This window comes from Pleuronectes platessa, chromosome 1, assembly GCF_947347685.1.
Source record: "Pleuronectes platessa chromosome 1, fPlePla1.1, whole genome shotgun sequence".
In the NCBI taxonomy this organism is placed as follows: domain Eukaryota; kingdom Metazoa; phylum Chordata; class Actinopteri; order Pleuronectiformes; family Pleuronectidae; genus Pleuronectes; species Pleuronectes platessa.
In genome coordinates, this window is record NC_070626.1 from 5,332,732 (window position 1) to 5,909,447 (window position 576,716).

A 576,716-nucleotide genomic window follows, 5' to 3' on the forward strand; every position below is an offset into this window, starting at 1 on the left:
ATCTCCCCAGATGTTGAGCTGTTCCTGTAACCCCAGACTGGAAGTTCGCACAACTCAGGAATAAGCTTTACAGCCACTGCTTTCATTTTACTAATGCTTGATGATTAAGATTCACTTGATTTCTCTTTCTTTATTTCAGCTTGCTTTCATTTACTTACTGAAATACTGTTTGTTCATGGCAAGTTGCACTTTTATTTAACAAGAGTAACCCCCCCATAATTCAGAAAGACCCCTAGTCCCACAGTCCCAGGCTAGGCCCGCTGGGACCATATATCTCCCTGTGTATTTACAACGTTTTCTGCATCACTCTCTGTGTCCCTGCCCTGGAAGGTGTTTTCCACCAAATGAACAATCTTTATAGACGTGCGGCCATAACAGGTCTGATTTCCAGCACTGACGTGGGTTGTGTAAGTCTCTGGGAATTGTCAGGCTTCCCACTCGACAAATCAGCCCTAACGTATGATGTTTGGGGTGCGATTTTTATTCCTGTTTGACTGGCCAACTACCCAGAGGTAATGGGATGTTGGAGGCGGAAGAGGAAAACTGCTGGTGGGAAATCTATCCGTGCTTCTTGTGGGTGTGTGTGTGTGTGTGTGTGTGTGTGTGTGTCTGTGTGCGTGTGTGTTTGTGTGATTGATCGATGCAGCATCCACTCTCCATTTATATCCCACTTATTCGGAATTGGTTAAGTTTAGGAAAAATGAATCTGAAAAAAACAGAGGGAGAAAGAGAGCATGAGAGAAGAGATATGGTGGCAGATTACAGTGAGGCAAGCTCGTACATCTAAGCTGGGGCTGGGGTGTCCATGATGAAGGGGCTGCGAATTGTCTGTGAACATTAAGTTATCTAAATGAAAATCAATAGTGTGTGTTAGTGTGTGTGTGTGCCAGTGTCCGAGGACGACAACCAGCAGAGCGAAACGTTGGGCAAAGAATCCAAGCCCAGAGTGTATTTGTGTGTGTTTGGCATGAAGGGTATGATCCAACATTTCAGGGACAGCTCATTGGTTTCTAGGCCTAAATGGGTGTGCTCTATAGGAAGTACAAACGTGCATATTTATGCCCTTGCATTGAGGGATTTGAATATATTTGTTTGCATATCTGAACAGGAGCCTACTTCAATCCTTCTCCCATTCCGGCCACTGGAGAAATCTTTCTTGCCGGTCATGGTTGAGCACCTCTCACCTGTCAGCATCTGTAGAATTATTTAATTCCACTGGCAATTAGCCTGATGCTGGCTGGTGCAACGGGTGTCACCGTGCAGCTCAGGCTCACTGCTCTGAAATGGAGCTGAAGCATCATCGGGTGCAACTTGGTGCTTTTTGCTCAGATGCTGCCTAGAAAATCCGATTCTAAGCAGCTGGCTGGAGACGACACCTTTAAAATCTTGTATATCATTGTCTCAAACAAGAGAGGTAAATTAAAACAAATTGAAAAACAGCATTCCCTACGAATTACCTCATTCATCATGTGAAATATTTCTTTATTAATATGAATATTATCAAAATAAGCTTTTTTGCATTTTTCAATTTCTTTTTTTCACTTATTTATTAAGCTTTACAATGAAATATGTTTTTCATTGTATATACAATGCAGATGGAGCCATGAATTATGATCTATTAATTATCAATATAAATGTGATAAATATTTTGTTATAAAAGTGATAGGGAAATTAACCTACCTACTCTTACAGTCATGAACTATGAAATGATAAGCCAAAGTGTCATCAAAGAAAGTGGTTTAGTTGACGTAACTGTAATGTCAGCCCCAGCTGATAGAGTATATAGTATAGTTAGAAAAACATAAAAAAAATATAAAACATAGTAGTAAAAATATGACTCTGTCCAGTTTTAGATGCGCTCACAAATCAGTTGGCCTTAGGGGAAAACCTAGATGTTGAGAGGCAGCCCACAGGGTTGGGAATGTGGGAGTCATCAGAGTAGGACAGTGTATTAGGGAGGTAGACATTGTAATGTTAGCCCTCCTATTCTCATTTCCCTGCCTGTGTACCACACTGCTGCTGCTGTGGAGAGGGAGTGAGAGAGGGAGGAAGGAAATTTCTCCATTTCAGAGGCAGTCAGGCAGAGGACAGGGGAGAGGGAGTATAAATCAGCCCCAGTCTAGTCTCTGGTGACCACCCGCGGCAAGGGAATAGTGCAGAAAGACAGCAAGAGAAAGAGAGAGGGGAGAGGAGGGGAGACAAGGGAGGGGGTGTGTAGAGAGTGTCAGCGAGGGCTTGGACGACGGAGGAATAATGTCTTTTACTGTATGTCCCTCTACACCCAGCCACAGTGTGCCATCTAAATCTACCTTCACTCATTTAATGTCACACAATCCCACCCCTTCAATGAACCCGGCCATGTCCATACTTAGTGTAACAATCACTCGCACACACACACACACACAAGCACACAGACCCCCCTCCCCCCCACACACACACCACCTCTGACTCCTCTGACGAATTAGAATTGCCCCGACTCCATCTCCCAGCAGAACAGTGTCTGATTTGGCAAATGCTCAAAGTGGCCATTATCTGGCAACAGAGAAGCCATATCGAGATGGGCCCGAGGAGGAGATCAGGGAAGAGAGGAGGAGAAGGACAAAGGCAAAGTAGGGGACGAACGACAAATTAGCCCATTCAGAAGTTAGAAAGTGCACTAACTAACCAGGGCAAGGAAAGCGTTATTATGAGAAGCAATCATGAGGAACCATGTCACAGTGCAGAAGAAACCTTTTCAAATGTGTTCTGGAAATACAGCAATGATTGCGTGAGCAAATCAGATACTCAAAGGCGAGTATATAGAAATGTCTGACTTTTTTATTGCTGCATAAATAATATTCTAGTCAAATTAAAGCACACTCCAAAAATAATGTGTAATTGCACGTTCATTTGAGAGCAGTTATGTGCTTGAATGCATTTAGGTTTGTTGATATACATGTATCTTATAGGTGCAATGTTTTCTGAAATAGAGGAATATAGACTACATCGCAGTTGTGATGCAATCCATTCTATGGGGTTGCATTATCAAACAGTAACGATAGGAGCAATATGAACAGATATTCTTCATGTGAAATTTATTTATGTATAGTGTTCTTTGCAAAAATAAAATGAAGGCATACTTTAAACGGAGCAATGGCCTTAGGTGTTTTTTTCAGTTGATCAAACAGAAATCAGATTTTTGAATAAGAGTAAAGAACGCTGAGATTATTTTGAAAATGGAAGAGAGATTAAGATTCTCTCGGTCTTTTCCCCTCAAACACACACACACACACTCACACACACACACACACACACAGACACACACAGTCTTAGCAGGTGTATGTTCACAGTTGTAGTCAGGCCTCCTTGAGCTGTGTTTCATCTTAAGTGAGTTTATTCAAGGCAAGTCAGGGTTTTTACCCTAAAAGAAAATAAGAGAAAGGTAAACAGAGAGAGAGAGAGAGAGAGAGAGAGAGAATACCATCCTATAGCCAGCCCATAGGACACATTTAGTAATCCTTCCAATGATGTCCAGGGCCCAGTGATGGTTACCAGACCCGCAAATACCCCTACAAACACACACATACACACACAATCCATTTTTATTGTATTTGGGTCTGCAGCGTTGTATTTCCTGCCCTCTCTTAGCGCCACACACACAGTGCACTCGAAAACAAAAATCCATACTATCGACCGGCCAGTGTCACCACAATTATTCTTTTGAAACAGCCATTGAAAACAAATTACATCTGCACTGCGTTTTCATCCGATTGCTCTGGGTGACCAATGCTCAACGGCTGGGTCGGCCCTGCCTTCGCCGACCCACAGACCCCTCCCTATAGGTTTGCTGTCTATAGCACAGTGTCGCTAACGACTGCCCCCCCTACCCCACCCCCTGTTTGTGTGTGTGTGTGTGTGTGTGTTTGTTTGTGTGTGTGTGTGTGCGAGAATATGTACAATGATATGATATAGGCTCTGGGGGAAAGAACTAAAAGACTAAGTTTAGAGTAATAAAGGTCTGAATGGGATAGTAAAAGGAAACAAGCAAATCTTCTAGGTGTTCTTCCAGCTGAACTGGTGACTGTAATAAAACGACATTACCACCGATAGAGGACGAAGGTCTCTCTTTAAAAGTCCTGTGTTGAAAAGTACTGAACTAAAATTAGCTTAAACATTAAAAATCAAAATATTATTTTTAATGTCTTATGCTATAATCTAAAGGGGGCTATCCAAAATACACACACATTAACTGTACAAGAAAACACTCAAGATAAAAGTTTACTGGATTTTAAAAGCTGACTAATTAATAAAGATAAACTAAAATTGGAGTGAAGTTGAAAGAAAAATATAGACCTAAATGGAAATACTCAAGTAGAGTACAGGTATATAGGTAACTTTAAATTTGACATTTTAACTATTTCAAATAGTTAAATTTCAATCACTAGCCGACAGTGTTTCACTGATAAATTGTTTATGTGAACTTTCCAGGAAAACAATTTTCATATGTGAGAATTGACTTACATTGTCTTACATATAATTATAAATTGAGGAATATCTGTCTCTGATCCACTTCAAACTTGGCAGACATAAGGAAGAGCAGCGTCAAGAAAAGTTTTTTGGATGATGCTCTCGAAAACATTATGTGTTACTGAGTTAAATTATCCATCTTTTGGACTGAGGGCAAGACAAAAACGACACCTTGGAGTCTGGGACTCTGGCATCGATATTTTTTCTGATGTTTTATGAACCAAACCATGAATCTATTATTAGAGAATCTGCAGATAAATTAAACAATGAAAAATAATCATTAGTTGCAGTGCCAGGAAAATGTGCTGGATAGTTTGTGTATTTCATTTGAATTCTGAACTGATCTCTGTTCAGTAAGATAATTGGTGGTCTGTCTTGTTAAATAATCATATACTGTCATTTGTATGCCCATTGATTAATCTGTGAAAGCCACTCTAAGGGGAAACCATTATTGCCACCACCGCACCACTATTACATCTAACTGTGTTACTTCATCTAACAGTATTAGCCCACTGCTCTACAGCCACACAAGCTCCCTCCAATAGCGTCAGTCCAGAGGTGCCATGTGACAGTGGGAGAAAACAACAACTAATATCCAGCCAGCACAGTTGGTAATTAATCCTTGCTCGGCTTCCCTCAGCCAACAGTACAGCAAAGGCTAGAAGGCAGGATCCCTTTGTTAAGCTTTGACCACACAAGTCACCTCACCGGCCCTCCCGAAGCGGGGAAACGCCAACTTTGGAGTATTAAGAAAACCAATAGCCTTGTTGACATGAACACGGAGGCCTAACCCCCGCAGCCCCCTCATATGAAGCATTGATTTTTCTGTCCGGCCGCGGCACTAAGACCATTCATTCTCTATGGCCGAGCCCAAGACTTTCGCGGATGCGAGCGCCCTGCAGACACACACAAGCCCAGACAACACACACAGGGGCCTGGCTAAATTCTCCTCTCATCCTCTCAGTCTTACCTTGGGGGTGGAAAGTTGAGGATTAAAGTCACCTCTCCCCCCTCCAGGTTTCACCATCACTCGTGCACTGAACCAATACAAACACACACAAAGTAAATGTACAGACGCACACACAGTTCGGCCAACCCTGAAAACAGAGGCCAAAGGAGAGGTGAGGTTAAACAGGCTGGGCTGCAGTTGAGGGGTATCAACCTCTTTTCTTAGGTGATACAGGTCAACAGTTCCGCCATGATGCTCTCATATGTAAGAGAACACAATAGTGCTGTTTATGTCATATCAAATGTCTCATTATCACACAGATGTCTTTCCCATGCTCACACACACACACACACACACACAAATACACTGCCACATGTTCACCAGTTAGCAATCATTTACCTCTGACTTAGCAAGAAGTCGTTTTCTCTCGTTCTTTTGTTGTCTCCCTCATTTCCCTGTTCTCTCTTTCCATCTTTACTGCCTAATATTCTCTGTAGCAAGAATTATGTATGTCTCTCTCTTCTCAGCCTCTCCATCCCGTGTCAGTTTCTCACTACAATAAAAACCGGCCAAGAACAGAACATGTTTATTATCCATCTTTTCCCTGGCCTGATTAACTAGTTGCACAAATGCGACTCAATAGCGCCAAGCATAGACAATAAGTTGGTCAGACAGCGCTAAGTGACGTGATCTGAATGTGTGATGCAAGAGTAGAAATACATAGAATCAAAGAAAAGGCTGGAGCTACCATTCGCACAATTAGCATTGGCACATTAGTAGGAGCACGATATCACAGCAACACAATTGGCTCGGCTCCCTTCAGGACACGCTGTAAGACATTCAGAGACATTAGCATAGGGTGAGCTAACGAAGAAAAAAAAAGGCGAAAGGAAAGGAAATTAAAAGAGCAGCAGATTTTCAAAGCCTTGGTAGTGCTCAATGTCATTAAACATTTATAGAAGTCCCCCCTCAGTGTGATGAGCAGTTTGGTTTTAGCGAAGATGTGATGCAGAAATTCGGGGTGGGAAAAAAGCGCCAAAAAAAACTACATTTCCGCTTTGCACTGCACGGGCTGCATACTTTACTTCTGGATTCAGCTCTACATATCTTTAGGGTCTATGTTGCTTTGAGAAAGAGCATGCAGCTTTTAGCCAACACTTCAATCCCAGTGTCAAATCCAGCCTTAGCTCACATGGAGATGTCATGGAAGAACACAGCCTTGGAAAGTATGTCCATTCGTCATTAAAGTTACTGTTCCCACTGCGATCTTGCTGATCAAACTGATTATCAGTCACATACTGTATCTGCTTATGGCCTGAATCTGGGACAATCAGAGGAGCAGTGTTGTATACAATCAAACGACTAACACTATACTTAGATACGATTGTAAGAGGTTGAGTATAATGTTACTACAACAATAATGACCAAAACTATTGAAAATAACTGCAACGTTGTGGTAACATTGGAATTATGAGGGTCAAGAACTAATTAGCATGAGTATGATGTTACCTACAAGTACAGGTCATAAACACAGCCTCCTCCATGGTATTGGATGGGACATGGGTCAAAATAATAAGTTATATAAATTTCTGTCAAAGGTGGTTTCCTTTCATTTTTGGTAGAAGTACTTCTTATCATGGGTATGTTAATGTGTTACTTTTTTTGGTAAGTTTGGTTTTAATAACTTATTTGATGCTATAAGCACATATACTGTTGGGACCTAATTACAGACCTCAATCTGTTGACTTCTTTTATAGTTTTATAGTTTATAGTATTCTCTTGTCTACCTCATTCTGACATGTCTGCTGCTGTAACAAGGGAATTTCCCCAGAGTGGGGTCAATAACGTTTTATCTTATCTTATCTTATCTTATCTTATCCCTAATCCCAAACTGCTACTATGCAGACTCTGGCTTTAAAGGATTTCTTTGATGTAAGATGGCAGCGTTCCTATTCGGTATTTTGGCTTCATTTCTGGATAGTGGGAGGAAGTGGAGACGCATCATCCGTCTTTATATGCAGTCTTCGATGTCAACTCACTACTGAGTGCTAGAAAATCCTGATGCCATCAAACTACAGAAATGCCATTTCATATTTTATCACATGCTTCCTGCTGTAAGCACAAAGAAAGGTACATGCTTGTCTTTCTTATTTCATGTTGTCCACATTGCAATCTTTCAAATCTGAGCTTTACACTGGCTTATCCCAGTGAGGCCTGGAACCTGTGTGCCCTGTTTCATTCCAGTGGTGCAAAAAGCAAGAACATGACATGGATCTCGGTCACGGAATCGCTTTGGGGACGTATGGCTCGTGGAAGCAAATGCCATTATTTTTTTTCCCCCCTCTCTTTTCAAACCTTCTGCGTTGGCCATGCAAATTGCAGATAGGAAGAGTTTAGGAAAAGGCGGAGGTTGTTGCTGCCTTGGGATATTTATCCCTGGAACATTTTCAGTGGAGATATTGTGTAAGCTCTCCTTAACTGTGATAGAGAAAAAGAGAGAATGCTGAGGGAAAAATAGAAATTGTAATCGCAGAATGCTTGGGGGAAATGCATGCAGTTCAAGAGAAAAAAGGGCCATTACATTCAGAGACATTATTTTGTGAAAAACTAACAAAAGAACTAGATTTCACTTTGAGTAATCAGACCATGTACCACTGAGACTGTAGGAACAACCTGTTAATGCAGCTTAATCTTCAATGCCAAGGGCATGCACTCTGCACACTGTGTCGAAATGTTTCTTTGCTGGACTCTGGATGGTATTATGTTATGGAATCAGTGATTGAGAATGAGGATCATTCTGTGATCATGGGATGCGCTAAGATTTCAAACAAACCAATGTACTGTTGTTTTAGTGATGTCCATAGAAAAAACATGGATAAATATAAAGGGAAGGCTCAGCTCTAATGAAAAGAAAAATAATAAACTGATTGGAAAAGCGTAAGCATTTTTAAACAAAATAAATTATATAGCAGTTTGTTTGCTTGTTTTCTAGTGTTGTATTGTATTGTATTTATTGAAGTCCTAGTCAAGAATTATATATTTCTTTTCTTTTTTGCTAAAGAATGATCACACTACCATTTGTTATTCCCCTCAGCTCCATGGCCAATATCTTCATGTTTTTTTCCAGCTCAGAAATTGGGATCTCATTGACCCTGTTTTGTTTTCTATCAAAAAGCACTCTACCTATTTTGCACTAACAATGGTATTACCTTTCTACTTAAAGGAGATCAAAACTTAGTTATGAAGATCATAAATATTTAGACTTACATTCATTAGCTTGCATTAAGCTAATGAATGCAAGTCACTTCATGGTAAATGGTCTGTAGTTATATAGCGCTTTTCTAGTCCTGATGACCACTCAAAGCATTTTACAGTACAGTTGTACACTTTCATACAGTGCATCTCTGTGCAGCACTTTCTCTATTGGAGAGGGCAATTTGGGTTTCATCATCTTGCTCATGGACACTTCAGCTTCCAGAGTAGGGAAGCCTGGGATCGCACCGCCGACTTCTGGTTAAAGGACGACCGCTCTCACCCGTGAACCACAGCCGCCCGACATCTGCTGAATGATCAAATTCCTTCAAACACGTTCGTCCCGATTGGTACGTCCTGCAGAGGTTTTCTCCACTTGTCCCAAGTCCCCCAAGTGGCCAGTCACATAGTCAGCATGATGATCAGATATAATACATTTCCTCTCTACATGTGGAATGTACATTATTAATGCTACACAAATCAATACTTTCAAGTGGATTGGCAAGCAGCTATTTTATGCAGATATTAGCAACTAAATGGAGAACATGGTGGAGCATTTAGCCAATATGGAACAACATGTGTCTTTCAGGAGGAGGTGGAGACCAAAACAGAGCTCAAAAGAGGGTAAATATTGGACTTACATCGGAATTTGTTTTGTGACTTAAGTTAGTACAGTATGTGTTCATATTCTATTGCTGTAAGTACACTAATAAAGTAAAAGCAAGTTTGGAGTTCCAGGACAATGTGGTAGCTGCAGACGTCAGTGTCGGTGAGTAGATTTGGTCACTGTGCTTGTTTGTCTCTTTGTATTTGTGTGTGACAGAGCAGACAGTGAGCAGCCACACTCGTAGACAGGGTGTAGGAGGTGACTGATGACTACCATCACATGACTATCAGCTCTTCATAAGACTCAATAAACACACACTCACAAACACACACATACACACACACACACACACACACACACACACACACACACACACACACACACACACACACACACACACACACACACACACACACACACACATTGTAGATGGAGCTCTTGAGTATAACTCACCATAACCAGAGAAACAGATCTGACCTGTAAAATCCAGTTGATGCAGAATTAAAAACCTTAAAAGAATATTGGTGGACACAGCATGATCAAAATAAACCAATTACATTTGGTTGATGGATACACTGGTCAGTCAGGTACAGTGTTTCCAATTTCATGAAGTTCACCTTGGCTTCATTATGAGTCCCATCAAATTAGGTCTCGATGAAAGAAACAATCAGGTAAATAAATTGCGCTGCGCCAAGGCGTTATTTGTATCTTTATTTTCTGTTTCTCTCTAGGACATTAAATGGCACACTCTTGAGTGTCAGCAGACTGCTCTTTCAAACAAACAGTCCTCTGAGTGAATTACAATTTGCTTTTCCCTCCTTGTCTTATATTTCTTCGCTCTCCCTTTTCTGATGGGCCACTGAACCCTTTCTTTGGCTGTGTATGCACCAGCAAACATGCTGATACGATCTTAAAGGTCATGTTCTTTTCACGTTGACAGAGGCCTTCCACAACTTTGACGCCGGGGGTCCCTCTAAAGAATACCACACGGGTTAAGCGGCAGCAGTAGCAGCAGTAGCACTTCAAGCTGAAGCCTAACTGATTAATGCTCTAAATCAAAAGCCCTTTTTCCTATTCAACCTGCATTTCCAGGGGTAGTCATGCTGAACCAAGATGGCCCATCAGCCTCGGCGCTGCGCACTTCCCAATCTTATTCATTGAGATGTAAAAGGATAAACTGATTATCACTGATGAGCAGTTGGGTTCCCTTCTGGAAGTGCTACACCATCCAATCATGTAAAATGAGCTCGAAGCTAAGTAGTTGTCTTTCTGATGGACGCTATATAATCTAGAGTCATGGAAACAGTCGGTTGCGCAAGGCAAATGCAAACATGCAAATGGTTTCCGGCCATTATTGTAAGTTAACGCAACAGTTACATAGTTTTTTTGTTATTTAAGCGAGTGTGTTTCCGCATGTAAGATGTTTATCATTCTGAAGGAACTGCTGCTCAGGTAGTACACGCAGGTATGATGTGTGTGTGTGTGTGTGTCTGTGTATCCTGGTGTAATGTACTTCTATTTGTGTGCGTGTGTGTTTGTGTCAATGTTAGACTTCTCTCTGTCGACAGCTCCCCTGCCTTGTTTTTAAAAGGCAACCATAATGGCCGGTAAGGACAGCCTTAAGAGCTGCTGGCAGCTTGAAGCGTGACGCAACCAAAGGTCATTGATTCTCCCCCTCCTCAATGTGTGCTCTCTCTCTCTTTTTTTTAAACAATTCATCGAGATTTTGGCATTTTGTGAACACACACAGGACAGCTCACCGACAAGTCGACCTTGACAGCGAATTGGATAAATAAACCTTCAATTTAGCCGCTCTCCTCCTCTCGCTCCCCAGCGCAGCTCGCCGGCTCAGGCAGCGAGTCCCACCGGGAGCCTTCACCTATCCATATCGTTCAGCCCACGCTCGGCTCGGCTCTCCCTCCCTCTCTCCCGGCCTGTCTAGCGGAGCTGCCCTCCGCGCTGTGACAAACACGGCCTTAAAGATAAGCTAACAGCCCCCTTGCGCTCCAGTCAAAGTCAATCCATGTGCCGCGTCGGAAATTTAATGCCAATTCCGTCTCTCAACCCCCGTCCATCCCATTTCCACAGCCGACAACGTACCCTCCGCCTCTGCCTGCCTCTGTCAAACCCTTTTGCGAGGCACAAACACATAGGGCAACGCAGACACTCACTGACATGCATGCAAACACACACACCTTTCCATACCTATCAGATGGGCTTACCTTCCCAGGGGAGAAGCAGGGAGTGAGAGCACTACTCCATAACGGGTGATGACATGGCATTTAATGATACTGTCCAAAATGATCCGGTCCTCTTCCGACAGCTACGGCTGCTCTGCATGGAGGCCGTGCAGCCGTGGAGAGCCAGACAAGCTTGGCTGGGCCAGTGTGTGTGCATGTGTGTGTTTGTGTACGTGTGTGCACTGGCGTGTTCGCTGTTTCCTAACACGGCAGCAGCAATACTGTAGCTTTCATTCGTCCTGTCGCTTGATAGGATGTGACATATGCCTCCGCCGAACACCGCCGTCATTCCTGCCATCACCTCACCTCTCCACCCCCTATCTCCTCTTTTCTCATTTCATTTGTTTTCCTCTCCTCTATCCTTATCTTTCTTTGTTCCTCCGGTGTAAAACACAGGTTTTCCACAAAATAATAGCTGAGTATATTTTGTATGTAAAGTCAAACAGTGTCAATGGGTGATTGTCAAAGGGCTTATAACAGCCAGTCTAACAAAATAATGCATTGCACGTGTGTGTGTGTGTGTGTGTGTGTGTGTGTGTGTGTGTGTGTGTGTGTGTGTGTGTGTGCGTGCGTGCGTGCGTGCGTGCGTGCGTGTGCATGTGTGTATGTGTGTTTGCTGTGGCTACATTGGAAGAGAGAGAAGACACAACAACGCTGAGACAGAGACAGAGCGAGCCCGGGTGGAAAGAATTTGCCATATAAAAACAAACACTCCTTGACACCAGCCACTCTCCCACACACTATCTTTTGATGAAGATGTCACTTGGACATTCTTTTGCTGTGATGTGATCGTCCAGTATTGGACCTGAGCAGCCGTTTACAGCAGACATCATCTTATCTGATCCATTTGAGAGAGATCAGATTCATAAGACTGAGCGCATATGTTGCAACTCAGCAGTGTGTTTACACCAAGGGCCAATATCACACACTGCACTGACTGTGTGGAAGTGATAAAGGTTGGTGAGAGAAGGTAGTATGAGAATAAAAGTGTCATTGAAGTTAATCCAAGAGTGATGGTGCTGATAGCTCATGTGAACCACGTGTCAACCACACAGTTAACGTGTTTCTTGCTCTTGGCGGATTCCCTTAATAAATATTATAATCTATAAAACAACATACAGTCAACTTCCAGTTAAAGGCTAATTTGTATTAATTGTTTAACATCACTTCCCTAGGGGAGAGGTGGTGGACTAGTGGCAGAAACTTGGACTATGGGCAGAAAAGGTCTCTGGTTCGTCTCTGGTTCGACTCCACGGAGAAACAACAAAAAGACAAACCTGGATTGATCTGTCCAAAAATCCAAGAGGATTCTCCCTACCCTGTCTAGTGCCACTGAGCAAGGCACCTTACTCCCCAACATCTGCTCCCCGGGTGCCTTACATGGTCGCTCACTGCTCTGTGTGTCCTTGCATGTGTTCGGGACTAATAAATGCATCTTAATCTAGGGTGAAGCAGGAATGCACACTAACCTGACGTAAAGTCTTCATTTAGTTATGCTACTGCTGACATTACCTTGGTGCTAACTTAAATTGCTCGCTTTAATGCAACAACTGAGCTGCCTGGGCCCAGTTGTGGAAACTCAGAACCAACAAGTTGTCTACACTTCCCTCAATAGTTCTACAAGTCTCATTATATTTGTTAATGGCAGACCAGCAGACTGTTACTGGTAGGCAGAAGCTTGTGATGCATTATTAGCACTTGGTGACATGGTACTGTGACAGGAATGACTGTTTAATGCCTGGAAACTAAACGAAGCATATCAGTATCTGAATTGGCTTGACTCGCATACCTTTGTATATTGGCATGCTGCTTTCCAGAATGTGTGTGCACAGACTATATGCACTCGTGTCACCCACTTGACTGTCTGACAGCCATAATGACAACTCGGGGTGTTGAAAGTAAAACACAACCTCCAGCTAAAGTCGGTCTGACTGTGATAATGAGTGGCTTGCTCCGAGCGCACTGACAGGTGGAGGAGAAATCCATGTAGGCAACTCCATCAAGTAATTAGGTTGAACCTACTATACCAGGTAATAAGTGTTTAGGTAGAGCTAACAACTACCTTTCTGCACTTCAGCTGCATTCACCCTTTAGCTGGTTAAGTGCAGTTTTCTTGAGAAAAAATCAGCAGGGAAGAAGGGCATAAACTGTGTGTGTGTGTGTGTGTGTGTGTGTGTGTGTGTGTGTGTGTGTGTGTGTGTGTGTGTGAGAGAGAGAGAGTGTGTGTGTTTGTGTGTGTGTGTCTGTGTGTGTGTGTGTGTACAATAAGCATATGGAACTGTATGTCTGTCTAAAAGAATTGGCACTACTCCATATGACATTGATCAGAAGGTCCTATGTAAATGCAAACATTAACAAGATTTGTGTCTGCTGGCCTTTATATATGTGCGTGTGTGTGTGTGCTTGTGTGTGTCTGTTTGTGTGCATGTTTGCATGTCAGGTGTGTGTATCTCCAGAGGGTATGAAGCCCTGAGGGCAGCCCGGGGGCTCGCCTCCAGCATCTGTTCTAACACTGACAAGAGCAAGACACACTAAGACTGTACCCTGCAGCCAAGCTGGCAACACACACACACACACTCAGAAAGTGGGAGCTAACCTTTTCGAAAATCATGCATGACGTTACAAACAATTACAGAGACAGCCTGGCATGGCATGGCGAGATACTGCAGCACTCGTCTCTGTCTTACAAGCTGATGCTTTTCAAAGACCGAGGGGCAAATTTGTGAGAAAGATGACGTAATACTAAAGTGTGGAGGGATGTGGGACTTTCTTCAGTGTAGATTATAGGGGAAGCATTCAGTGGACTCGTTTGTCCCTTTCTGTACCATAAACTCCCTTAGTGCCCCTCTCTGATCCTTTGTATTCACATCTTCTTGACCCTGTCTTTCTAAGCACCATGAATACGCTACAATATTACCAGTACCCACAATATCACCATTATTTGACCCTATCATCTTGTTAAAATTCCACATCTTTCATACACCTTGTCCCAGTTTCTACTGCACATGCTTTCAGGGCTTTCAGCAAACCCTAACCTTTGTTTGTTGCCCAAACCAAAATTGTAAAAGATAATAAAAAATACAAATGATGAAAAAAATTGCAATAAACCCATTCAACCATCACAACCTGCTCTGGACTTTACACTACGACATTTTAGTTAATTATTATCTCTTATCTCTTCACTTCCAAACGATTACCTCCTCCATGTTAGTGGATATGATATGACCCAAACTAAAGACCAAACTAAAAAGTCAAAGCACACATCAAAAAGTTTTGTTGGAAAGACGATGTCAGCCAATTTAAGTAGTTCTTATCACACTGTTTTTCATGGGTTCATGTTTCTGCTAACTTTGGGTTTAATGTTGTTTGATGCTTTAAAAACTGGTTTAAAAATCATGATTGACAGCTGAGACTAACTAGAAATTACGTCAAGATTGCAAAATGGTGGCACCATTTCTTTACAACAAGACAAAGTGGAGACAAGTCTTGCATCTATGGTGCAAACCAAACCTGAGCTAAAAAGAGAGTGGATATGGGAAGTGCATTAGCACGGTGGCCAAAGACATGAGTCCAATTAATTATATGTTGGTTTGTGTGAATGGGCGGCTGGATGGTGATACAACGTCAACAACGTTTTCACAGTTTGTTCCACTGCCTCCAAGTGGCCACAAAGATTTAATCAGTGCAGGATTACATAGAGTACAGCATTTAACAATTGTACTACATTTTTTGGCAAAGCTGCAGCGAATTCACTCACACATCTCGGTTTCTTGGCACTGCGCTGCCCTTCCACCTCCCTCCCCTCCCTCACCGCTGATGTTTATATCAGATGGACAAATAACTGTCGTTCTATTGTATTAGAAATGCAAGCAGCAGGCCCAGGCATCACAAATCAGCCTGCCATTCTCCTCTTGCTCTCTCTCACTCCCAGTGGCTCTCTGTCTCTCTCTCCCTTTCATATGGCCATCAATCAAGAGCCACACAGATATATTACAGCCAGAATTACTGGGTGGCTGACACAAATGAGCAGTAAGCTAATTACAGCTCTGGCCCATGTTCTTAAATCTGAGGCAACACTTTACTACGCCCGCCACTGTTGTTAAAGTACCAGCCCTCTGTGCTGCAACAAAGATACAGTAGCTACTGCTGTGTGTGTGTGTGTGTGTGTGTGTGTGTGTGTGTGTGTGTGTGCGTGTGTGTGTGTAGGGGTTGTGGGTTTATTGAGCTGGAAAATATCCCTTATTATGAGAAGTCAGTGTTGGCTGATGTTGTGCTGGAACATCACCTTCGGGATCCAAGTAGAGGATTTCTAGAGGAGGAGACCCTGTGTGTGTGTGTGTGTGTGTGTGTGTGTGTGTGTGTGTGTGTGTGTGTGTGTGTGTGTGTGTGTGTGTGTGTGTGTGTGTGTGTGTGTGTGTGTGTGTGCGTGCGTGCGTGCGTGCGTGCGTGCGTGCGTGCGTGCGTGCGTGCGTGCGTGCGTGCGTGCGTGCGTGCGTGCGTGCGTGCGTGCGTGCGTGCGTGCGTGCGTGTGTGTGTGCATGCATGCGTGTGTGCATGTATAGGCAATTAGCTTACAGACCTTTCACCTCACACCTAAATCTCAGAAATGTGTTTCACTGCATTCACATGCGAGAGGAAAACATGTGTTATTTCGCAGCCAACAACTTTTTTCCACGTTACTTGCTGATGAATATGCAAAGTCTAGTAATTCCCAGATCTCATGATGCAACACTAAAACCATGTTACAACACAAAGCAAGACGATTAATAATTCATCTGACTTCAATTAAACCTGCTGTAAGACACAATCTTTCTGCTTGCTCGAATAACAGCGCTGTCAGAGATGTCATTGTTCCACCCAAATACAGATCAGTCAGAGATTTGAGAAACACATCTCAGTCGTGTCATTAACAAATTTTGAATAAAAAATAGAGGAGGTAAAACACTGACACGGAAACAACAACAACAACAACAACAACAAAAACACATAAAGGAACCTCTCATGATAGTGCAGGGAAGAATAATCCTAGTTTCACTGTTCAGACAACCTTAAAAGAAATCCACATCTGTACAGTTTGGTCTCAGTATCCAAGGAATTATGTCTACACAGGACACAACATTTCTTCACCACATGGCTTCAATGCAGTGCAAGTCAAGTTGTGTTGACTTCACGGAGGTAGGTGTGAGTTGCTCACAAGAGGTTTATGCATTCCATTGCAGACCTGCAATTGTCTTTCAGCATTTCTTAACCCTAAAGATGAACTTACTCTAACTTAACCTGTGTGCTTTAGTTGTCTGAACTAATCATAATCCTTCCCTAATGTTACAAAAGCAAACACTGTTTGTTGGATGATCTTTGATATTCCCTTGACTGAGGTTGAACCAATATTCAACATAACCTGACCACCATCTTCATCATGTTCCAGCACAGATGAAATATACTATTATACTCATCAACATTAAGTAAGTGCTTAAGTATACGGTACATTTGATTAAAACACCAATATTTGTAAAAGTAAAGAGAAGAACACAAAAGTGTGAGGACTAAGATGAACAGCTCTCCAGATATGCCAGTCATATACAGACAGATAGGCCAAGTCCAGGAGGACCACAATTACACATGAAAGGATGACACCTTATAAAGGCACAATCATATCAAATTCCGACAAAACTGGACTAAACCCCTGTCATTACTTGAAACTTAACAATTTCAGTTTTTCTTGCCCTCAGACCAGCACCACATTTGGCCCCGGACTCAACATCGCTGTCTGACCAATGTTTTCTGGCTGATCATGCCACAGTTTAAAGTTTAGTGGGAATAACTTTGGTGTTGGGCTTCACAAAGAAAGAAATCTCTGCAGGTCATGGTAATTTTAAATGTTCTGGTAAGTACACTGAACTATTGCATTTACTTTTATGGTAGAAGAAAAACGCATCATAATCAGCTATATAAGTCAATGACTAAGAGAGTGATTTACCGCAAAAAATATTTTACAGAGACCTAAAAACCCCCAGAAATTATCCAAAGATAGAGTCAACATTTCAGAAAGGTCCAAGGAGAACATAATCTTGTGGAGCAGAATACATTTCTATTTTGTTCTTCACACGCTTTAAATCATTTTGTGGCCACTGAGATTTATGTTCCTATGCTAGTAAGAGCCGTCATTAGCATGGCAAGTGTAACGAGTAATAACCTCTCATGGCACAATAAATTATACATGTGTTTGCTTTCCCTGCCAAGCTACGGGGTTTGTTCAACACCTTTTTTTATCAGCATGTGACAAACCCCCTAAAACAGCATTTAGATGATTTGGATATGAACAACAGATGAACAAAATTATGTTTAGGTGGACGAGCTCGTCAGTGAGAAGGAATAGCCAGTAAAACTACACAGAGTTTAGAAAACTACTCCTTTGATCTTGAATAAAACGGCACTGGAGGTTTAACAGGTTAGAATTGTGGAATAAATTCCCACCACAGAACACCGAAATGACCTCTCTGGTAATATGCATATCTAATAATAGTATTAATAATAATGTAGCCCAGATACCATATACAGATTTGTCCCCCCTTCCTCTCTCACTGTTTCTTCATTTCCTCCCTGTCAGCGCCTGCTAGTTCAGCGGAGGTTGGTTTCTCTGCCCCTTTACTTAATTGGCGTTAAAGATGCCCAAGGCCTCAGCAACACACACACATCCCGACACAGGCACACACACTGTGACTCTTCCCTGCTTCACAGTGGCAGAGGAGAGTGGCTGACGTGAGGGAAAATTAGTGTTGGTTGTAGAGAAAAGGAAAAAATCCTCTGAAGCAATCCTTTGTGGGATGAAAACTGCAATGATAGGGAATATTCTGCTCTTAATTACTGCCTGTTTACTCGGCTCTATACCCCCAGCCTCTACCAGCCCCTAGGCAGCCCCCTCCTCCCACCTCTCACCTCTCCGTCTTCCAACTTGTGACTCACTCAAAGAGGATAGGACTGAAAAGAGGGTAGAAAAGAAAAAAGCTATGAAGGTTGCAAATATCCCCATAACAGAAAAGTTAGGGAGGGCGAGTAGGTGCTGGAGCACGAAGCAGCACAAAGCAGAGGGTGTGAAGATCTACCTGGTTTTCTCTCTGATGACTCTATTAGAAAAACAGTGACTCAATTCTTTAGAATGAACACCGTGCAGAAAAAAATTGGCTTGCTTGTGATTGGCAATTTGTGCAAGCCACCATCACCTCCATCCCACCATCCGCTCTCACACGCACATAAACAACCACAGTCATTCACACACAGATAAGTCTTATGGCTCCTTATTGCCCATCTCTGGAGAGAGGCTCATCTATCTCGGAAGCCACATCAGAGTTCACAGGTTCACTATTGACCCAGCTGAGAGTCATACACACACACACACACACACACACACACACACACACACACGCACGCACGCACACACACACACACACACACACACACACACACACACACACACACACAACACACATTCCTGTTCAGCGCAGGATGAAATTTCAAAATAGTTTATTTTGTCAATTTTTTAAATTTTGTATTTCTTGTGTTCAGAACCACAGCAACTCAGAAAGAGCCCGGCTGCCCATATTGTTCTGATCAGGGGGATTCAAATAAGGAATTCAGAGTGGTTCCTTCCAGCAAAGGTCCAGATCATCGTCTAACCAGCATTAGTCTACAGTGCAATATGCATTGAATTATTAGATGTATCGTGTCTTTAGTCAACAAATAACTGTCAAATCAAAGAAAGAACATTATAACACTATTTATTGTCAGCTTTCACAGTGAACTGAAGGGATTATAAATCAGTACTCATAAAATGCTCCTTTCTCATGTGAGATAAAATATATAAGAGAAATACTTTTTTTAAGTATATCTAAAAATGTCTTAATTTTAGAAATAATTCAATGAAAAGTGTAAATTTATTGTGTTTTCGTTAACTTAACAGTCTCAACCCTACTACACATAATACAATTCAGTAATTTTATTTAATAAAGTCCTCAGGTCCCTGCATGACTTTTTATTTAAATGTGTCAGTGGCTTTTCGGATAAGTTTATTTATTTTCTGACTAACTGAGTAGTCAGCTTTATGTAAAACAACATCATGGATGTAAACATGAAATATTAGTATAATATAATTTTTCAATTGAAGATATCAATCAATGTATTGCTCTACATTGTTTTCACACAATGTTGTTGTCGTGTGTAGCTTAACCTCTTTTAGGGCAGCTCTCTAAATATGTTGAGACAGGGGTCAGGTTTAAAGTAACTGTTGCATGTGTCAAGGCCATATTTTTATATATTAGTCCTGCAACAGATGGTGTGACCCCCGCTGAGCCCTCTGAACATCATGGAGTCGGTCTGAGATCACGTGAAGACACAAACACTGAAACAGCCTATATCAACTAAAGTATCCTTAAGACCACATGCTGTTTTAAAGGCAGAGAGTGGTCACATCAAATATTAACATGATTTTGTTTTGTTCCTGTTCATTGCTGTTCACTGATATTAAAACATATTAATAGTATTATTTGTACAGGCACACAAAGGCATCTGAAAGTGTGAACAATAAACCACAGCAGAAAATATGAGGAAACCCTTAAATTCTGGACATTACATTTAGTAAAATGTTCATTGTGTTACATGGCATGACAGGAACACACACAAACACACCTGGGATTCTTTGTTTACGTCTTAATGTTTGTTCCACATGTGGCTCACTTTAGTTATGCAGTTGAGCAGTTGGACCTGATTAGACTTCCACTTCCTACTCAGCAGGAAACAGTAAATGATTTTCACATGCAACACATGATTAATGGCGACAGGCGGCATTGTTTGTGCTGCCCAGCTCACACGTCCATGTTGCATGCTGGGAAGCTGTGGAATGTGGCCTGTCCCCCGAGGAGTCTCTGTTGGTAAGGATTCGCACCACTGTTGGGATGTTTTCAATATAAGAAAAGTGACACTCCACAGGTGAACAGGAAGAAGTCAGAATAAAATGCCTTTCATATTCAGGTTAAATGGGATTGTTCGTGTTTTATAAACATGATTTATTCATTTGTGTTAATGCTCCTTATTCCTCATCTTATCAGGAGACTGAAGTAGCAATCATGGTCATTTAGTGGGTTTTTCTCCTGAAGCTCAGTTCCTCCTGAGTTTTGGATGGCGGGAGGTGAGTTGGGCTGGGGTTAGAAATATTTCCCTGTCCCCTGGTGCGCGCGATGCTGTATTAAAGCCATATTTCGCATCACACTTGGCAGATATATGGGGTGTCTTAAACAATATGAACTATGTGTTAAGAAATAAATTGCTTACACCACGAGAATTCTTACAGGAACACTTCAATCCAGACCCCCAAGACCATCCAGATCATTATTTCTTGCACATTTTCCCCAGTGCAAGCAGACACGGGTACTGATTGTAATAAAACACACTGTGTGGAGGTGGTGTGGGAGGAGGGGGGTTGTGGGAAGGCTACCGTGACAGTGACAGGCCTGTGTGCCATTCATCTTATTCATGTACACGCGGCATCCTGAGCAGCGATTGTATTCAACACCGGTTTTGAGTCGATGATATTTGAAATTTGTTAATTTTAGGATGCAGCACGACTGTGCTTGACATCTGTCTTTCAGTGTGTTTGTGAGAGTGTATTGTTGTGTGTGTGTGTGTTCATTCCTGAACACCACCATCCGTCATGAGTTTAGTCACGGGTAACTGAGACGGTACACTGAGGCCCATATTGGGCTTTGTGTGTGTGTGTGTGTGTGTGTTTGTCTGTCAGGCCAGGCTTGCTGGAAGAGAGCAGTGTGCTTTCTTAGTGTTAACATGACTGATGAATAAATCTACTCAACGAGCTATGGAGAGCAGCCGAGGCTGGAGGACACACACTGTACACAGTCACTTTTAATACGTCCTTTCACTGGGCCCTGATTGTTCCAGCCTTTCTCTGACTATAAATTAAACTTCTGCATGTAGAAGTACAGTTTAAATGTAACATTTCTAGTACAGTGCCCCCCCCCCCCCCCCCCCCTGTTAAGTATGGGCTATTATCGTGGCCTGTGTTGATGCTCTGAGCTACTTCAGAATTTTCTTTGTCATTTGTTCTACAGTTCTACAATATACTGTCACTTTTTATTGTTTGTGAGCCGGGTGTTTGCGTGAAGATCTTCTTATAAGCAGTCTATGGTGCAGAGGGAAGTTGGTAAACTGGTAAATCAAACCCGTGGCAGTTTTAACCCGTGGTTTGATCCAGATATTGACAACTGCTGTAGTTTATCCGAGGGCCTAAGAGAGGTTAAACTCAGTCCAAATACTGAAGGCACACTGACCTGCTCCCACAGATGTTGCAGAGCGCTGCTCCACTGTTTATTCAAATTGAATTAATATTGAAAGTATCGTAAAAGTATCATGTTTCCAAACCGCAACAAATTTGACACTGGGTGGGCCTTTAAGAATAAGTGTAAAGCCGAAAAGATGAATTTTTTGTGAGTACCACATAACGACAGAAAGACAGACAAACATTTATGGAATTAGTAGTTGGGTCAGTGTGGGCAACATCTTTCACTGGACCCCATCTCCATAGCTATCTATTGGAGAAGGCCCATCAACCCCCTGGGCACTACAATATATTTGAAATGATTTTCAGTGGGGAAATCAGACATGGGAGATTTGGAAAGTGCACCATCTGCATTTTCACATTTACCAGCCAAAGGATGATGATTTATACAATGTGTGAAAGCTCAGGTATAACACCCAAACCCTCCTTAAGTGAGCCACATGCTACCTCTATGATACGCAGCTATTCTAAATTTACCCTGAGATGTTTGGTGGAAATAGAATCGGCTCCGTGGGAAAGGAAAGCCAAACACAGGATGATGCATGACTAGAGAATAAGTTCAAAGCAGGATATGAAAATAAAATATTGAGCCTGTTACACTTCTTTCTTTCCACAGTTTTAATTCTTGTCTTTGTCTCAAGGACTCCACATGCAGTACAACCGTCCTCAAATGTGTAACCACCTCAAAACCTTGTTTTACATTAATTTGGAGCTCATTTCAATGTCATTGATAGCCCAGTCATTACTGAAATATAAAATACATATTACATAGGCTCAGAGTACTCTTACTCTTTTCCGTTAACAGTGGACCGTGGGGAAATAATTGTTCTGTTTTGCAAATGGCAGTTTTGACAACTATACTATACTACAGACTTTAAGGACCCTCATGACAGAAATCCAATTCTGGCTATTTATCTTTTCTGACGTCACAGAGAGCTTGATCATATTCAAATATGAGTATTAATTACAAAAGTGACAACTGGACCTTCTATGTTGAAGAAAGAAAGGGTAGAAAACACAGAACAGGTGATTTTCATAACTGGTGTATTTCACTCCACTAACCACTGTGTATACCCTGTAGGTATAGGAATAACTAAGAGGAGCCAAATTAAACACTTTTTGAATATTTATGACAACTGAAGGTTACCACAGGTTCTCTTGCATGTTTGGGAGGAGTGGGTGAGGTGAGGGGTATTCAGCTGCAACATGCAACTTCACCCCTAGATGTCACTAAATTCTACACACTGAGCCTTTAATTTAAGATTAGTGATGAAACCTTTCAAAGGCAGAGCTACTGACAATCAGATCAATGGAAAAATTCAAACGTTCGCAATTAGTCAATAAAAACAGGGAGAGATTGGAATGTGCTAGGTATGTCACTTATTCTTCCCTTTAAGGAGAATGTGCACCACGCAACAGTGTAGTGTCACTTTGGTGAGGGCTGACTGTGTGAGTCTCACAGAGAATGGAAATCTGGACAGCAGATTTATTATGAAAAAAACATGCTGCACACATCCCACACTATGAAAGTGATACAGTGGTCCAAACAGAGAGCTGACTGAGTTCCCTTCTCGTCTAAACCACAATACTACTGATAAAACCTCTTTTCTCTTTGGCTGTGTGAACATCTAAATGTGTCAAACCTCATCTTGAATTTTGTTGGAGCGATCTATTTATCTCATAAGCCAGGATTCCACTTTTGTTCTGCAAAGATGATGAGGCTCGTAAAAGATGATAAAGGGAAGGTGCTTCCTTTACAGCGTTCCATTCCTCACTGCCAAAATTAAACAAGCTTTAGATCACCATTTCTGTTCTTATGCACTGAAAGAAAATACTGTTAACAACCCTGCTGAACTCGTCACATCTCAGTTCCCCCTCAGAGATGTAACACACGCTTGTCTAATATCTATGACTCCAGCCGCCCACTCTCATTTCCCAAACAGCACTGACTGATGTCGAACATCATCCAGCACCCCCAGCACATGTCCCAAAGATTGTTCCACCCTGCCACTGAGTCCAGATCCCCGAGCAGCACTGTTGTGTTTGCTGTCAAGCACCAACAAGGGCTGTTGTTTTCAGCTGTTTGTTTCCGTCTTTGCCGTCAAAGCCAGAGTGATGCTCTGTGGTGTCTAACCAGGATTGGATATTGTTTGGATGAAGGATACAGGAGATGTGCTGCCTGGGGCTGCAGTTGGTCTTGACCATGAACCATAAAGGAAGATGCAGAATGTGTCTGTGAAAAACGTCTTCAGGTTGTGCTTTTTGTTTTCATTCAAATGTACGATCAAGTCCATCAGTGACCTTTGACTCAATTAACAAATAAAACTGACAGATAAATATCATATAAAAACTGGGATATTGTACGCTAATTAAACACTGGCTCATCATGATTCCATCTAATATAAGTTAAACGGTTCATAAGCGAGTGAGTTTGTTTGTGTTTCCTGCTGCTCATCATACGAAAATACAAACTTCAGAGATTAATCAGTGAAAGTAAAGTGTGAAAAAAGATATAGATGAGGACATATTTTAACAGTTTGAGAATGACACTGCATTAGTTTACACTCACACTTAATTTTACTTCTTTACCATCTCTTTACGTTGCTGTTGTATGCCAGCAACATTGGACATACTGAGGGAGACCATGTGACAAAAATACAGGTCAGTAAAAACAGAATATGACAACAAAGTGATATTAGATCATGTTACATTCAGATTAAAATCTTTAAATTTAAGTGTTAGATTTCTTTCATGAGAATCCTTCAACTTGTTGAGACCAACAGTAACCAACCTGAACTGAGATTGTGGTTTCAAGTGTGCTTTCTTTTCTGATTTATCTGCACAGTATAAGAAGCTCAGTTCACCTTGATAATTGACAGTGTAACAGCAGGAGCCCTTAGTGCTTGTAGTCCCGAAAGGTAAGAAAAATAATCTGCCTCTGAAATTAGGACAAATATTTTCCCATTTTCAAGCAAATTCTTGTTGGAGTTCATGAGTCAATCGGCAGCTATCTTCCTGTCTATTCAATCTGTCATGTACCTGGGGCATTAATCAAATTTATTGTAAATTAGTTGTGAAACCTTGTATTTTGTTAAAAAAAGAAGACAAATTAAACAACAGAGGGAGGAGGAGGCAGCAGCAGAGAGATGTGACACAGGCTTCACAGACCCGCAGCTCTGTTCTTTTCAAACCTTGCCAAACTTTAAAGAGGCACCCCTTTTTGTCAGCTCATAAATCGCCTGCATTTTCACTCCATCTAAGAGAGCACACACACCAACACACACACACACACACACACACACACAGATGTAGGCCTAGTGTACTGGGATGTGTGCACACCTCTGCGGGCTGCAGAAATCTTGGCAGACTCCCCTCTGACAGACAGGCAGGGAGATCAGAGCAAAGTGAATGATGGAGAGGGAGGCAGACGGAAGAAGGACGAAGGGGCGAGGGATAACAATCGGATGAATGACAGAATACAGGTGTTTGGGTTTGCCAGGCAGACAACCTCTCAGCTGCCTCCACTCCCTCCCGGGCAGTCGATGATATCAGACTTCTCCACCATTATTGGCCACCAGTCTCGGGAAGCCAGACGGAACGCTTCGGCTTGGAGCGGAGGAATGGTAAACCGAAGGGGAGGAGGAGGAGGAGGAGGAGGAGGAGGAGGAGGAGGAGGAGGCCAGGGGGTAGAAAGAGGTGTTTGACAAAGAGCGAGAGAGTGAGTGCTCCTCTTCAGCAACATCCCTCCCTCTCCTGCTAACATTTGGCTGAACTTTCAGATGCGATCCTCCCTCATGACTGTAAGGTCAGATACAGAGAGAAAGAAAGAGAGGGAAAGACTGGAATGAGAAAGTAAAGGAGGTGGCCAAGAGAGATAACATTCAATCAAGGGAGCTAAGAAAGGACAGTGGTATGCAGACTGGTGTCATGGTGGTAAAGACATCCAGGTTTTTTTTTTCATTCAAAGATGCATCTAAAGGTGCAGATAGAAACTGCAGAGCAAAGTTTTAGATGTGCTTTTGCCAAGAAAAATTATTAAGTGGGAAAAGATTAAACAAATGGAGACGAGACTAAGAGATTCATACCGTCTCTCTTTGTGCACGTCGTGGCAGAGCCACTAAGTGTCTGCCCTCTCTAAATTTGTTTTCTTGCTGAGCTGCAGTGGGAGGTGCGTCTTGGTTTTCTCTATACAACCAAGTTGTACAAGTTCTTATGTCAGAAATGTTGAAGAAAGAAAGTCCAAATGTGTGCGTCATTATTTATTATACTTCATATGAAGTCACCCCCAGAGACATCAAATTATTTGTTAGAGATCAGAGTCGGTCTCAACCAAGAAGAGGCCGGCAGCAAGTGAGGCCATTTGGAATCTGCCTGCGACACGGTCGGAAGACAAGTTGTTCACTCTACATGCTGTAGCTTCTGGACACTGTGTACTGGAGAATAGTCAGGAGGGTCTGTGCTGATGCTTTCCTGTTGTTGAGGCATATGGAGTCATCACCTTGTACTTTAAGCCATTATGTAGATAAGAAGGAAACTGTTTAACCAGACAAAGATAGGCAGCCATAACATAGCATAGCAGCATGAGCATTTAGCTTGAAGAAATCCATTTGGATAAAACATTGACCCCAGTAAAGATTAGAGACATAAACAGGAGGGAAGTAGGATACACATAATCCCCTTTTCATTTCATTTTTCTTTGCCTCTGTATTTTCTTTCTCTCCACTGAATACCAATTCTTTTCTGCAGCACGGCGAGGCTCACAATGAATAATCTGTATGGTAATAGAACTGCTTGAGCCCAACTTAACACATAAATGTGTCAGAAACTCGGGCGCAATACAAAAAAGAGAGAGAGAGGAGAACATGAAACTGAATCCCCCGGTCTCAAAAACCCTGCCATGATATTCAGAGGTATTCATTTATAATTCCACATTTTCCATGTTCAGATGTTAAGGAAAGAGGACTAATAGCTGAAATTATATTTGGTAATAATTCATGCGGAGTGGACTCCCTTTGAGCACTGGAGGGACCCGGCTCTAATTTATCAGAAGGAATCAGAAAACAGCTCTGTGATATCCGTGTTTTAAAACATCTGCCACTAGCTCGACGTTTCATCAGGGAATATGTTTCAGAAAATATGACGAGAAAATCAATCAGGCCTCGGCAGACGAATGAGTGTCAGCGCAGCCCGCGGTGCTGATAATGGCGGAATGTCCATCCCTCATGCATCCGCGCAGACACTTGATTGTAGATCATGTGATGGATCAATTATAAAATGCTCCACTCGTCACCTCCGTGTCACGTTTACCGAGACAAATGGCAAAAACAAACAGTGACTGCATCCAGTTGACTCGGGGAGGTTGTCAAAACTACTCTGTGTGTGTATCTGAAGCAGAAGTTTGAGGCAGTGAAGCATAAACAAAGTCATCCATCCATCCATTATCTATTCCATTTATCCTTTCAGGGTCACGCCAATCACAGTTGATAAAGGGCAAGAGGGGGGGTACAACCTGGACGGGTCACCAGCCCATCAGAGGGCCAACATACAGAGAGGAACAACCATTCACACTCACAATCACACTGAACAAATACCAACAACTTCCTGAAGGGACTGGATGTAGTTCAGGTAGTTAAAAGGTGACTGGGCCAGAGGTCTCCTAGCTGGTGTGCAAATTCAAACACATGAATCCAAGGGTCATTTAACCATTCATAGAGTTCACAATATGTACAAATTGAAATAAATATATATAAAGTCAATTGCATAAATTATGCATCCACTTAGTTAGCAAAGATTCTGACGTTTTTCGTCAGGAATACAACATTTATACATATATAAAACATTTGGAACTTGTTCAAATTTAAAACATAAAGTGAGTGTGGGTGCATAAGAGTTTGATATGGTAAAGGATAGAAAACAGATTCTCAAACGATTGGCACAATAAACTCAAACAAACTGAGTGGTGCATGTCTGCATGATAGACATAGGATTGCCTGAATGCTCCCTTTTTGAATAACCTCCCAATCAAAACTTTGCCCTTACATAGACAGGTAAATCCCTCCTTTAACCTCACCTCGCATAAAAGTGACGCTATTGTTCACATCAACAATCAGGTCAACAGACCTGGATCATAGATGCCTCACAATGAAGTGGTGAAGGCTTTGACCAATGTGGAGACAGCTGCCATGATCGTGGTTGGAGTTGTTGGATGCCCCTCTGGCCTGGGTTCCCTCAAGACCATCTTCGACGAGTGCAAGCGTCGTCTCTAGAAGAGCTGGTACAGGGTCAAGAAGAAGGCTTTCACCAAAATGTGCTCCAATAAATACAATATGTGCCGTTCATGTAAAGATCACAGAAGTGGTCTCACCTTTAAAACAGTTGATTCTTTCCACCAACATCTTATTAAATGTAAGAGATGTAAGCAGATCACTCAGTTCTAACAGCTATTGTTACAAGTGAAAGAGTGGTATCTTCTTTGAGGTATCCAGCCTTTTCCCCTGCTTTGTTATTTGTTCAGTTTATAGCACAATGACCTCCCTGAGCCGATCTGTTCCTAAACTGTTTGTTTTTATTAGAGGCTTTAAGATTGTACAATACCGATGGAATGTCTCTCATTTCATATAGCAGCATTACGGCCTAATGTGATGCGTATGGCTGAGCTGGACAGTAACAGTGAAAGGTGTAATGAAAGCCAGGTTAAGAGTATGAGAGCAAGCCCTCATTGTGACCGCAGCACACAGACACATGACAATATGTATTGTTATTTTTACAGCAAAGTCCATTGGGCCAGTAATAGTAATAGTAAGTCAAGACAATTATATAGCTACAGGGGGAAAGGCAACGCAATTCCATGTTGCATTTGTAAGGTAGGGCACTTTATGGGATCATCATAACAACAATGTAATCATCAAAGAGAAAGATTTGAATAACAGGAAATTCAAGGAAACGCGTGGAGGTGGGTGGATTAGAAGGTTTCACCATCATCCCCGGATCACTAATCCAAAGCTGCTGTGAAACAAAAGACGACTGGGGAAAGAAATACAGTAAAGATTTTGAACAAGATACTGCACAGAGCTAAATTTAACAAAAAGAGAAGGAGAGAGAAAACAGATTATATCCTGAGTTGGCAGAAATTAATAATGCACTTTGATAATTATGGCAAATTGCAATTAAAGAAAAATAATGAGAGGTGGAGGGGGGGGGGGGGGGGGTAATATAGGGACTTTGTTTGGGTTGTAGTCTACATTTAGAAGTGCTGCGTGTGTAAAGCTCCTCGACAAGCTTTGAGGGTTGCAGGGGCCTCTAATAAAGGAAGAAAGGAAAAAAAGGAAAGAGGTAACAAAGATGGGAGCAAACCCCCCCCCCCCACCCACCCACAAAGGCCGCTTTGTTAATTAGCCCGTGCCACATCAGCATTTTGTAATAAAGCCTCTCGGATGTGCCTCATCACATGCGATCACGTGTGATTGTGGAGGGGGACACAGAAAGTCCCAATGTCCTCGTTTGAATTACACCCTGATATTTGGACGTGCATCAACTGGCAATGTTACATGTGCCTTTTTATGACGGCTCAGGTCTACAGATGCACGTATGACTGGACACTTATTTGGTGGATGTGTGTGTGTGTCTGTGTGTGTGTGTGTGTGTGTGTGTGTGTGTGTGTGTGTGTCGGTGTGTGTGTGTGTGTGTGTGTCGGTGTGTGTGTGTGTGTGTGTGTGTGTGTGTGAGAACGGGCCTCTCCACTTGTGTATACAGGCAGTAGCTGTGTCTCACTTCTTAAGCGGCCCGCTAATCACACAAATTATTGCTTCCAATTAGCGTTGCGGTGGTAATTAATTCCCCCACTATCACATCGTTTAGCACACGTTCACACCATGGCACCTGTTTCCCCCCCAATCCCATCACCCCTGTTTGTTTATTCCGTAGACATTATTTGCATTAAAAGGTTTAATGAACGGTGTAAACCGTACGCCACCGGTGGAGGGATGTTGTGAAGGCACCAAGGGTCATGGACAATGAAACGACAACGCGGTGCTGAGGAGGACTCCCACCGAGAGCGTTCCTTACACCAACACTGAATGCATCTTCCCCTTCCTCCCCCATCTCTCTAATATGGATTAATAAAGTGATAACGCTCTTTGTTAATTAATATGAGCGTGCAGCACTAATTACTTTGCTGTACGACAAGCAAGCTGTTGAACCCGTAAAAGGAATGGTGTCAGATCGGGCTGGTGATGCTACAACGCCGGGGCTGTGTTCTGACTAGTAATGGAGTACAGAGGGCAGGGAGAGGGGAGAGAGAGAGAGAGAGAGAGGGGAGAGAAAGAGGGGTGCGAGAGTGCGGATTGTGAATAATCACAATGCAATCAAGTAGCTGTGATATTCATAAGAGCTGTTGAATATGCAGAAGATAGGCCATGCCAGTCAACAGTCAGTGGCAATCCCCCCCCCCACACACACACACACACACACACACACACACACAGACACACACACACATACACTGTATAGCTGTGGAGCAGAGAAAAGATAACACATAATAGATGCATTTGCTTTACATCATGGCCAGGGAGAAATCAGCAGTCTTTAGCCGCTTTATTTGCGAAAATTATGTTCTTTTCAGTTCAGCTGCAGAAAATAAACCACAGTTAGCAGAGGCCCTCAATATTCGGAGAGGACCCCCTACAAGAGGTCCTCAATATTTTCTTAGCTAAGGACCCTCTGCAAGATAGGAAATATTCCGGGAACCCCTCATGTATAATTTGATTTACAGTTCTACTCTATATGAGGAATGATAATGGCCAAAGATGTTTTCAACATGTCAACACAGAATGTAGCATGGTGTTTTTAAAGGATGACTGTGGAAACTTTTCCCAGACCCCCGGACAGTGTGCCACGGACCCCCCCCCCTTAAGAGCAACGGCCCCAAGACATGCGTTCCTACGATACATCTCAGGCTGAAGGAGGTTGTAGGATTTGCATTTGATCATCTGATGACACATGGTCGGCCCTGAGTGCCATGAAAATGGTGCTGACAACAGTATTAATGTGTTGAGATCATACAGATCAACTGACATGTGAGTAATCAAATATGTTTTGCCATAATTTATTGAAGGGACAGTAAATATGTCAAGTGGGCCTGCAGGGACAATTTCAGGGCTCCGCTTTTTTGAAGATATATTCTATCATGTTGTCAGTAGATTCTTTTTTATGTCTAAATACAGGCTGGAGACAGTGCCATGGCTACAGCTGAAGTCAGGTCCTCAGAATTATTTTGTAATCATAGATTTCTTTTGAATGTAATTTTGTTTTTGTGAATTAGGGGTTTTAAGAACATATGGAGAATTTATCATATAAAGCCTATGCGGGGTGTATATGAGAGTTCTGTTTTTTGCACTCAATGAAATGACCAGATTTTCAGATAACAGGTGAGATTTTTTTTACAGTACAATACCAGCACCGGCAACAAAAGCCCAGAAAGCTTGTTACATGCACAACTGAGCATTTGATTGAATTGATAAATTATTAAATAAATAAAATAAGACTGTATGCCTGATGCACGGAACAATTTATTTAAAGAAACAACTATGTGATTCATGTCACCTTCCTGATATTGGGATTCAATTTCAAATCACTGACCAGTTATCGTGTTTTTAAAAGTGGCTCTATTTGAAGAAAGGCTTCATGAGGGGAGAAGTTTGATGCTGTTTACTTTGAGAGCTCTGAGCTCTCTCTCTCTCTCTCTCTCTCTCTCTCTCTCTCAGTGAGCGGCATGCTGCTAATGTAGCCTTCAGTGTTAAATGTCAGTGAATGTGAACGGGAACATGTAACTTTCCCTCGTATAACATGAACACAGAGGCTCCCTGCCCCGCGTGATTGCTGCTTTCATAACACCGGGATCTGTTTCCTTGAACACTCTTCCCCCTACTGGTGTAAATCCATAATCATTGCAGCTAACCATATGTTGTGTACTCATTAACATATTGATATCTGTTATCTATAATTCATGGGAACATGTTTTGAAATTAATATTCAAAATAAGATGCTGTGTTTTGATTCACCGTGGTATGTGCAGGGAGCGGATATTTCGGCTCTTCGCCTGCCAAGCACACGGAGAACATTACTTTTCGGTTTTTAATACTCGACTGATCATTTTTGCTTTTTAAGGGTCTTGTATTGTGTTCGACTAACATTCACACAAAAGGCATCAACTTAAATCAGTGAGTGTTTTAGGTCTCATCCATCATCCTTCCATTTTAAAGATCCTTCTATGCAGTGAAGGATAAAACACAACTTTACTTTAACAGAGACTTCTCACTTCACAGCAGAGCTCCTTTGTCTCTGTGTTTCTGTTCATGCGCTGTTAGAAGGAGTCCGTCTAAAAGCAGGGGGCAATTCTCTGTCAGGTTGGGGGCTGATAAAAGAGTTTGTCCTTGCTTCATGCTTCTCCAAATTAAAAGCTCTTTGAAGTCTGTGGCAAAAAAAAAAGAGAAATGTTCCCATTGGAGTCAAGAGGAAATAAAGACAGCAAAGCCTTAGTGTGGAGAAGCTTACAAAGCCTTCATATCATTTATAAAGAAAGATACATGGACTGGCAGTTGAAAAGTGCAATCGGGTTTTTATCAGGGTAACAATAGAAACATTCTAAAAATTACACTTTTGAATACTTTTTTTCCTTTTGAAATCAGTCAGTGTTTCACAAATATCTGTTATGTATTTCACAAATGTCTACGTGTAGTGGGTCAGACAAGCCGTAAGCTCCATCTCTCCTCTGCAGCGAGGAGGTGGAGGAGGAGGAGGAGGAGGAGGAGGAGGAGGAGGAGGAGGAACTTCGACTGCAGGAGCAGCAATGCTCCTCTAAAGTAGGTTTGATGAGAATTAACAGCACTAGAAGACGGTGATTTTTTGACAATGGCTATTAAGAATTAATCAGGCCGCTGCTCAATAATTTATCGTGCTTCCCAAAGTCCCCCATTAATTTTTGATCCTCCCTTTCCCCGTCCACTATTTGCATGAAATCAAATGAAATTTCTAAATAATGTGTTGCTTGAGTGACATCAAAGTCTTTATCAGCGGCAAAATGTCTTGATGTAAAGCACGGACGAGGCCCGCTGTTATATGTGAACTCTTGCACGTTATTAAACAGGATCAATATCAGGATGTTAGATGGGAAAGTTTTAATTTGTAAAATATAATTTTACGCAACAGTAATTAAAATATTTAGGTTATTTCTTATTTCATTGAATACACAGTTTTATATATTTAATATTTATTTGCAGAACAAACCAGACCTACTGGGTACATTAGAAGAAGAATGTAATATATTGCCTCTGCATCCTATAAAAAAACATTTACACTTGTAGATACCTATTATTATTTGTCTTACAGCTGTGTGGCTTCATGAACAGTCCTACCACTGGAAAATAAAAGTGGTTTGCCATAGTAAGCCTTAAAGAATATATCGATAAACACAGGTCACATGGCTGCTTTTAATAAGCTGTGAAGCTGTTGCTGGAAAATGCTGCATGGCCACTGTAATAATTCTATAAGTACGACTGGATTCCTTTGATTTATGTAGTAAATGCATTTTTAATAAAAAGTGTATGAGGAGAGGGACAAAATAGAACGGAGTGCAACAGAAGAAATAAGAGGATAGATGAGATGAGAGAGCGTGCAGGCGGGATGGGAGGAGAGAAGACGCCGTGTTGACTCTCAGCAGTAGTCACAGATAAATCACATTTTTCTTTTTCTTTCCTCAAAACACAGCAATGAAATAAAGAAATACCTCACTGTCCAACAGTGGAAGTAGGCTAAGCCATCACAGCTGTCTTTTATCAGAGACAAAACTAATACCCTTGATTCGAAGTAACAGCATAGTGGTCAATAGGGTATTATGTAGCCTAAAGCAATGGTGTCAGCTTCCCTATGCTAATGGGCCCGTGCCCTGGAAAAATTAGCATGGAGCTCTCTGGGGCACCGAGGAGATCACCTTGCTCTCTCGCTCTCCACTTTTGTTCTCATTTAATATAAAGAGTAGCGCTCATTGACATTTTTAAACCTATGACACGAGCATTTACTAAAGGATTTCAGGGGTTGACACAAAATTACAACTTATATCCTTTTCGTTGTTTATTTTTATGTTTTTTTATGTGTTTTTTTCATAAGAAATTGTATAGTTTGAATTTGTGTGTCCTTTCTTCAGATTACAATTACTCAAGTACTTTATTTCAGCTGTGCTTCTTTATGCATTCACTCAAAATATATGCATATACAATACTTTTACTACTGATCCCTTTTCGATGACTTTTCGATGTACTGTGAATACGTCTGTGTCAGTGAAATAAAACTTTGAATGCAGGATGTTGTTGTATTTCTATATTGGGGCATTGCTGTTGATACCTGAGTAGAAATTCTCAGTTGTTCCTTCCCTTTCGCGGCCAAAAATATAAAAGAGTTAATTATTCTTTTAATTTAATAAGGATAATTGTGTGAAGATGATTAGCGCCGTTCCTTGTGTATTGCATAAAAACTGTAACAAGGCTGTGTACAAAAATATACTACAAAAGGAAATTTGATTTTATACGAAACATAATTACAACAGGATTAACATAATGACGACCACACAGGACATGTTGATTATTTAGGTATTTGCCACATTGCAAATATGTTGATGCTGAACGATTCAGTGAAATGTTTGTTTTCCTCCAAAATATCCAATCTTTCACAACAATATTCACTAGGCAATTTCGACACTGCTGCTGATATTTTTTTGAATAGATACCCCCCCCCCCCCCCCCCCCCGTTAAAAAGAAATCTGTTTTACAAAGAAACAAAAAAAGCATAAAATCTATCATAAATGCTCAAACAGGCATATCAGGCCAGTAGGTGCCGTTAAAGTCTGCATCAACAATCTGTCAAATACCATAGAAGAACGCTGTGGTTCACATATTATTGGGTGAGACAGCGAATATGAATGCTGGTAATCTGGTGAGGTTATGCAAAATTTAGGTGCAAACTTAATTAGACCTAGCAGTGCTCACCATACGTAGAAAAACTGGTACATAGCTGCGATTGTTGTTGTTTCCGAAACACGCTCATTACAGAACGCAACAGTGAACTGTGGCGTTATCATTTCCAAATTGCTCCATTATACATGTACACAAGGACACACAGTAAGTTATACAGGGAGTTTTTGAAAATCTACATCTTGGAATGGATTTGTAAAAATCTCAGTTTAAATGACATAGAGCTGTTTGTGGTCGAGAGGCTCAAGAACCTCATTAGTGTGGACAGAGCATCAAACTTCACACTCCACATTAAGGGAAATGTGTCATATGGTTTAAAACAGAAAACAAACTACAATCTAAATTGCTTGTTTCCTTAACCTCACCACAGACAACACACATACCCGCCCGATCATTTCCTGCTTCAGTCATTCAAACATTAGTTCTGCCTCCAAATATAATACAAACTTTATTTTCCCTACAAAACGTATTTGCTGTTGTCGTTTGGTTGTGTAGAAACTTAATTTCAAAGAGACAGTGGGGACTGTGGGGCATCACCAACCTAAAGCTAAATCGTTTGTACCCCGACATCTTACATAAGGATGCACTAAGGATTAGGAGGCAACAGTATCATGGTGCTCATTGTTTTCTGTATTTCCGACACACTGCCTGTCCTTGGTCTCCAGATTCTATGTGAAGTGTTTGTCTGTGTGTGTGTGTCCGTTTGTGTGTGTGTGTGTGTGTACGGAGCCATGTGAATATGAGTTGCAGAGTGAATATAGATCAGTCTCCCAAAGGCTAAGTGAGATGGCTGCTGTAATACTCCCCAATTACACACAGATCAGCCCCTGACCAACCACCCACTCCTGTCACTGGTCATTGCAGCAGCACCATCTGTGTGTGTGTGTGTGTGTGTGTGTGTGTGTGTGTGTGTGTATGTTTGTGTGTGTGTGTGTGTGTGTGCGTGTGTGTGGGGGTTTGTGTGTGTGTGTGTCAGTGAGAGGTGTTGGGGGAGAGAGGGTTTAAATGTATGCACTCTCAGTTAGTGTGCTTAAACCAAACCATGGAGAGCTAAATGCAAGATGGCAGCACTCTCCATAGTAATCAGTCCATTACAGGAAAAAAGGTGTGTATGTGTGTTTACATGGGGATGTGAGGCAGCGACTAAAGCCGAGGCTGAATGTATTAAGGATCGGACCTATGTGTGTGCATCTGTGCACATGCGTGTATCTGCAGGTGCTTGTCAGGGTGTCCGTAAGTCTGTGACAATGTGCACAGAAGTACGGTGGCCCTGAGAGCTCAACGAACAACAACTTAAGAAAACACATGCAAGTTGACAAAACACATGCAAAGTAAGAAAACAGCTTCGTCAATTTCACAACACAACACATTACAAAAACACGCAGCAAACAGACAAACGCGCTGCAAATAGAGGCGAAACCACAACGGAAGTGTTTCCAGAGGACAGCTCAAAGTGATGGACACTGCTGCCACATGAGACACAAAAAACAGGGGTCGGCAACCCGCGGCTCTTCAGCCTCTCTGCAGTGGTTGTACAGTATTGTGCATATGTGTCGCGATCACTGATCTTAACGAATCAGTTTTCATATTATTAACGTGAACGTCATGTTATTTTTTTTTAAATCATCATCGTATCAGGCCATCATGAAATACCAGGAGCGGGCGAGTGTGTGTGTGTGTGCGTGTGTAGCGATCGCACCGGTCCCGGGTCCCGGGGCTCCGACCCCGCCCACTCGCTCATCTCTCACACACACACACACACACACACACACACACACACACACACACACACACACACACACACACACACACACACACACACACACACACACACACACACACACACACACACACACACACACACACACACACACTACACATGCAAGCAGAAGCTGCAGATAGGGACGAGCCACTGCCGGCAGTGTCTAATTGCTCTCAGAGGAGAAAGAGATGCAGAGAAGAAAACCCGTGCAGCTCTACCTCCTCTCTGGTTTTTCCTCCATGTATTCAGCACTCCTCGTCTCTGCCTTTTTTCTCCTTTCTTCTCTCATGTTTGTGTTCCTTCCATTCTGCCAAATCACTTTCTCAGACAGTGACTCCATCATTCGGTCTGATTGCAGAGTTAAGGGAAAGACTTCGAGGTGGTGAGAGTTACAAAAAGAGAGCGCAAGCGAGAGAAGGGGGCCTTTATTAAACCTGCTGCTAATTGAGATAGGACCAAAATAATGGGGAGTGACACTTTAATGAAGACATGCTATGTGTTACCACTTCTTCCTTCCTTCTCCTCCGCTACAGATAGGAGGAGGAGGAGATGCAATGAAGAGAATAAAGAAGTGGGGAGGGATGAGGAGACTGAGAAGAGAGATCGAAGGCGGGTATAAGAGCATCAAATGTTTTATTGCGAAAAATAAAATAAAATAAAAAAAGAGTAAAGACAAAATTGATGCCGGCTCACATCTCATGCTGTAATGTGTTTTCAGTGGCATGTCAAAAGTAAGAGTTAAAGGGAGTTATGGGCAGGGATATTGTTCTATCATGTTAAAACACAATTATGTTTCGTCAAGGCGATTGCACTACACACTTGCAATAGGCCGCTCTTTGTACTCAACATTTCTGTGTATCTGCTCTCCTCGGGAAAAAAAATGAGCAAAGAGAAAAACTGTCAACCAAAGTGAAGCCAAAACAGAGGGCACAATTAGAGAAGCTATTCCCGGGTGATATTCCCTCTATTCGGTTACCACTCTCAAAATCTGACACGAGATGGCAATCATTGGATTTGGTCAGGGGGGCTGATGATCGGCATTATGAAGAAAACAGCGCTTCATAATATGTCAGTGCAACAGACGTCAGGAGCACAATAAAAACGGCTCTTTGGGAGAGACTTTGCAGACCATAGCAAATCTTACAATAGAGATATTTTTCTAGATTAGTTATGTTTCATTTATGAGATTAAATAGCATGTATAAAACATATATTTAACAAATATAACATGTGTTTTAATGGTTAGCTTAGATGAACTACAATTTAAGAAGTCTGTCTTATCAAATATTATATACAAAAATATCAACAAAAAATATATATATCCATATATCAAAGTTTGAACAAAATACATTTAATCTTTAAAAATACTTCATGATAATGAATCTTAGTGACACATTTATATTTTTTGTATCTGTATGCGTGCGTGGCTGAGAGGTTGAAACTGTTTAAACTAGCGAGGAAGCTACTCTACAGGCAGATGTAACAGATACATATACAGTGTTGCGTTTAAGCTCTTGTTGATGTATTCCTTTATTGTTTGTGTGTGGTTGAGAGAGTGTGTGTGTGTGTGGTTTGTTGCAAGGCTTTTGTGAAGAGGGTGCAAAGCAGAGATAGACAGGGCCAAATCATAGTCACCTCTGCGTTAGCAGAGAAGCCAAAGAATAATGCATTTCATAAATATTTATACCTGTTTCTGATTTTATATTCATCTTCAGTACAGTAGGGAGGCATGCTTGTGCATGTGTGAGTGTGTTGATGGCTGTAGATTGGGGTGAGCATAGACAGTCATCTTTAAGTCACAGTTTTCAATCTCGGTAGGACACTGCTTCCATTTGCCATATTTGAAACTTTAGAGCAGGGGTGTCCAAACTTTTTGTCCCGAGGGCCACACACACACACACACACACACACAAACACACACACACACACACACACACACACACATATGTATATCTTTATCTTTGTCTCTCTCTATATATATATATATATATACAAAAAAGTGTCTGTGTACACATTGATACTGATGGTATAATGACAGTGCTTTAATGAATTTCTAGAAAGAGCTACACTTTCTACCAGTAATAATGTTACCAAGAGGGTGATGAGACGCGCATCATTTCAAGCTTTGCACAAATTTCATCAGTCTTGAATACATCGAATATGTGATGAATGGTATAAAGAATGGATACACGTGATCAATGGAAAAAAGCATAGGAATTACAAAAACTCCGGTTGAGTCAGACTCAGGCATGTCACAAATTTAAAAAATTGACAGTTTTTTTAGCGACCAGATGTCCACTAAACTTGGGTGAAGGATGGGACATGGTCCAAAGATAAAAATGAATTCAATTTTGGCATGGATCTTAACAATGGAGCTTTCCCTTTTTTAACAATGTGACATAAGGTGTTCTTTTGCATTGATGTTCAATTGATATTTTCTCTACAGCCAATATGATACATTTGTCACTATTAAAATGGGGTTTTCTCTTTTATCCAGCAGTGGTCAGGATCCTTGGTCACCTACAACCTTGTGACAACAATGAAAAACTACCTGCACCAACTCTACTGGTGCCAGTCTGGGTTCATGGGTTGTCCCATGTTTGATGTTTTTTTCAGAAATGGTTAATATATCATTGAATGGTAAATTAAAATAGGAACAATGTTTCGCATTAACTATATAGACTGTGGTGATCCGCCATTTTCAGATTTGTCCCACCACTAGCTTGGTGTGTGCAGTGCTATTTGATGCATGCTCACTTGCACTGTTGTGCTACCATGTGTGCTTCCGCTATGGTCCAACCACAGGGACAGTTTGTCTCTTCCACACAGACAGTCAGACCTCAAAGTTTCAGCTGCCATTGTGACATACAATACAGTTCTCTCTCTCACCTGGGGACCTTATCTTTCACTCTTCAGTCGGTGTACCAGTCGCCCAGGATATGTTGCACCTGAATGGGATCTTTGAGCCTATGTATGCTTCTCCGTTTTGACGGGCACGGACAGATAGGACCGCCTTCTTTGCCGTGGAACCTCCTCCCCGGGCTCCACAGAGAGCTTTTCGTGCAGCTCAGATTTTTCTAACTACACGTCGGCATGGCGGAGATCCTACGGATAGCCCTTGGCTGTGATTGGTCCGCTAACGACATTTCCGGACATCAAACTTCCTGTTTCATTCCCTATAGCATATAAACCCAAAACACAACTATGACTCTAGGATTAACAAGTAGTGACAAGTGTGTTAAGCCAGCAGAGTTGTCCGGCTGACGGTGGCTGGTTAGAGCACCAACGGCATGTGTGTACGGTCACATACGGTTATAACGCCTTGTCATAACGGCGCTAGCGGGCTAGCCACCATGCTAACTGGGGTGGTCACAGCGCAAAAACCCGCTATCACAACTTTAATTTTACGGCTATCATGACAGTGTTTCCTGTTACCGTCAGGTTAAAAGCAAACACTTGGTAGTAGTTAGTATCGGGTGTCCCTGCTGACTGTGTGTGGAAGCTGGGGGGGGGAAGCTAGCTGCCTCCGTGTAGCTTCAAGCTGTTGAATTAAGGCCGAATTATAGTCCTGCCACTGCAACCGCGGAAGGCCACGCAGCTGCATCGACGGACTCGTTTTGGTTTATGCTTCACCAACGTGTTGCGCGTGTTACAACGCAATTCACCGCCAGAACACTAGGCGGAGTAACGTTGTTTGTCGAAGACAAAACACACAAAGAAGAGACGTCTTCTTCTTCGTCGACTGTTTATTTAGATCGCCACTCCGGCTCCTCATAGCCCATTTCTGGCGGACAAGTCGGCTAGTCAGTGTTGGGTTATACAAGTGGTCATACTTTCGGATCTCTTCTGCCAAGTGCTCATCTATTTGGTCCATATTCATTTTTCTAAATCTTCCGTGATTTCCGCATATTGTGGGGCATGAAACCGGAAACTAGACTCCGGACGGGAGCCGACCAATCACAAGCCTTGCGGGCTGCGTGAGGCTCGCGTCGTTTTGTCGTATAGTTAGAAAAATTGGCCGACGCACGCAAGCCGCCAGAGGGCACGAAGGGGGCGTGTTGCGTGTCTTGCGTGCATGCGTGCGTGCAACCCGACTATAATTCGGCCTTTAGCTGCGCAATTTTGGAAACAAGACCGGGGAAACGATAACATAAGCATTTTGACCCGCTGGGTGTCACTTTATTTCAGCAAAAACTGGCACGTCATCAACATCCTTTGTCTGTTAGTTGCCATCGTTCACCGTGTGTGAAGAAAATAACGTAAAAAACGTAAATAAACCAGCGTGGACTTCTTCTACATACCTCATGAGGTAGGCTTCTCTAAGCTCGTCTTCCGTTGCGCCAACTACTGTTCTGGCGGTGAATTGTTTTCAGCACAAACAGCTTGTAGAACCATAAATGAAAAAGAGTCCGTCCGATCCGTCAGCCTGCGCGTAACGCACTCGGAGAAGTATACTTTAGCCTTAAGAAATAGCCAATTTAACCCTGTGGGACAGTTCTCACAACCGGTCGTGTTGCTGAAATGTTGGCAAGTGGACTAGTAGTTTAGCTGCACTATTTAAAATAATCCCCAAATGTGTTAATGCTTTGTGTAACTTTACCAAATGGCAGAATCAGGAGCAATACTCAAAAGGCTATCAGGCTGATGGCCAGTAGCTTTCTAAAGACACCACTGCCACATGGTGTGTTTTCTTCACTCTGCATCACCCTGCTACCCTCACAGAAGAGTTATGTGAGTAAAATCCACACACACTCATACACATCACCCTAAAGTCAAGTGGGTAAAATCTCCCCTGTAAACCGCAGAGGAAACAAAGTTATTACGTGCCTCTTCCTCTCCGACTCTATGTCTCTCTCTCGCTCTTCTAATTCCTAGGTCCTCCAGTGTGATGGTAAAAAATGAGGCTCCTTCCGCGGCAAGCTGCAGCTTTTTTGATTGAAGTGAGTGATTTTCCCTGGCTGCACACCTGCGTAAAACAGATGATAATGCTGTTGGAGTCATTTACTGTGACTTTACTAAGATGAATATGCGCGGCGCTTTCTCATCATGCAAATGTTGCTGCGCAGGAAAAAAAACTCTTCCTCATCTCTGGGGAGAACTATTTTTGCAGCATTACAAAGAAAGATTACCCGTAGCCGTGTTTCAACTCTTTATTCGTGAATGTAAACTTACCCTTTAGTATTGCTACGACTGTTATTATTATTTGTTTTGGGTCTGACACTATATTTAATATGATATTGAGCATCGCAAGGCCTGGCTGTGGGCTGTGATGCCAGCATGCAGCCATGGTTAGATTGATAGGAACACATCATCATTATTGGACAGTCTTCGCTGTCACATAGCCTCTAGCTTAAATGTCTCTGTCTTTCTCTCTGTCTATCTGTTCTGCCACTCTTTTCTCTCTCCCCCTCTCTCCCTCTAATAGCCCTTCATTTCCTCTACCCATTGCCCCTGCAGGCCACATGTAATACTCTGAGTGACCCGTCTGGCTGGGAATACACCAAATTTGTCACACAAAACACACACACACACACACACACACGCACACAGCAATCAGCCACATAGGTCTTTTCATGCTACTAAATGTCACCTGTCATCCAAGACTGGTGGAGACCGAGGAAGGAGAGAGAGGTCAGTAACACAACTGTGATGTAGCAAAAAAACACTGCTGCTGACACGCAATATGAGAACTCTGTTCCAAGGAGGTAAAACAGTAATGCATCGTAAACAATTTAGAACCTTTAAAATATGGCCTTCTTATCCTGCATCAGAAGAACATTCACTGATTAAAGTTAAAAGCAACTTGAACTTACGTATCTCTCGACTCCATTTTATTATAGGATGGAGAAATAAATCATGGCCATATTTATTGAGATATGATATCATAAGCAGCAAAGGGGAAAATATCAGCTTTCACAACCTGGGATTTATGATGTAGTTTTAGCTAATATACTGTGACCAGCGTCTGGAAAAATGTATTTACCTTGCAGTAGGAACAAGCTGTAAACACAGCATAGATATATTACACCTTTAGAAAGTTGATGCGGTGAATATGCCAGAAAAAATATTTACACATCCAGCAGACATTTGGTAACTTAAGCCTTCATTCAGGGCATTGTTGCCAGATGTACAATCATTTTCTTATTTGCAAGATGTACGATCAATAATACATGATGTACAATAATTTGATCAATTTGTGACACTATTGTCAGTTGTAATCTGCATTGTAAAATATGGATCATGTCTGTATTTACTCATCTCTTCTCTGGTGACGTTTTTCCAGCCAGTCATGCTTGTGATGTGAACGTGACCATCGCTTAACACAAGTCCTATCTTTCTCATTTCCAAATAAGAGCCGTGTTCCTTGAAAATTATCGTTCCTGTACACTACATAACTTCAGAATCTCGATACAGCTTTGAAACATCGGTATTGAGGGTTTCACCCCTACTGCGGTAGCGTACGATATCTTCCTCAAAATAAGATGTTTTTTAAGCTTCAGGTATGATACAACATTTCCCATCTGACAACCTTGATTCGGGTCATGTTTTTAGATACATGACAAAGGTAAGTCTAATACTCAGCCTCATTTTGAGGTGTTAATGTAACCCTAATTACATTTCAAAGCTACGAAAAATGTATTTAAGTGTGGGCCAGTGTCAGAAGTATTAGGACGGTGGTAACTCAGGCTTGAATACCAGTAATGAGACTCAACACAAGGATACATTTGCATGAACATATATTGAACACAATAAATGCAGCAGAGATTTTTACAGTGTTATCTTAACACAATTCAAGTCCCTGAGGCCAGTCAAGTGTCAACTCAATGGATCTATTGTTGGGGCCCTATTTGTGTTTATATTGTTGTAAGTAGTGTTGTAATTGTCTGTATGAGGACTTGTAGGTTGGCTAACCATCCAGCAAGCTGGAATCTCTCTTCAGTGGATTCCCCTTGGCACTGGATGTATACCAAAATCGGTTGTTAACCCAAACCGCTAAACAGTGTAAATCCCTACATCTCCCAACAGGACAGCAGGGTGACTTTTACACCTCCATGCAGGTTTTCAATAAACCTGTCTGAATACAGCAGGTACATTTCCAAAACGTCAACAGCAAGATGATCAAAAGATAAACAGCAGGCTCATTTCTAACCAGCAAGGAATACTGGGAACGTCCAGTGATTGTCTAGGTTACGCTTCTAAATCACTATTAGCCCACCAAAGTGTCGAAGTTATTTTTCTGTGGGTCTGGAACTACTACAGATAATGATAATAAATCAGTTTTTAAAATTGAATAAAAATAACCCATTTGTGATGTTACAATGATTTGGTAAATGTTTGGTCCAAACAAAACCACTTGGTTAAACTTTAGGGGAAATTATGCAGTTAAAATAAACCTTTGTCATCGTGTTTACATTAAAAAGCATAGTTGTAAAGCTTTATAAGGTTGCTAGTTAAATTGACATTTGGTTGAAGGTTGTGTTAATGGCCAATATTTAATCAACCCATCCATCCACACTGACATCCTCCATTCACAGACTGTGTGGCTCTATAACATCATCTGACTTCCTACCTATCATTAGTGTGTCCACCACAAAGCTTTCACTTGAGCATAAACTTTTTCTGAAAATCTCTTCACATAACCACTAGAGGTCAAGTAACAATAAAATCCATGGGACCGTTAAACATTAAATGTAAATTTAAAACAGATGACTGACACGCATTGACATTGTTATATTTTGTTATTCCTCAGAAATCTTTCAGAAATTCCATTAGCAGTCTGAATGGATTTAATAAAACAGTAATATCCAGATGGTTGAATATCATACATGAAGGTAATTGGAGAGCTAAGACAGTTCTGTTAGTGCTACCTCTAGATTGAACAGGCTACAGACATATCAGTGCTTTTATCTGTTAAAAAATGAAACATACAAATAGTCACTCTATGGTTGATCTAGCCGTTTACCAAATTGGCTTTGTTTTCACCCCAGTCCGATTTGCTTTTGTTTAGTTTTTCAGTAGGATTATGCAAAAAATATTAAAAAACTCCCATTTTCTTTCGGCTGTTCGGCCTCTGTTGGATTTGCTGCCAATGATCTCAGTGTTATTGAGAGAACATAGTTAATTAGAGAGTCAGCTATGTAACTCGATCCTAACCCATTCAGAGCCTTGCATATAAGAACAAGAAACTTAAAGTAAATTCTGTGTGTAACAGGCCACTAGTGCATCACAGAACTGGACAAATGTTTTCTCAATGCTAGTGCTTGACCTTTAAGTTAAGCACAAATGAGCACACAGACTATTAGATCACAAACCAATGAAACACTAACTTTATTTATCTGTGGATAACAAAGAGTGACTGGCAGAGGGTCATAATAACCAAGAGGAAGAAAGAAATAAGGTGTTTAACATTATAGACCATTTCACAGGAAGACAATTCCATATATTCCTGATTCCCCATCTGTGTCTGTAAAGTGCGGTTTGAGCACAGATCTGATATCATCACACAAGTTCTGTTATCAGCACACACTTTAGGCAAAGTGTGATTACAATGCAACAAGACAAACCACACCAGGGATATGCCTGTTCCATCACCACTGCTATCTTGTTTCATCATTGTCATAAGCACATTTCTCATGTGCCATTTGAAAACATATTACCCTTGCATGCTGTCGTGGTTTTGATAGCAAGAGGCTCCACTTTCCTGTTTTGATATTTATGAATAGTTGAATCGGGGGGATTGGAGATTGTTCTCTCTCTACTTACAAGCATCTGTGCATGTGGGTGTGGGTTTATGTGTGTGTGTGTGTGTGTGTGTGTGTGTGTGTGTGTGTGTGTGTGTGTGTGTGTGTGTGTGTGTGTGTGTGTGTGTGTGTATGGTGAGGGATGAACACTGTGTGTCATAAGTAACTGACCTGGGACACCTCTATGTTTAATCTGAGAGCAAAACAGAACTCATCTGCGGGCTGAATATTGAGAGTGCGAACATTCTCACTTTTTCTCATTCTCGCTCTCTCTGACACACACACACACACACACACACACACACACACACACACACACACACACACACGCTCATATGCCTATGCCAGTGTCAGGAGAATGAAAGTAATGTTTGCCTCTGGAACAGCCTTTACAAAATGAACAGGAGGCTGGGTCCTCTAATAAATTTCCCCGTGGGATATGAGCTTTGTGTTCCTGAGCCCGTACTCCTCCACCTCTAAAACTACTTTACACTCTCAGCTTTGACTCATACATTGTTCCCGCAGTTTAAACTCTTGCTGTTGCCTTCAGATATGCTGTAGGTGTACATTCACTCTGTGTATTAGTCTCATTGCTGGATCTAAAGCTACCTCCATGCTAGTCTACTGCAAGGAATGTACAAAATACCTATGACATTAAATCTTTTCCTGAAGTACTGAGGAGGTAATTCAAGGTAAACAACAACAACTTTCATTGATTGGCCTTAATCTATAGACTAATCAAGAATTATTCTGGATTATGAAGTGTTGCAACTCATTGCCAGGTTTACATACATGCAAGATATATTGCAAATTTTAACTGTGCCGTTGATGCAGTAATGCAAATTCTGAAAAACTGACTAAGACAAATATCAGTCAGATATAATCAACTTCATAATAGCATCTGATTGATGAATGTACCTATAATAGATGGTTGATTGCCTTTTTAGACCTAAACAATAGAACAGAAGCACTGTAAAGATCACTCCTTGGTTGTTGTACTGAGACTTGGCAGTTGAAACACAAATGACAATTGAACTAAACCAGATATTACTAGTAAATACAATGTAGCCAGTTAGTATTCCCTTAGTTAGACAGTTGATGGTTTATTCTTCATCTTATAATTGGTACAGAGCCAATACCATTGTTACACAGCCAAAACACTAGGTGGCGGTGTGTGTATAACACTATGGCACTAGGGCATTGAGGCGGAAGGAGGTTGTCTCTCAAGTGCTTGTCCAGCCAATAAGAGACATGGATGAAACATGCTGCAGCCCAACCATAATTTGTCTGCATTGCCAGGAGTTACAAATCATCAGGCTACTGTAACAGGTACGAGTATGCTAATGCTACGGCCTTCAGTCCATTTTAGGCCGAAAGAAAGAAAGAACCACTTTGTCCGTTGATGCTTGAGAACACTACAGAAAGTTCGGTCAGACAACTGACGTTCAAACATTTGTTGCAGCAGTACAACATGTTTAGTGTTTGGCGTCTAGCCTCCAACTTCATCATAGTGATGAGCAAATACTTGTAATCCCCCTGTTGGAGCCTACAAGTGGATGCTGGGGTGGTGGAGGGGCCGAAGCAATTAGCAAAACTGCAGCTGCAGTGCGAGCAAGAGGGGTTGATGGGAAATGTCTCTCTGGTTAAATAGACCAGCTGATGAGGTGGGTGTGTATTATAGATGTTTGTGGAGGGTGAGGTATGTCACATGATGTATGTCACATGATGTATGTGAGCATTGGAGCTCGAGGTTGGCTGCCTGAACTAGCTCGCAGGCGTCGCTCCATAAACGGCAACCCCAGCTAGCCTCTTGGATTTCTCCTGCTAAGGTAACCCACTCAGGTGTGATGACATACTGAGCATGACCGCTTTGTGATTAACGGAAATTAGGTTGTTCGAAAATGATGCGTTAACTCAGTGATCACTTTAATCACTCTGATGTCCCTATGAAAGCTGTCGACATGAAATGGGATCCTACAGGTTCCAGTTGGGAGGTCCATGCAGCCCACTGTGAGTCTGTCTGAGGCTCGGTGTGAAACATGCTTGACCCTGATCATCTGTTCATGCTAATGTTTCGTCTGCTAACGGTAAACATGGGAGACAAATGGTAGAAGAAAGTGTGTGTGTGGAGAAGTGTGAGAGCAGGGCTGATGGGGAGAGATAAGGGGCTCGGTGTAAGGAAAGAAAGTTGAAAAAAAAGCAGACTTTTCATCTCTTCTCCTCTTTGCTCTTTATCTCTCCGTCTCCCTCTCCCCCACCTCCAGTCTGTCGTTCTCCCTGTGATCATTAGGAAGTTTTAATTAAAGACCAGAGGATTAGTGGCCTGCAGTCTTTCACCTTCTCTCATCATCATTCCCACTCCTTCACTCCATTCTAACACTCCACTCTCTCTCTCTTCGGTTCTTCAGGTTTTGGATGTGTATATTCCTGACTGTGTGTGGGTAGGTGTGTGTCAGGAAGTTGCATTTGTTGAAGTGTATTGATCAAAGCCTTCCACCTACAGTGCTAGTGATCCCTTTTTTCTCTCTCTCTCTTACTCTCTCTCTCTCCCGCCCCGTCGGCAGCAGATGTCTTAAGTCTCTGACATCTTGAGGAGTCGTGTGAATTAGTATCAATATTAAACAGAGTGAAGATCCAGTGTGGGGGTTTGAAAAATGTTCATTTCTCGATTCAAACTGACTAAAGAGAAGTTGTTCAAACATCTCCCAGTGCTTACTGAGTTTCTTCCTATTTTAGTTTTTTAATGTTTGGAAACATTTTTGGAATATTTAATTTGTTCAGAGTACAGAATATGGTTTTTCATAGATTCTACTGCAGGGAACAACAGTTGTATTGGCTGTTTGATTGAAACAAGCCTACAGATAGCATTCTTTGTCTTTCAATTAATTTACTATATTCACAGGCCGGTCTGTAGGACACGTCAGTTGTCTGATCTGATACAACGTCACATTGTTCCTCAGCGCCTTCCAAAATTAACAAGTCATTGTTGAACCCATTTGATAATTTTATGTTTTAGTTTGGCACAAAACACATCTTGGTTTAGGGAGAGATCATGGTTTGGGATATTTAGGGGTCAGGGAAATACAATGACTATCTTTTTAACTTAACTGCATTCACATGCAGCTAGCTGTTAAGAAACAGAGGTTAGCCAAATGGTCATCCGCGCCATAAACACCTACACCTGTAGATGTTGTCCTCCATTCTCGTCGTACAGTATACAGTTGACAATAACTGGAAGGAGCCTTGGCTCGGGCAACTGAAGTCTACATAGTTGCGCCCAGAGGCAAGGTTTCATCACATCATAGGTGATGGGCTTCAAGACTTCTTAGACCAAAACTGGTCTAAGAGTCTTAGCTTTAAATTACAGGATTATCACAGTAAAACATCCCACTTGGATATGTGACGTGTGTCTCATGCGCACTACCAAATTGTGAACACAGACTGTGTGGATGCAGGTTTGGCAGCTGTTCTGGAGTTTTTTTGTAATTGTGTTGAAGGTGTTGAGAAACTGCATTCAGAGGCCGTCAGCTCTGTGACTGATCCCAGCTGCAAACACACGGCAGGGAGTGGACACACACTCCTGTTCATCCCTCCTGAGATTAGCACTTTCTATGTTTTAGTGGTGTGACTGACATTGCAACATAGTAAGTAAGACTTCACTGCACTTATGAGGACTGCGCATTGGATAACGTTAACTTTACTCCCTGAAAGACATGTACCTTAAATTCAAGCTGTTGTCACAATGGAGTATCCTGGAGGAGGCAACGATAATAATGCCCTCACTTTGGAGGACAGGAACCAAATCCCAACGCACTCAAGCACCCCATCTATCTTGAACTTCCATCAATTACATCACCCACAGCGTCAGAGGACAGAGTACAGCAGACACCTAAAAAACACACCTTGAAAATGCTGGCCTGTCTGCTCGCTTTGTCCCTGTGAAAAGAAGAAAGACAAACTAAATGAAGCACAGAGGGGCAAAGTGATATTATGTGGTGGTGCTCTCAGATGCACCTTTTGGTGTTTGGTGTCAGCAGTCATCATTACATAGTGTCCTAATGTGATCTTTAACTTCTTTTCAAGTAAAGTGAGGGCTAATAAAGAAAGCCACTATTGTTGTAGATCAGTCCAAGATGGTGTTTATTTAAAACACCAATTTACAAAATGTCTGTATTTCTTAAATGTCCTTCCCTCCCTGCATCCATCCATTACTTTTTGTTTCTATGCCTGTGTGACTTTGTGGGTCTTAGCATTAGAGACAGCAACAAACAAGTGTGTTTGCGTCTGTGTGTTCACTTCAGTATGCACGCATGAGTTTTATGTCGGCACACATCGTTGCACCACGCACTCACACACACTTCCATGGCCAGGAGGTGTTTGTTTCTCTTTTAAATGGGCGACGCGCCATATGTGTGGTCATTAGTCTAAAGACCGTCCTTCAGCCGCACCAGAGGACGACGTGTCAATGAGTAGATTAACTAGCCACTAGTGTTCCCCGGCTTTACTAAAGGACCTTGAATTATAGCAACTTTCACTTTGTTTCACTCCCATCTATTTTATGGAAAATATCACACAAATTACAAATGCCTTGACGGATGTGTGGCTTAAGGGGAAAATGCCCAAGCATTTGTTTTGAACACATGACTGAGGAGAGGGGAAATAAAGACGGTGTTTCCGTGTTAGGAAGAGAAGAAATAATAGGAAATGGCGTTCACAAAATACAGGATCAATTTGAACATTTGCCTTAACTCGTGTTTTGTGGTTCAACGATCAGCAAGTAGCTGCTCTTTGCTCCATTTAGGGTTTTTAACCCCTATTAGACTGAGGCCTGGCTGACACTGTGTCCCACTGTCGCTACAGTAAATTGCCAATTTGGAACCTTATATCTGCCCCAGTCCCCTCTGTGTCCATTAAAGGAGAGTCATTGTCTCCGTTACACACACTCACACACACAAACACCCACACACATAAACACAAAAAAACATGCAATATGGATGTGAAAGCACACACAATCATACATGCATTAGGTTGTCAAAACACATCAAACTGATGCAAAGACAGTACCTCTTGCACTCTCAGGCAGGTGTGTAAATGTGCAGTCATACTGGTGATGTAGGGTTTTAAAGAGACATGGGAGATATGGCTACCTGGGTCAATACAACAGAAATGTGGAGTAATTTGAATATGGAATGGACGGAATGTAAATGTATACAAAAGTAAGATTTAGTGAAGTAAAGTAAGTGCTGTAAGATCGAAAAGATGAACCTTTCATAAGTCTTAGTTTCTATTATTAAAGATAATTGCAAATATGCAAGTCTACAGATCTGATTACGCAAGATATGTGTTTAGTTTTCCTAAATTTTCTATATTTATCTTGAACATGGACAACACATAAAACACATGCAGCACAGCTATTAACTCTTACACAAAATTATTCAGTTGTCACGTCGACACTTCTGTTTGAGAACCTATAAGTATGGACCCACAATTATTGAAATACACAGACTATTCGGCTCTGCACACGCACTCTGTCACAAACACACACCAGTACACACACGAAGGATGTGATATCCAGAAGACGCAGGGCCATACCTGGGTCCTGCTAGCCTTGGGCCTGTCACTGCGTATGGACCGTCCCATTTATCATGTAATCTGGTGGGGAGAATGGACGGGGCACTATCAGCAATCTGCTATTGATCCATGCCTGGGGCCCCTGCTATTGTTCATCTGTAGCCCTCGACTGGCACCCAGCATTAATGAAAGAAACTAAACAATGCATAGCAATCAGACACCCCCCCAAATCACCCCGTCTTCTCTGTCTCGGGAGAAAGAGGACAGGAGCTGGTGGGGGGTTCTCAAAGGGAACTGGGAAAAGAAGTTTTTTCTCGGTTTAGGAGAAAACTTTTGTTATTATGTTTCTCTCAGAGAAGGTGTGAGCAGGGGGAGAAAAACACATTTATCAAGTCAGAGGTGGCTCATATCATCCCTGACCCTGAGCGCCAGACGACGCAGTTGATATCGAAGTCGCATATTGAATAATGCTCAACACCATCCTCTTCCTAGGAAATAGAGACATAAGGTAAATCAGTACGATTGAGGGCTCCCAAGACAAAGGCGGCTGGATTTTTGCTCACAGTTGCTGTAAATATTGGCACAACACTGACAATGCTGAAGTGTTTAATATCTCAATAAGACACTGGCAATTTGACAATCTCCTATATGCTTTGAAGGCAGAGGTCAAAGAATCTTTCATTGAGCATGCATGGGGGCTTTCTCTTCCAGACAGCCAGTCGGAGCGTGTCCATTTATTTAACATTATATTTCTCAAGTTAAGCAACTAATTGAGAAGATTGCACAATCGACACATATACAAAGTATTTTTTAGTGGCATTGTTTCTATCCTTGCTATCATCAAATTCCATCCCCAGTCAAACAAAGACCTGGAAAGAAATAGCGAAGCTCATATTTTTTTCAAAACTGACGTGTGACACTGATTTGTGTCCTCTTTCATGAAAATCTGGTTAAGTTAAAGCTAAGGTACCTTTCTAGTGAAAGCAGAAGAGCATAACAGTGTTGATAGAGAAGATAAATTGTCCCAAACCCTAACAAGACTGAGAGTACGTAACCATGTCAGAGCCTTACACTAAATGCTAAGACTAGCATGCAAATGTACGGAAATTCCTTGTGTAGGTATTTTGTCTTAACAAAATACTGAACAAATTAAATGTGGATACAACCAGCTAATCATGTAGCAGCAGTGTAGTATGTAGCATCCTGTGGCCACAGGTCAGGAGCTTCAGTTAATGCTCACATCAAACATCATAAATGGGTAAAAACAAATGTGATCTCAGTGACTTGGAGTGTCAGACAGGCTGGTTTGAATATTTCTAACACGTTTCTTTATAGTTCATAATCAAAGTACATCTATACCAACTTTCATGTTAAGATATTATATTATGGTAAAGACCTAGATGCAATACCAGGGTATCATTAAAGACAGTAGAATTGATCTCTTGGGGACCATGAATGTCTATAAAAAAAAAAGAAGTGGTGCATTGTTCAACCTGACACTAACACTTCAATTATAAGAATGTAAAATTTCCGAACAGTAACCATGCAGATGAATGCCCTTGGTCTCTAGTGTCACAGTCTGCACTTTGTATGACAACAGTTCACTCTTAATGACTTAATCTTTTACACAAAAAAACATCGAGAATGTTCAGCCAGCATTGTCGATACACTTTATTAAGATAATTAATTTAGTTGTAAATGAAATACATTTTTACAAGACAGAGTTGTGTTTTTGATGTTTGTTCTCTGACTATTTTAACATCTGACAATAGCTCATTGTGTCATGGTCATGACCTTGACTCCAGTTTATTCCTTGTGTCTCTAGCTTTTCTCACTTCCCCCCCATCTCCTGCTTTACCCTGTCTGTCACTGTGTGTGTGTGTGTGTGTGTGTGTGTGTGTGTGTGTGTGTGTGTGTGTGTGTGTGTGTGTGTGTGTGTGTACTCACCTATGTAGTGTACGTTTGAGTTGACTTGTTGATCGTAATATACCGACTCCAAAATGCTCTTCAAATGTCTCAGGTTTATATTCACTTTCTTAAAACACTTGCAGGCTTTGACATTTGTGATTCCTACAAGTGTATTGGATGTCATACTGTGCAATAGGATCTAATAAACAAGGGTACAACACATGGTTCCAAAAAAGTGACACACTATGAGAAAGGTTCAGAATTCTGATAGTGTCAGAAAGTTTGGAAAAACCATTTCACAGCGTGGCAGCCTATGTTTAGTAGCCAACCAATAGGACTCCAACAAAATGGCACCATGACCAACATACACTGTTTTCCACTATAGTGGCAGAGATGGATGATGCACAGTGATGACCTGTTTTCTTGTACATTGACTGGCATTGTTGTTGTTCCCAAAATTGTTTGTTTTGAATTGTACTCTACTTTCTGTGAGTTTAAATCCCTATAGTCTCATATGCACTACACACACATGCGCAGACAGCACGTCAGACAGGGCTGTCCTCTCAAATGACTAAAGAGATGTTGCACCTGCAAGGTATAAAAGAGAACCTGATCTGAACCAATCAGGGTCTAGTCTGTAAGAATCTGGGCCATTTTCCAGAGGTCTTGTCTCCAGGCAGAAGAGCTGCTGATTTATCCATGGAGGCTCCATTGTGATGTTGCAGGAGGAAGTATGCCAGCTGCTAAAGCACAGGACCCACAGGATTTGGGTGCTCATCTGTCGCTCCTGTCAGGAAGTAGCAAGCATACAAGCTGCCCCAAAATATACTCCCGAAAATAGAGGTACAGAATGAGCACTCTCATAGAGACCAGCATCTGTCCACATACGTAAGTTCCATTTAGAAACAAGTGCAGTCAGTGACAATTCCTTTTTTGCCACATATTGTGATCGTGTCACTGTGGATGTGACCTTATGTAGGACCAAGAATGTGTGAGACAGCTACCAGAACTTTCAAAGTGAGAATCACTGTTTAGAGCTTCTGAAATCAGCTTCTCACTATATAGAAATGCATCAGTCTCACTAAGTGATGTCATTTTACATAATAACACTAGCTGTGTCCCAATTCAGGAGCAGCCTCTGCTCTACCCAACCCACTGAGGAGGTGGTCTTCATTGGCCGTTTAGATCACCAATACTGACACGAAATGAAATGGTCTATAGAGGAAGTTACCATGAGAGGAGTCACAATATTTCCCCCTTACTACTTCTGCATTATAACTGAGCCGAAGTTGTACATGGTGAAAGAGTATTAAATGCCCTTTTTAATGCCCCTTTTGATGGCGGGGCCATTACCTCTTTTAAAATCTGTTCATTAACAAAGCGCAATGAGTCCCATGATAGGTTGGGAATGGAAGAATCAACCTGTCTCAGCTTTTTTGGAGGATGCAAGGATACATTAATACATGTAGGAGTGTAAGCGTGCCGCTGTGACGTAATCAGCCTTTGATTTCCACTGGAGGATGCGGAGTAGACACAGTTAGTATTTTCCACTAGGTTACATGTGTTTTTTGTTTGTATTTACTCTTTGCTTTCGTCACCATTTAGTACATTTTATATGAAAATGTGATACAGTTGGAAGGTCAGCTGTGAATCAAATCTGCTCATTCAGTTTATATGTGCTAGACTTAAATCAATGATGTTTTTCAAGAAAAAGAGTTGAGAGATATAACAATAGTCTCATCAAGTGACATCTACAGTATGTCCTTCTTAACATTAAATTCTAAAATCAAGGTTCACTTACTTGCTTTCTCCATTGCTGTTGATTGCATGTGTCATTCATTGGTGCATGGAGATTGTCCAGTTGTCATGGACATATAATTATATAATAATTTTCTTAGTTATCCAGAACAACTTGAAACTAACTAAAAGACAGAGTTGCGGCTGTTAGTCCTGGACTCTGCAGTTCCCTTCAGTGCTTTGTTATAATGTTGTAGCATTTTTAATCTCATAGTTTTGCTTAGATACAATACTACTCTTTTGCTTCAGTGTGATTGCTTACACAAATTTAATTTTAAGCCACTGGCTGCTGCCTTCCCAAAAAACATCCGACACAGAAAATTAGTAACAAGCATTGAAGCACAGATAACAACAGATACCTCCCTCAGGAGTTGATAGTGAACAAAACAGAGCTAGAAGAGGAGTTAGTATCGAATGCATAGGCTTTTTATTCTCCAACTTAGACTGTCTGTTGTCTACTTTTGTCGATGTGGGAACTCTCCCTCTCTCTCTTGCGCTCTTTCTCTCTATCTCTCTCATAAAGCAGTGTGATTGCCCGTAGCATCACCATCTGCCAGCTCGCACGAGGTGAAACACTAAGCACTCTAGTGGGATGAATGAGTGATAGGAGTATGGGTGCTGCGAGTTTGTTAGAGCATGTGTACCCCTATCCAAACACACACACACACACACACACACACACACACACACACACACACACAGACCTATCATCATTGTTAACCCTGGTGTAAACAGCTCAGTCTTATCGATGCTGCTGTGACAGTCTCCTGGCAGACAGGCAGACAGAGAAGCAGACCGTAAGAGAGAGAGATTGTAAGTAAAGCAGCCAGTCAGAGGGAGCCAGTCGCCTGATCCCACTGACATTTCAGGTTTTACCATTGTATTTTAGAACTGTTAACAAACCTTTATCTAAGCTCTTCACCCAAACCCACTCAGTCTTTTTGCATTGTTACATACATTTTTCTAATTGTTACATATAAGTTCTAAAGATGATACAAAATAACTGTATTAGATTGAGATCAGCTACACTGTGCTACATCCACAAGGGAAATATAAATGTATAAACGCTGTATAATAAATAAATAACTAGTGCTGCTATCATTAACAACATCATTTGCATTATAATAACCAGTCTGAGAGAGCTTACATATAATGGTTACACAACTGCTTATGGTCTCTCTCTCCTCCAACCCCCTCTCTCTTGTCTAACCTCTTTGCAATCCACCTCTCCTCTCTTCCCTTTTTTCTCTGCTCACCCCAACCGGTCTAGGCAGTTGGCCTTGCTTGTGTTGGAACTCTTGGGTCATTGTTATGTCTGTAAAAATTCACTTATGATCTACTCACCACTATGCCGATGGAGGGGTGGGAGAAGTGTTTGAGTCCACTGAACACTCTATACTCTCACCCAAGGGGCGTGTGATGATACTTGGCCCTTGGGCTTGTGCGTTGTGTCCCTGGGAATATGAACAAGGCTCCAGGCTGAGGATCACAATGGACATTAAGGCTACAGACATGGTGTACATGACACTTTTTAGAGTGGAATTTGAATGTTGGGGCTTATTGACACGTATATATATATATATATATATATATATATGATTCCTTTCGGCAATATTATCAGATGTGTGGATTACACCCATCATTATTTTGAGCCAGATTAAATTCAATCCAATCTTCAGGAATGTCTGCGAGACCTTATGGCCTGCATTATATATTCGGGTTGTCTCGTTTTAAATTTGGCCAAAATTCACCTGATTAGAATTTTTGGGTCAAATTACAAAGTTACTGTTGTTCGGGATAACAGGTCATCAAGTAAACAGAAGGTTGGTGGTTCCACCCCCCCACCTCCAGTCTGCATTCCAAAGTGTCCTTGGGCAAGATACTGAATCCTAAATTGCACCTGACAGTTTTGCCAAAAGTGTGTGGATCTGGTAGAGCTCTCTAGAGGCAGAAACCTCTTAACTGGTTCAAATGTTTTAACCTAATTTGAGATCTTTTGATACATTTGTTACACTTTATTTTGCCAGTAAAGCGGCAACAGCCAATGTACACAGCATATTTCTGGTGTGTGTGTGTTTTTGTGTCCAAAGAATCCACGTGTCTTTGTCTATTTTGTCTATTTTACCCACCGCATGGAGGTCAATTTTGAATGTTAATATTCTCATTTATATATTTTTTTCACCTGTTTCCGTTGTTAGACATTTACGTGTGTATATTAATAACAATACATTTGATCAAGGTTCATCAATCATTGCAATGCTGCTGAGCCTCAAAGTGAATCATTCCTTTTGGATCACAATATCATCTGAGAAAATAATACAAATAGGTTCATTGTATCACTGCACATCTGCATATGCACTGCACATTTGCTATAATCATCAGAGGCCATAGTTTCTGTTTTTGTCTCATACGGCATAGTTAAAAGTGTGCGGTGTAAAGGGGCCTTCAGCCAGGGACAGACAGTCAGTGGGTGAGATACAGTCAGACAGTCAGGCACTGTATAAGTCATAGAGTGGGAAAGTGAGGTAGACATAAACTGAGGAGGTAAGTCAAACAGATGTAGAGTCAGTGGGTAAGTCAGACAGACACTCAGGGGTAAGTCAGACAGACATGTATCCTCCCCTGAGGGCTCCAGCAGGAAGGGGCTGTGTGGGAGAGGCAACAGCCAGGAGATAAGGCTCTCATGTGGGGTTGCTGTCGTGTAATTCCCCCTCTAATACAGCCAGGCCGTGGTTCTCAGCTCAGCCCTGATCTGCACACAACCTCTCCTGAGACTCAGCTGTCACAACCCAACCCTGCCACAACTTTGAGCAGCCACACACACACACACACACACACGCACACATACATGCAGACGCTTAAGCATCTTTCGCTCTCTCCAAGCGTTTGTGTGACTGTGTGTCCTGTGTGTGTGTGTGTGTGTGTGTGTGTGTGTGTCAGAGAACGGGACCAAGTTCTGAGCCATGTGTGTCATTTTACAAGTGTGGCTCAGGCAGGCTGAGGCTAAAGCCAGACAAGTTCCTCAAGGGAGAGAGGATCAAGGCACAGCGAGCGCTACTCGTATCTGTGTGCTTACAGTATACACAGCTGTGTGTTGCTCTCTGCATGTCTGGCTGTGTGTGTGCACGTGCACTCGTGTGTGTTTTCATATATAGACATGAAAACCCTGTCCCTGTCTGCTGTGAAACAATAGTCTGTTGGTGCCAAATAACAGTACCTTGCTCACGGGCGCCTCAGCATTAGCTTCAGCACAACCTCCTGACATGTTGTAGAAAGTCAGGCACTCACTTTAACCTTACTTAAAGCCACTTTGTTTCCTTTGAAGTTTTGGAAGCTTTCAAATCATTCTGCTGGCATCAGTGTGAGTCATTTGAAATTTTAGGTTAGATAGTTGATAACAAGCAAACAAAGATATTTTAGCTTGTAGAAGCTTTTGTAGTTTAATTGTACATTGTACATACATCTGCTTTATATATATCTAATTAAATGTAACCCTGTATCATGTCATAGCAATGAAAAATAAACAGAGGCGTGTTTATTTATTTTTATTATATATATTTTTTTTAATCTGTTTTAATCTGAATTTCTCACAGAAAATGAACAATCATACAAGTCTGAAGATTTTATCTTACATGTTTATTCCAAAACTAGTGATTTGAACTGTGTACTTGAGTAGCTATGTTCCAGTTCAGCATCGCACAGGAATGAGTATAGGAATAACACAGATTGCCATGTAAAGAAGCAAGTAATACAGTATAACAAAATATGTAATTTAACATGATTTTTACTAGGGTGTTCACCTGCCTACACATAATGTAAGTTATTTTTCATTTGTGTGTGTGTGTGTGTGTGTGTTTGGTATACATGTGACAGCAGCTTCATCTGTATCACTTGCATGTTCATGGTTATTAATATGTCTTACTTAATAATCATATGTGACAATGTTTAATGTTACGTAGTTCCCTCTGGTATGGAGATATTACAACTGGCCAAGTCATCGATCATCCTCTCTATCCCCCCCTGCCTCCATATAAAACACACACACACACACACACACAGAATTATACGCAGTGATCCTATTGGTCAGCACTCGCTACTGCAGCACATTGTATCATGAAAGCACATCAATGAACCATCTCTTCTTTGCACTCACATACTCACACTGTTTGTTAAATGAAGATCTTCAGTAGAAGATTTACAACTATTTCATCTATTTCTTTGCATCTACTTGCAAAATAATGAATCTGGTCGACGAGAGATCTTGTGTATAAGAAGCAATATGTATTGGATGTTACGAATGTGTTTTTATTTTTTTTTGGAACAAGGAATCTTATTGTGAAAGTTTATTAGCATTGTTTTTTCCTCTTTTCCTTTTGAAAAACTGAAAAATCTAATTTAATCTTCCTTTTAGTCATAGCACTTTATACGAGACCAGTTATGTAACACGAGTTATGATCTGCAGGACGAGGGCTTAAAAACACTTATTTTCTGAATATCAAGTCTGGACAAGGAAAAACAAATATTAAAAGATGGTGTTACTTCACCCAAAACAGACACTGTGTTCGGATCCCAGACCAATCCATCCAAAATTTAAAAAGGTCACCAACTCCGCCCGTTTCCTCAGTTAGTAAAAACAAGTGGAGCCTGTAAAGTAGCCTCGACTGGAGGGACCTCTATGGTGTAAGATGAGGGTCAGGGAACTTCATCCAACTACAGCTGTAGGCTCCAATTACCTTCTTAAGGATAAGCAATGTTAACGTATTTAGTACAGCAAACAGGAAGTGGATGAGTGTGTCTTTGTAACGTAACCCTCACTATGCCTGTCAAAGTATCCCTTTGGGAATATCCCGCATTGCTTGCCTTAAAGGTTCAGTATGTACATTTTAGGTGAAAGGGATATATTTGATACGGAAGCCGCCAGGTTTTTTACAGTAGCCCAGACGGGACAAACTAAACACCTTTTGAGATTTTATGACAACTGATGCCAGCCACAGGTTCTCTTTCATGTTTTGAATGTAAGGGTGAGGTGAAGAGTATTCAACTGCAACAAGCAACTTCACCACTAGATGTCACTAAATTCCACAAACTGAACCTTTAACACTAGCTCAGCAGACCTTTGCAGACATTATGTTTTGATAAGACAATTAGCAATTTAAAACTCAAGAAGCCTAATTAACCTCATGATTCAGTAGAAAAACCCATAATCAAATGGAAGTATCCTGTATTTACACATAGATTGCATGAATCCAATTGTACATGTATGCAATACACAGGCATTTACTGCATCCACTGCTGTTGTATGTAACCGAGCTCTGCTTTAGTAAAACTTTAGTAAGAAGAAGAGAGAGACCTTTGGAAACAAATGAAGGCCTTTTTGGCAAACATGCGGTGCTCTCAGCAAGGTGTAATCTGGATGTAGACCTAAAGTGGACCAAACAACCCAAAACAAATCTGAGCCCAAACTATTTTGCTATGTGTGTGTGGACTGGTAAGGGGTTAGGGTAAGGGCTACAAGTTTGTCCTTCTTAATCTTCCAAACATGGTAGGGTGATACCGTCCATACAATCCCCTTTAAACTCTGTAATCTGTTCTCCCCCCACACACCAACAAATAAGACAGGAGAGTATAAGTAAACCAGAGAGACACAAGTAGACACACAGACAGAGCTTCACAGATAACAGGATAGCAGCGGATGCCGTCACGCAGCCATTTCCTCTCCCATCAGCTTCCAGTGCTCTGAGGGGGAGAGAGTTGATTTAAATCCTACATCACCTTTCATTGTCTAGTCCATCACTAACACTTAAGACAGCATCCCTGTTTCCCCTGCCCTGCCCCACCTTCTGTCTGCCCTCACCACTACAATGTCCTCTTGCCCAGCAAGGATGAGTCTCTTTCCAATGCTCCATGCTGATATACACAATAAATGTGCAAATTACAAAACAGTAGAAATAAGACGGTAGATACAGGGAATATGGACACAAAGGCATGCAGACTGAAGAACACCTGCAAAAATAAGTGTTTGTGTGTGTTTTGAAAGCATTAGACACCAACACAAGGAGCACCTTGTTAGGAACACCTATATACCGCACAGTTATTCAATCAGCCAGTAATGTGGTAGCAGTGCAAGGCATACAACATGCAGATATAGGTCTGGAGCTTCAGTGAATGTTCAAATCAAAATGTGAGAAAATTTGACCTCAGGGACATTGACCATGGTGTGATTGTTAGTGGCAGATAGACAGCCATTTGATGGAAACACCTTCACAATTAGTTAGGTCAGAAGAGAGTGGCTGGACCAGTTAAAATTGACAGGAAGGGACAGACTGTTTGTCGGATTAATGTTGACCATGTTCATCCCTTTATGGGCACAATTTATATCTTCTAATAACTCCTTCCACAAGGATAATGCTCCATATCTACTCATACTGGCTATATGGACATCATAGTGAATTTCAGTGACCTCCCTAGAACAGGCGATTAGCAGCTTGAATGTTGGGCTGTCACTTTTAATTTGAAATTTCAACATACATTCGAAAAAGACATTTCGTATTTTGTAATTCAAGATAAAGTCTCTCTACATCCACCCTAGACCGTATAAGACCCTATATAATCGATAAGTAGTTTTTTCTCTAACGAGGGTGATCACTTTTGGCTCGATGTATCCCATGTCCTCTTGACCTAACCGTAAGGTAAGTCAGTACTGTCATGTTGATTTGTTATGAAAATGAAGGAAAAATTGAGGAAGCAAGCAAGCAAAGCCATCTGAATTAGTTTTAGTTTTTTTCAATGTTCAATTTAAAAAATGTTCACAATTTCTGTGAATGTATTCTTCCATTCTCTTTGAAAGGAGATCTTGGTCTCAATGTGACTGCCGGATTAAATAAAGATTAAATAGAATTTCATTTATGCAGTAACTTCACTTTGACCAGAAATGGTTACTCTATTCAGGTCCACAAAAACCATCGTACAAAGCTGAATTGACAGATAATACATCTCTCACCAACGGTAAAAAGCCAAGTACCTCGACAGATTTAATGTCATGCAGTTTCTCATTGAAGTAGGCTATTAGGGCTTCCCAGTATCATGAGTGCACTATATTAGCCATCGTACATTTCTTTATATATTTTTTCACTTTGACAGACATTGACCTACATCAAAACCAGCTACCTTACCTTGGCAGTTACGCTTCATATTGCATTTATTGAATCTTAAATTGATATAGAACTGGAAATCTGTTTTGAATCAAAGGACAGATTCCAACCATGAACTCCATCCAATATAAGAGTTTAACAGTCATAACTATCAAGCAAGTTATTTATAGCCATTTGGAAACTGTGTCTGAGCCCCATGCACAGAAGCACGTAACCGTTAACATGTGGAGAGCAACTAATGTTTCCTTCATCCAGACCAAATGTGTCAGTGTCAAGCTATTAACTGCACATGCCAGTGGGTCTGGAACAGGCAGCCATCATTACGTAGTTTGGTCTAATGACTGTTCTGCATGGTCAGCTGTTTGAGACGATCCAGATTAGCATTGCTAAAGTTAATGCCTCTTCTCAAATCTCACTAAATACAGCTAATAAATGCTTGACACTGCTGCTAATCTGTTTTCTCGGATTACAGTGCCACACATGTATAGACGGCCTTGCTTCCTTCCTTCAAAACAGCCATTTGTTTCACATCATGACAGTGCTGTAAAAATAATACAGTCATACTTGACTTGAAGTTTGGATGGAAAGATTACCAACCATGATTGTAAACTTTGCATAACTTTTTTGTCAAACAAACAATCATCTTGTGATCATCTGCAATCATTAGTGTATGTGAAGTCACCTCAGCGGGGGTGTATCCACCTTTGGGTACATCTGAGGAGACCAGGTCACATCCATCCAGCATTTGTATGAGCAGTCTTAAGTCCTCAGGATTTAAGAGACACTGCTCCAATCACCACCTTCATTGTATAATAAGGCATGTCTTAGGCATGAACAACATTCCCAGGCCTGTTGTATCAGTCACGTGTTTTGGCCTTTCTTAATATCTCACAGTGACGGTGCCTGGCCAAGTTTTAAATTGTATGATTTCATTTGGCATCAGAACATCTTTAGTTAGTGGAAAAAATCGTTCATTCATACAACTTCAAACGTCTCTATGTAAATCCTGACCCACGGGAGCAGCCTCTGTTGCACTCAACCGTGTAACATTATCTGCTGTTTTATAGTCTCTCATCCATCTCTGTGCCTGTCACATCCCTTTGACTGCCACCCATCCAAGTCATGGAACACTTTGCTTTGGACAGACGAGTTTCTGTATTCACTCCTCTGATAACACGTCACTGATAGCTCTGCTAATATTTTCTAATATTCTTTCACCAACACTTTACTCTACACATTAACATCATCATCTTCTGGCAATGTCTAACATCAGGAGCGTAAGTTTCATAAGGTGAGTTTCTCCTTTGTATTCTTTGGTAACATTTTTGTGTTAAACTCAACAGGTAGCCTAAACTGATAGATAGATGGCAGAGCAAGAAGGTTCTTGGTTTGAATTCCAGTTTAGCTGTTGGTTTTCTGTGTGGAGTTTGCACGTTCTCCCCTTGTTTGCATTTTCAGACTGGAGATTAGGGGTAATTGGAAACTCTCAATTGACCATAAGTCTGAAGGTGAGTGTGAATGGTTGTCTCTGTTTGTCAGCCCTGTGATGGACTGGCGACCTGTCCAGGGTGTATCCTGCGTGTAGCCCGATGTCAGCTGGGATTGGCTCCAGAGCCGCTGCTACCTTAATAATAAGCAGTGTATATAATGGATGGATAAATCAAATCAAATTTCACACAACTGCAAATGCTCATGAACAGATACATCAAGTCGATGTAGGTTTGTGAGTGTGAAGTGCAAGAGAATCTGTCTCGCAACATTTACCAACAAGCAAACCTTTCAGAAGATAAGTACGATATTTCCGATGAGACTAAAAAAAAGTTATTGTTTCAGTCCTGCAGAGTTGCTCTGCCCAAAAGTGAACTTATTTCATAGAACTAATTGATAAGGACTCACTATTGACAGGGAATAATTCTGAAGTAGCACAGGAGCACCACAGGCCAAGAGAACAGGCATGTTTACAAAAGGTACTGCTGTAAAAGGCAGGTATTAAAAGACAGATCTTGGGATTTCAGGAATCGATATCTGCTCATTGAAATGAAAATCATTTTTAATCAATAGATATTTCTATACCAGCCCTGGTATCCCTCCTCAGCATTCTCCACAGCAAGAGCCATGGGCTTTCTCACTGTCGGGTCATTATGTTCACATCCTTTTATCATTTGCATATAGACAGTCTCCGCAAATATCTGTAGTCACACCCGCACACTCTCCTCAATTTGCTGCTGTATTGGAGTACGCACTTGCACACAAACACAAATGTAGCCTCTTTCTCCTGCACATACACACACACACACACCCTGTACTAGGTAGAGATTGTTATTTGTTTGTGACCTCCAAAACTTATCCTGTTTCTCCTACTTCTGTCTTATAAAAATGAGTCAGATCTCATGCAGATACAAGAAAAGAGGTGTCCAAACACACGCTTGCGCACACACACACACACGCACACACTTTTCCGTTCACACAGGTCCTGGCCAAGGTGAATGGGAATTACCCAGAGGACCTTGCCAGAAACCTTCAGGTTGACACAGATGCCCTAGGTGGCTCCAGTAAGTGTGATTGTACACATACACACTCTCACACACACACACACAAACACACACACACACTTCAGACACATTGAAAGAATGTGTGCGATGAACATGTGTGTCCTTTGGACCTAATAGTGCATTTCAAAATCTGCTACACAAAGCACATTCTAAAACTATGGTGTGTCCATTTAAGCAAACATTGGACTGGGTGCAGACAGGTCAGAAGAGCTTTTTAAAATACATCACATCTCTCTCTCTCTCCCTCTCTCTCTCTCTCTGCCAGGGACATCTGAAGGTTGACCCGTGTCTTCCCTCGCTCCCGCCATCCTCCCCTCAGCCCAATGCCCCTCTGCAACTGCAGGGTAGGGTCACCATCCTTTTCTGTTTCATCAAAAGATATTAGGTGTTCGAAAATGATAAATGTGAAGTTGTGTGTAAGCTTTTATAATCAGAGGAAATGCTCACCCGCCCTTCTCCACACCACCTCTTACCCACCCAAACCTCCCACCACACTTGTTTCGGGCTTGATGATCTTCCAGCAGGTAAAAACAAATTAAACACAGAGCACTGTCTTGAGTCTGATCCGCGATTTGAGGTTGTCTCAAGGACGAGCTGGGTTCAGGCTCCTACACACAAAGACACACACACACACACACACACACACACACACACTGACCAGTTGTATAGCCTCTACACTATTATTCTACACATTATTAGTTTGACTGTAAATTAGGACAGATTGAATCAGACAAAGAAATACTGATGGAAACTGCAGTACCATCAAAATATTATGAATTAATTAAGTAAGTGGGTATTCTACGAAACAAATTAAGTGTGAACAATTGAAGTCGGGGTTAATGGGAGCCAACTTTGACTGTTGGTGGGATATGGGATGTGGACACTTCCACTGCAATTCAACTTGTGGTAAACTCTAATACCGAGGGTTCAAACCTGGCCAATAGTTTTATCATAAATATCATAGGAAATGACAATTAAGGGGCTTCCTGTGTTGCTGAAATATTTTGGATTATGCACAATCATTCCCAAAATCGTAGCTGTGACAGCCAGGGAATGTCAGATTGTGCCCACCCACACATACACACACACTGATACACACACTCGTTCTCTCTCTCCGAGGGTTGAGTTGTTTGAAGATAAATAGCATAAAGAGGAAGAAATTCACAACGCTTGTTTTCATGTTTGCAAGCACTTTTGACAACAAGAGTGTTATTTGTTCTGTCATGTTCCCTGTTGTTAATTCATTTGGGAAAATACACCCGTGATCAAAAAGACAAAGGCCCGAACAAGCAGCTTTGAGTTGTTTGCACATTCACAAGACACGTGTTGGTTTACACTGTCACTAAACATAGATGCAGATCATGAACACACATGAGGAAACCTTGTGATTATTTTAAGACATTTATTATTATCTTTTGGGGGGGGTTCAGCAGAAAGGAGTTGTGAATACAGACTGTGAACATGTGAAAACCTGTTAAAGTTTATATGATTAACATCGTAACAGTTGCCTGTTGACAGATCTATATTAGCATTCATTTGGATGTTGTGTTAATTATAATATGCCAACTCTGATTTCTGTCTTCACGAAAATATCTACACCTTTAGCTGCTAAATGCTCTGATATTTTCACCAGCTAATCACTGACTTGCAATGCTGTTAGTTAGATATTCCAAAAGTGCTTTGTGGACTCACCCCTCCATCGGCATAGTGGTGAGTTCATATCCATTTTTGGGTGATCTATCCCTTTAAGGTTGCTTGTTCCTACGAGATGTGCTCCTTAAGACCAGTGGCAGGAAAGCTGGAACTCTGTCATCCCAGTAACAATAATAACAATAAGAAACGAAATTACCTCATTCACCTTGAGGTGGGTGGTGTTCATTCTGAGAGGATTTTCTGCTCACCATCACTGTAAAGAGTGGTTTTCTGACAAACCATTGCCTTTCCGTCAGGTCCAACCATGTCTGACCATTCTCCTCTGTCCTCGCTCATCAACATGGAATCTGTTGCTCACTGGATATCTTTTGTTTTTGTTTTCACTCTGAGTTCAAACTGTTGTGTAAATTATGTCAAAAATAATAAAAAATAATCAGCCTGTCTGGTGTCAACACAATTGCCAGAGTTTTATTCCCCATTCTGATGTTTGATTTAAACTTGCTCCTGGTTGATTATATGATCGCATGAATAAGTAGGTGTTCTGATGCTCCAAATAAAGTGCTTGGTGAAGGTAAGTTTGTTGATTGAAGCCAGTTAATCATCAAATTGAACTTGTAGTGGGAATCACTGTTGTAAGTGGTAGGGGTGAATAAATTGAGACATTGTTCTATGTGAGTGGCCAATTTTGTGTATGTTGTTGTCTTGTATGAATTTAACAAATATCTTTTGTTTATCAAATTGATAATATGACACAAAAACTGAGAGAAACAGAAGAATAAATATCATATATTTACACAATCAAGCCAAAATGCCTTTGTCAAGCAATTACTTGAGGCCCAGTTTTCTTTCCCATCTTGTTTCCTGTATGTAACAGTAGGGGTGGAGAAGGGCGGAGGAGTAATACCTGTATTATTAACTGAGGGGTTAAGGTGATCCCTTTTGCTTTTGCCTCAACCCCTCTCCTTTACCCCAAACAAAGACAAAGTGTGTAATAATTACAATGCTGAGACACAATGCACTGTCAGTTGTGGCACAGGAAGAGCCAAGATGTAGCTATCACACTGGCAGATAAATTCCATGTACAATTATTCATCCGGGGACTTTGGCATGTAGATTAATGAGTTTGATAACCCGGAGCTTTGCACCGCGCTCCTGCCTCCCGTCGTCCCACTCCTCGCCACGCTTTCTCTTTTCTCCTGTCTGCTGCTCACTACTTCAGATAGAAAAAGAGCAGAATGGAGAAGTGGTAATCAGTTGGTGGATGTGTTCACAAGGACAGATCGATGAGGAAGATGAGGGCAGTCTTTACAAGAGAGGAAATTTGGTTGGTCGTTGCTTCTGCAACCCTCATGTAGGGTTAACATTGAAGTTATCACGTTGGCAGATATCATCTGTCTGATCTGCTCTGTGCTTTACAAAAGTTATCTACTGGACATGGAGGTTCTCTAGCTTTCTTTTCTAATTTTTGTGCAGTTCCTGATTTTTTCCAGATCTTAGAAACTAAAATCTTTCATTCACAAACGCTTCCACACCCCCTCGTTTCTTTGTAGCAATCACAGTTTCCACCCTTTTTGTGTCCACAATCTTTGCGCACATGTCCCATTCAATTCAATCAAGTTGAACAAAATTGTAAAAATTCATAGATTTCAGTTGGCTGAGTTTTAACAAGTTCCATGCATTATTCCCTGGACGAATTGTTAGTAAGCAAGTGATTAAAAAAAAAGGGTTTCTGTCAGAGAGAGAGAGAGAGAGAGAGAGAGACTTCCCAGATGTAAAACCGAGGAGAGGACAACCTACACAAAAGCCTCACATTCAGTGCAAGGGCCCACAACATTCATAGAATCACTTCTCATTGGCAAATTGTCCTCAAAATTTAAAAACGTTTATTTTGTTGCTGCAATGCTTCATGAGGGGCGGAATTACAGAGCTTTTATTTTGAAAAATTGTTAATGAATATTGTGTCAGTTGCTTAACAGACCTTAAGTTTTCTAACTTCACCCTGCACCCTAGCTCTGACAGTATATTCTAGAACTGTTTGAGGAGGACTCACGAATGATTCTGAAGTAGCTCTGGAGCATTAACACAGGACAAGAGAACTGTCCATTCCAAACAGGAAGGTTTAGAACTAATCACTGAGAGGGAGATTTGAGATTCAAGATTCAAGATTTTGTATTGTCAAATGCACAACAATAACATTAAGCAGTGGCTGGCAGTGAAATGCTTGAGTCTCATGCTCTCTTCTAGCAATGCTCAAGTAATTACAATCCATAAAATAAAATAGAAATAGCATAAAATAGAATGAAATAGTATATCAAAATTTGAAATAGAAAATAAAGTATACATATGTAAATATATATATAAACAGCTGAGGAGAAAATAAAACAACAATAGTGCAAATGCAGATGCTTTAACTTTGTGTCAGTGTGTTGTGTAAAGGGGGGATTCTTTTCTGTCTGACATCTGCATCTCTGCCAGTGAATCAAAAGCACAGGAATCCATATGCATGTGTGCGCAGACACACGCGCACCCACCCACACACACACACACACACACAAACACACCAACTCACACACAGACACATCAAACACATCACACACATATACCTGTACATAGGCACCATTTAAAGCAAGAAAGTGCAGTCTCATCAGAGTGGCAGGCAGACATCCTGAATAAAATGGAGTGGCATTAATATTAATGCCAGTAAAGTGCCCCTATAATCAGACAGTGGCCTGTCAGCTAGCCAAGTGGGGCTGCTTGCATGTCACAAACACACACACACACACCCACACACACACACACGCATGAGCGCACGCAAACACACTAACATACTGGTTTCTCTATCTCTGTGAGTACACCACATCGATTCCGTGCAGTCAACACATTGATATTTTAACTCCTATCTTCTCTACTTTCTTTAAGTTTTGGAGATGCTGTTTGAAAGTTTCCAGTGAGATTATTTCAGTGTTTCTCGTTTATTTAGATACAGACTTCTAGTTTCAACTCTTCCACTATTACACTTCAGCTTGCAGCTTGTTCACCTAAGTGATGCTTTCAACCTCCTCAACCAATTCAACTCATGTTCAGTTGTCTTAAACTTTAATTTTTTGCAAATTCAACAGAGACTTCCTTCATTTTCAGCTTGATTCAGCAAAGTATTTCGTCACCTTCAGAATTCACACTGCATTTTCTATTTATAATTGTAATATACATTTTACTCAAACAGTAATAGATGCATTTCACCACGACTCGATAAAAACTAAATGTCCTCTGGGGTTTTTTAGCCTGCTGTCCTGCAACTGTAGTTTATGAATCCTCTGCACTGAAATGGTACATCCAGTCCTACGTTGTGATAAATCCATATGTTTTACTGATATGTCAAATTGTAAAACATATTAGTACAAAGTGTTCAGGTCATGAAACAGTTCTTACTTGACATGTAAATTTACAATGTCGCCAGAGTCTCACTGTGCACACAGATACATGGACAAAGCAAGCACACAGCAATTTTACTTAACCTGAGATCTGTGAGCAGATAGGTATGGAAGCATATTGCTGCCACATTGGAAAAATCTAAAAGTAATTTTTATTGTACAAATTGTAGATAAGATATTGTCAAAGTATCAAACTTGTCATGTTATAACGTAAAATATATCACGGTATTAATAAGATAACTTAGTGTCAAAACATATAACTTTTCGCTTTAGGCTACAATATAAAACATCTCATGTTATAATAATCTGTTCTTCTAGTGTCTTGCCTATTTTCTCAGCAGACGGAAATTATCTTCTCCCACAGTTGCTTTGTATCCATCTAACATGTGACAAAAATATATGTTTGCAACACTTCCTGTACCTGTTTCATAGTAAAAGCACTCTAGCGTTTCTGTTGACTGAAAACTTTTATTTGTTTTGACATGGTTTTACTTGTTATTGAAGGACCACAGAGTCGTGGCATTAAGGTGCGTTCAAGGGCTACTTTTATTAAAGGGAATACAGTAGTCATACCTGAAACTTCGCGCAGACACGCACACCAGACACACTCCCTCTGAACAGCAGACACAGCTGCAGCCTGTGTGGCCCAAGCATAACCATTGGCAAGTCACATACTGCTTGTTGTTAAAAAAATAAAACTAACAATGAGAGGTGTATTTTATAATTTGAAAGCTGTATGTTATATATGACAAGTTGTTTGTTTTAACTTGTTTAAATAATGTTATCATATTCAAATATTAAAAGAACAGTTTTATGCTTTAACAGCAAGTTATCAACATACATTTTTGTTTATTTGTTTGAAAAATAAGGTATCACTTTATAAATGTGATACAATTTGCATAAAACATGATACTGATCTGTCATTTACTTTTTCTGGCATGGCAGCAATATGTTTCCGTAGTCTGAATCCCCGCATGTCCACCATGCACACAGCTACCACAGTAGGGAGCAGGCCTGTCTCTGAGGTTGTAAATACAAAGCTGGCTGATGTTTCCAAAGACGCTCCAGTGGGAGACAGGGAGCTCCAGAGCTGGTTTGTGTCCATAAAACAGTGAAATACTATGAGAGGTGATGGCAGCAGCTATGAAACAGAACGCACTGAGCATTTCCAGATGGACCTCACCATCACCAGGCTGGAACACCCACCGCTCTGAGGAAAGCTGGGGAACAGGAGGCTGTGTAGGTATTCACGCCCTCTGGAAGACATTTAGTCAGGGAGTGTTATCTGTGAAATAAGTGCTATTGCCACACGAACATTTCATGGCCAAAAGGTTACAGAAAAAATTAACTTAAAGAAATGTTTCTTAGGTGGGGGATATACAAGACTGTAGTTCAAATCTCCTACCAAGAGTCAACAGTGTGGCTTTCAACCATGCACATGGCTTTTCTCTAAACTTAACCTAGCAGTTTTTTAAACCATAACCACTGTCTTCAGGTAGTTAAACTGTACTTATACAGCACTTTTGCTAGTATTATCGACCACTCAAAGTGATTTACACTGCAATCCACATTCACCCACATGGAAGCCTTGTGTAATGGCTAGGAGGACTACCTTCTCCTCCTCTATGCTGTGGACCCAGTGTCCTGTTGTAAACACCAGTCTGGCAGCAGCCTCCATGCAGCATCTATTCATTGATCTGGCTCTGTTGTAAGACCTTTACAAACCAAGTCTTCCAAACACTGAAGCTTCATTCTGGTTGCCAGGTGAGATGAAGAAGAAAGCCGTTGTAGCTTCAGGACGGCCTAAACAGCTTTAACCAGGTTTGAGCAAGGCACTCTTATCAAGCTCTGACTCCCAGTCTCTCTTTTACGCGGACAGATCAAGCTCACACACTCATTTATAGGTAGGTCAACCCTTCAAACACACACACACCTGCAGACACATGCATAAGAGCCTGAGCATGTCAGCTGTGATGTGTTTCTGCTAAATGTCTCCTCGGGAGGCTGTAAATATTTGATCAGCCTGTCTGTCATTGGCCAGAAGAGAGAAATCATAATGAATCATGAAGAAAAGATCATTCTCTATTCATGTGAACACTATTAGCCTCTTTCATAAGCAAACTCAAATATGTATCCACTGCTAAAAACCGTTCAATGTTATCAGAGACAATATAAGATGGTCCAGAAATATAAAATAAAAAGCAGACATGTGAAGAGGATTTTTCTAATAACAGCACCCAGACTGGGTATGGTGGTAACATCCTGGTTGGCTGGTTTTTATTGCTTGTTATTAGATCCTGATCCAAAACAATTATTTGTCTTATAATTTTTTCCTGCATTTGCTGGTAACACAAAAGAATTAAAACAGTGCCCTTGGGCTGCACAGTCCTACTGTAGTGATTAAAAATAGGAAATTGTGATGCATAAGCTATTAGACAAAGCCGTAATCAGATTCATTAATTTCCTTCATTTCTAAAGGCTAACGGGTTTTCTTAAAGTGACACAGTCTTAAAAATAGAAATGCAGTAACAACACCAAGCTTGTGAAGAAAAACAAGGTTTGATTAGGATATTTTGTGCAGCAAGTAGGACACTACTGTTTGCCTGCTGACTTCTCCGCCTCCGCTTTTACATTGCTTTTTAATAATAATAACAATACAACTTAATGAGATGTCACAATTTCATCAGGTTTTATAGGTTTTAATTTTATAACTTTATTGATTGTTATTTCATGAAGAGACAGACCAATGTGTGTATGCAAACGTTCAGCTTAATTTGTGATAATACATTTTGCTATAGGACGACTTCGTGATTTGTTATTTGAAATGTACAAATACACAAGCCTCTGGATGCATAACATACAAAACATGTGAAAACCAAAAGAGCGATGGAGGAGGCAGAGGGAGACAGACGGAGATCACTGAGTTGGAAACTCAGATAGACTGTATATGCCAGTGGTACATATTCATCTGCAATCGAGGGATGGGAGGATGACCAGGAAAAGTGACAACATATACCATCCCTACTGTTTCAGAATGTAACAACTACTGTCAGCAACACAAAATGCTAACACCGCTATTTCGCAGGAATTATAATCATTACATAGTAGCGCTCTGCATTCGGCAGCACCACAGACAACAGTTAACACAAGGAAGATAACGAAATTGGCTAAGACCGGCACGGACATCTGAGAGTTGTTATAATGGGGAAAAGACCAGCCCAAGTTGATCAGGATGTGAAGGGATGAAGAGGTTGCGCTTTTTTTGCAAGTTGGTGCCATTCATTTTACCTTTACTTTTCAGTGCTAGTCACAGAATCAATTCAATCTATGGCTGTGACAGGTGTGCATAGGCACTCACACGAAGTTCACTCTCACGTGCAACAAATTCCGAGTGACAGGTACATAGCTTGAAAGCTGAAACTATGAGGTCTGACTAATTGCGTGAATGGTAAAGTCTGTATGAACCACAGCATGAGCATACAGAGATTTCTTGTTATTATAAAAAGTGTTTAAAAATGTGGCGAGCTGTCAGAGTTTAGATAATCACTGTGAAAAGCTGCTGTTTAACAACCAATAGGTCAGTGTTGCGTTGTTCCATTTGCTAATCTTTGCGATGGCTAATTCCAAATGTCTGAGATCAGCAACAGCTCCTGTTTGCGTTAAGCATGTACTGCTCCAGACCCTGGCTCTGTACGGAACTGGACCACGATGACCACCTACCATTAACGTCCTCTGAGCAGGCAGCAGCCGATCACCTTACACAAGAGGGGCAGCAGTCACAGTACATAATCTGCTTCTTAAAGTGCATCACTGTCATTGCTGATTCTCGTCGTTGACCATATATTTTGTGTAAATACAGAGTGTGTATTTTGTCAACAGATAATGGTTATGTCTGTGTCGGCTACTTCCAAGTTGTTGAGATCCGTGGTTCACCTTGGTAATGAGTGTGCTTTCATTTAGGGGGTGGAGCTTCTGAAGGAGCACTGAGGTGAATGGGTAAATGGTAAATGGTCTGTATTAATATAACGCTTTTCTTCATCTTGATGACCTTTCTAAGCCTTTTTTGCCGTTCACACATACGTTCATACACTGTATCTATGAACAGCTTTTTATTTCTATGAGGAGCAATGTGGGGTTAAGTAGCCCAAGTACAGTTGGGCAAGCAGGTTGGGATTGAACCTGGATCTTCATTTGAAATATCGTTGTCAGGCGAAGGAATATCTCTCCCTCCTTTAATGAGTGACCACATTTTTTATATGCAGCATTCGTAAAAGCACTTTGTTATATTGTTCAGAAAAATGCTTCATTAATAAACATTTTTAGTTCTTATTCTGGAGTTTTCTATTCAGTGTCTCTTTTGATCCCAACAACTAAAGGATGTCAAAGTTGTTGTTGAATTAACACATGCTATCTTCTAATTGTGAAGATATGTATGTGACAGGAGTAACTGTGTACAAAGCATGACATCTTAAATAAAGACAATGTGATGTTACTTGTTTCTTATTATTAATGAGTTACACATTACAATTACTATAATTATTCTGCTTTACCGCTTATGCTAAATCAAGGTCTTTGTTTTGGTATTAGTATTTGTAAATGCAATTGTAGGACTCTCTAGTTCTTCTGTCAAACAATGTTCAACCTACTTCCTCTTTGGCTTTTTCGAAAATCAAATATATGTTGGGTCTTAAGGTTTTCTCAGGAGAGACTTGCACACACTTAAGCAATAGACAACAAAACTTTGTCAGTCAAATTCAATTTTCTGTACTGAATGCAAGCACGTTTTCATATATGGAGCGACACATATTCTCACTAAAGAGGAATACAGAGAATGACACAAAAAGGAATGAATGCAGGAGGAGGCCCATGAAATCCAGATGAAAAATTAGAACTGGGAATGACCACAATCAATTCTGAAACACTGCACAAAATTAATTAAGTTTCTGCATGGAGGGTGTGTGTGTGTGTGTGTGCACGCGGGTATGTATACGTGTGTGTCATTTGTCTCTATGCTTCTACGCAGCCACTATGCTGTTGCGGGGTGGGGGGGGTCTTCCTTACCCCTCCCCATTCAGCCCAAATGATTAACTGCAAATTACTGATCTCACAACACATCTTAGTTTGTGTGTGTGTGTGTGTGTGTGTGTGTGTGTGTGTGTGTGTGTGTGTGTGTGTGTGTGTGTGTTAGTGTGTGTGTGTGCCTCTCGCTATTTTGACTGCATTCTTGACATTTATATTGTATTCTCTAAATGCAACAAATTATCTTCCTCTGATTTAATTTGGCTTATTGTGTAGACAATTGTATGCTCGTACAGTGTGTTCTCGAATCAATAAGTCTAAAATGTGTTTCAGATTAACTAAAAAAACAGCTTTTGTCGGATTGTATATGCTGAAACTGTCACTATATTCTAGAAGTAATAAATGAGACATCTGTGAAAAATAAATAATTCCTTAATGCCATTTACAAAAATCCTTCTTGCCCAAAGAAAAGTACCAATCACAACCAGGGGATGTCTCTAATTTACAGTCAATCAGCACTCGAGCTTCACTGCCTCAGTGCATGTGCTCTCACTCAGCTCCAGTCCTCAGTGAGCGGGTAGGAGGAGCTAGCAGCATCTACCCTGTTGGAGCTTTCTTAATAGAGCCAGAGCACAATAACAGAGAAAGACCAAGGAACCAAAAGTTTGCCCCGACCTCTTTTGCCAGACACAGCACATACATCAAAGTACATTAAAGTGAAGAAAAGTGTCCAGCAAAAGCAAGCTAACATGAAGGAAGCAGATTGAGCCAGAGATCAAATGTTTGTCAAAATTAGAGTGCCGTTTGTCAGAGAGGTGTGAGACCAAAAATGATTCAATCCAAAACGATGCACGTTTGGCTACATTTCTCATTAACATGAAATTCAGGTTCAAAAGTTCAAACTCATACTTCTGATCGAAGGAGCGTTTCTACTCTGCGAGCACACAGGACAGTGTGAGGGGAAAGACTGACTCACATGTGAGTGTTTCAGCTCCACGCTCACAACTGTGGTTCTGTCAGCAAGAGGCTGAGACAAGCGGGAGCTTCCTTACATGCTTTAACTGTTCAACACCTCCCGACAGTGGAGTTAGAATCAACTTGAAGACTTGGGACTCGATCCGTCACTTTTACCACTCGAGTCCCAAGTCCATCTCTGATCTTCAAACAAAATTCTAAACTTTGTGGCTAACACTGCTGCTGAAACAATATTCCAATGCTCATGTTTCAGAAGCAAATTCAAGAGGAACATCAGTCATCATTCAGAGGTTGTGGAAAAAGCCATGCGCAACATTGTCTCGTTTTTAATGTGTCTTCATTAATGGTAGAGTTACAATTTAATGCTAAATACTGTCTTCTGTTTTTATACTCTGATATTTGAGATCTTTCCAAACAACCACGGTGCCTGCCTATACACTCAAGTTCAGGATGCAGGCTGGTGACATCATGTTGGCATCAAATAATTTATACTGCTGTCTGGAAATGTTTATGAACATGGGTGTAGTGGAGCAGCCAATGTTCTTCAATGTGATGCGGACCAATGTCAGTCGTGCCAACATGGACTTGATCTGCAGGGTTGGAGTGGGAGAAGAAGCACCCGCAGCAGATGGAACTGATCCACTATGACTTCACCTCCGTTACAAATGAATCACCACTATGTTTGCATAGTAGCTAACTTCCCGGCCACTCCCACTTACACCAACCAGCAGAGCTATAATTTGACTCGTTTATTCACCATTTTGCAGTTCTAGCTGTTTATTACTGAATCGTAACACCAATGTGTGTTTTCTGTGTCTTGTGTTTTGACTGCTGTGTACCTGCATTGGATCTCATTTTCCCCGCAGCCATCTCACCCTGTCTTTATGTCCATGGAGCATGAGGGGAAGCCAGAGTCAAATTTCTTAAATGTGTTAAAGTCAAGTGAACCCTAAATCTTGAACTTCTTTTTTATGGTACATACGCATGCTTGGAGAACACACAAAGAAGAAGGTACAGTGCACTTAGTGTCTTTCATTCCGCACTTTGCTCTGTCAGTAAAGATATGGCACTTACAACAGTGAACCTTCTGAAGTCCTCATCAGAAGAGGCCCACGCTTTCATAAAGCTGAGATGCAATTAAATACCAAAAAGATGCTTTTATCAACACAGCACTTTGACACACTCTCTCTCACACATACACACACACTCACACACACACACACACACATGCTCACGCACGCTACACCCCCTCCAGTCTCCTATCCTGTGAACTTCAATCCGTCGCTCTAACTTGTGGACAAAAGGGACCAGAATTTCTTTGGAGTGTGTGTGGACGAAAAAAGAAAAGAAAAAAAAACATGACGTCTCGACTTGTCGGGAAGCGAAGGCCCAGACGGTTCCAGCGCTCAGGGGGCCTCCATGATCTGATATCTTTTTAATTAACGGTATCCCATTCAGCCACTTGAAGGAACAAAATAAAAAGGGAAAGAGAGAGAAAAGGGGACAGGCTTAAGTTTTGACAGCTCTAATTAATGTGCATGGGGGCAAAAACTGCAAAAAAAGAAAGAAACAGGGGAAGATGAGCCCATCTTGTAGCGGACTGGTGAAGGAATCATTAGACAAGCTGGTCCGTCTGAAAGACATCAAAACCTTCTCTCTCCCTCCCTTTTTTCAGTCTTTTCTTTGGACTCGGAAGACTTGCTTTTTTTGCAAGAAAGTGATAGAAGAAAATAGAAGGGGAAGAGATTGACAGAGGAAGAATTGCTGAGGATAGAAGAAAAATGAAAAGAGAGGAAACAGAGATGGGAGGATAGAAAAGAGGAAGAGATGGAGGTGGGGGAGGAGGGGGAAGGAGCGCGGAGCTGCCACTTCACAACAGGGGAGATGAATGACTTTTTACCTCTGGACACTGGGCCTTAATGAAACCTCCAGAGGCCAAACAATGGCACCTCTGACACACACACTCACACATGCACACACACGTACACACACACACACACAATCATGCACACTCACAAGAGCAGACACGATATATAGGTATACTCACACACACACACACACAGTGGTTTAAAAGAAAAGGGACATGAACACTCATACACACAGGGGAAATATAAACCCTAGTGGGTTTACACGCACACACATACAAAAAAAACACGAAAAATAGAGTAGTGTGCAAACAATAAATGGACACACAGAAAATTTGAATACACACATACAGACAAAAACACAGCAGCACACACAATATCACAGAAAACAGTCACAAACATGCACTGAAATTGTACACTCTTTCACTTTCTTTCTCTCTCGCTGTGTCTCTCTCTCTCCCACACACACACACACACACACTCACACACACTCACACACACTAAGCCTCCCTGGGTGAAGCAGGGCAGAGCAGTAGCTGTGCTGGTGGAGGAGACAGAGTCAGAGACATGGAGACCACCTCTAATAAAGCAGGTCAAAGAGAATGAGCTTCCTCGGCAACCCAACATCCCATAATAGAATCGCAGCACTCCAGCCTCCATGGAATCAATTTAGTGGAATCTATATAATATACGTTAATATAAGTGTTTGTGTGTTGTTGCTTTTTATTTATTCACTGTCATATAACAGTGTGTGTGCGTGTGTGTGTGTGTGTGTGTGTGTGTGTGTGTGTGTGTGTGTTTGAAAAACAGGATGATTACCCTGAATCTTCATTAATTTATGCTGTATTCTTTCTTTTAATTTGTCACCTGTCTGTATATAGAGTTGCATTATGGGAAATGCAGGATCAGTGTTTGGGTAGTTCGGCCTGTACTTGATACTAAAAGTTTTGATACTGATGGAAGAGCTAAGCTTACGTTCTGTCGTTCCTCTTTAAACTAGAGGATAATTCTCTGTTACTATTAGTTGCTTAAATGTCTAAAATTTTCCATGGAGATCAAAAAAGTTGAATCCCCCCCCCAAAAAAAGAAAACACTACTTACACCTCACAATTGAAATCTATGGGTCCTGCAGGGGCTTCAACTTTGGAAATAAATTGTCCTTGGAAAGCTGTATCATGTCCAAGTGTCTTCAGGTCATGGTGCATCCCGCTCAGTTATGATGATAACCTTTTATCTGCTGCGCTGCTTCAGACCTGAGAGGGTCAAAAAGTTTCTGGACTTGATTGATTCAACCCAACTTCCCCGGCCTTTCCCAGACTACATTTACAGAGTCAATCACCGGCGGGGAGTGATTTATTGGCACTGCTGGCATTTCCGTGGTACACCGCCACCACCCACCCACCACCACTACCTCCCAGTCCATGCATCCCTCCTTTTAATACCCTCAATTAATGCATCAAGGCAAGCGCCGGGTTATCGTTCCCCATCCTCCTCCACCCTCCACTCCTGCACTCCGACGTCCCTCCATCCCTCCGTCCCTCTCCATCATTCTCAATTAAAGGGAGCTGGATGGGTAGCTCTTATCTGCGCTTATGAATATGCAAGCGAGTCTTATCCGCTCGCCAAGTGGCAGGTAAAATGGTTACCGGGGCTCCACGCACTGCATAGAAATTTTGTTTGGAGGGATGGACGGTGACGTGGGTTAAGACAGGAAATACCTTTCTCTGGTTTGATCCCTTCCTCTGTTATGCAGTGCAGCTTTTATTTATTCTCGTTGAACGAATGTAATGAGACAAGACCTTTGCTCTGCATCTGTGAATCTGCAAGTCTTATAGTCCTTATTGTTGTAAGTAAGGCTGCACTGTACTGATACATATATAGATGGTTATTATGGATTGATTATGGGTGGACTCTATCACACTATCAGGACTGAAAGTATTTTATTTAATATCTTTATATATATTATTTTCAAAAGGTATCTTATTGTGGTGCATCTTTTTGGTAAACTGTAATAATTCAAATGAGTGTGTTCTTCCGATAAGACCAAATCGTATCCAAGTGACGGTTGTTGATTCACTTTACTCATCACTCCACTTTCTTCTTACCTCTTTTTCCACAAATACGTTCAGGGCAATTTCTTTGCTACCTTCACAAATTTCACAAAGTCACATGATGCACGTTTGGATATTTGTGAATGGTCGAATGAAGCTGATAACACCCAAAAAATATTGATTATTTACTTAGCCATACAACCAAATAAAAATAAACACCAACCACTCATTGACATATCAATGCTGAAAAATCCTTAATAACGTAAAAACTAAATTCAAGTCTAATCTCTTGATTGAAGAGGGTTTTTTATATATATATATCTAGTCATCATTGACAATAAATGGTTTGAAATTGAAACTTTTCCCAAAACAAAAATGAAGAAGACTGAATTAGTTTCATCGAGGTGCAAACTGTTTAAACAGTAAGACCGTTCAATTTGCATCAATCTCTCGAACAATGTGCAAAGCATTCAATTGGGTTTTTGATGCGAGATTAAATAAACAGCTGATACAAAGCTATTTCTGAATCAACCTTATACACACTTTTATAGTTCTGTGGCTGCGAGGAGGAAGCATCATAGGACGGTTAGTTTAGTCCATGTTTGAGGTACATGCAGCATCTGGAGGTAGAAGAGAATGAAAGACAGACAGATTTACTTTTCAGAGCGGAGAAAGAGGGCTGATAATATCACCGAGGTGTTTCAGTCATGGGAAGCAGCACCATCTATTGGAGGTTTAAGGATGCAACAAAGAAAATGTGAATTAAAATCACACCTTCGCTGATCATTTATAAAAAGGGGAATTTTGAATAACGTAGAAACCACGGGACAGTACGAATAAAGGAGGAACAATAAAGGGAGTAAGGAGAGAATAGAAAGATGGGGGGGCAGAAACTGCATGAAATTAAAGAAGGATAACAAAAATCTGAACAATGACCAGAGGAAAGGAAAATGAAGGAAATGAAACTTAGAGGTCAGAAAAGAGTAAAGGTTATAGTTAACAGAAAAGGGAAATAGTAAGGAAGGACTGAAGCAATAAAAGACAAAGATGATGTAAGAGATTATAAACCTACGGTTTACATTCTCCCTTTAATAAACAAATAGCTGCACACTTGTGATGATGTAATACATGAGTAAAATAAACGATAAGAGAACAGAAGGAAACGAGGGAAGGAATCTGAACAAGAAAATTTACGTTTTGTGATTTTCTTTTTTCTTGAAGAAAAAAAATCCAGTTGAAATCACAGGTCATGCGGAAACATAGATGATGTATTGTATTCGTTGTATTATCACCTCCTTTACTGTGGTTAAGGCCTCCTGTAAGTTTGACACCTGACTGAAGCCCGACACACACCCCCCCTGTCTCTTCGGCTTGCATCATTACCCTGCAGAGCAAATAGAGGACTGTTCCACGTCAGAGGGAATATGGGGGAGAGGGAGCGGATGGAGAAGGCCTGCAGGCTCAGTGTCACTCACATCAGCAGATGTGTCAGTGAATTTGACATATGTCTGATATGTATGTGACACACAAACACACACACACACACACACACCAAAAATATTCATAAACACACACATTCTTCAATGCTGCTTCATAGCCAAGGGCCCACCATTGGCTATACTCTCTCATTTCACACACTTTAGAGCTGTAGCCCGAGGCAGCCGACAGAACACACACACACACACACACACAAACACAGTGGGCACAAATACAGGATCCCAATCCTACTAGCCTGCACAGTTTAATGAGCAGCAAACATATTTGTATGGACATGTTTGTGTGTTTGTTTGGAATATAGGCCAATGTATTTCCCCTAAATCACACAAATGAGATGTGATTCCATCATTATAGATATACTTACAACCAAGAATGGAGGAGCATGTTTGTAGTTTGCCATCTGAATCACATGGTTCTGAGATCAGTGATGAAATTGATCAGACTTGATTTGGTTGGATTTTTACATAGTGTGTGTCTAAGATCATGAGCATGGTGAAATGTGGTGATTCAATTGAAAACTAGTGTGCATTAGTATTAAACATATCTGTTCATCATTTAATACTAAAGCACTTCTCTGACTTTTCTGGCTTTTTTGCTCCTGGGGCAGAGTCGATGTGCTCACTGATGTCTTCCACAAGGATTCCAGTTTAAACAGTGAGCTTCAGAGAGGCAGTCGTTGTTTAGTTTCAGACAGAGCCAGGCCACATGTTTCTCTCTGTCTCCAGTACATTAAACACGACTGGAATCCATGTTCTTATCACTCTTACTCCAAGCAAATGATACACACACAGTATTTTCCAAAATGTTGCGCTATTAATTAAAATGTTATTTTTAAGTGCAGCTCAGAGGTCGGCAGTAAAGGACATATGTCCTACCATCAGAATTTAGCTGACGATCATACAGTTCTGCTTACATGAAGTAAGAGCAGCAGAATATAGTGGCCAAGTCACACTTGGGAACCGTTGAAACATACTGTTAACCCTAGACTGTTTATAAAGATGGCTGACATGACAGCTCCCCAATAGTGAACCCAAAACATCTTGTTTGCCCCCTGGTGGATGGCTGCAGCATGTTGATCATGTTAATGGTCGGACATGGGACAAGCTAAAACGTCAAAGTAAAATCTTTTTTTTTGGTAATTTTTAGTTCTTATAACATTGATGTTTAATATTAAGGGTGAAACAGCATGATTGACAGCTGATATTGACTGGTGATTGGATGATCATGTACCTCAGTACCCCGGCCTCATCCACTTCAACCAAATAACGTCGATGGCAGAAGATAGCAGATGGCTTAATTTTTTTGCGAGAGGAAGTGGAGACTGTCTGAATTTTATTTACAGTATAGACTGTAAATAAAAATGGGCAACATGAGTATGATAATCATTTGCATGATATGATTTACTTGACAGTAAAGAACCTATTTATCTCTTCATCATATACAGAGCAACATTATAATTACTTTGTTGCCATGTGCCTGGCAACTTGATGCATTTAAGTCCAATTTACACACTTTTAGCTCTGATTTGGTCTCCTCCAATTCCTGAAAGCTGCTAAATGCTCCAATATGAGGGTTATTTTGGAGGCATCATAGTATCAAAAAGTTAATTTTTCAGTTTCTTTCTTGCGCAAATGCAGGGCGTGGACCTATATTAATTAGGAATAACTGGCTTTCAATTCACAAAACAATATGATTCCTTCATATGAGAACACAGAGTTCTGTAGTTTAAAAACACCTCATGAATCAAACGTAGAGTCTTCTTTAACAAATTTAAGAAAAAACTGGAATGAGGCTGTATCATTCTGTATTTTACACAAATTAAATCACTCATCAATTAAAAACCTCTTCCTCTGTTTTTCTCCTCGTATCTGTTAAGCCTTACATTTCTTTACCTCAAGGTTGATCACACCTGATGCCTTCCTATTTCATGGAAAATAAAAAATCAAATTTCCTCACACCATTGCTGTTCCTGCCACTTATTACCAGCTTCCTAGTTCAACCCAATTAAACATGAGCTCTGGCTGCCCTTTATGAAACATCACCTTCCCCATGACAAATTAAACATTACTAGTAGAGCTAAAGATTGAATTAAAAGAGCACCACCATCACCCTCTCTCTCTCTCTCTCTCTCTCTCTCTCTCTCTCTCTCTCTCTCTCTCACCCCACCCCCTCCTTTTAACTGTTCTCCCACTCAGCAATAACCCCAGCTCTAATTAGCAGCAGGGCTGAATCTCCAGACTGATTTGGTTCAGGCCAATTTGTCTGTATTATTACCTGGGTGACATTCAGCTCTGCTGCCTTTACATATTTGCAGGGTTTATTCTCCGGCACCAAATATTAGACGCAGCCACAGAGCAAACTAATCCTGTTTCTCATTGTGAAATGCAGCTGTGGTGAACCTGTTCTGTCACAGAAATTATGAAGATGTGTGACAGTAGAATAAGCTCACGTGTACAAATTATTAACACCGGTAAGCAAGAAAATGGAGAGCAAGGGCCAATAACACATAATCCTACTCATTGATTACCCAGTGCAGCTTATTTTCTAATACAACAATATTTTTTGTCAAATTAGATCACCGCACAGCCATATGAAAGTATCAAAATGAACGCATTGGTGAGAATATAATATACAGAATGAAGAACATTGAATGTGAATGTTGCTCCTCCTGTGATACTTGTTACATTTATGTACCTTTCAGTGCTATAGGAAGTGTTTTTGTGGTTTATCGGTGGAAGTTGTGGATGCTGCACCAGATCCAACAAGGCAAATACAAAATAATCAACTGTTAAACATCGTTTAATGCAGGACTTCATCAAGGATAGTAATTTCTGTTGGTATATTTTATGTCTGTAGATTTGGTGACAAACCATCTGGTAGATGTTTATTATAACTCTAAATGTCGCCCACTGAAAAATCAAGGGATCACCACAGTCATCAACATTCATCCTCCAGGGCAGCTCTCATTAATCTAATGGTAATCACAAGGTTCATATAATCACATTCCATTTCTGTTCTTGAAAATCATCCACTGGAAAATCCCGACATGTTTTGTGCTCAGAGGACGGTGCAAACATTTGCTGGGATATGGTCGGTGTGATCTGATAAACTGTCCTAACCTGGTCTGAATACGGGCCCATATTTCCTCTACTTTTGAACTCACGACAGATAATCATACAGACTTATTGGACCATTCATTCAAACATTGTCATGTGGCCTGCAACATAAAAGCCGGGGCCCCTGACCGGCCCACCTATGGCTTCATCTGCGGCTTTCAAAGCACCTTGAAATATCAAATGCATATTTCACATTTCTGCACTACGACCAGCTAAAAAGCAGAGACGCACTCCATCTGAGGCTGTTATTGCTTATACTAAATCACAGGTGGCTGTACTGACAAATTGGTCCAGCCAGGCTGGGCCGGACTGGCTGGAAGAAATAGTCTAGTCATTTTGAACGGGCCTCACACAGGAATATTTACACACACAAACACACACACTCACACAGAGTCACACACACAACTCAAAAGCTGGAATATGGTGGCTGCAGAGGTGCTGAGCTTTTTTTTAGGCCTAATGGAGTGTTTACTACTATGTTTACTAGTCTTAAACATGTCATAAACAACACTAATAGGGTCAGCTCTGCATGTCTGGGGTCAGTGCCAACATCAGTGAGAGCGGGTGAGGAGGAGAATCACAGCCTGGCGTGATAAACTCCTCAGCGCCTCACAGCTTATGCACTTAGTGTCCTCAGCTTAAACTATGTACATATCGTATATCATGTGTAATATAAACTACGAAGTGGGAAATATTGACTGTATGTCACCTGGTAAATGTCAAATATTGGCATTTACAAGGACAATTATGAGAAGAGAGGCACGGGTATTTCTCACAAGTGTTGCACTGCAATAACATCCAAGGTCAAGGTTCAGGTTGCCATTGGATACACACATTATAGACTGATGAAAAATAAATTCAGTTCATTCAATAACTACTTTTAAAGGTTGTAATAGTTACCCCAGCTGTGTGAGGATTATTTAGAAATAGAGGAGAGAAGTTAAGCGAGCACCTTCCTTGTGCTGAAGTCGCGCTTGTCTCCGTTAAAACTGTGCACGTACGTCTACACAGTGTGCGTGTGTGTTTTCTCTCGTGTAGTGCGTCTAGACATGAATCCAAGTGGCCAGCATGTGCGTCAGTGTGCCTGACTCATTAGGACACATTAACAGTGATTTCATTGGGGCTGACGCCAACGTCTCCGTCTCATCCCAAATGAGAAGGGACGCGATGACAGCATGCACACACACCCAGGAAGGATAGCTTCTCTGAGAGATGGGGAGGGGGGGGTAGTCCAAGCTGAAGAAACAAGATTGTGTGTGGTTGTGTGTGTGTGTATGTTTTTTTTCCTTTTTCATCTCTAGATAACAGAATTGCTGTGTGACAAACTCAAAACCCCTCTCTTTCTGCCCAAGGCCACATTAATTGCATTAATTTGCTCTGACAATTGCACAACAGGAAAAGAAAAGACAAGGGAGTGGGAGTCTGCCTGTCTTTGAGTGTGTGTGTGTGTGTGTGTGTGTGTGTGTGTGTGCTTGCGTCTGTGTGCACGCATTTGTCGCAGAACTGTTCTTGTCATTTTTCAGCAATGATTAAATTAGCAACAAGAGTTCTGTCTGGCTATAATCAATCATTACCCTCACTCCAGTGCCAACCAATATCACCAGAACCATATTTCCTCCACTTGAGGACAAAATGTTTCTTGATTGTGTGGCACACTTATCTATAAATATATCAGACGGACCGGTCGCCCCCCCTCTGCAGTATTGAGTTTGAGGATTTTTTTTCCTCCCTTTTCCACAACCTGGTTGTGTACGTGTACCTCAGTGTGAATGTGTCTGTTTGGAGAGTTCTTTCTTTAAAGAGCAAACATCTGTTTCTGGCCTCGCCAGTGATAGATCACAGACCTAAATACGGAGAGGGCCTCAAGTATTTTGAAACTGTAACTTAGTCAAGTCAATTTAATTTATGAAGCTCAGAATCATAAGTTTGTCTCTCTATCTGTTCACCTTTAATTTGGATAAAGATAAATACAATTCAAGATAATGTAAATATCAAATGTGATAAATGTCAGAGTGGACTTTTATTAATAACTACAAAGGCTTATCTACCTCAGGTCAGGCATAAAATGAAAAGAGTAAAAGTAAAGTTTTGGTTCGAAGATTAAAACACAGACCCCCTGCACAGTAGTGTAATATGATTGGGTGCCGGTTAAATATAGGTTTTGCAAGTTATTTAAAAAAAACTGCATTGGTCTGCTTATTATCTGATCCTTTTATTTCAACATCTTCTGCTGTTGGGACTGTCTGAAAATATGTTCAGTGAATACTCACCTGTCAACTCTAAAAACAGAAAGATCACATTAGTTGTTTTCAGACAGGAGCTCCAGACAATGTGCAGACAATGGGATCAGGACTTTCTCCGTAGTTTGCCTTTCCCACATGAACCACGCAGCAGGAGATTCTCCAATCAGACGCGTTCACAATAACACAGAAATATCTGGAGGGTTCAGGTGAGGGGTGGAGCAGCAGGCACACGCACGGCATAAGGTGTTCATTTCAATGAGATTATTTTGGTTAATTATAATAGACTTTTATCACCCAAAGCTCTCTTCCTCTGCGTCTTCTGTGTGTATGGCTCCGCTTTTCACCCTGAGATGTTTGTATTTGTTTATTTTTTCCCTCTTTACGTCTGTCACGTGATAGAAATATCATCAACACGGCCACTCGCTCGGGGGGGAATCCTGCAGAGAATCCTCTGCTGTGTTCTCACATGGACTCATTAGGACATTATCCCGAGTTTGTGCTGTGGGGAGAAACTCCGGAAGTGCTCACTCAGACATTTGCGTTCTCACATACAGGCCCCCCTTGATTAAGTCGGGAGATTTTCCGAGTTCAGTGCATGTCTGAGAGCAGTTTTACATTATCGCTGTCCGTAAGAGAAAACACATTTTCAGTTAAATCCAGAAACTTAGAATATAACCGACCAATATAATATTGATAACTGATGACTTCGAAGGAGGGAACCACAGTACCTTTTATAAGATGAAATCTTCAGTACATTTACAGTTTTATCCAATAAAATTCACTTCTCATCATGCTGATAAGAGAAATCCAAATGTCATTACATTTCTTTAAAGGTTCAGTGTGTAGAATTTAGCGGCATCTATTGGTGAAGTTGCATGTTGCAGCTGAATACCCCTCACTTCAACACCCCCCCCCCCCCCCCCCCCCCCCCGAACATGAAAGAGAACCTATGGTAGCCTTTAAGGCCTAATTATAGTCCTGCAACTGCAACCGCGGAAGGCCACGCAGCTGCATCGACGGACTCGTTTTGGTTTATACTTCTCTAACGTGTTGCGCGTGTTGCAACGCAATTCACCGTCAGAACCATAGGCGGAGTAACGTTTTTTTGCAAAGACAAAACACACAAAGAAGAGACGTCTTCTTCTTCGTCGACTGTTTATTTACATCGCCACGAAAGGGGCGTGTTGCGTGTCTTGCGTGCATGCGTGCGTCCGTGCAACACGAGTATAATGAGGCCTTTAGTTGTCATAAAAATTAAAAAGGTGTTTTTAGTTTCTCCCGTTTGATCTACTGTAAAAAACATGTCAGCCTCTGTAGTAAGGACTCACTCCTGATGTTAAAATAAAGTATTTAAATATAAAAGACCCATTCTGGTGTAAAGAGAACAAATTTGTAAAATGTAGGTGAATACACACTGTGTATTTCTCCCTTTCACTCAAATACACTGAACCTTTAAATCAACATATCTGATGTTAGAAAACAATAATTTATAAAGTGAGGATTGTGTAATTCCAGGTAGACTTCATGGAATCTTTGGAGTGAAGCCAGCCCTTTCCTTACAACAAATCTGTAGTTGATATGATTATTTGTACAATGTACAGCATTTTAGAATGATGTTAAAATAATGACACTGTAGGGTATCGAAATAGATCATAAAGTTTTAAACTCACCTGCAGTATTTTCCAAGTCTTATTAGATTTATAATTCACAGTGGCCTTTTACAGACTTTCCCCTCGCCTGCAATATCCTTATTTCTTCACATGAGTACAAATCATTTAGTGCAACTAGTGTGTCCTGACCAGGAGCATGTAGCTCCTTCCTCCTGAACCTGTACATAATGTCACGTCAGAGCCCGTATCAACTTGATCGCCGTGTACAGGGTCATTGCTGGTGGTGATAGTCAGACAGGGGCCATTGCTCGCTGTGGTGCCGTGGTGCTGTGGTGATTTGTAAGCCGATTTGTTCCTTTATTTCCCCTGGCCATACACATGCAGTCACCGGGCCTTTATGCTCACAAACACACACACTCACACACATCAACCAAAACACACAAAGGCCCTCCCAGAGGACAATCTGTTCTGAATCGCATTACAGCCATTTCCCATTCTGTAGGAGGGGACTGGCCCCAGCAGAAATCAAATATTTATCATGTTGTATTAACCCCCACTGCTGCCCTGCACGCACACACACACACACACATACAAACACACACCATTGGTCCTTACACTGCCTCTACACACTGAATTCATTATCCTATTAGGCCATAGCTCAGGCACTGCGGCCGGTGTGGGTGTGTATGTGTGCAAACAGATGCACGCACATTAGGACATGTCTGTCTGTGAGCATGGACGTGTACACATACTCACACACAGAAATTCTCCTATTGCCAGGAGCCTATTATTGTTGGGTCAGTTAGCTTTAATGTAGTGTATGTTATAAATAATATAAGCCACATCCATTTATTCCATTGATTCCACATACCTGTCTATCTACTGTTCCTCTGACCATTTTTCTCTGGGCCGGTCAAGAAGACTGAAAAGACAGACAGCAAGATCTCTGGAAATCTGCCTGATTGTCTCCCTTTAAACAACGGCTTGTCCGTGCTCTTTGTTGCTATTATGGAGCTTTTCCTTTTTTTCTGGGGATGTAATGTTTTTACATGATTTTTGAAAAGCAATTCTATACATTATTTCATTATTTAATTTATAATTTCTATCCTTGTTGCTCATCTGTCATTCTTATTACCATCAACTAGTCCAGTGCCCGTTCTAAACCTGCCTGTGTGGACTTGGTGGTTTTCTTGTCGTGTGTTTATGCTTCAGAGCTACTTCAGAATTATTCCTTTTCATTAATGACCCTGTACACACCTGGTTTTGACATGCCGCTTTTTGTGAGCCGATCTCAAGTGGACAGCTCTACGTACAGGTGTGAACGCACTCAGATCGGATAGCATTCCGATCTCGATAGACCCCATTCAGAGCTGGTCTGGGCCACATGTGTCTATATTTTTTTTGCGATGTGAATGCAATCCTGGTCACATTGAAGGACCGCCTACTCAACTGACGTCCTCTGTGTAAGCAGACATGTAAACTGTAGCAACAGGCAAAAATAACAACACAAGAGATTTGCTCTGCCTCGAAAACATCGTCTGTGTTCTTTTAATCATCGCTTTCTAAGTAAGAACTAATCTGAGATCTGATCACGACTCGTATAAGGGACCAGGTTTTACAGACAGGTGTGAACACATGCACTCAGAGCTATGGTGCAGAGTGGAGTTAGAAAACTTTGATTTTATGACACCTGGTTTATCTGCAGTGATTTTATAGATCAATGCTTTTCAGAAAATTAAACAGAATCTTTTTTTTTTACTGTTCACTTGTGTGGTTTATATAAGTTTGAATGATTTACTGAACTGTTGTTATTTTTTCCTTCATTGCATGTTGACTATTCAGAGGTCTGTTAAACATCTGACACAATCTACAAACCCAAGTATTACATTCCCCCTAAGAAAATAAAAAAAAATGTGATAATGCTGTTGTGTGTGTGTGTGTTTGTGTGTGTGTGTGTGTGTGCTGCTCCTAGGCCTCAGTCAGCTCCAGATCCTCAGCTCCACCTCTGCAGTGGGTGGTGCCTCCTGTACACCTGCCCTTATCAAGGGGGGATAGGGGGGCTTCTCTTCCGTCCCCCTCTGCCTCCTGCTCTGCTGCTTGTCGGCTGCCTTTCTGAATCCACGGCCTGTTGGCCCACTCTAGTGAACTAATTCACTTTTTCCCCTCGCCTGCAATATCCTTATTTCTTCACATGAGTACAAATCACTGCTTAACTGCTGTTGTTAGTTTGGGGAATCTTTGTCAGACTTTTGGCCAGGAAGCTTTAGGGGAGAGTAGCCATTTTGTTTCAACACAATTTTCTCCTGTTCAAGTGCTGCCAGGGAGGTTCAGTTTTAGTACCTTTCTTTGCAATGGTTTTGGTTTTGTATTTATATAATGCTTTCCTAGTCTTGATGACCACTCAAAGCGCTTTACAGTACAGTTTTACATTCACCCATTCACACACACATTCATACAGTGCATCTATTCACAGCACTTAGTTATTCTATGGGGTCCATTCAGGGTTCAGCATCTTGCCCAAGGACACTTTGGCATGCAGATGGGTCAGACTGGGGATCGAACCGCCGACCTTCAGGTTGGAGGACGACCACTCTACCCCTCAGCCACAGCCGCCCCTTGTGTGAGTAAGAAGTATGCTTAGTATTTGTTAGGGATGATTTTTGTTTGTTATTTTGGTTAGGCGCTCTATGAAGTCGTTTCACTTCCGTTGGTGGCCTTAAATAACCTTAATGGACCTAATTGACTCTTGACATCTTTTACCCTGGTCTTATGTTACTCCCTCTCCCCCTACACCAAGTTGGGGATGTGACACCAGGTTCAGAACTTTTCAAACTAATAGCGTCGTAATTCAGATTTATATAAAGCTTTGCACAGTCTATGGCTTTGCAGCAACAAAACAAACATTATGCTTTTACTTTGAAGACAAAATACAGAACGGCAAATGATTGTTGCTCCCATGAGATCATTACATGTCACAGGTTAGTCTGTGTCTGATATGATGAATTAAAATAATCAGTAAATAGTGAGAACAATTTTGAGATTTCAGCCTGACAAACATCCCAGTGGCCTTGTATCAGGAGTCATCCTCCACTGATGTTTACTTTAATCCCAGAACACCTCGTCTTTTCTTTTGAGCCAGAGATAGAAGCTCCCTTGTTCTACCTCTTCAGGGTCAGGCAGGAACAGTCCCTCGTGCTGCTGCTCTGAGCCTGGCCTCCTTGTGAACGAAATGGATCAGCGACTGTGTTTACACATTAGTCAAAGAATTGGCAGGTGGCTGAGAGGCGAAAGATGCAGATTCTGGGGTCTGGGAAGGGCATCCTACATGGTTCTGTTAAGGAAGCCCAGCTCACTCGCTGCTGGTGTTTCACTGCTTTGATTCTTTTCTTCTTATCTTTCATTTTCTCATTGTCAGAGATCCCAAGGTCATTCCTTTCTTTGTGGCTCTGGACCACATCTTATGAGGTGCTGATCCTCTACCAAATCAGGACACACCTATTTACAGAAATCCCACCGACTTCTGCTGTTTCATTCAATTGATGACCTGGTCTACTGTCTGTAGCACATTCCACTTTGGTGTTGTACAAACTTGGTGTTTTGGACCAACAGGTCATATTAGTCACAAGCCTCTTTTTCTACTGTTTGTAGCCCAAACTGGTGGAATTCAGTGAATGCATCAGGATGTGTCTTCTTAAAACTGCCATATTGAAAAGGCATGAAGGACGTAGTTGTTTGAGTTCATCTTCACACCTAAGATGATATCACAGGAGCCCTGTGAGATGTTGGCATAAGGTGAACGGGCAAAACCAGACTTTTTCTAGAATTCCTACCAGAATCTTCTTGTAGGAAGCTTTGGTCAATCAGGAGGTTGGAGGTGCTGTGTGAAGGAAGCTGGTGACTGGGACCAGTCTGACTTTGCCACCAAACAAGAAGATCTCAAAAAGCAATGTGAAAATAACTGGATTTTTTTGTGATGCCAACTAGTTGAGCTCTCATGGACATGAAAGTAGTTGAAATAGTCGAGAGCGAAAGCGATTCGCTTATGGGGTAGAGACCTATAGGAATTTGTAAGATCCAACCGGATTACATGGAGATCTGATTTGCTGCTCTTGGCCACCGCCCTTCCAATTTTAAATGTTGGATGAGTCAAAGCATTATTATCAAAAATATATAAAATGGGATTGTCTACTACAAGAGGTGTTTTCAATACGTCCTGGTGCAATTTTTATGACCAGAAATATATTATTTTTATAATAATAATATATTATAATTTTAAATATTTTCCTTTTAAATGATCTAAAAATCTAACTCCTATGAATTATATGATACACCTGAAAGTCTTTTTGATCTCTGATATTTATCTTCCTTTGAGAATCCCTGTCTCTAGAGGAGCCTGAGAACAACAACTGGTAGGGGAAAGGCCATAAATGTGTTAGTGTTACACACACACACACACACACACACACACACAAACACGACACACACACACACACATACAAATTAATGCAGTTGTCCTCTTCTTGGGCTCCTCTCTCTCTTCCTCTTCTCTCTCCAGGACCAGTACAAGTGCTGGATACATGACCCAGCCACACATTGTTATAATCAATAAACTGTTATGGTGATCAAATTGCATTCGTTTTTTCCCTGACAGGTCAGGACTAATGTACCTTGTCACTGCATCTGATTATCAAGTGTCCTATTACCCAACAAGCAGGAATATTAAGATTACTATAAATATTTTAAAGAATCAGTTGGACTTTGTGTTGTTTTGTTGCTTTTGACCTAGTTGTGTGAATGTTCGTCCGAGTGTCTGTTGTGCTCCTGTTCGTGCTTGGGCTGCACATATCTGTGTGTGAGTGTTCTTGCAGACATATTTGTTTGTTGAATTGTTTCTGCATGTTTGTTGCCCGGAGGTTGTGTACTTGTGTTGTTTTCTGCTGAATGAAACAAAGTGGATTTGTGTGTGAATGATTTTTGCTGTGTGTTTGTGTGAGTGTTGATGTAGTTTGGGAACTTTTCCTCCTCTTTGTCCTAAACTCTCCATACTGGAGGGTAAAAAGGCAATTAGAAGCAGTGAAAAACAACAGCAGCGTCTCCCGCCAACATTTATCTCAGCCCCGCTGCAACAAAAGCCAACTGGTGGGGCCGTCCACCCCTGTTAGCTGCGAGGTGTTAAGGACAGATTTATCGATGTAAATATTTTGACTCCTTGACATTGGAGATAACTCGGATTTTATGAGGTAATATTTCCGCCCGTTCTTTTTTTACATTAGGTGAATATTGCACTTAAAACTCCACCATTTAATTATTTGCACCGGCCCAATAAACATGACTTTATAGTGTCCATAAATCAACCAAACAAAAACACACTTCACACTGTTAATCTCACATATTCCACCATAAAGCAGCATCTATAAAAAAAAGATGTGTTTTACACCAAATGTGCGTTGCTGAATACCTTAAGTAAATGTAATAAATGTGGCGAGCATGGTGTGTAAATCTCACATGCTGCATGTTGTTAATTTGATACATTAGGCAATAATTTGTTATAAATAATTGTTTATTAGGCGGGCCATCCTGTGCTCAGGCCTAATGATATGTACTTAGCAAGTTTTAAGGGATGTCCCAATCAGCAGCACAACTTTGCAGCAGCAGGGCCGTTTATTAAAAGAAAAGATAAAATGATTGCCCTTTAACTATATGTATGATTCCAAACAACAAATCATTCAAAAGAATTAAACAAAGATTTTAATGTGATGCAGTAATTTTCCTCATCTAAACTTAACTTAGTAGCACGAAAAGTTGTATGTGGCCGCTGTTTCCAGCTTTTATATAAAAATCATATTTTAACAAATTCACCCTTCCACTAGACTACAATAGACTCCTGTAATGAAATGGAAAACAAATGGAATCTGCCAACCATGATGTTTGTAAATGTGAACAAGTAGCCCACCTATGACCCGCCCTCTGCTATCTATTCACTTATTTATTAATTCACTTCATTTTATTCACCCGCTCGCTTGATCAATAAGTATTTAATTTCCCTGGCTGAGGGAAAACAGGCCCTATAGTGTCACCAGTGTTGCTCCTGACGCTGACTTTTCTTCTTCTGCTTTTTTTGTTTGGTTTGAAAACTTCAAATTTAAATTAGAGGAAGGAGAGGAAAGGCGATGAATAGATGTCTCTCGCTTCGATTTCTCTGAGAAGGGAATGAGTGTTTCTTTGGCTCTGTTCTTCCTCCCCGATAGTGGACAACACCATAATATTGCTTTTGTGTTGTTGGAGAGGAGCCAGGGATAGAGGAGTTGGAGACAACTTTCAATTGAATAACCGTACAGTTAAGTTACTATCGAGTCTAGATTCTTCTTTTTTCTTTAACTCACTCTCAGCTCAACTTCTTTTACTCGCACACAGGTGCGTTTTTAAGTACAGGTTATTCTTTATTTTATTGTATCTCATAATCGTATTGTGGATCTTAGATCATTGCTGCAATGAGGAAACTATTGCTAGTTTTCATTTTGTGCTTTATTCAGTATTTCATGTAATTTTCTGGTTTCAAAGCTGAAAATGAGTTAAGACAATGGAAATGAGGAAAAGGTCAAATCATCCTCACACTTTTAGATTCATTGTCTTTTCTTTTGATCACATGTGTCTTTATCAGAGCCTGAGACCTGCTGAATACATATAGAACCTTCACTCTCTCATCAACAGTTTGAGAGATGCACTCACAGTTTGTAAAGAGCAGTATATATTCTGAAAAACTGGAAAATAGGCAGGAAACAAATGTAGTGTGTATTCCTCTAAACATGGAATATCAGAAGGAATCAAAATATCATAATTATATAATTATTATTGTTATAATCAAGTTAATTGTTGGTTTTGGTCCTTCTGTAGGATTTGTGTCAATGTGAATATTAACAGTACATCAAGTGAACTAAACAGAGAGAGCACAGCCTCATAAACATTTCTGAATTCACATAGTAACACAAACACTCATGGCCAAAACACCTTGGCCACACCGGCACTTCTCCCAGGAGTCTCCTCCACCGCCGCCCCGTGTGCAGCCCCCCGGTCTCCTCCGGCCCCTCTGTAATAACATGATTCATGCATTTGATATGGCCCAGATAGATCACGAAGACACATTATTTCCCATTCCTCAAATGAAAGCATTATTATGCCACTTGTTATTGTTGTTAGCGCTGGTGTGTCGCTGCGGTGCTCACCCAATTTTTCTCTTGCAGGTGAACCGTGGCTGTTAGACTGACCGGGGCAACGGAAAGAGAAATCACACCAGAGAGGAAGGGAAATCGGATCAGCGAGCAACGATAAAACAGCAACTCCGAGGAAAATGACTGGGGAGGCAAGCCGAAAGCCCTCCCCTCTGAGAGTGTGTGTGTGTGTGTGTGTGTGTGTGTGTGTGTGTGTGTGTGTGTGTGTGTGTGTGTGTGTGTGTGTGTGCGTGTATTAGTGGAATATATATTTTTAAGGAAAGAAGGACTGCGATACATATAACTACAGGCTGTCGTTTTGTTTGCTCACTCCTGTGGCAAAATGGAAGACATACATCGTCTCTTATTGCCTGAAAAAAAAGCGAGAGGGAGAGAGAGTAGAGGAAGGGAAAAATATGGGGGTGAGGGGTTGGCGGGGGGGGGGGGGGCAACAATGCAATTCCAGTTGCCCTTGGGTGCGGCGTGGCTCTGGTCACTCGGGGAGTGTGCTGCAGGAGTCACATGGTTCAGATGGATCGCATCAATTTGCCACAAAAACAATATGGCCCCCTCCTCCTCCTGCTCCACCTCTCACCTCTCTTTTCTTTCTCTCCCTCTTTCATACACTCTTCCCTCTTTCGCCACCTTCTCCAAGCCTTCACTCCATCATCACATAATATAGGTGGGGAACAAAATCCAAAACCCGGCCTCTGTCTTCATCCCCCTATTTTTCTCACCTCTTCCACCAACTCTGCACCTTTTTCTTACTTCTCATTTTCTTACATTTGTGTTCTCACTCTTTCTTCTTTAATTTCTTAGTCTCTCCGGCTCTCCACCTCTACCTCTGCACAACTAAATTGAATTCTTAAGTGATAATAAAAGCCATGTGCTGTTCTCTCCCTCAGTAACTTATCCCCCTTTTTTCTGCCCTCTCTCAGTATCCTAGCATCATCATTGGCTTCTTTCTCTTTTCCTTCCGGCATGTTTCACTTTATTGAAAGAAATTCATGACATTACAAATCACTCAAGGCCACTATTATAGACAGGTGATAAAACCATAACTAATATCACTGCTCTGATCAATAATACAAAAACACTCAATGACAGATGGGTCGAATTCAAATTCTCTCCCTGTGTCTGTCTCTGTCAGTCACTCTCTGCTGCACATCAACCACTGACCAGAAGGTCACTACTGTCACCCTGTGGTCATCTTTGGAATCACACAGGGGAAGAGACGCTTTCAAACTGATAAAGATGAACTAATGCAGATGCCGAGTAGGGGGATAAAAACTATACACCCTGAAAACACAATTAGTTTTATTTGAGCTCAGCTTTTCAGAATTATAAACAGAGACAGATTTTATTTTTCTTCATTGATAAACGTGTGATCCATGCATCACTAAATTTACAATCTTAAAACAGATTTTACTGATGCCTCTGGACAAAGGGGAACAATTATCAATTAACAATAACTGTTAGGGCCCCTGAACATTGCACCAATCAGAATTGAACGACAATCAAATTGAAGTCCATTGACTAGTGGTGGTGTTGCTTGTAGACTGTCAATCATGACCAATGAATCCATGCCAATATACTATATGAGAGATTTTGGTTGTTTATCTTACAGTATGCATCATTCATTAATACAATACTAAACATATAAATATAATGTGAATAAAATGGATAAATGTGGAATTAGAGAGCAGAGGCATGATTTCACGCGTCAAAATGAATTTATGTATCATTAGAGTGTCAATAAAACAGTGGAGGTATGTTTGTCTGCAGTGTGGAGTCAGGAAACAACCCTGATGATGTCATTAGGGCTGATGTCAGACTCCTCACATATAACAGAGAGTCATGGACGCATGTTTGTTTTGACACCGATGCTTCTTATAAAAATCTTGTCAAACTGCATTATGGGAAGTGCAGGAACGTGTTTTTTGAATACAAGGCAATGATAGTGATATATCTAATTTCATGAAACATCATAAAGAGCCAATTTAAATCATTGAATTGTTAAAAATCTGGCTACACATTAAGGGACATTTCATTGAACGCTTCAGCAGATGGGGTTGGCTCCGGAAAAAGCCAATTTTACTGTGAAAAAATGAATTCCTCTCATAAGTGACCCTTTCTTTTTGCTCTGTATTTTCCCCCATTCCAGTCTCTGCACTGTGTCCTCTATTTCCCTCATTCACATTCAATCAATCCCCACTCAGCTGTGCAGTTAGAAAAAAAGAACACACCCAGAAATAATAGCTTAAACTGAAGTATTACTTTAATACTTCAATAGAAATAACCTGGTTTCAACATTTTGAAAGGAGCAGGCTCTGTTGCCCGAGGCTACACTGTAATGTGTGAGTGAAAGTATATGGGCTGTCACTTCAGATTAGAGAACAGCCTCAGTGGGCCTTTGACGGAGAGGCAACAGGGGTAATAGGAGGTGGAAGGAATTACAGTTCATAAAAATCACATATGAATGGAGATAGCAACAATGAAATATGTCATTTTCAGCACAGGCTTGTTTTACACCATTTGGGCCAGAATTACATGGTGTGTGTTTGTGTGTGTGTGTGTGTGTGTGTGTGTGTGTGTGTGTGTCTGTGTGTGTGTGCGCTTATTCCAAGTATGTGTATGATTTCTTATCTGAATTCCTTACATAGTTCCTCAAATTCTCCATCAACACACACAGTAAACACAAAGCAAAGTATATGTTATCGAGAAATCTTATGTTTAATGTTGTATTTAATGAAGCTTTTGGGGTTTGGGGGTTCTGTGCCATTTGAGTATTTGCGATTTGACATACCAGCAGAAAGACAAGCAATCATTCAACGTGTCTATTAGAAAATAACATCCACCAACTACATTTCCTGATGAAGATTTTGAAAAAAGCGTTTTTCTGGGGTCACCACCTTTCCAACATTAAAGCTCTAATATTCTCTTGTTCATTTTTGGGACGTTAAAATTATAATCCAATACTTTATCATAGAAGTGGGAAGAACCTGAGCTCTCGGGGTAAACCCAATCCCATTCCAGGCAGTGAGGTCACTAGAGGCCTCGCACAGACACTCATAAATTACAAAAACTGCAGAAAAGCTGAATGTTTAAAAAAAAAATGAGGGGTTGAACGAATGAAAATAATAATAATAAAGTAGATACTCAGTACAAAGCTCCTGCAAGGCCCAACAGTCCCCTTATAAAACCACATTCACGAGATCCAGATTATTATTTGGATCGGAAACAAATTGCACAGACTCATGAATATCAGTCCACTAAACATGTCTGACTTTTTTACATCAAGAATTATTCTCTGTGAAATCAAGGAACAAACAAAGAAACAAACGCAGATGAAAACATAATCTCCCTGGAAGTGGCAATAAAGAACAAGTAAACAATTGCTGAATAGGCATCCACACTAATTATGTGGTGAGAAAGTGCTTGTCCCCCAACATTACTGCTGAGCTGACTGAGCCGCTGTGCAGCCTCATAATATATAATTTACGTGCGTTTCTGACCTGGGACACCTGCATGTTTTAGAGCGCCATTAAAATCATGAATACAGCTACAGCCAAACTTAATGCCACGGCCATTTATGTGTTTAATTACCAAAACAGGCAGTGGAGGAGTAAAGGGAGGCACTTTTTTATCTTGATGAACGATGAGTCATAAAAGTTGTTTGTGGTCGGGATGGGAAGAACAGGTGACACAAGTTATCAGGTTGATTTTGGATAAGTGTGCATTTCAAGTATGGACATTTCTCCTTTGAAACCTATGAGGGAATTTAACAGTGGTGGAGGAAGTACTAATATTTTACTCAAGTAAAAGTACAATAAATTGATAAACATGCACTCAAGTAAAAGTACATCATTAACTTTAGCACTTAAATAAACCAACTAATTACATTTCTTTTGAGAGTATTTAAAATAAAATAAAAGTTAAAGTACTTGCCTATTCCCTCATGCAACAGTACATAATTATGGCTGAGTCTCGGCCTCTTCTGAAGCCTTGTTAGACGTTTCTTCTTCACCAGTGATACTGTTGCAGCAGGAGGCGGGGTCTAATGTATCCTGTCCACTCTGATTGGATCAGTGGACCATTTCCTTGGTATTGATTGAAGTGAACATGTAACACAATGCAGTGTACAAAATGTAGTGGAGTGGACTGTACTAATATTAGCTGATATATGTGGTGGGGCACAAGTAAAAAGTACCAGAAAATAAGTGTAGGTCATACATGATAAATTTACTTTCGTATAGTAATTAAGTAAATGTACTTTGTTACGTCCAACCCCCCGCTTTTATTTACAAAGTCATTAACCCACATTTCCTGTGCGTTGACATGCACATATCCCAGGTAACCACTAGATGGTGGTGTCAGCTGTAAATAGTGGGCCACCACTGTCCACAGTCTGCGGGGTAGACACTGGATTAAATAAAAGTATAGAATTGTGCCTGGTTTTCTCTTTGTTCACTCTTCTGTGTTTTTGTTTTTAATTTCTAGGCCCAAAACAGTTCAGAGATATTTAGATGTTAGGTTTTTACTTCAATGACAGACGCTCACAGGTTGTTCTTTAAGCCAACACTGCTCCTAATTGACCTAAGCCCCATTACTCGTACTAGTATCCTAACTCATATCCTAGTTTCAGAGACTTGGAGGAGGTCTTAGGTTCCAGGTTTTGATCCAGGATTTAAATGATTTATATGTAGAGCCGATAAGCAGCTGAAACTCTGCCACCTTTGCAAGTAAGCCTTCAACTCATTTTACTCGGTACCTGGTATATCAGCTAATCATCAGCCTCTGAGTGAGGGTTGTTTTGCTATTGTTGTGTCGCCTCTACCTGTACAAGCTCAGACTTCTGTGTTCAACTCTGATATTTACATGCACAAATAATACATACAATGTGAGTAGTAAGTTAACAAGTAAATGGGTCTCAAGACCTTTCAGGGCGTCGATGGCAACCACCAGCTGCAGGGAAAGAAGAAGAAAAGAGTTTTCGACATTAAAATGTAGTTTTCTGTGTGTGTGATTTAGGGTTTTGTTTGTAAGTTTTGAGTATTCGATATGTAGTATAAAAGATTATTATTATTTTTTATTTTAAAATACATTAGTGGTAGCCTCCATACCCTCTTTGCATTTGGACTGATCTCATTCACAGCCTGCAGCTTCCATTCTCATTCTTCAAGCAGGTCATAAAGATTGTCCCGCACCCTGAAGGCCTGACAGGTCTGAGGCATATGTGGTCAAACTGCTCGGAGAATTTAAACACATTGGTGTGGTCTGAATCCAGGACACTGATGACCTTTAACATGGCCATCTTGAGAGAAAAGAGGAGGCATGGAAATAGTAGATGATGAAGAAAAAATGTCTGTGCAGTTATCTGATGATGATGTTGATGATGGCTTAATAAAGGAACTACTCGATGAGCCTCAGTTGTTCTTACTTGAATTTATTATGACATGGATCTGTCGACAGAAGATTCTAAATCTAAAAAACATGCAGATAGTCAAACCAAAAATCAGAGATTACAGCAGATACCTCACAGTATTATACTCTAGAGGGAAAATAGACATTATCCTGCATCACTTTGGTCGTCCCACAGACTCTCAAGGTTTGCCTTATCTAGACAGGCTGACCTCTTCCCTACACAGGCATCCTAAATCCTAAAAAGGATCTCATAACTTCAGGTCAACCACTAGTATACATAGTCGGGTTCAGGCCTATAGTGAAGTCAAAACAACTCGTAAAATTCGTTATGATGTACAGGAGCCATAGAGTAGATGTAAACGTCTTCACGTTCTGTGGAAAGAACCAGGCGTCGGTTTGTGATACATATTCTGATGGAGCAGACAGAACCCGAACAAGGTAATATAAGACCTGTGATCTACCTCTTGGTGTCCTGGACATATTCAGTGTCCTTCTTCAAGAGTGTCACAGCCACTGTGTCTTTGGTTGTCAGGTTCTGGCACTTTGTCACTTTAACAAAACAGCCTTCAGTGGATGAAGTCTAGAATGGAGCATGGAAGAGCTGCCAAACAATGTTTGACCTGCTTGAACCTCCGCTGCTCTTAATGAGACTGAGGAGACAGATTGTGAACGTGGAAACAAAACATATGATGTCAATGTATTCAGTGTGTTAGGGTCATTCAGACAACTCAATGTGATCACACAACTGTCAGGTTTTTGTTTTTGTTCAGCAGTGATAGTTTGTTGTACATTAAGCCATTGCAGCGGGTGTCATGTGACACAACAGATAATGATCTCTGTCGTGGTCACAGTATTCATAAAATAACTTCCTTTAGGCAATTTTTCTTCAAAGTAAAAGCACAACATTTATTTCTTTGCTGCAATGCTTTTTATGTTGCTGAATTACGAAGTTTTTATTTTGAAAAGTTGTGAAATTGGATCTGCAGATTTGGTTGATTGCTTATCAGACTAATGAATTAGCCAACATTCAGCAAAATAAGTCAAATCAAGTAAAAGCTTAGTAAATAAATACGTTTGGAGAGATGATCGCAAAGCAGTGAAGTGAAGTTTCAAGTCTGAGTTGCTCAGGTAAACTTTTCCATTCAATAACAGATCATAAAATAATAACACACGCACAATAATAACACAGAGGAGGTGAACATATGGAGCAAATAAAAACATTTAGTGCAAACCAACACTGATTTCAACAATGATTTCAACAATCCATGCGTGCTAATTGTTCACCAGCGAAAGTGAAGTGATGGCGCCTCACCACCGTTTGAACGCAGGCGCGCTCCCGTGAATGGGGGCACAGTCTCCGACGGGGATAACTAACCTTGGCAGAACACCGGCGGGTGGATGAATGGGCGTTATACGAGCGGCACATGAAGGCAGCAGGAGTCAACGTGGTGAAACCCTGACACCCAATAGGTTGAACCGGGCTGGTCACCTGACCCATACTCTGAATCACGTGACCCATATTCCATCCACGCCATTTTGCAATGTGGGACAGAGGGAGGCCACTTTTTTATTGCTAACGAATAAGTAGTTTTATGCGCTGAGGACAAAGAGCGTCGCGTGTTTCTGTGTCAGTGAGTATACCTTCGTTAAAAGGCGAGCACGCGCTCCTCCGTCGCTCAGTAACAGGAAACAGTATCCAATTGTCCTTGCACAGTGAGGGGACTGACTTCTGCCACTGTGGGACACTCGTGTGTTTGAGCTAGCTGCTAAGCTAACAGGGTTGTCTCCTGCCTCCTAAGTTTGGTTTAGTTTGAGTCTCCACATCAAAGTGTCCACAGTAACTTCCGGGCAGCTTCAGTATGCTAGCTAGCATTAGCCTGGTGGTCCCCGGCTGTGCGAGGAGCGAGGAGCTGAGCCTCACTTCTCACTGGGGCTGGAATATTTTTAGACCCTGACATAACAGGTGCTCATCTGAGGCTGGCCTGAGCACAGGATGGCCGAGACTGGCCACACTCCCCGGGCAGCCTGATCAATAATCTATCAGCTGTTCCATACAGGCTTTTTCAATGGTATTCCACCATGCACTGTTTATCTGGCACATTTGCATCGTTAGCTGAAACATTTCTGAAAGAAGAAGCCTGTGGTTTGTTATTAGAATCGGTGGATCTTGCAACAGGGATAATACGATTGGGTCTGTTTCCTGATATTGGCCAGTGATTCATGCATGTGTGACCCGCTCTATGTGATCTAGTCCCACAGAAGCAGAAGTAGGAGGAAGAGGAAGGTGAATTGTGGTCAGAGAGTGAACAAGAGGAAAGTGGGGGACATGCGGTCAGACCAGTTCCCTGAAGCTGCGATTGTAAACAGATGCACATGGTGCACGTGTGTTCAAGGCAGCAGTGAGAGGGCTTATCATCATGGAGTTAAGATATCACACTTATGTGGTCATCCTTCACTTTTCATTTTTAACAGCCAATCCCCCCACTACATTAAATACTGTGCTGTGGTCGCTTATTTACTGGTAGAACGACACTGTGTTTAGATCAGCACTTGTTGCTGATTCACATTATTGTTTGACAATAACTCTATTGTCAATATGCACAAATGGTGAACACACACACTTAGTGTGTGACTTGTTGTTCAGGGTTTCGCGGTTCGGAGCTGAAAACTGAGCCAAAGTAATGACTCTATTTTAGGCAAATCCTTTAACCACAATGTTTATTAAGATTCTCAACATGATATCTAATATTGTTTGTTTTGAATTTATTATTCGAGTATACATGGAAATTAATTATATAAGAGATATAGATATATATATATATATATCTATATCTCTTGTCTCCGCTGCACACAAAGTGACGATCACATTATTTAGTTATTAAATGATGGTGTTTCCTCCTCTATTCTCTGACAGGTCATGGAGGAGATCAGCAGTGTGGCTGTTCTCAACATACACTCCTCTACTTCTTCCTCCTCCTCTTCTGATCCGTCAGCGCTGGAATCCCCTGCTCAAAGCCAAACCCAGCCGGTCGTCAAGGAAGAAACCTCTCAGATTTTTCAACACAAGCAAGCCCCCAATTCTCTGATCCGAGTCATTGAGAAGCTCAGCAAAATAGTGGAGAAGCGTCCCCAGCGTATCTGCATCTCGGCGGCACAGAAAAGAGTGTTGCAACAGGCCTCTTCTGCACGAGGAGGAGGAGGTGATGACGGGGCGAAGGGGAGCAGAGGAAGCTCTCCCATTAAGAAAATAAAGAGGAACTTCAAGGTGGTGAGAACAGATGGCAGCACAGCTGACCGGGCTCTTTCTCCACCTGTGTCAGGCGACAGTAACAATAACAATGTCACCTCCACTGTAACAGAGATATGTGACAACTCCAACAGCAGCAACCAAAAGTGGGCGGTAACATGCTATCAGTGCAGCCTGTGTCCATTTCTCTCCCAAACACTGCCTCTGCTCAAAGAGCACCTGAAGCAGCACAATGAGCAGAACTGTGATGTTATCCTCATGTGTTCCGAGTGTCGCTTTACCTCAAGAGACCAGGGGCAGCTTGAGGCCCATGTCAGGCTGCACTTCGACAATGGAGGAAACCTGAAGAGGGATTACCCTCCGTCGGATACCTATAGCGATGGGAAGGAAGATGTTTTAAGAAACCAGGATGGGGACTGGACTGGGAGCAGTGGCAGTACGGGAACCAAGGTCATCAAAAGTTCAGCGGACAGTTCCAAGGAGCTGCCACAGAAGAAGAAATGGTACAGCTATGAGGAGTATGGATTGTACCGCTGCCTAATCTGCAGCTACGTGTGCAGCCAGCAGCGAATGCTAAAGACCCATGCCTGGAAGCATGCTGGTCTCGTCGACTGCTCTTACCCTATCTTCGAGGATGACAACGGGTCTCCTGCAATAAGAGAGTTCAAGGCTGCAGCTAACCCTGCCACGACCAGAGAGGAAATAGTAGTTTTTTCCCCAGCTCTTCAAGATAAAGGCCTGCAAAAGCTCCCCACTGGCTTCAAGCTCCAGCTCTGTCTGGGTGTCGACAGTAAACAGGATCTGTTAAATCAACCTGATTCTGATGTTGATGAAAGTCCAGACACGGCAGAGGAAGAGGGGGAACATGTGTACCCTATCAAAGACCTGACCTCCGAGGAGCCCCTGGTGGAAGTGCAGGAGATGACGGTGGCGGAGACTGAGGTTGAAATAGATGGTCACCATGATAGTGGCTCTATCACAGACAGCTTACTGTCGTCAGCCCAGAAGATTATCAACAGCAGTCCCAACAGTGCCGGCCGGATCAACGTGATTGTAGAACGTCTTCCCTCGGCTGAGGATTCAGTCATGGCCACTAACCCACTTCTTCTTAGCCCAGATGTGGACAGGGACAAGAGCTTACAGGATGTGGAGGAGCAAGAGCGTGACCACATTGGAGCTGTGAAGGAGGAGGAGGAGGAGGTCCTTGGCTGGAGTGCAGACTCTGCCGACAGCCCGGCATTAAGTGCTGATATAAAATCCTCAGTTACCATAAGTAGCAACTCTCCACGGGATGAAAACGTTCCCCCAGCTATTCGCAAGAGGACACATTCTGAGTCCCTCCGCCTGCACTCCCTTGCTGCTGAGGCCCTGGTAGCGATGCCTATGAGGACCCATGAGCTCTCCACCTCCAGCCTCAAAGCACCAGACGTGGAAACGACGGCAGCTCTATTGGACTTAAACCTTCATAGGGAGGACAGTGAGGAAGAAGAGTTGGGGCCCCTGGGACTCAGGGAGGGAGACGAGGAGGGGCCTACCACTAAAGCTGGCATTAGCCTGTCGCTGCTCACTGTCATTGAAAGACTCAGAGAGCGCTCGGACCAGAATGCCTCTGATGAAGATATCTTAAAAGAGCTTCAGGACAACGCACAGTTCCAAAACGGGGCCGTGGCCGGTGTGGTCACAGGCAGCGGAGCTGGGAGTTACACGTCTGCCATTCCAAAAATGGATGCGTCGGTGGCTTCTCCTGATGGTGGTCTGGTGGACTACATCCCCGGCAGTGAAAGGCCATACAGATGCCGCTTGTGCCGCTACAGTAGCAGCAACAAGGGCTACATCAAACACCACCTGCGGGTTCACAGGCAGAGGCAGCCATATCAGTGTCCCATCTGTGATCACATCGCCACAGACAGCATGGACCTGGAGAGCCATATGATCCACCACTGCAAGACCAGGATGTACCGGTGCAAGCAGTGCCCAGATGCCTTCCACTATAAGGTGAGGGGATGTCAACTTCCACATGCAGCATTTAAATCCTGTTATATGTGATCGAGCAATTATTAACAAACTATATTATTATGAATTTGGATATCAGTTGAAGTTGCTGGTGTTAAAGTCTGAGCCAGCCTAACAGGTTTTTCTTCATGGCAGAATTGTCCAGGTTAAAGTGCAGGTCACACACAGAGCTACAGACTGTATACACCATCAATATGTATTTCCTAGTTAATGTAACACTGACCGTTCACCTCTGTTTCACCTGTGCCACATGTGTAACAGTCACCTCCTCACCAACAACAATTGTGATTTTTTTTTTCCTTATCCCTAATGCAACTAAAACCTTATTAAAAGAAGTTGAAATGTTGCATTAAAGAGTTAAGATGTATGTAGTTAAATTAGGAAATATAGTGATATACACAGTGCAGCACACAGAACTATGACTATAAACATCTGAACTGTTGAATACTGTGGTTTCTCTATTCATATTTGTAGTTGTATTGAACAGAGAAACAACTACAACTAGTTGTATGCATTCAGCAAAATGCATACAGAAATGAGTTGTATGCATTTTGCTGAATCTGAGCGATCAATAAATGCCCCTGGTTGGGTTCCATTGGCAGTTTATACATTCCCAAGCCATAACAGAACCAGCACCATGTTGACTGATGAGGTGATTGGCTCTGGGTCATGAGCCGTTCTTTTCTCCTCTCTCCATAATTTGGATAGAGTTGATTATTGTTGTGTAGGTCCACAGAACTTTGTTCCACAGGTCTACCTTTGTAAACTGCAGCCTGTTTTTTTCCATTTCTGAGGTTTACCAAGTGTTTGCATCTAGTGGTGAATCTTGTGCGATTGTGGTCATGATGTTGACAAGGAAATGTGTAAACTTACATCCTGAAGAGCAGGTTGTATTTACTATGCAGATCGTGCTCTGCTCATCCACAAGACTTTTCCTTGGTCTACCAGGTTATTTTCCATTATCTGTGTTTTTTGTACACAACTTTTTGTTTTGAGTGAACACAAGTTTAGATTTTGCAAACACAACTGAGGATTTTGGAAAGAATATACCTTTTTCTTTTTGGTCATTTACTTGTTTTGACTGACAACTTCAACTCATACCTGAGTTTAGACTCATTTGTGAGCTCTCTTGTGTGCAAACTTAAATTTAAACAGCATCTGCCCAAAACACTTTCAGTATCTCAGATTGAAATACGGGTCTAGTTTTCTTTATAGAGCAAAGAATCTGATGAAGAAAAATATATATGTAACTCTCAAATCACCTGTTTTAGAGCTGTAAAAATGTGTGTTCGATTTTTAATTTGCTGTCAAATGAGAGCATAATCCGGTCAAGAAATAAAAGTAATATATTATAAAATAATGAGAGGTAGCAGTTTTTGATTGGGTGAGGTAAGAGATCACTGGAATATTTTGAAGACAATATTTTCTTTCCCTCAGATATTTTCATAGGATAGACGTAGTCTTAATACAAAGTCTTTGTATTTGTGATTGTGGTGAGATTGTAATATGCAGACATTGGCTTGTACAGAGACACAGAAATCCAGATGCCGATCCCGTCAACAGTTTCTCAGCAATTACAGAAATTAAAGAGGAGTCGAGGCCCATAGAGGCGTTTCATTAGCTGTGTGAAGTAGCTGTGTGAAGAGAGGTTCTTTGTCGTTACAAGTTGGAGCCTGGTGCCGCTCGGCTTGAAAGTTTTGTCTTAGTTTGATGATGCAGCCGTGGAGAAAAGCATTGATTCCACTGTTGTCATGGGAGTCGAGTAACGATCTGCTGCAGAGGTTATTAAATTCAACATATCATTCAGCAGATTTGGGAGTTAAGCTGAAAGAGTTTCTAATTGTGGAGGGTGGAAGATGGCCCACTGCTGTATTCACTCCACATGTGGCATTAGTAGGTTAGACAGCCTCTTCAACCTGCATGCGGCTGCTCTAAATGTCAACTGCATATATTATCCCTCTTATGTGTAGAAACTTTACTCTAGTTGTGTTTTCTTTCCACAGAGTCAGTTAAGAAACCATGAAAGAGAGCACCACAGCTTCAGCAGCGACCTGGCAGCCTTCACAGCCGTCACTGAAGCTGCAGCCGCAGTGGAGGAAGCTGAGCGAGAAACAGACCATGGTAAGACTGTTACAGGATATTTAAATGAACGACTGACGCTCCAGTTTCAGTGTCAATTCTTCCTCTGTTGTCATGCGATTTGTTTTTGTCAGTGTTGTTTTCAGAAAGTTGTTGATCTGTTTCCTGTTTCCTGTTTCCTGTTTGATAGATTGTGCAAAGCAGAAGATGTACAAATGTGATGTGTGCGACTACACCAGCTCCACATATGTCGGGGTGAGAAACCACAGACGGATTCATAACTCTGACAAGCCTTATCGGTGAGTTGTTGAGAAAACTTGTACACATGCACCACTATAACCTAAATGCTTAGTTTTCATACCAGGCACCAGTGTTGGTCAAGTTACTACAAATTACTTCTCCCAAAAAGTAATTGAGTTAGTAACTCAGTTACCACATTGTTAGAGTAATTAGTTACTCAGCAAAGTAACTGTGGCGTTATTTTTCATGTTTTATAACGCTGTTACGTTCTGTAACATCTTTAACGTCAAAGATGTTTATATTAACTGATTGAAGAATAAAAACACTATATACAGTATTTTAGAACATTTGGTATTTATTTGAACTCAATAGATTGCAGCCTGCCATATGATGCATAGAATTAAAACATATAAAAATAAATATTGAAAATAAAATTCAAGTGCAAATGTAAACTTGGGTAAAAAGTAACAAAGGAAAATCTGGCCATTAAGTAGTGCCATTATCTGTACTTGTATACCATTGCACAATAAACATAACACTATCCAACTCTTAAATATTCAGAACAGTAACAAAATGAAATGTTAAAAATAAATAATATTCAGCTATTCACACTTTGCAATCAAGTGCAAAACACGCAAACGTAAACTTGGGTAAAAAGTAACAAAGGAAGATCTGGCCATTAAGTATAGTGCAAATCTCTGTAAAAGAAACAATCGAAAATTTGACCTTTAAGTAGTGCAATTCTCTGAACCTGTATATTATTGCACAATAAACAGAGCACTATCCAACTCTCAATGTAGCTTAAAATGTTGTTCATTCTCAGTGAAAATGATCAATGCATTAATCTATCTATACTGAAATACTCCTCATCTAACAATTAAACCAGTGGTTGTAACGTAGGAGGAGAAGCTTTTCAAATCTTTTGTCCGACAGCCTGTTCCTCTTCGGAGAGAAAACAAGTTTGCCCAGGCTGAACAGTCTCTCAACAGGTGCACTAGATGGAGTAGCAGCATTGTAACGTAGTGACATTTTCTTGATGAGAGAAAATCCACACAGAGAGTTTAAGTTTTGTTCTGAAGATCTAATATAGTCTGCCACCTGGTTTTCTGCTGAAGAGGTGTCCTCATCCTCCTCAAAAGCAAAGAAATCGCTCTCTTTGGCTGAATCTGTGTGATGTGAAGATGTAGGGCTGGGCGATATGGCCTAAAAAATCAAAAAAATCATCTTCTTCTTGGGTTGAGGCTGTGCATCTTCTTGGCGCACCTGTACAGCCGTGCAAGGCTGCTGTGGTGTACTGTTGTTGGCAGGAGACATCAGCTCAGCAACAGCTCTTTTTTTGACCTGTTCCACATTGTCTGGGTCAATGTAGGTTGTGCGAAACCTTGGGTCAAGCAGTGAGCACATGTCCAAAATTTCATCTTTTACAGGGTCGCTGTATTTTTCCTCAAGGTACTGCATGATATTTCCTTTTATTGTTTTCGTGAGCTCTGTGTCTTCCTCCTCTGGCTGTAGGAGACTGGTTTTGAACAGATGGAGCACTGGTTTAATGTAGGAAACACTGACATAAGACTCCCCGGAGAGTGCATCAGTTTAATTCTTGGAGGGATTTTACTGCTTTATTTGTCGACTCCAACACATCCAGATCTTGCCAAGTGGGCACAAGATGGCGACTTTTCTTGTCCGAACCCAGGACACGGACTAGAGCCTTCTCTTGTTCGAGAAATCTCTCTATCATCCTTTGGCGTGAACCCCATCTGGTCGGGGACTCCGTTATCAGCTGATGATTGGGTAGACCAAGCTCTGCCTGTACTTCAGTCATGTCTCTTCTTTTCTTCCAGCTGTAAGAAAAGGCAGAGACAGCCTTTTTGCATACCCCGATAGCACGGACTATGCGTGGGTCCTTCACACCATTCTCTGTAGTAAATGAAGAACACATGAATCAAAACACATTTTAGTGTTACCACTACATTCACAAACTTGTTGTCTTGCTACAATTACTGCAAAATATGAATGTACATGCACAAAGGGCGCGCACACACACACACACACACACACACACACAGAGAATGTATAACACTATTAGATAACTAGATAGATACATACAGAGCGAACTTCAAGATTTAAATACATATTTTGTCAAAATATTTGCTTGATAAAATGTATTAATTGCATGATGATGCATTAATTGTCTTGAGAATAGAAAAAAATATCACTTGATTTATAGCCATATTTTAGATAGATATAGATAGATCCCGAGGGAATTTCAAGATTTAAATACACATATTGTCAAAATATTGGCTTGATATAATGTATTAATTGCAGGATGCATTTATTGTCTTGAGAATGGAAAAAATATCACTTGATTTATAGCCATTAATTAGACTTACCGATAGCATTGTGCAATCTGTGTCCAAAGCACTGGAGGTTGGGCCACGCATTGTCCTTCAGAGCTCTGATCATGTTGCTGCCGCTATCAGTAGTCATGCAAATGAGTCGGTCTTCGGCAAGGTTCCATGAGTTTAGGGCATCTCTTAGCCCCTGGGCTATTATTTCACCTGTGTGGTCCTCTGGAAAGTATGCAGTTTGAAGGCAGACGCTTCGCAGAGTCCAATCGTTGTTGATAAAGTGCACAGTAAGACTCATGTATGGTTGCATCGTCCGACTTGACCATAAATCTGTGGTGGCAGAATAAAAGGACACCTCTTCCAACTCCTTTGCAATCCGTTCTCTCGTGCTATTGTATAGTTGGGGCAAGGCAACGTCGGAGAAATATTTTCAGCTTGGTAGCACATATTTGGGGTCCAAAACTCTTTGCATATTAATGAAGCCTGGCTTTTCCACCGTATACATCGGCACCATATCCTTTGCTATATACATAGCAATCGCATCAGTAATGGCTTTCCAGCGGGGCGAATTCTTCTCATATGGGATGCAGTTGGCAAAGGTTTGTGTGAGGGTTGTCTGTATTTTACTAGCTGTGCGTGTGGTGCTTGTGGTGCCGCGGTCTCTCTCATTCCGCTGCGCGCAACATTTCTCCCATTCGCCGGGATGTTTTTGCCTGAGGTGCTGCAGTAAATTTGTCGTACTGCTGCCTTTGCTAGCAACAGACTTCAAACAGACTTTGCAGCGGGGTGTTGTCTGCTCTAAATCTGACCTTTCGAACGCGAACCAATCCCAAATGACGGATGACACCGTGCCTTTCTTAGGAACATATTCTTCCCTACTCGCTGCCATGTTTGCGTATCACTTTGGTAAATGCGCGCTCTGTGCGGGGGGAGGGGTGAGCTCATTCCGAACTACGGGAGCTGAGAGGGCGTTCGCGGATGTTGAAGAGAAAACCGATTTTCATTTAAACAAGTCGACGTGAGCTACACACTCGAGTTAATCGATAAAATCGGTTTATCGCCCAGCCCTATGAAGATGTGCTGCTGGTACCTGGCTGTGGTTCTTCATGGACAATTTTACGGCACTCTGCCAGCAAACTTGCCTTAGCCTTATCCTTTAACTCCTGTGACCGCAGCCAGCGAAGTTTGAATTTTGGAAGAGTTACGGCAGCAAGCATCGCCTCTTCATTTCCCAGGACATCAGCAAATCTGGTTTTGATTTTAATTATAAAAAATAATCACATTAAATGTATGGATCAACACAAATCAGTGTTATTATTATAATTAGTAGTATTTATTATTATGAGTACTACAGCAATGTTCACTTAATAAATAAAAAGTATTCAATTCATGGGTTCTTACTTTGACTATGGCGTCAGGAAGGTCCCTCAGTATTTGCAGGCCACTTTTAAGGGCTTCTGTCTTCAGCATTAATGTCTCCATCGTTGGTAGGAGTGTACCATGAAAACAGTTGTCTTCTCCCTGAAGTATATCTAAAGCAACTGTAAGGGGCTTCATCGCAGTACAGTACTCCTTTAAAAACTGGCGCTCCCTTTCTGTTATCGCTGTCAGTCCTAATTTGGAGGAGATGGTGTTAAGGTCTGCCATGGATATTCCACAGATTCGAGCCAGGGCATCATAGAAGGAATTCCATCGTGTTGTACAAGGTACAAGCAGCTTTTTTGACACCAACTCATCAACTGTTTCAGCAGCCAAAGATGATCGACTAGTCTTGTTCCATAGGGCAGTACATTTGGCAGTAGCACTTCTGTAAACAGCCTTTGTTGCAGGTTGCGACAGCAGCCATTTGTCAACATCTGTGCATGAAATCAAGTTTAGTGTGTGTGATGCACATCTCTTGTGGGGGGGCAAAGTGATCACAACATCAGGATCATTAGCAGTTGCATGTAGAGCATCATTAATGTCTATAAATGTCACCTCATCTTCATCTTCTTCAGAATCACTCTCAAGTGGCTGGTACCTCTTAAATGCTTTAACGAAATTAGAGTCATTATCAGTCACTGTTGCTGTGATTTTGTGTGTTATCCCATATGTTGAGTGTATATTGTCAAGCTCAACTGCAATGGCGTCATGAGTATGATGCCCCTTAAACCGTCTGCAGGCAAGAGCTGCTTTCTCTCTTTCCATGTTATTTGGATTGATCCAATGTGCTGTCACACCCATGTAACTTTTATTGTGGGCAGTCCAGATGTCTGCTGTAGTTGAAATGTACTCTAATTCATCCAATGACTTTTTGAGCTCAATATTCATTTTTTCGTATTCACTGTCGATGAATTTAGCAAAAGTGTTTCGGCATGGGGCAACCCCCTGTCCTCCTCCTCGTATTGGTATTTTTGCAAGGATAGCTCTGAATGACTTTGACTCCACAGTGGATAGGGGTAGCATGTTTCCAACAACATACCCTGCAATCAGTGTGTTCAGCTCGGCCTTGGTCACCTGTTGCTGATGCTGACCCGAAAAATCGAGGGTTGTTTGAGTGTCTCCGTTTCCTTCTCTGGAGCTCACGCTAGCTGCATTTGGGCTTGGGTTAGCAGCTGCAGCAGCAACAAGTGTCATGTTCGCATGGGTTGATGTAAGGTGCTTTATTAGATTTGAATTACTTGTGGCAGACGTGGATAAAGTTTTTTTCCCTGGGCATAGCGTGCATGATACATAGACATTTTTGCCTTTAATTCCCAAGAGTGAGAAGTAGTGCCGGTACTTACAGTTATTGAACGCTACTTTTGAATTTCCCTGGCTCGTCGCCATTGTCGCTGTCTTGAGCTGTAGTCAGAGCGTGCAGTGAGACAGCGTGAGCAGGGCATCCGCGCGCCCACCCAGCCAATCATCATCGCGTTTGCAACGGTGTCGTCATCCCCACGCCCTGCTCTCTCCACGCAGCTGGGGTGTAATATGACACCGTGTAAAGGTCACCTGAGTGCACTTTATGTATCGGAAAAGGTATATATATTATTAGTCAGACACCTTAAAATTATAAGAATGAGGATATGGGTCTGTGTATGTATTTGTTTATGATTTGTGTGATGATGGTCATATTGTTTTATGTAACCCAAAATGTGATAAATATGAGGAAGTGACGTCCCAGCAAGGGCTGTCTATCTGAAGGTGTGTGGTTTTTTTGGAGCTGCGGGCTGGCGGTGCGGCCAGAGGTTCGAGTGCCAGAAGATCTTATACGACTTGCATGGATTTTTCTCAGCGAACGGGATTATTGCCTGGGAGTCGCGTATCGGATTACTTCAAGGACTGAACATTTTCTGGGCACTGGAAGGGGGTGAGAAAGCGTGGACTTGGTTTGATTTGTTTGCGACACTCACCTCGCTCACCTGCAGGCATTTTTGTTTGGGACGTTTTGTTTGGGGATTATATTATGGACCTGGGGGGGAAATATTGATGTGTTGAATGTGTGTAAATAGCGTGTTTATGTTTACGGGGCCGCCATGGTTTGCGGGCTCGAGCACGGGGATATGTGGGATTGATGTGGGTTTTGTTTAAATACACTTATAATACGCAACCTTTTTGTGTCGAATTCGTTTATATTTATATTTATTTAATTAGGGGTTAGACCGATAACAAGGTCATCGGTCCAACCAGGGATCTTTCGTTTATAATAACTTGGTCGGGCAGCGGGCAAGGTACACAGCGGGTCGAGTCTGCCCGTGTCCTTAAAATTAAAAGCGTAGAGCATTTCCCCTGGGGTTTGAACAGGGTGATTTGTTACAACCGCACGCTTCATTCAACCAAATTGTAGTAACGCGCCACTTTACATTATCAATAACGATAACGGCGTTGTAATTAATTAGATTACTCCGTTACTGAAAAAGAACTCCGTTAGTAACGCCGTTATACTTAAACGCTGTTACTCCCAACACTGCCAGGCACTGCCGAATCCAGGCTGACTTTGTGTCCATAGGTCTGGAGTAAAGTCTTAAATGACGATGATCATTAAAGTAAAGGCCTAATAATTACTTGCAATAACTAGTAGCTATGAGTTACTGCTGTATGGTTTTGTTATATTTGCATTTTTAATAACACATATCTGAATGAAGGAGTACGCGTGATTGATGTTGCTGAAAACATCAAATAATCACAGCCATTTCCCCATCCAGCCCTCTCTATGTAAAGATGTTGCAGCAGAAGGATCCATTAGATGGCAGTACATGCTCAGTGATGCTCAGAGCAGCACTGTGATGTCACTGTGTAGGCACAGTTTCACACTGAGTGCTCGCTGTGTCTGACCTCCACGCTCTGTATTAACACTTGGCCTTTGTGTTAACACATAGCTGCTGTGAGGTGAGAACACATATGGCCGTTTACGACAGCTTCCTAAACTGTTTGCAGTCGCGTCTGCTCTAAGGTTAATTGTCAAAGCAAACACACACATAGACATTCAGGACCTATATCTTAGTGAGAACATAATGCATTCCCTAGCCCCTACCCTAACCTTAACACCAAATGCCTAAACGTAGCCCTAACCCTAAACAAAATTGTGACCCTAAAACCAAGTCTTAACCCTCAAACAACCTTTTGAAAAAGTAAGGACCGGCCAAAATGTCCTCACACATATATAAGTGCAAGCTCACTAACACACACACACACATATAGGTACCTCTGTTGTTTCCGTGCATGAAGTCACAGAGACAAAAAGAAACAATTTACTCACAGACAGTTGTTTTTTGACTCCTGTACTGTATGAGTATATTTACATAGTTCAAGTTGTTAAACCACAATGCAGCCTTAACATGTCCATGTCATGCTATTGCCATCTCCCATTTTGAAAGAAGTAAATGTCCTGAAGGTTTGTTATGAATTAGTGTCCTTCAGCCAAGGACTGTTTGTTTTTAAGCCACCACAGACGACAGCATTGTTATAAACAGTCAGTCTTTTGCTTCTTCTTTTCCATATTGTCCACAGGTTTGACCTTAAATCCAGTTATGTTTGAGTTGTTGTATAGCAAGATGCAACAAACTGTTCAGTGAAAGTGGACTCACCATCCATTAAAATCAAACTATATAAGGGTAACGTTGCTAAAAGATAACATACTTCATGTTTTATATTTGCTAAATAAACGTGTAATCAGTAGTTAGTTGAAATAGAATAAATGTAAACAATTACACTCTTTTGAAACTAAGGTGGAAGTTTTTCTTCTTTTATTTTTTTCAAAAAGTTTTCTTGTCCTCGGTTGGTCAGATCTGTGTTTTTAACATTCCAGCCCCGCTGAACCTCAGTTCATAAAGTTCAGTTTTTTGTTTTGTTATTCTTTATATTAATGCAGTGCAAATGTCTGCGAGTTGACTGCAGCCTTTGTTTGCAGACCTTGTATTTGCCTCTAAGCAACTAAAAAGCCAGTTTCATCTTCCAACTTTAACATCCGAAGTTCAGCAAAGAAGAAAAGTTATGATTTATCTTCTTTTTTTATTTTTTTTTGAGCAATTTCCTCCCTGTTTTGTTGTAAATCCCTTATCTCCCTCCAGGCTTCAAGTGTAAAGAAGCAACACGATGACCCCAGATGGGCAGCTTGTTAAAGTAGCTGCTCTGTCTCGATGCTCTCTCATCTCCCTTTTTGCCATCTGCTAGGTGCTGTAGCTGTGACTTTGCCACTACCAACATGAACAGTTTAAAGAGCCACATGAGGAGGCACCCTCAGGAGCACCAAGCTGTGCAGCTTCTGGAGCAGTACAGGTGAGAAACACGGAGCATGCATTCAATTCAGAGAGAGAACGACAATTTAGCATTTATGTTTCATTTAAAGGTCAGATTGAAATCAGATTTCACTGCATGAAAGTAAATACACCCAAAACAGTTTGTGATTAAAAATATCACCAGCGGAGGTCAGTAACAGATTGTTATCCTTTTTGAGATGCAGAATCTGTTTATAAAGAGTATAGGAGGATGTAACATGAGCTGGACAGATCGAGCAGATCTCAGTGTGAAAACTGGAAACATGTAATAATGCCGGTTGTACATTTTTGTCAGGGAATACAAAATTCAGCTGGAATATAGACTCATTTTAATGTTTGGTGTAAATGGAGTCAGACAGATTATAATTATTATAGAAATGAGCTCAGACAGGACCTGCGAAGTTAGAATAAAGAGCTGCGGGGGTTATCTGAGGCCATGTGGGCTTGAGTGTGTGAGTGAGACCGCACTTGTGGGCTCTCATGGTGCCAACGCACTGGAAACTTGACAAATGGGCTTCTGATTACAAGGCTAGTGGTTGGTGGGAGTTTATATGCAGTCCCTCTTTAAATATTTTATGTCCTCCAGTCTGTGCATGGCACTGATTGCTGATTTCCACTTGACTGAATACTTGTGCTGCGTTATACAGTCATCAGGAACTGCAGTGCTGGACTGTACATGTCAATACAGTACAAAAGACACACAATTTTATTCTTTGTCCATTAAAGGGGCCCTTAAATTATTTTGAAATGTACTTTTATGAAATCAGAGGACAAATGGCACGCTCTGTATTTATCCCTGTTGTGGAAGTTGTTCCTAACAGCAGCAGAGACCTATAAAATATAAATGAAATACAAGAAATGGAAATAAAAATATTAAAACCTAATAAAATTAGCAAGATATGTGTGTGCAATCATATTAAATGGAAAAAGACAGTGCAAATATCCCAAAGAAAAGTGGAGTAACGAGGAGGATATATCCTGGTGATCCAAGGTGACTTTCACTCCTGTAGTACAGTTGATTTAGTCCCGAGCAAGAGAAAAAGTGATATGTTTTAGAATCATATTGTGGTGACTGACACTAAGTCAGGCTGCACTTTACTCGCACTAATGTTTTTTTTCATCTTGTGTGGTGTACCAAAGGACTAATGAGCGTCATTAGCCCACACTGCAGTTGGCCTCATGTCATGAACAATGCTGACGAGGTGACAGCTGCATGAAGAAGAGGTGTTTTGTGAAGTGATATTAAGGGATGGGGAAATAACTGCTGTGTGGAGGCCATGTTTCACTCACTTTTAAATACTTAAGTACCCAGAATATTAGGTAAGCTTATCATTCTGCAAGTTTAATGCCTATGTCATGCACCAGGGAAAATGCTTGCAGTCACATGTATTACTATGCTGACAAATGATCATGTTAAATAGAAATGCTGTGTACAGATTGCGTCAATGAGAGTTCATGATCAGCACATGGATTTAGAGTCATTCAGTTCAACCCCTGCCCTCTAGGCCTTGGCCAAGATACTCCACTTCAAGTTACCCTGATAGCTGCGTGTGAATCTAAGAATATGTGAGTGTGAATGTGTGAATGTAACATGTAGTGTAAAATGCTTTGAGTGGTCATGAAGACTATGATCAATTAAGTAAATAGGAAACTCAATTTACCATTTACTAGTTCATCTTTATAATTCATGCTAAACTCTCATATCAACTATCAAACACTCCTGCTGTTGCTTTCATGCAAAAGTAACAGCACCTGACAAATGTGGAGCCAGGTCTGATTTAGTCTTGGATCATTATGAAACTGTGGCAGGACAAAGTCATGGCTCCATTTTTGCAAACTGCCTCTATACTCAGCCTGACAAAGTCAAATCCGGACCCGCCTGGACCTTTTAACAAATGATCCTCCACCCGACCCTTCACCCATGAAAAGCACACATGCCTACATACTAGGGCTGCTCGATTATGGAAAAATCATAATCATGATTATTTTGGACAATATATCGAAATCACGAGTATTCAAACGATTATGTGCCCTTATTCTGAAGTCTATGCTTTATTCTTTAAATGACTGGGGCATGCGCAATAAAGTGAATCACTTCCGGTTCAGGTAAAAACCGATGACGGCTGCTTGTCTTATTCCTCCGTGAAACCAGGATATCGGTGCCCGGTTATTCAAACCCTTAATGATGGCAACCCTAACACGCTCTGACCGACTGACCGGCGCGGAGAAATGCGAGTCCGGTCTGACCAGTCTGACCAGTCTGAACAGCCAGGCAGGAGCGTGCTTGAAAATTGCAGTGCGTGGCGCGGCCGCTATATGGTCTGCTGCTGCCCTCCCTGCTTTTCCACTCGCGCTGTTTTTTTCACCGCGATCCCCACACAACTCGCCTCCTTCACTTTACTGCTGCTTGAGAGTGAGAGCCAGTCAGCTGGACCGCTGAATGCTTTGGGGGAAGGACTGAATTGCGCATGTGCGTCTCTTTCGAAAAAAATGCCAAATAATCGTTTCAACTTGATTATAGTAGTTTGGAGATCCTTTGACCCCATAATCGTAATCACGATTAAATATCGATTAATCGAGCAGCCCTACTACATACACTCACATACAATGGGTTAAATCCTCCTTGTTCTCCCGGTATTTGAGATGTGTTCTTGGAAAAGTACATGTGAATTGTTGCAGCACCTGATCTCCTGCGGCTGGGTGGTAAATCAGTTACGTGTCCGGTCACTGAGAACATACACACCTTGGGCTATTTCTGTCTTTATGTCAACCATTTCGATCTTCTAGCTAGTTTACTGTGGGTACTTTTAGTTGAGGGGAAGTGAATGGGTCAAAGGTGGTGTCACGTCCTAACGTGTAACCCGCAAACAAGTTTTGAATTTCAAGGCATTCACTGGTGCTGCTGTGAGTCACATCACATCAAAAATAAACATAGTAAACTTTCAGGACTGTTTAGGTCCTAATAACTTCTGACAGTGTTTATTGTGGGCAAGGTAAAAGGTGACTTGGCCGAAAGTGCGTCTGCCCTGACCCTGAGGCAGTGGCGGGTACAATTCTGCAGCAACGGGACATAGCTACACAATGAAAGTAGCAAAAACCCTGTATCAACACCAGCTGAATGAGGACTTGCATTTTATTCAATGTTACCTTTTTTTTAACTTATTTATTTTTATTATTTGTTACTTCAGGCATGGGGATAGTTGATTAAAGAATGAATGCAGAGATGACTTATAATTGTTTTAATTTTGACACGTGACTTCACCAGTGGGCTGTAAATCCTATTTCTGTCCGCCACACTTAATCTGTCAAGATGAATGTCCCCCGTGGAGTTTTGCATCAGAATTGTTCCTTATGATGGAAAGTAGTAGAAGGATAAGCAGAACCTCAGGATGCAAATTAAATCAACTAGTTCTTGATCCGCTCTCACTTCGTTGCTCATCATGCCTCGTTTTTATTCCTTATTTATTTTTTCCCTCTTCCAGGTGCTCTCTGTGTGGCTATGTGTGCAGTCACCCTCCTTCACTCAAGTCTCACATGTGGAAGCACGCCGGAGACCAGAACTACAACTACGAGCAAGTCAACCAAGCCATTAATGAGGCCATCTCCCAGAGCAGCCGGTAAACATATGGACTCTTATTCAGTTATACAGTTACTTTGAGTTTCTTTCAAGTTTTCTCTTCTGTATTTGTACATATCTACTAAATCTAGGTCCTGGAAAACAAAAAACCTCCTCACCTCCAGCTATGTGTTTATAAAGAGTAAAAGAGCTGCAACTCAGTCATGTTATCTTGCTGCCTCTCTTCTCTTCCTCTTGATGATACCTTCCTTCATGTCCCTCAGAACTCCTCAGAAGTTGTCTGCAGTTCCGGAATCAGTGGCGGACCATCCCTCAAAGGACAGAGTTAAGGCCCCTGTGGAACAGATAACACCCACAGTGACAACAACAGCAGTTGATCCAGCCGCAGACAGCTCGACTGGCCTCGACACATCCGCCACAGACCCCTCACAGTGGTCAGCTGAATCCCCAAGTCCCCCTGATAGTGACCCTGCACAGATCCACTCTCAGTCCCAGAGCCAACCTGTCGGCAAGACCCCCGTTCCGGGCCCCAGCATGGAGTACTGCGTGCTCTTATTCTGTTGCTGCATCTGTGGCTATGAGTCCACCAGTAAAGAGCGGCTGATGGAGCACATGAAGGAGCACGAGGGAGACATCATCAGCATCATCCTCAACAAGGAGCAGCAGCAGCAGCAGCAAGCTGAAGTACAACCAAGCCTCCAGACAGCAGAGTGAGACCTGTCCTTCTCTACTTTTCTCTATATCAACCCTGACCCTGCGCTCTTAGAAGTATCTGCCTCATACAGAACTGTTTCATCATATTTCTTTACCTCAAGGTGGCTGTGGGTTGGAGGTTTAACCGTTTCCTGTCTACCACACCCTGGTAGTTTACTGCCATTTCTCAGCATGTAGGTTGGTGACAAAGGCTACATCCATGCTACTGCATTTTCATTATACACCTGGTGTCCACACTACTCCAGAGTTTCAGAGCAACTATAACAGAGATGTTTGGAGAAGTGTTTGAGTCTGGACAGACAGTAACAGAGATGTTTCAAAACTTGAAGAAAACAAAATGGAAACTTATTTCAGTTTTGTTTTTTTCAAACTAAAACGTAGTAGTATGGATGTAGCCAATGGACTGAAGTAGCTTTGGTCCAATACACACACCTTGAACAGGTGTGGAGAAATATGATGAAAAGGTTTTCTCTGTGGCATATCCTTTTAAAAGGAATGTTAAATAAAACATAGAACAACGCTTATAAGCCGTTAATATTTGTATCAAATAATTTGACATGAGAGACACAAAATAGGTCTTTAGGGAAGCAACTTTGATTTCAAGGGACAAACCCGAGCTTTAGCCCAAGTTTTTTTCACTATACAGGGACAAGTTCATACCTCACAAAACCACACAATCCCTCAGCAGGAATGGAGAAAAGAGAATATGAAATTTTTTCCAGTCTAATTCATATATTGACTACAAGGCAGCTCTTTTATTGCTAATGTAATATTTAATGTATTTAATTCGACACAGCCGTGGCTCTTTATAGGAGGTACATGTGCAAACTCACCAATGCCTAAGGGCACACATCACAGCTTGAAAATGATATAATATCAGGTTTTTATGCACGTTAGTTTCCGTTCTGCCCATTTCAAGAGGCAAATGTTTCTTATTTGTTATTTGCATTATACATATTTTTGTATGAGTGACTGTAATTTTACTGTGGGATTGTTTATAAAGTAGCGTCTTTAGAGGGGAATGTAATTGCTCTCAGTGGTGATGTCGAGGATGATCTAGTGCAAAGTAGAAACAGGTGGAGGATGAGCAAAGTCTTCTGGCCGCAGATGTTTGGTTTTGATTAAAAGGAATGATTTAAAAGGGAAGTTAGCACAGGTGGGTGTTTGGTGCATAGACACTTGAGAGCAAGAATATGTGGTATTGAATCAAACCCACCTTTTTCACTTACGATTGCGGTGCTATGCACACTATAACATTTAGTCAGGGTCTTTTTCATGGCCCTTGACATTTAAGGTGTATATAACATTTGTATTATAATATTTTTTGTCAGTGTTTTAAAAAATATATCAACTTTTACACATACAACTTTTTAGTGGCCAAAGTACACAATAATACGTGGATTTGAAAATCCCATGCGACTGAATACATTATCTGTGATATAACGACTCTCGGCTCAGCACAGTGTCATGATGATAAAACCTCGACCAATGTAGGCTTCGTATTTTCTATGATGATCTGAATGTCTTCGATACAAAACAAGGCAACCAATGGCTTCTCTATGAAAGGATACAAATTTAACTGATCACCCAGAAGCATATGACAAATATTATTCTGAATATTATGAAAATTATGTCTTAATTTGAAAAGAAAAAGGTAATAATATGAGGGGGGGAAACCCTAGCTTACCAAAGTTCATTGTTTGTTGAGAAACAACAAACAATGACATGTTGTATGAAATCCTTTTGAGTGTCACACACATATAATTTTAACTACAGCCTCACAGTCAACCATTACTACACATTTCCTCTTCCACAAAAAAGGCATTTTCTTTTCACAGTCTCTATTTCTTCCAAGTCCTGATTCTTAGGACAATATGGTGCTGATAAGCCAAAATATGGAGTATGCTGTAATTTAAGAAACCTAAAGTAAAGTATAAATTAACAATGTGTTCCACATTCCTCATTTTAACACATGCGACAGGCATCAGCCTGATATTCTCCCTCGAAAATGACATGCAACTTAAAATAATGACTTTACTTTTCTTGTACATTTAAGACTGTATTCTTGTAATATTCAACTTAAATCTAGTAAATTTTCAACCTTTTCCTTGTAGTTTTAAGACTTTATTCTCATTATCTCTTTATTCTCAGATTATTTTTTTTTCACCTTAAGTGGCCCTAATGCTTGTCGTACAAACGTGTTCCCCAAAATATGTCTCCCACTTTAATGTTGATTCATGTCAAACTCACTGTGCCATTCATCCAGGATGTAAAGTTAAAAAATAGATGTTTTCATGTGGATAACCAAGTAGCCTTACAAAAGAATAATTCTGTGGCCCAAAAACCCACCAGTTCTGTGTCCACAGCGCACCATGTCACATTAGGAGGACCAGTTTGTAGGATTTAGGGGCATTGTGTTTTCATCAGGGAATAATCACCTGAAACTAAGATTTGATGTGTTTACTTAAGCTTCAAATGAGATTTTATTTCCACACTCCGAGTGGATCCTCTTCCACTGAGGTTTCTACACGAGCCCAGAATGGACAAACCATAGAAGGGGCGGGGTATTCAGTCTGCATCCTCACCTCTGCTGCTAAACCCTACGCACTTGTCCTGCAATTCATCAGTTTGCCACCCCCTCCTTCCATCCACACAGACAGAGGCTGTTGAAATTAAGATAAAATGGAATATACATAATTCATGCCCATCCCCCAATCCACCCCACTTCGCCTTACATAACGCAAAAGTGTGTGTGTGTGTGCGTGTGTGGGTATACGTGCGTGTACATGTGTGTGTGAAGCGTAAAGGGAGAAACTAAATTAAATCTGTATCTCAAAGCCCTTATACCTGGCCTGGACGTCTCATTATCATACCGGATAATTATTGTCTGGCTTTTAATTTGTCTGAATCAAAGGAGACAGTGACGTGTCTGTATGAAGAAAAAAAATTCAATCTAAGTGAGGCTTCAGTGTCCCTCCCGTCTGATTAACTTGACATTCATTTTAATGAGCAGTGAACATTAAAGACGAGTCCAACCGCAGCCACACAGAGACGCCCCCCCGCCCACCGCTCTCCTCTCTGTTGTAAGGACGCTGCCATGAATCTGACAGCTCCTGATAATTCACCTCAAAAATTTGTGGAAATAAACAACGTGGCTATTGATTCTTGTTCACCAGGAACTTTATATTCATTCTTTTGGCACAAAATTCTTTGAGCTAATAAAACTTTTGTGACCCACTTCATTTCTGAGTAGTGCTGCCACTTTATCAGAAAAAAAGTTTAAATATATAGTGTATTAACACGTCATTCTGTCAGATACAGCAGTTTACATACACATACATTCTAAACATCAGTCCTTGTAGAATTTATGTTCTGTTCATTCTCGGTGCCTCCACTGTCTCCCTGACATTACTGTAAGGCTCTTCCATTAAACCAAGTCAACAATCTGAAAGCCTCCACTTCTCCGATGATCTGCTGTCATAATTGTCTTGTGCAGCATGGCTCACTAGTTCAATACTTACTGCGTCAACATAATAAACTAGAATAGCACTCAGTAGAGCGCATCAGCCCAGTAGTCTCCTATGAAACCCGAGTTTTATTTGGATCTGCACCAAATTTCAGAACTCCTAGATATCACTCCCCTAAACATGTCTTATTTTTTTATCACAATCCAAGAATTACTGCCTGGCAAATTGGTGAAAAAGTCATGTCTCACAATGTTTAAGAAATCGCTCCTTTGTTTACTTCTACTTTTACTTTTGGTACAAATGAAGTGGTTTTGATCATCTTTCTTAACTGTTAAGTTTGTTCATAACTTATCTAATTGTTTTTCGTTCTCATGTTGAACTGAGTTGAATGAAAGTTTTTCAAGCCATGCAGTTCGTAAGTTTAAGTAAGCAAGTAAGTAAACTCCTTATAGCAGTTAAACAGGGCTGAGAATGGTTTTGTTTTGTTTTGTTGTTATTGTCAACAGATCCTATCAAAGGACCAAAACCAAGCCTATAATGTCTAACAACTGGCCAAAACCCATATGAAGTTTAATTTTGAAACAAAGTTAAACATTTCTGAGGTTTAGCAAGTCTGCTGTAAACTGTGCATACATGGACTGTACTTTGAGCACTGATGAGTATTACCAGCTGCAGGATGCTGTATGTGAGATTGACTCAAAGCAAACTGCAGTGCAGATGTGTGTCATGATGCAGAGGAAGGTCTCCAAAAGCACAGCAGCATTCATTGATGTTTTTCTTTTTTGCTTTATTTGACTGTATAGAAAGAGACAGGAAAAATAGGGAGAGAGGAGTATGACGTGTAACAAGAGTCCCCTGGCTACTGAGACGTCCTCACTGATGGGCTCCTAAATTGTGATTTGTGAATCTGGGCTTTGATCGATGCTTGGCACAGACCAAAGAGATGTATCAGGCAAATATTACTTGTCTGTTGGAACAATTCCTTGTGGGTCTTGACAAACCCTAATAATACGAGACTTATCCTTAAAATTTGATATTCAATTGGAGACAAAACTCACTGTACTTTAGTCACAAAAATGTAAGTATATACGTGTGTGTATATATATATATATATATATATATATATATATATATATATATATATATATATATATATATATATATATATATATATATATATATGTATATATATATATATATATATATATATATATATATGTATATATTACAAATTCTAAAAGACTCCACGTTCACTCTGTTTCATGCTACAATTACAGAACCAATCATCTGGGCCATATAAGGTTATAGCAATGACCTCTGACTGTCATAGGAACAATTGTATTTTGTTGTGATTTATTGTGCCTTTTAGTTCAAAGTATTATTTAGGGTGAAGCTGCAAATTGACCATAACAAAAGATCAATATTTTGTTTAAGTCAGTCAATGGGAGAAAAAACGTAATCACCTCAGTTTCCCATCGATGCAAATGCACATTTTTTATTTAACGGTTTGGGTGAACAGAGTATGCGAAGCAGCCATGTCATATATGTATAACTAAGGCATTTTAGCTCAAATATGGGCTGAGACACTTGATATGTATTTTAGGTCTGTACATATTATAGATGAGCACTGCAGAACCTGAAAACTGACATTTTTTAAAAGATAAAATCTATTTTTTGATAATCTTGTAGAAAGAAAACCAACTTACAACAACAAAAACTTTGAATTGTAGATTGAATTTTTGGCTCTGTTCTTATTTCCTCCCAGTCTGTTTAAGGGAACTTATGGTTTTAAGTTTAAAGTGGAAAAATGAGCCAGTTGACTTCAAACCAAAGCTGGTGGAAACGTAACATGTTGGTCTTGATCAGTGTATTTTTAATCTTATTAAACTTTGTAATGGGGGGTTGAGCATGGTATGGTGTCCAACGGCAGTGTGAGGTTTGCTTCATGTTTATTTATTCTTTAGAACATCGTAGGCAGTGTCATGTCACTACTTTGCTATTGTATTTTTGGTAATAAAGACTGAGAAATTACCGACTTTGTCTCTGGTCATGTTTGTTACTTTCTGTGGTGGAATATTTCACTACACAAAAAATATCCAACCTCTCTCTTACCTTGGGACTATATTGAGGTAGAAATCTCCCAGCAATTACACAAAACATTTTAAGAAAACACAAATAAGAAGCAGTAAGATTTGCCCAAAGGTAAAATCATACAGTACATGGAATTTAATTGAAACAAATGAATCAAGTATAAACAACAGCTGGAGTTAAAGTTAGCTGAGGTTTAATATTTAAATTGCTTTAAGAAAAAAAAATTGTTGAGCTTTTGATAAGATTCCATCTATGAATGCAATGCACGGTGCAGGTAAGTCCTATGTTAAACTTTGTTGATATTTTTTCGGACGCATGAAATATGACCCACCTCTCTAAGATGTCTGACTGTCTGCTGAAAGGAGTTGAAATGTAAGTCTAAGTTAAACTGAGTTGGGAGTGTCAGTAGAAGACAAGTGTTGACAGGAGTTAGAGCCGCTTCAAGTGTATGAACTGAAAGGTGGTGTCAGTTCAAGTGTTAACTTAAGTGCAAGCCCTGGGTGCAGATCAGCTATAAATTAAAGAAAGACAGAATCAGTGAATGTGTCACTTGATGCACGAGCGCTCGATGCAGCCGCAGCTGAGGAGTGGGAGATAAAAGCAGCTGAAATGTCAGTGTCACATCCTGCAGATAACGGCACAGGCTCAGAGGAACCCAACGGAGCCTCAGAGACTGGATGATGCTCTGAAGTAGCTTAAATGATAGACATCAAACTCACAGGCTGCGCAGGTGACAGGTTCACAGGTAGCTGATACACTGGGGAACATACTGGAACATAGTTGGCACATTACTTTTACACATGATTTGACCAACAACTTTCAATCCACCACACACTGTGACTGAATCCAATGTCCAGACCTCACTGCAGGTGAAGACTCAGAGCCCGACGGTGGACACATTCTCTGGGAAGTCTGTAACTGCTGGAGCTCCAAAATCGGCTTTTCATCCAGCGCACGAGAGGCATCAAGCAGACTTCACCAGACTGATTTCATTACTCACAATTCATTGCAATTTGTTCTTGTTTTTCCACTTAAATGTTTAAAATGGGAGTGAGTAGAGTTCAGACCTCCACTAAGGCCCAACATGTAGTTATTGCCCAGATCTCGATCCCCACATACATTGTTATATTCTCTTGGATATACTTCAAAAACGATCAGAGATCCATTAAAGCCGTTGGTGCCTGACTGAATCCCCATTATCTCACACATTGGTTGTAGTTGTAGATTTATAGCCCTATTCGATACCATACCAGGGGTGAGAATAGACTAATCTGGATTATTATTCAGATCCACACCAAATTGTACACAGTCATAGATACCGCCTCCTACCTCACCTTTTAATCAAACCCATGCTTTATCCCTTGAGAAAATAAAGCCCAGAAGTGTAAGCAAAAGTGATGAAAAAAAATAAAATCTTCAATCTTCTGCACCTTTAACCAGGTCCACACCAAAATTCCATGGACTTTCTCTCTTGGCCCACGTTACATCACTCCAGCAACCACTTTCACTGTTCACTTGTTTTTGTGCAATCTTCCTAACAAACAAAACTAATGGACGGGTCAGATTTGGTAAAAAACCTTGGCGAAGATAATAATGAATTTTCTTAACAGGTACTTTCTTAAACCTTACTTGAATCATGTAGGCCAATCATAATAATCTACCATATCATGACAGAAATATGTCAAATGACACATGTAAGCTGTAGGAGGTTTGAATGTTTCCATAGCAACAGGCGAGATGGTGTACAGCCTTACTACCACCAGGTGAAATTTGCACCGGCTCAGTCCACAAGTCGAGAGGATGGATATTTGGATTCTGCATTAGACACTAACAGTCCAATATGGCTGTCAGCTCATTCATTGGCTGGTATATACCTTTCACACACAGACATCCACAAACAAATTTTACAATAAATATTGACATTTTCAGAAATGTATTCTTTATTCATTTTTACACAACACAAATATAATACTTGGATTTATTCCTGTCAATATATATTGTATTATAAAGTACCTTTGAACTCTGTGATCTCTGAACTCCCTTTTTAACGATAGTCCTAACACAGTGGGAGAAGGAGAACAGGCAGACCAGAGGTAAGTTTGTGGACAACACGGACATGTGTCCATTTACTGTTACAATGTATTAAGCTTGAAACAAAGAGAATTACCAAATACTACGCTATAGTTAAGTCATAAATCAGGATGCATCATTACTAGGGATGCACCGATATGGAAATTCTTGGCCGATACCGATACCGATATTTAAAATAACAATCTGGCCGATAGCCGATACCGATACCGATATTTGTTTATTTTCTTTTTGTTGTTATTCATTCACCCTTTTGTGCCAGAAAAATAATTAAATAATTATTTAAAAAGCACTATTTAAAAAATGTTTCATCACTCTTATCTTTTAATGAGCACAAATTGAATCAGATTTATGAAACAATCTTTGATTTAACTAAACTTTATTTAACAGAGACATATTATACCCATTTTACCGCAAGTTGAAATGTTTCCTTGGGATCTTAATGAAATGACTGTAACATATTTTGGTCAAAATACCACAAGGATAATTTAAAACAGCACCTTTTTACCCTGTCTAAAACAGCCCTGTTAAAGTATCATTATAGAGAACGCTCTTCTCAATGATTTACGGTAGCAGTATTGCCCGTTTATTAGATGTGTTACGGCTTCTGTGTGTATGACGTATGTTGTCAATTCCCTTGTTACCTGTGAATGAGACGGATGAATAGAGCCGGTGCACATGAGAATAAAGTACTTAAACAGACGCTACGCTCATACTTTTTACACCAAGTTACACTGCGTGAGTCAAGATAACTTAACAAGCCCTCCTCAGTTTTACCTGTTTTTAGTGTCGGGCAGAAATCACATCGCGTCAACACCCACCGTGGCCCTTCGCGATGCTTGTTTTAATTAAACAGTCGGATTCCCCTGGTCCGCACCAGTTCTCAGTCAGCTGCTAGGCGCCAGCCGGAGGGTTCCCCCAGCGGTCGCCGTAGCTGAGGTGATCCGCGAGAAGGGCCCGACACGCGTCCAGAGTGGCCGCCGCTGACCGCGTACCCAGTCCCCTCCCGGCCTTCCGCACCGGCGATGGACACCGCCCCGCGGTCCAAGAGAAAGAAAGCCCCCGCACCAGCGACGCCGTGAGGCGTCACCGGATGAGGACCTCTCGGTGCCGCACACTGAGCCTCCGGCGGCGCGGAGAGGAGGGCGACGGAGCGACTGCTCCCCCAGCCGCGGCACGTGCCCAGCGGTTTTACCACAAATATGAACATCGGCCAATGATATCAGTGAAAGTCAAGTTTATTACCTATAAGCCGATATCAGTAAACGAGGCGAATATCGGCCGCTACCGATATTCGGCCGATAAATCGGTGCATCACTAATCATTACTCATTCACAGGCACACAACTGCTGTGGAAGCCCGGACTCGAGCAAACTAAATCAATCAATACATTTGTTAACATGATATATGACATGAGAAGGATTTTCTCTTCTCTATCATCAATTGTAGGAAAACGTCTTACTGTTCTTCATGTTGTTTCCTTAATGAACTAATGTTGAGTTGACACAAAACAGCTTTATCTTCTCTCATGTGGTGGACCCATGGTATCGAGTTCTCACCCGGTTTCTATAGCAACAAATATTAAAACCAAACTTACCAGAATCTAAAACAACTTTTTTTTGACACATGCAACTATACTTTTTTGTTTGGCCCATGTCCCACACACCTACATGGAGGATGTGGGGTTTATGGTCTATTCTACAACCAGCCACCAGGAGGTGATTGAGCTGTTCTTTTTAAAGGGGACATATTATGAAAATCCACTTTTGAAATGCTTCTACACGTTAATTTGGTATCTGGCATGTCTACCGTCCACAAAAACTCCCGCGATTTGTTGTGGTTCCTCTATTTCAGAAATGATACGCTAGAGTGCGCTGAATGGGATTACGACCGAAATAAACATCATAGTCACAATATGCCCATGTAGGGAGTCTCGCTACATAGCCTTGGACGAGCGAGCTAACGCTAGCCGGGCTCCACCGGCCCGGTTAGCACGGAGCTAACGCTAGCCGGGGAGCCGGGCTAGCTCCCTAGGGGCTCCCCCCAGCTAGGGGAGCCCAGCTCCCCGGCTAGCGTTAGCTCTCGAGCTAACCAGGCTGGTGGAGCCCGGCTAGCGTTAGCTCGCTGCTGCTACCCGTCAGACATCTAAGTGGCTGCATAAACAAGGGACCCCCGGGACACCTCTAAACGTTGACTCAACAGTGTGTAAGGATGCTGCTGCTGCACCATCTCAAGCTCCCACTGCTCCCACTGCTCCCACTGCGGGGCTGCGCTGGGGAGCTGGGGCTCTCGCAGCCAGGCTCACCGGGGGTGAGGGGGGCGGGGCACTCAAAACAGGTCAATCTTAGGAGGGCTGTTTTAGACAGGGTAAAAAGGTGCTGTTTTTAAATGATCCTTGTGGTATTTTGACCAAAATATGTTAAAGACATTTCAGTAAGACCCTAAGGAACCATATCAACTGTGGTAAAATGGGCATAATATGTCCTCTTTAAAATATGAATGAAGCAGGATATGAAGGATATCATATTGGGGAGTAATGGTGCACTGAGCAGAGAATGAAATCTCTCTCTGAGTGCTGTGATCTGAGCTTTTCTCTTCTTTGTCTCGGTGGCTGGCTCAGCCGAACCACGTTCACGTTAGTGCATGTGGGCATCTTTAGACACATTAGAGTCCCTTCCTGTGAAACCATTGGTCGCCGCCATGTTGACGAGATGGTTCCAGCTCATTTCTGCAGTGGTGTAAACCGGACGCCTCTGTGGACACACTGATATTGCTTTTCCACTGATAAATCACAATCATTGTAAACGATGCCCACGATGATGCTGTTAAACAACAAATACCTTTATCTTTATGGCGTCTATGGGCCTTTACAGCACAGAACAGCCATGTTAATGATGCTGCCCAAGCTAAGTGGCTGCTAACCACAAGGCCGACTCGGAGAGAGCGTGCCTCGCTTGTGGTGGTAAGGCCATGGCATGAGGGGCCATTTGCATGTCTGTGCCCAGCGGCCCATTGTTTAATAATCCGTGCATGCCCTAATTTCTCCAAGCAAGCCCAATTTGTCCTTCGCCTGCTACATCCCACGCTTGGAGAAGACTTGTATTAGAGGAGTACATAAAGTAGATAGGCAGAGATACAATGTTTGTAATACCCTTTGCTGTGGAAGAGTTGGGTTCAATGATAAGAGCTCCAGAGCTGGAATGATGTCATAAAAATGTATTATATAAGTAAAGTACACAAGAGTAAAACATGCTTATTTATTTATTTTGGGGGGGGGGCTACTTCTTTACATAACATTGCAACAGGAATGAAAAACACAATTCAAAAGAGGCTTTGCCATTTTACTTGAAAGTGTTAAGCTATCCAGCAGCCCCCAAGTTACACTGGTAGTATCCGGCTGTTGGCAAGGTTAACATTTAATTAAATCTTTGGGACACATAGGGAAAATAATTAAAATGCACTTAAAGCAGAGCCTTTGTAAGCCTTCATGAAAACTGGGAGTAGTCGATTGAAGTCTACATCCACGACCTGCATTCAAGCAAGCCTTATATTCACGCAGATTCTTTTTATTATAATTTCTTATGGAACACAATAACTCAAGTCATGTTCTGATGAACCAAGCCAGTACCTCCCATCACTTCACACACATGGATGTACAAATTCACTTGCACATCTTGAAAGAAGAAGAAGAAAAAAACATCTATTTCTGTAATCCCTTTCACTAATACACCAAACCCTGGCTGCACAAGCAGAAAAAAACCCATCCCTGTCAGTTCATTCCTTTAAAGGATCAAGTTTGCTACTTAAACCTTTTACGAGGCCACCATGAAAAGTGAAGATCAAGGCCAATATATATATATATATGAAATAAGGCTAAAGAGAGATGGTGAGCAGCGTGTTAGTCTAGAATAAATTCAATGGACTCTTCTGCTTTTCAATTTGTTTAATTCCCAGATTTCCTTGCACTATCAACCTTGTCTTGTGTTGCAGTGAATGAAAAGGTAAGAGGATTTTGGATCCCATGCTGGCAAAACAGAGTTATATTGGGCGCACTGGGAGAGAGGAGGGTTATCTTTAATGGGCCATCTTCCTGCGGTCTCACTTCCTTGCTTCAGATGAGAAGCCTTGGAGGAATGAAAGGAGGGAAGAGGACACATTTAGACTGCGTGCATGTGGGCCCACTATGAAATGATTCAAAAGCTAAAGGGTTAGAATCAGAGGGAGGCCATTAAACAATCTGTTTTCTCCTGAAGGAGCCCAGCAAATTTGTTTTCATAAATCTCTTTGATAATCTTCAGGTCTTTCAAGTCAGCCTATTAACACTCTCTGTCCTTTCCATCTGAAGACCCTGAGCGTTCTTCCACTCGACCTGTTTGCAGTCTTAAGTGCACTTGTCGAGACAGTGCAGTTTGTGAATGTTTGTGTGATTGATTTGAATTCATTTTAAGTGTGGGTTGTGTTCTCCTGTGTGCGGAGGGGTTGAAGAGAGAAAAGGGAACATTTACCGTATAATTCAAACCCAATGTGAACAGTTTCCACGGGGACTCTGTGAATTAACTAGGGTAAACAGGACCCTGCTTTGCTGTCGAATTTTTTCAAATGAAATTTCCGCTGCTATGGGTGATAACATTCACCTCCATTGTGCAGGGGTGAAGGGAGAAACCTCATTGATGCTTATCTCAATCTGGACACACATAAAGGAAAACTGGGTCTGCAAGTTTTTTTGTTCGAATCAGATAGGCTCTCATTGGATTGTGTTTTAAATGAGGAGTTAACGTGAATTAGTTTCTAAATAGTGTTATCCAGTCTGCCTATAAATTCAGCTTGTCTGGGATCCTTGGAAACATGAGAAGATATGATAACGGCCTTTTTAAATGACCCGATTACTTCAGAGTTCATCTGATGTATCTTCAGTATCAGTGTGCTGAAGTGTGAGTTCTCCTGCAGGTTCTGTTCTGATGCCGCCCTTTGCTCTGTCCTCCCTGTTCCCTCTCCCCATTTCAAACTTGAACTGCAAAATGTCCCAAAATATCAGGGATACTACATTGCTCTACAGGGCCTAGACTGAACCAAATCATTACCTGAAATAATCAGATCTTTTCTCAGTAAAGTTCACTCACTGAATGAGTGATCAAGTCAATCATTTGTTTGCAGGGAGTGTGTGTAGTGAAGTGATTCCCTCACCTAGAGAGTATCACAAACGTGAATGTGTGTGTCTGACTGACTGACTTACTGAGGTAAATACAATTTGATTGATTGATTGATTGAACTTTTCACTTGGGTCCTGTGCTGTTGTTTTTTTGCCGTTGATGTTTGTGTTGTTTATCTTTTTCCCGTTTTTTATTCAAACCAGTATATTCAGATGTCATAGCAAGCTTGGAGTTTTTCCTCTTTCCAGCTGCACTTGTCAAAGCATGCATGGCCTGTGAAAACAAAAGCTGCTCTCTCAAATCAAACTGGACTATAATCCAATGCATAAAAGTAGATAGCTATTTTTTATTTCTTATGTAAGTTGTTTCACCGCAGGCCAAAGAGAAACATTTTCTGTTCTAAGTATTTGGTATTTTTTCTTTATCTTGTGCTATATCACTAATCTGCTATGTGACGGCTCTTAGAGACAAATGATAGTTGACACTTCAACAACAAACCTCGTTTTCTCCAATTCTCTTGGAAATGCTACCAATCATCATCTACCTTTCTTGACAGTCAATGTTTGCCAGTGATGAAACGTCAGAGCTACATGCTTGTTTACTCTTATTGGTACCAGGATAGGCATGAGGGGGACCATCCTGAAAGACAGGTTCATCTACGATTTAATGGTATCTTCTTTTATTACAGGAAGAATTAAATAATATCCAGATGAATGACTGAAATCAACACATGTATGCAAAAGTCATGTTTAGACACTTCTTTATAACAGGAACAATGTGGAAGTTATAGTAAAATCCCTTTATTAGTTACATCATTTGTTTATACGACACTAGTGTCCACCCTGGTAGATCTTCATTGGGGTTCAATTTTGGATAAAGGACACAAACCACAAACCAAAAAGCAGTTAACAAAACAAAAACCCACTTTTGTCCTGCATTATAGCATTTAAATATATAAAATGCATTATTATGCAGTTAATGTCTATCACCCTTCCACTGTATCGCATTCTCCTCTCTTCTGTATGTGGCTGGTAGAAAAATGTGTGTTGATATGTGAAGAATGTCCTATTTACTAAAAGTAAGTGTATCGTTTACTAGAATGAATTTGTCTTATTGATCAAAACTCATGTTGACATGTAGGAAATTCCTTGGGATGAATTTGTCAACATGAGAAAGGTAAACATAATATTTATTAATGTTTGTAAAGAATACATTTATCTGATCCCCCCCCCTCATTAAAACCTCTTCCTGAATCATTCTTGATCATTTAAAGTTGCATCAATTAATTGTCTTTCACATCGAAGTCCTCCACAATCCGTCTAAAGTTTTATGTTTGCAAACAGTTGTCTATTTGGCTACACTCAATGATATTTATACACTCTGCAGTCACGGAGCATTTTGAAGCCTTAAATTCTTGGGAACTCGGCTTTTGTTTAGGATGCATTTATTTCTCATAGCTATTTGTGTTTAATGGGACCTTTAGAGTATGAAAATAAAACATTGTCTTTTAAGAGGGTGTCGTTTTTGAAAATAATCATGTCCTTATATGACAAGGTTTATTTTGCTGTATAACACAATAAAATCACCAGTGCGTACAAAAATAATGAAGAGAATTGATTTGAACATGGCTGTGCAAATCTAAATTGCAACGTCTCACCTTTCTGTCTCTAGTAATACCTTGGGCTTAATTTAAAAGCATTGCAGCACATTATATGTCACACATAAAAGTATTACTATTGATTGTTCATAGTCACTGTTCAAGTATAAAACTTTAAAACTGTTAACGTGGCTGCACGTAAACAAAATTGCTCTGGTTAAAGTTATGTAACTATAATTTCCCTTGCTCCATTATCCTAACAAGGAAAGTCCTTTTTTGTCTGTATAGTTTGTCACGCCTATTACCCTCTGTGCAATACTTCATAAAAATTCGTTTTTGCTCTGCAAGCACATTACCTGTCATGTAACGCACACAAGATTTCCAAGAGCATCCTTTTCTCCCCTGCAACACATTGGATTTCTCAGGTTGACCGTCTCTGAAAGATGTGTAACAGAAGTTTTGCGGCCTGAGACAGGGGGTACTGGAGTGAGCTGATGTGTTTCGCCTTGTTGTGAAAGGTATCCCCTCTCTTCATGTATGTTTTACCTATTTTTGCTCTTGGACAAGTATAGCTGAACCACTGCTATGCGAAACTGATGCAGTATCTTGTTTGGCGCCGCTGTGCAGGTATAGCACAAAGTGGCATATTACAGTAAATAGCTGCTATAAATGTGATCGATGAACCGTGCCAGAATCAAACACAATGAAAAATGTGCCGACTGTAAACAATATGTGCTAAATTAGGTTAAATAGAGCTGTAGACAGAAAAACCACTTGTGTAGTAAGTCCCCTTAATTAATAGCTGCATTTTTATTTATATAAGCAAACTCCACATTCCTGGTATTGTTTATGCTGGCTCATTATTTATTATTCATTATTTATCTCTCCTGCTGACAAGTCACTGCTGGGAACAAAAATCGACTTTATGTGATCATCGCTCATATGACTGTACATTTACATGGACTCTTTTGATTCAGAGTCAACATTAAACATATTTTTTGTTATGCTTTTATTTGACAGCTTTGTTTCCATATGTCCCATTACTTTAGAGGGAACATTTTCCTTCTTGAGTAACTGGGATACTTGACTCCTTGCCTCCTGTCTCTTCTACTGAGATCCATCTGTCTGCCACATTACCAGATAGAGTCCAGCACATCCTATACGGACATGGACAGTAACCTCTTGGAATACACCATCTGAGCTTCGGGACATTTTGACCTTGGTAGGACTGCTTTAGTTGTTTTGTCTTCACACAACCCGTAAAAGTGTCCTGGCAAGATACTGATTGCCCCTGATGTCTCTGCCTAGCACGTTGATGCAATGAATGAATGTATGGGTGAATAGCAAAACTGTACCGTTTAACATTGCATTGCTTGAATGCTCTAGTTCTTCTGATTCTATCTGTGGCAATAGCTCCAAAGTGTTTCCATACAAATGGTGCTACAATGGAATATAAGGCCCTTAGGGTTAGGTGGTGATTATTTATGTACTACTTGTCTCAACCTTCTCCCACTGTCCAGAAATTAAGCCAAAATGTCCCAAATAAGAACGATACTATCTTACACATTTGGATCCAGAGTCAGCACAGAAGCAATTGGGGGAGGGGAACACGGTAGTGAGGTCCCGCTGATACAGTGCCTTGCATAAGTATTCACCCCCTTTGGACTTTTCTACATTTTGTCATGGTATAACCACAGATTAAAATTTATTTCATCGTGAGTTTATGTAATGGACCAACACAAAATAGTGCATCATTTGGAAGTGGGGGGAAATATTACATGGATTTCACAATTATTTACAAATAAAAATCTGAAAATTGTCGAGTGCATATGTATTCACCCCCTTTACTGTGAAACCCCTAACAAAGATCTGGTGCGACCAATTGCATTCACAAGTCACATTTGCAAGTCACATAATTAGTAAATAGGGTCCACCTGTCTGCAATTTAATCTCAGTATAAATACACCTGTTCTGTGACGGACTCAGAGTTTGTTGGAGATCATTACTGAACAAACAGCATCACGAAGACCAAGGAGCTCACCAAACAGGTCAGGGATAAAGTTGTGGAGAAATATGAAGCAGGGTTAGGTTATAAAAAAATATCCAGAGCTTTGAACATCTCTCTGAGCACCATAAAATCCATCATAAGAAAATGGAAAGAATATGGCACAACCGCAAACCTACCAAGAGGAGGCCGTCCACCCAAACTGAAGAGTCGGACAAGGAGAAAATTAATCAGAGAAGCAACCAGGAGGCCCATGGTTACTCTGGAGGAGTTGCAGAGATCCACAGCTGAGGTGGGAGAATCTGTCCACAGGACAACTATTAGTCGTCTACTCCACAAATCTGGCCTTTATGGAAGAGTGGCAAGAAGAAAGCCATTGTTGAAAGGGATCCATAAAAAATCCCGTTTGGAGTTTGCCAGAAGCCATGTGGGAGACACAGCAAACATGTGGAAGAAGGTGCTCTGGTCAGATGAGACCAAAATTGAACTTTTTGGCCTCAATGCAAAACGCTATGTGTGGCGAAAACCCAACACTGCCCATCACCCTGAGCACACCATCCCAACAGTGAAACATGGTGGTGGTAGCATCATGCTGTGGGGATGCTTCTCTTCAGCAGGTACAGGGAAACTGGTCAGAATAGAGGGAAAGATGGATGGAGCCAAATACAGGGAAATCCTTGAAGAAAATCTGATGCAGTCTGCAAAAGACTTGAGACTGGGGCGGAGGTTCATCTTCCAGCAGGACAATGACCCTAAACATACAGCCAGAGCTACAAAGGAATGGTTTGGATTAAAGAATGTTAATGTCTTAAAATGGCCCAGTCAAAGCCCAGACCTCAATCCAATAGAGAATCTGGCAAGACTTGAAGACTGCGGATCACAGACGGTCTCCATCCAATCTGACTGAGCTTCATCTTTTTTGCCAAGAAGAATGGACAAACCTTTCCATCTCTAGATGTGCAAAGCTGGTAGAGACATACCCCAAAAGACTTGCAGCTGTAATTGCAGCGAAAGGGGGTTCTACCAAGTATTGACACAGGGGGGTGAATACTTATGCACCCAACAGATGTCAACTTTTTGTTCTCATTATTGTTTGTGTCACAATAAAATTTATTTTGCACCTCCAAAGTACTATGCATGTTTTGTTGATCAAACGGGAAAAAGTTTATTTAAGTCTATTTGAATTCCAGTTAGTAACAGTGCATAATGGGAAAAAGTCCAAGGGGGGTGAATACTTATGCAAGGCACTGTACATGGGCTCAACCAATCGTGAGTCAGTCTTAGCTGTCAGACGTTTCACCCAGCTTTCATAGCATCAAATAACAAGTTAAGATTTAAGATACATTTATTGATCCCAAACACATGCACAATCACACGACATGCAGAGAAGGGAAATTTGTCTTCTGCTTTTGTCCCATCTGGTGAACATCACAGGACACACAGAGCAGTGGGCAGCCATGCACAGCGCCCGGGGAGCAGATGTTGGGGGAGTAAGGTGCCTTGCTCAGGGGCACTTAGACAGTGGGGGTAGGGAGAGTGCTCTTTGGACTTTGGAACAGATCCGGGTGTTGTCCTGGCAGGTATGTTGTATTGTCACCGCGAGGAATCGATCAGCGACCTTCCGCAGGGGGAACACTATCAATAATTATATATATTTTAAGTTTAGAGTTTTATAGAGCAGGGCAATAGAACACTATCAATAATTATTGAACTATAATTTTTACATCAAAAGCAATATAAAAAAAGTTCGATACAAATAAATATATAAATTGATATAATGGTTAGGATTAGGGTTAGGGTTAAGCATTAGCTGCGCACAGTAAAGAGTTATAACACAATGTTTTCATGTAGAGATTTTAAAACCCTAACCTTCATTCAGGAGCAATAATCCTAAACCAAATAATAATACGACTTTTATGGTGATAGTTATGGATATAGACTGATATTATTATTAACTTGATATGATTTTCGGCCCCATCACATAACCCCAGTTGTAAGATTTGAAGTGTTTCCTTCCCTTTCAAAGTAGTAAAAAAAATTGTCTACTAATTAAAAAAAATGATTGAAGAGCAGGAATCTTATTTATTATATTAATGTCGAGCTTGTGCACAGATATGAAACTGGACTTAACCCGATGACAGATAACTTCTTTCTCCTCCAGCACAGGATGACTTATTAACTAAAACGCCTGCCCATCGCTCGAAGCCAAATCTCCACGCTTTTATTTTGAAGGCGGCCTCTCCCGTGTTCCGGTGTGGTCCGGGGCTGAACCGTGGTGCGGGTAAGAGGAGCTGACCGACGCTTTGTACCGGGAGGGGCTGGAAAAGACGCGAGAAAATGAAGGGACGAGGGCGATAGAGAGGAGCCGCTGGTCGGACCGTCCTACCGGAGGAGGAGGAGGAGGCTGGAGCATGTACCGTGGGGCTCTGCCCTCTTTGTCGCCGCGAAGACAGACTGAAAACCCGGCGTCCATGACGGGAGCGCGCCTTGCTGTACAATACACATTGATAACAATGATGATGAATGAGGCTGTAGCGTAGGAGTTTAAACCCTGTCGCACTTTTACCGAGATCTCTGCGTCACCGCCCGCATCACCGGTGACGCTCATGTCCCTTCTCGCGTCTCATCGCGGACTCCGGCGTAGACTGTGATCTTGACCGCGGCGGGACGCGCGCAGTTAGCGGGTGATGGTGGTGCAGCCTGTGCAGCTCAGGCCCGACTGGGGGTTTGAATGAAAGGCTGCAGACACTGAGGGGGGAACCCACTGTGGCTCTGGTCGCTCCTCGCTGCGCTCCACACCGCAGCTTTGCGTGTCGGTGTGTGTGTGTGTGTGTTGAGACCAAATCCAGATTTATAGGTTTACGTGTGTGGGTGTGTGCGTGGGCTCCATCTCATCAGTGTGGGTCCAGTCAGTCCGCAGCACCGCCCCTGTCTGCTCCGCTCCCGGTGTTTCAACATGACAGCGCTGCGTCAGCGGAAGGGCAGCAAGGGGAAGGAGCAGCCCCCCGGTGCAGAGTGTCAGCCCCAGCAGGCCAACTGTTGCACCGACCACCACGCAGGGAAGGTGCTGCACGGTGAGTGTGTCGTCCTCCTCCTCCTCCTCCTCCTCCTCCACCCGAGCTCAGTTCCATACACAGCAGCAGCAGCAGAAGCAGCACAGTGGCTGCAGGGTCCACCTCATCAGAAGGAGGGGTGAGCCTGCTTGGCAGCAATCCTACCCCCTGCCGAAGTGCCTTTGAGCCGGATCAAGCTCCTGGGCCAGTGTTCAGTGAGCCGGCCCTCTGACCCTCTGTGGGTGCAGAGTGGGGTGGACAGTTCTCCAAAGGGTTTAAATGCCACATTCTTCATAATTCACTGCCGTCTCACCAGTACACATGCAGTGCCTCTATAAATGGTTTTAGCCATTCACACACACGCACACAAACATACACACAAACACACACACACACACACACACACACACACACACACACACACACACACACACACACACACACACACACACACTCATACGGTGCATCTATGTGCAGCTCTTACTCTACCACACACTTTCCTGTCTCAGTTCATTGTCTTGCCCAAGGACACTTCAGCATGCGGATAAAGGAGCCTGGGATTGAACCACTGACATTCTGTTTAGTGTACGACCCGCTCTATCTCCTGAGCCAAAGCCATTTGCAGTCTGGTCCTGCTTGAGTTGAATCTTTGGGATGTGTAGAATAATGAACTGAAAATCTATATTCCACAGATTTAAATATATTTAAAATTTACATTAATGGTCATAATATTACATATAATAACACTGCATTATACTAGTATCCAGTGACCAGTCTAATTCATAATGGTTACATTTCAATTAGGCCTATGAATTCAAAGGGCCCTGTGTTGTGTTAGTTGACTCAGTGATGTGACTTACTTAATAATGTGCAGTCATCATAGTCATTAAAGTCTTAATCAATGACATAAACATTGACTCTTTTCCTGTTAAGTGTTTTTAAAAGTTATGAAAACCTCACCTGACAAACCACAACGTAATGCTTGCAGGTGATTGGTCGTGGGGGTCAATAGTGTGGACGTCTGTTGGCTGGTCTGTGTCTGTTGGTCTCGGCCTGCTCTGCTGTATCTACGTGGCCACACTACATGAGAACGACCTTTGGTTCTCCAACATCAAGGTAATGACCCTTCTCTTTGCCTACAATAAAACATGTCTGCTGTGAAAAACGCTCACTGCAGTCATCTGTCAAAGATCGACCAATGAAACGCTCAAGTGTTTGCTCAGGGTTTTTTGACAGATGCCCTTCCATTTATGGATTAGTCCAGGAGGTCCCAAACTCTTTAGCCCCCCCCAATCCTCAAAATAACCGTGCAAGGGTCACATGACCACCATAATTTCAAAGTATATTTATTTGTATCAGAATCCTGAGGATCAGTATTTTTTTTGCTTCTTGAACAATTATCGCAAAATTGTATTTGATTTCTGGAAATCCTTGTTCTGCGTCTTATCGTCCCCCTGGGGCCCTGACCCCGAGTTTCAGGAACCACTGGATTAGTTTTTTGGTGTACCAACCATCCAAGTACAAGCAACAATGACAAACTACTGAAGATTGAGTGTAAAACATTGCGCAAGAAGACACTAGCGTATTATTACTGGCATGCAGACAGTGTTCCACATGTATATGTTATGTTTACACAGCAATTATCACAAGAACAAATAGTGTACTTACCTATAGCAGTAAAAATATAAATTGGCAGATTTTTGAAGGGAGTTTTGATTTTCCCATTACATCAGATTTACCAGAGTTACTGACAAATATATTTATGATTATTCAAGCTCTCTGAACACTGATTGTGTGCCATAATAAAAATGTTGACAAAACGCCTGTATATATGCCTCTATGATCGTTTCTTCTTCAGGAAGAAATCTGGGAACACGTGTTCTTTTTATGTTTTTTATGAGTCTCCTGCTATAAATCAGATGCATCTCTCTGACACGTTTATATAGAGGTCATCTTGGGTTTTGACATCCATGTGTTAGACTCATCAACCACATCACATGTGGTTATTTACTGGTGGAAAATATTTTAGGGTTTGAGTTTCTGAAAGCCAAAAGGTTGATATAACTTTTACTGTTTATCCAAAAAGGAAATGTAGCTTCAGTAGAAATGCCGACTCGCTCATCCATTTTTCTCCTAAGAATACACCGCAAACACGTCATCAACTCCTGAAGTGAGGTGATTCTTTTTCCTTGATCTGCAGAGGGTTGATTTTCAGGCCTGTTCAATGAACCACATGAAGTCCTGAAACATCAAACAACCAGTCCTTCTTACAGCCTGTTCAGAGTTCTGAACAGCAGCAGAACATTGTGCCCTGCCAGATATGATGTAATTTTGAAATGTTCCTGCCAGAGCTTCACCAACCCTCCAGTTGACATGGCAGAACAGACTGCTCTGTCATAGCGGAAATGAACACTTTTGCCATGTGCTGTTTTGCCTCATTTAGAGGGTTGCTATTGTTCATTTGCTGTGATAGAAGTATGAGTCATGAGTTTCAGTCTCATGCAGTGTGTTTTGTATTTAATGATAATACAGGATGACCTTATGTATAAAGATAGGTCTGAATAGGGCCGGCGATGCGTATCATGTTAAAGGGCTGTTGTGATTCCATATCCTACAATATATTGTAATACTGTCCGCAAGAATACTGCAATTTAATAAAATTGTAACAATTTCATCTGAAGTGTTTTTTTTTAGTTTCATTAAACTTTTAATTGGGCGTTTCAGTTAGGGAACACGACAGAAAATAAGAAGAACATACCCCCAAAAAATGATCGGTAAAAACAAAAATAAATTAAACATCACCAACGTAAACATCCAGGGGAGGATGTGTCTTTTTTATATATAACATTGTCTGTGTACATACAGTTAAATGTACTTACTTTCACATGCACTCATATTTAACATATAGCACATATTCTCAGGTCTACTTTACATGCTTTAGCATGTGCATATCCATAGGCACTTGTTTACATCAGCCTGTGGTGGGAGAGAAAACTAACTACTTATCATGGTCACATTACTGTTAAACAAAATCAGGTCTTTTACTTGACCCATAGATAAGCCATTTCGACCAATTGTCTTCAAAATATCAACTTGAGTTCTTAATTTAAATATAATTAAGAACTCCATTCTCTCTATTGTATATATATAGTAAACTATCTCAATCCACACCTTCATGATTGGTACGTCTATCTTAAGTCAATTTGCCTGCTACTAGCAACACCCTTAACATGTTTTTATCTTTCTTTGCACATTGAAGTTCTTATAGATGCCCAAGGTACATGATTTTACAATTAAAATTAAGATTTTCAAGTCAAAAGAATTGATGCTGTACACACCCCTAACCATAACAGAGTCTTCTTGGTGTGAAAAATGATATGTCCATGTTCAAGTCATTCCTCAGCAGACATTCAATTCAATTAGAACACACACTGGTTCAGATTTAGATTTGATCTTAATCATAGAACAGACTGCCCTCTTTGGTTTCAGCAGGGGAGAGGAGAACGTGAGGAATCCAACAAAACAACTGAACTGAAAGGCATTTAGAAATGTTCGACTCAGAATTTGTCAGCATCTGTCAGCAGTAACATGCTGTGCCAGGAGCTTCATCTGTGTCACATGCAAATGTGAAGTGCTTCTTGACCCACATAGAGACAATCTGATCCTGCAGTGGATCCTTTCTTTACAGTTTTGGTCTCAGGAAGACAAAACAGCCCATCCAGCTAATTAAGCAGAGTCTGCATAGACACAGTCTGTGGTCCTACGCTGTCTTGTTCCTGTTTATGTGCCTTGTGTGTGAAGGGAAGAGGGAGACAGGTGCTTTCATTTATAATGAATGCAGGTCACTTTACAGGCCTGCTGAACATTTCCCCGAAATGTTCCCACATAAGACGGCTCCTGGCTGACATCATCACATATTTCAGACACGTGTTTGTGTGTGTGTGTGTGTGTGTGGGGGGGGGGGGGGGGGTTGCCTTCTGTTAATGCTATCAAAGGCTGTGTGTCAGACAACGTCCACACACTGCTGGCTGATTCTGAAAATGCTCTTTTTGAGAAATGACAATGTGCGGCCACAGTAACACAGATTGTTTTTTAGTAGAGATCGCCAGTAACATTCCACACATTTAGATTTCCAACATGGCAGGACAGCGTGTTGTATGGATAACTTCTCTTTTGGTCATTTTCCTAAGAGCACCTGGCATTAACATGTTTCTTAGGTGAGCTAATTGCAACTGAACTGCTTGATATGCATGCCTTCTCGTGTGGCAATAGAATGACCACTCATGATAGGATATGGCTTCACTGCTTTTATGAAAATAAACATGTAATACATCACTGCTATTATAAAAGATTACACATATTGTTGTTATTAGAGGGTTCAAAAGATTCAAGATTTCAAGGTCCAAGATTAATCAATGTATGGTAAACACTTAGATATATATAGAATAAAAATATAATATAGAGTCTAAAGATGAGAGCCACTAAAGTACAGTTGCGTGTTCAAAACAAAATCCAGACTGAGATGATAGAAAAGGCTTTTTCTCTTATGAATCATGAATTGGTTAAGGATCATGAAGATGGACACTGGCTGCTGCTATCACAACTTAAAATGTGAATACGAAATTATCTAAGTGTGATTTTTGTCATATGATACAGCCCTATCACTACTCTCAGTCATCTCAACAAATACTGATAAATACAGGTTAATGACAGCACTGGGCAGGTTTGTTCTTGTAAACATTTTGAGTTCGCTACACTTCATCAATTCTTCCACACTAATCCATCCTGGAGTTTAAGAAAAGCTCAGTTTTGGCAAAAAGGTAAACCTCCAGGTTTAAGAACTAACTGAGGACAGAGAACCAAACAGAGGGGAATAGCATTTTTTGTATGCTGCTGTCTTGGCCAGGCTTCCCTTGGAAAAGAGGTCATTGTATCTCAACGGGACCGACCTGGTTAAATAAAGGCAAATAAAAAAATAAAATAAATTGATTTTCATGGACCTAACTAACTCTTGAATCAGTCCACATGCATCACATGCTACATGGTGTGGTGAACATCTGACACACTATTCAGATGCTTGTGGTTTTGCCTGCTGTTTGAACTGTTGGCTGTTTCTCTCTCTTGTCCCTTGTTAGCTAAAGCATTTCTGTTCCTGCCTTCACAGACCTACTTGTTTCCCCTAGTTTTTCTCTACTACACCCATAGTTTCTCTCTCTCTCTCTTCTGAGCTTGGAGTGGATGCTATAACATGAAGTTCATCTTGTTCCTTCGCTATTTTTCTCTTTTTTTGCGACAATGCTTATTATCACAAGTAGTTTTACAATGAGGTCAGACAGCCGGCTTCATCTGGCCTCTTGAATTCATCAGGTGTGAAGTCATATCCACGTTAGCCTCAGTTCCCGGGGGAGTTTATTTCAGACGTGTGCTCACAGCTTGAAGCTGGTCCCAGATCCACAAAGCCCTCTGACAAACGTTCCCCGTATTTTCCTAATGATACTCCAACATGTTCCTCTCACAGCTCTCCACCCCCCACCCATCGTTCTCTTTTCCTGCGTGCATGTGTGTTTTTATAGACAAGGGGTCACCAGTAGTCAACTCCCATTTAATTCGCTCTCTCCTGCCCCTCCGGTTATTTACAGCCCATCCAGTTGTTTGCACTCTCACGGTAGCTCCGGCTCAAACTTTGCTTTTGCCTTCATATGTAGTAGCTGATTTGTTGAGAAATATAGCTTTTTACTTTGAATTCTCTGTTGGACTTTGGGGGTTAGTGGAGGTCATCCATGTTTCGGCTCTGGAGGACAAGAAATAGAGGAAAGAAGAAATAATGCCAATGCTGGACCGACCCTTGGATTCTTCAAGCACCACATCAGGGAGATGGGAGTTATTCAAAGACCCATAAAGAGGAAATGGTAACAGAGAGAGACAGAGAGAAGAGGATGGCTGCCTTTGGAGAAATGAACTCGCTGTCAAGGTAATAAGCAATGTGTGAACCTGTTAACTAGGCGTATTCTCTCTGACCTTAATTTAAACTGGGGATTAGCCATCTCATCACAGTTCTTGGTGAGAAGCCAAAGCTTATTTTGCCTTTGGCAAACTCAAAAGAAGGATTGGAAAGAAAACTAGCTGCTCATTCCCTCGGAGAAAGCTTTTGCATATTTCCTTTGGCAAGGAACTTGAAGTGATTAAAAGGCTAATTTATTTGGACTGACTTCAAGAAAAAGAAAAACACACTGCATTTACATGTATTACCGTGGATTTGGATCAGTTCTATTGCTTAACCCAGGAGCATCCTGTTTATCTACCTGAATCCAGCTCATCAAAGGACCCAAGAACTTATCGATAGTCTCCGTCCTCGCAGGCAATGGAGCTTCGTAAGAGACTTAAGCGGAACAAGCTAAAACACAAGTTTGGCCTTTCACAAGATGCACCAGCTGATGGGAGATGCAGCAGTAACATGATGTTGGGGACTGCAAGATATCATGGCCCCCAGGAGGGGGATAGAAGGAACGTTTCTCTGTTTGGAGGATCAGCGACTTGTTCCGGTTCAGGCAACCCCCCCCGGTGGCCTTGGGGACTGCGTGTTTCCATGGCAACAGGGCTGTTACTGGCTGTCCTGCTGGCGGGGACTCAGGCCTGGTGCGTTAACTCCTTACATGAGAATCTGCTGTGGTTCTCTCAGCTCATGGTAGGAGTTGTATTATTTGTACACACATGCACACACGTATACCAAAATAGAAAATACTTGGTATGTCCCCTGTTTGCTTTAATGACATCATGCACCTGATTAATTTGATAGTATGCTCATATTCAGGTTCATCATTTTAATATGGATTATTGCTGCTCTTTTAGCCTCTGTCCGAAACACTTGGTTTTAGCTCCTGTCTCTTTATCGCCTTTTCTGTTCTGATTGGTAGTTGCCCTCCTTCACATGTTATTTTTATCTTTGTTTGACTAACTGCATGATAAAAACGTAGGGTCATATGGTAAATGTATATTTGTAGCTATTCTCGAGTCTTACGGACCACTCAAAGTGCTTTACAGTGCATTTTTTAGCCCCATTCACACACATTATGAATACAGTGTGTACATTCAGTGCATCTATGTACAGCACTTTCTCTTTGAGAATGGGCAATGGTGTGCTTCGGTATCTTGCCAGAGTGATTGAACTGCTGACCTTGTTAGAGAATTGTACTTACTTGATTCTTGTTTAGGGTTTTTATTCTCAATGTTGAATGCATTAATTGTAGTTGCTTTGATAAAAAATGTCAGCTAAATTAAATGTTATGTAATGCAATGTAAAGAGGACGATCACGCTGCCCCTTATGACATCATGGTGGTGCAGAACTATTGTCCACTGATGTGGTGTTTTAGAACTTTTTATGTTTTCTGTTGAGAGAGAGGGGATACTTTTCACCTTTGTAAATCTTTTACATGCACAAAAAACCTACATAACAAACTCGAGGAAAGAAATTGCTGAACCAGTTTCTGCAAATCGTTTTAGTCTGTGGCCTGCCACCGTAGTTAAGCCATGAATTGATTCTGAGAAAGCCCCTGACGATGCCCGGACTGGTCACACTGCATTCTCACATACATGCCCTGTGGAGAATGTCAGGAGACTTTCCGATCAGTGTTAAGAGTTCAGTGCATGTCTGAAAGCAGCTGAATGGACTAGTACTTGTAGAATATGGTCCGGATGGAAGAGTTCATTAGAAGCTAGTTAATGGTAGTTGTTGTTGCCTGGTGCCCTGCATGTGCTTGACTAACTGATTAGTTATGATGATATTCAGGACATCTAGGACAGGAATCAGATATCCTTACTAGTTAAATTCTTCCATCAGTTCCTCTGAGGGATAGAGATATGTGTGTAGGCGTTGGGCTACACGCTACATGGAAATTTAAGAGAACATTTTCCAAGGAAATTATCTTTGACCACCATTTGTGATGTATTTTCCAGCTTAATAGCTTTATTTGTAATGCAAATTAACAATATTTTGGGCTGTCTCCCTATTAGTCCTTTAGGCAACATAGTGTTATACCAATTTTGTGTCCATTAGTGGTTTTTCATGGTCTTTTTTTAAATGAGGGATGAGCTGTTTTTTTTACGAGTCATAACTGGAAAAAGAATCACCTCCGTGGCATCTTAATAACACTTGAATGTGTATTGGTTTTTAAGAAGCACATTTCAAGATCAAAGGCAATGACTGCATTCGTCTGTGGAGTAACAGTAGTCCTGGAGAAACAATTTGATAGACTGAGACCGAGTTTAAATCGCACAACTCTGTGCGAAAGAAATATCACAACAATCAAGTACCTTTTGTCAAGCCCAGCCGTAAAAGCTATTTTCAAAAGAGAACATGATATAAATACTCTGCAGCTTGTTGTCAACTGTGTGCTCCCTCTTTTTACCCCCCACTGGAAACAGTGATCAAGCATAGCAAGCAGTTAACCTCCTGGGAAGTCAAACACATAAACACACACATAGTGCTAACTGTCTTATTGTTGCAGATTACGATTTTATTAGCTGCTTTGCCTCTATCTCTAGTGGTTTTGTCATGTCTTGCCAGGATATCTGTTTTCCATATTACAGAGAACAGAAGGATTTGGTATCACTCTGACAAATTCCCCCTTTTGCTTTCAGGAAGTGGAGCGGGAGATTTCCTTTCGAACAGAGTGCGGACTGTACTACTCCTACTACAAGCAAATGTTGCAGGCGCCGACCATACAGGAAGGTATACACATTACAATATGTTTGTGGTGATGGGTCATTTTCTACCCTCTTACTTTACACCTTATACACCAACATTAGCAGGTATAAACGTGGGTAAACCCCTAAAAGCTTCTGTCACGGTGGACGTCAGGAACATCCAGGAAACAGAGTAACTCTCAGACCTCGCTGTCTTACCAAATTAGCACGTTCACCCAGGTGACATGTTTCCATCACTGCCAAGCTGATCAAAACCAGTGTCTACTGCATGTCAATTGAGTGATTTTAGTGAATTCTATCCATTCCCATTGCAGACAAAAGCCAGATGTTAGTTGGTTCTTTGACCAGTGGAAAAGGGGCTTTACAAAAGTAACCTATCAGTATATCTAAGGCCAAGAAACATGTCATCAATGCTCTACATTATCGTATCAGGTAACAGGCTTCAAAAAAGCTCAGACTTCTCACATCATCACAGTTCAGGCCAAGGTAAACAGCGCTGTTTGATTTGGCAAGATTTACATCCGTGCGACTTCAGTCAGTGTTACATGAGTAAACAGTATGTTTGCCAGACACACTCTTCCTCAACTCAATACTAGAAGCTTTAATATAATGGTATTATTTCATATTGTCATGCTTATACTGTTATCCCCATTTTTGGACATGCAGATTTAGCCTCTGTGCTTTTTGGATCATATACGGTCGTTCATCTCAGCTCTTCTGTTTTAAATTAGATTATATTAGTTGGGTAAAAAGAGTAACTTGAGCAAACAGTGTTTGTCAAACAGTCAATCAGGGTCACAAGAGGACAATGACAGTATAAATATAGATATTTTGAGAATTGGTACTTTGTGACACTGCTATAGCTATAACCATTATAATATCATAGAAAGGCCGGTCTAAATTTAACACGGATTTTGCACGGATAAAAACACCAGATGGTTTCTCGACCTACTCCTACAAGGAAAAATAAACTTTTCCCATCCATTTTCATACAAGACCAAACAAATCACTGCAGTTTCTCATGACGCACAGTCTGCTCTGGAATTAGTCAAATTATTTGGTTCCCATTATCATTTAGAATTCCTCCTTGAAAACACTCCTAATTTCCCACTGAGCCAAATAACTGAGCTGTAGGGTAGTTAGAAGAGGAACTGGCTGACCTCTCCCTCTCTGTCTCTCTGTGTTTGCTTCTTCTCCTTTCTCACTCGTTACACAAGCGGGAGGGATAGCTGAATTTTGAAGTATTGAGGGTAAGGGAGGGAGGTGAAAGATAAGGGGATGGAAAAAGTGAGGTGAGGATGGAAGATAAAGAATAGATGAAGAAAACAACAGAGTTTTAGAAGCGTGGATGAGGATAGGAGAGAAGGATAAAGGATCAACATGGGTTAGAGGAGAAGTAAGGGAGCAATGGGTGAGAGAAGGAAGGAGGAAAGCAGAGGGATGTAGTGAAATTGGCAGTGGATGTGTACCCACTTTGTCTATGTAAAGCAGTGATGGTGCTCATGGTCTTACATGGCTCAAGAACACAGCAGGGATCAGGCTGACACGTCCCAGTGTGCAGCAGGAAGTCAGCTCGCTGCTGCTACTCTGCTGTCGCACTTTGTTTCAGTCAAATTAAATACATTGCAATGATACTGCACCCAGTTTCCAATTTGGAGTAATGATGCCAGTCTGTGGTGTCTACCGCTCATTTAATGTGGCAGGATAAGGCCATTGTTAAAGAATCATTCTGGATTATTTCAATTAGGCTTTTTTTCCCCCCAGTTATTCTATAATACTAAAATGTATCTCACCAAAGTACTGTAATTTCTGACATAGGGCAATGCAACGACATTGTTGAAATATAGTCATAGTGCAAGAAGCACTATGACTATATTTCAACAATGTTGACATGTAGTCTGACGGTTGTGAACAAAGCACCTATTTAATCAATCATAATCTGAAAAGAAATAAAAGAATAAATGTTAAAATTAGAACCATCACTGCATGCAGAAATGCTATGCTCATTTTTTACCCACTGTACTTGTACTCAGAACGTGTACTGTGCACTGAGGGATTGCTACCAATATGTCTGGTGTGTACCCTTTCAGTTTGTACATGGTGAAACAATCTGACTCGGCAACCTGCCTGTCTTCTCGCAGCTTCAAACTGATTTCTCTGTTGGATTTTGTTGTGCCAATGTTGCTGTAACTGTAGTTTATGAATTATTGTGGTGTTTTGAGGTTTAGTCTTCATCAGTCTACTTCACCTTATCTTAAGTTAGTCTTGGACTCCAACTCCATTCCTTTATATCTTGCGTTATCTGTCTTAATTTCATTCATTATAGTCTTAAAGACTTAAATTTACACTGTTGAAAAACCCTTGTAGAAAAGCTGTGATATCACACAAGATATATATATATACAAAAAAACAACTGAATTATCCTAACTACAATAACAGATTTTTGACCACATGGGGGCAGTGGAAACACTTTATAATCATCACCTCAACTTCTTGCAGTGAACTTGTTTGCAAACAGTTACAGATAAAGAGCTTAATTAGCTCTCACACTGAAATTTAACTTAAAAGTGAAACTAAACAATCAAACTCAAACACTGGTTGGAAGATGTTAAAAACTCCATAGAGCTGTGTTCATTCTCTCTGGGCCTCTCGGTATAGATATTGCTTACAGACCTTTAAAGGATCTTTGGAAGAATCTCCTCTACTCTGGATCTCCTTCAGAAAATTGTGCATTTGTATCATGTCAGTGGAGGTGGTCTTGCTCCAGGCCACATCCGCCACAAAACGCTGCAGGACACCCTGACACGTACACTGATGCTGTATTTTTTTTCACTCAATGGTGTGAACCCTCTTTTTATTTGAGAAAAAACAGCACAACCTTGCTTAGCTTTTTAAATCAACAAAGCAAGTGATGTTTAAAAGCTTTTAAGGTGGAATGCACTGATGGGTTCAGACGTTTAATTTGCTTTCAGCAATTAAAGAATTAAATCCGTGCAGAATAATCTGTGGGATTAGTGCTTGACAGATACAGCTCCGTACTTTGAGAAACATTCATACCCTTTCCTCCCTGGTTGTCACAAACAAATAATTGTTATCTGTCTATGTCACCAAGGCATTTTCAAAGTGTTTATGTGTGTGTGTTCCTAGGGCTCTCTGATTTGATCCATGACAAGTTGACAGAATCCAAGAGGACCATTAATCTCCTACAGCGAATGAATATCTACCAAGAGGTCTTTCTCAGTGTTCTCTACAGATTGCTGCCCATTCAGGTAACACATCACTCAGCTGTCAGCTCTTCACAACAGGCTTGTAAAACACAAAGGATTAGAGTAATGACTGCCACTGTTCCAATGTGATTGACTGATTGATTGTTTCTGTGGCTATTCTTGTCATGTTGGCTCATGCCATAAAGCTTCTCCCTTAATGAAAAATGCAGATTAATATCACCAGTGTTTAAATTATGTTTACTGCCATGAATTACAGACATATTAGGAAAAAGTCGGGTATTAGAGGTGCTGTGGCATTTTAATCTTTTCGCTAACATGCCGTGGCATATTTGCACTTGGGGAGAGTTGGAGGAAAAGGTTTCTGTACTAGCACATCAATTAACTGAGGAACAGCCACTGCACTTCTTCACGGATCTCACTGTGTGACAAGAATGTCACGAAGTGAAATATCAGACTAAGCTTTGAAAATGCCACAGTGCTCCTGAGTGCCTGATTCTGTCACAGCAGACACCTCCCTGTGTGTTCATTTACTCTGCCTAATGAACCAATGCTCTTTCTCCCTCCTTCTCTCTGTGTGCGTGTGTGTGGTCCAGTCGTATCTGGAGCCAGTGTATTTCTACATTTACACAGTGTTCTCGCTCCAAGCGGTGTATGTGATCGCTCTGTACCTCACAGCATGGCTCCTCTCTGGTTCCTGGCTGGCTGGTGCGCTCACTGGGGTCTGGTACATCCTCAACAGGTAGGTAATCCGCATAAGATGAGGGTTTATATCTTCTTATTTTAGATGGCATTCCGGTGAGTCATCCCAGCTTGACAAGCCCTTCAAAATCTCACAATTCTGTCTGTGTAAGCCCTATTAAAGCTGTAGTATCAGTGTAAGTACAGTGTATCTAGACAGGAGACTGGCATTTTAACCATGTGTCTGACAAGCTACTTTCATGTAATGCCTTTTTAAAACTTGCTAGTCACAGTATTCTGATTATATATCTGTCTCTCCATCTTTCTGTATGTGAAACGCATATCTTGTGACTCTACTTATCAGCTTCACACTTGCTATGTGTGTTGTTAATGGCCCAGGGAAGTGCAGTGTTGAGTTTGGTGCGATTTGGAACAGAGATTCAGTCAATATTCATACAAATTTTATAAACAGGCGAAAAGCCCTCTGTTGTTGGCCGGGTTCGGCGGCACAGTGTACCTTCTGTGGACTTAGTTGAACATAACTTCTTCTACGTCCTCAGATAAACTACAGCAGTGGTTGGCAACTGGGTCAAACCAGGCATTAAAATCTCTGTGAGATCATTTTAATTATCTGATAATTTTTATCTCACATATTGGACTGATACAGACGCAGATGGCCGGACCCCTGAGGTGTTCTGATCTTTGTCATGGCAACTCCATTCATAGAATCACTTCATGTTCATGAAAAACTCCTTTTGGCAATTTGTCTTCAAAGTAAAATCACAATCTTAGTTTTGTTGCAGCATTGCTCTATCCTGCACAGAATAACTTAGCTTTTATTTAAAAAAGTTGTGAACTTTAATCTGAAGATCTTGTCGATTGCTTGACATCAGTTCAGTAAATCATTCAAAAGCATGTTTATGAAAAACATTGACTATGAATTCTGTACTGCAGATAAACCAAGTAGGATGAACACAACGTTTTCTAACTTCACTCTGCACCATAGGCCGTTTATAAAAAAGCTCTGCACTCAAGGTCCAGCACACATATAATAAAAAGTGATGGAATATTGTATAACGGTTTGAGGAGGACTCACTAATAGAAAGGAATCATTTTGAAGAGTCTCTACTGTGCATTATGTCTTAATGCAGGTTTTATTGAAGCAATCCAGAGATAAGTGTCTTACAAATTTAAGAAACTTCATCTCATTACACTTCAGGTACACTTTCCCAAAACAAAGTTATTGTCTGACATTTCCAAGAATGTTGGTGTGATTTACATAATTTGATCAACACTTTCACTAAAATATCTGACAACTATCCGACTGTTTACTTCAAATCCTGGATGTGATAACTACATTTTCAATGTGTTTCACTCGGTTCGATCTGTTTAGTTGAACTGATGGAAATTCTTTACAGTTTTTTTTCATTTTTTCATTTACATTTTTACTTGTTATCAAGCTCTGTTTTCCATTTTTTTGCTGCAGAATTTATTCAGTATTTATCATTCGTAATCAATCCCCGTTATTGTGCTCAAACGATAACTTTCCTCTGCAAACGTTCTACCTACTATTTAAATCACTTTAAAGCTTTTACTGTTTTAAAGTTATTGTAATACCTATTATATTGATATTTTTCTGTATCATTTTTCAATTCTGTATACTGTGTATGGGAGCTGTCAAAATAACAGATTTGGCAGTGTGATAGTCACATTTAATTCTGAGTTCTTATTTATAAAGAAAATCAATTCAATGAATCACTTTGGTCACAAACTCCTTTGAATGAGGTCATTTTAGTAGATGTTCGTTTTATGTTAGCAGCAGTGAATGTTTTTGAAGATGTGTTTTCATCGGGGACTCGTTCCCCTCATGGTTCAGAACTGAAAACACATCGCCCTAAAAAGCAAGTCCCTCTGAATGATGAAAATCCAGCAAGCAGTAGCATGTGAGCAGAATATGAATTCAATGAAAGCCAAAATTTAACTTTGATGTGTTGCCTATATTTTTTTAACTGAAGTGATTTGGACTGTGTGACTCAGGCTGCAGACCTCAGTAAATGACATAACTGATGAGAAACTTTATTGGATTCTTAATGATTTGGTCTCATGTAGTGTGAACTGGGTTAAGGACTCAGATTCATGTGGTAAATTACTCTGCCTGCGGCTACAGTGCAAAGTTCTATTCCATGATTGATGACACAGAAAAGATATCAGATAAAGGTGTGTAAGCTGTTTGAATCTTTAATGAGCTACGCCACACCACCAGCAAACCTTTCAAAAATTCTGCTGTTGAGCACTTGGTATTATTACTGGTAATGTCACTGATTACTGTTAGTGGAGTAGGCGAGAGGTACATGATGCAGTTGCTCTGAACGGATTAAATGTCCAAACACTGTAGAAAGTGACATTTACATGTCTTTTTTGATTTTTGATTATAAAGCTGCTCTGGGTGCTATAAAAATACAAGGAATCTTTTTAACTCTGTGTAAAAATGCTCCCGGCCTCGGAGGGTAAACAAGCTTTCAGGACTTCAAACGAGACAGTCACACAACTCGCTATAAGAAGACAACTTGTAGTTCTTGTGTTTCAATGAAATGTTCCTATTATGTTTGGAATATATAAATAATATAATATATTAGTCATTCAGAAGTTGCTGGCAGAATTATTTTATTCTTTTTCGAAAGAGCCAGGGTAACTTTTCTTCTTTTCTTTTCAGTTTCCAGTCTTAATGCTAATGTCAGCTACACTTACTTCATATTTAGAGTGGTGTCAATAATCTCACTCAAAAAAAAGAAAGAAAGAGAAAAAAACCTTCTTTATTTAATTGCACTTTTCAGTCAGTGGACATGAAACTTCTTTATTTTTTTGTGTGAGTTGCTTTTGGAAATGTGACAAAAGTTGAAATTATCTCTGAAACCCTGCTGGCATTTTCTCTGCGGGTCATTTGGATAAAGAGGCGAGATTTCTGTTATATTATATATATATATATATATTTCTCCTATAAACAGTACAATGCAGGAAAAATAGATTATTCGTTTTTCTTGCTCTTACAGTAGCAATTAGTGAATACGCTGTATGCACATCATCTCAACCAAATTTCTCAGGTTGTTGTTGATTTCCACCATCCACCTTTTTCTACAACCCTCCTTTGCTCCCTCTTTCTCTCCTTTCAGGGTAGATACAACTCGTGTGGAGTTCACCATCTCCCTCAGAGAGAACTGGTCTTTGCCCTTCCTGGCACTGCAGGTCGCTGCAATCACATGTTACCTCCGGCCTCAGCTCACTGCCTTACAGCAGGTATGCATGCAGACACACACACACATGCACCCACACACACACACACACACACACATATCACAAACACACACACACACACACACACACACACACACACACACACACACACACACACACATACACACACACACAACCACACAACCACACGTGCACAAAATAATCAAAGTGATTGACTCACCTCATGGATTGGCCTGGATTTGGCACACTCACCCTATCAGCTCAATAATATGCTGTTTGTAACGCAGCCAGCAGCACAGCATGAATGAGTTTATATGTCATTAGTGTCCAATTAAAGATTATAACCTAGGTCTGTTTGTGTGTGTTTCCCTCCTTAGAAGGTGATGGTGTGGTTGATGTATGTCACAACATTCTGCTTCTGTCTGACGTGGCAGTTCAACCAGTTCATCCTACTTGTTCAGGCCCTCATCATATACACCCTGGATTGTATCGACTTTTTAACAACTACACAGGTATGGAAGAAAACAGATCAATAGGGTTAATTCCATCAATGTAGTAGCCTTGTCCTGATTAAGGGGTTTCTACCTTTGGCCTATGAAGGACACTGTAAGGTCCACAAAGCCCGATCCAAAATTAGATCGTCGGATCTATAGAGGATTTGACAGAGTTGAAGCCATATTCTTACATTTTGAAGTATACTCTTCATTTGTCGGCTGCCTAGTTGCTCTGCTGTGACGCTTTTGGCCTTCAAATGCAGCCTCTAAAGGTTGTGGACCCCATATTGGCACAGAGTGAGTGATTGGGACCCAGTTATAGAAGTTGAATGAAAATTTAATGCAGAGCACACAAGCCAAAAAAGGCTTTCAACCCTCTGGGTCTATATCCACCTTGGTTAATCCATAGCACATTGGAAAGTTTTTTGATACTTGTTGTTACTTGCACTCAACAAGCCAAGAATCAATCTCAGCTGTTAATCATGACGTTTCACCCAAGTTTTTATAGTTTCACATAACTAATCAAAACCAATCTTAACAGAAAACCACTTGAACAAACATCAGTGTGATATGAATAACATACAATGACAAATCCAGTTTAGAGAAAACTTTGTTGCCTGTCCACTTTGACTTTTTTGTTTGGTCCGTGTCCGATATGTTAACAAGGATTTATGACCTGTACTGCATCAGCCAACAGATGGTGATCGAGATTCTTCGACTTCACCTGTCATATCTGTTTATACACAGTCGATGCATCACATCTACACAAGTTGGTATACATCAATGTGTGTGTGTGTGTGTTTGTGTGTGTGTGTGTCTGTGTGTTGTGTGTGTCCTCCAGGTGACCACTCTGTACCTTGTTCAAGTGTGCGGTCTGCTAAGCGTGTGGCTCCTTCAGTTCTGTAACTCCATGATACTGGGATCCCTGGTCCTGAGCTTCATCGTAGCTGCACTCTTCATCAGACACTGCCAGGTTAGTGTGTGTGTGTGTTTGTCTGTGTGTGTGTGTGCGTTCGTGTGCATGTGTGTGTGTGTGTGGGTGGGTGTGTAATGAGTACTGGGGATAAGAGAGTTTGAAATGAGAATAGACAGGAATGGGTAACATGGAGAATTAATGTAACCCTGAAGGTGAGTCAAAGCCTCACAGAGGAAGATCCAGACAGTAGTGGTAGCTTGTTTACAGATGGAAGGTTAACCTACATTGATGTGAAGAGGTCTGTGCTGGAGTCCGTTTTTGCAGAAGATAATTCAAATTTGTACGCCGGAAAATCATTCTCCTGCCAGATCTAAATGTAATTAGGTGAAATCAGATCTTATCACAGTAACAATTATTGAAACGTTCAATTTGACAGAATTAAAGAGAAGTAGAGAGAAAGATGAAGGAAAGTTTAGAAACTGAAATGAGGAGAGAACGATTTCATTCCTGGAAATAAATGATTTGTGTACTTCAATATCTGCTCTAATTGTGAAATGTGTGCAAATGACTTTACTCTCCCACTTATTGCTTGACTTTAACAACACCAACCTGCGACCTGACATGGACTTGATCCTCCTCAGCTGGAAAAATTTAAATGTATGATACACACAAGTATGCAGAGCATCAGCGCTTCACATTCCTGACAACAGACTGAACTTTGACAGCAGCCAGTCACAGTGCACATAGCAATGCAGATCGGCACTCTATCACTTTATAGCAAAAACTTTTCAGGTTGGCAAAATTTGAATCTTTTGCTGGTTTGAATAAATAAATCTTTAACGAGACGAATGTTAAATTACAAAAATTACAATTTTGCTGCCGCCTCCTTAATGTGCAAGCTGGTGTCTGTGCTCGGCCAAAAATCATTTGTGAGATTGACGATACTTCACTCTGCACCATTCCTCTATTATCACAGTAGCTCATGAAATATGACTTGTCCAAAGTAAGTAGGCCACAGGGGTTATTTCAATGTGTCCAATACATATTGTACAAAGACTTCACATCTTCTGCTGCTCATCTCCTTTTCAGGTATTTAATGGCTGTGATAAAATAAATAAAGGTTGTGTCTGTCTACTCATCCAGCAAAAGTGTGAACATAATTTACACCACTGAACTTTATTCATTCCTTTTGTCAGAAATGTCAACAGCTGCTGACAAGTGGATTCAGGAAACCATTTACAATTTCATGCAGATTTGATCAAATGCCAAAGCTTGACAGTGGAATAACATATCTAGTGGACCTGATTCTTTTGCTTATAAATCTTTTAAAGGCTGTGACATTTTTGGAAGATAATAAATGCACTTTTTACTGAAATAACTTGCACTTTGAAGAGAGTATTATTTATACAAAGTTTAGGAGCTGGACTTGACTTATTGGAGATCAATTTCAAAATCAATGGTTGTTACGACAGAAACTGAACTGGTATGCTATTAATAAATGCATGGGCTATACTCATTGCTAGCTCCTTCACGTTCACCTGCCAACATTTAATTCAGTCTCTACAGCGTATGCAGTTTGCTTGAGGTGCAGGCAGACTGTCTGAATAGTCAGGTTATGGATTTCTCACGCTTTTAAGCTGAACTTCCTGACGTCTTTCACCCCCACTCGATCTGTTGGGCGTCGCCTTCAGCCACGCCAGGCTACGCTCTGGGACAACTGAGATGGTGTCTTATGGTTTCTGTGCATAAGTGATGGAAAAGTGTCCCAGTGAACAGTGAAGTAGTGTCATAGAAAAGAGTCTGTGCTGTGGGTTACTTTGGTCAGTCATTTCTTGACTACAAGTCTGCTGACTACAATAAATAAACAAACAAACCTCCTAATATAGTATAACAATTGCAAAGACTTGAGACTTTCATGTTACTTTTAAAACTCTTCCCACCTCTGAGTTAGAATCTATTATATGGTTTATAAGTAATCTAAATCCTCTGAATATATCATGTTAGCCATGCAGTGTTGGTGTTTGATATCTTGATTAATATGGAGATCCACGTACCTAACACAGTGTGTGTGTGTGTGTGTGTAAGTTTTTCTACATATCAAACAGTACTGAGAACATAGCAGATGCACTGACTCATCTCTGGTTGCTGTCTGATTCTGCAGTCTGGACTGAAGACAGGAAGCCTGCTGGCTCGTCTGGGCAAACTGCTTCTCCACACTGCCATGGTTCTTCTCCTCACCTTCACCATCAACTACCTAGCCAAGGTGCCGCTCTCCTCTCCTTCCCTGCTTAAAATGTATCATTCTCTTCGCTCCTTTTAATACTCCAACTTAGCCTCCTCTTCCTCTCCCTGCCTCTCTCTTCTTATTATGGGATTTCCTTTCCCTCTTCTTCTCCCTCCCTCTCTCCTGCATATCTCCTCTTCTTTTATTTTCTTTTTGAGCTCTGGACTTTTCTTATCTCCGTCCCCTCCTGGACTTCCGCTGCTCCTCCCTCTCTTACTTTCTTCTTACTTGCTGCTTCACCACCCTCGTCTTTTCCCCTGTTTCACTACATTCTCTCCTCTTCCACCTCCCTAGACCGCAGCCCCATGTCCTCTCCTCCTCCTCCTCCCCCTCCTCCTCCTCCTCCTCATCCTGATGTATCTCAAGCTTGTAGTTGGGACGTGAGATGACCATATGATCAGCAGCTTTATTTACTTATTTATAAATCTCAGTACTGATCTTCAGCCCTAACAAGATGACCTTATCTGTGTGTGTGTGTGTTTACAGAGAGTTCTTCAGCTCAGATCAGACGAGCATATCTTTAAATTCATCAAGTCAAAGTTCGCCTTGGGGCAAACAAGGTATGAACACACACAAACAGTCAGCAGTGCCTCTGTTCTAGTTACCAGCCACACAACTCTCTTATAAAACCTTGGCACAAGGACCTGCTCAAACACCTCGCTCACACAAAGTCTGCGCCATCTACACACCTCTTGACTTGATCTAGCTTGACTGTATTATTCACTAAGCACCGGTGTTGTAGCACCTGGAGTGTTAGTGTGTGTGAATAATAGATGGCAGGGTAACGCCAGCAGGCCTCCCATCAATCAGATAGTGTGTGTGTGCGCTGAGCAGCTCAGCCACTGGAGAGCGGCTTTGGGGTGGCAGATAACACAGCTCACAACCCAGCCCCACACAACTGGCCCTTCAATTATTCAGGAGGCTTGTGGGAAATGCAGTGCTTACTCCGTGCTCAATCTCTGCCTCTCCCTCCGTTGCTGTGTCTCTCTCTCGCTGAGACTCCTTTATTCTCTCCATCCGTGTCCTTTTGTTTTTATCCCTTGAGTTTTGTTCTGCCTTTGGTGAAATCCCAATTCTCTGTTCAATTACTTATCAGCACGTCGGTGTATCAGAGGCAGGAAAAAAACAAAGGTTTATAATAATTCCCATTCGGTCCCTGTTGAGATGCGTTCCGTTGATTTGGACAAGGCACGTTTGTGTTACTATTTTTGTCATCTAACAGAGGAATTAAGGAGGTGTGGAGGGTATCTATTGATTTGTTGTGTCACTGTTGTTTTCGTAGAATTCGATTTTTGCAGGTCTGTCTTCAGCACTTTTTTCACCTCTGTCGGATTAGGAAAGTGTTTGTGAGACCACAAGTTATGATTCAAGATTGTGTTGAAGAGTTGGACATGTTCTTCATTGTACATAGATAACTAACTTTTTTTTATTTGATTGAGGATGATGAACAAAGCCAGGATACTTAGTTGCTTCAAGGCTGTCGTAAATAAAAATCTGTAGCTGTTAATGGAGCAACAATACATTTTTGCCAAAACTGCAGGTCTAAGGGTTAATGCCGCGTATAAAGTAGAAAACTAGGGTTGGTAATCCTGGCAAAAGCAGACTATAATTCGGAAATATGCAACCGATGCATCCCGTCCCCTCCCATTGGCCCTCTCATCAAAGCCACGCCCGCAAAACACATGAACGTGCACTGAGTGACAAGTGCCAGCAGCCGACTTTTCTGAGACCTGCTCGTTAACTTCTGACCATCGTCTCTCTGGTTGATGATTCCAGTCGTGTGCAGTGAGAGCACAGGCTGGGTCCACACAGGCAGGCAGCTCAGTCAGAGACAGACAGGTACGCCAGCCAATCGTTTAATTCGGTTTAAAGTAGAATCCCATGTGAAGCAGGCGTGCAGCCTACAGAAATTCAAGCTTCGTGAACTGAAGCAAGAACTGACGGTGCTCAACACACTTTCTGACGGACCAGTGATCACCACAGGAATCACAGAGAAACAGAACCTAAAAGTAGACCATTTATATTCCAACTGTTGGAATATAAATTATCTCGCTCCTACCAATGACATGCTCGTTTCTTTTATGTCCATCTTTCCCTTTGTTTAATCTATTCCTCCCTTTCTCTCACCCCCCACCCTGAATGCCAACCCATTTTTTTCTTTTTCACCCCCCCTCCTGTAGGGATTTTGATGCCAGTCTGTATCTGTGTGAGGAAGCCTTCGGCGTGCTGCCCCTCGACACACTGGAGCGGCTGGCTGGTACGCTCCTGCTGTATCCCTACATCCTCACCCTGCTGCTGCTCAGTGGCATGCTGGTGGTGAGCGCACTGCAAAACCTGAGGTAGGTGATGACAGCACAGGAAGTGTCGTCCAACACTGGATCCTGCATGTGTTGGAAGCTGCTATATGGTATCTGGCTAATATTTCCAGAAATCTCCGACTGTTGTATTTGGCTCAAATATCTCAAGAACTGTACATATTTTTGCCATCACACTTTTCTTGTGTGTTTTGTTAAGGGCCCAAAATTGTGCAGTGTCAAATTGTGTGCGATTTGGACACGTGATACTTTCAGTTTTGATCAAATTCAAATAACTAGGTGACCTTTTAGCAGCAGCACCGGGGATTCGTCAATGTGAGTGGACGTTTTCAATCAAGTCACCAGACACCAACTGATTCTCCAGTTCAGGGTTCTGAGTCGGGCTTCGCTGAACTTTGAATAAACAGGTGAACAGCTCTGGGTGCAGTAGCGGTGGTGCATCTTCAGGCTTCTGTGTCCTGAGTCCTGCAGTTGGTCTGACGTACCACGGCTCAATTACTGCAGGTCACTTTCAAAGTGTAAGAAAAAATCTGCTACCTGCATTAACACAGGCCAAGAAAACAGACTATTCTAAACAGGCAGATTTAGAACAGGCACTGCACTAATTATACAAATACTATTTAAAGGAACATGGCAGTTAAAGTAGAGCCCGGATACTGGATGTAACTTTTTGCAATATGCGATCTATATTCTAAACACCACACATCAGCTGACATGCACGTTATTAGCAATGCAGAAGGAATCACAGAATTTAAATGATGTACACCGAAATCGTATTTATTTGTGCAACATTCTCTTTGTTCGAAATTGAATGATTAGAATGATAGCTGTGCCTGGTAAAAGCGATTGCTCATTTTTTCAACCAGTATTTACTCCTTAGGTGTGGCAGGGGTGAACAAGTTAATGTGAATCCTTAGCAGAAACTGAGGTAAAGAGGTATGGAAGAGTAAATGAATGGAAAATGTCAAACCTTCCAGGTAGTGAAAGGACTATCAGTGAAGCAGAGGACTTGACAATGGCTGTCAGTCACCATCCCCCTGTTTCCCCCCCACATCACTGTGGCGATGCTACTGTAGCTCCATGCCGTGTTAGACATTTTTCCAGCTGCCTCTCGAAGCTGGATTTGCCTGTGGTGCAAGGTGAGGGGCCACAGTAAGCTAAATTCATTAGCATATCAACTCGCCCTCTGCTGTAGGAGGGCTGGAATACTAACCTCATAGAACAAAGGGCTATTCGCCAATTCAGGAATTAATTTAATCCCGTTTACCCCACCTCATGTAGCAGGAGGAGCTTAGCTGAATTTGTATTCAAATGGAAGCCGACGTCCGTCCAATTCTGTGTGGGACGCCAAATTGTTGGAGTGACATCACCGGCCTAAGGCCTTTCTCTGTTTCTCCGCGGACTCCTACACACAGTTGTAGCTGTGCTTCATTGTGTGTCTGTGTGGAGAACGGCCACTGAAATCTAAATAACAATGATTGAAATCTGAATAACAGCGACTGCAATCCGAATATTATCAATTCCACCCACCTTTTCTTCTGCTGCTCTGCTCAAGCGCCTGGCTGTAATGTTTTATGTATCGCTGTTGTCTCTTCTCTCCCTGACGTTTCTGTTCCTCAGCAGGGCTAAAGGAGGTTCAGTTGAGGAGAGGAAAGGAGCAGAAGGGCGCGTGGTTGCTCTCCGTCCAGATGTGGCCTATAATGTGTTGCATACGCTTTTCTACGGCCTCCTGGCTATCAGCACCATGAGGTGAACACATACACACACACACATACACACACAGATCATGTATATCTCAGATACAGACATATTCCGGGGTGTTCACAATGGTTTCATTCTCAGGCAGGGACTCATCTAACAGTTCCTCCTGACAGGTTGATTGTATGCAGTTGCTAAAAAGGGCCACTTCTATGCTTATAGTGTGATTAGTGCCCCGATCAACCTGCCACACAATCCTGCAGTGCTGAATTTCTCTTGTGATCGGATCTCACTTCCTCTAAATGCAAATTAACACATATGTCATTTTTTAAGTTTAGACCAATTGATGTTGTGTTGAACCAGTCTGAGTTTACAGATGTGTCCGATGTCACAGCTTGTGTGTGTCTGCATAAGAGAGAGAGGAGTCAGGAGGTGCTTTACCAATCTCGTGCAGTAGCAGTAAAGCAGATTTTACTAATTCCCCCCCAAAAAACGGTGTTAAAATGTTTGCTAAAAAACACATCAGCATATGGGCATAGATAAGAGTAAAAATCTGATCAGTTAGTGAAACTCTAGCGGGATCGAGGGTGTCAGCTGAGTGGCCCAGACCACTTCTGAATGTCAGACTCGTATGGCTTAGTTTGATGGCTTAGCTCACAGACTAGTTATTGTTATTGCAGTATGTTTTTAGATATGCTTTAGGAGGACTAAGGATATATCTGGCAAATAGTACATTATCTTTGGTAATGTTGGCAGGATTTCACAAATCCAGTAATAATTTAATCTTGCCTGGTTACCACCGTAGGTAGTTAGCATACTCATAAAAACTTTAGAGTAGATAAACCCACGGTTAAACCCACTCGTTACATATCTGGTCGTGTGTATTTTTTTTTGCAGAAAAATAAATGAGCATCTCTCGAACTAAAGCTCCAATCACACGACCTTGGTTACATAAAAGCATACATTCTTTCCATAAGAGATACTGAGTATAAATAATAACTATTTATATTGCACCTTTCAAAACAGCTGCTTAATCAAGAGGAGAAATATACACAAAAATCGAAACATCGAAGACAAGAAGAAAATGTGTACAATATCATGTAAAATCCATGGCAGCAAATGATTTAAAACTAATATCTAAAGAGCAGATACATAATACCTCGCCGTTCAAAATAAATGGCAAAAGGAAAGGATAAAAGAAACAGGTTATAGGAAAAAAACAAGAAGACAAGTAAAAGCCATTCGGTAAAAAGACATTTTGAGAGAAAAATAACCGCTTTGAGCCAAATCATAAACCCACGCACAAAATGAGGCTGGAAATATGCCTGGGCCAGATTTCCATTGAAAGTTGGTAAATTCAGGCTGAAAGGAAACCTTGACAGGAAAATGATTGTCTCTCTAAGGAAGGTTTTTTGTCCCACAGTCTCTGTATTTTGCAGTCTAGGTATGATACTTAAGGCTCAGAGCAGAAGTTGAGGTAAAGGATCACAAGGAGGAGCAGGACGTCCACTCACCAGAGGGTCTGTGGTTTGATCCCCGGCTCCTCCGTTTCACATGCTGAAATGTCCTGAGGCAAGACACTGATGGCAGCATTGATGCTGAACGCAGACATTATCGCTGACGGATGTGCCGCGAATGTATGAGTGGTCATCAAGAGTAGAAAAGCTCCACATAAATTCAGGCAATTGACATTATATCGTCTTATGTAACACATGAATTAGCCTAATTCACCTTCCCTCTCATATTTAATATTTCTTCTGTTTCTCTGGAGTCCTTGTGGCACACACACGTACTCTATGGCCTATTTCTCTGGTTCACCTCCTGTAGCTGCATCATTTTTCAGCAGGTTCCACTACAGGAACAGTATCTCCACTGGGGCTCTTTCCAGTTACAGGTGCCAGACAGCCCTGGCAATGGTACCGGTGCCAAGGCTCAACAGAAAAGATCGATTTTGATGGTTGATTTTCATATTCAGCCACTTGGTCTTAATTTCCCAAATGTTTTGTCTCTCTGTACAGAAGTACAGTATGACCACTAAACAATCCACGCTGACTGTTCTCAACCGATGCATCGATCACGGTCTCAACTTAACATACAATGTTCTCCGTTCTCCTCTGTAGTGTATTTGTTTTATTTCTGTAAATCGTATATTATTTAAACTTTTTCAAAAGATTTAATATTTTAATCTTATCTAGTTTTCTTGGTAAGCTGTCTAGCATTTGCTTATGTTTAAGGAGAAAGTAACCAGCCCCTAAAATTATTTTTTATCAGCTTCCAGTGGTTTACCTTCTCCAATTGCCGTAATGAGGTAGACGTGAACTTCAGGACGTATAGTGACATCACCATCTGATGTCACACCCTGTCAGAGATGCTGAGCGTTCCAACAGAGAAGCCCTCAGTTGAGACTTTATGAGGAAACCTGAAATTATTCAGACAACAACTAAGGGCATTCTGGTATCTGGTTAATTCATAGTAATGTGAAGATACAGGTTTTCACTGGTTCATGGAAGTAGTTTAGTTTCTACGGAGAAGCATGTGACAAACAGTTTTAATTTTTTTTAAACATACAGTTCGCACAGTGCATTCTTGTAACTGTTAGGAATTATAGAAATGATTGATTTCACACAGAGTGAGGAAACTGAAAGCTTTTAGCTTGGCAGCAGGCAGGTGGAGTGCAGAAACCGGCACCTTTTCTCGAAAGTGCTGATTAAGAGTGAAAGGCCAAAAGTGCAGAACGCCATTTGTTTCTGTCACTTAGCTGCTTTGCATAGAAAAAGTATTGTGATTTATTTTTGTGAGGCTGCACTTCTTCATGCCTCCTCTCTCTCTCCTCTCTGTACCCATCTACGATTTTTCAGCTCATTTCATTCTCTCGTCCCTCTTTCCACTGCTCACTCCTCTCTGTTTAATCTTTTTCCCATTAAAATTGTAATTCATGTGGTTTGGATCAGAATAGATCTTGGATAATAATGTCGTGCTTTCGACACTAAATCAAGTTTAACCACTCTGGATCCTTCATACTGAATAATACCAAGTCTTCTGCTAAACTAAAGACAATTAGGTTGTCATGTTTGAATTTAATGAAACAAGTGCAAGTATTGGAATTAAAAGCTGCATTTTAACCTGCTGAATATTCTGTCAGTCCTCGTATCATGGAGATCAGGATTGAGATTTTCTACTAACTTTGTCATTTACCCCCATTGGAAATGCATAGTTGATGAATATTTCTACAAATTGACTGAATGTCAATCGATGTTGCCTCTCTCTCCTATTCTCTTCCCAGGATGAAGTATATTTGGACTGGTCATATGTGTGCGATCGCAGCATATGGTGTGTGCGGGACGGAGTTGTGGACTCCTCTTCTCACCACTGTCCGCTGCAACAGTAAAGTTCTGGTAAGAAATTCCAGCTCTAAACATGTGCTGTGTGGTTTTCCCCGGTTTGATACGAAAAGTGTGATACCTGACTTTGAGAACACATTCCCAATTATCTTCTTAGGTTTTTTTCTCAAATTCTCAATAAGTTTTTAAGAGAGCTCTACCTTCTTAAACTGCAGACTTGTTAGCACATGTGTTCTTGTAATGATGAATGCCATTGTCTTGAGAGTGTGTGCCAGTTATTCCTAATTAGCATCGGCCGCGTGTGCACACAGAAATCACCAAAATTGAAAAGAAAACGTACGATTTCAAGAATGACTAAAGGAAAATCTAAATATGGCAGTGGATAAAATATATCAGAAAAGTGCTCAGTGGGATTCAATTACATGTTCAGTGAAAGCTGTATCAGGAGAAAGTCACACTGTGTTCTGGAGTGTGCATAGATTCTGTGTTTCACTTAGAACAAATCCCGGATAAGAAAACAGTGGTGAATGGCAGAATCTGCAAGTGGGTTTTAAGAATTTTTTTCCCCCCAAGAATGGTTAATGGTTACTTCTTAAACTGTCATGTTAAATGGGTACATTTATAGTGATGAGCACACAGAGAATGAATAACCTGACAGAGAACCCTCTGAGCCCAGTGGACCCTTTAGCCTCTGTTAGCTGATGGTATCACACTCCCACTCCCACACATGGATTACACATGTTCATACTATCACTGCTACCCGCTAGGGAAGGTACCGCTCAAGCATCGTCCTGCGCTTCAGGCCACTGTGGAACCACAAGTGTGCAAACACATAAGAACACATTCATAGAAGCTTGTGAAAGGAGATTCCCCCCCCCCCCCCCCCCCCCCAGTTTGTTAATGAGATCTTGTCTTGCCTGGGAAACGGCCGTAGCCTGAGCAACCTTCCATTGACAGATCACCTTTTCTAACCTTTTCTTCAGTCCACAGTGTTTCCTGGTCATGTTTTCACTTTCCCTGTTCCAGCAGTGCATTAAATGATAATAACACTGTCTTGGCTTTCAATATCAGCAATTCTTTAAATATACTAAATTTTCAGGAGTATACAAATCTTTTGCCTTAAAACCCTGCTTTCAATTAACAGAACACAATAGTCTTATCTGTGTCGTAACAAAAGCAGCTTTAAAAGATCTTTCCTAATTAAAATTCAGAGGAGTATGAGTTATTATTTTGGTTTGGACATAATCTGATATTAGGTATTAAATACTTCTGATGAATGACATCTTATAGTGAAAACTCTCATTGGGATCCCAACAGATTTGACTTGCGAACGTTTAAAGAACCAGTTGGCTTTTCCATGTGGCCAACGCAGAGCCACATGTCACTTAATACGTCACTTTACACATCTCTCTAAATGTCTGATTCCCAGCACCAGCACAACATCAACAGTGGCCGACTCCAGTGAAAACAAGGAGACAACTTGTCTCCCCTGTGGACCATTGCGGATTCATTTTGACACCAACATACAAATATTCAATTTTATTTGCAGACTACACTAGGTGTGAGCAAAGTGTTGCTGCAAGAGTCGAACCAATTTCCCTGGCCAAGAGCCAGTTCCTTGGCCGTTAAAACAAAGCACTGGTTCGGATGTGGTCACTTGCTCCGAATTGGTCAGTAAACTGCCTTGGTGGAAAAGATGTTAAAGGCTTGTCCCGGTTCTTGTGACAACCAGCATTGTGTGGATCATGATTCTCCAGTGAGCATGAGAGCGACTTCTTACTGTGACATCTCACTGTGAGACATTTTGGAAGACAGTATTATTATTCTATTTTTTACCATTTACTTATTTTTTGAAGACGCCGTCCAATGACCAGCTGTTTGTGAAACCACAGCCTCTACTCTGCACTGGTGATATAACTACTCAGGAGGCCACTAGGTGTCAGTGTGGTCATGACATGACAACAGCATGCATCTGATAAGAAATTATACTCTGGGCCAGTGCTGCCCTGTATTGCTTTTATCTCCGTGTTATCTCTCTCTGTGCTTGTCTTCATTTTAGTTATGTCTCTGTCTGACTCTGACTTTCTCTGCCTCTTATATGATAATATTCTTTCATTTCATTAGAGCTGTTTTCTTTCTCTCATTCTGCAGTTACGCTTCGTCAGATATGCAGTTCCACTGGCGATGATGGCCTGCCTGTATTACAAGGTATGCTGTTTTCTTTGGCGCTTTATGTTCATTACTGTGTTTTCGGCCTCATTACAGAGCCCAGACACTTTTTATAAACTATATGCAAGAATATGAGAAAAAATAAAGTGCTGAAATGGAAGTTTCAGAAGAAAATGATAACAAGCAAATGGCTCATAACAGGAGACCAAAATGATTGCTCCCATTTAATTCGTTTTGCCATTGGAAAAACCTAAAGGACTGTCATTTCACTGGCATACTCAGTGCCATAATGAGTTTTTGTTTAAGATATATCAGTAGGTGTCACATTCTGCTTTCCAGCCTTAATGAACACTGACACTTGGTTTTTCATCCCTTGTCTCTGTCTGTTCCCTTTAGTTCTGGCCTAAGCTGATGGAGGAGGTATCAGAACTGAGGGAGTTTCATGATCCAGACACTGTGGAGCTCATGACCTGGATTAGGTACACACATGCACACACTCATACACACCCACACTTAGAAAATCCAGAGCCCTGCCTCAAATTGAGGCAAATCGGATTAGCTTGTTTCCGCAGATCAAGTTTCACTTTGCCTGATGCCCTCGATTAGTCTGTGGGAATGTGTACCGTGCATGTGTGGATGTGTATCTGGGCTTGTTTGCGTGGGAGTCCTGCCGATGAGTGATGCGAGCCGATGGGTGTCCATGAATAAGACATGGGTGTGCTGGAAAGGACCCAGCTGTTGGCAGAGCTCTAACACACCTCGGGGTCTCCGTGGTCGGGCTTTCGATCAAGAGCATCAGCCTGATGGGATCAGAGATGGAGCCTTGATTTGGAATGGCTCAGCACCGCTGCTGCTGTGTGGGTGTCTGTGTCTACATGTGTACTTCTGTCCATTTTTGCTCATTAGGTTAGATGTTGTCCTATGAACTAAAGAGTTGACTAAAGACTTCCTGTTGCATATCATGTATGTACCACCCCATCACATCATGTAGTCTTCCCCCCCGACCAATTAAGAATATGTAAAAGATTTAGCGCATGAGTAAAAACATTTCTAGCATTCAGCGAGAAAAAACTCTTTGGTGTTTCACATTCACTTTTCACTAACTATGTCCGGCCTGAACCGTACAGGACAGGTATTGACATTTTCTCATCCAAACCCATCCAGCCTGATGCAGCTAACGTGAGCTGTCCTGATTTTGTGTTACCCTGTCCCTTGTTTTTCTCCAACTACAAAAGAATCAGCTGAACCAACATGACTCACGCAACCTAAACTCCAATATAATTTCAAAAGTTTTGTCTGAACCCGGGCTCGGGTCGGATAACCACACTCTACTAGACACACATTCGTTTCCCATCTAAAACAGAATTTATGGTTAGTGATTAGGTGATATGGGTTTTCAACAACTGATATAAATTAGGGGCCCCCCCAAAAAAATGGAGGACTTGAATCATCATTCAGAGACCCCTCAGTCTTTGTGTGTGTGTGTGTGTGTGTGTTAGTCAGTGTGCTGCTATTCACTGTTTCACCATCAGTCATTGGTCAAATTACCACTCATTAGCTTGGGGTGGATAACTTGGTTTACTTACTTACTTACCTGGTTTACTTTATTACATGAATGATGATCTTGCTCTTAACGTCCCATCGATCACTCATGCGTTTCTTGATTTGACAATAGTACTTTGCTTTAAAACTTAGGACATGATGGTGAAAAGCCCTTGTACGTTTGACGTTCTTCCGCACTAGGTTGATGATAAGTAGATAGCCACCAGCGGATGTTGGGGACTAAGGTTATCATATTATATTCAGTTGTGTAGCCTTTAAATCCCAAGACCCCTGCTGCTAAAGACTGAACATCGTGGGGCCCAGATGAAGTCTTTCCTCCTGATCCAGAGCTTTTGGCTGCAGCGTTCTGATGTTTCTCTTGTGGTCATGAGCAGGACTTGTCCGTGGAAGGAACAGCTAAATCTTAGTCGACTACTAAACTTCGTCATCGGGTACGGCCCTTATAAAATGTTTTGACAAAATTTTGTCAAAAATACATAAATGTACAAAGTTAGAGTTTATATTCATCTTTTTCCCATGTTCACATCTACACTGAATAAGTCATAATGCAAAGCTCATTATTTCCATCTTATCATCATCATCAGCATTAAAAAACTGAGTGGACCAGAAACGATTTTTTATTTCTGGTCTAATCCTATTAGACAGATAGTGGAGTGGTACAGAGGGGGTAGGAGAAGGATGGATAGTGAGACAGAAAAGGAGGGGTTTGGGTGTGTGAATGTATTTGTGTGCGACATGGACTCCCTTCCCTCTGGAGCTAATCCCATTAGGCTCTGAGGATTAGGGGCTGCCTAGAATTACCTTGGCTGGGACTGAGAGCAGGGTGGAGCGCGAAGCTGCTTCTTGCCGCTGTGCTAATTACATTCCAGATGAAAGTGTTAAGATGGGGAGCGGGATGCATGTTATGTTGTATTCTCAAGCTGACCAAGGCCATGGCTGTTTTATGTATAAAGGTCACAGGAGATTCTCAAGCTGTAGTATAATGAGGGGCAGAACAAAGATAGGTACAGAACATGCATACAGAAGAGAGTCTTTTTTTGTGGGGGCTGGCGGTGAAGCTGTCACAAACTCATTGTGGTACTTCTGGCTGCGGGGCATGTGCTGCATGTATGAGTCATGTTTAATTTATAAGGGCTGCAAATGTTACTCTTAGTTCTGTTTTACAGCATGAAATGTCTAATAAGGATAACATGTTCAGATAAAGTCTTTAAATTGACCAATTCCTATTTCTACAAATTCACATTTAAGATTATGTTTAGGAAAGGATAAAGATATTAGATTAAAAGACAGATAGGATGGCTTTAGGATGAGCTAGAGTTAAGAAGCCTCTCACAGCTAATGATACATGTCCTGGGCTCCCCTGATCTTTCAAATGCGTGTTAAGGCAGGTTGATGAGGGGATTATCCTAATTCGCTGGGCAGTCATTCATCAACCCGGGCTCTAGGGGTTTGAGGAACTAAGATGCAGGTTAATGTGGCACCATCAGCGAGAAGATCATCTGTCCAAGAAAAGCTCACAAGTTTCCACTTGATAACAGTGGCGGCTCAGCTGTAGGCTGATGCTCGGTTCTAAATGGACAGTCAATAAATCAATAGCAATGCCTGCCCGTTCCACTGCCTCCGACTGTGAGTTATAGTTGTGAGCATGCAGTTTTTAAAGTCACCAATATCGCCTCTGTCTCGCACATTTGACGTGCCGCTCTGCTTTTTCCACAGTCTATATCTTCCCCTTTTTCTAATCCAGATTTGAGAGTTGTGTTGTGAAAGCAGGATGTTGTCAAACAAGCGAAGCTAAGAAAAACGAAAGCAGGAATCATTAGCAGTGGCTTTGTGGCTCCGCTCTCTGACATGTGAACTCAGTGCTGATCTCAGTGCATGAAGAGTTGGCGGCAGTGCAAGTGTTCCATGTGCAGCATAGAGAGGAGCAGCTTAAGCTCTGGAGCATGTTTCACTCTAATTAAGTCCACAAATCAGGTTTGGACTCTCAGGAGTAAACACTGTTGCTGCCAAATCCAATATAATTGAAATAAGCCTAAAAGTCCGCTACCAGACGTATCAATGCTAACACGTGACCTTTAGTCGAGAGCTTGTGTGCGGTGTGTGCAGTGTGAACATGTGTGTGCGTGCGAACATGAACGCGGCTCCGAGGAGGATATCAGAAGACATTTAGGCTCAAATGTAGGTGTGAATGAAGGCGTTTCAAGTCGAATTTCCCCCACACTTGGATGACACCACAGGAGCAGTATGGAGGCATTTTATGTTGTTTTTATGTTGTTTTGTTACGTCTGAAGAAGGAGTCACCATTTACTTCAATTGCATTGGATTTGGCTGCAATGCTGTTTACCCCTTAAACTCCCAACGTGTTTTGTGCAGTATTACACTTCACCCACCCCTACATCGGCATTGTGGTGAGGAGATAATGAGAGAATTTTAATTTTTCGATGAACTATCCCTTTAATGTTATTGCAAACCATGCATGTTTGGCAAGTGCAACAGGAAAGGGGAAAAACTGTACATTTTACAATTGTGCAAAGACAGAAGCTTGCCTTCAGAAGCCTTTATCAGAGGTTTCACAACATAAAAAGTGAACGAGATAATAATAGTTATTTTGTTAATGTGCGGCCAACTGATGTGCACGAGGACCTACAACATTAAATTGTTCAGCTGCATAGAAACAACGAGCTCTAAGCTACAGTAGGTACATCCACATTCTGCTGGAGCTGTAAACTCTTGGCGGAGGATTTTCCCATTCTCTGGAAACATGAACTGAAATTTGTATCTCTGATTTGGGACGGTACTTTTAAAAACAGACCTGGACTCAGGTCCACTCTGAATGACTGACGTATAAACCTATAAAACCAGCTGCAAATATCATAATGGTGAAGGGTCTATCTCAGACCTCTCGCTAAAGAGAAGCAGTGTCAGCCATTGCATTAAAGAGGTTAGTGTGATTATATATGTGTTCAATAATTTAGTATGACACTCGAAGGATGTAATACAAATTGAAACGGCCCTTGAGCCCCTGATACTACGTATAGAAGCCGTTTGTTTTAAATACTGTCAGCCTTATCAAAATCCAATGCACTTCAATGGATGTGCTGGTGGTTTCTGCATTTTTTTTGTTCATATATATATATATATATTTCAGTATGTTTGATTTAAAAACCTCATGGTTGGTTAAGTTAACAAAGTAGCTTAGAAAATATATTTTCACATCATATGTATGTAGTTATTGAACAGAACATTGTATCTATGGATGTTCATCTTTTTGCATATTGATTAGTGTATATATGTACATGCTCTATCCTGGTGGATCTTTAATGGATTACCATTATTATCTTTAGCATGCCCCTTTTCTTTCTTTCTTTCTTTCTTATATTAACATGTAACTACTAGTTATTTTAGACCTTTTTTGTTTCGCTCAATTTTCTTTCCGATTACAAATTGTGAATTGAATCTTGTATAGTAGCAGGAAATACAACGGGACTAAATAAGAGTCCTGGTCCTGCTCACACTGTCTTTCTTACAAGGCTCAATAGGACATTTGAATGTAATATTTTCATCATTAATTCTACTCTGACAGATGTTTTTGGTATCTGGGGCAACAAGCTGTAAACTATGCACATACATACAATATATCTTTAGTTGGATTTAGTTATGTAAGATGCAGTAGGCAATTTGATAATTTTTTACTAGGGGTTGTGCACCAGCTTTTAAGCTTAGAATTAGGTTTAGGTTAGGGTAAGTGTCTGGGGAATGCATTATGTCAATGAGTGTCCTCACAACTATAGATAGAGCTTTGTTTGTGTGTGTGCGCGCGTGTGTGTGTGCAAGCTCGCGAGCAAAATAACTTGAGTAGGGAATCATGTGATTAAACTTTTGTAGCTGATCATTCAGCGGCGTGGGTGTGTGGGATGACACTCCTGCATTCTGAATCCTGCTTGCCTCCCAGAGATAGTAAAATCTTTATGGATGGCCACTGACCACCAGCCGACGAGTAATGGCCACCGATGTGGAACAGATTCTCTCAGTGCTGATGGTCAGTCTGACAGTGAGTGAGTGTTTGGGAGGGAAAGAGATGGAGAGTTGGACTAAAGAGCATTGTGCTTTACTGCTGTGTGTGTCCTAGCTACTTGATAACTTTGTCTCGCTGCCTATTGGTGGTTGGCAGGAATATTAGATGAGGGCGAAGAGATAGGTGAAAGAGAGCCAATGTAAATAACCAATGTGCCACGGTTGGGTCAAAACACCTATCACATGACGATGTCATTTTATCCATTATTAATATAGAAAGGCAGATTAGCGCAACTTAATGTTATTCATAACAACTGTGCTTTTCCTGCTCAAAAGCATAATCATTTCAATATGGGTGCCGATGTTGCAGTGTATTATAATATTCATATTCATATTTCGCACTTGATGCACACTGCATGTATCTATTTTTCTTTTGCCTCTTCCTCTATTGTTTTGTCTTCTTAATGGAGCTCTCTGAAGTTCAGCAACAGGTCATAATGAACATTTCCAAATGCATTTGTACAACACATAAACAATTACTACGATTAAATGTCTAATATTTATAACGTCAATACGGTGCATTCTAGTACCCTCTGACATTGACATATGAGAATATAAATGTGAAATTAAATCTAAATTAACTTGGAGGGAATACAAGATTTCTGCAGCAAGAGTTTAAATTAAAATACTGACAGAAGGAAATGGAAATGACCCACTTCTACTGTAAGGAGGCCAGGACCTCAACCCACGCGTTACCAAAGAGAACGTATGATAACCCCAGGAGATGCACAGCAATCTTAGCAAATGTCTCTATTTCAAACACGTAAGGTTTGTGGAATAATCAGTCATTTATAACTCACTCACACACTGTACACCCAGCACATGTACACTAGCCTATGTTCAACACTGCAGTGTAACTGGACTATAACCAGGGCATTCATTACCATGTTTACATCTGGAATTAGAACTGTGTGATTGGCTAGTGCTACAAAATGTAGATATAAATTGAAGGCACATTGAGGACTGGTGGTTTGTCAGCTTTGTGGTCCTGTGCAAATAAGAGGAAGATGTGACTTGAGCTGGACAAAGCGATCAGATTTGTATCACATCTCAATGTGGACAGAGGAATTTCATTAATATCTTTTGTACATGTAATCTGATTAAAATCATATCTCGATCCAATCAGAATTCGTTGCATATTTCAATATCAGGTGCATATGGAGTCTTTGTTGACATTGTGCAATCACCAGGGGAGATACGTGTCTGCGGATGTCTGTGGCCTGAAGAATTCAGGCAGTCGTGGGATAGAAAGAATTTTTCAATAAATATTAAGTATGATGATTCTGAATGACTTTTCTGATGACATGAAGCCTGTAAGTCTCCTCCCCCTTTTCTCTACCGACTGTTGCATATTATTCAGCGTTAAGGGGCAGTTTGTAAAAATACCTACACCAACTGCATGGGCCAGGTTTCTTGTTACAGTGTTGTTCTTGCATGCAATCTCAAATAACCCCTCAATGCACTTTTGAAAGTAATGTACAATTGATTAACATGAGTTTAGACGATCATGCATTGCACCGACAGGCGGTGGCTGTGGCTCAGGGAGAAAGGGGGTGGTCCGCTGTCCCAGTCTCACCATTCCATATGCAGAAGTGTCCTTGCAAGATACTGAACCTCAAATTGCACATATATGCACTGTATGAATGTGTGTGAGAATGGAAAAAAAACCTGTACTGTAAAGCACTTTGGTCGTCAAGATTAAAACCTTTTATATAAATGTAGACAATCTACTATTTCAGTAAAAACCACAGCCATACAGCCAGTATTTAGTAAGTGTTCGATTATGCTGGGACTAAACCCTATGTCAACATCCCATGATCTCTTGAGGTGGTCCAGTATTGTTGTCAATCCTAGAAATGCTTCAGCAGCTGTGTGTGGACATGATTTAAGATTATAAATGACCTTAAGGTTAACATTACAGGTGGAATATATGTGTGTGGGCGTGTGTCCGTACGAGTTTTCATAATAGAGGCCAGTTAAGGTCAGGTTTGGTTTACAAGCAACACACAGATTTACATAACTCACACACCTAAGTTCTCACATAATTTGTTAACATGCCAAAACCTCACGACGCTCGTCCTTGTGCCTGCAGACTTTTTTCTTTACCTCATATAACACAGCTGCACATCTTTTACAATCTCTTTTTTGATTTCAATTGACTGGGCAAAGAGTGTTTTTTTGTGTTTGTTCTTGATGTAGCCTCTGTCCTCGAAGCTACGTCTCTGAAAGAAAACTTCTAAATGCCATCAATATTTCCCAGTTGTTGCAGCAAATCCAGAAAGCCAAAGCATATGGACTGAATAACAAAGGAGAGAAAAGAAAAGCAAAATTCAATCAAACTTTTTTTTATGGCTGAATGCACCTGCGTACTTTTCAAAGTTCATCACCTTCAATCTGCAGAAAGTTTCTACAGAAGAATTTTTTTTTTATTCTCCTCTATCCTCTTGTTTTGAACTCGTTCACAAAGCTATCAAACATACTCGTAGATCGTTAAATACTTTGGTCATGACGAACATTATCCTTATATGTATAGCAGTGAATAATGTGTCATTCACACTCCCTTCTTTCTCTGTTTGTCCACAGCACAAAGACTCATAAGGGGGCTGTATTCGCAGGGAGCATGCAGCTGCTGGCTGGCATCAAACTGTGCACAGGCAGAGTTCTCACCAACCACCCCCATTATGAAGATAAAGACCTGCGGGAGAGGACCAGACAGGTAACACAGGCTGCACTTCACTGTAGAACATGCACAAGGGTGTGGAGAGTACCAGAGGGGCTGCAAATTAACGTTAACTCAGTAAATACAAGTATGAAGTATACATTTGACGTAAGGTAATCACATTGTCAGCTACACAAAGGAGTCGTGTGGGTTTGAAAACCAATTAGGAGCTCGTATTAGCTTTAAGATAGTTAATAATGATGAGTTTAATATTTGAGTGTTCAAAGCATTGTGAGAGCTGAGAGCTCTAACGCGGGGGTGTAGGAGTTATAGCTGTGTGTTGAGATGGAACACGAGACAAACACTAGAGGAGGCGGGATTTGTTTATTCTCTGTTGGCTTATCAGTGTTTCACACAGAACATACGGTAAGATATCATATGATGTAGAGCACCCTTTAGAGTTTGAAATTCAATTTAAGACCACTTGATGCTGTAGACACTAGACCTCCTCCCTGATGAGCAGTTGTTAGGCTGAGGAACTTTAATCAGGCACAGCTGGTGTGTCCACCTCTTTATTATGCATTTTATGTTATTTAGGTATTTTAAGCTAGATATAACAGAAACATCTCAGCAACAACTAGAAATATTCAAAATGATGCAAGGAAAACTAATTATTGTAGCGTCCCTGCTTTAGAGAAAAAACAAGACTTCCTCTCCTTATTTGCAGCTTTATTCGAGAACGTAGCTCAGGTTACTGTCGGCCGTTAACAAGTCCAGAAGAACATGAAACACTCTCGTTCTCTATCGCTCCGAAACTCATACACATGTAACACTCGTCTTCTCCCACACTCTACCTCCTCCTTCACTCCTGACCCGACAACAACAAAGTCACCCTGCCAATGAGAGCCCGCCATCTCACACAACCCCACAGCCATTGGTCTAGAACTGTCACGTGCCCCACCTTGACCTGTTCACTGACACTTTGACGCTTCAGAACTTTATTAACAAATATTGTAACTCTAAGTCATTAACAACAAACACATAGCAGTCAACCAGAACATGAACTACCAGTCCTTTACAATATATACATACAGTTGCTTCAGTAACTATTCAAAACCCTTCAAATTGGCACAAGACCTAATACTGTATTGTTTTCGTCAGGGGGACTAGGCTAGCCACTGGGTTTACCTAACATTGAAACAGCATTAATCTTCGATCTTTATGCCCTGTGTTCAGTTTGTGATAAGTTTAGATTTCCTCAGCAATAAGCTGTGTTCTTCACCTGCTGATTCTGGAAACTGTAGTGGGTATGATATTTATATCCAGGGTTATTTTAGTTTGAAAAAAGGAGTTATCTCTATGGCAGTAGCTGACATCACCAACGCCGACCTCAGGTTTAACAGATTCCGACACAGGTACACAGACTAAAGAGTTAGAGACATTACATTACAAATTGCGGAGACACAACTAAAGCTGTTACTATGACGTCTGACTGTCTGCTTGTATGGTAAAAACTTTAGCCACTATAGTAGACATTCTGCTAATAGCGTAGCACACAGCTTATACAATGATTAATGGAGCAAAACACAAAGATGGAAATCTCTTAGATTATTCTGAGAAATTTGAAAACGTTTTGGTTAATAATGAAATTACAACAGGAAAAATTTGAATATGGCTGGCCACTTATGGGAAACATATTGTCATAATTAAAAATAAAATTAATGAATCCTTGCATTATAAACAATAACTTAAGTTGGGTTAAAGGTCATGTTTAGAAAGCCCAGCACTTCCAGGTTCTGTACAGTCAAGAAATAAGAAGAAACCATACTAGCAACTAGCAAACCAGCCTCTCCGACCGTATTGTTGTCTATTCAACATCATGCTTTTGTGGGGCGTTTGACAAATGAGCTGTAGACAATTGTGTGCTTAATGTCAATGTTCAATAAAGAAGGAAAATCGAGGGGCCGCTGGAATGGTGTTACTATATTTTTCTGGTAATCTTTTGTCCTCTAGCATCCAGTGGACAAGTCCCCCAACTGTGTGACAGCTCTGACAGCCAAAGTTGCCAGGGCTTCCACTTTTTCTTATTTTCCTACTCCTTTCTGGTGCTGTCTCTGCATTCATGGTGTCAGTGAAACTCAGGAAAACTACAAATGATCGCCCAAGATGAAACATTTTCAGCTGAGGTGGATGTGCTCTCTCTCTCCATGTTAAAAGTGCCAAGAGCAAATTTACGTGTTTGTTTCTGTTCCTGTATTTCTGTCGACTTATTACAGCAATGCTGCTTCTAAATATAACTTTATGCTGTAAAATACAATAGAGGAGCAGTATTCATTGACACCTAAGGTGTGTGTCATCAGATCTTATTCATATCAACAAGAACAGGGAGTGTAGTAAAACTAGCTGATTTATTTATCTAAATGTAAATAATTCACAATTTGTATCAAGGTCAAAAACAACTAAATGAATAACTAAACAAAGAGAGAAATCTGTATTGTGCAGCTGCAGCTAAAGCCACATTGCCTCAACCATCCGTCTGCCTCAGTTCTGTGCTAATGTCTTGCATGAGAGCCAGGGAATTGTCTTTAGATGGGGCCAGTGACCTGCAGTGATTGTGTGAATGAATATGGGATCAGAAGACGTAGTGAGTACGAGATGCATCCATTAAGTCGGACTGAATAGTAATGTAAGGAAAATTGAACCTAAAAATGCTGTCTCCATGCAAAGGGGAGATGAATGGTGGCGCTAGCTCTTGAGTGCATCTTAGCCCAAAATGCTCTATTAGAGATTATTGTATTGTTTGGGATTGATGTGAATACAAAACGTGTCAGTAATGGAGGAGACCACTTGTCAAACTATGTATTTTTTATTAATTTTATTTAACCAGATGAGTCCCATGGAGATTATGTGGTCTTTTTTACGGGGAAGCACTGGTAAAGAAAGCTCCAAGGAACATACAGCAAACATTTAAAAATACATGAAATAAAGATAAAGATAAAAGATAAATAAAAAGCACAATAACAACTTATAGGATGATACTCCTGGAAAAAGCCAGGCAGAATTAGTTACAAATCCCAATAGATTCTGCCTTTAAACATTTCACTACATTTTTAAAAGCCCTAATTGGGATCAGCTCATCTTGCGTTGAATCCGTCTGCAAATGGTTCTAGGCCGTAAGGGCAGACAACATAAAAGCATGTTTGCCAAGTTCTTTGCAAACCCTAGGGACAGCCAGTAAAAGGCTGCCATTAAAGTGGAAACAGCAAATATTGGTTTTAAACAAGATAGACAAGTAAAAGACTGAAGTGTACTCTGAAAGGTTGGATACAATTATGACTTATAGCAAGTACTGGGAGGAGGCATCCATATACAGCAAATCATCATAGTCAAGCAAAGGGAGGAAAGTAGCATCAACCATTTGATTTTCTTAGGAAAATGGGGAAAGCAGGATTTATTACTTCAACAAATCACTAATTCAGTCTGCCTTCCTTGCATGTTATTCATGTAAATGTCTTTACATTATACCAATACACAATTCATTGAGCAAGCTTTGCTCCATAACAGTACACTCACTACATGGTCATTGAGACTTTAAATTTGGGATGTTTTGAGCCAAAAAAAGAATGTTAGTCCCTAAACATAACCTCGGGGAACCCGAGACGAAAAGTGCCATCAATTCTCAGACCTCCTTTTGGAGAACCTATCTGATTTTAACTTTTACCAACACTTTAAAATTCCAATAGCCTATTCAGAAAACCAAATACTGATCAGACACTCTTTCAGCACAAGGTGATAAACAGTATCCAGTGCTTTTGAAGGATTGAATATAAAGGCCTCAAGGTTTTATGTCTTTCATCCGGTCACTCAATATATCCTTAACCGCACAGGATGTTATCAGCAATAGCTCCACTTTATTATTTGTATTTGACCAATTAACTGTATGGGCTTAATATGACTGTGTGTTGATATAATTAAACAATTGACAAAGAATACACAAAGTTGTTCAGGCTAAAACATTGTATAAAACAACCACATACAACCAATTAAAGCCATAGTCAGCCTAAGTCAATTAGCTTTGCTGTTATCAATTTTTTTCTGCTTCTACGTCGTGTGTGTGTCTGTGTGTCTGTGTGTACTTTACAATGGATGGGTGGGTCATTTCTTGGGCGGCTGAAACCATGTTTTGCCTCCCAGCGTATCGTCAGCCATGCTGAGCCACTGGCGAGGCCAGAGATTAGTGTGGAGCTCATTAATGATCCACAACACTTTTGCTGACCCTTTAGACTGTGTGTGTGTTTCTTCATTTGCATATATTACATTGACAAGCTAAAATCTCTGCTTCTTGTGTGACTTCAAATTAATTTATTAGTGGATATTATCATTAGTAATTACCCTTTTTCTGCTTTTATGAATTACTTTGCATACATACATCACAATGAGAGATACAGGTGACTTATTTTTTTATTCAGATAGCGTGTGTAACGTCATGTAGCAGAAATACACCCTTCATAAATAACACTGCAAGGTTCCAAGAACAGAAAAGGTTGTGTGTCCCAAAAAAATGGAAGTCCTTGGTATATTCCTTTGGTTTTCAAGATATGGTTGGTGTTTTTCTACATATTTTTTAAACAAATCCCATCATATGACCTTAACTCCAAATTAATTTGTTCCTACTGAAAGTATAATACATCCAGCCACAGTAGGTTTTGGCAAATGTTACCCAATCAGGTTCAAATTGTCAATTTGTTACCGACACAAAATACAGAATAACGTAATTGTTGGTTTGGGTCTTTTCAGGAGATGCCAATAAGTATAGAATACAACCAGACTTATTTAAAAGTTGGAACACAGAATGTAAAAGCTTGTTGTTCAGCACTGCAGTTCATCATTTTGAAAAGAGTTTGTGTGTCGGCGGTGGTCTAGTGGCAGAAACTTGGACTATGGGCAGAGAAGGTCTCTGGTTCGTCTCCGGTTCGACTCCACGGAGAGACAACAAAAGACGAACCTGGATTGATCTGTCCAAAAATCCAAGAGTCTCCCTACCCTGTCTAGTGCCCCTGAGCAAGGCACCTTACTCCCCCAACATCTGCTCCCCGAGCGCCTGTACGCGGCTGCTCACTGCTCTGTGTGTACTGCACAAGATGGGTCAAAAGCAGAGATTAAATTTCCCTACCTGCATGAGTGTGCCTTTGCATGACTGTGCATGTGTTTGGGATGAATAAATGCATCTTAATCTTAATCTTATTTAAGTTTTCAGACCAAAACAACACCAACAAAAGGACAGCCCTTGAGCTACCCACTGAGGAAATTAATAAATGAAAATTTAATTGCAGTTTGTAATTGTATGAGCCAATACATGTGTATTGGTCATTTGTGCAAACCACTGCTTGACAGAAATCTGCTAGGTACACTTAATATAATAATTAATATGATAAATATAATATGATAAATATGTGTTCTTAAGTGGTCAAAGTACATTTTACACTGCATCTAAAATTATGTGTTCACAAACATCATAATGATAATAACAATAATAATGATAATAATTTGTAAAAAAATAGACCAAGACCTTAAATTTAGAAATGTTAAGAAAACCACAGTGTGGGCGGCCATCTGCCTCGACCTGCTGGGCTGACTAGAGAAAAATGGGGAGGAGAGGAGGGGTGGCTGCTATGGAAGCCACGTGGCCCGCTCAGTGGATCAGTTGTCATTACCTCCATGCCTTTTTTAAATGGGGGCGGCTGTGGCTGAGGGGTAGGGCGGGCGTCCTCCAACCTGATGGTTGTCAGTTCGATCCCCAGTCTTCCCCATCTGCATGCCGAATTGTCCTTGGGCAAGATGCTGAACCTCGAATTGCCCCTCATAGAACAACAAAGTGCTGCTAATAGATGCACTGTATGAATGTGTGTGTGAATTGGTGAATGTAAAACTGTACTGCAAACAGCTTTGAGTGGTCATCAAGACTAGAAAAGCGCCATATAAATACAAAATCTAATGTAGTGTTTATTATATTTTGGGAATATCTGAGGTCACTATGATTTATTCAGAATTCAGACATTCAAATAAATAGGTAAATATACTGCAGTGCCCTTTGTAGTCACAACTAATGTCTTTGTTTAATGTAAAAACCTTTTCCTTTATTAATCCACTGCTCACTTCTCCGTTTATAGACTCAGTTTTGTCCTGGTTAAACATCTGTTTTATGCAGTATTTATGGTTTGCATAATTTGTCCCTTTTCAACTGAAGTTGTGTGAAATGGGTCAGATTTATTTTATTTTAGTTCTTGCCGATAAAAGATAAAACAATAACTGATCTCAGGAAGCTGAGTGCTGCTATCGTTATCACCTTTGTTTTTGTTCTCCCTCTGATTTTGTTTCCCTTATGTGGAATGGATTTGGTTTCATACAGATTTTTCTCACAGTAAACATGTAATAATTAAATCTAAACTAACTTTCATCAAATCTGTAAATCAGAAAGTAAACGCGCCTGGACCTTTTCTCCCTCCAGCAACATTGGTGTTAAATTGTAAAGCCAGATGCTCTTTAGGTAGAAAAATCAATCGCAAATCTACGTAAACAAATCCATTTGTATTGTTGTGTGTGTATGAGCAGGTGTATCAGGTGTACGCTCGTCAGTCCCCGGTGGACGTCCATGAGATCCTGAGGGCTGCCGGAGCCGACTACGTGGTGCTGGAGAACAGCATCTGTTACGAGCGGAGGCACAGGCGAGGCTGCAGACTGCGGGACCTGCTCGACCTGGCCAACGGACATGTGGGTGGCATTTGTTTAAAGTGACTCATCATGATTGTGTGTGTCCGTGTGTGTGGGGCCGAATGTTCCGCCCCCTCGGCCCACTTCTGCGACTGGGTGAAAGCTCTCAGCCTCCACGGAGATCAATAGTTTCACTTCTCATCTGCATGTCACTGTCTCTCACTCTCTCGCCGTCGCTCTCTCTTTTCGTTCCTCTCAGCCTCCCCCCCCCACCCCCACCCCACCTCCCACTGTCTCTACTTATTTTGATGTTGGATGCCGCACTCTGGCTATTTGGATTACTAGCGGCGAGACGAGCTTCAATCTGGCTGTCTGGCTCAGTGTGGTGTCAGACACATGAGACACGTAGCTGATGTGTGTTTGTGAAGGCGTAAATGTCACACAGCAAACACAACATCGGACCTCTAGACAGCTTTATTGAAGGAATACATCTATCTGTCTGCTCTCTCTCTCTCTCTCATGGGTTTGGTCCTTTTTTTCCTTTTTTGTGTTCTTAGTCCTTGTCTTTCTGTCTTTGTGATTGTGTTTTTCTGCCTTCTTATTTTCTTGTTTAATCCAGAGACCTCATCTTTTACTAAATGTTATTAATCTAGAGTGCAACGTGAACAAGAAAGTTCTGGTTTTCAACCTGTGGCTCTTGCATGTTCCCAGTCTAAGAGTCTCAGGTTCCTATAAACTCTGAGTTAACAGCATTTTCTTTCTCGCAGATACTCTCCCATATCACATTTCTTTGGGTTATATTAATATGTCTTTGCTGTAGCATAACAAAATGTGTGTTTGCCTCTTCCACTAACGCCTCCGATTCCATGACATTCATTCTTGTAGGATAATTCGTTTGGATATGTGACAATCACTCGACCATCAAGGACAAAACAATTTATTTTTCTAGAATACTGCATTCTCTTCTTCAATGTTTAGTTGTTTGTTTGGATACTACCGAAAATAATTACTGTTTTGATAAACCTAAAAAAAAATTCTAGGGTTTCTAGTGATGTCTGACATATCTTTTCTATGTGTAGTTGAAGTTTATGAAGTTGCAGTGCGGGAGCCGAATTTTATTTATTTAGTAAAAACAGTTTTTTCAAGTCTTTGGCTAAATATACACTAATAGGTCCAGACTACTGTGGCCTTGTCAAGCACCTACAATATACTTAAGTCTGGAGGTGCAGACTGTGCAGTTTAATTCTTAGTATGGTCAGAGATGATCTAAAATAGCTTATCCGCATTAAGCTCTTTCTTGTTTTACGTGTGGACGTTGCCTTAATGCTTTGTCTGCTAAATCCACCTGACAGGAGCACAGAGTGAAACGCTTCACTGTTGATCACCTTATTACCGCTATTTGTTTACATTTATACACCTTAAAATATGTTGAGAATTTATTCTTGCTGCTGTTCTCTGTACCATCAGATCATGGATGGACCTGGGGAGAATGACCCAGACCTTGTCCCCTGCCTCCCACCCTCGATTTTGCGAGGCCATCAAGACGGACCCAGCAGGTTACACCACTCTGTTCACCAGAACATTCCAGAACAAAAACCTTCCACGTGTACCGGGTCAAGAAGAAACGCAAGAAAAGTGCCAAGACTTTGTCAGAGCCCGGTGCGACTCAATAAAAGGAGCCGGGCTGTAAGAAAACCCCCGTCAGAGGCCAGAGAGGAGAGACATAAAAGCACTGAATCCTCGCTGTTCTTCTGTCTCCTCTCTTCACAGTGCCCAGCTGTGATCATGCCCATTATTTTTTAACACACGGCTCTGTGAACTGTGGTGATGGAGCGGTGAGCCGGTTCAAGCTTGGGGCTGCATTGTTTTAGTTAGAGGAGTGTGGGAGCATCTGTAGAGAGTCCTGCTTTGGGTTGTTTCTGCCTCCACCCGTCCACCTGCTCTCCTCCCAGCTCTCACCGGCACAGATAAAAAGAGACAGAAACAATTGGCAACAGGCGGAGTCTGGAACGACTAACCACTAATGATTTAGTGTCATATGAAGTCAACATTGCCATTTCCATACAGAGCATCATGAAGTTAGGATGAAAGTCATGGCTCCTGTACTTCTGAGTTATTAGAATAATTGGTTTGGGGTTCAAAAGCATTCGACAGCCAACATCAGATCAGAACCCTCTAGAATTTGTTATCACTTTTATTTTTTTATTTTAACTATTGATTATTGACTATGAAATACTCGCCACATACTGATGAAAAGAGCATTTTTCTGGATATGCAGTATATTACAGATCTTTTTTACTAGTTGAAATATGAGGAGAAATCGAAGAATTGCCACAAAATTTTGTTGATCTCATAATTTATGTTCAAAGAGTTTTAGCTAGATCCCCGATGGAGCTCACTATAGGAGCCCTACCGTCTTTAACAGTTTTTCTGTTATGAAAGTTCAAGTCCGAGCCACTGCACTGATGGAAGTTCATACTGCCAGTTAGTGAAATTGCTATATTTGCAGAGTGTGGATCAACACTGAAGCAATGGGCTCTTTCTTATTATCCTAATATTAGACAATACAACTAAAGAAGCACTGTAGTGAGTGTTAAGTCCTGGTAACACCAGAAAGTGACATTTTGTTTCCAAAACTTTGTTACTTTCGTAACTACCTGAAGGGCTTCTTTGTGAGCTAGCATAGCTTAATGAGCTCACATATAACACATTAGCTAGCTAAGACTTGCTAGTCACAATACCTTGGACTGACATTAATCCAAGATATTACATTTCTTTCAATAAAGACTTTTATTCAAGACAAAACAAGCAAACTGACCTTGTAGCCATGTGGCTAATAGGACAATACAATAGTTACCACGTTTGTAGTATTACTAATGCTCGTTGAGAAGTTTCTCTTATCAGGGGAGACCATTTCGGACCCTGTGGCTCTGCCTTCCCACAAAAGCCACTGTAATGAATTAATTATATTCTGAAGGTTCTGGTTTGTCTATGATTTTCATCCACAGCATGTTTAGATGTTCATTTAAAAGTGCACATTTTATTCTTGACATTTGATGTAACAATTTTATCCCGACTGAAGGTCTACTTACGGGCTTTCAGACATGCAGTGGGCTCCAGATAATCTCCTGAAGTTATTGGAAGGGGAAACGCAAATGTCCGAGCCAGTTGCCGTCTTAGTGTGAGAACAAACTATGGGAAATTTCCAGATGAGCCCATTTGAGAACACAGCAGGAGAATCTCCAGAGGATTCACAGTGAGCGAGCGGGCGTGTGGAGGTTTCTGACACGCTACATGATGTGAAACTAAAAAAACTAACAAATAGAATACAAACATCTCCGGGTGAAAAAGTGGAGCCATAGATGTAGAAGACACCGACGAAGATGTCACCTTGAAAAGACTTTGAGATTGGAGTCGATGTCGCTGTAAACAAAAACACGTGATCTCCACAGCAGAATTAAGATGCATTCCCCTCACGTCAACACCTAGACCTGTGTTGTGAACGTGCCTGAGCGGAGAATGTCCTGCTGCGTTGTTCATGTGTGAACCTGACTGTGTACTGTGTTGTCAAACTACTATCTCTGTGGTCACAGATCAGACACAATGAAATGCTTATTACAGTATATTCCGAATTTGGGTTCATTTTTAAAAGGAATAGCACATTGCTTGAGCACATTTGCCACTGCAGTGATAGATGGTCTCAATTAGCCCGAAAAACAAGACAGAAATAATTTTGTTAGTTTCGATTCTGGTCTGGGTGGAAACAGGTTCCCCGCAGCCTAAATGTCTTTCTGCTGTAGAAACCGAGGTCAAAGCTGGAACCAAGTGATATTTGTGACAGTGTTGTTGTTGTTGTTGTGATTGCCGTCATGTGTTTCTTTCCCGTTCTTTCTCCTGTAGTCTCTGTGATTCTCATCAGCAGCAGCCACAACCTTTTCCCTCTCTGTGTTCTCTCTCTGTCTCTCACACACACCCAGCCACAATCACACATGAATAATGTAAGTGGCGAGGAAATTGCAGCAGGCTGACAACGACGCTGATTCCCCGCCGCAATCCAAAATAGTTTGTGAGGGAGAGAAAGGGAGAGGGCCAACACTTGCATATCAAACTCCGGCTTTGTGGTTAGAGAGGAAAGAGGGGGGAGGGGGGGGGGGGGGGGGGAGGCTAGAGAAGAGGCTCATGTTTAAACAGCAGCGGACGAGGGATGAGGAGTGCATCAGAACACAGATTCACAATGATCTCAACCTCTCCCTGGTTTTCTCTTTCTCCTCTCAAATGAAAGGGAGCGCAGGGGGGGCGATTGAGCGGCTGGTACGATGTCGATAATTATTGATCGGCCACCTGATGCCACATTGGGCCGTTATGTGGGAATGACACACACACACACATACACACACACACACTTCCTCTCTCTCATCTCAGTCAGCCTATATTTGTACACTTGTTAATAAGGACCCGTGTCTTTGATAATCCACACCTTCGCAGACACACAAACTCTCCTGCTGAGCTGTTGTGGGGCTTTTCGTAACGTGTGAGTTAGCCGCGCAGCCACATCGTAATGCATACAAATCCGATCAGAACGAGGCGGCGGCGCTTGCCCCCCCGCCTCCATATTGGATGTTAAATTTAGAAGATGTCTGATTGCTTTATTTGAACGAAGTGATTCCATTATGTTTGCCTAATAGGAGTGTACTAATGTGATTTTTTTTTTTCAGCATTGTTAATTTCCATACATATTGGGATTAGTAGTTCATTTCGGAGACGTGCTGTCTGCCTATGGTTTCCGTAATGAAAGTGAGATGAAGAAAGCCATTAAGTTGTGTGCACATAGAATTCAGCTCAACACTACATTGAGCCTCGTTGTAAAGAACGAGTACATGTTGCTGAATCAAATGCAGCCACTTGAATTCTGTCTGTTTGTCTCAGAAATGTATCATTTTAGAGAAAGAAGGCACGAGTAGGTTATTTCTGTTATCACAGATCAGAGTTGGTTTTGCATGTGTTCATGTTTTAATGTGTTTGTGTTATTACCACGAGCAGAAGGAACAGCTGAGACTGATACATTTCTCATTTGCCATTATGTCATTGGCTCAGATTTAAATGTTGATCAATGTAAAAAGAGGATTTATATTTCTGACCAGCTGAAGTTCTGCTGCATGTGCCATCCTTGGACGAGTTATTTCCTCGGAGGGTCGATACCGAGGCTTCTCGCTGAGTCTGTGCCATTTAAAAACATTGCAACTATTTGTGAATGTGACATTTCCACAGGGAGGGTAAGGGTTTTCATAGCGTGTGTGTTGACAGACCACTTTATCCTGTGCTCACACTGGTACTCCAGAAGTGACAGACAGGAAACTGTTGCACCTTGTGACCCTGAACATTATCATCTTGAGCACAGGCACTGATACAGGTATACGGTCTGAGTGGTAACAGATGACTTCTGGGTTTAAATTAAAAAAATGGTATCGTATGTTTGTGAGTGCCTTTGGCTATTTCCTCTATTTTGATCTGCTTTTTTTTTTAACTCATGTTGTTCAGCTGGGTTTTCTACTGGAGGACATTTTTCATATTAGACATCAAACACACTAGTGAATGTTTACAACCCAAACAAAACTGTTTTTGTGCCAAGCAAAGTACTGGTGGAAGTGATATGTAAGATAACCTGAGTTTTTCAATGCCAGTAGTAGTTATTAGATAAATCTATGTTCAATGGCAGTATGACCAATAAAAGTATTTCTTTTTCAGTATGTGTGGTCAGAACCTTCATTTTCTCCTCTTTACAGATGCAGTCATGATGCAGCAAAGTCACTGGTGCAAATAAAAGAATTTATTGAGGAAAGGAAATGATCAAAGCAAATACAAAACACTTACATGACTGTCCAAAGCTCATCACCATCATGATGATAAGAATGATATGTCCGGTTAGATTCTTTTCATTTTGTCTTAGAAGCTGCACATTTTAAACTTATGGTGCTTTTCTTGGCACACAGCGATAATTGTAACTGATCTATCTCTGTATTTACAAATGAGGTAAAAACATTAACTATGTTCACAACAGGTCTGCACCCAGAACACAACATTTAGGAAGCTGCTTTATGGTACAAATGAATGGAGATGGGAATTGAGCTGCTGCGCTGCACAGCTGCAGAGAGGAAGAAGTGAGGCATGAAGCATCTTCATCCCCCACCACTCTGTGTGGCTCAGCCTCACTCTACAGGAGAATAGAAAACATCCCTGCCTAGGAAATACCTACTCTGTGTTAAAAAGAAAAGAAGCCTGTGTCTCCCTATCAGGTGTCATCCCACAGTGTGCTGCACACTCGCCTGACAGCAAAGGCTCTTATTTCCAAAATCCAGATTGTTGCTGTGGCTTTCCAGAATATAGCACGTTTCCAGAAAGACACAATTTGGGAATCAACTCCTCTGTGGACTTTTTTTTTTTTTTTTTAAAGTACCCACAATCCCTTTGGTTTTATTTCCCAAGTGTGACAGCAAGCCATCAGCTCCTATTAGGCTTAGTGGCCTGACGTGTTTTCACACATTCCTACCCTTTAAATGCTCCCTGCCAACCGGCTCGGCTCTGCCAATGTGAAGACGAATGAAACAAAAAGAGCACGATGAAGGTGCTGCTGCTGCTTCCAGCAGATCAGACCACCTGAAATGCCAGGTTAGCTTTTTTATTTTTTTATTTTTTTTTGGGGGGGGGGGGGGGGGATGCTTGCTTGAAGAAAGGGGGATGAGGGGGTGGATTGTTGTTGGGGCGTAGGATGCCATTTGCTGTGCAACGAACCGCTCCGGCAGAAAACCATTTCTCCCAGCATCTGCGGAGCCACTGAGCTCCATGGTGCACTTGTGGCACAGTTCACCACAGAGCCAGGCACTTGTTAAGATGATTCCTCCCTTCCTCCCTCGCTCATTCACTCTCTGATTCAACCCTCTACCCTGCAATCATCTCTCTTATCAAAGGTGAAAAGAACCGGTCCTTCTCCGCTCTCCCCAATCCCTGTTTTATTATCGTTCTTTGCCTCTTTTTTGGGCCATTTTTCTTAATTTTCCCACAACAGCAGGAAGTCCCTTCTTTGTGAAGTTGAGAGGGGTGAAAAACAAGATCCTCCGCCCTGATGTGACGAGGAGCGCAGACCGGAGGAACGCTTGCCACTGTGCCCACAGCTCGGATAGTAATTGCAGTGTTATTTCTTTGTAATTTTCTCCACTCCAATTCCCCACAATCACGATTATGACACACTTTCAGCCAGGTGACAGTGATTGTGAATTTAGCAAGGGACAATGCATAAGAGTGTGTCTGAAATGTGAATGGCACAGGTAGGACAGGTCAGAACTATATATGTATAATCATTACACATTAAATCCTCCCCTTCCGACCATTTGTAATTATTGAGTAGACACCTTGGAAAGCCATTTGTCGTTGTTTGTGTTCTACCGAGCAAGCGTCTGAGAAGATGCAACCCTATTTGGTCAGCCTGATGGAGAGTGTGCATGGAGCAGTGCAACAGAGCAGGCGTTTCCTCCCTCCTGCGGTCCGCACGTCCAGTCTCATTTCTTTGTAATAAAGCTATTTGAAATTTGGTGCACCCTCCCCTGGGTGGGGGGGAACGAGCAGCGGAGGAGCGCGAACGAGAAAAGGAAATCAAATGAACACGAGGGTGCAGTAGTAAGTAGAAAGCTTGATGTCTTACAACCCACGGAGCTTTGAAACTTGAAACACCCAACCAATACAGAATTACTCAACTCAGCGAAACACACAAAAACAAAAACAAAATCACCCCATAACCCAGTGACGGCTGAAGCACTTTGTCTCATACAAACATCGATAGAAGCTGTGTACAGCCAGGCAGTGAGAACACCATGTGTCCACTAAATAGTGAAAATCCAAACTGTATCATAAGGGCTACTCAGAATGATCCCACTCATTTTCACTGCTTCATCATGTAACGGTGCAGTGTGGAATATACGGTCCTCTCTTTATTTACAAAGATTCAATTCAGCAACAAGGTGCTAAAAATACATTTTATGTAAAACTCGGCCAAAATGTTTTTAGTGTCACATTTTAGTCCAGAGCAGCTCACAATGTTAGAGTTAGAAAACAGAGGAAATTGGGTTTTTAATCGATTTTTTCCCGACAGTGAAGCTAACCTCCATCATGGTGAGTATTCGTGGTGGAGGGTCGTGTTCCGAAGCCTTTAACCTGACTGGCAGGTTTGATAAAGTCTGCTCATACAAAATTGCTGTCCAAGGTGGAGGGAGCACAGAGCGACAGGCTGTTTCCAGAGGGACACTTTCATCTGTCCGTTAAGCCACCGCGTTGATTGACAGGCCTCATCATCCAGTAAATACAACACCTTCCATATAAGTTGTCAGCAAGTGCTGGGAGTCTCTCTGTCACTCAGCCTCTCGCTGATTTTCTGCCTCGGTCACCGCTAAGTGTCAGCTAATTGATTGTTTCAGGCGGGCCGGTTTTCAAGGTCCTATCAGTTGTGGTCGTGTACGCCCAAACTCAGAGGTCGCTGGCCTCCGCGCGCTCATACAAGGCCCGCAGCTTCTCGAAGCGAGGCCCCCACTCCCCGAGTGTCTCCTCTCTCCTCGCCTCCCCTCCTCCATCCCCGCCACTGCTCCCGTCCAGCCCTGCCGAGCTGAAGGAGCTGAGGGAACCGGCGGGCGAGCCCCCTCCCTCAGTGGAGAAGACCTGCAGGGAGTCGAAAGGCCCAGTGTCTGGATGCTGGTCGGCATCACGGATGATCTCACACAGGTAGCGTGCCAGGTCCTGGCTGGAGAAGGACAGGGAGCGACGTGCCAGCTGGGAGGGCCGGGCCTGGCCCTGGGCCGGGAGCCTGGCAGGAGGGACATCCCTGCGGATGCTGGTGGTGGTGGTGGCGGTGGAGGAGGCTGCTGAGGGGGGCAGGGTGTTGGAGCTGGCTGTCCGACTGAGGGAGTCCAGCGGCTTGGTGGAGGGAGGGGCAGGGGGCGCATGATGTAGCAAGTGGTGGTGATGGTGGGGAGGAGGAGGGTGGTGCAGGGCTCTGGAGCGGCAGTACTGGACGGACTGGGCCGGGCTCGGCTGGAGGGACTTCTGCAGCTCTGCCATGTCATAGGCATTCTGGACACTCAAATAAACACACAGACACAAACGGAGAGAAAGAGTCCCAGTTAGCACAGAAGCATTGAAGGAGAGGAAGGAGAGAAAGACTGAAAAAACGAAATGTGGCAGTGAGAGAGAAGAAATGAAAAAAGAGGTGAAAAACAATCAGCTCTCCACATTACCTTCACTGTGAACGTTTCAGCTGTTTAAGTTTCAAATCTATCTCCATTTACTATCTCACATAATAACCATACATCTGAGTTTACTGTGTGTGTGTGTGTGTGTGTGTGTGTGTGAGGCAGAGGAGATAAAACATATGATGGAGGGGATTAAGACAGGTGATGAAGGGCATCTCTCTCTTTCCATCCATTCCTCATACACTGGGGTATACTATTAGCTGCCATTGAGCCCAACTCATGCTCCTGCGTCGAAGCTACATGCACTTAACCTACCAACCTAACCTACTCACGGGGCCGAGCAGTCTTAGTTGGCTGAAGGTGTGTGTGTGTGAGTCGCTGCAATTACACCGCTGAGCCACTAGTGGTGGTAAAGTTTCTATGCTGGTATTGAGTGGCTTCCGGTTTCTGGTCCGCTTATTTACAACGTCTCTGGTGTCTCTGTTTAATTCAGAGTAATGGCGAGTGGTACTCAGCGGATCGTGTTGGAGTTGCAGCTGATAGATGTTGAAGAGCAATTCTTTTTTTTTTTTTTAAGAACTTCAACGAGGAAAAGAAGGAAGTCGTCAGGGTTTGTTCATTCAACTCAATACAGAAGCGGCGGCGATGCAGCCAAGTGGACCCATCACAGCATTTGATATCTACACCGCCTCAGGAATTGGGCTCAACAGTCTCACCCACTGTACTCAGTCTCTTGAGCGCTAATGTGATTTCACCAAAACTGTAACCAAGGCAGCAGAGATGAAAAAGAAGAGAAAAAGACCGAAAAACAGGGGGATGTGGGAGGAGGAGGAAGAGACGATACACACAGAGGAGGTGTGGGTCGCTTTGTTAAACTGATTATGTGATGAGTGGAAAGTGCTGTTTTTATTCCTCAAGAGAGCTTTCAAACAGGACCCTTGAGAATTAACCACAGCATCTGCTCGGCTATAGGGGATCGGGGTGTGTGTGTGTGTGTGTGTGTGTGTGTGTGTGTGTGTGTGTTTTCTTTGTGTGATTGACTGCAGGTGATTTAAAGCACTGGGAACAAGACCTTGAGGGCTTCTGGATACCAGGTGTGATAACAACCTGTGTGTGACGGTATTTTTTCCAATTCTGTCTGTTTGTGTGTGTGTGTGTCTGTGTGAGTTCAAGTGTGTGTTAGCAGCACATATGTGTGTGTGGCTATGTATGTTTGTTTCGATCAAAGCCTCAATATTATACAAGCGCTTGAGGACTGTTGAGTACTTGTGGGTTTCAGTGGTTGCTTGATTTTGCGTGGGCCTAATTAAAACGCTACGGTGCACACACACACGCACTCACACACACACACACACACACACACACACACACACACACACACACACACACACACACACACACACACACACACACACACTAACAAAGTGAATCCACTGCATATGTTAGTATTTCCAATATAATCAAAACCGATAGAAGCTTTACGAATTGTGTCGTTCAAAAATAATTCACCTTCATGCAAGCGCAAGTATAAAGGTGTTTTAATAGTGAGAACATGTGTGTGAGTGTACGTGTGGGGGTTGTACCTGATCTTCCTCCCCGCCTCCCTCCTCGTCATAGTTGAGGACATTCTCTCGGATGTCCTCCCACCCGTCATGGTGTGCTGAGACGTGGTAAACACCCTCCTTCAGCCCTTTGTAGCTCCTCCAGCGGGTGTAGAGGAAAATGCCCAGCAGCAGCACTGTGGTAGAGACAGACAGTAAAGGAGGTTTAATCAGTGCAGGCATTAGCAGTACATATTAAATTCAATTCAATTAAAAGATCCTTCATCCAATTAAGGCATGGCCACAGAGAGAGTTGCTATTTAATGGAGTAGGCCTTGAGCATCATTTGCAGACAAAAAATGAGATAAAATGTGCTAATTTGTCTTGGTTTCATCTGATAATGATGCTTGGAGCCTTTCAAACTAATCTTGAATCTATCTCGGGAGGGGGACAGCTGCACTTGACTTTATACTTCCCCTCAAAACATTGTCATATACCAACAACCCCTCACTCTTCTGCCCACTGTGTCTAGTGACACCATAGCGGAGCAAAATTGTTGAGGATCGTCAAAGCAGGAATCATTACAGGAACGTTTCGGACCGAAAGCAATTGATTCATCTGAGATACAATATATATATATATATCAGTCTAATATTCACCTGACTGAAATTATAATTCTGATTCACAGCCTGTCCTTAGCACCACTCTCTGGTCTTTATAACACTGTGATTACATGACAGACCTTGTAGGCAGCGAAGAACTTTTAGATAATAGCCCCTGCAGTCACCAGAGGAGAGCTGGGGGAGCAGCTGGGAATGAACGACGTGCGAACGAGCTGAACACGTTCCTCAATAGGTTCAACTCCAACCCCCCCACCCCCAGCGGACCCTCGACTGCCTCCACTGCCTCTATGACTGCCTCTACTGCTTCTCTGAGCAGCACCCCCCACCTCCCCCTGCCCCCCACCACCCCCGTCACCACCTCCCCCCACCTCCCTGCTGGCTTTCACCACAGACCTTTTCACACCTCCCACCCCCAGGACTTCCTCACATGACCCACAGCCCCCCACCACCTCCTGCAACACACACATCTCTGCACCCTCAAACCCACCACTGACACCCCCCAGTCTGGACTCCACATCACAGGAAAGCTGCGGGGCCGGACCGCATCAGCCCTCGTGTGCTGAAGGCATGTTCCAGCCAGCTCTGTGGAGTTCTCCAGCACCTCTTCAACCTGAGCCTACACCTTCAGAGAGTGCCAGTGCTCTGGAAAACATCCTGCCTGGTCCCAGTGCCCAAAAAAGGACGTCCTGCTGCACTGGAGGACTACAGGCCGGTGGCACTGACCTCTCACAGCATGAAGGTCATGGAAAAGACTGGTCCTGGCCCACCTCAGACCGCTGGTGTGCCCATCACAAGACCCCCTGCAGTTTGCATATCAGCCCCATGTTGGGGTTGATGATGCAATCATCTACCTGCTGCAGAAGGCTTACTCCTCCCTGGACAGACCCAATACCTCACTCCGGATCATGTTTTTCGACTTCTCCAGCGCCTTCAATACCATCCAGCCCACTGCTGAAGGCCAAACTGGAGGGCACGCAGGTGAGTGCTCCCCTCATCAACTGGGTCGTTGACTATCTGACGGGTAGACCACAGTTTGTGAGATTACAGAACTGTGTGTCTGATCGTCTGATCAGTAACATCGGGGGCCCCCAGGGAACTGTGCTGTCCCCCTTCCTCTTCACCTCATACACTGCTGACTTTAAGCACTGCACAGAGACGTGTCATCTGCAGAAGTTCTCTGATGACACGGCCATTGTGGGGTGTGTTGAGGGGGGAGGGGAGGCTGAGTACAGGGACCTGGTTGACCGCTTTGTGAAGTGGTGTGGGGAGAACCGCATGCAGCTCAACGTGAAGAAGACGAGGGAGATGGTGGTGGACTTCAGGAGGAACAAGCCCCTGCCCTCTCCTGTCTGCATCGGTGGGACGGCTGTGGAGGTGGTCCCTGCTTACAAGTACCTGTGTGTCACACTAGACAATAAACTGGACTGGTCCACCAACACAGAGGCCGTCTACAAGAAGGGCCTGAGCCGGCTTTATTTCCTGAGGAGGCTCAGGTCCTTCAACGTCTGCAACAAGATGCTGCAGATGTTTTATAAGTCTGTTGTGGCGAGCACCATTTTCTTTGCTGTGGTGTCCTGGGGTACGGGCATCAAGGCAAAGGACGCCAACAGACTGAAAAAACTTATCAGGAAGGCAGAGTCTGTGGTTGGCTCTAAGCTTGTCACCCTGGAGGAGGTGGTGGAGGACAGGATGCTGGCAAAACTGCTGGCAATCATGGACAATCCCTCTCACCCCCTCCACAAAACACTGGACAAGCTAAGGAGCAGCTTCAGCCACAAACTCATTCAACCCCGCTGCTCTAAGGAACGATACAGGAAGTCGTTCCTCCCAACCGCAATAAGACTATACAACTCCTCTACCTCTGTCAGAGCCACCATCACAGAACTGCTCTAAATATACCTGTTTCCTTGCACTGTGTACCCTGTACAACGCTCCGCTCCATATACTGGAACACTTACTTCACATCATATGTGATATGTGTTAATATAAACCATATTGATATTATATATCATTCATACAATAATATTGTCTTTTGCACACTGTCTACATATTCTCACACTCATAGTATATTATATTATCTATTGTATAGTCAAATACTTATATTTATACCTCTACTATATATCATATCATATTATATCATACTCTTTGTATATTATTTGTATATATATATATATATATCTATATATACTCTACTATTTTTATAAACTGTCTAACAATAACATTACCAGCATATCATCAGTACTATTACCATCATCTTGCCACTGCACCTTATCTACCTATTTATCTTGTGTTTCTGTTTTTATTCTTTCTACCTCAAAATTTTATTTTTATTCTATTGTATTGTATTTCAAATGTACCGGCTGCTATGACGACTTAATTTCCCTTCGGGGATGAATAAAGTAATCTATCTATCTATCTATCTATCTATCTATCTATCTAATGACAGTGTTTGGTTCTAAATTCAATACGCTTCAAAGATGCTGCTCAGGTCAGTGGAAGCGCCGTCAATTAATGGTCCGACCTTTCACGAGAGCTACTTTCTTTCACATTACTGACAGTGTTCAAATCTGAATTATTCTCATGATACATGACTCTAACATTGCAAAAGTTATGGATGCTAATTAAAAAAGTGTGCAAGAGAGAAAATAAGTGGAGAAGCTAAAAAAAAGTGATAGCTTTTGATTTGTGGGTTTATTGCAGTCAGTGAGCAGCAGGTACAGACTTCATCCCACTGGCATGTTTTTCCCACTCAAGCATTGCTCTGACCTTTTCACATGAACAATAAATCCTGTGTCTTGTCTCCCATCTCCTCTTGCCTTAGTCAACACTTCACAATTCACTAGCCTTTAATAGCCTGCTTTATACACACACACACACACACACACACACACACACACACACACACACACACACACACACACACACACACACACATATAACCCTGTGCTATTTGGCCACTGCTTTACAAAAAGTCTCAAAAGGACAAACCTAGAGATTCTTTGGATAAACTTTTGCTACTTTAAGTTGAATCACCAGCTCTGCCCTGAGAGCGAGAGGCACACATCTCTTTACATCTCCTCTGTTCAGTGGAAGAGCGGCAGAGCAGAGGTTTGTTACCCAGACAGAGGATGAGTCTTGTGTGAGACATGAAAGCTTCTTTCAAGCATAGTGTAACCCTGAACCTTTCGAGGCACTACCCAGAGGAGCTGTATGTGTGAACGCAAATGTAGGAATAAGTCAAACTCATAGTCTGTGTAGTCCTATATAAAGATGGATGAAAGTACTGGCCGGGGCCAAAAACGTTTGGATTCGCCACCTGGTGGCTGGCAGCCTCCTCCATGTTAGTAGATGGGATATGGGCCAAATGAAAAAGTCAAAGTACTCATCAGATACATTTTTTGACAGATGGTTTTGGTTATTTTAGGTAGGTCTTAGCACACTGATGTATATTCAAGTGCTCTTGCTCCAAATGCACAAGAAGGTGACCTGCATTTTCAATATTTTATCTCCATTTAGTAGATAGTGGGAGGATGTGGAGACACGTCATCTATCTTTATGTACAGTGTATGGCTGAATGAGACAATAAATAGACTTAAACCTATTCTCCCTGGTACAAGGTCTGTGTTTTGTCCGACTGAGCAGATGTGAGAATGGAGTTGGTCAGCGTGCAGAGAATTCACTGTGTATTTCCATTAGAAGAGAACACATCTCATAATGACAATCTCTGGACTGTGCTGCATGTGAAAAGACAACTTTCGACATTGTCTGGGGTTCATTTGTCAATATTGCTCAAATAAGAGAAGAAACTGTGTCACTTCTAGCTTCCTCTCGTGATCATTTTAGGAGGAGAAACAGCAGTTACCCCAGTGTAGCTCGTCTTCACGCTCTTCACCTTTTTATAGCAATGCAGAGCAGCAGCTTGAAACTGACTAGGGAGTGCCTGCTGGTTAACCTCTGGTTTATATGGGCCATGTCATTATTTCATACATCAGTAAAACATGTAAATGAGAACATCTGTGTAGGGAATCCAGCTAAACAATGTATATGTGAGCACAGAGAGAAGAGAGACACAAACATGAAGGGCTGGCTGACATTATAGTGCACCATGGATATGCTAATCAGAGTTTCACAACAGCTTTCACTACATCTTAATTAGACCTAGACATGCTCCTGACTTACTCTCTTTTCCCTTTGATACAAAGATTTTTCTCAAGTAATTTTTCAGTTCTTCTTTCCAACTGCTAAAGGAGCAACTTGTAGAAGATAAAATGTCGAGATCATATTTAATCATTTTCACATGTGTCACTTATTAATCCTGACTGAATTGTTTTCTGAGTCATTCCCCATCTTCAAATCTGTTTCTGCACAGACCGCACAAAGAGCTCCCTTTAATCACATTTGAGAACAGCAGCAATCATATACCGCAAACGATTTTAACTGGCAGCACTATAAATACGCCGGCTGCTCAAATCCTATTAATCTGATGTAAGACTTCGCCATCAAAAGAAAATCTGTGATCTAAACAATTCCATGACATCTTCTCAACACGCACTGCTCCCGTCTCCCCCTCTCCATCCACCTCTGCTTTTCTTTTAAATCCACACATCCTGCTCCTACATCACAACTAGCAGGCAGCAGCCAATCCATCATGTAAGCCTACCAACAGACGACACTCAAACTCCCTGTGAATTGATAACACTCCATTAAACAGCCCACCCTCTGACAACTCTGAGAGTAAACTCACTCAGCCAGAAACCAGCTGCACACTGCGAGAGGGAAAATCAATATTCATTTACTGTCAACATGTCGTCCTTACCGCAACTCCTGTGTCAGACAGATTTATTAGATTAAATTGTTTCAAGAGATTCACCGTTTCATTTTAAGAGTGGCATTATGGCTTTAAATGACAGCCATCAAGAGAAGACATTATATTAGGAAATAAAAAAAAACCTGAGGGACAGACTTTTGGCAGAAGACACATGTAGCTGGCTGCTGCAGAGAGAGTTTGATGTTAGAGAGGCAGTGAATTGGCAAAAACAAGGTCAGTGGTTCAGTTCCCTGCCCCGACTGCAGTGGTCCTCATTTACTGCGAGGTGGCCCAAGCTACCCAGAACACAGAGGCACTGTTGAGATGGTTCTCATCAGCCTGGAGTTTTCCTGAGCCATGTTGAATACGAGACTTCAGGCTGGGTTGTATAGAATAATACAAATACGTTCTGTCTCTGTTCTGACAGAATGAGATAATGAACAGAATGTACTATTATTTAATTCACTGTACACGCTCCCTCCACAGAATCTACATAAATCAGAGTCTTAGCACATCCATATTTCCATAAACAACTCACACTTAAATGGTTACGACAAAATAACAAGTGCAGATGGAGATGTTGTGCCTGTTTTTTGACCATCTGAGGTGCCATAGAGCATTTATTTTAAAGATGTGTTTATTGCTATTTTACTGAGGGACAGACACAAATTTAGTTATTCTCTAGTAAAGGCAAGATAAGAAGAAGATGGCTGGCCAGCAAACATTAATGTAAATGACGCAGCTAGTATATTAGGAGAAGAAGTGAAAAGCTAAATAATAAAATAATGTTCTGTTACATTGGACTCATTGTTACTCAGTACAAATCAATTAACTATAATCAACTATAATCAACTGATATAAATGATGGCTATCAAGATAAGACCCAGGTGTATTATACCATTTCTTTTAAATATATTTATATTTTATATATATCTGTTCAAATAATTTTACCTGATTATATTTTTTGTGATCTATATCTCCTTTTACTCCCCAATAAGCACACCTGGGATGGCTGCAGCTAGAGTGGGTCCCCTACTAACCAAAAGTTTGGCAGTTGGATCCTAGTCTCCCCCAATCCGTGAGCCGCAGAGCCCTTAGGCAAGACACTGAACCCTAAATTACCCCTGTTGGCTGTGAAGTGACACAGCGAAAATGCTTCACGTATGGATGCACTGTATGAATGTGTACTTTGAGTGCAACATAAATACAGACTTATTTAATTTACATATATGTTGCAGCGGTGGAAGGAAGATTCTCACTTGAGCTCAGTGCAAGGCCGACTGTGGAACACCTCTCTCTAGCGGCTTCTGCACTACTAGACTGTAAGTAATCATAATGATGTACTGAGTCTCAAAGTTCAGATCTATACTTTTATTGGTGTGATCTTAATCATCACGCTGAAGTGTTTTATTTCCATTTCCCTCTGTGAAGCAGGTTTCTAAAGTCCTGTAGTAAATAGTACAGTATGCCCTGTGTATACGGCAAAGCACGTGCATTTGCAAACAAACAACACACTTCACATTGACCCTATTAAATATTTCTTTTTTCTCACTGGGGTGAAAAAATACACAGCAAAAGAGCCGGGATGCAATGTGGACAGAGGTGCACAAAGAAATTGGATGTGGAGCTGGCTGGGAGGGAGACTGTGCTGCATGGATCAATACCTCCTATATCCTCCTCTATGCATTAGGGCTTATGCCTTTATGAGTGGAAAAAAACCCTATAGATAGATGGAAGCAGAGAAACTGCAAATACAACAGGTGTGTCGCTGCATGTGGAGGTTTTGTCTCAATGTGTTTACATTTGCTTCCTTCCGCCCTGTGTGTGCATGTGTGAGTAACTGTGTGTGTGTATGTTTGAAGAAGTGGCGAGTGCGAGCTCCATGGGGAAGTGAGCAAGAAAGCTGGAGGTCAGGGCATACAAGATGAATCTGCTCTGTACAAAGGCTCTCTCTAGAGGGCAAACAGAGAAATTGAGAATTTTATTGGTATTTCTGACGGTGTGTGTGTGTGTGTGTGTGAGAGAGAGAGAGTGAAGAGTGAGCCTGAAAAGAGAGATTATGTGTTTATTTGTTTACAATGCCTCCAAGGTCCTACGGTCTCTTTGACCATCACTCCTCTTTTTGTTTAACTTTCTCCCTTTCTCTCTCTGCTTAACTTGTTCTCCAGCCTTCTACTAACACCCCCTTCTCCTCCGTCTAACCACCTGTAACTTTTTTCTTCATCTACTTTACTCTACTTTATCCCTTCTTTAAAGTCACTTTCCACTGATGTCACTAGCATTTAGAACAAACCAAGACATTTGATCCAACCTCTGAGCTATTCCTGAGCAGCTTCATGACTCATGTGCACTACTTCAGACTTTTGCAAATTTGACCAAAACCAAACATTGTAGCTCATGAAGTACAGAAAGCCTTTGAAATGAATTATTTCTCAGTTCCTCTTATCTTAAATATTAAAGGGGAACATATCTGAAGATGAAAAGACAGATGTCAGTAAGATGTCCTGCAGCCGCATCCTGAAACTCCCACACTGCCCCTTCATGAAACCCACCATCCTGTGACTTGATGATAAGGGAAATCCACTGTGCTATGAGCATTTGAAATGGCGCAGAATGAGTGTGGGTAATGGGATTCCCATTCACACGATCAATATCTGCAATGAGATCAGTGTCACGTCGTCACGAGTCAATAATTCAGTATGGACTTTATCCTCATCAAACTATAATTCTGTTTACCGCAGCCATCTGCCGTCATGTGCCTTGTGTATCTACAACCCGTCTCACTGCTCTTGTTTGTGACAGTTCTTTTCTTCCTCAAACAGTACGAACACTTTGATGCCACTGATTCCACTGGTCCATAGCTTCAAATGACTGGAGGAAAGTGATAGTGGTAAACAATATCAATTCACTGATAACTTGCATGTGTTGTGTTTCTTTTCAGCTCAAACATTCTTTAGTAACACAATCTCCCCTTCAGAAATACAAACTCTGTCCACACTGACTATTGTTATGACAAAGAGCTCTAAGTCAATGTGTCACTGATGTGTATTTCTGTTTTTGTTCATATAATAACATATAATACTTAATCCAATATCCATCTCATGTATCAACTTGGCTCACATCTATTGTCTATCTTTGGCCGTATCTGCTTTTCATAATCGGAAAAACTTGACTAATCTTTTTTGACTAATAATGATAAATACACCGTACAAATATTAAAGTGCAAACAATAATGTGTCACATGACTGCAAAGCACAGAGACCAGACCAGTGTTCAGACCCTGTATCAACATGCGTCCTGAGTTCCGATCACTCAGACCACATTAACAGGTCGCCTTGGACACGTGACCACATCCTCTCAAATGCTCTCAACACCTACTCAGCCGACGTCTACGATTTCAGGTTCAATGTCTCGACTGCAGAACTGTTCCTTTACGGGTACGTCTCCAAGTTGGCACCGTATGTTGTTAACAACAGCAACAAACATGACGCCTTGTTTGTTCTTTGCTAATGGTTTTCTTCCTGTCCACTCGTGCTGTGTGAAATCTGTCAGTGGCAGCATTGGGATCCAGAGACTCTCCCTCTAACCATGTCTTTGTAAAGAACACAACAGTAAGTTTCCCACTGGAGCTTCTAACTCATCTATTTTATTGTTCAACAATTTCATGTCATGATGATTAAAGGAAGATATGCTCTTCTCCATCAGTCTTTGTTGTTTGGATCCAGCTCTTCCCCCATCACTATGTTCCTCTGTGTATCATCCTCCTGATGACCATTGTTCAACACACATTGGTTGTTCTGGTCGCCATCTGATCGGCTGATCAGCCAGTACCAGGAGTAAAAAACTGTTGCTGTGCAACAGTAGTGAAAAAACACAGAGTTCTCCTCACTACAAAGTAATTCAAGAGTGAAAAACAGAGCAGAACTCTCATGTTAAGAGAGGGAGCAGCTTAAATAAGTTACAAGTTACGGGAGCAATAGCAAACACACAGATAGAGAAGTTAAAGAACTTCTCAGTGAAGTCTTGGTGTGTTTAAAAATAGATACTTTCTTCATCTTTTTTTTACTCCATGCAGTACTTTTAATTATGTATGTGTGTTTTCCCTATACACTTCACTTCATCAGCATGGGTCTTGGATCACTGAACTTGTCTGTGCCTTGGAGAGTATATCACTGGAAACAACAAGCGCTGTTTTTTATGATTTTCAGTTCGGTTAAATTATCTTATTGTTTATCCATTTATTACGAAAGAAAATGCTTTATGCTCCCAATTGGTTTTCACTTCATTGGTCTTTCTCCTCCAGAGTAACGATGTTGCATCTGTTCAGTCTTTACTCTGTGAAACACTTCGCCTACATCCATACTACTAGGTTTTCAATTCGGCTGATGGCTGAGGCTTATGCCGGCTGATTTCTCCCAGGATGGGGGTCATGCGATAATAACCTGACGGCGATGTTGTGAGTGAAAAGACCCAATCAGCAAGCGGTTATGAGGCTCTGCGTCATTGTTTCCAAACATCTCTCTGCACTGCCCTGGAGTTTTGATACTAAAACTAGGCAAGCAGTGTGTACTGTAAAATGTAAAAATGTGATGTGACAGTATTAGCACTGCAAAGCCTTTCTGGAATATAACACTGGTGAGAAACATCAGAAACTTCATGATGCACATGGTAAAAGAGCTGAAATAAAAATTCATTAAAATGTGTCCTGTTGGCTGCATGGATTTAAAGACCTGAAGGAGAAGCTTGTAATGCAGTGTAAAGCAGCTTTGAGCGACAGATATTGTTAGAATCGATCTTCATCAATCAATGCAGACTACTTAACTGCTTTAATCACATTAAACTTTATATTTCTGGAGGTTCGGGTGATTGATTAACCCATATTGTTGCAGGTTGGCCGGTGCTAATTGACTTTCTAACAGCTTGGCTGGGTGCAGGTATTAATAAAACCTAACATATCTACAGCCTGAATAACAATCTGCAAGTAAATCACAACATATTTCAAGACAATATTTCCATGAGCATTTTGGGGAAGATGAGCCTCCCTCCAGCCTCTGAGTAGTGTTGTCTATGCTTGAGGATATTTTTGCCTAGAAGATTATCCAGAAAAATCAGAAGGATTATTATCAGTGTACGTGTGCAATCAGCCAACTCTACAAGGTGCTGGTGCCCAATGTTCTCCGCAACAGGATCATGTATCCAGAAATGATTACCAAAATCCTTGCATGAAAGACATAAATCTGATTTCTCCTTATGGAAGGATTAGCTGAATGAATCAGGCTGTGGTTGGTGGGTGTAATTTGGGATTGAGACTGATTTGGAGAATGGGTGTCTCTTCTGTTCCAGCAGCACGTCTAAATGTAAAGTTAATTGGTGCGAGTGATGTCTAATTATCTAGTGTAACTTGTTGAATAAATAACTTTGCTCTGATTGTTTGCATTGAGCTTAACGGATTAATCTTTGTAAGAGAACTGAATTAATTTAAAAGTTGGCATCTTAATCAATCCAATTACAGAGGCTCATCTGGTGTGAGCCATAGATATATAAAGATGGACAGCGAGCTTCCACTACTTCACACAATCTAGAAATGCATTTTGCACGTTTGGAGCCAGAGTCGGGGCAGTAGCATTCTGGGGATGGAGCTGTGTTATCGAGGTCCCACCGATACACGCGCTCCACACATCGTGAGTCAGTCTCAGTTGTGAATAATAACTTTTTAACTCACTTTATTGTATTAACTTACTAATTACAACCAAACTTCACAGGAATTTGAGCACTTGGACAAACATTAATGTAATAAGAAATACAGAAAATGGTGAAAACCTTTGAGGGTAAGTTTGATGTGTATTTTGCCTTGATTTATAACTCATACTGCAGCCAGCCACCAGGTGGCGATGATGATGCTTTGGCTCCACCTTTGGGGAAGTGGAATGTCAGGCATGTTTAAATACAGTCTGTGGTGTGTACAATGAATACAATGCTTCTGTTTCAGGCCACTGAACACTTTTAAGTAATTTATTTTGCAGTCAGGAAAATGACATTGTTTATGATGAATAGTTTCTTATTATTAAATGGATAACAAGGTCTTAGGGGAAATAACACAATTGTTGTCTTTCTTTCAATCGACTGGAGTGTTTGATTCAGAGCTCTGACAAGGGTGTGAGCTAAAACATAACCGAAAAACATTTGCAGTTCAGTTATTTTGCTGTTTAATATTCTTAATTAATTGGTTAATTAGCTAAATAAATTTCCAGAAAATGATGCTTGGAAGGCTGCTCTCCTGGTCTACGCAGAGAGTGGTCCAGGATCTCTATGTTCTTGTTATGCTGCTGCAAACTCTCACAAATCCTCAAAAATACCCCAGGTAACATTTTCACCTTGAAGTACTTTTGAATCAATGCAGCAATCACTGAACTGGCTGCGTGGCTCATCTGGCAGAGGAGATCGTTGTGATATATTCAGTATGTGACTCATTGACCAACATCTGTGTCATTAATCGGATATCCTTCTCTAATCTCTGCACTTTAAGTCGGCTTGATTGCCAGGCACCACATGGATTTTGTCTGATATGGATCGCCGTAAATTAACCACAAGTGCTTAGCTGACCATTTTACAAATGACACCTCGGGTTATTCGATGAATTTTGTTTTAATATCAGTAAGGTCACCTTCCCCTGCAGTCATCTACACTCATGCAAAGGCAGCCTAGAGTTCATGTTGTCTAAATGAATGGGGAAATGTTGTCTGTCTTGTGCATTTTTCTCCCATTCATTTCTATGACATTGAATTGCCACCAGTTTCTTAATGGCAGCATCAAATGTTTGAATACGACTGCAACCATCCAAGATTTCTGATATACTCATCAAGCTTTTGAATACAAGAAATGACATGATTTACTCTATTGTTCTCACTGTGCTGTATTTTCTATCTCGGCATGTCTTGTCTTCAGAGCTTTGTTTCCCAGTGATTTGCAGCAGACAGCTCTTATCAGGTGCTCCAGGTTATATCTGTTTTGATCCAACAAGTGATAGTTTTCTAAACAGTTCCTGCTTGTAACTACATGACTATGTGTCAAAAAGAAATCTGGACCAAATTGATTTGGGCATAAACATTCACTGTGATGGATTTAGTATAGGAAGGTTTCCAGTCGGCTGTCTTATCATATGGATGTGAATGAAAGTAGAAAGTGGGGAAATAGTCAATCAGTCTTAAATGCTCTGATGTTTTGAAAAATGGGCCTCAGTATATATAAATTCAATAATATAAATGTCGTAGGTTGAAGCAAGTTATGAACCTCAGCATCTCAGAACCGTGGCAATGTCTATAATACATAATACTTTATATCGCTACTCATCTGAGAGACTCTGTGTTTACCTGGTCTGTGCTGGGCTTTTATCTTCCTCTAAACCCACCTTCTCAAGGAGCTGATCATTTTCTTCAAAATATTTTTTTAAAACAACATATATGTCATTAAACATATTAAATTAATCCAATTTAAATATATAGTTTTGATACTGCATTTAAAGATAAATTAATATCTTATCTCATAATAAATTGAGATTTGCCTTCGAAGTCAATGAATAAAATAGATACATTACTATAATTTTTTCTGTATATCGCTATGAAATAAATATTATATGTTTTCTGTAAAGAAAGAAGGTAATCAAACATGGGAAGCAGGAATGAATCAAGAAAAACAGAAGAAACCAATGGTTAACCAAATTCATGCAAGGCCCCGCCATACAGTCATAAATCGAGTGAGGACAATGTTGGGAGAGAGAAATGAAAGCACAAGAAGAAGATGAGGAGGTGCATGTGAAGAGAGGATGGTATTTATGCGCAGTTCCAAACATGTTGTCGCCAAAATAAGCAAACAGTACAAATTAATTCACACCATTGAAAACAAAATCAACATTCAAGCTTCATGAAGAATTCAGCGTAAAGTTATTAAGAATGAATGTTGTCAAGAGAGACTCTATTGGACATTGACATGGTGTGGAGCTGTGCTAGCATTTCACAACTTCTCTGAACTCAAGGAGCACCACAGGGACTGTCACTGGGTGAATCCTGCAAATATCCAGGTCCAATCAATGGACGAGAAAGAGATATACTCTCTGGAAACATCAGGTGCATCAGCTCAACAACAAAAAGCAAAGTCAATGCATCTACTATGATCTGCTATTAAAGATTTCCCATGTTAAATTATAAAAAGAAAAAATGGAAAGTTAGAAATTACTTAAAACAGACATTTATTATCAATAGGTAACATCACTCCTGAATGTTCCCTTAATTCATTTAAAAGTTTTAAGTTAAACATTTATAAGAGAAAGATTTTCTTGAATCATTGTCCTACAATAATAATTAACAGGGCAAAAGTCTACAGTCGTCTTGCTAGCTTCTCTTTGGATTTGCTTTGAGCTAAATGCTAACATCAGAATGCTAACATTATCACATGGACCATGTTAACATGCAGACAATTAACATGTGATATTTACCAAGTTCACCATCTTGGCTGACCATGTCGCCATGCTAACATTAGCAAAAACCCTGATGATGATACAAGATCAGAAGAAACCCTAACCCTAACCCTATCCTCTGGAAACCATGAATGAAGAATACTGACTTGCTTTAGCCACAGTTGTCTGCACAAAATTCTTCTTACGAAGGGAAAACAAACTACTACGAATTCTTTTTAGAGCTGATTTAGTCCTTAATCTTCACTGGTCATAACATTTGCAAATGAGCTCCCATTTCCTTCCACATTGCATCCAAATAGTTGCTGCCCTTCTTTTGTTCTTGCTATTCAAACACTGGTCCGTACCAGCAATATTAGATGAAAGTCTAAAAAAAGTCACTCTTGCTCCTACTTGAATTTCCGAATGAGGAATGCTTGACTGATCGAGCGAGGAATGCTTTACCGATTGAAATTACTACCAGAGTCCCTGGAGCATTGATCTCAATTTCTGCAGGTTTTGGTAAACAGCACCTTATGTGCCTACAAAACAAGTAATTAACACCTAAGACAGGACAGAGTCTCAACAGGATCAAAGTTGGATGTCGCATTTATTATGCCGCCAATACCAAGATTGAATGTTGATTCGGTGGAATAGACATGAGAGAAATGACCATTTGAACACTATCCGGCCTCAGGTTGGGAGGAAAGTACCCTCAGAATCCCCAGTGATACAAGCAGACATGTCCAGCAGAAGCCTGACATTGACACCCTCCTTCACGTATCTTCTGCTTTTCGTTCTCTCACTGTTTCGTGCGCTGCCTCAGCGTTGACATCTTTCCAGCTCCCTCTTGTTTTCTTCTTGTATTGTGCTGTGCCCTGTTTTATTCTGCTCTGATCTGTTTTTCTTATCTTGCACTGTGCTCTGACTCATACCGCTCTTTACAGCTCTGTTGTATTGTTATCAATTAGACAAAGGGAACATGTGATGGTACAGACAATTCATTCTCTGTGCACGGCTGTGCCTGAGGCACTTTTTCAGCAGAGAGTCCTTTAGGAATAAGAACACAGAGCAAAAGGTACAGGCAGATGAATATTCAACAAGGAAAAAGAGACAGCCAGGCAGACAGATACATTTAGATTTTAATAGACAACCAGATACCAGTGTGTTGCCGTCTATCTAACCACAGGCCAGAGGAAGTGCACGTACAGTACCACAGCAGATATAAGCAGCTATTGTCCTATCCTAAGATTCGTCCAGAGACCCTTTTGTGCTCTTGGTGAAGAAAGACAGACTGTAGTGCTTAGTTATGGTCGGTCCATTCCTGGGTATAAACTGTATAATGCAGTTCATAATTTAAAAGACACTTTTAAGTCAACAGACTGATTCAGCAGGGCTTTCATTGACTTTCACCGTGCAGGCACACACAAAAGATATTCAGTACTGGCAAAGCTGTTGTTTTGAGGCTTCAGAAAGTATTAAAACCTCTTCCTTATTTCATTGTTAGAAAGGTAACTGTAAATGGATCAAATTGTACTAAACGATAAAGTAAAAAGTAGTTATACATTTCTTTTTCAAACTGAAATGTTTTTGCTTTCTTAAGTATTCAGACCCTATTCTGTGGTGCTCAAATTTGTATTCAGGTTTCAGGTGCCTCTTCTTTGATTTTAGTGTCCTTGAGATGTGTCTAGAAGTTGTTTAGCATCCGCCTGTGGCAAAGTGAATAGATTGGACATCATTTAGAAAGATACATGTCTACACAATGTCTCACCAGTTACACTGCATTTCAAAAAAATCATAGACAGTCTCTCTGTAGTCCTTCAATAAAGCTGTAAATCGCAGATGGACTGTATTTGAGAATCCCTTTGCCAGGCAGAACACTAGTTACATCCACCCATTCATTCACACATTCATACAGAGCCTCTCTATGCAGCACTTTTCTATAACCCACTATTCATACACTGTCAGTATGTTCAGTATCTTGCTCAAGGACACTGAGGAGACTGGCGGAGCCGGGTACCAAACCATTCTGGTCACTGGACAACCCGCTCTACCTCCAAAACTCCAAAGCTGCCCAAATGTGGAGAGCCAAAGATGTAAAATGGAAGAAGTCTTGAACCAGCAGGTCTCCTCCTAGATTTGGCCATCTATCGAACGTGGGCAAGTAGACATTGGTCAGGGTCTTCATAAGTCCTCTGCAGAGAGGAGAGAAGCTGCCAGAAGGACCAGCTCAATATCACTCAATTAATCAAGACTTCATGGCACAGTGTCTGGATGAAAAATAACCACTTTGAGTAAAAGTCATAATAGTCTACTTGAAGTTTGCCACATGGCATTTAAAGGACCCAGAGAGCATAAGCAATTGTCTGATTACACAAAAATTAGCCCATGGGCGGAACTCTAAACACTGACTCTGGAGAACACCAGCCGCTGCTCATCACCTGGCAAATACCATCTCTGCTGGTGGGGGCAGCATCATGCAGTGGCGGGACTTCTCAGCTACATGGACAGAGAGACTGCTCAGAGTTGAGGGAGAGATGAATGCAGCCACATCCAGAGAGGTCCTTAAAGGGAAAGTTCACTGAAAAATGAAAATTCACTCATTATCAACTCACTAATGTGCCAATGGAGAGTTGGGTAAAGTCCACAAAACAAGGTTAATCTTCAAACGTAAGAAAATAAAGAAATGACGCCGTTTCGAGTTGGATTTGAATCCGGGGCTTGCGGACACTTGGATGACACCATAGTAGCAGGCTGGGGGCATGTTAGTTTTTTTCTGCTGTTTTTTACATTTGAAGAAGAGGTCCCCCAGTTACTTCAATTGTATTGGATTTGGCTGCTACACTGTTTACCCCTTAGACTCCAAAAGTATTTTGTGGACTCAAACACTTCACCCAACCCTCCATCAGCACAGTGGTGAGCAGATAATGAGTGAACTTAGATTTTTCAGTGAAATACCCCTTCATGGAAAACCTGCTCCAGAGTTCATCTTTCAGTACAACAATCACCTGGGGCACACAGCAAGACAATGAAGGAGTGGCTTTGGGACAAGTCTCTGAATGTCCTTGATTGTCCCAGCCAGAGAACAGGGAACCTTGAACGTCACAGAAGATCAGTGGAGACATGTGAAGGTGGCAGTCACAGATGCCTCCCATCAAATTTGATGGCGCTTGAGAGGAGCTGCCAGGATAAATGGGATAAAGTGCCAAATGTCATTTGTTCAAAGCTTGTAGCAACTTATCCAATAAGACAAGAAGCTTCAACCGCTGCCAAGAAAGAGGGCGCTTCCACAAAGTACTGAAATAAGGAACACCTGAGCAGTTTTGTAAAGGAAAGAAATCTGTCATTGATTTTCTCCAAATTTGGAAAACTCTAAGAGCAATTTGTCATAATAAAATATTGAGTATGGGTTGATACGAAAAACATCGTTCTAATGAATTTACAAATAAATCCACAACACAATGAAGTGTTCAAGGGATCTGAATTCCTTCCAAAGCTACTGTACCTTGACAGTATATCGTTTCATATTTGGATATCATATGTTTAACTTCAACTCAGATAATGCTCTGGGTGCTGTAATGTCAACTATTCTTCACATGTTCTCAAACTGGTACCATTGAGCATTTTACAAATTATTCCATTCCTGTTTGGATTGTTTTAAGAGCTGACTATTCACTCAATTCACCCGAAAATCTGACACTAAACTTAACCTTTTATTTATTTTTATTTTTAAAGTAAAAACTGCCTTCTGACCCAATTGTCAACAGCTGAGACTCTGTTACTTTGCCTGATGTGTTTCCCTCTTGTTCCGGGGGCAGAGCTCAGCCCACATGTCAGAGGGAAAAAGCTCTATGTCTGAACCGTGTATAATGTGAATGGTTCTGAAACGTAAAGTACACACAAATGCATCAAAGCACTTAAGCTCACTGGCTACCTTTCACAAATGTTAAGATGTGAATGCAGTTGAGAAGCCTGAGCTAATCAGAGGCCACATACAGCAATTATTACATTCAATTCACTGTGGTGTGTAGTGTGAGTGAGCTAACAGTGTCAATGGGGTCTAACTATATCCACTAATGAGTTCAAAACACCTCTATGGGGATGAAATAAGGCACAAATGACCAAAGAATCATCTATTGCATCATTCAAAACATCTGGTGAACACATCGTCTCTCTCTCTCTTTGTGTGTGTGTGTGTGCGTGTGTGTGTGTGTGTGTGAGTGTTTGTGTGAGTGAGAGAGAAAGATAAAGAGAGATTCAATTTAAAAGCTTATTTTGTGGTTTTTACTGCTCACATTTTACATACTCTTGTGGTACCTATTTAAATATATAACATTTCTGTTTCAGTATAAGTTTTCTTACAGTGCTCTCCCAGATAGGGGAGAGCGGGGTAATGTGAGACACTTTTTACATTTGCTCCCCTCTATGCGAGCTAAAATTATATATCAGTAAAATGTACACATTTCCAAATTAATTCAGGATGTTTTCTAGCAATGGAAATGATCAGAATGTCTTCAGGACAAAGGGCAGTGAAAATATGATTGTTTTAAAAAAAGTGGTCTTGTGTCTCACTTTACCCCAGCTACGGGGTAAAGTGGTCCACTTACTTTTTCCACTTTAAAACTACCATAACAACACATGTTGTAATAGGTAAATTAAGCACATTTATAATTATTTTTGATTCATGTGATGTCTTGCACACCCTAGCTTACCGGCACATTGTTTCTCTATCCAATTGGCAGGGACAGGGATATAGTTTTTCTCTGCGTATTCAAATGCCAGTTCACGGCACTTAACTGGAGCAAGGCCATGGAACTGGTCAACTACTGGTTTCAAGTGTTTGGCCAGCTCCTCCTCCATCTCATCTGTGAATATTCTCTTTGCCTCAGCTACTGCACCCCAGGCTACTGATTTTACTTTCCCTTTCTCTTTTTTCTTTATGAATCTTTTGAGGGTTGTCTTGTCAATATTTCTATCCCATCCAGCTTTTCTTAAGGACTTCTTTCCTTGCATGACCTCAGCGGCTGCACTCTCCATCTCTGTGAGGGGTGTTCGGCCCCAGGTTGTCTTCCTGGTGTAGTTTCTTGGCATGATGGCTTTTCTACAATGTTTATGACATTAAAAAAAAAACATATATAATGTAATATAACACTAAAATATGTTTAAGACTAAAATTAACTTGTGCTTCATGGTGTGGTAAAGTGAGACAGTGTCCCACTTTACCCCACAGCCACCGTTTTAGAAAAACAACATCTCTTAGCAATTCAGGCTAATCTTCAGCTAGCATCAATCACATGGTTTTATATGTTGGAAGTTCACCAACATGTATGATATAAGTTTTTCTACCTGAATCTATTTGTTTTGACAGTTCAAAGTAAGAAAATTTACTTTTACATGCAAAAAATACATTTTTGTTAAAAAACATACTTTCCACAGCACCAGCACCAACTTCTCCTTCATGGCAAGGGGGGGATGGGAGGGGCTTGAAAACATAATGGTCACATGACCACAAATGTATTCCGTTGCCTAGATACAGGGGGTGTCTCACATTACCCGATGTCCCACATTACCCCGCTCTCCCCTATTTAATTTAATTTTAAAATTTCTATATTTGATGCGGCCGTTGGTGTTGACAAGGTAGTTTGAAAATGTCACATTTCTGTTGATAGTTTATTTTCTGTAGTTTTTCTTTACTCTTGTTAAGCCCAAAGAGACCAATGCAATTTTTGATTGATAAATGTAGCAACATAATTGTACGTTTATATATATTTAATAAATATTATTTAGTGTTTCCCAAATTATCATTGCAAAACACAGTGACTGTATAATCTAATATTACTAGGTGATTTAGCAATATAATGGATTATTTTATAGATATCGGCGAAGATAAGGTGCTATCACAAGATGAACAGACATCCTTTATCAGTGGTGTATGTGTAACATGCAGTAGATGTTACCTAGTAAGGCCATGAAGCAGATGCAGATGGCAAAGAGTGAGCTGAAGCTCAGGCCCACGTCCTCCCTGTAGATGGCCAGCGGCGTCTCGCAGTGGCGTCCTCTGTAACCCTCCGGGCAGTGGCAGGTGAATTTGGAGGGTGACTGGGCCACACAGGTCCCCCTGTGACAGGGCCGCGTGGCGCAGAGAGTGTAGACACAGGACTTCCTGGACCCGTTCACTCGGATCATGTGCCCAGGGGGACATCTGAAATAAAGGTTGGACAAGAGACGACAGGGGAAATCAATATGAAATGTAGATTAAGTTCCCCTTACAGAACGTGACAGGAGGTTTGATTAGAATAACATGTAATTATCCCTTTTACAGGAGAAGTTCGAGATCCATAAAAGAAAAAAAACTCTGAAAAATAGAGGAATAAGGAGAATAAAACAAATTACATTGGACAGTTGAAGCACTTGAAGATAAACATGAATATACAGGCTAAAAACATTGTCTTATTGTCTTCTCTTGTTTGTAACCAGTTCCCAGAGGGAAAAACAAAAAAAAACAAATTAGTGTCTTTTAATCAGTGATCTCACACAGACCTACACCTCGATACAGAGAATGGATGGGAGGAGATGAAAACGCTGACTGTGGCTCTGGCAGTAACTAGGATGATTTTATGCAGACAAGGGCACATTTTCTGCCTCACTTCAGAAAGCACCACTATAATTAAAAGCTCATTTGGGTGTAACAGCTCAAACAAACATTTTACGAGCCCATTAATTCAGTATCCCAGTCAATGTCTATGGAGCAGCTCCGGGCTGTACATTTTGATGACATCACAGATGAGTCTTGCCTCTGCTCTCAAGAGATTAGTCCATGCTGATAAATATTGACTCAACTTTACTATGAAATGGCGACATTAAACTAAAGATGGTGCAGTTATTTATCTCATAACGGCTCCTCTTCTGCCTGAAAACTAATCTGGAGGTGCGACCAACTATAGGGTTAATGAGTGATCTACATACGGCAACGTTACAAACGTTTTGGATGCAGGATCGAGGTGTAAAAATGTTTGACATGGCGCCTACATGCCTTGTCTCATCCTGCTCTTTTCTGATCTTTTCAAAGTCCTGACCATATCCTTCTCCTCACCTTGTTTCCTGTGTAGCTGGAGGATTTGTTCACTCACAGTTTTGTAGTGTAAAGGTTGGATAAATGTCCGCCTACATCAAGTATGTCTCGTGTTTGAGCAGAATGCACAATGCACATGCACACAAGTACACTAATGATGCTGAGAGGCAGGGTGGAGAACAGCAATAATAATGTCCATTAAAAGGGTAGAATACGAATGAAATAAACTAATGTAAACATTGGATGTTTCAAAACGTAAAACACCGGATACCAAACATGAGTTGGAGATAAATGAAGGCTACTCTTCCCCGCAATCTGATGCAAAGCTGTAAACACAACACAGCATATTATCACCATATAAAGCTGTTACAGTCAATGTTTTTGCCTATGTACTTTGCACATATTATCCACATCTGCACATGCTGTGTTGATTTGAAGTTGTGTTTCTGGCTTTTTCCCAAAAATACATTGTACACCGTATATACGCCTCGGGTGTTGTATGTGCAAAACATGTGAGGGGAAAAGAAAAAGAAAAGAAACACAAACAAGAATTAAAGATACCTAGGACTTCATCAATAAAGAGCTTCTCTTATTTTCTCCCAAGCGTTGTTTGAAGTTTACTGAGTAATTGTATGTAAACAGATAGCATCCTCATCCTCATCATCCATATATACAAAATCTTTTTCTTTGTTTTTTTAACCCTTTTCCTTCATCATTTAGACAATAATTATTTTCCTCTTCTAAATAAATGTCATTCACTTTCCTATGTCTAATTTGTGGTCGATTTGCATCGATATAGAGACACAGTTTTATTTTACTCCATACTCCAACGTGAACACATCTTTTATATCAAGCTCTAACCCTAACCCTTCTTTTGGGGATGTTAAGTAAAGTAATAACTGACTGATACACATCTTCCAACAAGTACCACATGATTCATACAAAGTCTTATCTCAAGATGTTTACTCAACCAGCCCTGACTAAACTATTTTTGGACAATTCACTTTAACCATCACCAGCTATGTGCCAACCTTGTCTGTGATGCTACTGCAAGCTGAGGGTCTAACGCAGGTCTTTTCCACAGTAAACAGCTCCCTGCTGCTGCCGGGGATGGGGTCGATGGAAGTGGTGAGGAGGAAAGTGGTGTTCCACATCAGGAGAACGCACTGTAAAATTGTTTCCCTCTCTCTGTCGGCTGCAGAACTGATTTTAGGGTCTTGCTGATTGCTTTTACTGCAGCATTTCAGTACACTAATTCCCATAAGAGGCTTCTTCTGGCCACTTTATATCAGAACTGAGACTCTGAGTGGTTGCACTTTTACCATAACAGGTCGGGTGACTTTATTGACAAAACCAAAGTCAGGATCGTCTTTAAAATCAATGTTCAAGAGTATAAATAACTATTTTTAAAGCAACTATATAGACAATGTGTGAAAGCACATATTGAGCAGTAAGAAGCACATTTTAAAAGGTAATTAAATGCGGGTGGATTTATTGTCCCATAGCAAAGGCTCTGCGCTCAGTATTCATCATGCCTGGTTGGAGTCTGAGTAGGTGTGGAATGCAAGACACCTGTCAGTCAATTAGACAGCGTGTCTCCTTTCTCTGCTCGCTCTTATCACTGCCTCTCATTAGCCAGAGATGGAATCAGTGCTGTGACAAGTGTCTTATTCTAACCTTTGATGAACATGGACACCCTCTCAACGTGTTTAGTGCCAGGTGTAGTGTAGTGGGAGTTTTAAAAGGATGTTCACTCTTAATTTGAATTAGTCACAGAAAAATACCAACAACAATAATAATGTGATGATAGTAATTGGACATAATTATCATAGCGTTGCACTGCAAAATGTGCCTTTGTAAACTGATCTCAAACATTAGTCTGTTATTCCTGAGTATTTTCTTTGTATATTACTATAAAAAACATTGTTAAAGATTTGTATTTGTTAACAATAGGCTTATAAGCTCAGTCAGCTGAAAAGACAACTGTCACTAGCAAATATTAAAGGAACAGAATTTCAGAAGGTATTAAAATATCCTAAATTCTGCAAACTCTACTCTGTTATAAATTTAATTTAAATGGATAAAATTGCCATTACTGCCCATTCATCTACACTCTATAACCCATACTCACAAAAGTAGTCAGACCCTTTTCTATGACTGCACTTTAAACTGTGGTCAGGTTCATCTGGTGCTTTAATCATCCTCAACGTGTGTTGAGAACTTCATCACAGGCCAATTCAATTGGTTGGATTTAGTGTATAAAGGCACACTCCTGTGAATATATACGGTCCGTAAATTCACACTGCATGTGAGGACAAAAACCAAGCCATGAAGTCCATCGAACTCTCTGTAGTCCTCAGTGATAAAATGTGGTGACGTACACATCAGGGTAAGAGTTTGAAAGCATTTCTAAAGCTTTGAGTGTTTCCAGGACAACACTGGCCTCAATAATTGTCAAATAGAAGAAGTCTCCTCATAGAGCGGGCCATTCGTCTAAACTGAGCCCAGCAGGAAGAGAGTGGCAAGAGAGAAGCCACTTGACTAAAAGGTTCATGACTGCTTGCTTGGAGTTTGCCGAACGATATTCAGTAGAAATTTAAAACCTGTGCAGGGTTTTTTATAAAGTTACCTTTTACCCAACGGAATAAATGTGTTGCCTCCACTAAGGAGGATGTGTTTTCATCAGCATTTGATTAATAGTTAGCAGGATAGAGGAATAACAGCTGCACAAATTTCCATGAAATTTGTGGAGGGATGGGACATGGCCCAAGGACGAATCCATTAAATGTTGGAGCAGATCTGAATAATTGGAGAGCCCACAATTTAGTGTTGCTTACTTTGCAGCGAATAACTAATTCAATCATGGTGCACATGTAAAAGAATGAAGGTGGCTCTCACACGCAACAGAGTCAGAGTTACAGGCTAAGAGAGAGAATTGATTGCACGCACTCAAACAAACAAAAATAAAAACAACCAGCTTGGCAAAGGTAACTTAAAGACTGTCTATGGATGGGAAAAATGTTATGATTGATAGCACAAGCATGCGTCACATTGCGCTGCACACAGCTATACAATGGGTAAGGGTGCAAAACCCAAAGTCAGGGATCTCTTATCTTATTTGTGAATTAAGTGTGAATATTTTCTTTTCATAATCATATCAAATTGTGGCAGAACAAATTAAATGCTGGGCCGCCACAGTGTAGATAATCAATGGGAAGCACTCTTTTGACATGGCTTGCTAAACAATTGTTGTTACGGCTTTTTTAGTAAACAAAAATAACAAAAACAAACAAATCAATAACAATGACAAATCAATGTTTTTGTGCGTTAAATAGATCCATTGGTAGAATTGTTATTCACACAATGTATGACATAAGACAATTTGACTACTATGGGGAAATACTTGGGTTTAGAGGAATCACTAGACCACTTACTACTCTTATCATCCTTCAGAGTTCAGGTCAAGTTTTGAAAAAAAAAGCAGGGAGAAGATGGAGAGTTTTCATGTTTATATTGAGTGGTAGGTATGTGTCCGCCGGACAGGGGCTAAATTACTGAACTGAATCGGATGTAAGCAAGGTGAGAGCCCAACAAACCAAGAAATGGTGGAGCAGAGAGCGAGAGCCAGAGCCGTTGTGAAAAAATAAATATATAGATAGGTTGGTGGATAGATGATGTGGGTGAGTGGATCAGTGGAGTGGGAGAAAAGGGAAAGGAAAGATTAAACGCCAGGAGGCTGCACAGACTCAATGCAGGCTGATGTTTCCAGTGGCAGAAAAAATTGCTGAGATTAGTGTATGTGGCTAAGAGCACTCAATGTTTGATTCAGTGCGTGCCACAGGAGAGGGCTGATAGTTTACTGCAGCTTTTCACTGCACGACATTTCCCATTTCCCGCTGACAAACAAACCCAGGACTACAGAAAGTCATTCGGCCGTGCATGTAAAATGTTGATCTAGCAAAAGTGTGAATCCCATCAGGTTCAGAGGGCTGGGAAAATAATTTGTTTTCACCTCCAACGTTTTCAGTGTTTAGCTCGGTGACAGAGCAGGTGAGGTTCACTGCATATTCCTTTGCACAATTGCAAGGAAGACACGGCTGTCTGCAGAGCACACTGCCTCTCATGGGGTTCTAACTGTTGACAGTCCCCCTGAGGCCACATTTCGACTGACAGTAACAAAACAAAACAAGTGTCAAAAGTTGAAACCCTGGCTCAACCTTTTTTTCCTTTTCAACAGAAAAGCGGTGCACTGCATTAGCCTTACAAATCCTGTGTTTACCTCACACTAGGACAGTGAAGAAAGAACAGTACGGATGTTTTTATGACCTGCCAAACCCCTTAAAGAGAACGACCTCCAGTCTTAACGGGCACATCCTCTCTAGAGTTTTAATGGTTTTTACTTTTTAAGGTTGATTTTTTTTTTGTTCAGCCTTCCAACTGAATTCTCTCCATTGGATTAACTCCTGTTACTACTAACATGTAGCAACATGCACACCAGCTCACCCAGCTTAAAATGAATGTACAAAGTCATATGATGCACTGAATGACTTTGACACTGGTGTGAAGTATGAATCCTCTATAACCTCAGTAGTAGTGTTACTAATACACTTGCTATTTTTCAAAGACAATAAATATTGTCAAAAAGAAAACATAATACACATAACATGTGATGAGCTACAACCAGTTTTTACAGCTTGTCAGGCAGTCACCTCAAACTTTTTGTCATTTCAGCCTGTGCTATCCAATCAAGAACCGGATCAGTAACAAATCAATTAAGTAAGGCTTTTTATGTATGTGGACAATACAAACACAAAGTCTATATTTATTTCTTGTGAACGAAAAGGCCTGAAAGCAGGTTAAATTGGTTATCTGAAAAAAAAAACGTTTTGCCTGACAAGAAGAAAGAGAGTAGACTAAATCTAGAAAAAAAAGAAGACCTTGGGATAAGTTAAAAGAGAAGTAGCTGCAGTCAATGTAGGATTTCAATCCATCTTGTATCTAGGCCGATAATCCTTAAATTTTGGACAGGGGATCCAGCAGAGATCCAAGACAGACCCCTCTGAGCCGCTCACGCAATCTGTAATCACCAGAAAAAAAGTTTGATGGTGTAGTGCAGTGATTTACCGCAAAACTTCTCTAAAGTTGAGGGACTTGCCAAAGACAAGCTGAAGAATAACAGTCCAAACTGAGGCAGCACAGTTTGAGATACTTTTATTCCCCCAACTGGACTTTAAAAATGCCAGATCCTACGCTTCCCATAATTAAACTACATAGCAAAATTGGACTGGACCTGGTAAAATACCCAAGGCATTCAAAACTCATCCCCAGTTTAATTGCAGGCTTCTTGTCAAGCCAAGAAGAGGCCAAGAGACATTTCACATGTCATGATTTTGCTTTTTAATGTGTTTTTGTGGTGTAATCTGCATGCATTTGATCTCATATTGTATCTCTACGGGAAGATCTAGGTTAAGTGAAGAATACAAAATGAATTTATCCTCATGTAAAATCTGTGGTTTACTCTCTGGAGTGCTTTTCACGTATGAAATATGTAACACTTCTGGCTTCATCTATCTGTTGCCTTGATTGCTCGTCAGCTGAAACGTCAACTACAGCTTCATTCAGACGTGATAGGAAGAGCACCGCCTGCTCGCAACAGGGAGCAGACAGGAAGTGAATGACACACAAGACATTGTAATGGTCATCAGTGGGGAGTTGAAAATGACCCAATGAGGACAAAGACAGTTTTTTTCTCTCACAGTTGAATCAGTGAAGCATTCTAACTTTTTCCATTTTCTTGACCATGCCTCTCACAGGGAACCCACGAATACAGCATCACATTGGTTTGATCATTAGACAGTGAAAGGAAATTCTCAAACAGCACTCTTGTTTTATATTATAATTGTTTTGTGTATATTTAATATGAAAGAGAGCTGAAAATAGATGTCGTGGGCTGGTCAGATTATTCTTATGGTTGTATTAAGGTTTTTAAAATAATTCTTCCATATTCACATAATTCAAAAATAACTTTTATAATAATAATTCCTTTTAATTGGTTGCAATGTGAAAGAGCATGGACTTCTGGCTCTATAAAACCGATGTCTTGGTATTTGCACGTTTTATCAGCTTTGGAACAAATAAAGGTTAAGTGATGCTTTTTCTTCCATAACTTTCCAACATTTTCAAGCAGGTCAGGGTTGATTTATTTTAAAACACATTCATGTGAGTATGAACAAAAACAATACCAAGGTCAAAAGCTGGAAAATGGCTTCAGAGGAAGCGTGAGTTGGGTTAAATGTATGTGTCCTCATGCCTTTGCTTCAAACTGATGAGTGTGTACGTGGATCAGCCAAGTGTGAACGCGTGGTTGCATAGAGTGTATGGGGTTGTGTGTATGTTTGTGAGTGTGTGTGTGTGTGTGTGTGTGTTTGTACCTGCATTCGTGCACTCTCCACAAGTCGACGCAGGTGAACGGGGCGCTACACTGGTTCCTTTTGCAGGAGTCAGACGAGCACCCGAGGGAGAGGCCCTGCACGCTGACCTGGGAAACCCCATCTCGCGGCTGGCTGTCCATTGGCATATAGCGACCATTGAGGCGTAGGTCCCTCATGCAGCCTGCAGCAGGAAAAATGGAAAACAGAGCTCAGTGGAACAAGAAACACACTGTTATCTCCATTCACCAACACAGACACACAATGTAATTATACTGAGCCTGGTGTACCTGTGAGCGAACACTCGCTGCATAAATCCAATGTTGTTTTTAAGACCCAGACTGCTCCGTCCCACTCAGTGCTTTCCAAGGTTCGCTAAATATATTTTAGTGGATGTGGTGTTATATTGATCTTCATGTTGTGAGGTGTTTATTACAGCATCTTAAAAATGCCATTTAGGCTGTAAAAAAGCATCTGAGAACACAGAAGGCAAAGACTTGCACACATGTGGGACTTCACATGATGTGCTCCGTGGTGTTTGGACAGCTGTGCTGTTTAAAAAATTTCAATGCTTCTCTGGGGTACATGACTGAGACACTTCTGGAAGACTGTCTGCACAATGCTGCACACACAGTAACCAGCAGAATACAATTAAATCATTTACATAGGTTTTTATAATTTGTGTAGCCAAACTTCAAACTGAGGTCCGGGAACATGCTAACATTGCTAAAAAGAAGAATGAGCAGTTGGATGAGGTTTAGTCAAATAACTTTTAAACTTAGCACCTAGAACCTACCTGAAACTTACCCACCAAACTGTTCATCATAACACATACATAGACAGACTTCCTGGTTCATCTTTACACATCTGTACTAGCCACAGTTCAGTCATTCGATCATCAATCAATAGAGCACAATATTATGTGAAGGTATAGACTACGGTATACTCCTTCTCCCCCTGCGAACCTGTAAGGATGAACAGGATAGATAATGGACGAATGGATGTAGAATACTACATAAAGAAACACAGAGTTTGTGTCTACTCTCTGACTTGTTTCTCTCTACAATGAAGCACTGAGTTCAGTGTATCACAGAGTGGGGAGCGACACTAACACATTACGACCAGTAGAATGTGATGGTTTTTAATGACGACTTTGTCCTGGTTATCATTTAATTGTCTCTTGCAGTTATAATTGTTTTTTTCTTCTACTATTGTTGCCTATTGTTTACGTATTACTATAATTTAATTTGTTGTGTTTGATCATATTATGTTTACTTGTTCACTTCAAATACAGGTTTTAATCAATCAATGGAGGCTCAGAGCTTAAAGCACTTATTCTCTGTTGTCATTATATGACACCCTGGATATAGGCTGCAGTAAAAAGCAATCAGTTATCCTATGCATCTAGAAATGAATAATTGATTCTAAATTAATCTGTTTTATATTGAATAATTACACATGAAGACACTAATCTAATATCAAATCCAACATGAAATGTCAATGTGCTTTCCTCCCGACAGGTCTCACTGCAGAGCAGAGCTCCTCAGATCTGTTTCCTGGAGGCTGGGGTAACGTTTGATGGTCTGCATTTACTCATCATGTCTACCTCAGTGTAGTGGATGTTGCTCAAGTGTTTCCACGGAGCGACGGAGCCATGAGCATCAGAGGTCATATATTTCTACTATTTATGTTATCATATCAAAGTACACTTTCCTACCACCTCTCACATCTGCCTCCTTTGAAACAAAATACTTTTAAAGTCCATTTAAAAAACATACATTGTCTTTTACTGCCTGAGGCACAGTCAGATACACCTCTCACAGTCAAACTCCAGGGAGCTCTCTCTCCCTCTCTTTATTTCTGTCTCTCTCTTTCTACCAGTCTCTCTCCATGGTTCTGACCTCCTCTTCTCTCTGCTATCACACAGCATTTTACCTTGTTACAGTTTCTGTACTTCCTCATTCAGACTACTTTCCTGGCTGAGTCTTTTCGACTGCATGAATCATCATTTAGGTTCATGTGCAGTCGCTCCTCGCTCTGACTCTTTTACACCTGGGCTGAGAGTTCACTCAATACTGTATGTTATGACTCATCCGCCGACCTACATTAAACCAAGTCAGTTTTGGGGAACTCATTCTTTCAGACTGTGGGCCCATTGTGTGGGTTTAGTCACGAGAGAGGAAGTGGAGTTGGCATTGTTCCAACCAGCAAGTTTTAGATAAAAAGTCTGACATTTCGGGAAATAATCTCATTTACTTCCCTGCTGGGGTAAAATGAGAATATCGATATCTAATGTCTGCAGAGCAAAGATGAAGCTCTGTGGAAAAAAACTAGGTGGACAACTTGTGGTTTTACCTTTAGGGTTATAATACAGGTGGTGAGGTCACTCACACACAAATAAAGGTGAATGTCTCAGGTCAAAAATCACCAAAGCTGAACTCTAAACTAAGTTTCACTGCAGATTTGCTTCATCGCAGGAAGTGAATGTTTTATTCACCCACCCGCTCACACAGAAGTGAACAGGAGGGGAAGTTTTGCCACTGCTACATTTGCGTATGTGCCCAATTTCTTTGCTGGCAGATGTTAGCTCCACTAACTGGCGACTGAACAGACAGATAAGAGAGTGCTGGTCTTCAGATGAAACTTTCAGCACCAAAGGAAACATATAGAAAGCCCATTTATGGAAATGTCAAGCTCGAACATGACCAAGACAAAAGTAACAACAGGAAAATGCACACTCGACGACTACATTGAAGAGTAGCAAACGTGTGTGAAATGAGTTTTCTTCTTCTGCATACTCAAATAATCTACAGCAGAGGTCGGCCACTGCTGGCCCACAGGTAAAAACCGGCCCACCAGCAATAACATCCCACTCTCCAGATCATTTTGATAATCTGATTTTTGTTATTGCATCATATCGGACTGACACAGACAGAAGTGTCATGACTGCGGATCACTTCCTCTTTAGCAATTTGTCTAAGAAGTAAAATAACACAACCTGGACATTTTGATCCACATGCCTTTTCATTGGTGGTCAGCTTCATTTGGAGCCTCAAAGAGCTGGTGTCAGAGAGGACTTTCCACACACCAGGTGTTAGGAGCAGCAAATGTCTTTGTTTTGTTTTTGTCAGCTGGAATGTCGGCTGAATCCCAAGCTCTCTGCAGCACTACCCTGTGTCAGTGTAGTTCATCAGGCTTTGCATTCACATTCAGCAGCTGTCAAGTACGTCTGCATGGGAACAGCTGGAGGAGCAAGAGACTGAAGGACAACTTGTTAAACCAACAATAAGTTCAAATTGGCTTTTTTGAAGTCCCATAGCACCAAATGATACCACAGCCTTAGCTATCTCTTGGGCAACTGCTGATATTTCCTCTTACTTCCTCAAGCAGGATTTTCAGCAAGTGCAATTTGATTCAGCAGATGTGGACAGCTGCTTGACTGTTACATCCTGTTTCCGTCTACTCTCCCTTCTGCTTTCAATTAGACATTTTTTTTAAAGTATGCTCTGATCCACTAGTTGTGGCATTATGTTCACACTGACCATTCCTCTTGTAGAGATTTTCAGTATTAAGTATTTCTGATGGCTGATTAATTTCACATCTGCTATTTTTCTCACCTCTTACCTGCTCTGTTCTCACCCAGTGATAATTACATTAAGATGAGCGAATTGGCTCTAAAGGGGGGTGAAGCGTGGGGAGTCCATTTACAAAGTGTTTTTCACAGAAAAGAAAACTCATTGCTCTATTCTTAGGAATTAAACACTTTGAAATTCTCTTTCTTTAGCAGTTTGACTTTTCTTAAAGAAAGCAGAGTTCTGTTTAGAAAAAAAAAGCAAAACACTTGAAGACACCTGTGATATGTCACTGACCATATGTATCTTTGTAGAGTGAGTGAAAAACTGAGGCTCACGAGTTAGAGTCCGTCGACCACTGACCAGAATGTCAGTAGTTCAATCCAAGGCTCCCCCATTCTGCATGCCAAAGTGTCCTTGGGCAACATATTGATTCAAATTGACCCTGCCTGCTGTGCCGGCAGTGTTAGAGTGATGTGTGACGGATAAAGTGCTGAGCATAGATGTACTGTATACATGTGAGTGTGAATGGGTGAATGGCAAACTGTGCTGATAAGAGCTTTGTGCGCTATTTAAATACAGACCATTAATTATGTATTTTTAATGAATTTTCGATTAATGTTTCCAATGTGTCGAGAAAAGGCTCTTTCCATCAGATCAGCAGCACACAAGTCACGTTTCATTAACGTGTCTCGGTTGACTCCTACATGAAAGGCTGCGTTACCTCAAACTGATAGAAAAGTGTTGATGACCCACAAAGACTGCGGCGCTCGGAGCGTGATAGCAGGCGGGAGAAGGAGCGTTCCTTTGCTGACTTCAGTGCTTGTAGACACCCCTTGAATACTGTTTTCTTTCCAAAAGGACGGCAGAGAAAATCCTTCTGTTCAAGCAGTGAAGCAAGTCATCAAAATGTTACACTTAAAAAGAAGATAGAGTTCTCTCTAAAGAAGTACTGTAAACGTAAATGTGTTTTTTGAGTCGTTGAATAAGTCGCCACCTGGAGGGTTTCAAACCATCTTGCGCCTTGTCGGGCCAATGCTTAGAGTCAACTATTTGGGATGTCTATACATCATGAAATTTATATATAGACATTTAAAAAGGTAAACATCCTTAGATCAAAGTTGAGCAGCCCCTGCTATCAGTGACTGCTCAAAAGGGAGAATCTGGAAGGCTGCTTTCAGATGTATGCTGAAACTAAAACCCTAAAACAGCAAATCACCCATCATTTACAGACGTCCCCCATCCTCTCTGGCTCTTCTTCCTCCGCAGGCTGCGGAAGCTCCACATGGACTCCAGGATTCTCTGCAACTTCTACAGGTGCACCATAGAGAGCATCCTGACTGGCTGCATCACCGCCTGGTATGGCAGCTGTACCGCCTTGAACCGTAAGGCTTTACAGAGGGTGGTGAAGTCTGCCCAGCACATCACCAGGCGCTACCATCCATAGAGGATCTCTACACCCAGCGGTGCAGGAAGAAGAGCAGCCAGATTATTAAAGACCCCTTTCACCCCAGCCATAAACATTTTTGCCTGCTGCCGTCTGGCTGACGGTACCGCAGCATCCGGGCCGCACCACCAGGCTCAGAGACAGTTTCATCCCCCAGGCCATAAGACTTTTAAACTCCTCTCCGTGACATATTTGCATATTTGCACTATTGTTGTTTTATTTTCTCCTCAGCTGTTTATATACATATATTTAGATATATATACTTTATTTTCTACTTTAAATTTTGATATTCTATTTTATACTATTTCTATTTTATTTTATTTTATAGGTTGTAATTACTTGAGCATTGCTAGAAGAGAGCCTGAGACTCAAGCATTTCACTGCCAGCGACTGCTTAATGTTATTGTTGTACATTTGACAATAAAAAATCTTGAATCTTGACTGTCTCTCGCACACACCGTAAGTTTGAACTGCTGGCTGTCTTGATACTGGCTGCCTGTGCAGTTTAGAAAATGTTGCTGAATCAAACTGGTTTATCGTTTATGTAAGTTTGTGTGTGTGTGTGTGTGGAGGGGAGGAAGGCATGTCTTAGCCCCGCCTCCCAGGACTATGTTTGAAAGGCATTTATTAAATTTAAGGGAGAGACACCTAACTTACACCTGCTGCTCTTCAGTCCCTCTGCAGTGGCTCCCTCTACATTGGTGTACATGAACGCCGTTGATTGAACGAGTTCATATTTTTCGTGAACGATGAACTGAACGAAAAAGTTTTCATATGATGAATGTTTACCTGAGTGACGCTCACTCAAGCAATTTTTTAAATCATCATCGTATATCAGGCCAGCGTTAAAATGAGCGGAGCGACACGCAGACATGATCCGACACCATCAATTCAGAACCAAACACATGACCTTACGTTTGTCACCTAAATCATCCTAATAAAAAATAGAACAAATGAATGAGTGAATTGGTTCATTTTAAGTGTGAAATGGCACAACACTGAGTATACTGTATGACTATATATACAACTTTAGAAGCTGTGTTATCAATTATGTGCTGCGAATCCATACAAATGTAATTCGGTGGAACAGGGGAAAAAATGGCTCTTTGATAGTAAAGGTGGCCGACCCCTGGCCTATGGATTCAATTACAGTGTTTTTTCTCCATTGTAAACTTAATCAAAACTGATAATGAGATAAGATACGGCTGTTGCACAAAAAGAGAACAAAAATGTAATAATAATTGGATGCAATTAATGTTGGTAGTGCAAATTGTATTTCTTATTTGTAATAGTTATTAAAAGTCCTGATCCCCCCAAAAAATCTGTATTCACTTTGCCTAGCATTCTGGAGAGACATATTTACGTGGCTCAGGCAAATGAATGCTTGCAGGGATGAATAATTAAGAGGGAAACATTTTTCCACACAGAATGGGAAAATGTGTTATGGCACAGGAGAGCATAAATATTCTTGGAAAATAACTTGCAGTGGAGAATTGATGGATCATAAAACGGCAAAATGGCACTGAGGAGAGTTTGGTAGACATCATCCAAACTTCATGCAGGCTGCAATGAATGTGGAAGTCCTACGACTTAAAGAGCTGGCTAGGGCTCTTGTGTCTGCCCTTAGATACAACCAGAGGTGTGAGCCGGCGCTGGACATATAAGACCCTGGTCGTCATGGTGATAATGATGCTCAGTCCAGGTTGTACTACGTCACATTTTGATTAGGTCCAGGCACAAATACATGCTTGACAACAAAGAGGATGTGTTTGTGTGATGTGTCAAAGGGTAAAATGAAAATGCTGGTGTGTCGTTCCCGGCATGAGAGACAACAACAAGAATTCCTCCTGAAAAGTGCTTCCAGAAATTGACTGTTTTATTAATTTATACAGTTTCAAGGAGGATTGTGATATTTTATATGTGTTGGCTCATTCCCCCTAAAATCTATTTTCATTATTGGCACCACACACCCAGCATCTTCCCCACAGCTGGGTGGGAATGTGTGTGTGTGTGAGGATAGGGTGACATGAACCCCAAATAAAAATCTGAAATTGTCAAATAAGGATGGAAAACATATTTATGTATATACGTGTGCAGAAGAACTCCTATTAGTTTATCTCTTACTATTTTTTTGTATCATATAATAAACAAAATATGATGCTTTAAGACTCTGATTAACATCTATTTATTATATTCAATCGTTACAAACTCTTGGGCACTTGTCTATGTCTCTTGCTACTATGTAACATAACAAGTAGATGGTCCATGCTCTCTGATAGCTGATTCCCTCTCAGGATGTTACAACTTGTCTAAATTAAACACAATATTTTCTTTGTCTGTTCCCTCTAGAACGACACAGAGAAATGTGTTCTTATCTGATTGGCAGGGCGACATCTGTCTGTGCCTACTCAAGCTCTAACAACTCCTCGCTGAATAACTGGTTCAGTTAAAGACAGGACTTTTATTCACTTACCCTGGAAGCTTTTGTTGACCGCAGATGGGAAGCTATTACCCAGAATCACCACACTGGGGTCAATAATGATTTCTCGGCTCCGGCCTCGCGATCCCGTGACCTCCCGCTGCCCTCCACCACCGTCCAGTTTCAGAGTCATCTCGTTGTCGTGCCGATCTAGGAGGACCTCGTGCCATTCCCCGTTGTCCAGCCGATACGTGGGCAGGGTTACGTTGTAGTCTCCATCACCGAGGTTGTAGAAAATACACAAGAGGCCCTGGAAGATCTGTAATGGGAGAAGAGGACGTATTGTAAGAGGCTTAGAAGCTCAGTTAAACCTTGATCTGAGAGGTTCGATCTGAAATTGAAAAAAGGTTTATTTTCTGAGTCAACTTTCAGCCGTGACTGCTACATATTGAGACATTGTTGTTGGTTGTCGAGACTGTTCTGCTAAATAAATGTCAACACAAAAAATAAATGCACGTACGACTGATGAACAATAAACTGGTAGCAACAAGTCTTCAGTGTATTCATAGTTCAGTCAGTCGACATTTATTGAGACAGCTCTGTATGGAAGATTTTCCTCTTAGTGCTGTATGAAAGGATCAAGCAGTTGCTTTGCACATTTGAACATTTGCTAATACATTTTTGTCATCATCTTCAAAGTGCAGAGAGAAAACTTAAAAGCCGGCGACTATTAAGACTGAGAAAAACAAAACATTTTCTCTTCTGATTCATTCTTAGCCTTTTCCCACTTGTCAGCTGAATAACTCTAATTTCCTTTGTTGCAGTCTTAAAGGGCAACAGGCCTGTTTGTCAAAGTTCAACAGTTAACACAGTTTATGTTGTTATTTTTCCATCTGATACAATGTCAGTGGTGACTGTATTTAAGTGGAGCTTAGTGTACGTTCAATCAAGAAGACTTCCTGTGGCTCATTCATGAATCTTTATTGCTCTCCCTGGTAAACCAATCAGATATTACCACGATCTCAATCAGCCAATCATGTTGACATCTTGAATCAGTTTTTTTTTCCTCAGTACAACACCAGACGTGACGCTCACAGTCAGGACTACTGACAGCTAAATCATCCCAATAAAAAATAACATTAACTAACCCTCTGAACTTGAACTAGTTCATTTTAAGTGTGAACTGGCTCAACGCTGCAAACAGCTACTGGACACCAGCATTGAGAGGCAGAAGTAGTAGGGCTGGATCATTACACTCTTGTGACCAATCCTGCTCGAGACTGCGGTTAGGCCCGCCTTTCTCATTAGCATAAGGACACTGCAAATGAAAAGGAAATGTATCAGGGAATAAATAAATGTGCAAATATATTTAAGACATTTATTTTGACATTTCTTTTGGTATTAACATATTTATTTATTTATTTCTGTATTAATTTATTTATTTCCTTTTTTATTTATTTATTTATTTCTGTATTTATTTATACATTTATTTATTTATTTATTTTTACTTATGTCATGTATGGTCCTCCATATAGAAACGGTGGCAGAAGTCTTAGCAGCACAGATCTCACAACCTTAAATTAAATGAAAACTATCTGCATGGTGACTAAGATACCATTACCTCTGTGGGTAAATAAGGAAATATGTTGAACTGATCCCAGTCCAAGTCTCAGGATTTAAAACAAATGAGAATCAGAAGAAAGAAGAGCGTTCAGGTGGTTGTTAAACGACTGGATCAATAGGCCTATTTGGCCAATAAGCCAGATCGACTCTCTAAAGGGTCACAAACACGGGGAAAATTAAAAAGTTCCACATTGTTAACTGTCAATCACACACACACACACACACACACAAACATGCCCACACATATTCTTGTGAAATTGTTACTGAAACCTTAACTTGATTCTAACCCTTGCCTAAAAGCAAGTCACACAGACACACATACATGTACACACACACACAAACACAAGAGCACACACACACACACACACACACACACACCTGCAAACCAGAGTTTTGTACACTAAGCAGAGATGACATCTTTTACATAATATGCTATGGGGAAAACCTAGTTGTCATTTGGTTTGTTGCTATGAGCCTTGTACTTATCCTGCTGCCAGTGTCACAGACACACACACGCATGCAAAGAGTGACTGAAGAAGCACAACCTGCCGATGAAAATTGTGACAATTGGGAGCGGACGGAAAGGGAAATTCATCGATGACAACTAGGGAGCAAAAAAACCTCATATGCAGGTTGTTTCCCTCCACACTCAAATCTAAAGGAGGAAACGGTTCCATTTTGCCTCGGCAGTGATGTCTATCACAGAGCAGTATTCATTTAAAACAAATCCAGCAGTCTGTGTGTGTGTGTTTGTGTGTGAGATGGGGATGGGGGGATGGAGCGATCAAGTTTGAGAGAATAAGTCCGAAGGCCATTTTCAGATGAATAGGTTGGTGTGTTCTCCATCCTCATTTCAATTTCAAACTGTTTCCTCCAAGTGTCCCACTGAGCATAATTTTCTCCTCTCCACCATGTAAACAGGCGACTGAGACGGGAGCGGCAGAAAAACAGAGACAGTGAGATGGGGAGGAGAAGTGGGTACGACTATCATTAGTGTTCCCACTCCCTCTCGACATAATGAGGACACAACAATGTTTTTGGTCAACAACAAATGAAAACTAAAAAAGGAAAATCACATGAACGTTTGCCCATTAATCTGCTGCATCGATCCCCGCTCCATTTCTCTGACATAAACTAGGCTTCATGGAATTATTTGTAATAGTCTATAGAATGCAATGTATTTGTATTAGTTTTCTTTTCTTTTAATGCCTAATTAAAATTTCGTTAAAACATTTGATGGGTCAAATTTGGCCTGGTAGTAGTAAACAATTGGTTTATTAATTTGAGAAATAACATAGTAAATGTTGCCAATGCATCATGATCAACAAAAAAAGCAAAACTATTGTGCAACAATTCTATAATTAATAATAATAACAATAAATGAAACATTATTATTATTATTATCAATTATATAATTTTTACTGCCGAGAAAGTTTACTGACTTGAATTGAATTGGTTGTATATATACTGTATACAGTTTATTTGGTTTTGTATTAATAATAATGAACTCTGTAGATTTCACATTCTACTAAGAGTGATGGTTAATTAATTGTAACACAGGTCAAACAACAACAACCCCAGGTCTGTTTTTCTGAAGCCCTGTGCTCATTTCAAGGCTCTGTGATGAAGTATGAATCATATTTAAAATCCAGTGGGGCCAGTGCTTTTTAACCAGACGCACTCACAGCCACCTGATTTTACCCCCAATTAAAGCTGAGCGGCGAGCAGCATTTTGGCTCCTGCCTCGCTCCCTTGGTGGTGCATAAGTGAACGTGTTCCTCGGTGGGTGAGGTGGTGTGAGTTTTTGCAGAACAGCCTCACACACCAGGTGTAACTTGAAGGTGTGTGACTCCATTTCTGTGTGAACAGTCTCACCACAGGGGTAGTCTCATTTCCCCAGAAGCTTCCCTGCTACAGGCTGCTCTCCATGCAGCAGGTTCTCCATATCACAGATGCGCAGAACATGTGTTAATCTGCCTTCTTCTCATGATTAAACTATCTTGTGCAATTTCAGATTATATGCTTATTATTACTATTTTATGCTGGGAAGTTAAACCATTGTGCAATGTCCACATCACACGTGCTTTCTCTCCCACCTCCAGCTATCTGCTCTGTAGTGAGCTGCTTCAGGGTCTAGATATTGATTTGGACATAAAAATATAAATAAATAAAACCATTTGCTGCTGGGCAAATGGCATCACTTTGAATTCTTACCAGCCTAAAGGCAGATGAGTATTATTTATGTTAAATGCTCTGTGCAAACAGACTCAGCTCCAGCCTGGTGTTGATCCCAGTGTTTGTTCAAGGGAAGCTTCTCTTAATTTAAGAATAAATTCCCTACATTTCTGAGGTTGCTGGAAAGACCTATGCTATCTGGTGCCAAGAAAAAAAGAAAAATATAATATTCCATGAATTAGATCTTTTTAAATGAAAATAAATAGTAAAGTAAAGGTCATTTATCATATGAGAAATTATTCTCATTATTGTGTGAAACGTGTTCTATCCTGTACACAGATTATACATCTAGTTAGTATTGTCAAACCTCAAAATACTTGTCATCCTACAGTCAAGGCAAACTGCCTGGTAAAATAAATGAGCCGATCAGTGAGGAGCCCTGTGGAGTTTTCTTGTAAACAAACACTAAATCATCTTTTAGCTCAGTGTTATTCACCAAAATGCAGTTAGAGTAATGAGCTGCACGTTCTTCCTAATCAAATATCTACAAAGCAGATTTTTGAACCCCGTACTCTTTATATTAATGTTCACTGATCAGTGGAACAGTGTGACACGTGTTACTTTACACAGTATTTCTGATTCTGACTTTGATTCTGACTCTGATCCTGATTCTGATTCCCTTTAACCAAACATTCACACACTGTAGCTCCAGATCTTCCACCCGATATATGGGTGATGTAATCCAATTAAAATATTCTGCCATAAAGTTTTCTTTTGACACAATTCAATGATTTGCACTGAGGTCAAGGCCAGTGATGCTGTTATACTGGACTGCTTTATATTAAGGTGTTTTGGGGGTTATATATTCAGGTGTTCAGATTATTGAGCTTTTATGATGAATGTTTAGTGTTTCCTTCAGGGTTTTCCTCACTATCAGTAATCCTTTACAACATCAGAAGCCTGCAGAAGACACTACCAGCAGCACAAACTAACCCACTCTGAGCTCCAGTCCACATACGTGTTGTCTCAGTGGCCTCTGAACTGTTAAACCTTTAAGCGGGCAGACATCTGCAATATATAGCATAGCCTGCGGCATAGCTGCAGCAGTTTCAGTACGTGGCTGTGCTATGGTCAAGTCATAACCCCTTAAAACCTAGCTGCATAAAATTCAGCTAAAGGAAAGCTGAATAATCATTGAAGCTGGTGGAGCAGAAACGGGGGGGCTGTAGTGTTCTTTATGAAAAATACTATAAACTTACAAAAAATGGAGTGTACAAATGAATTGACTGGTGGTTAGTCGCCTTGCATGATGACTAAAATATGGTTCTGTCCCACTGTGTGGAAATGAGAGAGTAAAAGCAAGAGTGCCTTCACATAGACTATCGCACAATTAGAGGTACTACATGTGCAGAATAGACTTTTTATTGACTTTTTGTGTATATCTGAAAAGTCATAACAGTGAATGTGAGCCTCCATCTCAGTAAAGTATGAGACAAAAAAAGTAAACACAAGAAATGCAGTTTTTCAGTTGTCCTCATGATTTCAAAACTGGAAACACGGCACACGTCATCTGTATTCGTATTCATCTACTATCCTCTGCACTGAAGTTCGAGGAATATTCTAATATGAAAGTGTTGAACGATGATCTCCTCTATAGTGTCTAATAATAATCTTCATTCTGGACTGTGATGTATATTGTGTAGGTCATCCCCTGCATGTAATATTAGAGCTTATTCATCATAATTAGTTTGTGAAATGAGGGTCTACATTAAAGGTGCTGTCAGATTATTCTTTTTACCATATTTGTTCCACATAATATTAAGTAATAAGCATAGTTTGTTTTAACCATGTGCTTGATTGGAGTACATGTTATGATAATAACCAAACATTTTCCTCTCCCAATGTTCCCAGTGGTCAAGTCTGAGGTGAGTCTGAGATAAGATCTATGTGTTTATGGACTTTTACCAATTTGGTTTCCTTTCCTTGCGATTGTTTTTTAGATTTTTGTCTCTGTTGTTTCCTCCCTGAGTTAAGTTAAGTTTTTTTTCTGTTATCGCACATTCAGTTATATTCTGTTTTATTTTGAGACCCTTTTGTCAAATTTCTGTGCCCTATTATGGTAAATGGTCTGTTTTTAGCATTTGTCTAGTCTTGAAGACTTTACAGTAACGCTTATTGCCATTCACCCATACAAACACATCCATTTAGTGCATCTGTGGGCAGCACCTTTTTCTATTACCGGAAATACGGGGAAGACTGCCGCCTAACCGCTGACCGACTGGTTAGAGGATGGCCGCTCTACCCCCTCAGCCACAGCCACTTCCTGTCTTTGTTTGCTTTCCCACCATAACTGAATATCTGCCCCACCTAGATTGATTGCACTTGTGTCTTATGACCTCCTGTCTGATTCCTGTCAATGTTCTAGTGCGTTCCTCCTGTTTTTCTAATGTTACCCTCTGAACATTGTTTTCGTACCATGACTTTTTGCTGTAAAACCAATTGGACGGTCTTTGTCCAATTAAAGACAGCTTTTTTGGGATCTGTGCTCGAGTAAGGTATCTGCATTTGTTTCCTCAACATGTTCTGGACATAACATTCCCACACTGCAGAAAAGAAGCCAATATATTCAGTAAACAAATGCTGCAATCATTTTCACCCATGATGTCAATTATTAGGGGGTCAGGTGGAGCCTAAATATCTAGTTACAGCTGATGCAAGCTCTGGACCAATCATGAGTCTGTCTAAGCATTAATCAATAATGGTGTTTCATCCCATTTTTATGGAATAAAATAGCTAAACTTACACTTAAATATATATTATATATATAGATATATATTAACTGCTGCTAGCATGAATGACCATGGATTGATGCTGCAGCCAGCCACCAGGGGGTATCAAGAAGCTTTGGCTTCATTTTTTGGGGAGCAGTACTTTTGTCCATCTTTATTTACCGTCTCTGATATGGATCTACATGGAAGCTGAATTATTATGGCCTGCTAAAAAACTTAGTAGAGAGTAAAGAGTAAAGTTGAAGCTTGAGTCTGAGTCATCGGTGCTTTAGGTCCTAGAGAAAATTCGGGACTCGAGTCACTCTAATGCCAATGTAGTGTCTTGACAAGAAGGGAAGCTGACACATGATCTAAAGAGGGCAGGCAGATGCCAGAAGCTCTGGGACGAGATGAACAGCACAAACGCACATCAGTGACATGCAGGGAGAAGAATTGATGCGAGAGGCAATGATTGATAAAACACAACAACACCAAAAGAAAAACCAAAAGAAAACAAACAGACAGAGAGGCGAGATAATAGAAACTGAAAGAGTGAGAAAAAGACGGTGCAGCTTCACTGAGAGGAGAAGCAATAATGAAGTCTCAGACTTGTCAAAGCTCTCATATCTCAGCGTCACATCATAAAACTGATTTACTTAGAGTATTTTCTACCTGACAGGGGCTCCTATTTCCTCACTCCACACTCACTTACTTTCTCTCCATGGATGAGTCCAACCCATACAATAGACTTCATCGTAATATGCTTTCAGTACAGTTTGAAATATTGAACCCAGACAAGGGGATTTATACTTTCCTTCATTTCAGGTGATACATGATATTTGTAAACAGTACTTGTCTTTTCCTCCCAAAAAGAGTGATACAGTGTTAGTGATGCTTAACAACTGCGGCCTGAAAGGCTCGGTGAAAGATACAAAATTGGCACCAATGGTTGTGTCTTGTTCACCCGACAATTAGCGCTGCTCTTGGGGTGCTCCTCTGTCAGGGAGCACACAGTGGGAGCTCCAAACATTTACTGTAATGGAAGGAATAACAGCTCGAGACAGGCCACACGGTCATGGAGTGTGTCAGTGAGCGAGATGAAGAGGGATCCCGACCTTGGACATACTCATGATTGGTTAAAGATCGGAGATCGAGGTTATGAACACTGCAGCAGATCACGTACTTGAGTTCAATATTTGAGTCAACCAAATGATTTTGTAATTTTGGCTTCCACTGTTGGCTTGCAGCACGTTAGTGGGAGAGAACACTGTGTTGTTATTTCATTTTAATTGTATTGGCTCTAATAAACAGCAGAGCTGGTGGAGCCTGAATCGGGTAAAGAGCGTAACAGCACGACTCCATCAGCGTCAGTGCACAGACAAGAATCACACATCCACAATCACATCAGACATCACAATGGAACCATCGGAGACATGCAGTGGGAGAGCAGGGCTATGGATCGCTGCCAGAGTGCGAGTGTGTTTCTCACACCAATATTATGACATGGAAATGATACATATATGTTGACATGTTCAGTTTCAACATATTGTGTACGGTACATTTAATTATTTTATCAGTTATGTAAGACAATATATCACACTGTGACATCAGATTGCTCTTTGTACCACTGGTTTTAAACTCGACAGCTTCAGAAACTCTGAACAAATGTTTCCATTGCTATTTTTTCTCTCCTTTTCTGAGCTCTCTTTGAAATCTGCTGCACCATCTGACACGCTCTCACACTTTGTTGCTGCAGTAAGTACACACAAGTGACAAAGGTGCAACCAGCACATGTCAGCTCTCTGAAATGTGTTGAGCCGCCTCCCGGTCATAGATACTACAATTGTCTGAAACTCTACAGGACAGATTGTTCCAAAGGATGTTTGCTCCTCTTGTACTTTGATCAAGGTCAAACTTGTCCGTCCAAAGTCTGTTAGTCTCTTAAAGTGTATTAAATAGAGATCTAGTGATGAGAGCCACAGGATGGTTATTTTCATCTATGTCTTACTCATTAGGAATAATTGTTCAATTTACCAGCCCCACTCATGTATGTAGGTAGATTTTCCACATACATACATTGTTCATAGCTCATTGACAGACAGTACTTTATATCAACATGTTCAGAATTTGAGTTGAGTTAAGCATTTTCCAGGGTAGTGATATTGCAGAAAAAAGTATTGTAAATGATTTATAGCTTCAGATATAACATTACAGTTACTAATCATAGCACCCCTCTGTTACATTCGGGGTTCAGATTGTTAGGGTTAGCAGTAACCTCTACCAAAATGAGCAAAGCTGTGAAGCAGTTTTCTTTGCTGATGTGGCATGAAGTATGTTAACCACAGGTAAGCGTTCACACAGCCCCTTTTATTTTAGACTTTGGGAGTATGTAACTGCAATTCTAAGGTCAGGACGTCTGGAGAGCTGGTGCAATCACCAGGTCTAAGGCTGCATCCCCATTACCAGATTTTTGTTTGACAATACAAAGACTCTGCTACAGATACTCCTGGCATCCAAACTAGTTTGAGAACAGAGATATTTTGAAAAGCTGCTTGTTCTGATTAACTTAAACCCCAGGGCTGTTCTGGAGGAGTCTGGTGATGGGCAGAAACAGAGATGCTGATCGGGTCTTTTCCTTCACTATGTAGCCTTTGCTGATTCTTCGGGTTCCTTTCACATGACACATTCCTGAAAGAATACTAATGAAATCAGCCTCGGCTACCAGTGTAGAACGTACGTAGTAACAGTCCCACCTCATCTTTGGTCCAAGCAAATCAATCCCTGCTCACCACTACAGCTTCTTGTTTGTAAATTAGCTCATTCTCTAACACCAACCACATCCTTCCTGTCTGCACCAGCCTACACATGCCAAGCGTACGTTAATAGTCATTTGAAAGGACTGTTTAGCCACGATTGTGATTAAAACTAATAGAGTGTTGACAGATTAGTGAAATTAAAAGGCCAGCCTGTTTAAGTGCAATAGTCGGTATGGAGTTTTTTCAACGGCTGAGTTACAAGTGTTATGTAACAAGTAACACCTTAATTTTCTTGAAAAGTAATTTGTGTAGTAATGTAATTACTTGATACATTTTTCATGTATAATAACTACAATGTAACCAAAATTGCTCCACTGTGTTCAGAGCTGCAGCCTCTGAAACATCCTGTCTCAACTTTACATGGGATAGACCGAGCCCGTCACCCGCAGTAGTAAGAAAGACACCACAACATGAAAGCACGAGTACGACACTGAGTGATATCAAAGAGCACCTCCTACACTACAGAACATCTTTCATCCACAAAAGAGGTTGTGATCTGCCTCCACAGTCAAGTTCTTCCACACATCACCTGAGCCAGCTCACTGCTCAAGACTTCAAGTTGTCATTGAAAGTTGCTAAAGCTTGCATGAAAAAAATGATTCCCAGTGGTTTAGAAAGAACTGTCACACTGTACTCTTTAACAAGATTTAAATATTTTGGTCCTCATTAATTTAGAGTAATATCATCTGGTCCACATGATTCTAAACTAAATAAAAATAACTACTCTTTAATCAGAGAGGGTAAAAGTAGCTTAAAAGAAATAAAATGTCGTATCTCAAGCTGTCTATGTTATTGTGTTGCAAGTCACACAAACACAGCAGAGAGACAGAGCGCCTCACATTGGGAGTTTGCAGACAGCCATGAGTAACGCATACCAATTCTTCCTTCTGATTAAAAACAAATAGGAAAATTGCATTAAAAAAACTAATCCTAGAAGGCAACATGGTTATATTTCTATCAAAGAACATTGCAGGGTTCCCAGTGTTTCACAGTGGGGGGGCTACTTCATAGGATTACAAACATTGTCATGCTTTCTGCACTCAGGAATAAATGGACTATTTATGTCGGGTAAATGATGTGAACCCGCTCCCCATGGGGCTGTGCTGAGGGAGCAGTATGACATTTAAGACATTGGAGAGGAAATCGTCGGAATGATGGATAGAGAGGAGAGACAGATGGATGTCAGACAGGGATCAGAGGAGAGGTTGTACCACGACGGCAGCTGTGCTATGGATGATCATCATCATTTCAGACGCTGATGTTTGATCAATACCTGCGGTCGCAGCATGGGGTAGGAGACAGTGAGAGGAACGGACTGGGAAGATATTGCATGATGCAAATGGGTAGGAAAAAACAGAGGGAGGCTAGCAAATATAATCATTATGTATAAAGAGAAGAATTCAGGTGTGAGCAAAGCAAACAAAGTGAGCAAAAAAAACCTTCAAGCCACATAAGCAAATAATACATTTAATGTTTTCAGTTCTGGCAGTGTAGGTGTCAGTGTTAATCATAATCATCTGCACTATAATACACTGCAGAAGAACTAAGGTTTTCTCCAAGGTGCCTGGAAACTGTATCCTCTTAAACAATCAGAAGAAGGCCACTCTGCTGGCTGCAAAAACAAGTTTAATTTCTATAGAAGTCAATAAGAAAACTCTTTGAATTCTTTGAATTATAAGGTAAGTAAACATTTTCCGATGGATTTTATGGTCTGCATCTCTAGTTTCAAGCCCTTTTCAAAAAAGCCTGGAATTCTATTTGGAGTCAGATAGCATGGTAAGCATTTGGTGCAGGTGGCAGGTGCAGATGGGTGCAGTGTCCTCGACCTCTCAGTCATGTTCACAGGTCCCCCCCCTTCTACTTCATACATGTTTACTTCTGGTTTACAAACAAATAAACTGTATGGCGCCGGACAAAATGGCAAACTCAACCAAGTGAGGTTCACAACCCAATGAGGGAGAGAGCACTTTGAACTGGGATCATTTCTCTGACACATTACAGTAGTTAAACTAATGTAACACTGGTCATCACTAGTTTAGCATGGTGGAAAATATGCTAACCATGCTAAAGTTTGTTGTTTAGAGTGATATGAGAAAAACCAAAGTGATGGAGCTAGAACATGTCCCAGTCCGACCAGATGAAAAAAAGTTTGTATCAGCTAATGAAAGAAAGACAGAATATATATGTTGTTATTTTAACTGGGGCCCGAACAGAAATGTAAAAACAACAGTTGGTGGTTTCATACTCCTCGATTTGTTGATTTTTCACATGCAGGTAATTCTGCCAACAAAAGCTCCGACTCCTTTCACATCACCAGCAGATGACTTAGCCTTTCTGTTCGGACTAAAAATGGATCCATGGGTTGGAGCTTCTGTCAGTGAACCTAACGGGCCACGTTAGGTCAATTAAAGCTTCACCTCTCCGACCAGCAAAATGTTAATGAATTCAGAAAATGTGAGGAGTAAAACAAAATTGAGTTCTGGTAATTAGGGTATTCGGCTGAAACAGCGTTTCTCAAATATTAATTTATTTATGGCAGCCCACCAGAATATCAACATTGACGCCACACATTTATTTTCAATGTTTTTATTGCGATTTCAAATGGGTCAAATCTTATTTCATTGTGAAGCACAGTGCACAGCACATTGATTTGCTCAGCCTCACCTTGCCCCACTCTCTGTCTCTTTCTCTTTTTCTCTTGCTCTCTTAGCCCTTTCTCTCCACGCACTCTAATCAAAAGCCCATCATGTGCAGGTCGAAGGTTTGTTCTTGGCTCTTCCCTGCTGAGAAGCCACCTGGCATAGCTGCTAGTCCATAGCAACCGCTTGTGCAAGTAGTTAACATTAATGTTGATTATTTAACTTTGAGTCCGAGTGTTTACTCCCTCAGTCCACATGAATATTGAAAAATATGTTCAAAGACTCTAAAGGGCTCATCCTGAGGAGGCACAAACACAGTCTGGACCAGACGAGTCAGCCGAACAGAGAAGCCAGAAACATAGGAAACCACATGTGGAAAAGTTGAACAGTCCGACCAGTAGTTATCCAATTAATTTGTTTCAAATAGTTTCAGGCTTCAGTCTGCACTGCTGTGGCAGCACCAGAGGGTCGGGTGGGATAGATGTAGCTAATGAAGAGAGAGATGGAGGAGGAGGAGGAGGATGAGGAGGATAGCAGCCATCATGCTGCTGTGGGAGAACCAGAGAGGGCAGACGCAACATGTGAAACTGACAGCAAACACAAATGGAGCTGTGTATTGTTCAGTTATTTATTAGTCACCACCTGGCAATTAAAACATTTTCAGTGTATAGTATATAATTTAGGGCTTCACAAAACCCCCACCCACATATTGATGAAAATGTATCTTATTAGATTTTAATGAGAGACGATTTACAGACGCCAAATATATGTGTGTGTATGAGTCTTTTAACACTGAAGCGGGTAACTAAAAACAGCAATTAAGAAAGTGAATTTTAAATATTTGTTTTATAAAAGCTAATTAGAACAACATTTTTTAGCTTTTATAATTGTGATTATTGTAATATCATTGTATTGTATTATCTCTGCCCCCACAGTGTCTGCTCAGAGAAATTCTGGCCCCAGGTAAAACGTAGTTGTGTATCCCTGTCAATGACAAAATAATACAGTGTGTGCTTTAACATTGCGGCAGTGGGCAGGTGACAGAGGTGTCGGCCGTGTTCGTGTCTCAGAGAGCTGTCACAGTGTGAAGAGGGAGACCTAGGAATGACAGCACCCACTTAAGACAAAGTGAAGGAGGCTCCACAGTCACCAGCCTTCACTTTTTGAGAATGTGATCAAAGACCTTCAGCCCAGGAACAGAGAGCGGAAAATGCTAATCAAAAAATATGTGCATATAATAGCGGAATTTACAAAACTGTCTACAAATGCTCTTGTCAAATTCAAGTATAAGTAGGCACCTTTATGGAGCCCACGTATGACAACCAGATGTAAATTGGTCCAAAAAGTATTTTACTCCACTTTCTATTATACAATGTGAAACCAACCATGGGATAAAGACACCGACCTGGTCTTACAGGTCTGACAAAACCTGGAACTGTGCAACATAAATAAATCACATTCTACTGTAAAGAATTCAGAGCTGTAACAAAGTCAGACACACACATGCACACAGCAGACTTACCTCCAGTCGCAGGTATTCGCTCAGCTCCTTGGAGATCAGCGTGAGGATGGTGCTGCTGTGTTTGCGGGTTCGAACCAGGACTTGAACCCACGTCTTGCGGGCTGGCAGCGGGGATGCCAACTGGTAGTGCACGTGACTATGTCCGTCAAAGGAAAACTCTGGGACCTCTGGTGTTGGTACACGCACATATAAGCAGGACACAAACCAGTCAGGTGGGGATATAATGGAGAATAAACACAATTAACATTTTATTGATGCACAGGACGCTTCACTCCAGAAGGAAGTGACTTTGAGTAACTTGAGCTAAATCAGACCCTAGATTCCCCTCATACGCAGAGAGGCACGACAGGATATGCAAAATACACAAGATGCGCGCTTGTGACTTCTTTTTTTACTCTCGTGCTCCCAGAAGTGGATTTTGTGGAAGCCTGGCAGACTTAACCAAGCACACCTCAAATGTTTCTTAAAGCCATTCTTCCATCTCAGAGCATCTGCTAGTTGTTTTCTTCTTCTTTCCATCAACTGCTTCCACAACTCTCCCTCTTTGTCCCTTCTCCTGCATGAAACTTTCACAAAGTTGAGTGGTTCAGGACATCCTGCTCGAAGGCAATGTCAAATTTTGTGTTTCTCTTAAGGCAACCGGCTGTATCTTTTAAATCTCTGCGTTGTGTTTCCCTGGTAACTGCACGTCTCAATTTAACACCAATAACCTTTACCAGTCTAAACATAGACTGCTCAGTATAGATGAGTGTGGTGACAAAATCCCGGAAGTTAAGCACCTTCAGCAGTGTGAGTATTCTTTCACTGCTACTTTGATTTGTATCGATCTATATTTTTCATGAATCTTGGGGAATTTAAAATACTGCAAGAAAATCCTTCATCGGAATACTACAAACCACTTTACTGTTCAAACTCATGGCTGTTACTCCAGCTGGAATCCCTGGATTACATTTCATTGTCTGACCAGTACCTGAAACAACACGGCCCAACCAAACAAGCCACATTCAGGCCGGGGAGGCACATTACTAGATGTATGTACATTTTCATGTTTAAATATTACTGAGTGACAGGTCATTTCATGTTCGTAAGAACATATAGTCAAAATATGATCATTACAATTAAATACTAGAGCAGGTGTAAACACATTTGAGCTGAAGCATCTCCAGGCACAATCTGGAACATAGATCAATTTCAAACACAGACAGAGAGAAGACAGATGACAGAAGATGATGGCGATGGAGAGATGCATTAAATATCCCCAGCTGGTTTCAAAGTGGGGACATTGTGTGAACGCTCAGCATCTTAACACCTAAGAAGGAACAAGCCGTTAAAAAGGGATTTTCTCTTTTTACACAGATTTTTCTCTGTTGTTTTTGCTCTGTCTTGCCAGATTGCATCTAGGCTGTGTTTTCACAGGCCTGTAAAAGTAATCAAGGAACATCCCATAAACACAGCCTGTGTGTGAAATCAAAAGAATAGACACTACATTTTCTTCCTGCCTCATTGGCTGCCAAAACCCTCCATTTGCCCCACTGACTCCAGACTTTGCTGTTTTTCTTCCAAAAAGATAGGAATCAGCTCATGAATATGGAGCGTGATTCATTCACATTCCTTCAGTCATTTATTCATTAATTCGCCCACTTAATTATTCATTGAAAATGTGTCTACTTGCCCTCGGTTGTTTGTAGATGTCCACAGTAACACTAATTATGACTCACTGACAAAAGAAATCACTGTGGAGCGGGAGAGCGGTTTAAGACCAACAGGGTGTCAACTGAGAGTTCAGCTGTTAAATTAAGGAAATTTAGCAAATTTTCTGAAATAGAAGATTTATTGCATCACACATATTTTGCACATTGTTTTCTTGTGCATCTGATGGAGTCCTGTTGGAGAGGCTTACCCACTCTGAACGAGACAGAGAGTGCTACGATCAGCAAGAGCCTCATTAGAGTAATGCTCCTGAAGGACGGGTAGAACGGGTGGTGTGAGAATATGTGGGGACATGGACACAGCAGTGGTAGTATAATTGACGCTGGTTGGAAAGGTCCAACAATGATAATATAGTGATAATTGAATCTAGGTTTACTCAATAGGAGGCTCCCACCCTTAATGTGCAGGAGGAGATTCACAAATTGGCTTCGAGGACTCAAACTTTACACTTCAAATTAAACAAGCGAGTTTCTCTGCTGTGCAAGACAAAAAAACAGCTTGTAATGTGATGCATTCTATCCTCTGGATTCCTCAAATGAGACACTAGTGGTGCTGTGCTTATTTTAAGTGTGATATTCTGTGGGCTGTAAACTCCCATATTCAAATAAAAAGTAATTATAATAATTATGACCTTATTATCATTTATACAGGTTTATATCTTGCAAGATGTTTAAGGTGAGAAACCATCTGTTTCCTCCACAGCACAGTAAGCTGAATTGGGGCCAAGCCTTAAAAAAAAAATCCTTTGTTGGGCTTTGGTGACATAAAACTTAAAGACCTACACGCTGCCAACAATTTTACTTAAGTGCTACAAACCTGTTTTCTTATATTATCTGTGCTCGGACTTATTTTTATGTGAAGAACCTCACAGATATTATGTTTTTGGCCACAGAGCACATGATCTGTCCTGAGCACATGGAAGATTTAGATGTTGATGGTGAAAATAAGTCCCGAAAAATAATAAAGTTGGGCTTACCCTCTTCACACTGGTGTCCTGTGTACCCAGGCACACACTGGCAGCTGAAGGAGCCCCACTCGCCGTGACAGCGACCCCGGTGGCCGCAGGACGGATAGCCCATGTTGACACAGCTGCTGTCCGTGGTCAGGCAGCCCGGGGAGCTGGACTGGGAATCGGCCGGGGAGCCCAAATCATACAGCTGAATTGAGGAGATACAGATGAGGAGATGAGAAAGAGGTAGAACATTTGGAACAGATGAGGGGATAGAAATGGGAAGAAGAGGAGAAGAAAGGATACAGATAGGGAGATGGAGAGGTAAAAAACCCAGAGGACAGGGGAGAGAAAAAGAAAGAAAGAATAGGTAACGGGTGCAGAAAGATGAGATGGGATAAGAGGATGGGAGGAAGGAAGAGTTTCCAGTAAGTAAGTAACTTACAAACAGGAAGCAAAAAGACAAAGTTACAGCAGAGAAGAGTGGATTTGGGTACTTAGCAGAGGGGAGTAAGAGTGAGACAAGTAAGAGGAAGAAAACTTTCAAATGTGCTGTCGGACATGAGCTCAGGGTACACCGTGGCCTTCTCTTCTTTTCCACTCTCATCCCTCTCTCTCTCGTCCCACTACAGTGATGAAACCAAGCACTGGACTGATCCTCGGACACACAAACAGCACAGCCGCTTGCACAGAGCTGAAAGGACATCAGAACCTTGAATGGCTAAATGTGTGTCCCCCACAAAATTGCGTCATAAAAGACATTAATATGTCCCATCTCTTCCCTCCCGAACCCAAACTTTACGAGGACTGTTGGTGCTGCGCGAGGATGAAGGAATCGTAAAATCTGACAGGGAGTCATCTCGGGCCGGGAGCTGCTGATTGGCTCTGACTTCCAGCAAAGAGACACCTATTGGCTGCTGACCTTTAAAAGCTAGGGCTTGTCTGCCTACAGGGTTCGGAATGATCACGTTGATTGCTTAGGAGTGAAATACAGACATTAGCAATCAACGACTGAAAGACACACCTTGTCGTGTGCAATTGATTTGACTGTGCATCTTTAGGACTGTAGTGTGCGTGTGTGTGTGTGTGTGTGTGTCTGAACAGAACTCTTGAGTTAAATGCAGAAATACACCGGATCCTCCTTATATTACAAATTGTGGCTTCAGCTGAAAAGAGTGTCACACCCCCACACAGAGACACTGTGGGCTGCCCTATTTGAAAAACAATTACTTTCAGGTGTCCACAGGAAACTAAATCAAAAGTCCAAACTGAAATACAAAGTATACAACTGCGAGTGCAGTGATGACAGTTTCACAACAAGGGGCTGAACCTTATCCCTCTGTCTCAGCTCAGCGGGGAGAAATGATCGTGAGCAACACATAAAGCTTTACAACCATATGTGACTGATGAGGCTCTGACTGCAGAACTTCACGGGCCTCTGCTCCTTCGGGAACCCGTCTTGGTCCGAAATGTTTTGAGGATTTTCTTTCCAATAAATGTAGGCTAAGCAATTTCAATCCAATACACTTTTTGGTCAACTTCTGATATATCTCCCCACGGTCTGCTGGTTTGAATACTGTACACAGCCCTGGCTCTGTACTTGGGAGACAAAGAAAGCTGGAATACCCAAACAGCACATCACTGTTTCAGCCAATCAGCAACACGGGTACAAAGGGGTCTGTCAGCCAGAAACAGTGATTTCCCTAGATATACAATATAGGTAAGGTTATATTAGTCCTCTTTCTTGAAGTGATTTTTAATAAAAACACCTGGAAACATTACCTGAAATAATTTAATCATTTTTCTGCCTTCTACAAAGGGGTGGGAGGACGAATGCAAAAAAGTAGCCTCAGATAACGTACACCACCACTACCGTTTCAGAACTTGATAAATACTTATACCAACAATATTGTTTTCAGTAGCGCTCCAAATGCTCAGCACCACAGACTACAGGTGACCCAAAGAGGATAACGAGATAACGAAAGAGCTAAGACTGTTTTAACGGTGAAGAGAAACCAGCAGGAGTTCAATGTGATGCAAAGGGATGAAGAGGTTTTCTGTCTCTGCTTGTCAGGTGGGTAACATTCATTTTGAATTAGCAGAACCAGTATCGTGTTGAGATTGTTAATGTTTGTGGAGACTAATTCCAACTTCTTAAGATCAGCAAAGACTCCTGTTCACGTTAAGCAGGTACTGCTCCCGGACCACAGCGACCACATGCCGCTATTTGACATCCTCCGGGGAGGCAGCAGCTAATTATGTAATGCTGGTGTTGCAGCGTTAACGATACGTCTGATTCTTCAAGTGCAGACAGACACACAATGCAGCGGCTGATACTGGTCTTTCAATTTGTAGTTTGTGTAAATACAGAGAGTGCATTTGGTCTACAGATAACGCTAATGTCTGTGGTGGTTAATCCCAACTAGTAGGTGTGGAGGCGGCCCAGTGAGAAGCTCCAGGTGAACTAGGGAGTGTTAATTGGCGTAGCTGAGATTAGTTGGCCAGTTACCCTCGATCCATAACGCTGGTTTCACACCGGATGCAGACGCCTGGCTGTTCACAAAGGACGTGCATTTCTCTGTCTTCATCATTTACCTCTCTCTTTCTCTCTGTGTCTGTCTGCCTGTGTGCTTGTACTTGATTGGCAGATGTGGAAATTTCATCATGTGGGGGGAAACCTGGAACAGCAGGTAAATCCAAGAACCCCCCCAAAAAAAAACATTGCTGGAGAGCAAGACCCGTCCTTGGCGCTGCGTGGCACTTCGCAGCCATTGTAAGGCAGAAGATCTGCCAAGTTAAAGACCGCTGGACACTTTGAGTTGGGTTTCGTTTTGATTTCATGTTGGTGTCAGTTTAATATATGAAAAGAACACGGAAAAGTGAATGGTTCTTCTCTGGATGTTGTGGGGAGACTCCGGTGGCATCGTCAACTGCCACAGTTGAGATCACTGGTTCATCTTGATCTTGCATTATTGTGGGGGGTGGAGCTAACAGAGCAGTGAAGGGAGGAGTGTCTTTGTTTGGGTAATCGCTTACCCCTCCTTTAATATATTTCTGGTTTTGCCTCGACAACAGAAATATGTAATCTGGACCATGACTCTCCTGAAACACACAGTGCAGAAGGCTGGCTGTGTGAAACTGAGTTTTCAACACGGGTCTGGAATGTTCTGCAACTCTTGTTGTGAGTCAAACTTTTTTGTTAATTTTGAACTGCAACTCAAGGCGGGAAAAAACATAATTTCAACCCCTGTAACTGAACACCTCCATACTTAAAATGTGAGTGACAGTTGTGTCAAAACAAGAAAAAAATGTTAAAGCAATAATGTTAGACGGAGAGCTGAAGGGGAGAAGACGAGCAGAATAATGACTGGACAACGGGCGAGAAGGCTGAAAACAGACAATGGTGGATGACAGTCAGAGAAAGATCCAGTTCCAGAATAGAAACTCGTTTATAAAAAAAAAAAATCCTCATCTCTACTTTAGTATCCTCCTCATCCTCACCCTCATACACTGCATCGTACTTAAACAGGTTTAATACAGCTGACATGTTCTGGACATCTTGTATCTCTGCAGACTCGAAAACAGAGAAAAAATGCAAATGGAAAAACACACATATATGGAAAGAACATATAGACAAGGTCAGGGTGAACAGACAGTACAAAGCCCGGGGACAGGAAAATGGCATACAGTATAATAATATATAAAGGTTGCCTGAAATAAAGTCATAGACGAACATAGAGACATATGAAGAAAAGCAAGCAAACAGGGGAACAGACAGAGAGGTCAGTCACAGTGAGAGCAGATTTCAGTGTCAGCCATCCTTTCCACAACATAGCCCCTAATACCTCCAATGAAACAGATGATGTTACTATAGCAACAAATGTCTCACAATAGAACATTATGTGATAATTAAAACGGCAACACCACAGGAAAAAAATTGAGAAAAACACAAAAACCTTATAATGTCCATCACCATTATTAATCATTAGTATTCCTACTGATGCTTGCTCTTTGGAGATTTATTATCCTCATGTCCGCCCACACGCACCACGCAGATTTTTCTCATTAGAACACAACATTTGTGCAGCCTCCCGCTACGTCTCCAGTGAAGGTGCAGCGCATCAACTACGAGCCTTTAGCGCTGGAGCAGACGGTGCTCGCATCATTTTTTATCCCAACTCTTGAGATCTTAATTTAAAGGTCTGGATAAAGATAAATTGTGTTTATAGAGGTAAGAAGATTACAGTTTCCACCGAGCACAGAGGCACCGTGGCTCCAACACACAACTAGACAAGTAGACACAAGTAGTCTGCGTAAGCGACCAAGTGACTTCCAATGTTTTTCATTTGAGGATAACTGTCAGAACAAAACCCTTTCCCACAAACCTTTGGGTTTGTATAATCGACAAAACACGTGCAAGCAAAACGTGTCTCACTGATGCATTAAAGATGGGCCCCAGCAGCTAAACATGAGTGGGCCACTAGAGAAGTGCTAGAGAACAGGGAAACACACACAGGTTTGCGCAGCTATCCTTAACAGGACGTTAACGTAACGTAATGATCAATTCATTCCAAACCCTAACCTGACTAGAATTCACATGTCACCCCTCATTCTAACCCTAATCCTGACCTAAACTAAAAGAAAAAAATGTCAAGTCATTGAAAAAAGGATGGACCAGCCAAAATGTCCCCACTCTGTTCCACACTGTCCACACACATTTATTTGCACAATTATGTATGATACAGATTTTCCCTCTTGCTGCTAGTTTAGATGTCTTAACTGTAGTTTATTTGTGTCTTCAGCAACAGGTTACAAAAGTAAGTGGCCACCAAATAATGGTGACATTATGCTCACACTGCAATCAGACCAGTGCGTTGTGCAGAGTAGGTAATTCCAATGATGCAAAGAGCTGAAACTGACCTCATTAAAAGGAATAAGTATTGGCCATTAGTTTGTCTAAGAGCTGAAGACTCCATTGACTTTCTTCTCTCCTTCTCTTCTCTTTTCTCTCCTGGCGACTCTGATCAGGTCACTTAAGAGGATCACATGTAGTAAATGCTCATGTGTCACACAGCTGTATTTTTTCCATGTGAGTGACCCTGTAGTCTTCTTCTGAGGTCTGTTGAGGTGACTATCTTTCAGATTTGTTCCCTTCCTGGGCTGCTCACTGTTGACTGAGCTACATCGCTGATGCCGCCTCAAGGTGAGCACCCAAATAGCCCAATGCCAGCCTATGGTAGTGGTCCTGTAATATCATAACATAACATACTGTTCCTTAGTTGCTATTGTTATTCTTGATATACAGCCTCATACATTTGTGGTGCACAAGATCATTTCAAAAAGCAGAAACCAATACAAAGGTTAACGTATAAACATCTCCATTGGATAGTTAAAACCTCATGTTACAGTCCATATACATGAATGATCCCAATGATATTACCCTTTGAGGATTGCAGGGTTTGGGCAAATACCCAGAGTAAAGAGGGAGGATGATCAGGAAGATTTGTCATTGTATATGTCTATATGCATTTTATCTTTCATTTAGGGGATGTTGTTGTATATAAATCATCCTTTTAACAAGACAATGCTAATACATAAGTGACTCAGCTTTAATTAAAGTCCTGCTCACATGCCATATAATGTGATTTTCAGAGGATGTATTTATCCAAAACCCTTCACTTCAACAATTCGAGAGGTAGCTTAATTTAAAATAAAATATATATATACATATAGCAAGTTCTGTTCGTACAGTACTAGTAGAGCTCAGCTCTCACAGCCCAACTGGAAGAAGTCACTGGTGCCAAGTTGAATGCAGCTGCAAGCCGACTGTGGAAAAAACAACCTGTCAAAGTTTCCAGCGCCTCCTATGTAAGATGAGATTCCCTGTTCCCCTCTAAAAATATCCTGATCAGATTCAACGTACACCTGAATGTGGAGCACACTTCATAACTGCTGCAAGCAACATGGCACTGGCAACATATTACTATTCCTCAGTGAGCTAAACACATTGTGTATTTAAGCAATAAGCCCAAAACAATTCTTATCATCAGAGAACTCCACATCTTAACCATTCTACATCAATGGAAATTCAGTCTGACATTTAGGTCTAAATACCAGATATCTCAGGCTAAAGAGTTCAAGAAACGCAAAGGCAGAATTTCTCCCTTTGTGCGTTTGATGCCGAACTTAAAATTGCTGCAGAAATACAAAGTTTCTGACTGTAGAGGGAAGGAGGTTTAGATAAGGTTATCATACCTGAGGCCAGTGTTCATACTGAAAAGATATGGGTTTTCTTGGGGTTGGGCTCAGATCGCCATTGCTGAGCATGAACCCCTGAATTTTTTGCCTCCTGCCGAGCAGTCGAGAGCTGCTTGAAACTCTTGACTTGAAGTCAGAATGGTCAATGGAAAAGTTCATATGAAAGGTTCACATTCCATTTCAACCTGGGAGTGCACGTACTCTCTGTACTATTTGAAAGTGCTTTGAGGTTACAGTTAAAAGCATAAAAAAACACTCTTACATGGCACAAGGGTACTGTGAATGCTGAAAACTGTTATTAAGCCATTTATCAGCTGGAGTGCAGGTGTGAGTTTGGCTTGCATCTGGCTATGCCAATGGTTGTGTGGGTACGCGTGTGTGTCACTGTTGCGTGTACAAGTGTATCACCTTGCTGTCCACGATGAAGTTGCGGATGCAGCCGGTGAAGTGTTTGTGCTGAAGCTGAGGGTAGATGTAGGGGATGTCCTCGTTCACACCACCGAGCTGCAGTACCTGGCTCATGTTCAGGTGTCTAAACAAACAGAGAGGCGCCGGCAAACACACACAGAGACGTAAACATCCCCTACTGTCAATCACAGCTCACATTTATAGTACATTTAATACATGCAATGTCAGATCCCTGTCGTTGGGATAAAAGTGTGAGAATTACTTGATGAAAGAGGGACAATGTCGACACTTTGACAACAACTGAATACAGTTTCAACTTATCATTAGTGATATTTTTGTAGCCACTGCTGAACCTATGAACTAGCCCAATTTCATCAGCCTTTTGGCATTCAACACAGAATATCAAACATGACAAGCAAAGCACAATGTGCTAGCCTGGATGCCAGACGAACTTAGCCCCGCCCACAACATTTTGGTCGGGCAGTTCGGTCTGGAGTCGCTCCATTGGGAAAAAATTATGGGGCGTGTTTCAACTGACCAGGAAGTAAAATTCCTCTTCGCTCAATTGGATAGACCTACAACCAATCAGAGCAACGTAGTATGTGACGTATGCTAAGCAACGCATTGTGAGTTATTTACTGGGTTCACACCGGACACTTCAGCGCAGCGCCAAGCCTTAAATAACAGCTGGCTCCCATCCACTCCCATGTTAAAACTTTGTGCCGGTCACACTGGAGGCTGAAGCACCGCGAGGCAGCCTTGGCGCAGCGCGGTGCTTCAGCCTCCGGTGTGACCAGCACAAAGCCGTGCAGCGATCTACTGGATCAACGGGTGATATTATTAGCGCTGCCCGGCGGTTCAGCGTCGCTTCAGTGTCCGTTGTGAACAGCCAAGCGCCGGGGTGATAGGGATTAGCGCGGTGCTCTGGCGTAGCCTCCACGTTCTGTGTTCCTCTTTCAAAATGAATGCGCTGTCGATGTCTTCTAAAGCACACTCAATGGCAGCATCTACACATCTCAGCTCGCCAGCGGCAGGCATGTTTGTTGAAAACGAATTCAACCCGAGGGCACTGTGATGACGTGGTTGATTACGTTACCGTTGATCATCTGTCAATCATCGTATAAAGCCCGCCCTGACAATCTGATTGGCCCGGTCGGGCCATAATTTTTTCCCAATGGAGCGACTCCAGACCGAACTGCCCGACCAAATTGTTGTGGGCGGGGCTAAGTTCGTCTGGCATCCAGGCTAACAATGTGCTGAAAGACCATCAGATAGAGATGACAGGATAGCAGAGATGGTGATGGCAGTTTGTCACCGTTAGTAACCCTTAACATGTTACTCTTAATAATTGAGCCTCATATCATGATTATTTGGGTCTGTAACTAAATCAAATCCCTTAGGCTATTCACTTTTTATGTCCTTTGTTTGCTGGAAAATTGGAAATCGTTCATGTGGCAACATGTAAAAGAAGTGTGTGTTTGTGCGTTCAGGGAATTGCGTGTACCTGTCAGTGTTGGGTGTGACGCCTGTCACCTCACAGGAGGAGTGGTCCTCTGTGGTCAGCCAGCTGCCCAGACCTTCCATCTCCATCACTGCTGCTCCCGAGCAGCGATCCAGGGTGAAACGCACTTCCTGTATAGAACACACAGATCAGGCCCTGCTACTGTATACAAAACAAATGTTATCAGAGAAGGCAAAAAGCAACAACAAATTACACAAAGTTTGTTCATGACAATGAATATACTTAATTTCGCTCTTTTACCATAGTTACTATAACATCCTCTGCTATATGCCTTTGTGACTCTGACATTTCTTTAATCAGTGCATATTGCTTTGCTGCTGCCTGCTATGTGGCCTGTTAAGGTACACAAAAAAGGAGACAAAAGAGTAGACTTCACATCTTTAACCAGCATGATGCAGTAAATGTTTATATACGTATAAAGAAGCTCAGCTGAAGCCATGTCGACCTTTATCTAATAATCTTTATTTGTTTCTTTCTTGTTGTGCACAATGAATAACTGTGAAAAACGGGATGCAACAAAAGGCAGGTAGCATCAAAGTTAAAGAATGTTAATTCGTACGCAAAAAGTACATCACATCCCTGACCCCCCGGAGGGGTTTGTGATTGAGTCCATTGGCAGCAGACTCACAGTGTCTTATTTGAGTAGTTTGTTAACAACTCAGTGTGTGTGTGTGTGTGTGTGTGTGTGTGTGTGTGTTTGCTTTGGCATACAGTCCTGGCCATTAGTCCTTTATTGAGAGAATACACAGTAATGTAAAGTAGTAGTAAAGTAATGAACAGACTTGTTTCACATCTAAGATAAAAGCTTTCATATGTGGTCTGAATACGAGCCAGAAAAACTTTTTTCCACTGTTTGTCCAAAGAGCAGATGTTTTAGTTCTTAGTATCTTAGACAATCAGACATTTAAAAGTTAGATAGAAGGATGAGTTAAGAGCCCTGAACAGTCAATCTTAATCGCTTAACTAACACTCATCGACCAGAAAATCAAAGACACTCAACACCAGCATAGACACCCTACCGCCACAAGTATTTTGGCCGTGTAATCGCAGCAAGGCTCACACACACACTGACGCACGACTATGAAAGATCGACCCTGTGCATAGGCTAAGTGCTTGTCTAAGGCGTAGCTTTGACGCAGACGCGATCATAAGCATAATCAACACCTCCAAATAGCTAAATCGGACAACCTTTAAAACCTTAACAGTAAACGATCTGCCACAAAGTTTCTGTTGACAGGAGACAACAGTGACAGGAGATGGGAGAGACAATATTATATAGTTGGCAATTTTAAACTGACATGATTATGATATGGTAGACTCATGGATGGAACCTCTCTGAAACAGAGGTTGGAGTGAGGATACTGAACAATCTTATCTGTGGCTGAAAGCATATTCTTTTAATCTATATAAAATTACATATGTATGTCACTCCAAAGTTATAATTTCACTTGAACAAAGCCACCAATGAGATCAGTGGAGCAGTGGTTGGCTCTGCCACCGCACAGCAACAAGGTTTTAGCTCAGAATCTGATGGCCTGCTGGAGTTTTCAGGTTTTCTTTGGGTTTTCTTCACAGTCAAAAGAAATCCACTATCTGTTAACTGGAGACCTAATTAGAGGTGTGGATGTGAGTGAGCCTGGTCATTTGTCTGTATAAGCCCTGTGTCCCTCTGGCAACCTGTCCAGGGTGTAGCCTGCCGCTCACACAATGTCAGCTGGCTCCAGCCCCCCCTGTGACCCTCAAAGGACAAGCTGTATCATGAGTGGTTGTATATGTATCAACAGGAGGTACACTACATGTGTCATGACACAAAGGCTAATAGTAAGAGGCTTTTAGACATGCACTGAACTCAGGATGATCTCCTGGCATTATCCAGGCTAAATGTGAGAACTCAAATATCTGAGGAATAGCTGCGAAGATTCCCCGCAGGTCGATGTCCGAGCGAGCCCATGTGAGAACACAGCAGACCATAAGAGAGCCTTCACCGCAAGCAAGATAGCATGTTGATGACGTTTCTATACATGACGGACGCAAAAATAAAACAAAAAACAATACAAGTATCTGCAAAAAAAGGTGGAGTGACTCATTTTCTCTAGAGTTCATGTCTTGAAATTGCTTATTTTAAAGCATGTGTGCCAGCTGATAGCTCTGTGACTGTTTCATTACCATGATTTCAGACGCCTAGAGATTTACATGAAAAAACATGTTTTGCTCGGGCAATATCTGATTAATTGCTCAACTTTGTTGTATGATGTGTGTGGTGCGGCTCCTGGCTGCTGAATTGCACAGTACATCTCCAGACAGCAGCTCCGTCCTCTGTCCGTGTTTGATCTCAGGCCCGTCACGCAGCCACGTTAGATAAGCTGCTGCTGATCATTCAGAACAAATGAACAGATTCACATGTGATTGAGAATAATGCCTTTGTGATGCAGAATAATCTCCGGTTGTAATAACAACATTCCCAATGCCTTCATGTATTCAAGCGATGCTGAATAATGTCTCTGTATCGCTCAAAGTGCATCTGTGTTTTCATCTGACCGCTCTCATTCTCAACACTGAGGAAAAAGGTTCCCTGCATGGTGCTGCTGCTTTCTTTCTCTGTGAAGACATCTAACAAATGAATGTAATGAGCAAAGCTAATAAGACAACTTTTGAGGCAATAACTGTGTGGTACATAATAGTTTGGTAAAGGACAACCATCACACACACAAACAAACATTTCAGTGGCAGTCTAGTGGAAAGCCAAGGTTCCTGATGACAGGTCCTCTATTAAAATTGTTAGCCTATGTAATGTGGGGCGTGTGTTTTTAAAAGGGTGTTTGACGTTAGGGGTCATTCAGTAAGCAGCTATATGAAGCCAATTTATTTGTGACATCGATGTGATGATTACATTTTATGTTTATAAGAGGCTTTTGATGGTGTTGACTATGAATATAAAAAAAAGTGCTGACAAAAATGTGAGTCAGACATGTTCTTTTGACTGAAGTGGTCCTCAGCTGCTGTACGTTGGGCTGATTTTCCCACAACAAGGTTAAGATGCAGCCATTCCAGCTCCTTTAGTGTCTTAACATATTTGAAGTGAAGCTGCAAGGCTCTTTAGCCTGCCTCATATCAAAAAACTAAAAATAGGACCATTGGCTGTGGTCTGGATATTTAAGAGGAACAAGCGTAAGGCACTGGTAACGTGTGTGTCCTTAGAGGTGAAGAGCTCTGGGCGTCTCTCAGTCAAATGAAGATGAGCTTAATTCCACTATAATTTAATTCACCAGGAATGATCCTGGGTGGAGACTGCCAAAGGAGGTCCACTGCAATCATTTGTCTCACTTTCACCACTACTGTCTCCCTTTGTACGGCACAGACCAGACAGATCTGCAAGGCTTAATTAGAAAATAACCTCTTACCCATTTGGAACCCTGGGAAATCAGTGTGTCAAGTGGGCTTGCATGGGGCCAAATAGGTGATATTTGGATTTCAAGGATTGGAATAATGGTGAAAATCCAGCTGTTACGTTTCAGTGGACAAAAGTGTGATCACATTGTTTGCATTTGAAAGGTTCAGTTAACAAATGGGACGTGTAGTTTATGGCATGATTCTGTCGTTTTGACAAACTGTTTGGATCTTTTGTTGTTTGTTGTTTTCCTGTTTTTTTTATTTTATTTATTTCTTTGTAGAAGTTGGGATGTGGACAAACCTTGTTTACATTCTTAGGATCCTATGAAACAAGTCCTTCAAAAGTTAACACAGGACAGAATCATGACAGTAAATATCTGGAACAATAAATTAATTACTACTCCAATGTTGTTGTTATTATTTAACTTGCGCCCTGATCGAGCATGTCCCTCTTGCAACTGGTCTCCAGAACATATTTAACAGGCAGCCTTTATATTTGCTCTAACTGTGCTAATATCAGGCAGATCTAGATCAGGGGCCATCGAGGGGCGGCAATTTACACAGAGGGGTCAATTATATTTCCTATATCCATGAACAATTCCAAAATGACTAAGGCACCCATTTAAGTCATCCCTTGTTTACTGTTAGCGCTAAAGCTTTGGGTAAGCCAAAATTGTTCCTTGGTCAAGATAGTGCTATTGTTAGTAGGTGACATATTCTTGAAAAAACAGCGACAGGGGGCAAATCAGATTTCCGCCTGGGCCAGTGCCCCCTGGCCCCACCCATGGATCCACCCCTGGCCCATGTCAACCTACGGTTCAGACTGGTGCTTTGTTCACAAAATATCCCCAAAAGTAGGATTTCAGGCTCCTGTAACAAGCTACTTCAGTCTTGCCTGTGTTTCCCGGTGCCAAATGTTCATACAGTGCACTTCACCTCACCCACGTTGTGTTAGTGGTGTATTGGTTTTGTTTACCTCATCCACAAACATGTAGCAACATTATGGTAGAAGTTTCAAAATGCTGACAGTATCTCAAAAGAACAACCGGTAACAGAGGCTGCATTGTACCTGTTCTCTGCTCAATGGCAGCTCATTGATGATCAAAAAGCACTTACACACCTTCATTGCTTTTCTTAAAGCAGTGAGCAATTTAGCTGTTTATATCAATAACATGCTTCACTGCTCACCATCTCACATCTATTTAAAAGTCAGCTGGAGTAAAAAAACAAATTGAAAGGATTTTTCATCTTACTGTAAAGCTCAGTGTGAATATACTTGAAGCGTATTGGATGGTGGTTGGTGTTAAATGGCTGAAGTGACCCACCTTGCTGTTGCTGCGGACATCCAGCCGATGCCAGCGTCTGTCTGCCACGTTCACGTTGCCTGGCAACTGTAGCACCACTGTGCCAGAGCCGTGGTTGATTTTCAAGGTGGGGGTCCCATCTATTAGCTCTGAGAGAGAGAGAGAGAAAGAGAGAGAGAGAAAGGCAAGGACAGGGAGGATTGGGGGTGAGATTAGTTTCTTTGAAATCATTGAGTTTTAGGAAATTCTGAGTTTTGCGAGCAGCTATCAAAGAGGCTGGTTGTAACACTTGTTGGTTTGTTGACAACGGGTGTTTGGTGCATGGTATTCAGGTTTCTAAAGCAGTACTGACACCAACTTAACCGATACGTGCCATGTAATTAAATGATGTGTAAAGCTTGTACGATAAAGAGCACAAACGGACAATGTCTGTAGATCACAGCTATCGCACAGCGCCTGTCACGACTTAGCTTTTGTCTTCACATCTCATGGCAGTCAACAGACGTCGGACCAAATGTATTACACTCTATTTTCTGACTTACTCAAATGGGAAATTAAAAGTTAATGAAGTGGTTAAGACTGCTTGTGTGCTCGGCACCATATGTAAGGAATTATGGGAGCGCATGCCTACCAGCCGGCAGTGGCAATCCATCATCAAACGTGCAGAATTAAAAAAGTTCATGCAGACACGTACTGTAACACTCAACGCTAAATGTCATATTGTCCCTGATTACGTGTAGTGTGGTGCTGGTGACGTCAAACTTCACACATCAGTGGTTTCGGTTAAGAGACTGCATCAGAACTGACACAACAATTTCAATACCTGGACCTTTTAGTCCTCTGGGTTCCACAGCGGTCATACATTCTCCTGGGTCATTTATGAGAGGTTTGAACAATTATTAGAAGTTTTTCCTTTATTTTTCTTCCTGTAGCCATGACATGTCTGACACCATCAGACCAACAGAGGATGTCTCGACCAATACCGTCCCCCATGGCAGTGGCTTGAAGTCTTCCCTGTATTGTTCATCAACTGTTTCAATTTTCCATCAGTCCACAGTCTGTGGCACCGAGGACAAAAAGTAAACTCACGGAAAAGTCTGAGCCAAAGAGAGTGATGTATTTGAATTCAAGTCAAGAAATATGAGAACGACTGCATTGAATTCAGAAATAAAAATGTTGTAATTATGTTGTTTTGAAATTATGGCTTCTGTCAAGCCTAGTAGTATGTCTCTGTTGGCTGTATTCAATTAAAAATAATAATAGGCCGTCACAGCTCATGTCCAATAGCTCATTGTTCCCAATTTTCCCCAGTGACACCCTGAAGCTATACCCCCACACTCCTACTGCCAGAATTAAGTATTCATTCTCCACTAAAGCATTTGTTCTCCTGTTTCATTCTGAGTGCTCCCTAACTCCTGATCTGGCCAAATGAGTTTGGAACACTGTGTGTATGAGAATTCCTTTAATTTAACAGTTATACAGGAGACAAAACGCTCCACTGTGACATTTGTTTTCATTTATAAAACAGATAGCTCTGTTCCTTGATTGTTATTTGGTTGAGCTGCTTCCAAAGCGGTGGTTAAGATGCTCCATATACACACACCTGTGACAGCATAACAACAGTATTACTGCAGCATTATCCTGCCTTCTGTTTCCCACCTGTTCCCACCTTTTTAGCACAATCCCAGTCACTATGGGAAAAAACCCTCTGCTGCAACCTACACCTTGTAATTAAAAGAAGATTTGCATCAGTGCATCACACAGATGCCATCGCTAACAGTTTTGTATTTTCAGGGAACACCCACTTTTAGAATGACTGCTGATTTGAAAGTAAATATCCTATTCATTTCTACCAATGGCTACGAGCTGTATCAAGTTCATTAACACAAAAATATTGTAGGACTGAAGAAAGCCAAAGGTACAAGACTGTGTACTTAATAATTTTAGGGTTCAAAGAGAAACTATGCATCCCAAAATCCATTGTGAATGATAACTTTCCAATGACTTTCAGCAAATTTATCTTGAATTTACCAGTATATAATTTCTGGACTTGAGGCTTCTCTTTCACAATCTGGAAACATGTGGTCAGTTTGCCTTGGATGGTTACAATATTATAGCTGATCATAAAAAACATCTATTCAGAAAATGAATTGGATTTTTACTTGGGGTACCACACTGTTGAGCTGTATTATCCCTGACAGTAATTATAGTGATCACCTCCAGACGTACAAATGATGCAGTTTGTTGGGACACTGTGGCTGCATCTTTAGATTGACTGATTGTGACTGATTACAGAAATATAAACAAGCCTACGCATTTTAACTGAAGAGGAAAATGATGATGGACCATGGTGATCTCTCCAGATACTACAGATCTGGTTGTAAAAGACTGAATGGTCCATGCAATCATACTGAAATACTTGAACTTCTGGCAGTGCACATTTGAAATATACCAGAATAAAACATCCCTGTACCAGCAAAGAGAAGTGCTAAAGTAATCGAACATTACTTCAACAGTTGCACAATACATTTAAGATATCCAGGTAAATGTTCATAATCCACTCTACATTGTGCCAAACAACGCTCCTTAGCTATTCTAAAGTCACTGTAAACCAAGGCCTCTGGGGGCTTGGTGCTTTAGGTTGAGTGGAAGTGGGAAGTCGAAAGAGGCAGAAAGAAATTCTTACTGCTCTTCAATCTACGTGTGTATGTGTGTGTGTGTGTGTCTGTGCGCGTGTGTGCGTGGCTCCATCTGAGCTTTCGTCATCCCTCTCGCTGCAACTCCTTGCAGCGTCAGTCTGCCTCCTGGTGCTCTTTCATCTCCTGTCTCTCTCCTACCTCCTGCCTTGCTTCACTCTTTCATGAACTTTTTCACAGTAACTGACATTTTTACATTGTGCTGCTTTCAAATAATTCCCAAACGCGTTCTACTGACATTCTGCTTTTTAAGTGTGCCTTTATGGAACCACTGTTTTCTGTCAAGCGTTCCTGTGACATGTACCAAGCAGTGCTGTTTGTCTGCAGTAACACCTTCACCACCTCGTCAAAAGGTTTCATATGATGGATCTAACTACGTCTTCACGTTGAGCTGCAGGAAATTAGGTGCTGTTGACTACATGAGATGCTGCTCCGCTCTAATTGCCTTGTCAAAGCTGAGATGTGTCTTTGAGACGAGTGCCCCCACACTTCATTATTCTGCCGCTCATACAGGTAAAATGCCCCGGCAGAGTCGGCTTTTAAGCCACAGCAAGCGCAAGTTTGTTGTTAGCCTCTCTTTGCCTCTCGGCTTTTCCTCAATTACCTCGGAGTTGATTCAGCCTATTCCAGCTGCAAGATGAGCTGCTGCCGCACTTCAGGAATGATCCAATTAGTTTTAATATATTGGCAGGAGCTAGATAATTGACCCAAAAGAACAGAGAAAATTCAATATATCAGTTCAATCCGAAACCTCCCTCCTTTGTTTAACTGATCCGTTGTCATCTTTAGACTCTACCTCACTCTCTCTCAAAATCTTGGTTACCTCATTAATTCCCGTCTCCCATTTACTGTCCCTCATGGAGCCCTTTAGCTTTTCTTTCTTCTCTATGTCACTCATCTCACTCTTTCAATTTCCATTCCTCCGGCTGCCTCCCCTCCGTCCTCAGGGGGATTTCTTTCTCTTCTTGAACCCCAGTATGTATGCTAACAGTATCGCCCCAAGCCCTCCCTCTCCACCTGCACTGGGGCAGCCAGATATGTCGAAGCTGGCAGGTCTATCACAACCATGGAGGACACCTGCATAAGCCTGACAAAAAATATGTATTTTCACACATGTGCTTACTCATACACATGCATGATAAATGGAGGCATGTTCAGAAAACGTGCCCAAAGCTACGCTCGTACACAGACAAAGTTAAAAGGAAGAATAACCAGCTGATCATCTGGTAGACTTTAGGAGCGTTCTTGTCAAGATTGACGTGACATTATCCTGGGACATGAAGATAGACTTCAGTGGTCTCAAAGGAGGAGCACAGGGAGAAGTGAAGCAGCAAAATGAGAAAGTATTTAAAAAAGGAGCTCTAAGAGTCAAAAGTGACACAGGAAGGAAAGAGGGAGATGTGGAGGAGAGACGGAGGAAAAGTAGGAACACAGGAACGAACAGTGACTTTCAGAGGGAAAACAAGGAGAAAGTATGATTTACAACAAAGCTAAGAGGAAGGCCAAGTTTGGAGGTGACAGGGGGCATGATGGACAGCAGGGGAAACAAATGAGAAACAAGCAATGCAGGCACATCAGAAATAGAGAACATAAGGACAGGGTGAGTCAGAGAGGACAAACTGAAAGCAAATGAAAGAGGCAAAGAAAGAGAGAATCTGAGTTGAGGATATGCTCTGGGGCTCTAATTTCATCAAACGAGTGTGAATCAGTCCTTGATTCATGTGAGTCATTCATTTTCATATTATTTTCAGTTAATGAGCTAAACAGGCTTGCAGCAATTAAAACTGTGTAAGTTCAAATGTTTCTATGCTTCAAACAAAGGATGTGACGAGCCTGAATTATTCTTCAAGGCTGATTCTGCAATAAAGGCCGGAAAACAGAGATGCAGATTTCTACTAGGAGCTGTCTTTGTTTTACCCAGGAAGGAACATGAAGAGATGTGTGACTGGAAACCACTCAGATTATGTTAGGCAGCTATATCACATAGATTCAAATGGTACTACTTTGAACCCCTTCAGCCAGGCTAAGACATTTTGAGACATGTCCTGTGGAGGGACTCCGGAGAATTGGTTCTGGACTATCTCTGCAGTTGAGCTTTCACACATTCACAACGCAGGGAATGTGTTGAGGGGAAAGTACAGCAGACAGAGGCAGAATCTAACGGAACAATTCTGCCACGGAGATCACGTATTTTAGTCTACAGCACAAAGACAATGCCATCTGCTCTTTCCTCTTCTGTTCTTAAACAAAAGTCCCCAGGACTTTCTGATGACTTAATACTAAAGGGGCCAGGCAGAGAAAACCTGCAGGAACTCAGGAGGCTCACTTGGACATTTGCATTCAAACATACACTCTTCCAGAGAAAACTGCAGAGGATCTCCAAGTTTAGTGCATATCTGAAAACAGCTCTATTCGTACATTTCAACCCTCTAAGATAGAGAAAACCTAGACGAGACTATAACCAACACAATGTTACCGAAAATGTTTTGTCATCAATCTGATCTGTAAGTGCAGCACATTTCTCATTTAATTTGTGTCAGTCCCTGACACACAATGTATATGATCAGCGGAAAGCTGCTTCCTGCTGATACATTTAGAAATAAAATAAACATGCCCTTGGATTATTATGCTATGATTAGGCAATATGAATGGTAAGTATGTAACTTCCGTTTTATAAAACAACATTTGTGAGGAAAGCTGAGCATATACTTGTAGTAAATAGGGAACTAACAAATGAGAAGCACCATTCATGAGTCACCAAGTAAGCCCCTTTCCCACTGGTCAAACAACCTTTTGTCTGCAATGCAAGGCTCTGGCTTCAATCGGCAGTGACACTCAGGGGAATAAAACTAAAAGTCAAGCTCTTTTGGTTTCAGCGTTTTAGGGTTGACTTTATCCACATTTAAAAAAGTCTTCATTGTGAAAGACCTTCTGCTTCAGGATTTGTCCCTCTGAAGTTTGTTCCTCTTAGCCAACGCATGTAGAAAAGACACCAAAGCAGGACAAAGAGTGAAAAGGATGGATGGATAGATTTCTAGATTACTTTCATATCATTAGCAGAGTTACATTAAACTGTAAAGTAGAAATAATTATAATGTGAGGTGAGCTAGAAAAGTCTTGCTGGGAATGAAACAGGCTGATGGGCTGAAGGGATGCTTCTTCATAGGGGCCAGTATTTATTTTAAATGCTCTGGATTTACAAAGGGTAGGACAAGACTTTGCTCTTAAAGAGCGTATCCAGATGACCAGGCTTCTTTTCTGCTCCTCATACGTAATTTATTACCTCCTACTCTGAGACACACAAGAGAGAAGGAGAGGGGGAGATGGAGAGAGACGAGTAAATGTGTATGCTTTGTGTGCATGCGGCAGCCTGAACTCCCACAGAGTTGGGGGCTCTTAAACATAAAAAATATCCTCCTCCTCCTGACGGCGTGGGGATGCACAGGAGTCAAACCGCGAGCATGCCGACCGCATAAGCAGCACTGCAAATCATACTGCTACACACACACACACACACACGCACCCGCCCGTCTCCCACACAGCCGGAGAGCCAGCCCCATACACGCTAATGCCCGGAGAAGTCAGCCTGTGTACAAATCAGCAGGTGATGCAGCGAGTGCCGAGCAGAGAGCCTCTTGTATAAACGATCTGTCAACTCACTATAGCCAGCCCCGCAGCCAACGCATATTGGATCCCTGCATCCAGCAGCACTTCCTATTTGAAAGCCATCGCAGAGCAAAGCTGGGGGGTAGGAGCGAGAGCGGGGTGGGGGGCTCTGCCAAGAAACAGCTCAGTGGAAAATGTGTACGATGCCAAAGTGAATCTGTTCATGTGTGCTGTTGCTCGCTAGATACATTTTTCCTCAACTCGTGCTCTGTATTCATCGCTCAGTCCTCCTTCCTGATATGGAGAAATGTCCTGCTGTTCAAAATGATGAGAACATGTTCCTCTTGGTTCAAGGGAAGTGTTAAAAGTAAACGCACACTGCTGCCAGTCCTTGTCTGACCCCCTGCTGGCAAACGTTTTTCCATTCTGCAAGGGTCTTGTAATTACACAATTTAATTTGTCTTGTTAATATCTCTATTGATTGGACAAGCACTGGCCTGTGGCTGGTGGTCTTTGCATGCAGGAGTGTGTGTGTGTGTGTGTGCGTGTTCGAGAGAGAGAGCGTGTGGGTGTTTGCTGAAGCACCTCTGAGCAGGTTTAAAGCTTCCAGCCATGTTTGTCATTCATTGTTGATCTCCCTGGACACAAGTCATTACCGTGCCAATCAATCTCACTAATACGACTGAGGTCAAAGGTCGGCATCGCTGATCAGGCCAGGCAGCTGTGATGCCAGGTGAGGCTGGTGCATGTACTACCAGGAGTTTTGATGGAGCTGTCAAAGTGCACAGCAACATTACACTCTCTTTTACAACTCAGACATATTATTTTCTTAACTTACATAGCAACGAGTAAATATGCAGCAATGCAGGTCATTGACTAATGGTAAACATGCTAATTCATTACATGTGACATAAGCAAGTTGAAACGTCTATTATAATATAAGCTAAATATGAAGCTGCTGCCTGCACCCGGTTAGCTTAGCTTAGCATCAAGAAAGGAAGCATGGCCTCTCAACTCAACATTTATCACATTAGATAAAGCAAGACTTTATTTAATCTGCACAACTTGACAATTTGTAGTTTTAAAAAAGGTTATGTGCTTGACAATTTCTTGGCTGGTAATACCCAAGGTCCCCCGGTTGCCTGGCAACCCAACAGAAAGTCATCGCAACTGCCAAGAAATTGTCCGGCAAACAAGTGTATTTCTCAAAATGTCACAATATTCTTTTAAGGAAGCCTAATATGCTGCCAAAGCAAGTAAGAGAGGTGTCTATTTGAAATTTGGGACATACTGTATAATAAATGTTACACTTGAGCCTCCTTTTAGGAATTTACTGAGATTATTTAGTCTGCGTAATTATTATTTAGTCAGCCATATTTAAACAGACCTATATTTTGTACATGCTGTGAATTCTTTATTTTATTATTCCATACTCTGCACATGTAGTTTCATTGACAGGTGACAGAGTACGTACCATAGGAAAACGTTCAAAAAGTAAAATAATACGGATACAAACTTTTGACTGCACATATGACTACATGGTGACATGATCTATCTTCCACAGAATTATTTGAACTGAGCGTAGTGGAGGTATAAATACCCACTGTATGTATATTACATATCAGATCACTGGCCAACGCCCCCAGAGGCCATGGCAGGTGGTCGTGACAGCGTCAAACTCAATGCCATTCAGAGAAGTTGTGGGACAGTCAGGACAGTGCCTTGTCAAAAATATAATGTCAAAATGGGAGCAAGACACGTTCATTGCAAACTGTCATGGCCACAAATTTACCTAGAGAAAGTGATGCATGTTAAGTTTTCAACTAAATCTGATCTTGACACAAACTGTACTCAAGCTACACGTTAACAACATTAGTTTGAATCCTCCCAGCTCTGCAATCAGACTTTTAGGGACACATTAAGAGGAAATAAATCCCCTCCTCTGGTGACAGAGCGACAATCCTTCATGCATTTGACATCACTGGTGTGAGCCTTGTGCTGGAGCAGCAGCTTTATACAAACATCAGAATATTCATTAGAAACTTTAAGCACATCCCTGACTTGTTATTGGTTGTAAATGCCTATTAGCTTTTCTTAAGCGCTAGTAGTTGAAATTGGAAATTAGTATGCAAATACAGTGTGCTGGAAGGCTTGACTGCATATTTGCATTATTTTGTGCTGTTTAGACAGCAGACTCACTATACAGCAAAATAACTGATTTACTGACAGTTAACACAGCTCCTGACCATTATCGGCCGGTAAAACTGCTGCTGTGGCCTAAGCTGCACACCAGGACCGCACAGTTAGAAAGGTGACTTGACACTCGTGAATGAGATTTATGTATGGTAATATATGTGCTGTGTTGTTCAGTGAAACTAAACAAAGTTCTTCTTTTGGGTTCTGGGAATGTGGATGGACTCCGTGCATTGGGAATGTACCTCCTAACAGGAGGTTGGCTTGGAACAAACTGACAATGGACTAACAAAGATGCTGCTCTAAGCTCAAAATGTCTTTATGGAAATTTAAGCCCTCACAAATTGATAAACAATACTGACATGCCGGTGAAAATAAATGGATTTAGGACAACATCCAATGTTCTGGTCTTACCTAAACACGAGGTTAGCTTAGGTATGGGTATTATTAGGCCTTATATACACACTTACACACTGACACACACACACACACATACACACACCGCAAGCTTTGCGTTATAACCATGTAATCTTCTCCCCCCAAGTGGCTGCAGATTGGATAAAGTGCACTGCTACATTGGCAGTAAGTGTGTGTGTGTGTGTGTGTGTGTGTGTGTGTGTGTGTGTGTGTGTGTGTGTGTCTGTGCATGTGTCTTACACATTCTCTGCCCTACAAAGTAGGGCTGGCTTGGTACAGCTGCCCTGCGGCAGGATAAAGGGCGGATGAGTGGGCGGCTTTGGAACAGCAAACCAGCATCTCAATAAGAAGCTGAAGGTATGTGTGTCTGTGAATGTGTGTGTGTGTGTTTAAAAGAATATGATCTCAGGCTCAATGGGCAGCATCTCTTAACAAGGTTTAATAACAAGGTGAAGACTGTCTCACGCACACACAAAGTCACACACATGTCCACATGTCGGAAATTAAAATCATGGAGTTATATCACTGGTGTCACTTGACATCAGCCCAGCTTTATAAAACAGTCTCTTTCGCAGCCACCTTCTATTTCTTTGTGCTCTTCTCCTGCTTCTGTTCCTTCAGATCCATTTCCCACCTCTCTGTCTTGCAAACACCCGTGTGCAGTGTGTTGTAGCAGCCTTTTAACCTACACTTTACACTTGAAGCCTGACAACAGGTACACCGCTGTGCCACTTACTCAATCATATCTTGTGCAGCTCTCATGCTCAATTCATTGGGTGGGACCTTCTGGTTCTACTCTCTCTTTGATTTGGTTGCTGTCCTGCTTTGGCGGACTCTTCATGCAATGAAGCACCAGTCCAACACACAGAGGATGCTTGAAACTGTGTTTTTAAGTTGAGGTAACACAATGTTTTCCTGTTCCCTGGTGCCGCACTCATCCCATTTAATCTAAAAGTTATTGTTTTTGTCGATTTTGAGGAGATAAGTTAGGATTCTGGTCAGGAAAACAAACTCAGTGTGAGCTTACCATCATCAATATCTATGACTTTGTTCTTTGGATTAGTGGTTCGCTGTTACTGTGGCTCACTGTTTTATACAATCTAACACTCATGCAAGTGCTTGTTAACTTTTTCCCCTTTTATGTTCTGCTACTGGACGCGATTGTATCAGCTCCATAGTGCAAAACTACTGTGAGGCTGACTGAGAGACTGATTTCATTCTTATTTTTCACAGCAAATTTTTATTTGTATGTGTCTCAGTCAAAATACATCGTACAGTACGGTCAATACTATCCTGTCCTTGGTCCTTATCTGCTATATCCAATGTTTGTCTTATTTGCTGCCTGCACCTTCCTTTTTATTAAAAAACTGTGTTTGAGGCTTTATTCCTGACTATGGCTGGCTCATATGTTTTTTTTAATAATATTTGTATATTGAATGGATTTGTGGATTAGGTGTTCAAGCAAACAAATCATGGTTGTGTGTGTGTGTGTGTTTGTGTGTTTGTCTGTGTGTTTGTTTGTGCCACATGCCTACATACCTTTACTTGCTTAAATAAATCGTTTAACATGGAACAAAACTGATCATTCATTGTTCAGGAAGTGGTTGTTGTTCTGAAAACGTTTCATGATAGTTCTGAAGGATAATTAGTTTTTAATCAATGATATACCCAAATATCAGTATCTAAAAACATCTAAATGTATATTTAAGACAAAATCAAGTTGATTGGCAAAATTATTGCTATAACCGTTTAAAGACAAACAATCAGATTGAGCTTTAACCTACACTGCCAACATTTCAGGTGTATTCAATTCAGGTTGTAGTTAGGTAATAAATCTGTTGCCCAATCTGGAAACTGGCCAGAGTCTGAAATCATCAGGCCTCCAGAAATAACAGCTTTAGTGCACACTTGGTTTTGGTATTTTAATAAATTGCAAATTCAGGAAATGTGCATATTTAAAGTACAATACGAAAGAAGGTGGTCCTGTATTATTAACTAATCTTTACAACTAGTCTTACAGAGAGGTCTCCAATCTTCAAATCTGGTTTTAAAGTCTTTTATTCTTATACTTCAAATTAAGATTGTGCTTTCATGGTCCATATTCTGATTCCCACCGAACTATCACAAAATATTTTACTCACAGGAAAACCTGGGACCAGCTTGTGCTGGTCCAGCATAACGGATTCTCAGACTCATGAAGGCAGTATATCTATAGAAGCTGCAGTGAAGCTGAGAATAAAACAATTTAAGATAGGGGCTGTTAAAAATAAATAAAATAATTTCCACAGAACCCACCCAACATCCAAAGATGCAGGTACTCCACTCTGCAAGAACATGTGCCCTCCTAGCTTTCCCACCCATTTAAACTTGTTTGTTAGAGATAATTAATTTGACTTTGATTGTAATTTATAGTCCACCGTTTATAAGAACATGAAAGTGTTCATATGTTTGGCCAACTCATGACTATTAAACATTTTACAGAAAAATAAATAAGTAAATATTACTTCTCACGGTAATACATTTAAGACACTCAATATGATATGATCAATACCTTTCAGCGTTAGCTCAGGCTATAGCCACTGTTTAATGCAAAGTGAAATTATCACTTGATGTATAGCCCTATTACTATGTCCAGTTAGCATTCGTTGTGCAATAAATGTGAGAACAAGTCCTACAGTGCACACTCAAACATTCAACTCAGCACACGCACACAAACTCATGCAAAAACACAGAGACATACACATACAAAAAACATATTACAATCCACCTCCCTCAAAGAATAAGCAGGATACATAATTAATGGATGAAATAGTAAAGGAGGTGAACACAAATTAAAACTCAGTTTTGACCAAATATGTTGTACCTGGATTTTCTCTAATGCACAGGTAGTTCAGTATGGTGATGGCAATAAAGCAGCTGTTGTACTGAACCATTGTGTTGGTGAAGGAGCTGATTAACCGATGGAGCTATGTTCGGACCCTCCCCCACGGTCACAAGCTCTGAGTAGTGACTGAAAGAACTAGGTTGTGAATGGAAGCTGTCAAAATGAGTATTCTCTATCAGGTGGCTGGGCTCAGACTCAGTGATAGGGTGAGGAGTTCAGACCTGTGGGAGAGAGCTCAGAGTAGAACCGCTTTGCCTTCATGTCAAAAGTGGATAGTGGAAGTAGTTCTGCCATCAAGTCAGGATGCCTCCTGGACAGCTTATGTTGTAGGTTTACTGGCCACGACTAACATGGAGGAGATCCCGGAGTCGAGTTAGAACTTGATGAAAGGATTACATATCCAAGCTGGACTGGGATATCTTCAGGATCAAGAGGACCAGCTGGAAAGGGCCGTCTGGAATTCCCTATTCCAATGGCTGGATGGACAGATTTGTGGTTGTAATCCCTGATCTCTGGGCAAACACTGACGCTGCTATAGTTTGCTCGACTTCACTGGAACATGGAGGTGACAGGTTATGTGCTTCATAAACAATGCACAGAGAGCGGTGCACAGGGGGCAGTAGCGGAGCAGCAGAGCTTTGCCTTTGGGCCTTACAGCAGGTCAACAGTAGCCTGACGTTGTCAGACTCACAATTCTAGTCAGAATTGTGAGTCTGACACCGCTCCATTGGGCTGTGATTATGGGGCGTGTTTCAACTGACCAGGAAGTAAAATTCCTCTTTGCTCAATTGGATAGACCTACAACCAATCAGAGCAACGTAGTATGTGACGTATGCTAAGCAACGCATTGTGAGTTATTTACTAACGCCGGGTTCACACCGGACGCTTCAGCGCAGCGCCAAGCCTTAAATAACAGCTGGCTCCCATCCACTCCCATGTTAAAACTTTGTGCCGGTCACACCGGAGGCTGAAGCACCGCGAGGCAGCCTTGGCGCAGCGCGGTGCTTCAGCCTCCGGTGTGACTGGCACAAAGCCGTGCAGCGATCTACTGGATCAATGGGTGATATTATTAGCGCTGCCCGGCGGTTCAGCGTCGCTTCAGTGTCCGTTGTGAACAGCCAAGCGCCGGGGCGATAGGGATTAGCGTGGTGCTTTGGCGTCGCCTCCACGTTCTGTGTTCCTCTTTCAAAATGAATGCGCTGTCGATGTTTTCTAAAACAGACTCAATGGCAGCATCTACACATCTCAGCTCGCCAGCGGCAGGCATGTTTGTTGAAAACAAATTCAACCCAAGGGCACTTTGATGACGTGGTTGATTACGTTACCGTTGATCATCTGTCAATCATCGTATAAAGCCCGCCCTGACAATCTGATTGGCCCGGTCGGGCATAATTTTTTCCCAACGGAGCGACTCCAGACCGAACTGCCCGAACAAAAATGTTGTGAGCGGGGCTAAGTTCGTCTGGCATCCAGGCTAGGTCAACAGTGCCTTTCCTACTTGACCTTGCTTTAGTTGTCTTTCTGCGTTTTCAGATCTAAGCAATTACAGCTATTTCCATCTTCAAACACTGGGAAACACACTCAGCATATCATTATAACACGGTTATGTTCACTGATTGTAGGGCTGCAAAAATTCAAGTTCCAATTTTTCCTGTTAACAAAAGGACAGGGAAAGTAGCAGCAATAAAAAACATCAACAGACTAAACTACAGTCTTCTTCGGACTGCATAATTGTAATTAAAAAAGACGTTTGTCAGGCAATAGGATAACATTACGCTTTTAAACTCGTTATTGGTCCATGTTGTGTCCCTTTTGCATATGCGCAACTTTCAGAGATGGGAAGGAAGCGAGATGGCTCACTACTCAGCTACTTCAATCAGCACCTCCGGTAAATCTACTTTTTAGTTCAGCTGCACGGCACTAAAAAAACACGCGCTATGACGTAACCAACGAATCGTCGATGAGTAAAATCGTCGGCCACTACTTTTATCATCGTTGCACCCCTAACTGATTGCATTGCATTGCATTCAAACACAAACACGGTTTAATGCAGTTATATGAGGCTCAGTCGAGGCTTGGATCGTGGTTTCCCTACATGCAGTAGCTGAACCTTGAAACAAGTTAATTAGAGCTCTAAATATGTACAGCCTGACTCTAATTACAATCTGAGCAGTGGCAAATTAGCCTTTGCTCCACCAACAAACGTGTTAACTCTTTACGATCCAACAACACATGTTGGCTGGTTTTCAGATGCACCCAGATCCTCTGACACTGACCAAAGCCAAAGAAATAAATCAGGACTTACACACACGCACGCACGCCCGCGCACAAACACACACACACACACACACACACACACACACACACACACACACACACACACACACACACACACACACACACACACACACACACACACACACACACACACACACACACACACACACACACACACACACACACACACACGGTCCAGCTCTCCAGGCAGACCTCACCTCCCACACATATTACTTTGGCAGTGATGGAACAACAGCATCTCCCCCAAGAGAGAGGCCCAATACAAGGGAAGAAGAAGCTAGAGAGACAAGGAGGCGTGAGACTCTCAGATTAAAACACTAAATATACCGGAGATGTACAAGACATTTTGTTCTGTGTTGCGGTCTGTCTATTACGCCTGCCCGCCACCCTCATTTCAACGAGCTTTATTGTCTCCAAACTTCAACAGCATAGCCACGGACACAAAAGACAAGCATTCTCCCTGAAGAGCAGAAGACGTAAACCTGCCAACGCTCAGTCTACAAATATTTTTAGATTTTTCTAGCACTCAAATATACACAGTATCGTGGGGATTGGCTGCCCGAAGGACGAGTGTGTGTGTGACTGACCGGCCATGTCACAGTTATCTTCTGTAAATAAGCATTTGTGTAATACAAATGTTTGAATAAAACACATTAAAATGCATAGTGATGTCAGCTTTAATAAGATCAATAGGAGCAATTGTGTAAGAGAGACTGTCACTGTTTAATCCCCAGGCCATGGCAAGTTAATACACACAGGGAATTAAACCTGAGATGGATCCTGTTCCTGTCTTGTAACATTTCAGAGTCTTCAGTGACAGAGGGGCTTTAAGAGTTACAGTGGATCTGCTGTTTTTCTTTTCAACCTCCCTCATTGAAGATGCCAGTCATATGAGAGAGTAGCACAGCGATTTACATTTGTACATGCCAACTTAATTCAAGTTGAGTTCCAGTCTCCTCCAAGACTAAATTATTCTGCTCCAAAATTCCACCATTTTTTAAAGTCGTCTGACTCTGTAGTCCACGATAATTATTATTTTCAATAAATCCATATTTCCCATGTATACAAGCATTCCTGGTTGGGGTTCACTGCTGCCGTTTATGTATATTCTGCCTTGTCAGATACAAGCTGTCCTCCCACACAAAGCCGCCACTCTTTATCTCCCCTACTGTAAGACTGACCAGAAAAAACACTTCTTGGGTCAGTATCCCGCTTTGGAAAACCGTTTACCACACTGTGTGAAAACACATCATTCTGTCAAGTAGTGTTGAAACTGAAACCAGTGAAGTTTAAGATAATGCTCAAATGCTTTACACACCAGATAAGGCAGAGAAGCCAGGTGTGAAATGTATGCACTGCTGCTGTGGCAGTTCCCCAAGTCTGAGAAGATACAGTTGAGCTAAACATCTTCTCCCTCCTTCTTCTGCCTCTTCCATGTTGCACAGCCTTACTTGGTAGCCCAGAACAGAGAAACCAAACAGTAGGCCCAGAAAGGGTCATTTTATTAACGAAGCCTGTAGGTCCTCCAACATGCTTGGAAAAGAAGGGTAAGGGGAGGGGCTTAATTTATATTGCAACATGCAACATCATCACTACAAGCCACTAAATCCTACACACTGAAACTTTATGGTAATTAATCATTTTCTTTATCGTATCTTAGTGACACCTGTCCTCATATAGTGAGGAATTTTGAATCAGAGTCGGGTGTGACGTGTCATCGATTTCTTACCTATAGCCATGAAGTCCTCGTGGTCCCAGGCCTGCAGCTGGGCTAAGGGACCGCTATACAGCAGCAGGCCATCAGCCACATCTGTGATGAACTCCATCGACACGTGACTCTCGAAACAAGGCATCATGGGAGGGAACCAGGCATAGCCGTTACCGTGGAAGCCGTGTCTGTTCTGCTGGCACTCAGGCCCTTCAAACTGAGCTGGGCATTGGCACCTTGAGGAGAGGAGCAAAAAAATACATGAATAAGTATACGCAATAAATAAAAGACAGAGTTGTTTTTTTGTTTTTGACAATTTTATTTTCTCAACCAGTTTGTTTTTTAAAAGACTGAGAGAACCCTCTGTGAGTGGCAGGGGCGTTGTTAGGATCATGAGACATCGGGGGCTTAGCCCAGGGGCGAACATTGACTAAGGGGGGTCCGGGGGGAAAAATTTTCTGCCCCCCCGGAGAAAATTTTGCACGTCAGTTAGTTAAATCCATCAATCTGGTGCAGTAGAATAGTTAAAATAAAAATGTCAGTCCTCAAATGCCTGCTGATTGGATGCAGACCATTGGGTGTGGGTGTGTACATATACAGGGTACAGGCTGTGCCAACTATTCTCCCCTTATTGTGATAAACCGTGTTTAAAAAAAAATATATATTGGCAGCTTTATCGAACAGTTTGTCTTTAATAAACATCCAAGAGACAAAAGGTACATTGGAATAGAAAATTAAATGCAGTCTACATATTTGTGTTATCTCGTATATGCCTATGAAAAACAATGAATCAATTAACTGATTGGCTCTCAAAGTCCTGCCTGACACTCAACATCAGTAAAACAGCATGCATGTACTTTTAAAATAGAACAAATGGAAATCAGCCTGATATTATTGTTAATGGAGAAAAGATCCAGCCTGCTTCACATTTTAAATATTTAGGAATAACTGTGGACTCACAGCTCTCCTTCAAGAAACATGTGAAGCAGGTGAGTAATACAGTCAAATTCAATTTAAGGAATTATAGGTACATTAGGAACCAGCTCCCTCTAGATGCAGCACAACTTTACATGCAATCAATCTTTTTATACATCTCATACTGCTGATCACAAACCGGAAAAACAACAGTTGCTCCACTGTGAACACTTAACTAACAAACACTCATGGTACTGGACAAAAAGCCATTAAGATATCACCTGACCACTGTACAATCATTTTAAAGTAACAACCTCATGACCTTTGACAGTTTTGTGTTTCTTGCTGTTTTAGCAAATATGAAACCTACTTGTTTGCTAAGGCTTTGGAAAAGCAACAGTACAATATGTTCTATTTTCTCTGGTGAGGAAGCAGCAGGGTGTGGCGCCTTGATTTAAGTTTGGCGAATTGGTCGATCACTTTGTCATCATTGATGCCTCCCACCAACTCTCTCTCAATTGACATCACTGCCAGATCATTGAGTCTTTCCTGGCCCATGGTGCGCCGGAGCCAAGTGTGTAGCCGGCGAAGAGCACTGAATGACCTCTCACAGCTGCAGCTACTGACTGGGATGGTAAGGGCCACCTGCAAGACCGCCTTCAATGATGGGAACATCATGGGATCTAGAAGCTTAAACACACTCAGAATGTCCGGGATGGCTTCTGGCCCCTTCCTGCTTAAAAAGCTTTTCGCCACCAAGACCTCTTCTGAGGCTAGCTGGATGTTGTAATGCGAGGCTAGTTTGTCGAGGGACTGCATGCACAGAAAGGTGTTGGAGGCAGGGTGACATGCTTGGATGCCAATCATGACATCGCTCCCAACACTGGAAAAACGATTCTCCAGCTCACTGGTCATTCGATCAATGCAGGGGTAGAAGAGCCTTTGCTTGAGATGCTCTGATGATTCTTCAAGCAGGTCTGAGCTGGACCCACATGACACCTCCACAACATAGTCTTCCATCCTCTTCTGTTTCCTTCTGGGACCGAGAGAGGGCTCCTCGATGTTGTTCTCTTGGCAAATATTCTTTGCCATGGAATAGATATCTTCAGCCACCTGTGATGTTCGCTGGCTGACCAAGGTCTCATTTACAGCACTTTTGTATTGAATTGCATGCGCCAGGTCGACAGTTTCTTTTTGAAGAAACTTGTGGAACCCCTCAGTGATGCCCAGCAACTGTTTGAACATAGCCAACATGTAGACCAGGGACAGTTTGCATAACTTGGAATGCAGACCTATCGCTGTCGGCGTGTTGATTATCTGAAGCGTTTTTACTACTGCAGGAAAATTCTTCAGCAGGGCCTTGACTGAGTTCAACTGGCATGACCATCGGGTTGTTGATATTTGCACAAGCTCTTCCTGCACGATGTTGAGCTCTCTCTGAACAGCAGCAAACTGATCGTGGTTGATTATAGACACACTAAAAAATGCGTAGAGGTTCTCCAGCAGATCAAAAAAATCTCTTGCTTCAGGAATCGCCTTGCAGGTGTGGCAAAGGACAAGGTTCAGTTCATGTGCATAACAATGCACATAGACAGCCTCTGGGTGTTTTTCCCTGAAACGGGCTTGAACCCCTCGAATTGATCCACTCATAACCGCCGCACCGTCATAAGTTTGTGCCACAACTTTCAGGTTAGCAATATTGTTTGACACGAGAACCTGCTCCACCGCGTTTGTAATTGCTTCGGCACCATAGCCATCCAGTTTGTTCAAGCTCAGAAATCGCTCCTTGATGTTACCCTCTGGTGCAACATAACGCACACACACAGAGAGTTGTTCTGTGTGCCCATCCTTAGCCTCGTCTGCCATTACTGCATACATGGTTGATTCTTGCACTTCTTGAATTATCTGGGCTGTGACCTCGGTAGAGCAGCATTTTATCAATTCAATTTGGGAAGAAGGTGAGAGGTATGTTGTATTGGCTGGAGTTTCGTATCTCTGCAGGAAAGGGTCGAATTTCTTCAGCATGTTCATGCATTCAAGGAAGTTCCCTCGGTTGGGGCTGTCCTCCTTTTCGTTTTGGCCACGAAAAGCAAGGCCCTGTTTGGCCAGAAAGGTAGTTACTGACAAAATGCGTTGGAGATACTGCCTTCTTTCAGTTATCTCCACTACACTTGCAGTTTGTAGCTGCTCAGTTATGTCCCCATGGACCTTGGTGGCTTTAAAGCTTGTCCATGCCACCATTGAGGCCTTGTGCAGTGAAGTTTTTTCATGGTCCCTAAAGGAATCTAGAGCCCTCTTCCAGTTTGTGTAGCCTGTGCAGGCCAGACCATCTTTGTTCTGCCTACCTAGCTGATTGCTGAACAATCTACAACAAAAGCAGAACGCTGAATTTTGGCTTACTGAATATTCTAGCCAGTTAAAAGCGTCGTACCAGCCCTTCTGGAAGCACCTCTTTTGAAGTCCAAACTGTCTAAAGGGGAACTGGATATCTTTAACTTGTTTAGGACCTGTTTCTGTGTTTCCTAAATCTGTCATTCCTGTCTTTTCTTGATTTGGGCAAGGTCCAGGGTCCTCCACTCCCTCTCTGTCGTCTTCAACTGCCTGTCCTTTCTCTGTGTGTGTTTCTGTTTCTGCCTCAAACTCACTCTCCCTGCTTGATTGTATTATCTGAAATATACACAAGATACACTACTTACTATAGTGTTGTTGTGTCATTGTTCAGACTTTACAATCAAATTCTCTTTTTCTCACTCACCTCCACCTCACTTGCTCGTCCTGCCCTTTCATCATCATCGAGCTCTCCTTCTCCCTCTCTCTCTTTACTCTGAACATACCAGAGTGAACAATAAAGATATCTTATCAAAGTGATTTGTCTCGTCAAAATGGCATTTCTGAACTAAACAGCAATGATTATTATATCACTCTAAATAAACTCATCTCTTGCACTTCTGTATATTTCTAACATAAGCCTATTACACATTTTCTCACTGCTCTCAACTTACTTTTCTTATTTTCTGGGGCTGCCCAAAAAAGTGACGAATGTCACTTCTACCTTTCCTCTTGCTCATGATGACACTAACTGTGAATGAAAGTTAACTGTTATTAAACTGCTTGAAATTATTTTATCATAATACATTTCAACATTAACTGACACTTTCCTGAAACTCCATGTGGAATTGACAAATATACTTTAATACACACTTAGATAGAGGGTCGTTTATCTATTCATTTATTACAATTTTGGCTTTGCTTAAAAGTATAGTCCAATGCTTTTTACATTTACCCACACCAGTTAATTTCAATCTTATTTTATTTTAAAGTGAAAATTTCCAAATACTAGTAAATGATTTTGAACTACTGTTCTGCACCACAATTAGTTTTTGCTGTAGACGCTTGGTGGTTAAAAACTGCATTGCATGTGTGATTTGTGTTTTTTGACCCTCCTGTGTTACCTTAGTTTAGTTTGAGCAAGAGAGCACAGCATGTCAGTTAATTCTCATCTTTGTTGTCCTGAGAGAGTCTCAGTCCCTGAGTATTTATGTTTAAAGGAGCTAAATCACTTTTGTGGCATAGCAAGTATGTTTGTTAATTTTCTGAATGTTTAATTGTAGCTTAAATTCGGCGATGCTAATCTCGGCAGCATTGTACATTGAGAATGCATTGTAAGTTAGCATTGAAGCTAGCGGGACCTAAAAGCCCTTTTCACAAACACACAAACAAACACACACACACACACACACCGCCTTTCATCACCCTCACACTCAATGAATTCCTGCTTGTCTTTGTTTTGTGTCTGTTTTCCTTTTTTTGTTGCATAAAATCTAGGCTAGCTTTTCATGTAGGCTAACTAAACCACATAACGGTTGTTGTCATGTCTCTCTGCTTTTTTGTCTTTTACTTAATCAGTTGCTAAAAAAGAGAGCATCAGTCCTAACTTATCTTGCCTTACCTGGCTTGGTTTGTTATAGCATCATCAGATACAGTATGGTATTTCACCGCAAATTAGCATACAACTTTCACAGCTTTCCTCACTTAGAGATGGTTGCTATCTATGCCAACAATGTGGATATGCTGCCCGTTCTATGGCCAGGGGAGAAACTGGAGCAATTCATCTAAATTTTCTAAAACATACAGGACTGCTTTGGAAAAACGTTTGCTTTATAATCAGCGAATGTTATCGCGGGGCTATAATTAAAAAAAAAAAAAAAAAATTGATGCGAAATTGATCCGGGGCTATTCATAAAACATCCGGGGCTAAAGCCCCGGACGCCCAGGGCTAACGACGCCCCTGGTGAGTGGAAAACACCACTCTGATCGCAATCTTCCTCCTTGTTTTCAAACCACTGCATTTTATTCTTTTACACATCTCTCTGAGCCTTGTTGTTCTCTCCTCTCAGGCAGCCATCTCTATCAGCCTTCTCTCTCTCACGCCATCTGTTTCACTGATGCAGACGTTCTCATTAGTGGCAAAACCACAGGGAGAATCACCATATCACTGGGGAACTCCTCTCCCAGTGTCTCCACACATCCAAGAATTCATTTGTCCTGTCACTTCCTGTCAAAATTCTACCTCACACCTCCTCTTCAGTCAATCCTTCAATCCATTTGTTCTACCATCTTTTTTATATTGTAAACATTTTTGTACATGCAATCAATTCATCGGAGCCGCTCTTCTCATATTCATTAGTGCAGGTTTTTTATACATAATATTATTTGATCCAGATCTGATTTTAATCAAACAAAACAAGCAGACACAGGATTTTCTCTTGGAACAAAGATTAAAAAGAAAACCTTTTGAAATGTATTAATTAAAGTACATACTTGTGGCAAGAGCGTAGCTGATTGTACTGTCAGCAGAAACATTAGAATATCTGCCCAGATTTGTCAAAGACCCAGGAACAGTAGAACTACTGAACTATTTTTGAGCATGAATCAAAGGCAACTAGTGTTTTGTGAGGCTCTTAAAAATGGTTCACCTCAGATCCACAAGCCTGGGAAACTTCAAGGAAGGCCAGTTAACCTCATATCACACAGAGAATCTTCACAGGTAAAACTTCTGAACTACTATCCAGGAACATGGATTGTGGATCAGGAGGAAATATCCCAACTGGGCCCAAAGATGTAAGGGACATACACCCAGGTCTGATCCGCCTGTGGTGGGCCTGCCTTAGCAGAGGGTGTCCTGTGATTAAAAGGCAGAAACACTTGTAGACGCTAAAGTGCACAACTGAAGATTCCCTGTCCCTAACAACCGCTGGTGGTCGCTACCATCTGCTGACATCTGCAAGTGCAGAGGACGTTCACACATACAAGGGATATTCACCATCTTGTTCTATGTTCTGAAATTATTGTTGTGGGATGAGAAATGAGTCAAAATACTGCTTCGCAAGCTTCCTCCCCTCTCCCACTTAAAACAATTCTGGCATAAAATTTGTTCAAAAATATTGGTCTGAAGAACTTCTAATTGCACTGAAAACTATGACTGTATCAAATGTGTTGGAACATTTTCTGATTTTTTTTTTTTTCTTCTTTCCTGGTACTCAGTGGTAGATGGACATATTTGTTGTTATTGATTGTTTTGCACTACAAAAGATTAATTTCCTACTTGGACTATGACATGTATCTTAATAATCTCAATCAACAAATACTACGAACCCATGTGCTATATCCTGAAGTATAAAGTATTTAGCTGAGGTACAATTATTTTTGTGTTCTTTGAGCTCAGTTGGAAACTAGAGAACATTAATCAGTTTATCACAAATAATTATAATAAATGAGTTATAGACTTGCTGCTGTTACGAAGCCCAAAATACAGATTTCAAAAGACTGAATCAAGCACAAGTATCTCTTCTATGCAGTAGATATTTAATCGCTCATTAGTCATCCATGTGAATGTGATATGTGGGTGAGAAAGAGAGAAAGAAAGGAACAACCTCCTTAATGAATTTTATGAGAAAGCCTTGCATCCCTCGGGCAAAATAAAAATTCCCCTCACTCTCTCAATCCACCTGTTCTTAGCAATTATGGACAACACAATTTTGCACACACGGCCTCCCCCCCTGACTACACGCACACACACACAGCTCAGGAAATGAGGTATTTCTCCAGGGCTATCCCTCTGCTCCTAATAAGGGAATTGTTCAATGGTTTGTGTTATTCACACCTCGACAGCTTCTCAAGATATCTGAAACCACGCATACAAGACACCTGTGGGGACTTTAAATTGACATATACATTGATTTCCTGGAGGCCGACCCCAACCATAACCCCTACTTGCTTGACTACGAATTAGACACTCATTCCAACTACCATTCCTCTGATTAGAACCCGGTTTCCACTTCCTCGTCAACCAGTTCCTATGTCCAGGAGAAGAGCTTGTTGTCTTCCTGTGTTGGAGGCAAAAACCACTGGAAATGGTAATTTCGCACAGTGAGTGACGATGCTTTAATTTCTGTGATCGCCTGCTGCTCACATTTTTACCTGGGTAAAACCTAAGAGACATCTAGATGATGATAATTTGCCGTTGATCTCAACAGACAGGAAAGCAGTCAATGGATGTAAGGGCCATACGGTTGAGATGAGGTTGAGGTTATAATGGCAAAAGTGGAGATCTTTCAATTCAACTAACATCCTGCACCCAGACCCCTGTTGTAAAGGCTTTGGCTCCAACTCCTCCAAAGGCTCCCCGAACAAAGAGGAGAGGCTACTGACCTGGGGCATTCCAGCCACCTCCAAGTCAGCGACATTAACCTCTTTAACACCAGAATAAGCTGGTACAAGCAGGTTTTCTAAATGATTGTAACTGAGTCATGTATCAGATGTCACACAACTGCAAGCTCTCTCACCTCCTTGTTTTCTCTAATTAGCGGGTTCACCATGGTGTCTTGTTTCCATCCGTCTCCTGCCGAGCGGAGATGGAGCTGATAAAAAACCCACCTCTACTGCTGAGTTTTTATGACCCGGGAGTAAATGTTGTTTGTGTCTATTCCCATTAAAGGCAAAAGACAGATTTTAGTTATTGTTTAACAAGATAACTTTTTACTGTTGAGTTTCTCACAGATTTTGCGTAATTATCAAAGCTGCAGTTTTGTGTTGCTGTTATGAACAAAGCCAGTGACTGCAGCACCAAGGTTGCAAAGTTGAGCTGGAGCCAAAGCAACTAGTTAGTCTGACTTTAACAACCTATATGAGTTATTATACAGAACCTCAGTGGCAAGCCAGTAAATGTTTTGAGCTGTGTCAAGAGCGTGTGCAGTTGTCAATGACGAGGTATTAAACAAACTTTCTTCTTCTTGTTTCATTCAACATTATATGCCAACATTGGTGTGTGTATACTGCTGTCTCTCACTGGTAATGTTGATTCCTGACTATACCAGAGAAAAAGTGTCACCTCCAAAGATTAGAGAGAAGAAGAAAGGGTACTAATTAACTGGAAGTGCCCTGCAGCTCAAACGGGCTCAAAGTTAAAATGAGTGTATTAGTCAGCAGGTGAATCTTGCTCTGGATTCTGTTGTTCAAAACAGCAGCCACGGTCAAGGTGTGACTGCTCTGCTGAGTACAGGGATTAGGTAAGAGGAGAGAAGACACTGCGTTATATTAATCAGTGTTCAAAATGATATGACACATGGTCACTTGATTTGTTTGTCCCTTTCCTTCCCTATTGAGAGGGTTCATGGCACAACACCTGCACCAGGTAGACGACAGACTTCAAATCTTGGCAGCATGAGGAAGCTTCGATCAGTGCTTCCTTGTTGCCGTCTCAGAGAGTGAGGTGTGTGATCTTTAGATGCCCTAAACCTTGGGATTTGTTTATTTCTCTGTTGAGTATATCTACACATTTATGATTTTATTTTTCTGAACGTTGCTTGAAATGCCTCCACAGGCAACATGGTCAAAGAATCGTCTGGATCAGGTGCTCATCAGAGACTCTGAGAAGCTGGAGCTAAAGATCATGCCTGAGGAAGAGAAACGGCAGCTGGACGCGTGGTGTGCTCCTTTAGTTCTTATCAGTATTCTTGTTACTAATACCTAGATAAGTATTTTGTCAGCCAGTTATTTGTATTTTGGGATTTTTTTAAACATTCTTTGAGTCATGTAATGAGTCATATAACGAATGTAGAATAAGGCCACTTTATACAGAACCCCGAGTGTAATTTTAATTTGGTTAAGTAAGTAGTACAAGTAAGTTTCTGATTATAAATAACTTAAAATAAATATTAATATTTATAGTGTTAATATTGGGAAAACAAGAGTAGTCCAAAGAGTAAAATTCTCAGTTATAAACAAAAAAATATGTTTAATATGTATTAATTGTTTATTCTTTATTCAGAAGGAAATCACTAGGGAAAATACCTATGATAAAGGCTATAATGACAGCTGGAGATATTTCAGCCAAGATAATCAAAACATGCATTAATACATTTAAAACCAGCTAAATAACACGTCACCATAATCAGCCATAAACGTGATGGCAATATTCTGCTAGGAATATAAAGTCAAACCCTGTTGAATTCTCTGAGTGCTCAAATTGACCTGAGGATGTTTATTTTCCAATCTAAATTTGAACGTTACTCATCAAGCTGTGACTACTTAACGTTACAGAACCACAACTGCCAAGTTTCCAGAGGATTTAAACCATCACTCTGTTCGCACACACATATAATATCTGGACGTGTATGATTGTGTATGACGGCACGCCTGTATTTTCATTTTGTCAATGTCATCCTAATTCTCAGAGGGAAAGACAATCTGAGACATAGTTTTAGTCACAATGGCCAAGCCCTTCAATCCTCTTAAGGCAGCTTTGTTTTGCTCATTCCCTGTCTGATGGGAATTGTGTTTGTCAACGTTGGACCAGGAGCTGTAATCCCAGCCCCAGCCCACAAAACCCTCACTAACAAAATCTCTTTATTAATCCCACTGCCTCGGTTATCTACATGTTCTTCCTTCAATCTTTGAGCAGAATGTATCTGCCTGGGTTATAGATGGGGTCATTTCTGAAAGCCTCCGCAACACACAACTGTCCTCCAGCTATTCTAACTTTTAACAACTCATATCTCATCTGAATTTATTATTTCACTTCTCTCGTGCTTTTCTTTTCTTTTCTACTCCTTTCTGCTTCCATGTTCTTTCATCATTTCCTATTTTCTCTCCATATTCTGGAGTTATTCCCCCACTTATATTCCTCTGGTCTACTTTTCCCTTACCCTCAGCTTTCCTTTCCATTTCTTTTTTAATTTCCTCCATTTGTCTCCTCTCTGGTTTTCTCCATCTCTGACATTTTGCCTCCTCTCCTGTCCTCCCCTGAACCTGGTGAAATCACACAGCAGATGTTTCAGTGCCCAGCTACTGTAGTTTGACTGAGAATGTGACAATCAGCGGCAGCGGCTGTGTCTCTGGGTTGACAACTTCTGCTCCGCTCTGCCTTCTTCTCTCCCTGTCATCTATTTGGCTGATGCCTCACAAAGAAACATTCTGCTCCTCCATTGTGGCCCACACTCGCTTTGTATAAAGAGACGTGCAGCAGGGTATGTTAGAGACAGCAGAAGCTGCAATTTATCATATCCAGATTTAAGCCATGCTCACAGTTTAGTGTTATGTAACCCATTAGGGTTTGTACCAGCAAGTTAGAATACGTTTTTAAAAACCCAGTATAAGCAAAAGTTGTGTCTTTTGAGTTAACATTTTTAAGAAACAGTACATTTAAACTGTACTTTTGTAAGATTTTAACCAAACTTAATTCTAAATTAAATACAACTGAATAGTTTCTTTGCCTCAACCTGATCAAGTAGGTTTCCAGCCAAAACCTAACCAACCATACTGTTAGCAATGTGTTTATCATTGTTACCTTTATTCCTTCCACGTGTCCCTACTCTTGCTCATATCTGAGCCAGGATCGGGGAAAAAACACCTTTATGTCTTTTGAGGTTGACGGACTTTAGCATTTGTTAAGTTGAACTAATGCAAGTTGTTTACGAAAGATGATGAAACACTAACAGTACTATTCTAACAAAAGTCGAAGATGTATATCATACAACCAGAATTCAAAGAAAATTAAAAAAAACAATGACAACTATGATTATGTTCAATAATGCATTGGTCAAGAAGGCTTCCAAAACTATCAAGACATCTTCTCCAATATGTAATAATAATATGCAGAGCAATGCAATATTGTTTATGGATTACACGTATAGGAAGAAAATGGCCATATTTCTGACAATAGTGTTTGCATGTGTGAGTGTGTGAGTATGTGTGTGTTTGCGTGCATGTGTGTAATCCAGGGATTAGGTCTACCGTTGATCCAGCCAGTCATCCTGCTCTGGTCCAGCAGTGAGCCAGATTACATGCTGGCTCCAGCCAGCCAGACTCAAATCCTGCCCTTTTCACTCACTGCCTCTAATTAAATGAAGCTGAAGGGTAAAATGAACTTCTTCAAGACACAGCAAGAAAGCTCAGTGGACACACGCTCTATGAGACTATGTGTTCATGTGGATTTACGTAGATTCAGAGGGAGTGTGTATGTGTGTTTGTGGGGCAAAACAAGCAGGTTTGTGTCATGTTTGAACGTAAAACACATGTAGGAGCATCTGCTACAACATTCAGTGATGTCTGAAATCTGCCAAGGTCTGTAGTGCTGTATATGTGCTTTATAATTTGTGTAGGAAATGTATCGCATAAGAGCTACACTTTATTTTGGTCCCAATCATATGGCATCTTGATGTAACTCCATTGAAGGAATGCAAACTTATTTAATATGTATATTAAATTGCACCACAATGCATCCACACTTATACCATCATGCCTGAATCGGCATATCACATGACCATACACATATACTAGCGATGTCTGCACCAATGTAAACAGGCGGCAGATTGTCTACTCTGCAGTTGGTTGATTACTTTCATAAAGCTACAAACAAGAAACAGGAACGGTGAACTAGACTTGCATTCACCACTGATAGATGAGGTCAATAACATTCTCACAAGGGAAAAGGATTGTGTGATAAAAGGGTGACTGATGTCTAATTCAGGAGGCAAACATTTGCCTGATAATTTACATACAACCCTAAATTTAACACCTGAAACGAGTCCTACAGCGCTTCCAAGACACTAAGAGGCTTGAAAACGTCAATGCGATAATGATTATCTCTGCCGAGAAGGTTCTGTTTTTACCTCAGTCCATTTGTTTGTTGGTTGCTTTGATTGTTAGCAGGGTTGCATAAAAACAACTTAACAGATTTCCGTGAAATTTGTTGGAAGGATGAAATATGCGTCAGGGAAGAACCCATTAAAACGATGGTGCTGATTCAGATCAGGGGCGGATGCAGTTTTTTTTCACTTTCTTTTACGGTGCCAGGTAGGGTGTTTTTCCCAGGGAATCATTTGTGGATCTGGATGAAATAAATCAGGCACATTTAGGGAAATGATGTCCAAAAGATATTACCGTTGATATAGTTTCAGGGGCCGAGTAAAGATTTCATTGGGCCTTTTTTGTCCTGCGTGTCTTGTGTTCAAGCAGACATGTGAAATATCATGAGTCACAGTCTGAATACTATTCGAACAGAGAGTTCAAATGTGTTCAGATAAAATGTTATTAAGCATTTCAGACCAAATTGAAATCCATTAAAGTCCAATTGAAATAATTTCTACACATACATAAGCAATGTGTTATTAAACATTATATTGATAGTTTTGCAATGTTTGGTGGAAAACTAAAAAAAATATTTTGGCGAAATACTCTGAGTTGAATTGGCAACAGAGTTCGCCCAGGAGTTAACCTTCCAAACATGTACAATGCAGCAGGTTTTCTCCTGCTAACAATAGCGTGACATCAACGTCACCTCCTTTATTTACCAGTGACAGCATAGATCTCAACAATGTACAGGAAAGAAGATTTCAGCCTTCTTTTGGGAACCACTGCAGGAATTGACTTGTAATTTCATCATAACGTTCACATTCTGCATGGAGTTACAGTTGAGACAGTGATAAAAGCCTGGTGTTTCATTTAATTGGTTGCAAAGAGCCCTTCACTTCCACCATTAAAGATCTGAGCCTCAGGATACACAGAGCATCAGGCTGAATTACACAAAGTTAAACAGGGTCGCCATGTCTCCTCTACCACTCCAAGCCCCAAAGAAGTTATTTTCATCATCATGTTTGCAGTTAAAAGGATTTGTTGAAACACTCTCACCCCACTTCTGGCCTTGTTTACAGAGTATTTTATGCTAATGAAGACACTCTCCTTCAGTTCACTTGTTTGCCATGGATTTGAAACAAGAACTGGCAGTATGTGACAGCTAACATGCCGGATTTTTCATCTCGTACGCGGCTGTGAAAGGTTTGATTCTATTTATAACGCAACCGAGGCAAACAGGAGCTGTATTTTGAGACTATGCACGTCAGGATCTGTAACAGTGAAAAGCCAGGCAGTTACACCCTGTCAGGGAACTGCAGAGTACTGACGTCTGCACCCACCGAGGCCCTGTAAACGAAATGTTGTGAACTCAAATACTGGAAAATCTGCACACAGCCCCTAGGCAATAACACTGATGCATTGACTTTTGCGGTGAACAATTGGAAGAAGGGAGGACAGTGAGACAGGCCGGGGGGGGGGGGTACAATGTTTAATGTGACTAAAGTTAACCTGAAGTCAACCTTAACTAAACCTCAGTGAGTGTTACTGTTTAAAAATTCACACTATATATTGTTTACAGGTTGAATTTTAAAAGGATAAAATCTATTTTCTTCCAAGTATTTGTTATACACACAGTATGTGGAGCAGGACGATATACCGTGACTACAGCTAAGACACAGTGGTATATTCAACTTCAACTTCCAACTTTATTTGTCCCCGTAGGGCAATTAGGGTTTACAGCTAGGGCTACAACACATAAGACATAGAACATTAAAGAACATGAACTTATAGTACAATAGGGGATCAGCGGTTCTCTCTCTGTAATACAAATAGCCACCATCAGGGACATGGTCATCAGAGACATCACCTTGTCACTGTCACCACCACCATACAAGAGCCATATTGTCTTTTGTGTTGTCTCATGTCATTGAAAAAACTCACAAAAGCCAAGGGATAAGCCTTTCTCACAATAACTCTTACCCCATCCTGAAGTTAAATCTAAACTATTTAATCTCTCTCTCTATATATAAAAACATTTATTGAATATTTCAGTACATATTATAAACAATTATATATATGTAGATGAATTCTCTAAAACAACAAATTCAGGATGAGTCTTGGCAGCATATAAATGTCTCCAGCTTAGACACAGTGGTGCTTTGAGCTAAACGCTAATGTCTGCCAACATTCTTCCACTGACAATGCTGATGTGCTGATGTCGAGCGGCTTCTATGTTTTTCATGTTTACCATTTGAGGCTTTGCAATTCAACATGCTGGCATTGGATAATGAGTGCGAAACACAAGGTACAAACTTAAGCTGATGAGAATGAGAATGAGAATTACTTGTGCAGGTATTTATTCATAAAAACTTTAAAAATAAACATTTTAAGAATTGATCAGATGATGGTGGAAGAAGCAGAGCTGAAAAAAACGGTGAATAAACATAGTGGTTTAATTAAACCGTCTCAAACATGCCTGCTGATACTGCACTCCTTTCCTCATTCTGTAGCTGCCACTGCCAATACTGCAAACACATCCCTATTCATATTTGCAATGCCCCGACAACATGAAGATGTGTGTTTAGCTGTAGCAGCTGTTTACAGTTGTAACAAGGTTCACAAATTCCCTTTAGCGTGAATAAAAATACTAATTGCGACTTCATTTGAATTCAATCTCATCTACAGTTGCAGTGCCTCAGAGAGAAACACCCTACACCATTGTTAATGAGCGAAACGGGTGTGAAAAGAACTGGGAGTTGAGATTAAGAGCTCAGTGTTTACAGGCTTATTACATCATTTGCCGCCACAGCGTTAAATAAAAGTTTCTGTCAGTGCCATAGGGCAGAACCTTTTTTTCTGATTGTGTCAAGTGTTGTGAAGTGAATCACCATCAATTGAGAAAGAGTTTGCCTCTTAACCAAACACAGCATGAACTCACTCCCACTGTTACAAAAAAACACCACGGCACAGTCTCAGAAGTATACACTTTGAGGTTCTGTAGACTCTGTTCCTTTTCTTCAACCTGCTCTGTCCTCTTCCACTTGCTCTCCTGCTTTCCTTTTCACAAAACATTGCACCAGTCCTCATTCACCATGGCTAGACATGACTGAAAGCCAAAATTACATCCTAGAATGTTTCATGTTTTAAGTGCTTTTTGTCTACTTCTTGACATTTATTTGACAACCCCTTCGAGCTTCTTTGCAGTCGGCTTATTAAGAGCATCAGCTAAACAGGCCTGATTTGTTGTGTCATGCTTCTTTCAGACACAACAACCAAACAGCAGACATCACATCCCGCAGTCTGCAGCTACTTGAGTCTGGAGGCCAGGTCATAGACCAGCTCGGCTGCCGGAATGGGAATTCTCTACGTCTGGCAGAAAGAAAAAAGTCGGCATAAAACTAGCACCACGAGATGTTTAGTGATCTTGATCCATCAACAGAGAGCATTCTAACCCAAGGACATGCCTCACTGTGAGCTTTCTTTTTCAATGACAGCATGAGCTGCTTTACATTTCTCTCTTACGTCTGCTCTCCCTGCCTGATACTTCTCACAAGCTGCAAGATGAACTATCAAGTGCAGAGACTTACACACACACACACACACACACACACGTAATCACTGTTCAAACATACTTCTAATTTCCTGACACTATTCCTAATTCACCATAACATTTGATAAAGATTGACTTTTAAGCTTTTTAAATGGAAAATATGTAATGTCTTTAATCATGGGGGACCGTGCTTATGTCCAGTGTGTGAGTCACACTATGCATCTTAGTATGGAGGCTAACACTGTATGTTTAGCATTTTGTACTGTAACAAATATTGTTACACTAAATTTACACTAAATGTGGGTAAGAGCCTTATATCTCCATGTAGTCACTCTGAAGATTGTCAGTTTGTATGTACATGTTCTCTATTGGTTATTTGTGATCACACGGGCAAGGTCATGATTCAGACCAGCCTTCTTGGGCTTGGGATCGACACTGCACTGTGCTCCCCAACTTCGGCTGTTCAATCCCCTGCATCCGCTTGTGTTGAGCCGTGGAGAAGCATTGCTCGTCCACAGGCAGAGCTGGAATAGCATTGTAATAAAGCAAATGGACGAAGATAAACAAGTAAACAGCCTACAACCTTACTTCCACGTCAGTCACAGTTTCAGGGCTTGGTACACTAGGTCCATTGGAGTACAGTCACAGTTAGTTTCTACGGTTCTGGCATAGTTTCTGTACAGCTGTGTTGGTTTCAGTGGCTCAGACCTGTACTATCCAACACAAGCAGGACAAGATACAAAAAAATGATGATCTCCGAATTTAGCCCTCCATAGCCTGACAACAACAAAGAATAATGGGATGGCCATGAAAAGACACAACTGTAAGAAACAGAGGTACACTCCTGTCACAAATACAAATACAAAGGTCCTGCAGTGTCAGATGTGCTACCTGCACTGCTTCAACTTCAGTGTCTCAGAATCATACACAAACAGGCACACACACATATTACCGTACAACCTTGTTCAAATTTACCCTTTTGCACTTTTCGTTTTTTTTTGTCGTGCCCATCATTCCCATTGTCCCAGCTCACTGGATTCTTACTGCTGGTCTCTTTCAAAATTACATATTTGGATTCAATCAAATATAAATACAATAATCATTTTGCCAGTGAGGGGGACAGTCAAGAATTAATAACTGCATGTGATAATCCTTTGTTCGGCAAAAAGCTAAAGCAGACTGGTAAAACACGGTGTGAAATCAACTCAGTACATATTGTGAGCTGGCTCATACCAACATTTCGACGCCAAGTTTCAAGATCACTGTTTAGTCAGATTAAACCAAGAATGTAATTTCACTAATGACATGCATAGAGGAAACACAGTTATGTATGTAAACTGTTTCACAACATTGCCTCATCGCGTTCATCTTTGTACTTTTCACCAACTTCTACAAAATACTGCTATAGTCAGGACTCAACTCAATAAGGGGTCGGCAACCTTTACTATCAAACTAACCATTTTGCCGCCTCTTCCACCAAATAAAATTCGCCTGGAGCCGCAAAAACTTTTAAATAGGACAGCTTATACATTTTTATGCTTAGTGTTGAGCCAGTTCGCACTTAAAATGAACAAGTTTAAAGTTCAGTTCATGCAGATGAAAATGAACTAGTTCAACTTCATAGTTAAATTCATAAGATTTTGAACTAAGTTCCAGTTCCAAAAATGAACTAGTTTTTGTTCCATTTTTTATTTGGATGATTAAGGTGAAAGAGTTACGATCATGTGATAAGTTATTAATCTATGGTGTCGGATCATGTCTGCATGTCACTCCGGTCCCTTTAACACTGAGTACTGACTGTGCGTCACATCACGTGTTGTTGTGTGTGTGTTTGTGTTAGTTGACGGGCGTAAACACATTTTCTCTCGCTCCTGGTATTTCATATGATGGCCTGATAGGATGCTGATTTAAAAAATTTACGTGAGTGAAGTTCAACTCATGAAAACTAATTTGTTCAGTTCATCATTGAAAAAATATATAATTGTTCATGCAAAATACTGTACAGGGAGCCACCGCAGAGGGACTGAAGAGCTGCATGCAGAGCCGACCCCTGTCCTTTATGATGAGATAGATAACTAGTTATAACTATTGTATTAATTTCAAGCTAAAGGAGGAGTTTTACCCAGAGAAAATAAATCTTACTGTTTCCATCTTACAGGCCGTTGCGACCTCAAGGCAGGCAAACATAAACCATTCATGATGATACCTAAAATGTAACTGCAGAAATCAGGGGTGAAACAACATATAATTTGTTCTATCGACCTTAATAAGCTACCCTTAATACCCTAAGGCTCTGTTTTAGATACACTGTTCATTTTCAACTCACCTGTAACCGTGCTGTGTGTCCACACACACTCCACCGTTGAAGCAGGGGTTTCTGGGATATGCGGCGCAGGGCTGATGGGACAGCTCTCTACCTGTGCAGGAGCACGCAGCGGTGGATTCCACTGTCACAGATACAAGACTCATAGTCCCACAATCCACCACCGTGGGTGTGTCTCGAACATTCAAAACGCTTGTGCAGCCCCCGGTCCCGGCACACTCTGAGGAGGGACACTCATCCGCCCGCACCTGGGACACGCTGACCTGCAGGAACGACTGGAGCTGCATGGAGAAAGACAGAGACGAGGATGAAACACAAGATGGCACTTTAGTAAAAGCTGTTTTATTTTATTTTAGGTGACCTGAACTCCAGAGAAAAGAGGCCCTACAATAGAGTTTGCACAAGCATCTCTACTCACCATTATGCATCATTTAGTCTTTTAAACTCTTTTAACAAAAATCCCTCAGCAGCTTCCCACCCACAAACAGGTATAAACCACACTGTGGATTTAATACATTACTGGAGCTTATTCCACAGTCTGATCAGAAATCCATCTTATCACAGATAAATGTCTAAACCTCAACCCAGATCCAAACCTAAACCTCAACTTAAAACTTAATACCCAAGTAAATCATACTCAAGTAAATATAAATTTTAAATAATGACTCAGGGTAAAAAAGTGGCATACAATGTGGTGAAAGAGACGAGGGATAAGCAACAGCTGGCAGACAGAAGCAACACGAAGAACTGATCTTCAGCTCTGTGCCACGTTATACTGGCTCAAATCTGATCTAGCTGGAGAAAATTGCTTTTAAAGGTGTGATTGATTGCTGATGTTATAGTTCAAGTTATTTGCTCTTTCAAAATGTCTTTGAGCATTGTTAAAAGCAGTATACAAATCATTTATCTTAATCGTATTTGTATACCTGCTTATTTTTGATGATTTAATTAAACGGAGTCCAATCCAGCTATAGCATGAGTGTTTTACTGGCATACTTGGCCACAGCTTGTCAGTGTCCAGTGTATACCTCTACAATTCTGTCTTAAACCAACATATACACATGATGGGGGTTAATCCCATCCTTAATCAAAAGTAAATGGGTTTTAGTGATAATAGTAAACTAAAAGTAATAGTTTACCCAGACTTACTACTTTGTCTGTATGAGTGCAATGGCAAAAGGAATGAATGAAAATCCAGGGACTGACATGCATCCAACATGTGACTCTATGACAAATAGCCCTCATTGCTCCATAACGTCTAGCTAATGTAGTTTACACAGACCAATAAACACATACGCACACACTGACAAACAGCAAAACGATGATGTGGAAAGTGCAGGTTCAGTTAAGGAATGCCTTACACTACAGTAGGCAGGTTTAATAGAAATCAAGCTGTCCTTTTCTGCACCAATTCCTGAAAAATTGGGCTAAAGGGTGATGAGCTAAAAGGAAACTATGCCTCTCTAGGTTGAGCTGTTTGATAAAGCAATCGAAAGGAAATTGAAATGGAAATTGGATATGTGCCGAATGTGAATGTGTGTGTGTGTGTGTGTGTGTGTGTGTGTGTGGGTGTGGGGGGGGGGGGGGGGGGGGGGGTTGCGTGTGTGTATGTGGGTGTGCTTGCATCTGGTTGTGCTGGTAAGAGTGACACTGGTCAGGTAGCTTTCCACTGACTTTAAAAACACAGTCTTGTACTCAAGCTGAGGAGGCATGCCTCGGGGATTGCATGCATGCATAGACCCACAGGTTCACACACAAACACACACACACACGCACACAAACACAATGTGTAAGTGTTGAACCGAAGCGGAGGTCACTTGATGCTCAATGTTCTGGACTGATTGGACCTCATTCAGTGTGACTGGATTGTGTTCACTAACCGTGCACTTCACATCTACTCCACTTGTTTCCCTTGAAATGGCCTGTGCTGAAGAGGCTGCAACTTTAATACAGGTTATGTTTTATGGATCGGTGATATCGCTGAGTGATTCTCGCATCCCTTGAGCCATACACTTGCCACTACCAGCTGTGGTCTTTTTTCCATTCAAAATCACTGACTCTCATTTTAACCACATGTGACATCAATGCTCCTTTTGATAGTCAGTGCTTCTATTCTTTTTTCCCCTAGACTTTAATGTTGTGAGGATATACGCAGCCTTTTGTGAATTAATTGAAACAAGTGGGAATGATGAATGGTTAATGAAGAAGAGGGCCTGTTACTTATCATATATGTATATCTCTAAAAAACTTCCTCCCTCTGCTTACAGTGCCATTCAATTCTACAAGACTGTGGCAACCCTTTGTAACACACTGGGAGAACACCACTGCTCTATACTGTGATTGGCTCTAAACCCCGACTGAAAGTCTTCATATATATTATTTTCCTGGAGAAACTCACACAGCTGATTGGCTACAATGTTTTCTAAGATTTTAGACATGAAGGGGAGATTAGATATTGGTCTGTAATTGGCTAAAACCTCTGGGTCTAGGGTGGGTTTTTCGAGTAGGGGTTTGATTACAGCTATTTTAAAAGACTGTGGTACATAACCTGATGATAATGACAAATTGATTTTGTTAAGTAACAAACTATCAATTTGGCGTATAATTTCTTGAAGTAATTTTGTAGGAATGTGATCTAAGATACAGGTTGTTGGTTTAGTACCTAAGATTATTTTGGTTAGCTGATCACAGGTGATCAGAGAGAAGCTGTCTAAAGAACTGGTAGGATTCTCAGCCGTTTCTGAGATCTCTGTTGTTGGGAGGCGCTATTGAGTCTAATGTTAATCGTAATGAGTCTGCAGAGCTATCGACGAGGTGGTCGATCTCAATGGAGCTCGGGTTTTTAAAGAATTTGTTCTTTATATCTACGGATAATACGGGTTTCAATGTAATTGGAATTATTTTCTTAAATTTAGCTACAGCAATATCAGGTAGACATCTAGAAAATTAGTTTTGTATTAGTGGCATATATTCAGTTATTGAAAAATTGAAGGTTATTAATTTATGGTCTGATAGAACTGGATTGCGCGGAAATACTGTTAAATGTTCAATTCCGACACCGTACAATAATACAAGGTCAAGTGTGTGGTTACAACAATGAGTAGGTTGGTGTACACACTGACTGAAACCAATTGAGTCTAGTATCTAAATAAATGCTACGCTAAGGCTCTGAGGGTTAAGGACAGAGGCTGTCACACCAATGTTAAAGTCCTATGAGACGAATTGTGATTTGTGAATATGGGCTATACAAATAACATTTTATTGATTGATTAAGAATCACTTAAGCCTCTTAAAAGTCCTACTCCTCCCAACAGTTGTTCAGGGCTGAGATGCTTTGGAGAAAACCTATATCTTTCCCCAATCTTAACTGTGAGGGGGAATTCTCAGGAAATTCAATCCAAACTGTGTATATACGACCCCTGGTGTCTGCTGTGTATTATTCAGACGTTGTGAAGTCATGAGGAACACTGCTAATGTGAAAACCAGCAAAGATGGCATGGTTTTTTACAAATTTAATCTAGCAGATAATAGAAGATATAACCATGTTAAACAGGCGTGTGACAGGAAAACCTTGAGAAACAGGATGACTTCCACAAGTAACGAGGGCTCACTCAATCATTTTACGAGAAGAGAAACCAGAATGTATCACAAGCCTCGGCCTTCACAGTCAGTAGAGCTCTCCACTCCTCAAAAAACCCGATGAGGAAATATCTTTTGGTGATTCATCCATCCAGTGACGTTCAGAGACGTTGAAGCTGTTCTGACAGATTGCAGTGAAACCTAGCTATACCTGTCCGTACATTTGATAGGGCTGGCAAAGGACAAAACAGTCTGTTTTCGCCTGCCTCTTGAGCCCCTCCTCTGATTGGCTGACTGCCCTTTGAGTTACACGCGACCAGGCTGCATTTGACGATTTCTGGCTGTAAACACAGCTGAAAGTGACGTTGGTATGTTTGGATACTGCTATAAAAGAACAGTCACATATTTACAGTCGGTTACAACAGGATGTTTCTGAAAGGTAATTTAACATCGTCCTCATGTTTGTTCAAGTTTTAGTTGGACAGTCGGTCAATGTAGGAGCAACGTCCCGAGTTACAGTACGGAGTTTCACAACAGAGTTTCAGTCCCGAGTAACGTCTAGGTTACACAGCCACACGGTACGTTAGAAGAAATAAAGAGTAACCGCTGGTATCAAACAGTAACGTTCTTAGGAGGAATGGAGGAATTTTCCTTGCATCCCTCCATGTTTGCAGTGTTTCTGCAGTGTTGTTTGTTGTGGTTAGCCTGTGGTAGCTAACAAGCTGCTAGCTCAGCAACAAGTCTGCTTGGTGCCGTGTTCGGTGTGAAGGGGTGGTGCTGGAGTGGACAGGGAGGGGGGGGGGGGGGGGTACAGAGGCTGGACTGGTACCGGCTTGGTGGGGCTGAGAGACGAGTGTGATCCCGAGTGACATCATACGGGGGAGGAAGTAAGAGAACGGACTGAGTGAAAAAGTCTGCGGAGTGACTGTTTTCATACTTTGAGGCTCCCTACTGACCCCTTCAAGTATAAAGGATAGTAAAATCCCAGACAATTTATTTTCCAGAATATGGCCCCTTTAATGTTTAATACTAATTTAGTTTGAGTCACTGTAACATTAACAGAACATGAAGGGGAAATACGGAAGCAGTGTATTTACCAAACCTTTGGAGACAAAACGTACTGAACATGTTGAACACACATTGATAGGTTTCTTTGTTTTTTTTTAATAATGAATAGTTGATTCATGAATAGCTTATGAAAAGCATTGGGATCAATTGTAACTGGTCAATTAAAAGGTGAACATGACAAACTTAATTATAATGGCTAGATTCTGACAATCGCATTAATTTAATACTCTAAACACTCTGTGGTGGAGTATGACTTTGCAATATGAACTTGTGTTAATGAAACCTGTGTGTTTGCATCAACAGAGTCTCTCCTTGCTGGCATCTTCTCAGCAGGAGATAATGCATCCTTGGAATCTCTGACATTAAGCCAACGAGACACAGTCAGGCAGTGAAGAGCAAAACAAGTGGGGGAGGGGGGAGAAGGGCGAAGATGAGGAAAAGCGCGACAGTGTAGGGGGGTGGACACAAGGACGCAGGGAGCACGGTCAGTGACAGAGATAGTAGGAAGATATCTGGGGATATCTCCCTACTATGTCTGTCACATGGCTGGTGGCCAACAGAGATATTTATCTGAAATAACCGTATCCAGTGTGAAGGTAAATTACTATGGTATTACCATGCTGTTGACTCCTAAATGAAGACTTTTTTCAAGCAAACAAAATTTCAAGAAAAACGCATTTCATTTAATTTTCATCTTGAAATATTACTTTTAAATTGCTTTATAACCAAGAAAACACTTAATCTCACATTGTAGTCTTTTAACCCTGGTATGGCTCAAAGGAAATTCGTATGGCCCATTCGGTTTGAATGTAGAGCTGAGGGAATGCAAGGAAAGGCATACACTCAAACTTTCGGAGGCAGACGAGTGTGTATAGAAAGCAGAACCACAGGGATGTATTGTCCCTTGGACTATTGTTTCAGTGCACTGAGGAGATTCAACAGTCCTCTGCACTGCCCTCGGTGCCACATTAATATAATGACAAGATGAACATTGGTATCTGAGCGCCATACCAATGATTTTTTCTAAGTCGAAATTCAATATGGTATCATTAAAAGTCAAGTGGAGCGTGCTGGATTGAAAACACAGAGGGATAAGTTCCATTATTGAGGTTAAGATGGGAGTAATAGAGATATAGGGAATAAAGATTTGTTTTAAATCTCCTACTTCTAAAGTATTACTGGAGAATTGAGCACATTAATAATAAGCGCTCCTCCATCTTCTGCACCCCCTACCTACCTGTTCCACCCGCCGCCTCCGCCCCTTTCCTCCCCCGTCCACCAGCTATCCCCCCGCTCTATTTCTCAAGCGCTCGTTCATCCTTTCCCTCGCCACGCTTCACATCTCATTCTGATCAATGTCTTCTCCAGAGAACCTGGCTGAATTCAGATGAAACGCTCGGCCCTCTCCTCACAAATCACACCTGAAAGCCTTGGCTACCTCTCCGCTTACACATCTTTCCTCTCTGCTTCTCTCTGTGGCCACACTTTGCTCATATTAGAATAAAAAGAGCTCATCTACGCTTGCATGCTTTCCTCCCCGTCTCACCTTTCTCTCCTTGGCAATGGTCTCATGAAACAAAGAAAAGACAGGACATCAGGAAGGGATATAAAGAGAGATGCAAAGGGTAGATCACAGGGAGCTGGACTGAGCACTGTATGTGTGACTTGTGCTGTTTCTCAACTAACAGACACATGCGGATAGAGACTGGATCATCATTCCCTTTGAGGACAGAGGGCCAGCTCTCTCTCTCTCTCTCTCACACACACACACACACACAAACACATACACACACACACACACACACACACACACACACACACACACACACACACACACACACAAAAGAGTTCACGCTCTAGCTCCATTCGCACTCACTCAGGTTCCGTACTTCCATTCAGACTTTTGAAACGTGAAATGAGGTCTGACTGAAGCCAGCGGCCAGTGTGCGTCAGTGTGATGAAGTGTAATATTTGAGTTTCACCAACTTTCTCCTATATGGTGATGATGTGCTTTTTAATGTTCTAAAATTTTGCTAAGCTTGCTCTAATGGGTAGAATTGAATTAACTCAGACAATTTCCGATTAAATATGGGACGAACTATGTCATTTGACAAACCCCTCTCATTTGACAGAGCACGGCTCTGGTGTTTTTTTGTTTTTGTTTTTTTTACAGCAACAGACACTATTACAGCTATAATCCCCACTGTGCATTTCTGTAAGAGTCAAATTGGGTTGGATTTAAAAGGATGTTCCACACTCATGGACTATGAATAAAGTAGAAATAACATTATTTTTTTTCGGGGTTGACCCAGAAATAACTGTTCAGGACAATAGCCTGAATCAGGCCAAATTTCCCTGTGTCCTAAATAACCAAAATGGTTTTAGGTGGAGGGTGATACATGGAGTGTAATATCACTGACAACAAGAAGTGGTCACAAATGTTCACCAGAGGTGGCCTACAAGCTGTGGCTTTGAGAATATGAGATGGTCTTTTGGAAGAAAGGGTAGGGGGCTTCGGGTGCATTTGAATCAGGAAAGGATTCTGTTGATTCCCTATCTGTAGCTGTATAGGAGTGTGAGAACAACACAAAAAGAGCTGCTAATGAAATGTTAATATGAAGAATTGAATATTGATTATAAACATGATTTATTGTTTTTCACATTTATGCATTGCTTCTTTTCTTGATTTGAGTAATCCTCACAGATCATCGTTATCTACAAAAACGACCAGATTTGAGAAATCACATGCATGTTGTCACTTCCTGTCACAAAATGCAAAATTTTTATGCGGAACTTCAATCTCTAATCATTAAAAGTCTAAAATGAAAGTGTAGCATGACAGTGTGTGCTTATGACTTCATCTGGAGGGTACTCATAACATCTGTCTAATCTCTCCTATGTATAATCTTCACTGTATTACATCACGGGTTTCTTCTTTAACACAAAGTGGAGGTAGAGGAAGGAGAAAGAAGGATATATATCGAGCAATGCTGAACAGATCATGAAACCAAACCATCTAAGATCATAATTTGGGGATGCAATTTTAATTTCATGCTCTATTGGACAAGGCTGGATAATAGATACAACAAATTTAACTATTTTACAATAACAAAATCATAAGGATATTTCAAACCACTGAGTCCTCATTCTTGAGAATTGGATCTTCTGAAGAACAAGTGACAGTCCTCTGGGCCTGATCATTCAAGTTATACTATCCCTAATTCCACAAAATGACATGCATGCAACCGTTGGTATCAACTGTATGACGGATGCTTCTTCCTCCCAGGCTCTTGGTTGGTACAACAACAAATGTTGCAGAAGTAGAGGTTCAATTAAATCGATTAACGACCTGATGTGTAGTGTGACTGAGAATCGTGTAATATAAGATTAAAACTGACTGAAATAATCTGTCTTTATATAAGACAGTGGGAGAAAAGGTACAGAAGTGTCAGAAGTATGTCCTGCTGTTTGACTGTGTATTAAAGTGCACTGGTATTAATTGGGAGTTTTTATATTTTTATCAGATCAACTGTGAACAAACCACAGCCCGGTATTTACGGAATATCACAATTTCAAAGGAACCAAAATAAAAGGACATAAAGTTACATGAAGTCACCAAACTTTTCAAATATTTGTTTTCAAATAATGGCAGCGTGTGATTGAAGTATCCAAAGGTTATGTCCCACAGACCACAGCCATAGGCTTTGCTTCTTTCTTCTTTCAGGAACCTTTCATCGTCGGAGAGTAAAAGACATGTCCGTTTGGACTGAGGTCTTACGAGTCAAGAAACCTCGGCATCTATGTTTTCTATAGTTTTGGGGTCATTATGTTGCTATGCTGTCTTAAAATCAGAGGACTACACATACAAAAGAGAGCTCTGCAATCCACCCAGTATCGATGCGATCAGTCTCAAAAGCCCTTCAACCTCAGAGTCATTGGTTCCTTTTGCATCCAGTGCGTGGGAGATAAGCCAAAGCAATGGAGGACATGAAAGTGTATTAACACTGACTGCACTACAGGTGTGATTATACCCTGAGGTGATTTAACACCTGCGGTGCATAGAGTGGTTCATTTAGACAGGTGAGAGCAGCTCGACCAGAAGCTGCTGGGGAATAAACAGCTGCTTCCTGGCGCGGAGAGTTGTTCACACAATGCTTCCATACCCACAGGGGGAATCACTCAGACTCAGTGCTGGCACTTGTTAAAAACAGCAGAGTGGGCATTTTGAACCTGCTTTTGATCTGATTCAGACCAATCCACTACCTCTGTTTTCCTTCCTCTTTACATGTGTACCTCTGCCAGCATTCAAGACTGCCAGCATAGACTCCATGATTTATTTCCTGCTGAGAAATGACTATGAGGGTGCTGACAGCATGCTGAGTCAGGTAGTTAGCAGGTACAGCTATGAAGCCTTAACTCAACAAATATAATGGCAGAGTAACCATGAGACAGCCAATAGTAGTCAGAATATCCCAGTTAAAATTGCATGGCTGTGAAGTGGCTCCTCCTGTGAGGTAAAGACTAATGCTTGCTCGAGCTGCTACGATGTAGAGCTGTAGATAGTAAAGCTGTAGGACACGTCCACCAGATACAAGTTTTGCATGGTCAGTTTGTCATTGGGAGTCAAGGTTTAGCATCAATAAACATAATGGCAGTAGTAAAAGAGACCTGTCTAACATTGAGAGTAACTACATGAAATTAAAGAAGAATGGCTCAATTTGTCTTTTTTTCAGTTGACCTTTCAAAGACTGACTGGTTTGAAAATAAGCCAAAAATAGTCAGTGGTAACTTTGCTTCAACTACTGAAACTTTTAAATCAATCTATTTCAATCTTTTTTTCTGAGCAGACACAAATTATTTTGCACTTATGCCTCAAAGATGTTTGATATTATAATGAGACAGGGCTGTGGCCTCATTTGCGAAAGTTAATGTGCACAAAGAAGCAACTCCATCAAAATTTCTAATTTAATCAAATTGAAAACTTTTAATCATATGCTTTCAAAATACTTCCACAATTAAAAGGACAAATAAAAAACGTCTATATTTTTATCCTTTGGAGAATGGACTATAACACCTGCAAAAATAGGTACGACTTTAGTAGTATTGAAAGATATGCATGTTTTGTGTAAACACTAGTTATGCAGTAAGTCCCTGGAGTGTAATATCCAACGAGTAATCGGAAGGCAAATCACAACAGACCTGCAGCAGACAAAGTGTTACTAAACACATTAACAGTCCCTCTCTTTTATTCCCACTAGGCAATGACAACGTGAGCAAGCATGCACAATACCAGAAGACTGAAGCAACTCAATGGAATTTAGCACTTATTAATTTTGTTATTCACACATGTGCTTTCCCTACAGTGACAGGAGAAAATGTGCTTCAATTCATAAAAAATGCTGTTTTAGATTTACTCCCAGTCATTCAGCCCTAGGTCTAATAACATCAATTCTGTTGGTGTGTGAGAATGTCTGAATGAAGAGTAATAACATAAATGATGCAGGTGCAGGTCGCCTAACTCATTCAATAAATATATAATGATGTGTGTGAGGGCTTATAATGTTTTTTCACCTATCTGTCACTATATGTATTGTTTGCACTTTAATGAGAGATGATGAAATTGACCTGATTCTATCTATTTCACTGTTTATGGTCGGGAGTTTTGCTTTTCTCACAGCAAAGTGGTACAAAATAAGTTGTCAGGACAAATTAGCAAAAATATGTTGAGAAATACACACAAATGATGTTTTGAGGTTGTTTTGTTGTTGTACGTCCGTTACACTCTTAAGTGGTAACCGAACATGCTGTCTCCAATCATAACAGGCCAGCAGCGAGCTGTTCACTTTTTTATGTTGAATTAGACACAAACATCATCTATCCCGCTTATCCCCTTGAAGGTTGCGAGGAGGTATATATATATATTTATATTGTTGAAGATGATGGTGGATAGATTGACTGTGTCAAATTCTGCGTGGATTTTCTCTGTGTATAGTTTACCTCATAAGATATCCAGCGTGTACGGCACCTCCTTTTATTAAGTCTTGATAGTATTAGATAATAGTATATGTTTCAGGAATGTGTACTTAGTAAACACTAGTAACCAGACTCCGTCTGTAGTCTTATGATGCAGACTCTACTTACTATCTGAGCACAAGGGCAACAACTAATAATAATTAACATTATTTATCAATCGGCTGTGAATTATTATTTTGTTTATATTATTTTGAATTCGTTTTTCTAAGATTAGTTTTTGAAGTTAGTTTGTGCAGTATGCAGTATACTGTTAGCCATCTATTTCTGTGTAAAAATGACTTACATGTTTATTATTTTAATGAAATAAGTACCTACTATTTCACTAAGGACTGGTATTTCTTCAATTTTTGTTAAATCGTAGTGGGATGGGTACTAAAAACTGAGTATGGCACAGCACAGCCCCACCAAGAAGATATTTCACAAGCCGCCACTGACTATACTGTATTTAAAGATTGGCAGTAGAAATGCGCAAGGCAGGCAACTAGATTCTTGTTTGCACCATTTACAGTGTGGCAGACATCCACATATCGGACAAACAGCGCCATCTTAAAAATAATTTGAATAATGATGCAGTTGTGTTTGCATACTATGTTGTGTCTCGGTTGTGTGTCTGTGTTGGACCCAAACAAAGTCACATATTCCTCGCCATTGGTAGAACTAGCTTTTTTTCAATTTCCAAATGTTTTCATCGACAGGTAAGCCAACAAAACAACCTGGTTGATGGCAATTCACTGTGTCGACCTTGCTAAAAAGATAAAGAACACAAACAACGACCTACCTTTTGTTTGTGGGCAGCCAGATAACCGTGAATTTTCTCAGGCTGAAGGAAGGACGGGCCGCCCTGCACAGCAAAGCGAACATCCAGCATCCGCTCCCTCACATCTATTAGGCTAAAGATGTTGACATCATCAGGTGGAACAGATAGCATCTCGGACAGGAAGTCCACCAGCAGCTCGTAGCGGCTCCGCTGCTTCCCTCTCAGTTCAATGAACTCCTTCGCTGTGATGTCTGAGAAAAACACACACACACACACATCATTGGAACTGTACACTGTGTAGAAGCGGCCTCATTATTTCCACATCCATTTAGCCCAAATACTATGCGAAAAAAAGGGAACTAGAGACTGGAGAGGATTGAATGTTGCTCACTTTATCTGATGCATTATTTTGTTTGGCAGATTAGTTTGTGAATGTACTGTCTTCCGGAGTATGCGTGTGTGCATGTCCATCTGTGTGTCCTTGCAGGTGAACACAGTGATTTGCAGTGGGATTTCGATTCCTAACTGTGACACTTAAAGGTAATTACACTCTTGACAATCTGTGGTGCTGTGTCTAATCATGCTCTGTGGCAGGCATAAAGAGAAAGATGGGAAGACATGTTTTGTTTCCCTGCAGACGTCCAGCATGTCTGAGATGTACTGTATGTTAAAGGGCCACATTTCATGGTCTAAATGAACAAGGACACCATTAAGATCAACTTCAGGTCAAGTTTCCAAACAGTTCTCATGTGTCATCAGGGCTGACCCATAAGTTAAAAGCTTTGCTCAGGTTACAGGAATCCTAAGCAGATTGATTCTGTTCTACCCTCATAGAGACATGGGCTCCTGGTCAGGTGCTTAGTTGAGCTCTATGTTACACACAGACTATCTCTGAGTATTACATGGACAACCATAATAATAACAAACTTGTTCTCCATTCCTAGTCGACCTGAGATTTGGACCTGGGTGGACAAGAGTCGATGAGCACTAGAGACAGCAGCAAAAACCATAAAGAGTAAACTTTTGAAACAGCAATTCTAAAGGAACCATAGGTTTGAAGGATGTTCCAGAGGAGAGGTTGGTTTAAATTTGTCCAAGGGAAATAACCCAGGAAGAGAGAGAACTGAATTGTGTGTGTGTGTGTGCAGCTATCAGAAGGAGAGACAAGTGAGAGATGATTCTGTGTATCTAAATGAAAGATGTCATGCGTAACCCCCGATGGAACAATAATCTTCATAATAGCGGGTATGGCATGATGCATTGGTATTTTCTAGTCTACTAGCCTCAGAGTGTTGAGAACTAAAGGAGAGCATCAACCAAAACACAAAAAACATTAAGTTTCGCAATCAGCTTCAACATTTTACTTGATTTCGCCAGATTAAATCTTAAATGAAAGCCGCACCTGAGACAGACTAAAAGAAGGCTTAAGCTAAACGTATTTTCAGTTTGCTTTTAAAAAATCATATGACAGATACAGAAGCAATCACTTTGTCATTGAAAATGAGTTGCTCATGAATTATTGTTGTATTGTCACATTCAACACTTTCATGATGAGTCAAGAAGAAAATTGAGGAGATCACCAAAACCGGACATTCATCCTCTGCGTATGGATTTCCAATAGCATTTGAGATATTACAGTCTTGTTCAAAGTGGGGGACATTGGCCACCCCCTTCCGCAATTTTTTAGATAATGAGTTATACGTCCATCACTTTTATGATGGAAGTAAATAGCCATTACATTCTGCTGGGGAAAAATGATGAATGGTTTTCGCTTGGATCTGTAGTTGCTTTTAAAATACGGCCATATTATTTACGATGAAAAAGGTGACAGATCAGATTCCTCTTATAGATTGCTCCTACTACCGACACACAGGGACATCAGAGGGATGTATAGTGTATAAAACATGGTCCCCTCACAAGGAGAGGTTGCACTTGGGTTTAGTCACTCAGGCAAATTTGTACAGCACTCATTAAGTTGCAGCCAATACTCTTCAACATGTCAAGAGAAAAGAATGTCAGTGGGAGGAAAGCAAGATGGAGGGAGCTTTTCATCCTTTATTCAGCTGTTTGTAATGATGTGCCTAACTTTGGTGTGTTGACAGTCTATACTGTGTTCTACAAGCGCACTGAATGCAGATTTTAAACCACAGCCTGTGAGAACATGATCCAATGTCAAATATTCCTGAGAACACCGTGAAAGAGAGGCAGAGCAAGTGTCAAACCATGAGTGGGAAATCATTTTTGGTTGCAGCACATGATTTCATTGTCATTGTGTACATTGGGCTTCATGCAAGGACATTTTCTGATTTTACCCTTCTTTTCTACTCTTAGGGACACACCGGAGGGGGAAGTGCCTGATGGTATTCACAAGAGACTGACCCACACACGCATATATATTTTAATTTGAAAGAGTTTTAATGAATTTAAATACAATTATATATCCTATGCATTAATTTTAGCTTCAAATTTTTGAAATGACCTACAACACGTCACAGGACTTGTGTTTGAATTGTGTTTGCACCAACCTGAAAATTCAAAATTCGATGTTGAATGTTTTTTGCATGAGACCCATTGTATCCAGTCTTGTAGTGCTGCACTTTAGATGTGTTCCAAGGTCTAACCAATGCATTACATTGGACTAATTAGATAATAATCTGCAGATTAAAATAAAATCAGGCTTCAGAAACATCGGTTACTCAAATCAAGTATGCATTTCCCAAAAATACAGTCATGTTCGGTACAGTCATGACACGTGGCCACATGAGTGCGTGCATGTGTACCCTATAAGATGAAGGACTACCAGAAACTACACTTTGTCACAAATTCAACAAAATGATTCCCGGAGATAGAAATACGAGAACAAACACACACCTACTCCTACATAAAAGGGGTGACCGGGGTGATGGGTTTTGTGAGTGTGTTAAGGGAGACAGTCCTGGCATTAAGAGACAAGACAGGGGGCTCAGAGCAGGCTCTGTAGATACAGCGCGAGGGATCGAGGCTAATGTCAGCTCCCATCAGTCAGTCCAGCGCGAGAAACAAGGACACCGGCAGACACAGAGACCTTCAGCAGGGATGGGGGCTGGGGTTAGAGGGTAGTAACTCCTAACACATAGTGGCAGCCTTTGCACCTGGCTGTGATCCAACTTCACATTTCACCACTGCCTTCTCCTTCCCAGAGGCTTCATCAGAGTCGGGTGTCGAAGCGGTGCAGCACAGACACGCACCTGCCTATAGCCTTGTGATTTCAAACAAATAGCAACAAAAAGGGGTCTTTATCCAGCCTGTGTAGCGGTTTAGTGATGACAAGACTGATGCAAACTATGGAGACACACGACATAACCATCACGGTCTTTGTGTAACTTATCGTGCTCCTGAGCATGACTGAAACGCAGTTGGTGCATATTGGACAACTGAGAATATCTTTTCTTTCTGCTGTCACTTCCCATGAAGATCTCCTTTAAAATACATCTCTGCTTTTACTTCTTTAGAAGCAATCTGTAGATTATGTAAAGGTAGAGAAAACACAAATATTAATATTAAATATCTTAAGTAATTTCTTAAAAGCTTTTTTTTAATCAGAACAATTAAACTAATGACACTCAGTTGAGTGTAAGTGAACCAAGGCCAAACATGCCTACTAATGACTATTTGGCTCATATAATAGAAAAAGGGAGGGGAAAAAGTAGGGTCATTTTTTGCACTAAATTATAAAAACTTGTTTGTATAATTATGTCTGACTTTCTTACATCATGACCCTGAATCAGATGAGAAGGCCGAGGTCAGGGTAATCTCCTTCGAGCAAAACAACAACTGATTATGCCGATTTTAATTGGCTGCTAAGGGTGAAAGAAACTATTAACAAGTGAGAAGAAAATTATTCATCTATTTATTATTTACCCTAACACTAGTCAAGACTTCAGATCTTCTCAGGTCCTCAGATGATGTAATGCTTTTTTCACGTTCATTGTAAACTGCAAATAACCAAATTATTCAAACCCCACACCTCCAGCAGAGAAAACCTTCACAGGGTGAGTAGAACTTCTCATCACTAAGGATCTGGCGTTAATGTGTACAAACAGAGGGCAGCCCCTTTGATGCTTAAGGAAAAATAATCACTGGTCACAGTCAAAATCCAGTGCTGAAAGTGGACGTGGTATATTTGTGGGCATCCACAGTGGCAGTACCTCTGGGTAGAGGCACTATGTTGAAAATCCCAGATCAGTAAGTCAGGAGAACAAAGTCAAAGGTTTCTCAAACATAACCCCAGCAGTAGAAAACAAAATATATATTTTTTCCATTTATTTCTGTGTATTGATTCCTAAAAGCACATACCTCAGAGGGCAGAAAAGGCTGTAACAAGAGACAGAGAATCATTCGGGTTACGCTTCCAGCATCACATCTCCTGTTAAAGACCAATCCCTTGACAGGCACAGTCTATAAAGCCCTTCTCGCTTCATTGTGTAATGTAAATGCTTGTAGGTAGCTTTATGTGGACATTTCATGGAGTTTTTGTTTACCACCATTTTTCTGAAAGAGCAAACAGAACATATCAGGAGCACAACATATACATATGGTCGAGCTGATGTGGAGTGTAGGTATATTTCTTTAAAGCCCTATGAGACTAATTGTCAGGTCAGTGGTCACATCAGCAAAATTAAATTACGACTAATTTAAGATGTCTTACCAAGATAATTCAATCTTTGAAATAATTTGTGAGATCAAAGGACATACAGGCTAGATAAATATTTATAATTTGCTAGGTTTATTATAATTAATTAATTAGTCACGCAGTGACCTGATTTATTTATATATTCATATCTCTAAATTTTCTGTAGAAATAGATAATGTTTTGTATTTCATCTATTTCAATATGTTAAAGACAGATCAAGCAATCAAAGAATCACATAGGGGTCCGATATAGCAGCTTTAACTCAAATCTTTTATTTCACGTCTTTCTGTTCTTTAAATTACTTTATTTTATCAAGCAGCATAGTACGATGCAATCATCCCATGCATATGCTTTCATTGTTTCCATTAAGATTGATTGATCTGTTTTACCAATGTCATTTTTTTATGCAATTGCAAAGGTTCAGTTTTTGCTAGACAATAAAAACAGCTTTATTGGTATTAATAATAGATATCTCCATTATAATAGTTTCATATAGATATTAGCACTATTGCTTTCCCCCAAAAACGTCTATACATACATAACAAATTAATCAAATTGTAGAATATGTGTTGTATAGATTATAAAAAAACATGCAATCTTTATAATAGGGATACATTTAGATGCATACATCTACACTAACCTCTTCCATCATTTCCTTCATGTCTTGTTGTCTGGGATTCTTCTTAGTTATATTAAACCAGGGCTCTTCCCATTACACAGTTTCAGTTATCACCCTTCGTCATTAAAGGAGGGATGCATCAATATCATGAGCCGCATGCGCATTATATGTAATTTGTTCCCCATAAAAAAAGCCATGAATTAACCCATTGCAACCATTTCAGTCAGCGTCAAGGTGATTAATACAAATATGTAAATGTGTATGTAGTAGTACTGCCACATCTCCACTTTTACAATTAAATGATGAGAAATACATGTGTCCTATCCAATCTGTCCATAAGCTTTTTATGTTTCTTTTCAGTTAAATGTGCCTCTTGTAATATTGCAATAGAATAATTTCCTATTTCAGAAAAGGACAGTATCCTATTTATGCTTCCCTGGATTTGTAGAGCCTTCAAGATTAAGGGTCTTTTGCAAAGCAGCAAGTACCAATAGTCCTAGAATGAATCTTCCCACAAAAAAGAGTAGAAAACACAACAAAGGGAAAATGCCAGTCTGATAAAGCCTGTTATTAGCCACATCCCACCCTATCTAAAACTGAGAATATGCCTGCCACTTTAATGTAAGGCATTAAATAATAGAACATTCTTGTACATCTGCATTAAATAAGAATAATTTGTCTTTTGAGTTCTTTCTATTTTTTCATACAAATGTTTCAAACTGTTTTGATTAGCCAAAGACTGGAAGAGAGAGTGAGGGAGGTGTATGTAAATGGGATACACATTATTCATGTTGAGCCATCTCTTAAAACATGTATAAATCAAATAACCTATCAAGATGAGATGCACTCTCAATTAAAAACCAAAGGAGTAAATAACTGCAGAGAAGATTTGCTTTAAATATTGTGTCTTTAATCACTCAGAAGCAGTCTATGCAGTGAGAATAAATGAGTTCTTCATAAGGTTCTTCACCGTTTACTTCCACTGTATTATGAAAATACTGTGATCTTGCTCAGGCGATTGGAATCACGTTATGAACCCCAAAAACTGTAGTTGATTTTTCACCATAGCAAACCTTTTGCACTTCCTCCAGAGAGACACAATATCTGGATGAATAAAGATCCTTCTCCGGTTGTCCTTACTGCCAGACACATTGCATGGCTTTTGTTTTCTTGTAATAATTCCTGATCCCCAGATTATGTTGTTCTTGAACATGTGTTTGTAGAATACAGGCACTCCTTACTTTTCCTCCTAGATATCCTAGCCTATAGCATCTCTGGCCCAAAATGAACTGAAATACCACTATGTAGTTGTAGCCTGTGTACACCAGTAGAATAGACTGGCTTTTCCCCCCCAGGTAATCCACCTCCAGAACCTCTACTGCTTAGAGTAGTTTATGGATCTTTATCACCCACAGCATTGTCTTCAGCAGGAGATACTTGCTTGAAATCTGGCAATTTGTCATTAAAGTCCCATGATGCTCAGATATAATCCCTGCATTTGAAAACTAAATTAAACTTTTTCCTATTTCTGCCTATAGATCCCGTTATAACACGTCTCTCAGAGCGCAGACAAATGTAAGAAGAGAGACAGAAAATTATATGGGTAGTGTCTCAGCTTTGTATCTTCTGCTACACGGCACTCTTGCAGATGGAGTTCAATCATGTAAAACAAGCTGCATCAGCCTACTGTATGCAGTGTATTTACTCATCATGTGCATCTGATTGTACCTTTCCCCTGAGTGGATTTCACTCTACGCTAGTTCATGTGGACATTTCAAGGACTTCTTGTCCTGAGCCCTAATCTCAGGAAGACAGATGTAACTGGTGTTTTCTTTGTGTACTCTTATTGCATTCCCCATTTGTTCTTGAAATGGGATTTAGAATGTCAAGGAGGGTGTAAGTAATGCTATAAGTAGAATATTTTCATAATCCCCGAGACTGAGAATCAATGAGACTGTTTACTCCAAAGCTCCACATTGAAAAATAAAATCCTGGAAATGGCTTCTGTTACATATCCTCCTCAAACACACACACACACACACACACACACACACACACACACACTGCTGTTTTGGTATCTTGCCCACACCACAGGATGATCTCAAAGTCATTAATCCTTGACATCACATTTTGTTTTGTAACCTCAAACTTACACTTTTTGGGAGTTTTCTCATTGCAGAGCTTTGGGTTAATAGCGAAATTTTGACACAGTATTCACAGCAATTTTCTGACACCGGCGCTCCAGCTCAATTTAAGTCCCTCTGTTACAACCAGGGCCGTTCAAATCAATACACTCCACAGCAAACAGACCTTTTGAAGACAGTGGAGCCATTTAAAAAATCTCACTGAAGTGAGCACCCCACAGGCATAAGTTGTTAACAGACCTAAACTTATCATTCTAACTTAAATGGACAGAAAATACATGTCTGAATTGCAAAAAACAACAACACTGAGACCTGTTTAACTGAGCAATTCTTTCATGGTGATTTCTATTGTTCATCGAAAAGTGACAGCTGCTAGTCTGCATTTGGTGCAGTGAGTCATTACACAAATATTGGAATGGGAGCACCAGCTGTTCTCCGCTGTGCCATCCCTTGGTTTGGTGCACATTCATTCACATCAGCCCCTTTTCCACAACGACAAGCAAATCTTTTATATACTTAGCTCGACTCTTCCCTTGCATCCTCTCTTTCTTTCTCTCACTCTATTCCCAAGCCTTCTTTGGAGTGCACCCTCTGGCCTCCCGCTCTGCTTCTATTTCAATATCTCTGAAATCATAAAAATCCTTCAGCCATGTCCCATTTCTCTAAAGTGAATTTAATTCTGAGGAGACAGCCGATGTGCTGTACATCAGGTAATGATGAATGTTGCTCAGCATGTGCGGAGAATGTGCTGGTTGAGCAAAACCTCCCGACTAATTATTTTGCCAGCATAAGTAATGGAAACAGGCTTTTCTGTGAGTGCACGAACGACAGCTGAGAGCAAATAAGTCAAGGGAGAACGATTAATAATGGGTCTTTTTTTTTTTTGTTGCAAAGGAAACATCTTTAACTGAGACAGTCCTTTGAAACACTGCTCACAACCAAAGCAAACAGTAATCAGTGATCATTAATTTTCTAGGACTGGAGACAACTCAAATAATGAGCATGCTCTCCAACACTCCCTTATCAGCAGCACTGAGCTCAACAGTGAGCAGTTTAAATTTTCAAGCAAAACAGATTTTTATCATCTAATCACAAACCCATATTGTTATGGGCCCTACCTGCTCCTGCAATACTAAATGTCACTGGACATTAATCAAAATGACAGCAGACTGAGAGGCTGTGCCACAGCTGTAAACTGGATAAAGTGTGCTTTGAAGGCCAAAAGCAGCGGGGGTCAAGCATGTTGGCATGAATGTCCAAACTAAGCTGATACAAAGGAGTGGTAAACAACTGGCCAAAGCTAAAGTTTCTTCGCAGAGGTGGGAGTAGAGTGGAAGATTTAGGGTGTCAATCTTTCTAAGAATAAAGCTCAATGCCCAATTAATTGATTTCACCCCTGTGTAATGTTCAGACCTTTGACTTTGTCCTTTGTAGCATTCTGCATAGATACAATACATGCATTTCACTGCATCCATTCAACACATCGGAAATATGCTAATGTTAGAGTATTGTAAATAAACCAGACATAAAGAAAAATGTGGTTAAATCAGACTTCAGTCCATTTCTCCTGCCTATCAAGGATCGGGTCGCAGGGGCAGCAAGTCAAGCAAAGTAGTCCAGATGTCACCATCAACATTTTTGAGCTCCTCTTTGGGGATTACAAGGTGCTGCCAGCCAGATTTAAATATCCTGCTTCCAGCGTGTTGCGAGTCTTCCCCAGGGCCTCCTACCAGTTGGACACACTTGGCAAAATATGTAATGGAAGACAACAAGGAGGCATCCTGATCAGATTGCCTAACCAAGTCAACCGACTCCTTTCAAAGCAAAGGAGCTGTGACTCAACTTCCATCTCCTCCCTGATATATCCTTATCCTATTTCCAAGGCTTTGCCTTTGCCCAGCTCATTTGCAAAGGCTCTCAAGCTTTATCGTGTTCTTTTGGTCACGTCCCAAATCTCATGACCTTCTTGTGGAGTATTGACAAAAAGATTGATCGTTAAAGGTGGCCTTAGATTGAGCGTACTCTTCAGTACAACATCTGCTTACTCCTGACGCTGCCCCAATGTGCCAAGCCCCTGCTCCATTGACCGGTGGATTCAAGGCAGTAAAAAGTGTTTGGTCATTTGACCAAACTTCCCGACTTAACATTTTGAGCTTGTTGTCTTAGGATGGGGGGTTCTGATGTCAACTACACACATCAGTCTTATGATATCACGCAAACATCCACAAACTGGAGTAGTGTATGACATCACACTCAACAAATGCAAGGGACCTAACAATTGTGAAAGAGCAACGATACTAGAGAGAGATGGCATACACACATCAGCTGTGAGAGCCAAACCAAAACCAGACACAGCGATGACCGGAGTCAGGAAAGGTCATCAACCAGGAGTCAGTAGTCACCCGCAGAGATAATAGGAAAGACATTCACATGTGACATTTTTCAACAGAGACAGGTGTTTGTGTTTGTGTGTCTGCGTAGGTTTGTGGGTCAGCCTTACCTGCCAATCGGAGGGACCCCGAGTTGTAGATGGCCTCGTCTCGCAGCTCCCTCACATGCACAGTGACAGTGGAGACAGCATCGGGCCAAATTCCATCGGACACGCGGACCTGGAACTGATAGGTGCCGGGTGGGGCATTCTCCTTGATGATCAGGAAACCTGTTCGCTTGTTCAGGATAAAGTAACTGAAGGAAAAAACAAACACAAAGACAACCGCATCAGTCAAAAAATAGGTGTATTTAGATGACAATAGGTTTAATGCCTTTCTTCTAATTCACATAAACTGAGCCTTCTAGAGGATGAGTAAATTAAACCTCTCACCCTCATGAATCAACAAAATGAATGGACATGTTCAGACAGCCAACTGCATCCCCTGTTAAGCATTGATTTCAATAGAAACTTTTCCCAAGCATTCACAAAGACCAAGCAGGACTCAAGGCTTCTGGCGGTTGCCATCAGGGAAGTTACTCCTGACTACAGCGATCCCACCAAGACCAGGATCCAAGAGAACAGTGCAAAGGTACAGCCTGAACTGTTTTCTAATGGTTTGGAGCCGGAGAGGGACAAGCTGCTGAATCTACAGGGCTGACCCCTCGTATTGTAGTGATTTGTCATTAGGCCATTATCCGTGTGTCAGTAAGTCTGGAGAGACCAGTACTTTCAGTGGTTTGACCGTCACATTGTGGCATGGTAACCATCTAAGTGGGAAGAAACACTCAGTAGGCGGTGGTGGTGAAATTGTATAGGGCCATCGTTAACTAGACTTTATGCACTTTGGTTTGCTCCTTTCAGTTAGAGACTTTTGTCATCCATAGGCCATGCTATGTGCGGCTGCTACGTGTACCCGTAATTCAAGTTAAGGCTACACGTTAAATTAATTTGGTAAGGTTGTTTTTTAAATAGTTAAATGATGCTATTAAAATGGGGTGAAATATCATTATTGACAACTGAGACTGACTAATGTTTGGTTGAGCGCTCGTGTGGCACGAACCAAGATTACTACTGTGCAGGCTCCAAATGACATTTATATGTGCAGCAACTCCTTCCAATAAATAGTCCCAATGTCCCTACCTACCAATCCATGGTGTAGATTGTATTATACAGCTCTGACAGACAATATATTATTTATGAACTGGGATTTCTGGAGAACGTGATGTATAATGTTCTTACCTTTATACTTAAATATGTATCATTTAAACAAAATGCAATTATCAAATGTCCTAAACATCATATTGTTCAAGCTATGTATAACAAATGCAATGTCTGTGGGTTGGACGATATAAAGGCTCCATAGCCTTTCCTGTCCTTTTGCCAGACGGATTTAGATAGAACAGTGGAAATATGTTTTCATCCCCCTCGGCCATGTGTTTGACTCTGCATTTCACTCTGTGTCTTAGTGTTTACTCTGTTTTTCTGCTGTTAACCAATTCCCCTCTGGGACAATAACAGCAAGTGAGCAGAGACAATACATTAGGCTGAGAGAGGCAAGGGGAAAAACGAGACCGACTAATAGGCACAAAGACATGTGAGGAAGCAATTTCACTTGGTTCTTGTCTACATGCTCCCCTTGTACATTAAATGAGCTCATTCAAGTTTAATTAGAGAGGAAATCCAAGAACCCTGGCAAATCAAATAATAAACCACTTGGAGACACAAGGGCCACATTAACACATTTTACAGCACATGTTATGGTGTGTAGATTATGCCTTAGAGGTCTAGCACTTTAGTCCAGGTTCCATCACTAAAAGACTATTTTGCATGTCTAGTAAGACTACCAATATTTGTTCATTTAATACTTTGCAATCTACTAAAACAAGTTTTATTGTCATTTATGTCAACTACTTACATTACTGGCCACTTCTACTCCAGTAAATGTAGGATACATGGAACTATTCTGCTTGATAAAAAAATATATGAAGTCGAAATACAAATGCTCAATCCTCACTGTGCAATGTGGTAGTTACAACCGCCTACAATACAACCTCTTGATCCGAAGGGCCCAGAATTGAGCAGCTGAAGTGCACACTTACACTGAACCAAAGCTTGATTTGATTCAGTGAAATGAAAATATATAAAGCAGACCAGAACAAACTATGACAGGATCCATTTTGTGAGAAGCCATGACAGTAGGCATTAGGCAATGTACTCTGAGCTCAGCGTAGGTTTGAAAACCTTCAGAGAGAGAGAGAGACGTCATGAGATGTTAATGCTGTATATTACACCCAGTCCTCCACGGGGCTGAACCTCGACTTTGATAGAGACAGAACAAAAATGTGTCATTGTGAATTTAGCTCAGTTTGGAAGATGAAGGACAAGGTGTTGTGGTGCTGCAGTGTCACTGTATGTGTTTCTGGGACGTGTGTGTAATTAAATAAATATATATCCAAATTAAGACTTTTAGCATTGAGAACCCTCAAGGACAGCCTTTGAAAAACAAAAAAAAAGGAACTATGAAGACCGAAAGAGAAAAAATAAGGATATTAATTATCAGCCGGAAGAGTAAAACAACAGACAAAACAAATGACAGAATGGCTTGGTACTGGAGTAAAGGAGGATGGTAAACAGATGGAAGAGAATTGAAGAACACAATATAGATTATCAGGCTGATTAAAAAGACGTTTCTCTCCTTTCCTGATTCAAGAGCATGCTCCTTAATTCTGAGGGCAATACTTCTTGATTTCACATTAGACTTTGTTGCTCTCTCATTGAATACTTTTATTTGGAATGCTCTTGTTTTCCTCTTGTTTAAGATAAAGTTTCAAAATAATGCTTTTTGTTTGGCATTTCTGAAAGGCTGTGTACTCTCATTTGTCTAACATTCAAATATCAATTATATTGCCATGGATTATTTTTTCATTGGGAAATTAATGACAATTATTTTTCATATTTCTAGGTAAATCAAATACATTTTTTGACCTTAAACGCTTTTGACCATAGCAGTATAATACAATGAAACCTGTATTTATAAAAAAATTTAAAGAAGAATAACAGATTAATAATATTATTCAAGGCTAACCGTCTTATATATTAACACGGTAAGGCTTGATTTGTATGTAATTTTGGATTTGTGGGGCACTGGCCCTCAAAAAAGCCAGACTACTGGTTTATGGTTTCAGAGGATAATTGAACTATATTTAGTTTTTCTTTATTGGCGCTATTTAAGATATATTTTTAACACATCTATGACAATACGCTTGGCTCTCAAGAGTTAATTACACGAAATTATGTTAAAACCATTGACAGACAAACTATCTATCTTCTAGTGTTTATGAATAGGAAATGTAGAATATCATGTTATAAAGTAGCTTCTGTGAGTAATGACACTTTTAAAAACCACAGCTGGTGAGGTCAGACATGCATAAAGGCTAAGAAATTCCTTACAATGTACGACACATATTATTCCATTAGTTTTACCTAAGATTAAGATCCACCTCTCTGCTCCTGATTTCTTTGAGTTGGTTGGACTGTGCTGAACATAAATTATGTAACATGAATGTTCTATATCTACCATACCGTTCCTACAGAGAACATCACTTCTTAGAAATGTCTCATATTGGACTGATTACATAGAATGTCCCCTCGTTTGTTCTCATGAATGCATTAATGTAGATTGACCCGGTGGCAGAGCAGATTGCGCTGCCTGTGAATACAGTGAAAGAGAACTCTGCAACCTGGTGAGCTGCCAAGTGGAAAACCACCTATAGGTAAGCAATAAACCGCAAGGCTCCCATGTGTCAAACATGACTTTACCAATTAATTTGAAGAAAGCAATAGAACCAATCAAATTAAATATGATCCAGGTTCGTGAATGTGATACACAACTGTCTGTGAGGGATGCTGTGTGTTATGAAGAAGTAATGTTATGAAATGACAGAGCACGCTGTTGAATAAATATTGGAACGAAACTCTACTGCAGCAGCTTAACCCATAAATCTGGGAGGCGAAGTTGGTTGAACAGTTACAAAAAAATAGGCAAGCAATCATCAAAATGAATACAACAATATTAAGTGAAATAAGTGTTGATATATAAGCGATGTTTATAATAAAAATAACGAGCAAACTCAAACAGTGGAATAATCTAGCATCAAAACACTTAAAATTTAGTCTGTGAAGTTTGATTATTGGCTGTGTTAAAAAAACAGGAAAATCAGGCCAACCTTAGAGGTTTTGTCACATGACACAATATGCCCCATATTTTCTGGAGAATACAAGATGGCTCCTGGTATGAAAGCAAAGCGTATTGAGGTTGGTTGTATAGAAGGTAGCTCATGCTCATCCCTAATTTTACAGGTATATTAGCTGTCATCGAGGGACAGACCTTTGACCTCCCCCCCAAGCTCTAATCAGCTCATCCTTTAGCCCTTTTCCATTGGAACCTGGTGAAGGTTTGGAGCTCATTATGTTACAATATACTGTACATCACTGTCTACAAATATGATCTATTTATTCTGAAGTCAAACTAATAGTTTGTACCAAATTTGAAAAGAACCTGAATAGATCTGAGATAAAGTATAAAGTATGAGCTTTCATAAGAGCAAAATACAAGAGTACGATAAACTTCTACAATGTTGCAATTGCTTTTACAGAAATACATGTCCAGGCTTATGATCTATATGTATTAACTATATTCAACTATCAGACATCTCCTGCATTCAATTGCTCCCTTGAATTTGTTTATGAAACAGTTATGGTTTGAGAATGCAGACAAAGAAGAAGAAATGTTGGCATTTAGGACAGTTTCATTCCATCTGTATGTGCAGATGGCCTAGATGACTGTTTAAGTCGGAAAGAAATGTTGCATTTTCATTTACAAATGATCCATAGGGCAGTTTTCTTTTTCTTGTGTCATAGGTCTTAAATGTGAAGTACCCAATTTTAATGGTTCATGGAGAGTCACACAATTTTATGAGGCGCCGTCAGGGACATTATTCTGAATTACCATGAATATACATGTATTAAACCAAACCCATTCTAGGACTTTGGTGAAATAACAACTCAAATGAAAAGCTTCTACACAAAACAGAAACACTCTCAGACAAACAACTGAAAAATTACCTGTTCACATATACAATCCAAAGGTGAAACCCTTTAAATTCACTACTAAAGAGCAAACCAGTTATCACATGACATCTTTTACCTTGGCACATGTCCTTCAAAGACGTAGGTCTTGTTGTCCCAGTCATCCGGGTCAGGAGAGTAGACCTTACCAAGCACTGTGGTTGGCATACGGCCTTATGACAGAAGACACATCAGTTAATGAGATTACCAGGTTAAATGGCCAAAAGCATTTGAATTCAGTCGGTATGTGATTGACACTGAACACGCTGGAGAGGTTTAAGAGAAAACGTGTTAGTCTACACTGGCCTCCATTTCTTCAGTAAAACGTTTGTGAGAGAATATGTGTTGCCTTTCTGCATGCGTTGCCTATGTGTCCATGTGTTTGAAACGAACTATGGAGATTTGAGGCTGATTTGCCATTCCCTTTCAGCTGAACTAAGAAGTGACATTGCAGGTGATTGGCACAGGGAGAGGGAAATGCATAACAGAAACGCTGTTTGAATGCACAATGATTATAATCATGTGGAAGGAACTGCTGTTCTTTCCCTGCAGCTCCTCACACTCTGAGCCATGTGGGAATTACTCTGAGGGTACCCTTCACAATTTAAAGGCAGACCATGACATGCTGAGTTTTAACCTGTGGTTTGCCTTTGCCAGAAACTTTGGAGGTAAAAAGTTACACAGCAATGGAAATGATGATGCTACTATTTTTCCGCACCACATATTGTGACAAACAGCATACAAGTAAAAGCTCTACATCACACTGCAATTACCGTAAGTTTTATTTGGTGAGAGAGGATGCAAATACTTGTCCATCTTGTAAAGTAGATGATTAATAACATTATAACACCTTTACAGACAAAATTGTGTGTTTAGAATCCAATACAGTCCGCAAAAAAATTATGAGATTCACTGTATTCTAGCCTGTGATACTCCTTTATGTGGTCTGTTCGGTATCCTGTACCAAATTTGAAAACTAAACAGAAAAATAGAAGATAATTTAGCAGTGTTTAACTGCATCAAGCTGAGCCACAGTGTGACCCTTAGCATAGCACTATGGGAGTCCTTGTGACTGAACACCGATCACGCAGACAATACTAATGTGGTGATGATGGGTGGGTTGAGACAGAGGTGAATAACACAATAAAAATGTTAGTGTGTGTGTATACCTCCGTGTGTGTCAGTTGAAATCACTGCACACTGATTAGGAATTACTGTAAATCGCTGCCAGTATGATGTTTCACCTACGGAGAAAATTACCCTTGATAGCAAAAATCTAACTGTGCTTGAAAATGTAAAATATCAGTTGGATACATCCCGGAGATGTAGACGACCTTCTCACCTCGGTGACTGTTGATGAAAATCTGTTTCTCCCCTGCCACATGCGCATGATCATTCTGGTCTCCGATAGTCACTGTCAGGGTGGTGGTCACAGTTTTGGCTGGACGGCCGCTGTCACTCATTATAATAGGAATGAGAAATTCTTTCTGGCGTTCACGGTCAAACATCCGCAGAGCAGTTAGTGTGGCAGTGCCATTCAGGTTGTCTTGGAGGTAGAAGTCATTGTTGTGGCGATACTCAGGGGGGATGGAGAAGTGAAAGGGGGGGCCATTCGCTGGAGAGTCCTGGTCCACAGCTCGCAGGAGGGTCGATGTTTGGTTCATTCTCACAACCTAAACAAGGAGGGAGAGCATAAGGCATTAGGGCTTACTCAGGTTGGATTTTTTTCATCTGAACCACCAGTGAACAAAGATTATCCTTAGCTCCTTCCTCACTTCTTTCCTTTTTAGTAACTCATTGCATCAAATCAGTATGGCACATGTTACATGAGCTCAAACCCAGTAGAGCTTACCTGTGGTCCCGCCACATTCTCAAATACCATTGGGGAGTATGCTGCCTCAAACTCCGGTCCATTATCATTCACATCCAACAGAGGCAGCTGTACTGTTGCACTGCCTGATAAACGTGGAACCCCATGATCGGTTGCTATGACAATCAAGTGATGCTGGGGTACACTCTCCCGATCCAGAGGCTGGGCCACAGAGAGCACACCCGACTGATCAATGGTGAACAGTCCCTCAGGATCTGAGTCCTCTGATAGGCTGTAGGTGATGTCACGGTTCTGGCCTGAATCAGAGTCACTGGCAACCAAACGGGCTACACTAGTTCCCACGGAGATGTCCTCAGGTAGCGGGGCGAGAGAAAGAAAGTGTGGAATGAAGACAGGAGCATGGTCATTGTAGTCCTCTACCTCCACCACACAGTGAAGAAGGCTGGAAAAGTCCAGGTCTTCCACCTGAAACATCAACCACAATAGGTCTCAAATTGTAATCAAGTGTTGTATAGACAAGATCAAGACTACGTGTAAAGTACATTGGAAACACTGCAGCTCAGCTAATTGGCTAACGATGGCCAACATACACTGCAGTAACTGTGATTGGACAGAAATGTTATTGAGTTCAAGTTGGAGTTAAAGTGGCCCATTCTAGAGTTAATACAACAACAATTTGTATAATTTAGATGAAGCGCACTCGAAAAACATCACTAGAATTTCTTTATTTTAATTTACTGTCAATAGATCTCATTCACCTAAATCTCACACACTGGACCTTTAGGATAAATTATGATATTAAGAATACAGCTACAGCTAATATTCAAAGGTTGCCTTGAAAAGCTTTAAAGGTTCTGTCTGCAACTGATATAAGATACCAGGTGTTTGAATGGCTTCACAGAGGTCTCTTCACCTTGAAATTATTTGTCCTAGTTTCAGATGGAAGGCATGACAAGCTGATTTAAAAGTTGGTGAGTAAAGAAAAAAAACTCTATGATCACGAATTTAGGAAAATTCTCAAAACCTCTGCTGTTTTCTTTTTCTGTCAGTTACAATAATTCACAAAAAACTTTCCAGGAAAATGCTGTATGTGAGTGTGTCCAAAAACACTGAAGCTGACTGAGAATAATCTTCAATAATGCAAGCATGTCTATTTGGAATTGCTTCCATGTCCTGTACCTTCAGGGTGAGGTTGAACCTCTGCTCGCTGTGGCGTTCATAGTCCAGTCGTTTCTTCAGGCGCAGGGTGCCACGCTGCTCCTGCTTGTGACTGACCATGTAGAACTTCTGCTCTTGGTCTCCAGACACAACACTGAAAGTGAGCTGGGCATTCTCTCCAGTATCTATGTCCTCTGCAGCAAGGTCCAATACCTAAGAACAAACAGGAAGATCATGTGAACAAAGTTTGAAGGTTCTATCCCATTGGGGATGGTGGCTTCTGGCAAGTTGGCTAAATGTTTTTGACGGAAGTAGCAACACGCAATGTGTTTCTGTTTTTTTCGACAACTGATATTATGTCAATATTCTGCTCTATATTGAACAATTATATAATTTGAATGGGGCTTTAAAGAGTCATATGGTGTAACTCTATTAAAAAGTGAAAAGAAAAAGGCTGGGGCTTATATTCAATGCAACTTGTTTTAAAAGCTCGGATGTGACAGAAGTAGAAGCAGAGATGGCTCTTGGACAGTGTCATGCTGAACATTGAACGCTGATATATACGCTACATTGGTTAAGTAGCAATAAGTAAGTGTAAATAATTAAGTGGTCAAACTCTATCTTTGTGAAACAAGCCCATATTTTTCATCAACATATCTAGGTCACTGCAGCTTGACAGATGTTGAATGATGGATTTTTACCCCAGTAATTAGTTCACTTGGGCGTGCTACCACTATGTCCTGAGCAGGTAGTGTCCTCTGCTGTTGGGAGGGAGCCTATATCTTACATGGACTAAAATAGGAAGTTTTAGTGTACTATACTGAGCAAGAGATACCAAAGAAATGTGCAAATGTTCTTCAAGGTCAGGACAGGACATATGCCTCATGCTTCTCTATGGAAAATATGCCTTTACTGGTTTTTCAAATACAGCAGTAGCCTTTGTATTTTTTCTTGATATTCTTTTAAATGGAGTCAAATAATCTCAAACTATGAACTACCCTCAAAATCAAAGACACTATGCTCTAAATATGAGCTTCTACACCTGTTTATACCAGTAAGCTTAGGTTTGAGGCAGGCTGCTGAATTCTCCCTCGGTTCCATCCTCTCTTGTGTGCAGTCTTTGTCGGAGATACTGAGCTCTGAACTTTATCTCTATCCACCAAATGGTAAATTTACATTTGTACAGGTCATTTAATAGGCAGGACACAAAAGAGTGTCTTTAGTATAACCCAATAAAGTGGTGCCTCAACAGTAAGGCTTCTACCCACCTCTGCATTGGGGTCTGAATTCTCTGAGATCCGTGCTAAGCAGGAGTGATCCGTGAACCTTGGAGCATGGTCGTTCACATCATTGATCTGAATAGTAGCAGTTCCGGTACCAGTCATCCCTCCACCATCTCTGGCCTCCACGATCAGGAGGTAGGACTCAACCTGCTCTCTGTCCAGACCACCCAAGGCGACAGTGATTGTTCCTGTGGTGGGGTTTATGGTAAACATTTCTGAGAAAGTTGGCACTCCTCCTCCCTCCTCAACGTTAGTGCCATCTAGACTACCCACAATCCTGTAAGAGAGCACGGCATTCTGTCCCACAGCGGAGTCGTCCAGGTCGGTGGCTGTCATTTCCATCACAGACGTCCCTACTACCGAGTTCTCTGCCACATCTCCTTGGCAGCTGGGGGCGCAGGTGAAGACAGGCGCATTGTCATTGATATCCCAAACGTTAATGATGACATCAGTGAAGCCTGTCAGCCCTTCGCCACCTTCATCGGTGGCCAGGACGACAAATCGCCACACAGCGCGCTCCTCGCGGTCCAGAGTCCTCTGGGCGTAGATTTTGCCTGTGACCTCATCAATTATGAATTCGCTCTCTGCACCCTGGCCGTGGAGAGAGTAACGCAGGGCCTCTGGGTCGGCATCCTTATCTGGGTCAGACGCCGTTACCTACAACATCAGAGGCGCAGTGAGACAGAGAGAGGGAGATGAGAGTGTAATCACTGGCATTTTTTCAACACTATTTAATAATTGAATCGCTGCTGACTTGGCATGATGTCTCAACTGGACACACTTCACAACTGCTCTGTGCAGTTATAAAACCCCCAGTAGGTAAATCTGGCAAAGATCCAACCTGCTGTGCCCCGGCCCACACCTCCTCTGCCTCTCTTCTTCTGTCTACCACTTCTCACTCATCCCCTGAACATAAGCAGCAATTACACCCTGAGCAAGATGTTTCAATTTGGCACGGTAATTGCAGTGTGATGTAGAGCCAAAATTAACTGTGTTCCTTTAAAGGGGGAAGAAGTGTGCTCTTACATGTGAAGGGAGGGAGGAGAGCACCGGGCTTACAATGAATCACCAAAGTGTATTCAGTCCCATAGAACGGCTTAATGATGGTGAGACAAATATGTGTTATTGAGCTAGAGCGGGGCTGAGCAAGTGTGACAATTTACACAAATTTAAATGTTTTATTTATCAGAATGATAATTTATAGAAGATACAGCTTCAGGGTCAGCGCCCAAATGATCTAGAAATAGGCCATATCTGGCCATGGCTGCACAGTAATTGCCGGGTAGAGCCTAAAATCAATGTTTAAAATGAAATGCAAACAGAAAAAAGGAAAGGGCTAAATAATGGTGAACTCACACTCGATTACATTTCTGCAGCCTTTTAAAGAAGCTCAGTGTTTGAAAGAGAGGATGCTGACTAAAGGCAAGAACACATGAAGTCATTAATCATACAACTACAACTCAATAAAGCCTTTACAGTTTGAAGTGTTTTTCCTCTCTAATTAAGACACATTCAACAAAATGCACACTTAAAATTGTACACGGATTTCTGGCAAAAACAAACCTCAGTCGCAACGGAATCTATTCTAGCAATAGGGTATACAGTGCCTTGCATAAGTATTCACCCCCTTTGGACTTTTCTACATTTTGTCATGGTATAACCACAGATTAAAATTTATTTCATCGTGAGTTTATGTAATGGACCAACACAAAATAGTGCATCATTTGGAAGTGGGGGGAAATATTACATGGATTTCACAATTATTTACAAATAAAAATCTGAAAAGTGTTGAGTGCATATGTATTCACCCCCTTTACTGTGAAACCCCTAACAAAGATCTGGTGCGACCAATTGCATTCACAAGTCACATTTGCAAGTCACATAATTAGTAAATAGGGTCCACCTGTCTGCAATTTAATCTCAGTATAAATACACCTGTTCTGTGACGGACTCAGAGTTTGTTGGAGATCATTACTGAACAAACAGCATCATGAAGACCAAGGAGCTCACCAAACAGGTCAGGGATAAAGTTGTGGAGAAATATGAAGCAGGGTTAGGTTATAAAAAAATATCCAGAGCTTTGAACATCTCTCTGAGCACCATAAAATCCATCATAAGAAAATGGAAAGAATATGGCACAACCGCAAACCTACCAAGAGGAGGCCGTCCACCCAAACTGAAGAGTCGGACAAGGAGAAAATTAATCAGAGAAGCAACCAGGAGGCCCATGGTTACTCTGGAGGAGTTGCAGAGATCCACAGCTGAGGTGGGAGAATCTGTCCACAGGACAACTATTAGTCGTCTACTCCACAAATCTGGCCTTTATGGAAGAGTGGCAAGAAGAAAGCCATTGTTGAAAGGGATCCATAAAAAATCCCGTTTGGAGTTTGCCAGAAGCCATGTGGGAGACACAGCAAACATGTGGAAGAAGGTGCTCTGGTCAGATCAGACCAAAATTGAACTTTTTGGCCACAATGCAAAACGCTATGTGTGGCGAAAACCCAACACTGCCCATCACCCTGAGCACACCATCCCAACAGTGAAACATGGTGGTGGTAGCATCATGCTGTGGAGATGCTTCTCTTCAGCAGGTACAGGGAAACTGGTCAGAATAGAGGGAAAGATGGATGGAGCCAAATACAGGGAAATCCTTGAAGAAAATCTGATGCAGTGTGCAAAAGACTTGAGACTGGGGCGGAGGTTCATCTTCCAGCAGGACAATGACCCTAAACATACAGCCAGAGCTACAAAGGAATGGTTTGGATTAAAGAATGTGAATGTCTTAAAATGGCCCAGTCAAAGCCCAGACCTCAATCCAATAGAGAATCTATGGCAAGACTTGAAGATTGCGGTTCACAAACGGTCTCCATCCAATCTGACTGAGCTTCATCTTTTTTGCCAAGAAGAATGGACAAACCTTTCCATCTCTAGATGTGCAAAGCTGGTAGAGACATACCCCAAAAGACTTGCAGCTGTAATTGCAGCGAAAGGGGGTTCTACCAAGTATTGACACAGGGGGGTGAATACTTATGCACCCAACAGATGTCAACTTTTTTGTTCTCATTATTGTTTGTATCACAATAAAATTTATTTTGCACCTCCAAAGTACTATGCATGTTTTGTTGATCAAACGGGAAAAAGTTTATTTAAGTCTATTTGAATTCCAGTTAGTAACAGTACATAATGGGAAAAAGTCCAAGGGGGGTGAATACTTATGCAAGGCACTGTAGATCAGCTTCAGGTCACCGCCTGAACAGCTAGTCAACAAATTTAGATGAGCACTATGATTTAGTTGGTGGATATAGTTAATTCATTCACAATATAGTGCAGCAGACTACGGCGAAAGTTATATCTTGTGAAACAGCTTCACAAATGATGATCCAAGTACACTAGAAAATATAAAAATTAAGACACTTGAAATGCAGATTGTCCTAAAAGCATGTTTAGATTTAATTTGAATTTTGTTATGTTGGGCTGATGGGTTAAACTTTAGGAAATGGTCAATTGCAAGTTAATAAAAACTCCAAAGATCTAATGTACAGCTGAACAATAACTGGACTAACCTGTAACACAAACACTGGGGAACCATCCAGCTCCTCTGTTACGCTTCCGTAGTATTCGTTAACGGTAAACACTGGCGCCTCGTCATTCTTGTTGACCACGTTTACCGTCACCGTGGTGTAATCTTCCCACTTCCCATCTGACGCCAGCACATGAAGCTTGTACCTGAGCAAAAATGTCCGCGTTGTCAGGAGCAGTCACACAATAAACAAACGCTTATATCAAAATGGACTTATATATTTGTTCTCAATCACTTAAACTACTTTGGTATGATTTTAAGTCTCAGAAGTGAACTTTAAAGCAAAAAAAACCCAACAGGGAATATAACATCATGTATTTGAGATAAAAATCCGTTGACAAGCATTTAACCGGTGGTTCAAAGGATTCTTCCCTGGGGTGTGTTCCTACCTTTTGTTTTGTTCATAGTCTAGAGTCTGGGCGATAAAGATAGTGCCCACTTCGGGTTCCACATCAAATACCCCTCCTGTGTTCCCAGAGGTGATCTGGTAGCGCAGTTTAGCGTTTCCACCTGTAGATCAATAGAAGATGGGGGTGAATGAGGAAGGGAAGTTAGTGTAAATGAAGCTTAGACCTTGGCGAAGTAGAGTGCAGCAATTTTTGTTTAAGCTGTGCTGGAGACAAAAGTCAGGATTTTATCTATTGGTGCCATCAGGAGCTTTCATGAAAACCTGATACCACCTGATTTGGAAGTCCCTGTCTATCCCTATCTCCCCTATCACCTGCTGTGGCTGTTGGAAGCAGATATGGAGTCTTTGGTGTGATCTGATTGGTATACGTCTTTCAACAACAGATAACCTCTGCCCTTACATTGGTGTTTACTACAACTGCATTAGAGAAGCACCATCATGACAGGACATATACAAAGCACAGTCAGACATTTCAGCAAGTGTGTAGCTACTGTTGTACCTTTGTTGTTTTGTTGTGTTACAAAAATCAACTTACAGCTCCTCTGTAAGTTTTTAGGACATTCCTGATTAAGCCCTGACAGTTCAACTGCAGCTTTTGTACAGAAATTCAATTGAAGTTTCAAAACTATTATTTGTCTAAACAACAGGTAAGTGGCATTTGGCATTTTGTAAGACTTAAAGAACATTTAATTATGAAGCAATTTGGTTGCAAAACATGGAAAGGACATGGTGATGAGGGCTATATAAAAAATTTCAAAGCAAAATGTCAAATCTCCTGCAGCTGGCAGGTGCTGAAAATTAATTTCCATTCAAAAGTACAGAAATTCTGGCTTTTTAGCCATCAAAAGCTGATTACAATGACATTTCATAATCTTTATTGTGTCAGACATTTGAAGGCTACGGCTGAAAATTGGATCATAGAGGGAATTGTGTGATGAAAGCCATTCACAGTGGGTACCTGCCATGGCCTGTGTACTAAAGCTGGTAAACACTGCCTTTCCAGACGTTTCTGACAGTTTGCATGAGTTTAGTTTTCCATAGTTTCATTACCATACTTGTTGAGGAGTGGCAGCACAGAGCTCACTTTTGAATTTAAATAGAATAGTATCAGCTTTAACTTGTAAAGGTGATTAAGCTTTAGTGCCTTTTGCCATGGTGCAATAACTGAGCAAACTTACTAAAACGGGTGTGAGAACAGAAAGCAATCCAGTGGTTTTGATATAAACATTTTAATAAATTCAATGCAATTTCAGTGAGGTCAAGACCTTTGAACAGATAATAAAAAATAGGTTCAACCATGACCAAGACTTTAAAATAGCTATCACTTGTTATGGTGTAATATGTGGTCCAGGATCAACTAAAACAAGACTATACTTGTTTTGACCAAAGCCTGTACAATTACAAAGTGTTAAAACATAATTGAAATCCAGTAATCAATTATTAAACAAATAATATTCAATTGGTCAAAGCAATTTAAAATCCTATTACTGTGAAGTACACCCCCCCCCCCCCCCCCCTATATTTCCATGTGCTGTGTCCCTTCCTCACGTAATAATCTCTTTACTTGCTCTGAGAAGTAGTTTTAATAAAGTCTATTAAATACTGATCAACACAACGTTCCCTCTCAATGCAATTACTGGTGAAAGCAAGGTCTGCATCTCAATCACCATTGCATCCACCATCCCTCATGTTTTTATGAACGAGAGAAACCTCTGAAGATGAGATGGGATTCACAGCTTATTAGCAAGATGAAAGTCAAGGAAGGAGAGAGGACAATGCTTTTATCCAGATCGTTTTGTAGCCTCTCTGTTGGCGTTTTAAATGAGACATTAGGGATATATGCAATTGCATCTCTTGTTTTTTTCGCTCACTGTTAGTTGATGTTTTTTTTTCTTGCTGTCTCAATCGCTTAAGTATTTAGAAAACTGCTGAGACCCAAAGGACAGAAGAAACAGCACTGGGAGTAAAACAATCCTTGAAAGAAACAAACAAATTGAGAAAAAATTAATGTTGTTCCTCAAGTGTGCCAATTTCAAAACTCTGTTTATCTTTTAAAGTGCTACACGTACACACACACACACACACACACACACACACACACACACACACACACACACACACACACACACACACACACACACACGTACGCACACGCTCTTCAGAGGACATTGTGATGACTTATCCTAATTACTTTTTAGCTTTGACAAATAGGAAAAGGAAAACTTAAAAGGAAAACATGACTTTTAGGTAAGTACTCTATGATTGTGTCATAGTTGCATACTGATAGTAATGTAAATAATTTGACACTGACAGACAGCTGAGTTGGAGTGGACACTGTTGTTATGCTTCTGACATGTTTGGTTGTGTAATTTACATATGCATCAAAGGTGAGAAGTTTAAATAGCGTCCGTAGAGCCAACGCAAACACTTCCAGTTACTTGTATTGATTCATCAACTGATTTATAGCATCTACCATTAAAACACACATGCAGACAACTCTTGAATGATTTCTTCCAACCTTCCCTTCACATTTTATCACATAAGCAACCGCTGTAATATTTATACTTACAACCTTATATTTAAATTTTTGATAGATCCCATTGTAAGAAATAACTAGTAAACATCCCACTACACTGAATATTCAATGATGCTGGGTACACTGGTGTTGACAGCTCACGGTTGCTGGTTGTCAAAATAACGCAACCTGCTGTCTGAGTTTTCCAGGTGTAGAGCAATCAGGAATACAGAGTGTCAAAACAAGCAGCAGAAAGATTTGTCACTGTAAATAGAGCAACACAGAAAGGCCGACTCCCACCTGCTGTCTACGCAGAGAGACAAAGAAACCAGAGCTTGCCAAAGCAACTCGTGTCAGATGGAGTAAAAGCTACCACCAGACTGGAATCACTGGTCCGGTGGAGAAAAAAAAGGCCATAGTAGCATGGAACCTTAATAACATATTGAGACAATGCTTTAAGGTTTGCCTTAACATTACACATCACAATGAAAAGGTATTTGAGAAGCGTTGCTTTAGAGCAGGGGTGTCCAAACTATTCATCCAGAGGGCCACATACAGAAAAAAATTTGAAGGTCTGGGCCACTCACGCCGCCACGCCCCCCTGCCCTGGAGCGGACTGTTGACAGTGCACCTCAATCGCCGCTTAGGGCGGGGGGGGCGTGGCGGCATTCTGAGGGTACAGCTGGCAGGTCAGGGGTGAGTTGGGTGCCACCTAGTGTCAAAACTGAGAAGTGCAATACAGTGGGCCATAGTCCATTACATTACAATTCATTTAGCTGACGCTTTTATCCAAAGCGATTTACAATCAGTGCATTCAAGGGTAGGGGAGAGCGGGGTAATGTGAGACACCCCCTGTATCTAGGCAACAGAACACATTTGTGGTCATGTGATCATTATGTTTTCAAGCCACTCCCATTCCACCCTTGCCATGAAGGAGAAGTTGGTGCTGGTGCTGTGGTTAGAATGTTTTTTCACAAAGTACAATTTTCTTGCTTTGAACTTAATCAAAAAAATTGATCCAGGTAGAAAAACTTTTATCATACATGTTGATGAACTTCGAACATATAAAACCATGTGATTGATGCTATCTGAAGATTAGCCTGAATTGCTAAGAGATGTTTTTTTTTTTAAATGATGGCTGTAGGGTAAAGTGAGACAAATGCTCTGGGGTAAAGTGAGACATGTAGCACAAGTTAAGTTTAGTCTTAAACATATTCTAGTGTTATATTACATTACATATGTTTTATTTTTAATGCCATAAACATTGTAGAAAAGCCATCATGCCAAGAAACTACACCAGGAAGACAACCTTGGGCCAAACACCCCTCCCAGAGATGGAGAGTGCAGCCGCTGAGGTCATGCAAGGAAAGAAGTGCTTAAGAAAAGCTGGAAGGGATAGAAATATTGATAAGACAACCCTCAAAAGATTCATAAAGAAAAAAGAGAAAGGGGAAGTAAAATTAGTAGCCTGTGGAGCAGTAGCTGAGGCAAAGAGAATATTCACAGATGAGATGGAGGAGGAGCTTGCCAAACACTTGAAACAACTAGCTGACCAGGTCCATGGCCTTGCTCCAGTGAACTGGCATTTGAATACGCAGAGAAAAACAATATCCCTGTCCCTGCCAATTGGACAGAGAAACAATGTGCAGGCAAGCTAGGGTGTGCAAGAGATCACATGTATCAAAATAATCATAAATGTGCTTAATTTACCTATTACAACATGTGTTGTTATGGTAGTTTTAAAGTGGAAAAAGTAAGTGGCTCACTTTACCCCCTAGATTTCTCTGGTCTGTCTCCCTTTACCCCTAAGCTGGGGTAAATTGAGACACAAGACCACTTTTTAAAAAACAATCATATTTTAACTGCCCTTTGTCCTGACGACATTCTGATCATTTCCATTGCTAAGAAACATCCTGAATTAATGGGAAATGTGTTCATTTTACTGATATATAATTTTAGCTCGCCTAGAGGGGAGCAAATGTAAAAAATGTCTCACATTACCCCGCTCTCCCCTACCCGAGGGTACAAACCTAGAACAACAAGAATCAAGAAAGTACAATTTCTTCAAAAATAGAGCAAAACTACAAAGTGCTATAAGTAAGTGCCATTTAAGTGCTACCAAATTGTTAGTTTAAAAAAAAATATATAATTTTTTTTTTTTAGGCGGGCCAATTTAAAATGGATGGCGGGCCGCAGATGGCCCGCGGGCCGTAGTTTGGACACCCCTGCTTTAGAGGAATACCCGTTTCTGAGTGAGATGCAATGCACACCTAGTGGACAGAAAAAGTCCTGAAATGACTGAGTGTATGATGAGGACAAAAGGTTTGCAATGCAGCAGTGTATGTGTGCATCCCATAAGTTATCCACTGTGTATTTTAGACCCCAATGCTGTGCCCTTTATCAACTGTTTGTTCATGGGAAAGCCTTCTACATAGAAAAACGAAATTGAATTGTAAAGGAAGTGAGTCTTTACGACTGAACAGATTTTCAGTAGAGATCTTTAAGGGCCCGTGATCTGCACGATGATATCTTGAAGATGGATGAGAAGACTGACTGAAATTATGACATATATTAATTCCAAAGCAGGCCTTGCTAATCTTTGGTTTCTGAGAAAAAAATTATGCATAAATTATGCTTCTATCTTTAGGTTTATGCAATTATATTACACAGATGGTGCCGATCAGTTACTGTCATTCATCATATCTATATAATACTGTATAAGTTGGCTATATTTGCTATGCGATATGCAAATTACTGGCAGAAGATAAAAATCACATCTCTAATCTACTGCTTTTGCTCTTCCACTTACTTAAACCTGTATGCAGCCCACACTAAGAACAATCTGAGTGCTTGATTTTAGAGAGTTGCTGCTAATAACAGGGTTCATACACATTATGACCGATGGATTTCCATGACTTTTCCATGACTTTTCCATGACTTTTCAATAACTTTAAACCACATTTCCATGACTGAACATTTTGTGAAATCTTGGTGTATACGCGAAAAAGTGACAAAATGTAGCACTCCCGGAACCCCTCACCCAGACCCGGGTCTGCGGACCCTCAGTCAAAAAACTTTTGGGAGAATATTTTTTCCATGACCTTTCCAGGCCTGGAAAAACACATTTTAAAAGTCCATGAATTTTCCAGGTTTTCCATGACCATACGAACCCTGTAATAACCTTCTCTGGACTCAAGCAGGCTCTTTACACATACACTCACACACCTACGTAAGAAGTGCCTTCCTGTGATCTCATGTGTATATCCGTTGAGGATAGAAAAAGCGAAATGTGAACTGCACAGCAGGCCTCTGCACTCTTCTTTGATAAATGCTGGATAATATGATGAGTTTATCCTTTTCCTCTACCCTCTCCTATTCATCTTCAAATACACAACACGCCTCCCTCTTCTCAGAATTTTTTTTCTGAATCAGTATTTCTAAGAAAACTCGATCCACTTCACAATGGACACATCACCCGCTGTAGCCCTGCATGTGTGTGTGTGTGTGTGTGTGTGTGCGTGCGTGCGTGTGTGTAAGTGTGTGTGTGATAAAACTCACTGTGTTTAGAGAGGCACTTGTGTGTCAATACTTCTTCAATACTTAGTTTTGCCAATCAGGAGGTGAGTGTGTTGTGAGCTGAAATATTTAATGATTCCTCTCTAGACAGAACATGAGAAAACGTTTCCAGTCAGAATATTGACCAGCTCTGACTTTCAAACCGAATCCTCACCAACTCATGGGCAGAATTTAAGATTGGCTTAATACAAACACACAGTAAATATATGAATGGTTTGCACATATGTCAGTTTGAACTGTGGGTACACTACCCACACTGACAATCACATTGAAGAAAGGAACCATTTTCCTAACTGAAAGGTACAAAGTAGTGTCAACAATTCAGACTGAACTAAAGGTGCAGTTATTAAAGGACAGTGGACATTCACCTGCACCTCATTTGTGAGAGGTTTATCTTTCACACACATGTTCAACTGTAAGGTTGAATTGCTGGAATGTCTGATTAAAATATAATCAGATTTGATTCAAATCATTCATGTTAATTTAATAAGAGAAACGTCTTAATTTTTACAAAACATCTGATCATCACTAGAACTGTACTTTGCTCTGGTACTCAATATATGAACAAAAAAACACGAAAACGCAAAAGAGGAGGGGAGTGTCTGGCTGAAACTGTGTCAAACACGACACGAGAGGACGAACTAAGGGTCTTGGAAGTTATTGCAAGCTTCTCTGGTTTTAGTCTCCGTCTTCTCACACTCAACATCGATTATATACCTTTGATTTCCAGGTGGCATTGTGGATGCAGCCCAAGCGTCCCCAGTTAAACAGGCTGGCTTTGTAATGTTTCTTTGTAAATGCATCTCAAATCAGCGGGAGCGTGACTGATGAACAAAAGGACGTTTTTCTGCCTTTTCATCTGTACTAGTTATGAAATGGATCGGCAGAAAATAACTCTCTTTGCATTCAAAGGCTACAAACAGCTAAAGGCAACTGTAAATGTGGAATGTTTTCTCGTGTGTTACTTAATGCTTGAGTTGACATTGTGAGTCAATCAATACATCTTAAATGTCAAGATGAGATTTATTTTCATTGGCTCTCTTGCACAGGTGCCTATCCAACTCTTAAAGCCTGAATGGACTTCTCAAACACCTTTGACACAGTTCATCACCACCACAAAAGCTGAGTGAAATGGACATCAACCTAGGTGTGATCCTCTGGGTCCTTTCATTTCTGACAGGGAGACACCAAGTGGTCAGAATCAATGATCAGCTCGCCTCTACTCAAACCGTCTCCACTGGAGCCCCACAGGGTTCTTTAATCTCACCTGCGCTCCTCACGCTGTTCTCTGACGACTGCAGGAGCTCAGCCCCAGAAATAACCTACATCAAATACTCTGATGGCACAGTCACTGTGGATAGCACTGTGAACTCTGAAGAATAGTTACAAGCTGAGATGGACACTTTCTCAAAGTGGTGAAGGGAAGATAACCATGACCTTAAAACATCTCTCTTGGCTTTGAGGAAACCCCTAAAAACCAAAATCTCTGCTCCCTCAAATAACCTTTACTGCCTTGAAATGGCTTGGATGTAACTTCACACCATTGCCTCAATTAGTATTGGCAAGTCTATGAATATGCTAATATGGCTTTGTGCCGACATCTGTCAGACTCATTAATGACTAGCTTGGGGTTTAACCTTTTTTATTACTGTTCATATATTAACATTTGTAAGCATGCTTGAACATATCATCTTAAAATGATTTGATATGTCTGCAGATGTGCTTGTTTGTTGTCTGTTGTTTGTGCATAGTTTGACACTTTAAAAAAAGTTCCTCCTGGACATATAAAGTTGTATTGAACTTTATTTGGGTTTCAACAGAAACTCTATTTAAAAGATACTCTCCTCCCACATGTCCGAAAATCCATAAAATGAAAACTTTGACATTTAATAATCAAAAAAAATTATTTTAAATTCCACACAACATGTTATCATTATGCGATAATCTAGTTATTATGTGTCTAACCTGAACAATGTGTCTAAACTCTGTGTGATGTCTTAATATAGATCCATCAGCCTGCCCTGCTGAAGAGGAAACATGTTATGTTGACCCTCATTCAGCTTTATCTTGATGTCACCACTCTGTTACGCCCACTACAGTAACCAACATTGAGTAATTGATTTGAATTGCTTTCATCTACCAGGCTCCTCTCCAGTGGAACCAGCACCCACTCGGGTTCAGGAGCAAGGCACCATCTCTACAACCAAGGTTCTGCTTGAATACGAGTTACATCTGGTCCCCCCTCCTCTCTCTTCTCTCTATACAGTCGATGCTCTCCCCTCACCAACCTCCTTTCTCTCCTCCATTTCCCCCTGCTCGCTTTGAACGGTCGAGTTCTGGTGAGTGGTTCTGCAACAGTCTGGTTCGGCCAGTGGTTTCTGCCTGTTGAAGGGGGGGATTTTTGGCTCCATACTTGAGTTTGCTCACTGTGGCAGCTGTTGGGTTTCTCTTTAATCCTGTAAGGTTTCGACTTTACTAAGTAAAATGCCTTGAGATAATGTATGTTGTGATTTGTTGCTTTTCAGATAGAATTTAACTGAAATGATTTCAAATGGTTTTGTTGTTGTTAATTATGGAGATATTTGGTTGGAGTCTTATCCAGTTTCTAGTTGCCTATGATAGGGAAATCTACAGTGCTCCAAAAATGACATTGTTATTCCTCAGGGTAATAATCATGAGCTGACGTGATGACAGCTGAGTCTCCACATGCACCACATCTGACATAAATCTTTACATTTGAGGAAGTTCTCAAATGCTAATGTATTTTCTTAATAAGTGCTTTCTTAAAGACAGCTAGACAAGAAAAGTCAAGTAGTGAGGACACATTTGAAATGAATACAACCGGCTACCTACAAATTATTACTTAAAAAAGATTGACACTTTACCACTGACATGGGGTTAGAAAAACATCGAAAAACACAAGTCACATCAAACATTTCCAAGGACCTGTTTCAGCTGCAACCTGCGTGTCCAGGGGTGCAGGTTGTCAACAATGACAAATGTTTGACGAAATTGAAAAAAGAATGTTTAGATGTCCAATCCGGTGAAGGTGCAGTTCAACACTTGAAAGCCTATTTCTTTGCCTTACATCCAAAGGTTATATTAGATGTGTTCTTCTACAGTGACTGATTCACACTCACATATTGCTTCATAGAGAAAACCATTCTTTCCCTCAGAGTAAAAGGGGCTCGCAAAAAAGCATTGAAGTGAAAAGTAAAATGTTCCTTGGGTGAGGAAAAATAGAAGCACTTTAGCAATGTGCTTGAGCGATGTGGTATATATATTATATTTGTATTTATAGGACATTTATATACACATATACACATTATATATGCCACCTACCTTCGTCCCCATCATTGGCACTGACAGTGAGGATGGCAAAGCCAATGTCAGCATCCTCATCCACATCAACTTCATAGGTTGTCTGTGCAAATACTGGTTTGTTATCGTTCACGTCACTGATAAAAACACGAACATACGCCGTGTCTGAAAGAGAGAGAAAAAGAGAGAGACAATCATAAACATGTGGTTGTTCTTATTCTGTCAATGTGAACATGAACATCTGTCTCTCTCTCTCTTTGGATAGCAACACACACACAAACGCACACGTTTCCTCATGCATGCAGAGAACAACAAACAAAAATTACTATTTATTCCCCTATCTACAAATTTTTTATTACATCCATCATCAGGCTTCTGTCTATTTTAGCATTAAATCCAGCTGTTTCTTCTTTTCTGCAGGATCTAACCGCTGGCTGAAGCGGGGAACAAAGCACCCTGAGGGCATCAGCTTGAGGCTCTGTAGTTGAGCAACCAAACACACTACGCTCCCTTTGATATTGCTATCAAAACGAGCCAGGGTGAAAGAGATTGTTTATAGTTCATAGCGCAGATAGGAAACTAACAAAGATCTGGCATCTGCATTTTTTTCAGTATACAGCTTGTATACCAAAAAACCCTGCAGATGCCAGAGTTTTGCCAATGTTAACAATGTGTCAGAGAGAGAGAGAGGAAGGTAGGGAGGGGTGGAGAAAGCACACCGACAGTGGATGAGCAGATGTACCAGCCAGCCATCTCCTCATCCTCCCACTCATCTGCCAATGCTGTCTGTTCATTAATGGTTTTACACTTCTGGTTTCATTGAAAGGACGTGCAAAGTATCACAGCCCCAACCCCACCCCATACATTAGCCTCCTCAGAGAACAGTGTTCATCATGTTGAACTGAGGTCGCATGACGACATTATGCTGCAATATTGGTCAGTGTGTGTTTAAATGGTCAGATGGAATTTTTCCTAATTAAGAAGCTTCAGCATTGAGCCATTTTTTTCACATAACCAATGTGATATGCATGTGAGTATTCTCCTTATTTGTCGTAAAAGGAGAGCTGGGAGCCCTGCTGTACATGTATATTTGCTGTCATAATTTTCAACAAAGTCAAAATCAACATGGTCAAATGCTTTTCCTTAATCCAATAAAAAAAAAAGTTCCCCACGATTTAGTGTCATAAACGTATGAGTTATGGAAACTTTCTCACCTCTGTGGGGGAAATGATCTCCTAAACCAATAATAAAAAGTAGTATTCCCATTGACACTAATGACAAATAGAATCAAATTCCATTCTCATCAACTCCTTAATCGTAATATAATATTGTAAGTTTACTTGTTTTAAGAAAGATCATCATATGTAAACATGCACTTTTTTTAAACTATCAAAAAGACAATAATTTCCCACGGGATTAATAAAGTATCCATCTATCTATCTATCTATGATTAGTAGTGTCAGCAACATGCTACCAGCCTGGCTACTGTCCAAAGCAAGACCAAAAAATCTAGGAGATATCTTGATCTTGATGTGATGACCAAAGCAGAGTATATAACCCCCAACTGTTAGAAGGGTTATTCTCTGTCACTATATTTACCATCTCTGTGTTTCCGTTATTCAGGGTGTGCACGAGGGCGTGCTCTATGCTGTGTCTTTACTTGCACCCACTTGAGAATCCACTTCCTCTGGGTCAGATTTGGTTGTTACAGGTTGAATGCTTGAACAAGTGGGACCACAGAGGTCTCCATGTAGTGAATGCCTATCTGAGGTTCAATCTTGTTTTACCTCGTTTTTCAATCACCCTCATCATCACTGTCTTAGCATTCTCTGATAATGGGGCCTTATTTTCTCTGACTGTTACTACGACTGCTCCACAGTCCCCTACTTCCATTTCCTGAAAACAGCTACCGATAGTTACCAGCACAAACAAAAGCACACTCTGTGCTGGTTGTGCGCTGGCAGGTGCACTTCCTTTGTGCCATAAATCCGGCCTAGTTTTAACACAAAAATGTGTTTGCGTTGGCAGAGCGAAAATTATGAATATGGTGAAAGCAAGTAAAATAAAATAAAAACAAAGAACAGCAACGAGTGTAATATTGTCTGTTAAGTTCCTTCACAGGTTGAACTTGATTGTACACAGTTGAAGGACACAAGCTTGTTATGATTTACCAGGTATGACAAAATATATTTCAAAGTAGTATTCAATACAACCACATCAAATGAATCAAGGGCTCACATAGTAATTACAATGAGAAGCACCCTAGAGGTAAGGCCATTGTGTTGCCAGAGTTTTTAAAACAGCGAAAGCAGATAAATCAGTGTCAATCTTTTTTGTAGTACCAATGTTACTCTCATGTATTTGCATGCTGTTACAAATCAGTTTGTTTATCCACTTTTAAGATGATCAGTCATTCAAGGTATAATTAATTATAGGTTCAAGAGATCGATGCGTGAAATTTGCTCATGCCACACTGAAATGATCTTGACTTCAACAACTGCAATTACATGCAAATGTATGTGTGTGTGTTTTGATGTGTGCATCTGCATTTTCTATAATTTACCACCACTCCTCCCGGATAAATACATAAAAATATACCTTGAGAGAGGGTCTGTTAATAATCTATGATCATATTTATTATAAAAAAGATCCTGGTCTGTCTTGCTTCTTCTTCAACACCTCTCCATCCACCCATCTGCCTAAACAGCTGTTCGTTCTTCATGTCTCTATTCTACCATTGGAGCATGCATGCATTTCGTCTGGCAGCAAATGAGAGAGAAATGGAGAGTGGAGGAAGAGAGGGAGCAGACTGAGAGAAGAAGACGGCTGATGGTCCTCGAGTAAGAAGAGAAGAACAGATGTAGGACAGAGACAGAAAGAGGAAAACTGCCTTCACTAAACATTCAGAGTCTTAAATCAAGTCTACAGAGCAGCTGTGTGCAGCTCTCTCCTCCTTTGTGTTCATCCTCTTTTTCGTTCATTTATCAGCAAACACATAAACTGTTACAACCTCAATAGCAACTGAATTTTACTCAATTCTGCAAGCGCATTGATTTGTAATCACATGAATCTGTCATTTACTTCAAACCTGACGATTCTATAAATTGTATAATGAAATGAATGTTTGGAGACTGTAAGAACCTGTATGTACAGCTTTTTTTTAAATGATAGGATTAAATGTCATGGTTTTGCCCGTTTGAGGGACTTTTGATCTGTCTTGGACTTTTTGTTTTGAATTGATTGACATTTTTGAAGTTTTCCATGTCTGAAAGGTTTTTGATCTGTTTGCATTTAAAATAATTATTTCTCCGTGCAGACTTTTGATACCAGATATGGACCTAGAATGTATTGGTTCCAGGGAAATCCTTGTTTTCACACATTCAGATTTTCTTTCCTTCACTGCAGATGCATTAGAAGTAGCTAAATTATATTCATTGAAATTGCTAAGAATGCTGAATATAAAATTTGTAACTGACGTGATCTGCAGTGTCAATACTAAGAAGTGCAAAAAAGTTACAATCACACGTACTCGCAATATATCAAAATTTACAATAATTTCCAGCTGAGCCCGCTCACTAACTTTTAATCCCTCACTGTCAAAGGATATCAAGTTTGCAATAAATTTCTTTATTAAATACAGTGACAGTTCAGCGGTGAAGCAGTGAGCCCCAAGCTTACAGAGCAGGACTAACTCACTTCAGTCTCAAACTAGATGTAGCATTTGTATGAGAATGGTTTGTGTGGAGTTTCATGGCATAGTTAGTTTGGACGAGCGGGGACCACAGATTTAACTACATTTGATACCAGGGGTAAAGCACCCGGTGATTTGACTCAACTGGGAGTGGAATGGGTTCGCTGGGTTTGTTATAACTATTGACATTGTCATCGTGGCAGGGAGGATCAGGGGCTCATCCAGTACCAAGAATGACACAAGGAAACGGCTGCATTTTTCTCATGTCTTTACTTACAGATTATTGGCAGTCAGCTATAGCATGACGCAACAATTTGCCTAAGCTTTCTTCTAGGGCTGTATCACACGTTGTTTTCTCCTTTCTGCAACCAAACTGCATTTCCCAGCTGTACAACATGTTTCACAATCCACCAGGAGAGCTGGATTTTGTTGAGGGTGACCTACACAGCACACACTCTACCCTCTCACATTACCAGCCACCAGCACTCTTTTACCTGTCTGAAAAGGATAAAAAAAGCTCATCTGAGATACTTGTGTGGATGGGATAGACTTGTCAACCTTGGAAAAATATCCACTGTTGTGGGGGACCTAAAGGCCAGGGGGAGCCACAATGAAGGACAGGAGAACGGCCCTCGAGCAGCTAGAACTCCCTGTTTATTTTCCTGGCTTACCTTGGTTTAGTAGGCGTTTCATGGTGGTTGTTTAGACACAGAAAATAAGCACTGTGGCCATCACCCATGAGGTTAACATTACCTGTTCTCTGCTCGGGTTAAGTTACCTGCACAAATGATATTGTGATTTAGCGGCATGTGATGTTCTGCTGATGGGTTGAGGTCATGATGTAGAATGTAGATTTGGCCTGGTTTTAAATGATAAGGAAGAATGTGTGAAGAGTGTATTTGATCAATGTTGCCTCTTGATCTTGCATTTCTGTTGTGGGGGAGGGGCTACATAAATGAATAAGAAATGAATGTGTGTGTGTATGTGGGAGAGAGAGAGAGAGAGAGAGAGAGCATGTAGCTGTCAATGCATAAGCACCAAGTTTCAGCTGGAGTGTGTACATGTGTGTATTTTGGTGTTGCACGTCTAGGTTAGAATGGTTAGTGTGAGTCATGAATTAAGATTTTAAAATACATTTATTGGTCCCTCACAAATGCACAGACACACAACATGCAAATGGGGGGAAATCTGTCCTCTGCTTTGGACCCATCTGGTGAACACAGGCAGACGCTACAGAGCAGTGGGCAGCCAGTAAGGTGCCTTGCTCAGGAGCATTTAGACAGTGGGGTAGGGAGAGTCCTCTTGGACTTTTGAACAGATCCAGATGTTGACCATCCAGGTATGTTTTTGTTGTCCCTCCATGGAGTCGAACCAGGGACCATCCAGTCAGATTATCTGCCCATAGTCCAATTTTTCTGCCACTAGTCCACCGCCTCTCCCATTATATAATTTGGAATGATGAAGGACGCTCTAATAGCTGCTCTGGTCATTTAAAATTGGTCGTTAGAGTAGCATCATGTTCTTTCCTAGGGTAATTGGAATATTAAATGTTTCCCATGTTTTAAAGTAATGTTTCCTAGTTTCACCCTGTAAGTTTGCAAGATGCTACGTGTCAGTCGTACTTACCAGAGTTGGACTGCCCATGTTTGCCGGGCCGCGCTGACTCCCAACCGTCCACAGACTGAACCTCCAGTAGATATGAGCTTTTAGTCTCACGGTCAAACACAGTCTGAGTGTAGATGTATCCCAGCTCCGGGTCAATACGGAAATACTGGTGGTCCCAACTGCGATCCTCCAGTAGAGAGTAGGAGATCTGGACAGTGGGAAGGTTAAAACATGCAGGTCATTATCACTAAATATGGCCTGTGTCATAATTATGTCTCTTCGTCCCCAAACTTACTTATTTATTTTACTAAATGTCACTGACTTTGTGTGTTTTCCTTCCCATAGTCTCCACAGTCGCCTAAATGCTGCTCATTGAGGGAACCGTTGGGTTTCTCTATAATTTTTAAGGCGTTGATCTTCTATGTAAAGCGCTTTGAGATTGTTTATATTGTGATTTGGTGCTACTCAAATAACATTTAATTGAATTGAATTATACAGCAGTGTTCAGCGTGAATACTCAAAAGAAAGCCAGTTCAACTGAGAAGATGCTGAAAGAGCAATGCACCACTTTCACCCCACTTTGTGTGTCTTCGTGTGTATGTGCACGTCTGTCGTCACCTTGCCATTGAGACCCAAGTCGAGGTCAGTGGCTGACACCTGGACAACCAGAGTTCCTGTTTCTGCCCCTTCAGTGACCGAGGCCTCATAGATGGAGGAGGTGAAGAACGGGACGTTGTCGTTTACATCTGGAGCAGGAAGAGAAGAGAAAGAGAGCGTGTTCTTAAGCTATGCAATATTTTCATCATGGTATGTTTTGGGGAATTTGATATGAAACATTACTGACAATTAATGGGCTCTTTGCAAGGCCTGAAGTGCATGAAGGTAACATTTGTTTTCAAACAGTTGTTGCAATACACAGTTATCAATTGAAAAGATAAGTTATGACAAATAATATACAATGTAGTGACATTTATTTTATAGAGATGTATTCTTTCTTTGGATTAAGAGATGATGAACCGCCACAAACAGGGAGTAAATACTCAGATGTTCATAGATCACGTTGAAAGGAAAACACACCAGCATCCTTTATTCAGCCCGCTAACCCTGTTGCCGACCCCACATCGATTATTTTAAATTAGTTTACCACCATCTCTTTAAATTACTTGACATTGTGCCTCCACAAGCACCAACCTCAAATGTTCTGCTGCCAAAAATACTTCACTTTCTTCTGATCACTGTTAATGAGTCTGTTCTGGCTTGGTCCCTGTCTATTTCCTGCTTTCATCTACAAATAATTGCTACATGAGCACTGCCTGGAAATAAAATGACAAAATCCCAAGAGTATGTCATGTTTTTGTTCATACGTCAAAAATGATTGTCCAAAACACCAGAATATTGACCAAAATGGACCAGCATGGATTCTGCATTGTTTCAGCGTTAGGCAAGTTATTTTGATTGAAATTCAGAAAATAATATATATTTCCAATTGAACCTGTATTTTTAATACTCATGTGTAATTTCTACTTTTATGTGTAACAGCAAACCACTTTGTTGCTATATACATAGAATTTAATCCTCGGCCAAGGCCTAACAGTCCCTATATTAAGCCACAATTTAAATTCACTAGATCCGATTTTCATATCAGAATTATCTTAATATCAGTCCCCTGTTATGCCAGACGTTTTATCAAGATCAATGAATTATTCTCTTCTTGGCGGAGGTAAAAAGGTTACTTAAAACCAACTACCTCTGTTATGTCCCCAAACAAACTTCTGTGAAGATAAATAAAGCACCTCAACCAAACTAAATTAAATCTAAACTAAAATACAACAATTAGAGAACCTTTTTCAAAACACAACGTACTCATTCTTGGTCATTATAATGTCGCAGCTGTGTCTCTATCTCGCATTATGGTCAAGTCAGTTCTGTTTTTATTGTTTACTTGTGTAAGTACACTGAGTGCAACTGTATATCACAAACCCCTGTGTAGTGTTTTGGTGTCTGGATGTCCACTATACATCTACATCTATAAACCATATACTGCTTTTCTTTTTTATGAAGACCTCTTAAAGGTCATTTTGTAGGCTGTGTATAGATTTAAACCCGACAATGAATATCAAAGCTCTTAGTTGTTGGTGCACGCTTGGCTTCAAAGTGGCTCCGGTCCTCCAAGCATTCTGGAGAGGGGCTGATTGTGGGCTTTCATCAGCCCGCAGCTATAAACATTTTTATTTTTTAGGAATCTATTTCGCATATAATTTTAAGATCTGGCTGATGGTGAGGACACAAGAGTTCATCCTAGTTTGCATTAATAAATAATTGGTTTAGCAAAATTTATTTGTAGGGAATAATTGTCTGACAACATCGGTATCAACACCATGGGATTGAACCTCTAGCTCCTTGGCCATCCTATTGATTTGTGTTAGACCATGCATTCATTATAGCTAAATGTTATTTTTGCTGTTGTGAATTTATCTTCCAAACCAGGTTGTTATCGAGAGTAGGGTCCAAGCAGGTAGCACCAAGAATCAGAGAGACACAAGGTGAACCAAGTTTGCCTGAATAGAAGAGGCCAAATTCTGGTTAATTTAAGGTCGGAAGCATCACAGAAATGACTTGGATAGAGCAATAGATTAAATATAAAGCTGCTCCATGTGTCATTTTCCCCCCCTCGCCTTTCTTCTGAGCAAATGTCTTAATCTTTAAATTAAAAATGAGGCCTTAACTCCATTACATAGTGTCCTCCCTCCCCCAGCAGGATCGCCTCTGAGGAGTCAAAGAGCTTTGGAGGGGTGAGTGAAAAGAGGAGAAGGGAGTCAGGAGTGGGACAGAAAGGCAGAGAATGGGTCTGTGTGAATTAATTATTTCTCACTGGATTAGGACCAGTGTGTCTGTGTGTGTGTGTGTGTGTGTGTGTGTGTGTGTGTCTGTGTGTGTGTGTGTGTGTGTGTGTATGTGTGCATGTTGCCAGGGGATTAAATGCAGGGAGAGAGGGGGCATGTAGGGTGTGTGCAGAGTTATTTTAAGGAGCCAGGTCAGGCGCTTGCAGACACTCTCACATTAAGCAGTGATCACAGCCTAAGTTAGCGGCTGAGCATTGACAGAAACACGTTCGAGGACGACAGAGAAGTGACAAGTGCTGTTTTTGCTGTAGATGGAAGATAATATATATTTTAGGGGAGTGGAGAGACATTGACTAGAGTCCGTGTAGAAATTTCTTGGAGCAGTGGGCTTGAGCGTATTGCACTCTAAGCTCATCATACTCACAACAGCTGGCGAGCACTGCAAATAATTTGGATTTGCGCAGCTTTGGAATCCAAGATTTAAACGGGTCAGATGGAAAATTAGGACACAACCGGTCTTAGAAAGCGCAGTGATACAACTAACCCTTCTGTTCCTGCCAAATGCGCTTTACTCTGTCTCTTGCCACGGCCTCAGATGGGGAGCAACTGCTGTAACAGTGTCACTGTCCATGAAAAATAAAAGCATATACAACAGCAGTAGTCTTTTATGGCAGTGACTCAAAACACATTAGGTGATAAAATATATGTCAGTGATATGTTTTAGGTTGGCACTAGATTAGTTGGGACCAGAGGTGGGTCCTGTTGCTGGTTCAAGATCAGTATTGGAATAAGCAAAGTGCTTAGTGCTGCTCTTGACTGAGAGCAGCTTTGACCATTTATTGTTATAAAAAGTCCATTAAGCCCATCCTGCAAACTCATCGTGTAAAATCCATCCTGCTCATCCATTAGCTTATACCTTAGCCATCAGAAATCTGCAGTCAAATACACACTTTGTCCTCTGTTCCTGTAACCTTACACATACTGTAGATCCGATTACACAATTTCAATTAACCAGTTGCAACAATGCTTTTAGATGAATGCAGGAAATCAATGGTGTTTGGAGACAATGTAAAGCATAGTGGAGCAATGAAAATCCAATAAAGCAAGTTAAGATAAAATAAATGTATCATGAAAATGGCCCACCTGTGACATTGACATAGACGATGGTGAAGGCTGCCAATGGCACGGCAGCGACATTCTGAGCTCGAACCCGCAGCATGAAGTTTCTGGTGGTCTCATAGTCAAGGGGCTCAGCCACCAGGATGGAGGCCGAGCCGTCCTCTCTGTTGGGGGTCAGGTAGAAGCGAACAGGCATGTTGGTCTCTGGGACCATTCCGTCCTCCAGATTGTAAGTCACCCTGGGATCCCCAAGGGGGGAGGTGGCTTTGATGGTCTGTGTGAAACAGAAACAAGGAGAGAAGTAGTGAGATTTCTCTATGACAGGACATTTCACTCATTTTAGTCTGCATGCCACTGAGGGGCTTTCTGTTGTCAGTGAAGACCCAGGGTCCCCATCACTCACTTAGTTGTCAGTTGTTACACAAGCTAAACAAAGGAGAAAATATCCCTACAAAACTCTGCTCTGACATGGTGATAGGTGTCCGACTCATCACCTTACCTGAGAACTGGAAAATTATTTTGACCTGTGACTCAATGTGCATAATTGTTACTTTCTCAATTTTAAAGTGAATATACTGCTTTGCAATCCGAAAACCTCACAGAAATGTGGCATGTTTCCAATTACGCGTTTTGAAAGTTGGAGAAAACTCTGAATGCCAGCAGAGATCCTCAGGACAGGAACGGAGATGGGGGACAAATGCCGCTGGGCTCCAGTGGAAGTGTGCATTCTAAATAGTGACAAATGATCTGCCCAAATGGATAAAAGTGTTTTATTGCACATAATAATGAACACTAACTCAAACTGTTAGACTAAAAAACAACCTGCACAAATCCTGCGGGATCAAACACTCTGCTCTTCATCATGCATTCTCCCTAAACTAATTAAGGAGAAGCTACTCAAAGCTGAGGCCACACGCACACACACATCCCAATTAAAATCAAAAATGCCATCTCGGACGTGATGCGGCTTTCCTATGGGCGACCTAGCTGTATCCATTCAACCTGTGGAGCACAGCACTACAATAATGAGACACCCTATTAGGCATTAAGAACTGGCAAACATGCCTGGCTATTGTATGAGCGGATTTAGGCCATAAAAAACTGAATTTTCCACGGCAGAGCTATTACAACCCGCTGAGAGCTATTGCATCTTTGCATAACAGACAAATCAACGCTGAACTGCCATCTCGATTAATACATTGTACTGTAGGGACCGCACTCCCTCTCTTTCAATCTCCCTCCCTCCCTTTATCAGCATATCTCGCACACACAATTAATACACACACACACACACTCACAGCCTCATGTAAAGTACTCTCCTTTGTCTTTTCATTTTCAACTTTGGGTTAATAGTATTCATCAGCAACTTTAATGGATTGAATTGCTTTCAAGAGATCCTCGGAAACAAATACCGTCGATAACATGTTAATGGAGTACAAAGTTGATGCCTGTGAATAATAAAATTAAGTTCTAGGGAAACATTTGAGCTGCCAAATACTGAAGTAATATCAACACAGGCTGATTTTGAATATTGCACAAAGCTGTTGCTGGTGTCTCAAGAAAAGATGCTTTTTTTTTTAAATTTCTGTTGACCACAGACGAGAAAGAGTAAAAGGCAGTAAACAGAGAGCGGAATAAAAATCTATTTTTGCAGCACCACAATGTGTTTCAGCTGCACACCAGTTTATTCTGCATTACCAGCATTGTGATTCTTATGTGGAATTAGAATAGATATTAACTTTTTGCTCAGTTTGGAGACAATTTATTTTCTGTGTAGGCATCTGTTGACACCTTCTTCTATTTTGTCAGAACTGGCTTTCTCCACTTTTAGCAAGGATCCAGAGAAAGATAAAGTCAGATTTGCTGTACTTTCACCGGAGCTGCACTGACCTTTCTGGATGCTGACGGCTACTGCTTGTGCTTTAACTCTAGGAAGAGGACAAACACTTCAAATTGCCTCCTGTTTTTTCAAACTTTTATTCATTGTTCAAGTTTCAAAGAGGGCAAAGCTCCCCTTTGCAGTTGCGATTAAGGGCCTTGCTCAAAGGCAACTCTGTGATGGTGATGGGGGTGGGTGCACTGAGAGTACCGCAGTGTGTCCCCGTCCCTGATGAGATGTATCCTTCCGGTCTGGGTAATTGACTCACAACCCTTTCTGTCAAAAGCCTCTTTCTCTGCACTTTGGGCCACCACCCTCTTGTTTGTAAGGTTCCACAGATATATAAATAAACATTCCTTGCTTTTTTTACATTTAAAAAAAGAACAAAAACTCTTCTCATGTGCTTTAGACTTAGGCGATGTCTACTGAACTGCCATATGATGATGTACATTGAGATGGAAGACAGCAACAGATGTATTAAGCTCTGATGCTTATAATCATTAGCTGCTCCCTATTTTAAAAGCTGTTAAGTGATGCTGTTGCTGCTTAGAATAAAAAAAAAATGCTGATGACAGAAACTATAATTTGTTTATTTTGGTCAGGGTTTCAGCCATTAACATGGAGGAGACATAGTTTGTGGTCTATACTGCAGCCAGCAGTATTGTTCTTCTTCATATACAGTCCATGGTCTCAACTGAGTTGTACTTTACTTCCAACAAATCCATCAGAGTGAGACATCTTAGCAGTTTGCATCTAATCTCCAAAGCATTCTGCAAAGTTAACATTGATTTATAACATATCATTAAACAAAGCTTACAGTTTTAGAACCATAACCTTCAGTATTTTGAACAAGAAGATCATAAAATTAAGGTGAGTGACATTAAATGGTGTAAAGCTATGATATCAATGTGTCAGATACACCGGCTTTTTAATCAACATGTAACAAACGTGAATTATAAATATGGGATCTGTCTCATTATTGGGTGATGCCTGATATTAAATCATTCTGATGGGAGCCAAAAAGTTGATTAAGACATGTCTCCTAATAAACCAGAGGTAATAAATAATTCCCTCTATGTTATAGCACAGACAGTAAAGCTACAGTGAGGCAGTGTACGCTCTGCTGCCCAGGGAGGGGTGAACCATGATGCCACTATCAGTCTCTAGTCATGTCAGTCATCAGTCCAGCCCTGATGTATTTACTGGCAATTCCTCCTTAAGTGTTTGTACTTCTGCTGCCTGTGTTTGCCATCGACCACTTCCCCCACCCAACGTACCACGATGGGCGTGTCTCTGACGGTGTTTTCCGGGATGACCACGCTGTAGCTGTCCTTCTCCCAGTGCGGAGGCTGATTCTTCACGTTGGTGATGGTGACGGACAGCTCCACTGAGCTGCTCCTGTTCCCTCCGTCCGTAGCCACGATTTCCCTGGTGATGTAGGTCCTCTGCAGCAGGAGGTCCCCAACGATGAAGAGCAGAGTAACGGAGAGGTGATAAGATCACATGATGGAGTGCTGTCATTTTGTCAATGAGTGTGACGGTGATAATCACAGTTTCCATGGAGGCTTATGAACGTGTCACAGGTCACACAGATTTCAGCAAGCAATCAATTCCCCACACTTCTGTGCAGACTCAACTGACTGTCGGCTGCATTTGTGTAAAAACAAGCATTCTGAGGGATAATTGTGTTGATCTATGGTCATAGCCCACAGTGGAGCAGCATACTTTTATAAACTTTACAAAAGCAATTAGCTGTAGCCCCTGTAATCAGAGGAAATAGTTCCATTCATTCAATAAAGGAAAATAAGTTTGTATCCGCAATGCAAGTTAATTTGTGTCTGTCGCACAACAGAAGCAAAATATGAGTTTACTTTTTCAAATTAACCAGAGGGTCTTCCACTTTAGGCAACATGCAATGTTGACTATTTACCCATTCTCTAAAAGTATGTTTGAATTCATGGACTGGAAAACTGTTTTGCACTGAACCAGTTTTTTCACATGACCCAGGATTAATTCTTAAGATTTGTTGTATTTATGCAGTTTTCAAATTCAATGTTTGCTGTTGGCAATTAAGGCAACCGAGATCATCACATTCGCAAAGGGCAGGGTGAAATAAACGCGTAGGCAGTGGCTGCATGTGTTTTACACTTTATGCAGTTGTCTTCATTAGTGGAAAGTTTAGTCTCTTCAAACACGGATATGTTCTACCCCTTCACTCAGGCATGGGGCTGAGGATAGAAACACTCATTCCTCTTTGGACTGGAAGATGTTTTTTTTTAGCTTTTATCCCTCTGGCACTCATCTATGCCACAGTGCACACTACGTTGGCAATTTCCTCTACTGCTTGTTCATGTTCTCACCAAGATTGTTTTTCTGCTGGTGAAATGGAGGCTTAGTGGCAGCAAGGGGAGGGACATATGTCGGCAATGATACTTATCCTGTGCTACCGGTCAATGGACCAAGCCCTCTCACTGTCAATAATTGAAGGCTTGATTACATATATACTTGTCTTTATGGACATGCACCGGGAGAATCCGCATGTTGATTGGGTTCATTGCCAGTGTCACAAGAGTCATTGGTTGTAAATATAAAATCCCATAATCTCTTTGAAATGTTTTTGTGCCACTTGATGTGGTCCCATTAGCATGATTAGCCCCACGGACAACCCATAGGTTATTCACTACGCTGCTACTCATGTCAGCAGTTATATAAGCAGAAAGCTCCAACATAGCAAACTGTGCGATATTAGCTTTTGTAATAGCAAGCAGTAATCGCATTCAATGCAGATTTATACCACCAGTGTATGCACAGTATGTTCATACCTGAGAGATGGGCTGGTTGACATAAACCCATCCAGTCAGGGGGTTGACCCTGAGGTACTCCGGTTGTTCACTGGACATAGAGTACATGATGGCCGCGTTGGTGCCAAAGTCATCGTCATGAGCTGCCACTCGCAAGAAACTGGTCCCGATCATGGTATCCTCACGGAGGAAGTCTGCGGGAGATGAAGAATCAGGACAGTGGTTTGTGCTCCAGTGGTTATGTGAAGACTGAATTTTCTGCACTTTGTCAGTGCTGTGGTCAAGTGTTTGAAATCTGCTGCAACTTAAGAAAACAAACAAATGAAGAAAAAACACCTTCAGCACTCCGGCAACCTGTGACACATTTAGAAAAAGAGCTGTAAACAAATAAAACGCAATTTAATTAACACTTTGCGGCATAAGTGCTGCTTGATAACACATTTGCTGCATAAAGAAGAAAACTTTGAATAATAATTACACCAAAACAAGGAAATACAGACTAGAATGTCTTTCCTATAGATTACAAAAATGTAATTGCAACGTGACAATGTTTTGTATTGACCTGATGTGTAAATGTAATTTTAAATGTTTGACGTCTTGAAAATACATAAACACTGAAATTATAAGTCAAATCTCTACAACATTGGCGAATTTATTTTATTCAGAGCAACAATGCTTACATTTGGGGAATGTAATATACTAAATGGACATGGAAATGTCATGGAGACGAGTTATTGAGTTTTGAGGACCACTTTTTTTCCCCCACTCTATTGTCTACGTAGTTTTCTACTTATCAATAACCGATCTCAGAGCATAATATCCACAGCATTATTTAACTTCTGTAAGGTTATGTCTAGGAACTCGCAGCACTCAGCAAAAGTTTGTTAATTTAGTTTGTTAGCATTTGATCAAAACTCTGATCTTTCTCTAACTGAAGTGCTTTGGTTGTCTTAATCACATATGGGACTGTGGAGCCAAACCTTGATCTCAAATGTGGCAGTTGTGAGATCTTTACACCTTCCATCAACACTAACACCTCCTGGAGACTCTGCTGCTGTAAATAATATAAACACATGATTCATTGAAAAAAATATTTCACCTTTAACCATATTCCAACCAGGGATTATGTTTCCTTCACAACATATTTGCCGTTGATGGTTCAGCTGTATAGAAATGTAATGACAAAATAAAAACATTGGTCATCTACTTACACTCATATCGGATGTTCTCGAACTTGGGACTGTTGTCGTTCTGGTCCAGGATGAGGATGTTGAGCTGACAAATGCCAATCAGTGGGTCGGCCGCCTGGTCAGTGGCGGTCACCGTCACCGCATACTCCCGTTGGCGTTCACGGTCAAATTTCCTCGCAGTCACAATTACCCCTAGAGACAGACACAACAAGGTTGATCCGCCAGGTAAATCCTACCAAACACCGCTCGGTATCATGTCTCTGGAGCATCTGCAACTCAACAAGAAAGTGAGTTTCCTTTGTTTGCCAAAACTTTAAAGACTCCACTTAGTAGCAAAAAGATATTAGAGTATATCAAAATAAGTTATGTTCAAATACTGAGAGAATGATCTTCATTATTAATTTCACATATGAATTTAGGGTTGACAGTTAAAGCCTTTCCTGCTCCACTAAAACAATGTTGCAACTGATGTGAAATGTTATGTTATTTGGTTTGTACTGATGTTCATTTTACACAAAATCCTCTGACACCTTTTCCCGCCAGTTAAAAGTTGTTTTGTAGTTTTTCCTCACTCTTGCTGGGGGTTAAGGGCAGAGGATGTCTCAAAGCCCTATGAGGGAAATTGTGATTTGTTAATAGCTATACAAATCAAATTTGTTGAATGAAAAAAATTAAGTAACTTTGTTTTATGTGAACTTATGAGCTCTGTTGAAAGAAACTACCTGGGTCGATGCTGTAGATGTTTATTTTTGTGGGATAGGCTGAAATATGCTTCAAAATATTTAATGGGGCAATAGTTCTGGTTTGAGAAAATTATTCTAATGAGAAGATATGATAAAACAATTTCCAGACAGTAATTATGATGCAGCTAACCACAAGGCATTGAATTATGATCCTTTCTTTTTGCTTTAAAAATATGTGCTCATTTCCTTCTGTCATTAAAGGAATCTAGAAATAGCTTTAAACTCTAAACATGTCTGTACACTTGTCAACACCCTGCATGAACTGTTGCACCTTGTCAAATCTGACAGATATGCTGAAAAGATTAAGGTCTGTATGAGACTTCCCACTGGGATAAAAGTATGTGCCCTGGTCTGTTTTTGTGTTTTTGTGCAAGTGGAAGTGAGTTTGTGTGTGTTCCAGTACCTGTGTCAGGGTGTATGCTGAATGCGGGGACAGTGGAGTCTTTGTGCATGAAGCCGTATGTGACCCTGCCATTGGAGCCCTCGTCAGCATCCACAGCGTGAACCTGCAGAGCAAACGACCCCGCCGGCTGGTTCTCCAGGACCGACGTGCTCTCTCTGTACTGCTGACACTGAGGAGAATGAGGTGGCAGGCAGAGGCGATGGGTGGGAGGAGGAGAAGATCAGCAATGTAAGTACGGAGAAGCCTAGATCAATACTCCATTCTATCGAAACAGTGAGGGAGTATGTGGGAAGTGGAATGCTTCCCAATTTATTTTGAAGGGACAGAGTGAAGATTATTTACTGGTGGGACATAAAGCGGAACATGGGCACAGAATAATGAGCAAACACAGAAAGAAAGTGGGAAGCCCGGGTCCATCGTTTCCATCCATTTATTTTTTACATTTGCCAATCCTGTTTACGCTAGGCAGTATGATGGGAGTGGGTTCAGAGCCCATCCCAGCATCCATGGGCAGAAGTTGATGTGCTCACTGCAGCTCCTGCGCTTTGGTAAACATGAGATCTGTTGATCTTTTGTGCTTTGATAAAAAAAACAACTAAAAAGATAAGCTTTTATTGGAGATGGAGAAAACACTCAACATTTTTATAAAAACAGATTTTTAGCCAAATTTAATATGATTTCTATTTAGAACTCACAAAAAATACAAATGGCTTTAAAGAACATATTGATTTTACACCGGTTGTTGACGCCAGGTAATGTTCTGTTTTAACTTTCTTTTCATGTTTGAACCACATATAGCAATATTTTGTAACAATTTATATAGCTGAGAAAACTGAATGCAACCCATGACATTTACATAATGCCTGTGTCACTTTTACATACTTTATACTGTCTGACCTTGATATGTTTTTAGTAAATACGGCAACTGTAAGTGCAAAATCTGTAAACAAACAAATCTCTTTTTGTTAAAAAAAGTCGCAGACATACAGGACAGAATAACCATTACAACTAATGGTCCACGATCAATTCATCTCTGTTTTAAAAAACTGCACCTCACAAAGACACCACTGTAAAGAGTAGTGGCCTCATGTCAGCACTGTGTGGCCACTTCCACCAGAACCACTCACGTGCTGAAAGTCATAAGAGATGTTCTGGAGAACAGATTCTGTTAAGTACAGATTGTACTTCATCCTCTCAAGACTCAAAGGATGTGTATGCTCAAGAGGAACGTTGCTCCGTGATAAAATGTATCACATAATTGTATGAATATAAAAGGATAACACCATCAATGAGAAGAAGTGAACCATTTCACAATTAACTATCTGCAATATTGTGTTCAAATTGGTGAGAATTACTGAATTATTTTCCTGAAAAAGGGTTCGATCTTTAAAAATAAATTCACAAGCGGTGTCCCAATGTAGGTGTTGCCTCCTCCAGAAGCTGCATTACATGGCTGATTGCATCACAGTGACATGACCAGGCTGCAGCCAAAAATGCTTTGTTCATCCCGAGCAACAAAGGCTACAATGGGTGGATGTTGAAGTGACAAACCGTTTGTCAAAGAGTAAACGCTGCGTGCAAGTATAGTATCAGCCTTCAACCTATCCCCACAGCTAGCAGCGCGCATGTTATTGCAAGGGTCCATAAAACAGCAGTTAGGTAAATGAGATCATCTCGTTTTGGTTTGACCTTCGATGTCTACATGTCCCACAAAGGCTCCTTCTTTCATAGGATGCAAAGACTGCGTCCTCTGCCAGAAGAACTGGATTGGGAGACTTCTACAGACTGTACATAAAAATGGATGAGTGACAGCTTCCAAAATTGAGGCCATAACATCTGATAGGGTGTTTGATTCTGTAAAACAGGGTGATTGATAGCTGAAATTCACTTACGATTGGTTGAGTGCAGTTATTGACCAGAACCTAAAAATCTTGGCTCCAAGTGATCTCAAAGCCGTATCCTGAATAGTTTGGCTTTATAGTTGTACAATGAGAGGACGTGGCAATCTGTCTATAACTAAAGTTCAGCCATCAACACTATGTGCATTTAGCAGCTCATGACTTCACAGAGATTCATTCAGTTGTGTGACACAATGTAGGTGCTCCTAGTTTTGTTTCTCAAAGGTTCTGTCAATCACTGAACTCATCACACAAATGCAGATGTATTATCCTCATTTGAACCCTGTCTGTGTCACACTCACTCTCTCTATCCTCATTCTCATCTCGCTGGTCTCTCATCGTTCTATCACTCTGTCTCCATCAACTCTTCCTTTTTTTTCTGTCTCACTGGAGTGGTGATGCTGATGTGCCACAGACAAAGAGAGGAAGGGATCCCTCAGTACTGCAGGGTTCGCCTCCCTTTGACGTCTAATTAATAACAGGGGAACGTATTTTATACTCTTCTCTTGTTCCCTCACTTCCTGCCTCCTCTCATTTGCCCTATTTTTTTCTCTAGTGGCCTACATTCTTCAATCGTGCAACAATGCTCAGATGATACGGCCATCCACACCAGGTACAATAATAACTATAAATAACTATAAAAACAGAGAAAAAAAACATTATATGAATATTGTTCTATCTCCATTGTTCTAACTAAGTGGATGTTGGAGTCAGAAAGGCAACTTTATTGACAGCAACGCAGCAAAGTATATTGTTGAAGTCACTTTCAGAACAGGTTGATAGACTATAAAAACACTGGCATCCAATCCAAAAACCTCGGAACTTGCATGGGGCCATGTTCAACACACCACGTCTTAAGTGACAGATGGCCAAGAGACTCATCACTGAGGTTCAATAGCAGCACAACCTCTTTGATAAAACAAACAGTAAATACTGTTTGTTTTATCAAAGAGGTTTGAAGATGCAAACAAGATGAAGGATATCTGGGATGCACTGAATGACTCAGTGGGGAGATTGAATATTGCAATGACACCGATGAAAAAACTGTAATTAATTTGGATCGGTTGCATGTGACCATTACCCAAGCTGCTTAATAAGGTCTTCATGTTGAAAGGAGACAGCTGAGGTATGCAAAGTGGGAAGAGACACCTGTTCACATCAAGAAAACGCTGTGGTGATATCCAGTCTGGACGAGGACAGAGGGAGACGATGTGGCTTGGTAGGTGGGATTCTTGGCTCCTTACCTACTGCTACTAGGATCCTCTGATAAGCAGCGTACACCTTGGTGCCTTAATGCACTGCCTAATGTGCTTTGAAACAGGGGCATCACAAGATATCAATTTATTTTGGTTTTGTGCCTCTTTTACTTTCGCTACAAAACCATGAACAAATTGTGTATTATGTATCGTGGAGATGAGAAGAAATACTTTTACACAGGAGAAAAACCCGGTGACTGACACATCTACATGGTCCACTCAGGCTTTTGTGTAGCATGTTGAATGCATGAGGCGTGAATAGTCACACTGTATGCATATGAGGTAGAAAGCTATGTGTGCACATATCCACAGTTTATTGTGCAACTCTTTGTCTTGCTCACTGTTTCTTATACTCTCCCACGTGGTCGGTGGCCATCCATAAAGATTTTACTGCCTTCAGCAGGCAGGCAGGATTGAGCTTAGACTCAGTAGACGCTGCTTTCGCTTTTTGTTCTGTTGTCTCCAGCAGCGGCCGCTCTACTGTGTCACACAACCAACGACCAAGTGATATTTATCCAAATCATCCATATATACATGGGCAGGGGCATAAATGATTGAGATCGGGTATGTAGTAGCTGTGTGACCAGTTTTGAATTCAGTGCATTCCCAATTGCAGGATTACTGGATGGTTATATTTGTTCATGTTGTTCTGTCCAGTTTGCTCTTGTTTTCTGATATATCTTGGTTTTCTGTACATCTACCTCTCTGTGTGTCTCTTGGTTGTTCTGTCTTGGTCCACTGATCCAGCACTGAGTTCCAGAGAAGCTGCAGTACGTTCTAAGATTCGGCATTACAACAAGATAAAAGGTCTTTTCTGCTCCAGTGTCCCGCTGCTGGCTGCCAGCCGCAGAGGAAACAGCGGCTGACCTCGGATCTCTCTATTAAGAGAGAAACCAACGCTCTGCCTCGTATCTCTTCTTTGTCCCAGGACTTATTTAGTTTCTTCTGTACTTTTTCACTTAGCTTCTTTGCCCATCTTCCACCAGAGACAAGAAAATAAACAGTGTTCGTCCGGTGTTTACTCTTCCCTCTATTGACACGTTTTTATTTCTTTGTTCTTACATTTTTCTTTGATTGATTCTTTTCTCCATCTTCTGTTGTGTTTTTTTTTCCTTTTTTCAAATTGGCTCTTTGACTTAGAAGTGGCAATGGCAGTGTGTTTGTGGCGGCCCAGGGGCAGGGGCATTATATTCAGCATCCCGCCAGCAGAGGGAAAGGAATGAATCATAAAGTTGCACTATGATGCCAGCAGGAGATTCCTCAGAGACAAAATAGAGTATACAGCCTCACAAGAAATACTGTGGACAGGAATTCCTCTTTCCTCTAGGCTCTCATCTTGTCGCCCATCCCTCTGTTTCTCCTTGCAAAGAGGTAAAGCCAAGAGGGACACACTTGCCGCTTACTTCCCCTAGGAGGGAATGAGCAATGTTTACTCAGCAAGCCGGTGCTCCTAATCTTGGCTCATGATACATTGGGGGGCTTCAAAAGTCACCTAATTTAAAAAAAATGGGACATGATTCGAAAAAAGCAAGAGCCGATGTAGCACCCGCACCCCCTTAAAGCTTTAATTAAAAGACCGAGATGATGTAGGATGGAGACGAGAGAGCACCGATGAGGGTCAAGGCGGCAAATCACTCCCCCAGAGAGGGGAGACTAATAAATAGAGGAGATAGAAACAAGAGAGAGAGAGGGAGACAGAGAAGTGATGGAGTAGTATTGCATAAAATAGATGGAGGCAAAAAACATAACTTGTACTGAAAATGATTGAGTGAGAAGTGATTGAGATACAGTAAAAGGAGAAAGGCAAGAGGACCAGGACACAAGCAGATAATGGTTGAAAGAAGTGCGTGAGATTGTCAGTCTTACCTTCTCAAAGACTGGCTTGTTGTTATTCACGTCATCCACTCCGACTATGACCTGGGCCGTGGATGAGAGGGCCTGAGGTCCGCCTGAGGCGTTGTCATCTGTTGCTGTAACGTTGAGGACGTATTCGACACCCTGGAGGCGAGGGGGTGGGCTTGAGCGTAAACGGATCAAACCTGTAACCCAACACAAAGGTGACAGAGGATGACACACAAGGTCTGTCTGTTGTTGATGAAACAGTAAATAATCGCCGTCCACATGGTCAACCTTTACTTTGGAGATAAAAATAATCTATCTGTCATATCAAAGGGTCCTTCAGCGGTGTGCTAGAGGCCAAATTGGTGTGTGCGTGTGTGTGTGTGTGTGTGTGTGTGTGTGTGTGTGTGTGTGTGTGTGTGTGTGTGTGTGTATGCATCTGCCAAAAGATTGTAGAGTGACGGTGATGGGAGAGAGCTGTCAAGCTAACAGTGATAACATCTCTGTCAGAAAACCATTCATGTTCAAATCCAGACCCAGCACAGTTTAGCTTTGTTACATTGCAGATCAGTCAGTCAGTGAGCTAGTTTCAGATTCAAGTGAACGTGAAGCTTCAGTCATTTTTCTGGGTGGACATCGATGGCCTGGCCTTTACATTTGGTGCTGTTCATGCTTCACATGGGCAGGAACAGATAACTAAGTTAAATCCACATGAAAACAACACAATGAAGAGCAAACACAAGTTAAGGTGTTTGTCTCCTTAAGTTCAAGTAGTAGTCTGTTTGCTAACGTGAAAAAAGTGTCCTTGGGCAAGACACTGAACCCCAAATTCCCCCTGACAGGTATGCTAGCACTGGAGGGCTGGTGTGTGATGGAAAAAGTGCATCATGTATTAGTGATGTGTGAATGGGTGAGTGTGACTTCCCATGAAAAGTACTTTGAGAGGTGGATAGACTAGAAAAATGCTTAATGAATGCATTACACTACTTTTAAAGGGAGGATAAGGTAGGTGGAAGACCCCAACTAATTATAAACTGATAAGCTAATAAACCCTCAGTACAATCGTTCAGGGATGACAATCCCAAAGTCCCTGAAGTTGATTAAATCAGAACCGTCGCAAGACGTTTGAGCAGCATGGCAACAAATGTTAGCACTTAGCTTAATGCATTATTTTCTTAATCATAAAGCTTGTTTGGCCTAGTAAGGGAATACTTCCATCAATTTATTCAGAGCATGTTAGGGTAAGGTTTTAGCTCAGCCTAACAATAACTTTACTGCAAGATACTGGATGGATAGCTCTCCAGGTAATGTACCTTTAAGATGGTAAGAAAAGGTAAATCGTTTGAGAATTTGAAAGATTAGAAAAGATGAATGAATTGAGTAGCTATATCTCTAAAGACATGGCAGCACCAAGTGGCAACGTAGTCAACATGACACCAAATATGCTGGAAGTAGAGAAGCTGAGGGGGTTGCAGCACCCCTACTGTTGAGGAGCTATAACTACAAGGCCAAAACTTTTAAGAAACAAGTCAATTAAAGAAAAAAAAGAAAATTCCTTTGTATTGCTGCTTCCCAGACAAATTGATGTGGCCGTTCAAATTGCTACTCAAATCATGCTCATTGTGCTGCTGCACTGCATTTAATAAGATGCCATCATATAAATGCTTTCTTTCATTATCAACAACTGACTCCCAGCGTCCCTGCATGACAACAGACTGAAGTGAGCGCCAGGAAAAAAATAACCCACATAATCCTTCACATATTCTCTCTGTTGTAAAGGTGCAACAGTTTTCTCTGTAAACAAGACGAAATGAGCTGAGCCGATGAAGGAGGGAGAAGTTCCAAATAGACACTTAGTTCCTCGTCAGTTTTTTAGCTGTGTAAGAGATTTCATTAATTATGTCTACACTATATATGAATAGTTAAACTGATTGGTATTCCCTGTTTAACACTGTCGCTCTGACATTCCATCTCATCCTCTGTCTCTCTGCCTCTCTCTGCCTCTCACTTTCAGTCTGGTGTAGGCGTCTCATCTGCATCCCACTCTGCTGTGAATGACTCGCCTCCACTCTGTATTCATCTCACTCTCTGGTGCTCTGTTTACTTTGTGTGTATGCAAGTGGTGCAAGTATGTGAATAAGTGTGTGTGTGTGTGTGTGTGTGGACACCTCTTTATCTTAACAACCAGGAGCAGGTGCCATCACTGTCATGTGTTCATTTGGTTCCTGTTTCACAAGGGATGAAATCATATGTGAACTTCATCATAGATACTTCATGTGTGTTTTTTGTGTGTGTGTGTGGGGGGGTCTATTTATCATCTATCTGTGTAAAACCAAGCGAAATAGGGGTTGCAGCCAAGGAATGTATGCTTTTATTGTTTAATAAATATATTATTTTTATTTATTTTTAATAAGCGTGTGTCCAAAGCAACTGTTGCAGCTCAACACAAGTGGACAGAAGATTTCCACCAAGTGATTTGTGCATGAGACAAGAGCAAAATCCCTGTTGTGCGGTCACGGTAACGCTGAACAAGCTCAAGCTTTAAGAACTGCACATGTACAGTATGTCCCTTGTGTTTGCCGTTGAGTCTGTTTGTGTGTGTGTATGTTGTTGATGCACAAGAGATGGAAGATTGCCATAGAGGGGGTGTCTGGCTTGAGGTGTCACCGTGACTGGTTCCCTGGCACTGCTCTCCGTGGTTATGTGAATGTGTTTTTTAGTGTGTGTGTGTGTGTGTGTGTGTGTGTGTGTTTGCTGGTGGGGGCTATACAGTTTTAAGAGTAGGAAGCTTGGCCAGACTAAATACATGTCATATTCTGAGTGATAGAAAAATGTAATGCATGTATATATACTCACACACTCCTACACAGTAAATGCAGTAAATTGCACATGGGAGCACACAAACACTTCTATTCAGCAAAAACTGCTGCAGAGGCTTATACCACGAATAAAAAAAAGTTCAGCAAAGACTTTTCCTTCTCGTGCCACACTACACAACTCTGTGTGCAGAGGAAACTAAACGCTGCTTTGCAAAAGCTTGTATGCAGATAATTAATATGCTTCAGGACCTAATTTTCTCTTGTTATTTCTAAGAGACAACATATAGCCTTTTGTGTTAAGGAACTCCAGTATCTCCAGAACTCCAGGTTGAATGCAAATAAGCTACATCCATGCGGTTTCATACGCTTGTCAGTTTCATTAGCTGTTTGTCTTGCAAGGGTGACCCGGTTTCCATAACATTCTGCACACAGCACTATGTTGACATGCTCTGTTGGCTCCGAAATGTGATATTCTTCACCTCTGTGAAATACTAATGTTTCTTTGGTATTGAACACACAGAGGCAAACTTCTGAATGCCTCCTGCCTAAATTTAGACATTTTCAGTATCACCACACAAAGCCTGTCAATCTTCACACCTGTGCCCTTTTTAAACCTTCAGTCGCCAACAAATGTTAGGAAAAGCACCTAACCCAGATGTTCCTAAACCCAGTGGCACTGACCAGTAGCAGCCCTTTGGAATATTTGCCACTACATTACAGCATTTCATTGGAGGATCCAGTGTCTTTGCTCCTTCCCTTAGCCCCTCTGTGTAAAATGTGGCCCGTTCATGGCCCTGGATTAGAAAGATCCTGGATGCGCCCATGCAGAAACTATTCTCTGGAGCACCGTTAGGGAAGGCATCATTTGCTCACAACTTGATTTGTTTCTAATACCACCAACAAAGGCAGTTTCTTGCAATATGCAGACCATGTATGTGCATATGGTCATATAATATCATAAGCTATGCAATTCTGCCAATTCAATTAGCTTAGAATAAATATATCAGGGAAATTTAAGTTTTTTTAGAGGGTGGGGCTTTGACACTTAGTCTACAGAACAGCAGACATTGGCCCAATCCCATTTCCCCCCCTTGTCAGTTGTAGTGTGTCCCAATTCCTGTTGGGATGGATGGGGAGGGCCAAGTGTTAGGACCCTATGCATAGGGCCCTGAAAAGCTAAAAATATCCCTGCCACTAACTATGCATTAAAAATCCATGTACTTAAGTATCTCTAATATTTACTTTGCAGCCATGACCACAACTCTGATATGAATCAGCTGTATATGTGAAATAGACAATACTGTAAAATCATATTGAAAAGCAATAGTTACAGTAATAGACCAGGGCGAATTTGTCATATTTAACTAAAAGTCTATTCAGAGTAGCTGCTGTGTGAGGCCTGACCCGCTCATGACCCACACACTCACGGCTGCATCACATTTCTTTGCATTACAACATTGACTCATGCTTCGTCCTCCCTTCTGCTCTAACTCCTCAGTCTGCATAAACAGTTCACTCCGCTCCTTCTTTTGTGACTTTGAATTACAGACACTGGTGTTGCTGACTGCAGCTCGCGTTTGGCCATTTCAGCAGCTGGATGCACTGAGGTAAAACCTCCCACCCTCCATCCCACCTGGACACCTTCACTATGACTTAAAAACAGGCAATTTGCTCATACTCCAACACCACAATAGCCTGGATGGTGTGATCCCAAATTCTCATTATGCTCATCTAAATAGGCTATTGTATGGTGGATGACTGGCATTGTAGACTGGCCGACAAAGACTACAATTACAACAATTGTTTGCATCATAGAGAACAACCTATTTGGGTAAATAAACACTGGTCACAAAATAAATAAATTAAGAGAAATTAAGATAAATAATAAAATAAATAAGAATTAGATGAATAAATTAACTATCCATTTTAATTCAGATTCTTTAAACACTATACATAATGATATTATTCAACTTTACAAGCTTCATTATGAACAATAACATACACAGTAATCTTATGACAGTGCAAAAATACAATATCAAGAGTGTTGTTACGACACTTTGATAGAAGCCCAAGCAAATTAAATCATTTTATAGCTTTTTTAAGTTTGAAGAAGAAGTCACCACTAAAGTCAATTGTTTTGGAAGGGGCTGCAACGCTGTTTACCCCTCAGACTCCAAAAGTTTTTTGGGGACTCAAAACACTTCACCCTGCCCTTCCATCGGCATGGTGGGGAGTGAATTTTTATTTTTCAGTGAACTATCCCTTCAATGCTCCGTGAGGCTAAATATCCACATGCTCACAATAACATGAGGTTCAACAGGTCGCCTCAAACAAAAAGTATTGCTGTGACTGATGGGAATGTCATCAGTTTTTTAGGTATTTTGCAGGAACTGTTTCAAAGGGTAGTCCAAGCTCAAACTACACAACTTTCAGATAGTTGTCCTGCTACAGAACAACACATTGAGCAGGAGGAGGTGAAAGGGTACAGTAGTAAATAATGCAGTAAATACGAGATTTATTGACTTTGTGTGACCTTGATCCTCATGTGCATTGTGTATGCTTATTTTCTATGCTTGAAGACGTGTGCAGCATATAAAAAATCGGGGGCATGTACCTTAACCCTGTCCTGTGCTCCGATCGTCCAGAGTTGTTACAGACTGGATTTTCAGACTTAATTTCCAGCAGACTGGAAATGGTTGGGTGGGGGCACATTATCTGAACCTCATGCATCCCATACTTAATAAGATATTTCAGTTAAAACCACAAATCTTGGCCTCATGTTGGCAAAGATAAAGACTGAGAACCATGTCTGTACAAAATGTTGTCACTAGCAGGGTTCAAGATAAACCTGTGTAAAACCAGAGCTGTTTTCAGACCTTACCTGTAGAGGAACTCAGGAGAATTGGGTCCAGACTTTCCCCCCAGTTTGCATTTCACACAAGCACAACACAGAGGGAGATTCTCCGCTGACACGTTCACAACAGCAACATATTTGCCACAGGATTCAGGCGGGAGCTGCTGCAGCAGACAGGCACGATTTGACGTACACATTCTTGACTTGACATCTTTGTGGGTGTCTTCTACAATTTGACAGCCCTTTTTTCCCCCCATTTGGTTTAGATATTTTTCATTTCTTCGTCTGTCTCATGCTAGCAAAATCATCAGTCCCCCCCACTCCCTGCAGTGTTGCCACATTCACTCCTCAGGACTCTCTGCAGACTTTATACTATGGGGTCAGGCGAGCAGAAAATCGGCAGAAAATCTCTCTCAGAGCTCTCACTCGGACATTTGTGTCCACTCAAGCACCTCCTCCAGAGAAACTCCTGAGGATCTCCAGAGTTAAGTGCATATCTGTGAATTGTAATGAGTACTTTGTAATGCTTTGAGAACCACAATAACTGTGTCTTTAAGATAACTTCATAGTTTCAACCACTGCAAATACGAGCTGGTATTCTCCCCCAACACCAGCCTCTAGACACAGTGAAGAGACAGGAGACAGGTTTGGGGAAGTGGGAAGAAACCCAGTGTATGGTCTGGCTGGCTGTAAACTCAAGGTGGATCCATCCATGTGGTTTGGACTCAAAACTATTCCATTACCAGGTCGTCAGTTCTTAGGTCGTATTAAAGGTTAATGCTGATCCTGGTCATATAGTTGATAGTCATATGAATACATTTATATAATGAATTACTGTGCATACATTACAATAATTTAAATCTGCTGCTATTATTCTGACACATTATTCTGTTAAACTGTAGATGCTATTGTCTACATGTATTTTTAAGGTGTCTATGTTTGTGTATGTGTATGTGTATGTTTGTCTGTGTGTGTGTCTGTGTGTGTGTGTGTGTGTCTGTTTCCCTTGTGTGTCAGTGTTTTGTTGGAGACGAGCAGTTTCATTCTGCGGGGCACTCTTTGCTGTGTGGTCATGAATGACAATAAAGTTCACTTTGACTTTGACTTTGCCTCCTATTTTTATATATTTCTCTGTCCATTACACTATATGTTCATATGTGAGTGTATATTGTGAAGATGTCATTTCAAATTTGTGTGTGTGTAAATCTTAGAATACTGGAGTCTTGGTAGCTTCAAATTTAGCAGCATGCATCCAATCAAGTCAATGCAGCTTTGTCCAAAAAGTGTTTAATGATGTTTTGGCACATCGGCTGCTTAGTAGGGACGACAGCGACTGACTGCGGGTTCAGTATGAAAGCGAATGTGAATCTTTCTCATACAGTTTATTCCAGGGAAATGCCAGGAGACATCTGCATCATTATTTAGATTTTTCCCAAAAGGGACATGGATGCAGACATGAAGCACTTTTTGCCTCCATCAAGTAGTTTATCAAACCTGAAAAGATGTGCAATGTCCACAAGTTGTTCTGTCAGTTCAATTAATAAAATACAACGTCACACGGTAAAGGTGTTTGTGAAACAGTAGTGATTCCGAAATGACCTGGAAATGTTCCAACCGAACTTGACCAGGACCCGTCTATCATTTGAAAACTGGCACACGAGTTCAGAACCAAGTAACATTGGCCAGTAGACACAGGCCAATGCTGTTAACAAGTAAACGTTGAGCAGCCTTCTCCCCTGTGCCTGGCCGTGGTACATATAATCTTTCCTCCAAGAAAATTCCGAAAATACATCCAGGTTTTCTGTTATCCATCTCTTGCTGGTTGAAATAGCAGCATGGCTCACCTAATCAACGCCTGATTTCAGATTAAAAGTCTTTAATGCTGTAGTTTATGTGGACCTGTGAGGACATATCGTCTCGGATAAGGTAATGAAACACTAAAGGGGAAAATATCCTTTGTTTTCAAGAAATATATCCACATTAGTGATTACAGGGTCTGAATTAATGTCCAAAATGTCTTTATTTGATTCTAATGTAGTAAGATAATGTACTGACATGTTGAGGAGATTGTGGAACATGAACACTGATCGCCCTTATCGAAATATAGCTTGAACTTTATCCTCCCAGCAACAGAAGCCCAGACAGCACATTGTCAGTTATCTGTTCTCGGTTAAATATAATTATGCATGTTTTAAGACTCTATTGGTCTGGATACCATCAAACAAGTCATAAGAAAACATGTAATAATCAACTTATATTTTCTTTCTCTCATTGTAAATCATACTGAGGGAAATTAGGTTGTACATCCTTGTTTCTGCATTTTCTTAAGAAAATGGAATTATAATTCTAATTTCTTCTGCCAAAAAATGAAATGGGCCTCACTAATCCAAACCAGTTCTTTTTTGGGTTTTCAATATAAGCCTCAAGAAGAGAAAATAAATTCCCTTCTCGTTTTCTGTGGTCTGTTGGAAAAATGTCACTCTAGTGTTGAAATCAAACTGTTCAAACGTATACTGACCCAGATACTAGATGGACTCCTTTACCATAGAATCATGAATTAAAATAATATGTATACACCAATTCATCCTTCTATCTGTCCACCCACGCTGCTCCAACTGAGCCAAGGAGGGCACTCACGCTTAATGAATTCAGACAGGAGGCCAGATAAATGTGACCAGTTCAGTATAGGCAGCAGGCAGCCACAGAGAGAGGCTACGGCCTGCTCGCTATTACATTAACAGGGAGCTCCGGAGGCGCCCTGTAGTCCGATCCCTGCTTTGCTCTGCCTCTGGTTGGCATAAACATCTAATGGGGCCTAAAAGCCTTAGATGAGAGCAACACATGCTGAGTAAGTGGTTGAAAATGGGACATGGAAAAGGTTTTAGGACATTCCAAGAACAAGGCGGGTGTCTGTTCTGGTCTAAGAGATATGTCATCGTATGGGATATAGCTGTGTGCATGTGCATGTGCAAGTGCACGTGCGTGTGTGTGTATGCATGTGTGTGTGTGTGTGTGTGTGTGTTTGTGTGTTTGTGAGTGGATGCATAAATAGATCCATGTTTGGTCTTGTGTGATTCTGTTTATTACATGTGTTTGTCCTTTTCTGTGACATACAAGACTGTATACAGTGCAAGAACACTTGTAAGTACATAGGATGCACTCCTTTGTGTATTTATTCAGTTCTATAATAGTGTCTGTGTTTGTGTGTTTACCGTATGCTTCAGTGCATGAGTCTGTGTAGCTTATATATTTGAGAAAGTACGATTTTGTGTAATTTTATAATCACACCCACTACTATTATCGATAGTTTTCATATTAGCACTAGCAGCAAATATTATTATTTATTACTTTCCTGCATCTACGAGTGTCTGTGTATCTCTGGAATAGACTTTATAGCCTGGGTGATAGCTGCTTTCCGATATTCACTGAACTCTGAGTTTCTCCACAGCGGCTGTATGTGGGAACGCGAATGTTAGTGTGAGAGGCTCTGGAATGTCTGCATACTTTCTCCTGCAAGTTCCCTGGTATATATGCCACAGAAAGTCAGGGGGACATTTGAGAACCCGGCAGAATTCACTAATGTATGTTCCAGCGTCCATCTTTCTAGTAAATTTTGTTTTAACTTCGGCTTCACTTCACGATCCCTGCTGTGCAGGCCCTGGCTCCAAATGATGTCACCAGCACAAGATGTCAGCACCTGTGTCTGGGATATTTTGGCCTAATTTTTGTACAACGTGAGGAATTAGAGAAGCCTTGTCCCATATTCATTTCGAAGCAATGTTCTCTGATGTGTGTACGAATGTACAGTATTATGTGTAACTGCATGTATTTGTCCACATCCAAGTCAAATGTATGTATATGTGCATCTAAATAATCCCTTATTATTCACTTATTCATTCATTATAATTATTCAATAAAATGTTAGTTAAAACAGTGACAGTTTGACACACAAGGTGTGTGTGTGTGTCTGTGTGTGTGTGTGTGTGTGTGTGTGTGTGTGTGTGTGTGTGTGTGTGTGTGTGTGTGTGTGTGTGTGTGTGTGGGGGGGGGGGAGAGAGTTGCTGTGGACAGGGCCAGCACATATCTTCGCTCATGGGAGATGGAGAAGATGTTTCCTCGGGGGTCAGTGAGCAGCCGTCACTTCACATGAACACAGCGAGGGAGGAAGTGGAGAGACAAAGCAATGGACGGGTGCAAGAACTATGGTGAGAGACAACAGAGAGAACAGAGGACAGAGTAGTGGGGGTTGGGGGTGGGGTGAAAGGAATAGGAAAAGGTCACAACCATGCCAAAGAAGTATAGGCTGTGACTGAGAGGGAAAAAGGAAGAAGCAAAAAGGAACAGATAAATAAAAGAGGGACAAAATAAAAAAAAACTAGGAAGGGAATAGCGGCAGCGAGAGAGAGAGAGATGGAGATGAAGAAAAAGGTAACAATACTTTTGCCAGAGGGAACCATGGAGGAGAATGAGGGGAAAGTAGCTTTGTTACATAAAGTCGGAATGAGACACAGGTCAGCACAGCAGACTAAATAGTAGAGAGACGACGAGCGGCTTAGGTGGAAAGACTCAATAAAAGAAATAAAGCAAAACTACAGGAGGACAAATGATAACTATCGGCTGAAAACGAGCTCACCTACGCCCCCTTTCACAAGGAATAGGCTGCTCGTTTCCAAAATGCTGTGAAACATATATAGGGGAAGAAAAATAAATGATTGAAGCCTGTTTATTGCCGCCAGCATTTCCCCCTTAGCTGTCAGAAAATACTTTCTCTCCTCCGACGGAGAAGGTGTTTCGGTATTTATGGGTTTTAATAGGAAGAGTGTGATCATCATATTGACCGGCCTGCATGGCTCCTAATGGTCGCTCTAAATCTCAGAGAAACACACTGTATTCCAGGGTGACTTACAGTCAAATTAACATGGAGAGGGAGGACGGCAGGGCTGCTCCCGCTGGAGGGGAGGAAAACAATCGCTCCGATGATTGTCAGACATTTAGAACGGGGGAATGGGCTGGTGGTGGTGGTGCGACAGGCAATAAACGATTCTCATCAGCAGCAGCGGGAGAATGAGATGGTTTAGAGAGGGTGGGCGGAATCAAATGTGCTCACATTCCATTATAAAACTCATAAAATACTTTTAACGGCCAAATACTGGGCTCTTTAAAACAATATATTGGGTCGTATTACAAGTGTTGTGCTGTCACACTTTGGCTCAGTGTGATTCTATTTTAGGCTCACTTCTGTCAGTGTGTGCCTGTGTGAATATAACTGATTGTCAGCTGATGTACTGCAAATGGTCTGCACATTAAAGACATGTACTGTAATAAGGGGAGAGACAAGGTGAAAAAATATATAAAATGCTCTATATGTCCACATATACAGGGGCTAAATGTCATGTAGAGTATAGCACAGAAAAGTCTTGGATCATCAGCTACATGTTCCGAACTTGCCACTCTTCCTCAGGCTGCCGCCATCCACCTCGTTACTAAAGAGCCGATGTAGACATTTTACTTAGGGCCAGTTAAGATGTGTCTGCATAAGTGAGAAGAAGGCTTGAGCCTTGATGGTGCAACTGGCGTAACTGATGTTGATGCTTAAGAATGACTTGAGACCAGTTGGCGCAAATAGCTTCCAAGTTTATGCTGATTCATCTCTAGAAACGAAAGGAAAACGATGAGGCAAATTTGTCATCCAGTGAAATAATCCAGAAAATAATACATTTTTATTTACTCCTCTGTGCATCTTTTGTGATATTTCATATCATGTTATGAATTGTTTGCTAGTGTTTAATATTGTACTATCATCATTAATCCCCTTCAATATCCTTAGAAAAAAAGATGTCGAACATCATTTAATTATAAAATAATATTTGAAACGTACAATGCTCCTGGTACACCGTAAGCCCCTGTGAGTATTCAATATAAGTTGTTTTCAAACTGTATTTAGTTAATTCCTGTCTAAACACATTAAACTTCCTGGGGCGGGGCACCGGCCAAATTAGGTGAATGTAAGTCATTCAACTTTTGACAGCCACGGGACCTGAGGCTGTTCTTTGATTGGTTTTTGCAGATTTTCCAGGGGACGCAGCTCTCTGCTCCCCAGACAGTCCCACCTTTATTTACAGCCAATAGGTATTGATTGATGTTTCAAGTCAATGCGCAACGAAATTAAGTATTAAATTCATCTAATGTGATTGGTCGACCCTCAACCCCATCTCAGGTATGTTCTGAGTTTCTTTCGCCACGAGCTGACCGACAAACATATGGAGACTTTGAGGGGAACTGCGGCAAATCATTTAATTTCTTAACAAAAACACCCCAAAAAGAAAAAGGAACATCACTTATGAACTGGTTGTTATAGTGAAAATCATAATCTTTGGCGTCATCATACTGGCTTGTATGGCAGTGCTATGAAAGCCACGTGGCCTGCTCAGCTGAACTGAACACTGAAAAACAGAGTTAACTAACTGGATGTGATGTAAGTAACGTCTTTTGCTGCTTCCCCTGTTTGCTGTTTTAAACTGTGGTCAACGACGGGGGTGCAAGACCTAAAATTTCTCTCTGAAGATTTGCAAATGGCAAAGTTGCCACAGTCACTTCAACACAATGAGGCTATATATTTGCGGCAGGCTTAACATTGCTCAGTAGCTGGATGAAGGCTACAGGATTGACATATTGTGTGTTGTGTTTTTTTGTTGTTGTTTAGTCTGGCTTCTGTTTGTTTGTCCACCCAACGCTTTACTCCCCCCCCCCCTATAAATGTTATCACCAGTCGCCAATGATTATCATCATTATTGTTTAGTGTGCATGCTTTGACAGAACGGTGCATCGTTTCCTGCCTCTTCTCTATTTACAGAGCGCCAGGCTTTAAATACATTGGAAGGCAGAGCAGCAGCTGATCCAAACCTTTTCTGTGTACTTTATACCATTTAGTGATTGTATCTGTGCACAATTTGAACAGATTAAAATCCTTTTCCCTTTTCTATCAGCTGTGGCTCAGTGGGTGGAGTGGGATCATTGCCAGGTTGGCAGTTTGATCCCCAGTTCCTCCTGTCCGTATGAAAAAGTGTCCTTGGGAAAATGTTTTCCTGGTCACATTTTTTTTTTTTTCCAATAACTGACTAGGCAGTTCATTAAAATGGGACAATGGCATATCACGAGGTTCCCAGAGCCCAAGGTTACGTCTCCAGGGTTCCTGTTTTTTTTCAAACAACCACGGTACAACCAAAAAATAATTATAGGATTAAAACAACTAAAGGAAAAAACAGCAAATCCTGACGGTAATATTGGTAAATATTGGTTTGTTAGAAACAATTTTCACTTGCATAAAAAATACACATTTGGTTGCACTAGTTAGTGTTTTGGGAAGCGGTACAGTATAGACCAACAGGGTAATGGTGTGGTATTATAATGATCCTACACATCGCCCAGAGGTTCACTGAACTATTAATAGGTTTTGGAAAACAATTTGAGCATTAGGTCGACAGCGGTCGTCCTCCTACCAGAAGCTCGGCGGTTCAAATCCAGTCTTCCCTATCTGTCCCTCATGGAAAAAAGAAATGCTATCCATAGATGCACTGTATGAATATGTGTGTGAAAGGGTGAATGTCAAAAAACTGTACTGTAAACACTTTGAGTTGTCATCAAGACTAGACAAGATATATAAATACAGACCATTTACCTACATGGCAAAGAGGATTAAGATATTGTATATCCGACTAAGGATTCTAAATAAATACCTTTCCTTGTTAGTTTTGCTCTCATCTTTTAAAATTAGAGGAATGTCAACACACCAGTCCTTTAGAAGTCCTGCACACCTATTTTACTCCCTCACACTTTCCTCCATATTTCTGATTTAACATCTTTTCAGGATTGTGAGGCAACATCTCCCCAGCAGCTTCATGACATCTATCAAGAGGAAATCCCAAAGCTTTCCCTCTGAGGATATTCTGGCATGTTGACAATAAGAAGAGCTCATGTGTCAATAATAAAATGGAACTGGTTTTATTCATGCACGCTCACTGTCACACTGACATGACTAACTGGGACACTTGGCGATAAGGGAGCCATGGTAATGGTATTAGTGAGATCAAGTCAATCGGCTGGTTCCAGCCTCTTAAGCCGTCTCTATTTTGAATCAGTCACCAGTAAAGTAAATTCATGATGGCATCCAAACTGCAGCCATATAGCTTGTACATATAGCAATAAATACAAACTCGGAAGGTAAATGAGCAGGTGGCCACCATGCAGCAGATATTTAACTATGCAAGAAGAAGGACCATGATACAAACTTTGTCTCTCAGAGGAACCAAACGTGTAAATTGACCTTTTATGACGAATGATGGGCGAAAATTTGGCTGATTTGACTAAATGCAAATGGTAACGGAACAATAGAAATGGCAATGCACGCCTGAGCTCGTCATCTGATAGTCGAGGGACCGGAGTTATGAGCTACGAGTTGTCTCCCTGCTCGATAAAATGATCGGCCCTATCAGCTGACAGTGAATGTCACTGCGGGTGAACAGAGGAAATTGTGCCTTGAAGTTTCCCGTAATTGAATTTGTAAAAGTCATCGTATTACCCTATAATGTGATATGCAGATTCAGAGGGGTCTGCAATTTACAAAAGGGTTGAACCGCTATGAAACTGCCACCATACCCCCACTTGCTGCCCCCCCCCCCCCACACACACACACACACAAGGACACACACACACACAACCACACACACACTGCATCATTAATCCAGATTCCCACTTATCATTGCTAAGATGTGTGACTGTGAAGCTCAGATAGTATTTCCTTACAAAGATAGTTTGGAAACGCTCTTCGCACTGGCTCATTACTCTAACGTCTCCATGACACGAGCTGTCAGGGTTTGAACATCTTTGACCAAGCATTCTATTAGTAAGAGGAACTTGCGAACCATTCTAGTCCACAGAGCTGTGTATACGGTGTATGACATAAAACTGAGCCATGCACGTTATGTGAGGCCTATTTTCATGACTCTCGGAGGCACGCTTGACAAACTGGAAAGCTTTTACAGTTGTAGGCTGTACGTAAATATAGCAGGCACAGCAGACAGCAAAGCAGGGTGAAAATAACTGGGGAAGGAAAACAATCTTTGTGGATATTTCGGCCATTGCGCTAAATCCACCAGGGTGATATTGCACCCTCATAACAGTTCCCTGTAGGAATAAAATACAAAAGGTTCAAGCTGTGAGGTAAAAATACTTCATCAAGCAATATGACATAAGTGAGACGTGTGTCTTAAGTATGTACCGCTATAAGTGTCTATAGTGTGTTACTGTGGGTAGAGCAATTTAGTCACAAGATCTTTAGTCTTGTCTTTCCACATGTCATATTCTACAGCTGTCCTGAGGATGTGAAAAAAGACACAATAACACAAACAGGAGAACTGGATAAAAAGAAGAACAAGGTAAAAAGACAGAATCAATGCAGCCTTTCTAACCTTTTTGGCTGTCAATGACAAAGTTGCCCTCCTCGTTTCCGTTGGCAATCTTGTAGGTGATCCCGTCCCCATCAGGGTCCTTCGCCAGCACCGTGGCAACAAGTGTGTTGGGGCCCGCGTCCTCTGAGACGAACGTTCGATATCTAAAATAACAAATAAGGAAACACAAAGGATCAACATCTCACCTGGAAGTGCTTTAATTCACAAAGACACGTGTTCTCAGAGGCAGCTCTGCAGGTAGAAATCAGACACTTTTTAAAGAGTTCTAAATCCATTTCATCGAATTCACACTCAACCATGAGTTCAGTGCTTCAGAACAATTGTATGGTAACGTGCTGCCCACACAGAAATACTGAATCCAATCACAGACCAAACAAATGTATCAGCGCCTTTTCCTCATTAGATTTAATAACCTTATTAGTGTCATTTCCATTTCGGTTAATCAGTAGCTTTTTGACTTTTGAATCCAAATAAAGCAAGTAAACACAAACACGGCTGTAGAAACTGCATAATGAAAAAAAGACATCCTTTTGTAAAATGCATCAGCTCTACGATGAAGGGAATCGTAGTCCTTGTGAGTCAACACCCCAGATGATCAAAACTCATAACTTTGACCATGTTAGCCTGAGGCTTTCTCTTGACTCTGACATGATGTGCTGACTTTGTTCATTGTGCTGGGCGCTGGCGGGACCAGTGGTTGTGTTACACACAGTGACCGAAGAGAATTTCATCAAATGTAAACAACTGCAGCCACGAGAGGACAAACTGTGACTTTGACAAAAGTAAGTGCCTCTCTCAGTGGTGATCCCACAGTAGGTGCAGAGTACTGAGACACATTTGACTCTGATCTCCAGACTGCATGTACCAAGGATACTCTCTATGGTAAATCCCTTATGTTTTAATGAGACAAATATCCTTCAGCTAACTCAGTATCAACAGTTTCCTGTTAAACCAGCTTGTTGATTGCTCTCACCATGGAAGCCTGGTGTTAATCACTCAGTGGGTGTGTGTGTGTGTGTGTGTGTGTGTGTGTGTGTGTGTGTGTGTGTGTGTGTGTGTGTGTGTGTGAAAGTGTGTGTGTGTGAAAGTGTGTGTGTGTGAAAGAGAGAATGAGAGAGAGAGAGACCTTTATCCTGTAAACTAGTATACAGTACACAGGAGTGGCTCAACACAACACACCTTTTCTTGGTGGTGTTGGCCACTGGTCTGCATCACTAACCTGGAGCACACTCAGGGCGGCTGAACCCTAATCAGATTTTAAGGGTCTGTGCTATATAAGTCTGTTGCTGGCTCCTAAAGCGCAGGACCAGGTACAGGCTGTATCTTAAATATTTAGGTGATGTTTCGAGGTTGGGTTTTTAAAGTTATGTTATCTTTTTTTCGCACATGTTTAAAGTAAAAATAAAAGAATAAAAGAGAAAGGCACAGCAAACCACTTAATTAAAACAACAAACGTTCAAAATAAATACATGTCTGAAAAGAAGATGTTAGTTATTATCAACCCATTTTTGCCATCAAAACATTTTGTGAAATGCCACAATATTACAGCTTTCAATCTATTCGAATGTGAAATTATGAATTGGACATCAAATTAAAACTGTATATATACAAACCAAAAGGAATATTACAGTGTTTTGCTGCCATGAAACATTTAATTACAGCACTCTCTGCACTGATGAAGGTCACAATACCATATACATAACTTGGTTATTCAAGAAAATCTACTTAGAGTGTTCAGTGGGGAACCATCTTTATTACAGAGTTGATCCCAATGACAGTCCACTAAAGATTAGAAGGGGAAATGTCATTTGGGCTGTAAGTAATTGTTCCCTCCATACAAAAGTTTTAACATGAGAGACTTAAGTAAGACTCCTCAACCAATCACTATCGGCTGTGTGCGTGTGTGCGCATATGCATGCAATTTTTAGCATGTTGAACTTAAGGCTAAGAATAAAAGACAGATCATTCTCCTGTCGTTTATAAATGCGTCATTGTCTCCTCACATGTGTGCACCTCTAAGAATCATCTTACAGCCCCACACAAACATACACTGTCTCCGTCTGTCACTCGTCCCTGACAACAAGGTTTATTCATTTTTTACTGAAAACAAGGTACTCTCATTAGGAGCCGAGCACTGCGACCATGTTCTGGCACTGGCGACTTTCTGCCTCAACAACTGTGTGACTAGTTCTGCCCGGGACGATCAGTGACGTGTGGCTCCTCTTTGCTCTGTTCGCCGAGCGCGGCTGCAGCATTTGAGTTATTCCAGCTCCAACTCTACAAGGCACGCACTTCTCTGCAGATCGATACACGAGTCAGGTGAGGAGAGCTGCTGCGCCGTGGTTCTTCATTATGCAGTCTCTCTCAGGGTGCATTGATCAAACGGCTTCCACTTGTGGTCTAAGGAAGCTGTTTGAAAAGATCATTAGATAATTGCTTGTATTTATCTCACCTGCAATCCAGAACAAACTGAGGCTTCCGTTTGCGTTTCTGCCCGCAATTAGCAAAATTATAGACGCTGTCAGTGCAGTCGGAATCATGAACAACTCCCCAAATTGAGTCTACTTTTGCATTACAGATGCAGACAGAGTAATCATTATGCATTCAAACAGAGCTGGCTTACAATTAGGCTTTTGATTACAGGCGGCCCGGACTGGCAGCAGCAGCTGACGTTGGCCTGTAATCGTCATATGAAAAAACTACCAGCATCGGTGATTACTGAGCTACTGACACAAAGGGAAGTTTGTCAAACAATTAGAAATAGATCATTTAAGTGTGTTTGTGTTCAGGGTCAAACATTTGCTGTTTTTCTTTTTTAGGTTATTAATATTGCAAATTGAATATCTCTGGCTTTTATAGTGTTGGTTGGCGACCAATCCCATTTCACCCCTTGGTCCTAGGGATGCGATATGAAATTATGTGAAAAAAAGAGGGCTAACATGCTAACGCTAGTGTGCGACTTATTTTAGTTATGGTGGTGAAAAGTGACCTAAATACATTGAAATATTATTAACCTAACATACAACAATCATTATCATTGGAGCTTGCCGATGATTCGCGAGCTTTTCTGGGTACCTCTAGGTTTAAAGTAAGGCTCTGGAAAATCTCTGTTTCGAGGGCAATAAAGTCCTACCCCTCCGTCCCAACAGGTATTGGGACAGCCTGCCCCACACGTGATTGCGCAAAAAACTAAGGGAATGCAAAGGGGTAGGGCCAAGGGGTGAAATAGGATTGGGCTTTAAAGACTGGGTAGTTGACATTTAACATTTGAAAGTTTAAAGAAAGAGTGCAAAACTTTCAACAAGTTTACATAAAAGCCGAACCCTACTACAATAATCTAACAAAAAACACAACAGGCCCGTCAAGACCAGTCAGGACTCAACAGGCAAAATACATTGGAATTAGATATTCAGGGTCAGGTGTTTCACATTGCCTGGGCTGATGCTTTACACATGCAGACTGTAATCATGGAAAATAAGCAAGGGGACAAAGAAACACAAACTCAGTGCAGCTTAAATTAACTCCATCAAGTTAAGTTCGTACATAAACACTTTTAATGTCTGTCGGGTCAAGCTCTGTGACTTTTGCCTTGGACGGGCTTAGACAGAAAAATGAGGATCAAGGATTTTGGTGCCCCGGGAGGGACTGGGGACATCTCATTAGCATTTTGCACAGATTTTTGAAAAGACTTTATTAATCACAAGAACAAAGTAGCTCAAAAAATATAGTTCACAAACTAATCTGAGTTGAGTGGGTACTCCACATTTGATCCTATCACACTGTCCTCCTCAGACAATAGCAACTGGGGAAACAGAAACAATCTGCATAAAAAGATGGTGAGCTCTGTGATCCAACGCACCAGGACAGCTGCTATAGGGTGAGATTGTTTTGTCAGAAACAATTGTTGCTTGCTGTCCTGATGTATGGTAATTCGGCCATCTTGTTCGCACTCACTTAGTTTCTTTAAGTGGAAGTCAACACAATAATACATTATATTATACTCGCCATATCTGAAGTGCCTAGCATATGAATTTTTTGATCTGCCCCTATCCTCGAGAGGCCACATACACAAAATGTGTGACCGTGGTGACTATAGGCTCCAACAGGAACTCTACTCAGACAAATATCCAGTGCATGACCCTCCCATTAAATCAAAACTAAGAAACGTCAAGATGAATGATAATGAAACAAGAGAAAAGAACAGCAGTAGTTTCCTGCAAAGAATAAAGACCATGATGTACCATGACCATTCCACACAAACTATTGTGCCAAGCTTAATGTAAATTTCCTAAATACACACGAAGAAATAATGATTCTCTGCCATGGCAAAATTTGCATGGGGCATTTTGAGGTTAATACTACTTGACACTTAAATCAACCTATCTTCAACAAACACTGCTCTCCAATGCTTTCAAGCAGATGCTCGTAGGCGTCTGGTGCGTAAGCGACTGCCTATGTGAGTGAGTGAGAGCGAGGGAGAGAGGAGAGAGTTCAGGACGGATCACCCAGAGGATGCAGAAAGCAGCCAAGCAACGGCAGAGATGCCTTTTGCAATCACATTTCGGCTCTACCACAACTCTAATTTGACCAGATCAATGCTGCAATCAATTGAAAAAGGGCTAAGACATACACCAGCTCACACTAATTACTTTTAAAGCTTTTTTTCCCTTTTACTTTGTTTTCATTCCGGAGAGAAAATAGATGCATCCCTTAGGTCGGTTCTTGGTGTCAGTTGTGAAAATTAATTTCTGAGTTTAATTACTGAGGTCAATTTATTTTTCTCCAGATAAAGTGTGGATGAGAATCAGGAAAGAGAGGCTGTGTGTTGAATAGCTGATCCTTCCATATTTATTTGCTGGAATTACTCCCGTCTGATTCCTTATTCATCAGTATTTGTTGAATACCATCTCATGTTATATATATATTATTTGCACATAAGCTGACAAGCAAATTCACTCCGTGCTCAATAAAGTTTTCAATAACTATTCAATATGTACATGAACGTTTAAGTATCAAAAATATATTTTTTTTTTAAACACAGGTGAATGGTATTGATTTAATTTTTTTTTGAAATTACAATAACTAATATAGAGAGCAAAATAATAATACATTGATAATGGCACTGTATAATGAGATTGTAGCGTGAGCAGGACTTTATTTTGTATGTGTGTGGTGTAGCTACAAATATGATAATATCAATTCTGTACAGTTTTTTTATTTGAACATATATATTTTAAATAATCATTTATAAAATCTATAACTAAATTTGTGCATATTTCAGACCATAATAAGACAATTGTAGGGATGATATGTGCTTTTAATGTATTTCCCATGCATTAGCAGCAGGGCAAAATGCCGTGACCTTAACCGATAAAAGATTGGAAAAATAAATAAATATATATGTATGTATAAAATCACATGTCCTGAATCCTGTCCAAAGGAACAAGTTGAATCCAATTTGGATTAAAACAGCTCGAGTTATCGCTGTGACAGTGACACAGACAAATGCCCCTGATTACAATACACCCGCATAGCGCAGGTGTAATAACCCACAGTTAGAGGCTTCAGGTGGCTGTAGCAGTCACAACAGGAGCAGACGCAGCTGCAGCTTCTACAGTGAGACAGCAGTGTTTGCTACAGCAGGATGATAAGTGAGGCTTCTGACAGCCTAAATATAGCATCTTATTAAAGTGGTGGGCTGGATGTGTGTGTACATGTGAGCTGGGTGTTTCATGTGAACTAATTCTGTGAGATTTGTGTTCCCATGTGGGGCGCGACAGCTCAATCTGTTGAATCTGTCGAATTAATGTTTTCAACAGTCTGAGCCCTGAGTGGGCAAAGATGAGGGGAAACAAGCATTTTTCAAATATATTTAACTTGATGCTAAAACACAAGAGAATTACAAACAGAGATACAATTATACACAGAGAATGAGGTTAAAATGTATGAGTGTGTGTATGAGGACTTTTATTTTCCAACCAGTGCTTAGGTTTGATCATATTTGGTAAATAATTGTTTGGGGTTTACCTGAAACAGAGAAACCTCATTATCTATATGTACACTTTTGAAATATTGTTCATGTTTCTGTGTTTGCTCTTCAAAAGCCTCCCTGTGTTCATCCTGTAAAGACGTGAGTCTCATGGGCAGCTGAGGATGAAGCCACTCTGGTCTCTATTGTCTTTAACTCTGCTGAATCGGACTTCTCCCTCTGATCGTCAGTGATAGGACATAACAGTCATTTAGCAACATTAACACTGCCAAGCTTTGGCTCTAACGTTAGTTTGTAGATGATCATCACACAGTTTACTATCATATGTTTTACCAGATACAAAGTAAATCAAGCTTAAGAGTGGAAGGTGACGGGGATTAGAAAAAAGAAAACAGAATCTGTTTTCCTGTTAACAGGGAATGTTGAAAAGAGTAAAGTAGAGAGACCTTTAGTTGATCAATGTAGTCCTGCACATGTGTGAATCTTCACAAGTTCAATTTTGCAAGTTGAAAATATGTTGATACTGAATATATAAATAAAATGTAACTTTTTATGTTTATTTCAATGCGTTTAAGGTTAGTGAAAGACAGCAGTCTTGTTTGCACTGTGAATATGACATCCTCAAACTGTCTTCTGCTGCAATTCCTCTTATCAGCCTTTATTAGCTCCTGTCTATATAGAATTGCATTATGCAAATGTTACGTTACTTTAGACTGATACCAAAGATTTTTTCTACCTACCTCTCCTCCCCCCTCATTTCTTTCTTCTCACCCCACCACCCGTAGCGGATGGCCCTCTACTCGAGTTTGGTCAAAGAGGTTTCTTCCCTCTAAAAGTTGTTTCTGTCCACTTTCACAAAGTGCTTATTCATTGTGGGAACTGTTAGGTTCCTCTAAAATGTAGGGGCTTGAACCTACAATGCAAAGTGCCTTGAGATAATGCATATTGTGATTTTGTGTTATACAAATAAAAATTGAGTTGAATTGAATTAAAGTTAGCTAAACTCGAGGGGACGATCAGACCAAGGAGCTGCAGGCGAGCAGCTGAGCGGTGGGTGGAGATAGAAGCATGGCTTATTTACATATATTGATAGATCCGCAAAGACTAAATGAAGCGAAGGTTTAGAGATACATTCAAGTCATTCTAAAGCCATGAAATGATTTTTCCACAGAAAGAAAACGTCTAAATATGTAACCGAGATGAGTTTTGAGGAGTTCAATCAAACCCCAGAGAGGAACTAACTGTATGAGACTGTTATCGTTCATCCATGGAGACTGTGTGATTACCGGGAAACAACAAACAGGGCATGAGAAATGTTTTTATGAGCGAAATCTGATTTGGTGAAAAATCTTCTCCCAGAGCAATAACACTGAGGTGAGGTATGAGCAGGAGTCATAAAGAAATGGCTCCTGACAGTGACATCAATATGGCATGACAAAGACAATGAATAAACAAAAGATCAGAAATAGATATCAGCAGGGACTATATCAGTGACTTAAGTCGTCAGTCATTTCATGTAGAGGAAAAACATCACAAAACAAACAAGGCTTGGACTTGACCTTTCCTCAGACGATCTACAATATAAAAGCATATGAACTGAAACACAACCCTTCACAATGTGGGAGAGCTGACAGCTAATGTAAGAATGACGTCAAGCTTCGGATTTCACCACCGCTGAAGTTGTGTGTATGTGGCTGATGTAAGAGCAATACTCAGTTTCTACAGCTGTACAGACAACAAAATATAGTACATTTAAGTAATAGATTCAACATCTGCTCTTATATCTTCTGCAAACTAGGTTTTCTGATCTTAAATGATTTGTTAAATTGAGGGCGACCACAGAAATAGTGTCAGAAGTCACCAATTGTGTATCTGTGATTTGTGAGAACGCACAGAAAAGACGAACCAGACGAAGTGCAGAACCAACTAACAAACAATTGGCGTTACAGTATATGAGTCATCAGCCGGTTGCAGTTGTTTGTGTCATGTTTTGCAGAAACAACAGGAAACATTAAACAAGCACACTTACAGTTCCCTGTCTACTGTCCACCTAGTACAGGGGGAAATGGGTATAAAACATGTCTGATGTTCAGGATTTACGATTCAACATTGGAGAGACTCTGATACAGAAGGAAACATTACAATTAAACCTGTAAAGCCCTCACATTACGGGATCATTTGGCTGGATAATCGAATCAGGATCCCACGATTGTTGGGACCCGAAATTTGGCCGATTGTCCTCTGGTGTGCAGCAGGCTTTGGCTGCCAGTGTTGGGCTTAGCTGCCACACAATGTGCATACAGTGCATGTGAAATGTGAAGACACAAAGGCGAGAAAGGTGCTGAAAGCAGTGGTTACCAGGGCAGCAGAAGGGCGAAGGCAGGTACAGTAATAGGGTCCTGATGGCAAAAGAGACAGCACTCAGATGAGAGGTAACCATGCGGTCACTCGTGAGTGAGGGACAAAATAGCAAGGCTGTAGAGGCAGGTCTGAGAGTTGGTGAATGTAAAACCCAAAGAAAAACAAGGAGTTCTTCTTTCCTTCTTTCTTTCTTGCTTTCAAAAGAAAGTAGCAACTACACTAAATTGAAAACAACACTGTTCAGTGTTCAGGGTCATTTTTAGACACTCTGAGCAAAAGAAAAAGATGGACACACAGACACACACGCACACACACACAAACACACACACACATATACACATGGATGCTCATTATCGCATGCATCCAACTCCAAGAATCGATACAAATAGGCCAGATTTTCTGCCTGGATGATGATATATTTAATGACCTCCCTCTTTTCCTCTTCATCCATCACATGCATTGACTAAACACACATGCACATCCAGTCTCCCTCTCACACATACGCACACACACACAGTTAAACACAATGAATATACAGGGACGGTAATGAATACAAAATCTGTTACGTTTAACTTACCAAACTCTCCCCGTTTCCACAAAGACATCACATGTGTTTGCTAATTGTAGCGCTCACGTGTGCATCTATGTGAGTTAAAATGCATTTGTGCAAGCGTCTATGTGTTTGTGAGCCTGAAGCTCTGCGGAGCATGTACGTGTGTTTGAGTGATACGTCATAGATTGTCCGATCCTGTTTTTGTTGCAATTACAGTAGAGGGCTCAGGGTTACAGAAGGAAAACTGATTATTCGGCTGTCGCTGACAGTAAATCAATAAATCCAACACATGTACCAACCCATGCAGACATGCACACACATGTGCGCACAAATAAATAAACAGCATAAACACATGCATATTAAATGGATGACGCATGAATGCACTGTACGACAACATAACTCTGCCCATACCAACGCCCTACTTTGGTGGGGCCTTCATAATTACTGAACACACACACACGCACACAGACAGACACACACACACACTGGGAGTGCGAGCTCTGGGCCTCCTGAGGGTGCTGGTGGGCATGGCTGATTGACCCTGCTTCACCAATCTTCCCAGCTCTCTGCCAGAAAATCAACCAATTAAAAGATGCAGGCGCCACAGCGGCACTGCAGGGGGAGGGAGGCAGGGGTGTGCTGGAATTGTGGGTAACAGCAGCTGCGAAGTTGGTTTGGGAAGCAGCTGTGAGGAACTGACCTGACAAGGCAGGACAGTCAAGCTCTCTCTCTCTCTCTCTCTCTCTCTCTCTCTCTTTGGTAGTCTGTTTTTTATTTGCTTCATGTATTTTATACTGTATGCTTTACTCATGGAAGTGTTTGACGTTATGCACGAGGCTTCACCAAAATTCTCCACTTGTAATAAGAAACTCATCAGAATGTTACTTTTTCCATTCAAAGCCACGCAAAACCATCAAAACAAAAATATAAATTAGAGCTGTTATCATGTTGTATTTAAGTTTAATGTTGCCAAAATATTTTAGGCAACATTTTGTCCTTCAGCCTGAAGCAAAACATTTCATCAGACGGTAAAATAGAAGGAGGCCTACGTCTAATGATCAATTCCAGTATCAACAATTCTGTTGAACACTTCAAACTCCTAATAAATACAATTTAAATAAACACAAAACACCTTGTAAATTCTCATTTGAAATAATTAAACTTGTGAATGCATTTCTTGCTTGATAAAAAATGACTTGGTCATCAAAAGATTTCCTGGCTTATCTCTCACACTGTCAAAACAGCTTTACAACTCCTTCAGACCACATGGAAATCCAGCTTTATGCAGTGGCTCAAATGTGTCATCAATATATGTGCAACGGAAATGTGTGAAGACTAAACTAGTAAGATCGTCCTGGCACTCAGAAGATCTTAGCCTTGAGAGTCAGACCCAGATGGTTTGTCCGCTAGAGGCTTTCCAGAACGGATAAAGAATCCAGGGTGACACTCGAACCGCTTGAGTTCTTCTGTATAACACGTTGCTCTCACCAGAATGACCATCTGCTTCTAAGTGTCTCACCCTCACCAGCAGGGAGGAATCAGACACAGGGTAAGGAGGGTTTAAATTCCTAAATACCTCAAACAAACTCAGTGTCGTCAAGTGCCATCAAAACCACATTCCATTGTTTTGTCTATTGCACGATGTACAACTGTGTAAGAACCTCAGCTCTTACTTACACATGTTGGGAGAACTCAGGCGCCTCATCGTTGACGTTAGCCATTCGGATGCGCACTGTGGTCGTACCAGTCCGAGGGACCTCGCCCTTGTCTATGGCCATCACCACAAACTCGTACAGATGGTTGGGCCTCTCGTAGTCCAGCGGCCCCACGGGGAAGATGGTCCCGTGAGGGGAAATGGTGAAGTCCTGACTCAGGGTGTAATAGGTCAATTCTGCGTTCTCTTCTGAGTCACAGTCGTTTGCTGACACTAAAGAGGAGAACAGACAGTTGGAGAAAGGAAAGACAGAAGTTAGAAGTATTAAGCCGAGACATCACAGAGCCTCATAGATCTCAACCTTTCTTTTAACTCATGCAGTATAGTCCAATACAAGGGCTGCTTTATGAGACACAATATCTAAAGCCCTTCTCCCACAGCATGGTACCGACACAACTCAACTAAAGCCTTGTTTCCACTGATCCCTACTACCTGAATATGTCATCACTACCATGGCTACGCAGGAGGAAGCTCCCATGCTGTCAACTTCTTCCTGTTAGACCTTGTTATTGCAATGAACCCATGAATGGAGGCGTTACTTGTACTTGGACAAGGGTAAGCGCATGAGCTGTGTTGTCCAGTGAAAAACACTCAAAGTAAGAAATTGCTACATAACTAGGTTATTCCCCTTTCTTTCCTTTCATTCCCACTTGGGTTTCTTCAGAAAAATGAAATGACATGAGGCATTACTTGTCAAAGCCTCATTGCTTAGGGCAATACAGTGTACTGATTTAAGAAAGAGAAAATAGAGGCTGAATCTCTTGGAAGGACAATGCTTTTTTTTTTAGCACAGGGCAGCTATTCACTTCTCATGCTCTGACTGAGACGAAGATTCAGTTCTGTAAACTTACAAGGAGCAGGTAAGAGTTACTATTCGCAGCACATGAATAGAAAGGACTGTCATTCTGCACCATTTCTGTCTCTACATCACACACTGAGAATCCATGGAGCCAGGACTTGCTTGGCCACAAATTGATTGCCTTGCTAAAACTGAAAAGACCACCAGGGATTTGAATAAGCATATTTCCTGCTAACAAGAACATTTCAGCATCAAACTCCCTATTCTCCAATTCACCTTACATTGCATTTGGATCATGTGCCAATACACACAAAAACAAACACTCACAAAACCCGCATGAAAATGAATAAATGCATGCACTCCCACATAAACAAAGAAACATGTCATTATTTATTTGAGTTCCTTTACTGCTGCAAAACCTTATGGGAAGAGAAATGCTTCCAAAAAGTTATTAACTGTTTAAATTTGTTTATTCACCTATTCACTCGTATGTGTAGGAGCAGAAACAAATCAAAACCTGGATGTTTGCAATGTTTCTGGCAATCGTGCATTTGCATATAGAGCTGATGATACAAGGGACAGTCACAAAAGACTTTGAAAGAAAGAGTTACTACGTAGTCGAAATTGTTTCAATTCAATATTATTTGTAATATAATAATGATTATGCGAGCAGCTCCAGAGTCAGACAGCTGGACTCACAAACAGTTTTGGTTTTTATTTTATCACTTTATTGCCCGGCTGGTGAGCATGAGCATGCTGAGTGCAGTTTACCTCCATTTCTTAAGGTTATAATGCTGCACACCAACCAACGTTTCCTATCCCACAGCAACATTGATTGATTTAAGAAGAACTAGGCTTTCAAATCAAAGACTGCCTTGCTATTTACAGTAGTCTAGAGCTTCTGTATATGTAATATGTCATATTGCCAAATTACTTACTACAAAAATGGCAACACTCAAAAAAAAACTGCATCAAAACATATATTCTTTATTTTATGTAGTGTGGTGTAACAGATATTTCTGTTTTTGAAATTTATGTCCGCTAAATGTTTTCCTAGCCCTGCAGCCTTTGTTACAGCAACTGTCCTCTTTCTGAAATGCTGCTGTTTCCCTGCTGCAAAGTGATGAACAAGCTCTCATCCAATGAAGAAGGGTAGGAAATGAATTGGAGAACTAGTGCCGGTCCAATTGCACAATGGTCAAACACATGTCACATTTGAGTCAATATTTAATTCACTAAGTACACATTTGTACTCTTCAGAGCACCGTTGGAGCATTTATTTATCTATTTCTGAGTGGGTCCCTCTGTAATCTTAAATCAGCATTGTTGTGCTGGCATCGCTACATAGTGCAGTCCAGGATGCAGCTTCCGTGTCCGTCTAGCACATAATGATGTTGTACTCAAGATGGAAACTGCAGGGGCCTCAGATCTCTATGGAAAGTGAGATAATTGGCTTGCTTGGTACTCTGGAGTTTCTTTTCCAAATTGGCAAAGAACACATTTGTCCACTCTCATGATGGAGCGGATTATGAAATTACCAGCACATGATTTAGCAAAACGAGGCTTGATACCTATTTCTCTCTACTCATACACATAGTGTGTCTTCTAACCTGATAAATGAAGTAAGGGCAACAGGTTTGCCTGATACATTTTAACTGCACTCAGATTCGACTCTGGTGGAATCAACAGTATTTTATCGTTAAATATGTCAAAGCAATTTTTGCATATTTATGAACTTAAATTGTAAGAAAAATAGCACGAGATTGAGTTGTTTAAAAAAAAAAATGGTTTTGATTTAGTGGCATCTATAACAATGAGGACGCAGGTTTAAACCCGACCTGAATACGCTGTTAAACATTGATAGTACATCACGTTGGACATCATGTAAGAGCTTATTCTGAGCTAATGAACACACAATGGTTCCTCATTTCAATTCAAACATACTTCTGGACTTACAAATCCTCCTTAATCCGACACACATGTCCCTCAAAAGTTAATTACCTGTGTTCAAAATTTAAATGTGGAAACTCAAAAAGTACAAAAGAAGCATTTACAGAAATATCAGACACTGAGAGAGTTTTCATTCTTAATATTGGGAACTCTTTCACAAAAGTATACAAAGCCGTCTCCTTACTCAAGCGAACAAATTGTATGCACACGTACAAACACACACACACACACACACACACACACACACACACACACACACACACACACACACACACACACACACACACACACACACACACACACACACACACACACACACACACGCAGCAGCAGCAGCAGCAGCACAGGAGGGGAAAATGTCTTGCCTTCCTTGGTGCACCTGTTGATGGCAGCACGCTGAGCATCTGCTGTTCCTCCTACATCACACACCTCACTCCCTCAGTCAACTCCTCACTACCTAGGATTCACTAGCATTTTTATTGAACCTTTAAAAGAGTGAAAGGGAGAGAGACGGACTGAAATATCTCACCAACAACCTGTTGAAATTATAATTCTATGGGGACCGTGAATATGAGGCCAACTTGAATGGCAATCCATCAATCTTGGTCCCCATAGAAGGCTAATTACAACAAGAAATGTTCTTCTATTTAATGCTAACATGCTAAACTGAGACAAAGAAAATGATACAGCCCCTGATTAACATCACCCTATGAGCACTATTGTTGTGAGCTTAATACCATGCTGATTTCCTCTTAAAGGGTTTGATGCTCCACTGTGTTGAAGAACAACCACAAAGAGCCTACATACATAGACGTTCTGAGAGACACGACGTGTGTTCACATTGTGAATCAGTTACAGATGAAAGAGGGAACAGTCTTGCTATAGAAGCAGGATTTTTTCAATCACGCTAATGTTACGAATAATAACCACATGCAGTCAGCACAGTGGTGCTCGCAGCAGGCCAACAGCATGACAACAGCATGACAACATATTTTCAAGGTGAATACTGTTCTTTAAGTAGAACCACGCTGTTGGGAGATGTTTTTGCACACACGTCATGTCTAATTGCCTGTGGAGCTGCTTCAGTTGATTATTAAAGGTTATACAGTATGTGATCAGATGACAAACGCATGTAATATATTGATTTCACATGTTTCAGCAGCAGCATATGAAAATATGGATTCTTCCCCTGTGGATTGTGTGTCCACAAAATTTAGAAAAACGATGGGACGTCTAACAGGTCTAACTCTGACCTCAATCATGTGACCTTCTACCAGAGCGAATCTGGGCCCAAATGCATGCACACCCTGTAATGTTTATGTGATTTATATATGTTCAATGCTGCCTTGAATCAGATAAACCAGGTTACTGCAATAAACCGCTGCAGCTCCAGTGGTGATCTATTTGCCCCGTGAAGTTGAACTGCTTAAACATTGTGCTGAAAAACGTTGTCTTTTGTTCTTGTCCTGAATGGATTTACTGCACATTACTTCAGAAGTAGTATTCATCATGTTGTGCACTGTAGCTTTTCTCTGTGTGCTTATGTTGAGCCTGAATCCATATATGTTGTTTTTCAAGTACCAAGTACAGAACGGCCGGCTAATGTGACATGGCTACTGTACTGTATGTCTTCTGTAACACAACACATAACATGAGTCATCAATTACACAACCGTATAGTGACAGTTTATCACAGCCCCAGGAGCTGGCGGTAAAAATGGATACTTTCTTATAATTCTCACAACATCATGTTCAGTTTTGCAAAACTAATTAATCCTAATTCTTTTAGGGTTCTGAAAAGTTGCATTATTGTCAAAATGCTGTAAACATAATGTGACTTTTTTTCCAGGATATAGGTGGATTTTACTAGCCGTAGCCATTCTTTTATTCTTTCTTTTTCATCTGACACCATGCATTTTTAAACTAGCTGCACGATTTTTGTCTATTTGACGAATGGTGATAATGAAAGCGGAGAGGGAGACTGCGATGATCACAACAGAACATGATTAAAAAAATAAAAAATTTAACTCAAAAGTTCCTGCCTGCAGCCGGAGCTAATGAGGCCTTAAACTGAGATGTCATGAATGCAATCATCAATAATTTACAGCCACCATGTGATGTTTTATATCCCTGCATTTTGTTCTCGTCAATATTCATTTGCTGCGCTATTGGTATTTCCATATTTAGCCTACAGTAAGTAAAGGAGCTGTGGAGCATCAATGACTTTTAAACTGGAAAGATGGAGAGATGGATCCTGAGCTGCTTTTTAAGTGGAAATATTGTTTTAGAAGCCATGCAATTTGGAGCAATAATTGCACTTTTTAAGATATCACATTTGTCTTAAATGGAGAGTAGGGCTCGCTGAGTTGTCTTTTACAGAGTGTAGAGGGAGAGAAAAGTGTGGAATGATTTGCCCTCAGATTTATTGGCAGTGAATCGTGCCCACAACAGCTACCATTTCCTTTTCCTCTGAGGCTTAATGAAACGTAAGCGATCCGTGTGTGGACGTTAGGATGTTACAGGAAAGGTGAGTCTAATGCAGATGCACTGATGGAAGTGCTGGTAATCTCACGACTTCCAGTGCTTGGTTTCCCGACCAATCAAAACATCAGAATGTCGCAGCTCAACCGCTCCTAGGCTCTGATCACACTTGGCAGTAGCTGGTGTCTTCGTAGATCTAATCACAAGTGGACCAATCCAGCTACATTAGCTCACACCTGAGATTCGAAAATGTCGCCAGCTAATAAGCACAAGCATCTTTCATGTTGTGTATGTGAGAGAGAACAGAGAGAAAGTAAGAGAAAGTGAGCAAAACCCTTTTCAGACATGGACTCTGGAGAAAGTCCGCTCCACTGAGCCTCGACCTCTCACATGTGAAGAATGCAGCACACATTGAAAACTACAGAAACATTTGTGCAGTGTTCAGGTGAAGGGTTGGCGCAGCGTGTAGGAAACAGGTCGTAAAGTATAAACTCTGCTGTGGAGATCACATGTTTTTGTTTTACAGCACATGAACACTGTCTTGACAATCTTGACTTTCCAGGTTGACATCTTTGTCTGTGGCTTCTATGCAACTCCTCTGCGATTCTTTCTGTTTTTACAGTTTTACATCTGTTGCACGTTAGAAACATCATCAACACGCCGTCTCGCTAGACAGGAAATCTTCCCATAATCTGCTGTATTCACAGGAGATTTAATTTTTTATTTTGGGAGGCTGCCAGAAAAAAGTCTGGAGAATGTCAACAACAACTAATATACTAACATACAGGCCCTCCGGACTTTTTCAGGAGACCGCAGCCTAGGAGAGACAGCAGGGGCATGGAAAGGCTGAGCGAATCCATGTGCTACAGCTGTATAATAAAATATAAACTACTCGTTTGAAAAAACTGAAAAATATCTTAGTTTAATTATGAAACGGAAGCAGGTAACAGGACATCAGCTGAGCAGGTGGTCCCTCAATGGCCACACACACACCCCAGATCATCCCTGAATGGGGTCTGAGACATTGGATCTTAACTGTGCCCTCAATGTTTCTTCGCTGCATTCACACCATCACTTCAGAGCTGTCAGAGTGGGATTGGATCACTTGACATAAAATACCAGGTCTCAACAGAGTTATATGCATATTATAGACACTACACATAACCCACTGAGCCTCACCTGCTTTGGCTATATATACATACATATGTGGTCTTTCTTGAATTCTAAAACCATTTTATATCGGTATAAACTAAATAAAAGCTATTTCAACAGTAGAACACAGTGGAGAAAAGTGAACCACTGCAGCATATTCTCCTCAGTAACATGATTATCAGGTATCATTGAGAACACAATGGGATTTTCAGCATTGCACGATATTTTATAAATTTATAAACAAATGAAGTTGAATAGTATAATAACAGAAAAGCAGCTTCCTTCAGTTTATTGATATTTTAAACAAAAGCTAGTAAAAACAGTGCAGCGTTGCTCCAATTCACCTTGCAAGTAAAGTTTGTATAACGTTTGGAAAAGTGAAATGTCATTTCTTTTGTTGTCTGAAACCTAAATCGAGAAAAGTGCATTCAAGGGGACAAACCACAATGTGGAGTTAGGGACGGGAAACAAAACAAGTCTTTTGAGATGTGTGTGGATGTCCCACCTTGCAGCAGGGAGGTCGCCGTCGTCACCGTCTCTGGGACACCATCCTTGCTGTAAATGGACTGGAGGAACTCTGGAACACAGTCGTTTTCATCCACAATAACAACTCGTACCTGAGGGAGAATAAAGGAGGAGATTGAGAGAAAGAGAGACATGGAGGAAGTTAGTGGGGCAGGCTGGGTTGAGGGAGGAATTACAGGTAGAAACAGAATGTGATCGACGTGGTGTGGTTATTTCTGTTTCATTCTACAAAATGCCAGTGCAAAACTTTACTTTGTATTAAATATGAATTTATATCAACCTACATGTGGAGGGTTTTACCTAAACATTACTATGTGGTAATGTCAAGTATATGTTTCAGTGATGCTGTCAATGGGAGAAAAGTAGAAAAGCTGGAGATTAAAAGTAAAAAAAACTTTATATTTTTGTGTTATGAAAATACTGTAAATGTGGGTTAACTACTTCAGGCACCATTTTGCTTTCTTTGGGTCTGGAGTCGTTTTCATCGGGGAGTAACCCAAATTAACCCTATTCCTCACCAAACAGCAAGCCTCATCCCGGCCTCCTCAGAAAGGCGCGCCCTCGCCCTGATCCCTCTGATTTATTTACCCCCTCCTCAGTGAGCAAACTGCTGCAGAGCTGGCACTGTGGTCCCCTTCAGTAGGTCAGCAGAGAATGCAATCTTGTGCAGTTTTTTTTTTTTTTTTTCAGAAGCCCTGAGCCAACAAATGAGAGTGGATCACTGTGCAAAGATGGATTTGTATGGTGTGAGCATAGAGGTGGGTGTATGCGTGTGCGTGAGCCACTGTAATGCTGTTTGGATCATTAGGGACATGAAGGAAAACAGAGCATCTTGTACCAGATGTTGACTGCTGGGTTGCAGTATTCAGGAGGAATAAATACAGACATGGGATGGCAGCTCATCTGACCTCTCCTTTTCCACAAAAAAACAGTAGTTTGCACATTAACACTAAACCTCTCTCAGATCAACACACACACACACAAACACACACACACACACACACACACACACACACACACACACACACGCACACACACAGTTAGTGCAAATACCACTGGTATTAAGTCCCGATAGGTGAAATTAAATTCTGTAATATCCGTTAATCCTTCAGCAAAGATCAGCTACGAATCAATGGAAAACAGAATCTGACCATGGCAACTCCCTGAGGTGATTTAAGTGTGTTTGCCAGTGGCTGCCAATCTTAGTTTGGCTTTGTGAGTGTTTATTTGTGTTTGTGGGATTTTTGTGTATTTGTCTTGTCAGGCCAAACCGAGTGAGCCTATGTGCCAATATGACAGGAACTGGTGAGGGTAAGGCAAGCCATACAAACCTACTGTATGTGTGTGTACAAGGTCTTAGGAAAAGCAAGATTGAATGAGAAGAGAGGGGAAGTCAGGCGTAATAAAGCAAGATGAGCTTAAGCACACACACACACACACACACACACACACACGGGACGGCTCCTGGCAGGTCTCAGGCTGGTTAGGTAACTAATGGTGCCGATGAGTTATCACTCCTGGAGGGAGAAACTTGGAAACTACCTGCAAATTAAAGTCAAGCTCAGTGGCTCCAGTCCACACCGATGCTGCACCTCTGTGCGCTATTCTGGCAGACAGAGACAGATTTCTGAAGAGCAGGATCAAATCAAAAGCTAAAATGTAAGTACAGCAGGATGGCTGCACTGACTTTACCTCTCAAGTCTTTATGGGAAAATAAATTCATACCCTCACTATTAATGCTATGGTAAACTTTAATCAGAGAGGGATAGGATAACATAGCACACCTTAAATCATGAGGTGGTGTCTGACTGCATCGACAGAGACTGTTTAGACAAGGAGAGCAAACTCTTCCTCTGGATAAAAATAATGTAAATACTGTTTTGCGAGACCTAAAACATCTCTCTGAAAAATGCAACTGCCATGAAAGTTGCCTAGGACAAAATGAGAAAACTTTTCCGATGCAGGCTACAGGACTGGTTTATTGAGTTGTTGTCCACCCCGACAATAACAGAAGAAAACTCTGCGCCCCCTATACATTCTATCGCCAGCCACCACAGCTTGTGAGGTATTGTTTGTCGGAGTGAAAAGAGGAGTGGGTGTACCTGACCATGACACAGTCACTGACACTTCAGGGAAACAGTGGTGCAAAACCAGAAGAGCCCACCGGTGTTTTACAAGACACACAAACAATGAGAAGGGCGCTCTGAGAGCACACACCTCCTCCACGGCTAATGCCCTATCTTGCCTTGCGGAAGCAGTGTTTCCCATTCATTATCTAGACTGTGGTGGCCACAGTTTCACAATGAACCCAAAGACTGTTTAAACTTCTTATAATATCCTATATTTGCAGCGCTAATTGCAGTTCTATTTGCAGCATGCTCAAAAGCGCTATCGCACTATCATCCATTAAATCTTTTAGTGTCCATTCAGACCTCATCATGTAAGAAGTAGTTGTGGTTTGCAATGCATTTCTCTCTCTAATGCATTCATTCTGTGGACTTCAGTCTGTGTTGCGCGTGAGACAGACCTCTGTGCGTGTGCACATGCACCCCCTCTACATCCATTTATTTAATTAATTCTGTAGAAAATGGTGGAAAGAAAGTATTGAATTAATTAGGATCCTTTCCAAAATGTTATGGTGTCTTCCTCTGGCCAGGTCCTACCCATCCACAAAGTTTGAAGGAAATTGGCTCAGTAGTTTTTGTGTGACACTGGCAACTATCAAACAAATGTGGACAGACACATAAGCTCCTCTGTGAAGGTAAGAATAGTGGCCAAAGCTTCTTAATAAAGTGTCTAATGGGATTTTGCTCAGGCCGAGAGTAGCACAGTCTGTAGACATTGGATCCAGGATCCCTCACACTTTAAGCAGATAATCAAAGTCACACCTTCATCTGTGAAAGTAAATCTTCTTAGCATCTAAGTACCAAAGAGATAGCTCCAGTGAAACAAGTGTCTACAGGATAGGTTCAGTATCACAGTCCATCCAGCAGCACTGCAGTCTTCAGACTTAGCTCCTTTTACATATTTTCAAATAAAGCCAGATCAAAGGAACACAATTTAACTTCACTTCATCAAGACTGTTGCACAGGTATTGGAAAATGGGCAAGTAGAGGTGAGGCCTCTGCAAGAAGAGTGGATTTGGTGCGGAATTAAATACAGTGACATAATGGCGACAGAGGAGTTAAAAAAGATAATTATTTAAGGTGGACTTATGTTCATCGAATCCAGATGACTGGAACCCAAACACCCTCGCTTTGCAAATCCTCAGCAAAGTCAAAAGATGGATCTTTTATCAGGATTTCACCTTTGTGCAATCGAAAAAAGGAAAAGTTTCCACAGTCACCAGAGATCCTTTGCACGGATGGAGGATGCTGATTGCTGCATGTTCTCCTCTCGGCTCTGTAGGGAGAGACTGTGGCTTCACAAGCAGACTCTCCATAAGTGAATGACAGCTCAACTGCTTCTTTTTCCAGAGGAAGTGTGTTTTCTAAAATATGTATCGATTTAAGGGAGTCTAGTCTCGCAGTTATGAGCGTGAGTCTTCTTTTATTGACCTTCAACTTACATAACACATCAGATGGATGGGTGGTGAGTGCGTTACTCTGCTGCCTCATGAATTTCCCATCGACAATCATCTATAGTGTGTCTCCATGTTCTCTCTTGCCTGTCATTCAGTGTCTCCGGGGAAAAAAATCCATCAGCCATACTCACCAACACATCTATAGTAAGCAGATTTGATGTAAACATACACACACATACACACACACACACACAGACCCACACGCACACGAAACTTGCTGTTTCTGTTGGCACCTGATGCCACAACTAGGTTTCCAGGAAATGAAACTATAAATTTATAATCCAATTTTAAATGCTGACTTAATTATTGGCTTTGATAATATGGCGTTAATTGAGTCTCAGAATTCCCAAGTATAAAGCCTTACTTGCTAGGGAACATTTGTATTCTGCAAGCGCACAAAACAGTATTGGCAAGTGGAAGGCATACTTCACCAGCTTGGTTTTATGCTACGCATGCAAAATGCGGCTCTGCGAGCACAGGGGTGAGATAAACATGAACTTGCCCTTTTCCAAGCGTTCACAACTTTTTAACACCAACAGTCGCTGGCTCGTCAAGTTGCATTTGGAGTCTTTGGAGGTGGGGACAGAGGCTGAAGACATGTTGAGTTAGGCTTTTGTGCTGACATCAGTGCTATATATGATCCATAGAGTGGAGGAGATCAGAGATATGACTGAGGACCGGAGTGTTCAAACTGACCAATCGAAGGAGGGGAGCATCAACCACTGGCCCCGCCTCCAAAGTCCCAATATTCCACTAGACGAGCGAGCAGCTGTCGGGGGGTGTTGAGGAGTCAAAAGTAGGGAAGTGAGGTCTAAGCTCTAAGCTCGGGTAAACACAGTTGTGCACGTAAGGCAAAAACGCTCACTCGTGAATATGCCCTCTCAAGGGGATGGTTCATACATAGATGGTGCCTGTTGGTTCATAGAGATGTTGACACTAAATAAACACCATGCAACTATCTCTGTCTCACTATTAGTGCCTATCTAAAACCATCCGCCCAACGTATAATTGAACCTGCATCCCGCCTGCCATCACATCAAAATCATGCTGAAATGTGTGCATGGAACCTATAATTAACCAGCACAGTCTTTGACTAAAGTATTACCATGGAGCACGGGAGACGCTGCACCTCTAGGTATGATTTGGATATACTGTTGAAAAGAAACTATGCTTATTATATTTACTACAATCATATAGCATGAATATTTTAACAAACAAATATCTGGAGCCGAGTGTGTATCCTTCCTTACCTCAACCATATACTATATCAATAAACCACTTAAGCTTTGTTGTTGTTGCCATTCAAGCCTCCATTATCCTCTCAATTGTTCTAATGTGATGCAATGACTGATACTGTAATTCTGTTCAGGAGGCAGCAAAAAGCAAGGAGAGGGACATTAAAGCTGATTTAAAGTAGAGAGCCTCTGTAAAAGGTTTACTCTGTCAACAAGATTATCCTTCACAACACAAAAATTCCCCACTGCTGATACTGAACACTACACACTCAGGGTATTGGGCCAGTAAATCCTTTTACTGAGATCAGTTGGAGTGTTTTCAGACGAATATGTTGGAGACGGTGGTAAAAACACCACATCAAAAACTGTCCTCGAATGTAATTTCACTCATTTGTGATGCAAGACAACAACTGTCTTGAAATAAAAAACATATGTAAGATCACATGCAATATGGCCAGTTTTCGCACACAGACACACACACACACACACACGTCATCATGGTGTTAAGCTGCACAGACAGAGAGGTGTATGGAGGCCAGGGGCTGTGGTGTAGAAGGTGCTGGCTGTTCAGCGCAGTTGGAAATTAAAAAAAGCTAACCCTGGCCTCAGAGGGCAGGCATAGGGCTGGAGAGTGGGCACACAAGGTCACGTACCATATCCCTGCCAATACCTTTCTTCCTTTCTTTCATTATTTCCCTCTATCCTTCTCCCGTTAGCGCGGAATCTAGCAAACCTCCTCTCATTCTCTTACTTTCCATCTCTCCCTCTCTCCCTCGCTCCTGGTGCTCTGCAGTCCACAGAGTTCCAGAGCGGAGCAGTTGAGGACGGATCGGTTCAGCAGGACATGTTTCAGCCCGAGGCCAGAGTAATGATGGAAAGCAGACCAGATGCATCAATGCCTGCAGCGGTCAGCCGCTGTTCTCCCTCACTTACTCACCGAATGAGGAAGTCACTGGGAATCCCACAGCAGTCAGTCCAGACAGAAATGTCTATTCAGAGTTGAAAAAGCCAGCGTTCATGCTTTCAGAATGCAAATGCAAATGTGCAGTTGTCATTTACTTTGAGAATTGTAATGCTCTTTTGCAATCAATTCCGGTTCAGGGCATCCAATAACAACCCAACTAAAACGAGACTAATCTGGAGGCCCTAAAACAAAACGATAATTTTAACTGCAACATTCACAACTATTACCAGCCACACAGCAACTGTAAATCAATACAATTAAACCCCACAGTTATTCAGCAGCTTAAATGCATGTTCAGCTCAAGGATGTTTCAGAGGAGTCTGGGATTTTACGTCCCTGTGTGGTTTTTTCATTATTTGAAGGGTGTAAGGTAATTAGGATAATTCAACAGCTTTCTCCCAACTATCTACTACTCTACTGGGTCCACAATTCAGTCCCAGAAAGTAAGTAACAATAGCTGCAAATACAGCAGGTCATTATTATCTGTGCTGCTCCAGAAATTGGTAAAATTGGTAGAAGTATTCTTAAGTCGAGGACCCAGAGATATTGTGTGTATGCTGTGCAGACTGTGTAAGACAACGAGACAACCTTGTACTGTCGAAAGAGTTTTGAAGGCTGTCAAGTCGCTGAATTGACCATGGAAATGAGACTTGAACCACAAACCTCTGCTGCACTGCTCATGCTGTCCTGGCCCTCGCATGCTCGCACCAGCAGCAAGTAGCGATGCTGGTCACTCTCGTAGTCGATAGGGCGGGTCAGACTGATCTCACCCGTCTCCGCTGAGATGGAGAAGAGACTGCTGGGATTAATGAGGAGGCTGTAGCTGATTGGTTTGTTCTGGAAGGACACCGCAGGTGTGACCAGGAAGCTGGAGAGACACGGAGACAAAGGTCGATATTGACTGAAGGTGCAGTAGCAGGGCTGGGGCAGATGAGTGCCACGTATATTGTGGCCTGTTTAAATGGATGTCTTCCAAACATGCTTTTGTTAGAGTGGTGCTGCGAAAAATTTTGTGTTTTGGCCATTTGCACTAAGGAAAATTATCCATAACCTTAAGTAAGGAGCCTGTAGGTCACAGGGGCAACAATCTAATGTCATTCTATATGGCAATAATAAGGATCATTTTTCACATGTGTATAACTCCCAAATGTTATCATCATTACATTTTAAGAAAGATAATGACAAGGCTTTGAGAGTAACCATCCTTACCCAATGTTAGTAACAGCTACAGACAAATAAATTACAACTCAGCAAATTAACTTAATTTGTGATGTTTAAACACAGAATGTCTGCTTGTTGTTTCATACCGGCCATTACCTGACATGGCCCTAGTGCTACATCCACATGAATGCATTTTAGTTTTTAATGTTTTTGCAATTAATAAATGGCATCCACTATGTTTTAGTTTTATGATAAGAGACTTTCGAGAACTTTTGCAGGGAAATAAAAAAAAAAAAAAAAATCCCAATGGTACATGCAACTTGGCGATATAATATGGCACGATCATACCAATTGTACATGGTCTTGTGATATGTATTTTCAGACGAGTACGCAGGGACAGAGATTGTTTTGATGCAGAGCTGTAAAGTGTATTCCAGCATGTGTCAAATAGACCTCTGTCGATTAGAATAGAGCTATAGTGGCTGCCTTTAGAGGAAAAACTGCAGTAAAGTACTGAGATGAGTAGATTTTTATTCAGCAACATCCCTGTAGGGAGAGGTATGTACAATACTGTACAGTGTCCACTAGAGTAGCAATAAATACACTAAGGGGTTAGGGTGGGGGCAGTTGTCCATGAAATCCTGAGTTGACGTCTGTTATTTATCACAGAGCTGTACCCAATTTCCCTGATGAAATCAGCGTAAACAACAGACTGGAATATCCACTCTACTGGTTTGCCAAATGTGTCAGTAACACTAAAGAAGCTGGAGGGGGTGTCATGGGTAACAAGACCAATTCAAGGACACCAGTCCTAACCGTACCACTTAACTCAGACCTCAGTGTGTGTGCACTTGTGATTGTATAATACACACAGCAGAGTATAATGTGTGAAAGACACGCACACACTGATGCACGATGATTTCCCTTTAAGACGAGTGCAGAGACCATGTATTACATCCACCACTGCATCCATTACTCAACGTTCACAATTAAACATAGTGCAAGTGTGTTCATGTGTGTGTGTAGATCAATACATGAGGGCAGCGCTGTTACTCATCCAATGCATATAATAATACTCATGGCTCAGTGTGTCCTGCTTATACTACTGAAATCAATTGTAGCGGTCTGTAGAACACAAAGATGTGCTCGCACACCCACAGAGAGAAAAGAAATATTATGCGGGCCCATCAAATATGTATGATGAATTCATCTTTTCAAACACAAATGCAATGTAAAATTAATGCTCATCTGAGTAGATATCAATCACGTCTGTGGTAGAAAGACGTGTCTGAGAGAAACCAGTGTGCAAAGTTGTGCGAGTCTTTCATGTGTATAAACAGTTTCAAGGGGGATTTCTAGTGAGGAGATTTTGGTAAAAAATCATGTGTATCTCTCCTGGAACCGTCACCTTATCGTGGTGGAGAGGTTTGCGTGTCCCTGTGAACCTGAGGGCTGTGTTGTCTGGAGCCTTGTGCTCCTGGTAGGGTCTCTCATGGCAGAGTGGTCTCAGGTGAGGGGCCAGACTAAGAATGGTTCAAAAAGCCTCAATGAATATCGACGGAAGAGGAGATGTGACCCGGCCCAGAGGAAGCCCGGGGCCCCCGTCTGGAGCTAGGCCCAGACGGAGGGCTCGATGGCGAGCGCCTGGTGGCCGGGTTTGCCACGGAGCCCGGTCGGGCACAGCCCGAAGAAACTACGTGGCACCCCCCCTCTCTTCATCTCATGGGCCCACCACCTGTGGGAAGACCCGTTGGGGTCGGGTGCGCAGCCACATGGGTGGCAGCGAAGGTCAGGGGTCTCGACGGACCAGACCCGGGCGGCAGAAGCTGGCTCTGGGGACGTGGAACGTCACCTCGCTGTGGGGAAAGGAGCCGGAGCTTGTGAGGGAGGTGGAGCGCTACCAGTTAGATCTGGTGGGGCTTACCTCCACGCACAGTCTCGGCTCTGGTACCGTACTCCTGGATAAGGGTTGGACTCTATTCTTCTCCGGAGTTGCCAAGGGCGTGAGGCGCCGGGCGGGTGTGGGGATACTCATAAATCCCCGGCTGAGCGCCGCGGTGTTGGAGTTTACCCCGGTAGACGAGAGGGTCGCCTCCCTGCGCCTAAGGGTTGTAGGGGGGAAAACTCTGACTGTTGTTTGTGCGTATGCACCAAACAGCAGCTCAGAGTACTCGGCCTTCTTGGAGACCCTGAATGGAGTCCTGCATGGGGCTCCAGTAGGGGACTCCGTAGTTCTGCTGGGTGACTTCAACGCCCACGTGGGCAACGATGGAGATACCTGGAGAGGCGTGGTGGGGAGGAACGGTCTCCCTGATCTGAACCCGAGCGGTCGTTTGTTATTGGACTTCTGTGCTAGTCATGGATTATCCATAACAAACACCATGTTCGAACATAAGGGTGCTCATAAGTGTACCTGGTACCAGAGTACCCTAGGCCGAAGATCAATGATCGATTTTGTGATCGTGTCATCTGATCTGAGGCCGCATGTTTTGGACACTCGGGTAAAGAGAGGGGCGGAACTGTCAACCGACCACCATCTGGTTGTGAGTTGGATCAGGGAATGGGGGAAATTTCCGGATAGACGTGGTAAGCCCAAACGAGTAGTGCGGGTGAACTGGGAACGTCTGGAGGAGGCCCCTGTCCTAGGTATCTTCAACTCACACCTCCGGCGGAGTTTTTCTGGCATTCCTGTGGAGGTTGGGGACATTGAGCCGGAGTGGGCAGTGTTCAAAGCCTCCATTGCTGAAGCTGCGGCGGCTAGCTGTGGCCTCAGGGTCTTAGGTTCCTCAAGGGGCGGTAACCCTCGGACACCGTGGTGAACACCGGTGGTCAGGGAAGCCGTCCGATTGAAGAAGGAGGCCTTCCGGGATATGATATCCTGGAGGACTCCTGACTCGGTTGCAGGGTACCGACAGGCCCGAAGGGCTGCAGCTGCTGCCGTGTCGGAGGCTAAGCAGCGGGTGTGGGAGAAGTTCGGAGAGGTCATGGAGAAGGACTTTCGGTCGGCACCAAAGTGTTTCTGGAAGACTATCCGGCACCTCAGGAGGGGGAAACGGGGAACCATCCAAGCTGTGTACAGTAAGGATGGGACTCTGTTGACCTCAACTGAGGAGGTCGTCGGACGTTGGAAGGAACACTTTGAGGAACTCCTGAATCCGAATAACACGCCCTCTATGTTGGAGGCAGAGCTCGAGGTTGATGGTGTTTCGTCGTCATTTTCCCTGGTGGAGGTCACTGAGGTAGTCAAACATCTCCGCAGTGGCAAAGCCCCAGGGATTGATGAGATCCAGCCAGAAATGCTAAAGGCTCTGGGTGTTGAGGGGCTGTCATGGTTGACACGCCTATTCAACATCGCGTGGGAGTCGGGTACAGTGCCAAAGGAGTGGCAAACCGGGGTGGTGGTTCCCCTGTTCAAAAAGGGGGACCAGAGAGTGTGTACCAATTATCGGGGTATCACACTCCTCAGCCTCCCTGGTAAAGTCTACTCCAAGGTGCTGGAAAGGAGGGTTCGGCCGATCGTCGAACCTCAGATTGAAGAGGAACAATGCGGTTTTCGCCCCGGACGTGGAACTACGGACCAGCTCTTCACTCTCGCAAGGATCCTGGAGGGGGCCTGGGAGTATGCCCGTCCGGTCCACTTGTGTTTTGTGGATCTGGAGAAGGCGTATGACCGGGTCCCCCGGGAGAAACTGTGGGAGGCGCTGCGGGAGTATCTCCTCAGGGCCATCCAATCTCTGTACTCCCAAAGCGAGAGCTGTGTTCGGGTCCTCGGCAGCCAGTCAGTTTCGTTCTCAGTGGGTGCTGGTCTCCGCCAGGGCTGCGCCTTGTCACCAATCCTGTTTGTGATATACATGGACAGGATATCGAGGCGTAGTCGTGGTGGGGAGGGGTTGCAGTTCGGTGGTCTGAGGATCTCGTCACTGCTTTTTGCGGATGATGTGGTCCTCATTGGATCATCGGCTTGTGACCTTCAGCACTCACTGGATCGGCTGGCGGCCGAGTGTGAAGCGGCTGGGATGAGGATCAGCACCGCTAAATCTGAGGCCATGACTCTTAGCAGGAAACCGATGGATTGCTTACTCCGGGTAGGAAATGAGTCCTTAGCCCAAGTGAAGGAGTTCAAGTACCTCGGGGTCTTGTTCGCGAGTGAGGGTACTATGGAGCGTGAGATTGGCCGGAGAATCGGAGCAGCGGGGGCGGTATTGCGTTCGCTTTACCGCACCGTTGTAACGAAAAGAGAGCTGAGCCGCAAGGCAAAGCTCTCGATCTACCGGTCGATCTTCGTTCCTATCCTCACCTATGGTCATGAGGGCTGGGTGATGACCGAAAGGACGAGATCGCGGGTACAAGCGGCCGAGATGAGTTTTCTCAGAAGGGTGGCTGGCGTCTCCCTTAGGGATAGGGTGAGAAGCTCAGTCATCCGTGAGGGACTCGGATTAGAGCCGCTGCTCCTTTACTTAGAAAGGAGTCAGCTGAGGTGGTTCGGGCATCTGGTAAGGATGCCCACTGGGCGCCTCCCTTGGGAGGTGTTTCAGGCACGTCCAGTGGGGAGGAGACCTCGGGGAAGACCCAGGACTAGGTGGAGAGATTATATCTCAACACTGGCCTGGGAACGCCTCGGGATCCCCCCGTCAGAGCTGGTCAATGTGGCCCGGGAAAGGGAAGTCTGGGGCCCCCTGCTTGAGCTGCTCCCCCCGCGACCCGACCCCGGATAAGCGGATGACGATGAGATGAGATGAGATCATGTGTGTATGTGTGAACTCACGGCTGTCCTTCAGGGGTGTTTTCGGGTAACGCAATAGTAAAGGAGGCGTTTGAGAACTGTGGCGGCCTGGCTCCGGCAACCACGGAGACCACAGCGGGGGCACTGCGGCTGCCCAGCCGGTCGGCAGCCACGACTGTCAGCAGGTACTCTCTGTCCCGCTGCAGGGGGAGGCCTGTGGTCCGTACCTGGCCGCTCTTCCTGTCAACTTCAAATCGACCATCACCGCCTGCAGAAGAGAGGAGGATATTACACATTTCTAACACCTTCTTCACACAAGAAATGTACAATATTCATTGGACATTACACAGGAAGCAGTTCAAAAATGAGATATACATCTGAGATCTAAATGCAAAAAATACAAATATTACAAAAAAAAGGAGAACATAAATGGAACAAAATCAAAAGAGTCCAGGTTCAGTATAAACTTTTTATGTATAATAGATGACTCAACACATTGGCAGGGCTGATAATAACTTCTGTTACTTGACACAATCACAAGGAGACAGATTATTATAGATGGTATGCATTGGCAGAATAGCAGTGAGACTGTGTTTCACAAAAATATGATGAGCAGATGAACTAGAGAAATGCAGAGTATTATTTCATGATGCAAGTTTATCCGTGTTGAACTTCATCTTTTTCGTCCAGACCTACTTCACACTGTGGAGGCTTTCAGCTTAAAAGTAGAGACATACCAACCCCTGGACAGTCTCTCTCCATTTCAGCTCAGAGTCAAGCAGTGCAGAGGGCTACATGGCAAGAGGGTGTGTGTAAATGCTTCTGCCTTTGAGAGCTGTCAAAAATAGTGTAAAATCTCGTTGAGCATGTGCCAGCCGAGTGATAAATGTGGCTGAACGGTCAGTTTTCATAGTTGATGAGATTTGAAATGCAAAGAGCAGAGCAACTGGAAGTAGGATGTTAAAATCCGCGAGCTATATGGAACATAACAGGTTGTGATAAGACATCCGAACTACAATGTGTTTGCAAAAGCTATAATTTGTTTTACTTTGGAGTGAACTGACCTGAATAGGAGGCCTTCTTTCATCCACAAAAGGAACTGAGCTCAGTTCACAGAAGTGTCGCACAAAAGCACTGTGAGAGTGTGATTAAACCTTTAATGTACAAAACATCAATTCAAACCAGAGAAAAGTTGAATCGAGACGCTAACATCAATGTTTATGTTTTTTTTCCCTGTAATTTCTTTTCTCAATTTCTTTTCTGTCGGTCCCACAGGGGGAACATTTTAAGATGGCCTTTTTATAGACAGTGGTTTAACAGATTCTAACAAGAGCAGAAGAAATCACTGTGTGACAGACGATAAGAAACAAAATCACATTGTGCAGTGGAGAAATTACTTTGACATTACATAAAAAAATAGCTCCATGAACTCCAAATTCATGCTCAGCAGAGGCTTGAAATTTCAGGGAGCAGTAGGAAGAGACTCGATTCTACATCATGATCTGGTTTGCTTCAGGGACTGATATCTATGTGTGTGTACAATTTGACTGTTGGGTCTTGGTGATCTGCCAGTCAATTTTTCGTTTTGTTTTTCCAGTCAGCATACAGGTACTTCTGGGGACAGATTCACCGTGCAGTGGCTGCAAAGTGAGTTCTTCTCACTTTGACGTTGCTCTATGGGATAAAATCATTCTACCATGTTACATCATCCTGTGAACTTGATGAAGATGTCTGCGACAGGGGCAGGCATGCAGCTGTGGATCTGGACCAAGGGTGAGTAGGAGAAAGCAACTTCATTCCAAATAGTCTCTGGTTTTACTTTTATATCCGGTGTCGGCAAAAATACAGTTTCACAGTTTTTGATCTGTCATAAGTTTAGTAAGCAAGAATTAGATTAAAAGGATAACTTTGTTCCTAACTGAAACTTTGTGAATGTTTAAGGGTTCTGTATATAAAATCAGTTTGCTTACTTCAGCATAGGGTTGCAAAATTCCGGGAATATTCAAAGTTGGAAACTTTCCATGGGAATTAACGAGAATATACAGGAATATACGGGAATATACAGGAATATACGGGAATATACAGGAATTAACGGGAAATTGTGCGGGTAATTTATACTAACTGTATTTACCTTGTAATATACAGACATAAATATAAACATTTGTTTTGTCAGGCTGATTTGTGCCCTGAGGAAACTTTGGGCACTTGACTATATGGTTCTGGATCTGTGTCATTCTTAACATAGGTCTTTGCATCGTATTTGCAAATGTACACAGCCTTTCCTTCTACATTGGCTGGGGTGAAATGTCTCCACACATGAGATAGTGCACGTGGCAATGCTCTGTAGAATAAGATGAGAAAAAAGCTTGTAAAAAAACACTAAAGCAATACCAGAGATATAAATAGTTTGCCAAACAATTGGAATAGTCTTTAAAAATATTTTACAATTGATGGATAAATGAATAGAAAGAGGCTAGATGAACAGATGAACCATCCTCAATCATATTTTCCCCAGTAATATCATCGAAACTTACCTGACTAGTCCGGCACACTACAGCAGGCCTCTATAGCCCTGCTGTAGTGTTCAGGATGCTGGGAATTATCTGTGCATGTGATGGAGAAATGCACAGTGGAGGGTTGAAATTCAACGTGCAGCGTGTGTTGAATTCAATACATCTTTAAAATAGAGTTTTGAATGATGTTTTTATTGCTCAGCGTTTAATTTGCGTATATATTTTTTTTTCAAAATTCCCGAGCTGTATATTCCCATGGAAAGTTTCCGGTAAGTTTCCGGAAATGTGCAACCCTACTTCAGCATGATAACTGCTTGACTGAATCTAAACATATGAGTATCCAAACCAAAACCCATGGCATGGAAGTTCAGATGTTAAGGGTTAAGATTAAAACTCAGTAGTGGTTCATTTATCAGGGCGAAATATTGTTTTGTTACAACCACAGGTTGACTCAGCATCATCGCATAAACGGCACGGGCGTAAGAACTCGCTCTGCTCTAATTAATGCATCCTAATGCCAGTAAAGCAGCATGAAGAATACCAGGGTCCTGGCACCTAAACCTCAACGTGAGGAGTAAGGAATAAGAACTTACCTTGTCTTTAAAAAGTAATGTTAAACCATCACACAACCAGGAGAAAAGAAGAAAGAAATAACCTACCATCTGACAGGAAGTACTCCACTTCACCGTTGTTGCCTTCATCCCCGTCTTGGGCATTGAGCTTGTAGACAAGTGAGCCTGCAGGGGCATCAGGTGCAACCACAGCAAGGTAGGGAACAGGAACCATGCTCCAGTCTGGGACATTGTCATTGACATCTGTCACAGTCAACTCCACTCTGATGAAGTACCACTCTGAACCTGGGGAAAGAACAACAGTAGAAGAGACTTTAGAAAGGGTCACAGTTTGGAGAGGGTCAATCAAGGTGCTAAATGTGAGGAAACACTTTTTGGGTGTCTGGGAATAAGATTAAAGGACGCACCACGGCAATACACACAAGTATCACAAGAACAGTTTTGAATTTTGATCTGTTTCCTGGACATCACACACTAATATTTTCATCGAGAAGCTCACTCACAGATTAGTTAAAGATGAAAAATAACAAACGCTCTGTACAGTCTGTGGTATTCTGGATTGTCTACTTATTGAATAAGGCAAGGCTCCAGTACACTTTACACCACATATAAACAATGGTCACTCCTGCTGTTTCAGATTATTAAGCTACTGGAGAACTGAGGTTTGTGCAAAAAATGATCAGGCAAAGTAGACGCATAAGAGAGAGAGGTGATGAGATGCAGCTAGCCCCTAACCCGATAAAATTTAAAGGAGAAAAAGTATTTGCTCAAGCCATGCAGTATTTTTCTTCTCTATTCTTATTCGGTTTTAAATTACACTGTCTTCTCCCGCATGTCATTTCATCCGTGAAAGTGTCACGTTGACACCAGACAACAGTAATATGGTACCACTTACTGCACTCGTATAGCCAACAGTAATTATAGTAGCACTAAGAAGACACATCAAGGTTTCACACAAACCTTGAGACATGCAAAGAAGATGCTGCACAGCAGTGTTAGCTGTTTGCAGCAGGGGAGCGCCGGAATAATTTCAGTGAGCGACCCATTAGACGGCTCTCTCAGTTGTCCGTTTTGTTACTTGTTGGGAGGAGGATTGGCTGATTCGTATATGGAATAGTTACACTATACAATCTTATCTCTGTAATTGTCCGGAACTAATTCACCATGGGTGCAACAGCAAGTCCAGATGATGAATTTTCTCCACCTTTATATTGTACTTTTTCCGGCTGTAATCAGCATCCCTTGTAGGGAAATGAGAAGGGCCTTTGTGTGACTGACTGTACTGTAAATGATGGAGGGATGCAAGGTGGATAGGAGGAGAAGAGCAGGAGGGGGCAAATAGTATTTTCAGAGCAAGGGCAATCAAGTAATACAGAGCACAGCGAGAAAAAACAGCAGGGAGAATAATAGCTGTGCATCGCATGAACAGGATTAAGAGTGAAACGCAGAGGCTGAGAAATGACCCTGTGGTTGTTATAGAAACAGCAGAACAATGAAAAGTGGAAGATGGCAAAATTAAGAAGAGAAAGAAAAAAGACAAGCAAGCAGTTGCATAAATCAATGGCATTAGAGAAGAGAGAGAGCGAGGGAGCATTACAGAGAAAAACCATAAGCGGACATCAAAAGAAGAAGGAAAAGCGGAATTAACCATCCACATCTTACAAAACATATAGCACTGCACTTAACTCTGGGGTTGAACCAATGTATTTGTTGATGATCACTCTCTCTCTCACTCTCTCTCACTCTCTCTCACTCTGTCTCCCTCCCTCCCTCCCTGTGGTCGTAACAGATTCAGAATTAATTGGCAAAGGGACAATGTAGCTTTGGGGAAGAAGGGACGGCATTACCCAGACAATAAATCACTGGGCTAATATACAGAGCGCTATGCCAAAATGCATCACACACACAAACACACACACACACACTTTTTTTCTCACTAATAATGATCATCAGTGGATTAGTGGATAATGAAGGACAATAGGGAGATACAGCTTGATGCTATTGCCATCCCTCACACTAATGCTCCTCATAGGATTTAATGATATGTCGCAATCCCTAGAAACAGTAGGACCTGCAATTACTAACTAGTGATACAGAAGGCTTTTTTATGGCCATCGACCTCAGTTGCTCAAATAGGTTGCAAGACGGACCATGGTAACATGTCAATTTTCTCACAGCGTTCTCGTTATCTTGTTCCCAGAGCACATGCAATGTGTGTGAAGTCATGAAACCTCATCCTCGAACACCTTTAATGTAAAAGTGAAGGTTGTGTTTGCTGCGTATTATTCATGGTAATTGATTTTTTTGTCACAATCGGAACTCTTACTCTGGTCAAGGCTGAAAAAAAGCAGCATTTCTCTTTTAAAATTTTCTGATGAAATTTGTCAATATTCTATTTACAGCCAACGCTCTAATTCTCAGCACATAAAAAGCAGTAGCGCTAAAGTGATAACTCTAGTGATAATACTTAATAATCTCTATAATTATTATAAATAATGTCATTCGTTTTATCAGAACCTCTGCTGCCGATTCAACTATTGTTTTCATATTTCGTCGCCAGGTCACATTGATTAAACCCCAAAGGAAAGATATTTCTGAATATGATATTGATACCAATAAAGAGAATGTGTGTAACAATATTTAAGGCAATAACCTAATATCATTCCAGATGACTAACTGGGCTGGCAGAAGTCATCCTGTGTCATGTCTGCAAGAGCAGAGCAATAGATACTATCTTTTATCAAAGTATGAATACATTTATATCCTTAGAAATATAAACCATCAAATTCAGAAAAATTATCTATCGAGAGAGCAGGATTAAATGAGAATTTTCATTGGGGGATTTAATTTCCTTTGAATCAAATAACAGATAAATCCCATTAGTTTGTGCTGATATAAAAATCATATACGCTGCTCATCGATTTGCAAGGGCTAAATACAACCAGTGACATTTAAATCATACACTGTACGACATTGACTTTATAAATATACTGTGAAACTCTATGTCATATCATTTATAGATACTATTTGACACTACTACCCCAATTTTAGAATAATTTGTAACACAAAAGACACTTGTCATGAGGACTGGCAGCTTTTGCAGTTTTCACTTTGTTCTAGTTTTTCACTGGTTTGAATTTGAAGAGCCATCCACTGGGTCTTCTGGCAGCACATGGGACAGCAGTTCCACTTGTCTGCCAACACAAATACTTTATACTATCAGAGTAGATAGATAGATAGATGCTGCTGATTTAATATCAAAGTTTTATAATATTGTTGGACAATATCAAAACCGGTGCAGAACAAACAGATGTTGTGTCTTTTGTTATTCCATGCAGTCCTCTTCCTTCATAAAAAAACAAAAAAAACATCTGGGGACCTTACAGATTTATTTATATATTGTGCTCCAGCTGATGCTCAAGAATCAAGCTTTCGGCAACAAATCAGATTCCTTCCCCCGCTGCCACAAAATACTTTATACAACTTTTTACATGAAGTTACGGCTGCAACTGAGCTTTATTTCCATCCCCATTCAATCCTTTCATTATGTCTTGATTGTTTGGCAATTTTAAATTATAAAAGTAATTATTTAATTATTATAGTACATGCCAATGAATTGATCAACAACTCATTTAGTTAATTACTGCAGCTCCACATGCAGCTGTGTTCTCCAGATAAGGCAAATGCAGTGGAAAGTGAATTAGAAACAAAGGTCTGATCTGCTCATCCCCCTCAGCCAATGAAGAAACTCTTGACTCTTTAGGATATGAAACAATGCAATTTATAGAAAATGCAATCTTGCGTTTGAGAAGCATGAGTCCCAGTCAATACAGCTGGAAGCTCACAGAACGTTCAGCACAATCGCAGTTATAAGGATTCAAAGATGTCACTATTAATGACTAGTCAATTACCAGGGGCTAAATATAGGACTTTTCATACTGGAGTCAGAGTTTGGGGTCCTAAACTTAGATGGGGTGAAGTAAGGATAAGGACAGACGGCAAAACACCAGCGGCAGTTATTAGTAGTGAAAAACAAGTGTTGACACAAAAGCATTACGTGCTGGAAATGGGCAGATTCTCCTGTTAAGACACATCGCACTACAATAGACTGGGCAATAAATCAAAGAAATAAGATTGATTATATTTACATACAATTCCTGCATGTAGAAGCATTGTTCTTTTACAGAATGTCAAGCTGGCATTTCTGATCCACAGTGTATGCAGGTCACCACATCGGCCATTCTTAATTCAAATTCTTATTTTATTCTGAGAAAGATAAAAATTACGTCTTCAATATGTAGCTCTAGGAGGATTTATGACATTGCACTTCCATTCATGATTAGACTGGGATAACTTTAAAAAAAGGATAATAGTTAGGTTGCATTGAAAAGGTTGGAAGGGAGATGAGCAGAAAGAGCTTATGCTCACCCAGTTGACCCTAAACAGTATGTGCATTCACATAACTCTGTAGTGAAGCTGCAGGCTAGACGCTTTGTACTGTTTCCTTTGATGGACTTGCACTCTTATTCCTCACTTGTGGATGTCAAACTTACTGTTTCTTACTTACCTTCTTAACACCATATTTTGTAGCGTCTAGACAATAACCTCCTCGTATGTGAAGGACACATAACTGTGACAAATACTACCACAAGCCTGTACGAAGCTGAAAGGTTTAGGCAACAAAGAGAAGATTAGATATTTAACTGTATAGTTAGAAGGTGAGTTTTATCATAAATTTATATATACTACCAAGTAATGTCATCTTTCCTGTCAGTAAAGATGTACTTTTGTATCACCTTTGACCACCTTCTGTTTCACTCGACTGTCAGTTACTCTTTGCATGAAGGGTTTCTTCCACAGATCATTCTGAAAAGCTGAGGACCCTACCAAACTCATCTACTACTATTTATTTTTCCAAAATGTCCCTCTTCAATCACACAAATATCATTTTACAAACTGTGCTTCTAACAAACCCATAGTCAGGTCATATTTTCTGGAAAACTATTCTACCTCACTTACAGACCAACTGTTAGGGGGGTTGCACAAACAGGAAAGGGTTAATTTATCCAGTGGCAGAATGGTCTCCATCGTCCTGCATGTGCTTTGCTATAAATTTAAATATTGTACCTAACAATATGCACAGAGAGCTTATATGATAAGTTGATTGATATATTTGCTGATTGAGAGAAAAATAAGGAACCTTCTCAAATTTAAAGATTTGCTGCTATTGCCTTCACAGTACAGGGATCCAACTCTGTGACCTGTAGCAGTGCAACAAGTTCTCCTTGAGATAACGTGTCCATCAGGTAATGTTCATTAAAAAATCAGTAATTTCTATCGTTGATATTCACTGAATAAAAGCAGTATTATTCACTGGGATGTTTTTACTTCAGCTGTTACAGCTACTGCAGCAGTGCAGCTCCCCCTGTGAGGAGCAAATTACATTTTTCCCTCGTGAGCAAAGGGAAGGGCGGTGATTAAACAAGTGGTGAGAATGTCATGGATAAAGGATCAAGTGTTAATTACTATCCGTTGTATCCCTCTTATTCTCCTGATTTTCAGCTATACTTGGTCCCTAAATCACAACTAAAATGAAGATTAATAACATGATTAGAAGGAACAAGATTCTTAAATATCAAGTATTGTTGAAATGTTAACACCCCTGCTGAGTGAAATAAAAACTAAATATTTTTTAAATACATGTCTTCACTCCTACCATACCAACTTTAAACTGATTTAGTGAGAGATAAGGATTTGAAATAGATAAACAGATTTAGAACTGGATTCAGATTCAAAAGCTCCATTCCTTTGTCGGCAGTGTTTAAACTCAGTCAGTTGACCACTTTATCGCAGTGTTGGTTTTTCCAATGTGAAGTGTGTTCATTTGTTGGTGATCTTTATAGTTTACTGGATTAGCCGTAAATTCCTATCCTGTATTCTACAACTGTTATTTAATTTAAATAACACCTGTATTTTACCACTTATAAGGATTCAGAAACATTCATGAAATTAATCTCTAACATTCAGAGCGATCCGTATCAAATGTTTTGTTTCACATCCAATTCAAATTGAACTTGCATGCTCAGCATATGTGATGCAAATTTCAAAGTGCAGAGATATTTGCAAAATGGGTCCATGACTAAGCCACAGATATCAGACACTAGAGACAGGACTGTGTTCTGGCATGTTATGGCCTCGAACAAGATAACTTAAAAAGTACGGTTTCATACAAATAATTTCAAAACAAATAAATAAGAACCTTGAAATAAATAACTACAAAATCTGATCAGTAATATGTGTACGGTGTGCACACTCACCACCCATTTTTATTAGCGATGGTGAGGTAATGATTTTATGAAATCAGCTCTTTGATGCTTTGTTTGCTTCCTGTAGTACGTTCTGTGCTTTAAGTCAGTTGCTGAGTTGATCTGATGCAGACACGTGTCTTCTCTCATCGACACGCTGCGTGATGTCTTAATCTGGAACAATTAGCAGTATTGTACAATAGGTCATTCTGGATGAGAGCAAAAATATACTACATGTACATGTAATTTGAATCTGATAGTATTGATATATCTGATATACAAATCCATGTGTATGTGTGCATGAATTGACTTTCAAAAATAAGTGAACTACTGTATAAAAACATTGAGAATGTTTGAGAAAATGTTATTTGACAAGTGCATCTACTTTTAATTTTGCTCATGTACCATCCACTAACATGGAAGAGGCAGGGTTTATGACTTATGCTACAGCCAGCCGTCAAGATGCTTTGTCTTCACTTTTTTTGGGGGGGGGGGGGGGGGGGGTTGTCATTTATTTGTATATAGAGTCTATGGCTTATCCTTAATTACTCTATAAGTGCCTTGAGATAATGTATTCTGTCATTGAGCTCTATGTAGAGTAAATACAACTGTACATAAAATCTCTCTGTGGGGATATTGTTTTGCAGTGGGATGCTTTATGAAGCCACTTACAGTATGAGACGGACATGAGTATACTCTGGCTGGACAAGTAAGTGCCCAGCTGCTTCTATTATCTCAAACAAGTGCACAGGTATGAGTCATTAGACTCCTACAGCAAAGTGCAGATGGACAATGCCAGTCAGACGGGGCTTTTGCAGGTACATGTAAGTACTCTGTTTATGAGCAAACCAAGCAGAGAAACTTTTCTTGCCATGAATTGGAGCCGATAGATGCTGTTAGTGCTGTCTGTGGGCGGCTGTGGCTAAGGGGTTACAGCGGTCGTTCTCTAACAGAGCTCAGTCTTCCCCATTCCTGAAGCCAAAGTGTCCTAGGGCAAGACACTGAACCTCAAATTGTCCCTTCTTATAGAGAAAAGTGCTGCACATAGGGGCCCTGTATGAATGTGTATGTGAATGGGTGAATGTAAAGCTGTACTGTAAAGAGCTTTGAGTGGTAATCAAGACTAGAAAGGCTCTATGTAAAGGCAGACTGTACAGACCATTTATGTAAATGCATGTTTGGGTCACTACGTGATCGTGTCGACATTAAGTGTGTGTAGAATGTGAAAAAGTGAGCACACACGTGTCTGAGTACCATACACTGTGTTGAAGCTTGAGGATATCAAACAGGAAGACACTCGGTTCACAGCTGATGAATCAAACACAGACTAGTTTCCCTTTGTTCTCAACCCCAATCAACACCTTTCTACCTCTCCGCCATCTCATTTTCTCGTTCTCTCACTCATAGTACTGAAGGTGTGATGTGGAACCCCCCCCACCTTCTTTCTCTCTGTCATATTTGGCATTAATATGCAGCACTATTGTTTTAGCCTGTCGAAAAAAGACTATCTAACAACACCTTCTCTGTGACTGTCACTATCAGTGAAAAATCACATGCACCTAAAACTGTCATTATAACTTTAAACAAACATATTTCCATCACACACCCAAAATCAGTTGCCACTTGCCTTTTAAACATAGTCAACTGAAAGGCTATAGTCTAAATTAAGGATTGACAAAGGAACCAAGTCAAGGATTGTTTTTCCACCAATGAAGTCAAACTGACATATGGGCACAACACTGAACCTGGAGATCTACATCTTTGGAACTTGAGCCCCTTTCTTTACTGTTCAAAAAAATCCACTAACCCATTAAAACCTTCAGTCTGAAATGGGAATGGATACAATTGGCATTCATTCTCAGGTTAAATTACTTTGTAGTAAACCCTAGTTTTTATTAGCTTCAACCTCCGTTTCCATCACTTTATAAGTTTTTATCAGTTTCCATCATCTGTTGTGATGGAAACATGACACCCAGGTGAACATGTTTGTTAACATGGCTATAGTCTTCAGGCTGACGATGCTCCTTTATGACGCACATTGAACTTCAGGGTGTTAATAGCCATGTATGTTTGTGTACTAATTATTTTTCACACTTTGGGAACCACATGCAATTGTGTCTTCATATTGTGCAGGATGCAACACCTGCAAGACAGCAAGGTTTCTGACACGTTGGTATCCTTCTGCATCTGTGACTTCGAACATTGATTCAACGGGGGTAAAGAATGATAGGAAAACTCCTCCACTGCTGGCAATTGGGAAAGAGTCAGTCTCCTTTTTGGTGGGTTTACCCACTTTAAAATAAACCTTTTTATACCTGCTAATAGGTGAACACACAAAAAAAAGGGTAAGGAATAAGGGGTAGTGCAAAGGGGTGAGAGGGGCCTGGGCCTAAGCTGCAACCTCAGGTAACCCTGAGATGTCAAGAAGAGAAGCGTGAAATTCCTTGAACCTACACAACAATAGCAGAGCACCACACCCTCCACTCCATATATGCAAAATGTGCGAAATGAAATGCTTTGAGCAGTCCAGTTGTAAACCACTTGAAATATCTCTGGACAGCTGTTGATACCAGGTCTGAACATGGCCTTTGACAGTGGACCTGTCTGTCATTGTCCCCATGGCTACAAACAACATGTTTTGTCGTTGATGTAAACCTATTTGCTAACATAGAGCCTATGCAGACACTGAAAAAAATGAAAAACAAAGTGAAAAGTTATATTTTACAATTTGTTTCAGACTGTCAGTAATTTACTGCTCCTCTCTGCGTCTTTATTATTCACGCTGCGGACTGCCAACTGAATTTGCGTTACATATAAAGAGCATGTTGATATTTTGATAAATGTAAATTGTTGATATATTGTGCAGCCCTATCAGAAACTATCTAATGTAAGGTGTGAACTTGCATACCTCAAGCTGTCCACTTGTAATTGAATCAATCAAAACGTTTGTTAATGCCAGGTATGAACAGGGCCACGGTAATATGGAGGGTGGCTTAAAGCTGTTGCTACTGCACTGCAGAAAAAAGATACAATACAATTAGCAGGCTTTTCAGCAGGAGAACTGCCAGCTCAGGGAAAAGGTGCGAACGCTGCAGCATGTGTGAGATAGCTGACCAGGAAAACAACTTGTGAAATCATAATCAACCCCCGTAGAGGAGACAGCTGAACAACAGAATACAGGGGGGGGGAACAATCAACAGCAACACCAAGTCAAAAGCCAAACACCTTAAGATACTCCTCTTCCAACAAACACCCCTTCCAGAACTCCAAAAGCAACACAACGAGAAATCAACAAATTGTGCACCTCATGGACTCATATGAGCCGTATGTGGAAGAGAAATAATAGCTGTGTTATGGAGCTGCGGACAGAGGACATACTGGGGTCCCCTGGTCACATAATCATCCACACTGGACATACTGGTACAAACAACATGAGAACACAGGTAGCTTTACGAAGTGAGTGGCAGAAAAAGTTCCTGCCCCATTACCCAACACAAAAGTAGTTAACTCTACTCTCCTACCTTTGTTTACTTGTCTCCCCACACCAAGTTGGACCAACACAATCCATACAATCAAAACCAGATCCTCCAAGCAACAGTCCCAACTTGTGCAAAGACTCTGAAGCACATTCCCCATGCTACTGAGGAATCCATAAAAACACTCTAAACATACAAAAACATGAGGACCTTCCCATCTAAAATGCGGATGTAAACCACTTTTCCATTCTCTTTGGACCAAAAAAGAAAAGAATAATGAGCAAAATCTCAGCCCTCTAATTGACATCCAAATGAACAAAACAAAAGCAAATTAATTTCCTGCTTTCTGACTTCAAAAGAGCTTTCGACTCAATTTGGCACGCTGTATAAATTGTAAGAATGTAGAACAGTGAATCTTACAAGATAAAAATTATGGTATGGCAAAAATAATGCACTGCTCTATAAAAGCTATATGATTATATTACCTCTACACTAACTTTAACACATTTTCAATCGGGCAGCAAGATACAGCAAGAGACATCCAATTCTATTCTGAATTACAATATTAAACTCCCTTCTGTTTCACTTTATCATTTCAAGGTTTACAGTCCAAGACAAATAACAAGTTGAGACTCTATTGCAAATGTCCATGTCCAATGGAAGACTGCAGCCAGAACAATGGTGATATCCACTAATTAAACAAAATTTCAAAGAGATCTTTTCGATTTTAAGGTTCAACTCATCAAACAGGAAGTGACCCTTACGTTCTTTAGAACAAAGCCCTCCCCTACGCGGAGACCCTTAAGAGGAGCCCCCTCAGCAAGCTGGTCCTTGGTCTCTGCCCACAGAGCCCCCAGACTTAAAACCAATTAGATTTAATTAAAAAGCAGAGCAAAGTGAAATACTGTTTGGCCCTAAACAGAGAGTGCTCAATGGCAGATTACCTGACCGCTGCGTGTGATCCCAAACTAAGTAAATCTTTGATCATGAACACACTCACGGAGCACAGCCTCGCCAAAGAGAGAGGCCATCACAAGCAGAAAGAATGTGCGCCCAACTGCAAGGTGAACATTTTGATATTGTACATTTTACTTCACACTTGCTTTGGCAATGCATGCCAGTAAAGTCCCTTTGAATTTAATTCAGTTGTGTTGAAAATGTGTGTGTGTGTGTGTGTGTGTGTAAGCATTTACACACCATGCAAGAAAGGAATAAAGAAATAAAATGACAGTGAAAGAGGACGAGGAGATAGATGGGTGGTTGGATAGAGAGAGAGAGAGAGAGAGAGAGAGAGAGAGAGAGAGAGAGAGAGAGAGAGAGAGAGAGAGAGAGAGAGAGAGAGAGAATAGCAAAGAAGGCCAGTTAATTAAATGTCCTCTCTGAGGATTACAAAGGGCTATGTGGCCCTCACTGGTAACTGTGCCATACATAATCTGTTTAAACGGAAAGCTGCCACTGTCTTACTGACTTTTACATATTTAATATGGAACTGCCAATTAAACTAAGGGATGAGAGAGGAGGGGGGGAGAGAGAAAATCAAGCTTTAGTTCTTACACTAATTACAAATTATACAAATGGTTAGCCAATAGTTTTGCTGCTTATTCTTAAAGTGCAGCCACTCATAATTGAGTCTTTACGCTGCCAATATTGTGGTCAAACAAATACACACACAAGTTGGCATGTACACCAGCAGCGAGACAAAGTGTTCAGAGAGGTGCTCAGCTCACTTTAAGAGCCATGGTACTGGCCAAGGCTGGGCAATATCAATTCAAATCAATTACACAATACGTTATCACATTTACATCAGTAATAATGAATGGGATTATGCTGCAGTTGTATATTTATATACAATGGCTTAGACATGTAATTTGAAAGGATTCATCGTGGTGAACTGTAGAGGAGCTCCACCTGACTCGGTTGTTCCCCTATACACTATAGAGTGTATATAAAGATGGACGACATGACAGCTTCCCAAAAGTGAAGCCAAATCTTCTCTATAGTGTAGGTCGAAAACCCTGCCTGCTCCATGTTAGCAGATGGGACATGGACTATCTAAAAATAAGAAATACGAAGAGAAACTCTGTTGACAGCTAAAAGGAAAAGTTTTAGGAAACGAGTTCAGCAGTTAAATACAAAGCTATAGCCAGCAGCCAATTAGCCTAGCTTAGCATAAAGACAGGGGGTCAAAGCTAAGCAGCTTCAGGCAGAAGCCTCATATTTATCCAGCAAATTTCAGTTGGAATCGTTTCATTAAACAATTCACCAAGAAAGCAAATAAATGGACTTTTTCGCAATGCCCACATTTTACTGTAGCAGTGATTTGAGCTAAAAACTACCTAAAAGTTGTTATTATCACACCGATGTATGTTAAGTTATTCTGGAGTTTGGTTATTAATCTAATGCTATGATGTCATGATTGACAATCACGGATGGCGGCATCCGTGGCTGTGAAATTTTGGCTTCATAATTGCGCTACAGGGGGCAGTCATGTACAGGCAATGATAAATTGGTTTTGTTTCATGGCCCACAACATTGCTGCCTTGGTTTATTCTCATTGCTCTTGTCTGTGTTGTTTACAGATATTTGTGGAAACTAGACTTTTACATTACATTACATTACAAAAAGTGCATCCAACCATGAGGGTAAAATCCCAGAGCAACAAGAATCAAGAAAGTATGATTTTCTTCAAGAAAGACAAACTACAAAGTGCGTCATGTAAGTGCGACATATAAGTGCTACTAAATATAGTAGTTTTTTTTTGTTTGATTTTTATTATCCAAGGTGTAGTCAGAAGAGATGTGTCTTTAATCTGCGACAGAAGATGTGTAGAATTTCTGCTGTGTTTGCCATGGTTGTGTTTCAGGTGATTGTTTTTCCGTCTCTACCGGCCAGTTCTCATCGCTAATTTTTAAGAGCATTAGAAAAGGTAGATGATAAATACATTTGGTGTTAATTGAAGAGACCGAGTATTAACCTTCTAAAGCCAATAATTGGTCAATCCCTTCCTGAGATTACTCGATTTACCATCTGGATCAAAGACTCTCTTACCAACTGTGATACCAGCTATTGTTTACAACCTCCACTCTGTTGCTCCAGATAGACAGTATTAGTCCTGATTCCACAGACGACAAAAACGGCACAGCACAATAGAAAGAAAATGTGTCCCCCATTTAACAATTTACCAATTACAGAATCCTTAAATTAACAGAGTGTCTGCTTCAGGTCACCGTATGTGTGCGCGCATGAGTTCAGTTTACAGTTCAGCTGAGGTAATCTCTGAGATCTCCTGCTTTAATAAGTCCTATTAACTTGTACTGGGATTCAGCAGGGATTACATCCTTCTGTCTCCTGTCTCCCTCACATTTTGCCTGACTGTGCGCTGCATAGCGAAGATTAACATGAAAGTCAGCGCTGCATTTTTAAGCAAGACGTTAACCCCTGATTCAAAGCACTTGTCTTTCCTTTCTTACTCCAAAAGTTGTCTTGCTTCCCAGTACATCTGCTATAGTGGAAACATTGTCGGCTCACACCCATCTTTATTATTGCAAAAAGTCACAATTCTTAATTCTGTTGACAAAAACCTTTGTAATCTTTCAGTGACAAGGTTAAACGACATCATCATTGTACTACAACTGCGCCTAGATAGAAACAAAGGCATTTGCTATATCTATATATATAAATAGATATATATATAATAACAAAAAATTATCGTCATAATCTTATGCAAGGTGGAACACTTTCTTGCCTGGTTTTCTCAACATGCATCCTGTTTTCTTTCCCTATGATCAAATTTACACCAGCCCAACTGAGGAAAATGTACAAGATACCTTTAATATTAACACAGTGGAATCCAATGAAACTGCCAACACCGCACTTACAGCAGAGGCTTTCCAGGATTTATAAGACCTGATTTGTACAACTTGTTTCTGTGGCTTTTGTGAGCTGATGTCCTGAGCCTCAGTCCATTGGGCACTGGATCCATAACTGTGCAGTTTTTGATGAGTCTGGTGGCCAACTACATGAAGCTTGATACCTTTGTTTTCCTCCATTTGTTTGTCTCCGCTAGACAGATTCAAGCAATGGCACTTTAATAAGTGAACAATGAACTGTGGAGGAGCATAAATAGGCTTAATAAACTACAGCCAGCAGTTCCAACTAAAGATATGCCAGGGCGGGGCAGTGAGCCATACAAGCAAATTAACAAATAAAGGGACAAAATATGCTGCAGTTGTTTGGTAAAAACTGGAAAAGGACTTGATCACCATGAACCTGAACTGAAAAAAGTACATCTCCCAACAGATCTGCAAGGACACTATACATAAATAAACAGTATATAAAATGAGACTACACAAGGCATGAAGGGTTCTTATTGCAGAGCTTTTCATCTTTCAAATCAAGCTAAAATTATGTAATATAAAACAGCCTGAGGCTCGTTTGGCAAATAATATTTTTCATGCTGAAGTAAAAGACAAGCCAGTGTGCCTACTCCCTATGGGGAAACAGTTGTAGTGATGAAAAAGACCAATCCTGGGCATCATTGCAGATGGAAACATGCAGCTACACTGGCATGTTACTGCTAATGACCTGTATAGTGTGTGAGCTGATTGCTGAGCTGAATGTTCATTCATGAGGGGCGTTCATGATGGACAAAGTGAGCAGAGAAACATCCTTTCCCTGAGATTGTCCCCCAAAAATGTTAATGCTTAAACTAGAGGACCAATCACACTGGCGAAATATATTAATTTGATTTTTTCCCCCCACCGTATAGGCTTAGTTGTATTTGAAAAACTTGAAAAAATTGTGTGATACGGTCCTGCTAAATAATAAAACCCATTGTTTTAAGAGCCAAAAATGAATAAATACATTAAAGAGCTAATTAAGCAGGTTTACTTTTTCAGTTGAATTCTGACTCTAGCATCATGAAACGTTTTCTCTTGTATAGTTTCTAAAACGATAGAATGCTTTGCACCTCAACTTAGCAGAACATGTGTGTAGGCGAGAGACGAGTAGACCAGAAACCGGGAAAAAGCTCCCGCATATTGTGAAACTTGCAATCAGCCATTTATTTAGCTGCTGCTGCAACATTTCAGCACAAGACCTTCATCAGGGAAACATTTTGCGATGATTAGAAGCCGTCTTAAATAAGGAGTGGCCACAGGTCAGCCACCCAATAAAATTCCTAATACAGTTTTGGGCAGGTTTAATTTGCAGGTGAAACTGCATAGATGCATTTATGGCAAGTACAAAATTACCAGAAAGCACAATGCATCACCATCAGGCCTCAAAAAATGATATATACCATAAAATGTCTTTATAGAACAAACAATTTATTATATGTAAAATAACAATCCAAACCATGTATATATCAAAACAGAATCCTCTTCCAAATCCATCACACCATTTAAATGCTGACAAAGTGCAAAAAGCACATCCCATTTGGCATCAATGCATAATTGACAGTCTCATTTGTGAAATAACCTGATAATATGTGTACATATTCATAGGGATCCAAAAATATCTGAAGCTGAGCACGGTAATCCAGTAGCTCCAAAGGGACTGAATGATGAACTTCTTCTTAACTTGTTTCTGTGATGCTCTAAAAGGATTTTTTAGTGAACATCTTTGTACTTCCTCAGTATGTTTTTTTGCTTTGGTTTAATTCGTGCATTTCCGTGCTCAGCTTCAGATATTTTTGGATTTGCTGGCCTGTGGCCTCTCCTTGTTAAAAATGGCTTATAATCATCACAAAATATTTGCCTGATGAAGGTCTAGTACGGAGACATTGCTGCAACATAAAACCCTGACTGCAAGATGGACAGTGTGCTGGAGCTTTTTTCCCAGTTGTTGATCTTATTGTTTCTACAATTGTGGCCTTTAAAGCATCTTTACTTAATTCCTTTCTTGTGTTTTTCTTAGGGTTACAGTATTACAATCGATTCAATGTTGAATTAATTGTCCAGTCCACAAAATGTCAAAAAGGGGTTCAAAGAAATGCCCAGTGATTTGTAGTCAAATGTTGTGTTTTAAAGGAACGATCCAGAACCAAAACAATCCCACTTCCGTGGATTTTATTTGATTATCAGTTGACTCATGTTAAAAGGCAACAAATGATCTCAGACAGACAGCAGTCACAGAAATTATATACGAATCTACACAATCATCTTTCTGGCTCCACCATGGCATGTGTAGGTTTTTAGTTAGACTCAACAGAGAACAGACATGCAGTAAGAGCCAGTATTACTTTCATCTTGTCTCTTTTTTTCTTGGTTTCTTAGACTTTAGTTCTCATGTCAAGGCCCCTGATTTAGAAAATGGAAGTTAATTGTTTCATCTCTCATCTGCACTCTGTTCCAGCAGTTAAAAAAGACTGCTGGAGAGGGGGCCAGGAGTCGCTGAGATAATGAGAGATAAAACCATGATGGATCTGGCAAACCACTTGTTCTGGCTCACTGGGAATGGCAGTTCCAAAAGTGCTCAATGAAAATATAGACTCCAGTTCAAAACCTTGAGGCTGGCTTAGAGGAAAAAAAAATAAATGGAACGAGAGAGAAAAGGAAAGAAAAACAGGGAGAGAGAGAGAGTGAGTAGAGGAAGAGAAGAAAGAGACCAAATAGTGTCTGTGTGTGTGTGTGTGTGCGTGCGTAGTAGGCTTTCTCTTTTCTTACGTCAAACTACTAACTTTAAGAGGGTCGGATATGTACGTATGCACACACAGACACAACTACACACACGTACAAAGTACAATGCACATTATTTATCGAGCTATTAAAAGAAAAAATCAATCTTTATGCATGTGAGGCGTTGCGGAGGCCTTGATAAGTGTTTGAATATATGACCTGACTGGAGTGAAGTACGCCACAAATAGACACCGGTGTCATTAAACGGGGGGACGGGGTTGAGGGGGTTCGGGGGGGGGGGGGGGGGTGGATGTGGCTGCTTTGAGTGAAACACCACGACTCCTCTCTTCCCTTTGCCGCAGCATCATAATGCCAACAAACAGCGCGACATGAAAGCAGCTAAACGGATTATTAACTGGATTATTAACGAGCAGGCGTGAGAGGATTAGCCGTGTTGCTTTGAAGTCAATCTGCAGAAGGAGAAATTGACTTGGAATGCACCACCTTCTCTTTCTCTCATTCTGTCCCTCGCTTTTTCTACCCTCTCTATGCTTTCTCTCCGTTTTCTGTTTTTTTTATTTTTGAGCAAAGACTAAGGGAAACAAATAATGAATTCAGTCGCTTGTGAAAAGTATTTTTCCACTGAGCAAACAGACGCATCTGCAGCAGACTCTGGTGCTTTTGACCATTGCAGACAAAACATCTTACTCACGTCAACACTTAAGGAAATGGCAGGTAGACCATTCATCTTCTGAATGAATCCAGCACACTGTCTATCTTACTTCGCTGTCTCCTAACCCTGCAAGCTTGGAAAAATACAGAAAGTCGGTTTGAGTCCAGAAAGTAGCCTTGAACGTCTTTGAGAGTTCAGACTAAATTACACATTCATCCATTCATTCATTCAAGGAGGAATAAGTGGTAAAAATAAACAAATAAACAAAAAATGGCATTAAATGAAATGAAATTGAAGATCTTTCTTCAATTTCAAATCAATCATTTTAAAGGTCCGGTGTGTAACATGTTGGTGAAAGGGATCTATTAGCATTTGTATACAAAATAATCCTAGTGATGTTTTTACTTGCGTTTCATCTAAATTATACAAATTGTCGTTTTCTTTATTCTAGAATGAGCCCTTTATATTTAAAAACTTTATTATTTACATTGAGAATAAGTCCACTCTATGGAGGCCGCCATTTTTTACAGTACCGCAGACTTGACAAACTAAACACCTTGTTATGACAACTGAAGGCTACCACAGGTTCTCTTTCATGTTTGGAGGTGAAGGGTGGGCTCAGGGGTGTTCAGCTGCAACATGCAACTTCACCACTAGATACCATTATATTCTACACACTGTACCTTTAAGAGGTTAGCATTTACACACCAGAGGTTTCTGCCTCCACATAATACAGCTAAATTAATTACTGGATAAATATAGGGACAATTTATTTGTTTCCAATAACAGACTGTTTTATGTGGATTATCAGGAGCAACCAGGACACTGCTTTTGAAGAATATGTTAGTGCTAATTTCTCTAAATTTATTTTTCACTTCAAATGAAATACCATCCCCCACATGTGTATTTGGGTAGAGTTAGGAAGCTCAAAGACTGGTATCGTAATCAAAGCCAGATATAGATATGCCACTTTACCCGAGACTGACCGTTCCAAGTTTGGGTCCATTTATGATTCTTTGTTCTATAGTATCAATGGGCTATTCAGTCACAGTGGACCACCAGTGGTTTTATCTTATTATCTCATCTCTTTTTTTCTTTCTCTCTGCTCAGGATGAAGGTGAATGAGACAAGAATCCTCCCTAAGTGCCTCCGTCTTTTTACAGCATATCCCTCATTTTCCAAAGCCTTGCTCTCATTACTCCAACATTGATGCTAATCAGCACTCTGATGTCTCTGAGTGTATGTTTGTATGTACGCGCGTGTGTGCGCTCACATTTCCGTGACAGAATCTTTTGTTGGTCTGTGGATAAATATATATACAACTACTCAGGAACAAAGACATAGTTAAATTGGTCGACATTAATCATCAGTGCAAGACAACTTATAATTAAAACAAGATATATAAATGTTAGAGTAAACATTTGATTAAAGGACTTTGTAGTTTACAATGATTCAATGTAAATGTTTTATGATTGTCTGATTGTCTGATTGTCAGAATATTTGCTGTATGAGTTAAATATGTGTTTCCAGCATAGGTTGTTTTAACATAATATTGTTTACTTGAAATAATAGAAAACAAAACAAAGATAGAGGAATTGTTAAGGGCCTTCGAGTTAATTCTGTGTAACCAGTACATGTTGTAAAACTAAAAACGTCATACTCTGAATGCCATTTTCAGTGTTTGTGCTGTTTACATGAATCAATGGCAGCTGAGGTGGTTGCTGTGGTTGGCATGTTGACTGTCTCACCAGAGATCCCAGTCGCATTTGTGTTTAACAAAAACACTGTTGTTAAGGTCAGATGCTGGTTGTGAAGTTTTGAGTTCATATTTACCACAGTCTTTTTCTAACCTTATCCCAGAGCTACTAGTGCCTGAACATAACGTTTATGAAGTTTGATCCTGCTCTCATCACAACAAATAGAAGCAGTGACCACAATATCTTATATTCTGGGAAAAAACAATGTTGCCTTATAACACATTTTGCTGATTCATACACTATTAACATTTGATTTTTGTAAAGATACGTTTCTTTAAGATGTTAATAAAAAAACAAAATCCTGATGCAATCATTAAGTGGTTTGTAGAGGTCCTGTTTGAAAACAACAGGCAGATATTTCTTTCTCACAACCCCTCCGTATATGGAACTAGGGACAGTTGGAAAAAGGTGACGGCCTACACCACTGCGTGCAAATCAGGATTTGGGGAATCAAATGAGTGGAATCAGATAAAAATCATTTCATTAGTGAGTTTCTTACGTTGCCAGAATGTTGTTATCAAACTATACCACTGTGCCCGAGGAGACCAAATAAAATTTTTTGAGGGTCCAACACTAAAATATATATATTTAAGATTCGTATACAAGCTGACCTAAATTAGGGTACTCATTAATTTACAAAATTGGGAAATGTAGTTGTATATTCAAACCTGAATGTCATCTGGAGTGACAGAGAGACATCTGATCATGATATGTATGGAGCGCTGACTAGTAATAGCATTTAAATCAGAACCCCCCCCCCCCATCACATGTCATGTTGACACAAATATTTTTTTTAATACAAACATATTCACCAAATGCTTGAACATCCATAATTGGGAAACAGTGTTTAGTGTCTGGTTAACCATCATCAGTCAGTATGGAATCTGAGAATTTAAATGAAAAGCTGAAAGGAACATTACATAAAGACACATCTACAAATAAAAATAAAAGCCTTTTTACTGCTCTGTATAGAAAATGTTCAGTCCACTGCTGATGGAGACTCAAGCGCTCGACTATTGTGTCAAGCTGGCACATCTGAAAGTGGATAACTGAGACTCAAGCCGTCTTCAGCTAAGCTTACCCTGCTGTGATCCAAGATGAGCCACCTTGCGGTGTTAAGACTATTTTAGAATTAAACCCACTTAACCCTGGGCTAACCGGCAGCAAAGAAGTTGGCTTATTGAGTAGCCTTGAGCCACCTGGAGCAGGAACTGCTGCAAATTTACAATGTGACTGGTGCTGACGAGGTAAATCCCCTTTAAAAGACTGTGTACCTTTTTTACTCAGGCTCTCCCATCTTCAGCACTCTATGACCCAGCTCTTTGACATCCTTACTGAGGCTAGAGGGATCTGTGTCCCTGTTCCCACAGTCTCAGGCTAGAATAGATGTACTGTGTCATGGTATCAGCATCACTCAAATCATTAGACTTTTTTTCTCTATCATAAACATCATCTACAGTCATGTCAGAGGGCCTCTCTGCCTCTCCATCTGTATGGTTTGGAGCGATATCATGTTTGTGTCCCACTCATCTCTGCAGAGTGATGTGAAATGGCAAGTCGTCAGACCGGCAATCCGCTGTAGGCGAGGAGTGTCTGTCATTACATAGGAACCTAGTTGTTCAGTGTGTGTGTGTGTGTGTGTGTGTGTGTGTGTGTGTGTGTGTGTGTGTGTGTATGTGTGTTTGGGGGGGGGGGGTTATCTTGTTATGTTGCAGGCCAGTGAGTGTTTGTTTGTGTGAGTACATAATGTGTGTATTCATGTGTATGTAAGAACAACAGGGTTCTGTTTTAACCATCAAGGCTCTAATGCTAACTATAGGCACTGACATCGCTGAATCCTCCACAACACAACACACCGTTTACTAAAGCAGTTGGTAGTACACAGGCAGAATCGTCATCTATAGTTTTGGCTGCAACAACAAAACACACTTAAATATAAAGTTAACAGCTTATTGTAAGAGATACTAAACACTTGCTGACTTTTTTGAGAAGTAAACTACATTATATGACTTGGGTCCAATTAAACACATTAATGCTACATTTGATATCTTATTTAATACAATTTTAAAAAGCATTTTGTAAGTTCATGCAAAACACAAAGTCATGTGCTCAACTGTCATAAGCTGTCAGCTAATGATAGGTTTATGGGGGCCCGTCAGTCAATCACCAATCACAGCCAATCTCCAACAAAAGGTCCTTTCAAATACGACCTCCTCCTCACTGATCCCTGCTCAGCCACACTGCCACTCACGCCTCCTGCCAGCATATCTCCTCCACCACCCCAGCCTCCACCTTTTGGCACTGAGTCTAAACATGGTCATGTAAACGATAGGCATCTTGAAAAATGGTATCTTGCCTGCTACGCCCACTGGGGGGCTCTGTTTTTTATCTTAGCATGCTGCTTGGCTAATCCAGGGAACATCCAAAGAATGGAGCAATCCGCGACAAGTAAAACTGTATTCCCATTGATCAATAAATGGCCAAATCATGAGGAAGTTTTCCTGATGGAATTGTGTCGGGGGGGTTAGCTTTGGGCTAACTTTGTCACTTGTTGTGAGCAGAACCACCTGCAGCTCAACGCGTCAAAGACAAAAAAGCTGGTTGTGGATCTGAGGAGGTTCAGGAAACCGGTAACCCCTGTTTCCATCCAGGATGTCAGCGTGGAAATTGTGGAGGAGGAAAAATAACTGGGAGTGTAGACCGTAATCTGGACTGGGCTAAGAACACTGATGCCCTCTACAAGAAGGGCTAGAGCCACCTATATTTCCTGAGGAGACTGAGGTCCTTCAACATCTGCCAGACTATGCTGAGGATGTTTTATGAGACCGGGGTGGCCAGTGCTCTCCTATTGGCTGGTGTGTGCTGGGACAGCAGACTGAGGGTTGCGGACGCCAACAGACTCAACAAACTGATCCGCAAGGCCAGTGGAACTGTGGGGGTGGAGCTGGACTATCTGACGGCGGTGTCAGACAGGAGGTTGCTGTCTAAGTTCCATGCCATTCTGGACAATGTCTCCCACCCTCTCCATGATGTGCTGGTCAAACCCAGGAGCATGTTCAGTGCAAGACTGAGACCACCAAAATGCTCCACAGACCGACACAGGAAGTCATTCCTGCCTTTGGCCATCCAACTATACAACTTTTAATGTGATATATTTTTATATACAATATTGGTATGTGAATTAAAAAAAGGTCTTAAGGTGTATGCTGTGTATGGTCAAGTTCAATTTGGTTGGTATACTTTTTATGGAACTTTGCTAGTGATACTGCTTGTGAGGGAAATTGTGCATGTAAAAATACTGGAGACAAATTATAAACAATACAGTGGAAGCATGTCAGCTTAAAGTCATCACACTTAGTACAGTATGTCATGAAATGCTCCCCAACTTTCAGTCTGCACACTCGTAATCCTCGCAGAAATCTTATAAAACACCTGACTTGTGGAAGGCGGGTCTAAAACATAAAGCGCAGATATTAAGCCGATTAGTGCAAATTAAGAAACAGCCTCAAACCGCACAGTAAAAGTTATGTGTTTCTGTAATAGGAGGAACATCACAATTCATGAAGAAGATTTTACTCTGTCAAAGATGTTACTTTTTATATCAGACCAATATCAATGACCAGGAATTCAGAGAAGACAATTAAGAGAAGTAGAGGGACACACTTTGTTTACTAGAGTCAAGTTCAAACCAACAAACATGGATGGAATTAAATATAGGATGACAGAGGCAAAAAAGTGTGACACCAAGCTCTCCGTCAAAGAGCTCTGCGGTCATCAGTGTGACGGGTGTGTTGCACATCACCGCTGTCTGCGCGTTGACACCTTTACACGACCCAGAGGAGGAGGGAAACAGAGAATGGCGGATGTAAATCTGCCAACAGTTTCATCAACACAGGGTCAGGTTGTGACAGCAGACAGTTTACTTAAAATTAAGACATTTTGTTGTTCCCATGGGTTTTCACCGTGTTCAGGGTTTTCGCGGGTTCTTAAATGTTTTGGTGACATGTCTCCTTGTGTGGTAATGTTAATTATACAGATATACACTGTACTAAAACTACAAATAAGACCAATGTGAACCTGATAACTGATAACTGATAACTACAAACTCCCTGGTCAGAATAGATCTATATCAACATGAACTCTATAAACTATGGATACCCTCTTTCTATGCCTGGAGCATATTCTCTACCAAGCTGCTTCCCCTTATTATCATCATCTGTTGGGAAGTTCCAGTAATTCTGGGACTCCTGGGACTGGGATATTTCATCTGTCATAGTTAACATTGGTCCTTCATTTCACTCGGTAGTCTTAACACGTCTTTATCCTGTTAACACCTGCAGAAACCTAGATAGCAAAGATCTAACCAATACAGAGGTATTCACTTGTGTATTTTTCTCATGGAGAAAGTGCTGCACATGAATACACTGTATGAATGTGTGTTGGGTGAATGTAAAACTGTACTGTAAAGGGCTTGAAGTGGTCATCACGACTAGAAAAGTGCTCTATGAATGTAAATATAAAATGAGCCACTGAGCCAGGATTCAAACCCAGGACATTTTAGGGTTCCCCTTATTGAAATATCATGACTAGCTATTCTGTATTTTCTCTAAAGAAAAGGGAAACTTACGAATACCATCAACACCAGACTGAGTGCTACACAGATGACACCAAACACCAGCATTGATTTCACCTGCACCAAATTAATGATAAAAGAAAGAGCTCATGTGAAAACAGTATTTCACCCCCTGTGGCTTTCCATCTCTCTCTCTTTCTCTCAACAACACCCCCTCTTTCTTCTCACTATCTTTCTGTTAATTTTCTCTGTTCGGCTAGCTCTTTATGCGGATGCTGCTCAGCAATGTGTGTTTGTGTGTCGGTATATTTGTGTGTGCATGATTATTTTGTATAAGTACAAGACTTGGGATCAGGGTTATAGCAAAAAAGGAACTTGTCACCGGAACAATGATGTCCCCCCCAATGTCTAAATAAGACTTTATCATGGACCATGAAGGCTTTGAGCCAATAGGTGCAGGGGGAGTACCAGAAATGTTTCCACACTGCTGACTTGAAAGTGCTATGGGCCTAAAGTCTCAGGGTTATGATCCATCTTGAGCCGATTCAGCAAAACCTTTGCCACAGTGACACAGAAAACCAGGTGACACAGAAAACGACATAGCCCAGGGAAATTGTATTAAAGTGTTCGAATAAATAATAAACAATGCTCGGTAATGGGAGCTCAAGGGCTGCACATGCAACAGTGGGATGAGGTGTCACAATTCTGCCGCCATATCAGAATACAAGATTGTAGTCGTTTGTATCTCTGGGCTAAAGGACACAGCCAGGAAGAAAAATAAATACACGGAGAGAAAAACAGAAAAATTAAACCCATACAGATAATATATTAAATGTAAATAAAAGAACGAATCATCCTTTTATCAGTTAATGGTATTTTTTTGAGGAAGGTGCAGTTTTCAGTGGATAACAGATGATGATGTAAGTGAACCGCAAACAGTAAATGCTGTTTCTGAAACAAGTGTACTCAGTATGACATAAACATTATGCACTATCATAACTTTCAGTGCCAAGTGCAGACACACACAAATCAGCACATACACACACACACACATACACCGAGTCCCTTAGGAAATGGCCATCACTGTCAATTAGTATCATTTTGCACAACGGCCGATGTACTTTACTACAGAAAATCATTACACCCTCTCCCTCTCTTTTTTCTCTTTCTCTGTCACTCTCGCACTAGAAAGAAAAAAAAAAGGGACACACATTATGAATAACAAAACCTCATGGGATACTGAGCCACTGACAGCCCATTACAATTCCACTGAGACGGAAGATGGTTTACAGGCACTTTAAGCTCTGGGGACGTACACTCACGTCTGCATGCACACACGCATACACTTAAGCAAAGACACAAGGAAGTGCATGCGAACACACAGAAACACGTACACACACACAAACACGCCATCCAATCTACTCAGGGAGATGTGCAGCATATCTCTGTTAAGCACAGTGCAGTGCAAGACACCGGTGGCACTTTCATATATTTTCTGTTCAATTGTGACAATAGTGCTGCGCTGTCAGCCCTGGACGTTGAGAATAAAAATCTGGTTAGATAAACTAACAGTAAGTAAAGCTGCACTAAAATAAGATTTCCTTTCATGATACAACCAAGTAATGTCCCTCAGTCACTACAGCAGCCAGCAAACCTAAACCCCAAAGGATCCCTCCATTTGCACAAGCAGGGATCAGATGAGTGATCGCTCCAATGCACCCACAGAGAGATGTTAAGATCTGTTGCATTACAATAAAGATCAGTGATAGAAGCTCTGTGTCAGTGTGCTCCAAGCCGAGAGAACCCCCGGTGGTAACCAGCAAGTGTCGCAACATCCAAAAGCACAATAAAAAGAACTACATCAATGCCATATGCATAACAAGACAACTGTGCAACTGATTTGTGTTAGGTACCCTGGTACCCTGGTGCCCCCAGACTTTGTTTAATTCGGACCTTCTTCAAAAAAGTAAGTGAATATAAAGGCTGAATTGACAACAGAGCAACGTCAGACGTATGTCCATCTACAAACCAATCAATGTCAAGTATAGGTAGACACAGCCCACATAGATGATGAAGAAATGAATCCTAGTGTGGACCATGATCCAGACTTAATGTCACTGAAACCATAAAACAACTTCAAATAAACTTATGAAAGCATATCGTTGGACTATTCAGATGTAATGTAAGAGATGATCTGATCTCTTTGAGTTTATTAAATACCATGTCAGGTGCATTTGGCACCACACATTTGCTTCTACTTTAACCCTAAATGCAATGAATTCATGTCAATGGAACAGTACAAAAGTATTTATGAGCTGAAAGGGCCTTCCCATTGAGATGCTCCTATGTGGAGGAACATGTTCACCATCTCTCCTCCCTCCTCCAGCTGCTGTTGGACCACTGCTGATCAGAACCCCCCCAGCAAACCTCCAACTTCCCTACCGTCGTCCCAGATAAGTGTGAGTGAAGACCATTGTTTGGAACAGCAGCCTGGGTGATTTCACCATTACTCTCAATCAAAGACAACCAGCCATTAGGCCTCAGGTCAGTATATGCATGTGTGTGTGTTTTCGTCGCTGAACGTACTAGTGTCTAAGACAGACTAATAAACCCCCCCCACACACACCACCCCGGGGCCAGAGAGCTGAAGGAAAAATAAAAGATGAAAAGAAAGTGATGGAAGAAATAGACACTAAGAGCAAAGGAAGGAAGAAAAGGAAAGGAAATGAAGGCAGAGGGGAAGAAAGAAAGAGCCGAGGGAAAAAATAAAAGAGAGACAGAGAGTTAAGAACACAGGAAAGAAGCCGACACAAAAAGGTACGGATGGATGGGCAAAAGAGGAATGGGGGCAAAATATGAAATGGAGCACCTTAAACCATTATGTTTACACACTTGTGTCTTAGTACACACACACACACACACACACACACAACACAGAATGGCTGCTAGGCATTTGGCATCTTAGTGTTGCAGAACTGTGTATCTCCCATTTCTCTAACCATAGGACTGTGCAGCCTTAAGCTGTTATAGGCCCCTACTTATAACCTCTCTTCGCACAGGCATAAACGCACACAACATTTCCCTCTGGCTAAGGAGTATGTAGGGGCCAGGGGAAATTCAGATGGATTGTGTGCAGCTAACAAACAAACACACACACACACACACACACACACACACACACATAGTAACAAACAATAAGGCAGGCAGTGAACAGGGATGGACAGAGCTTATGCTATCTTCGAGGGTTTAACCGGTCCTTGGTTGTATTGCAGCTTCCAGGAGTCCAGGGATTTGATTTAATAAAGGGATTTGTGAGATGGGAATGGGAGCAGGGTGGGAGGAATGAGGGATGGGAGGAGGAGGAGGAGGAGGAGGTGGCACAAACAAATGGCACAGGATGAGTGAGGATGATGACGACTCCAGTTGTAATAGTGATGAATGATGGCGTCTCCACTGGTGCTGACAGTGATCCCAGTGATGACTCAAAGAAAGATGAAGATTATCATAATGACAATGGCGACTGTGATGAGGATAATGATTTTGCCAGCAGTTGTGATGACGGTATGGACGATAAAAATGATTGCAATTGGTTGCAATAAAAGGATGAAGGGTCTTCTGGAAACACAGACGACAATTTTCAAAACACAATCACACACACACACACACATATAACCACAAATATCATTCTCTCTCCTACAGATGCTCAGAGGTTTCACTCAAACTTTTCATTATTTATCATCAATACAAACAGTGCAATGACGGATAGTATTTATCATGAGATTGAAATGGGGAAATCATCTGTTCGCCCCCGGCTCTAAATCCCTGATGTGGGTGATTTTAGGACACTGTCAGCGGGAGGTTCAGATAACATGTCATTTTATCTTCTGGAGCAATCACTGTTCTTAGATCCGCTACAGAGACTTCTCATCAGCCCGTGGGGCTCGGGGACAAGAACAAATTGGACTGTAATCCCAAACAGAGACCAAACATTTGCCATTTTCTTGAATGGCAAATGTTTGGTCTCGGGAGTGAGTGATAAGTGATGAAGGACAAAGAACACAGAGGAAGACGTCAAATAAATGGTGAGGTGAGCGTGGAGCCATAATCTGCAGATCCCGTGGGTCAATAAAGTGACAAACGCTGCATTCAGACTTGGTTATAAATAACTTGCAGAGTCATTGCGTGCGATGGGCTTTGTGTTATAGGCTGACTTACATGCAATCCTAGGCCGTGATTATGACTCAACCCTCCATCCACTTCACACACACAAACACATACAGCATTTTTTTTAAATGCAGGTAAACCCACAAAAAAAGGGGCTTGACTCTTTTCCCAATGCCAGCTGTTTTTAACCCGTGCATCATGTTCAACGTCAACACACCAAAATCGGAGGCTCTCAGCGCCTTCACCTGAATGTCTCTATCACCATCAGCGCTGATCGGAGCCCAAGCCGATAAACTGTGTCCCTGTGGAGTAAATGCCAATTGTATCCATTCCCATTGCTGACAAAAGCCAGATCTTTGTGGGTGTTAGTTTTTTTTTTTTTTTTACCAGTGGTAAAAGGCTCTATACTCTGTCTGTCGGTAATCTACGTTATATGAAATAACCAATGTCTTTGCACTCAAACTATAATCTATAAGTAGCCTGGCCCTATATTTGCAGCTTTATCATCAATTTGAAGTTTTTGAGTATATTAGGTGGAATTTTTTTTTTTTTTGTTCTGAAAGATATTGGCAGTTGAATCAGAGATGAGATAAAAACACAACTAAAAACCTTTGACCTGCACATCACTACAATTAAACAGCTTGCACAAACCCACACGGTCCTTAGATACAGTCTAATAGGCATAATATGTGAAAAATGCCTGTGTGGGTGGATTACTGCTGAATTTATATAAAACATGCTTTAAACTGTTTTGATGTGAAATTAAACTTTTCAAATGTAAACGTTTTTTCAGTAAACTTTTAAATGACTCGTTTAATGCAACGGTTTTCTCACTGAAACAGCGTGAGGCCGTGCACTGAGGAGAGTTTCATCATATCTGTCTGTGGGAAGGAACACGACAACAAAATGGAGTTTGTATTATGTGAAGTTTCAGAGTTCATCGGGGCGTGATTAAAGGATGTAAGCTCTGCTCTACTTGTTTAATCAGTTTTGTTGATCACTTGCTAATAAACTAATTTACATAACCATCAAAACAGCAACTTGGTAATTACCATGTGGTGAACATGGTAATTTCCTCAAGAGGCTTAATCAGATGATCTTCAGTAGATGGGAGTCGGGCATTTGTCCCTGTTTTATGTGCTGCTTTACAGTAAAAAACTTAAACTGGGATTATACATGCATTTTTCCAATTGTTATCTGCATCCATACTGATGAAAACAATCAGAAAATATGTAATTTATAAGTTCTCATCCAAATCTCTCTCCCTTGTGCAGTCACTCAGTCTCTATCCAACACTTGGTACAAGATACAAAGCTTGATAACTTTCCACTAAATGAGACTCAGATATAAAGTAAGTCTGAAGGACTGATTCCTAATAATGAGCTGTTCTCTCAGCGTCCTTCACCTGTCAGATGAAATTAAACTCTTGACTGAAACACTGATTAATAGTCAGTGTCTATCTGTGAAATTTCAATGCAATTTCAATTCAAGATCCTGTATTTGTCTGTAAGGGAGCATTTGAAGACAGTGAGTCATCAAACTAAGTTCACATAGACAAATCTTCAACACACTTCCAAAAAGTCTACAAATACAGACCCTCCCAGGAGCTGAAATACACATGAAAGAGTTCAAATACACATGCAGGGGATCTAACATAACATAATATAGAAACATTGGCAACACCTTGAAATTCAATTTGGTCTTTTCTTTTGACAAGGGACAAAACTAGCAAATAAAACATATTTGTAGCTAACTAATGATTCCATAATGTCTATTCCATTATTTCAACATAATTCCATAGTGTCTGTCTGTCTGTAGACCTATGTATGTATTTGGAACACATATCTCAAGCAGCCTTCACCTTATCAGCTTCACACTTGGCATGTTGTATTGTTAAGCGCCCAAAGAAGTGTTGTGTTGAGTTTGTGATTGAGTGATTTGAACAATCACTACATTCAATATATATACATTTGGAATCAACAGGTGTCTCGGACTCATCAACATAGTTGACTTTGATGATCATGACAACAGCACGTTCATGACAGGGCAACAACAACCAATTCTCCAGTTTGGGGTTCAGGCTTCCAAGTTGAACTTCACTGAGCGTTGAATAAACAGGTGAACAGCTCTCTGTGCAGCAAGGGTGGTGCAGCCTCAGGATTCTGTGGACTGAGTCCGGCTGCAGGTCTTTATTTACTGCAGCTCAATTACTGCAGCCCACTCCAAAAAGGCAGGTTTAGAATGGTCACTGTACAGCTAATAAGTATTTAAAGCACAACTTTTCCATCAGAAGTGTGTCTGTGTGTGTATGTGTGCTTGTGTGCAGTTATGTGTGTGTGCTTGTGTTTGTGTGTGTGTGTGCAAGCGTGTGTGGGGACAGGGGTGGGAGTAGTTGCCCAGTTGCTGGTGTAATTGTGCTCGTGGCACAGAAAAAGAGGAGCAAACTGGTTTCTTGTTACAAAGTTGAAATGAGCTGCAAGAAACTGTAGATGGAACTGTCTTTCACACTGAATCTATGTGCTTCTGTGCCTGTGTGTGTGTGTGTGTGTGCCTATGTGTGCCTGTGTGTGTGTCTCTGGTGGGATTTGCTAGTGCCCAGTTAAAAAGATCCCAAAAGCTCAATTAACCCTTGCCCTGAGAGCAGATGATATTCTAATAATTCCGTGAAATACTGATCTGTTGAATGTGACAGTGCTGCTGTATTTAACTCCAAAGGACGTGTTGAATTCAAAGTCATGTTTAATGATATAAAGTTTGTATTTCTCAGCATGGTGCTGCTGGATAACAAAAAAAAGCAGCCATACACTTGTTTACCCACACAAGCCTCTGGCGGAGAAGGGACTTCTCATTTTGCTGAATCTTTCACTGCCTCTGTTTCGACTTTAGATGACTGGTGGTCACCTTGACAAGATTTTTGGGCAATTATACAACATGTAAAAGAAAAAGTGATCTAAGTATTTACTGTGTCTATCTGTGACTGACTGACAAAGACGAGCTTCTTATTTCTTCTTCTGTCTGTAAATGTTTGTTGATTCACCACAGCTTGTCAGCTTAGTGGGAAATGCATTGTATTTTCAGAAACTAACATATTGAATGCTGAAATGAAGAGCATTGTTACCTGCTTGTTAAAGCAAAATGAGCGCAGAGGAAGAGAGGAAGAGAGAGAATGTAATATAAATGCTATTACTGCTACTCTTGTTGGCCTTTTGAGGAAACAACGTGCCTTTCATTACATGAACATGTATGTGCATGTGTCCGTGCACAAAGGCAGCTGACTGATGAGAATGATCCAGCCAAAGTGATATGCTCTGCAGAATGTTATTTTACTGTCTACGAACCTCCCAAAGGCTGAACCTTTTCTGTGACTGTTTAATGACAGGGTTTTATTTATGCTGTGAATATTTGTCTTTTTACTTTTACTTTTATCAGTTTCACATCATGAATTTTGACATTATTTGACATGGATGGTTGGATGCACGCAGACGTGCGCACACGCACACAAACACACAAGCACACACATGCCTTCAAAAACCTATACTATATCTTGCAGCAAATTAATAAGTACACACGAAAATCCATTTATCAGCCCGTCAGCACCTGCCTTCATGCAAGTTGGATTGTGAAAAGGGAGCAGCCCAACTTATCGATTAAAGGGAGGTGAGGTTGCTCAGAAGTAGCGACTTAAGCTTGATGAGATTTGGGGAGTGTCAGAACCAGATGGGAACACCGAGGCTGCCACAAGAGAGGAAGATGTCCCTAAAGGGGGGGCACCTTTTGGGGGGGGACAATTCATCCTACAAGGACCAAACTGTAGTATTATGCTGTAAGGCAGCTTGGGTTGCATTGTTCAGTCTGAACCTGCCCAAGTTTTAGACAAAGATAACCAAACCCTACCTGTTCGGTAGACGTTTCAGTTTGTTTGTTTTATTGAACCTGACTTGAGCCTGATGCAGTTAATATAAGCTGCACTGAGTTTGTGTAAGCGTGCTTATTGCTGGTTTTAACTGATTACATACATGTGCAAGTAGTAGTTATAGGCTAGCCAACGTGAAATAACACGACAGGAATATAATTTTTGTCCAAATCTGTTCCTATTCCCGATGGATCGAGTTGGGTATCCCCGCTCTACGATGCAAGGTTTACAACTGTGTCGCGACAGCATAACGTGGCAACACAAGCAGGTTGTCACAACACTTGTGTCCCCGAATATGATGAAGCAACCGCACCCAGGCCAAAACCATTGCATGGACAACCAGTGCCAGTGGAGCATGTCCCAAAACCACAACGAACTCACTCCAGGCATCGTTAACTTCTGCCACGCCTTATACGACATGATCAGTAAGAGATGAGAAGAAGCACTGTGATGTAATACCGTCACCTTCTGGAAAAGCGAAAAAGACTGTTATATTAATATCCCCCCCAGCACCTCATCCTATATGTATTGAACTGATTTCTACTCCTGTAGTACACTGCTTCAGCAAAACTGATGCAACAAGCCACTGTTATCCATTACTCTTCCTCCCATCCTTAATTGTCAAACCAGTGTTCTCCTCGTACTCCCCCTCTGTCTTCCACTCTCTCCTTATATCCCCCCTGACACCCGTCCTGCGCTCCAGAAACCTCCTCTCTTAAGTTCTACCTCTCCCAGCTCAGCGCTGTTTCTCCTCTGCTTTTCCTCAGGTGCATGTATTCATCATTATGTTCTCTTTGTTATCCCTTCCCGAGCCATTTCCCATCTGATCCTCTGCATGGGAAAGGATAAAAAAAGTGCAACTATTAAATAAAGAGAACGTAATTGAAGCCTGGTGCCAAGCTATGGGCTGTGTGCAAAGATCCACCAGTGCGTCAAATAAAATCGAACGTTCTCCTCACAGCATTACAATGTAAGACCTTAATCATATATTCTAAAATTATTACTCATATTATTATTATTATAGTGGCGTCTGTTTGCAAACCTGATTCCTGGAAACTATGTACTCATAGAACATTAAACTATTTGTTAACGTTTCATTGGTTTTCTTTTTTTTAATTAATACATGTTGTGCTGAATATATTATCAAACCTTGTGAGGTGAGGTTGAAAAATGCTGTGGTCACTGTAAGAGGACAACATCCTGCATGATCCTCTCTTTTGGTGTGAGACCAAAAACCTTGTCTGTAAATATTTTAATGATACATTAAGTATCAACATATATTTGAATTGCAGAATAGGTAAATTAACAACATAGTTTCATTATTTCATTATCCTATCCCAATGAGTTTGCTAAGAAATGAATTTGCTGTAACAAATTAGTTATATACATAATTTCTATGGCTGTCGGCGCTTGTACCGCACACTAAGCAGTTCTGGTTAAAACCAAGCCCTCTAGCCATGATCTATAGACTCCATCATCTGAGTGAAGGGAAAAACAAATCTGCGAGAGGTTTGCACGGCTTAAAGCAATCTTCAGGTTAGAAGGTGAGAAAACATGTTTTTCAGCTACATCTCACTGAGGCCAGACCTTTCTGTATTCAATCATTGGGATGTGCAATATGAGGTAATATCTCATATGTCATTTCATATCCAGATACCAACACATGTGACACTATAGCTGGTTTTCTGTAGCAGTGAATGTAAATGTGTCTGTGTCATTTGAGGATATGACTTTGCAGAGGTAAGTTGCACCAGCTGCTTTAAGATTCTTTGTCAAATGTGCCGCAAGCAAACGCCTCTTTTGAAATCTGAGCTAGGCGTCCATATTGTGTATTTGATTGTACTTAAGTGGCTCTAATGTGCAGATTCTGTCTGTACTGATTAATTGATTATTCTTGCAAAGGTAATAAAAGAGATACAGTAGGTGGTGTTTGACCCTGTCATTGGATTAACTTGCAAAGTTCTGGCCCTTTACAGAATTTGTTATTGTATTTGTTCATTATTTTAGGACCGAGAGAGCTAGCAGTGAAGGGGGGTCAGAGAGAGTGGGGGGGACCCAGGCCGACGCAGAGCCGAACTACATCCATGTGACAGAATCACTCCCTCCTCTATATGACCTCCTTTCTTTGTCTTGTCCTTCTGTTCGGGTTTTACCCCGCTCCGCGGCACATTTAACCTCCTGTATGGAAGAACGCAAAGCATCCTCTAAATCTAGCCAGTGGTTTAAGGGTGTGTATGTGTCAGTGTGTGAGAAACAGCCGAGGGGCAGGAGAGGACGGGGGATGTCTCTGAATGGTAGACGATTTGGTTGTTTAAGGGTTAAGCATAGATTTGAAATTGAGTGCAACTCTCCAGATTCCCATTCTGGAGCGGGTCGTTGGCAGTGGGCTGCTGCCAACCTTTAATTAGAGGGTGTTAATCTTTTTAGATTTATAAATGTGATGAATTAGAGACGTCCTAAACGGTTGACTCAAAGCAGGTTTTGGCCCTGGAAGGTCCAAGAGAGTTACAGACACTGGGTGGCGTTATAAGACATATATGCAGAATTGTATAAATGTTGTAATAAATGTGATTTTTAACCCAGCATTGATGTATTTCAATCATGAACAGTCACATGATATAGTTTACATATCAAAAAAATTAAGGTTTTATATATATGTGTATATATATATATATAAAGATCCAAAATTCAGAATTAATTCTGAATACTCCATTCTATCCATAAGCCAGCAGTGTCCATCAAGTAAGTGCAAATGCAAATGCAGAATTATTGATTCCACTTCCACAGATGCTTTGAAGTACATGTGCACATGTGCCTAAGTGCAAGTCACACATCTGTTCTCCTGTCAACATATTTCAGCCGGGTAATAATTCTCACAGGCGCACAAACACAAAAACCTGCACACCATCACACTCAATGATAACCAGTTAGACATCTGGATTCTGATCATATCCCCACCAGGCAGCATGCGCACAAAGTTTAACAGGACTGATCCATCACACAATCACTGATGAAGTCGCACACACACACACACACAGATAATCTAGCTCCATAATTCACCAACCGACTTGTCTTTTAGTAAATGAATGTGCATATGTGTCCTCACAACATGCTGGAGGCTTGTTCACATAGTAAGTGGGATTAAATGAAGTTGATCTTTAACCCTGAAGGACATCTCCTCTCTGGGTGAGAAGAGTGAACGCTTACAGTAAGCACAGTACAAATGGTTCATTACTTTCTGATCCTTTTGTCATTCAAAAAAACGACAACTACTTGAAATGAGTATAGCTATAAAGTAGGATCTGTAGGAGGATCACACCAGTGTCCCATGTTAACACACACTGTCCAGATACTGTCTTTCTACTCTACCAGTTCTCTGCTGTGAAACCCTTCGCCTCGGTCAATCACCACTTTTTGAGATTTTGTGATAAATTTTGTTTTTAACTTGCTCAAAATAGATCCGATCAATTCGGTTCACTTTCTCTTATAAGAGGGGGACAGATGAGCAAGTGGTGACAAAAAAAGGTTTGGAAGAGAAACGATTGAAGGATGTAATTGTATTAAAGAAAGGGGAGCTGATTTTCAGCTTACAGTCAAAATGTCATATTTTTCCAAGCCTGCGTCCATGGGTATAAAGGTCATACAATTTTTCCTTCAAAGATTGCTGATTTATTTTTTGCAGCTTTAGAGAAAATACAGATGAATAAAGATAGTTTTATGCAACAGCTGTGATTTACTGAGTTGTTGAACAAAGTTAGATCGATGCAGCACTTTGCAGGGATGTGAACGCAGGTGGACAAGGCCCATTCAACTGGCTGCCCTGAATTTTTGGTTACAAGCACATCAGGCTCTCATCCACACGGATGCTATACATGCTGTCAACATACGAACTGTGATTCCCCACTTCTCTAGCGTGCATAATCTCACACAGCTGTCACAGAGACGTTTTTCCATCACTAACATGGTGTGAAGTAGTTGGTTTGATCATCTGTAAACACTCAGACCAGCTTCAAGAGGTGCAAGCTTCTTGCTATTCCCATTTACGGACAGCCATGCTTATGGGCCAACTGCATTAGCACCATTAGGGTTTGAAAATTGGGTTTCCATACAGAAAGTCGGAAAGACCAATCACTGCACTCATATTACACTAGTCCGTTGGAGACGAGCTCCATTTGCGCAATTGGTGAAGCGTTTTTTCATACAATTCAGAGAATCTATGCAGCATGAAATGAGGTGCAATTCCATCATGAAAATTTAATTAAGAAAAAAAAGGGAAAGGCAACTCCTACATTTCTGACTAGCAAATAGCTCAAGGGAAAATGATGTACAACAAGGTTTGAGAAAAGTTAAATGACTTGTGATGAGTCTCTTTTAGATTTGGCCCTGACTCTAGTGCTTTCCATATTTTTTACTCCTTCATTTGCAAAAGAACATGAAGCCAAGGTCAGTCAGAAACCGTCATTGTGTGAGAGTTATATACACAAGGGTCATGTACTGCAATTATACTTACAATAAACAAAAGCAGTTTACTTTTTCACCGTCTTTGATTGGGGTTTTGAAGAAAGAGGTTTGGCAGCGACTGCAAAAGACACTAAGGTGTGATTAACCTTTAGCAAGGAGCTATGTTGTCATCAGTGTTTGTTCCTCTAATAGTTAGCACCTTTACATAATAAATACTTGATGAAGAAAGTCAAACGTATTAAGGGGGTTATCATCGATTATTCCTTGGGGATTCAAATAAAAATCTGGATGTAGTGTAGGGCTGGGCGTTATGGAAATAAATCTTATCACGATACTTTTTTTTATATCTTTCGATATCTAAATATATCAATATATATAACAAATAATAACTTGTTTATGTAGTTGTGTTTGTGTATATACATAGTTCTTCTTATGTACAAATGTTTTCTCTTATGCACAAAACAGATTTTACTTGCTCATATGATCATCCTGTGCCACTGCACTTTTCTTATAACATTTCACACAAACCAATACATTGAAAAGGTGTATATGATGTACATACTTAGCATTTTTTTTTTATAAATTTGTATTCTATTCTACTTCATTCTGACGTGCATGCTGCTGTAACAACTGAATTTCCCTGGTATGTGTATCAATAAAGTTTTATCTTAATTTATCTTATCTTAAAGTCTGTCAAAACATGGATGGGATGAGCTCTATCGACGTTACATCATCTATATCTTAAATTTCTAGGAAAACTTATATTGCGATAATTATCGCTATCGCTTTACTGCCCAGCCCTAATCTAGTGGATTTAAATGTTGTCTCAGCGCAGTAACAACACTAACATGGGAACAAATAGGGCTACAAACCTGGAACTATCCCCAATTTGAAGCTGAGAAACCTAACGTTAGCTATAAAGATTGTTTTATTTTAAGGCAACTGTTAATTCGGCCTTGGAGGAGGTATGTGTTCTAATGAGTACAATTTTAGTTTATTTATTTTAATAATGGGCATTTATCACACTAAAATAATACTGAAATAACAGATTCTGTGATTTTACCTGAAAGTACTATATTCCATACACCACCTATGTATGGTAGACACACAGAAACTCTTAAACTAGAAATGTGTTTGGTTGGAGACGCTCTCAATGCTCCTAAAGGAGGTTTTACACATAAAGGTAATGGGGGGTATTACTTGGCGTGTTTGTAATGTCTCCCGTGGCTCAAGAAGGGCTTTATAGTTTGAGAAAATATCCCTGAAGATGTCATCATAATTATCTTGGCTTTGGTTCGGAGACTTGCAGTCTTTTTTAGAATATAGAGGAAGAAGACACTAAAGTCTGAGAGGTCAGGATGTTCCTGGCTGCTATAACTTAACAGACAAAAGAAACTATCAGGTATATTGGTCTTTTTTTTCTCGACTCTGCCCTCTAACATTAATGTGGCCATGTAATGGCAGTTTCACAGGGTCAAACTGTACTTTTTTAATTTGGCATGTACTAGAACAGATTAACATGCTGAAATGTTCAAACAATAATTTGTTTTATACTGTCCAGTGCTGCATTCCTTCTTTTAACTAGTGTCTGAAAATCTGTCTAAATGGTCATCTGGAACACTTTTGTAATTGGTCAACCACTTGCTGAGTCATGAATCGTATACCCCTTAAGAGAGAGAAAAGTCAAAAATACGAGCAGCATAATACGGCCAAAATGGTGGAAATATTCTTATTTGCTTGGTTTTCGTTAGGATATGTGAGAGCATTAACAGAGTAGCTCATCTCAGAGGTAAAAATAAATCTGCCTACAGCCTTACATTGTATTGACACTGAAGTGTATTATTAACAAGCACAACACCAGGTATTAAACCAACTTCAGGAAGTGGAATATTTCGACATAGTAATCTTTGACAGGATTATTAATCTTAACCTGGAAGTCTTTTGGCTCAAACTAAAGCTTACTTTCTGAGACAAATCACTTTCGTAGATTAGCTGTTTTTGTGCGACGAAAATTTCCCCGAACCATCACTGTCTGTTATCTGTCACTGCTGGTCAAACTGTGAGTGGCACCACCAGGCCATATTAAAATGTTAAAATCACTGCCGGTTTAGCACCTCTAATCGTCCCTCCATTGTGCAGAATAATTAGAAGCTTTTTAAATGTCATAGAGCCATCAGCATGACACTGTAATTAAAAAAGAAAAACCTTTAATGGTATCATAATGAACTGGCAAAGTCATTATCGCCATCACTAAACAGGCCTTGTTCCCCACATGCTGTCATTGGTGTGTGTGATGAATCACATTGGGTTGTCTGTCCTTGGGTAAAATCTAATAAAGGTTTGATATGTTGAGAATATTGCTTCATGTCACCCCCCCTTCACTCACTGCACAACAGAGATAATGATTTGTAGTCCCAGTAAAACAGTTTGAGTCAAATTATTGAATTGCTGACAATTTGTCAGCTATTTTCTATTAATAACACACATTTTGAATATGCATGTTCTGTAGTGCAAAATATACAGTCTTCTGTAGAGTTTCTAAAGCTTTGTACCTTTTCTTCTGTTTTATGTTACTAACTATATAGTTCTGATTTCTTATTTGAATTTAAATTAATTTAATTTAAACAACATTGATAGTTAAAGTTGAATTATTTTGTTTATATTATTGAAGAAGTTGTCACTTAGTAAATTGTGTGTGTGCTGTTGTGTTTTTGCCTGTTCTACAGTGTCTGGATATAGATATACTTGTAAAACAGGCAAAGCTTTGTTTGTAAAGGTGTGTGCGTTACTAATTAAAAGGTTCAGTTTTTTTTCACTTAGTTATTTCTTCAATTTTAACAACAGTGATAATTAAAATATGTTTCTTTGAATAAGATTGCACTTTCAAATACTTAAGTGCAATATAAACTGTCTTTGCAGAGTTTATCAAGCGACTAATTGTACAATGGTCTTTTTTTTTACAAATACAAATATCGATTGCTTTTAATTTAATTTAATTTAATTCTATTTTTTTGGGGAGGGAGGGGCTCCAACGATCTTACACCTTGGGCACCCAAATGGCTGGCAGCGGCCCTGATAAGACACATACTGAAAAGATTCACAAGAGTGAAAATACAAGACGTCGCAGCATCACCTGCTAACCATCCATTACCCTGTATCTCGGGGGCTGTGTAATTAATAAGGAATATGAATTCACCTGCTCCTTGGAACAGCTTGCCCACTTTATGCTCTGCGTCACTATAATGATCCAGCCTGACAGATATTGCTACATAATGCAATGCAGCACTATGTGCACATTACTGACTTCCACAATATAATCACTTTACATGACAAACAGGTCAATGGGGCCTCATCCTCCTGTCAAGTCGTTGTCTCTTTGAAAGGCATGATCGAGATCTCAGTCATTTAACTGAGGTCCAATGTGAGAAACTTTTTTCATCACTGCTCTCATTCTGTCACAAGAAACTTTTAAATCTTTATGTTTACGATCTTTGGACCCTCTGAAGCTATTCATAACGATCAAGGTTTTTCCTGGTAAGATAAATACCTTATTTTAACCATCAGCGACCCAAGGGAATGTCTTTCAATAGCCTCCAGGGAAGTTGTTATATTTTTTCCTCTTATAAGAATATTTGATCCTTTTTTTGCCTTGTTCTTTTTTTCCCCTAGGTGACAGGCTGGCCTTGATGAGGTTCGAATCATAGACCCTATCCCCTGAGCTTGAATGTAATCGCCTTCACCACAACATTTTTAAGCCTTTTTTCTGAAGACAGTTTTTGAAGCCTTAATTTAAATTTATTTAAATTTCCAGTGCAGATAGTGTTTTAAGGAAGTGCAATAGGCATATTATGTCCGACATCAAATATTTATTTTCTAAAGTCATTTTGACAGTCCAGTTTCTGTCCTTAGTTATCTCACTACACCAAGTCTCCTGCAGACTTAGCTTAGGGTTAGGGTTTGGTTTTCAATTTAAAACTTAAAACATCAAGCAGCAGAGACTGTCATGACACTAAACTCCAAGATAAAGAGTTCTTGGATTTTGTTGGACACTTTATGGACTCTTTTGGTTTATTGACTTTTACCTGTGTTTGCCTGTGTTTAGGTGTGTGTTCAGTTGTTTTCCCCTGAGTTCCCCACTTCCTTGTTGTTGTTGTTTTTAAATTAAGTTCCTTGTGTGTCTGTAACTTTAGTTCCTGCCTTTGTCCTGTTTCCCACCCTTGTGATCGTCTGCACCTGCTCCTCATGTGTTTCACCTATGTTCGATCAGCCCTGCCTCCCTTGTGTGAATACGTCTCTGTGTTTCCATCTGTCTTTTTGAACTCAGCGTCTATGATTGGGATCATACTCAGTTTCTCATGAACGATACATAAGCTACATTCCGGTGACGCTCTCTCTTCTTCTTTCATCAGTTTACCGAATTTCCTGAATTACTCCTATATTAACATAATTCATTTTGTAGCAAATGACAGCTATGCAAAACAGAATACAAACAGTATGTAGGAATATTTAATGAGGCAAAGCTTAAGAGTTTCATCCAAAGTCCTGAAGGAAGTTATTTCATGAGAAATAAAACGACTAAATGTTGATATCCATGTTATTGGTGTGACAATATATATAATGTTAACGACAGGAAGTCACTGTCTCTTGAATCAGTCACTGCGACTGCTGGATTGTTCCCCAACCTGTATCACAATTAATATTGTGTCCATGTTGATAAAGGTCCCCTAATCTTTACTGAGTAGTTATTTTAACTCAAATATCATTCTGTCCTGACACCAACTGAGACATTTAATGCCTTAATAAAATCAAACTTCTACAGTTGCCATTTTTATTTTTCAATAGTGAAACATGAGTTTATGAAAGCCCAGACAAATGATATCCTACAGATATGAGTGTTCAACTGTTCAACACTTCAAGTCTTCTCTATGGACCTTGTGATGTTGAGCCAGTAACAAAAAATGTTTGTACTATTCTGAGAACCCTTCTGAGAACTTTGAATGAACTTTGAATTAAATGATTTTAACAAACACAAAAACAAATTTTTTAATCAACCATTTTCATTTGAAACAACTCCCAGCAAGGATACACACTCAGCTACCAGCAGCTGTATTCAGGGACACAAATGATTCATGGAAAATCAATGCACGCAGTGAACAGGTTTGATCTGTATCTCATAGAGCCCTGTAGCTCTGAAGTGCAAAATCTCAATGGGAATAAGGTGAAATTAACATGTGGACACAGACTGAAGGATCTAATCATATAAATATATCTTTGTGCTGGGCTATCAGCGATAAATACAGGTAACCCTGTTGGCAGTGGAAGGCAGAAGGACGAGGTTAGTGGTGACATTGCTGTATAGCAGACAAAAGCAAATCAGGATTTTGGCAGAGCGTTCAAAAGGTGCCAGCTGCTTCAGCCCCAGACAGCTGCTGGTGCAAATAAATTTAATTAGAGGTGCTATGTAGAATAAGGCTGTTTTCACAACTACACCCTGTACTGTACTGAGAAGGAAGCTGAATCACAAGCGTTGTGTGTTTTCTATCTCTAAGGAACCTGACAATCAATCCTGCACGTGTGTGTTTAGACGTCACATGCATTCATCACACCAGAAAGTGGGTTTACCGATATTTCTCTGCCTCTAAAAATACCTTCTTCTCCCTGATAACTCAAACTGCTGACAACTACACACTAACATGGTTATGACATGTCTCTATCAAAGATGTGTAATGAACCCAGCAGCCCTTGGTTAGAGATGAGTGCTCTGGGGGGAGGGGGTCCAAAATTAAGATGTGGGAGATGACAGGGTTGTGCCTGGAAAACGTTTGAAATGCAGACATCAACAAAGTTGACTAAAGTCATCATCTAATTAGATCTCACATCAAACACAGACACATTAGTTAGATTGGATTTCAGAAAGAGACTCAAACCCTCCATCCATCTTTGTCCTTATTAAGTCATGGTCATCTTATCATTTAGCTTCTGTTGATCATTAAATTGTGTCAAGCTCTTTCTTTTACAGAGATGCTGGCCAAAAGCTTTAACAATATGACACATGCACGTACATAATACACACACAATCCACCTACACATCGGAGATCTCTTCAGTACATGAGGGAATATGTAAATGCTACTGATGCTGCTGGCCGGAGGAGGGAAAATGTAAAAGCAAAGTGGATTTTAAAACGAAAAAAAGTATAAAAAAGCGAAAGTGACGTGCTTTAAAGAATTGAGCTCCAGTGAGCTCTGTAGTTAAGTGTGTCTCCTCTAATTGCCCCTCACACAAGATATCTCATGGCAAAAGAAAAGCAAACAGGGAGAAAAAGGCCGGCGTCAGAAATAAGCGGCAGGAGCCTCGGTACAATCAGACAATAGGTGCAAAATGCTGTGATAGCAACTGAACGCACTTCAAACGCCACGAGGGAAGAAAACATTGAAAAAGGGAAAGAAACGAAAGAGAAAAAACGGGAAAATAACCGATGGCTCCTCCAGCTCTTATTCATGGACCCACTCTTAAAAAAAGCTTTGATGTTGTGAGGGGATATTATTGGACACGGCATGGTAGAATGACAGGTAGACAAGTGCTGCTTAACAAGGCAATCGACGGGCCAAACTGTTCGATGTTCCCTGATCACACTGACTCTTCATTCCTCTGCAACAGAAGGCTTTGAAGTCATCACACGCTTCTCACACACACAAAGCACCATGGATTAATTCCATCGCAGAAGGCCAGTAAGTGTCTGAACTTGCTGTGTCTCAAAGGCTGGATCTTTTCTCATTTTTTTTAACAAACCATGAAAGATATCTGCATCAGTGCTGCTGCAAGTGAAGGACTGTGAGTGTCTTGCTTTGTATTTTGTCTTCAGCCCAGAGCAGCCACACTGCCCGTGTGAGCCGTGGAACTCTTCTCGAGACTTGTTTTTTTTTATCTGCGTGCAGACCTCGGTTCAAAGCAAAATTATTATAATTATAGGTTGTACTTCAGAGTATATCTCAAAAGGTCAAAGGTAAACTAATGATACAACATTTACAAACCAACAAAATATTTTATTCATTTATAAGAATTTACATAGAGCCTCTTTATGCAGCCAGAGTGACAATAACTCTGAGTGAGGCCAGACATCTGAATTCTAGTCAGAGAGAGAATTGACCAATAAGTGTCAAATTGTATTATACTAGAGCTATAACGGACAAAATGGCAACAATAAAAGATGAGATCAGCACAGTTGCACAGTTAGGTTTAGGTAACAAATAGTATTTAATGGCTCTTAAATCTACATTTCCCTTCAATCACTGTGAATAAAGAACATCACCTGCTCTCAGCTACTGCAGCTTCCAGGTCAACTCATCCTTACAAATGTGATCCCCCTCCCCTGACCTGATGATGCAGATTAGCAAGAGGAGGAGGGATGGAAAGGAGGACAGAACACAACAGAGCAGAATATAACACAGGCTTTGACTGAGGTTTTTATCTACCTTTTATTGAAACTACATGTTATGTAGTTTCTTAAATAGGACAGCTACCCCAGGTGTTATGTTATTATATGTTTAAAAAGGAATCTAGGTAATTATGTTGGATCTATTGAGTGGGACACATGGCTTTCATAGCACTACCATACAAGCCAGTACCCAGTTAGATTTACCTTTAGACTCAACTTTTAACATTATTGCGGTTAAAAGGCCTAAACACCTGATGATGCCAAGACACAACTAAAGAGTATTATATTCATTACAACAACCAGTCTGACAGAACTGAAATATGATGGTTTGTATTGAATTGAATACCTTATCAGTTTTTTTTTTTTTTTTTTGCCATTTATTTTCTGAAACACTTTTTAACCTTGATACGGCTATACAGAGTTAGTTATTATTATTAAATGAGATGTAGAGGAAATTCAATTCTGTCCCGGTTTTAAAACATCTGAAACCTGTGTACGACTCTGATTCTCCACTAAAAGATGAATGCAATTTTTTTTTTTAAGATTGAGAACTCCTTAAAAAATTAAATTCAAGACTTGAATGCAGAAACAGCTAAATACATTTCTTTGACTATATAGTCTGGTCCATGCAATTATATTTAGGATACATAGTCAAATAAAAATATTAAAAACCAGTTTATCCGTCCGGGTTTTTGGTCTTTATTATACATAACATTCGAATAAGTTGTACAGCCATCTTTCTTAGTGGAATTAGTTTCCAAATTCCATCTGTTGCAACACAGACCTACATCTTTCTAAAACTTAGAAACCTCAAGACACAATAAAGGTAGCCATATAAAAACCCTGTTAACAGTGGTGCTTTAAGTTATTATTTATATAAATATTATGTTAATAACACTTGTACAACAGTTGCATGTGTCCTTTAGTGAAACATATAAGACTAGTGCTCCATAGTGCTACTAAGGTGTATTCCCTTCATGGCTCAGTGGCCTATTTCTATATCTTAACATGACATTGGTATTGGTATGAATGCATCGATGGCGTATGGAGAGCCTCCACTAACTTCTGTTCCCACTACTGCAGTAGCAGTGCCCTCTGGAGCTCTGATATATTAAGTTTGATACAAGAGATAGATACATATACTGTTTTGTTGGTTTCTTTTAGTGCAAGTCACAGCAGAAAGAGGCACGATGAGGTCAGGTTTGCACATGCTTGCAAAATACATGGTGAATCGGATGATAAGGCACCACTGAAGTGACAGCTTTGCAATCTCTGTTGCTGTTTAGTTTTTTACCTAAAGGTCATCTCCGTAATGGCAGTTTAACCGTAATCAATTCTTGAAATTAACATGTCAGAGTTCACCAAACTCTGTGCAAGATAAATTTGTAAATTCAAATATCTCTGGGAACGAATTGATTGATCACGGTGATTCCACAGACACATTGAGTTTAGTTTAAAATGTTGCACTTATTACTAATCATCTGTTCATCTTCTGCTCATTTTTCAAACGTATGAAAAATATAAAAAACATCCTTTTCTGTGCAGCAGGGAATTATTTTTTCCAGTAACGGTTTATCAAAGTCACAGTGTAGCAAATGTAAAAGCTTCCATGAACTGGCTGCAGGCTGAATTATTATTGTGCTGTAGCAGCTGCTCACACACCATAGCAAAATAGACTTGCAAATGGCTGAAAATAAAATAAAGACCAAGTTGCATTTTCTTCCTCAAGCAAACAAAGTTTGAGGCATAAAGAGGCTGTTTTGGGGCTTGAGAGCCCTTTTAGAGTGATAATTTGAATATATGTGAGGGGGTGTGAGCTACTCATAAATGTATGATGTCCATTTCATCACCCGTAGTTAGGATTTCATGCTTATGTGCTTGTAGCTGTGTGCTGCACATATGCATTTGCAGGGAATCCATGAATATGTCCATGCCTCCACCAGATCATTCACATCTCCCTGGCTGTTGCAGAGATGAATGACAATACAGCAGCCATTAGTGAGTGCACTTGACACAGGGAGGTCACACTGTAATAAAGACCTCAACGTGGAGCGGGTGCACCATCAGTCATGGTTGGTCAGACAAGAAGCAAGTGGGACACGCTCGGGCCTCGAACAGATAAATGACTCCACCGCACCATAGAAGCATCCATTGTTCTGCTCCGGACCATTGCTTTCCTTCCCTCTGAATAGCTTGTCGTTGGGAGGGGTGGGCTATTCGTTTTGTGGGTGGCAGTATCGTGTGTGTGCGTGTGCGTGTGCGTGTGTGTGTGTGCGTGTTTGTGTGTGAGAGAGAGTGTGTGACTGTACAGTGCGAAGGCTGTAATTTTCTAGTGATAAGCTGGAGAGCAGGTTGTCAAAATACATTGCAGTGACTTTCAACTAATTTCCCGCAGAGAAGAGAAAAGAGAAAAAGGTGAGAAAAGAAGCAGAGCCAAAAGCTGAAAAGAACAGAGTGGAGATGTAGCAGAAAAAGAGAAAGGGGGGGGGGGAGAAAGGGCAGAGAGGAGAAAAAGACAGGGCAGCAGTGACTACTTCTAAAAGGTCAGTGTCTCCACTCTTCATTTGTCTCTCTGATTGAACTTGCCAATTAGCCACAGAGCGCTACACTCTGCACATTGGACGGGAAACAACCTAATCAGGGCTGCTGGAGACATAGATAAAGACAGAAAATGTTCAAAAGTAGCCCTTCATTGATATAACTGCACTTCATTTCAGTGATTGAGTGATGGTTGTCTGACAGTCATTCATACCGGAACTGAGGTGGGTTTGATCGAGACTAGTTTGGAATGAGGTGGACTTAAGGCGAAAAAAGAGCAATCAGGTGCAGAAATGAAAGAGAGAGAGAGACCACAGGTCTTCCAAACACTGACAGGAAGATGGAGAGTGGATCGATGATGAGAGGATATAGTCTGACAGCACAAATTGGTGGGAGGAAGGAAGGAAACAAGGAGGAGACACGACAGAGCAGAATGTAGAACAGAGAGAGACGAAGCTCAGGGCCTGATGGTGTGACTGATTATTTCTGGACTGAGGCCAGGAGCAGCTTATGTTGAATAATTGCATCGCAAAACTGAATTGGAATAGAACAATTTGTACTTTATTAGTTTGTAGCTGAATTCCAATGAACTTGAAACAGAATCGGACGTAATGAAACTCATTAATTAATTTGCTCTAAAACTGTTTGATCCCCATTGAACATTCAACTCTCCATATATACACTCAGTTGTAGAAATTCAGTTTCAGTTCCCTCACATCCGGGTCACTGAGGAAGAGCAAGTGAGAGAAGATTCAGGTGAAAGAAGACTTGCCCCTACCCTCCCTCTGATTGGCTAATCCCTTCCAGCCATCTGCTAACTGCTAACATTAGCCTAGCTATGATGCTAAATATTGCTGTAAACCTAAAGGATTGGAACGGTTAGCCGCTCATGTCGTTGCTGGTTGTTGCAGCTACTGGGGTTTGATCTGTCTCATGGAAGTTAATTAGATTCTGTCCAAACATTTGCCCGTTTAAAAAACCTGCCTCGAGTAAAAAGAAACTAAATCCTTGTGAAAGGGTTCTTTCTATCTTGCTACATTGGACAGACTCTGTTGGATATAAGTTCATCTCCCCTTCCTCCAATCCCCTTTGAGGGAGAGCAGCTCTGAATGGCTCCCTCATTCACTCACTGTGATGAAGGACCTGCAACACCTCGATAAATGTGCATTTATAATGACTGCTCTACTTCTTTACTTCTGTCACATATCTCTGTTACATATTAAATGCTGAATGTCAGTTGAAAAATTATTTCTGTAATCCAGCTAAAAACTATTAAGCATCAGTGTTCACCTCTTCAACTCTCCCATGATATACTAATGATTTTCTTTCAAGGCTCCATAGAGAGCAATTGAAGCCTTTAACACCTAAACTATTAAGGTTAACTGCATTTATCTGTGACTATTCGGTTTTTAACAGTATATTGTTTCATTTATCTCGTTTCAAGCACATCAATGCATCAGCAAGAGTTCAGGTTAATTTTCAACCAGCACGCAGGGGAAAATCCATTGTATAGGAGCCAGATAAAACCCTTAAACCCCCGAATCCTGCATTAACACAGAATGCTACACAGCTGTGAGACTGAAAATGTTGCGTCTCCAGTTAGGAAGTGGATTTCTATCTTGATCTGGAGTGAAGAAGAACTTGGTTTGTTCATGTCGCATAAGATGGGTTGAGGTAAAGTGTGAAATACAACTGATATAGTAAGTGGAGAGCAGGATTACTCAGCCTAGGGGCCGGGACCCACCATGGTAAGTGTCATTAGCCAAGCTAACAGTGTGGCTTTAGTCAGGCTTGGTCCAGACCGAAATACTGAATATATTGCCACATGATCTAAAACACACAGCAATGTTTCACATTCCCATATCTCTACTGGACAGAAATGAGAGTGGACAGAAACTGTGCAAACTTCCCATTTTTACTTCCCATTACCATATTACTTTTACCTCTGTATATCCTACATTTCATCAATTTGAATTGCCAGGTTGAAGAATCCACTTTAAAATGTTCACATTCTTAAAGTGTCTATGAGCATTTAAATGGATCATAACATTCTGTGGTGTTTTTGCAACTTCAGCGTAGTGGATTGTGATGTTTATTGCAAATTCTTCAGCAATATCTGTTCCCTTATGGCCGGGCCACACTGGCTGCGTATGCGCCCTGGAAATGCAGCGGAATGGCTTTCTTTTCATTTCCGTAGCTCTGTTAACAGATCTGAGCTGCCACACCGGCTGCGGTTCAGCCACTGTTCAGCGGCGGCTCTTCTAGACATCAATGGTCTTGACGATTTTTTCCAAATACCGCACAGCAGAATAAACAGTGAAAATTATCTTTCACCACAGGTTCACAGCTTATCTATCGAATATATCCAATATACACTTTTTGTGACTCCCCATTTCGAAAAAAGCAATCCAGCGTTTCTGTTGAGTGAATCCATTAATTTGTGTTTAAATGTTTTTTATTGTGAAATGTGTGCATGAGCTTAAGATGCACAGCTTTATATTGTATAGTACTGGTATTAGTTTAAAGTAGATGGGACCACTTTTACACAATGAACTACACTGATCACGCCAGAAACCTCACAAAGGCTGAAGTTACATTAAAAGTTAAAGTAAAGAGCTTCAGTTGATGGGCAGTAGGCTCTCTCTCCCTCTCTCCCTGAAAACAGATGTGCAACCTTTTCGGACCACTGGTCAAGGATGAAAACTTGGGTGTTTTTTTTTGTGCCACATTAGTGACCACATGGTGGGATTCTCAAAAGCAGATACTTTATGTCTTGAACAGAAACTATTAATCTGAGCGAACAAAAATTGGTGCACTCAACTCTGCCTACACGCTCGCTCAATCTCTGCTCTGTGCGCTGGCAGGCACCCGCACGCTTGCTCACATTGTCACTGCTCTCTCGAAATCTCAGTCTGTCCTTTGCTGGTTTTGTGATACAGTTATAAGTGCAGCTCGAGCGAGCATGTAGGCAGAGTTGAGTGCACATGGAATACTTTTGTTTGCTCAGATTATTATTTTCTCGACAAAAATGTAAGTATCTGCTCGTGAGAGTTTCAGTGCATGCTCACTAATGTGGCACCAAAATAACGCGAAAGAAAACCAAATGTTAATGACGACAGTTTTAAAAAATCTTATTTAGGGCCATTTATAAGGTAATCCCTATCTAAAAACATAGATAGGGATTGCGGTACAACAGCAAACCACAACATGCCGCAGAACAGCAGCCAGTGTGGCCTGGGCATTACCTTTGAAACACAGCTCCACTCTGTGACCAAAGTTGCACCAGTTTGAAATGCTTTACTCAGCCCACGGAGTGGTGACTATAGACAGAGAGCGGTGGATACATCGGAGCCAATTTAAAATTAAGAAATATTATCGGCAATCGGACAATACAAATACACAAAATGAGTCTCAAAACTCAAAATTATATCAATGCAATATGTTATGAAGGGGGGTATGAAGATATGTAATCAATCTTATGATTTCGAGCATAACACTAAGCAAAGTGCACCATCTAATCCTTTTGAGTCGTATGTCTTAACCTTATCCTGATACCTCACAGAGTCCAGGGGCTTTGCTTAAACGTACAAGCCCAGTATTTTTTCTGCAGAATATCACTTCAGTACCAACATTTTCTGTGCTGTTGGAGAAAACTCATTAGAGTTTGAGAAAGAATGAAAAGACCAGAAGATGCAGGTGGACAGCTTATAGTGAGAATCATTGCAGAAGCAATAAGAGAAGGCAGTCTTCTGAACTTGCTAAGAGAATCGTGGATAAATACACTTTTTTGAAGACAAAATAGAAGGCAGAATAATTGGATAATGGATACAACACTAAGCAACTGATGACCAGGATAGAGTTTTTGAAACAAGACAATACCCTTTGAAAACAAAAAACTACTGGTTGCTGATGTGGATGAAGTCATACAGGACCATCAACATAGTGTGCAAACATGGACCATTGTGGCTAAGTCAACTGAAAGCCTTCACAGCTACCTTTAATGGAAAACAGAGTCTCTCTACGAAGAAATGAGAACTATCCACTACTTATTCCCAGGAGGGACAAAGAGGTGCAGACCAGAGGCGAGGAAATCAGGGTTAAGTGAGCGGAACTATCTGGAGACGTGACACAACATCATCCAGTTTGTGTGTGAAAAGGGACAGAGACGAGTTCTCCCTGCAGATTACGACGTAACGCAGTCTTTTAACTTCATCGCTGCAGAAGAAGCGACGCCCCGTTTATCCAGTAACATGATCCAGGTTTTTTATAAAGATCAGTTCTAAGTGTGAGGGATTAGAAAACATCAGAGGAGCAGAGTCACTTGTTGACCAGCGGAGTGATGCGATTCAGTGCAGTGGGGCTGTTTTAAGTTAAGATAAGATAATATTGATTATATTGATTATTTTGTAACATTACTGTTACAACTTTATTCAGTTGTTACAGCAGCAGGAAGTCAGAATGAGGTAGACAAGAGAATTAAGAAATAATTACATGTATTAATGTGACAAAAATACACGGGGACCAGAGGTAGAGTAAATGGTCTCTAATTATATAGCGCTTCTTTTTTTTTTGCTTCGATGACCACTCAAAGCGCTTACAGTTGTGTTATGCCATTCACGCACACATTCATACATACCCATGTATATATTCATTAGGGCTGTCAATAGATTAAAAAAATTTACCGAATAATCTCATAATTTTGAAATTCATTAATCTAGATTAACCACGATTAAAAGTTTGTTTTTCTTCTAAAGACTAAATCTTATAAATTAGCAAGTAATCACTTCAGACAGCGTGTATTTTAGACAGTGTTGTTTAATCGAAAAAATGTTAAACACAAAACTACAAACAGAGCTGTGTTTTCAAAGCTCAGGCATATATCTCTTACCCATAAAGTGGCAGCCAGATATTTAGATATCATGTATGATAAATTGGGCTGAGACAGACAAGCATGTTCACATTTTCGAATGGCTTTCTTTTCATTTCCGTAGCTCTGTTAACAGATCTGAGCTGCCACACCGGCTGCGGTTCAGCCGCTGTTCAGCTGCGGCTCTTCTAGAGATCAATGGTCTTGACGATTTTTTCCAAATACCGCACAGCAGAATAAACAGTGAAAATTATCTTTCACCACAGGTTCACAGCTTATCCATCACATATATTCAATATACACTTTGTGTGACTCCTCATTTCGAAATAAAAGCACTCCAGTGTTTCTGTTGAGTGAATCCATTAATTTGTGTTTAAATGGTTTTTATTGTGAAATGTGTAGGAGCTTAAGATGCACAGCTTCATATTGTATAGTACTGGTATTAGTTTAAAGAAGATGGGACCACTTTTACACAATGAACTACACTGATCACACCAGAAACCTCACAAAGGCTGAAGTTACATTAAAAGTTAAAGTAAAGAGCTTCAGTTGATGGGCAGTAGGCTCTCTATCCCTCTCTCTCCCTCTCTCACACACCCGTAGCAAAAAACAGATGTGCAACCTTTTCGGACCACTGGTCAAGGATGAAAACTTGGGTGTTTTTTTTGTGCCACATTAGTGACCACGTGGTGGGACTCTCAAAAGCAGATACTTTATGTCTTGAACACTTGTACTTGTACTCAGGGCTGTTGAGGGTGTAAACACTGTTTTTGTACCTTTATTTTATAGATAACAGTAAATTACTTATTTAATTACTTGCTCATGGCGGTCAGTCACATTTCAATGTTTATGTAGTGGCTGTGGATTTGTAGTGCTGGCGATTATCTGACCATTGAGAATTTATTCTTGTTAAAAAACAATATATCAGTCAAGTTACGTAGTTCAGTCAAGAATTGGTTTCCCTCAATTTAAATGTTCATGATAACATCAAAACAACGGAAATCTGTTCGTGAAGAATAACAGCAAACTGATAAATTTTGCTCCGTTCATTCAACACTAAGAGCCATGAAAAGTGAAAAGAGAATGAAACAGTGAAAACAACACAGAATTAGAAATGATGAGGAGACAAGGGGGGGGGAAGAAGAGGAGGAGTAAAATATGATAAAGACCAAAGAAAAGGACACGATGAATAATTGAATGAAGTTGAAGAATCGTTGTCACAATTCTGTCTCTCTCGTATTCTGTTATCCGATCTTGTAACAGCATCATCATGAGCTGGATCAGACACTAACCAAAGACAGAGATCAAGGAGGAGAGCGACACAAAGAGAGAGAGAGAGAGAGAGAGGGATGAGGGAAGCTGGAGCAGAAAATAGGATTCACCAGCTGATCTGTTTCCCTCTTTCATTAAACCCTCCAGGCTCCACCCATTTCCCCCTTTTCTGTCATTGGATACTGTGTAACACACACACACACACACACACACACACTGTCATTGACGGGCACTAAGCATTGCTGTGATCTCTCAGTCAGTGATATCGATCTACTCCAACTGACAGCCTCTCTCTCTCTCTCTCTCTCGCTGTGCCTGTTACACACAAACCCACACACATGCACTGAGACACTGATGGGAAAATGGTGGTGACAATGATAGAACAGTCTCATCTCATTGTGGCTGCTGTGGAGAACAACTGGCTGGCAGATACTTTGGTGACATATGTTTGTGAGTGTCTGCACGCATGGCTTACTTGTGTGTGGGTATGTGTGCCAGGTTATTTACAGCCCGGGGGCTTCTGTGTGCAAATGCAGGCGGCTTCATATGGCTATATTCAACTCCTGCACCGAGTTAATGTCCAAACACAGACGTCCTGGATGCCTCTTTCATCTTTTCAATTTGCCTTTGCCTGTGCACGAATGTGTTACAGCAATTAAAACTGTGCCCCTTCTCCCTCGCTCTCTGTCTCTTCCTCTACATTGAACATGACTGTATAGCAGTAATTAAGAGTGTGTTGTGTTACACACCACTGCTAATCCTGCAGAGCCAACTCAATCCACTGTGTGAGCAGATTAGTGCTCACGGCATGGGCTCTTGTTATCGTACTTGTGTGCATGCACCCTTGCACGCACGATACCTACACACACACACACACACCCCGCTGGCTCCCAAAAAGACACACACAATGAAACGTTAATGTGATGAAAGTGGGACTGCCTCTTGTATGACACCTTCAGGCATTTACTCTGTCAATTAGAGCTCTTCAATTAGATTTCCCTGACAATGCAATTCTTGATGAGTGCATCATTGTGTGTGATGTTATATGCCTGACTGTGTATGTTCACACACTTTTTTGTTCATGTGCAAAGCTGTACAGGGGATGTGATAACTTTCGCCATTATTTTCTCTTGAATGTTAAAGAATATTAAAAGAGTTTCCCCACCAAATATATCTTTAAGATTAAATTATAAGGATGGGAAATGGCTGGGGTTTCCTGAGTACCCGTACAATTTTATTTGTGAGTCTACACACAAGGCAGACTGACTGTGCATTTACTCTGCCTGTTCATAGACCAATTGGCTTCTGGAATGAAACTATAAGCCTTCTACAATTTGTTTCACATGCTGGCATTCTACACTGCATACCCGGTGGCATTAGCTCAAAGTAGAGATAGAGAACATGTTTTGGGTTGTTGATAATCTTATATGACTTTGTGAGGACTTGCATTTCGCCAAGAATAGGTAATATGATTGTTTTCCATCTGCAGAAGGAACTGATGAAGAAGGGACAATGTATATTTGAGTTACAACAACTTCAATCCATCTGAGTATCCCTCCATCCATCATCTATACCTCTTATTCTTCGAGAGAGACAGGGGGAGCCCTGTTCCCAGGGCCGACATACAAAGACAAACAACAATTCACACTCACATTTCACTTCAGACAATTTAGAGTCGCCAATTAACCTGACCCCAGTCTGCATTGGTTTGGACCAGATTTACAACTACTTCCCATTCCAAACAAGGAACAGTAATTTGCTGCTCCCTCAAGGCAACGCTATTCAACAAAAATTGAATCTCCAGAATAGAGCCTCATCAAGGTCTTGAGGCACTTCCTTACCAAATTTTAGGTGGATCCAGTCAACCCTCCAAGAGGACTTCATCAAAATATGAAAGATTTCCTGTTGTCTGCATTTGGTGCAATGATTATTCCTGAATATTAGCATGTTAGATCCCAATAGATCCCCCACAATCCTCCACAGTGGACCTTTAAGTGCAGGTTTTACAGCTGAAATCTCAAAAATAGTTCTCAAACCGCAAAAGTGCTTTTCTGTGGATTGCTGCTCAGGAACCCTCAGAGCACGATTCTTAGATCCTAATGCTGCCTGTCTTTCTGTTTAATGTAATACACACCTCAGCAGGACGAGAAGGCGAAACTCCTTTTCTCTTCCACTACCTTAGTCACATCATTGGGGAAACGAAACATGATTTCAAATATTTCATCAGTGGGAACGTTTGAGTTAAAGGAAGAAAAACGATATATTTGAGAGTCACTCTGAGGTTCAGTTCATGCTCAACTGAAATATATATCGAGAGACGTTAACTTTCCAAACTGACTCTGGCTCCAGAAATTCGCTGCAGGTTATTTTTTCCTAATATTTCCTTTTGTGGTTTAAAGCGTGGGAGCACATGTACCTCGGGTGTCCAGGGGACACATAAAGGGCCTGAATTCAAAGCCAACAGCCGCCTCAAGCTGTAGTAAACTTTTAGAAAAGTGAATAGCCTGATCAGCTACTAGTGATATTGCCTGTCATGAAATCCCAGTATCTCCTAAATGATACCAGCCTTGTTATAACCTCAAAATGTGGTGTCTGAGAGAGTTTCATGACACCCTAAAGCTATGGCATCGAGCTGCAGACCAGCCTGCAGTGCTTCAGCCAAGGCTGTAATATAACAAACTCTCACAAAGGGAGCTGCACACGTGAGTATACATGTTGGAGAGCATGTCACCATGTCAACATACCGCATGCCTTGTTATGCAAATGAACATAAGAAAACTGACCTTGAATTGAGATTGGATGTAATTCAAAAGCACTACACCTGTGTGCTGCCAGGCACACTCAACAGTAAACATTGTAAACAGAAGGTTGATTCTTTGAATGTAGATAACTCTTAGAAACACGTGGCAGTGTTTCTTTTAAATACTCACTGTTGCACTGCATCTGTGTATCTTTGTTCATTAAAAGGTGAAGGTCTCAAACTCAAGTCTCCTGCATGAAAGGGAAACAAGACCTCGACAGCCTTGCTCTATGCTTTGCTAAACAAAGGACTCACTTCCGCACCCACTGTAACTCAGATGTAAATTGTGAGTTATGTAATACCAGAGCTGAGTATGTAAAAATGTCTAGCTCATTGTCTCTTATACTTTACTCTTTGATTAGTTTTCAGTGTGACACGGTTCATGACGGACAAAATAGCCCTGAAATGATTTGTCCCTTTTGGTCCTTTACCCACTGGGGGTAAAGGACCTTTACCCACTGGGCACCAATGAAACTTTCAGTTTCATTGGTGCCAAAAACCTGCCTCTGACACATGTCCAAGTGTTGCCTCAACACCAACATAGACTTTGCTGCACAGCACATCAAATACACTAAGACAAGAGCTGACAAGAGAAATAAAACCCAATCTGCAAATGATGGTATAGTCTATTATTATTCCACAAAGTCTCCTTCTACTCACCCTGATCTCCGTACATATTAATTTACTGTAAAAATTCCACAGTGTGTGTTTGTGTGTGTGTGTGTTAGATATAAATGTGAATTAAATGACTCGCATGCGCACTACAAAATAGCAATTTAAATTGTAGGGTTGGCTTAGGTCCAAAAAATACATTGTCTAACTAAATGTTTAAATACATTACTCAGCAGTTAATAAATTCATTAAATCAAATTAGAATAAAAAACAATGGGGCATTGGAGTGAGCATGTTCTCCCTGTGTCTGTGTGGGTGGTCTCTGGGTAATCCTGCCTCCTCCCACAGTCATGGGGTTAGATTAATTGGAGACTTTATATTACATTTCATTTAGCTGACGCTTTTATCCAAAGCGACTCACAATAAGTTAATTTAACCAGGAGGGTAAAAACCCAGAACAGCAAGAATCAAGCAAGTACATTTTCTTTAAGAAAGCCAAACTACAAAGTGCTATATTTAAGAGCCATATTAGTGCTTCTAAAGTGCTAGATTTATTTTTGTCTTTTTTTATCCAAGGTAGAGTCGGAAGAGATTTGTCTTTAGTCTGGTAGTGGTATAGCAGACAGAGAGTACAGGTAGATCAGCCAGGAGGGAGTTACAATAGTCTAGGCATGAGATGACCAGAGCCTGGACCGGAACCTGCGCCGTCTTCTGTTGGCGGTAAGGGAGAGTTGACTGACGAGTGTCACAATCAGGTTCCTTTATATTGACCCTTGGGGTGAATGGGAAAGTGAATGGTTGTTAGTCTCTAAGAATCATGGGTCAATCCATCACTGGCTAAAGTTGATAGATGGATAGAGTTTAAAAACCAGAATACATCTCAAGATGTCTTCATAATAAAGTTCTACTGAAAAGTGTCCTGCAGAGACAAATTTTAAGTTTTGTTATGACCGAAAAATATTCGACCAAGTTTAATCAACTTACACACTTAGACCTCTGTTTTGTCATTACAGAGGTCTAAATTTGAATGTTTGGCTGCCCCACTTTAATATCTGTGCTGCATTGCTGACAGAAATTCTGAAACACAACATGGTACATGAGGTTCACTGCGCTGCCGTGTGTGTGTGTGTGTGTGTGTGTGTGTGTGTGTGTGTGTGTGAGAGTGAGTGAGTGAGAGAGGCATTCTTTAATTCTCAGTCTGTCTTTATTCAGATGAGCTGACTTCCTCTGCTTCAGACAGGAAATCAGTCACAATAAAGAACACCAGTCATTGACCCGTCACGGTGACCCACACAATGTGTTGAATGTGAGTATTTGTACTTCATGTAATGACTGAATACATTAGTTAACCTGCATGTGTGACTGCTGGGCTTTCTGTAAAATGCGTCTTTGTGCATGTGGTGTGTGGAAAGGAGGGTGTTTGGAAGACACGCTCAGACACCGTCTATTGATCTGTTTGACAGTCTCGTCATGTCTTTAACACACCACAGGATTGCACAATCACTCACATTGATAGCATGAGCCACAGAGAGAGAATACGTCTCCCTTGGGGGGGAAAAGTGACGCTGAAAGAATAAGTGAAGAAAGGGTGTATGAAGCCAGCATATATCATCGACTGTGGAAAAATGTGATGTTATGCGAACAACAGGAAGGAGAAAGATTCAAGAAGAGAAAAAATGGGAATGTGATTAAAAAAAACGCCTGTGTGCTCGACGAGAGAGATAGCAGTAAAAGATGGAAGAGAGAGCATAAAACAACAGGGAGGGAGGAGAATAAAGGGAATATGTAAGGGGAATAAGAAAAAAAGATAAGAAAGGACGAGGATGGGGTACAGAAAACTAATCAGGCATTGTGTGCGTGAGTGTGTGTGTGTGTGCTATTATTTGATTTTCTTGGAATACATGTTAGAAATTCTGAATGTGGCCATAACGCTATAGTGCACACAAACTGTTGCAAGAAAAACACTCAAAACATGTTTCACATTGAGGGAAAGAAAGAGGAAAAAGAAAGTGGAAGTGACTGTGTGTATATGATCCAAACTGAAGAAAAAAGAGAGAGAAGTAACAAGAAGGAAGAAGAAAAAAAAGGATCTCTGCTGTGTGCATACACACACACAGGCACACACGTGTTTGATCCAAACATAAGGGCACTAACCCTCCTACACACCAAACACACACGCACTTGCGATAACAAGAAAACAAGCACACACACGCAGACATTAATTGATCCCGTTGCAGCAAGCGCTGTCAGAAAGGCTGGACTTGAGGAAGCTGCCCTGTGGTCTCTAACCAAATACAAATAAATAGGCTACTCTCGCCATATTACAGACATGCACACTTCACTTAGGCAGCAGCTGCGGAGGCAACGTGATTGAAGGAGTATGAAGCAAGGATGAAGGAGGTTAGCGATATATTAACATTCCAGTCTCTTCTTATGATGTAGTTTTATTTGCATAAATACTTCTGAGTAAGTTCTACAGGCAAATATATATATACAACCAAACTCTGAAGTCTGACTCATGGTCTTTGATAAAAAAAGTCCACTCAGTTAATGCAAGTTTAGTCTTCTTTCATGCCCAGGGAGATTAAAGTGATTATTTTGAACTTTACGCCCTGTTCAGACCTGCTATTAACCTCCATCCTGAGATGGAGTGTGTGTGTGTGGCTGTCAGAGAGAGAGAGCAAGCAGAGCAAGGGCTAAATGAACTACTGTGCCTTTACAATGAAACAAGATTTTACCCAAAGACAAAAGGATCAACATCTGGCGGTCAGTGTTAATACTTTGGTAGTGGCCACACAAAACAAAGTGCATGTGAAACACTGAGAAGTGTTACATTTGTCTTGGTTCATTGTTAAACCATAGTTGGTTAAAGTCCTTCAAAGTGGCCCAGAACGAATTTCGCTTTCACACAGGTAAAATAATGTGGTCACAAGCTTCTCCGTCTGCCTCCAAATCAGATTTCATGAACTCTCAATGTGTCTCAGTTGAGTGTACACCTGAATTTACAGGATTATTCAAGGCTCATATTAATCTCAGCTCTAAACTGGGGTTTAGAAACTTTTTCTCCTGACCGGTTTGGACCAATTAAAGTTCCGGATCCTCAGCAAAAAGGACAAACTCATGGTGTTTGAGAAGCAACTTCTGAGCAATGTGTTACGATATAAAACAACAAATGACAGAAAAAAGCAACAGTACACTAAGACTGATGGCGTTTCTTAGTAAATTCTGATTCAAAAGAGAAATTCCTGAGTGCAACGCAGACAAACATTTAGACAAAACCAATTATTTCAACAGTTTCATAAAACACTCTTCTCCATAAAGAGGATACATTTTTAATGTTGTTCTAACACAATTATAATATTGGAATTTATTACAGGACATATATGATGACTGAAAGCAGTATTGTTTTTGTAATGCAGCCAAACTTGGCTCGAAAGTACGTTTTTCTGATAACTTTTCATTAATCACTTGATGAAACGACAAACTCATTTTGAAGAAACAACAGACGATCCAAAGTGGTAGTGAAATGGTTGACCGTTAGAGGGCAACACAAATTATTTATATTACTCTTAATATTATTATTTATATTATATTTAGCCCCTTTAGACTTAGTATGGATAACAGTGTTTTACCAACAACCCCAACCCACCACACACACACACACAAACACACAAACACGCACACACACACATACACACACACACACACACACACACACACACACACATCTTGGTGGCAAATCAATGTTTCTTCTATAAAGAACATTTTCTCTAGACTTATAGATTCATAGTGCTGCCCCAAGTCACCTCTCAATTTCATTCCCCACTATAGGTAGAAGCACTTATTAATCCAAAAACCATGACAGGCTATGATAGATTGAAATTAATCTTCCACTTTCTTAAATCAGTTGGGTATTATATGGGCACTCAGTCTGCAAACAAAGGAATAAACCCTGCCCAGATTGGTTCTTACCCAAGATCCATTTTACAATTACTTCCATTAGCTATAAGCCGTGTCTGACTCCACCAACCTGTTATTTTATGTGCTCTATGCTAAGCTGAGGAAGTAGAACATATAATGGAGTGCAAATACTGTAATCATTAAAAATGACCAGCTTCACCGACTGAGCCACTGAGCACAAGAGATGTTCTTAAATAAATACTTAGAGCTTAAAAGTGATAGGAAGACTTAATCTGTAAAACAGAGAAATAATGGGACAGACACTAGCAGGAGGAAATGAAAGAGGACAAAAGAGACTGAGGAAGCTTGGGGAGCCACATGATTATGTGGATTTGGTTATTAAGAGCTGCAGGCACAAGACACTCGCCATCTGACTAACTGCTTTACATTCACAATAATGACATTTAAGTAATAAGATAGAAGGTCACTGTAAATCAAACACTGGATTGGTAATAACGTTAAAATATGCTGATTATGACACGGCAACATGGGCGACGGTGCTGCTGTTAAAATACATAAATGACAGACCGTAACTCCAAAGGCACGAGGCTGGCATTAAAGGGAGCAGAGGTGCAATTGTAAAACAGTCGAAATTCCATTAAAAAGGTAAGCTGCCATGCTAAAAATCTAATTTATTTCCCAGGAATTGAAATTGATCTTGGCACAAATTGCCGCTGCCAAGCACAATGAATTATTCATGATGATATATTTTTGGAGGATGTAACAATTCAAGTGGACAGTGGACTGACTGGAAATCCTCACAGAAATCTCAATCCAGCTTTGCCTGCTCTTCAATGGATCTGATCAGTAATCAAATCATTAATATGGGGGGACGGATGAATAGATTTGAGAAAGATTGAGTCAAAGACAACAGGTTAAAATTGAAGCAATTCTCTACAGATTCAAAAAATCAAGTTCAAGAGGCTAAAATTTACTTTGTGAGGTCACAGCGACCTTGACCTTTGATCCTTGAGTACAACGGAAGGTTTAATACCAAATTTGTGGGAAGTCCCTGAAGGCGTTCACAAGAATGGGATGGATGCACGTCTGCATTATCTGTTACAATAGAGCAAGTCACAGCCTTCAGTCAAATTACTTTAGCATAAAGACCAGAGGAAAGCAGTTACCCTGTTTCTCATTTGAACATGCTGATCGGATGATTTTGTTACAATCACACAGAGCCAGGCTTTAGACTGATACACATTTCCAGAATGTATTAAACATTTCTATTAACCAGATTCTACAATTCAATCATCTCATTGTGCCCACATGATTTTATCCTAGCAACTCAGTAGTTAGAATAAAATATTACTTATTTTTTAGATTATGGGGTATCTAACCTTTACTGTCGTTGTACACCCTGATCAACCGTGTGTCATGTTTTTTCTAAAGGTGCTCCGATTGATCGGCTACGATCGCTCCCTCTGATTAGTATTATCAGCGATCTCTGTGAAAGCCGATCAGAGGAGCCAATCAGATGAGGCAAAACAAACAGCTGTCACTCAACAGAGATCGGAAAGGAACTGAGATGGCTCACTCGTTATTTTTCAGTAAATACTTTTGTATTCTAACTTATGTAGATAATTGATGAAAACGTACTCTTTTTTTCCCCGGAGCTGAAGGTGGAAACAGCTAACGAGTGAGTGTTCTCTTCTCATTGATTGCACTTGAAAGATAAGCAAAGCAGCTGTTGCCCTGCCAATTATGAATAGTTGTCAAGTGAATTCATGATACTTCCTCACTCCTGATTTTGTACGATGTAAATATAGTTAAATAAATAATGCTACATGAAACATAGAAGGCTTTAAAATTGAGATCCGATCGCTCAGATCACATTCAGCAATGCGTCCTGGGCCACATTGAAGGATCTTCTCTTCTCTGTGATGCAAATTACTTGTTTGTGCGCTCGTTTAAGCAGCAGATGTTTGTGTTCCGCAATATCACCAGACTCCCTTTGATATTGTGCACTTTTGAGAGTTGTTGAGAGAAAAGAGAGCCTGTCACGGCCCAATAGGAGAGACTCTGCGAACAGGATCCACATTTCTCCTTTCTCCGGTATTAATGCCTTTCTTCATCATCTACCTGTCAGGTGAAAACCTCAGGAAGTGTGTGTCCTGCTCATAGAGTTCCGTTATGAGATCCTGCACAGCATCACTCCTGCCGCTGCTGATAGCGCACGTGAAACATGTAACACAGACACAGGCTGATACAGGAGTTTAATATGGCGCTGACAACAAAAAAAAGTAGGATTCAGCCCTTTAATTTTTATTTGAATATAGAGTGGGGAAGAGATATTCGATCATAAGTGGTCACTTTGATTACCAAAGGGCCATAGACCCCGTGATTGGGGATCACATCGTCAGATACTACTTCAAATGATTGGTGATTGCCCGAAAAATCCTGATCCAAACACCCTTACTTCTTTCCTTTTTTTTAACCCAACCTGTGCCCTTAGAACGGGATGTTTACCACAATCCTTTGGCCTCTGGCCTCTCTGCAGCCCCCAGGGCCTTTACCTTTACTAGCATGCTTCTATCATTGCTCCTTCTACACCAGCCTGTAGGTGAACCAGCTGTCTCACTTGTCCACCTGTTGTCTTCTTTTACTGTATATTTATTGACTGGTTCCTTATACTGCTCTGCAAAACGAGCATGTTTTAAAATGGAAATCTGAGTTCTGTGCATAAAATGTGAGAGGAATCCATCCTCCCGCCATGAATGAAATACATAAAAAGATGTAGCTCTGTGACACTAATGTTGAGCATATGAGGGTGACACAGTCAGCTGCAGCAGGTAAGAATATGTGCTGCACTTTTCCTTCACCTCTAGTGACATGGGTTCAGTTCCAGATTCATGATTAGATGTGTTCACCTGCTCCTGGGAAGGCAAGGTGACTGACAGACTGAAATACCTGAACAACTACTGGATTATTTGCCATGAAATTTGTATAAACATTGCTGGTCTCCAGAGTTTACTGTATATCCTGTTGACTTTCTCTTCAGAGTCAACTGCTTAACTCTGCACAACTGGATTGACATTGAGCCTCTCGGGGCAACGGCCAATATTGGGGGGCTTCCAGTGTAGACAGTGGATATTCGGAACAAGACTCTCTCTTCCATTTACTATACAGTGTTCACAGTCCAACGAGCTTCACACGAGTGTAACGTTTCTCACTAACAGACATATGTTGGTGTTTTAGTTCCAGGCGGCATCTCTAATCTAATCTCTATTAACAACTATCTGATTATAAATATACAACGGATATATTTAAAATTTGCTAGCTCGATGCATTTCAGTCCATTTGCTTTGCCTATTTTCTCTCAACTCTTTACCTGTGGGCAAACAAAGTTTGCTCAAACGTAATGGGTCAAACAACAAAGAAACCAAATGGCTTCTCTTGTCCACTATTGGCATTTGTTCTTGCTGCCGAAAGATTCTGCATATTCACATGCAAAATCTGTTTGTAGAGATAACCTACATGTCCCCACACTTTTGCTCATAACCAAATAACAAACTTTTTGTTATTTTCCCCACATTTAGCTCTGCTTTAAGTTTAGACATAGTTAGCAAATATCGTATCTACATTGAAATACCCACAGAAATCATATAAGTACAGCCAAAACTATTGACTGATCTTGAATTTATGAACCATTTAAAGATGTCAAAACATTTTACTGTTCCAGTTTCTCAAACGTAAAGATTTGCCAATATTCTATATAGTTTGACATTAGGACTGATCTTTAGACAAAAGCAAGTTTTTCAAGATAAAATGTCTGAGGCATTGTGACATCCTCACCAGAGCATCTTTACTCTTGGTACAAGCAACAGCTGAGATATTTATTTTTTTGTTTCTCATTACTGTGAATATTACTGAACCTCACAGATTACCATCAGCACATTAACTTGACTACAGCCTCCTTTAACAAACTGGCTAAACTCAGAGAGTGTTGGCAGCCTCTCCCAGCCTCCACGGTGCATTTGGATTTGGACACAAATCTGCTGAACCGCTCTGTGTCACACACACACTGAAAAAGCCGGACGACAACACTGTTATTCAGGAAAAAAATTATGGTGAGGCTATCAGAATCTCTGGCAATAACAGATGGTGGAAAGAGTGAAAAGTCTATTAAAAAAATCACTTTCATCATTTTTATCTCCTGTGAAGCCAGACAGAAGGAGAGAGAGGACAGTTAATGACTAACTGTATGATAAATAATATAACAAACAATGTCAGGGGGTGGAATGGTCCCGCCAGTTACTGTAGTGTGTCTGTCAAATAGGACTAAAACATTGTATTACACCTGATTGGCAGTTTCCTGATTGTGTACCTAATTGTGTGGGCATTTTCTGGGGTCTTAAAACAGCTTTAGAATAATTCTGTTTAAACTGCTTAATCGCTTCAATCTCATATAACGTTATCATCTGGAACCTCAGCTTCCATTCTCATACAACAACTGATCTTGTCTGAGACATTGAGCCTGATTCCTACTGCTCATTTCAGCTGCAACATCTACATATGTCACTTATTCTTCAGACACTCGCTTTCGCTGGCTTACATGGTGCATTTTATTTTTGAACACACTTAACTGAAACTGCTCGACATCCAAACACTTGAGCTGCTGGTGAACCCCTGGGTGAATCCCCACCCCCCTTCAGCACCATTTTCATGATGAAACAGTGGGAAATTATATCAAGTGTTATGTAAGAGAGAAGAAAAATGTATATTGTCATCGAATAGAAAAGGGAGCATTACAGCAACATAGGCTAATAAGTGCTGAAGTAGCCAACTGAGTACTAGACATAAATGACTGTAAATAAAAGTACAGCCAAAATAATTGGCCAATTAATCAATAAATCGCCTTTTCTCAAGGAAGGATGCCAAAATATATCATTATTCCAGTTTCCCTGATTGTTGACATTTGCTGCTTTTTGCTAAAAGCATTTAACAAATTTAGATGTTTTTGTACAAAAACAAACAGATTTCAATTAGGGCTCTGAATGAATGTGACAACATGCCTCACTGTTAACTAAATATTTATCAAACGGAAAATGTTTCATTCAATGGGAAAAATATCAGAAAATGTATCCTAGAGAAGAAGAGAGAAGAAGAGAATAAACGACAATCAGGGTGGTCACGCGGACAAAGCCCACATAAAGTTATGTGACTTGCAAATGAGCAGAAACCAGTAGTGCAATTGTCACCATTGCTGTGGCAATGTGGGTCCTGGCAAGTTGGCACCCTGCTGCCTATCAGCATCCAAAATACACCACCAAACCAGCCAGTCAACCAGAGAACTGTGCCATCCCGCAAATCCAAAACACATCTGACGGTATCTGAGGCTGAGAACTAGGATTTCTACAAACTCCAGTTGGCAAAAAACACTGGTGAAAGTCCCATTAACTCATCTGCGTGTGACTCAAATTCCCTCTATGCTTCTCCACAGCAAATGAAAGCAAATGAAAAGAGTAATCAGAAATGCCTTTGGTAGCTAAATTATTTTTGCTGCGGCGGTGCACAGAGTTTTAAATGTCAATGTTTTTTAATGAGCCATTTACACAAAAGACAGAAACAATAAAAACAAGAATTACTGGGCAATGAAGAGACAAGAAGGGAGGAGAGGGTGAGCTTTCGGGGAGGCACTGGAACGTCGGCTGTGTGTTGCAGATCAGCCAACAGGACCCCCAACCTGAGGGACCACATAGACTATTTGTCTTCGCCATTGGATACAACCCATAGAAGCATCTTCTGATACGGTGCATCTATGGTGGCAAGCCAATCGGATGTTTGTTGTCATAGTTCCCATCTGGGTCAACTCATGGAATGGTCATGCATGAATATAACAACAATGACCATCGGTTTTAAACTGTCTGCTAACTCTCGCCTTTGTTCTGTTATACAAAATTATAGTCTCCTTGAAGCACGAGCCAAGCTGAGTGTGTGCGTCAGAGTCTGTATGAATTATTTACAGAAAAGGAAATACAGTTAAATGAGACAAGAAAGACATTCAAGTGTCTTTACATTGGATAAGTGTGGGTTAATGCGGCTAACCTGTGTGTGTGTGCATAGGAAATCAAAATATATTATTTATGCCCTTTGAAAGAACTAAAGAGATGCAGACTGTGTTTCATCTCAGTAAACAAAAGAAGAGCAACATATGCAGCTCACAGGCGTCCCTCACTTCCATCTGTCTGGGTACTTTCATTTGGCAAACCAGAACTAGAAAAAAAAGCAGATTGTTGTATTTTGTTGCTGAACGTATTGTGTGTGTGTGGTGTGTGAAGCCTAAAAAAACATTTTATTTTGGTAAAAGTCTGTGCTCATATGTGTCTGCACATCTACTCCTTTTTGTCAAAACCTTTTCCATCATAAACACTGACCATGTCAGGACCAGCGGACCTCATGGGGACCAAATCTGGTCCTAATGAGGCAAAATGTTATCACTGAGTTCAGATGTGAATTGTGATGAGGTTATGGTTTTGGGTATGCATGAAGTCATGATTGAGGTTTTGGTTGGCCAAAATAAATGGAAGTCAATGAAGAGTGCTAATAAGATAGCGGTAAAGACTTGGTCTTCATCGTCTGCACACGTAAATATGCAAAGATGTATGAGCAAGATATGACCTTCCTATTACCTAAAATGGACATGGCATGATTTTGCATCCAGTTAATAAGCATCTCAGACATCACACACATGTACACACATGCACGCTCACACGGCTACAATCAGAGCTCACAGATTTCCTGGTTTAGTTCACTTCACATCTCTGTATTATTTTTATCATGAAAATCACACATGTAAATTACAGAAAACTGTTATGTATTAACTCAAACGGGTAAAATCTTGCGATTACGCTTTAATAATAGATAAACATCCATAGACTTACACTACAGTCTATCTGATGTGGAGCTAAATGTCATAGGGCTGTGTATACATCTGGAGGTGGAGATGAAAATCCCTGCCATATAGCAGATATTTTATTGAAATCTCTCACTAACAACAGTTTTACATTAACACTGAAACAAATGTCTACCTGTATTGTGGAAGATTTTTTCTAACTGAGAATCGACACCCTAACCGCTCTATGCATCTTTTTTGTCCATGCATGTGATTGGCTCTCAATGGCTGTCCTGCTATACAGCTGTAACTGAGCAGCAAAGAAAGTCTAACATCTGGATAATGTTTGGAATTCTTCAATACAACTCCCAATACTGGTTACTGATGCAAAAAAAAAGCAAGAGTCAGCTGGAGTACACTTTCATCTTAATATTAACTAATAAAAGTGTAATTGTCAATTGAAATGGTTAATTTGTTTGAGATAAGATCAATTAATCTACATATTATTGGTCTCCTTTCATTAAGACCTTAACTGAACATGTGGCTAGCAAAGTGTATTCTCCACACGTGCGTAGGCGGGAGGACTCTCACATTTAATTTCAATTATCATGTGGATGGTGATTTTCTTGCTCCTTGACGTGGCTGTGACCTGGTGTATTTCTCTTTTGGTGTGTCAATGTGACAAGGATCAGACCCTGATATTCCTGGAGCTCGGCAGCACTTGTGGAATGAACCACAAACCCAGACAAGATGAAGAAGTGATTGCAGATCCTGATACTTGACGCTTCAAGCCTCACGCGCACACACACACAAGACCGTCCTTCCAAGAATCATGTCAGAAGCTCCCTCCCTCCCCCCTGTGTTAAAGTGGGCCTCCGCTCAAATTAAATCCCTCGAGTGAGATGGAAGTACGAGTGAGAAAGTAAGAGAGCAAGGGGGGACAGACAGAGAGAGAGGAAAAGTGAGACAGGGGGACAGACAGAGAGAATGAGATGGGATTACAGGGATAATGCGAGCAGATGGAGGGAGGTCGAGGCTCGAGCAGGACTCTCCACTCCAAATGGATTAAAGGACATCAGCTGAGCCACCGACAACCCAGCGGATGCAGCGTCCCTCCCGCAGGAGACAGCGAGCTGAGCCCCCCCCTCCACACACACACACACACACACACACACACACACACACACACACACACACACACACACACACACACACACACACACACACACACACACACACACACACACACACACACACACACACACACACACACACACCACCTGCTGCTGAGCCCGGAAATGAAAACTTGCTGTCTTTTGGCATGACGCAGTAAACAGTCAGGTCATGTAAATGTATTTCCCACTGCCCCACACTCTCCAGAAAAAAACTGATAAAAGATTAGGCTTTTAGGCTTTGAATAAAAAACATCAATTTATGAAACATTTACGCTGATGCTCCTCTTTAAACTTTAGGTCAACTTCCAGCCTGTTGGAGTGGAAGCACATCCACATTCAGAGAAAGGTGCAAAGTGAAGATCCAATCAACCAAAACAGAAATGGATTTGGCCAAATAATCCAAAAAAATGCGTTATGTCTCTAATCTTTAGAGACACTAAGCCTTTTTACACTTAATATGTAACTTATCGTTATTCTATCCGGACGGATTTATCTGGACAACTATTACACTTCTTATGCACCACATTATTGTTTCATAAAATGGCAGAAGATACGCCATGTAACTGCCGCTGTTTTTAAAATGAGATTTGTTTTGTTCCTCCTGCATCAACATTTTCACAATATAGTCTTCACAAGAATGTCAGAAGTCAAACCGTTACCATTGACGGTGATAGAAAAACATCATCTATTAACACATTTATCAGCATTGTTCTCTCCATCCATATCCAAACCACTCCTCCTTCCAGGTGGCAGGGGGGCTTAGGCCAATGCCAGTCAACACTGAGCAAGAGGAACGGTACACAGGTCAGGTAAGCACTCCATCACAGTGCTGATATACAATGGCAAACAGCCGTCCACTCATATTTGTATCTGTAGAGTAAATTTAGAACTCTTATTGCCCTTAGCTGCATTTCTTTGGACTGTGGGAGGAAGCCTGAGCCCCTTGAGAAAGGTCCCAGTGAGAACATGCAAACTCCAGGAGAGTGTCGGCCAGCAGATTCAAAACCCAAAACCTTCCTGTGACAATGCAAACATCTACTACACAATTGGTCCTCTTGTGTAAATGTGGATGCAAAAAGTCTGAGTGCCTCCCCAGAATCAAACACCAGCTTGAGCTCCCTTCTGCTGCTCTATGATGGAACTCTCCGAAGGATGACGCTGCAATCCTGCAACGGTAAGATGAAGTGTCACAGTGAGCAGTGTAATGTATCGCTTTTCCCCCATCAATACCAAAGTGTTTAAGATGGAAATTAATGTGACAAAAAGCCAACTCTGCATGCAGTTACTGGGAGTGTAAATTCGCATTGTGTGCCAACAGCCTGCTCAGCTTCTTTTCTGCATCAGGAAAGTTCACATTACTGCAACCAATAGGTCGCATTGATCGGGTCACTCCCCCAGTCGAGTGCCGTTAACTAGTTCGGATGGAACAAGCTGTGGAACTGCTTCCGTCTGGCAAACTTACACAGACACAGACAGATTTATATTTAGATATAGAACCAACTGTCAACTTCACTGTAGACTCTTTCCAGGAGGATATTTGTTTTTGCAGTCTGCTCTATAGTCACCAGTACGCAGTGACACCTTTAATTAGCCCAGTGGTTCATTCCTTCACATATGTATTTATGGATGTGGACGTAGCTGCATGTTAACCCCCCCTCTGTGTTTCCGCTCTCACTCTGCTCTATCCGCTGGTGATAATTAACAGTAAAGTGGCCATCATGCACCGCTCTTCTCTCATTGACATCCCAGCATCTGTTGCTGTTGGCAGCCGCAGCAGCAGAGGATATCTTAATGTTGCCTTAATTCATTCAAACACATGAATCATCATCAGCACTGAGACATGTTACTCAGTTTAACCTCTACTGTAATCACTGGACGCTTTGACACCACTCACAGCCAGACTCCCCCCTGGGCAAGCCTGGTCTCTTCTCATCTCAGAGTCTGAGCAGGGCTGCACCTGGGTAGTGAATGGAAATGAGGCAGCCCAGGAACAGTGATGTTGTGAAGAGAGGGAGCAAGGCACCCCCTGCGCAGCAAAATCACCTGTTGTTACTGCTACTCCTTTGAAGGGTTTCCTCCCTCTTCAAACACACATGACCCTCAAATGCTATGTGTTCTGGACCATTGCTCAGGAACCCCCCACAGGGGAAAAGTACAAGAAGCAACAATAAAGAAATACATTTTATCAAGTTATCTATAGAATAAAGAATTCCTATGGCCATTTCCACTGTCTCTCTATTAAGATACATTCAGCTACAAAGTAGAATGCTTGTGAGACCGGTAGAAAGAGAGGATCCTCTGGACCGTGCGTATTTACGCACCACATTCATTCAGAAATGTAAAGAAAATGCCACAAAAATAGACAAAGTCTGACATTGGTGTGACAAGTGTATGGAAATTGATGCTTATATTTTGCACAACCAGTCTCCCAGGGGAGGCACAGGATAAAAGTAATGCGCGCGTAAACGATCATGTTTAATACTGTGTCTCACTCGTCTCTCTCCTTATCTTCCCCATGCTCATTCCCACACAAACTGCACGTCGCTCACTCACACTTAGACACTCTCACACACGCGCGCGCTCGGTATCTGGCTTACCTCTCTTATCCTGAACTTTGACGCTGATCTCCACCAGAGGCTCCGTCTCTCGGTCCAGTCTCCGTGATATCACTATATCCCCGCTGTCCCGGCTCACGCTTACCGGTGAGCTCTCCGCGTCGGGCTCCACCAGTTCGAACGTGGCTGACTGAAACCTCACAGGGTTCAGGTTCATCACCACCGAACCGATCCCTGCATCCTCGGACACGTTGATGAAAACGGGGCTGTCTGACTCCAGCACCGACCTAGACCTTCGCGCTGGAACTTTAACTTGTGATGTAGGTTTACGTTTGCCCGGTTGGGGGTTCACCGAGGGCACCATGGGCCACTGCCTGGGACTGATCTCCACCGAAACGCACTCACTCGTGCGCGGTGGCCACCCGCGGTCCCGGGCAAACACTTTAAAACGAATCGGTTCATCCAGACCGAGGATGGAGTCCACCAGGAGGATGTCGCCGGTTTTTGGCACCGCATAGAAACTCCCGTTCTTAGGCAGGGCGAAGTAGATGAGCTCCGCGTTCTTGCCGCTGTCCTCGTCGCGCGCAGTGACCCCATAGATGGCCGTGCGGAGTGCAGTGGCATCATCCAGGTTCAGTTTCACATCGGCACCGGCAAAGGTGGGCTGGTGGTCATTCGTGTCCAGGACGTCCACCTTGATGGACGCCACTTCAGCCACCACCGGGGAGTCCCCTCCATCCCCCAGGGTTAGTGCCGCGCATTTCCCGCAGCACAAACCCAGACCCAGTGCGTATTCAGAACGCTCCTCTCGGTCCAAGACGCCAGAAGTCTTGAGTAAAATATTTCCCCGTTTGTGGTGCGCAAACACACGGAAATTGTCGCTCCCGTCCCCCAGGAGTTTAAAGTGCGCCGCAGCTGATCCGGATCCCTCTGTAGCGCACAGTCTCTGCGAGTTGAGCCGTTTCAACGGGACGCTCAGTCCGTTGACACGGGAGCCCGGAGACGAGTTCTCAAACACATGCCCGTGAAAGAACGGCACTTGCTCCACGGTCGTATTCCCGAGTGCGCACGAAACCAAAAAGGGTAAAAACGCGACCCACATCATGACTGGATGTCTCACAGGCTCCGCTGCTCTAAAGCGCTCGCGCTGCGCAGTGGTCCATGGGGGATGTTTCTCCTCTTTTCCCTCTATCGTGCAAAACTTCCATCAGATCGGAGCGCACACATCTGTCAGCACCATGCTCAAACTCGACGCAGGAGAACTTTTATGTGCGTGTTTGTGGTGTGTGTCCTCCTCCTCCTCCTCCTCTGGCTGCTGTCTCACCAGCAGCGCTGTCTGTCTATGCGCGGCCCAGGAAATAAATGCCTCTTACCGCTCGAGCGCGCGCTTACCTCCGCTCCCTCCTCGCTCTCTTTTGCGTGCGTTGTTTTCCGATCTCACGCGCGGGAACCACAGTTAATCTTGCTGAAAACTGTGCGCAGCCGCGTCGGCTTCCCTCTCAGGTGGCTCGCCTCTTATTAAAATTAAGTCGATTCTCTTTGGACCTCGCATGCACTGAGGAGCCTCGGGTCAGCGGGATGATATTGCACACAACCGGCATGCTTTAAGCACGCTTTGCCAAAAGCCCGGCGCAACGCATCTGCAGAGTGATGCAGCTGTACCGGACTCTCTCGTCGGAAATGAACTTCTCAGCAAAGCAAGCAGCACAGACTCGAATCAACTCGCGTGCTCGGGGCGCGCGCACTTAAACACCCACACGGCCACAGCCAACAGCGCGCAGTCGTATGCGTGCTTGACTGTGCGTGTCTGTTTGTGTGAGCCGGGGGGAAGTATTCCTCAGGGAAACAACCCGACCTGCCTTCTCCCAGTGATAAATGTCCATTCTTGCACGTCCAGATCCATCACTCCTTTTTCCAATAACACGCCAGTGCATTGGATTAAAATAATGTAAAAATCGATCATTTTAAAACGCCTCCAGGGTGGAGTGTGTGTGTGTGGGGGGGGGGGGGGGGGTGCAGGGAGAAAATAAAGGTTTACAGCGTCAGGCAAAGAATCATGAGCTGTCTTTATGTCACAGTCAAGTGCCCTGTGTTTTGTTTTGGAGCCGGTGGTCTCCGGGGGCGTGTGAATGTCGCTGGCAAGTCCCCAGCAAAATGAACAGTCTCGAATTTAATATGAGATATTTGTTTTCATATATCAGCTTTCACTTCCATATCTCCTCTCCACATGCAGATGGGACTGGAATACCAAATCAACAAGAGCCATGCAACATCTCTCCACGTGGATCCGTGTTAATAAATCTGAGGCGGTGGATCTGGGGAAGTGCTGCAGGGTCATTAGCTCGTCCGAAGAAAGCAGCCTCATGTTCTGCCCTTTGTTTCGACTCCCACCCACTAAACACAATGCAACCGGTGAAGTTTGAAAAGTTTCAAATGAGCTCTCCTTTGATCACACTCACTCAAACACGTTTCAGGCTGAACAGCGGAGCCGTGTTCATGTGTTGAGTCAAAGTTGGGCTCGTGTGGGAGTGAATTTCCATCAGTGTTTAGCATAACTTTTAAACTCAGGATGTGAAGGTGAGTTTCCCCCCGCAGCGTTTCACGAATGAATAAAAAAAAACGCATTTGATTCCAAAGGGCCACATCCAACCAGGACATCTGAGACAGGGCGCACAAAGTACCACATGGTGCAGCTGAAGAGACACTTAGTGTTAAAGTTGTATCTGAAGCTGCCTGTGGCCTTGGCTAAAATAATAGTTCAACTTGTTTATGGCAGACTAAATTATCAAGCCTTCACCGAAGAAATGATCTAAGTATTTGCTTGTGTGGTACTTTTACAGTTCTTTCACATAGAAAAAAATATGATCTGTCTATATGCTGCTTTACTGTTGATAACTCAACAGCGTGTTAAACAGCTAAATTACCTCACCCTCTGCTGATTACATTATATAACTTTTAATTAAATAAATGATGAATACTTTTTCCACCACTGGAACTATAATATGAATTCCTCCTCCACTAAAACATAGAATTATATGAAATAGAAAATAAGATAATCAGGTTGTTGGATTTGGGTGTCTTATACGCTCCTCAACCTACCATAAAGTTAATCATTTCAGTGATTTCACCACTTGATTATAATTAGGGTAAAAAAGACACTGACTGAACTCTAATTTTGGACCTGTACAGTTTAGAATCTTTATTAGATCACATCAGCATAAAATATTAAATACAAACTTCCTCTGTACATGTGTCCCTCATTTTATATTTCATTTCATTGTGCAGTATTGCCAAATGATGATATCAAATTTATTAATAGATGAAATAATTATTTTTTTAATAATATTTGCCATGGACGCGCATCGTCATGAACAAATTTTCAAAGCAACAACAAGCAGAGGGAGAGAGTGGGGGCGACAGACAGAGATAGATTTGGTCAGCCGTTAAGCTTCGCTATGGAGTAATATTCCCCACTGTGGCAGTGACAATGGCCCAGTGAGCACCAGACTGAGTCATCTCCTTCTCTCATCTCTTTGTGTGTATGTGTGCAGCTTTGTTGGATTTGAAATAAAACCCATTATGCATTATGCACTTCCCATAACTGTTTGCTTATTCATATTGCAGCCCGTCAGTATTACAGACAGCTTTTCATATGATCCGGCCTCAGGAAAAGTCACATACTCCAGTCGGAATGCCAATAGACATTTGAAGATGACAAACAGCACTTTAACGCATTTGCTATCAAACAGGACGTCTCCAGTGTATGATCTGTGCTGAAAAGCTACGAAGCAACATACAATCACCACTTAAGTAAAGTCAAGTAGGGGGGGCAGGGAGAGTAATATATAGAGGTCGAAAGACTTGCCGGTTTAAATTAATGTCATTGATAGCTGCATTATAATGTGCCACTTAAAAAGACAATAACAGATACAACTTTTTGATTGTAACAGCATGTAAGGTCCTGTTTATCATAAATGTTAATTTGACCTGTCTGAAATGTTAAAGTTACCATGTCTTCTGTTTTTCCTCTCCTTCAGCTTGTTTGGAAATGGACACGTCCTGAGATCGCATAGTTAAGAGTTATCGATCATAAGAACATTGATACAGCAACGGCTCCACTAATTTCCCCTACTAAGGACCAGGCTGGTCTTTATCCATAGTGTTCTCACTGCCAACAGAACTCAGTGGAAAGATAACAGTGTCAGTCTCTCAATACTTTCTGACTTTCTTTTTTGTGACAACAAGCCCTCTCCGACTGAACCCATACCATTTTAAACGTGAGTCACAACTGTTTATTTTATTCATTTTTTCTTTTGAAAATTTTGAAAAAAGTCACACCCTGAAACAGTTGGTCCCCACATTGAAGTTTATAGCAAACATTGTTCAATTATTTATTTATTTGGAGATAACTTTTAGAGGCGGATCATGGTAACGACGGAACATATCTCCCAATGCAACAGGAAGACCCCAGCTGTCCTAATTAAAGACCGGTCCAATTCAAATTGACTATATACTGTATATAATCATTATATATATATATATATATATATATATATATATATCAGACTGTTGGATGCAAAGAGCAAATCCAATTTCCTTTTTAATTATTAAGTTAAAAATCAGTGTAACTCTCTGAGTAAGGTAAGAGAAGAGTCTACATTTCTATTTAGTCTTTTTGATTGATGTATATTCAATCAATCAAATTTGATTTGTATAGCCCATATTCACAAATCACAATTTATCTCACAGGGCTTTAAGATGGTGTGACATCCTCTCCCCTTAACCCTCAACAGGAGTAAGGAGAAACTACTTGAAAAAACTTTTAACAGGGTAAAAAGAAGGTAAAAACCTCAGAGAGAGCCACATGTGAGGGATCCCTCTCCCAGGACTGACAGAAGTGCAATAGATGTCAAGTGTCAAGAAGAACATCATCAAGATAGAAGAACATCATCAAGATAAAAGAACATCATCAAGATAAAAGAACATCATCAAGATAAAAGAACATCATCAAGATAAGATAACATCATTAAGATAAAATAACATCATCAAGATAAAAGAACATCATCAAGATAAAAGAACATCATCAAGATAGAAGAACATCATCAAGATAAAAGAACATCATCAAGATAAAAGAACATCATCAAGATAAAAGAACATCATCAAGATAGAAGAACATCATCAAGATAAAAGAACATCAAGATAAAAGAACATCATCAAGATAAGAAAACATCATCAACATAAAAGAACATCATCAAGATAGAAGAACATCAAGATAAAAGAACATCATCAATATAGAAGAACATCATCAAGATAAAAGAACATCATCAAGATAAAAGAACATCATCAATATAATAGAGCATCAAGATAAAAGAACATCATCAATATAGAAGTACATCATCAAGATAAAAGAACATCATCAAGATAAGAAAACATCATCAAGATAAAAGAACATCATCAAGATAAAAGAACATCATCAAGATAAGAGAGCACCATCAAGATAAAAGAACATCATCAATATAGAAGAACATCATCAAGATAAAAGAACATCATCAAGATAAAAGAACTTCATCAAGATAAAAGAACATCATCAATATAGAAGAACATCATCAAGATAAAAGAACATCATCAAGATAAAAGAACATCATCAAGATATTGTTAAACTCAGTCTGCTGTATTAATGTATATATTTCCCAGATTATGATCTTTAATTTTGACATTCTGGGAGTCGTTGTGTCCTCTGTCCTAACCAGAGTTATACAGCACTCACTGCTTCACTCAACATTGGGCCGTAGGCGTGTCAGCTTGGTGTAAGGCCTGTAGGTGGGGTGAGGCAGCTACCTTCTGCAAGACGATGGGCTATTCCCTTTCTAGCGATTCCAAGAATCCATTCATTATTTACCTGCTCTTAATGTTCTCACTGGCCTTCTAACATCAGCCTCTACAACTGGACAGACAACAATCACCTGGCTAAGTGAGTACCCGCTGCTTGTGAGCGCCACATTTTTAATTATGCATTCATCAAATGAAGAATCTGTAATGACAGGTAATGGAAAGAAATGTAACTAATTACTTTTGTTAATGAGTAATATGTGAAGTAAAGTAATTAATTCTTCTGAGAGTAGTAAGTAATTAGTAATTTATCACATATTTTTCCCCCAGCTAACCCTGGTTGAATTAAGTTTCTTTTAATCTCAGCAACAACTCAGGGATACAACATTTTGTTATTCAACTGTTCATCCACATGCACTGTAACATCCACTAAGAAGCCATCATTCTCTTCTGCCCATCTAATCTTGATTCTGGCTCACCAATATTGTCATATTTAGATCCCTTGGCTGCCCTTGTCATAAAGTTTGGCCGCCTCTGACAGTGAGCGGCAAACTGAGAATGGTTGGCACTGAACCTGTCATCTTGCATTCATTATCATGACAACTGACAGACTGCACTGAGGATCATTCAAATCCATGCAGACCCACTAAATCTCAATAAAGTGGAACGTCAATCTGGCTCTGGCTCTACCAAGCAATTTTCACGTCTGGGGTTTGTCCCCCAAGAACAAGAACAAGCTGTTGCTGATTGACACAACACACACTCCCCTCGCTGCTATTTATTATTCTGCCCGCCCGTTTTAACTGCCTACCCCTTCTGGATGCTCTTTCTATCCGTCTTTGTCCTCCTCTCACACAGTTTTTTCTTGTTGTACAACCAAATTTCAATTAGTGAATTATCAGCTATGGACCACTGCTGACCTCCCCCCACAAATGAAGCTTTGGCTTCAAGCCCGTTGATGATGCACTCGTGAATACAGGAAGGGGAACAGATATGGCTTAGCTGGGGTTTACAGGGAGCCTGGCAGAGAAAAGGGAGGAAGGTGTGAGATCATTATCCGGACATATAATTTCTCTCTCCCTCCCTTCTGCAACAGGCAAGTAGTCATCGAGGGAAATATCTAGATAGGGCAATAAAAAAAAAAACAGTGACTGGAAATATGTTCAACAGTGCTTTGGAAAGGCGCCAATTGGACTTTGCTGCAAACACAATCTGGAGATCCACTGGGCTGTAAATTGGCCGGGTATAGTTTGTGTGTGTGCCTGTGTGTGTCAGCGAGTGGATGTGTCAGAGAGTGGATAGAGACACTTGGGAATGCCAGCCTGCAGCTATACGTCTCCTAAACAAACACACACAGCTTTTCAATCCTCCTCATTTGTGCACATGACGCTTAGGTACACATGTTTTTTTAGACGGGTTGGGTCTTTGAGAAAAGTTCTTTTCTTCATGCAGGAATCTTAAATTAAAAACATCAATCATCCTCAGAATAAGGTTTCCACTTGATATACAGCCCCAACTAAAATAGACTTACACACTTCATATGCTAATCTGATTAATATTTTTATAATTTTCTTTGTTTGAGGATGACTATTGATATTTATATAGGAGAGGTAAAAACATTTTTGGATTCCAACATCTCCTGTACAATGTTCCTATTTTTATTCTACTACTAACATTTGTGTCTCATCTCAGCATCTCCTGCAATCTCAATGCTGCAAACCTGTATCGGCTTCAGACCCTTTTTGCTGCCATGCAGTGATATGGAAACAAAAATTCAGTCACCTCGGCAGCAATAGTAGCTCTGCCTCAACCTTTACAAGTCCGCACACTGGACAAGACCATCCAGCTTCACACAGGAGACAGGAAGCAGCAGCGTAGCTCCAGCTGTGAAGACACAGGGGTCACATCCCTCTGTCTCACGCCAACTAAACCTGTTCAGTCCCAAGGGGCTGACTCACCATCTCCAGCTTGTCTCAAAGGATGCACGGGGTGTCAGAACCAATTTACTGCAATGCCTCACACCAACCTTCATTTTTATAGGGTTTTTATTTTTACTTATATATTTTTATTGGACAGCACAATAGAGAATGGTGGTTGGAAAAAAGGCAGAGGTAGGGAGCTGGCATGCAGCAACAAGGGATGAAGCAGTGATGTGATATCTTAAGCCAGCGGGCAGCCGATAGCTGTATTTAATGTAAAGACCATTTCATATCTGACCTCATCAAAGTCAGTGACATTTCTAAAATGGCAACAATAAATATAAAATGGCTCAACTCTGGGGGAGAGTATTCAAGAGGATGTAGAAAAACATGATTTTAGCTTTTCACTTAAACACCTTGAGGAGGTGTGAACAGTGAAACCTGGCATCTGTTGAACAATGTCACTGTTGATGCAAATTTCTAATCTTCACATCATTCACGCCACCTGGCATGTGTGACGAGAATGGGGTGGCGAGAAATTTTGCTCGCTTGTTTGAGTTGAAATATTTGTATTTGAGTGGAAAAGTAAGGAAAACCAATCAGCATTGAGCAAGCAGGTCATCAAACCAGCCACTGGTCCGCCTCAGGTAGTTCTGAAAATGGCAGTCGTGGCTTCTGGAGGAGTCTGTTAAATTCCTGAGCTGTGTGCACCTCTGGATGTTCTTGTGGACACATCCATGACAGCACTGGATTCTCTGGCATTTCCACAACAGGTGCAACGCAGTAATTGTAGTCATTACATTTGGCAAAAAATAATGAAAAACACTGAAAGACCACGCAAGACATATTTTTTTACTTTTCCTCACTGGCCTAAAGCTACGGACATGACAAATGCTGACCATTTTTGTATGGGGGGGGATCACTACAAAGTTTGTTACGACGGGGGTTAATTGTCTTTGCAAGCTTTGTATGATACTATCAAAGGTGAGGATTGGTCTGGGCAAGTGGTTTTGGCTGAAAGCAGCTAGATCATCATCCACCGACATCTGACGTCAGAGGCCTGCCAAAGACAAGCAGTTCCAGGCATTAGAGAGGTAAGTGTGATATATGTGTTCAATTATTTCGTATCGCCCACGAAGGATGTTATAAAAATTGAAATGGCCCTTGATAGGAAAAAGGCTCCTCACCCTCTGCTCTGAACACTGCCGCTGAATATTGGTAAGAACTCATAGAAGGCAGGATCCAATGTTCTGTCACCTACTCCTAGTATTAAGTGCAGTGAAGCCGGCAGAGGAAAGACGTGTTCAGAGGAAAGCTGCTCAACACAAACCTCATGTAGCATCCAACCTCAGATGGAGCTGGACGGGTCTGAAGCCTCTGTTTTAAAACATATTGCTGAGTGTAAGCATGCTGTGGGAATGTAAAATTGTGAGAAACACAAAGAGCAATCAGTCATATAAGTCCGTCCCGGCTCAAACGGTCTGGCACTTAAGAGGCCACATTTACAAGCAAACTAATCATCATACCATGTTAAGCTATTGACTCACCTTTGCTGGGCCCTCCATCAGGCTGCGACTCCTGCTGCTGCTCTGTGCTGCCATGTGGGTCTGAATGCTTTATTCAACCGCTTTCTTCCCAGCTTCACCTGCTAAGTACTGTTTTTATGTACCACAGGGGGTTAAGTAGTCCCGGTCAAGGTCTAGTGTGTTCTAGTGCGCCAGTTAGCTATAAGAGCAAGTCTGCAGTGTTTTCACCATTAATAAACATTTCAATATGAATATGTTTTTACTTGTAGCTATTACTTTCATGAGTCTGCGTTTTTAAATGTTTGTAAGGACATTACTCCTAAACTGAATGAATCAAATCAAAATAGGAGTTATTATTTTCTAGCACCTAATGGAACCTAAGAGGGCCTTTAGAGAATCAGCCTGGACAAGCTTTAAAAAAAAAATGGAACAGTGCCGCCTGTCAATTCCCCTGGACAGGATGTGGAAACTCTGAGCTCTCCTCACTGCTCTGACTACTAATGGAGACTCATAATTCTGAACTCTCCGTCCTCTCACTTCAGAGAATAGAGCAGAAACTCAGTGGATACAATTCTGTTTTTACTTGCTATTAATAATGCATGAAAGCGAATAGATTCATTTTCCCCTCTGTTCAATATTTAAGTGCACAAGGCTGCCACTGATCCTTAGCGAATCCGTGCTGCTGCTTATGCTGCATTGAGCACCTCCCCAGTAAGTTTCCCAATATCTCACGCTCGCCTCTCTGACACCTTGTGAGGCAGAGGAGTAATATTGTATGGATTCCCTGGTAAAAGAAAACCATATATCAAAGGTACCAGGCCGGCAGATAATTTCCTCAAGCTACACTACTGAGGATCAGCCAGCAGGGGTATTAAGGAGAGTCATAGCCAGACCAGTGAATTGAACCCCATTACGGCAAGATCAAATCTCTCTCCACACCTCTCTCCCGGTGGCTTCTCTGTCTACAGGATGTACGTTACACCTATTATCTTACTCCCTCTACCTGCCCTGTTTACTCTCTCTCTATATAAATGCATCCTGTAAACATGTTTTGCTGAGTTCATTTGAGTGGAACTTTTGCTATTTCTTTTTCTCATGAAATTGAAAATAATTGGTTAATGTTTGCCGGTACAGTTTTACCAAAGTCATATCTACGATTTCCAGAAACCTCTTCCTGTCTGTTTGTCTGTATGTGGAACGCATATCCTGTGAACCGCTTCATATACTATACCAACTTAGTGCCCCAGAAAGTGCAGAGTCAGATTTAGTTTGATTTGAACACATATAATGTTCAATATTAATAAACTTTAAAATACAGAGGCGACAAGCACTCTGGGACTAAAAAACAACAACAGGTGCGTTCAGAACAACAGCAAATGACTCTCTAGGCCGTGGTTCTGTGTACTGAGTTCACAGAACTTTGAATAAACAGATGAACAGCTCTTTGTGCAGCAGTGGTGCTGCAGCCTTAGGATTCTAAATTACTGCAGGTCAATTTTCCATTTTCAGAAAGAAAACGCAAACAACAACACTGTGGGCCAAGATAACAGACCATTCCAAACAGACATATTTAAAAGGGCACTATACACAAGTACATTGAAAATGCTCATTACTGCCAACAAGAGCGCCCCCTCTGGCGTAACTGCAGATGCCAGAAAAAGAAATAGCTGAAGGCCCATTTTATCATCTTATTTAACATTTGTAGGCATATTTGTTAGCACACAAAGCACATGGTCAGGTTAAATGCAGTAGAAATACAAAGTGACTTTCGACAGCACCCGGTTGACCATTTAACAAAAACCACAATCTTTCCCTAACCTTACTTGAAGTGTTTCTATTGTCTAAACCAACTAACCACAGAGGGAACTTAGGAGAAGACATTAAACAACACTTCTGACACGATAAATAATATTCTCTGTAGCAAGTAAACTGAAGTTGAGATGCTGAATTAGTGAAGTGCTGCTTTAAGGCATCTACAACTAATTGGAAACAATTAGAGGAAGATTGTTATAATGGTTAAATTGATTAATAGATCTGTAAAAATGTAATTTTCAGACATAATTAACTGAATGCATCCCATAAGTGACACAGCCACATTATTAGATGCTTCTCCTTCAAATTATAGTTAGTTTAACACTCCAGAGGACGAGATAAAGATGGGTCAGACTTTCTGCTCCCCAAAAAGAATATGAACAAAACCAATAAAAACTTGAATTTTTTTCAGAAAAGCATATGATGAGACAGACTGATCCAATGAAGGTGAAACATCCCAAATGCTGTGCTATTTTGCACAAGGGGTGTGATCAGTAGGACAACGTGAACTATATAGGTTTACAAAGAACATCAGCAAAACCATAAACATGTTGTGGTTTTGTTGTCAGTCTCCCAAATGATTGTGTTGCCTTCATTTAGATTTTTTTGTGTTTTACAAGCAATACAATATTGCGGTAGCCAAAAGCAGTTTGTGCAAGCTGTTTATATGATTGCTCTCACTGATAATTCCTCAAAATAATCTTGTTTACATAACCATTAATTTAGATGTGTAATTATTATTTGAAACAAACACCACCATCAAGACTGACTAAATCAATTACAGATGCAACTCGGCTTTATCATTTTAATGATTAAAGCAACACGATGTAAAAATAACAGCTTTAAAATTATTTTGATGGAAACAAACTTGTCATCGGCAGAGCGCCATCCATGTTATTGCCACAGTGCCCCCTGGAATAGCAGTATCTATCATGCATGAAAATACAACAACAACCAGAGCCGGACTTAGTAGCAAGCTAGAAATATGGAACTTCAGGGCAGAGCTAGAAGATGAGATAACAGGTGCTACTCTGAGTAGCACCTGGAGGGGCATCTCTAGATTATTACTGTAACTTGGAGCAGATCTGTCAACAAGGAAGAGAGGACCCTGCCTGGTTACAGAGGACAGTAAAGACCTTTTGGTTTTTAATCAGCCAGTAGACATTTGTCCTGGTGATACCAATGATCAGTGTGTTTGTGTGTGTATATGCTAGAGACAAAGATGGAGAGAGAGAGCAACAGGAGAGTAAAGATCTGCCTCTGTAGCAAAGGCACAAAACATTGCGTTAGAGATCTTCATGTGAAAAGTATCCATGTATCATTATGAAACTCTGGCGGGAAGGTTACAGTATATGTAGTAGCCAGCATACAACATATGCACACGTGCACACGCACACACACACACACACACACACACACACACACACACACACACACACACACAGGGTATGCATCACCCCTCTTTCACCATTATTTTATAATAACAAAAACTATCCTTAATTTGTGTATAAAATCCTGTAACATTAATCTACTTTGTAAGTGGACATGGCTCTTAAGCTTCTGATGCTGCTGGCTTCTTTACCTTCAGCTTCTAAACAAATACTTGTGTGTACCACTTCCCACAGAGAGGCTCAAACTGAGACTTACAACACAGATAAAAGCGTGAAAACACCTCCCACCTGTAGGGGGACCCATAGTGTACCGAAAAGCAATTCTTCAAGTTGTGTTTCTGAAAAAAATATTTTGGCCAGACACATTGATGAATGAATGATAAAGGATGAAGATACGAGCCATCCTGACAATGTCCAGTGATGAAGAGTCTTCGTGTTGCAACATTTTTCAATAGACTGTGACTAATGCATCCCCAGGATGTCTGCCACCATCTCACCTGATAGTTTTCACTGCATACTGAGAGAAATCGCTGTTAACATGAGTTCAAACCATCCAGAGCCGAGTCACAGATAACTGTGTGGTTATTATGCAGCAGCCTGTTGTTGGTGTCGAATGATTTCATCAACGTATCCATAATGGATCTTAATGAGAAAAGACATTTGGTGAGGAAGTTTTCAAATTAGAGGCAAAAGATGTAACACACACGTGTCCTGAGATTTAATGAATAGAGGAAGAAGGTTTGTGTACAACCGAGGATTAGTAGCAGTGGAATCACAGTTTGGTACAGACTGTTTCACTCACAGGTAATTATCGGTGTAGAGTCCTGGAACACCTTAGATCCCAGAAAACAGGGGGGAGGTGTTTTACAATTAACAGAAACATTTTTAATAACAATTACTGATTATATTCACAATGTTGTGCATTGTGAAATGTTTTTTCATGTTTTCAAAATAAATATCAAAAGGTGATAAGTGGTAATTAAGAGGCAGCTGATGTATAGTAAACTGATGCTGCAGCTGCCGGAATGGACACCTGCAAACTGTTAATAATTACAGACAGAACAGGTGAAACAACACATTCTGGAACTGTTTTTGCTGTTTTTGCGAAACCTCATTTGCTGTGTGTCTCACGTTCAAATTTATACAACAGTGAAAGAAGTTCTTAAAACAAAAGTTAAATCTCAAAACTAATTAATAAAAACAAGGGGTTTGGAGATTTGCTTGCCAGCTGCTGTTTTACAAATGATCCTTATATAAAGTGTGGCTCTTTCAGAACAGTTCAGTGTTGTGCCACAAAAGCACATCAACACAGTTAAACCGTGGCATTGCGTTGTAAGATTGAAATAATTACTCAATGTATCCACTCTGTGCCAGTTGCATATATTACACACAGTTTTGAGGAGGTATGAGTGTGTATTATATGAAAAAAACATGGAGGGTGTTTCTGCTTCTGCAGTCTGAATGGGTTTTTCATTTACACTGTTTACACATTTGAGTTGTGAACACTGCTCCAAGACAAAAAGTTAACTATCAGGGATTTTAGACCTATCAGAACGTTCGCTTCCCATTCACTTTGATTTTTTAGCAAGCTTTGGGGCGAATATAACATTTGATTCCTTTGACAAAGCAAATCCCCCGTGTGGCTCCACTCTGAGTTCAACCTCAGTGAACATCAACAATCGCAGCCAAAACCAATATCAACAACGTTTAGGTGGTTAACCCCACTTGACTGTCATTAGCTACAGTTTTCATAATGAGCCGAGATGAAAGGGACCCTGATATAAGCTATCTCAAACCAGCCATTAATGTAGGATGTCTTACATAAAAATGTGGATCTGCTTCTGGTCTTCACTGTACATTTCCTTGCAACCCAAAAAATGCTTGTCCAACAGCCATGTGCTGCATTGTCCTCATTCAGCAAGCAATTATATGTAATTCACCTGCATTTGCATGTGTGACCGGGCCCATCCAGCAGAGAGAAACTGGTTACGGAAAAATATAGTTGATGTGTATGTTAAATTTAAGTTTTGATTAACATATGTCAACGGTTATTGTGAACTTAGTTCCAATAATTAATAGCAGGACATTGTACAGCCCTATTAAAGCAACACTATGTAGATTTTACAGGGCAACAGCATCCTCTGCAGACATCGGTGGACTTCGTGTCCAGTCAGTTAAATGGTTTTCATGGAGTGAAAACAAATTCTGTCGAGCAGAGCTCTGAATGCGTAATCCCACTCACTGAACTGAAACACAACTGGACAGGGGATTCTCCTCATGATCCAAAAGAGCTTCCGCTCTAACAAATACAGCAAACTGTTTAGATTCCCTTGCTGTGATACGTATAAACTGGATTTAACTGATTTAACTGATCGACAGTTCAGCATTGCCCTTAAACATGCTGGACCTAATTCTGGCAATTGAAGCTGCATTTACTCACTTCTCACAGGAGACAGTACCAAAGTTAAATAGAGCAATAAGAGCTGTTCAGGGTGAGAGTGGGAATGAAAAAGGCACCATTCTCCTTAGTCCCTGTCAGTGTAACATTTAAATATTTCGTATCATATATCCTATGGTAATACAGTTGCATTTTGTTATTTTCACATTCTGGGGCAACAACAGAGCTGATGCATTTTGAGGAACCTTGAAACAATGATGCTGACAGTTTTGCACTGTTGAACCAGTCTGAGCCCAGGGCTTCACTCTGAGCCTGTAGCAGTGGAGCAATCGTCAAAAAAAACTCTGACAGATTCAATATCAGAAACTTATTTAAACTGATGTGAATTTAAAAAGTGAATTTCTAAACAAGTCCGAAAATGTGCCCATAGTTTTTCAGAAATTCACAACAGGCCACTAATAAGTTTCATTTAAATGAACCTTGATAATAGCGAGTTAAGGTCATCTGTCCCTTTGAATTATCAAATGAGAATCCTAAAATTATCATTCAGTCACGTCAATGCTCTTGAAAGTTTTTGCATTTCTGCTTTTACATGATGTTTCAACTTTTTCTTTGGAGATCCTTGAACATATTACTGTTTATCCAGGGTTGCTACAATTGTGTCAGTGGGCTCCCAATTAGTTTCTCTGGGACCATCACCATGACCATCACCATCATCATCGTCGTCATCATTGCTTTGATGGGAGTGTTGTTCTGCCTAAGTGATTCCATTTGGCCAATTAGCCTTCGCTAGCAAGTGCTCCTCTATTATTTTTCGCTCCTTCACTCTGAAGAAACAATGTCAGGCAGAGGCATTTGTTAGCTGATTATACGACCGTGACATTCAACTGCATGACTCTGTTTCAAGCGACAAAACCTCATAAAACATGTAGTGGAATGAGAGTCGACAGTCTGTGATAGATGGAGGGAGCGAAACGGAGAGGGAGAGAGAGGAAAAGACAGCGAGAGGACTGAGTGTGTTTGCCCTTGGCTCCATGCAGCAGTTTTTACAATAACAATTAGAGTGTGTGAGATATAAAAGCTAATGATCAGGTCTGTCATATTTGCATATGCAAAGAGCAGTGGGCTGATTGCTTGCACGAAACAGCACTTAGAGAGCGTAATTAGAGAAGTCTGGCGGTGGTGATGTCGACAGCCAGAACGGTGGAGATTCCCTCTTAATGAGGCTTGTCACGGTATGCTCTGCCTCGGGTCTGTGCTCTGTGATCTGACACACACACACACACACACACACACACACACACACACACACACACACACACACACACACACACACACACACACACACACACACACACACACACACACACACACACACACACATTTTTAACCCATCGGTACAAATTTAACCCAGTTTCGAACATATTTTACTTCACTTATATATTCTCACATAAAAATGTGACACCACTGGGATGCTGTATTGTTCACATACACACACACACACACACACACACACACACACACACACACACACACACAAAAATCAGGCAGATCAGGAAATTAAGTATAATTACAGGACATGCTGACGTAAACCAGATGTATTTGGAACATCTCTTGCTGAAAGGAACTGATACATTTCCTCTACTTTTTAATAAAAGCAAATATTTCTTGGGTTTCATGCACACACATTTTTCATAAATGTCATTTCTTGTTACAGTTTTTTCTGGTGTATTCATCCATGGAGGCCATTTGCGTTTCTGCTGTGTATCCTAAACAAAACAGATAAAAAAAATCTGTCATTTCCACAGCAGCAAAGCATTTTTCTGGCTGTCTTGACAGTCTGGTCCACACTCAAGTTGGATATTCAAGTTATAATTACTGTATGCATAACTGCAAAAAGTGTACATATTTATAAACTCTTGCATACTGAGTGTCCTGCTTTATGTACCTAACTGATTGCGAGGCACAAGCCTTCTCCTTTTGTCATTTCCATAGTCGTCAATATTATATTGTCGTTTTATTTACTTTTGGCATAAACCACGCTCATTCTTACCCAGGTCCAACTGGCAGCACAAACTAAAGCATACTTTGTACGCTCATGAACATGAACATGTACATGCTGAGACAAAAGTTTATGATGCGATGCCCATTTGCTCTTATTTCACGATCCTTGCGTCTAGTCTGCAGTTTGCCCACTTTTACCAGGAGAGGTGCATTTTCCTCAACTTGGTGTGAATATCACTTTCCATGTTTTAAACTAATGATTAATATTTGGAAATGGTTGGTTGGTGGTGGGGGGGTGTGTCACGGCACCCATGCATTAGAGTACTGTATGCGAGAAGTATCTACTTAGTTTATGCTGAATCTTGCCTGCCTGCGGAGGGTTGGTAAACATTTCATAAAGTTTGAATGGCCACTAACATGGATAGGATTTCTCCCAGTGCTGCTGATGGTCAATGTGACTGTGAAGGACAATCAGTACTGTTGGGTATTTACTGTCTCTGCTGCAAACTGTTTTGTTTTGAGCGCCACAGATCCAAGTTTGCAGGAGCAGGCAGCAAAGTTCCAATTTAAATAATAAACAGTGATTCAGTTAGCAGTACTATTCAAGGGGATATTTTTCATAGTCATTTCAATTGTAGGGAGATATCCCCCTCTGCTTGCACCTCCCTTTGAACTCTCTGCTGGGAGGAGCTAACAACCTGTATCTCTTCTCTCTCCAGGGTCAATCAGGGTATGTTATCCCTCTGTGGGTCCCAGACAGTGGTACACTATGGCCAGTTTTTAGTATTATCTTTTTTGAGTAATTTTGGCTCTGATATCTGTTTCGGTTGAAGTTGCCCAAACTATGCAGGTAGGTGAACTAATTAGACTGATAAAGATGTAATTTGTCTCACCCTGATGAATGTAAAGCTAAATGGTGAGTCAGGGATTTCAATTAAAGGGTCTGTGCACACCCACACAGCCCTGATAACTGGTTCATTTCACCAGAATAGGTGAAATCACTCCTGTGGTTTCACCAGAGGTGCAAAGGCCCATTTAATGAACGTCTGTACCAGAGGTGAGATGTTGCCAGGATGAACCAGTGTAAGTGCTCAGTTCCTCATTAGTAATGGTTACTAAGGTACTTTTGTAGTAAGAGGACATTGTTTGGATGTTTATTATTTAGTCTTGCCAACCCCAGAGAGACAGGTTGGACAGAAGAGACAGATGTTCATTAACATTCACAGCTTTAGGGGATTTACAGAACAGTTGCCATCTGATTTACATGTGAGAACATGAGGGAATGTGCTGTTCAAACACCAGAAGGAAAGCGAACCGCATGCAAGGACACTTGAATTTATGCAAAAAGATTGGAAAATCAAATTACGAAAGTGACTACAGGAAGTTTAGGCCAAAACTTTGGTTATTGACCTTGAAAGACACATTTGGCTTGATCGCTTTTGGGGCCACAGCAATACCTCTTCCTGTAAGCAAACAAAACTTGGTATTCCAGAAGCTTTATCCTTCTGTGGGCACATGCTTCCTATTAGATCGATTTTTCTCTCCCTTTACCTTTATCAATCTCTCTCCCACCCTTTGCATTCCTCTTTCCATCTATTCATCTCCATCTCTTCCAAGTTCCCATTTATTCCGACTTCCCTCCATCCATCTCCCTCTGTCTCTTTAGCTACCATTTATCTCTTAGTTCGTTCCTCAGTCTATCTCCCCCTCCTCCATAACTCTGCCTCATTTGGATCCGATCTCAGCTCCTACGCTGCAGCTTCTGTTGCCCCGGTCAAAAGTAGAGAGCATCTCATTGGCTTTGAGGAAATCAATCTGTCCGTCCTTCCCTTCTGTTTGCCTCAGCAAAGAGATTAACAGATTATCACTCCCTCCCACAGTCTGTTTGTCGTGTTAAGTCAAGACAAGAGTTGAAGAGAAAGCCGATTTAGGATTTTAAAAGTGTGAGCCTTTGGAAGTGGGGTGGAAAAGTGAGCTTATACTGTATGTACTAGGGATGCACCGATATGGAAATTCTTGGCCGATACCGATACCGATATTTAAAATAAAAATCTGGCCGATAGCCGATACCGATATTTGTTTATTTTCTTTTTGTTGTTATTCATTCACCCTTTTGTGCCAGAAAAATAATTAAATCATTATTTAAAAAGCACTATTCATCACTCTTATCTTTTAATGAGCACAAATTGAATCAGATTTATGAAACAATCTTTGATTTAACTAAACTTTATTTAACAGAGACATATTAGGCCCATTTTACCGCAAGTTGAAATGGTTCCTTGGGATCTTAATGAAATGTCTGTAACATATTTTGGTCAAAATACCACAAGGATAATTTAAAACAGCACCTTTTTACCCTGTCTAAAACAGCCCTGTTAAAGTATCATTATAGAGAACGCTCTTCTCATTGATTTACGGTAGCAGTATTGCCCGTTTATTAGATGTGTTACGGCTTCTGTGTGTATAACGTATGTTGTCAATTCCCTTGTTACCTGTGCATGAGACGGATGAATAGAGCCGGTGCACATGAGAATAAAGTACTTAAACAGACGCTACGCTCATACTTTTTACACCAAGTTACACTGCGTGAGTCAAGATAACTTAACAAGCCCTCCTCAGTGTTACCTGTTTTTAGTGTCGGGCAGAAATCACATCGCGTCAACACCCACCGTGGCCCTTCGCGATGCTTGTTTTAATTAAACAGTCGGATTCCCCTGGTCCGCACCAGTTCTCAGTCAGCTGCTAGGCGCCGGCCGAGGCGCACCGCAGGGTTCCCCCCCCCCTCCCGCGCGAACAGAGGGTTCCCCCAGCGGTCGCCGTAGCTGAGGTGATCCGCGAGAAGGGCCCGACACGCGTCCAGAGTGGCCGCCGCTGACCGCGTACCCAGTCCCCTTCCACGCCGGCGATGGACACCGCCCCGCGGTCCAAGAGAAAGAAAGCCCCCGCACCAGTGACGCTGTGAGGTGCCACCGGATGAAGACCTCCCGGTGCCGCACACTGAGCCTCCGGCGGCGCGGAGAGGAGGGCGACGGAGCGACTGCTCCCCCAGCCGCGGCACGTGCCCAGCGGTTTTACCACAAATATGAACATCGGCCAATGATATCGGTGAAAGTCAAGTTTATTACCGATAAGCCGATATCAGTAAACGAGGCGAATATCGGCCGCTACCGATGTTCGGCCGATAAATCGGTGCATCCCTAGTATGTACTCATCTTTATTTTACAGCTTTTTTTCTGTTGAGGTTTTCCACTTCAATTTAGGCTACACAACAACAGGAAAACAATATAATGAATAGCGATTATAAGTCTCCTATTTTGCAGAACCTTTATAGTGATGTAGTCTGACATAAAAAATTTCAAATAATAGGACCCTTTTCTAATAATATGCATTATGCAAATCCTGTGTTCTATCATCATCTAAATTATCTTAAGATGACTTATACTGCATAGTGTTTTTATTTACCCCATATCTGAATTATAAAAGTGGCAAAGTCATACCACCAGTACCTCTTATAATTATGAATCTAAATTCACAAACATCAATGTAGGACGGGGGGGGGGTGCAGAGAGAGATAATTGGTACAGCTCTGGTGAAAAAAAATAAAATACATAACTAGTCAGAGCAGAGCATTTTTTTTTTGACTTGGAGTAGAATCGGAGTTTCACTTTACTAAAGTAATAGCTGATAAATTATATTGCAATATCAGGAGAGAATAAGTGGACTGGACAAACTGAAAAACTGCCATTAACATATGTCACTACTTCAGTGAGGGAGTTAGAGGGAATTAACTGATTTGATGTGCAGTTAAATACTTGATCCCCCTCTGCCATTCACAGAAACTGAAAATGTAGATGGAGGACACACACACACACACACACACACACACACACATATGCATATATATACAGTGCCTTGCATAAGTATTCACCCCCCTTGGACTTTTTCCCATTATGTACTGTTACTAACTGGAATTCAAATAGACTTAAACTTTTTCCCGTTTGATCAACAAAACATGCATAGTACTTTGGAGGTGCAAAATAAATTTTATTGTGACACAAACAATAATGAGAACAAAAAAGTTGACATCTGTTGGGTGCATACGTATTCACCCCCCTGTGTCAATACTTGGTAGAACCCCCTTTCGCTGCAATTACAGCTGCAAGTATTTTGGGGTATGTCTCTACCAGCTTTGCACATCTAGAGATGGTAAGGTTTGTCCATTCTTCTTGGCAAAAAAGATGAAGCTCAGTCAGATTGGATGGAGACCGTCTGTGAACCGCAATCTTCAAGTCTTGCCATAGATTCTCTATTGGATTGAGGTCTGGGCTTTGACTGGGCCATTTTAAGACATTAACATTCTTTAATCCAAACCATTCCTTTGTAGCTCTGGCTGTATGTTTAGGGTCATTGTCCTGCTGGAAGATGAACCTCCGCCCCAGTCTCAAGTCTTTTGCAGACTGCATCAGATTTTCTTCAAGGATTTCCCTGTATTTGGCTCCATCCATCTTTCCCTCTATTCTGACCAGTTTCCCTGTACCTGCTGAAGAGAAGCATCCCCACAGCATGATGCTACCACCACCATGTTTCACTGTTGGGATGGTGTGCTCAGGGTGATGGGCAGTGTTGGGTTTTCGCCACACATAGCGTTTTGCATTGAGGCCAAAAAGTTCAATTTTGGTCTCATCTGACCAGAGCACCTTCTTCCACATGTTTGCTGTGTCTCCCACATGGCTTCTGGCAAACTCCAAACGGGATTTTTTATGGATCCCTTTCAACAATGGCTTTCTTCTTGCCACTCTTCCATAAAGGCCAGATTGGTGGAGTAGACGACTAATAGTTGTCCTGTGGACAGATTCTCCCACCTCAGCTGTGGATCTCTGCAACTCCTCCAGAGTAACCATGGGCCTCCTGGTTGCTTCTCTGATTCATTTTCTCCTTGTCCGACTCTTCAGTTTGGGTGGACGGCCTCCTCTTGGTAGGTTTGCGGTTGTGCCATATTCTTTCCATTTTCTTATGATGGATTTGATGGTGCTCAGAGAGATGTTCAAAGCTCTGGATATTTTTTTATAACCTAACCCTGCTTCATATTTCTCCACAACTTTATCCCTGACCTGTTTGGTGAGCTCCTTGGTCTTCATGATGCTTTTTGTTCAGTAATGATCTCCAACAAACTCTGAGTCCGTCACAGAACAGGTGTATTTATACTGAGATTAAATTGCAGACAGGTGGACCCTATTTACTAATTATGTGACTTGCAAATGTGACTTGTGAATGCAATTGGTCGCACCAGATCTTTGTTAGGGGTTTCACAGTAAAGGGGGTGAATACATATGCACTCAACACTTTTCAGATTTTTATTTGTAAATAATTGTGAAATCCATGTAATATTTCCCCCCACTTCCAAATGATGCACTATTTTGTGTTGGTCCATTACATAAACTCACGATGAAATAAATTGTAATCTGTGGTTATACCATGACAAAATGTAGAAAAGTCCAAAGGGGGTGAATACTTATGCAAGGCACTGTATATATATTTATTAGCATGCAATAGGGTGAACAGACATAAAACCTTCATCAAGACTGTATACACAAAGAACTATCAATTCCGGCAGATAAAGATTCATCATTAGGAGCTGTCAGTTGAATAGGTGGGGAGCTGATTAAGATGCTTATTGAGTTTCCAAGACTGTGGAAGTATGATCCTTGCTGATGTTTGTCATTGTGTGAACCTGTCGCACTGAAGAAGGCCTTCGGTTTGGAGCTAATTCTGCCCAAACTAAAGAAACTTAACATGATTTAAAAATGCCAAACAAATTATCAACACAATGAGGTGTCACAGGATCCAAGACTTTAATTGGGGGCCACATTGCCTAAAGAGGACCAAGCTATTTATATTGCACAATGGAACAATAGCATGTTAATCCATGAAGTCAACCCCCAGGATGGCTGGGACTAAGCTAACTCTCCTCTTACTGCAAACACAAGGTGAAACTTTATTAACAGACCCAACTTAGGGTAGTGTCTGTCAGCAGCAGGGTACATCCATTTTAAACCTTCTCTTTGTGGTGAAGCGATCTATCTTTGTAAAGAATCTATCAGTTTTATGAGAACATTTAAAATACATATTTGTAAATAGTGAAATATTTGTGCATCACTTTTTCAATCTGTCTTGTGTTCCGCTGCCCATAAATTGACAGAAAGCGATGAAGTGTTTACATGGCATGTTTGGTTTCGCATAAAACAAATAAAAGACAAGTTTGTGAAAAAAAATTCATGGTACACATTTGTTGTTCGTCTTCTGTTGGTTCAAGAATACGTTACAAAGCACCGTGTTTGCTGTAGAACCTTTGAGTTGTTGTGATTTGTTTGTTAAGTGGTTTTTAAATCTTTGCTGGAAGTTAGTGGCATATTCTGGCATTGAGTAATGAGGAGAGATGCGTCAACGTACTGCAGCTCAATGCCGACACCAAAGCTGGATTGTGAGGTTTACTCTCAGGTCTTACTGTAGTTTTCTAAAACAACTTATTGACTCAGGAGCAGTCACAACCTAAAATGAAAAAAGGGGTGATACATAATTTACAAGAACAAGATTAGGATTCACATTATTGTCATTCAAACCATACACAAGAGTGTGAAGTGCACACTAGCACAAAATTATGTTGCATCCAGCTCATGGATGTCATTTAAAATACTATGGGTAACCTAAGTTGCTAAGTAAAGTAAATACAAGTATAAATACAAAATGGTAAATAGATAACTATGGTATAGATATTGGTGTTTACGAATATTGTCACTGATTATGGATACCGTCTGAATGGGTACGCTCCACTGTGGATCTCACACTTAACAAACTGTCACCAAACCGTACAGCATGGATTAGGGTTGTTGCTGTTTCTGAATACAAATATATTAAATTAAATAATGTTTGTGAACAGTCAACATGTTTTCCCTGCTGAGGATTGAGGTAGACCAGGCATGTGTGTGAGGTATTGTGACTGCCACTGAGCATACATGAAGTTTATCCTCATGTGAACCAGTCACGATTAGAGTAGGTGTTATTCTGGTATCTGGCTGTCTGCAGAGGATGGTAAAACATTTTATGAATGTTTTAATGGTCCACCATGCCATTGACACCACTGAAGAGCAAGAGCCATGGCAGTGCAAGGAGCACTGTACACAACTATACAATGATGCCACAGAGATAAAGTAAGACATATTTTACTTTGTAACTATGGTGAAGGTCAAGGTAATTAATGGTAAACACTGTATAGACCTGTTGGTCTCTTTTATTCTGTTTTACTTTGTGAATTTAAATGTAAACCTCTTATTCATATGTGAGATGCTGATAGGAGGATTTTTTTAAATAAGAATTTTTCTTAAGCCTTTATTGAGGTCTGATCACAGGAGAGCTCTTATTAACACCAGGCTTAGATGCAACGGCCTGCAGGCAGATGTCTTTGTTTGAATACATCCAGGCAACATATCCAGGCAGGTACAGATAACATTTTGAAACATGTGTAAATTAGGTTTCTGGGAGCTCAGGAATCAGACACTCAGAATGCAGATTCTGGTGCGGACTCAGAAAAGTGGATAAGCTTTATCATATTTAGTATCTAATATTTAATTGTTCTCAGGTTCATTTTAATCTCATTTTCCTCCTGCACGAGTGATACCTCAGGTATTACTCATTGCCGTGGGTTCTGTAGGTGCTGCTGACAGAAGTGCCCTTCAATCAGAATACCATTTATATAAGAGCTGTGGCATAATGTCAAGTTCTTTCAGAGTGGACACTTAAAGATAAAGATTTTATCCATCTTTTTTGCATTGACATATAAATTGAACATGCAGCCATGTGTTGTGTTGATTATTCATGAAAACAATGCTCTACTCCTCTATAATACTGCAATTCACACTTTTATTATTTTCCATGAGTGTGACATATTCAAATCTTTAATCAGGAACTTTTGTCCCATAAAGAGTTGAGGAATATATTTAGTTCAATCGGTGGGGTTGCACTGTACATAGCGGCCACATATATATGTTGGATCATGCATTGATGCAAGTTTTTCCATAATAAGGCGTCATTTACTGCCTCTGATTCAGGTCGACATTAGCTTTTGTTTTTAATTTCCATCTCATTAAGATGAAGAAAGGAACTCTGCAAGCTACACGTAGACTTTCCAATTATTTAAAAAAAGTTTTCAGGATGAGCTCAATATTCAGTTTTGTTAATGGGCCATCCCCATTAATTTTCTTTTTTCTTTTTACCCCCCATCAAGTTATCCAGCACATTATTAAGGGAATTATGAATTATACAGTAAGAATTTGAGTTTGTGTCGTACGATCAAAATGGGTGAATTATTTGTATATACGAGTGTGTGTAAGTGTATACGTTTGTGTGTGTGTGCGTGCAGAGTGAAGAGGACAATCTATCTTTGGGGTTAGGTGTGCAGGGAGGGAGGCAGGGTAAGGAAAAATAACAATAAATAAAAGTGCTGTGAGTGAGTGAGACCAGACTGAGTCCTTCCCAGAGGAGGTCAGCGTCACCTTCCCCCCCAGCCCACCAGCAGACGGAGGACCCAGGTGGATATGACTGGGGAGGGTGAGTGAGGCCTTTTATTTTTATTTTTTTCCCTTCCCCATTTCAGGAGTATTTGTAGTGAGTCATGCCCAGACCCAGGGGAGAGCGCTCATCCACTACCTTTCTTTACATGCCCTTCCTGCTTGGTTCATTCCCAGGCTACGATCCAGTTCGATCTGTCCACTGATGAGTCACAGTGTGACTGTTAGCTTGTTACTTGTTTATTTACCTTTTGTTTTGTGGCCTACCAAATGCACTTTTATTTGACATGTCGTAGAATGTCATAGTTGCCCCTTGAGATTACTATGTAGCCGCTGCAACCGTGTTGCAGGTTCCAGCGGAGGCCATCTACTGGACCGATTCCAAGACAAGACACTGAGATTTCCTAAAAAAAAATCTGAACTGGTGCTGGACAATTAGTAACTTGGCCCTGCTCCATTTGGATTGGTACAATGCACTTTCTAAATAATGAGCATCTAATTCAGTGTGTAAAGCTACTGTAGTTGCAGATTACCATTTTTAGTGTTGTTTCATTTATGAAAATGTTCTTGTTTTTATTGTATTACCCCCTTTGCTGCAATGTACTCAGCACGAGCAAATAAGGCACAAAATAATTGTTAATGTCACCAGCAAGACGAATGCTAATGTAGCAGGCAAGCCAAGTCTATAAAAGCCCTGGTGTGGTGCTATGCAAACAAACATTTCGGGTGAAACTGTAGAGATGTAGGGCATCATGTTCCCGCAATACAGTCACACAAATCGGTTGCATAAAACCAGTGAGTGTATCTGCATTAGTGTCCCTATAGTCCCCAAGTGGTTCCCATTTTTGCAGAGCAACCTAATGAAGTTGCAAGTCATTGACACAGGCTTGCAAATTATCGTCTTAGACTCAGGAGGAAAAATAGACTTCATCAAGTTACATTTTATGTCATGTGTGGGATACCTTAATGATGGTTTACTATTTTAAACATAAAATGTAGCAATCAACAACTATTTTCTCTGGTATGTTTTAGGTGAGTAATGTTGAACAGAGAGCAAAGTGTACGGGTTAGTGCAAGAGTCTCTCCCTGTAAAACCATTGGCTCTCCCCACCATGTACTGTTTATAAAGATGGATGCTGCGGCTACACTTCCTGCTGATAAAAAAAAGGACGCTAAAATATCCAAGGGTTCCACAACCTTGTGATTTTGATGTCCTTTGGAGCCAGAGTCTGCTCTGAAGTTATTGTGAGTAGAGTTACGGTACCAAGGTCTCATCTATACAGGCACTGTTGAGATATTTATGTTTCTCTGTATCTTGTGATTATATTTTACCTATATCCTATGAACATTTTTGGATGTATAATCCATATAATCAATAATGCTACAACTGTTTCTTATATTTGGAATGATGTATATCTTTTTGACTCAGACGCAGGGTCAGGCCCAGAGCACGACCACTGAAAGAGCAGGTATCAATCTGAGTGTCAATCTGACCCAAAATACAATTCGGAGAAAAGTGTGTGATGGAAATTCATTGTATGAGCCAGAACTAATACAATGAGGTGCTTCATGAAACGTGGTGAGAAAAAGATATGAAATCCTCCTGAAATGTTTAATCTGCTGGGTCTCTCCACTGTAGCAAGCTCCCTGTTTGCCAAGGCCACAGTAGTGGGACACCTGGTCAGTTGAAAGTGATGTGCTTGCAAAAAACTGCACTTTGAGGAAACAGTGTACATCTGGCCCAGTGGTTTTCAATAGGTGAGGCGCGCCTCCCCTGGGGGGCGCCAAAGAGCCAAAGGGGAGGCGCGACATGAGACACTCGCAAAAACAAAATACACATCTGTATGCAGCTCTAGTGATATCGATAATTGTGCGTGCGTGTATTAGTTTTAAAATGCATCGTTTCCCTGTCCCAAGTCAACAGGAGTCAGCATTAAGGGAGGAGACAGGACCCAGCAAAAAACGTAGGAAAAATGATCTTGAATGCGTTTCTGGTTGTCTGTGGAGAGCGAGTTCCCCCAGATCTCCAATAGGGCTATGGAAGTCTTAATCCCCTTTACCTCCACGTACTTGTGTGTGTGTGGGTTTTCCACACTGACCGTGATTAAAAACAAATACAGATCAAGGCTGCAGGTGGAGGACGACTTGTGTATATTTCTCTCTGCACTGCAGCCCCGCATCGAACACCTCTGTGCATCAAAAGCGAGGCCTCATTGTTCCCACTGATATGGACGATTCAATTGAAAGTCAATGTTGTGTTGTCTTGAATCCATGAATTGGGTGGGCCATAGGGTTGATGCCGCTCGTAGCGCAAATGATGTGAATTTGACGCATTTTGTTTGTTGTTTAAATTTGAGGTTGTACGTGGCTGAAATCGTTAACAAATTTCATGAAAATATGTGAATCTGTTCGATCTGATAATATGCCGTTGTCGTTCATTGATCAGAGAGTTGTCCATTGTGCAGATTCTTTTCGAGACGATGTGCATCTCCTTCAAATGTGCGCTTAAAGCCCGGTCACACAGCACCGATTTCAGCCGTCGGATGTCGTTGGTTGTAGCTTTGGCGCCGATTACACATGTTAAGCATGTTTTGTTGACTTGTGGATAAGCCTAATTTTAAAAGTAGCCTCAATTAGGCCTGCATGAAGTTGGAAATGATTTGCTGTTGCAAAGAATCGTTTATGAATGCACTTTTAAAAAAGTTGTGGAAATAAAATGTCTTCAACATTACATTTGATTAGTTATTGAAAATCATCATTGCCTGGAACACACAAAAGATGGCATTTACTGAAGAGGCGTGTGTGGGTTAGGTCAGGCGGACGGGATTCATTTTTTTTGAGGGGAGGCTCGGCTGTCCTTACCTACTCTAAGGGGAGGCTCACATTCACCCAATTTGAAAACCCCTGATCTGGCCAATGGCTGAATTCCCTCAGGGAAAAAGAACCGCCTCTGTGCCCACCCTGTGTCTGATTATATATACTGTGGACTTAGGATTGAACTGGGCTTCTTCTCGACATGATCCACTGAACCTGGTGACGTGTCCGGCAGAACCCCAGAGATTCTCTGTAAGTATTTCAGTGAATACAATAAATGTTCAATTTCCAGAACTTCATGTATAAGTGTCTAATTATTCCTTCTCAAATCCTGGATCAACAAACACGCTTGTCCAATCGCCGGAGGCGAGTTCAAGTTTAAAAGCCTGGCGACGACAGCACTCGACCAATTGCAAGTCAGTCTTAGCTGTCAATCATGACATTTCACCTTTTTATAGTTTCGAATAACAAATGAAAACATAATTTACCTCCGAAAAAATCCACACTCAAAGATACGTTTTGGTTATTAGAAAAAGCTTGTTACGTACAGTGTTATGTATGTCTTGTATGTATACATGTTATAGGCCTACATGTATTGTGTTCTGTTTTGTGTTGTTGGTTTGTGTGTTGGTCTTTGGTTATTCAGAATTACAACCTGGTGACCCACCACAAAAAGGGCACCGAAATGTGTTTGCAGACGCTCTGTCTCATGTGTAACTATTGTGGGTCAGTGGTCCTCAAAACCTCTCTGGGGGCAATTAATATTGATTTTGGGTTTACAGGATTGTTTGAGGTATTGTCAGCCATAGGCTGACTCTTTATGGGGGGGGGGGGGGGGGTGTTACGTACAGTGTTCTGTATGTCTTGTATGTATACATGTTATATAGGCCTACATGTATTGTGTTGTTGGTTTGTGTTGTTTTGTCTCCTCCTCCTGTTTTTCATTCTCCTTTGGCTTTTGGGTTGAGCTGTGGCTGAGCTCTGATCGCTTTTGTTGTGCGCACAGGGACAATGAGGACAGGTAAGATACTCCGGGGTCTACATATCACACACACACACGTAGGTTAACTTCTTGTTAATACCCCAGGTTAGAGTGAGCACCACCCGCTGTACTTTTTGGTCCTGCAAATGGTTCTAAATGACCCATTAATGCCCTATTGGTTTTTTGATACGTTTGTTTTGAAATGGTTTCTTTTATTTTGAAAAGGCACTTTCTGGTATATACGAAAAAGATAGCTGCTTCGCTGCTCATGAAAAGTATTCTCATTTGTTGTTTTTAGCACCTAGCTGAAAAAGGCATAAGTTCTTACGGTGTGTTCATATGTCACGGATGTGTGAAGAGAAAATAAAGGATTGTTTACCATCAGTAAAAAAGAATCTGACCATTATTCAGCCGGGGACGCTACAGGGGGGGTTCTTTATGTTCTTTTCATTGGTGCCACTCACAGTCTTTGTTGATCCCTGTGTTGCTTTGTGTAAATAAATACTTTCTTTGCTTCATATTTTGTCCTGGCTTTTGTGTGACTGCACCCTCACTTCCCCAAACCTGTTGAATTTATGTTATCGCCTACTCCGAGCCACCAGAGGGTATAACATAAATTGGGGGCTCGTCCGCGATCTTTGATCCTGTTAAGCAACAGGTTTGATGAGAGTTGGTGTGCAGGGCACACGTCAAGTAGGCTGGTAATATTGGTTAGGTTGGTTGAGGTTTGGCTTAAAGCTGTTTGAGATGTCATGAGCACATTTGATATTGAGGGAGGGCTGGTTGAGGATGAGTCCGTTCCTTAGGATGCGGCCTCTAATCTGGAGTTTAAGCCTCCTCGTACTCTGCCCCAACTTTCTCAGTTTTCCTTAGGGTAAGTGATGATGCCGCAATAGGCTATACTTAGCGTGTTTGCAAATTGAGGTGCAGGAGAAAGAGCGAGATGCCGGTTATAGTTATAGTTGGGTATTCAGGAGATGGAATTAGAAATAGCAGCAGAAAAAGAGATGAAGTTAAAGCTCCTAGAACCAAAAGCTGCTGCTGTGATTTCAGCTCAAACTAGGCCCATACATACTGAACCCTCCGCGCCTGCGAGAGGTTTTGAGGTGAGCAGAAATATAGTGTTAGTACCTCAATTTCGCGAGGCAGAAGTAGACGTGTATTTTACTACATTGGGCGAGTTGCTACCTCACTGAGATGGCCAAAAGAGGTCTGGTCAATACTGCTTCAGTGTAAACTGACGGGTAAAGCCCAGGAGATTTTAGCTGCACTCTCTCTAGAAGATAGTTTGTCTTATGAAGCGATCAAGACAGCTGTGCTTCGTGCCTACGAACTAGTGCCTGAGGCATATAGACAAAAGCTCAGAACTTTTAAAAGATTGTCTAGTAAAAACATTTGTGGAGTTCGCCAGAGAGACAGAGACTCTGTTTAATCGATTGTGCAAGGCAAACAACGCGACTAATTATGACACTATCACAATTGGTTCTCATCGAAGAGTTCAAGAATAGTCTGCCTGATCGAATAGTAACTTATCTCATTGAGCAAAAGGTTGGGACATTAGCGCAAGCTGCTGTGCTTGCTGATGAGTTTGTGTTATCGCACAAGCAAACATTTGGGATTCCCCGATATGAGAGTAGGTATTTTACTCCTCTGCCTCAGCTAGAATGCCGTCTAGTCCGCCACGTCCCTTGCCTCTCCACTCTAACGAGGATCGGGAGTGTTACCATTGTCACCAAACAGGTCACATAAAGGCTGACTGTTTTATGTTAAAACGCAAGCTGTCACAGCCAAGAAAACGACCAAAAGAGGTTGGTTTAGTGCAACCATTGGTGGGTCCAGTGTCACTAGCCCCGGAGATGGAGGACGACACTCTGGTACCCTGTTACGCACCAGTTATGTTGGACTGGCTGGTTTCTCTTAGTGCAAATGCGTTGAACCAGTGTCCAGTGCGCATTCTAAGAAATACTGGCGCAGCACAGTCTTTTATATTGTCCGACGTGTTACCTTTTTGTAATGACACTTTAAGTGGCTCCAGTGTGCTTGTGCAAGGCATTGAAATGGGGTTTGTGTCTGTGCCTCTCCATCAGATACATTAATCCTGTGACCTAGCAAATGGAGTGTTTAAAGTGGGCGTGCGCCGTCTTTCCTCGTTATGGCGTCACATTTCTGCTAGGGAATGACATCGCTGGTGGCAAAATTATGCCAGTTTTAGCAGTTTTTGAAATATCTGAGATTTTGCAGCCTGATGTGTTGGCTCAGGACTTCCCTGAAGTGTTCCCTGTGTGCGTGGTCAATCATGCTCAAGCACGTAGTTTGGGTGAGGCAGTTGATTTGTCGGATACCCTTTCGCGACTGAGTTGACTGGCCAGACTGTTTCCCCACCTCTGATTATTCAGTCTACTGCTGAGCCGAGTGTCCAGCTTAAGGTTCAGGGCGATACTCCCACCACAGAAGGTGTCAGAAGGAGGACGTTACTTTAGAGAAGTGTTTTTGACTGCGGCTCTTGCTCCAGAGAGCGCTAAAAATAAAGAAATGGATTATTTTATGGAAAAAATGATCTCCTGATGCGGTGATGGAAATCTCGCGCTGATTTTGATAATGAGTGGAGTAATGTCTTTCAAATTGTTGTGCCTACACAGTACCGACAGTCCGTTTTATCTCTGGCTCATGAACATCTCTGGTCTGGTCATCTAGGTATTACGAAAACCTATGACCAAGGGTTGCGACATTCCTTCTGGCCAGGTTTGAAGCGAGATGTGTCTTTGTTTTGCCGTACGTGCCATGTATGTCGGATCACGGGGAAGCCTAATCAGGTTATTAAGCCTGCATCTCTTCACCCGGTCCCGGCTATAGGGGAACCATTTGAGCACGTATTGGTTGATTGTGTTGGTCCGCTGCCAAAAACGAAATCCGGTAACCAGTTCCTGTTAATCATGTGTGTAGCTACCCGGTACCCTGAAGCTATCCCTCTTAGGAGTATAACAGCTCAGTCAGTAATAAGGGCCCTGACCAAGTTCTTTTCTACTTTTGGCATCCCTAAGATCGTGCAAACCGATCAAGGTACCAACTTCCTTTCGGGTATTTTCGATCAGGTGTTAACATCCTTGTCGATATCACACAGGATCTTATGTGCTTATCATCCGGAGTCGCAGGGTCACTCAAAAGATGGCATCAGACGTTTAAGTCAGTGTTGCGCAAATATATCGTGGAGAGCGGTAAGGAATAGGATGTAGGCGTCCCTTTGGCTCTATTTGCATTTAGGGAAATAGTGCAAGAGGTTTTAGTCCAGCAGAGCTGGTATTTGCCTCATATCGGGTCCTGGCTTTTGTCTGACTGCACCCTCACTTCCCCAAACCTGTTGCATTTATGTTATGTCCTACTCCGAGCCACCAGATGGCGTAACATAGTTAAAGAGAAGGAACACTTTTTTTGTAAAAAACATGTGAAAGGTACAAAATAACATAAATGTTTACACTTTATTCTCTTTACTCTTTAGTTTGGTTCATGCCCAATACACTAACATGGAGGAGGAGGGGAATTTGACCTATCCTGCAGCCAGCCACCAGGAGGTGATCAAGGTGATATGGCTTTTCTTTTGTGGAGCTGTCATGTCATCCATCAGTCTAAGCTCCCCAACTTTAGAAAGTGAGATGGTAAAATCCAGTATTCAAGTGAAACCAGATTTTTTTTAATCAGGAATGAACTGAAAAAAAAAAGTAAGCTACACACACACACACACTCCCCCTCTCTCTCTCTGTCTCTCTCTTACACACACACACACACACACACACCTGGTGTGGAAATAAATTTAAAAAAAATAAAAATAAAAAAATCATAAAAAAATGTCGAAGTTAAAAAAGAAAGTTATGTTGAGTATGAAAACACTTTTTATTACATTTCACTTCATAATTGCAACAGCATGTGTTGTATTCATTGTTGCAAAACTTGTTCTGTAAATAGTTTGTTTGCTATTGTGATCTGAAGCTCAATGCTGATGCTGTCCTGTAATAGTTTTCTAATCAGCAATAAATATAACAATTTCTGATCAACCCATATCAATTGCATGCTTAAAATAACATACTGGTTAAAGCCCCGCCCGTTTCAAGACAACCCGGCCTACTTCCGGGTTAAATCCAGCCCACTTCCGGGTTAAATCACACCCACTTCCTGGTTAGGCCACGCCCACTCCGAGTACGGATACAGATAATTCATATGGTTAACAGATACAGATAATGCTGTACTCGCTCATCCCTAATATATATATATATATATATACATATATAAAACCATGCGCACACATACCTGAAGGCAATATTCCTTTAATAAATCACAGTCCACCTGGCAACGGGCATATGTGGATCTGCCACTCATCCCGCCTTCTAAACGCCCACATTCAACCATAAATGCAAAACACTACATGAATATTAAATGACCCAGAGGATACAATTTGTTATTTTTTGTGAATCAGGGCATCAATTGAGAAGAAGCTCAACTTTGTGAGTGGGGTGGAGGAACATCGTATTTTTTTTGTGACACAGCATTGATATCACAGTATAGAAAATGCACTGAGTCGTATCATGTTGCCGCTGTGAGTGAGAGTGACTACGACAAAGAGGACAGTGCCTGAAATTAAAAATGATTAAATTTAAAGTTAGAGGCAAAAAGAGAACTGCTTGCACCATCCGAACGTGGAGGAATTTAATGTACTGCCTATCCGAATTTTAACAATGACAACCAAAACTGCAAGCATTAAATTCAGGGACGGCTGCAATATCCCTGACCTATATCATTAAACATGTTAATGTTTAGAGGAGAAGCAATTTCTTCACTCCTCGAACAGCCAGAGTATCCATCATGCAGTATAACGCAAGAGAGTCACCCCAGTATTTATATGTGCACTACCATCGGACCCAATACTTTACACCTGCATCCTAACCTCAGCCTGGACATTATTTTGGAAATGGAGGTTTGCCAGGGGAACACAGTTTATTTATCTTTTGTAAATGGTCTCCAGTGTGCAGTCATGTTCACTGCAGCCATATCAGCTTATTCATAGATGCCACACACCTCGAAAATGAGGGCAGTTTAAGACCATGAGGGGATTTATTTTCATAACAAACCTTAAGAATGAGTAATGGAGGAACAAAGGAGAGTTTCAGAGGGTTAATAAGTTACTGGAGTGGGATTTTTAATCCTCCATCAATGTCTACATCACACACACGCACCCACAGTGCTGGTGTGCACAAGCTACAGCCACTCACAGAGCACTTTATCTGGAAGGTCATACTATCACGGGCTAGTTGCTCCACTTGTTCTCATGAAAGCCTCAGTTCTTCAACGGTGTCGATACAAAAACATTTTGAAAACTTCATTTGAGATTCTGCTCCATGTTGACATAACAACATCACACCATATCTGCAGTTTTGGATGTGGTCCTTTGCAGTCCATTGACCTCAAGTTCTGATGTATAGTTCATTCTGAGAGGATTTTCTGATATTCTGAGATGATTATCTGAGCTACTGTAGCATTTGTGCAAGATAAAACAATTGTATTTACAAGGAGTTAATGGTAGAGGCCGGTATGTATGAACCAGGACACCGTCATTTTCCGAAAAAACTAATGGTGTCCTTTGTCTGTTGAGTCACATTTTTGCCCCATTCTGATGTTTGATGTGAACATTTATCAAAGCTATTGACCTGTATCTGCATGTTTTTATGCCTTGCAACCCTGCCACATGATTGGCTGATTGGATAATTGTTGGAATAAGCATGTTGTATTGTGCCTGTAAACAAAAATAGACTTGAAGTGTGGCGAAAATTATTTTGATGAAAGTTCAGGGAGGAATTTCGGAAGCACATGCCATTAACGCAACTATATTGAAAAAGAAAATAAAATAAATTTGAGGAAAGTGTGTAACCTAAAAAACACGTAAAGTAAACTTTTTCAGAACTTTGAAAATGTTCTGCCTTTGAATTTAGTTACATCAATGATTAATGATACCACACTATAAAGTATATTTCTAATTACAATATTCATTGCCATATCTATAGCAAGCTGTGTACCACACCTAGTCTGCAATGAAGTGAAAAGCTAGTGTAGCTAGTGTTTGGAGGTTAGGGTGGTGGAAGAGTCCTACGCCCATGAAAGAAGTGGCAACCTGTCTCAGATGTACACCAAAGTTCTGCCTTCTTGATAACCACTATTACTCTCCTTTTTCCTTCTCTTTTTCCAACTTCAACGATACAAAACCTGCCACATACTACCACACAGAGATCCTACACTGGAAAACGATGACAGAAATAACTTAAGGGGTCATAAGCATTTTGGAAGTCTGTGACTATCAGTGTTTTTCTGGCAATAAGGATGCCAGACCATGGGATGTTTCAGAGGGCAATGGTAACGAATTGAAGAGAATTTTAGAACCTTTTAAAGGGGACATATTATGCCCATTTCACCACAGTTGATATGGCTCCTTGGGGTCTTAATGAAATGTCTGTAAAAAAAATTGGTCAAAAAACCACAAGGATCATTTAAAACAGCACCCTTTTTACCCTGTCTAAAACAGCCTTCCTCAGATTGACCTGTTTTGAGTGCCCCCCCCCCCCCCCCCCCCTCACCACACCGCTCACCAACAACCCATCCCCCTTCTCACTGCCCCGCCCCCGACGCACACAGACACACAGACACATATTTAGCATATTTAAATATAATTTAAAAATTAGCATATTTAAGGTTGTTAAAATCCTTTTATGTCACTGTCCTACACATATATTTCTGTATCTGTTTGTTGTGTTTCTTCATTGAAGCTACAATTTTCTAAATACTACACCTTCTGATAAAGATGTACATTATTTAAATACATGCATTAGATATGTGTGTATACACTATAATTGTATGTGTATATTTCTTCATACAGGGCATATATTCTGAGTGCACACACAAACACACACGCAAACACATCCAGTTTCACGTCTTAAATCTACCCTTAGCATATTTAAGGTTGTTAAAATAATTTTAAGTCACTGTCCTACACATATATTTCTGTATCTGTTTGTTGTGTTTCTTCATTGAAGCTACAATTTTCAAACTACTACACCTTCTGATAAAGGTGTACATTATTTAAATACATGCATTAGATATGTGTGTATACACTATATAATTGTATGTGTATATTTATTCATACAGGGCATATATTCTGAGCACACACACACGCACACAAATCCAGTTTCACGTCTTAAATTTCCCCTTAGCATATTTAATGTTGTTAAAATCATTTTAAGTCACTGTCCTACACATATATTTCTGTAACCGTTTGTTGTGTTTCTTCATTGAAGCTACAATTTTCAAACTACTACATCTTCTGATAAAGATTAGATTCAACTTTATTGTCATTGCACAGTACAAGTACTTATACAACGAAATGCAGTATAGCGTCTAACCAGAAGTGCAAAAAAAAGGAGTTAAAGTGCAGAGTATTGTGCGTATTTGAAATGTAAATAAATAAGATATGGACAGTAGCAAATATATATGTAATAATACAGTATTAACAGGTATTGTATGATATAAGAACTATGAGCAGTAAGTAATTTATCTGAAGTAGTACAGTATTAACAGGTATTGTATGATATAATAGCTTTAAGCAAGATAAATATATAAATATGAATATACTATAGGCAGGATAATACAGTAGTAAAAAAAAAAGTAACAGTGTAGTGCAAGTGTTCAAATGTTCAGTGGTTGGAGGAGGGTGTGTGGCCGGGGGGGGGGGGGGGGGTTGCTGCTATCACTGTGGTGCAGAGTTCAGCAGGGTGACAGCTGCAGGGATGAAGCTGTTCCTGAACCTGCTAGTCTGGGAACGGAGGACCCTGAAGCGCCTCCAAGAAGGGAGGAGGGCAAACAGTCTGTGGCAGGGGTGAGAGCTGTCCTTGACAATGCTGCGCACTCTCCGCAGACATCTCTTGCCCTGGACAGCTGCAATGGTGGGGAGTGATGCGTTGGGCAGTTTTCACCACCCTCTGCAGTGACTTCCGGTCCGCAACAGAGCAGCTGCCATACCACACTGAGATGCAGTTGGTGAGGATGCTCTCGATGGTGCAGCGGTAGAAATTCACCAGAATCTGAGGAGACAGACGAGCCGTCCTCAGTCTCTTCAGGAAGAAGAGACGCTGGTGAGCTTTCTTGACCAGGGTTGAGGTGTTGAGGGTCCAAGAGAGGTCCTCAGAGATGTGGACATCCAGGAACTTGAAGCTGGTGACACGCTCGACCTCCGTCCCGTTGATATGAATGGGGGTGTGTGTGCCGCCTTTCTTCCTGAAGTCCACGATGAGCTCTTTGGTCTTCTTGGTGTTGAGAGCCAGGTTGTTGTCGCCGCACCACGCCGCCAGGTGCTGGACCTCTTCTCTGTAGGCCGACTCATCGTTGTTGCTGATGAGGCCAATCACCGTAGTATCATCTGCAAACTTGACAAAAGTATTAGTTACATGTACAGGAATGCAGTCATACATGAATAGTGAGTAGAGGAGAGGACTTAGCACACAGCCTTGAGGCACGCCGGTGTTCAGGATCAGGGTTGAGGAGGTGTGGTTCTCTAACCTAACAGACTGGGGTCTGTTGGATAGGAAGTCCAGTATCCAGTTGCAGAGGGAAGGGTTGATGCCTAAGTCGCCGAGTTTTGTTTGGAGGGAATAATTGTGTTGAAAGCTGAACTGAAGTCTATGAACAGCATTCTTACATAGGAGTCGTTATTGTCCAGGTGAGAAAGTGCGGAGTGAAGTGCCGTGGAGATGGCATCCTCCGTACTCCTGCTCTGGCGGTAGGCGAATTGGAAGGGGTCCAGTGTGGGTGGTAAACAGGTTTTGAGGTGAGCCAGGACCATCCTCTCGAAGCACTTCATAATGGTGGGGGTGAGTGCAACAGGGCGGAAGTCGTTGAGGCTCGCTGCAGTCGAGTGTTTGGGCACCGGCACGATGGAGGTGGTTTTAAAGCATGTGGGGACAGCTGCTTGGGCCAGTGACAGATTGAATATGTCAGTCAAGACCTCAGCTAGCTGCCCAGCACAGGCCCTGAGCACGCGTCCGGGGATGCCATCAGGGCCAGCAGCCTTACGTGCGTTGATCCTGCTCAGTGCAGAACACATGTCGATGGAGGAGAGTGTGAGTGGCTGGTGGTCTGAAGTGAGCACAGCCTTGATAGCCGCCTCCTGGTTTTCCCTGTCAAAGCGAGCATAAAAGCAGTTGAGCTTGTCAGGGAAGGAGGCATCACTGTTTTGGGGGGAGGTGTTGGTGGGTTTGTAGTCAGTTAAAGCCTGGCTGCCTTGCCACATACGTCTGGGGTCGGAGTTGTTTTTGAAGTGCTCCTCAATCCTTAGCGTGTGGTAGTGCTGGGCCTTCTTGATGCCCCTCTTCAGGTCAGCACTGGATGAACTGTAGGCCTGAGCATCACCTGATCTGAAAGCGATGTCTCGTGCCTTCAGCAGTAGATGGACCTCTTTGTTCATCCATGGCTTCTGGTTAGGGAATGTAGTAGGGCTATGCTCCAAAAATCGATATGGCGAAATATCGTGACGTCGTCATGCCGATGCGCGCATCGATGCAGATGCTGCTGTATCGATACGGCATCAAATGCTGTGACGGCTGTTTTGAAAGCGAAACATCACCTATGGTGCAGTGCACAATAAAGCCAATAGGTGGCAGCATGTTTATTCAGAACAAACATGGAAGGAACCCCTGAAAAACTGTTTCCACCACCGGCAAAACTCAAGGCAAAGATATGGGAGTATTTCGGATTTTTGCAGACACCAGGAGGTTGGGAATTGGACATGAGTCATGCAATATGCAAGCTATGCAGAAACAAAGTCAAATACTGCGGCAACACGACCAACCTCCGTCTTCACGTGACAAGACACCACGCTAATCAGCCGCTAGCAACAGGTACTACACAACGTGTGTCGTCTGACTCGTCTCAACCAACCCTGAATGAGGCTTTCAACCAAAAAGATCCTGTCGGCTGTAGACAGTATTCGCAAGACTGTTCTGAGAGAACAGATTTGAAACGAGTAGGCAGATAATAACTATTTTGCTAAATCTGGGGAGACGCTGAGCCTCGCGTTGTGCACGCGCCGCCATCTTGGTCACTAGGCTTGTACATGGCTTGTACACATGTATTTAAATACATAAATACATTTAAATACATGCATTAGATATGTGTGTATACACACATATCTACACTTAAAATATGCGCTGCTGTACTCTCAAGCCCCGATGAGAGACCAGCTAGCCGCTGAGAGCTAGTTCGATTTGACGGTTCTCGACATCTCAGTCCGGTTGTTGTCACGCCCTCACTTCCGGAACCCCTCACCCAGACCCGGGTCTGTCCGGGTTCCCCTCCGCGTGGACTGACGGTCCGTGTGCGGAAATGAAGACGAGCAGATAGCGGAGGCTTAGTTCCGGGCTGCTTGGCTCAGCTGCTAACAACATCGCTGTGCTACGTTCAGGGTAACTCGGATATCCCGACCTCCTGCAACATAGCGAACATGAAATAGTTTTCATCGATAAACATACAGACACACACACACACACACACACACACACACACACACACACACACACACACACACAGACATAGGGATCGTGGAGGGGCTACAGCTTTGGAGGCTAACACTGCTGCAACTTTTGCGGCGAAATTGTCCTGGAACACGTTCCGGTGCTATTTTCTAACAAAGCTCCACAAACAGCTGTTTAAGTTATACCTGCTGTTTCAACCGGGTGACACACACAGAAGCATAAACTCGGGTTAGCCTCCCGGCCGGGGTTCCTCGTGCAATACTGCTGTAAATACGTTCACAAGCAGCCATTCCAGAAAGTGATGCAACTTTAAAAACAAACTAATAGCCAACTGGCGTTAGCCCGATGCTGCTAACCGTAGCGGGACACACACTCGATAATGATCAATGATGAAAATGAGACATACCCTGCAGACGTGGGGAACCCTGAGCCGGTGAGACGTGTCCGGCTTTCAGGTGTGTGAAGTCAGCGGTAGCATCGCCAGCCTCGCAGTGAGCCGCCCGGGTACAGCCGGGGACCAACCCGTCACCGAGCAGCCGGCTGCTGCTGCCGACGATGCCGGCCGGCAAGCCGGGCACTGATTGCTATGAGGCTAACGCCACCACAGCTTTTCTAGTTGAAGACACTCACTGCGACACGAGACACGCACCGTCAACGCTCCCCTGTCCGTGGGGGGATCAGTCAGGCGGCTGCTGCTAACCGTAAACAAACAGCGATAGGTCCACCAGAAGCGAGCCGCGGACATTGGTCCAGCAGCCCAACATCACCTAACGAGCCCGAGCTGAGGAGGGGGCTTTGGCATGTGACTTACCCCGACAGCAGGCTCTGCTTCTCGACCAGATCTCCGCTGCTTCCCGGGTGGGCTGTCACATGCAATACTGCTGTAAAAACGTGCACAAGCAGCCATTTGAAGCAACTTTAAACACATATTAACAGCAAGCTAGCTTCTCAGCCAGATCTCCGCCTCTCACCCCGCTCACCGGCTGGTTAGTGTCCCCCCTCGGCTAGCTTCCAAGCTAACACCCGCAGCCTCGAGCTGAGGAGGGTGTTGTGGCTCGTAACGTAACCCGGTCTCCTCTTCCACCAGATCTCCGCCTCCAGGGGGGGGGGGGGGGGCTGCTATGCCATGTAGACCGACTGTGACGTCAATTCTGGTCGTATTCCCGTTCGACGCACTCTATGGTATAGTTTCTTACACAGAGGAACCACAACAAATCGCGGGAGTTGTTTTTTTCCAGAGTTTTTTGGACGGTAGACATGCCAAAAGTGGATTTTTCATAATATGTTCTTTTTAAGTTATTGTACATCATCTTTCTATAATGGCAAAGCATTAAAAACTAAATTGTGGCTGGTGAGCTTCAGGACAACCAACAAACTGTAGTATATCATAGCATTAACTTTTTTCAAACTGTCTGCTGAATAAGGATGTGATTGAAAAGTTGCGCAGTGACATAGGTTGGCATTTTCCATTTTCTTAGTTAAGTCATTCACAAATTTAACCTTGTCTTGTTATCATAACAGAGCAGCCATCAATCTGTGTCAGGAAACATTTAGAAGAACTTCAGCATAATTGAATTGCTCCACTCTGCACTATTAGCTGGGACAGGGACTCTTTGCATCTGAGGGGCCACAGTTTAACATGAATAAGGGTGGAGGGAACTTTAGAGGTAAATGGTATGAACTCCCTCTAGGCAGGTTAATGCAACAATGATTGCAAGCAGATATCTTGCCACATTTACACAGAAGTGCTGCACCATGCACTTTGATGGGAAGTCAATAAACACAACAGGGTCATCACAGCTGTCCACCCTATCGATCACGTTTTCTGGGCCTCTAATGAAACGATCAACATGCATTTTCTCGGGGCAGAGTCTGGTGGATAATTCCACTAGGGCTTTATAGGGGTTTCAATACTACAAACCAATTTACTGGCATTTCAGCGACAGGGACACAGCACTTGGGAGGCATGTGCCCTGGAACTGCCCCATCGGCCCTCAGCTCTCCACCTGCTTCACCAAGAATTTATGCTTTTTGTTTGTGCTTGGTGGCCTGGCAGATGCAACACCACAGCTGGTGTGAAATTTTGTTTTCCTTCCGCTATGTGCTATCTGGAAATATATTGGACTTGTGATGCATCACAGAAGAGATCAGCTAACTGCAACAGTTGACGAATGGCTGCAGTGGCGTCCCAGCCACCAAAGCTGCACACCCTCCTACTCAATGACACGACTTGTCTGTGCTGCTCCATCTCGATACAGCAGCCTCTTCCTGATCAGCGCCCAAGGTTTTTAACAACCTGCCGCTACTAAGAAGAATTAGAAGGCTCCATGTTAGTAATGTCAAAACTATTAATTTCCACTTTACCTATTCTGTTTGCTCCATTTATCTTATTCCAGCCTGTTTCTCCTTTTATATAAACACAAAGCGATGACATGACTTGATATGGCATTACACATGCGCAACACACACACGTATTATCATATCGTACAGACAACCCCACAACATACAGGTGATACACAATAGGCTGCTCTCACATCCTATTTCACCGCTGCTTGGTTTAATCTCGGCCTAGGGTGCAGAATGCATTAAATCCTCCAGAATTCGCTCTCACATGCTTTGCTGTTTTTCTCCAACACAAAAGCAGAGGGGCAATTTTCATATGTGTAGGCTGTGTAGGCGAGACTCTCTAAATGTATTTTACATCGAGGACGACAAGCACAGAGCTCCATGACAGTCAGTGTATGTACTATCCGGAGTCACATTGGCAAAAACATGTGCCTCTCTTTTTACTTAAAGTGAGTATAATTGAGTCAAAACATCTTGTGTTGCAGTCATACCTTGAAAAGTGCCATTCGCAACATCCTGGCAGCCGGACAAACTTAAAATATATTCATTTAATTTTCCTCACAAAAAAATACAGAGTGATACAATTGTCAACTGTTGTTTTCACTGCATTCAGGCCACATGTTTTGTAATTTGCCATTAAATTTAGCTCAGCCTGTATGTGAGTGTATTTTGACAATAAGTCAGACACGACATGCTATTATTAAGGTATGAGTGACGGTTAGAGGAGCTAATAAACATAATTGTGCTCTATCCGGTGCTCTCAACACCAGGGGGTTAAGGTGATAGAAGAGTGTTGTCAGAGTGTTAGTTACCACCGTCTTTCAGCCCACTAACTCACACTATTGCTCATTATGTCCACACATAAACGTACAAACACACACACACACTGCAGTTTTCATGATGGAGACAGCATCGGTAGTGTTGTTTTGAGACCTAATGAGAATATTCTTCAAGTCCACAACCTTTACCTGAGAAGCTGTGCACATTTGTATTTGTGTGCGTCAGTATACATGTAGTCTATATTCTGTATGTGAGTGTATCCCTTCCAAGCGCCCGATATCTTGACAGGTAGAGAATAAGTTGTCATTCAAAAAGAAAAATAACAATAGGTGTTTACGGATTGTCAGCAAATTGAATCTGTAGTGGACTGTTAGAGTTTTTTTCTTTGCACTGGGTCTGCTGTGTAATGAATATTGTTACCACCTCATCAAGTCTACCTATTGCAATGTAGTAATTCATTGGAATATGGATGTATGGAGATTTACTATTCAGAATCTAATATGTTTGAGAAAAATGGTGATATTCCAAACAGCCTCATCTTGTCCTGCTGTCCTTCTGTCTTAGCATTTCCTACATTACGTTAACAGATTGATAGCTTGCACAATGATTTGCCTCTGCGACGTAGAGACACAGATGATGATGTTGGGTTTTAATCACTAACCTTAGAAAGACATTTCTTAATTCACTTGCACAGTTTTTCTGAAAAAATACCAAGGATCTATACACACTAAGCTTATTGGCAAACTTACAGACATGAAATCTACAATGCCAATGTTCAAAACAATCTGTGAATGGATTTTTTTCAGGTTTGCATTTTCTCCCACATTCCTCAAGGTAGGCAACTCCGGCCTCCTCCCACAGTCCAAAGACATACAGGTTGTCTGCCCTGTGAGTGACGATCTGTCCAGGCTGTACTACTCTCACCAATGTCTGCTGAGATTGGCATCAACAACTCTGGACAGTTGCAAGATAACAACAAATCCCAATTTTAATCAATCTGTCTGTATTAGCAGAACCATCCACTCTAAACGCAACTTACAATGCTTTTCTTTCGGCTCTCATTAGTTACAATCTTGTCAGTGGTTTGGCTTATAATAATAATACTATCGTTTTGCTGGCGGGCTAGAAAGGTTTACCTCCTCAAGCTTTCACCTAAAAACTGACATATGTTGCAGTAAATGATAATCGACTTTGATCATGATAGCCACAGTTGCTTTTTGTCTATAAAAGAGATACTAACTAATGTCAAACACGAATAAATGACAGTAACACTGTGAAAAGATTGAATTTAGAGCACATAGAGATAGTAGAGCTTTTACTAAGTTGCAGCCTATAAAGCATGTCTTCATCAGAGCAACAACAGGCTGTGGTGGTACATTTAAAATCTCTATACCCAGCTAATGGCTGTCTTTGACGGTATAGACAGGTTCTGGGCATAGCTTGCATTTAGCTAATGACACATTGTCACAGCATATACAATATTTCCACAAACAATATTTTCTATATATTTCTTTGGACATTTATGTGAGTTTTATGCCAGTTTTGGCAACAACAATAACTGGCGAACAGCCACTCAAATTGCAGTGGGGCAACAGGCAGTCAGCGGCATGTAGCCTCACTTCTGTGTCATCTGCTTTCATTGCTAAAGGCTTGAGGCGTATTGTATAACTGTTATTTTTCTCCTTTGGGGGCATTTGATATCACTAGCATGAGACTTACCCCATATGGCGGACTGCGGTCCCAAACGCCATTAACAAAACATCATGAAACTGCTCAATCCAGCCACTGTCATTACATTGAAACAAGATGATAGATAGCATGTTTATTTTTAATACTAGTGTGGCACTTACTCAATTAAACAACACTTTTCTCCTGATGCCAGCAGATGACTCGTTATCTAAAGAAAATGGCAGTGGAGCATGCACATGATATAGCTCATGTCACAACTTCACTTTATCTATGGCTCTGCTGGAATACAAGGTGCAATGACCACTTCAGAAAACAAAAAAATTGTCATTATTGTACAATTTAAGTTGTAGTACAACTTATTTTTAATGGTGTGGGTCAATATTGCGTGTCTGATTAAGAAAAAAGTACGTTTTTTAAAAGATGTACATTTTTTTACTGTATTCATGAATGAGGAGAAAACTCTCTACCAGGACACATGAGAATGAAAAAGAGACTGCGGCATGAAATCAAACGTTCCACACCACAGTAAATATTGATGTGTGCCAGATTGTTGGTATGGCCAACACATATGAAGAAAATTCAGGTAGGCAAAAAAAAAAAACTACTGAAGGAAAACATGGCCTTGATAGACTCTCCCCTGCTAACACGTCATCTTGTGTGTGTGACATTTAATGAAAGCCCCTTGAAGGCATGTGAGGAGGCCAAGCAGTAATACAAAACTCCCCAGAGGGATACAAGGGCTCCTTGTCACAGTGTCAGCTCAGCAGGCTTAATGTAAGTGATCCGAAGATTGGCGACTATTTGACAGATAAATACAGTAATTATAATCTATCGAGTTCGATCTGTGTCAGGAATCAGGATGAGCTCAGAGACGACAAACCTGATGTGCTCAATGAACCACGTTTTACAATTGGAGGAAGCCACTGGGAGAGGTTTCTCAGCTGGTAGGCTATCAAACAAAAACATTTACAGGCTTAAATGACCACTTTTCATATTTGCGATTCCATATCATTAATGTAATCTCTTAACTCCTTATGCAATCGCGTCCCGTATTCGGGACACAAGGTGTGTTTTTTTATCGATCAGCGTCAAACATTTGTATTTAAAGAACTGTGTCGTACAGCTAGGTACTAATGCCACATATCTGTAGAAATCCGATCACCACAGCCGATACAATCAACGTAACAGTCAGACAACTTACAAAAAAAAATGATTAAGACAGTCGACGTCACTCACCTAAGAAGCATGATATTAATCCACAGATCGATAACATTCCAACAAAAACGGTGTTGGTACAATGATAAAGGTCCAGACGATCGAATCCAGTAACATAATCACTCCATAGCACACTATTTCATCAAAGAATAGCCACAGCCAGCTGATGCGTAATCTCAGAGTAGCCAGCAGCTAAGTGCCAACTTTGACTTTTTTTCCGTCGTAACTTCTGTTAGAAAGTAAACACAGCGGCTCTCTGGATTTCAAAATGGAGGGTGCACTCTAACCTTTAGATGGACAGCTCATTCGACCCAATTGGAGAAGGCAGGGGTTGTCCACATTCGGCAAAAGCCAACGAGAGCCCTCGTTTACAGACAGTGCGCGCCCTTCTTCTGACGTGGCGAGGCTCAGCCAACTGCAGTCGATTTTTGTTATGACTGACTTATCGTTTAGCCAATTACATTTTCCAGGAAGTACATGTCCTCCGCGACCTGATAGAGAACTATCAACACACAGCAAGTCACTGCACAACAGCGAACACGTGCTTCCAGAGCATCTCATCTCCGTGCGTAACAGTAAGTGAGCACTGGTTTTGAGATCGGTGCGTAAAAGTTCGGGGGCGTTGCTGTGAGATCCGTGTGCAGAATTCAGTCTTGCTATGGAGCGTTTTGAAGCTACACTATGGAGAAACGTTTAGAGAAATGAAACTTGATGACCGAACAAGCAAAGGGATCTGTGTTATCGGCGTGACAGCGACAAGTCTGATGATGACGTATCAGAGGAAGACAGCGACACGTCGTTTGACTACGAGGCAGACGCCATGTTTCAGGAAGGACGAGACATTACTCTTGACAAGTACGTATTTTATTATAATAAATAACTAAATTACTGTGTGTGTGTGTGTTCGTGTGTTTTTTTAGGATCTGCTGTTGATTAGTAAAAGGTGTGGATTTAGATGTGGGAGAGATAATAGTTGTCTTTGTTTGAGAATTAGAATGTGCATATAGATGGTGGAGAGATGAGTGTGCCTTTGTGTGTCGAGATGAATGTGAACAGATATGCATATAGGTGTGGGTGTGGTGCCTCTGTACGGCTCTTCTAATAGCTCCCGACTAATTTTTCTTTTCCCACATAGGTCCATCGAGGTTCATGGGTGCTGACATCCTGATAGGGCACTACAAAGTCCTCCACAAGCCTCCTCCTGCAGTCGTGACTGCTACAATGGCTGGCATGTATCCAAAAATTTGAAAGATGTATATTTGAATAAATTTTTAACCATATGACCAGTTTTGTCTCCTTTATATAAAAGTATGATTTTTAGTGTAAAAGTAGCCTTTTTAGCCTATTTGGTTACCATGGGTACCAAGGGTCCTTTGGAGCCTCCAAATGGCCTTTTTGGAAAACGCCCAGACATGCCCTTAGTAAAACATCTGTAAAATATTCATTTTCTTTGGTATTGTGTTCAAATTTGAACTTGAGCTAGTCAAGGCTTCATGCTAGGGTCCCATTGGGTTTTCCAGCTCATAAGTCCCAGCTATAGTCAGCAGCAGGCATCTGTTTACCAAAAATATTCAGGCGAAAATAAAAACCTTCTACCTCACTGTGTGCCAACTGCTATTACTCAATGCAAATAGCACTTATAGTTATTCTGACTATTGGGTAGGGAAGATCAGAATGTTACCTTTAAAAAGAGATCAAGATCATGCATGTACTCAAAATGGTTCAAGAACAGCTTTCAATTAAATTTGGGTGTCCTCAAACAGGCGTTTTAGGCGATTTTCACCCGTTTCTTAAGAGGTTAAGCATACACCAATTTGTTTGTAACACACTGTGAGAACCTGATGACACTGCTGGTTAGTGCTGCTGTTCTTGCAGCTTCTGATCTCAACGGGAATTTTGCCATTCGTTTCCATTCCAGCCCCTCTACAACCACCTTGTGAAAAATCTCCATCCCCTTGGGAGAACACGTCACAATGTCTCTGGAGAAGCTGGTTCAGTTCACAAATTTCAGGGGGTGAGAGCCCTTGTATGTTAGCCTGGACGGGAACAGCCAGAGATCCAGGGCATCCTCTCTCACGAGCAACCGCACCCTGTAAGGCTTGGACATGAACTTCTCCATTGGTTTCTTCAAACATCAGGATGTCCTTGGGGAATACCCTCTGTGGCTTACTCAATTCTGATACTCTCGACCTGGGGGGCAGCCTAACAGGTTCGTCTCGTGTGTTGAGCAGCCTAACTGACACTTTTCCCTCTACTGCCTGAGTCAACACATTGGCCACTAACAGTCCATGAGGCATGCTACTGGTTGGCGAAGCCTCAACTAGTACCTGACAGTGCATTTTTGGAGGGACCCTGCAGCAACCCTCAATGACCACTTCGCTGAGTGGAGGCAGCACAACTGCTTGACGGCCGGCCACTCTGACATACCCCATCTGACCCCTAGGGCCCACATATTGTTCTTCCTTTGCCATCTTTACGAAGAAACGGCGTAGGCTCCCAGCCCCAACCGGCTGCCTGTGTCGATTCATCGCCTGGACCCCTTGCATATCATTGAACAGGCTGCGCAGATCGGCCAGGACATTCATCCCCAGTATTCCTGGCACTTTGCCAGGCCCCTTTCCACTGGTTGCATCGTCCCGCAGCACAAATACGCATTTTCCAGTCAACCTCCTTCCGAAACATTCAACATCAGTGTAGAGTCACCCGAGGATAGGGATGTCCAGCCCATTTGCGGCCGTTAGCTTAACCCATTTAGCTGGAGACAGCACCTTCCCCATGAAGTGTTTCTTGAAATGGCCTTCAGACATCGTGGTGACCTCAGAGCCAGTGTCCAGTAAACAGCATGTTTTCACACCATCTATAATGACATCAATTGTGAAACAGTTGCCAAATGCGCCCATGGGTTTGGCTCTGTGCTCGGTCACAAGTATGGATGTGGGCGTGAAGGGGGCCTACTGTAGCTGTACTGATGGTTCCTTCTGCCTGACCATCATGGTCTCCACTGGTCATATCAGACACGAAAGCATTTGCCTGACGCCGCCTTCCCTGGCCTTTTCTACACTCCCTACTTATGTGTCCAGGTTCCCCACAGTTGTAGCAAATCAATTGCCCAGTCTCATCTCTCTGAGGAAATCTTTGCTGCCTACCCTGGGCGGTGTTTCGCATTTCCGGCCCCTGTACTACTCTGTAGAGCTCCTCTTGTCTTGCAGCTGATTTCTGGATGGATTCATGTAGCGCTTGTAAAGACAAGGCTGAAGGTGTTTCTTCTGTAACAACACTGCTAACAGCACCACGAGTGTGGCTTTTGTCACGAGTGGCTTGAGAGGTCTCCTCTTCCTCTGACCAATCAATGGCAGACTGCATCAGCAAATTAAATATCTGTGTTGGCTGCTCTTTTGCCTGTCTTTTCATTTCCCTTCTAAGGTGATCATCTCTGAGACCTAGCACAAACTGTTCTTTTAGCATGGTGTCAGGATCAGAGATGCACTTGGAATCACGACGCTTTAAATGGCGAAGTTTCTCTTGAAGGTTGTATCCATATGCCCGTATCCTCTCACCTGCCATTTGTTTCCTATCATAAAATTCCCTTAGCCTGATGCCCACTGGGGCCTTGTCTCCATATACCTCTCTCAGAATCTTGAAAACATAAACAATGTCAGTCGTATCATCTTCAACCATCAGTTTCACTGTTACTTTCGCCTCCCCCTTTAAATGTTGCTTGACTAATTCGACTATGTCTTCGTCAGGGATTTTGCATACTACAAAGGGCGATTTAAGTGCTGCAATCCATTCCTCAACACACATTTCACCTTGACTTTGAGAGCCACTGAAGTCTGGGCATTTCCTGTCGCTTTGCCATCGCCAGCGCCTCCCTCTGGTCACTTCTAGCCTGCTCTAGTAGAACCATCTGTTCCCTCATGTGCACTGACTGCTCTGCAAATTTATTTTGCAGCTTATCAAATTGCTCCTTTAACGCATCCATGACTAATGACTAAACAGGGCTGAGATTAAGAGTGAGGGGTTGTGACTAGGTATGTATCCTGTTCGTGTACGCCAATATGTAACAGGTGGAACAAACCATAGGATTTAAAATAAAAAAATAAAAGTTTATTATTTAATTGAATATTAAAACAATGGTTTCACGTTGAAACTCTTTCCCCTGCTCAAGACAACTCTCTCTCTCTAAACAAAGACACCTGTCCTATTCACCGGTGAGTTCCTATAACCGAAAAGGTAGCAACAGGTATGCATAAATGCAATAACGTGCTATACTTCTAACTGCGTCACAGGCAATCTTCAGTGCTGGTGGTGTAAACTCCTTCTTCACTCCAACCGTAATACTTCCGCAACACGGACACTAACAAACTTAACAACTTTAACAAACTTAGAGCTAAAATTATAATTAACCGACTGGTTCCGCTGTCATTACTCGCCGTTCTCCGCACTCTTTGTCCCGCCCCCTCCGCTCTCTCCATTCGCCAGCGCACCAAATCTCCAGTCACTGATTGGCTGGACCTATTGCCAAGCTCTGTGGTGCTATTGGGTGGATTGATGTCCCATTGTAAACGCAGGGTCTGCACATAAATAAATATGTCCACACTCTGGGTGTACCCCTAGATATGCATATCTTGAGAAGAAGTACAAATTTGATATGCTCAGGTGTGTTTTAATCTTGAAAGAATCAATCCCGGAAACAGATCATCTCTCCACACGAGCATGTGATGTTTGTCTTTCTGGGGGATTCTTCTGTTTCCGCTGTGTGACCACGATCCAGACTAATCCAAGTAACAGCAGCTCTTTTCAGGGCTGCGCTCTCACTGAATGAAGATAAATACAACAGAAAGCCCTGTACCAGCTGCTTCATCGCAGAGGTTTCCATGTGCATTTATTTCAAAGCTTGGAATTTTTGTGAAGTTTTATAAAGTCATCGAATGCGGAGTCTTGCTCGGCTGTCTCTTACAGACTTATTTATGAACTAAATTAAACAGTCCTCATCAACTTACTCCCCCTCTGTGTCCAAAGGCACGTATCAGTGACTGAGTCTTACATATACTTGCTTAAAAAACGGTCAAGATCTTTGTCTGAAACTAGGAAAAAAGTTTTGGCTTAAACATATATAGGAGATTAAATGTAATTAAATATTTGGGAAACTATGTCATAGCTATGTAATGTTGAGACAATTTTTGGAGACTGTAGGACTAAATTCTATAACTAGCCGCACCAGAGCGACTTGCAAATATGCCCCCGTTTTTTTTAGTTTTTTGTTTTTAAATCAAAATCTGTTTATTGAAGGATTTTCAATATATATAAGTGCAATGCTGAATGGCCATTACAGAGACAGGAGGCAAACATGAGTACAACAATCAACACCAATGTGTCCAGACAGACATGAATTGGGCAATATAACTTCAGAAAAAGAAAAACAGAAAAAAAAAAAATGCAACGTTACACAGAGAAGAAATAATATATCAAATAAAATCTTCAAATGGAAAATAATCCCTTCCCAGTCACTGCCAATACACTACAATAATATGAGCACATTGTCACATCTAGAGCCTTAGCTAAAAATAAGCATAAGGAAAGAGTACATAGCGTTGTTAAACTGAACCTAATGGCCAGGTTTTCACAAAGTCTGGAATGCATTAAGAAAAGGACCCCACGCCTTCTGAAATCTCCCACTTGATTGCTTAAGCGAGTATCTAACCTTCTCCAATTTTAAGCAAGACATGATTTCTTCTAGCCATTGTGCGTGAGTGGGGGACGAGGCATCCCTCCACCTGAGCAGGATCAGTCGCCTAGCTAGCAGGGAGACAAAGGATATAGTACGTCGTTTTTCTATGGACAACTCGACCTCCGTGTCCATGAGCCCAAAAAGAGCAATCAACGGGCTTGGTTCCAAACTGATGCCTAACACCCGAGAGAGTGTATGGAAAATTTCTCTCCAGTAGTTGGTAAGGCTCGAACAGGACCAGTACATGTGGATGAGTGAAGCTTCAGCAAAACCACATTTGATACAATGTGGGCTAATATCAGGGTACATAGATGCTAGTTTTGCTTTGGAGATATGAGCCCTGTGCACCACCTTGAACTGAATTAAACTGTGACGTGCACAGAGGGAGGTCGGGCTAACCAGTTTAAGTATGGAAGTCCAAGTGTCTTCTGATAGAGAGAGACCCAAGTCTTCCTCCCATGCTGTTCTAAGCCTATCTGTGGAGAAACGTCCAAGATCGCACACCATGTTTTACAGAGCTGAGATTAACTTTTTTTTAAGTGGATTGACAGAGAGGACTCTATCAACAGTGGTCAAGTCTGTTGATATTGAAGAGCCAGGTAAATGAGAGACAACAAAATGCCTTGCTTGAAGATATCTGAAAAAATTTGACTTAGGAAGACTGAATTTTTCACTTAGCTGCTCAAAAGATGCCAGGCTGTTGCCTATGAACAGGTCTTTAAAGTGCATGATACCCTTCCTGTGCCATTCACCAAAAGCAGAATCCTGGCAGGACAGTTTAAAAAGATGGTTTGATGCGATGGGGCTCAGAAGAGAGAAGCTGTGAAATCCAAAATATTTCCTAAATTGTGCCCAAATTTTTAAAGAATGTTTAACCACCGGATTTTTAATGAATCCGAGTGAGGGAAGTGGGAGTGGGGATCCGAGAAGTGCAAGAATTGACATATTATCATCCGACTGTAGCTCCATCTCTACCCAGTCAGGGCAGTCAGGTCGGTTGTAGTAAAAAGACCAAAACGCAAGACAGCGCAAGTTAGCAGCCCAGTAATAGAAACGAAAATTTGGGAGAGCAAGACCACCAGTAGCCTTGGTTTTCTGCATGTGGTTCTTGTTCAAACGTGGTCGTTTACCTTGCCATAAATATGAAGAAATAACTGATTCAAGGAGTTAAAAAAAGGATCCAGGGATAAAGAGAGGTAGGGCCTGGAAAAGGTACAGAAATTTTGGTAAAATGGTCATTTTTACAGAGTTAATACGTCCGACAAGAGATAATGCCAAGGGTGACCACTGTGTTAATATTTGTTTAGTCTGATTCAATAACGTGGTAAAGTTGTCTTGGAATAGATCTTTGTGCTTTCTTGTAACTGAGATACCTAGATAGGAGAACTTCTTATTCTCAATTCTAAAAGGCAAATTGGCAAGGTCTAAAGCTTGTGCGTTGTTGTTGATAATAAAACAGCTCGCTTTTGTTAAGGTTTAACTTATAGTATGAAAATTTACCAAACTGACTGAGCAGCCAAGGCATACAGTATACAGTAAATGACACAACCCAAGTATGCCTGCTTATACTTTGAGCGTATTTCTTTAAAAGCATATGAATCATTTTAAACTCACACACAATGTTTAAAATACCAATTTCCTCTTAAATGATATATTCAAATGTCTGTATTGGTATATTTGATATTTTTATAGGTGATGGAGGAGCTTCAACGAATTTTGGGTAAGGATTAGAGATGAGCCGGATACTCGGCTGAAACGAGTATCCGGTACGGATAAAGCTTTTTTGCCGAGTATTATACGAGTAATACGAGTCAATATCTGTGCTCGGACTGAATGAAAATCCTCACACAGCGTCACAGCGCTCCTCCCCTTCACACACCGCTCTGCTCACTCACTCACAGAACAGCTCTCTGTCTCTCAGTCACTCAGGTTCGCGGGTCTTTTCTGTTAACGTTTAGGGTTTCTTCAGCTTGAAGTTTGTTTTTATTTCAGTTTGTACTTACTTGTTAACCAGTAGAGTTCTGTTAAACGTGGGTTCGTTCAGACTTGGTGCTGGTAGAAAGCGACTCGCGTTGCGTCTCTGCCTGCCTGTTTTTTTTAAACCGTCAGTTGGCTCTAACCAGTTTTATTTTACTTCACGCACTGAGTGTCTGACACTTTCTAGGTAATAGTGGTATAAAAAATATTACAAATTAAGCTACACACACACACACACACTCCCCCTCTCTCTCTCTGTCTCTCTTACTCACTCATACACACACTCACACACACACACACACACACACCTGGTGTGGAAATAAATTTAAAAAAAATCATAAAAAAATTTCAAAGTTATGCTGAGTATGAAAACACTTGTTATTACATTTCACTTCATAATTGCAACAGCATGTATTCATTGTTGCAAAACTTGTTCTGTAAATAGTTTGTTTGCTATTGTGATCAAAATCATTGATCTGAAGCTCAATGCTGATGCTGTCCTGTAATAGTTTTCTAATCAGCAATAAATATAACAATTTCTGATCAACCCATATCAATTGCATGCTTAAAATAACATACCTGTTAAAGCCCCGCCCGTTTCAAGACAACCCGGCCTACTTCCGGGTTAAATCCAGCCCACTTCCGGGTTAAATCACACCCACTTCCGGGTTAGGCACCGCCCACTCCGAGTACGGATATGGATACAGATAATTCATATGGTTAACAGATACAGATACAGATAATGCTGTACTCGCTCATCCCTAATAAGGATAATACCAACTTCATCGATGAAATGAAGGGAAGATGGCATGACTTCTGCCAGAAGGTGCAGTTTTTTGGTGTATGGAAAAAGGCACTGAAACCCCCAATGGGAATAGACAAAGGTAGGGAATGATGTTTTGGTGTTATTAGGGTTTAGGGTGGACCTTCAGGCATTTTAATTGTCAAGTACATGAGCTACTGTTTTGTCGTCCTTCTTTTTCATCTATGATGGCTATCCCATTTTTTTTTTTAAGCATTGTGTCTGTTATATAACTTTTGATCAGATTTGACCTTGTGCACTTTGTCCAAGTGTTTAAGTAATGAATCTTTTCCTGTACAGCTGAACAGGCTCTTGAGATTCTACATGTGCTGCCATCACTGTTCCCCTTCACGTCTGCTCCTCCAAAGAGGGTACGAGATGTGAGTGAGGCTCTGGTGCATGTCCTCAAGGTGAGCTGTGTAAAATGTTGCAGGATCATTTTGTCTGCAGAATCGGAAAAAATGATAACTGAAGTTGCTGCCTCTGACGACTCCCAATGTATTTCCTATTCACATAATGTATTTTCTAAGCCTTCAAAGACACATAAAACATTTGTTTTTAGAAAGAGGATATGCACTGGGTAGATGTCTTGGCTATGTCACAGTATGTACAGAAATGGGTGCATTACATGGTAGCAGGTTTTTCACCCTAATGATAACCAAGCAAGACTATCCTAGCATTGGTTTTTAGTTCTTTTGGAAGGCTTGACACATGTAAACGGATTGGGGATAGTTAAAAACAGCACTTTCAGATGGAGCTTTCTCAGTACTGTAACTTTTGTCAGAATTTTGCTTTGTAAAGTTATGTGTTTGTAAACAACCCTCTACACTAGGTTCCAAATGACCAAAATGCATTATCCTGACAGAAGGATGTCTGTGTTATGTGTTACAGGAAAAAGAAGACCCCAATTCCTACTTGAAGAAATGCCCTCTCTCCTGCCCAGTCCTGATTGTCAGTCCGTCCAACTGCTTCTTAGTGGTAGGAGATGTGGCAATAACCACCTTTCCAAAAGACAGGCTTACCGAGAGTGCTTTATACCCTACACCTGACTTATCCAAAGTGTGTAGCAACTCTGATTTCAGTCATACAGATGGAGGTCCTCTTAGACAAAATTCATGAGAGAGATCTCACATCGTCTTACAAGAAGAGCATGGCTGAATGGAAAGCTTTTATTGTCAAATAAAACCAGTGGTCAGATATTGTGTAGGATAGCACTTCCTCTCTCCCTCCAAGGGTACTACAGTCCATGTTCATTGCTGTTGATTCTTGGTTGGAATTTGGCTAAGTTAGCCCAGTGTTAATTTTGGGTGCATGACAATATTAGCCAACATGCCGATATCCTGTGATGTGATGTCATGTTTTGTGTGTGCTGTTTACACAAGTCAGTGCAGATTCTGCTTTGTTTTAAGTTTATTTTAACTTTTCAGTTAATATTGAGTTTAAACAACTAATTGTCTGTTCAGCAGATGCAGTCACTAATTTAGGCGCATCTACTGTGAAGGAATAAATTGACTAAGCAGTTAGGTTGGGATAAAACTGAACATAGCGGTATCAGTTATTGTTCAGTTGAGTTGTAAAATATTAACATATTGGATATCGGCGAAAAAAGTCCAGTATGGTGCATCCTTAATGATGATGTTACAAGGGTTAATGGTGTATTAAGGGACAAGTTGTTCATGTAAGCCCAGAACCTTTCATTTGAATGTTACAATATTAAGCATTTGTATTAAGAATGAATGTCACAGGTGGAGCAGCTTTAGGGGGGGCGCGATGTCAGAGGTGAGAAAAAAAACTGGTTAGTGAAAGCTCCCTCAGTGGCGAAATGCAAGGGGCTGGACTGACACAAACAAATCAAATACTATTTCGTTCCTGATCCACCAATCAAAAGAGGAGTGTTATCATTTGAACGCAAGTTGCACGTACGCTTCCAAGTATAAAAGTAACTGCAGGCATGGTCAGCGCTCACCCTCACTGAGACGACACCCTGCAGAGCTTGTGCGATTGCTCTTGTTTCCTCTATTATTCAGATATTCATTGCTTTATAAACAGTATTTTTAAAGACTCAATACTTCCTTTCCATTCTGTGCTGTCTCTGTCTACATTGTGTACTGTTCGTTTTGTTAGGAACCATTGCCTAGCACAGCCTTATTCATTATTCGTGTGCAAGTCGCTCACAGCCACACATACAAACATACTCACAAGACCACGACGTTGCAATTACAACTTTATTAACATCACATACCCCGAATCAGCAAACAAACACAACCATGGAAAAGTTTCTGATTCGTAAAAGCCAGGCAACCAATGCGGCAGTTGCGAAGAAGCCAAAGCTTCGCAAATATGACAGGAGCTATTTGCAGTTTGGTTTCACCGTCACTGGCACGACTGAGCAACGTCCTCAGTGTGTTTTGTGTGCCGAGGTGCTGGCAAATGACAGCATGAAGCCATGCAAATTAAAAAGGCACCTCGACTTGAAAGAGAAGCCTGTGGACTTCTTTAAACGTAAACGTGATGGCCTCCAGCAACAACAAACCACCATCTCCAAGCATAGCACTGTCTCCAAGCAGTGTCTGGAGGCATCGTATGTAGTTGCTCATAGAATTGCTAAGCTTGGCAAACCCCATACAATTGCTGAAACACTGATTTTGCCGGCCGCGCAAGACATGTGTAGAATAATGATAGGAGAGAGTGCAGCTGCTAAACTCAGAGCAATACCTATGTCAAATTACACTGTGTCACGCCGAATATCAGAAATGTCTAGTGATATCAAAAAGCAACTAATAAACTACATTCAAATCAGTCCTTACTATGCATTGCAGCTGGACGAATCCACAGACATCGCTGGACAGGCCCAGCTTCTCACTTACGTTAGGTATGTGCGGGAAAAGGAAATTGAGGAGGACATCCTGTTTTGCCGGCCTCTTCAAACCCGTACAACAGGGGAGGCAATCTTTAATGTCCTTGACTCGTTCATCCAAGACAGTGGTTTGGGCTGGGGAAAGTGTATTGGCCTCTGCACAGATGGAGCACGGTCGATGACAGGGCGTGAGCGTGGCCTCGTAGCTTGCGTCCAGCAAGTTGCTCCACTTGTGCAATGGACACACTGCACGGTCCATCGCGAGGCACTTGCTGCCAGGAAAATGCTACCGCTCTTCGAGTCAGTGCTTCACCAGGCCGTGAAAATAATTAACCATGTTAAAGCTCGTCCACTTAACTCCCGTTTGTTTGGGGTCCTCTGGCAGGAGATAGGGTCAGGGCACGAACAGCTGTTGCTGCACACTGAAGTTTGCTGGCTCTCCGGGGGGCGGGTGTTACAACGGCTGTATGAGCTGCGAGAGGAGGTAAAGTTGTTTTTGACTGAAAGTCAAACAGATCTGGCGAAGCACCTGGATGATGCCATGTGGCTTGCCTCTCTCTCCTATTTTGTGGATATTTTTGACCGGCTGAATGGCTAACCGGTCTTTGCAAGGCCGCGAATCTAACGTTCTGCTCCTCGCTGATAGAATGAATGCCTTCATGCAAAAAAATGCTCTCTGGCATGGTCGCATCAGTTCTGGAAACTGCAACATGTTTCCCAGCCTTGCAGACTTCATTGCCGATGCACATGGCACTGATTTCTCCTCTCTCCTCCAATCAGCTGCTGATCTCCTTTTAGCGCTGAAGAATCAGTTTGGGTCCTATTTCAAAGAGGACTACCGTTCATTCGCCTGTGTTCGGGATCCATTTCTCTGCTCAGCAGACAAGCTGTCAATAGACATGCAAGAGCAGCTTATTGAGCTGAAGAGTGAAACTAGACTAAAGCATCTGTTTACCACCTCCCCTCTTTCTTCATTCTGGGTAGCATTGATGCCGGAATACCCTCAGCTTTGCGATATAGCCTTAAAAATGATCCTCCTTTTCGCGTCAACTTATTTGTGTGAGGCAGGCTTTTCAAGACTGACTGCGCTCAAAACTAAATATCGCAACCGCGCACAGATCGAGAATGACCTGAGGATATGTTTGTCAAACATTGCCCCAAGATTTGAGGACCTTTGCAAAGCAGGCTCATGTCTCACATAGACAGACCTGCAAGATTTTTTTAAAGATCACAAGAGGCCCATAATAATAACAGTATCCTAATGATAGCAATAATAACACTTATTATTATTATGATAATAATAATATAATGATTGTGATAATAATGATGAGTATTATAATAAGAAAGCCTGCAGGCTCACATAGCTGCTAATATTAATAGCCTATTAACAGGCCTACTACTACTGATCATAATCATAATCATAATAATAACAATAATAATAATAAATAATTAAAAAAGTAATAGTAATTGTCTGTATGGGCCTAACAATAGCCTAACCATGACATGTGACATTTGCTAATTGCTCGCCACATATACAGCATACAAGTAAGTCTGCATCTTTGGCAGTGTAAGCAAATGAATCTGTCCACGCAGAATTAAACTATATTTACCTCCCAGACTTTTTTGGGGATTTATCCATGGTTAGTTTACCGAGGCCGGAGGTCGGAAACTCTAGATTAGCGACCTGCAGGGAAAAGCGGCGGGCCGTAGACGCAATAGGATGTGACCAGTGTTGGGGAGTAATGGAAAACATGTACCGGTGTTACGTATTTAGAATACAAATTATGAGTAACTGTATTCCGTTAGTTATAATTTAAATAGGTGGTATTCAGAATAGAGTTACATTATTGAAATCAATGGATTATATGATGGTACTTCTCTGTTTCACGAGTTTATTCACTCTCTAAATAAATTAAGGCAAGTTGATGCATTTCCCCAGAAGCCCCAACATGAAAACGAATGAAAATTTGCTATTTGCGTGATCAGTAGCTGCTAATGGAGTCGGAAGAGGAGCAGGTGCCAGAGCTGGCACAACAGCAGGAATGCTTTTCTATCCTGGAAATTCAAACAGCATTTCACTTTGAAGAAAGAGAAGGGAGAACGTAATTTAACTGTGCATTGCAAACTCTGCTAGCCAGCAACAAACTTCCTTTCAGCATCCAAAGACTCCTACTCCAACCTGAAGAAGCATCTTAAAGTAACTTTATTTTTTAATTAGCCAAGGGTAGTCGGCTGCTGTAGTTTACTGGTCACCTTGCTATTTTATCGTTGTATCAGCCAGATGTGCGATTTTACATTCTCCTATGTGCTGATTTAGATTCAAGATTCAAAATTTTTATTATCAAATGCACAACAATAACATTAAGCAGTCGCTGGCAGTGAAATGCTTGAGTCACAGGCTCTCTTCTAGCAATGCTCAAGTAATTACAACCTAAAAAATAAGAACCAAGAAAATAGAAATAGTATAAATAGAATATCAAAATTTAAAATAGAAATAAAGTATATATATCTAAATATACACTACCGTTCAAAAGTTTGGGGTCACTTAGAAATGTCCTTATTTTTCAAAGAAAAGCACTCTTTTTTTCAATGAAGATAACATTAAATTAATCAGAAATACACTCTATACATTGTTAATGTTGTAAATTAATATTCTAGGTGGAAACATCCATTTCCAGCAACTATCACTCCGGTGTTCTAATGGTACATTGTGTTTGCTAATCGCCTTAAAAGACTAATGGAAGATTAGAAAACCTCTGAAAACCCTTGTGCAATTATGTTAGCACAGCTGAAAACTGTTTAGCTGCTGAGAGAAGCTATAAAACTGGCCTTCCTTTGAGCTAGTTGAGTTTCGGGAGCATCACATTTGTGGGTTCCATTATACTCTCAAAATGGCCAGAAAAAGAGAACTTTCATGTGAAACTCCCCAGTCTATTCTTGTACTTAGAAATTAAGGCTATTCCATGCGAGAAATTGCGAAGAAACTGATATTTTCCTACAACGGTGTGTACTACTCCCTTCAGAGATCAGCACAAACAGGCTCTTACCCGAGTAGAAAGATAAGTGGGAGCCCCCTTTGCACAACTCAGCAAGAAGACAAGTATATTAGAGTCTTTAGTTTGAGAAATAGACGCCTCACAGGTCCTCAACTGGCAGCCTCTTTAAATGGTACCCGCAAAACGCCAGTGTCAACGTCTACAGTGAAGTGGCGACTCCGGGATGCTGGCCTTCTAGGCAGAGTGGCAAAGAAAAAGCCATATCTGAGACTGGCCAATAAAAAGAAAAGATTGATATGGGCAAAAGAACACAGACATTGGACAGAGGAAGATTGGAAAAAAGTGTTATGGACAGACGAATCAAAGTTTGAGGTGTTTGGATCAAACAGAAGAACATTTGTGAGACGCAGAACAGGTGAAAAGATGCTGGAAGAGTGCCTGACGCCATCTGTCAAGCAGGGTGGAGGTAATGTGATGGTCTGTGGCTGCTTTGGTGCTGGTAAAGTGGGAGAATTGTACAAGGTAAAAGGGATTTTAAATAAGGAAGACTATCACTCCATTTTGCAACGCCATGCCATACCCTGTGGACAGCGCTTGATTGGAGCCAATTTCCTTCAAGACCCAACGCACACCTCCAAATTATGCAAAACTATTTAGGGAAGAAGCAGGCAGCTGGTAAGCTGTCTGTAATGGAGTGGCTAGCGCAGTCACCAGATCTCAAACCCCTTGAGCTGTTGTGGGAGCAGCTTGACCGTATGGTACGCAAGAAGTGCCCATCAAGCCAATCCAACTTGTGGGTGGTTATTTAGGATGCATGGGGTGAAATTTCTACAAATTACCTCAACAAATGAACAGCTAGAATGCCAAAGGTCTGCAATGCTATAATTGCTGCAAATGGAGCATTCTTTGATGAAAGCAAAGTTGTAAGAACAAAATTAATATTTCAAATAAAGATCATTATTTCTAACCTTTTCTATGTCTTGACTATCTGAAGAGAAAATAAAACAACAATAGTGCAATGGTGCAAATATGTCACGGTGCTAGTTTGGTGGAGTTATTGCAGTTCAGAGGAGTTTAAAAGTCTTATGGCCTAGGGGATGAAACTGTCTCTGAGCCTGGTGGTGCGGCCCGGATGCTGCGGTACCGTCGTCCAGACGGCAGCAGGCAAACATTTTTATGGCTGGGGTGAAAGGGGTCTTTTATAATCTGGCTGCTCTTCTTCCTGCATCGCTGGGTGTAGAGGTCCTCTATGGATGGTAGCGCCTTCCTGGTGATGTGCTGGGCATACTTCACCACCCGCTGTAGAGCCTTACGGCTCAGGGCGGTGCAGCTGCCATACCAGGCGGTGATGCAGCCAGTCAGGATGCCCTCTATGGTGCACCTGTAGAAATTGCAGAGAATGCTGGAGTCCATGTGGAGCCTCCGCAGCCTGCGGATGAAGAAGAGTCGCTGCCTGGACGTCTTCCTGATGGAGTCTGTGTGATGGGTCTAGGTCAGGTCATCAGTGATGTGGACCCCGAGGAACTTGAAGGTGCTGACTCGCTCCGTGGTCCCGTTGATGGAGAGGGGGGCTTGTTCCACTCCTTGTCTCTTCCTGTAGTCCACGATCAGCTCCTTCGTTTTGCTGACGTTGAGATGGAGGTTGTTGTTCTGGCACCAAGATGTCAGGGCTCTGACCTCCTCTCTGTAGGCCTTCTCATCGTTGCCGGTGATCAGGCCTATGACAGTGGTGTCATTAGCAAACTTAACGATGGTGTTAGAGCTGTGGGTGGCCACGCAGTCATGCGTGAACAGGAGAGGACTGAGCAGGCAGCCCTGGGGGGCACCGGTGATGAGAGTCAGGGTGGAGGATGTGGTGCTGCCGATCCGCACCTCCTGTGGTCTGCCCGTCAGGAAGTTCAGTATCCACTCACGGAGGGCGATGTTGAGCCGAAGGTCTCTGAGCTTGGTGACGAGCTTCAGGGGCACGATGGTGTTGAATGCGGAACTGTAGTCGATGAACAGCATTCTCACATATGTGTCCGGGTGGGAGAGGGCAGTGTGGAGGGTGAGGGAGATGGCATCTGCAGTCGACCTATTTGATCTATAGGCGAACTGAAGAGGGTCCAGAGAGTCAGGGAGGGAGGAGGTGATGAATGGTTGGACCAGCCGCTCAAAGCACTTCATGATGATGGAAGTGAGTGCTACTGGGCGGTAGTCGTTCAGGCAGAGGATTTTAGTTTCTGTGGGAACAGGGACAATGATGGTTTTCTTAAAACATGCGGGGACTACAGACTGTAGCAGTGACAGATTGAAGATATCTGTGAACACATCTGCCAGCTGATCTGCACACACCTTGAGAGCTCGGCAAGGGATGCCATCAGGTCCAGGTGCCTTGCGTATGTTGATTAAGAGATTTCCACACGTCTGCCCTGGATATGACGGGGGGGGCAGCAGTCCTCCTGGGCCTCTTCGATCTCCGCAGCCGGGGAGTTACTCTCAAAGCGTGCATAAAAAAGTGTTCAGATCCTCTAGGGAGAGATGCAGACACTTCATCCGCACTGCTGGTTTTAGCTTTGTAGTCTGTGATGGTTCTGAGTCCGGCCCACATGTTCCTAGTATCGGAGCCCTTGTAATGGGACTCCACTTTGTCCCTGTAGAGTCTCTTAGCACTGCTAATAGCACTCCGGAGCGCGTACCTGGATTTCCTGTATTCCTCCAGATCCCCTGAGATGTAGGCAGCAGTCCGTGCTCTGAGTTTAGCATGGACGTCACCATTAATCCAGGGCTTCTGATTTGGAAATGTTCGCACAGTAATCCTGGGTACGACGTCATCGATGCATTTGCTGATGTAGCAGATGACATTACATTACATTTCATTTAGCTGATGCTTTTATCCAAAGCGACTTACATAAGTGCATCAACCCCGAGGGTACAGACCCAGAACAACAAGAATCAAGAAAGTACAATTTCTTCAAAATAAAACAAAACTACAAAGTGCTATGAGTAAGTGCCATTTAAGTGCTACAAAAAGTGTTAGTTTCAAAGAGTTGTTAGTGCTTTTTTTTTTTTTTTTTTTTATTCATTCAAGGTAAAGTCGGAAGAGGTGTGTTTTTAGTTTTCGGCGGAAGATGAGTATACTTTCAGATGTCCGGATGTCGATGGGGAGCTCATTCCACCATCTAGGAGCCAGGACAGCAAACAATCGTGACTTTGATAAGTGTTTAGCTTGCAGTGAGGGAGCAACGAGCCGATTAGCCGAAGCAGAGCGGAGTGAACGAGTTGGGGTGTAGCGTTTGACCATGTCCTGGATGTAGACTGGACCTGATCCATTCACAGCATGGTACGCAAGTACTAGTGTTTTGAACCGGATGCGAGCGGCCACTGGTAACCAGTGAAGGGAGCGGAGGAGCGGAGTAGTTAGAGTGAATTTCGGTTGGTTAAAAACCAGTCGAGCTGCTGCATTCTGGATGAGCTGCAAAGGTCAGAGGAAGGAGTTGCAGTAATCGAGGCGTGAGATGACCAGAGCCTGGACCAGAACCTGCACTATCTTCTGAGTGAGAAGGGGGCGTATTCTCCTGATGTTGTACAGCATGAATCTACAGGACCGTGTTGTTGCATTAATGTTGGCAGTAAGGGAGAGTTTGCTATCGAGTGTCACACCCAGGTTCCTAGCAGTCTGAGTGGAGGTTAACACAGAGTTGTCAAAGTTAATAGTCAGGTCGTGGATGGGAGAGTCTTTCCCTGGAAGGAAAAGTATTTCAGTCTTGTCAAGGTTAATCTTTAGATGGCGTGCAGACATCCACTGAGAGATATCAGTCAGACAGGCAGAGATTCGTGCTGCTACCTGTGTTTCAGATCGGGGAAAAGACCAAATTAGTTGGGTGTCATCAGCATAGCTATGGTAGGAAAAGCCATCTGAGTGAATGACAGAGCCGAGAGAGTTGGTGTACAAGGAGAAGAGGAGAGGACCAAGGACTGAACCTTGAGGGACCCCAGTAGTGAGAGGACAAGGTTCAGACACAGATCCTCTCCAGGTTACCCTATAAGTTAGTTCATTGAGGTAGGAAGATAGCAGGGAGATAGCAGAGCCTGACACACCCAGGTCTTGAAGGGAGGAAATAAGGATCTGGTGGTTCACTGTGTCAAATGCAGCAGAGAGGTCTAGAAGGATGAGGACAGAGGAGAGAGAGGCTGCTCTAGCAGTGTGAAGCTGCTCAGAGACAGCAAGGAGGGCAGTCTCAGTTGAGTGACCTGCCTTGAAACCAGACTGGTGAGGGTCAAGAAGATTATTGTGGTTAAGTGCGGAGGAGAGTTGATTAAAGATAGCGCGCTCAAGAGTTCTGGAAACAAAGGGAAGAAGAGAGACAGGTCTGTAGTTATTTACTACAGACGGGTCAAGGGTGGGTTTCTTCAGGAGAGGATTTATTCTTGCCTTCTTCAGAGAATTAGGGAAACAGCCAGTTGACAGGGAAGTGTTGATAAGATGGGTAAGAAAAGGAAGAAGGTCAGGGGCAATAGACTGGAGAATGTGAGAAGGGATGGGGTCAAGGGGGCAGGTGGTCGGGCGGGCGGAGGTTACCAAGGTCAGAACTTGATTGGGAGACAGGGGGGTGAAAGAGGAAAGCGAAGGTGATGAAGATGAAGTTGATCGAAGTGTGGTTATAGTAGGAGGATCCGAAAATGAAGAGCGTATGTCATCTATCTTTTTTGTAAAGTAGTTGACAAAGTGGCTTGGTAGAAGGGAGGAAGGATGAGGGGGACTGGGGGGGTCAAGGAGGTTGGAAAAGATGGAGAACAGTTTTTTGGGGTTAGAAAATGACGATTGAATTGCAGTTTGGTAAAAAGTGCTTTTGGCTGTGGAAATCGAGGCAGAAAAAGAGGAGAGAAGAGACTGATAAGCAAGCACCTGCTTGCTTATCAGTCCAGGTGTTTAGATTTCCGCCATTTCCTTTCTGATGCTCGCATAGTGGCTCTGTCGGCACGCACCGAATCAGACAACCAAGGAGCTGGGGACGACTTGCGGACCTGTCGTGACATAAGAGGACAGAGAGAGTCAAGAGAGGAGGACAGGGTAGAAAGGAGAATGTCTGTGGCAGAGTAAGGGTGCATGAGTGAGTAAGAGTCAGTGGAAGGGAGGGCTGATAAAACAGAGGAGGCTAGAGAGGCAGGAGAGAGGGAACAAATGTTGCGACGGACAGGTGCAGACTCCGTGGATGTGGTAGGGTTGTCGGTTTGAGATAGTGGGAGAGAGTAAGAGATGAAGAAGTGGTCGGAGACATGAAGTCGGGTTACAGTGAGGTTAGATGTTGAGCAGCTTCTGGTGAAAATATAGTCCAGGTGGTTACCGGCTTTGTGAGTAGGAGGGGAAGGACTGAGTGAGAGAGCAAAAGAAGACAGTAAAAGTAAAAGGTCAGATGACTTGTCTGTGTGGATGTTAAAGTCACCCATAAGGATAAGGGCAGGGCCATTTTCCGGGAAGTTTGACAGGAGGACGTCTAATTCCTCCAAAGAACCTGGTGGATGGTAGAAAACAACAATAGTTAGTTGTAACGGTTGAGTAACTGTCACAGCATGAAATTCAAAAGTTGTTGGGGTAAATAGTGGAAGCGAGAAGAGAGAAAAACTCCATTTGTGTGAAATGAGTAAACCTGTACCGCCACCCCTACCAGTGGGTCTTGGTGTGTGGATGAAAGAGAAGGCAGTGGAGAGAGCAGCTGGGGTGGATGTGTTGTCGGGTGTAATCCAGGTCTCAGTGAGAGCAAGGAAGTCAAGCGATTGCTGTGTAGCAAAGCCAGAGATGAAGGCTGCCTTGCGGGTAGCTGACTGGCAGTTCCATAGGCCCCCTGTGACAAGCTGTTGGGTATTTGTGGAACGGGTTGGATAGATAAGAGAGGAAAGGTTACGGTGCTGGTGTGAACGAGTGCAAGGCCTATAGTATCTACGAGTAGAAATTCGCACGGAAAGTTTACACATATTCAAAAAATAAAATGCAGCTTAATACTCTGCCTCCCCCTCAGCCTCCAAGGAAAGACTCCTTTGTCTTTATCCTCCGAGTCTTCACAGACGCTGAAGCTGATGCTCCAGGCATTTCCTGGTTTTAAACCAGAGTTGACGATGGTTGGCTACAGCTGTGCTGACCACTCCCCCTGCTCATGAGCCAATCAACCCCTTGGTTTTAAAAGGCCCAGCAGCAGATACTCAACAGAGTTTAATAACAAAGGAAACTTTTCCCTTTAATCAGTGAGTTTCCCCAAATCTCCTATTCGGCAAAAACTGTTTCTGGACAAAAGCTATTTACCTCAAGAGATACAAAGTAAAATACAATTTAGTCCTTAACAGAATTGGAATAAAAAGCAATCAATTTAACCTTAGCTGGATCCTATTTTAACTCTCAATCACCTGAGTGAAACTAGAAGCAGTGAACAGAATTAATAAACAAACAAGCTCCTGTCTCATACAATTCAAGGTGAGACCAAACAGTTGAAACTATCAATCTAGTTAACCTAAGACAGCAGACACAATAGTAATTTAGCAGAGAAGCTTATTTAAAGAATGTACTTAGCTTGTGCAATTCCCAAGTCAAAAGTTGGTGACTTTGAACATGACTTGAGTGAAATTAATTGGGAAAAGGTAATTAAAGAGCAAGATCTAAACCACAGTGCCAACAACTTTGTCTCAACCCTTTGTGATCTAATTGATAAATACACACAAACCTGGAAAAGCAGACCCAAGAAATGATCTCTTCCATGGGTCAACAGTGATATCCTTCAGATCATTAAAAAGCGAGATCTTGCTCTTAAAAGGTCTTTAATAACAAAACACAACACTGACCACCTTGTCTTTACAGGCCTGAGGAACAAAGTAGTGTCTGAATTACGAAAGGCCAAGACCAATTACTTCTCCAAACTCATTGAAGAGGCCAATGGTAATAGTTCAAAACTGTGGCAACATATAAACAAACTAACCAACTCCAGCAAGCATAAACACCCCAAAATAACCAGTCTGAAAGTAGGTGATACTCTTATCCATAGTAATGAGTCCATTGCAAATGTTTTTAATAGCTTTTTTATTGAGTCTGTACAAGAGCTGGCGAGTAATTTTAAAGCTACGGAATCATCTACCAAAGAATTTGACAATGCTCATTCTGACTCCTTTTATATTAAATTGGTATCTCATGATAAAGTTGAAAAGGTGATCACAAACATGAGTAACTCCAAGTCAAAAGATATTCATAATCTTCATGCTGCATTAATCAAGAAACATCAGAGCTACTTGTTAGAGCCAATCACTTACTTAGTTAACCTGTCTATACAAACCAAAATATTCCCAGAAAGCTGGAAAACTGCAATAATTACCCCTGTTTATAAATCAGGAGACAAGGACATAGCGAGTAATTATAGGCCTATTGCTATCCTCCCTGTTGTCTCAAAGGTTCTGGAGAAAATTATAGCTGAGCAACTAATGGAACATCTAGAGTCTAACCAGCTGCTTCATCCACAGCAGTTTGGGTTTAGACAGAAATACTCAACTGAAACAGCTAATTGTTATTTGCTTGAAAACATAAAAGCTTCAATGGATAAAGGAAATGTTGTTGGGGCAGTGTTCCTAGACCTAAAAAAGGCCTTTGACACGGTAAACCACAGTACTCTAATGAACAAGTTAAAATCGTTCAAAATGTCATCAGAAGCTCTGCAGTGGTTTGCATCTTACCTGGAGGGGAGAGAGCAATGTGTCAGGGTCAATGGGGTCAGGTCCCATCTGCGTGCCAACAGCATGGGTGTACCGCAAGGGTCTGTACTTGGTCCACTGTTGTTTTCTATGTATATCAATGACCTACCAAACTGCTGTCCGGGGTCCAACTGTCAAATGTATGCTGATGACACTGTTATCTATGTGTCCAGTAAAACACCCAGCTTAGCAGGTGAGCACCTGACACAAGCATTACTCAGCATTTCAAAATGGCTTGAGCTGTCTCAGTTGACCATTAATGTGAAGAAAACAGTCTCTATGTGCTTCTCCATCCGTAATAGGCCTATCACCGATGTTTTCGAGGTACGGATCAAAAATGAATTAATTGAATCAGTAAATGAAGTAAAATATCTGGGCATCATCCTGGATCAGAATTTAAAATTTGTTACGCAAATTAAGTATGTTGCAAAAAAGGCAAAACTAAATCTAAACTGTTTCCGTTTCATAAGAAGGGACTTGTCATGTCAAACGGCCAAATTATTTATGCACGCTATGATATTTTCTCATTTGTCATACTGTATCACATCATGGTCACAAGCTTCTTCTACTGCATTAAAACCTATCTTCTCAATATACAAACAGACAATAAAAGTCATGGACCGGAAACCCATGAGATGGCATCACTGCGGCATTCTAAAAAAAAAACACAACCTTTTCACCTTTGATAACTTTATTAATTTTAGTCATCTTCAATTGTTTTTCAAGTGTGTAAATAACCATGTGTCACCACTGTTGTCTGAATTGGCCATCAGACGTCAGAGCTCTCGTCGGGCAAATACACGAGCCTCCATCAATGGTGATTGTCTTGTTCCCATGCACAGGACATCTTTCGGTCAGTCTGTCTTCTCTGCAAAGGGGGCAAAACTATGGAACCTCTTGCCCACTAGTCTAAAACTAGAGACTAACAGCAACACTTTTAACAGAGAACTAAAACAACGGCTCAAATCAAATCAACAGTGCTCACACAAATAATTTACAACTGGTTATTGTTTGATCATGCTGCCTTTGTTCTCTACGTAGCCTATATATATATATTCAACTCATTATATTGCTGCTCTGTACTCTACTGTATACTGCATTTTTACTCTTTTTAATTATCACTATCAGTTTTTTATCAGTATTTGATCTTGTTTCTGTCTTGTTCAGTTTCTTTTGTTGTTTTCAAAAAGCCTCCTGTGGACAGGTGTTGTAAACTAGCATTTATGCTAATACACTGTAAACAATGCATCTGGTTCGTCCAATGACATTGTCATGTCCATGTCCAAATAAAATCTACATTGAATTCAAGAAGTCCAGTAGGAAGGTAGCCCAGAAGTTTAAAATGCACACTGACCGCGTCTGTGTACGTGTTGATGTCATCATCCTGGAACACGCACCACTCCGTTGTGCTGAAGCAGTCCTGAAGAGCCGAGTTTGACTGATTGGTCCACCGCTGAATGGTCCGAGTCACCGGTCTGTCACACTTGAGTTTCTTGAGCAGCAGAACGGAACGTGATCTGATTTGCCGAATGGGGGGCAGGGAGGGCCTTATACGCACCCTGGAAGGGAGTGTAGACATGATCCAGCGTGTTCGCGCCACGCGTCGTACAGGTGATGTGCTGGTAGTATCTCGTCAGGACTTTCCTCATCTTGGCGTTGTTAATATCCACGGCCACGATAAATGCAGCCTCGGGCCGTGATGTCTCTGTCCTGTCGATCACCGCATGCAGCTCGTCCAGTGCCTGGTTAGTGTCGGCGTGTAGCGGAATGTACACCGCTGTTATAATGACCGATGTAAACTCCCTCAGGATATAATAAGGTCGGCATCTGATCATGAGGTGCTCCAGGTCCGGAGTACAGCCTGAAGAAATAATCCTCACATCAGAGCACCACAGTACCACTAGCCCCGTAGCCGTTGAAAGACTCTGATTAGCCCTGTTTGACATGCTAGCTAACGTTAGCTAAACTGAGCTAGTGTTTGCTTAAACTGCGGTTAGATTTTTGTAGTATGCAGCTCGGGACTACAAACACAAATGTATCTGCGATTCAGGTACTTTTTAGTAACATTACTGTGGAAGCTTTTATATGTTTAAATGCTTCCACATGGTTTTAGTTGCATGTATGCATGCTCCTGTTGTACCAAACTCATACCCCTTGGCTAGCAAAATGGGTTCAGGATAGTCTCACACAGTGCTTCCAATGAATGCTGAATGGACCTGATGGTGGCTTCTATCATTCAACAGCTTTTTTATCTGCACTTGAAATGAATCCTTCACCAATTCCTAGATGTTATGATTTTGCTATTATCTCTATGTAAATGAATGGCCTTGTATTTATATAGCGCTTTTCTAGTCTTGATGACCACTCAAAGCGCTTTACAGTCTATCTACATATTAATGTACAGTTGGTTCCAGTTAGCCTAATGTCTTCAACATGTTTCCATATATGGCAAGTCCTCCTGTGTACTATAGTCCTACTGTATAGATCTAACTTGAAATATGTAGGCCATGATGTGGTAACATGGTATGTTGAATTAATTTAATTTAAATAGCCTAGGTGGTAGTAGACTTCACATATTACATTTAAAACAGATGATTATTATGTGAGTGAGTAGGCAATGCATAATTATTACTGTTTAGTACCATCAGCACCTCTAGGACATTTTATTTTGCCTACACATGTATAGTTTTTACTATATATCTTTACTGCATCAGGGATTTTAGTCTTTGGAAGGCTTGGTATTACATTTTCAAAGAAACATGGTAATCAAATTTTAGCTGCATTTCGACTCGCTGAACTTCCCCAACATGGCACCGCTATATTTAGGAATTTTATTGTTGTTTTTTTTATTTTAGTTGTTCGGAGGAGATTGTCGTCGCCAGGCTTTTAAACTTGAACTCGCCTCCGGCGATTGGACAAGCGTGTTTGTTGATCCAGGATTTGAGAAGGAATAATTAGACACTTATACATGAAGTTCTGGAAATTGAACATTTATTGTATTCACTGAAATACTTACAGAGAGTCTCTGGGGTTCTGCCGGACACGTCACCAGGTTCACTGGATCATGTCGAGAAGAAGCCCAGTTCAATCCTAAGTCCACAGTATATATAATCAGACACAGGGTGGGCACAGAGGCGGTTCTTTTTCCCTGAGGGAATTCAGCCATTGGCCAGATGTACACTGTTTCCTCAAAGTGCAGTTTTTTGCAAGCACATCACTTTCAACTGACCAGGTGTCCCACTACTGTGGCCTTGGCAAACAGGGAGCTTGCTACAGTGGAGAGACCCAGCAGATTAAACATTTCAGGAGGATTTCATACCTTTTTCTCACCATGTTTCATGAAGCACCTCATTGTATTAGTTCTGGCACGTCCTCTCTCTTTTCTGAGCATCCGTGCTTTCATTACTTCAAATCTCAAGATGAATTTCCATCACACACTTTTCTCTGAATTGTATTTTGGGTCAGATTGACATTCAGATTGACACCTGCTCTTTCTGTGGTCGTGCTCTGTGCCTGACCCTGCGTCTGAGTCAAAAAGATTATACATCATTCTAAATATAAGAAACAGTTGTAGCATTATTGATTATATGGATTATACAGTTAATATTTGTTCACAGGATATAGGTAAAATATAATCACAAGATACAGAGAAACATAGATATCTCAACAAGATCCGATTTATAATTTAGCTACTGAAGGATAAACACTTTCAGGGAAAAGCTAACTGAATGACAACAATACAGTAGTGGTGGAATCTGTTGATCCTATACGCTACTTCACAACATAACCAACCTCCAACTTCTGTTATGATTTTGATTGAGAGACCCCTCGTGCCAGAAAATAACAATCTTCCCAGCTTAAAAGAAGAAACCTTTCCATTTTTTTTCATAAGCTTTTAATGTGAAACTGTAGGAAGTTTTAAATTATTTTGATGGCAGCTGAACACAGAAAAAAAACAAGTTTAGCACTCAAAAGAGCAGACACCTCCACCATGACCCAACAGACCCATGAAACGTACCTAGTTCAGATGTCAGTTGCCTAAATAAGAAATATTTTCATCAAGATTCAATTGTATTCCTGGGACAATGGAGACAATGTTTCCCCATCATGCAATGTTTGAGTGAAATATTCCTGGATCCGCCCCTGGCCAAATTCATGCCAAAATATATAAATATATAGGTTGTTTCTTTGTCCATGTCTGTGATGGCCGCACCAGCAACCACAAACACTGACATTGGTAACATGGTGGTAACCTCTTAATTCCTAGTTGTTTCTTTTTGCACACGCACCTACTTCATTTATTAAATAACTGGACACATTTTGATTTCATACAACATACTTTTATTTATTAAATATTTTCTTTCTGTGACAATTAATTACGTTTTCTTTAGGGCTGCCTAATGCCTGACTAATTTTCCTCGGAAAAAATCAAATTGACCATTTCATTTCAGTTAACTTTATTTTGACAACAACAAACTGTATGTCATCATATGATGCAGCACAAAACAAAATGTAAACAGGCTCAAATATCAAAGTGCAAAACTGTAGGTTTAAACTAGCAACTCCAACGTGATAAAAATAAATAAAAAAGAGGGCTTATAAGTTAAGTCAGCAGTGCAACTCAAAAAGATATCAAAGTTTAACCCCTTATCAAAATAAAAAAGTTACGTCTGCATACTAAACAAAGTGCAACATGTTTAAAGTATAATAAAGAATGGTGTCCAGCTCAAAATCCAACTCTAACGTCAGTTAGACATGTGTGTTATAATGTAGGAATGTCAGCATGTCCACATGCTCTGGACTCAGGCAAGCTCTTTTCTTGGAAACTATGTTTCCAGCTGCGGAGAAGAGACGCTCGGAAGGTGTTGATGTGGCAGGTACACACAAATAAGTCTTTGCCAGAACAGCCAGAGAGGGAAACCTTGCCTCATTTGCTTTCCACCACTGCAGAGGATCTGTACTTTTAGGCGGAGGCTGTTCCCCAAAATACTTGAGAATCTCTTCTCTCACTGAATGACTGATGACATCTGCCTCGTCCCCACTGTTATTCTGGCTGGAGGTTTCGTCTGAGTCCGACCCAAGCAATGTGTCCAGCAATGACACAGACCTCTTCTCTGTAACACCTGCTGATGTTTGGGCCTTTGTGGTATGCTGCTGTTGCTGACTCTCTATCATTCTCCTCTTTGCTTCTATTGCAAGGGCTTGCACTTTCACCTGCAGTTTCAGGCTTTCATCTGGGGACAGGAATTTCAGTCTGCAAAACCTGGGATCCAGGGCAGCTGCAATTACACTGGTGTTTGTAGCAGCATCTTTGTAGGCCATCTCAACCTCCCACCTCTTTGAGATTTCATTTGCTGCAGCAGCCTGAAATGCCTGAACATGGGTGTTGTCAAAGGCTGCATTCTGTGTGGACTTCATCAGTCCTTTAATGAGTGCAGGTAGAGAGGAGAGGGTCACATATGACCCCCCACTAAGATAAACAGTAGCACACTCAAATGGCTTGAGAGCTTGTTCTAGCTCCTCCAGCAGGCTCCACTGTTCAGCTTTGAGGTCAAGGAAATGCTTTGCTCTTTTAGTAACATCTGCGTCTGACAGAGTTGCTGTAACAGGCCACCTCTGCTCTAGCAGGCGGCTGATCATGTAGTAAGAGCTGTTCCATCTAACACTAACATCTTGAATCAGTTTGTGTTCAGGTTTGCCAAGTTGTTTTTGTTTTATTTTCAGGTTTGAGCTGGACAATTCACTCTTTTTTAAATGTTCCACCAAGCACCTGGCAGCTCCAATTGCTTTGTTAATTTGTGGATTCTTCAATGCGTGATTTACCACTAGCTGTAATGTGTGGCCAGCACAGCGGATTGAAGATATCCCATGCCTCTCTTCTAACAACTTGATGGCTGCTACTACATTAGCTGCATTGTCATGCACCACAGCCTTGATTCTACTTGCAGGAATTCCAAACTTCTCAATTGCTGTTTCAATCCAGGATACAATATTCATTGCAGTGTGTCGCTCTTCAAGTGGCATAGTAGTCAAACTATAGCTTACAAGCTCCCAGTCATTGTTAATAAAATGGCAGGTTATGCCCAAGTATGCTTCTGTGGCAATACTGGTCCATGCATCTGTGGTTAAACTGACCATGGATCTGGATGAGGAGAGGGCAAGTTTGACTCTCAGGAATTCATGCTCATATTTCTTCTCCATCATGTTTGTGAAGCATGTTCTCTTAGGGAGAACGTAGCCTGGTTGGAATGTTTTCACCATAGCACGGAAACCCTCATCTTCCACCATTGACAGGGGTCTCATGTCTTTGATGATCATGTTGAGGACACTATCAGTAAGAGCTGCTGCAAATTGTGGTGAGCAGTCCTTCTTTTGCAGGAATTCGTTCACGTGGCTTTGCCTCATACTGAGAGAAAGAGAGGAGAAAAACAAATATATCATAATTATAAATATAATTATATAAATAATAATTATTTAACATGCAATAATGAAGACAGTAATATTCGCTATGATCCTTTTAATTACACCTTTAATTTTATTGATCACAATTATTCAACCCCCCGCGAACGGAGGGTTCCCCCAGCGCGCGCCGTAGCTGAGGTGACCGCCAGAAGGACCCGACACGCGTCCAGGGCTTGCTTCTGCACCGGCGACGGACACCGCCCCGCGGTCCAAGAGAGAGGAAGCCCCCGCACCAGCGACACCGTGAACGAGGACCCCCCCCCCCCAAAAAAAACTTGAGGCGGGCCGCACACCGAGCCTCCGGCGCTGCGGAGGGGAGAGCGCCCGGGGAGCAGTCGCCCCGGGCGCTCTCCCCTCCGCAGCGCCGGGGCGACTGCTCCCCCAGCCGCGGCACGTGCCCAGCGGTTTAACCACAAATATAAATGTACAAACATCGGCCAATGACATAGGTGAAAGTCGACTTACGGTGGTTTTGCCTTTTCTGGCGGTCCATCTTCCAGAATAGTGCCGGTGTGTTTTCTCTTCAGGTGCTCGTGCATAGCGCTGGTGCTTTTGTGGTATGCCATCGAAAGTTTGCACAGTCTACAAACCACCTTATCGTTTGGTGATACGTTGAAGTACTCCCATACTTTTGAAGCCTTGGGTCTTTGGAAATGTTTCGGAACCAAGTCGGACTCTGCTGCCTCCGCCATGATTTTTTAAAACTGGTGCGTTCAGCGTTGACTGGTGCCGAAAACGACTGACGTAATGCACTCAGCAATTACGTAGGGATATTGAAAGAAGAACATTTGTTATAATGAATTGAAATGAAATCTTTTAGAAATCGAAAAGTTAAATTCATAATTTTTTTTTAAAAAATGCGTCGAGGCATTTTATTGCCGTCGACGCATTTTCCGCGTCGACGTAATCGATGACGTCGACGAATCACGGCAGCCCTAGTTTTCTTTGAGTTACCAGTTCCTGGGGGTTGTTGCTGGAGTCATCTGGCCATTCATCAAAAGGAGGCCCAGCTGCAGCAGACAACCTTAAATGGCTTTGAGTACTAATTGGACTGCACCATGTCTCGTGCAATCATGGGGAAGGACATTATCGACTTATCTCGATTTGTAGTTGTTAAATCTTTAATTATTGTTGATTTTTTTATTTTTTTTCATATCTAGATACCCCCAGCTTCACCTTGTGAACAATGCAATGTGGAGGACGGATTGGAAGAGAAAGAGGAAGAAGATGTGGATGAGCAATACCTCCCTCCCATCAGGTCCACCGTGCGGCAGCAGCAGGTGTTTGTTGATCCTCCTGCTTCACATGGTTCCTCCTCCGGTTGTGGACCCGGGCCTTCAACCTCCGGGACAGCGCCAGCAGGTTGTTGTGTCTCAGACTCCTCTTCACCTTCTACTCCTCCTCTCTCCGCTTCTCCTCCACATGGTCGAAGTCGGACCCGTCCTGCCGCTGCAGCCTGCTCCTCTTCCTGGGCTGCACCGTACTCTTCCCCCGCCTGATGTCAACACTGACCTATCCAAGGGCTATTGGCAAGTGCCTCTTGCTAGGATATCTAGGAAGCTGACTGCCTTTCGGACTCCTTGGGGTCTTTTCCAGTTTACAGTCTTGCCTTTGGGGCTTCATGTGCCCCTGCAATTTTTCAAAGGCTCATGGATCGGTTGCTGAGTTGATGTAAGTGCTATGCATGTGCCTACCTTGACAATATTGTCATCTACAGTGCTACTTGGGAGGAGCATCTCCAGCATCTGAAGAAAGTTCTGGAATGCCTCCAAATAGCAGGGCTGACCATTAACCCGGCAAAGTGTGTTTTTGCCAGACCTGAGACTTAATATTTGGGTTTCATCATTGGGAATGGGGTGATCAAACCACAGGTCCACAAGTTTCAAGCCCTTGAGTCCTGTCCCCTGCTTCAGACCAGGAAGCAGTAGAGATCCTTCCTGGGGTTGGCCAGCTTTTATCACAGGTTCATTCCCAATTTTTCCACCAGAGCGGCTCCACTCACGGATATGACTGGATCAAGGTGTCCCAACCAGGTCCAGTGGACAGAGGTGGCAGAAGCAGCATTCCGGGACATTCAGCTGTGTCTTGGTAAGAACCTAGTTCTCTACAGTCCTGCTTTTGAGAAACCCTTTTTTCTTCAAACGGATGCTTTGGAGAGGGGGGTTGGAGCTGTCCTTCTGCAGGGTCTTTTTGCATTTTGAAACTCTACTTAGAACCTTCCTAAGATCCAACAGTGCAAAATGCAAATTCATGCAATTTTTTAACTGGTCTTAAGATTTTGATCAGGAGTGTATGTTCCCCTCTCTCAGTTGAGAGGGGAGTTTCTTTTGTGATGCGGTTGACTGATCTCCAGCTGTTAGTTGAGGCTAGTTTGAGTAATTTACCTTTTTACCGGTTGTGAATTTTTATTTTTCAGACGGAGGGGGTCTGGAGAACAAAGGGGGAGAGCAGCGGGGGAGTCGCGGAGCGGCGGAGCGAAGGTGTTATCTAATTAGCATATGACTCAGGGCGAAGCCGCTGAGCCTCTCTCGATTCCCCATTGGAGGAAACCAACCCGGAAAGTCACTCGTGATTGGCTGGCAGAAGTGTTGCCATTGGTCACCCTGGATCATTGCAGCACACACGTGGGGTAAACCCCTCCCACACAATATTAATAATAACAATTAATATATATATAATAAATCATTATTTATTAGTAAGCCTTTACCAAAAGCAATGCAGTTAATTAAGACTATACATTCATTCATGTGATGCTTGATGTTACATGTGAACATATCGTACAGGGAAGAAAAAACATGAACGAGGTATATGTTGAGTTAAAACTTTATTTACATACAGCACAAATATTGTACAAACAAAACTAGCCTAGCCAGTGAAAAGCTAATCAGGTGAAGCTTGAAATGTCTCTTTGCAGCCTCTGGGTCATATGTTCTTTGTGGGACTCTGTCCGAATCTGCCCCAGTGTGTAGACATCTGTGGTGTGTAGCTGTGAGATCCAGTGTAGCTTCTAGTCTTATTTGAAGTGTGGCACACAGGTCGGTGAGCTTCTGGCTATGGAAGGATGGATCCATGTCATCTGTCCCACTTCAATCAGCTGTAAACACAATCAGTACAATTAGCACAGTTCAATGACAACCTACACATGTATCTGAAAAATGATTTAATGAATCTAACCTTACCCTCTTTCTTCTCTGCCGACTCCTGAACTCCTCAATGCTGATGCAAGGTCCGTATGGATGAACTGGAAGCTCCGTCATACTGGCTCATAGTGGGTCTTAGTAAGTCATAGTACAGGCAGCTGGAAAACATCATGAGTAACATGAGTTTATTATTAATAAACGGAAATAGCCTCGCTGCATCACCGTTGGAAGATCCACAGCAAAATTCCTAAAAAAATCCTGAACAGATACTTACGTACAATGGCGTCGTTTTTCAGCACTGCAAATGCAGACTTTCAGCGAGTCTCAGCGTAATGTGCAGTGACTGCGTCATTGTGTGCGGGAATCAGGCTGTGAAAACACAACGATAAAAAAGATCAGATAAAGTAAAGCTGGAGGATGTATTTTAAACGGCACAGCACATCTTTAATCATACCCTCGCTCCGCCGGCCATTTTCATCAGAGCTGTGAAGAGAGTTAGCTTAGCAGTTAGCAATGGCTTCGCTCTCTAGCTGGTTCTCACCTTAATTCAGGGACTGTGCGCCTGTCTTCTCCGCCTCGACTCCTCCACACCGGGCCAGCAGCTTTGCTTTCCCACGCACTCATCTTCTCCTCCAGGGAAACAGTGTCGTGTCGACTTCAGCAAGTTATTTATCCCGAAAACAGTGTCACTCGTACAGAACAGACTTAACACGATCCTCTTATGTCTGCGGCAGACGCACTCTGCATTCACGAGGCTCTGATTGGACATGCACATCAGGTGATGACGCAAACGACTGACGTCACTTCTTCAGAGTAAAGCTTCACAACTGTCCTTTTCATCTTAAAGCAGCGGTTAAAACAGCTTTTAAATTTAAATTTGATATGGGATGAGTATGTGACTGAGGACCCGTTTATTCTATCTGGTTTTAAGTTATTGTACTTACCTGATTTTTGCTGTTCTATGTTTCTACCCTCATAGTTGAATGCACATATTGTAAGTCGCTTGGATAAAATTGTTTAGTGTTTTAATGGAATACTGACAAAGTTTAATAAGAAGTTCAAATTATGAGGGAATTTCCAGTATTTTGGGAGGACAGATATCTTTATGGAAAGCCAGTAGAAGTTTTGAGCTTACAGGACACAGACACATCATAACATAATTTCTGCCTGTTGAGCGGATTGCTTTTAGATGTGTGGTTAACACATCCACTGTGCATTTAACCAGCACAATTGAAAAAGTGACTGTAATCATGCCACTCTGTACAGTGGTTGAGATTTAGGATTGTGTTATGGATAATAATAAAATGCTGAAATAATGTGCATTGTTTCCAAAAAAAAATTCATAGCATTGATTTTGCTCGTGGTATACAATGTAATTAATTATAGCACACCTATTTACTTAAGATCAATTTACAATTTCAGGTTTTATATTTATTTTAAGCCTGGTGTACTGACTCCAGATAGTTTAGAAAAAGGTGTTATCTGCTCCGAGGGAAACTATCCTGATTTGCGTTTGTAAAGCGCAGAGCATTGGCATTTGCATGTGAAAGCCTCCCCTAGGCTTAGGAGAAGGGGGGTAACCTCCCAACATTCTCAGGCTTGTAAAACGGCAAGACACTGGTAACAGAAATTTCTCCAAGAATTTCCTACGACATTAACTGCCACAAATTCTTCTTTTTATGCAGTGTCTCTGGTCTTCCTGCTCAGTCCCTGACAATGTCCCATCCTTCCACTAAGTTTTGTGGAACTCTGATAAGTTGTCTTTGCTTTAATCTGCTAACACACAAAAAAAAACATACAAGCGCGAAAACACAACCTCCTTTGCGGTGTTAAAAATGACAAAGTAGAAGCGATTGGAGCTATTTAGTGGAAGAAAACTAGTTCTGTGAAAATCTGCCGTTACTTAACAGATATGTGTGGTGTTCATCTGTCCAATTTGAATTTATGGTGTGAAAAATGTACATTCTGCTGAACTTAAAATGTGAGAAGTTATAGAAGTTGTCGGCTTAGTTGGAGAATCAGCTCTTTATCTTGAAAGAAGTGAATCATGCCAAGAATTGTATGAGATAAGGCAAAGATACTCTCACCTAGAGGTTTGGGTGTGACCCTCACTGACATGGAATTATTCCACTGTGAATATCCCTGTTTCATCAATGTTCAGATAATTTGTAGTGCTTTCTTTTAATGTCTGAGATATTTTTACAAAGCCTTGGTGTAGTGCTCAGAGGTTAAGTCCCTAATATTAGCCTCTGTCTTTATGGAGCTCAGCGTAAGTTCAGTAAGGAAGACTTAAAACCCCACTCAGATCAGCTGACTGCGGGCGGTCCTAAATATCGGGAATGCCCATGGGAGGGCTTAACCTGTATGCTGTCAGCTGATCGTAGGTGTTCCCAATCATCTAATCAGGCCCGCGCTGTTTCCTTCAGCCAGTCACACAGCAGCTGTCAAACTTTAAAAATCCCTTCTCTTCTCTTCCTCAGCAGTGTCAATGCAGTGACTCGCACAACCCCTCCTCCACCCCAATCTCCTCCAGTCCTGAGAAGAACATTCATCACCTCTTCTGGATCCCGATAACAACCGATCACGGACTAAGGTGGCAGCTGACTGCCTGACAACAGACTGTTACTCGTGGCATCCATTGCACTTCTGTCCATCCTGGAAGAGGGATCCCTCGCATGCGGCTCTTCCTGAGGTTTCTACGTTTTTCCCTCAAGAAGGGTTTTTTGTAGTTTTTCCTTACTCTTGTGAGGGTTAAGGACAGGGGATGTCACACTTAGGAAGTCCAATAAGACAATGCTCATACATGGACCATCTAAACAAACGATTGACCAATGAACCACCACCAGTGTCTAGACCCCTGGGGGGGGTTTTCCTGTAAGACGTTCTGCTCCACCCCCTTTTAATCCTGATGACATCACACAGGGGTCTAAAATGCCAAAGACTATAAATATTCGCATTCTCTGTGCACTGTAAAAAATAAACTCGTTAAAGTAAAAACCAAGTCTCTCCTGATTGAACTATAAACTGTGTGTTCTTAAGTGCTTTGTTATATCTTTTGATGGAAAAAACCCACATACAAAATATATCTAATGTAACGATCAGTGATGCCAGGAAACGTGCTACTTATTAACGCGTTACTCTAATCTGACCACTTTTTTCAGTAACGAGTAATCTAACGCGTTACTACTTCCAAACCACTAATCAGCTTAAAGTTACTTGTCCAAGTCACTGTGTGTTACTATTTTGGTATTTGTGCTTAAACCGCTGGGCACATGCCGCGGCTGGGGGAGTCAGTGTGCGGGCCACCTCAATGTTTTTTTGGGGGGGGAAGTCCTCGTCCGCGAGGTCGCTGGTGCGGGGGCTTTCCTTCTCTTGGGCCGCCGGGCGGTGTCCGTCGCCGGTGCAGAAGGCGGGGGCCGGTTGGAGGGGACCGGGTACGGCGGTCGGCGGCAGCGACTCTGGACTCGTGTCGGCCCCTTCTCGCGGATCACCTCAGCTACGGCGCCCGCTGGGGGAACCCTCCGTTTGCGCGGGGGGCCCCCTCCAGCGGTTTCTAATAAAGTGAGTGTTTGCAAAACCGGTTGTCATTTTTATGTTGAGGCGGCGGGGGTGTTGTCGGCAATTGCTGAATGTAACTAATAAAGTAACTTGTAATCTAACTTAGCTACTTTTAAAATCAAGTAATCTGTAAAGTAACTAAGTTACTTTTTCAAAGTAACTAGGTTTCTTTTTCAAAGTAACTGTGGCGACACTGGTAACGATACCATGAACGACGCAGAGGAAATTACTTTAGATGGATCCAATAACATTGTGCAGGCGACAGCTTTAAAAATTACTTCAAGGTATGTCATGTTGCGTTAGAATGTGAATTCAGGAGAAAGCTACAGATTTAAATAGAACTTTAGAAATAAAAAACATCTAAATGAGACATCACACATTACCCTCCCACTAGTCAAGAAGACGGCAAGTTATGAAAGTTGGTGAAATCTCGGAATTGCCTGTTGGATGAAAAATCTATGTTTTCGCTTTTTCTTGACCCTGAAACCTCTACCTGCACATTTTGCGCATCTTTACCAGTCTATGGGCCTTTTGTGTGTTTGTGTGGGAGTGCATTGCAGTCAGACCATTTTGGTATTTGTCTGAGATTTAATGTTTGCTCTCTCTTGGCTCATATCAAGTTTCAAGTCGAAGGGAAATATTGTCCTGTAATAACTCACCGCATCGTACTTGCACACATACAAACACACATTTTAAGTTCAACTAATATCTGCTTAGTTTTCACTGAGCTTTCTCTTGCCAGACACCAAATAGTTTAACCCAAAGCCCTCCTCATTACCCTTCCATGCTGTCTTACATTTTCTTTCCCTCTTTCAAGTCAATGCCTCTCAGCTGTGGGATTGATGAACTCTCCCGTAAACAAACTATGTGGTCAGTTCCAAGAAACATGATTCACAACAGCAATTTTTTAGTAAATGTAAAAGTCAATTGCCAGTGTGGCAGTACATCTGTTGACATATAAGACTTAGTAAATAGCAGTTTTCTTGTCATGCAGTTTGCAAGTGGATTATTTTTATTTCTGAAGGTTAACACCAAAGGTTATCACTAGGGATGAGCGAGTACAGCATTATCTGTATCTGTATCTGTATCTGTTAACCATATGAATTATCTGTATCCGTATCCGTACTCGGAGTGGGCGGGGCCTAACCCGGAAGTGGGCTGGATTTAACCCGGAAGTAGGCCGGGTTGTCTTGAAAGCATGCAATTGATATGGGTTGATCAGAAATTGTTATATTTATTGCTGATTAGAAAACTATTACAGGACAGCATCAGCATTGAGCTTCAGATCAATGATTTTGATCACAATAGCAAACGAACTATTTACAAAACAAGTTTTGCAACAATGAATACAACACATGCTGTTGCAATTATGAAGTGAAATGTAATATAATATAATATATATAATATATAATGTGTGTGTGTAGCTTAATTTATAATATATTTTATACCACTACTACCTAGAAAGTGTCAGACACTCAGTGCGTGAAGTAAAATAAAACTGGTTAGAGCCAACTGACGGTTTAAAACAAAAATAAAAACTCCAACGACCGGCAGAGAAAGAGAGAGAGAGAGAGTATCCAGACACTAGAGAATAGTCAGACACTCAATGCGTGAAGTAAAAAAAAAAAACTGTTTAAAAAAATAAAAATAAATCTCCGACAGGCAGAGACGCAACGCGAGTCGCTTTCTACCAGCACCACGTCTGAACGAACCCACGTTTAACAGAACTCTACTGGTTAATAAGTAAGTACAAACTGAAATAAAAACAAACTTCAAGCTGAAGAAACCCTAAACGTTAACGGAAAAGACCCACGAACCTGAGTGACTGAGAGACAGAGAGCTGTTCTGTGAGTGAGTGAGCAGAGCGGTGTGTGAAGGGGAGGAGCGCTGTGATGCTATGTGAGGATTTTCATTCAGTCGGAGCACAGATATTGACTCGTATTACTCGTATAATACTCGTGCTCGGCAAAAAAGCTTTATCCGTACCGGATACTCGTTTCAGCCGAGTATCCGGCTCATCTCTAGTTATCACACTCTCAGAAATACAATACTCATTGTTTTTCATTCATTCGTATGATGATTGGCTGCTGCACAACATTGCATAAGCTTGTTCCACTCTGGATCCCGTTCCAGGTTGACAAAATACCTAGATTTGTGAACAAATCTCTTATAGATTTATTTATTATTCCCCTTTTTTCATTTATAAGGAGAAACAAAAAACTCATGTAGCGCCCTTCTAATTTGATTAAATTAGGTTTTCCTACATGTACAGTTTATGCTAAATTGTCACTAATGTGGGCCTGAAATGGTAATGATGTTGTTGACATGTATCTGGTTAATTTGGGGAAGTTTGTGTTAGATATAGAAACGTCCTATGTTTTAAAGAGCCCTTGAACCCCTCAGTTTATTTTTATGGTTTGGATTTGTTCAGGCAGGTGTCAATCATTGTATTTGTCATTGGGGATTAACCTGTCGGATGGTCAGGGGGGCGGGAGAAAAAAGAAGCTGCGGGAAGAAGCTGAAGAGACTGTTATATGGAAGAAAACTTAAAGTTAACTTGAAGAACAGTTATACTATTAACCGTTTGCAACCGGGCGTTTGCGTGAGGGTTTGTTTATTTTGCTTAAGAGTGTAAACGAGCGTGCTTTAGAACTGTGGCTTTTTGCTAAGGGGCTAACGCAAGCTGACCACGAGTACGGGACTGTTTTGCTAGCGGTTAGCATAACCAACTGCATGTACGGGAGAGGCCATGATAAGGACGGACTTTGCCACGTGCTGCAGCAGAGGAGTTGGTGTTGGACCGAGCATCTAGACAGGTTCCTGATCGTGTTGCTGCCTCTTGGAAGAGGTTGCCTTTTCAAGGAGTTTACCGTGTCTCATTTTTTTTGCCTGATTCGGGTGTGAGTATATGGACTTTTCTTTTGAAGAGGATTTCTGTATGAGCTCCAACAAGCGCGCCAACACTGGTACCAGTAACTGAATCTTTCAAAAAACCCCGGGGTATTAGTATAGGGTTATAAAGCTGTGTTTTCATGTGTTCATGGGTCAATCTAAGGTAAAATGAAAAAAGAGAGCTGAGTTATATTGTTTAGAAATAAAACGGATTAATATTGCTCTCAAATCTTGTCTTTCCAATGTTTTTTTCATGTTGATTGTATTGTTTCATATTGAATAAGGGCTATAGTTACAGTTGAAATATACTGCATGGGAAATCAATGCTCATTGCCAGTATAGTTACATTAATAGACTAACCAGGCCTCTTGGCATCTTAGCCAGAGTCATCTTTGAGTTGTGTTTAGTGTACACCATTCCAGAAAATATATTTCGTAGCTCTCACCATTTCACAACCCATGCAGTAACTTTTATATGTTAAAGGGACATTCTATAAAAGTAATTTAGTCAAACCCGATTTGAGTGAGAGGGCTACACTCAAGTAGCAGACTTATCATTTTCAGTCAGCACTGCCCCCCCGGCAGACTTTCGTTCAGGTTGCCTCTAGGAGCGCCGCTCCTGCTTTCCGCATCCCGAAGCGCCCCAGGGCTCAACCGGGTGCGAACACCAACGGCCCCACGGAAACGAAGCCCGCTTGGCCGAGAAAGCCCTTCTATTCCCCGTCAACCCAGGCTGCTCAACCGGGCCCGTCACCCAGTCAGCAGGCCAGGCGGAAGAAGAAGGCGACTTAGTGGTCAACCACACCGCGAGCGGAGCTGCCACCCGTTCCCTGTTCACTGGCAGCCCAGCTATCCCGTGTGTTAGGGGAGAAATTACCCAGTGCCACCCATCCCTCTCGGCGACGCGTGGGCCCAGAGCTCAGTTTGTGCGTCCCAGTAAAGAGGCGAAGAGACATGTTTCAGATGTGGGATTGTTCAACGCCGCATCAATGTCTCACAAGCACGCACACAGAGTTTTTGTTAATAAAAAGTTTTCCACTGACGTATCCAGGCTCACAGCCGAGGGTGCAGGGTTGCAAAATCACAAAAACAAAACACAGAGGTGCAGAGCAGACTGTTGTTCCCCATAACACCACAAGGGGGAAGCAGCGTCCCGCCTGTGGTGAAACATCCCGCTCCGCTCGCTCCGAGCCTATCAGACCGCGCATGCGCAGGGATATTCGGAAGTGTGCAGCTGGTACGGGCCCCCAAAGATCGTCTGTGTCAGACAGAGCTTCACTCCCCCCTAACTTTGAAGCTAGAGAGTTGGAAAGCATGCGCAGCGTCAGAATGGGTATTGAGAACACTGGCCAAAGGCTACAGGCTTCAATTCGCCACAATGCCCCCCCGTTTTCCCGGCCTCATCGCTTCCCGTGCGCAGGGAGAGTCGGCCCGGGTGTTAAATATCAGCTCTATTAAACAAAAGAGCCATACGAATAGTGCCACACAGGCAGGGACTGGAGGGTTTCTAATCAAGGTATTTCCTGGTCCCAAAGAAAGGGGGGACCTCATTACGTCCCATCCTGGACCTTCGCATTTTGAACTCGTATCTCAGGAGATACAAGTTTCGCATGCTGACAAACTCAACGCTGATACGTTTGATCCGGCCGGGGGACTGGTTCACATCAATCGATCTGAAAGACGCGTATTTTCACATTCCCATTTATCCTCCGCACAGGAAATATCTGAGGTTCGCTTTTCAGGGCACAATGTACGAGTACCTGGTACTCCCATTTGGCCTGTCACTGAGCCCGAGGGTCTTTGTGAAATGTGTCAACGCCGCTATAGCTCCCCTCAGGGAGCGGGGTATACGCGTGGCCACTTATCTGGACGACCGGCTGATGCTGGCGCGCTCAGAGCAAGAGGATGCGGCGCACACGAGCATTGTACTGACACACCTGGCCGATCTCGGTTTTGTGGTGAACAGGGAAAAGAGCGTGTTAACACCGAGACAGGAAATTGCCTTTCTGGGTCTCACGTTAAATTCACTGACCTACACGGCTCGCCTATCAGCCGAGAGAGTGCACACTTTCAGGTCCACTCTCTCTCATTTTGCCATAGCACGTCGGGTCACGTACAGACTGTGCCTCAGGTTATTGGGACTGATGGCCTCAACAATATTGGTGGTGAGGCTGGGCAGGCTGTACATGAGAGATTTTCAGCGCTGGGTGGCTTCTCTCAGACTGGATCCTGTGCGCCACAGACGCCGCAGTGTAACGGCTTGCGCGTCCTGCGCCCTCGGGCTGCTACCATGGCAACGCCCGTCTATGTTGACAACGGGGGTGCGCATGGGCGCAATATCTGCCAGAAAAGTGGTCACAACGGACGCCAGCCTGTCAGGCTGGGGCGGTGTGTTCGAGGGCAGATCCGCGAATGGGATGTGGAGCAAGGATCTCAAACATGCCCATATAAATTATCTGGAGTTGATGGCAGTGTTTCTGATGCTGAAACATTTTCTGCCGTTCCTCCGGGGACATCATGTGTTAGTGAGGACGGACAATACGACCACGGTGGCGTATATCAATCGTCAGGGGGGTCTACGTTCTCTACAGTTACACACTATTGCACGCAGACTGATATTATGGGGCGAGGAGCATCTCCTCTCAGTGAGAGCGACCCACGTTCCCGGAATTCAGAATGTGGGTGCGGACCTTTTGTCCAGGGGAAATCCTCTCTATGCGGAGTGGAAACTTCACCCGGCTGTAGTAGCTCAGATTTGGTCACATTTCGGCCGCGCAACAGTGGATCTGTTTGCGTCGAGGGGCAACACACAGTGCCCACTGTTCTTCTCCCTGCACGACCAGAGCGCACCGCTGGGGCTGGATGCGTTCGCTCACGAGTGGCCGCGCGTCCCGCTTTACGCTTTTCCACCTCTGGCTCTGATTCCCCCGACACTGCTCAGGGTGCGGGAGAATCGTCTGTCACTAATTTTGATCGCTCCTCACTGGCCGTCCATGCACTGGCTGGCGGAAGTGAGACAGCTCCTCCACGGTCACCCATGGCCTCTCCCGCTACGCAGGGACCTGCTCTCCCAGGCGTCCGGACAGATATTTCACCCTCATCCGGAGCGCCTCGCCCTGTGGGCTTGGCCCATGAGTGGTTTAATTTGAGCCAGACTGGATTATCACAGAATGCCAGAGCATCATCCACTAGGTCTCTTTATGACTGTAAGTGGAGATTGTTTGAGGATTGGTGTGTTAAGGCACAGGAAATCCCTTTTCAATGTCCAGTTGGTACAATCCTGTCCTTCCTGCAGGACTTGATTGATCAAAAGAGGGCATTTTCTACTGTCAAAGTTTACTTGGCAGCTATTTCTGCTTGCCATGTTGGATTTGATGGAAAACCAGTGGGCCAACACCCCCTGGTTTGTCGTTTTATGAAGGGTGCACGGAGGTTGTTGCCCATCTCTAAGACTATGTCACCATCATGGGATCTAGCAGTGGTGCTTGGAGCCCTCTCTAGTCATCCTTTTGAACCATTGGATAACGTGGACATGAAAACGTTATCCTTGAAGGTGGCTCTGTTATTGGCTTTGGCTACAGCTAAACGTGTAAGTGATATTCACGCTTTATCTGTACATCTAGCATGTATGCGGTTCACCCCGGGGAACCTTGGGGTGACGCTGAGGCCGAATCCTGCATTTGTTCCAAAGGTGCTTAAACCATGCTCCCCAGTGGAACTGTCAGCTTTTCAGCCACCTCCCTATGGTTCTGCAGAACAGCAGCGGTTACACATGCTGTGCCCTGTCCGTGCCTTACACACATATGTGGAAAGGACAAGGAGCTTTAGGAAAGGGGATCAGTTGTTTGTGTCCTGGGCTAAGCCCCACTGGGGCAAACCTGTCACCAAACAAAGACTCTCTCACTGGATAGTGGATGCCATTGCATTGGCCTACTCCAGCTCAGGCCTTCAAGTTCCGACTGGTTTACGGGCACATTCTACTAGAGGTCTTGCGACCTCTTGGGCCCTGTTCAAGGGAGTCTCTATCTAAGACATCTGCGCTGCAGCTAGCTGGTCTTCTCCCCTCACATTTGCGAGGTACTACAGGTTGGATGTTACATCCCCTGGCCTGACCCACGCTGTCTTGAGCGTGGGCTCCAATGTGGATCTCACTTTTAAGTGAGGGGGGGCTGGCGGTCAGTCACCGAGATAAGCTTGTCTGGCAATACGGGAGTCTCCATATCCCATAGTGAGACATCGAAACGAATGCTAAGAAAGAGAACTTTAGGTTACTTTCGTAACCCCGGTTCTATAAGTAGCATGAGTGAGATGTCTCACCAGACCGCCCTTCTTGCTACTGGGGTGAAGCGAGAAGAGGTGTGCTTGTTTTGAATGACGTGTGACGCCGCGTCCACCGTATCAGGGCTGGGGAATTGGAATAAGTGCTTCTGTGAATACGCGCGAGGGGCGTATCCCATAGTGAGACATCTCACTCATGCTACTCAGAGAACCGGGGTTACGAAAGTAACCTAAAGTTTTCACTGTTTCCATAGTTAAGAAGCAGTCAGTCACTGAGCGGCTGCTTCACGAGAACGAGCTCTGCTTTCACTGTGTCTCCCTGAGCGAGTGCGGGGGGCGGAGCTACGGACCGGTGCGCTATCTGGGAGCTCACAGGCACACAGACACACAGACTCACTCGCCCGCTACTGATACTTCATGACGGCCTGATACGATGATGTTTTAAAAATTATTGTGACTTAGTCAACCACCAACATTTTCGTCTCGTCTCGTCAACGAAAGTTAAAATAGATTTAGTCATAGTTTTTATTTTCAAAGATCCGTTTTCGTTACGTCTTCGTCTCGTCTTCGTCATGGGAAAAGGGTCGTTAACGAATATTTTTCGTCATAGTTTTCGTCAACGAAATTAACACTGTACCTAATTAACATTATTCATTGTAACTCTCCTAAATGGAAAATGTCTATATTTATTCAAAGATTATTTGTGAGGGAAAACAAACACTATAACACTGTGCACTCACACCCTGGTGTATTATCAGGTATTTGCCTCAAATCCAGTACTTACATTTACTGAATGTTAATTAAACATTTTAATTACAGTCTAAAATAATAGATGTAACTACTAGGGGTGGGAATTGGCAAAAATTTGACGATTCGATAGTATTGCGATATTTGGGCCACGATTCAATATTATTGCAATTCTTAACATATTGCGATACAGCAAGTATTGTGATTCAATTCTGCGATATATTGCGATTCATGTCCCCCATATTATTCAAAGGCATTTCAAAAAATGAGGAAAAAAGGACTGCTCAACTCACTTCAAATGTCACATTTAATTCTGTGAACAACATTGTCTTCTACACATTAATTGAAGTGCAAAAGCTAAGAAAGGGTAGTGCAAACATTTTCCCTTGAACATTCAGGAGACAGGACCTTTGTTAATATTTTCGGAATAGGAAACCTGCATCTCCTGCAGGGGAGAACACCCTTTCAGCTGACACACTAGTGCCTGGAATGCTCAGGTATCTTTTAAACTCTGAAACTCTCCTCGTCATTCTTTGCCAGCCAGGGTCTGTTACATATATAATTAAATATTGCAAAAATTGTAAATAAAGTATTAAAAAAAAAAAAAAAGAAGATATTGCCGTCTTTCTGCTACTGTATTGATATAATTGAGTGCGCAAAATATATCAATACTGAACAGAATCGATTTTGTCCCCCACCACTAGTAGCTACAACATCTGAGTTTATAACTTGAATAATTATTATGAAACGACTCAAAGTAACGACTCCTAAGATTAATGTCACGTGATCATCTAGAGAACAAACGTATCTCTCTGTTGGGAGAAAAACTGTGTCCACTCACAGCTGAGATTGTACAATGGTGTCACACAGGGAGAACACTTGGTGATGTGTTCTGTTTAGAGCAGTGTTGGGGGGCTCCTCCTGAAGTCCACTATCACTAGACAGGAGACATCAATTGCGTTCGTTGAGTAGACTGTTTTCTGTCTGAGGAGGCGGAGCCTCATGCAGCCACACCAACACTAGTGCTCACCTTGGAAGACACACCCCTTTTGGCAAAACTCTAAAGCATGACTTAAATGTATTGTGATAATAGATTGAAAACTGGCTCGCCTATTCAGAGTAAAACAATAAATAGCATACTATTGTGAGCGTACAGTTGTAGGCGTCACATGTAGACATCAGTGTAATTTAAGTCTTGGATAGTTAATAAATTACTCAGTGAACTAACACTAATCAGATAGTTAAATCTGATGCCATCATGTTTGCCATTTTTACCAGAGTAAGAAACCTTCTGCACTGACTAAAATCTAATTGAATGTGGTAAATGAGAGCAGCAGGCTGACATGGACAAATAACAGAGACAGAATTTTTAATTGGCTTTTTTCAGCAGATATAATCAATTAAAATGTGTCTTGATAAGCTCTGATAATGATCCGTAGGTTTAATCACACTTTCATTGCTAGAAGGGAACTGTGTGGGAAAAACATTGCCTGTTAAGCTTATAGCAGCTATAGGTTGTTAACATTAATGAGTAGTAAGCTGCTGTGTTTCTGCCTTTTCAGACAGTAAATCACAGATCAGAGAGATTTGCAGATCACAGTTGTAGTTACACATAATTTCTGCTGCCAGAAAACAGAAACAAAACAAAATTAAAATTAATGCGATGCTTTTGCATGATGCCCACACAGAGAAAAACTCACAGCCTCCTTTTGTTTAACTGAGCTCCCATGAGATGTAAAGAAACATTTATATATATGAATATATTTTCACTTTCAGGACAAAAGGTAGGAACTAAGCCACCATCAGAATTTGTTTTACCTCGGCCGAGGAATAATATGTGAACACAGATCTCGACCTTTGACAACGATTTCCCACATTAAAGGACTGGTCACTTATTAAATCATCTATTGTATGAACAATGCTACGATATCAATAACAGAATATTTCTCATAAATTCAAGGTGACCTGCAAATCACATTGAAATCTTAATCCAAAGCACAATGTGACAAGTGAGTAGAAATAAACAGCAATCTGTATTTCAGTGAAAAGAACACTGCAGGAAAGAAAACCTTATTTTTGTGTCTGTTATATTTTAAACTAATAACACCCCACTGGTTCAAAATTGTCTTTGACTTAAGGTATTGTCAAACTATGGATGAATGGCTGTTCAAAAACAGAGACACACAAATAGCTGCTGCAGACTTTAGTAGCACATGTTAATTTAAACTTTGTCTAGACAGATACTCTACTAAAAGCAAAGGGTCTTCAGCTACTTTTGCAGATGTTGTTGTTTCATATAAATTCGAACTCCAGCTCATGTAAAGCTCTAAAAGTTTATTTTCCTATAAACTAACAAACTTCTGGCTTCGCAAGCAGCAACCTTTTAAGCCCTGCTGAAATAAAATCCATAATTTTTACCTGCCACAGTGTGTCGGCACTAGTTATGTGACCTGTCCTCTCCCTGGAGAAACAAATAGGTCATATCCTGTTTCGCTGTCCTGTTTCATCATCTATACTCGGTTGAAACGCTCAGAGATACCTTTCCTCCTCCACGACATAAAAAGTTAGAAATTTCTAAACAATATGCAGGTTCTTTGCTTTCCTCAAAGAAGTGAATCCTGGCTAAAAATACATGGAGCCGTCAGCACAGCAACATTATAACACTAGAGGTAAAACACCAGTGGTTGCTCGAATTGTCTAGACTGCTCCTCAACAAGTTGCTCAAAGCTGTCTTACTCCACCACAGACAGCTCTGCTGCTGGCTGCAGCTAGTCAAACACATCCCGAATCCCGAGGAGCTCCCTGTGTGTATGCTAAAGTGTGCCTCTCTAATTCCCTCCCCCAGACTTAATAATCCATTTAAATGGACTCAAAGCACTAAAATGACACAATACTGTGAGGTGATCACTTCAAATAAAGCCGTTTTCAGGGAAGATTGCTATATCTTAACTCTTGTTGCAATGTGTTGCTGCTAATTAGCATTATGTTTATAGTAATAGTTCACCATATTGCTAACGTTAACTACCATGTGCACAGATAAATCCTAACCTTGGAAATAACGTACTCCAAAACTTTCAATATCAAAAAAACACACAAGATGTTAAATTCTTGACTCCACTGCACTCTAGAGTCTTCGCAATGGCTATCTTTACATGACTCTTATTCCCATCCCGCAAAATGCATACTTCTCTAGGACATTCATGTCTGCCTTGTCAAAGTGATGTTGTCATGGTTATATGATCAGGCTCTTTATAAACTTATAAGTTGTGTTTTTAAAGCATCTTTATTTTTATATTATTAGCTGCTATTATTCTCCTATGTTATTTTTCAACATTTGTATGAAATTTATACTTTCAAATCAGTCACCGTCTTGGATTTTTTTAGACAACAAAACTGACTTCATTGGTTTATGAATATTGGGGAATAAGCGGGATGTGAGATTGAACTTACATTTTTATACTACTGGGATGGATGTACAAGAACGTAAGGTGATTCCAAGCAACATGATATTCAAATTTCATACCCATTTTAAACATGCAGATACAGTTTCTACTTCTCTTCTTCGTGAAAACAAATTTGAAACCAAACAGGCAAATCAATTATTTCTGTCTAACAGAGCTCATTTTTCCCTCTTTCTTTTTCTTTTCCTTCTCATTGGAACAACAGGCATGCACAAATCATAGAACCATGTTGCTGACTCTGGCTCCGTCTTTATTCCAACACACTCCCAGTGGTACCTGTAGCAGCAATTTCTACTTTGCTACTACTGGTGGCTGAGCTCGGTTTAGGTTCTGACGCGTGTAAAAAAGATGAGGAGTAGAGGTGAGTCCAGTTGGTCCCTTTGACCGTTTATTGCAGGAAGGTAGATTACAAATTTGTTGAAACAAACTAAAAGACATTTAACTAAAGAGTCTCTTGTAAATCACAGTTCCCTTGTTGAACGTCGCAGCACACGGTCAAAAAACTGTTGCCTTCCTCAGCCACCCCAGGTGCTCTGGCTGCTGGCTCCTTATGCCTTTCCCCCTTGGGCCCCACCTTCAGCCTCTCAGGTCCCATCTCAGGTCCTGTTCAGATGTCCTCTAGGTGGGGGCAAAAACACCTATGGGCATAGTGTCACTCATTCATTCCTGCATACACACACATGCACGTACTAATAAAGAAAGATAACATAGAGTCATCATAAAGGTTAATTTGGCTCCTACAGTACCTTTGATGAGGGCAGTCCCTGTTGTCCCAACCAATCTTTGGGGCTTTAGGTCAACAGTCCCACACCAACATGGTGTGCGTTATCATTACCATCATCAGCAGCACCTATGAACAAGTACTCATTTTCTAAATAGAAGTTTCAGTAAAATGTGATTGAACCAGAAGTCTTTTAGTTAGGTCACATACGTTAGGTCTATATTCACTGCCTGACATTACAGTGCACAAGGTTTTGTGACAGGAAATCGCAGAACTGTGTCCTAGTCACAAACATGCGTTGCCAAGATTTGCCTGCTATACTTTTCTCTATAGGAGGTTTAATCTATATGACTGTCTTTTTGATTATTTCTTTATTATCTTTATCGGAACCTGGCCGTGACAAGCGCATGTCATTGTGACATCAGATGCAGCAAGATGTTTCTGGAATTGCTACTAACTCTGAACAGGTCAATCTAATTTCCAGTTGTTCTCTTCCACTGTCCACTTCAATACTTATATCTGACATTTTCCCACACCGGCTACATTTTTCAGGTTGAAATGGGAATGTGATAATATGGACATGATGTGCGAAGGAGTTGTTGTAGATGGGTCGGTATGGAGAGCTGAATTAGCAACTGAGGAGTTTATCCGGCCAGCTATCTATTTTGGCAAACAAGGGCGTTTGACTACTAGCTTAATACTTCCTGGATGTAATCCGCCTCAGATTTAGTTAAAGATGCTTCTCTGTTGCTTGTGTCCAGTTGACTACCAGAGGAGGATTAGGAGCAGATGCTGGACAGGCAACAAATTGAGGATCTGGATCAGGTGGCAGCAGGACAACCAACTAGGAACAGGACGCAGACGATGGCCAGACAACTGACTGGCATCAAGGGGTGGGAATTTGCCAGAATGCTGACTTAAAAACCAGGAGCAAGATATAGATCTGTTGACAGGGGAACAGATTGGCTGTTGGCAACCATTGCCTGGTCTAAGTCAAACAACCTGTCGTCCAACATGCAAACAGACCTAAACAACCTGAACTGTGGCTGCTAAAGCTGACTTCAGGTGAGGATCCCCAACATCACCAACTGGGCCATCGACTAGGAAACAGGTTGAGTGCAAGCATGGTGGGAGTTAACCATCCAGAGTGGTCTGACTTGAAGGTTAGCAGGTTGAAGTCTAGCCAGCTGGGAGGCAGAATTGTGGCTAAATGGGTTGAAGCAGACCTTTCAGCTGGCAGACCCGATGCTAACTGGCTGGGAATCAGGAGATGCCCGTTTTAGAACTGTGCATTTATCATTCATATGTCTCTGAATCCTCACTTAATTAAGATACAGATTAAGGTTACATGACAGTTCATACAGGTCTTGTTTGAAATCATTTTCTGGGTGTATGTCATTAGTGAGTTCATAGTTCATTTTATGTATGTCTTCTTATATGCCATGTATATATATATATATATGTCAAAATACGGGATAGTTCACAGAAAAATTAAAAATCTTTCAATATCTACTCACCACTATGTCGATGGAGGCGTGGGAGAAGTGTTTGAGTCCACAAAATTTTTTGGATTCTCAGGGGTAAACAGTATTGCAGCCGAATGCAACTCAATTAAAGTAACTGGTGATCACTTCTTCAGACTTAATAAAACAACAGAAAAAATAAAAATACTTTGTGTGATGTCATCCAAGTGTCCAGATCACCCGGCATTCAAATTTGACCAGGAACGGCATCATTTACACCATGTTTTTAGCCTAAATTTCCTCTGTGATCCTCCTCGGAGCCACGTTCCCCTTTTTACGCACACACCGACAATGCTGCACACAAGTTATTACTTAAGGGCACAAGCAGGGTGCGCATCAGCATCGCTGCGTCTGGTATCAGATTTTTAGGCTTAAAACGTGGTGTAAAGGCTGAGAGGTAGGCAAGCAAAAAAAAAGAGACTCCAATGGGTGGATCATTTCCGACCCAACCTATCCCAGGATTCATTGAGCTTGACAAGCTGTTTTTCAAAAAGGTAATGATAAAAGCAAGTGGAGAGATGTCCAGGTTCTACTCTCAACTGAACAGCTAACAGTACACATGTTTAAAAAATCGAAGGGGCATGAACATTTTTTATCGTGTTCAACTTCAGCTCTGTTGCTAGTAAATAGACATGAGGGTGACACAAGCTGCTGACGCAGATTAGGGAAATCCTCTGTAGACCACCAGGACTTCCCCCGAAGGATGCAGCCCCTGGTTTGAGAAGGCTAAAGAGAACTAGAAGCAGAGACTAAATACACAAATCTTATTGGACAAAGGTGAAACACATCCGGGGCGGAGAAGATGATCACAAAGGCAGGACAAATAACAAATAAAGGAATTAAAGGCCCACCAGAAACGCAATGTAAGAGTCATCAAAATAAAACAGAAAAAATAGAGTTTTAAAAGAGTCCCTTTATAGTCCCTTAAAGGGGAAGATCATGACATTACCTCCCAAGCAATAATTACTTATTGCATACCAGCTTCTTTGAAATGTTAATCACAACAGACAAAGTGGAAGGGGAGAGCTAAATATGAATAAAGACAGAACACGCGAGTGAGTGGAGGGGGGGAAAGGAAAACTGACAGGTATAGACTAGGAAAGAGCAAGGGCTGAAGGGAAGCAGGGGAAAGTGGCATGTGGAGGGTTTGTGTGATGGAGATGGAAAAGGAAAAAAAAGTGAGAGTGATTGCGTTGTGTTGTGGAGGGTGGGTTTACCGAGCCAACAGAGCAGACAACGGGAAAGCAAACTACTCTGCGGCTCCGAAAACAACAATAAGCCTTTCTTCATCATGAAGTATTGTTTTTCTGCTGAGGTGCTGGTAGCCTGTTAGTGCTCTTGGTAGGGATGGAGCTGATGAGTCATCTCATCCATAATGTACTTTATGTTATTTGTGTTGGTCATGTAAGGGACTGATGCTGTTCCTTCCTGCCTTTCCCAACCTTCTTGCTGGCATCTCATCCATTAATTTATTAACTCCACTAAGAAGTTTGAAAATGAATGGATTGGCCTTTTCATTAGTCAAATAATTTACATTTAACAGCCGTGAAGCAAAGTTTTTATGGCTTTTTGTGAAATAAAGTGTATAGTTAATCCATCAGCTAATTAGAAGCTAAATTTTCAAATTTACAATCTGTTTTTTACAGGCCAATCTCAGAGCCTCTTGTGAAAACAATGTCTATATTTGCCATAAAATATGTTCCTGGCACACCAGGCTGACAGCAGCAATCTTTTTCTGAAGAATGCAAAGAAAATCCCCCTGGTCTTTTATCCTAAACGGTCAGATCCTACAATCATTCAATCCTGATGTCCCATGTTGTCGGACCCCTTGATTCCTTAAGCGACAGCTGCTACACCACACACACTCTATTTCTCACTATGTATTCTCCTCATCTCTGGAGAGCATCATTCTGTCATTTCCTTCCTGCAGCCAGCCTTTTCATCTTTTCCGCTCACATCTTTGCCACACTCACTCTCCTCTCGCCTTCTGTCTCACTTTTTTTCATCACATCTCTCTCTTTCATCTTTCACCTTTCTCTTCATTGGGCCATTGATCTTTCTGGCTCTCACCTTGCTCTCTGCTGAGCACTCTTCTTCTAAACTCCTCTGTCTCTCTTCTTTCCCTCGCTTGACCTTTCTTATCAATTTTTTTTCCCTCTGCTTCTGGTTCGTTAAAGAATATCAAAACATTGTTGTCTTTGTCGTTTCTTCTTCTATCTCTGTCTGGCCTCTATGTCGCTCCCTTTCTCTTCGTCTATGTCTCCGTCTGCCCTACAGATCATCCAGTCCGGCCTTCTGCCAGGTTAAACCAAACCTTCACCAGACAGGTGCTACTCATACTTTAGATAAAGAACCAATGTGTGCATGTGGGTGGGCATGAGTGTGTGTCTGTATATGCCTATTTGATTGTATTTGTTGTGGAGCTCCCTCTGTGCGTATGGTTTGTGTTTGCATTTGTGAGTGTGTGCATGAGTGTGAGAGAGAGAAAACACTGAGCGAGAGCTTTGATTCCACTGTATTTCTCTCCTGGAGGCATTTGCTACCTTCTTCCAATCTCTCTGTTTATCAAGCTAAGATGCTCGGCAAGAGGCTGCTGAGGCAACTAGATAACACCACCCCAAACACACTCACACACACACACCAACATTCCCCCATCCTACCTCCCAGCATCCCCCTTCGCAGCATCTCTGTCAACAGCCAAGCCCAATAATATACAGAAAAGTACACAAACACACACAAATCACACAAACACCCATGCTTCTTCTCCTACACATCCTCCCTCAGACGCCTGCTGAGTGCTGTGCTATCCTAAGGCGGTGTGGCAGGCGCACATATGGGCTTAAGATGTGAAAGAGAAGGTAAAAAAGGGAGAAACATAATAACAGACTCTATCAGCAGACATCCACTCTCCCTTCACTTGTCATTCAAACGCCATCTACCAGAGGACCTAATGTTTTCACTCAGAGACACTCTCACACTTCCAGCTGCCAAATTGGGTTTGCGCCTCAGTTTCCGAAGCGTACCAGCTGCCAGATTTCGCAGAGTTGGCTCCCAATCAAAAAGAAGAAAGCATAATGTTTCAAAAGATGCATAGTTTTGCCTAATTTAAGGAGGACCGTCTTTAGAATTCCTCGAGAAGAATTACTCTGTGTCCATGTGTCAGAAAGCTTGTCAGACTATTGATAGGAAGTGAAAAAACTATTGTGACATTGTTTTCCTTCCAGAAAAAATTGGACATGAAACTTTTCCCGAAGATGTTTTTAATATCTAGCAATGACTGTGCATGCACGCTTGACGTTTTGACAAGAACAATCATGAAAGTCAAGAAAATCCAATTTGTCCAACAGGCTTTAATTAAATCTCTAAATTGGACGTTTTTTTAAATGTTCATCAGTATGCCAATGGGATTACTAAATGCACAACAGCATTAATACTATAGTGACATACTAAAGAAACATAGTCTGTATAAGATTATGTCAACAAAGTAATACTTAATTCCGTTCAGATTTGACTTGATGCAAATATATTTTTCATTTTTTTTGCCTCCGACTTGGATGGTTTCTCCTACCTGTGAAGCCCAGAAAACTGATGGGATATCCTTTTAAGTGAATATGCTGTGGAGTTTCTCCAGGACCGAAATTCCAGCTGGTGAGTTCTGGATGTACTGGAGGTTTATGAGGGACTGTGGAGGAGAAAGTTCCGTACAGAATGCAGTAGCATTAGTCTGAGCACGAGGAGGGGAAGGTTTTCGGTGGCAGCCAGGCAGAGGGAAAGCCAGGTTTCTCAAGTCAGGGGGAAAAAAAGATACTTCAAAGATGAGAAGATTACTTCAAAGTTGTGGATGTGGGGAAGGGAGAGAGAGTGGAGCTGATGACCTTGTGCATCATAATGATTCCGGCAGGATTAATCATTTTAGGTTGAAAGTTTGCTTTTTATGCATGACTTTGTTTAGTCACTTGGTCAGGTTGAAGTTAGGTTTAGTGGATATGAAAACCTGTACATCACTTCCAGCTTGCTTGTCTTCTTCCAGCCTGGCATTGTTGTTCTTGGTCTTGGACAAACTTCTTAGTATTAATGGGAATTTAATTATACTGTAGACACTGGCAGACACTGGCATTTTAGGCAGTGGTGGTAGATGTTGACCTTGCAAAAAAGTGGAAAGTAAAAGTGGAAAAGCTCAGTTTGGAATAACTTACTGGCCTTCCCAAATTGCTGTACTTCACCCCATCCAACACGCTTTGGATAAACTGATACACTGACTCTGAGCTGGGCTTTATTACCCAATATCACTGCCTGACCTCACCTAGCTCTGTGTGGCTGAATGAGAACAAATCCCTGCGGCCAGGTCTTGATATCTGGTGAAGAGCCTCAGAGCACAAGCTGTGGTGGCAGCAGGTTCATGGTCATGGGTTTTGGAAAGGGCATGTTCAATATGGATGGGTATGTTTGAGTGTGCACATCCTTTTAGCAACTTAGTATGTGATTTTAAAATACTGAAGCAACCAGTGACTGTTTTCACCATGCCAGTTGCAGGATATGCATATGTAATGATAGAGCGGTTGACATGTAGACTATTGCCTCGCAGCGAAGAGGCCCACAAGTTTGGGCCCCACTGTGACTTCCTGGGCCCTCTCTGTGTGGAGATCGGATGTTCTCCCGATGCCTGTGTGGATTTCCTAAGGCTACTCTGGCTTGCCTCCGACAATCCATTGACATGTAGGTTAAGTGAACTGGAGAGTTTAAATTGTCTGTAAGTGAGTGTGACTGTCTGTCTGTCTATCTGCTGCATGTGAATTAGCCCAGTGATAGACTGACAGCCTGTCCATAGAGTACCCTTCTTCCAGTCTCACATAACTCTAGATAAACTAAGGTGTATAGAGAATAAATACAATTGAAGTAAATGGTGAACACTTCTTCAGATGTAAAAAAAAACAACAGTAAAAACCCTAAAACGCCTCCATACTGCTCCTGTGGTTTCATCCAATTGTACGCAAGCTGCGTCATTCAAATTTGACTCAAAACGACGTAATTTACACCAATCTTTTTTTTCTCCTCTACTGCTGCAGTTCTCACTAGAAGTTGTGTGTATTGTGAAAACTGATGTTTGGAATACACTGCTTAGCCTGCAGCCACTGCCATCTGACCCCGATAAGCTGAATAAATGGATTGCTGGATGGATGTCTGTTTCAAGAAATACATTTCCTTGGTTATCTGAGAAAAACTTGGAACTTTGCTTTTTCCGGCAGTAGCAAACAATAACAGCATATTTAAGTGATAGTCTTGTTTTGAAAAGATACGTCTATCAAACCCTCACACTATTGTATGCAGTTTATTCAGTCAAACCACTGCACACTCCCAAATTCATACTCAAACAAAGTTTGCACACACAGGCACTGTGCTGTTTCTGACGGGTGCACTGATGCCACAGGTGCAAACTGTGCCTGTGTGCAGATGCCGGTTTTTCTCAACAAACTGTTGTGGTTTAATTGAGTTGAGCACATGAAGTGAACCTATGTGTGTGATGGTTTGACTTTCAAACCTACAAGGAGCTGAACAGCATCCTTATACTGTGTTGAAGTGAAAAACACACTTTTTGCCACCTGTGGCTTGGCCCGTGTATTTTCATTGACTTTCATGCCACCTTCAAATGTTACTTTGTGTAAAGCATTTCGATGGAATTCATTGGGTTTTCTATGGAGTGAACTGAAGTGAATTTTCTCTATGTATGAGTGTAAAGTAGAGAGCAGTAAAGAGAGAACCTGTGAATAAGAGAGAAGTAAATGGCAGAAAAAAATGTCAGGGTTTGTCTGTTTCTGTTATTGCTAATCTTCATATGTCAGTTAGATGAGGAATCCTACCATCAGAAAATACACTGCCTTAACTGAAGGGAACAAAAATGGTTAGTAAGTGATAGCAAATAGGACTATCTCACAGAGCATCATTAAACAACCAAAGGAGTAAAAAGGAATACACCATGCGTGATGATCCTGCTTGCAAGACAATTCATTAATATCTTACATTTCCTTCAGGGAGGTCCCTTTTTGCTGTATGTCAGCTCAAGGTCAGGGTAAAGGAAGCTCATACATAACATCTGTCTTCACAAGCATCATCGCAACAAACAAATGACAATGCTCCTTGTATGAGGAGACACGATTGTAGAGATGAGTTCATGAATACAGCTGGAAACAATCTAAACTGGATGACACTGGATTAATATCGACAGAACCTGTACTTTTCAAGATTAGATATCTGGGGTGTAAAAGTCCCATGACACAACTAGAATGTCACTCAATGGTATGCATACCTCCACCAAGAGTGACCAATCATACACATGACTGTCTAATTCTTATAGTAGAACATTTCAAAGTAAGGAAATGATAAAGGAAATGACCAAAACAATTCTTTGGTCGTAAAACACCTTCTTTTAAATAAAAGAAAAGTCTTGGTTTCATTCCTTAATAGTCAGGCCTAGGCCCTATCCCCCCATTCGGTTAAATTAGAATCTTGAGTAATCCTGCTAACAAATAAGCCAACAAAATGAAAATATAACCTCCTTGGAGGAGGAAATCCTAAGTTTCTGTTGAAAATTAAATGCAAAACTTCACTTGAGTAAAATAACTAAAGAGAAGGGTACATAATCTAATGTATCTTTATATCATTGCTTTGTCATGATCAGTGACTATTCAGGTTAATACACTGGAAATGTTTCCACAGTATTCAATTGTCTAGAGCCTCCAACCTGGATGCAAACAATTTGTCCTGATCAGTGCCATTCAATTGGACATTTTTCCTATATTAAGATAAACTTGTAAGTGCAAGCTCTTATAAATCCTGATGTGTATGTGTGTGCACTGCAGTTAATGCGAACCGACAGGCT

At 41.4% G+C, this 576,716-nt stretch overlaps 3 protein-coding genes, 1 long non-coding RNA gene and 1 pseudogene across 6 annotated transcripts; 4 read left to right on the forward strand and 1 right to left on the reverse strand.

The window, feature by feature from the left end:
- The first annotated feature begins 101,883 nt into the window (after window positions 1–101,883).
- On the forward strand, window positions 101,884–125,053 carry znf507 (zinc finger protein 507). Of its 3 annotated transcripts, none has more exons than XM_053412682.1 (7): window positions 101,884–102,147; window positions 103,409–105,736; window positions 107,758–107,875; window positions 108,024–108,132; window positions 116,053–116,157; window positions 119,639–119,773; window positions 119,997–125,053. In XM_053412682.1, the coding sequence occupies exons 2-7, from the start codon at window positions 103,412–103,414 to the stop codon at window positions 120,445–120,447; spliced, it is 3,243 nt and encodes a 1,080-aa protein (XP_053268657.1). In that variant the 5' UTR covers window positions 101,884–102,147; window positions 103,409–103,411; the 3' UTR covers window positions 120,448–125,053. The 3 variants fall into 3 exon arrangements, with proteins under 3 accessions (XP_053268657.1, XP_053268725.1, XP_053268584.1); XM_053412750.1 differs by having other exon boundaries at window positions 101,885–102,121; XM_053412609.1 differs by having other exon boundaries at window positions 101,891–102,125.
- Window positions 125,054–139,801: 14,748 nt separating this feature from the next.
- dpy19l3 (dpy-19 like C-mannosyltransferase 3) lies at window positions 139,802–186,143 on the forward strand. Its single transcript, XM_053426408.1, is given in 20 exon segments — window positions 139,802–139,919; window positions 140,887–141,014; window positions 148,537–148,627; window positions 151,750–151,871; window positions 152,423–152,568; window positions 155,678–155,801; window positions 156,137–156,271; window positions 157,095–157,226; window positions 159,331–159,432; window positions 159,940–160,013; window positions 161,634–161,792; window positions 163,392–163,517; window positions 166,750–166,861; window positions 168,959–169,015; window positions 169,373–169,455; window positions 177,197–177,329; window positions 183,885–184,043; window positions 185,451–185,483; window positions 185,485–185,574; window positions 185,576–186,143. Coding segments are annotated over 20 exon segments (2,205 nt in total). The 3' UTR covers window positions 185,657–186,143.
- A 6,354-nt stretch (window positions 186,144–192,497) lies between these two features.
- si:ch211-186j3.6 (neural-cadherin) lies at window positions 192,498–476,259 on the reverse strand. Its single transcript, XM_053428876.1, has 37 exons — window positions 475,197–476,259; window positions 405,253–405,450; window positions 402,123–402,348; window positions 396,860–397,064; window positions 390,395–390,506; window positions 383,472–383,721; window positions 372,892–373,034; window positions 357,779–357,951; window positions 352,759–352,927; window positions 351,634–351,804; window positions 350,444–350,616; window positions 348,899–349,066; window positions 345,767–346,016; window positions 342,399–342,526; window positions 341,802–341,988; window positions 336,506–336,649; window positions 327,053–327,173; window positions 326,647–326,809; window positions 323,069–323,740; window positions 321,822–322,013; window positions 320,664–321,107; window positions 320,154–320,484; window positions 318,891–318,984; window positions 313,754–313,938; window positions 303,840–304,069; window positions 292,385–292,662; window positions 274,482–274,696; window positions 258,680–258,807; window positions 253,947–254,074; window positions 252,443–252,566; window positions 245,804–245,984; window positions 243,118–243,284; window positions 229,629–229,893; window positions 222,140–222,320; window positions 214,594–214,838; window positions 194,800–194,954; window positions 192,498–193,097 (listed from the first exon to the last, which is right to left on the reverse strand). Exons 1-37 carry the CDS (start codon window positions 476,257–476,259, stop codon window positions 192,498–192,500), a joined length of 8,859 nt encoding a protein of 2,952 aa, XP_053284851.1.
- Window positions 476,260–521,009: 44,750 nt separating this feature from the next.
- LOC128439965 (uncharacterized) lies at window positions 521,010–522,265 on the forward strand. The gene is made up of 2 exons (XR_008338463.1): window positions 521,010–521,840; window positions 522,121–522,265. It is a non-coding gene; the product is annotated as an uncharacterized LOC128439965 (long non-coding RNA).
- A 29,261-nt stretch (window positions 522,266–551,526) lies between these two features.
- Window positions 551,527–562,258, forward strand: LOC128439009 (uncharacterized; annotated as a pseudogene).
- The last annotated feature ends 14,458 nt before the right edge of the window (window positions 562,259–576,716 follow it).

Excerpts from the sequence above, each read along its gene's own strand:
- znf507 (XM_053412682.1), top strand. The coding sequence starts at position 103,412 with ATGGAGGAGATCAGCAGTGTGGCTGTTCTCAACATACACTCCTCTACT. Across the intron at positions 107,876-108,023 it reads TGAGCGAGAAACAGACCATG|ATTGTGCAAAGCAGAAGATG; the intron begins GTAAGACTGTTA and ends CCTGTTTGATAG. Across the intron at positions 116,158-119,638 it reads CAGCTTCTGGAGCAGTACAG|GTGCTCTCTGTGTGGCTATG; the intron begins GTGAGAAACACG and ends TCCCTCTTCCAG.
- si:ch211-186j3.6 (XM_053428876.1), bottom strand. The coding sequence starts at position 476,259 with ATGATGTGGGTCGCGTTTTTACCCTTTTTGGTTTCGTGCGCACTCGGG. Across the intron at positions 383,722-390,394 it reads GGCGACCTCCCTGCTGCAAG|TGTCAGCAAACGACTGTGAC; the intron begins GTGGGACATCCA and ends TCTCCTCTTTAG. Across the intron at positions 349,067-350,443 it reads TCAACCAGCCCATCTCTCAG|AGGACCTACATCACCAGGGA; the intron begins GTATGAACATAC and ends CTCCTGCTGCAG.